This window comes from Eublepharis macularius, chromosome 17 (genome assembly GCF_028583425.1).
Source record: "Eublepharis macularius isolate TG4126 chromosome 17, MPM_Emac_v1.0, whole genome shotgun sequence".
NCBI lineage: Eukaryota > Metazoa > Chordata > Lepidosauria > Squamata > Eublepharidae > Eublepharis > Eublepharis macularius.
In genome coordinates, this window is record NC_072806.1 from 5394809 (window position 1) to 5971524 (window position 576716).

The 576716-nt window shown below is 45.3% G+C and overlaps 6 protein-coding genes across 15 annotated transcripts; 1 reads left to right on the plus strand and 5 right to left on the minus strand.

The window, feature by feature from the left end:
* Positions 1-44471: 44471 nt before the first annotated feature.
* RERE (arginine-glutamic acid dipeptide repeats) lies at positions 44472-394323 on the minus strand. 7 transcript variants are annotated; one of them, XM_055001170.1, is made up of 22 exons: positions 394242-394323; positions 274047-274517; positions 237349-237419; positions 193855-193960; positions 191684-191780; positions 181985-182089; positions 166978-167026; positions 161785-161909; positions 161396-161495; positions 148453-148551; positions 110232-110312; positions 69326-69488; positions 66294-66386; positions 65327-65526; positions 63736-63900; positions 61850-61963; positions 59879-61245; positions 59058-59280; positions 57560-58283; positions 49935-50081; positions 49059-49239; positions 44472-48256 (listed from the first exon to the last, which is right to left on the minus strand). In XM_055001170.1, the coding sequence occupies exons 2-22, from the start codon at positions 274369-274371 to the stop codon at positions 48223-48225; spliced, it is 4569 nt and encodes a 1522-aa protein (XP_054857145.1). In that variant the 5' UTR covers positions 274372-274517; positions 394242-394323; the 3' UTR covers positions 44472-48222. The 7 variants fall into 7 exon arrangements, with proteins under 7 accessions (XP_054857145.1, XP_054857148.1, XP_054857146.1 ...); XM_055001173.1 differs by lacking the exon at positions 394242-394323 and adding an exon at positions 321775-321830 and having other exon boundaries at positions 57560-58280; positions 63736-63897; XM_055001171.1 differs by lacking the exon at positions 394242-394323 and adding an exon at positions 321775-321830 and having other exon boundaries at positions 63736-63897.
* Positions 394324-406674: 12351 nt separating this feature from the next.
* Positions 406675-436094, minus strand: ENO1 (enolase 1). 2 transcript variants are annotated; one of them, XM_055001200.1, is made up of 12 exons: positions 435977-436094; positions 428368-428461; positions 423458-423553; positions 420115-420173; positions 418636-418705; positions 417964-418097; positions 416746-416968; positions 412530-412727; positions 410848-411049; positions 409888-409996; positions 408239-408297; positions 406675-407281 (listed from the first exon to the last, which is right to left on the minus strand). In XM_055001200.1, the coding sequence occupies exons 2-12, from the start codon at positions 428450-428452 to the stop codon at positions 407212-407214; spliced, it is 1305 nt and encodes a 434-aa protein (XP_054857175.1). In that variant the 5' UTR covers positions 428453-428461; positions 435977-436094; the 3' UTR covers positions 406675-407211. The 2 variants fall into 2 exon arrangements, with proteins under 2 accessions (XP_054857175.1, XP_054857176.1); XM_055001201.1 differs by lacking the exon at positions 420115-420173 and adding an exon at positions 420462-420520.
* A 16475-nt stretch (positions 436095-452569) lies between these two features.
* CA6 (carbonic anhydrase 6) lies at positions 452570-475889 on the plus strand. The gene is made up of 10 exons (XM_055001004.1): positions 452570-452670; positions 452860-452952; positions 454759-454941; positions 463421-463569; positions 464543-464638; positions 466153-466219; positions 468959-469116; positions 469729-469852; positions 473761-473859; positions 475169-475889. Exons 2-10 carry the CDS (start codon positions 452874-452876, stop codon positions 475780-475782), a joined length of 1569 nt encoding a protein of 522 aa, XP_054856979.1. The 5' UTR covers positions 452570-452670; positions 452860-452873; the 3' UTR covers positions 475783-475889.
* A 1526-nt stretch (positions 475890-477415) lies between these two features.
* On the minus strand, positions 477416-499440 carry LOC129344751 (solute carrier family 2, facilitated glucose transporter member 5-like). The gene is made up of 12 exons (XM_055001611.1): positions 498932-499440; positions 494256-494354; positions 492995-493155; positions 491440-491564; positions 488587-488739; positions 488357-488482; positions 487024-487211; positions 486554-486664; positions 485108-485209; positions 484238-484310; positions 481868-481995; positions 477416-480550 (listed from the first exon to the last, which is right to left on the minus strand). Exons 1-12 carry the CDS (start codon positions 498989-498991, stop codon positions 480314-480316), a joined length of 1563 nt encoding a protein of 520 aa, XP_054857586.1. The 5' UTR covers positions 498992-499440; the 3' UTR covers positions 477416-480313.
* Positions 499441-524553: 25113 nt separating this feature from the next.
* On the minus strand, positions 524554-535643 carry LOC129344812 (solute carrier family 2, facilitated glucose transporter member 5-like). Its single transcript, XM_055001705.1, has 10 exons — positions 535483-535643; positions 534283-534407; positions 531504-531656; positions 531300-531425; positions 529512-529699; positions 529107-529217; positions 527743-527844; positions 526305-526380; positions 526071-526198; positions 524554-524964 (listed from the first exon to the last, which is right to left on the minus strand). Exons 1-10 carry the CDS (start codon positions 535638-535640, stop codon positions 524809-524811), a joined length of 1323 nt encoding a protein of 440 aa, XP_054857680.1. The 5' UTR covers positions 535641-535643; the 3' UTR covers positions 524554-524808.
* Positions 535644-540103: 4460 nt separating this feature from the next.
* Positions 540104-557838, minus strand: GPR157 (G protein-coupled receptor 157). 3 transcript variants are annotated; one of them, XM_055001025.1, is made up of 5 exons: positions 557365-557838; positions 547558-547771; positions 543551-543745; positions 542694-542886; positions 540104-540754 (listed from the first exon to the last, which is right to left on the minus strand). In XM_055001025.1, the coding sequence occupies exons 1-5, from the start codon at positions 557742-557744 to the stop codon at positions 540564-540566; spliced, it is 1173 nt and encodes a 390-aa protein (XP_054857000.1). In that variant the 5' UTR covers positions 557745-557838; the 3' UTR covers positions 540104-540563. The 3 variants fall into 3 exon arrangements, 1 of the variants encoding a protein (XP_054857000.1); XR_008598387.1 differs by having other exon boundaries at positions 540665-540754; positions 542600-542886; XR_008598386.1 differs by having other exon boundaries at positions 540674-540750; positions 542600-542886.
* Positions 557839-576716: the final 18878 nt, after the last annotated feature.

Genomic DNA, 576716 nt, shown 5'->3' on the forward strand with positions numbered 1-576716 from the left:
TGAAGGCTTGGGGGCAGAATGGGGGGGAAAGAAGGCGCTCAATAGAGATGTGATTCCGCAGAGTCTGCCAGCCAAATTTGCCGTTTCCTCTAGGGGAACTGCTACAAAGCTGAAGTTGGTTCCCAGATCCTTATTAGCTGTTTCTAGTTCCTTATTCACAAAGCCAAACACAAATATTAGGGGACACTGAAAAGCTTTGCACTCCAAAATAAAGTTTGTAGGGGCACATACCATATACCTCCATATTCAGCACCAGCACAAGTCATCTTGTAGGGGACAGTCTCTGGACTGCCAGGCTGTGTGAGTTGGGGCGATCCAAACATTTTTTTCAGGTGCAGCTGTCCCCCCCCCCCCCCGTTCTGCTTATTGATTTGTTCTGGGGGTACCCTACGTTGAAGCTGTTAATTCAAGAACTGGGTTTTGTAGGAGGTCCCACTACATGTCAACTTAGAGGGCAGAGAATGTTGAATATGGAGGTGTGTGATATGTGCCCCTACAAACTTTATTTTGGAGTGCAGAGCTTTTCAATTTCCCCTAATATTTACATTCGGCTTTGCGAACAAGGAACTAGGAACAGCAAATAAGGAACTGGGAATTGGGAATCAAACATCAACTTCGTTCTATGTAGACTGGAGATCAGTTGTGATTCCTGGAGAAATTCCAGCCCCCCACTTGGACGTTGGCAACCATAAACAAAGTAAAGCATGTATTCCGTTCTGAACCCTGGACCTGAGCGGAGGCAGGAGGCAGAGATCTAGCCAGTGTGCTGTGCCCCAGTTCTTTAGGGGAGCTGAAAGGAGTCTAGCAAGGAAGCCACCTTGCACCAACAGGCCTGAACGGCATTCCCAGACCCTGGAAAGCATTTCTTGTCAAGAGTCTTTTCCAATCTGGGTTGGCACACATATGTGTCCTACACTTGTGCGCTTCAGCCCACCTTAGCATTGTTCTTTTTTTCTTCTTTTTGCCTTACTTTGACTTGCAAGCAGGGCTTTTTTTTCAGCTGGAACGCGGTGGAACGGAGTTCCAGAACCTCTTGAAAATGGTCACATGGCTGGTGGCCCGCCCCCTGATCTCCAGACAGAGGGGAGTTTAGCCAGGGGGCGGGGCCACCAGCCATGTGACCATTTTCTCCAAGGGCGACCCACTGAGTTCCACCACCTCCTTTCCCAGAAAAAAAGCCCTGCTTGCAAATAAACAGGAACTGCGGCTGAAACCACCATTTCTATAATGCATTCTTAAACACATCTGCAGAAACATGTCTATGCCTCTTTTTAAAAGGGGGGGGGGCTAGACCACTTTCCTTTGTGCAAAACGGCTAAGAAAAAAAAACAAGGACTGGTCTAGCATTCAACTTGTTGCTATGAATGTGCCAAAAAGACAGCTGAGGAAGGTCGTGGTCACATCGTAGGGAGGGGACAGAAACCACATCCTTTGACCACTCTAGAATTGATGTCCCCAGGAAAACATTGTCATGGGCATCAATTATTTCTGGATTGTCCGAACTGAAGAATATCATCCCGTGCAATATGTTTCCTTCCCACCCCCCTTCCTGTAATAGTGCTGAGAGTTCAGTGGGGGCAACAGAGTTTCTCTGCATGAGATGCCTTGCTGAGTGTTCATCAAGCGTATAGAGACGCAGTGTTTGCCAGGTAGCGTAGTTTAAAAAGACAGAGCTGGCAGAGATCGCTCCTCAGATGGTTTGTTAATTTCACCTTCGCCTCCCCAAAGGCTCTATCAATTTCACCTTTCCTGTCTAAAACTGTGTAGGATTGCAACTAGAGGGCAGCCAGGAATGGAAATGGGATGGAGGTGCCTTCCAGAGCCGGGCTTGGACCTGGAGAGGTTATAGTGGGCTGAAGTTTCCCTTCTGGCATTTCCCAGCCCCTTCACACAGCTCCCGTATATAGCAAAGCCTTTACCCTGCCGCCGGTTCTGTCTTTTTAAACTACCCTTCCCGGCTACCGTTGCATCTCCTGACACCTGTTCTTCACGGGCCAGATGTCTCCTGCAGAGAGACTCCTGTGTCTTGGGGTTCTCTGGCAGACTCTCCAGGTTCCTCTCACTGGCAGAACAACGGAGAAGCACTGAGTCTTCCGCTCCCCAACACAGACGGCCTGCAGAGCGCACAGCCCATGTGGGAAGCAGAGCACTCCACAGCCCCTCTGGCCCCTCCCTTCTGCGCCTGCCTCCACAGCCAGCTGGCTGCTGCTTCGCTTTCCAACAGCCCTCCTGGCTTGCTTCCCTGCCTGGGGAAACTCCTGTTTTCAGCTTAAGATGCAAGTCGGTCCAGAGACGCTCCGTACATCGGTCTGTGCCATAAAATTAAAAAGCAGAGGTTCGAGGGAGTAGGTCTGAGACAGTGTGTGCCCGTACACACACACACACACACACACACACACACACACACACACCACTCCCAGCCTGCTGACCGCTGCAGGCTAGCACGGCAGCCCATCTGCCAGAAAGCAGACCTGACCCACTTCCGGTTGCTCCGGGTTTTGGCTGGCAAACCGGCAGGGCGGGTGGACCAGAACTAGACAGGAACATGGTCCTCGGTTGGGCGGCTTGCCCCTTGGCAAAACCTCAGATGTGTGTTGATTAGATGCTGTTGATTAGAATCATGGTCCTGCATGGCTGTAATTTAAAGTTTTAAAACAGCGGGGGGATCTATTCCTCAATTTCCTGATACCTCAACAAGCTGCAGACCCAAACATTCCCCATCAAAAGCACCACCTCGTACAACAAAACCATCACAAAGCAGTCCACAAAATAAGGCCAATGTACACAAACTAAAACAAGTTACTCTGCAAGCATCTTGTTTTCAAGCTTGGCATATGCTACCGCCCCTAACCCTGCCCAACAGCATCCTTGAGGACTGTAGAAAATGTAGGTCTGGCCAATCGGCCATGTGTAAATGGCACACTGCAGGCATAACTCAGTTTAGATTTTTCTTAACGTTTCACAGACTGGTGCATAAAGATAACTGGGCCACACATGCATTGCGTGTGTGCGTGAGTGCATGTATAGAAGGCTAAAATGCACAGAGGGGTCTGTACAGGCTGAAAAATAAACCCAGCGACTGGGCCTGTGAATTGATCGTCATGGCCGGAGGGATGCCAATTAGATTGGCTGGTGAGTAGGCTGGGGACATGACCCGTCCGGCAATCGGAAGTGGCTGTAGGTTCTCCTGCACACGCACGCACACAAAAAGGAGGAGCAGGCTCTTTAGAGATGGGAATGGAAACAGAGAAATATTTTTGTGCTGCAGCATCTCTGCTCCAGAGGTGGAAAAGCGCCCCCCTGCCCCTCCTCTTTGCCTCCCTGCAGTTCACTGATTATTTCTGGCTCAAGCGTAAACGCAAAGCCTGATCGTTATTTTTTCCTATAAGGAAGTGAACCCAGCAAGCTGAAGGACTGTGTGAAAAGGGGCAGGTTTTTCGAATGAATTGCCTGACCTTTCCATTCCCAGAGCTCTTCCCCACCATAGCCCCCTCCCCAACTGTCACACCTAAAAACCCTTTTTTTGGAGTCTTGACCGTTGCGCCCATTTTACAACCAGAAAACTGAGCCTGCATGCTGTTCCAATAGCCTACAGGACCAGGATTATACAGACCCTTGTGGTTTTCAGTTCTCCTGACTTTGGGGAGATCTTTCCACAGCCACTCATCTGTCAAGGAATCCCTGAACATCCGCCATGGATTCCCTGCATATTTGCAGAAGATTTTGAGGCATCCCACTGCGCAATGGTCAGACCCACTGAAGCTCCCTGTCGCTTTGCATGAACTGAGTGTGCATCTCACATTGGGAGCGCATACCCAACATTCCTCCATGGGTTGCATTGCAAAAGAAGATAAGCTTCCCGGGAGCCCTCGGGTTCTCTGAAAGCAGTTTGAAAACCCCTTTGCTTTAGCAGAGCTAGAACAACCCAACATGTAAATATCCAATGCTGGCATAGAAGCATTTCAATGCTGCTGCCTACGGCTCTTAAGAATTTTTTTTTCTCTAGCTCTGTGAATGCAGGATGGCACTTTGCTAACATCCTGATTGCCCAGGGGGAAGGCTCAGTGATGGAATGTTGATAAGTAGTATCACTCTTGCAAGGGAAGAGAAAGGTCAGAGCGCTGGCTGGGAGCAAAAACACCTCATGCAAACAGGGGCTGGATGCTGTTGGGTAGGAAGGGAGTGAAGAGGCAAGAGAGACTGTGCACAGACCTAGAAGTGGGGCAGGGGGGCGAAAAGCCAAGGGGCCAGGAGGACTGAATTTCACAGATTAATCTGAACTATCGCTTTGGTCGCAGGCATCTAGATTATTTTAGGGCACTGGCATATGCTTAAGTCCTCTCCAGTGACAAAGTTTACAGGGTAGCAAAATCAAAAAGAGTCCAGTAGCACCTTTAAGACTAACCAATTTTATTGTAGCATAAGCTTTCGAGAATCAAGTTCTCTTCGTCAGATGCATGGTACAGAGACAGGGAACTCCTGAACCTCTACCGACCATTGTTTGGAGTTCACAGTAATCTCACAAGCGACAGGCAAGACACTGATCGTATGTATGACCATGCAGTAGTGCTTCATTTGCAGAGAACCCTTTCTCCAAACCCGCTCCTCAAGTCTAAATCCATAGAGGTGGCACAATTAGCTGCCAGAGAAATGCACTCTGCACATGTTCAGAAGCACTGCTTCACAAATACCTGGGTTACCCCCCCCTCCCCAATTCCTCCCTCTCCGCCACCATCTGCCTCTTGCTCTGGAGCAGCAATGCTTGTTTTTTCTAGCTAATCAAAAGCACATGAGCCAGGCATGGCGACAGCTGTGGGGAATTACTCATGTGGATTGCAAACAGGAACCGAGAGCCAATTCCTTCCCCAGGCAAAGCTTGTCTGCGGCTCCAGGCCTTGCCAGGGGGTGGCTGAGCAAGTCGGGAGGGGAGGGAACTCCGGAGGGGAATGAGAGGGACCCCCCCCCTCTCCACTATTATTCCCAGCACTGACTCACTTCCTCCAGTTTTGGCATAAGATCTATGGGGGGGGGGGAATTTGGGAAGGAGGCCAGGGACGGAGGTTAACTTCTGGGGGAGGGGACTTGAGAGCCCAGGGGGCATCCGCTGCTCTCGACTCTGACCCCGATGGCATGGCCTATTCAGGGCTGACCCACGGTGGGGCCCTAGAGAGGCCAGGCCTCACAAAGGTCTCCAAGCTTTGGGAGGGGAGGGAAGAATAGCACACATTGTACGACATTCCGCCAGCGACAATACAAAACAGCCCCTGAGGAGAAAAGGATTAAGTCTCATCAGCCAGGCTCAGAGGCCAGGCGGGTGGCTCTCCAGATCTCAGAACTGGCAGAAAGAGGACCAACTAGGGAAGCCTGCTTCTGAAATTTCGTCACAGCGCACTTTCCCGTCACTGTTCAAGCATTCTGGGCCAAGTGCTAGGTTGGCCGAGGAGCTAGGAAGCACTGTGAACTCTCACTTATGGCTTCATGAATGCCACAAAGCACCGAAGAAGCACGGTATATGAAACTGAAGATTCGGGATTCTTGGGTATCTTCACTTTTCAGCAAAGGGAGACAAGATTCTAGCCCCTGAGATGCTGAGATCCAACTGGTGAACTGTCAAAAGCCAGGTGTGAATAAGGTGTCTAGAGCTTGGAGGCTTGTGTGGTGGTGGTGGGGGGTCAGTGCTCTGCCAAGCTTCTTATTTCTCCCCTTTGCAAAACAGAAAGCATCACTGAAACCAGCTTAATTTGTTTATACCCGTCACAGAAGCCTGCTTTTCTCGGCACAAAATCTAGGTTGTTTTTTCTCAGAACTGTAGACTTCTTTTTTTCAAGCACAGTGTGCCCCCCCCCAGCCTAACCTGCCACCATAAAGAAAACCATACCATAGTTCAAGTTATTTCTCTGATTCAAGATGGGAAGATGATTCAGCTTGCTGTGTGTGTTCATGTCCGTGACCTTGAAGTTTTAGCATAGAGTCTCCCTTTTTTTTAAAACCTACGTAAGAGTGCCACAGATCCTTCCTGGAGTCGGCCAAATGGAAAAGGTGAAGACAGTTTAAGACAGAGTTCAGCACGAAGCCTGCCCTTGGGTGTGGAGTGAGAATTTCTGTAACCAAGGAGGAAAAAATGCTGCCTGACCATATCACCATGCAGAGCCCCGTGCGAACCACCCGCAGCAAGATCGGGCCAAGGATTTCCCTAGTCCAACCTCCTGATTCCTGCATCAACCAGTCACTCACAAGCCGGACATAGCCCTTACCAGTTTTATGTCCCCGGCATGTGGCATTCAGGAGATACTCTGCCTCTGGACATGGAAGTTCTAGTTTCAAATCACAGATAAAAGCTCCTCCGTGAATTTGTCTAATCCTCTCTTAATGCTGCCCTTTGAAGGTGTGTGCTTTATTGATTAAAATATTGGTATCCCACCTTTCTGTCCCTCCCAGCACCCCCAAGGTGGCTATTAACAATATGCAAAAGCAACAAGAGCAGAAAAGCATCTGAAATAAAAAGAAACAGGTGACAACAGGCAATAGGAACAACCCAGGTCAGCCTGCTGGGCCAGTTCCAATGCACACTTGGAATAGCAGGGTCAGCTAGGCAGAGCAGGGGCCCAACAAGCCAGACGGAAGTGAGTTACATGGTCTGGGTGCCACCGCAGAGAAGGCCCTGCAATTTGTTACCCTGGGCGCCACCACAGAGAAGGCCCTGCAATTTGTTACCGTCTACTTCATCTCAGGAGAAAAGGGGGTACAACGTGGAACAGGAACTGTCTTGATGACACAAGGGGAGGAGGCAGACTTTCAAGACACTCTGGCCCCAAACTAAAATAGGGCTTGGAGTCAAATCCAGCATTTTGAAGTGGACTAGGAAATGAACCAAGCCAATGGCTTTATCTATTAAACATAAACAGCAAACTATTTTTTGCATACCTGAGCATTGGAGTTATCACAGGAGTTAATCCAACTAAATGCTTTTGCAGAACTTTCTTCTACCTCCCCCTCCCCCGCCACCAATGGCATTCAGAGCAGCCGTCCTTTATCATCGTCTCTAAACTGGCAAACTATAATTTGCACTTCCCTTGCAAAGGCTGCCTTAACCTCTGATTGGAGGAAAAACACAAGCCACAGTTTGCAAGACCAAACATAACGACAAGCTATGGTTTATTGGGGAAGCGGCCGTATCTGGTGTGGCTGGGCTCGAAGGAACAGGGCACCCAAATTCAAGCTCTCTCTCTCTCTCTCTCTCTCTCTCTCTCTCTCTCTCTCTCTCTCTCTCTCTCTCAGGAGCAAACCAAGATTTGGCATTATGCCTGAACCATCAGCGAAGACTGTAAGAGTATGCTAGAATCTCTGCAGAGTGCTCTTTAGAGCGCTGAAAGTGCCTTCTGCACAAATCTCAGCCCACCTTTCCTTACCATCACCCTGTATAATTCTTTCCATAATAAGTGTTGCAGCAAGGCTGAGGGGAGAATTGAAGGCTCCTCAGTACACTTGTGGCCCAGGCATTTCCAAGCTCACCGTTCATGCTCTCAGCCCAAGGCTCTGTATGCTGCTGAGCTTTGAAGAAAGGCACTGAAATCAGAGGCCTAATTCTGGAGGCTTATTTGGCTGCATCCCGCCCAGGGCTGCTTCCCGCTGCTCCATCTATTCACAACACACACCAGCAATGCCCCCTGCACCCACGTGGCCCTCCGAGCAGCGCCTGGCAGGTGGGACATCGTCCTCGCTACAGTTCCTGAAATATGGCAGTGCTGAAAACCATTCTGGCTTTTAAGAAGGGAGGGACGGGGGGGGGAAGGGCCCAGCATTCCTCTCTCTGCCTCTGGGGCTGCCTGGATACCTCGAGTCAGCTGTCAGGGGATAATAGGCGGTGAGCCCTAATTAGATACCACCCCAGCTCAGTCTGAGAGGGTGGGCTTGGCTCCTCCATCTGGCTGGCTTTCCCTCCTGCGGCAGGGATGGAAAGTGGAGGGGGTGAGGGAGAGGGAGAGGGAGAAAGAGAAAACGCAACAGGAAAGCTCCGAGGCTCCCAGGCATTGGAGGCTGCGAGCCGGAGACAAAAATAACCAGCCAGCTCCAGGAGGCAGAATACTGGGGAGCGGAGCAGATGATGGAAGGGTCTTGGCAGTACTCAAGAAGGAAGGCTGTGTGGCACAGCCCAACCCACACCCCCTCTGAGATGCGAAGCGGCAGTGCAGAGGAAGGGGTATGGAGCAGGGCCACATCTTTGCCCCCTGGCCTGAAGTCCTCTCCAAGGGTTTTGGCTTCAGCTCCCCCTAATGTGTGGGCAGGAAAGAACCTAGAACGATATACTCCAGGATATCCCAAAGTCCCAAGCGAGTGCACTCTTTTTTGAACCCAAATGGGAGGCATGTTTCACACCGACTTCTAGAACGGCACTCTAAAATGCCCAGCCCCAAGAGGAGTCCACGCCATACCTTTTTTTTAGGAGTCACACATTCCTCCTGAGCCATTACTCAAACACAGACACTGTCTACAACCTCTTCCGACATTCCTCTTGGTGTCTGACTCAGGAATGAAAGAACGATTGAATCACACTCAGTGCGAAGTCACAGATGATTGGAAGGAAGCAATCCCAGAGGAGCAAGATTTGAATCCAGTGGCACCTTAAGAGACCAACACGATTTTCAGGATATGAACTTTTGAGAGACAAAGTTCCCAAAGTTGGCTATATCTGAAGAAGGGAGCGCTGACTCTTGAAAGCTTACACCCCGAAAATCTTGTTGGTCTCTAAGGTGCCATGGACTCAAATCCTGCTCTTCTTCTGCAGATTAACATGGCTACCCAGCTGATCCTAACCCCAGAGTACTGACTCATGCAGAGGCACAGCAGAGAACTTCCTTTGAGGGTAGGGCATTCAGAAATGACTGAGTGATGGACAGCTGTCCAGTGTTTTGAACAGATGCACTTATGCGCCAGTCTTCCATCTAACCACGTCACCTCCAACAAGGTCACTTGCACATGGGCAAGCTGGGATAGCATTTTGACTTTTCTCCCGGGGGCATAGCTACAGCCTTCCAAAATGGCAGAGAGTCCAGTAACACCTTTATGACTAACCCACTTTATTGTAGCATAACCTTGCAAGAACCACAGCTCTCTTCATCAGTTGCATGCATCTGACAAAGAGAGATGTGGTTCTCAAAAGCTTATGCTACAATAAAGTGGGTTTATCTTAAAGGTGCTACTGGACTCTCTACTATTTTGCAACTACAGACTGACATGGCTAACTCCTCTGGATCAGTCTTCCAAAAGGCAAGGAAGTGTTTACATCTGTACATTGGATCTGTGTCACTGAGCAAATGTAGGAAATTCCCCCTACACATATACATGCCTCTGGGGAAGAGGTTGGGCATTGGCTGGGGACCTCTTTTCCGCCTCCCACACAAAGTCTTCCATAGTCCAAGGACGCTCTTCACTGAAGACACTCCCTAGAGCCAGATTACCCAAAGCAGAGCATTCTTGTGGACGCAGCTGCCCAGAGGAAGTTCCACCCGACCTCTTGCAAGGGCTGTTCCTGGCTCCACCATGTGAGAGCGCAGGAATCCATTTCCCCTTTTTACCCATTCCAGAGAAGTGGCGCCTGTCGCCATAGTTATGCCAGGTCAGACATTACTCAAGGCCGCCTCCATGGAGACGCTCCCAGTGGAGGGTTCGTGCCCCGGTCTCTAGTGAGGCACAGCATAGCAAAGTCTGATGCAAACACCACAGGAGAGGTGAGCGTGCAGAAGTGGGGGGGGGGGGTCATGGCCCTGGTTCTTTATGCTGTTAACCCACTTGAACATTCCAGCCCCTCCGAGCCTCCCCCGCCTTCCCCTCTCCAAAGCTTTTGCACTCGGCTGGGAAGCTCTAAAAGCCAAGGATGTGGCGGTGGTCACCCTTTCTGCTTCCCTTCCACGGAGTTTAACCCAAGGTCAAGCAACAGCTTCTTGAGCTCTTGAGAGATTTCATTTTCAAAGCGCTCCCAATGTCGCCCCCCCCCCTTGCCCACCCCAGCCCTGGGGAGAGCAAGGCCTTGGCTGATGGCCAAGGACTGTCAAGGCCACGAGGATTTTGCTCTGGGCCAGGCGGACAATCAATAGGCTTGGCTTTCTCTTAGTCCCCGACAAAGGAGGGAAGAAAAGAAGCCACTCGGCAGGGGGTGGGAAGGCCAACGACCCTGGGGCACCTCTTGGCCTTTCGCAGGCTTTGCAACCATAATAAAGCAGCCCGGAATTAGAGATGCCAACTCCCCCTTGGGAAATTCCTGGGGAATTAGAGATGGAGCCTGGAGAGGGCAGGATTTGGGGACGGGAGGAGCACAGCAGTGCTAGGATGTCAGAGTAGGCGCATCTCAGTGGGGCTCTGGTGTCTTGGAGACAATCCAGGAGAGGGGAAAAGAGAGACCGAGAGCAGAAGCCAATCTGGGTGAAGCACCTTTTCCTTTTTCCGAAGCTGAGGGGAAGAGATCTGGTTATGGTGCACTCACAAAAGCCTTGCCGGTGGGCAGTGCTTTTTTTCTGGGAAAAGAGGTGGTGGAACTCAGTGGGTTGCGAGCACAGCGGGCAACTCTTGGCGGGAGGCAGTGCCCCTGGTAACACATGTGCATGTGCGAAGTGCACGCATGCTTCCAGGGCCACTGACATCACTTTGGCTCAGCTGGAACAAGAAGGGAGTTTTAAAAAGTTTAAATCACCCTTGGTGAAAATGGACACATGGCTGGTGGCCCCGCCCCTGATCTCCAGATCTCTCTGTCCTGAGATCAGGGGGCGGGGCCACCGGCCATGTGTCCATTTTCAAGAGGTTCCGGAACTCTGTTCCACCGCGTTCCAGCTGAAAAAAAGCCCTGCTGGTGGGAAGGATTGTCAAGTTGGGAAACGCCAGCACAAAAATGCCAGAATTCTTCTGCAAAGTCTTGAGGGTTCTGCAGTAAACCTTAGAATCACAGGGTTGGAAGGGACATCCAGGGTCATCTAGTTCAACCCCTTGCACAATGCAGGACATTCACAACTACCTCCCCCCCCACACACACACCCAGTGACCCCTGCTCCATGCCCAGAAGATAATGAATCAAAAGACCCACAACAGTAAGGACTAGCAACTTAACATAAAGTCTACAAAGTACAGCACACACTTATGGTGTAAGTTACTAACCACTTTTATGAACAATATTAATCACAAAGGCCACTAGCCTGTTCCTTTTCAATACAAAATGAACACAAGGATTGCACAAACAGAAAGTCCACACTCCTCTAAGGGGAAGACGTCCCAAAATTGTCTCTTAATGAAGCGAGTCACTCCTTTTTACTTAATCACGGTGGTCAAATGATGAACACATTCCAATGACCAGCCCCCAGTCGGGAGATTCCACAAAGAGGATGCCAACCCTGCAGGGCGGATGGATTGTTTGTGCAATCCTTGTGTTCATTTTGGTTACACCATAAGTGTGTGCTGTACTTTGTAGACTTTATGTTAAGTTGCTAGTCCTTACTGTTGTGGGTCTTTTGATTCATTATCTTTGTTACCACACAGTGTTCCCCTCTGTATTTTTTCCCATGCCCAGAAGATGGCAAAATGCTGTCAAGATCCTTCTGAGTCTCTTGACAGGCCAACATGGGAAAGGGAAGGTAGAAAAGCTGAACACAACTGGCCTCCGCAATGCTACTGCTATTCCTACAGAGTCTTTACTCAACTTTACCTGCACAAGCTGCTACACCAGCCTAACAGAAGTTCCAGCTTTACGGGAGCCTCCACCGTAATTTTCATGGCCAAAGTCGATTCTTAAACAATTAAAAAAATAACCAACAGAATGCTTCTTAGCGTAACTCTTACGGATGATGAACAAGAACACCATGTTGAGGGCAAATAACTTTTAGCAGAAAAAAGGAATATGTTGCCTGACTTACTCAAGGTCACACAAGGAGTCTGCGATGGCTGTAACAATTGAAGACCACTGGTCTACCAGGTGGACTCCCAGTTCCTGGACCTGGACTCGTCTTCCTCCCTTTAAAAAGAAAGAAAATGGTCCAGAGTGCAAAGAGGAATGGAGGAGCTGCTGCTTTGGAAGGGACAGAGAGTAGAGATAGGAAAGAGACTCAACTCTTCCACGGCAAGGCGCTTCCCCCTTGAAATTCTCCTCCCCCTGCAGCTGCTTTAACAGCTGCCACAGGTGTGCTTACCCTAACAACAAGGTTCAAAACTTTGCTGGGGGGGGGAGAAAGGAGGCTGGGGGAGTTTCAGGACAAGAGATGGGTTAAATGTATCCTTTTGCAACAAAGATGGGGCTGACATAGGGCCATCAGAACAGGCAGCTGGCAAGTCATCTTGTCCTCTTTGGCTGTCTTGAGCATGGAGATTTGGGGTGAAGCTACAGAGGGCCGTGGCAGACACAAGGTGTGCACACCCAGATTTGTCCCAATCGCATACCAAGTAGGGATGGGGATCTCATTTTGAAGCGGGCACACCGGTGAGGGACCCAGGTAGCCCAGGTGAGCCAGATCTCGTCAGATCTCAGAAGCTAAGCAGGTGTGGCCTTGGTTATTAATTGGATGGGAGACCTCCAGCGGAGACCAGGGTTGCAGAGGCAGGCAATGGTAAGGCACCTCTGTGAGTCTCTTGCCATGAAAGCCTCACCAGGGGTCTCCATGAAGTCAGCCCTGACTTAACAGCACTCTCCACCACCACACAAGTGAGGAGAACTGGTCCCTTCTGGCACATACTGCCGTACCCCCCTGTACCCCCCCCACCCCGCACTTTTCCCCAGATGAACTTAATTAAAGTATCAGAGCTTGGCTCAAAAGTGCCAAAAGTTGGATGGAAGACAGACTGCGGGAAGGGGAGTCGCCAGATGGTTCCTTTTCCCCCCATTCCCTTGTGCCTATTTTACTCTGGAAAAAAATAATTCCATTCCCTTTTTAATGACTGGGCGATAGACCTGTGGCTTGTTTCAGCCTCCGGGGCATCCACAGATATCCAGGAACCTCAACGTCTATTATTTCTGATAAAGAAAACCGAACATATGAACGCACAGGCTTGCTTTATATCGCGTCAGACCATCAGTGTGACAAAGCAGAGGCTCTGCCACTGCGCTGGGGATTCTCCCGCTGAAAGGATTTCTGGTCTCAGGGCTGGGAAAGGCTTTGCCCAAGAACCTGGAGAGCTAGAATAAACAGTATTGGGCAAGGTGGGACTACGGTCTGCCTCAATTTAAGTCAGATGCAAATCTATCTATATAAGGACAAGTGTCCAGAGTGACTCATCAACACCCAGCCCAAACTCCTGGATCTAGAAACGTGAAATTTGGGGAGAACATCCCTTTCATGATGTAAACACCCACTAAGAAGGGATTTTAAGAAATTTGCCCCCTAAGGAGGTAAAAAGGGGTAAAATGTGTTTTCCCAAAGGGATACGGCTTCCCTGTGTGTGTGGCTGGCAGGCTGCTGACTGCTTGCGCCCCCGCCCACTGCCAGCTCGGCCACTTTTCTCTGATTGGGTCAGCCTTTCAAAGTCATTTGCATATGCAGGCTGATTGGGGCTCACAACATTCCACACCTTATCCTCCCCCCAAGACAGTTGGTACTAAGCTATTATACTACAAAGCCAACTCAACCCCCACAAACCCAAAAATGTTACATATTCATAAGTACCAGGGGTCATTTTGTAGAAAAAGAGCTGGAGGAACTCATTAGCATAACTCATTAGCATATGCCATGCCCCTTGACATCACCGGAAGTGTGTCATTAGCATAACTGATTTGCATATGCCACACCCCCTGACATCAACTGTCCTGGCTGTTTTGGACCCAATCCTGGCCATTCAGGGCTGAAATTGGGCCCAAAGTGGCAAAAAGGGGCTGAAAATGGCCAAAAGGGGGCCCAAAATGGTCAGGATTGGGCCGCTGCTGAGCGGGAGAGTGATCTACCACCCGTCAGAGGCCCGATACGGGCCGTTTTGGCCCCAATCCAGGCTGAAATGGGCCCAAAATGGCCAAGAGTCAGGTGGGCAGGGCCACCTGAGATGTGACCTCTTTGGGGAACTGCCGGAACTGTATTCCTGTGCATTCCCCCTCGAAATGAGCCCTGATAAGTACTAAACTGGATTTAAAGTAGTTAAATACAGTAGCAAAGCACAGGTATCAAGCTATATGTTTGTGGAAGCTAAGGCAAAATGCATATAAAGGAATCCATTATCGGGTGCTTCCAGCCTTTGTATTATTATTTGATTCATTTGAGAGCCAGTTTGGTGTAGTGGTCAAGAGTGCGGGACTCTAATCTGGAGATCCGGGTTTGATTCCCCACTCCTCCACTTGAAGCCAGCTGGGTGACCTGGGGTCAGTCGCAGCTCTCTCAGAGCTCTCAGCCCCACCCACCTCACAGGGTGTTTGTTGTGGGGATAATAATGACATGCTTTGTAAACCGCTCTGAGTGGGCATTAAGTTGTCCTGAAGGGCGATATATAAATCGAATGTTGTTGTTGTTGTTTATATACCACAGCATGGAGCACACAGAGCTTAGATGAGACAGGGCCTTAACGTTACTTGACTCAGGACCAGCCAGATTTGAACCCAATCCGAGCCTCCCCAATTGCTCCACCGGCATCTGTTACAGAGAACCAACCTAGATGGTGGGCGGCATCCGAGACGCAGGCCGTTCTCTTTTACTTGCCCCTGCTTTCCTTTTAGCAGCCCTGACCGCCAGCTTTCCAGACTCCTTTGAGCATCACGGAGACTCACGCTGTTACTGGACAGGGTTTGGGCCTGTGCTAACCTCCTCTCGCCCCCCCTGGCGTCTGCTTCCCCTTCCTTTCCAGCCCCGGCTTGAGCATTTGACGGAGGCCTCAAATATGGCACCCTTAGCAGCTCCCTTAGCCTGGAAAACACAAGACACGTGAGCCACAAACCCCCTTCTTGGGAGGTCCCGTGCAACGTGGTGCTGTGTTGGACCAGGGGGCCTTTTGGCGCTGGGGGTGGGTGGGGCCTTGCCCGCCCTCCTCTCTCTGCGCCCTGTCTGGAATCGCCATCCCCAGCCATTCAGCCTGGCGCTGGCAATCGTTCTCCGGCCCACTTCTCCTCCCCTGGCATGGCCGGATTTCTCCCTCTCGCCTGTCAAGAATCTTTTTTTCTCTCCGCTGCCCTCCCTGCCCAAAGCGGAGGGCACATCAGGGGGATGCCGCAGGGCTGCAGCACAGGCAGGCCTGGCTGATCTCCCCTGCCCCAACCTCTCCTTTCCCCCTCCTGCTTCACCGCTTCCCCTTTCTCTTCAAAATAGCCTGCAGGGGGATTCGGGATGCCAGCAGCAGCGGAGGAAACCTCCAGCCGAGTCACGGCAGCCCAGGGCTAATTGATGCGCGCCGCTCAGGCGTGGTTGGAGACAGGAATCGAACCGCCATCCCCGGGGAGCTGCAGTGGCGGCAGCAGGAGCAGAAACAAGCGGCTCTTCTCAGCAGCAGCAGAGCCCAGGCACATGTTTAGACTCTCACTTCTCTGGGCCTCCCCCCCTCCATCCATGCCCCGGACAAATGTCTCCAACTGCACCGCTTCTACAGAGGCCCAGCTGCCTCAGCAGGTACGGCCTCGTTAATGAGCAATTAGCTCCCAGCCTAATTGGGCAGCGGAATGGCTAATGAGCCCAGTCTTGGCTGTCTGTGCCCTCATTATCCAGCGGCTCAGCCAGTGGTAATATTGAACTTCTGTCCCGCTTCCGTCAGGCCAACAATTGCAGAGCTGGTTTGCTGGCAGGTCAGGCAGTCCTCCTGCATTCAGTGTGTATTGGGGGGGGGGGGTCCACTGCTGCTGCCCTTCTCCTCCTCCTGTCTCAGAATGGGCAGCATAGCCCCCTCCCCTTCTTTTGTCCATAAACTGATGAGGCCTTGCAATCTCTCCACTTAGAATCTCTGTTTCGACTAATAAGAGCAGACCCTTGGGAGGGTCACAAAAGCACAAAGCCAGGCAAGCCACGAACAAAATAGGGCTTTCCCACATACTTGGGGGTGGGGCTCTCTACATAGGCAGTAAAATATGATATTGTAACATAATCAAAAGGGGGGGAAAAATCCCCAGAAGCTGTCTAAGGACCGAGCATACCCCAGGAGGCCTGAAAAACTGATCTCAGTTGATTGACAGTTGAAGGGGAAAGGGATATCAGCCCGTTCAAAGTTAGAGCATCTCAGAGGGGAAGAGTTGGGGGTATGTTGGGGTTTCCATAATGTCCCCCCCATCCTGTGATTCCTTCCAGACCCCATGCCTGCCTGTCCCTTCTTCCTATCAAGACCACCAGGGCACTACACCAGTTTGGTGTAGTGATTAAGAGTGGCAGGACTATAATCTGGAGAACTGGGTTTGATTCCCCACTCCTCCACTTGAAGCCAGCTGGGTGACCTTGGGTCAATCACAGCTCTCTCAGCCCCACCCACCTCACAGGGGGATTGTTGTGGGGATAATAATAACACACTTTGTAAATTGCTCTGAGTGGGCTTTGTTGTGTGTGTGGGGAGGACCCATTAAGGAGCATCCAGGCCCTGCTGTGATATGTCCGGGAGACTTCCCATCCCTTTTCCTGTCCTTGGTCCCCATCCAATGGCAGCTTTAACCATAATGTATACACAACACTCTGGACTGGATTTTGCACCCGGGAGCAGAAGGCACACAGCACTCAGCTCTCTTCAGAGGCGGGCACGGTAATGCATTTGCCAATTTGCCAAGGCCAAGACTGGGACAGGGTCCCCCTCCCCGACAGCACCACTGTTCTCACTGTGTACAGAGCACCCAAGAAGGTCACAGGCCACGTAAGAAAATACTCCGTTTCCAGGCCACTTTTGCAAGTTAAGAGGGTCCACTGAAGGAGCCTCCCTGGAAGCCCACAAAACCCTAGAACTAGCAGTCGGTGGCTACGATGGATGAAGGTTCAGGTTTCCTCCCTCAGGGTGTGTTTGTGTGTAGAGTTGTGTTGCTGTGCAGAATTGTGCAAGGGGTGGGAGGAAATCATGATTTCTGTATTTTGCATACCTGTTGGCTCCTTAGCATAAAAGCTGAAGCAAAATGTTTATTACATTTTGCTTGATGGGGCACATAATTTTGCGATGCTCGCTTTGGCACAGATGACTTGTTTGCTCGGAACAGGGCATGTGTGCGTGGTGTAGAGCTCCAGCATGGTGTAGTGGTTAGAGTGTCAGACTACAATCTGAGAGACCCAAGCTTGAATCCGGGCTCTACCATGGATTTACACACTCTGAGCCTAACCTACCTTACAGAGTTGTTGTGAGGATATCACGGAGGAGAGGAGAATGACGCAAGCCACTTTGGGAGAAAGGTGGGCATGAATGAAGTAAATAAGTACTGTATGTAAGTAAATGTGCATCCCTGATTAAGAGTCACACACCCAGGTGCCCTTTCTGCCCCAGTCTTGCCAGTATAATATAAATCATACATTTGGGGGCTGGCAGGGACAGTCCTTTTTTGTATTGTCGAAGGCTTTCACGGCCAGAAAATGTTGGTTGTTGTGGGTTTTCCGGGCTGTATTGCCGTGGTCTTGGCATTGTAGTTCCTGACGTTTCGCCAGCAGCTGTGGCTGGCATCTTCAGAGGTGTAGCACCAAAAGACAGAGATCTCTCAGTGTCACAGTGTGGAAAAGATGTTGGCAGGTCATTTCTATCTACTCAGGAGGGGTGGCGTTGAGCTGAGTCATTCTGTAAGAGTTTCCCAAGGTGTGGAATGCTAATGGCGGGAGGCTTCACTGTATCCTGAGGAGGTTCTTTTGCATATGGATTGGTGCTTGATGTGCTAATCTTCTCTGCAGGGCTATTGTCGGGTATAGAGTGTTTTGTTAGCCTGGTGTTTTTCAGAACTGGAAACCATGCTCTGTTCATTCTTAAGGTTTCTTCTTTCCTGTTGAAGTTTTGCTTATGCTTGTGAATTTCAATGGCTTCCCTGTGCAGTCTGACAAAGTAGTTGGAAGTGTTGTCCAGTATTTTGGTGTCCTGGAATAAGATACTGTGCCCTGTTTGTGCCCTGTTTGGCTCAGCATCCAACACAGTGGTGGTGCTGTATACATTGTAAGTAGCAACGGGAGAAAAGTTGCAATTTAATCCATGCGATGCATGCTGCAGCACATGGCGGTTTGCAAAACTACAAAGGGTGTGGACAGAGAAAGTGTTTGCCCTCCTAACAAGCAAAACTGACCAACAATTGATTTTGAACACACACACAAATTAAATTGCAGAATTCGCTCTTGCATGGTGCAGCGATGGCCACTGGCTGGAGTGGTTTGAAAAGGAGATCAGGTGAATTGAGGCAGGAGGGGCCTTTATCAAGGCTATTAGCCACAGGGCTACGTGGAGCTTCCTGGTTCAGGAGTAGTGTACCTCTTAATATCAGATGCTGGAGGACAAACAAAAGGAGAAGGTTGCTTGCTTTCATGGGAGGTTCATGGAATGCATCTGGTTGTCCACTGCCAGAAGCAGAAATCTGGACTAGGTGGGCCACTAGTCTGATGCAGGAGGTTTTTCTCAGATCTTTAAAAGAGAAAAAAAAATTGCGTGTGTCGATCCATTTCTGATACTGAGGAAACCGAACCTTAAGTCATGAAGTGGAGCTCTGCTAGATCACAAGCCAGTTCTGTACCTTTCCAGGCCTTCTTCGGAGGTGAGGCTGCACATAGAAGGAAAAGGCGTTTCTCTTTGACAATCTCTTCTCTTCCATGCCAGCTCCACACACCCCACAGCCCTCCTTTAAAAAAAAAAACGCTTTCAGAGAGGCCTGCTTTGCTTCCCTGCTCCTTTTGCTGCCTGTAATATTTTATTTATTGCTTCCTGATCCTTAACGAGCCGGCTCCTTCCCCAATCATTACTAATTAGATTGCGTTTCCCCGACGAGCGCAGATGCGCAAATGCAGCGGCCCTGCACCACGTATCCACCAAAGCCTTGAGAAAACCGTCAGCGTTGGTGCTGCATGGTCCAAAAATCACTTTGCTCAGACAGTCGCGCTCTAAGCGTGGAAGTTCAGCCCCTTCCCCTCCATCACAGAGAGGCATTAATATTTCATGCCAAGGAAGAGAGACGGAGAAGACGGAGGCAAGAGCAGCCCGCCCCACCGTCAGTCCTACAGAAGCATCTTCAAGATGCGCCCTCCTTGATTTTCATGCGTACAGCGAGTGTGCGTATTTTATTTATTTATATATCCTCTCTCTCTCTCTCTTTCCCCACACTTCTTGATAGGCTCGAAGTGCAGGCTAGGTCTTCAGGTTGCACCTTGTTGATTTCAAAGTCAAGACTCAGCCTTTGATATTGTCAAGATGTTTTCTGAGCCAGAAGTACAGCCTTTGAATTGAATCCACAGATGGTCCCCATAGGACTGAAGAAGCAACTGAAGGCGTGTGCCTGGAACTGGAGGAATGGATGGGGGGGCACAGAGGGAGGAGGAAGAGCTTTGAAGGGGCACATCAAGGGACCATTTCGGAAGGCAAAGCCAAAAACAGCTGCCACGGAGAAATGAAAATCACTTGGTTCTCTCTATGATCCCCACAAGTCCCTCGTCAAATGATAGAATCGTGTATCAGGGAGATCCCAAAGAGACCCCAATGAGATGAAGAAGCATGCCTAATCCCCACCCCCCACCCCTGCCAGACAGCTGACATAATCCAGACCACGGCAAACAAGAAAATTGCACATAGACAAAACAGCCAACTTAACACACACCAAGAGGTCAGTTTCCAGGATTCCATCAAACAAAACCCAGGATGTAGATATCCAGACTGGGTCAGAATCTGTCCAGTGGGGCAGAGTAACGCCAGATGTGCACAGGCACATTGCGTCTCCCACAGCAACCCTGCAATACACAGATCTTCCCTTTTCACGCGCTCATGACAAAAAAAGGACACCCTTCTAAGTCCAGTTTAGTCCAGGAGCTCTGTTTAGGATTGCACTCTTGAGTCACACGTTTGCACAGCCAAGAAATAGAATCCCAAGTTAAATGATTCAGGTGAAGGTGTGAAGCTCAATAGACAAAAGGTACCAACCCCTCAGAAGTTCATGGTGGCCCTCATTGACTTCCTAGGAACAGGCTGCAGTGTGGACACAGCAGGGATAGGTGCTATTGGACCCAAATTTTGCTCTTCTACTCAGGGCTTTTTTTCTGGGGAAAGAGGTGGTGGAACTCAGTGGGTTGTCCTTGGAGAAAATGGTCACATGGCCGGGAGCCCCGCCCCCTGATCTCCAGACAGAGGGGAGTTTAGATTGCCCTCCGCATGGAGGTCAATCTAAACTCCCCTCTGTCTGGAGATCAGGGGGCGGGGCCGCTGACCATGTGACCATTTTTAAGAGGTTCCAGAACTCCATTCCCCCACATTCCCACTGAAAAAAAGCCCTGCTTCTACTACAGACCAACACAACTACCCACGTGAAACTACTTCTCTCCATAACATCAATATCCGAAGTAGCTCCCTTGATCCTCCCACCCCCTCTTCCCATTACAATAACATATGCTTCATTGCCAATTTAGCCAAGTCTAAAACAATGAAAAAGAATAGTCTCCTAAGTAAAGCATAGCACAGAAACTTTCATGTTGGAAAAATAACCCCTTTCCATCACAAAGCAGTAATGTGTAATCTCATCTAGCGGTGCATATTGCAGACCGACAAACAAGGTGCTTACTTTAAACAAATTAGAGCCTTGGCAATGAACCTTTCGGAACAGTGTTTCCAAACTTCTGGCTGCTGAAATAAAATTGGAGGCTTAACTTCTTGTTAAGAAGAAATTACGGCTCACCCTCACAAAAATCCTGTGTTTCTGAATAAGTCACTGGGTGTGACTCATGATTAGAAGATTAGAAGACAAATCCAGCTCAGTGACTTACGTTGCGATGGAACAAGAAACCTCGCACGAAGCAGAGATATGGCACGCTAGCTTCTTCATCTGGGGAAGTTGATGGGAAAGAAGCAAGGTCAGAGAAATAAATCATGCAGAGAGACAGCAGGCAACCTCTTATATAGTAGGTTCTTCTGGATCATCAGAGGCTTTTAAATATTATATTCATATTGCATGTGGATAAAGGTGATTTAGTAGCCATTATACCCATGTGGGTATCCTGCCCTGGATAGCCCAGGTGAGCCTGATCTTGTCAGATCTCAGAAGCTAAGCAGGGTCAGGTTTGGTTAGTAATTGGATGGGAGACCTCCAATGAAGACCAGGGTTGCACAGCCAGGCAAACCACCTCTCTTAGTCTCTTGCCATCAAAACTCTGCCAGGGGTTGCCATAAGTCAGCTATGACATGAGGGCACTCTCTACCACCGTACCCATTTGGGACTTCCAAAATGCTTTTAACAATGTCTTTTACCAAAGAAGTAAACTTAGCAGTCATGGGATAAGGGAACAGGCCCTCTACCCGATTAAAAATTGATTAAACAACGGGAAGCAGAGAGTTGGAATGAATTGACATTTTTTGCACCAGAGGGAAGTAAGCAATGGGGTTTCACAAAGACTGACACTGCAGGTGCATATTGCAGTGTCCAAGATTCTAGATGATAGCATTTATTCAGGATGGGGAAAGTCACAGAGAATTGAGAAGAGCTCCAGCAATCTCTCCCCAGATCAGGTGAGTGGGCAACAATGTGGTGAATTAAATTCAATCTATTTAATTGACTTTATTTAAAACATTTCCATCTCTTTAGACTCCGTGTAGGTAAGAGCAAAGTGCCGAAGAGGGCGATCGAGTGGGTTAAAGGAATGGAGCCCTTTCCTAAGAGGAAAGGTTAAGAGGCTGGGAATTTTCAGTTCAGAGAGGAGGCAACTGGGGTGGGGGGAGATACATGACAAAGATTTATAAAATAAAAGCAGTGAAGAAAGTACACCAGGACTTCTCCGTCCTTGCCCGTGATACCAGGAGGAGCTTGGAGGCACCCGCTGCAGTCGATGGGCAACAGGCACAGGACAGACAAAATCGGCCAAGGAAAGACTTCTTTACTCAGAAAGTGATTCAATTGTGGGATTTGCTGCTAGAGAACATAAAGAGGGGCATGGCCACAGATGGCTTTAAACGGAGATTGGATAGATCAACAGAGGAGAGAGCCGCCGATGGCTACTAGTAACGGCCAGTAGAGGGAACCTTAATATTCAGAGACAGCAAACTTCTGCTTCCCAGTGCTAGGAGGCAATGTTGGGGAGAGCCTTGGCCTCTAAGATGTGTTTGTTAGCCCTCTCAGACAACTGGTTAACTAGCGCATGAAACAGGATACTGGATAGATGCACCACTGACTTGCCCCCGCAGAACTCTTCTTGTGTTCTCATCTTTTGGTTGGATTGCTGTTTTTATTTTATTTATTTTATTTACGGCATTTATAGTCCGCCTTTCTCACTGAGACTCAAGGCGGATTACACAGTATGAGATTTGTACAATCAATATCAAGTACATTTCAGCACAGTATCAAGGACATTTCCATAAACAATACCACAGGGTAAATAGATACAAGTTTAAAAGACATGGTGTTAGCAAGAATCCCATACAGAGTAGAAAAAATACTGAAGCAGAACATAACCAATTCTAGGACTAACATTAGACAGCAGGGAGCACTGGTGGTACATAGGAGTACATATTTAAGGCATCAGATAACATGTAAGGCAATATAGTGATGAAGTTTATGGACCCTAACTCAATTAGCAAAGCATATGAGACGCCATCCCTATAATACAGCCCTCCCATTTGAGTAAAAAAGCCTTTTTACATTGTTTACGAAAAGCCAGGAGAGTAGGGGCTCTTCTGACTTCCTCAGGCAGGTCATTCCACAGGATAGGGGCCACCACGGAGCAGTGCTGGATCTAGGGCCACAGGTGCCCGGTACAAACCTTGCCCGAGCGTTCTGCGCATGCACAGCGCACGCATGCTCCCTGCGCTGCATCACGCAGGGCAGGAGCATGCCCACCCGCAAGGCAAGCTGGCCGCCCCAGTGCCCGGTGAGCTGAGGAACTGGCAGTGGTGTGGCCGTGCACTGGGGCGGCCAGCTGGCTTGCCACACACACAGGACCTCCCAGCCCTGCACTCAGCCACCCGCGCAGCAAGCCAACTGCCCCTGCGTATGCCCTCACTGCTGCCGCCAGCTCTGTGGCTCACTGGGTGCTGGGGCGGCTGGCCAAGCCGAGCGCAGGGCTAGGAGGCCCTCTGCATGGTTCGCATGCCCCGCTGCCCTGTGCCGCCTGCACAGCAAGCTTGCCACCTCAGCACACGGTGAGCCGCAGAGCTGCGGCGGCGGCAGCAGTGAGGGCATGCGCTGGGGCAGCTGGCTTGCCGCGCTTGTGGCTGAGCACAGGGCTGGGAGGTCCTGCGCGCATGGCAAGCCAGCCGCCCCATCGGCGGGGCTGCCGAGCGTCTCCCAACCCTGTGCTCAGCCTCACGGCAAGCTGCGGCGCGTTCCCGGGCAGCTGGCAGCTGCGCCCAGTGCCCCCCCTTTGGCAGCGCCAGGGGCAGGCTACCCCCCCTGCACCCCCTCGATCCAGCCCTGGCACAGAGAAACCCCTTGTACAGGCTGCTGCTGACTTCACCCGTGTGCAGCCTGGCACCTGCAGGAGACCCTATTTTAAAACTGTTTTATTGTAAGCCACCCCAAGAGCAACTTTGACAAGCGGGATACAAATGTATATAATAAATAGCAACGAACAATCCTAAGCGCCCAGCTTCCGAGAGGTGCTGCTGCATCTTCGTAGGAGAAGAAGCTCACCTTCAGCGCAGAATGACCCACTCGGTGTGGGGAGTGCTATGGGGGGGCGTTTTCTAGGTCAACAGCCTAGTTGAAAAGACGCCTTCTGAGTTTTGAAATCGACATCTCTGCTTAAGGGGAGGGGTGCCAATGAGGGGAAAAAATTGTGGCATTAAATAAACATATCAAGAGGAGCCAGGCTGTGTCTGTGGAGGGCAAAGAAAAATAGTCTAATTGCTGGAAGCACGTCACCAATGATTTTATGGGCGATTTTAGCTGCAAAGTGGCTTTTGCTGTGCCGTCCCCGTGGCCTCCTGGCAGTTTCCATGGAAATAAATGGGAGTGCGCACACACACACACTCTCTTGAGGTTGGCTGTTTTTTGAAATTACAATTAAAATCACTTTGGGAAGAAAACAGCAGATTTCAGGGAATTTCCACTAAGATTTTCATTACTGAAAATGGAAAGCATAGGGCAGCAGTGTAATTGGCCGAACTGAGCAGGCATTGCCTATATGCTTACCCAGAGCTGGAATACTTGTTCTAGTTCTGTAGCATAAGCTTTCAAGAACTGCAGCTCTCTTCGTCAGATGCATCGTCAGCTTTCGAGAACCACAGCTCTCTTCGTCAGATGCATCGTCAGCTTTTGAGAACCACAGCTCTCTTCATCAGATGCATCTGACAATGCATCTGATGAAGAGAGCTGTGGTTCTCAAAAACTTATGCTTTTGGTTAGTCTTAAAGGTGATACTGGACTCTTTACTTTTTTTTCTAGTTCCGTAGGTAAAGAAGGAGAGTGCAACTCCTCGAGAATCTCATTCATTAACAACAGCAAGTTTCTAGCCCCTTGCAGTTGCCAAGATGCACTTCAAAAGCACAAGTCATTTATTTATTCATCCACTATGAAATTCCTATCCAGCTTTTCGATAGTCATTACCAAAGCGATTTATAGCATTGCAAAAACACAACTGACATCACAACATATACAGAGATTTTAAAAACCCACAAAAGTGGGAAATTGTCATGATGTCATCATTAAGAGAAGATGCTAAAAAAGCCCAGTTCCCTCCAGTTTGCTGTAGTGGTTAAGAGCGGCAGGACTCTAATCTGGAGAGCCAAGTTTGATTCCCCACTCCTCCGACTGAAGCCAGCTGGGTGACCTTGGCTCAGTCACAGCTCTCTCAGAGCTCTCTCAGCCCCATCCACTTCACAGGGTGATTGTTGTGGGGATAATAACATGCTTTGTAAACCGCTCTGAGTGGGAGCCAAGTTGTCCTGAAGGGCAGTATATAAATCGAATGTTGTTGCTGTTATTATTTCCCCCAAAGCAAGACTGATGGGACCCTTACCCCACAAGTTCCACGAGAGCATTCCAGAAAGCTCCAAGACACACTGTGGTCTAGCTAGTTTCGTCCACCAGACTGGATTTGGTTTCTTGGTCATGCTGGTATGTAAAGAAGAGATGGGATCCATGCATCAGCGTGAGTACGCACGCAGGGCTGAGAACACGAAGTTAGGCATAGCGTTCTTTATATGCACGCACCCTTTCAGGAACTCTGTGGCTGGTATTGCATGTACACTGACCAGTGGAGGTGGCGCTTGGGGAGGGCAAGGTCTTAAACCACCAAGACCACTCTCCAAAGCCATTGGAAAAACTGACCGCTGTTCTCTGGAGTTTGGCTGTAATTCCAGGAGGCCTCCAGGCCACACCTGGAGGTTGGTAGCCCTATTAAAATCATTATCGTCAATCGAAGTGATCTGTGACTCCCGAAAGCTCCTACCCTACCACAAATTTTGTTAGACTTACAGGTGCTACTGGACTCTTGTTCTGTCTAAATGGACCTGGTGTGGCTGCAGACGGATGTGGTTCATTCTGTATCATTCTCTGTGTGTTTGGTTTGGCAGTGAACTATAACACTTGTCTTTCAGCCGAAGGAAACAGCTGACACCCAGCCAGCTAAGAGGCCAAGGCAAGAGAGCAACAGGGTCTGCTTTTAACAGCAACTCTTGCCAGTGAAATGAGAGCAGCACAGCCTTCTCTGATGCTCGGGGAACAAGCAGAGAGCAGGAGTTAAGAGGCTGACCTTGCCTCCCAGAGAAAGAGGGAGACAGGGCCCCTAAATCAAAAGTAGATTCGCTGGCGCCTGGCCCCTCAGCGCTCTTGTTAGACTCCCAAGCCAACTTCAGCTGGGTTATGGGTTCTGCGGGAGCTTTCTGCAAAGCAGCTCTCCTTCTAGGGAACAGGGGAGGGGAGGCACCCTCTGACGAAGGAATAAACTCTTGCAAGGTTCGGGCAAGGGTTTAAGGATCTAGAAACTGCACAGCAACATCTGGCTCGGGTTAAAGGAAGGAACCATGGGAGGAATAGTCAGAGACTTTCAACTCCAGGCCAAAAGAGAACCCACAATGCTCCCTATAAAAAAAACCCTCCTCCATTCCCATAGACTCCTTCCTCCTCTTCACCTCCACAGAGGAATCAGTTTAAAATAGCCAGTCAGGAACCATCGGCCAGTGGGCGCAAGTGTCCTAGAAAGGTGCCCGGGCAGTCCCATGCCATCTCCTCTTACTAGCACAGTCAGGAATGGAGGATCAGTTAAAATTTCAGAGCAGCAACAGTGCACTGCTCAAGATATCTGGGATATTGAGCTGGGCTGGCAGGATGGGACAGAGGCTGCCATCTTGACCTTTCACAAGTCTGCCATGAGCCCTGGACCAGTTCACATGTACAAGAGGACTTTGTCAATGCACAGAGATTGACCCCCGTTTCAGCCAGGCTGGGATTCGAACCATTGAGGCCCCAAAGCACTGGAAGCTTGTGCTAACCATCACATCAGGTTACCAAAAACAAACCTGTGCAAATCTATGACTCACCACTATAGGAGAGTTGAGAACTGGGCAAGGCCCTTCTTCTCACTCTCTGCTCCTACAGAGAAAAGCCCCTTCAATCAGCCATTTGGTTTTAGGTTTTGGATACAAATGCAGGCATTCGCGTTTAAAAAAAAATTCTTTAGGACTTTAGTTAGGCTGGCTAGATCTTTTAAAACATAATTGCTGCTGACATTTATATTGGTGTTTAAAGAGTGGGTGTGCTAATATGTTGTTTGGCAATATTTGGTTATGCACAATTTTTTAAAAAGCTTCAATTCCAGATTTTCAGCTCGGGAAAGGTGGCCTATATATCTTCTTCCAATAAATACCTCCACCCTGTTTGGGCCAAGACATTTTAAAGAGGGGACCAGAGAGGACCTGAAGGAGAGCAGCGAAGATAATGAAAGGATTGGAGGGGGGGGGGCACCAGATATGGCATCTTTTCAATGTACATGGGAGACCCAGAGTAACACACACTTGAAAATGAAGGTGTACAAATGCACCAGATACACACTCGACACACAGGGACGTTCCAGGACTGGTGGCCAGTCCCTCTAAGCTGACAGGAAGAAAATGGATTCATTTGAAATGTGGTACTGGAGGAGAATTTTGCAGATACAATGGGTGGCCGAAAAGACCAATGAGTGGGTTCTAGATCAAATCAAGCTTCAATTCTTTCTAGAAGCTAAAATGACAAAACTGAGGCTGTCATACTTTGGCCACATCACGAGAAGACAAGATTCTCTGGGAAAGTCAATAATGCGAGGAAAAGTGGAAGGCAGTAGGAAAAGAGGGAGGCCTAAAACGAGATGGCTGGACTCAATCAAAGAAACCACGTCCTCCAGTTTGCGGGATCTGAGCAACTCTGTTAGTGATAGGACGTTTTGGAGGTCTTTAATTCGTTATAGGTTGGAGGCGACTTGACAGCACACAACACACACACCCTTTAAGCAGCTGCTCTCTGCTTTGGTGTAATTCATTTTGATTTGGTTTATTTACACTCCTGCCTTTCTCTTAGTTAATGTGTAAAACACCATCCCAGAGGAAAACATGGCAGGGTGGAGACGCTGATGTCCCAACTGTGATGATTCCAAAGACATGGTGGCATGCCTGTGAGCTCAGCCTTGTGCTGTCACAGTTACCCAAGCCGCTGATTATATCAAGTTTCTCGAAGCCGAATGCTGAGCCTTCCGTGTGCCCCTCCCCAAAACTAATGGAAATGGAATAAATTATGCACACACGCAAAATGAAGTGTTGAGCAATAAATCAAGTAAATCTGCATAATTTATTCTGATGTTTCTGCATCCCTCGCTCTAATATTTTGCGCAATTTATTCTAATAATTGATACCAGTCGTGGAATTCAACTTTTCTCGGTGGAGAATATGAGATACTGCGGCACAGAAGTTTTGATTAAATTCAGAATACACAGTGCCTATTGGGGGGATGCGGGAAAGCAAGACTTCCCAGCCAAGGATGTGATGTATGCGACAGCCACACATCACTCAGCGGTTTGCTCTCCTGTTGGCACAAGCCCTCCTTGGCAAGAGGACCGGGCGGTGGTGCAAACACATCACATGCGATGGCACGCACACACTTTCTGAGCCAGGCAATCCAGCTCCTGTTGACAGCCAGCACCCGTCGGACAACCTGAGCTCATCGCTTCATGTGGGGTGTCTTGGGCAAGCGAGAATCCTGTCTTGGCCCACACCCAGCTTGGAATTTCCCTGTCTCTTGTGACTTGGCTGTTTCCTCGGCTGCTGTTAACCAGCCATGCCTGGAAACTGGGAAGCAAACGCAACTCGCTTTGACTACAGCCCCAGCCACGTCAGAACCAAAGAAGCCGAGATTTGGCTTTAAGCTACTTTACAACAGAAGTATGCACAAAGAAGGTGGTGGTTGGTCAGACAGACCAGATGAGAAAAGGTATTTCCCAACTAAGCGGATGTGTGCTGAGACATACACAAACGAGATGTCACGGAAAGGTGCCCTTATCGGAAGTTCAAATACAGCTGCAGGAGTGAGGGAAGCACATGGTGCAAGTCCATGGGATGACTGAGGGAGGGGCACTGGATGCAATATTGAATCTGAAAACAAGCTTCCAGCCTCCTTTATTTTTAAAAGCAGGTTTCTAGCCCTTATGACTGTGAATGCATGCATGAAAGTGCCTGGTGAAATATGGAAGCTGCAAGACTGCATGAGAACGGCTTCCAGTGGTTGGGGAGGGACGGGGCTTCCGCACTCTTGCACTAATTCTGCAAGACTAGGGAAATCCAGCAAAACAGCCTTGTTTGTCTGATGGATTGCAGAATTCCACTGCACGTGGTGCGGAATTTTTAAAAGAATTCACTGCTGTGGCATACGCAAAGCTCCAGTTATGAGCAAAGGGCCCTGCTACCCAGCATGAGAGGGAGCAAAGGTCTTATTTATTCAACTGGGGCAGATCCACGTGCTCAAATCGAAGAACTGTTCCAAAAGCAGAGAAACAGAAGGATGCAAAGGTACCAGCACCATCCCCTTCCCTCTCTTGAGCTACTTGAAGAAAAGGACACATCCAAGTGAATAGACTTGATGCTGATCTAAACGTGGCAGAGTGGACTGTCTCATTTCAGACCACATGGGGCATTCCCACTCCCTGCAAGCAGAAAGCTAGGGCATCAGGAAGACTGGTTTTAGACCAACCACCTTCAATCTCAGGAAGCAGGTACAAGCAAAGGCTCCGGACTCAGAAGGATTAAGAACACAGGATGCTGGGGCCGGGGTGGGTGGGGCAAAGATGTAGCATCGTGGTTAAGTGCTTGGGCTGCAAATCAGCACTCTGCTTGTTTGACTCCCACTACTGCCATGAGCTCAGCAGGCAGGCTTCGGTAAGCCACTCCTCTCAGCCCAAGCTCTCCAGCTGTATCGTGGAGATAATAATGTTGACTTTGTTCATTGCACTGAGTGGGGTACTCACCTTTTTAGAAGAGCAGTATATAAGCTCACAGCGATTATTATAAAATGTAGCTGCAAACAGCTGTGAAGAGATCCAGCATGGACTGAGGCACTTGCGCAGGGGAGGATTTAATCCTGCTCCTCACTACATCATTTCCCCAATTGCAAATGTCTCCCCTGAGCTGCTTTAAGACTGGGGAAGGGGGGGAGGTATTAACTGTGTGTGTGCATGGGGGGAATCAGTGGGCACTTGCGAAAGAAGGGTTAACACCGCTCGTCTCCAGCATCACTGTCCTGATCCACACTGGATCCCATCAAGACAACTTTGTAATGGTTCAATTACACATCCAAGGATCCTGATTGGGAATCCCCAGCATCCCATAGCTGCTGCAGCCTAGTGGTGAACTGGTTGGGCTGCAAATCAGCACTCTGCTGGTTTGACTCCCACGACTGCCATGAGCTCAGCAGGTGGCCTTGGGGAAGCCCCTCCTCTCAGCTCCACCTCCCCAGCTGTATTATGGGGATAATAACACTATGAGAGCTGCTGTAGCATAGCGGTTAAGTGGTTGGGCTGCAAATCAGCACTCTGCTGGTTTGACTCCCACGACTGCCATGAGCTCAGCAAGTGGCTTTGGAGAAGCCACTCCTCTCAGCTCAAGCTCCCCAGCTGTATTATAGGAATAATAACAACACTGTGAGAGCTACTGTAGCATAGTGGTTAAGTGGTTGGGCTGCAAATCAGCACTCTTCTGGTTCGACTTCTGCTCCTGCCATGAGCTCAGCAGGTGGCCTTGGGGAAACCCTTCCTCTTAGCCCAGCTCCCCAGCTGTATTATGGGGATAATAATAACACTGACTTTGTTCAGCATTCTGAGTGGATGCTAATCTGTCCAGAAGAGCAGTTTATAAGCACACCATTACTATTATATTATTAGTATTCGTCCTGAGCTCTATTGCCAATCACAGCAGGCAAGCTGGTGTCGCTCAGCTTCATGCATTCTCTTCTATAGACAGCCCTGGAAAAAACAAAACTCCACAGCTGGCAAGTCAAGCAATGGGAGTCCAAATGTTTCCGCTTCTAGTGCTGGTTCCTTCCCAGTTGCACCCTTATAGAGTTCAGCATGAATTTTGCTCTGCAGCTGCACTCAACTACCTTTGGGATCTGGCATGTTCCATGAGCGCCCTCTGCTGCCCATATGAAACACTGCTGGCGTTAACGCCTATCAATTTGAAGGGCTGCGCTGGGGGGGAATTTGATTGCAGGGGAGGAACGAGGTTCCTGGATGTCTGTAGTTGCGTCACTGCTGATGGGGGGGGGGCAGCTTCAGAGAGTAGGAAAATTGCCTTGGCAGTCACCCCAGAGTCTTGTTTCTGCTCTGTCTTAACCACAAGGGGTTCTCTTGGTGTGTGCATGGCTCCAGCATGTGTGCGAGCCAAGTTGCGCGTAGGGAGGAGAAACGTTGGGATTTTTACAAGGTCATTCTCTGCAGTCATGAAAAAGTTAAATTTGTTTGTGTTTAGCTAGAGACAACTAGTTTGCATGAGACCAGTTAGATGTCGAGTTGTTCTTCCCGCCAGGGTAAAAGGGGGGTTGCACGCTTAATGAACAGATCTAGGACTGATTATTGGCTGACCAGTTTTGTGGCGGGGGGGGGGGGAGACTGACATTCTTTTCTATTCTCAGGACGCCACTGCTTTCTAGTAAGATTTGGTATAACAGCATTTTAAAATTATTAAACAAGAAAACAAGGCCTTATCTCAGGCAAGCTATCGCTATAGCCAACACACTGGATGTTTATTTAAGCACACCTATATCACAGGATATGCACTGTTTGGCAGCTCCATGAACCTTAAGACTCTGCATAGGAAGTAAAATGAAAGCCAAGAGGCTCTGAAATATAGAAATGTAAGTTAGACTGTTACTTTTAGATCATCGGGATGTAAGAGCTAAGTTAGCTAGTCTTTATTTTATCTCCAATATACCCTAGTTTTCCCTGTATGTAATAAACATTTATGCTAGAAGCTAAAACACACGTGTCTGTGATTCTTTATCTACAGTGCATGTTCCACTCTGCAACAATATTTACCCAACAGGAAAATGATCACAGCCTTAAACAAATTATTCATTGAAATCCACAGACGACCTTTATGGGATAGTTTACATTTTAGCCCCTGTCTTATGTCCGTGGCCCTAGGAGTAGTTCTGGGGGGCCAGAAAGGCCAAAGGGGAGTCCAGCCTCCCACCACCAATACACTCCACCCCCACCCCCCACTGGTCAACCTACATGCAATATCAGGCACAGAGTTCCTGAAAGGGTGCGTCCATATAAAGAACGCTATGCCTAACGTTGTGTTCTCAGCCCTGCGTGCGTACTCACACTGATGCATGGATCCCATCTCTTTTTTACATACCAGCATGACCAAGAAACCAAATCCAGTCTGGTGCTCTGCCCATTAATGGACAAAACTAGCTAGACCACAGTGTGTCTTGGAGCTTTCTGGAATGCTCTTGTGGAACTTGTGGGGTAAGGGTCCCATCAACCTTGCTTTGGGGGAAATAATATTAACAACAACATTTGATTTATATACTGCCCTTCCAGACAACTTAGCACCCACTCAGAGTGGTTTACAAACCATTATGTCCACAACAATCACCCTGTGAGGTGGGTGGGGCTGAGAGAGCTCTGAGAGAGCTGTGACTGAGCCAAGGTCACCCAGCTGGCTTCAGGCGGAGGAGTGGGGAATCAAACCCAGCTCTCCAGATTAGAGTCCCACGCTCTTAACCACTACACCAAACTGGCTATTGCTTCCCTTCCCCCCGTAATGAGATGATATGAGGAGATGTCATTTGAGCATTCAAAATTCATACACACGTGACTTCTGTAATCTAACAGTAGCTCTGAAGGGCAGACCGGAATCCAGAGCTGAGGCAAGAGGGGTGTGTCTTGAGGCCGTCTTGTGAGTTCACTTGAGGTGAGAGCTGAATCAGCAATTTCCATATTCCTGTTCTTGGATACTCAATGTACAAAGCATTTGGAAGCTGGTAGGCCCTGTGTGCTTTAACTGGAGTACAGGCACAATATTCCCACCATAGACTTGAGGCTGCTCTTTATATACCACCCTTCAGGACAACTTAATGCCACACTCAGAGTGGTTTACAAAGTGTGTTGTTATCCTCATGACAATCACCCTGTGAGGTGGGTGGGGCTGAGAGAGCTCAGAGAGAGCTGTGACTGACCCAAGGTCACCCACCTGGATTCAAGCGGAGGAGCGGGGAATCAAACCTGGCTCTCCAGATTAGAGTCCTGCCGCTCTTAACCACTACACCAAACTGGAAAACTTGCAGTGGAAGCATCAAGGACGACTTTGCTTTCTGCTTTTTTCCCCCTGAACCAAAAGGTCAAAGAGAGGAAAGGTCAAACAGACACAACAGCACATAGGGCACAATGTAGAAGGCATCTTGGCAGTGTTGAAGCTGCAGTTATGGTGGGGGGATGATGGGAGAGTCAAAGGCTGCTAATTTTGCATTTGGCAGATACCCAAATACCCATGGCCTGCTGTGACCCCGAGGAAGGGTGGGAAGGAAATTTTGTTGCGGGAGAATAAGAGAGAGTGTTCCAAAGGAAAAAACAGATACTGTTTCCCATATGAAGAATACTATCCCGTAACTCATGCTAGGGAGAAGCAGAAGTTCCATTGCAGAAATTCTCAAGTTCAGCAGTACAGAAGTGTCACTTTGGAGGGCAGATGAAGAGCTTCTTTCTGCTGCTAGTAACTGTTCCCGTTCGACAACGAAGGGACTTCAGATATACACTTGATCGTAGCCAAAAGGACTCGGGGATTCCCAAAGGATAAATCAAAATACAGGCAGCAGTGCCATCTTGTGGTTAGAGAAAGGGGTTGCAAGCCAAGCATGACCCTGTTCACTTTAGGAACAAAGGATGTTTTCACACAGACAGGAAATGCTTTCTTAATCTCACAACCTGTGTAGTAGGATGGCTAATCCTACTACAGAGTTCAGTTCCCCTGGATGAAATGGCAGCTTCGGAGGGTAGAGCCTATGCTATCACATCTCTACTGAGCTCCCAGCCCTTCCCCAAGCACTGACCCCCTCAATTTCCAGGCTTTTACCAAGGCAGAGTTGGCAACCCTACTGTAGGCAGGCCAGAAATCAGAGATTTCTCGCTGAATGAAGGGCCTTGCCTGCGGTGGTTCTTCCTCACCTCGATTCACTTGGCACCAAGAAACTTTCCCCATTCTGTTACAATTTCTTCTGTCTAACCTGCAACTGTTTTATTTATTCCTTGGCCTATTTTTCACTGTGCTTTAATTATCTGCTCTGCTTTCATAATCTGAGCTTTAGCCTTAATAAAGAGCCAGCCTGCTTAAAGCAGGGACGTGATGCCATATTCACCCTCCAAAGCGGCTGTTTTTCTCCAGGGGAACTGATCTCTGTAGCCTGGAGATAAATTGCAATTTTGGGAGACCTCCAGGTCCCACCTGGGGGTTGGCAACCCTACATACAAAAGGGCCCTCTAGGGACAGCTGAGCCCAACTCTGAGCACTGGGGGTCCTTCCTCTGACAACCGGTCTTGCATTTTAAGCTCAGATTTTACAGCAAAAGTTTGGTTTCCCTCTTTAGTCCATAATCTGCATACACAACTCAATAGTAGGCTTTTCCCTTAGCCAACACTGCCACCTACTGGACATATTCAATAATTTTGCATCGTCCCTTAGAGAGATGGGACAATTACTAAGACTCAAACACTGATATCTGTGAGCAAGATCCAGGTCCGACAGTACCTTAAAGACATCTTGTTGTTCTTTAAGGAGCTATTGGACTCAGATCTTGCTCTCTGAGTGCACAACATGGCTATCCACCTGAAACTATGGAGATAGATCAAGATGGGTAGCTGTGTTAGTCTGTCTGTAGCAATGGGAAAGAGCAAGAGTCCAGTAGCACCTATAAGATAACGTAAATTGTGGTAGGGTATGAGCTTTCGTGAGTCACAGCTCACTTCTTCAGATACCTGAAAAAGTGATATCTGAAGAAGTGAGCTGTGACTCATGAAAGCTCATACCCTACCACAAATTTTGTTAGTCTTATCGGTGCTACTGGACTCTTGCTCTTTTCCACTGCACCTGAAACTATCTTCGTGGTATCTGTGGACACTTTTAAAGTACTGAACCTCACCAGTCACTCAAACATTCACAGTCCAGACACTCTAAATTAAATTGCTAACCCAATCTAATCTGTTTAAAAGCCATTTTGTTATAGTTATTATTAATAATCATCACAACTCTCTGAGACACACTGTCTTGAAATCTTTAAGACAGCCTGGTAATGTAGGCCCTTATCATTATTCCCCTGTTCTATAGATGGTGGAAGGATTAAGGTAGCAAAAGAGTAGCTTACCTAAAGCAGAAATAAAGTATGAAATAGGGATTTCCCAAATCTCAGCTCCTTTTTTCACTACTCCACTGTACTAGTCCACAGTCTACAGGTTGCTCACCTGCTTTGATTTGGTACCTAATCTGGGAGTTTGCACGTCAACTGTACTAATTTTGGGAAGGCAGAACCCAGCTACCGCAGTCTTCTGAAACTATGACCTGCTTGCAAAATGATGTTGAGATAACAGCAGCTGAGAGGATGCCAACTTCCTTGAATTGGGTACCTGGCTGGGTTGCTCTGGTCTGAGAACACTGTTGGCATGTCACCGTTGGCATGACAGGCGAACAGACTTTAGGACCTAAAGCCTCCTACCTAACTCAGCAGCAGGGCATCTGCTTTGCACACAGAAGGATCCAGGATCAACCTCGGCATCTGCAGTCAAAGGGATGATAGGCTATTCGTTCTGGGAGTCCGCCTTCACTTGAGGCCACAGAGAGGAGACGTTGGGTTTGGGTGGGTCCCTGGAGCTGTGGAATTGGAAGGTTCCTAGCCAGACAAGAGAGTGCCTGCAATGCATGCAGGATATTCCTGAATCAATTCCTGGCATTTCTAAGGAAAGGGTCTTTGGCTGGGAAAGAGCCACTGACAGACAGAGGAGACAGCGCTGGGCTCAGGTTACCCAGCAGCTTGTCACAGTATATTTATAGGATATTCCCAACATTGACAATACACACTGAGTTGGAGAGGGCAAAGCATGTAATTGACTTGGCAATGGCATCTGGTAGTTCAACCATGTCCATCATTTGTGCCTTCTGCCGTGTAAGTTGGGAGCAAGTTTGCTGTAGTGGTTAAGAGCAGCAGGGCTCTAATCTGGAGAGCCAGGTTTGATTCCCCGCTCCTCCACTTGAAGCCAGCTGGGTGATCTTGGGTCAATCACAGCTCTCTTGGAGCTCTCTCAGCTCCACCCACCTCACAGGGTGTTTGTTGTGAGGATAATAATAACATACTTTGTAAACCGCTCTGAGTGGGTGTTTAATAATAATAATAATAATAATAATAATAATAATAATAATAATAAAGGCAGTATATAAATCGAATAATGCTGTTGCTGCTGCTGCTGCTGAGAACTGGAGCACACACACACCCTTCATTTTTATTATGATGTAACTTACGGCCCAGCTTGCAGCTGCAGAAATTCTCCCCACTCACCCCACAGCTGCCTAACAAAATCATAACAACAATTTATAAAAACACATATAAACATTAAAACATTAAACTCAGCAATAAAACCACAGAACAAGGGCTAACATTCAAGAATAATAATGGAAAAGCCACATTTCTCTGGAAAGGACTTCCAGGGAGGCTTTTTAATGATGTTTCTTAGTCATTTTGACACCCGCTTCTTTTATTTTGCTGCTTTTATTTAGTCATTTTTAATGTTAGTCATTTCATTTCTATGGCCTTCTCACCCCAATGGGGATCCTGAAGCAGCCTACATCCCCCCACTCCATTTTATCCTTACAACAACTTTGTGGGGTAGCTTAGGCTGAGAATGTGTGATTGGCTGTCACGGTTCCTCCAAGGAAGGGCAGGGGGAAGTCACAATGGAGGGCCCTATCTTCCCAGCCTCCCAGGGGCCTGTTTGGCTATTGCTTGCCCCTGAAACAATAGCCATACCCCATTCATTCACCAAGTAGCTGCCACCACCTGAAACTTGGAAGATCCAAGGCAGTTTGGGGGAAACCAAGTAAGAACAGAAAGTGCATGCAACTACCTCCAGGGGAGAAAGAAACTGGAAGGATTGCATACCTGCAGGAGAATGCAACACAGATAAAACCACACAGAAAGCTAACGCAACTGTACGAAACTGGTGCCTGAGTGAAATGGCTTAATGTTTCCAGATCCCAAGCCATTTTGTCCTGAAATTGGCCTCTCCTGCAAGGGTCTCCACTGCCCTTGCTTGTTCTTGGGAAAGGTGAGTGTAAACTCCCACTTCAGGATTTTATCATGTTTTTCTATAATCAAACACCTCCCCCCCCCCCATCCTTGCATGGCTCGGTGCTGTGTTTCCACTCAGGCAAGCAGTTGTTCTTTCTGGAGGAGGAGAAACTCTGTCCTTCCTGCTTTGTCGGGTTTTGTCATTTGCTGTCCTCTTCCGGCTCTTACTAGAAAGTCTGCCCAAAGCGGCTGCCTGAATGGGGAGCGGAATTAATACAGGTAGTCACGGAGATTAGGATTGGGTCAGGACACCGGTCTGAGGTCATCCGGTGAGCTTCTGTAGCAGAGTGGAGATGGAACCCCGGACTTCCAGCTCCTAGTTCCATGATCTAACCATTAGGCTATGAACTCTGTTAACGGTCTCGTGCTCTGCTAGCAGGCAGAAAGGCAACCAAAGAGATGAACTAATTAGTGTAAATTAAATGCACGAACAGCTTATGCTATCTAGTCCAGGTCTACTAATGGCTTATTTTGCCCCATGTCTAAGGTTGCCAACCTCCAGGCGGCGCCTGCATATCTCCCAGAATTGCATCTGCAGAGTACAGAGATCAGCTCCCCTCGGGCAAAATGGGTGCTTTGGAGGGGGATCTCTAAGGCACCGGGTGGCTAGCTCCAGGTTGGGAAATTCCTGGAGATTTTGGGGTTGGAGCCTGGGGAAGGGGTTGGAGTTGGAGGATGGGGTTGGAGTTTGGAGTTGGAGCCTGGGGAAGGCATAGTTTAGGGAGAGGAGGGAACTCAGTGGGGTATAACCAAGTGCATTGGTTACCGGTGGAGTACTGAATCAGGTTCAAGGTTTTGGTACTAACCTATAAAGCCCTATGTGAATTGGGGCCGTCGTATCTGCGGGACCGCCTCTCCCCATATGAGCCCCAGAGGACTCTTCGCTCGAGCGATAAACATCTATTAAAGATCCCTATTCCCTAAGGAGGCCCACCTGGTGGAACGCTCTGTCTTATGAGACCAGGGACAGGCAAGATTTGTTAGCATTTCACCGGGCCTGCAAGACGGAGCTGTTCTGCCAGGCATACGGTTGATGCTAGGCGGTCCCCCCCCCCTAGTTGGGGGGTTAAATTATATGCCCTCCCATCCAATGTCACCTCCATCTCTCACATATCTTCCTGGTAAAAATGCTTTATAGATGGTGAAAGGTGAGCGTCCAAATTATGTGCTGCTATGCTTCTGATTTTTTATATTTATATAGATGTAGTATTTCTTTTTTTAAATGATGGTATGTAGCATTTTATGTTTTTTAACGGTAATAATAGTTAATTGTGCAATGCGTTTTTAAGTCTTGTTGTGATCCACCCTGAGCCCACTGGTGTGGAGAGGGCAGACTATAAATTGAATAAATTAAATTAAATGAATGTCATAGAGTCCACCTTCCAAAACAGCCCTTTTCTCCAGAGGAACTGATCTCTGTCACCTGGAGATCACTTGTAATTCTGAGAGATCTCCAGCCACCACCTGGAGGTTGGCAACCCTACTAAGGTGTGATGCTCTTCCCAGAGATCCTTCCCCTCCTCAAACCTTGCCCTTCCCAAGCTCCACCCCCAAATCTCCAGGGATTTCCCAACCTGATGTTGGTTGCTCACCCATGCCTGTGGCACACGATCACCTCATGGCAAGCAGGTGGTGGAACACTTTCTATCAAAATGTCCCGCCCTTCCTTCTAGGCCCCAAATGGCTTCCATGGGCACTGGCAAGCCCACAGCTTCATAGACTGCCCACTTTTGTAAATGTATCTGCAAGGCTGGTCTCTGAGCCTGATAGAGGCAACTCAGCGTAGTAAAATCCAGCCCAAAATAAGAAGTTGGATGCGGTTTAGAGTTATTGTTCTTTCTGCTGATCTAGACCCGGTTCATTACTGGGATTTATTTTTATGAACGGGCTTTTGATGACTGCTATAGTTTTTTTCAGGGGTCATTTCGGAGAAAAAGAGCTGGAGGAACTTATTAGCATAACTCATTAGCATAACTCATTAGCATATGACACACCCCCTGACATCACCTATTCTGGCTGTTTTGGACCCAGTCCTGGCCATTCAGGGCTGAAATTGGGCCCAAAATGGCAAAAAGCGGCTGAAAATGGCTGAAAAAGGGGCCCAAAATGGTCAGGATCGGGCCGCTGATGAGCGGGAGAGTGATCCACCACCTGTCAGAGGCCTGATCCAGGCTGTTTCAGCTCCAATCCAGGCCGAAACGGGCCCAAAATGGCCGAGAGTCAGGTGGGTGGGGCCATCTGTCATGTGACCTCTTTGAGGAACTACCCGAACTACGTTCTTGTGTGTTCCCCCTCGAAACGAGTCCTGGGTTTTTTAATGTCCTTTTAATTACTGCTGCTGTTGCACTTTATGCTGCTGTATTTTTTTTTTTTTTTTGCTTGTATTTTGTTCTAATGATTTTACTGATTTATGTTGCTAGTCATCTTGATAGGCAAGTTTACTCAGTGGAAAGGGAAGAGTATAAAGGTGGGGTGTGCTTAAACAAGAGAAATGAAAAATGAGAGGGATGGGAAAAGGAGAGGAAAATGGTGCGCGTGTGCCTCTGCCTTCTTCGCCTCCCTCTCTAGGCCTCCCCCTCCCCACCAGCCCCCCTGGGATTTCTCCCCATCCCTGCCTGAAAGGTGACAATTTCTCATTACCTGCCCTCTCCTCCCAATCCAAGACGAATGCCACTTCTATCATCCTAGAACAATACATTTCAAATAAGCATTAGGACAAAGCTTTTCCTTGACATGAATAAAAATTGATCGGGAGCCCATTACCTTGTATCCATTTCCCAGAGAGAGAAAAAAGCCTCAGGCAGGGAAGTAACATTTACATTTAGATGAAGGTGTTTTCTGCAAACGGATGGATAGATGGATGCCGGGCACTTGCCACTGTCTTCAGCAGTGGAATGCAAGGACATTGGGGGGGGGGGGGACAAGTTAGACAGAAGATCACACATACTCCACAAAAGGGTGGGGTACTCGAGGTGGAAAACCTAAATTGCACCTCAACAAACACACACTAATTAACAAGGGGATGCATTGTGCAAGTTCACCATTGCCAGCTCACCAAGATGAAATTAATGCTACACCGTGAAAGAGATAAATACGTACACAACACACATACACAACACACATAACAGAATCCAGCATTTCTTGAAGCACAACGTGGATTACTCTTAGCACAGATTTACAACACCTTTTATTTTAAAAAGTGTGTGTACACACAAAGACCTTTTTACACTTTCTTTGTAAGGATGAATTTACATCTGATCTTTGAGATATATGGGTTTTAATGTTTGCACTCTATTGTGTTATTGGGTTTTAATGTTTTTATTTCGATTTTAATATTGTATCACCTATTTTAATGTTTGTGTTTATATGATTTTAATAGTGTATTATGTGTATATGCTGTAAACCTCCTCAAGCAATAAACATGGTGGAAAGAGGTATATACGATAAATAAATAAATAAACCCTGTCTTTTTCCTCAGCAGAGAACTGAAGCAGCTTACATCATTCTTCCCTCGTCCACTGTATCCTTACTACACCCCTGTGAGGTAGGTTAGGCTGAGAGCGTGTGAGGCGGGATTGGCCCAAGGTCACCCAGCATGCGTCCATGGCAGAGAGGGATTCGAACTTGGGCCTCGTAAATCCTGGTCTGACACTAACCACACTGGCTCTTTGCACAAAGTAACATAAAACAAGGGTGTCTTTAGCCACATGTAGAAGTCAAAGGCAGTCCCTCACCGCAGGCCCAGGTAATGAATGACATATAACCAGCCCAAATTAGATTAAGGTTGCCAGTTCCAGATAGGGCTGCCGGATGGTTTCAACAAAAATACTGGACGCACTGGATAAAAATGTGTTGACCTACACACCACACACAATAAAAAAAAGAAAAATGCCCTGTCCCTTGAATAGAGGCTTGTGTGGAAAGAAGGGTTTCCTGGGTTTAAAATGGTTGCACAAAGCTAACAATAGGATAAGTCTTCTTTATACTGCTCTCTTGTATCTTCTCAAAAGCAAAACCATATTATGGTCTCCCGGGGACAAGTAATAAAATGTAAACCTATATTTAAGTACAAATTGAAAGAGGTTTGGTTTTCCTCAGGCAAGGAAGTCTTTTTTTGGGAAGAGATGGGGAGGGCTCTTGCTTTCTGTCCAAAAACTTGGGTTCCTGAAGGAGTTGTCCCATCCATCGCTCTTCTTCAGCTTCTCAGATCCAGGAAGAAGCTGAAGGACAATATTTCTCCCCTCACAGTAACAGAAAGAAGCTTCTAGATTTCATTGTGAGGCTCCTCACATTGTGTGTGTAAAGGACGCCTCTTCCGGCAGGCTTTCCTCCCCAACACAATCTCCTTTACAGGCCTGAGAGAGAAAATGGTGGCTTTAAAGAGCCAGTGTATTGGGAGGGAGGGCAGGCCTTGCTTAGCAACTGGTGGGAGATGGGGGTGGCAGGGACTTGAATCATTTCTGGCATGACTTGGAAGTGATGCCATCAAGCCAGGGGTGGGTGGACACTCTAGTATTTGCTCAAAACTCGATGGCAGGAGCCGAGGGTTCCCAGGTCTTTTCTGGCAACTGGTGGGAACAGAGGGTGCCTGGTACATACCAGTGCTCATTTCTTCGCACAGTTGCTTCCAGCCTGTGCACAATCATGTCACTTCTGGAAGTGATGTTGCGCTGGCTGCACGAGTGCTCCTGCACTTTGCACATGGCTGGTTGAGAATCAGCCTGTTTATTTTGTTCAGCTTATACCCGACCCTTCCCACAAGCAAGCTCAGGGCAGCTTCAGTTAAAAATACAATAAAATATTATACAAAAAATACAATAAAACATTAAAGAGTCCAGTAGTATCTTTAAGACTAACCAACTTTATTGTAGCATAAGCTTTCGAGAAACACAGCTCTCTTTGTCAGATGCATGCATCTAAGAGAGCTGTGGTTCTTGAAAGCTTATGCTACAATCAAGTTAGTTAGTCTTAAAAGTGCTACTGGACTCGTCTCTATTTTGCAACTACAGACTGACACAGCTAACTGCTCTGAATAAAAGGTGTAACCACATTGGTCCAAATAAGATGAAACAGTCCAGGCGCCACCGAGCAAATCAGGCTACTGCAAAGTCACCATAAACCACGGGCACTGCCATGATGTTTGGGGCCAAAACTGGCCCTGCACAAAGCCATGGGAGCACTCCTGCAGCCAAAGTGATGACGTCCCTTCTGAAAGTGATGCTGTGACACTCCACCAGAGCTTGCACACACCGCATGGTTGCCTGCCTGTGGCAGGCAATTGCTGGGCAGCTTGCCCCCTTCCGCCAATCACAAGGGGCCAAACCACCAGGAAATTGCCCATCACTGGCAGGGATTCCTACATAGCCTTTTCAAAATTTAAAATGGTTGCGCAGCAGGCAGAAATTCAAGACAAAGCCTTGAGGATAGCTTCCTGCCCAATGAACAAAGCAGCCCCGGTGTGGATGGGCTGGTTTAAAGGGCGAGAAACGCCTTATGCCTCTGTAAGAAGGGCGCCTGCTGACCTGCAGCACTGAGCCAAAGCAAGCCAAGGCAGAGACTGAACTTGGCACTCCCTGGTGGGGAGGCAGGAAGGGGGGAGGCTGGTGGGGAGCTGCCCCATTTGCACTGTGGACCAGCAGAGCAGAGTTCTGGTCAAGAATCCTCCAGTATCTTGGCAGCAGCAACAGCATTGGAGGAACTGTCAGCTTAACCTACCTCACAAGGTTGGTTTTGACAAATGAAGAACAGGAGAAAGGGCAGGACTGGTGCCGCTCTGTGACGAAGAGACAGCGGGTGGGATGAGTTTGCTCACCCACCGTCTGGCATTGTAAGAAATCCCAGAGTATCAGTCACAAGGACAGCACGTGACGCAGCAGCCAAGATGAACTCAGACTGGATCTCCTTGGGAATCCAGTGTGAAATGCCTTCAGGAGCATGACTGAAGAACGGAACATTATAAAAAATGTTATAAAGAATACCAAGTTCAAACCCGGGACTTCTTGAAGCCGTGCTCTCTTCTGGTTCTAGCACCTGCCATTTCCATTTCCATTATTAGTCTAATGAATAAAACTCTCTTTCAGGGCCAACACACAACTGGAGCTACCAGGAAAGGCATAGCTGGGCAGAACAAAATTTTTAGCTCAACATTTGCAGCCCAAAGCCCATTTTAATTGCTGATCTCCGGGAGGAGAAAGGCTGGTAAATTAACAAACCCTTTTTCTTTACACTCAGTTGTCAGAAATGGAAATAATGGAAATTCACTTTGTGATGCTAAAAGTGAGTATGTAAGCACACTTTTTAGGAGGAACCCCACACTTAATTACACTCAGGTACCAAACAGAATAGAAAAAGTGGCAAGTTAAATCATTTGATCAGACTGCTAATTTCATAGCCCTTTATAAGGTAATAAAAATTAAATGAATCAGTTTCTTTCCCAGCTCGTTCAAATCACAGAAACAACAGGGTCAACTCCCCCCCCCCCCTCGGCAAGATTGTTGGTTTCCCTTAACATTGCTGAGAAAATCAGCCACACTACCAAATGTAATGGCTTTTCCTGTTCACATGTTGATTCTGGCTAGGGATGGCAACTTCTCCCATAGCCTCAGTGCTTTAAAAGAACCATTTAATACACAATGGGCTTCCACAGACCTCTGTGACATAGGGCAGCATGTGTGCATGTTCACGGAAAAAACATCCTGTTTGAATTTTCCCACGGAACAATTCTCCACATGGCTAGCGCAAATTCTTCCTTGACATGTTGGGTTTCTACATACATGGAACATACACAGGAAAGCACAACAGTAACTCAAAATACACCAATAATGCAGGATAAGTTTAATTCTGCTAACTGTAGAACCTGGATTATTTATTTCCAAGCAAAGTAGAAAAACGTTCCAGGGGGGGCCAGAGGGGCCAGATGTTAACTCAAAGGTGTTGCAATACAGGAACCACCAATCCAAAGAAGGGCTCAGTAGCTGGAAGGGTAGAAGTGGTCTGGAGAGAGAAAGCAGTGGGGGGACGTCAGGTGTGACGAAGGAGTGAAAAGCAAGCGTCCGAGAGGGTTGGGAGCCTCTAAGAATGTCAGCAATGCATCTTCATGCTTGCCCCTCCACCATGAGGACTAAAAATTAACGGGGGGGGGGGGGGGAGATGTGACAAAATGCTCTTCGTCATCTGCAACAAACTGGTCTAAGTTACATTGAACAAAAAGCAATTTATTACATGTGATACGATTTGTAAGAATCTTGCAGGAAACTATCTTATTTGGGGATATGGCCACATTGATGGCATATGACACCATTGTTGAGCATGGGTTTTGACATCCTTAGGTACTTCTGTAGGACAGCTTGACAGCCACGGCGAAGCCTGCCTGCCCCCCGCCCCCCCCCCCCCGGAATTTCTGCTCAAGTTCTCATTTTAGTGAGAAATCATGGCTCACGCACCAGATCTGTCTGTCATGGTACCAGAAACTGCTTCACCATACTGTAGTAGCAGGAGTTGGAAGCCACAAAGCCATTCCCAGAATCTTACCCACCCGCCCTGCGCCCATTCCTGCTTGGGTGCCCATTAACACACGCATACCCCAGGCTTGGTAAATGAAATTCAACTGCTATAGTGTAGCTTGGTTTTTATTTATGTCCACAAATATTTCAAAAAAATTACAAAATACTCAAAATGGAGAGAACACAGAAGTCACGATTTCTGGGTTTTCTACTCTGTTTTACACTGTGTTATCCCATGGCAAACTACTCATATATACACTAAGCCTCAAGATATATATAAACGTAGCTGTCAGAATGTATATTCTGCTTTTTAAACGGCGCAGTGAAACTAGGTCAAAACCATGACGACACAGAACAAGAGACGGTTGGAAAGGAAAAAAACCCACAAAAAACAACAACAAAATGAATTTTAAAAATTCAAAGAATAAAAATAAGAATTCTGAAAAGGTAACCCCAAAAGCTCTGGGTGGTTCTAAATAGGGCATGGTGGCCTCAGAGACCAGGTGCACGTAACACTGTAGTTAATCATTAGATCCAAGAAATAAACAGCTTCTGGACTCCTCTGCCACCCCGGAATGATTCAAAATACTAACCATAAACATAAAAAAATCAGATTCCAAGAAGGAACCACAAAGTGCTACATGTAAAACTGAAAGGGAAAGGAGCAAGCTGACATTAACAGTACCATGGACTGCGGACATGTCTACAGTCATCTGTGCTAAACTGTCTCCCCCAAAGAACTGGGAGAATTGTAGTTCTGGGAAGGGACAGGAGATCTGTAAAGGTTCAGCGTCACCCTCACAAAGCTGCCGGCCCTCAGGTTTTCTTGAGAAGACGCTTTTGATCATACGGAAGTGCCTTAAAAGGCAACCAAGTATGACAATCTGTTGGGAATGCTCAGCCAAGTAAAGCTGGGAATTATGGATATCAACTTTCAAACAATGGTAGTAAATCGGAAATATACTGGACAAGCTTGAGAAGGTAAAGCTTTGAGGATCTTGTTTGCTGTGCTCTTGTCTGCCGAATTTAGCACCCTGCGCTCCTGAACCCAGCATTTTAGCTCTCAAGAGCACAGGTGAGAAAGCATATGTGCCTCTTCCTGGAAGAATCCCATCTGGAAATCATCTTATGTGAACTGTGCCATGGTCTGTCCTATCGAGGGGCAGGGACTGGCACAGTGTACCTGGGCGATGAGGTCAGATGAGCACTGGATGTGATGTGAGCACACCCTAATGTCATCACTTTTGAAAATGGGGTGAACCAGGCTGGCCTGGGTAATAGGGAGGGGACTAAAGAAATGCCGCACAGGCTGTATCTTACCACTAACCAGCCACTTGTGTCTTGGCATGAAAGCAAGCATTGGATTCCTAACAAGGAATGGAATTAGAATGAAAGACAACTCTGAATAATAGAGGTTAAAGAAGAAGTGGGAAGCCAAGCAAATAAACCACCTTTCTCTGACCCAAGGCAGAAGGAGACCGGAATTCTGCTAGGCAGGTTAAAAATGCACCCTGCCCTGTGTCTTTGGAGATAGCCAACAATTAGCTACAGGGTTCTCTGATGTGGCACAATGATGCTCTCTGAAAGACCACCATGGATAACAGTCTTCGCAGCAAATGGTAACAGCCCTCCGGAAGAGGAAGAAAAAGAAAGAAAATGTTACAGTGAATGCAACAAATGGGGAAAAAATGTAACTGGCCACACACACGTCACAGACTTCGGTGCCATCTGCCCTTGTATCTAAAGTCATAGCTTGAGAGGGACGGAAAGGGGTTTTATATCATTGTCACCTCTTTGTCTTGAAAGTTGTCTACCGGTTTTATGGCTGCCCTCACTGCACAAGAAGAGTGCCGCAGGGCAATTTCCATCTTAAACTTGGGGGGGGGGGGGAACCTTAAGGCACAATCTTCCAGGAAGTTTTCCTCTGAAAACAGGCACTATAAAAGAGTGCACACACATTCAGTTGTTGTTGATTTCCATGAGTCTTGTGCTGGTTAACTTCCTGGCAGTTTATGCTCTTGGGGTTAAGTCCAGGCGCTACCTAACCCCAGTGGTCCACTGTACTGGATGTATCAGCAAAGTTTTGCCGACATGCATCCCTATCAAAAGGAAACCCGGGACAATCAAGATCTCACGTTTTGAATAAGTGCAATTTAAGCTTGGCCACCATGAAGGCTCACAGCTCTCTGACAGCCCCTTTGCCCCACTCCCCAAACATGCTCAAAGGCCTGGAATGACAAGATCTAATCCAGCACATCTAGAAAATAAATTATTTTTCAAGTGGTTTGGTGTGTATTGTTGCATTGTATCAGTACAAGTCTGTGTTTAGATTCAGCAGCTCTGGTGCCTCGTGCGGGGGCTCCGATACTCACACGGAGCTCCAAGCACACAGATTCTTTCCAAAGAGTGGGGCATGCTCCATGTGTGCAGAAAAGAACAAAGAAGCTCCTCTTTACAAGGAACTTCTTGCGGGATCTGTGGCCAGAAGTCTAGAAGACGGAATGAAAACTTAAGCCTTTTTTAAAAGAAAAATGTTAGTGCAAGGGTGTGGCACACATTTTACAAGATAAAAGTTTCAGGCTAATGCTACATTAATAAAGGAAGAGGCGAATTTTGAAGCTGTTCTGGGAACGTACAACATTCCAGAATTTTGCAAGAAACTCATTCTTTGAATGAACTGCAACACGGACAAATTCTGTTCGCTTCAAAAAACTCCTGCACCTGCGGGGCATGCTGAAAGAAGGCTCCAGTGCAGGTATTATTTTTGCCTTCAACAATTTATCCCCAAATGTAGAACGTGTAATGCATTTACCTGCTGAGCAACTGAATTATGACAAAACCAATTTCTAAGACAGAAGGCCGTTATGATGATCGTGGAACAAAGGAATTAAATTAAAAATCACACACAAACACACATACAAGAGAAAATGGTAGTTCTGTAACATTATCCCTGCAACTCCCTTTAATGTTTACATTGCTACCAAACCATAAAATCAAGCTTCTGCCCATTTTGAAATTACTGACATCCCCCCAACGTCTCCCTTTAACTAAAGGGATAATTATATATATTCCTCTTATATTAAAAAATCAACTCTGTATTCTTGTCAACACCAGGTAAGAAGTAACGATTTTATGATGTTACTGGAGGAAAAAGAAAGGGGGGGGGGGAATCAGGATTTTGTGAAGGTTATAATAATAATTTTTAGCCCCTAACCCGAAAAATTATTTACAGACTTATAAAGCCATGCTGCAAAGCTCTCTTTAAAATTATGAAGTTTTCCTACAATGTATTAAAATAAAAGTAGATTTCTTTTAAAATTCTTGTTTATAGCACTTGGATTTTCAGAGGTTGTTTATGCCACTTACTTGTAATTCTTGTTTTTTTTCTCTTTTCTTAAAGTATATATATATCTATATATAAATTGAGTGTATTTTTATGCACAGTGGCTTGCATTATGTTGTGAACCTGATTCTAGCACCTACTCAAAACAAAAACAAACACAAAATTAAAAAAAAAAAAACCGAACCCAACACCCCCACCCCCCAGATTGCCCAGGGAACGTCTCTGAATATTTCCTCAGGTCCTGTGTGTTTTCCAACAGGCTTAACAGGTTTTTATCATGCAAGGAGACCCCCCCACCCCTCCCCAAACCGGTCTTGCGAAATCTTCTCTACAAATGAACCCTATAATATATGCATTGACGCAAGTCTCTAGCAGTTGGGCTTTTCATTTTTAAACAGAGAAAGGTGTCTTCCGAAGATTGGTTCTCTCACATTCTGCAGTTCTGGGACGCACTTCCATATCGCCTTTTTCCCAAGGATGGGGCTCCTCCGCAGCTGGCCTTACAAATAAATAATTTATTACAACTGCTTGTCGCCTTCTTTCTTCAGCCGACTAGAAGGAGGAGGAAGAAGGAAAAACAAAAAGAGCTTAATGCTGCTTGGATTGGGAATGCTTCTCCATCAGCATCCCACGGATGTCTGTAGATCGCTACCCTCTCCTCAGAGTTCTGCGGAATAACTAAAGACGGCAGCAGCACAGAGGGCACTCCCCGCTCCACACTACCCTCCCTCTAAGAAACGAAAGAGGCGAGAGGAGGTGAGGAAAAGACTTCTCCACCAGGAGAAGCATGGCAGGGACAACAGAAATGCAGAGAGATGAACACTCTGGATTGGCTGGGCCTGGGATCGACACTGTGTGCCTAGGCCTTCTGTCTTTGCTTCCCCAACAGGCCAGTCCATGCCTCCAGTGCACGCAGCTCACTACCAACTCATGTTCAGGGTGTGGATTAGGGGGATACAGCTGCCCACGGCCTTCCTGACCATCCTTCCCCTTCACACAGACCTGGGACTTGGCATGCTTCAAAAGGTCATGAGCATGGACTGAGCTGCCTAACCCTTATGAGATCAGGAAGAAGGAAAAAACAACCCCAGCTTTGCACAGACCACACTAGAGCACACTCCGCAAGGGGAGCACCTGCTCCTCCACTGGACTTGCAAACAAACGGGGATGACAAGGCACGAGCTCAGCTGTGCAAGGAGCACTCCCTTGGCAAGAGCACGTTCCTTCACCTGCTTCAGCTTCCAGAATCTGCCTCTCCAGTTTGCCAAGTCAGGCGTCACCATGACAATGTGTGCTTAAAGGGACAGGCATTACAGAGTTTCTCCTTGACCACCGAAGAGAGCCCCCCCCTTACCTGTAATAGTCTTCTTGACTGGGAAGGTGTCCCCCATGCATGTGGGGATGTCCGTGTAGCCACTGCTGCTCCATAGCTAGTCTCTGAAGTTCTGCTGACTGGGCATGCATGGCCTGTAATTGATGGGCAGCTGACATTGGAGGGGGGATGGCACCGGGCAGGTCACGGGGGTAGGGGGTACCTGCAAGAGAAAAAGCAACTCAGGGTGCTGATAGGGCTGGTGGCCCTGGCAAGGCACCTGTGGCATTGCTTGATCATGGCTGGGGGGATCTCATCCTGGGATAGCGACCACTGAACTCACTTGTGGGGTTCATTTGTTTATGGAGAGAAGAGAGTTAACCAACCTCTCTAAATCCTTGATTGTGTAAAGAAGGCCAGAGAAGATGATGGAGACTCTGAGAAGTGAATTTATCACCTTAGGGAACTCCCATCCTCAAGATATAGTGACTGCCATCAGCTTAGAGGGCTTAAAAAGGATTCAGCAAATTACTGGGCAAAGAAGATGCATCAAGAGCTACCTAAATAAAGCCTACGGCTCTCTGTGCCGGGCATTTCTCTTTTCGGGCTGTATGGCTGAGTTGCTTCCTTTTCCTCTCTCCTTGTTCGCTCGGATTAGCTGAAATCTGTGCTTGTTTTTAGGCTATTCACAGGTTTTTGTTATTACTTTTTACCAATGTGCTGCTTTTCAGACTGCTGAATTCTCATTTTCGCGTTAACTGCTTCATTGTTTCTATGTTGTATGCAGTCCTAGGAACCTCAAGTGATGAGGTCAATCAATAGGGGAAGGTTGGCGCTGCCAGCTCAGAGGCATTTGGCTGGCTCATGCCTGAATCACGAACGTCAGCAAGATGAGCCAGCGACACAACATTCACTCACCGAAGACTGGATGCCGGAGCATTTCATGTTCGTGCGGTGGCTGCCCTAGCAATGGGTTTGGGATGGTACCAGGTGGGTATGGGAAGCGTGCCAAGTGGGGTCCAGCTGCCAAGGGATCCACAAGGGGATGAACAGGTCCAGCTGAGCCTGGGGGACGGGGAGCAGGAGGGGAAAGAAGGAAAGCAAAACACACAAAACTTACCACTTATTAGAAAAACCTCACACTGTTAAGCACAATCAGTGCTCGCACAACCCCCAGGATCAACTAGTGATACGCATTAACTAGTAATAATAATAATCTGGAGTCTATGAAGCCCACCACTCTCTCTGGAGCATCCGAAAATGGCATCTGGTTGCCAACAGTGAAATAAAAAAGTACGCGTGTATGTGTAAAGTGCAGCCGACTTCGAGGCAAGAGACTTCAGAGGTGGTTCGCTGTGCCTGCCCCTGCATAGCTAGCCTGGATTTCCATGGTGGCCTCCCATCCATGTAATAACCCGGGTTGCCCCTGCCTAGCTTCTGAGATCTGACAAGATCAGGATAGCCTGGCCATCCAGGTGCGTGCACGCGTGTGTGCGTGCGTGCGTGCACGTGTGTGTGTGTGTGTGTGGGGTGAGAAACAGCTACAGATTTTTTCCCACTGATAAGGAAAGTGGAAAGTGTGCAGAAGAACCTGTGTATCAATCTGACATTAATTCATTCACTTGGTTTCTACCTCCTGCTTCTTAGACACACCCTCAAAATTAGCCACAATACAAAATTAGCTTAACATTCATCATGACGAAAGGTTTAAAAATAAATTCAACTGCATCACAAAATCAAAGACCTGCCTGAGACTCTCACAGGAGGGGAAAGAGTATCTCCAAGAGGACAGCTTTGTTTTTTAAAAACCTGGTTTCTTAAAACCAGCTAGTCGAGGGGCCCCACGGATTTCTGCAGAGGTGAGGTGCTATTCCCCAAATGGCTGCGGTCTTTATGGCCAAGAGCTGTACGTCTGGCAATGGCAGGCAAAAGCACTCCTTGGATGATGACGAAGGATAAACATGTGACCTAAGAAACGAGGTGGCCATCTGAATAACCAGGAGTGCATCTGGAAATGCTCCCAGAAGTCAAAAGGTTAAGAACCAGTGTGAATGTGGCATGCTGGGCTGCCCCCAGTTAGGAGCCTGGCCACTGCATTCTTGAGCAACTGTCTCTTCCAGCCACCCAAGGCAGCCCCATAGAACATGACGGCAATCTGAACAGGAGTTTGTCAGTCTTGAGTGACAGCCGACAGAGCTCTACGTCTTGCAGGAAGGACTAGGGGCTGTAAGCTTCAAGACAGACCCCCCCCAAATACTACTTCACACAATGAACAGCTGATGTTTCCACCTGGCTTTAGGTGACCTCATGGAGGGACAGGTCTATCCAAAAAGCAACAACTACAGCAAAAGCTAATTGGAAGCTCCATGCTCCTAGGCAGCGTACCTTTGAATACTGGTTGTTAGGAGCACAGGTGAACATTGGAACATTTCATCCTTTGGCCTGACCCAGAAGGGCTTTTCTTATATTCTTATGGCAGGGCATGGCTTTATGTTCCAAGCAAAGCTGATAAAAAAATCCTGCATATCCACATAGCTGCCCAAAGAATAAAAACACCAAAGCTCAGAAATGGGGTTCTCCCCCCACCCCCCAACCTGCTCCTTCAGGCACAGCACAACCTTATCTGGGACAAGTTTTCCATCTGCTCCCAGATGGACGGGCCCACTAGCCACCAACACCAACTCCTCCCAAACCTCACACACTCCAGCTGGTCACCAGGAGTGGACTAAGGGTCCCTGGGAAATAGCATCGCATCCCAGAGACTGAGCACCAAAGAAAAATGCCAGAAAGGGAAGAGAAGCCAGGCCCTCACCGGTGGCATGATGCGCTTATAGTGTTTGATTAGGTTCTGGGGACCAGGGTATAAAAAACTCACTGGATGTGCCACCTCGAGCTCCTTGGATGACGAGTGGGACAAAAACAAAGCAGGCAGCTGGAGCACAAGCTCTTAATTCGGTGGGTTGGATCTCAATGTTCTTGGGACTCGCTCTCTCACGCTGATCTCGCTGACGGCTGCTTCCTTGAGGCAGTCAGAAAATGGCTAGGTCACTCTGGCCCCAATTGCCATCTCGCGGCTGATGGCAAGCCAGAGCTGTACGCGGACGTTTCACTTAGGACTCTGCAACTGGAGCCTCTGGATGTCGGAGCGCCCTCCCGCCCGGATTCTGCAGCTAGGCACGGGTTTCATACATGCTGCCCCTCGCTAGTCCTGGTGCATAATTTCCCCAACTTCGGCCACTTATTGCTCTCTGTAACACACTCTGTAGCACTCCCTCTTTTGAAAGTGGTTCTACTCCAACATACAGGTCATCTACACAACACAAAACAAATTGGTCCTCTGGAGGTTTTCGACCGAGTTTGTCTCATCTGCACTGCAAATCAGTTTGAACAATGCTTTAACTCCTTGCTCTCTATAGCTCTGCAACACCCTGTGAAAACTCAGATCTAGACCATGGAGACCTGGGTTCAAATCTCCACTGAGTCTCGTCATCAGTGGATTAGCCCCAGCCGCAGTTTGGGGGCGATCCTTTGAGCAAGAGGTTCAGGGGATTCCATATTTCATTTCTGCCCAGAGAAAAACACAAACGAAAAAGAGAGTGCACTCCCTTTATTTAAGTTTTAACTGTTCACCCCACTGAGGAGCAAAAGCCATATCCATAGTTCTTCCCTGCACCATTTTATCTACACAACAATTTTTTGAGGCTAACAGTGTGTGATGCTGGATGAGAGTTGGGTAGATACCATGGACAGCTAAAAAGACCAATAAGTGGGTACTAGATCAAATCAAGCCTGAATCCTCCCTAGAAGCTAAAATGACAAAACTGAGGCTATCGTACTTTGGTCACATCATGGAAAGACAAGATTCTCTGGAGAAGTCAATAACACTGGGAAAAGTGGAAGGCGGTAGGAAAAGAGGAAGACCTAAACGAGATGGCTGGACTCAATCAAAGAAGCCACAGTTTGCAGGATCTGAGCAAGTCTGTTAATGACAGGATGTCTTGGAGGTCTTTCATTCATAGGGTTGCCATAGGTCGGAGGCGATTTGACGGCACATCACACACACAACAGCGTGTGACCGGCCCAGCTTGCTTCAGAGCTGAATGCAGATCTCAATGCAGGTGCCCTCACCCCAATTCTAGTCTGAGGCTCTGACTACTACTGTATTCTGGACCAGACAGGGTTGTTTGTTCCTTTGCAGCCGCATAACCACAACCAGCCATTGAACTGGGGCAGGAGTTAGCAAGGTAAAGGCTGCTGCTTCCAGACAGAGGGGAGCCTCCAGCTGATCCCATTTCCAAAAAGGGAATGCAGCTAGCAAGCCTGTAGATCAAGATGGGTAGCAGGAGAAAAGAGCCAAATTTGTGGGAAGGGTATGAGCTTTTGTGAGTCGCGAAAGCTCTGAAGAAGAGAGCTGTGGCTCACGAAAGCTACCACAAGTTTTGTTAGTCTTATAGGTGCTACTGGACTCGCGCTCTTTTCTACTGGCAAGCCTATGTAGTTTTGAATCATACCCACTTGGCAAACAATATATACACTGGCAGGCAAGGAGCACAAAGGCCAGCAGACGGACTGCTATAGGACCCAAAGCACCCTTCTGTTACTGTGCAGGTGAGAGGGGAAACAGTCCACAGGTATGTGCATCAGTGATGAAGATGGCAAGACTCAGATTTCCATGGGCCACGCAAGGCTTCGGAGAGGCATGGTCTCTCAGCCAGAATCTGTGCAACTGCTAAGCAAAAAGCCAGGGAGACGCTGCGAGCCATGCCTGTCACGATGACGATAACATCATCACGCTTGGGAAAGGGTCACGATTTGTATCTTTGCGCAGACGAAGAGCTTAAACTGAGAGGAAGTAATGTTGCGAGATCACCTGCTGAGTCGGTGGCAGGGATTTGAATCCAGATCCAAGTCCAACATTTTAACGTCCTGCCAGTTGCTGACATGCCTTCCACAGGACCAAGAAGGACCACCTGCTACAGAGGCAGGATTACTGGGTGGTACTGATTCACTCCCCGACAAAACTTCTCTGTGGGTGGGCTTTTCTTAGATTCTGGGTGGGGGACAAAATTTAGTATGAACATGGCCCAATATCTTAAAACTTTAGATTTCCCCCCTCACAGGAGGGCTTTCGCACTGGCTAGATGTAATGTCATGCCACCAACGATTTTGGAAGGGAGATACAAAAAGATTGCATACCCTGAGAGGATCTGCCCCTGCCCTCTAGCTGAGATGGAAACTATGGGACACGTCCTTTTACGATGTCCCCTCTATAAAGAAATTCGAGTCAAGACAATTCTTCCTCTTAGGGAAAGATCTGCTATAGTGACAGACTGTGTATGCTGAGATAAACTACCGACAGATGAAACTCCACCTATTACTAAGGCAACAGCCAAATTTTGTGCAAAGGCAATTAAACTGTGCAATACATTCCAGTCAGGTGCACTTGAGCTCCGATCCAGATCATATAAGAAGGCTATCCTATTGTTGCTGTTTTTAGGTCTCTATTTCCAAATTTTAACATGTCTCGGTAGGATGCTATTTGATATTTTATACTTAATTTAACTTATATGATGTTATTTTAATCAGGTATTTTAACGTCTATATTTGTACCCTTTTAACTGAAGACTCTTTTAACTTGTATACTGTTTATCTAATAATGAAATGTTTTGTTTTATACATTCAAATCTGGTCATGGACCGTAAATAAAATGAAACTGAAACAGACCCTGGGTAGCTGCTGCATTTAGGAGTCCAGAAAGAGACTCCCTTCCTAAGCCAAACACCCCAGAGGGTGGCCGGGGTGAGTGTTTGCCAAGGGTCCATGGGCCCACTTCTCCAGCATCCGTGCCATTATTATTTCGTTTTCAAGATCCCAGAAAGATCTGTGGCAGCATGTGAAGAGTTCTCTGTCTGGACATCCCCACTGGTTCCAGGCCGAGAGGAAGCCTTGCCCAAGAGCTGCCAAACTCCACAAATCTGCACTGTGTCAAGAGAATGTGCTCCCTCAACATGGATGAGGCGCTCTCGAATCGCCAGCTTACACCATCGGAAGCCAGAGGTTCAGCTGCATCTGCTCTACCTAAATTAGAATGCGTTGAAGACTGGGTGGCAGGAACTGCTTGTGAAATGGTCTCGTCTTTGGGGATTATGGCTGGACTGGATGGCCGTTGAGTCTGTACTGAGAACAATTTTTTCTCCCACAGGCTCAAAAATCCCTGTGATTTATGTAAAGGTAACGGGAGTAATATGACCAACGGCTTCCCAAATGGAGATGCAAGCCATCCAGGGTTTAAAAAGCACAAAGCAAAATGCAAAGTGTGATGTATCAACACTAGCCTCTCTGCTATCCCCTTGGGGTTATTTTATTTCTTAACCACAGAATCACTTGGTTCCTCTGAGCCACAGAGAATCCTATTCCTGTGGCCGTTCTTGCTATTTCTTTCCTCGCCCAGAAAGCAGAGACTCCCACCTATTTTTAAACGCAGCCTTTTCAGGATTCACTTTGTTCTCTCTGCTTGCACAAAAAGTACAGCCGCACTCTGATACGTTAATGGGACGGCACACTCTGTCCCAGGGAACAGGCTTTTGTTCCTGACCTTGCTATGCGCACGCATGCGCACCCTCCCTGGCAGGGTGATTTGGTGCCTCAATTAACTCCAACACTGTCAATACAGCAGCAAAAGAAAAGCAGACAACCTTCTGCAGATTACCCGTCTCGTCCTGAAAGCTGACGTGATGTGGCACAGAATACAGAACCAGCACACTCATCGCCCTCTCTCTCTTTACCCACAAAGTGGTGGGCATTTGTAAGGGAATGTTTAAATGCAGCTGATGAGAAAAGGCTCTTGCACAAATAAAAGCAAACCTATCACTGAACGTGGTATAGGAAAAGAGTGGAGAGAGGGCCAAACTGGCAGAGGCTGGAAGACCTGCACTTTCTCAGAGTTATTACAGGGGCAACTAAAGCTGGGAAGGCCCTGTCCAGGATGAGGGGGCCATGGCACAAGGGAGAGGTTTAACCCACTCTTCCACCCTGCTTCTCTCACCCAATCAAAACCAAACTCCCTTGAACAGTCAGTCCTAGAAAGGGGTGGTGGTGGGGGGGGAGGCCGTCATCCTCTCTCGGCCCGTTTCTCTTGCAGGGCTAACAAGAGCTGCAGGGGTGGTGTAATTTCTGATTGGCAAAATTGTGGGTTTGTGTGTATGGAGGTGATCTGAACCACACACACAGAGTTCACCTTCAAAACCACCACAAAGCAAAGGGAGGGTCAGTGTGGCAGAATGACTGGAGAGTCCCATATTCCACCCATTCAACAAGGGCCAATGGGGGACCACGAGGGACGACCAAGGAGTGGTGTAGAGCGGTAATGGAGGCACAACCAGGATACCAAAAGCTACCTTAGCCCATTGCCTAAGGGGTACACATGCATGTCTTTCTGCTGCACTAGAAAGCCAGAAGCAGCCGCTGAGTCAAAGAAGAGCAGATGCTGGTTGGAAACGCAGAGATACTGGAGGATGTTGCAGTCCTCACTTTTGATGGGGCTCGGATGATCCTTGCCTAGAGGTTACGACGGATCCAGCATTGCTGCTGGAGAAGCAAGTTAATGCAGCTGCAAAAAAGACCTTCTTCAAACCCAGTTTAGCCCAGAAGATAGTCCCCTACCATGGCACTGCCGATCTGGCCACCTAGATCCATGCCACAGTAACATCAAGACTAGCCTACTGTAATGCCCTCTATATTGGTCTTTCCTCAAAGTCAATTCGGGTGACTCCAGCTGGTGCAAAACACTGCAGCTTTATTATTGACAGGAGCAACGACAAGCATGCATATTCTTCCCATTCTGCAATCACCCCACTGGCTTTCCATCAGTTACCAGGCTCAATTCAAGGTTGTGGCTATGACATACAAAGCCTTCGTGGCCTTGGCCCCTCGTATCTGCAGGACCGCCTCTCCCCCTATGCCCCACCATAGCAGCCTGTACATGTGTATTCTCTGTGGTGAACCCCCTATTACGGAATGGCCTGACTAAAGAGATTAGTAAAGCTCCCACACTTCTGGTTCTGTAAACTATGCAACACTGAATTATTCAGGATGACTTTTTTACACAAGTGATAATACTGCGCTGTAAGGAAACGGTTCAGAGAGATGCACTGTAAAGGGACAGAGATTGTATACTATACTACTGCCTGTTGATGCAAGTATACTCCTACTGGATAGTTCCACATTATATTTCATGTTAATTTGCTTATGTTTTGTTTCAGTGTTGTATTCAGCTCTGAATTGGATTTCTGCTTGTTTTCAAATTTTTGCAATCTTTAGTCTACTGTATAATTTACTGAACGTTTATTGAATGTCCCAGGCATTGATTGTATTGACCTATCCTGTGTAATCTGCCTCAAGTCTCGGTGAGAAAAGCAACCTATAAATAACAAATAACCGATAACAAAATAAAAATTAAAATAACAGTTTGTTCTGCTAATTTTGCTTGCACGGGTAGGGCCAACCCAACCGCAAGTAAGGCTGCATGGGCAGCCCCGGCTCACCTTGATGGAGCGGGTCTTGCTGGTGGAGGTGGAGGTGCGAGTGTATGTGTGAATGTTGGTGATGATGCGGCGTCACGTTGAACATCTGGAGCCTGGCCAAGGGATCGTTGGTGAGCGAGGCCATCCGCTCCGCGTGTATCCTTTCGGCAGCCAGTCTGTCAGGGTAGCTCATTTCAGGCCGCAACTGGGGGCCTGCCAGAGCAAGTCTCTCCCGTTCCAGAGGGTTCAACCCCGGATGGAAAGAAGCGAACGGATGAGGGCCTGCCGTGGGGGGAATGGTGAGGGCGCCGTGTCGGGCAAAGTGCTCCATGGGGTTGGTGGCAGGGTGCAACGCATCGAGTTCTGGAGGCTTCACCTCGAAGCCCGGCTTCATCCTCTCGCGCAGCTCCCGCTCTCGGATCTCTCGCTCCCGGATCTCCCGTTCGCGTAGCTCCCGTTCCCGGATGGTGGGGTCCACATTGTAAAGGCCAGGCATGTGGTAGGCCAGAAGTGGGTCAGTGGGGTTGAGGGGAACGAAGAAGGGATGGTTGCGATTTGTGGGGGACATGACATGGGGGCGCGCGTATTCGCTGAGAGTCCGTAGTGCTGGCGTGTCTGGCCCAATGTACGGGGGAACTGCAGCAATAGTGGTGGGAGGTGGTTCAAACGAAGGCCTCATGTGAGTTGGCCCACTCAGCTGGGAATCCCCGAGACGCCCTTCATGGGAGGAGCTGGATGCTTTCTGCTGTACAGAAAAGGGGTAAAAAAGAGAGTATTAGTGCCAGAACCAAATGGCTTGAGGAAAATTACACAGGTGGATTTTCACTGCAGTTCAGAACACAGCAAACAGACTACATTTGGCAATCTTGCTAAGTGAGAAGCACTTCAGATGCCTTGATGCACCCAAAAGGAACCAGGGGCTCTCTCTGCTAGCACTTCCACCCACAAGTCTTTGTCTGGAAAGTGCCAAAGCTTCTAGACATAGGCACACAGAAGATCAGAGAGGGGCAACTAAGTATGAGCTGCTGTTAATTACAATACAGAAAAGATGTTGGAGTAAATTGTCCAAAACAGAGGTCAAGTGGTGTCAAGAGACCACAACAAGGTTTTTAAAAACGGGGAGTAGAAGTCTGGAATCGTTTTGGCCCTAATGGAAGTAATGCTTGGAGAATTCACAAGCAGTATTTCCATCATGAAGCTAATGATGCTCTCCAACCAAACAGGCCACCAACTCAAGTCCTCCTTTCTTTGCCATTAAACATTCCTTGAACTTGGGTGTTAGGGTGTTGACAACCCCACACTCCTCGTTTGGAAGCAAACTTTAGCATGCAGCAGAGGTTTGCAAGCTAGCAAGGGAAAACACAGGAACTTAACACATCCCTCTAAAAGCCCCAACAGAGCAGTGAAGTCCCAACACTGCCACTTGAAAACACCTGCTGATCACATGCAGTCAGTGTCTGTGTTTAGGTTGGAACCCGCCTGGATCACCCCCTTGCCGTGACAGAACAGACAAACCTACCGCCGCTCTTTCTGCTTCTCTCTCACGCTCACGCTCTCTCTCCCTCTCCTTTTCTTTCTCTTTCTCCCGTTCCCTCTCTTCTCTTGCCTTCTGCTCTGCCTCCCTCTTAGCCTTCTCGATGGCCTCCTCTCGCTTCTTTGCCAGTTTGGAACCTGCTAGTGGCATGAAATACAGGTCTGTTCTTGCACATGAGTTGTAGCCACGATCCAGGTGCTTGTAAAACCTGGAAAGAAAGAAAGAAAGAAAGAAAGAAAGAAAGAAAGAAAGAAAGAAAGAAAGAAAGAAAGAAAGAAAGAAAGAAAGAAAGAAAGAAAGAAAGAAAGGGTTAATGCTTGAGAAGGAGCCCACAACAGTAGGTCTTTTTACAGACGGCAAGGAATGAAACATTAAATTGTTTTTGAAGTTAATGCTGTTTAAAATCAACACAGTAGCATCTTCTAGGGAATATTCTCCTCCTCTCTTCAAGCTAAGGCAGCTATGTCTATTTGACTTAAGGAGAGAGTGTACGCTTGAAAAGGATACTGATTCTTCTCTTGGATTAAGGCAAGTCCTGGGCATATTTTACAGTTGTTGCAGGGAATCTCCCATATTACTACATGGGATAGGGAAGAAAGGGCACTGTTTTCATCACCATGAGCTTCTCACCCTAAACAAGTCCCATTAAAGGAACTCTGCATTCTCCCAAGTAGTAAACTTTTATCCCTGACCTGCTGTTTCATACCATAAAACCCTTCTGTGAGGATGAGAGTGCCCGTCAACTGGCTCCTAGATGGCAACCCCCACAAAGATAAGCAGAGAGGATCTGGCAAAGTTCTCCTTACCTAGCGGACTGGCTGGCATGGCTCGGTGTATCCACCACCGTCGGTTCTGGCGATGGACTCCTGGGTGGGGGTGGCGGGCTTTCTGGTTCCTCTGCCTCATCTGGAGCCTCCTCTTTAATCTGGATGGGTGGTATCGTAGACGTGACCACTGGGACGTTTCCGCAGGAAGCTGCCGACGTGGAGACTGCGGCTTGAGGCGGAACGCCAGGCACAGAAGGAGGCGTGGATGTCGACGGACAAGAGGGCGGAGTGATGGAGGGCGGCCCCCCGGGGGCAAAGGGATGCTGGGAGAAAGGGGGCTGTGAAGGTACTTGATGGAGACTGGCGGAGGGGTGGCTGGCCGAGGCAGGCAAGCTCTGGCTTTGCGTCAGGACGGGAGGCTGTGCTGATGAGGGCTGTAGCGGCTGACTCTGAGGCATCAGCTGCAAGGGAGGCGGATGCGCAGATGGCGGGTGGTGAGTCGAGAGGGAGCTGAGCGGCTTCAGGGCGGGCGGTGGCGGCAGATTGGAGTTCATGGAAAACGGCGAAGGTCCCGACAGATGGGGAGGGTGCTTGTGTGCTGGGGTAGGGAGCTGAGGGATTGGGGTGGTGGGAGGCGGTTTGATGTGTGGCATAGATAGGGGGGCAGGGGGCAGGGGCTGCTCTCGCGGTGGCTGTGGCGGCTGCTGCATGGGAGACGGTGCTTGCAAGCCGGGCTGGGCTGCAGGGGGCTGAAGCGCCGCATGGGGGTGAGAGGCGGGCTGTGACTGCAGGGGAACCTGAGACTGAGAAGAGGCCGACGACTGAGGCGGCAGCGAGAAAGCCTGAGAAGGGACTTGATGAGGCAGGAGCGGCTGGGCCTGGAGGCTGTGAGGGACCGCCTGGATCTGCCCGTGGAGCGGAGGCTGCGGGTGCGGCTGAGATGCGGTGGGAACCTGGGGTTGGCTCTGGGGCACGGTCAGAGGCTGCAGAGGTGGGTGAGGTGAAGGGAGTCTCTGGGGGTGAAGCACAGGGCCTTGCTGGATATGAGAATGAGGGGGCACCGGAGCTGCTGGCTGGCCGGGCGGCTGGGATGCTGGAGAAACATGGGAGGGCACCGAAGAGGGGGTACTTGCAGCTATGGGCAGAGGTGCGGGCAGCTGTGCTGACACAGGGAGAGCAGGTGGCGGGGGTTGCGACAGGCCATTGGTCGCCTGCAGCACTTGCTGCTGAGCGGACGAATCTGAGTCACTTTCGTTCTCCTGGGGGCTGGGGATGCTGGGCGAGGTGCTCCGGTTGTCCTGGTCGATGTCCTTCGGGTCACTGCTGCCCTCATCGTTCACACTGCGGCTGTCGGAGCTTTCCCCTTCTCCCTCCCCTTCCGAGGGGGAATCGGGCCTGCTGATCTCCTGTGGGGAAGGATGGAGAGCACCTCCTAAGGACCAGGGCAGCACTCCAGCAGAGTCATCTGCTGCCCTGAGCCAATGTGCCCACAACAGAAAGGCCCCCCCCACCCAACCACTTAACACTGTGGAGAAAACCCTCTGGGTAGGCCTCCTGAGACAGACACCCCAACCAGGGGCCCTGTGAGAAGAGGGTTGTTTCAATGGGTAGAAGGATCTCTTGGTGGGCTGCACTTCTGTTGGTCTCCCACCTTTTCTCCTTGAATCTAAGGCCTGCGGCAGCCACGTCATTTTGCCTCCCATGGGAGTCAGTCTCTGAAATGGCAGGACACCTGCCCCAGAAAGCTCTGAGAGCCCGTCAGCTGCAGTGGGGAGAGGGACCCCTTTGCAGGCACCAGAGGGCACAGACTTCTTTTCTTGGTAACAGGAAATTTGTATGTAGCCAGTGTTAGGGGACACATTTCGGGTAAGGAAGGGGGAGGCATAGAAGCACCGCCAGGGAGGTTTTCTTTTTCCTTACTGATTCACTCCCTGCCAGAAAACACACATTGTTCCCAGCCTGCTGCCCCAGTGAAAAGGGGTATGTCAGAGACTCCCTTCTGAGACTTACTTGAGTTTTGGTTTTTTTGGCGTTGATTCTTTCAGGCTCCTCTGTGTCAGACGCTGCTTTTTCTCGCTGTCGCTTGGAACTCTTGAGAGGAGATGATGTCTCCTCTTTTATCTTCTACCATACATGAAAAGGAGAAAGGAAGAGGATGTTAAGGGGTAGGGGGATGACTGAAGAACGAATGGGAGTTCTCAAATAGTGCCTGTCCAAATCACAGTGATGCTAACGATGCATGTTAGGCTCCATAAGATATTTAGTTATTTGTAGCCCAGCTTTCTAACTGAGACTCAAGGACGATTACACAATGTAAAAAGAGGGCAAACGACATGAGACATCCAAGAAACAATGCAACAGGACCAGGATTATTAAAATTAGACACAATGCAAAAAAAGGAAGTATCAGACAGGGTATGTCATAAACGATGCAAAAAATGGGAATTACAGAACTAGAAAGCAATACAGTTAAAACGAGATAATAAGACAATTCTGTTTCCTTTATAAAAGTGCCCCTGTGAACTTTTCCATTTCTGTATTACAGTAGTGGGTAGGGAAGAAGGCCTTGTCTAGAAACTATTCAGGCTGGATACACACACTGATGCATTCTAAGCAGGGCTGTTTTCAAAGTGTGATGCGGGGAACCCTGGAGCCTCGTCAGGGTTTTGTCAATGAAAAGATTAAATATGATGGACTTGGGACACTGGAAGCCAGCCGAAGCCACGCCCTCTGCACTGTGAAGCTGCGGGGGAGAATTGGCTGTATAAAAAGGTCACGTGCTCAGTTGATGTGGGCCCACACTGCCATGTGCGTGTACCGGGAAAAGCACTGCACAGAGCACGTGTGCAGAGTATCTGTGGTAGTGGAGCAAGAGCTCAGCAGTGAGCGAGTCAACATGATAAGGGCATGTAGAAAGTTTCCAAAACCACTGGACTCTGATGAGGTGGTTTCAGGCTGCTTTTCCAGCATTTCCAGGCAACAGGATTTTGAGACACAGGTGTCATTTCCCAGCCTGAGAGCTTGGGGAATTGCTGCTGGTCGGCTTAGACCATGCCGGGCTAGCCGGACTAAGGTTGCGACCCAACACAAGGCAGCGTCATGTGTTCTGTTAACAGACATTGACTCCCAGCCAAACAGCGCTCTCAGTCCCAACTACTTGCTTGTGAGTTATTGGAACAAGCATCTAAGAACCACCATATGTCCCATCTAGCCCATCCGTGGTTAAGTGGTTCGGCTGCGAATCGGCACTCTACTGGTTCGAATCCCACTACTCCCATGAGCTCAGTAGGTGGCCTTGTGTAAGCCACTCCTCTCAGCCCCAGCTCCCCAGCTGTATTGTGGGGATAATAATAATAATAATAATAATAATAACTTGTTCACCGCTCTGGATGAGGCACTAATCTGCCCAGAAGAGCGGTATATAAGCACAGTTGTTAATAACAACAACAACAACAACAACATTCGATTTATATACCACCCTTCAAGGACAACTTAATGCCCACTCAGAGCAGTTTACAAAGTATGTTGTTGTTATCCCCACAACAACAATCACCCTGTGAGGTGGGTGGGGCTGAGAGAGCTCCTAGAAGCTGTGACTAGCCCAAGGTCACCCAGCTGGCTTCAAGGGGAGGAGTGGGGAGTTGTAGTAGTAGTAGTAGTAGTAGTAGTAGTAGTAGTAGTAGTAGTTGTAGTAGTTGTTGTTGTTATTATTATCTTGTTTTCCACATTTGCCAACATCCTTCCCCTTCTGATATTCAGAGAGACACTGTGTCGAAACACAGAGGTTTCACTTTGCCATTTCGCTTCGTGACCTACCCCTCCATGAACTTCTCTGGCCACCTTTTACAGCAATACTGGAACAAGCCAAGAGCCTATCTTCGAATAATCAGAACATACCTTGGTGGACTTCTTCACTGAGTCAGCCTTGCTATCATTACTTGAAGTACTGGCAGCGCTGGGAGAGTTGCGACCGCTGGATCGGATGTCTTCGTTGATGGGGGAGGCTCTACCATCGGGGCTGGTTGGCTGCTTTTTACGACCACTGCGTAGTGTAGACATCTGCTGGTTTACGGAGAAATGCAGGGAGCATGACAAAGGCTGCTGCATACGTGTCCTATATGCTTTGGGGCAAAATGGATGGCAAGTTTCCCTTGCGACTGATTCCAGAGAAGCCCTCTGTTTATCTTGTGCATTTACATGCATTTTTAATATGCCAAAGTAGTGACAGTCTCACACCAAGAACATCTCAGAATATATCAAATAGTCTGTTCCCTGTTTGTTCTAGTGTACCCCAAGAAATCAGCTAATGGAAACAGAAAGACATTGTCACAGCACAGTTAACAACTTCTCCAGGCATCTTTGGGGAGCAGCAGATGGGTTTCAGTAAAGCACACATGCCACCGATTGTCACCCCAGAAAAGTTACAAAGCTCAACAGGGAGATGCAACTGCTTTCAATGGTGGATACCGCAGGATAAAAGTGGGGCAGAACTAGGTTAATTATACACACACACACCATGACTATCACAGCCACTAGTCATTTATTTATTTATAAGCAAGCTAATTAATATAATCTCGTGTGATTTTTTTCCTCTAAGAGCAGAACACCCAGCTGAGGAGTCTGGGCAGAGAACAAGATCTTCGTTTCCTTTTCCTCTGAATTTCAGGGTCCTATGAAGAACATTTATTCCAAAAACTCGGGCTTATCAAATGCTGCTCTAGCTTTCACTTTTGACTATAAAGGAGCCACAAATAAAAGGAGAATCAATGGGCAGAGGGGGGCCCTGTGTATCCTCTTCCCAGAGCCGCCCCCGCCCCTAACCTGGAACTAGCCCTGGCTTCCTGTATCACTTTTATCCTTATTCTGGACAGTTGGTGAACACGTCTTTGTCTAAATGAAGGCCTGGGACTGAAAGAGAATACAGCCGCCACCAAGAACACTGCTGCTCCTAGATAATGCAGGTATTAACTCATCTACAATGCCACCAGCTACACCCTCACCCTCCATTACCAGGAAGCACCCCCTCTCAAGAAAAACTAGTGGTGGGAGGGGGAGGTTATATTCTTTTTTGCAGCTTGCAAAAAGGGCTGAGACGATGGTGCACTGCTTTGGCTCAGCTCTCCCAATCAATTCGCACAGGTGGCCATAACCTATGTAGGATTAGGGGGACATGCTTTCCAGACAGACTTGCTTCTCTGCACCTCTTCAGAAATTAAGTACTCGCTCTGCTGCCAATGCTGGCTGGAAAGGGGCTTTGCTCACCAAAACATCACCTCCTACGCGTGTGAGTTTACATCTAATCAAGCCTAGGTTCCTCCAAGAGGAACAAAGGTTGGCCATTGCATACACACAAGACGGTGGCAGGTGCAAGATACACAAGAGTGTTGCGACATCCTGCTCTATGAACTAAACTCACCATTTGAGTTCTCCCTGCAACACAGCTGCCTATAAAGCGGGGGGATGGCAGGGAAGGTGGCGAGCGACCTACCGAGCCTCGACTCCTCCGTGTCCTCATGCTATGCTTCCCGCTGAGTCCATCATCTTCCTCTTTGACAGGCTTAAACATAAAGGGGGGCGGGTCCACTGGCTTCTCGATGGGCGGGAGCTCCCCGTACTTCTTGAAGTGGATACGGCAGTCAGTACAGAGCAAGATGTTCTCCCGCCCACCGTGGTGCCAGTCCTTGGAGGCTGCGGCCAGAAAGAGAGGTGAGCACACGGGGTCATTGCTGCTGATGATATACCACCTTTGCATCCAAAATTCTGCTTCTCTCCCCCCAAAAACTGCAAAGGCATGCACTACTATTCACATTTTTTTAAATGGGGGAAACTGAGGCTGAAAGGTGGCGATCCAACTGACACCAGCAGTGGCTTAGCAGAGATATGAACGGAAACCAAGGACAAGGCACCATCAGCAGCTCAGGGTAGCCAGCGTACTGAATCTTGGGCATGCTGAAATGTACCCAATATCTCCCTTCCCACTGAATGGAGTCTGTCCTTCTGTCGGAGGAAGTCTCCTTGCACAGTGGTGGAAGAGTCACTAGATACAACCCACTGACACTGCAGAGGTTCACTGGTCATTTATTCCTCCAGGGAAATTCTTTGTGAGCGGGAGCATGGAGCAAGGTGCGAGAAACTTGCTACCAAGGCCATAGGTGTGGGTGGATTAGGGAAAAGTGCTGACGGTGTGCCTACAGAGAGGTAAAGCAGTGCATTCCAGAAGGGACCAGCTCTCCTCACCTGTGTGCCTCTGTACAAAACGCGACAACCCCCCCTCCCAAACACACACACATTTTGTATGTGACTGGGACAAATTGGGGTTTTGAAACCTTGAGTCTGTAACTGCCCACTGTAGTTTCCACCCCAAACATTAAAAAACATACATTCCTCTTAAATAGAGGAAATTCCTCAGGGTTTTTGGGGGGTGGGGGGAAGGAGATACAGATGAAGGTGCATACTGGTGGTGAAGCAGTGGCGACAGGCGTAACCCTTCAGCTCTTGCTCGCTGTCTTCACTGTCGAAATCATCCTCACTGGCGGAACTCAAATCCACTAAAAATGAACCAAGAGGAGGAAGAGGGAGGGGAAGAAAAAGAGCAAATCACTGAGTCAGGGAGTTTCTCTGTCCATGCTTCTTCTTTTTTTTGGTTATGCCAGCACCAGAAATTCTACATTCCTGCATGAGGTTGCCCACAGCTCAGGCAGCTGTCACACTGGATTCTGTAAATTGGCCAGGAACTGGCCCAGAAAGATCTTAGAGCACACTTAGGTAGATGGCCCGCTCCCTTCTGGCTCAACACCAAAAACAGGGTTCCCTCCATGCTGTGCAAGTCTGCATGCTGTTGCCCGGAATGTGCGCAATACTGGTAACTCTTATTAAGGAAACTCAAAAACTGCTGGGCACAGGAGCTAAAGTTCTCAAACAGAAATAACCGTGGGTTCCTAAATATCCCCTTGGCAAGGGAAGGGAGCAGAAGGGACATCTGGTCTCCTGGTTTTAGCTACAGATGTGTGGATTGATTCTGCAATGTTGCCCACCGCATCAAGTGCAGAATTTAGCAGCCTATCCAGTCTATTCAAGGCAAAGGCAAATTTCTAGCCTCTCTAAAACTCTGAAGACTTCCCTTGGTCCTCTCTATGACTAGCAGATGCAGCACAGATTATACAAATACATACAAAGCTACTGTTGGAGCAGAAGGAGGCTTAGTGTGGTACAGACTCTTGAATGCAAGTGCAAGGCATACAGACCCTTGGCTTTGGGCCACAAGGAACTGCATATGTGAACCAAAGAAACTGCTTTATTCTGAATCAGAGCATGAGCCCATCTAGCCTGTCACTCTCGGTCCTGACTGGCAGTGTCTCTCATGCAGCACCTCTTCCCCACACCCAGTTCCCCTATTCTTGTAGGATATTTCTATGGCACATCTTCAGGAGGCGTACAATTTTTTTAAAAGCCACTGAAAACAAGCCACTGGACATAAACAGCATGAAAACTATCCATAAAAGAGAAGCAGACCATTAAATGCTGGTAAGATAAAACCCCTAATTAAACGCCTAGACAAAAAGAGGTGGTTTTGGCCTGACGCCTAAAAGGTAGTAGTAGTACAGGTGCCAGGACACCCTGAAGGGGGAGGGCATTCCAGAGATGAGGTGCCACCACAGAAAACGTTCTGCCTCTAGTCGCCACCCACCTCGCCTCTTAAGACAGGGACACAGAGAAGAGGGAGTGATCTTAGCCGGATTCTTTTAGCTGGAGACTGGACCATCTGCAGGCAAAGCATATGCACACCACTGCGGAGCGACAGGCCATCCCCAAGACAAGCAAGGCATTCTGACACCAGCCTCACACAGGCCACTCTGTTGCCAGAGCTACCTGCCAGCTGCTGGGTAGGCACGGCCGGGGCAAGCGGCCTTACTGGGTCCCCAAAACACAAACGACCTGTGAGGATGCCTCAACTCACTCACACTGCAGTGGGCTAAGGGCGTTCTGAACCCAGCAAAATAAGCTGCAAAAAATGCCTTCTTCCAACTCGGTCTAGCCTGGAAGTCGGTCCCCTACTTGATATGGCTGACCTGGCCACCTGGATCCATGCCATGGTCACACAGAGAATGGAGTACTGTAATGCACCCTACATAGTTCTCCCCACAAAGTCAAGTCGGGACTTCAGCTGGCGCAGAATGCCACAGCTCAATTATTATCAGGAGCCGGGTGGAGCATGTGTATTACTCCCATCAGGCCCCAAGTTCAGTTCAAGGTTTTGACTGTCACATACAAAGCCTTTTATGGCCTTGGCCCCTCATATCTGCAGGGCTGCCTTGCACCCTATGCTCTGCCACAGCAGTTTTGTTCATCTGAAGAGGGCCCTTTGCAGATACCATCCTGCAAATGGGTGAACAAACAACTGCCTGAATCCCCCCCAGAACCAAAGGGAAGCAACATCACAGCAGAGAATCACATCCATTCCACCCAAACTAAACTGAAGCAAGGGACACTGTTGCAACTTAGCTACAGTAAAAAATCAAGATATTTGTTTTTTGGTTCTGAATACCCAGATTGTACCGAATCAGCCAAAATTCGGCATTTTAATCCAAATTCCGAACCAAACTGCAGACCCTTGGCGTAATCTACCTTGAGTCTCAGTGAGAAAGGCAGACCATCAACCAACCAACCCAATCAACTAATAAATATTCATTCCTCTCCCTGAACTGAAAGTGTTACCAAGGGCATATTCAACATGGTGCACACTCTGTATTAAAAGAGAGAGAGAAATGCTTCTACTAGTTAAATTCTGTATGAAGGTAAATTGAATTCTGTACGCTCCAGAAATTATGTGCATCATTCCACCTTTTGTATTATTTGTTTTTGCTACTCAACGTGCAGGGCAACGAGTTGAAACCCACTAGTCAGAACACTATAAACCACTTTTGTTCAGACACCCTTCTGGCTTCACCCTTTCAAGCATCCAATCCCAGTTCTAAGGGCTAGAAACTTGAAAGCTGAGGTTACTCAAGCAGAATATGGCTGCCAGAGTCGTTCTGTGCTGCTCTGAGTTCCTGTGGAATCACAACATCAGCTAAGCATCAACTGGCAGATGAAATGAGAAATGTTATGTCTGCAAGACAGAGGTGGAAGAGACACGCTTGGTACTACTGGACTGAGCGTACGGGGCCCTCATTCCATGCAGAGGATGGTGCAGGAGAAAACAGTCTTATTCCCATGCAAACTGGGACAAACTTAAGCCTAAGTGAGCCAGCCATTTCTGCACACAGTTCTTTTGCCAACGCTGCCTCCCACCAGTGTGAGCCAATTGCTTGCTGATCCCCGACACCTGCCATCCATGGGGATAATGAACAGAGAGCACAAGCACAGACGAGGGCTCGAACTCCATTTTCTTGGCTGCATTCGGTCAGAGGCAGAAAGCGATTACCTTCCTCTGTGGCCCTATGCATCAAAACAGGGATAAGTGCGCTGCTTTCACCCTCCTACTTACAGAATTCACTGGAGGGGGGCCTGGAGGGAGTGTTAACTGGTGTGGAAGCTGTTCGGGTCTTAATTCTCCGGAACACGGCCTGCCTCCGATGCCTGCGGTGAGCTCGAGAACTTGCAGCTTCGGGGGTTTTCTTCCAGTAGTAATAGAAGGTGATCAGTTCTCCCTACAAAAGCAGAAAGAATCAGAGTGTTGTCAAAAACGGCAGCTGGGAGGTCTCTCGCACACGTATCCTTCTTGCTGCACTGTGTACTCAGTATCTTTTGCAGCCTGGATCACCTCATCCTATTACATGTAAAAATATCCTTGGATATCACAGGGGTGGAGGGGGGCAGAATCAGGAAGGAGATCTAAGAAAAAACAACTTTCTGTTTTGATGCTGTTCACCAATCAACCACTATATAAAGGTTGGACATGTCTTCTCTGACTGCCGGTGGGTGTCCATGGCTCCAGCCAGAAAGAGGTCATTCTTAGCACATGCTCCTCGAGTTCCTTTAAGTGGAGCTGTCAGAATGGAACCTTCTATATGCAATGCACAGGCTCTGCCTCTGAGCTGCGGCCCCTCCTCTTGAGCGAAACTGCCTTGCAGGATCAGTCAAGTTAGTGGAGAATGAGTTTTTCAATGGCTACTGGCCGTGAAAGTTACCTGAAGTGCCACTGACAAGGCAGCATATTTCTGAGGACCAGAAAACCGGGGGGAAAGAAGCAACGATGGAGGGAATCCCTGCCTCATCAACCTTTCGGCCTTCTTCACTCAGTGAGTAATTAAATTGTGGAATGCACTGGCAGGATATGTCATAATGGCCATGAACGTAAATGGCAAGGAGTTAAACGGATGTGCAGAAGACAGGCCCATCAGTAACTACAAGCCATGATATCTAATGAAACTAGGAAGAATACTGGACTAGATGGACTACTGGTCTGACCTAACAGGGGTCGTCTAATGTTCTTAGGAAAATTATGCTCTGTTTGTGAACTTCCACCCAAGGTGCCTAGCTGGTCTCTTCTGGAAACAGGATGTTGGGTTACACAGACTCTGGTCTCATCCAGCAAGACATGTCTAGCAACAGGAGAAGGAATGGAGGTTTATGGACTTGGACTGGGAAAGGGAAAACAGCAGTAGCACCATACAGGTTAGAGGAGAACTGAGGCTATTCTGAAATAGTAGCATTAGGATAAAACCACCACAAAGATACAAAGACCCTTAGTCTGTGCTAATGAACATCTTCTCACTAATGAAAGGTATGGAGGGTAAGAGGGAGATGACCCACAAACCCCCTGCTCTGTTAACCCTGTGTGCACACTGCCCCAGGGTATGAGTCAGCAATGGCAGCACCCCAGAATGGGGAACGGGGGACAGCTGTGTGCGCAAAGATGTTAAAAAATGAGTTCTAGTTTTTCGGTTTTGATAAAAAAGAGCAAGGAGGCCATTGATAGGTCCACATTGCAAGCTTTAGCCATTTACTAGATCAGTTTCGTTTACTTCCAAGGAACCCTCCAGAGAACAACTCTCAGCATCTGAGGAAGGGATGGCAATGGAATATTTTCAGCTCATGGTACAGACTTGCTCCCCAGCACCATGGAACAGCACAGCTGTGCTTTCTAAATCAGCACTTACGCATGAACCATAAAATTCGACTTTACTATCTGGAAAGAATTACCTTCCAAAAAAATATTATTCTATTTTTGGATATCAACGAACCAATACCACTGGTAACACTTCTGCATTAGAAAAACTGCGCACAAGATTAAAACACACGAAACAAAGCCCTAAAAAACATGGAAACTATATTAAAGAAATCTATTTCTCTTTTTAAAAATCTGAATATATATGGCCATGTTAAGATAATTAGACAGTAAAAGCGCATAGCAAGATAATTCCGCAGTGTAATGAACCTGGCTCGCATTCAAAAACCAGAGCAGACGATATTCAAACTAGCAGGTGTAATGCCGAGCTAAAGCGCAGCATGTGGTTTTAATCTCCTCTCGTTTTGCTTTGAAACCCCATCATTTCCAAGTGGCTTGTTTGCCTCAAGGGGAAGAGGGGGAAAGGCACTGCCTCTTTCAAGCTGCAAAAGAACTGGAGGTGTTTCTATCTGGCCTCTTGAAATCCAAGTCAGAACAAACACACCTCAACTGCCCACAAAAAGGAAAAAAAGAAGAGGGGGTCCCTCATCTGGAATCAATGCATGATCTAATCCCTATAAAAACTCAGCCTGTGCGCTTGCAAATCCACATTCAGCAGCCTTTGCATGGGTGACACCTGCGAACCAAGAAGTCTCTTACAAGCATTCGCTGATACTGCTCCAGGCTTTTCAAAGATGTCAAATGAAGAACTTGAGATAAACTCTGTGGATAAGCAGCTTCTGGTGGTCCCCGGCTCGAGGGACATTCAGCTGGCTTCCACCAGGGCCAGGACTTTTTCTGCCCTGGCCCCGGCCTGGTGGAACGCTCTTGCAATGGAGATCCGGGCCCTGTGGGACCTGTTACAGTTCCGCAGGGCCTGCAAGACGGAGATGTTCCGCCGGGCCTTTCACTAGGGGCTAGCTTTTGGTCCCCCTTCTGAGCGCCACACCCTCTTTTTGCAGCCGCCCTTGAGTTATATCATGGTGGTGCCGGGGCTTATGATGATCTTGTAGTAGCTGATCTGTCTGATGGTGCCTGAATTTTAATGTGTTAATATGTTAATAAGTTTTATTGTATTTTAACAGTATATTTGTTGGAAGCTGCCCTGAGCCTGCTTGGGGGAAGGGCGGGGTATAAGTTGAACGAAATAAAATAACTGCTACCAACGTAACACTTTTGCCATGGTTACAGTTGTGGCACCAATGCTGGCAGAACTGCATATACAGCCACAACTATAAAAGCGCACAAGGCAAGCTGAACAAGGAGGGTTAGGGAACATTGTGTCGGGGTGGAGAAGGCGCACAAACGGACAATGGAGTCCATACACAGTCAACCATAGCTTCCAAGTGACACTGGAGAATGGCGTGCAACCCAGCAATGTCTACTAGGACGCATTTACAGTAGTGCATGAATGTACATAATATGGCTAGTTCCCATACAGAGAACAACTGGGTCACAGAAGAAGCGTCTTTGAATAATTCCGATTCTCTGAGACTCATTGGATACCACTCTATTCTATCAGCCTATGTGCATCCCCCCCCCCCAAAAAAAACATTTGGGCACATTCTCTGCATCTTGTGCACAGCCAATCATAATGTGCATTCACCACTCAACTGTTACATGTACAACACACATGTTGTACATGTTCTTGAATCAAAATCAATCGCAACAAATAACTGCTTGGCACAGCACAAAGCACAGCAGCCCTCTGCAGTACGTGGCAATTACCTAGGAATGCCCCTTATGCCACTCACCTCTTGTACCAGATCAAAGGAGCGTATGCCACAGGCCACATTTAAGCAGCAGGTGATTTCTCCCCCTGCTGATGAAGTCAAACCCTCCCACCGATCACTTCCCCTCACCCCACAGTTGTGTCTGCAAGGTTTGGCGCTTATTCTGAACATACAAAGCTGCCTTATAGAGATCACTGGCCCATCTAACTCAGTAACTGACAAGGAAATGTTTGTGCCACTTATCCAGGAACCTGCCCAAGGTGGCTTACAAAATAAAATAATAGTAATAAAACATTAAAAGATATTAAAATCCCACATTTAAAACCCAGCCAAATATAGTCCATAAAAAACAAACCACTGACAGCTTAATTACAGTTTCCAGACTAAAACAGTGTTAAAAGATCAACCTCTTAATTAAAAGCCTGGGTTAACAAACATTTTGGCTTGGCACCTAAAAGAAACCAATGTAGGCAAGCCTCAAAAAGAAACACATTCCATAAGCATGAGCAGTCAGTGTGATGCAGTGGCAAAAAAGGCAAACTCAGTCTTGGGTTGTATCAAAGGGGCCACTGCATCGAAATCGCAGGAGGTCACAGTCCCTCTCTGTACTGCCTTGGTCAGGCCTCACCTGGAGTACTGTGTGCAGTTCTGGAGGTCCCACTTCAAAAAGGATGTGGACAAAATCGAGAGGGTGCAGAAGAGAGCAATGAGGATGACCAGGGGTCTGGAGACTGAGCCCTACGAGGAAAGGCTGAGGGCCTTGGGAATGTTTAGTTTGGAGAAGAGGAGATAGAGGGGGGACATGATTGCTCTCTTTAAGTATTTGAAAGGCTATCATTTGGAGGAGGGCAAGGAGCTGTTCCAGTTGGCAGCAGAGGATAGGACTCAAAGCAACGGGCTTAAATTACATGCAGAAAGGTACCGGCTGGATATTAGGAAAAACTTTTTCACGATCAGAGTAGTTCAAAGGTGGAGTCAGCTGCCTAGGGAGGTGGTGAGCTCCCCTTTACTGGCAGTTTTCAAGAAGAAGCTGGGTGAATATTTGTCAAGGATGCTTTAGGCTCATCCTGCGTTGGGCAGGGGGTTGGACTAGAAGGTCTGTATGGCCCCTTCCAGCACTGTGATTCTGTGATAAACGAAGGGCTACTACTAAAAAACCCTTTCTCTGTCACCCACTTCATCTCTGAAGGCCAGGGCATAGAGAACAGAGCTTGTGAGACAGAGCTTAACTGGTGGGCTGGACACTGTGGGACAAGACAGTTCTTCAGGTACCCTGGCCCCAAATCATTTAGGACTCTAACGGTAAGAACCGGCACTCTGAATTGTGACCAGAAACAAACAGGCAGCCGGTGCAGATCTTCCAGCACTGGGACGATGCAATCCTTGTGTCCCTCCGAATAATAGCCCCGCTGATGCATTTTGGAGGAACTGTAATTAATAGTTATACCCCCACCTTCCTAATTCATGGTATCTCTGACTCCCCAAAGTGAATTTTACACATTTACAGCAGCTTTGGAGCAGGCAATGTTTCAAACCAAATAAAACCAGCAGTACAAACTTCTCAGGTACACACAATGTTGGATACTGGGCCCAACTTACCACACGCTTTTTTACGCAGGGCCAGCAAACTGAGCCCAGACAAGGATAATTTCTGAAACTTCCAAACAATCCAGTACTAAACCTTACCGGGGGCGGGGGGTGGTCCTGCGTTTAAGGAACTAAGTTCTGAAAGAGTAATGGAAGCTGTTCTTTGAGGAACTCTCACTTTAAACAATCAGTCATCAACAAAGGAATATTGATAAACTTGGCCAGGTTCATCACTTGAGGACTGGGGCATCAAGTAATGACTGACACCAAGACAAACACCACAGATTGCTCATATCACCTGGTGCCACATCAAAGACAAATCTTTCCGACACCCAGCTCTGAGTCAGGAACTATGTAACCAATACCCCTACGGAGCATTTATACAGTGCTTTTGGTGTTCAATGTGCTTCATACAGAATCAGTCATAGGGCTGGAAGGTACCTCCAGGATCATCTAGTCCAACCCCCTGCACAGTGCAGGAAATTCACAACTACCTCCCCACACACCCCCAGCGACCCCCTGCTCCATGCCAGAAGATGGTAAAACACTGTCAGGATCCCTAATTAAACTGGCCTGGGGAAAATTGTCTCCTGACTCCAAAGTGGCGATCGGCATTACTCTGGGTGTATAAGAAGGGGCCATGAGAATTAAGCACTGATGTAACCCTTCCTGCCCTCCTTCTCATGATCTGCCTGGGTTCACAGAATCAGCATTGCTGTCAGATGGCCATCTAGCCTCTGCTTAAAAACCTCCAAAGAAGGAGGGCCCACCACCTCCCAAGGAAGCCTGTTCCACTGAGGGACCACTCTGTCAGGAAGTTCTTCCTAGTGTTTAGCCAAAAACTCTTCTGATTTAATTTCAACCCACTGGTTCTGGTCTGATCTTCTGGGGCAGTGGAAAACAACTCTGAGCCATCCTCTATATGACAGCCCTTCAAGTATTTGAAGATGGTTATTATATCACCTCTCAGTCATCTCCTCTCCAAGCTAAACATGTGTCACCTTACTGTGATCCTTACAACAGCCTTGCTAGGTCAAGTCAATTATTCCCATATTGTGGACTGGGGGGGGGGGGGCGGTGGAGAGGCTGAAGCTGTGAAAATGTTGCTGGCCTAAGTCCTCTGAAAAATTCAATGGCAGAGATGCCTCCTAGCCCACAGTTCTTTCTGTTAGGCTCTAGGCTACACCAGAACCAGCTTTTGGCTGCTATGAAAAACCTGCAATACAAGAGAAACACGCAGGTTTGGTTCAGCAGGTCTCTCTGAAAATGCAAGTTTGCTAACTTGAGAACAAGCCTCTGCCCTCTGCAGTCCATGTGTGTCATCTGAACAAGGGGAGAACAAGAGTACATTTAACAGGCACTTGAAATCTTTGCCAGTGTGCCCAGATATGCATGCCATGCACATAAACTCCGCCCCAGGTTTTACCAGCTGCCTTGCCTACAATCAGAGGCTATCATGTCTAGCAAAGGAATTAAACGCTGGAGTGGAGTGAATTGGAGAGGATTAGGAACAGCATGCTGCCGACTGCCTGGGTGGCAAGAGCCTGAGCATAAACAAAAAAAGAAGAGACGAAGAGGCTCTGGCTGTACGTACAGGGAGACAGAACAGCTCCCAGATTCACTGTGAGTCAAGTCAATTGAACGGTAATCAAACATGCAGAGTGTGTGCGCACGCCACAGAAGGCCCATCCATCGCGCGTAAATTCAGAGAACAAAAGCGGCTGTGGAAATCAATAGCCTACTGAAACATTAACACAGGCAATCATTGATCAAAAGGGCCCCTCACAAAAGAGCTGCCTTGCGTATTAGCTAGTGTTCTTTTGGCTTGCAAGACAACACGGGACAGGCTCGCAAGGGCCGGGTGACCTCACCTCTTTCGTTTGCAAGGAAGAAGCTGGGCAAGGGTGAGACAGGCTGATCGAGGGAGGCAAAACTGCTTTCCTGTACCTTGCATGTCCTGGGCAGCTAATTCTAGCTCAGAGAGATGCTCCCAGCCAAGGCTGCATACATTTAAATCTATTTTTAAAAGCCTTCTTGTGGCAGCGACTGAAAAGGCACATCAAAGCCCCCTGCAGAAAACGGCACCAATGTAGAGCTCAATTATTGTCCTCGTTTTCTCCCAATCCTCTCACCGTTATACACTGGAATCTGCTGTAGATGGGAACAGGCCCCCTCTTTTGTGTCATGTTAAACACGAGACAACCCCCCAGCCTCCACACCTCTTCCTGACCCACTGCAAAAATATCCCTCCCAATCACGACTCTATTCTACCTTCTGACTGGATCGTGTCCCAGGGATGGTTGTGGGACAACATCCAATTCTGTACCATGTTAAGAGGGCAACCTGCAGCTGAGAGAGGGGAAGATGCACAGGGACCTAATCTCTGCATCTGTGATGGATATGGAGTGTGCAACCTCACAGCTGTACAGCTGCCACTTACTAATCTCCAGCACGCCATGTCAGTGCACTGGGAGCAAAAGGCCCCTGCAGTAAATGCCATCCAACATAGTACATGGCATCACTGTGCCATGGACAGTGGACCCTGCTCTGTGCATGGTACACACCATGCAATGACAACATACGATTCAAGGTGGCAAAGCTGACAGGAATCCATCCAGCCTGCGGAGGACTTATGATGGGCTTCCAGATGAGAGCTGGGAAAGGACATCGTGCGCGCACCCATTCCCCAAACTTGTCTACTGTCACTGCACTCCAGAAGGCATTTCACCAGCTGAATGACCAAGTGTGGAGCACGTGGAGATGTTTTGACTCAGTTCTGTGGCACACGAAGCAGGCGCCCCTCTACCAAAATCTGATGCCATAAATTCAACCGAACTGGTGCCACGAGACTCTTCTTTGGTTTTGCTACTTCACTAAGACCTTGCTAGAATTCCTAGGCTGTGAATCTCTTCAGACATTACAGGTGAGCAGACAAGCAAATCCTGTTCTGAAGCTGGAGAATGCCACAATGGCACTGCGTTGGAGGGGGAAAAACCAGGAAGACTGAAGCTCGACACAATGCTATGCAGGAAGACATTTTGCCAAGGCCGCCAGGGCTAAATTGGCATACCAGTCAGTAACTCATCCCCATTTCCTGGCACTGCTTGCTCCAGGTAGGCCTTTTAAAAGTTGAGTCATCATCTCAGAATAGTAAGCATGGAACAAACACCATCATCTCCCAATTACAATATTCTTCAATGTTTTCTCCCATTGATCAGTGTTGCTCTATAGCAGACGTTTAATCCTCCAGTCCTAATATTTAGACTACCATTATCAGAAGAACTCTGAGCATCAATTCTGGGGGGCAACAACAGTGGGCAGTTTCAGTTCCTATGCCTTCTTTGTAAGCCTTCCAGGAATACCTATCTGGTCTCTATTAGAAAGGTTACTGGCCTAAACAGACCCACGTTCTGATCGTCTTATTGATCAGCTCCAAACTCCTCTGAATATTCCACCTCTCCCTTTGCAAGAGGAGGCAAACACCACCAACATCACAGTCCTAAAAATAGCGAAACAAAATGTCACAGTACATATGTGAGCTTTTAAAGGTGCTACAAGATGCATTTGTCCTCCTTGCTGTTTGTACCCACCTGTTTTCTCTTTTCTGTTTCCAAACTAGATCGGGTTTATTTGCCTGGAACAAGGAGATGCTGGGCCAGGCAGATTTAACAACTCCACGTTGACCGATTCGGCCTAAGTGCTGCTGTCCTCGCGTTCTCGCACCTCCTTATCAGTGGTTTTTCAGGTTGAAAAGACATAGAACAGGCTGTACTGGTGTGTTTATGTCTGAGTCTTGCCTTAGGTAAACACTGGATTAGCACTGCCTACTACAAAATCCGAGAGGCTGCAGGAGGAAGGGCTGCCACCCTTTTCATCCTTGCAAAACCTGTCATATGAATGCATCAACTTACCTTCAAGTACCTCTTGCGGCAAAGTAGAGTGAGCAAGCCCCTAATAATTGCTCTTTAACTTCCCAAGAGCGTCACTTTGCTGGGGGGGGGGGGGGCGCACACAAACATGCACAGCTATTTAAAAAAACCCTCAATGAACAATAGTTCACATTCAGATACTGCACTGGGCTCAAAGCACGCCAGCCAGATTACAAACTGGAGTTGGTCACAGGAATCGCATCATGCTGATGCTGTAACAGCTCTGTTGGTTCCCAGTTGGTTTCCAGGCCAATTTCAAAGAGCTAGTTTTAACTTTTAAAGCCCTGAAATGTTTGATTCCACTATACACTGTATGAACAGCTGAATGAATATGAAAAGTGACCTGGCGGGGGTAAAAGGGCTTGTCAAGAGCTACATACACAGATAAAGATTTTGAAGACCTAAGCAGGCAGCCCCATCAATGGGTGGCTAAACATGGCTGGCTAAAGCTGCAATTCTATGCATCTTTATGCTGGACTGGGTCCCAATTAAACGAAGGGAGCTCTGAGACACTCAAAAAAGCTCCTACCCTGTTAATCTAGTTGGTCGCTAAGGCACCACTGGACCGGGATCCTGCTCTTCTACTACAGACCTACATGGCTGCCCACTTGAAACTATGAAATGAGCAGGACTTGCTTCTGAGTGACCACGCATATGACTGACTGCACTATTAGTTACCACCTGAGCAGGCCTGCTCTGAATGGATCCCAGCACAGCCTAAGCACAACACAAAATGCAAAATAACAGAACAAATACAAGTGTGTGGTGTGTGTGGCTGCCACTATTGGCCATTCTGCGCTCTTTCCGAGAGCAACTTCCGGCTTTCTTCCCGCAGGGGAGGTCCCCAAGCATTATTCTCATTTTCTTCTTCACCCTCCTGTCTGTCAAGTGGTGACAAATAGGTTTGTGTGTGTTCTAATTATGCAATAAGTCTCAACAGATTGCACAGCAGGACTGATTAATGTCCACTCTGGGTCTGTGGGGAATGCACAGCCCTGGAAATCTTTTACTGGGAGTATAGAAAAAGACATTTAAAGAAACAATTAGGACCTTCTGCAGTGTTATAAAAGCACATGCATGATTAAAAATTCTTCTTGGGGCTAAACTACTTCCTAGGGTATTTCTTCTAAATGTCACTATCTACGATCACATAATAAAGATGTGTACATGGGATTTTAAAAATGATGGTTCTTTTACAGCAAAGGTTCTCTTTCCTCCAAACTCACTTTTTTCTTAATCTGCTCCAGTCCTCATAAACCCTTAACTTACTATCCTCATTCGGGGAGGCATGGGCTGCATTTGGACATCACCAGGAACCGTTCACATGTTTTGGAGTCCCTGTCTGGAGGAAAGAAACAAGGGCTGCTTGCTGAAGTGTCCAAATTCAGATGTCTCAACAAACTGTGGCTAGACAGAAGGCTTCTTAAACCCGGAAGCTTTTGATTTCAGCTCTGTACGCCAGAGGGAGGGAGTGTGTGAACTTGATACCATAGCTGAAGTCTGGGAATCCTTTTCCTTCATCAACTTCTTCAAACCAGATGTGCTAAAAACCCTGGCTTTTAATTCTCCCTGCTTCCTACAATTACGTGGTCCAATCTACTTGCCCAATCTACTTCCCCGCTGCACCCCCACCCCCATTAATATTAATACTCCCCACCCCCCATTAATATCTGCTCACTGCAGCCTGCTTCAAATACTACATTATGTACAAAAATACCTGTATCTGTGTGAGTTCCATACACTTACTGCCATATTTAGACCAGCTCTTTGGTGCCTGCCTGTAAAGGCGTCTACACTCTGTGTATCTGGGTCACAGATCCCTGGTATGCTAATGTTGCAAACGTAGGCACAGAAAGCTCAGTTCAAACGTGCGGGTACATTTTAAAGACCAACAGAAATGTCTGAAACAAGCCTGGATGAAACACTGATCTCAATCTAGCTGGCGTGGGGTGGCCAGGGCCCCTTACCCTCCTGGTGGGGGGGACGACAACCTGGCACTCACCTTTTTTCATCTTTGTGCACACTCCCAGGCCTGTGTGGTGACATCATTTCTGGGAAGTGACGTCATTATGCAGGCCCGGGAGAGTGCCCTGGAGGCCTGTTCCCCCGCCTTTCTCCCCTGCCAGCCAGGTGAGTGGTGGTGGGGACAGAGGGTGGGAGCAGGGGATTCCCTACCTCCGCCGGGGGAATGGCAACTCTAAGCTGGGGCAACTTTTATTGGTTCAACATGTATGGAATGAGCAGAACATGGGAATCCAAGGTCCTAAGTTACTTTTTAGTTCTTTTGTCAAGTAAGAATCCAGTTGGGGAAATGCAGAAAGGTTGCAAAGGGTGGGAAGAAGAAAAAGGTTGGAAGCATCTGCTGTCAAAGAAACAATATTCCTCAACTTTGGAATTCTGTCTTGTTCTTTTCCCTTCATGAGGCCTCTCGTGGACTTACACAGCAAAACAACTTTGCCTCTGCCTGTTTCCTTGCTTGCTCTTTCCAAGGGAAACCTTTCAACCCAACAGTGAAACTCTTGTAGCTTGCTCAGTCAGTAAGAACGGCCAGGAAGATGTGCTGCGTGCTTACCAGAAGGTGGCGCTGCTTGTGCCCCAAAGGATTTACAGTTTTGATTTAAGCAAGTGACATAATGAAGACCTGTAGAACAAGCTGGCAAACTAATTGCAGCACTGTGCAGCATCTCTCCCCTCTCCTTTCCAGTTAAGACCAAAGCAGAACCTGGTAACCACAAAGTTCAGGTGTCCAATTTTGCAGCGTCCCTCATGTATTAATGGCAAGTCATTCCCAAATTAATCTACATTTCATTTTTGTTGTTGTTGTTGTTAAGAGATGGCTGTTTTACACAGACTCCATAAACCCTTCGCAAGGTGTGATTTTAGGAGGAGGAAGCCTGCAACAGTCCCTGAATATTGTAAGAAACACAGCACCTGGAAAAGGTGCCGAGAATGTCTTGCAGCTGGCTCTGAAGCAAGAGGGTAAAACTTATGGTACAAAAGAGTGATCAGAAAGCCACAGTTTCAGGATCCTGAGCCAACCTTCAGCGTACTTATGTCCCAATGGGGACCCAGAGCAGCTTACATCATTCTCCTCTCTCCACTGCATCCTCACACCAACCCTGTGAAGTAGGACAGGCTGTCACTATGTTAACTGCCTGTTTCACTCTTTACCCTTACTAAAACTAAAGCTGTGGGTGGGGACTCAAAACGTTGTGGGCCTGAGTAACCCTTGACAGTGAATTTGCAGGATGTACGTGTGTCTATCTTTTGTTATGTGGCATTGGTAAGAGAATCCACATGTTCCGATTTGAAACTTCCACCTGGTCTAGCTGGGAAATGGAAATTTGGTCCTTTAAGAGAACGTTACACCCTAGGAAAGCAGCTTCCTGGTGGAGTTCAGGTTATCATCCTGCTCCTCAGGGGCATGTGTGGCCAAGGGGAGGGGGGGGGGGTGAGAAGCAAATGGATGTTGGAAACTGACTACAGCATCATGGGCCAAAGATGCAAAGAGTGGCACCTAGAGACAGAATGCAGCATTGCAGGAGACAGCATTAACTTGCCTAGGACAGCAGAAAGGCAAGAAAGCCAAAAAGGATCTTGCAAAGCGAACATACTCACGTCTTCAAAATTATCTGGCAAGGAGGGGAGGAGAGATGGGTGAGAAAACCTCTCCAGTTCCACAAGTTCAGACTGCTGAGCTATATTTATACGCAAACAAGCATCCAGAGAAGGAAGCCAGAAAAAGGCAACCACATGACCTGCTCTTTAAGAAAAAATAAAAAGACAACCACTCCAAACTGTAGTCGTGACTTTTTTTTTAAATTTGTGTTTTCTTATAAAGAACAAAGATGTAAAATACAGATAAAAGAGAGCAAGCCCATTTGGGTCTTTGATTCTGTAAGATCATTTCTGCAGCTGAACATGCTTCCTCGGAAGCAAGTCTAATAGGAATTCTTTTCTGATGAGGACTGCAGTCTTTGATCATCTAGGAAATAGGTTAGCAGCCTTCGGACAACTGTTCACTGTAGAGGCGTTCCAGACTCTTTGGGGAAATGGTGACACGTTCAAAAATTAACACTGCAGGCCTAAGCTCTTCACAAAGAATTTGTCACAACTCTGCTCTCCATTCCTCAACCTCCCTTTAACATACAGACTGGCAGCTTTCTGTCTGGACTGGCTTGGCCAGAATTCAGGAACAGAAAAGGCAGGTTGCTTACCACTAACACTTTGTCTCAAACGACCTATGCAACCTTCTTTATTGCAACCCACCCACCCACCTACCCTCTCTCTCTCTTTCTCTCTCTCACACACACACAGAGTGATGTCAGTTCTGTGCTGGTGAAAAAAGAGGAGACAGGAACAAGAACAAGAAGCCATAAAGCTGCTTAAACCCACCATGCTCTACCCCGTAAACATTTTTCTGTTTATCTGCCCTTCATTACATGTGCAATCTTATTATCTCTGCACAGCATCAAAGTGACAGCCGTCAGGGTCACCCTATATAATGTATGTCGGCAGTGTTACATTTAATGATGGGAGCCAGGCGAGATGTGAAAGACGGGAGGGGGTGGAATACCGCAGGCTGCTTTAAAGGGATCATCAGTTATATCTGTGCATTTCCCGAGGTGATAATTGAATGACAGTGGCTGGAGGGAAATCCATTTTTGAGCTAAGGGAAAAGGTTGTTAGGAGAAAAAGGTTTTTTGCATGAGAAGCATATAATGGCTGCCAGGAAGCAAAGAAGCCTCTGTCGTCCTGTTATTTTGTAGGTTTTTTTATTTGGAGGATGGGAATTATCAAGCACAATCGAGCTTTTGAAATCGAGATGTCTATTTATAAAAAGGAGGCAGGACTTCAACCGCTGAACTCAGGCATCATGAAGTATTTTCTGCTGTGGTCGGCACGTCAAAACCAATTAATTTAAGGAGGAGGATAGGGGGTGTTCCGAGAGGGAGACATAAAACACAGGGGGGAGCCTATTTCTCTTTGTCATCTGGATTTTAAAAGATGAAGTTCACTACTATCCTAATTGTGTCTTAAGCAGTGCTTAAGTTTGCCTTTGCACGAAGGTAGAACGTCTCATTAATCTCCATTCTTTGTAATTCAGCAGCACAATAACAAAGCAGAGAATTACTAAAAACTTCATTAGTTAAAGAAGAAAAATTGCTATGGAACACCAACTAGCACGACGCAAAGTATCTTGCTAATTAAAAATACATTATGCTTGTCATAACAAACACTTTCTCGGAGTTGCAGATCAGGGCCATTTTCATTCCATTTGTTCATTCAAAACTGTCTCCGAGTCATTCAAGCAAAACAATGTGGGAACCAAGGGGAGCGGGGGGGGGGGACACCCACCCAATAAACCCCATTTCTGTTGGCAAGCATCTGACTCCCAGAGCTGGAACCACCAAAGCTAGTATCATTCAGTGTGCCCATTTTTCAGATAGATGGGTGGGTAGATTGGTAGACAGATGGTTAGACTAGATAGATAGATGAGTAGACTAGAGAATAGAATAGAATAGAATAGAATAGAATAGAATAGAATAGAATAGAATAGAATAGAATAGAATAGAATAGAATAGAATAGAATAGAATAGAATAGAATAGAATAGATATGCAATGCCAGCTTTCCATTCAACTGAGACCCTGGACAGCCACTTCCAGTCAGAGCAGACAAGACATGTATTTATGTATGTTTAGCAGCAGCATGTGGTGGGAACACACAGCACTGATGCTGAAATGAGGCTAAGGTGTGTGTGTGTGTGTGTGTGCGCGAGGGGTGCATCGCTCCCCAACATTAAGCTCAAATGTGTGAACTGTCAGGAAACTGGGAACTCTGCCTCCCTAAGCTCAGTCCTTCCTTGGCTCTAAACAGCAAGGACATGCTACAGTCAATATGCTTGTACAACAAAAATGACACTGTTGGTGCTCGGCTCCTCTCAGGGGTCTCTGTTCATGAACCCTCCCCCCCACCCTACACACACACTCCTTGCAATTACTGAACAGGGATCCCCAACAAAAAGGTTATTTAGATAAAAATTTTATACCTAAATGCTCAACATGCTCCAAATTTATTATCTCAGTAATCCTTACCATAGCCCTATAAGGCAGGCCAGTGTTGTGGTCTGGGAGCCCTGGAGCCTCTATAGCAGTGGTGAAGATCCAGAGGTGTGGAACTGACGAGTCTTTGGGTAAGAAATCACTGGGAACTTCACCCAAGCTGCTCTGAGTTTATAAATCTAATACACTGCAGATTGGCTGGGGTGTACACATACATGTGCTCATGTATTTGAGAGCATAGTTTGCTCACTATGCACTGGCTCCCCTTGAGGTTTACAAACTCATGACAGATACTAGAATACACCTAAACAATAATCGTTGGCCAAGTTTTTTCTTGTAAGATAGTGACTGAACTATGGAGCCTCTCCAAATGTCTTTCTGCGCACATATGCCATCACAGGGCATGATCTATTAATATTCAAGAATTTGCCATTTGAAGAGTAATATGAAAAGCCACAAGACTACAGAGAAAGAATCTGCCCAGTAATAACAAGGCAATACACAATTTTATTACACCTGTGAGCCAAGCAGTTGCAAAGCACCACTGGGCACTTCCATCAGCTCTTCCCAGATGGAGAGGAGGAGGATGTGGGGTGGCACGCTCTCTGCCACATTAACCCACTATGCCCCTATGGCTAGCCACTTCCTTTATGAAAAGGACCCAGCTCTTCCCAATGCATTATCCAAAATTATCCCACCACACATCAGCTCTCAGTCAACATGACTCCGAATTACAGCAGAAGCGCTCAAGAAGCTACATTTAAAAGGCACCCTAACTTTCCCATTACAGACCTGATGAAGCTGCTACAGACCTCTGGATGCTTTCATTACAAGAACTTTTCCCTCCACAAAATGAAGTAACACAACTAAGCAAAGAACACAAGGCTGCTGTACACACAGTTTTCTGAATCCGCTGCCTGAGCTACAAGACTCAGCTCAGCATGAATTAAGATCACGGCACCTGTCCTTCCCAGCCGGGGACTTCAGCCTCAAGCAAAAAAGGTCCAGGGTTCTGCTGCAGTTAAGGTGTGCAGCACCCTTACCAATCAGACCCACAAAACGACCCTGGTAAGTGGCCGTTTCAGGCCTAAAGGTCACCTATACTTTGAATCAGGACTTGGCAGCAACTGAAGCCGACATGATCTAGTGGCCACATTCTGCACCAACTGCAGATTTCAAACGTTTTCCAAAACCTCACACAGACGACCCTGCAGCAGCCTACCATGTGATGCAGGGTGGGCCTTAGGGCTGTCCGCACATGCAGTAGAACAAGATGGGGGTTCTAATGCTTGTTCCTGGGCTGAAGTGGCACAGTCTACTCTGCCGCTGATCTGGACAGGGTCTCCTGCAGGCGCCAGCCTGCACATGAGCGAAATCAACAGCAGCCTGTACACGGGCTTTTTCTGTGGTGGCTCCTACCCTGTGGAACAGCTTGCCTGAGGAGGTCAGGAGAGCCCCCACCCTCCTGGCTTTCCACAAACGATGCAAAACCGAATTATTCAAAAAGGCTTTTTACTCACATAGGATGGCTGTATTGTAGGGAGGGGGGGGTCTCAGATGCTTCACTAATAAGTTAGGGACCACAGACTCCACCACTGTGTTGCCTTACATATTATCTGTTGCTTTAAATATATACTCCTTTGAGCTACCTGTGCTTCATGTTGTCTAATGTCAGTCCTAGAATTGCTTAGGCTGTTTCAGCATCTCTTCAACTCTGTATTGGATTCTTACTAACACGATGTCTCTGTACACTTGTATTTATTTACCCTAGGGCATTGTTTATGGAAATGTCCTTGATACTGACTGTACTAATCTCACACTGGGAAATCCATCTTGAGTCTCAGTGAGAAAGGCGGACTATAAATCACATAAATAATAATAACAACAAGAACAACAATATTTCCGTATGCATGAAAAAGATCAAAGCCCCTCCCAGTCTGGTGAGCGGCCTCATTTTACTGCCACATCCACACCTTTTGCCAATTGATTCTGGAGCCTGAAGCAGAGAGGAAAGGGAAGGGACGTTCTAAATGAGGGCAGGCCAGAAAGAGCGCATCCCAGGGAAGGCACGTTTCCCATGCTGCGCATTGCTACACGCCTTCTTGGCTGACAAGTGCTGCCTCTCTGAACAGGGTGCCCAGCCACCCTTTTTTCATATGCAATGATCGATGAGCTAAGTACGTGGTTCAGCCTGGCAGGCAGGCCCTCCATTTGTCAGGAGCAAATCACAGCCACGGTTCGCCTTGGCTCCCAACAGCACTCGCTACTTCAGACAATTCATCACCTCTCCTTTCTTGCTGGTGGCTTTTTCCCCCCTTTCGGCCTCCCGACTAACGTCCAGCTCCTGTTTAACCTTTCCATTAGTGTGTTTATCCAGGTGCAGAGCTGGCAACTGGCAGCTCCGCAAACAGCCCATCACCACCACATTAATAAATAGAAAAGAGAGAGCAAGAAATAATAAAAAAAAGAACTGTTTCCTTGCTGAAATACGCTGAATGGCCCAGGCAGCTAACATTTCTGTGTATTTTAATAAGAGGCCATTTTGCAATATCCGGCATTTCATGACAGCTGAATTAAAAAAGGGGAGAGAAAAACCAGCTACTGTGCCCAGTTTGCCTTGCCAAAATCCCACTATTTTGAAGTGTGCAGATTGTTTTATATAAGCTGGTGAAATATTACATCCTGTTTAAATCCTATTTTTCTTCCAAGGAGCTCAAGGAAGAGCACCACAGGGGCTGTCCTAAGCCCGCTGCAAAGTAAATTTAGAGGACAATGGAGCTGTGCAAAGGCCATCCAGAGAGGTTCATGGCCGAGAAGGAATTTTAACCTGGATCTATCTTGCCCAAAGCTAACCTTACCTTCACTGGCAATCACATGCTCTGATAATCTCTCACCTGGTCACAACCTCATCCTCTGGGGTCTCCTGCTGTTACCCCTCAGCTTCCTCTCCTCTGTCTGAAGTACTGCTACAAAAATCATTCATCCATTTCATCATTATATAAGTGAGTAGTTTCCTCTCCCTGCCCCAACCAATCCCTGCACGGGCTCTCTGTCCCCTCCCACATCCAGTGAGAACTCCTTCTTCTTACCTTCAAGTCCTCCCTGGCTTTGTTCCCTCTTTCCCTCTTCCGCTCCTCATTTCTCCAGCTCCACCATCCGCACCCATCCCCAAATCTTCTCTGCTCTCAATCAACTTTGCCCTTTCTCCCATTCCGCACTGCCTGATGCTTCCTGTTTGACTCCTTGAAACCCATCTTTTCTGTATGCGTGTGCCGATATAAACACATTCTCTCTTGTGGAATGGCCTGCCTCATGAGGGCAGGAAGGCTTCCACCCTCCTGGCTTCCCCCAAACTATGCAAAACTCTTCAAGCAGGTAGGAGGGGCTGTATTGTAAACAAAAGGCCCAGAAAGTTGCTTTGGTAAAGGGACAGGGACTGTAGATTATACTACTGTATACTGTCTGTAGCTGCAAATATGCTCCTCCTAAGTGATTTCTGCAGCATTTAACATGCCATGTTTAATTGCTTATGCTTTGTTTCAGCATTGTTTTCAGCAGTGTATCGAATTTCCGCTTGTTTTCAGATTTCAGCAATCTAAACCCTGCCGTACAGTTTATTTCAGGTCTCAGCCGTTCACTGTATTGAATTGCACCGCGTAATCCGCCTTTGAGTCTCTTTGACAAAGGAGGGCTGCAAATAACATAAACAAACAAAAATATTTCCCCTCTGTTCCACCTCACATTTCCTTTGTCTCAAATCTTCAACTGTAAGCTCATTTGGGCAGGGAAGTGTCGTCTCATAATTTGTGAAGTGCCACATACACTGATGGCATCATACAGATAAAAAAGGCACGTTCACAACTGCTGTTAACTGTTTTCTGCCTGCTTGGTTGCTAGACATGTTTTCAAGAAGGAGGTTCACTCCACAGACCTCAGAAAGAAAGACTTCGGCTTCCCTCCCCCATACATGCAACCAGGCCTTCCCTTTTAATTCAGCTCACCAGTTATCTTGTCTGCCTGCAGAGAGCCCACTGGGCTAGCACAACATTGTGGTTTCAGACACAGAGCCAACAGGAGCAGCAGATTAACACAAACACAGATGCGGCTTTCATGCAAATTATCTCGGTAATAAAAAGCAAACGTGAAAGCAGCAGAAGGAACTGGATGCATCACTGAAAGGGAACTGTCTACAAACAGACAAACAAAAATGAATTGCAGTATTTAACCATGAAAATGTTAATAGCTTCATCTGTAACAGTTACGCTGCTTACGTTACTAGACAGACAGAGCCTCCTGCCAGCCCTCAAACTCATTCGCTTAACTGTTCTGATGCTCGATCTTCCTTGTTTCATGTAGTGAATACGATTGCACAAAATTAATAAACGCTGTATAAGACCACGTGTGGAAGAGGCAGTGATAATTTGCCCTTGAAAGTTTTCTATGGCATATCAAAGACTGCTGGACAATAAATGCACAATCTACGTACCAGCCACTCAAAATACTGTGAAGGAAATATGTCATTTAAAAGAAGATCTTCATAACTGGAGATTTGGGAGGTGAACTTAAAATCAATCAAACACCCGACCAGGGCTGCAATGATCGTAGCAGCTCTGGCTTGCTTGGGGGCTCCTAATAACTGGAAATGTTTCCCCCGCAATTCTGTCTCTGAACAATTAATGATTCACTCATCATCTCTCTCTCACGAAGAGAAAAGGAATATGAAAAATGCATCCCTTGCAAATATTCTGGCAGAATATGATGCAACATGAACTGTGTCATCCCTCTTACCGTTATTTATTTATTTATTTATTTATTTATCTATCTATTTATCTATTTATTTTATTCGACTTATACCCCACCCTTCCTGCGAGTGGGCTCAGGGCAGCTTCCAACAAAATATATTATTAAAATACAATAAAATATTATTACAAGTAGCATAAAAACCAATATTAATACACAAGTATACCAACAGCATAAAAATCCAGGCGCCACCAAACAAATCTGGCCACTACAGAATCACCGTAACCATGGGCACCACCAAGATGTAACTCCAGGGCAGCTGCAAAATGAGGGTGTGGCTCACATCAGGAAGAAACTGCCCTAGGCCTAGCTAATTCCTCTCAAGCCCAGGGCCCCTACACAGGCTGCTCACAACGGGCAACCGTGCCCATTAATCCTGCCCCCCACCCAATTACTCCGCGCATGGCCAGCAATGAACAGCTGCAGATGCCCAGACAAGTCCTGAGCATTTCATTCTGGTACACCTGCCAGTTCGCTTCGCTCTGCGGGCTGCACCTCACTCAAGGATGACTGACCCTGAGCGCAAGTTTGTTTGCTCCAGGGATGATCTAGGTGGGGCAGAGTGTTGGAGGCCAGGTAGAATAAATGAGGAATGATGAACGAGGCAGCCACTGCAACAAAGGAATTCGACCATTGCTGTCTGAGGCCTGGAGCATTCCCTAAGACTCGAAAAGAGCAGACATCATGAACATTGAAACAACAGAGGAAAATAAAGGGTCTGCGTATACTCTCTCTTCCTTGGGGTGCGATTTCCCTCTCTTCCTTGAGGTGCCTTGCATTCCCACACTTTTAGTCCTCAAGTTGGGTCTGAACAGGAAGGACAGCTTTTCAATGTAAAACTGAGCCTTGGCATTTCTTAAAAATGAACACATTTATTGTTGCTTGAGGGGCCTATAACCTGCTTCATCAGATGCATGCAGTTCATCCTCAATGGGCAGTTATATACATATACACACAAACTGGGAGCCCACAAGGAATCACAGGAAATCAAATGATCGAGAAATTACCCCCCCCCCACACACACACACACAGAGTCCCCTTCAAGGCTCTATAAGCTTTCAGGTGCTTGAAAGAAATAAAAGGGAAGGAGGAGGGGGGAAAGAAAAAAAAATCCACACCAAATCCTATCTGGGCTCTTTAGCTCATTATGACTGAATCATTGAAATGCCACAGGTCGGACAGCTTCCTTCTTAAAAAATGCCAATTATTCCTTCACCATAATAAAATGTTCTGGACAGGAAATTAAAATAGATGTCTTCCTGGCCAAGATCCATATGTTCTTGACATTTTGGAGTTTGCAACAGAAACCATAAATGTTACATAATATTTGAACTTTTTTTTCTTAAGTATCCTTTTGCTATAAAAAGAATCTCTCTCTCTCTCTCTCTCTCTCTCTCTCTCTCTCTCATAAATCTGAAAAGTCAAATCCTAGCATGAGCCACAGATAAAAGCAAAAAAACAACAACCCAAGTTCGGGCGTTTAGCAGCTCAAATAAGGCCTGTTTAGGAGATGTGTGCGGTGCCTCTTCAGAGACCTGCTTTGATATTTAATGAATTTTTAGCTTTGACAGAATAGCTCTCTGCACAGACACATCCAGGCCCCATTATTGCAGTATCATGGTGAGACTGGGCCTCGCAGTTGGCTACTAACAAGCAGCAATTGATCACCAAGCTCTTACACATGCCCTGTATCTTCCTTCTGTGTTGCAAAAATTCAACAGCGTCATAACCACCGATAGCAAACAAGAAAATGTCAGGACTGGACAAAAAGCCTTCTCAGGGCCTCTTCCTCCATCTCTCCTCGGGTAGAGTTAATTATAGCCTGAAACAAAGTATTTATGAACCTCTTAGGGGCAGGCAGGCAATCAGGCCCCAACGTTTGTTAAGCTAGCAGGGGCCAAGCATCTGCTTCAAGGTTGTAGCACAAAACATTTCTATCAGCTCTGCCATCTTGCTTAGCAAATGACAGCCTGGAGGGAGAGATGCTGTTCAAGTTCCAGCCAATGGTAAAGTGACTCTCTTTGACTGATCCAGCATCCTGCGGAACTATGTTGCGGCTGGTCTGAATAGAGGGTGACAAAAAAGCCCATTGCTCAGAATTTATTTCACGTGCGTCCAGTGTAACAACCTGTAATAAGCTGACAACAGTTAGAGATACAAATGAGAGGAAAGGATAAGGCCATCAGCTGATCTAGGAACCTTGGTACAGATTCTGGGAGGAAATGATCTCTGCATTAGGGAAGGCTGGACGGCTTTGCCTCTCCCTACAAAGGCTCTGTGAAAGCTGTTGACTGTGATATGAACAAGCCAGAGGAAGTGAAGCAATAGATTAATACACTTGTCAAGCCTAAAGGACTCTATGTGCCTTATCATAGGCGCATAGAATTACATAAGCGCATAGAATTACAAATACAATTTTTGGGGGGGGGAGAGGACATGAGAGTAGTAAGTGTCCCTTATTTATTTAAGTAGATTTTTTTGACTGTGGTCTTTTCCACACAGGACTTTTTCGTCAGTTCTGGCCCCATACCGCATTAATTTCTTTCCAGAGTTCTGCACGCGCAGTCAAAATACCCTGATTCAGTCTCGAACTGTAGCTTTTTTGAAATGCAGAATGTTTTCTTCCATGTGAGGCCTGGCCCTGCCTTTCGCCCTCTCCTTTATCCCCCTGCATCCTGATTGGTTGAACAGCAGCCAATCCAGTTTTTCTCTTAGTTTTTATTTTTTGCCATTTTTAAAAACGTGCAACTAATGGAGGGGGGGGGAATGCTGCAATATGGCTAACAGCCCTGAATCCCTCATATTTTTTAAGTTTCCCTCCAGAAACACCTCAGCCAACCAACAAACAGAAATGTCGTCGCCGTTTGTCATGTGCTGTATGTGCATGCATGCTAACCTGGGTAGCAAGAAGTAAATCGTTTTCTGACCAATGCAAGGTATATAGGATAACATTTTATAAAGAGCCTCTGTGTTTTCTGTACTTTTTAGCCCATTCTTTTTTGCCTTTTTATTTTTTTAAAAAATAACATTGCAAGGTTGGTACTTTAAAAAAACAACAACCAAAAAACCCTCTTGCAAGTTTCTTCAGCTGATCAACTGATGTGTCCTCTTTTCCCAGCAGAAACATGCCACAGCAGAAATGGGGCATTTTTCTAGTGTAGAAAAAATAAGCAGACACCACTTCCATTTGACTCCCTCGAATGCAGAATCACAGAGGCCCAAATCGGATCTGATCCCTGCAGATTGAATACCCAGAAAACTCGGTGTAAGTGTGCATGCAGAAAATACATGTATCTGGTCCCCGAGGCGGTTACTTACCTGATTGGCTGGCTCATGTTTACCTAGGAAGTTTTGTCGTTCAGTAGGGATTTTGCCCACGGTCTAACTCTGATCCACTGCACTTAGTTCCTTTGTTACCTTTTTCTCAGTCTCCTTCCTAGCATACTGGCACATATCTCTGCTGATTACCACTACCGGTGACCTTTCTGAGCATTTCCCCAGCAATCTTCTGCAGACACACCAACGGCCAGTTTGGAAATAGAGATCAAATTGTCCCTTTCAGCCGTCACAAGTAGTTTGTGTGTGCGAGTGTGCATGCGTGTGTGTTAATAATATATATGAAGGAACAAATAGCAGGAGATTTGTGGGGAAGCTATCAGTGGTTACCACTCATTCCTGTACTGCCACCTGCTTTCCTGCTCTGCAGCCATTCAATCCAATGACTTCCAATGGCACGGATAAAAAGAGAAGTAAATAAAACTTGAGATTAGATCCATTCTGGGTTATTTTCTTTTTAATACCAGTAACTAAATTGTGGTACGGTTGCTATGGTTACCATCCAGTGCTGGCCTCCTCTGTGAAGAGCCACACGTGATGTGCTCAGCCAGGAGGTAGAAGGCCACGCACATTCCAATCTTATAACAATTTGCCATAATAGGGGACAGATGAGAAGACAGTCAACTGGAAAAAAAATGAATATTTGTACTGCAACAAGGAAGGGTGTGCCCAGCAGACCGGTGCTGGACAGCACGTTCGTCATCTGTCACCTTGTGCCCAATGGACAAAAACTACATCAAACCTGCAGGCAGCATCGAGACTTCCTAATAATGATAACAACAACACCAAAAAATACCCTGCATAGCACTAGAGTGGAAAAAAGAGAATTGGCTAACAGGCACTCAACTCTGGAACAGTGACGGACCGAATTCCTGCAACGTGAGATGCTCAGACAAGTAGAGCTTTATCATCTCAACATGCCGGCAGAGCTCTTTCAAAGGCACAGGTCTCTAATGGCAACTTAACATGCTAAAGGAAGTAGAATGAACGTTTCCATTCCCCCACAGAGCAGGCCATTGCCTCCTTGACCTGCAACCCCAGAAATGGCTTCATGGAAACAGTGCGCCTGGTATCCTGCAGAGATGTACAAGCAAGGGTGGGGCTGCAGCTCAGCGGTACAGTGTCTGTTTTGCATCCAGCAGGCTCCCGATTGGTTCAATCATCCCAGGCATCTCCAGTTAAAAGGACCAGGCAGTAGGCGACGTGAAACGCCTCTATTTGAGACCCTGCAGACCCACCACCAGCTTGAACAGACAATACTGACCTTGATGCACCAATAGTTACAGGTAACTTCATGTAAGCGTTGATGGGTGTTTAAGAGGATTTTACAAGAAAAAGACCCTGCGTTAGATGAGATGGATGAGCAGAAAGAGACAGATAATGCTTGTATATAGGTGCACTTCAAACTAAAAACATGCATCCATTCTGAACTCAGGTGTCTGAAAGGCCACCCCGTTTTTTTTCTTCTTTTTTGGTAAGTAACGCAAATCTTGCTCCTAAAATAGGATGCATCATCAAGACGTTCAGAAAATTTCTTTGGGCACATGTCAGAAGCAGAAAAATACTGTTGCATACATTACACAAGTATTACCAGAACACCAAAGGTACCTACCTGGCACAGACCCTGCGGTGGCACAAGTATGATGGGCTGACTCTCTCTGGCCAACCTTATGGTTTTGGAAAACAACTGAATTAAAATGGACTTGAATAGCACATCTTGGAAACCATTTTTTGGTCTGTAATGAGCATTTTAAGTGATATGCACTCTTCAGCCTAACCATCTCTAGGCAAAAAGGGTATTCAATACTGCTTCAAAACTATTTTTTTAGTGTGTCTGTAAGGAAAGGCTAGGGCCATTTACTTAAAACACGAAGGATTTTGTTTTTAGAAGAGAGGGGGGAAATCTTTCATGGAACCAACTTCCTGTCTGAGAGTTAGTACTCCACGAAGAAATCACATTGGGATAGCTGACCTAGAGGGTATTAGGTGACTCAGCAGACAGCCAGCTGCCCTCAGAAATCTCACCTAACTCAACCACCTGGCCTGTGGGCAAGGCTGGACAAAGGGAAACTGCTGTATGCAAGTTCCCCCCTGTGCTTAAGCCAGCCTATGAGAACATGGCAGCTCTTTTCTCATGCAGTCCTTTGCCATTTCTTAGCTGCATAGGCTTGTAAAGCAAGGCCACCCCCTGGGCAAGCTTCACAGTAGCAATGCACTGTGAGAGGGGCTGTGTCTCAGTGGCAGAGCACCCACTTATCATGCAGAAGGTCCCAGGTTCAACCCCCAGTATCTCCATGGAAAAAAGAAGAGGTAGGAGTTGATGGGAAAGACCTCTGCCTGAGACCTTGGAGAAGCTGCTGCCAGTCTGAACGGACAGCACAGACTTGGGTGGACCTGGAGTCTGATTCAGTATAAGGAGGCTTCGCGTGTGAAGCAATCTGAAAATCAGAATCCCCCAAATGGCTTCTTTCTCCTTGTTTGCTGGAAAGAAGTGTCCCACTGGAGCCGTGCTAGAGAACCACAGCTCTGCTCCTCAGAAGGCGAGGTCGCCCGTAAGGCCCCTTAGGCAGTTCATTAGCTACTTCCTGTGGCTTCTTAGCACTTGCTAAATTTGGCAGGCTGAACATATTCCAACATGTCTTCAGAGAATGACGTGAAAGCAGTTCCAGGGTTAAGCGAACAGAATCTGACAGCCCAAGGGAACACCCTCCATTCACTCGACAGAAGTCAAGGCCAAAATCATCAAGGAGGGACTTGGCTGGGTCAAGGAAGCCCTCAGGAAATACATCAAAGGGAAGGAGGAGACAAAGTAGGAAACTTCCCACAAAGGGCCCTTGCCTAATTAGAAGGTTTTAATTAATGGGTACACAGTATTTTTTCTGAAGAGGAGATAATGGGCATCTACAACCAATTGCTTGCGCGGCTGCTCCTCCGCCATGCTCTGCAGCATGCACAAAGATGCCAAACGAGTCTTCAACGGGGGCCACACTGAGGACAGTTATTAAAGGGAGGAAACTCAACAACACAGCCAGCACGAAACACTGGCAGCGTGGAACAGCTGTTTTCTTGTTGCCTTCCAAGGATTCAGGGCTAATGAAACAAAATGGAAACCTCCACACCGGGTAGATGGAGGGGAGGGTGAATGGGTTTCCTTGACTTTGTATTCTGTGCCAGGGCTGAGGGGGACGTGACGGTGAAGCACTGAATCAAAACCAGTAAGGGCTAAAGATGCAAAGATGACAAACCTGAGTCCATTACTAGTCAAGGGGAAATGCAGCAACAGAGACCTCAACTTGGTGGCACCATGTGGGCCAGCACTGAATGGCCAATGCAGAAATATTATTAACAGGAGCCAAGGATGGGATAAAAACGGACAACAATGGCAAGTTCACGCTGGATTTTTGGCAAGCACAATGTCTCCAAGGTGTGCAGTTACAACACAATGATTCCAACAAGACACAGGAATCCACAGGTGAAGCTTCATAACGGGAAGATAATGTTGGCCTTTTCAGCCTTTTCAGTCCTGGCCCCAGCCTGGTGGAACGCTCTGTCAATGGAGACCCGGGCCCAGCGGGACATATTATCGTTCCGCCGGGCCTGTAAGACAGAGCTGTTCTGCCAGGCATTCGGTGGTTGAAGGGGGTGGTGCCATGTCGACCTCCCACCTTTGGGGTGGGGGGCTTCTCCCCACCATTGCACTTGGTTAATTTATTTCATTATTGTTTTGTATATTGATTTTAGTATTGTTGTTTTTCGTTTTTATCAATTTTAAACTGTTCACCGCCCAGAGCCCCTGGGATGGGCGGTATATAAATTGAAATATAAATAAATAAAAATAAATGTTGCTAAAGGCCCAGAGTACATTTGCAAGAAGCTGCAGCAACAGCAAGCAACTAGAACATCTTTCATGTGTCCCCCCAAACCTTTTTCAAACCCAGTTTCTGAAGTTCTACAGGTACCTAATGTAGTACAGGGGACCATGCTCACTTGATGCACAAATGCACTGTACGAATGCTCACCCGATACTGAAAATTTGTGTCCAATAAAGACGAGTCGGTTGATTTTAGGGATCATATCAAGCACAAGAAAGCTCCTTCTGTATACTGAAAAATCTGACCCACAGGGCTTTTTCTGTAGCTAAAACACTTTACAGATGAAAGGCCATAACATCCCATTTCTCCTTGGAAGTTGAAATATTGCCATGATTAAATAATACATAAACCCCAAGATGAAAATGAGACTTAATGCTATGTTCCCATTTGGATCATCGTGTGGCTTCCCTCCCCTTTTAAAAAGAAACTTTCAAGGTTTGCAGTAGAAGAATTAACTTCTAAAACCAGGCAGTAAAAACCAAGCACAACAAATGGCATAGGACAGCAGCAGATTCTTGAGTTGTCAGATCAATAAAAGCTTTAACACAACGATGAAGGTGGAAGACCTTATATTCGTACCTCCCTCACTACAAGAAGGTGAAAGGTCTAGAGATGCAACCCACAGAGTTATTATATGCTTTGGATAGGACAAAGCAGTCAGGAAAGGAAAGGAGTGTGTATCGACAGATACTCTTTGAGCTGCCTAATTGTGTGCATGGTACATCTTTGCGCATTTTATCACAGGGCCTGGAAAATGCTGGGGGGAGAAAAAAACCCAGCAGGCTGTCATATCAGGTCCCAAAGCAGAAACAAAAAAAGTATGCATTTCTGTGAAGTGACAGCCTTTCCAAACGAAAGCCATTAAAGCACTCAAGCTCCGCTAGTTTACTGTGATAAAAGGAAAAGCCGGGCAGGAAGTGTGGCCTGTGTGTCAACTGCACTGCAAGGAAATCAAGCATGAGCCCAGAGAAATGCAGCTGTCAAGGCTCCAAAAGAGACTCTTTGCTAGTCCACAGAGAGGGAGGGGGGAAAGGGAAAAGAACAGTGAAGAGCCACACAGGCACACACAAAAGAACATGGCAAGTGAGGAGGGCTGGGGGCCCAAGCACAGGCCCCCCACCTAATTGCACCAGTCCCTTCCACCCAACATCCCCCATGCTCTTCAGGGGGGGGGGGAAACCCTCTCCCCCATGTTGCTTGGCATATCTGCCATTGCAGCGGACTCTGAATGGAGCCACCATCATGACCGAGTATGCAAGATCTTTTGCTGGCTTGTCTCTAACACCATCAAATGTCTATTCCCAACTCACAATAGATTCCGCTCTCCTGGCTACTGAGAAGTTGCAGCATGGTTTTTTTTTCTGCACTCAACACGAGATACTGAAATGGTTGTAGACATTCCTAAATTTCATCTTAGGCACTGACGTGCCAGTACAGCACGTCTTAGGACTAGGCTTTCACGTCAATCAGATTTTAAAAGCTTGCTCCCAATTGCAGCGAGGAGACTGAGCTATATATACAGAAGTTCCTGAACCGAACTTCTGCAGTAAACTTGTGAAGAGGGGTTAAGCAAAGCCGCACTTCCATCTGTCATAAGGAGAACAGTGACCTGCTTCGCAGGGCTGTTGTAAAGATAAGGCAGTGTATGCAAAACACTTTGATGCAGAACCGTTATATAAGTACCAAGGATTAGTATCTATTATTAATAAAAGTCACTTTCACTAGGTGCCATGGAAGTTAACAATAGTAAATTCTGTACCAGAAGGTTGTCCTTCACTTAATACCACTCTCCAAGGAAATTAAAAACGACCACCTGATCCCACCTACTCCTACCAGGACATTATATTTGTCATCTCAGACCTTCCTTCATGTTCTTGTGCATTCTGAGAGTAAGGTGGTTGTCCCAGGAGGACAGGACCAATTTTTAGATAGCCACCCTCCCAGAATCGTAGACTGTGCTGAATTTGTGTGTGTGACAGGCACAGACTTTTAAATTCCATCAAGCTTTATATTGACTGGACCCCCCCCACACACACACACAAATGTCAGCACTGTTCTTCTGATGGCATTATGGTTGGTGCTGTTTAAGACTTCGGATGTTTTATATGCTGCTTTATAGGGTCATTTAATGGATTGTTTGGGGATTCTTTTTTATTGTTTCACAAGTAGTACTTCTGTCATATTGTTAGCTGCCCCAGGTACATATTTGCAGAGAAGTGGCATATAACTTTTTTTTTAATTAATAAGATTTTTTAAAGATAGGCTGAAGTTCTTTGAGAAGCATTTGAGGGAACAAGGTATGCAGTGTTGGCTGCACGATTTGAGACAGTGGGGCTGGAGCACTGAATGAGAAAGAGGAATAAAGGCATGCATAATATTCCTGGGTTAGTAGTTGACAATGCTGAAAGGTTTACATTTCTGCAACACCTTTTTAAAAAAAAATCTATTGATGTTTCTCCAATGTTTCCTCCTCTAGAGCCTCATAAACTCTCCAGAGGCTTTGATCTTCTCTGTGATTCCATACAATTGTTTGCACAGTGCTGTCCCCACCTGTGCAGCTTGGCATGAGGACATCGAAAGAGAGAGGTCTGCTAGCATTGCAAGCAGGGGAGCCTCATTTTCAGTGGGCAAGGGAAGCATGGAGTATTGGGTCACTCCTCCCATCACCCCACCCCAAGGAAAGGCCAACCTTTAGGGAAAGTGAAGCAAATAAATAACACCTCTGTGCCCTACAGAGAGAGATGCTGCAGAGAAACTCTTTGGCCTAGCAAGGTCTGCCACCAGCCATCACAAGATCACATGCAGATAACCCATAATGTCATTAATCAGAATGTTCAATTACAAGGTTGGCTTTTACTTTTGTGACGTGCCCACATTCTAAAGCTACTCAACAAATAACAACAAGCATGAGCCAGTCAGCCGGGCACTTCCTGGATCCTCCAGTTTCAACTGGAGTGTTTCAGCGCTTCTTGAAAACGCATCCCATTGAAACTGATGGACAGAAAAGCGCCTGCTCCTCCCCGAGGTTAAGCTGATCCATCCTCCAAATCATCACCGCCACTGAAGCCTCCCTTGAATACTGATAACACCACAGAGGAAGCCATGTCGGATGGGAAGAGGGGCTGTGGGTCAGGGGAAGGGCCTCTGCTCTGTACACAGAATGTCCCCAAGTTCAGCGCCAGCATCTCTGGTTAAAAGGACTGGGCAGTGAGTGATGGGAAAGACCTCCTCCTGAGACCTTGGAGAGCCACTGCCAGTCTGAGTAGACAATCCTGACCTTGATGGACCGATAGTCTGACTCAGTATAAGGCGGCTTCATGTGGGAAACACAGGCAAGAGCAGTAAAGCCAGGCCAAGGCAAGGAGTGATTTAAGAGGGCACAGGCAGATGTTTGCAGTTCACGTGGATGCACTCCAGCAGTTCTGATCCAAACCCAGCCCCCCAAAGTCGATCCCACAGCATGCATCAGACCTGTGTGATATAGTGGTTACAACATCAGACTACAAGCCGTTCAAATCCCACACAGCCATGAAGTTCACTTGCTGCTGACCTTGGGCCAGTCTCTCTCTTTCAGGCTAACCCACCTCCCAGGAGGTAGGGGAAAGAAACGTGAGAAAGGACTGCATACACTGTCCTCATCCCCTTGAAGGAAGGGCTGAATAAAGATGCAGTACAGATATCTGCACAGAGGAATAAAATAAGGACAATGCCTGTCTGCGTGCATCGAGCATTTAGTATTCTGTATTTTATGTTTTTGTATTGTCATGTTCTCGATCAACAAACGATGTCATGTATGCCAGATCTGGAAGGAAACATACAGAAGGCATTTTGTCCAGAAGAGAAAGCAAAATTAAACCATTTCCCCTGGTTTGTGGGGTGCAAGAGAATTTCTCTCTTTGGTTACTGCAGTTCAGGCAATGAAAGAGTAGGAGCTCTGGGCGAGAGACTTCTCCTTTGCCATTTAAAAGAGAGAAAGAGTGAACATAATTAAGCTTACTGGCAACAAAGCTAATCAAAGCTCAAACAGGCACAAAGGGCAATGGAAAACATTTCCACTGCATCACATCCTCCCCTCTGGCCAGAAGCCCAGAATTTTCTTTGCAACTTTTAAACAAAGCAAGCCACTCGATATCTATTTTGCAACGGTATTAGCAAGCTCCTCCCTGCAGGCACCGTGGCTGCACAGAACAACTCTTCTAGCAGGTCAGTCTTTTGTGAAGTCAAAAGTCCGGCAGGCGGAAAGAAGTTACGTAACTAAACGAGGTTTTTCAAAGTGACCTGCTGTTCATCTGAAGACAGAAGAGGGCAGGAACTTGGAACGAGGCTGGCCCATACCATTCTGGAAACTGAGGTAGGCAAATCCAAGCAGCGTGATGCCATCTCCCACCAAATAACACAGGGCGCAATTTGCCAGGAAGTGATTCCACACGAGCCCCAATGACCTAGATGTGTACCATGAATGAACTTCCCTTTCCAGCCACCACTCTCGTGAATGGAACTGACGTATTTCTTGAAGTACAACTAACCCATTTAAAAAGGAAGTGAAGCCAGAAGGTAATACGAGAGAAGTTATCCCCAAAGAACCAACTGCCAGGTCACTTTCTGGGGTGAGCAACCATGGTAGAGAGGCATGCAACTGCCACACTGGAGACATGCCAGTGACCACGGTGGAGAGAGACTGCTTGCCCAGTGGTTTGTGTGCCTTTGGCCTTCCACTCTTCCTGGTGTTAACGGCCTGTGTTTCTTTCTAATACCCTCAAGGAAGATGAAGCAGGAGGGTAAGAGGAGGAAGAAAACAGACGAGTTGGAGTGTTTGGAATTTGGCACACCTGAGCAGAAAAACTGGAGCCCTTGAACAGTGGCAGATTGTGAGGGCCATGGAGAGACCAACAGGAGTAACCAATGAGTCACTGTGCAGAACAGAATTCTACCCTATGTCTCATTCCAAGATTAATATGTTGGCTAGGCAACTGGGGAACATCTACAAGGTGTTGAGGCACTGCCCGAGGCCAGTCGACCACTAAGGCCTCCTGGTGAACATTAATATGAGATTCACGAACTTCAGAGACGTTCCAGGGCACGTGGCCAAACAGCTGTTGCATCTTTCCTGCACACCAGGAACGCAAGCCATTCAAATCTGTCTAGATACTGTTGATATCCATGTGGTATGTTCAGAGATGAGTCTTCTGAGATGTCGGCAGCAGGAAGGAATAAGACTTGGCCAATGTGAAACTGTACATTAGTCTTCAGATTATATGTTATTTTTCTTGAGAAAAAAAGGATGTGGAGCTTTGGACTAATGTTTTGTTAATGAAGTAAGGATGTTTAGCCAACTTTTAAAATAAAGAAATATCCAAATTCTGACACTGGTACGTCTAAATGTTGAAACAATGAACTCAACATAGCTATTGTGCAAATTTGTAGTTCACATTTGCCCCTATCTCCATAATTTAAAGGCACTGTAAGCCATGAAAGGTTAAAGATACTACTAATAAAAACCCTTTTGTCCTTGAACTTTAAGGAAGTCCCTCTTTATATGAAAAAGACGGCTCTACCCTCCAGAAAAGATCTGTGCCAGAACAGAGAAACCTCAAAGGCAGACGAATGTGGGGGACAAAAGCTACACAAATGTCCCCGCAGAGACCCCGATCCTAACCAGAGTCCCTAATCAGCTGCTAATTAAATACTTGGGTCTCATGTAGTTTGGCTCACAGACACTGAAATACACCTTAAAATGAGGGATTAAAATCAAAGAAGGTACATGCATGCACGTGTAGACACACACACACAGATGGTGTATAAAGGGATTATTGGGAGCCACACTAGCACTACAGAATGGTAGTTGTGGGGGTGTATGGAGAAGAACAGGCAGAGGGGCGTTAGTTTTCTCCTACTAGATCTGGCTTAACTTTCCTGTGGAAACCAGCAGTGCAGTTCACTGGCTAACTGTCAGGACAAGATGCCATCTTGCTAATGGCTGCCTCTCACTTGCAATAATATTTTACTTTTAGCACACAGTAAACCCGCTGAACAAAAGCAAACACCAGGGTTTCAATCTCCTAAGTAAACTAGAAAACAGGGCTGTTGCATAAATAGCCGGGTTGATTTACAGTCCCTGGTAAACAGAGCTGCAAAGTCCAACGTTTGGCACTGCAAGGCTGGCTCCTCTTTTATGGTTTCAGGGACAACTGCATTAGGAAATTTATTTTGGGATTGGAGGGAGGGGAGGGGGGGAAACAGGGCCACTGAATTAGGGCAGCAACCAAGAGGTTAAACAAGATGGCCCCCTCCCAGAAACTACAGGGTAACTCTGCCTGGCTGCTCCTAGGTCATTGCACCCAAAACAGCACCTAAACTCTAACTCTGGAACGTTTTCCTACTGGAAATAACTTTATCATTCCTGTCAAGTAGGATGTTGGCAAAGGGCAGACTCTGGTCACATCAAAATGTAGCACTTCTTTAAACTGCCTTGGCCTCCAACAGAGAAACATGGGAAGCGCAGTTGAGAATTAGAGTTCCCAAGCAGGTCTCACAAATCTTACCATTCTTGCCCAGTGGGGAAAAGAAATGTAACCTACTTTAAACTGCTCTTTCATTGTAAACCAACTGGTTTTAAATCTATTTAATAATCATGACTTCCCTTAAGGAATCCAGCCAACAAGAGTCTTGAGACGTTCCTAAGGTTTCTTCCTACCCTGAAATTCCCAGGATACCTAAAGAATGGGTTTCAGTTTTCCAGAGCACTAATTTTTTTAATGCAGGCAAGGGAGAAAAGACAGAAAAGATGTCTGGATAGGTATAATCTCAATATAAGGGTATCTTTCAGGCCCATTCAGAACACAAGCAAAACATACACTGAAAGACTCTTGCTCAATAAACCAAAAATTTCATATAAAGCATATTAAGACACAACATCACATCCATTCTGGATCAACACAGTTTATATACACGCAATACAAGCATTCTTTCTTTGTTGTGGAGTGGCACAGTTTGGGCAAGGCCAGGGCTTTTTTGGGCCTGGCACCAAGCTGGTGGAACTCTGTCTATGGAAACTCGGGCCCAGCGGGACCTGTTATCGTTCTGCCAGGCCTGCAAGACAGAGGTGCTCCCCCAGCTTTATGGTGGTTGAGGCACGCGCATTATACAACCGGCCTCCTACCAAAGGGGGGTGGCATGCCCCCTTGATTCCGTTGTTCATTCGATATTGGCCACCCTGTCCCAAGGGCCCAAATGACTGAAGATGGGATTGAGAAATATGTGCACAGGATTTAGGATGTTTTAACAAACTGTAATTTATTTTTATGCTATCAGTGTTTTATCTTTTATGTGTCTTAATTGTTCTGATCTGTTCTGAGCCTGCCTGTGGGGAAAGCCAACTATAAATTTAATAGTTTTTTGAAGATCTGGGTCCACTGTCAGACTCTCTTTCTGTCTAATACAAAATGCACTCCTATAGCATAGCCTCCCCACCAAAGAACCTGAGAACTGTAGGTATTTCCTATGCTGAGAATACTCCAGCCCCTCAGGTCCTTAATGTAGTCCCTTGGAGGTTCCTCATCTGGGTGCCGTGACAGTCAAATGTGTTTAAGCGCTGCAGTCATTCCCTGTATTATGTCAATGCTCCAGCTAGATCTAAGCAGAATAAACTGAGGGGGGAGGGAAAGGAGAGTGAGGATTTCAGAAGGAGGGGGCAAAACTGAGCACATGGTTCAAAAGGACTACCTGTGTTTTTTTTAAATGTGTATTTCATGTAACTGGAAACACAAATGCTCCAGTGGAGTAATCACATGTAGTCAACAGTGGAGCGGCGCTAGGCGTGCCATGATCCGGGACTGGCCTCTCCCCTCCTTAACTGAGGGCCCTACAAGCAATGCACCACTCTCAGTGCCTGTGGGTAAAACTGGGACTAAACCCTGTGTGTGTGGGGGGGGTGTCTGTCTTTCTGCTACGATGGAAGACCAAAAAAATGTTAGGCCATTACTCAACTCAAACTGAAGAACGGTGTGTGATTTAAGCAAACCTAAACCCCGCCTTGCATGGCTCTCCACTGAGTGCAAGCACTGGCAGCAGTAAGAGAAGGCTGGAATCAAAAGAAGCAGCGTCTGTTTACGTTGGCAGCCGCTTCCAACCTTAATGGAAAATTTCAGCTTTGGCTGCCTCAGGAACAGAGCAAGCAACTTATTGGGGAGTGGGGTGGGGGGAGAAGGTATGCAACTGGAACAACAGCAACAACAACAAAAATGCTTACATGGCAACGTAGGAAATTATGTGCCAAGGCCAGACGCTGTATTAATATGTCTCATCATTAAGGGAAACAAACCATCCACAAAAGAGACACTTCCTGTGGGAAAGGAGGGCAAAGAGAGTAATGCCCTGGCCATCTAGGCACAATTCAGACCCTGCTCTGCTCTCCCCCCCACCAAACAAATAAATAAATAAAAATTGTGTGCTCTGCGGTTAAACAGGGAGAAAAAGGCTGAGGCACAGAGAAGCCATCACTTTGCACTCAGGGAGCCAAAAAGCCTTGCCTAAGCAATTATCCTATTCCTTTCATTAAAGGAAATTCGTTGTTTGAACAGATTGGGGAAGGGAGGAGAATAATTAACTCCAACCTGTCTGCAAATGTGTGGTCAGGCAGTGCTGTGCCTGTTCTGTTGGTCTGGGGGGGGGGGGGGAGGACGACGCAAAAGTTCCTGCCTGCCTAAAATACAGAGTGACCTTTTCCAAACGGCTTTGCTACACATCGGTCACAGGTGGGAGGGCGACGGGCTGTTTGTGGGTAAGAGCTGTTGGACAAAGCCAAGCTGTGGATTAGGTAACACCAGATTAAGCGCTAATGAGCCAAGAAGGAGTTTATTTAGAATCCCAATCGAAAATTAAATAAATTCCTGCTGACAGCACAATAATGCAGCAATTTTTACCTTCTCCAACTTTTATTAGCACGTGGTTTGTTTATCCTTGGTGACCTTTCAAACAGTGCTGGGGTCCTGTTGAAGAATCCAGTGACAGAGATGTCTATGGGGAGGAGCATCCCCATCTACTTTTGCACTAGTACATATCATGGAGGACTGTTAAATTTGCAACAAGACCCTTCCAGTTGTTCCCTCAGAGCAGATTAAAATATTCAAGATCCTGGAAGCGATACAGCCTTCCGGGGACTGTACCACTTCAAAACAACTGGGAGACCAGACAGAGAAGGGGTCCTGCCTGGCATTCCATATTTTGGGTCCTGGAATTCAAGCATACAACTTTCCCCCTGTGACTCTGAAGTGGTACAATCCACAGAAGACTGTAGTATGTACTACTTTTCCATGCTGTAAGGGTCTCTCTCAAAACATTATTCTAATGACAGCCATGAGATTCTTGGTGTTGGGATCCCCTTCCCTTGAGTCAAAGCCCTTTCCAAACAGCACAGCAAAGTGGCAAACTTATTTAGATTTGACTGTGATATTTTTGCAGCCTGATATTTATTATTATACAAATTACATTTACAGCAACACATCCCAAACACTAGGAACTGGGCAGGACAGACATCAAAATCAATAATGACAATAGACATTAACCCGTGATTTATTATGAAGAAAGGATGAAGCCTGTTTCTGGAATAATCAATGCGATCTTGGTAAAATAAACCTCCTCAACCTCAAGATGCGAAGCAAAGAGAACGGGAAAGCTAGCTAGTCTTTTTTTTAAAAAAAATACCGAGGACAAATGAACAAGAAATCAGAAAATGGAAAAATCAACCTATAGCACATGCTTCTTAAAAGCCTCTTCACCTACAGTGAGAAAAGCCTCTTCCAAGGAAAAAGGAATAAAAGCTCTTAGAAAATGAACAAGAGCCTGTTCCTGTTATTTCCGTTATTAATTCGTAGCAAATTACAAACACAAGTATGTATAAGTTTGACAGTCACTGTACAGTCTCTCTCTCCTTTCTGAAAGACAAAGTTCTAGCATCATTTTTATTACAGTAATTTAAACAAGATTCAAAACGGGGCCTTTTTCTCCAAGGTATCACAAGTCTTCTAACTGGCAGCCTCTCTAAGCTTGTCTGCTTTCTTTCATCGAATCCGGCATTCCGATTTCAGCGGGGGACATGCCCAAATAAGAGCTCACTTTAGTTCCTGTGTGACTGGCTCATAAAAGCTCAGTCAGAATGCAAACACTATTTATACACAAGCCCCCCAGGAGCCCCACACAGGCAAAAATGCTTTGAAAGAAAACCGACGCGACACAGGCCTCAACACACCCAAGCCGGAGTCACAAAGTAAATAGGCTGTTTCCATTCTTCCCCCAGTCACTCTTGCTGCTTGTTCATTAAAGGGAAAAAATATTTACTCAATTAGAAAACATTTGGCAAAAAGGTATTGTTTTAAAAAGGACGGAGAGGAAAAGACTAAAGCAGGGAATTTCAGGCAGGTATAGGTTGAAATCACATCCTCCAGTTTGCAAGATCTGAGCAAGTCTGTTAATGATCGGATATTTTGGAGGTTTTTCATTCATAGGGTCACCACAGGTTAGAAGTGACTTGACAGCACATAACACACACCCATAAGTTGAACCAAAAGGCATCCTTAGTACACCCGAGAAGGCAAAACTGCAAATATACAGTTTGAGGGAAAGGTTGCTTTTTTCCCCTACTGAACTTTTTGAACAAAGCTCAGGCTTGTAAAAAGCCACATGCTTTTTACCTCCTCCAGGTGACCAGGCAATGAAGCGGTAGAGAAGTTAACTGTGATCTCTTATTCTGTGTCTTGGTGGACCCACACATCTATGTATAGAAAGGCAAAACAGTGAAAGGAACAAAGCCATACACAAAAAAGCAGCAGAGGAGTGAGCCCTGTTAGTCTGTGGTAGCAAAATCAAAAAGAGTCCAGTAGCACCTTTAAGACTAGCCAACTTTATTGTAGCATAAGCTTTCGAGAACCACAGCTCTCTTCGTCAGATGCAAAACAAAAAAGCAGGAAACCGAGCTTATTCACACTGGCCTTTAAAAACACTTTTTACAGAACATAAACCTGTGCCCTTAATAAAAATATGCAGAAGGAGCTGCCCATCACCACTAGTCGGACTTGGTCCATGTACAGAGTTTTTCTGTTCAGAAACAATTTCAGTAAACAGGGAAACATTTCAAAATTCGCCCTGTCATGAAATTAAAAAAATCTCAGTTCCTTACTCCTATGAGTTTCAATCTGTTATATTTACACACACTTCTTAACACAAACGATGGTTCTGAAAAATGTATACCTCCTCAACTGTATACCTCATGGACAACTCACCATTTCAGATGTTGCGGTATCAGTAGCCCTGTGGATCAAAAGCCATTCCCTACTCACTATATCGAAGGGACTGGTTGGAGGAAGGCAAAGAAGCCGTTTGTGCAGGAACACTAACACTACAGACCATAATTCTTTTGGTTCTGGGTGTCATGTGATCCCAGAGACCAAATCCCGCAGTGCTTCAAGACCCACCATATAATCACTGGGATTACCGATGGTGAGGAGGATAAAGAACTGCCAGGCAGTCCTTACAGCCAACCCCCCACCCAAAAAACAATTAAGCCTTGCCCAAATCCTAATAATATTAAGCACCACCTGGTCCTCATGGCATTTCCTATACCCACCGGAACATGCCTGCCAATGCCAGAAAAAAAATGGATTGCATCACAAGGCTAGCACAGCCTCTCTATCTGGGTCAATCTTGACATATACCTGCGACTTTTTCAGTTAACCACGAGGATTTTCAAACTCGGTATCACTCTAATCTTTTCCTTCCTCTAAGGTACCATCTCCTCCCCCCGCCCCCCGCCCCCATTAATGTCTTTTGGATAAAATGAAAAAAGGCAGCATTGCTGCCACTTCAACATGATTACTGGCCTCCTGGTCTTACAGGAACTGAGGCAGGCCTCCCCCAGCCTCAGTGTGCCACCTGCAACATGGGTATAAAATGCTGCTCTACCTTAAAGGAAAGTTGTAAAGACTACACTAAAATGACATCTATGAAATGCTTTGAACGCTTGGAAGTTTTATTATTACTGCTCAAACTACAAAACAAAAGCCAAAAAAGGAAGAATAAAAGAGGCAGAAAGAAAAGAGGTGGCTGACTGATCGGTAAGGGGGGGGGGTGTTTCTGGCCCTGAACTTCCCCCTCCCTACTCTTGGCTTCCGCCTAATTGAGGAGGCAGGATCAAGCAGGAAGACGACCCCTGGGCAAGAACAGGAAGGCCAGATTAAACAGTCTGTTGTAGGTCAAGGGTTACTCGTAGATCAGTTACCACTAGAGGCAAAAAAGGCCTGCTCAGTCGGGACCCGCTCAGCACAGGTTTTAATGCCTCATCTTTCTCAGCTCTAAAAAGTTTAGGCCTTGCATAACAAAAAAAATCGGCATGAGCAACAGCACAGGGACTTCATACTTTTCAGAGCTTGCAACTGAGCAAAACATTATTATTTATTTATAAATGTTAATATTAGGAAGGGCACGAAGTATGTAATTGGGAAGTTCAAAGGGATAAAGTCTGAGAACGGTCACTAGGAAGACTGTTTTTCCTACCAATGAACTGAACTCTACAAAAATCAAAGGCAGTCTCTCTCTCAAAAACACACACTTCTTCTGCGGGTCTGAAGAATGTTGCACAGCAAATGAAGTGGAAATTCGTCAAAATAACTGCTTAAAAAACTTCCACTAATTTCAAAAGCACATTTTAAGCAAAACTAGACCTTGCCAAAATAGACTTCTAAAATGTTACTGGAGGGATGGGGTGGGGGAAGCATTCTGATAAAGGCCAACATTGCTTTCCAGTATGTACACTTCTATCTATTTTTAAAAAATGGGCTGTTTTTTTCTTAGTACCTCTATCCAAAGAGAAAGTAACTAAAATGCAAAGTTGCTCTTCTCATAAGTTTGGTCTTTAATAATTGTTGGGGGGGGGGCGTTGCAAACTGGGAAACTCTGCAGGAAACATTTCAACCCCTGTGCACTGTCTGGTGCATGCTACGTTATGATTAATCGTTCACAATGACAGGTCCTTGTGTCACAACACAGTAGCTCAACAGCCAGCTTGCAACGAGGAAAAACCTCACAGTCCAAGTTATTCAATTACATTAAAACCATGACTCATGATCACAATGACTTTCTCCCTCCGTTCAACAACCAGACGACATTTTCATGCCAAAAGAGATTCTGCAACAAGCAAGCAACGCTGAAAGGACCTTGCTTTAAAATGGCCTGTGGAACAACCACCTCGGAAAGCCTGCTGCCGCCGCCACTGTTCTTTCCCACCAAAGTAACAGGAAAGAAGGAAACCTGCTTCCCTGAGACTGACGGCACTGAAAGAGAAGCTTCTAGAGAACTACAACAGTTAGTCCTAAACTGATCCTTATCTCCCAGGGACGGACGGACAGCTACTTCACTTTTCAAGAAAGTAAAAACATCTGCTTCTTGCCAACAGTACAGACACCTGCAAAGGTTGTTTTCTTTTTGCTTCAAGTATCAGCAGTCCAGCTTCATAAAGCTCAAGGCAGTAACAATCCTAAATGTGCTAAGAAACACCGACCAATATGTGGGGGGGGGCACACCGGAGGAGAGAAAACATCGGACACAGGCCACCATTCCTCGAGACACCCCCCCCCCAAGAATATGCTTTTATTTGGCCTTCAGTTCAGTTACCCGTTTTTGGTTAACAACGTAACTATTATCTCAAAATACATCTCCAACTTAAATGAGATCCAAGCAGCATCACCTCAAAACCCCACTCCCCCACAACAATGCAAGAGGGCAAAGGAAATGGTATTAAAACACACACACACACACTTCCAAAGCGGTGTTCTGAACCTCAATCTGAGGGGCTGCATTTGTCCAGCCAAGGCAAGAGTTAAAAAGCATCAGCTTCTTAAGATCAAATGGAGGAATGCGGCAGAAGAATTAAAAAAGAAGAGAGGCAAGTTACACAAAATCCACCAGCACTTACCGTTTCCTTATTAGGCAACAACTCTTTTCGGATCCTGAAGAAGTTTTTTCCATACTGTCGGAGTCCTTTAATGAAGCGTTTCTGCGATAAAGCAAAAATAGAATGTCAGGGTGGGAGACATCTCTCTTTTCAGTCGCAGGGTAGTTGAAGTTCCCAGTTTAGGGGCTGTAGGGGGGAAAAATCATGTATCATATACAGATGAGGTCACTGAAACTGAAGATTTTCAAGCTTGGGCCTTGTGTTTGAGCTGGTATTTTTTTAAAGCAACAAAAAGAAAGCATGCCTTTTTACACAAAATGGAATCAGGTGTGTGTTTCCTTCCAAAGTTCCCGGTGAAAAATAAATGACAGCAAGATCTATTTCCAGCCAGCGTGGAAGGAAGAAAACATGAAGCCAAAAGAGAGAGAGAAAATGGACTTTCCCCCCTTCTCTACAATTTTAAAATGGGCAGAAGGTATCAGCTGGGAAGTGAAAACTTCCAAACTCAAAGATCCAGGTTACTCTGAAAGTTGAAAATATTTATAAAATGCTGAAGGCTACCAAAATATCTCTCTTCCAAAGAAAAGACATTGCTTTGCTACTTTTCTCCTTAAAAAAAAAAGAAAAAGAAAAAAAAGCCATCCAAGTTCGCTTTTAAAATCCAAGGCTGCCAGACTTCCTTTCACTTTCACAAATAATCCAGTTTAGCAAAGGTTTCCTTTTAAAAAAAAAACCCCAAACCACGACAAACTCCCTCCCTCCACCTTGACACTTCTCTGTTTGCCAATTTTTTGGATCAAACACCCCACCACACACAAAACAGCAAGTGGAGGGGTGCAAAGAAAGAGAGAGTTAAAAAGTGCTGTTTAAATCAAGACCGAAAAAGAACCCTCAAAAGGAGCAAGGGAAGTCTTAGAAAAGGGCTTCCTCCAGTTCTTTTATGGGCATCCTGTTTGCAAAAAGAATGAATAAAAAGGCACCCCCCCCCCCGCTTTCCCTCTTGGGTCCGGGGAGGAGGTAGAAAGATGGGTGGCTTCCCCCAGGGAAGTGGGGGAGGAAGAAGAACTCTGGAGCAGCAACTGAGCTCCGGAGCAGGCAGGCGGCTCTCTCCTTGCTCCTTTGGAAAAATCAGCCGGAGGGGAGAAAAGCGTTCAAGACCTGGAATTTGGCTCCCGCGTCTCCAGGTAGGGGGCCCTGCACGCAGAGGTGGCAGCGGCGGCTCTCGCCTGTCACCCGGGAGAATCTGACACTACAAAAGGGGGAAGGAAGGAAGGGAAGGAGGCGGCGGCGGCAGCTTAACATGTGATCTGAGCTGGGCTGAGCTGAGCAGCAGGCAGGAGAGAGGGAGAGGAGAGCTACCGGCGCACCGCAAAAGGCGGCCTGGATCACCTAGCCTGACTCCCCGGCAGGACTGCCGGACCATTAGTGCATCGGGAAATCCTGGCACCTGACTCCTTTGCGGCACCAAACCTAATACAGCGCTGCCTCTGCATGTTCTTAGGGATCTTTACAACAACCCTATAAGGCCAGTCCATATAATTATTTCGCAGATGGGGGGCATATAAGGTCAGAGAGAAGGAGAGAGAGAGTGCCCATGCCTTGGTTGAAAACCAGCTACTGAAAACCTGCTAGAGGCAACATTTGAACTAGGAGCTGCTGTAGCAGTGATTAAATAAATGGTTGGGCTGCAAAATCAGCACTCTGCTGGTTCGACCTCCCCCCACCACTGCCATGAGCTCAGCAGGTGGTCTTGGGGAAGCCCCTCCTCTAGGCCTCAGCTCCCAGCTGGATTGTGGGATAATAATACACTATGAGAGCTGCTATAGCATAATGGTTAAGAGGCTGGGCTGCAAATGAGCACTGTACTGGTTTGAATTCCACTACTGCCAGGAGCTCAGCAGGTGGCCTCGGGTCAGCCACTCCTCTCAGCCCCAGCTCCCCAGTTGTATTGTGGGGATAATAATAAAAGTGGCTTTGTTCACCACTCTGAGTAGAGCACTAATCTGTCTAGAAGAAGCAGTATATAAGTACACTGTTGTTGTTCAACCTGAGTCTTCATCGTATCTACTACGTCACATCAGCTCTTACAAAGAGTGATGCCAAGGAAGATTCGGGGTGACGCACCACTCTTCAGCCTCAGCTTCAGGGTTACTGTCGTGCAGCTGTACAAGCCGAAGACTCAACCTGGAGGTTTCCTGTTTGCCTTTGTCAGAAATGTCATTATCCAAGCTAGTGTCCTCTCAGATCACAACCTCTCCCTGGCAATAATACAACCTTACTGCAAAACAAAAGAGGAGTCTTGTGGCACCTTAAAGATGACCACATTTTCATTTCAGCACCAGCATTTATGGACCAGAGCCCCCTTCTTTATATGCAGTGAGGGGATCCCTCACACAGCCATTGTGTTTTGTAGGAACGTACAAACTGGAGGGTCAATAAAATATAATTTTTAAAAAAACTACAGGCGGGGAGGGACTAGTTAAGCTAGTTAACACCTGCAATGAGCGGATACTCAAGAGATTTTACAATGCAATCACACAAAATACAAATCTAATCACAACAAAGACAGGGGCTAATCACAGTTAAGTTACAATCACAGGTATATTAAGGTCCCTCTATGCTCTGTTGTTAGCCCTCCAGAATAACCGGTGTGAATCAGGATGCTGGACTAAGATGGACCACTGGTTTCATCCAGCAGGGCTCTTTTTAAGATATCTCACCTATGGTTAGATTTAAAACCCTCAAATCCTATTGGGGGGGGCAGTAATAGTGGGAAACCCCTTAATCAATCCCAACTCTTCCCTTGAAGTTCTTTTGCTGAAAAGTGGCGACCTCGGGTCAGCAGCAGAATGCCTTGGGAGAATGAAATCTCTGAATGGCGCAATTTTTAATGGTGAGGTGATATAACAGGTGAAGTGCTTCAAACTCTCTTGAAGTGCTACAGAATTGCAGAAGCTTTAAAAAAAACCTGTATCATTACATGATATACAGCCATAAGTGTAGAAACTTTTTAAAATCTGCATTATTACTTCCCTCAAGGAAAAGGCTAAAAGGAGAGGTGCCAACTCTTCCTCCTCCTCCTCCTCCTCTTCACTCTACCGAGACAACCTACCCGAACACAGCCAGTCATTAGGTGCGCCTCCATCTAGGTTTCAATCTGAGAAAATCCTTACCTTTCACACAAAAATGCATGAGGAGAACCCAGCACAGCAAGCAAGAGGGTGAAACGTTACACTTTCAGATGGCCCCTGAACAAAATGCCACAATTCAGCAACTGGATTAAAATCATTCAACAGATTTCATAAAGATACCCAAAATGAAGTTAGGAAACCAACTTAGTTTACTAGCACTCAGTAAAGAGCACAGAGTCATTCCAAAGTCTGCACTAAGCCTCCGATATAAAGACCAATCCTTCCTTACTTATTCATTACAATTTTATCCCACTCCTGCATTCAAGGGCAGAGTGTATGCTTCTATGATTCTCCACTTCATCTTCACAACAACCCTGTGAAGTGGGTTAGGGCTGACAAGAGAGTGATTGGCCCAAAGCCACACAGTGGAGAGGGGACATGAATGCAGTTCCATCATGACTGGTTAACCATTGCTCTATACTGTCTCTTAGTAACTGATCCCACCTAGGGATTTTAATTCCATCAGGGAAGTCTGGGACCTTTAAGGGACAATTCTAAGCACCTTCATCAAAGCATAACCACCAGTTTTCTTTGGGGAGAGCCACCACCATTAAAAGCTATGTAGCACATGCAACTTCGTAGCGTAGTTCTGCACATTAATTTTCTCCCAACATCCTGCTTTAAAAGGATCACAAGGACAGTTAGGCAAGTATCCATCTTTCCATACGGCATCCATTCTCATTTCTGCCTTAACCCCCCGCCCCCTCCTCCAAGTCTAAAGTCAGAGCATTTAATAAAAATATATCACCACAGTTGTACTCTGGTTTTTTAAAGAGGGACTTTCACAGAATCAGAACCACAGAGTTGGAAGGGGCTGTACAGATCTTCTAGTCCAACCCCCTGCCCAACGCAGTTAAGTTACAATTTTAGGCAGTTACTGAATACCCAGATCTAAAAACATGATACTTGCAAAGTAACCTTATCTCCAGAAGCAACAGGACTATCCAAATGAAATCTTATTTGTACCTATCTAAAAAATCTCACTCAGAAAAATATAGAGACAGAAGAGAAAGAAATGAACAAACCTTCACAAAAAAATTAGAAATTTTTTAGACTTTGAGATACAGCAGGAGAAGATGGTGTTGGTGAAAAAAGATTCTGTTTGGAACAAGGTGGTATGACAAGAAGTTCCATAGTTTTGGTAAATTTGGGTATCAGAGCTAAGCCTCAAAACTATGGAAACCTCCACAAAATAAAATGGAATGTGGGGGCTGGTTGGCTGTCCAGCTAGCCAAAATATTCTGAACTCAAGAGAAATCTAATATAAGGACAGAGAATCCTTTTTAAACCGGACAGCAAAATTAATCTGGGCAACATCTGATTATCTTAAGACATTCAGCCATCACACCCTGGAATCACGGATCCCAGCTTCAAAGGTTGTTCCAAATGAGTAGCCCTGTTGGTCTGTAGTAGTAGAAGAGCAAGATTCGGATCCAACAGTATCTTAAAGACCAACTAGATTTCCAGGGCATGAGCTTTCCAGAGTCAGAGCTCCGTATATATTCCTAGACACTCTCACCTTGTCTCCCACCACGCTGCACCTCTGTGGTCTGCCCTGGGTGAAGAATGCCTCACCGAGTTACATGCATCCGTAGCCTGGGGATCTTTTGGTCGCTTCCTCTTCCCCCAGTTTAATCTTGCAATTTCCCGGGTTCTTAGTAATTTTCTACCCAAGGAACCAAATCCTTCCTCTCCTGTGTACTTTTGAGAAGTCTGTATCCTCATTTGCTAAATGTGTTATGACGTGTTATTTACTTTGGCCCACTGTGTTGGGAATTATAGCTCCTTCCCTTACCCACAAAAGAATTTCACAAATCAGTGAGAAAAACAGCTTTAAGATGTCTTTTTTACTGCCTCACTCTTTTTTTGTTGTTTAAGAAGGGAATTTCTTTTATTGCACCCTACAAGCCAGCGTATTACACTTCAGAAGAATCTGTTTCTTGCGTATCTGCCAAGGAACCACACTGCATGTTGCAGTGAATATGGGGGCATGTCCTAAGACACAGGTGGGGCAGGCTAGTAGCACTCTAGTAGCAGTCTTTTTCTAGCAATACTAGCAAGTCCATCAAAAATGTCTTAAACATACAAAGGATAAATGAAAATAAACTGAAGCACTTTAAAGACATTTTTTTTTAATCCTAGCATAAATATTGGGGCTTAGGGCCTGTGGGATGGAAGTCCACAAAAGCTTACTGAATAAAAAGATGGAAACCATTGTAGATCTTTTCACTGAGGAACCCCCGATGAGCTTCCAAGGGAACCCAAGAGTCCCTGAAACAGAGGAGAAACCCACTGTGGTAAGATCACCACCTACTTCTCAAGCATCTTAACTACGGAGTACTTTTAGTGTCTTAAAAGTGCCATTTTAAAACAGGGATATATCAACATTTCCAAACTAACAGGGTTACCTCTGTGCTTTTATTTAAGGACTCTTTCACAGCCTATTGTTAAGGTTCGTTTTATCCTTGCTGCAACCCTGTGAAGAGTTATGTGAAACACTAAGAAATGCATGTAGCAGAGAGAGAAAAAGAATGCCAGACCGTGTACTCACTGTCTCAAGAGAGACAAACCTCAAGACCCTTTTGGTCTGCAGAGCTAGTTGTGTAGATTTTTCGGTCCCAAAATCGCAAACTGCAATTTTCTCAGCTTAATCATGAGTTTGCCCACTTCTTTCCTCCTGGTATATCCTGAAACTTTGGATATGCCCCTGAAAGACAAGGGTAAAAAAGGGGACTTTCCAACTTTTAATGTCTACCTTGTATAACTAAATTAACAGGTTCAACTGCAGGTCAACATGCCCTGGAGTCCTCTGTTCATGGTTCTAAAGTTGTGAATTGTGTTCCTTTTATCCCACTGGTTTGGAGGAGAAAGACCTTAACAGACAAGATACTAGGAGAACGAGGCAGGAGTCACTGTACAGTGTAAATTTAAAAATGAAAATGCTGTAATACCTTTTACTCAGGCCAAACAAAAGGACGCCTCAAAAATTTGCACACTGTTTCTATCAGACTGGCTTATCATAATAAAAGATATCAGGAGACTTTTGTTTTGGGGTTTTGCTTTAGACCAAAACATCTACCTGCCTGTTCTTTCTACTTTGAATATAACTGGATCATAAAAGTTAGACCACCTGCAAGTTTTACCACCAATTTAACCAGGTGACTACAATCAATTAAATAGCACAGCAATGATAGAATGGACTGTAGATACCAATGGAGACGTGGTACTGTATCCCAAGCATCCAACTGAATTTTAACAGTCATGTTTTATCACTGCTTGCAATATTATTTTAAAAAGAGGCTGCTGTCCTGGAGTTAGAGACTTGGTGAATTTTTTCTATTCATTTGGCACTTGATTTTGATATTTAAAATAGTAATTCAAGGGACTGAAAGGTGGATCTTTTGAACAGGGGAAAGACAGAGCTACTTTCTAAGAAAGAACGTGAGTTAAAGAGCTTTAAGTCAGTTTTATAAAATATCCACTTTACAATTTCCCCCTTCTGCACTCCCCAAAGCTTTCCCTTCTTTCCTTTTTCCATCTCCTCTGATTAAATGTTTGCAGCAAAAGCAGTCTCTGAATTACTTTCATGTTCTACTCGAGGGACTACTGAAGTCTCTACAGAGAAAAGAGCAAGCATCTATTCCCACAGTAATGATACGCTAAATCTGCAATGGGCAATATATAGTCTTCCAATCCCACCCCCCCACCCCCCCACCCACACACAAAGAATAGTATACGGTATGCATGCCAGAAGAGCACTACTTTCTTAAGAGGAATCCAAATGTCATTTCAGAAGACAAGGATTCAAAGGGCCCATGTGGAAGGGCCACCACAAGAGCCTTGTGCCGGGGGGGGGGGGGGGCACAATCCGCAGTCCTCCCTGGTGACCACGAAATGGGAGGTGGGGTAGAATAACCTATACTGCCCCAAGCTTCGTAGACAGGGAAAAAACCTTTTAACCATACATCTGCACAGCTTCCTGAAATTACAGCCCTTTAATATAGCACTAAAAAAAACACCAGTGTCTTAATTAAAATAAGTGATAACCATCTCTAAATTTACAGTCTGAACACAAGACTCTGCTCTGGCTCCCTCCAGTCTCTACATCTTTCCCTGCCCAGGGACTCTCTGGGCAAGGAAATGGATTGATGGGCCAAAGCCCGAGCGCCAGGCTTCGCAGGGTGGCAGCACAACACACCTTTCTGAGGCATTCCCCTCAGGAACAGGCCAAGGACTCCAGCAACGTCTCAGCGCTGCGATCTGCTGGGATGAATGTCCCTACAACAGATGCAAGGGGAAGACGGATTCCTCCCATTCTCTGGCCAGCCTCCCACAATAATCTTTGGGTGGGGGTGAATAAAGCCAGGACACAAAACATTGTGCATGCGCATGTGAGGGGGAGCGTCAGAGTTTTCTGTCGCATCACAGGAAAGCCTTGGCCTCTGTGACCTGTTTGCTTGGCACTCTGCCGCAACTGGTCAGCTGCAGGACTACAAGGGGCACTGGTCCGACGCAACAGAGATCTTCTTATAGCCTTACTACTGTCCAAGACAGCGGAAGGCATGGCGTGGAGGGGGCTGGACTTTCCTCCCAGACATCAGTGCTGAGAAGTGAAACGTAGGACAGCAGGTACATATCATCTCAATTTGTTGCATATTTATGTAGGTCTTCCCCTAAGGAGATCAAAGCAGCGTTGGTGGGAATTCCCTCCTCACTACATGCTTTTTTGCTCACTCACAACATAACTTGAGGTAGTTGGGGTGACTGGTCTGAGAGTGTCAAGTGAGTTTCATGGAGAAACCGAAGCTGGAGCTAGTTTTGCCCAATACAAGCATCAACATTGCATCACGTCTTGGGATTCATTTGCAATAGCAACCACCGCACAGCAATGATCAACGTCTAACACACCGGAGTTCCCTTTTGCTCATGGAGGATGGGTGTGCAGAGAATTTTCCCTTAACCTCCAGGGCTGTGAGTATACCAGGGCAACAAAAGGGTGCTGAAGAGCAGATGTAGATTTTACATCTTGGAATCCTCTTCCTGTATTGTTTATAGTATACCATCTAGGCAGTTTGTTGCTCATATTGTTCTCTAATTCTGTAATCCTATTCCAACTGCATTGTTCACTGGCTGTCTCATGCCATCTGATGGCTCTGTTTTATATCCAGTAATCCACCTTGAGTCTCAGCAAAAAAGGTGGACAATAAAGTACAATAAAATTAAATAATCGTGTCACACAACCCCAAGAATAGCTACGAAACAAACAACTTGACTCAGAATCTTGGATTTTCGAGGTACACACACTCTCCAGCCAGCCATCCAAGACAGCAACTGGAGTCCAACCTGCCTCATCTCTGTTTTAAAGACCACACCCATTTCCTTCAGAGACCCCTTGGCATGGTGCTTGTTTACACTGCAGAAACGTAGGTTTATGGTTTGCAACAATGACAAATGCTTGCTGAAGGCCTCCACAGACAAACAGGAAGGTCTGACTTAAAAACCAAGCGTGGCATATTTGTGGTAGCACTTGTTATTTAAAAAAAAAAGTAATTAAAATTTCTGTGGCTTGATGGGTCAGCAGCCACTGTTGACAGTCAATACAGATATATGCTTTGCAAAAATGGTTGCCATGGCTATTGAACAGCTAGAACACAAGGTCTCCTAATGCCATTTTACAATCTGAAGCCCCCCCCCCTTCCCTCCCCGACATAATTTATTAGATTCTCTGGTAACCCTGCCACAATGTGTAAACAGGGGGGCTATAAATAACCAGAGAAGCCGCTAAAAACAAGCATGCTAATGTTTGCATATGTGTTACTTGTAGGCCCCATATTTTATCTGCCGAAACAAACGGCATGACAAGATACACAAAGCCATTATGTTCTGACTAACGGAGCTCAGATGGCATGTTTATCAATGTGGCGATAATACCATTACGGAGGCTGCTGCTGGGGTTATGCACCAGGGTTTCCATTATCAAGGGATTAGGGCTTGCCAGCAAACACTGCAGCCAAGTATTAAAATTCAGCACCCGGAATTCTGCTTGGCATTCATGTTGGACTGTTTTTGGGAGCCATTTTGTTAACCGCAAGTTATTTTATTGCCAGCGCAACCAAGGGCTGAAATGAGACTCCCCCCTCCACCGGATTAGGCTTTTAAAAGAGTGTTTAAAAACTGTAAATTAATTTACTCTTGAGCACTGCGCCTAAGATTTTAAACTTACATAATGAGAAAAATTTTAAAAGACTACTATGGAAAATTCTCAAGACCAATCCACACCTTAAACTTTTATCACCATTTACCAGTTTAGCTGTCACAGATACTATCAAAGGATCCTGAAAATTACAGTTCTTGGGGGGTGATGGAATTACTATTGGATCAGTGTAAGAGCAACAAGATTTCCAGGATATAAGCTTTCGAAAGCTAAAGCTCCCTTCATCTGATACTTGGCCACCAACCTGAAACTATTAAATCTGTCTATGTTGGCAGTGTAGATATATTGTCAAAGTTGTAGTGATTTTCTCTGCTGAGGGCTACAGAATATGGTCTGAAGTTTTTACTATTCGGCTGACCAGGTTTACATAAATACTGATTTCGATCTAACAAGTCCGTAACACACTTCAATGGTTCTCACCAAAATCACCTCCATGTGATGTGGTTCAATCCCCACAACCGTAAAATGTACAAAAACAAGAGCCATGTGGCATGGGAGAGCCAGGAGGCAAGGCCCCAGACTAGCAAAGCACTGCCGGAAGTAGGAGAACGAATCTGAGATGTTTTGTGCCTCAGAATGCAAGAGAGCTCATTTCAGAATTGCACGCCTGACCTTATTTTGCAGATTTTTTAGGAGTTGCCGGCAGGTAGTAATTAACACTCGTGCCAAATAAGTCAAGGAGGACTTGAGGTGAGGGATAATGCCCTGAAAGGGAGGGGGTTAATACTCCTAGGGTCTCCAAAGAAACTAGATGGTGCAGGATCCAGAAATGTGATCACAACTGATGGAGCAAGATAGCATCTGCCCTGTGACATCGCTGTATGGAAGGGCCTGAGAAATGGCTTTGTCTTCCAGACACAAAGTGAGTGTTACTCCTGGCCAGGTTCCAGCATTGGTGGGAGGGTTGTCCTCTGAAATGTGTGGCAGGCAGGTGAGACCGGGAGAGGGCAGAAGCACGTGTGGCACCCAGTGCCTTAGCACGAAGCAGTCTTCGTGTGGAAGGAGGAAATGAGCTAGCTTCAGTAATGAAATGCGGTAGCTTAAGCTCCCATCTCTGTGGAGAGTTACTCACAGTCTTGGACCAACTGCAACATGTCAAGCATTTGGGAGCTCAACCGAATTTAGCAACAATTAGTTGTTTACCAGATAATTTTTTTTTACATGTGCCCCCAATCAAAAATGCTGTACATTCAATTCATAATTCTTGTCTAGCTACACTGTGTTTATCTCTCTACCACTTCATGTGGCTGCATCTCTCTTGTTCGGATTGGGTACTTAAAGGTACCCATCCTCTTTGGCCGGCTCCTTCCCACCCTCTGGGCCACAGGATGAAGAGAAGGCAGTTCAGTGCATACGGGCAGCTCTCAGGACTTGTGGGCTGGAGAGGAAGAGGCTTAATCTCTCTGGGCATATTATTATTATTTATAGTCCACCTTTCTCACTGAGATCCAAGGTGGATTACATACTGCCAATGAACAGACTATAATCAATAGCTAGGGCGTTCAAAGAGAAAAAAATACTATGACCAACAGTTAAAGGCATTCAGTGAAAACAGATACAACAGGGTACAGTCGTTGTAAATTTGAAAACTAGCATAATGCCAAAAACAGAGAGTAAACCTTTCTGAATCAAAACATATGTAATTAACAAGACATCTACCCAGTAGGAGAGTATCTACATCTGCAGACAGTACCCAGTAGCCTAGTCTACAGTCCCTGTCCCTCTCCAAGGTATCTTCCTGGAGCTATTTCTTATGACACAGCCCTATAAACTGAGTAGGAAGTTTATAGGAAACACTTCTTAGGATGTCTCCTATTTCCAGGCTAGCACACCTGCTTCTGAAATAGTCTACTTGCAATTTATCAGAGACTCAACATATGTATGTGTGTGTATATATCTATATATTTATACATTCATATCTATCTCAATCTTATTCCCAATCTCAATACTCCAGAATTTTTTCCTGCACACTTTCAAACCTGTTTTATCTGTACACCATGATCAACCTCTGAGGTTTCTGCTGCTACTTCAAAGCAGCTTAAAATACGTGAGAACGGGGTTTGTCACGAAAGGCCTTTCGAAATTTCTGCTACAGCTTGTGTTATTACAAAGCAAAGTCACCATGTTGGTTTTTAGGCCTAGAGTTTCCCATCCCTTTGCACGCTGAAGGAGTCCTCTTCCCCTGCCTCCCCCTTATTCAATATGCCCTCATATGTCTACAGAGGCTCTCTAGAAAAAACAAAAATCAATTTAACAGTTAGCAGCACATAAAACTTGAGAAAGACCACAAACACGCCTTTAATTTTCAAACGAACGTGTTACATTCTTTAAAGGTGTGCACCAGCTGGATTAACTTGGAAAAATGTTTTTGCATCAGTACAAAGCCCTCCCACAAGCCTGCAAGAGCTCTCTGCTGGTTAGCACGACCAGCACTTTCCCTTAGCAAGCAAAGGATATCTACAGAGAGTGACGGCTTCTCCACCACTATCATGGCGTCACTTGACAAGGTTTGGCACAGGTGAAGCCCACAGGACAACCTGTGACGGGCCAGGGGCCACAGCTCAGTGGGGGAGCATCCGTTTCATAAAGAGAGATAATCCCAGATACTTCTAGTTAAAGCATCTTAGATCAAAGGTTTGGGAGAAGTTTGCAGAAACCCTGGACAGCTGCTATCAGCCAGAAGAGACAATCCTGAGTTGGGGGGACCTATGATATGTCTCAGCACCATGGATGTGTACGTATTAAAAGTATATTTCAAAAGATAAAGGCATTCAGAATAATATCTGCTGCCAGCTGCGGTCTTTTAGGCTGCCACCTGCTAGCAGTTCCCTTGCTTAGGGCAGCCCACCTGGCAGCCACCAGAGCCTGTGATTTTTCTATCATAACTCCCACCCTATGGAACGGGAGAGGGGGCTGGTCTTTAGAGGCATTCAGAAGGGATTGCAAGACTATTCTATTTGCCAGGGCTTTTACAGGGGTGTAGGCTACAGGCATGTTTTTAAAGTGGGAAAGTGGGATTATTTTAGCTCTGAGTCTGTAAAGCTGCCTTGAGCCATGAGAAAAAGTGGGACGTAAATATTTTAATAAAATATATGCATGTTTTTTTTAAAAAGAGAGAATGTCTGCATTATACCAGACATCCAAATTGCAGTCCATTTGGTTGCCAAGAAGGAGAACCTTCCATCAGGATCTTTAACCCACAAGGAAGTTGGTTCTCGCTCTCTGATCAACAACACGCAACCCGTGTTCAGCTTAGGCACACTGAGCCAGCGTGGTGAAGTGGCTAGAGTGATCCCCACTCACCATGGAAGCTCACTGGGTGACTGTGGGCCAGCCACGGATCAGCGTCGCCTCCCTCACAGGGTTGCAGTGAGGATAAAATGGAGCAGAGAAGAATGATGTAAGCCACTTCGAGTACCCAGTGGAGACAACGGTGGGGAATAAACAAAGTAAAATTTTAACACATTTATGTAGGCCATAACTCTGCTGGAGTTAAAGGAAAAGCAGATGTACAGCCCCATCCAGAAAAGTAAAGGCTCTTAAAATGAACAGGATGAACCCACCAAAGCTTGTAATTGTCGAGGGATGCAAGCCTCTCCCAGACCTTCCCTCCTTAACACTGACTGTCCCACTTTGAACGCCCGGCAAAGACGGGACAGCTAGACAGGACATCTGGACCAATTAGGTTCCTGCTTGATTTTCAGGTAAACTCAGAGGTGCCCCACCAAAGGAGCAGCTAAAAGATGAGACAACTGGAGGGCAACAAAGAACACATATATGAAAAGGAGCAGGTGCGGATCTTTGCAACTGCATGGCTCCCCCTTGCCTCACTTTTCAAGCTTGCCTCTGGCCATGAGGAGATAGTGAGACATTATCAATAAGCATCTTCCTGAGATAGTGAGGATGTATGGAGGAGGAGCGCAGGGATAGCTAAAAGCACAGCTGAAGGATGAGGGATGAGGATAAAAAATTCCTGCTGTCCTTCCTTGCCAGCTCCAATCAAGCACAGCCTCCCCAATCACCTGAAGCAACCACGGTAGAGAGGCACTTCCTAGAGGGCAGGTGGTCAACCTCTCAATGGTGACCAGATCCAACCTCCACCCACAGGTGGAGCGACCTGTGCCCCAGCCACAAACTTGCAAACCATTCAGTAAACGGTGTGCCCAAGGACAGGTCATCAGCATGCTAAGAGTGAGGAAATACATCAGCCAACATCGAGTACTTCTTCATCTCACCTTTTCTCCAAGGCGCTCAAGGCGACGTCAGGGGGTTCTGCTCTCTTCCATTTTATGCTCACAAACAGTAGAGGTCCGACTGAGAATGACTGGACCAAGGTTACTCAGTGAGCTTTGTGGATGAGTGAGGGTATTTACTTGCTTCATTTATTTCCCACCTTTATGGAGCCAAACAGGCTGGTGTTGTTCTCCCATCCTTTATTTTATCCTCACAACCACTCTGTGACGAAGGTTAGGTTGAATGCGTGAGCGTGGCAGTGTAGGGACTCAAACCCGGGTCTTTGGATGCTACTACACCACTCTAGCCGCTACACTGTGCCGGTTCCCTAATCCACATTTCTTACAGTGGGTATGAACCTAGCTCACCTACTCAGACACCACACCACAGCGACTCTGACAGGGCCGAGGACAGAAAGCAGGTGGATGCGTCCCACGTGCCCCAGCTCTCCCCTTCCACTCACAGCTGGTGAGTCTAGAAATCAAAGACCAGCACAACGGCCTTCTTTCCTGGGAGGGAAAAGAAGTAAGCCAGCAGCTTCGTCCACGCACTGCTTGCAGCTCCTCATCCTGCCCAAAGCCAGCTTAATGGAAAGAGTTTGGCCACAGCAACGTAGCCCTTTCGTGACCGGAAGGGCAGAGACTGACAGTGTGTCCATCAGCCACGGTTTGGTGGGCTGCCCTGGGACACAAAGACTGCGCCGCTGCCTAGCACGGATACTGGTTTACATCCAGCATAACCAACTGCCTGTAATAAGGATGTGCAGTAATAAGCAGAGTGAATAATATAAATCTCTCGGGGGGGAGGGGGAGAAGATGGCAGAATAGCCAACTGACGTGAAATGAGCACGCTATCAAATGGCACCGAAGGGATGCCTGCCGCAAGCCGAAGGAGCAGCAGTGCCTCCTCCTCCTCCTCCTCCCCCCCCCTGGCAGTCTCTGTGTTCCATCCACCCACACACACAGCCGGGCTGTCATTAAAACGGCCTCCCTCAAGGGAATACCAAAGCAGCCTAGGATGGTAATCGGCTCTACCTCCCGGGTGCTAAGCTGCAGGGCCTTTTGTTTGGAACAATAGGCCTTCCACTGAACACCCCCCCCCCCCATGAAAATATTGGCATCCAGCAGGCATGACCGCAGCTGTGTGTAAATTACACATATAAACAGATTAGATTTGTAATATTTACACCAAATGCAAACACATTAATAAGCCCATTTACATACTCGCTTGGCTAAATCAGATGGCACACAGAGAAGGCTGGCTTGCCCAGGCATATTCATGGTGGATCGCTGCGAAAACAAATGAGCATACGTGCACACGTGCGTGATCACACATGCTGGGGTTAACAGAAGCTGAATGGAGAATGTGCAGGGATCCCAGCTCCTCAGTACGTGCACAGACCAGCAAAGCTTGGTACACTGCCCAGTAAATTCATATATAGTCTCTCAAGAACGTAAATTCATCATTGGGATTTTGTACATCAGCCTGCTCCGTTTGCACAGTAGGAACTATGCGGTTTGATCAGGCAAATGCACAAAAAATAATCTCACTAACGCTCTCTGTTTGCACATGTTTTCCATCTGAGATTAACACTCATTGACGGGGTAATGTCGGAAATCTTTCAGATGAACTTACACTCTGTATCATCACTTGGAAGCAAAGCACACACACGAGACGGTGTACAACATTACCTATTCATTTTGTCATATATTGTGCTTATATGTGCACAACTGCCGATATTCACGTGTTCTAGGTGGGGCTGCCTTTGAAGAGAGTCTGGTGGAACTGATGGAAAATGGAAGTTTTAACCTGGGACCTTACACGAAGACAGATTTAAAACAACCCACTGTATGGCTTACCACCAGTTTCAAGACTCACTTGAAAGGGCCACTCAAAGAAGCCTCTTCATGGGCAAAACCGGGAGCCTACTCTTCTGCTCTCCATATTCATCTTTGTTAACAGAGGTTGCAATGGTGGGTACAAAATGACACACCTGGTTTGGCCCCAGATTCTGGGACTTTCCATTCTAGGAAATTCATTTTGCCCCTCACTTTTGGCTTTCTGGAGGGCATTTGGCAGTTGAGTTGAACACACGTCTGGCTACCATACTCATTCCATTTGTCTCGGTTTAACTGTGGATTCTCGTTTTTTTCGCTGTTCAGGTGACTAATTACTGCCTCTGCTGTTTCTTCACTTCTTGCTGCCTTTTGTTTTGCTACTCGTTTTTGTTGTTTTTAAGTTTAGCACTGGTATGATCTTGTTAGCTTTAAAACTTTTACCTTTCTTGAAAGGGAGAGGAGAACTCGCCTAAATAAATAAATAAATTGCAAACAAATTCTTTGTGCAGCTTGCATTCAACTTAGCAGGTGCTGTCCTTCTCTCCGATCCGCTCTTCACACAGAGTGCAGTACTTATGAGAGACAACCAGGTCATCCAGAGGACAACCAGGTCATCTGAGAAGCAGACCTATGCAGTCTGCAAGCTTGCATGCATTCAAGTTTTCCGGTTTATTCAATCCTGCAATTCAGATGTTCGCTCGTGTGTGTGTGTGATTAAAATATCTATATCAAGACTGTTCAAACTAGATGACGCCTTCCAAAAAAGGGGGGAAAAAACTCGAGAAAAGGAGCTATGGAACAAGCTGCTATTCTAAAGCAGGTTGCTAAAAACCCTTCTTCTCACATACCAGAAACGGAGTGAACCGGGGGGGGGGGGGGAGCATGGAACAGAACAGGATATTCAAGGTGACAAAATGTCTAAAACGCTTTTTCTGAGGCTAGTGAGAAAAGAACAGCATTAAAACATTCCCTCCCACCTCCCCTTCCAAGAGCTCAGAGCTGTCTGGATGCTGCTGACCTTGTGTTCTAACCCCACCTTTTCCATTTCTACCATCGCTACATCAAGGGTGGGCCTTTTTCACGCATATATTTTTCCCAAGCCTACCTGATGTACCCAAACAAAAAGATGCGTGCGTATGTGCACAAAACACGTAATTTCCATCTGCACTGACTGGTGTGTGGAATCCTACGTGCAGAACATTACCCCAACAGCAGATCAATTATCGGCAAACGAAGACTCTTTATTTCTCCCCTCTCAATAGCTGCCCTTTGATTATTGACTGCATGTACTTCCACTACACCTCCCTTGGACGAACACGGTGGAGGCTGGCCTCCCTCCCCTTTGCTTCCCTGTGCACAGCATTGCATGTCAGCTCCTGTTAAAGGTCCATTCCTGCCTCCCAGGCTCGCCGCACGCTCACGGCCTCCTCGATAAATCACAGCGCAACTGCTCCAGCCCCCGGTTGCCAGGCAACCAACACAAGAGGGAAGTCGGAGAACTGCTGACAAACAGCCAAGAGGCTGCAAACAACAGACTTCTCTCTGTCAAAAAATTTGTTTCGGGAGAAAAAGCCCCCCCCCTCGCCTTCATCCCTCACTGAACACTGAGCGATTGGGGGGGGGGGATATCGAACTGAAAAGCCTATTGTAAAGCGACGCACACTTCCTGCTCAATTACTAATTGTTCAAGAGCTGTGGGGAAGTAGGGATCACACACAGGCTGTGTGGCAACAAGCGATGCGATCCGGCGAACGAGATAAAGTCAACAGCGCGCCAGGAGTGCTAATCTAAGCGAGCGGCATGCAGCGGAGCATCTGAAAGCTTGTGCGTGGATCAAAAGCGGTTCGGGTATCAAAAGCAACGACGGATTAAACAATAGCTAAAAGAGCCACTGAATTCCGAGAGATGGCCCCAAAATTTCAGAGGTTTATTTTTAAAGAAGTAAATAGATAAATAAGGGGCATTTGACTACTAGCCCTGACACACATTTTGGAGATGGTACTGGTCTGCAGGAGAACTGCAGGATTTGAGTCCAGTGGCACCTCGGAGATCAAGCAGACCTTACAGAGCAGCAAGACCAATCACCAGGTGGGTCATTAAGGTGCCAAGACAGCAGACACGGTTCTTCTCTGCATGGTGAGTTGACCCATCGCCGCATCACCTAACAGGATTCGTGGCTGAGAGGGGGTTTGAACTCAGGTCTCCCCAGCCCTACACTCACCCCAGGCCACCATCCGCAGGTGGCCTACATCATGAGGCAGCAGACACCTGCTGAATTAATGGCCGATTGTTAGATTGGAGGCACCAGTGATCAGCAGGCTCAATGTCGTTCCCACCCCTGAGGCCGCCCCACTGAGGAAAAGGGTTCTAGAAGTTAATGTGAAGCTAAGGCCAGTACGCTTATGACCCATAAAGACAAAAACGTCCCTGCTACTCAAAAGCACCTGATGCACCTGGTTTAACTTCTGATTCAAGCTGTCTACAGAGGGAAATGGACTGACGCCTGAACATGATCAAATTAAAACGCTGGCTAAGAAGTGCTTCCTGGAAGATTTCATTGAGGCAGTGACGGCAAAACAAAGTACGTATGTGCTTTTTAAAAACAAGTTTTCTGGAGGTGGAGCCACAAGCTTTCTGATCAGGTTCTGGCAACACTTCCCTCCGATGCAAATCTACAGGGTCCAGGATAACGCATGCCAAAGACTCCTATAGCGAGCTGACAGAAAAGAAATCCTTAAAAACCCATGATATATTAAGCTACTTCTTGCTTCGTGGTTTTATGTTCCCATAAACCGGATTAGCTCTCACATACGAAGAAATGTTTTTGATCCTTGGGACTGGAAACTTCCATACAGCCCGTTAACTCTGCTGAGGAAGGAACAAGTCGAGAGGCAAATTCTAAATATAGGAACGAGAGTAATAAGAAACATGTGTAGGGCAGTCCGTTTGGAAAGTGAGCCCCTACATGGTAGTACACGAATTTCAGTCTTCCCACCACCCTTCCTTTCCATCCTCTTCCTTCATCCTATTCCCCCCAGCCTTGGTCCAATGCTCTGGCACAGCAAACATGGCTCCCAATGGACGGCACGTTTCTTCAGACCTCACTAATCTCATAACATTGCACAGCTCTCATGACTGCAGAAAGTCAAGGAGGTATATTCCATTCTTGCTATTTCAAACTGATGATTTCAAAGCATGAGAGCATGAGACAGGAGTCTGCACAAGAAAATAGGAGGATGCAGACAATGCTCAGGGGGCTACAGCCAGCTACTCTAGACAGCACCCTGGCTGCCTCGGGCCTGTCTGGTAGGGACACCATTACTTTCATGTGCCTTACTGACTAGCCATTGCTGGAGACTGAATGCTAGACTAGATCAACCTTTGGTCTATCCGAAATCCCACCTTGTCCTTGTGCGTTGTTCCTCAATTACGCCTCCACCATGGGATGCAAATTCTTGAAGGAGTGTAGATCTTTAAGCACTATGCCCACTCTCTTCAGCAAAGCCAAGACTGGTGCTCCTGGACCTAGCAACACTCCGTCCATGCCAGCCTTCCAACAGCGTCATCGCTCATCCAACATGACTAGATCTGTCACTCCCCTTCCCTGGGTTGCTCTTCTGCATAGTGGTTAAGTGGCTGGACTGCGAATCAGCACTGTGCTGGTTCGAATCCCACTACTGCCATGAGGTCAGCAGGTGGCCATGAGTAAGCCACTCTTTTCAGCCCCAGCTCCCCAGCTGTATTGTGGGGATAACAACAACACTGACTTTGTTTATTGCTCTGAGTGGGGCACTCACCTTTTCAGAAGAGTGCAATATTTTATTCATTTTATTTATGTCATTTATAGTCCACCTTTCTCATTGAGACTCAAGGCGGATTACATAGTGTGAGATCAGTACAATCAATAGCAAGGACAGGGGCAGGCATTTCCATACAGTGTCAAAGACATTTCCATAAACAATGCCATAGGGTAAATGAATACAAGTTTACAAAGACATAGCATTAGCAAGGATCCAATACGGGGTTGAAGAACTGATGAAACAGAACATAATCAGTTCTAGGACTGACATTAGACAACATGAAGCACAAGTAGTATATAGGAGTACATATTTAAAGCAACGGATAATATGTAAGGCAACATAATGGTGAAGTCTATGGTTCCTAACTCATTGGCGAAACATCTGAGACCCCCTCCCTACAATACCGCCCTCCTATCGGAGTAAAAAGCCTTTTTGAATAATTCGGTTTTGAGCCCCAAATTAGCACCAGTCCAGAAGAGTCCCTTCTATCCTTTTGTAAGGCCACTCCCTACAAACACTCACCCCTAGGCAGCCCCATCAGATGGTAACGTAGCCTAGAGCAAACTACCAGGTCCTCTGGAGGGAGAAAGCCATGGAGTTTACAAACACCTTGGAACTACGGCAAGCAAAGAACACACCCAGCATGAGTGGAGCCACCCAAAGACTGCCCTCACCTAACCAAAGTAGATTCTGGTGTCAGAAGCAATGAAGGGGGGGGGCCCTCAGGTCCACACCCAACATGAACTCTGTAACGCGACTTGCGCAAATTCTTTTTAGGATCGTTGCTGCTGCTCTTCCCGTTTACACTAAATGTGCTTTGAAAGCTTGTTCTTTTTTGCAAGGGGCGGGGGGGCTGGAATGCCTGCCATGTCTCACTCCACCCCTCTAACTGGTTCTATTTGCTTGGGACAAAGTAGAGAAATTTTAGAAATATCATTCCATCTTAGAACTTCCTTCTGCTGAGGAGGTCTGGGTGTGTGTGTGGGGGGGGGGGGGAGACGTGTTATGGACCTCCCAGAATCAGTCTTAATTGCAACTGACAATACTACCACAGACCCCAGAAGAGAGAACCTGGGTAGCCAGGGGCCTTCCATTTGCAGTTCTGATGGGGCAGCATGGCCTCTTCTTCAGCAATCTGAGCCGAGATTCTTTTGTGAGTGTGTATTATTACAGTGAGGTTTTTTGGGCAGAGGGATATAATGATGACCGCAACAAAAGGAAAAAAAAACCCAAACATTTGGGCTCCTTTTGTAAAGCCGCTTTAATTAGCTGGCACCATGCATTTGGAAGCTGCAGCTGTTAGGAAGGAGTAAAGAAATAAATGTCTTTAAAGCGGAGGAGAAAATGCAAACATCTCTGGCCAGCCAGACGCTTGCCGAAGACAAGGTTTGTTTCGGGCAACGGGTGATTCTCGCTCAGGTGCCTCCACCTGCCTTCCAACTCTCTCTGTCTGTTTGTCTAACCCGGAGGTTTAACTAAAGGCTGTAAGTGGAGCTGCCAGTAAATGCGATGAACCCAGACCCACCCAGGAGGGCTGTGTTAAAACAAACATGCCACAGCACTACGGCCTTTACCTTGGGCACTGTCAGATTCAGCTGCAAAGCAGAACCAACACAACTAAGGAACAAAGCTGCTGACACCAGTGAACTTGGCTGCATTCAGATGTCACTTAAACCAGGATGTGTGCAGGCCCAGGTTGTGGCCATACATCGCAAGGGTTCATTTCTAACTGGGATTCTCTGTGTAGGGGATGGAGAAGGAGTGCGGGACATGCGAGTCCGACAACCAAGTACCATGGCACATCATCCAACCTTTACTGGCCCCTTTTCGTGACTGCTGCCTCTACATCTCACTCCCTTAGACTGAACTGTGCAATGGCTCACAACCCAAAAGACACACACGCACCCCGACACCCACCTCTCTCTGATGCTCCGTTCTTCTCTGACACAGCAAAAAGAGTCTTCACCACGGAAGTGCAGAAACCACTGCATTTTCAGTCACACAACTGCCTGGATGACTTCTCTACCCAAGGGACTTCCGAAGGACATCCCCTTTCACTCTCTCCTTTGGAATCCCCACCGGGTCCAGCAAAGGAAGGAAGCTGGCCGGTGCCTCCGATTAGACTCTCAGATAGGAGTCAATGCCACAAAATGAAAACCAAGATTCACAGAATCGCGAAGCAAAATGTGGGCACTTTGGACTCTCGTTCCCTGAACAGCAAACCAGTTTTGAAACTTAAGGAGCTCCAAAAGAACCTGGAGGTAAGGGATGGAAGACAAAAGGGAGAGCCTTCTGTTGAAAGGCAACGAGTAAAAAAGCAACACCCTAGCATTTGGGTGTGCCTGAAGTAGTTCATTGGGATCCTAGCCAAAAAGGCCCATAATACATTGGATGTGGGGTAGGTGAAGAAGGCAAGCCAGCACCAGCCTGAGCCTAGAACACCAAGGAGTTGGCTAGAACCCAGGAAAGTTGAGGACTCCAGTCCTGGAGACACAGTGAAGGAGCAAGAGATTTCAGTTCTGAATGGGCGAAATCTACAGAGAAGGAGAGTTTCTAGGACATTCTCTCCCTCCACTTGTTGCCACCCCTGGCTCCAATGCAAGTGTGTGAATCGACAGTTGAAATACCATGGCAGGGCCCTGTCTGTTTGCAATCTTTTGTCAAAAGCATTCAAGGTCTTTGCAGATGTGACTGCTCTGTTCCTACAACGTGGCTATCCAATTACCGAGGAAGAGGCTGGCTCATGCAGTGAACTTGGCAGCAGTGTACAAAAAGTAGCTTTCTCTCCTTTTTTAAGCAGATGATTCATAAGTTCCCTTTCTTTTTGAACAGGGGCCTCTGAATAAAAACATCTAGTTTAGGAGAAAAGAGTGCCAAGTTTTGTGTTTAAAAGAAGTCACCAACAAAGAAGGGCAAGAGTAGAGGGAGGGGGAAAGAAACATGCAAGGAGAATCAGCTACTCACCTGGAACACAAGGACTAAACTAGAAGCCAAAGTTGGCCAAAATGTTTTTAGGAACACGGAAATTACTTGTGCAGACAGGGCCTTTGCAGGAGAGAAATACATTTCTTTAAAAAATGCATAAAAATTAAATGTCAAAAAAGACTGCTGCCATCACGCACACCCAGTTCCAAAGTGGCTTCAAACACCCCCAAGTTCTAATTCATAACCAGAACGTTTGATTTGAGTGTCTGAAATTATTCCAACCCAGTGGAGGGTAAACATGGTTTGATGCTTACTGGCTCTTCTAAATGCATGAGCTACTACGTGATCAATCTCATGGTACAGGCTAAAAGCTATATAAATCTTATATGGGAAATTTCGAATGCATGGCAGGGGGAGGGAAGGAGACAGAAAGAGAGCAGAAGGGGGAATGGGTCAGATAAAGCAGGAACCAAGCATTGTCAAAGTCCAACTGTAAGTATGGAATGGGTACCGCATGCCCAGAAACACTGCGCTGGAAGGAGTGCCAAGGTATATCCATCTAGAAGTTTTCCAGAAAACCTGATGCTTTTTGCCTTTTGTCCAAAAATGGAGCTCCAGAAAACAAAATTTTAGGGGGCTCTGTGGGCTGCAGCAGGAAAACGGAAGACAATCTGCAGAAATCACCACCCCCCTCTTAGGAAAATGTAAGCACCCTTCACTACTCACTGCATGCTGGATATAGGACAAAGGAACTATAAACCGTACATGGTTTGCTTCAGGCCATTTTAGGTATCCATACATCCAGAAATACTTGCCATGTGAGACTTAGCCTCCACAATTCGGGTCCAGTAGCACCTTAAATACCAACTAGATTTCCAGGGTCTGAGCTTTCGAGTTTTCAATAGTGGAAGATTTTGCCTCTTTGGGGGCCAGGCTGTTCCACCCTGAAAGGACCCACTCTCATAGAAGGGTTTTGAGCCTTGTAGCTCTTTCTACCCATGCCTGGGGTTAAAGTTCTGGCAGTGTTTGCAAGCAGAAACATTATGGCCTTCCCCTAGGCAAATAAGGCCGTCTGTGCGCATTGGTTTGGTCACACATAAGGTGCAATGCTTGAAAAGGGCTTTATCACCCATACTCGCAGCCCCCTGCAAATCAAAACTCAAGTCTCGGAATGATGAAAAGACGAGGTCTACTCTGATGAGAAGACTGCAGAGCACTGTAGAAGAACCTCTTCAACTGGCAGCAAAAGAGGAAATGAGGGTGAGGGGCGCCGTCTCCCAGAAGCACAAGCTGTTTCCGGCGGGAAACACCCGCACATGTGCTCTGGAGAGATGGGCGCCCCTTTGTAGGTTTTAAAGCTGTAGAAACCTTACCATTCAATGGGACTGAGCACATGCATATCGACAATGAACTGGGAAGTGCAAGAGGATGCACAGTGGGAGGGGGAAGAAGAGTGTGCACAGGGCTAAAACAACCCAGTGTGCTTGAGCTGAAAAGACACTGGTTCAAATCTAACCTCAGCCACCAAACAACTAGGAAGCCCAACTGAACATATGCTGGGCTCATCTTTGGCTACCCTTTCTGCAATATGAAAAGTTTAATGCTGTCTTGTAAGACTAGACGGGGACAGTGTATGTGAAGGGCCTGGAACATCCAAGAAGAGCCCCATGCAATGGTTTAAATCACAACGGCCGACAACAGTAACAGCGAATCACAATCTGCTGTTGTTTAAAGACTCTCTTCACATGCCCAGTTTTTAAAAATGTCAGCTGGGTCGGGGGCCTGCCTTGCACACAAAATGCAGATTAGGCATTAAGAAAATGAAACGTGCCATCCATGTAATGCCTCTTTATTAGGCCCAACCCAATGACACTGTCCTCCGAGCAGCTCGACACCGTAATCTTTGTCGCCTGACAGAATATCCACCATGGACTGGTATGAGGAGGTCTTTGCATCACGATTTCAAAAATACGCTTAAAACCTGCTTTTCTGGCTTGATTAAGAGTTCTGGGGAGATTTGAAAGCTCACACACTTACATGTCACTGGGTTGGTTCTAATAAAAGGTATTACATGGGGGTTGTGGGGTTTTAGCTTTTCTTTTGTATTATGAAAATAAGCCAGCCAGCTTTCTGGGCCTTGAACAACACTGCCAGGCCCATCTCTAGCTAATAGCAACATGAACAGCACAGCCCTATTCGCATCTGCTCAAAGGCAAACCCTGCGGTGTCCAACAGGGCTTATCCGCAGGTTGCATGTGTGCAGGATTGCAACCCAGCCCTGAGGCGCTCAAGCTCTTCTCTGGATCATCTCATTCTATGCAGCAAGATAATCATGAGCTTTACTAGCTCTGTTACCCTTCTAACTAATTAAGAGCCGTAGATGGATAAGAAAATGATTAATATTTAGATCAGACGTGCCGACAACATGAGGAGAAGCCTATTAACCAGAGAGCTGACACCGCCACAAACTTAAATTAAATAATAGCTCCCACAAGGAAGCTTCAGCTCTGCCCATGGTACAGCAAGTCATTTAAATAACTGAACAGGAAGGCGGCTGGTGATGGATCACGGGTTTTCCTTCACCCGCTCCGTTATGGTCTGCAACAGAAAGCACGCTCATTTTTCAGACTAATTGAATAAGGTTCCACTGCTTGTGTACAGAAGGAGGTCGGGGTGGGGAAGGAGAACATTTGCTTAAACCGTGTTTTTATATTTCATCATATAGAATTTGGTTTTGGAAAGACAACACTTGATGTTGGCAGGGAAGAGCTCAAAAGCCCAAAGTCTACACCATGAACAGCCCATAAATACAAGGCGGAGCAGACAAACCAAGAGAAACAAGGCCCTACATGCGGCAAACAAGGGGATTGGGCATGGTGGGAAACACAAACGCTATGCTGATCTGGAAGCAAGAAGCCTCATGTATAAGAAAGCAATGGCAAAACCACGAGGAAGCATACCAGCAAGCCCACAAATGCCTCTGAGGGTAGGGAAAACCACTTCTGCTCTGTTCAATGATCCACGGATATAAGGAACAGTTAAAAACCTATCCATTCCAGCATTAAAAACGGCACATTCTTCACCAGAGGACAGCCTTCTATTTCCAGCCAGACACCATTATAAAGAACTCTCATCCTTTAAAAGCCAGTTAAAAAGTCAATACTCCTCTCTCAACCATGCTTAAACTCAACTGTTGTTTATATCACTCACTTTAGATAGCTGATTGCCAAAAAAATTACTTCCCTAATAATGCATCGGAATTCACCGATGTTTTTCTTTCATACACCTGAATCATTGTGGACCCATCCTCCTCTCTTGGCTCAAAGACCAACATAGCAATGGAGTAGCGGTAAGCATCTGCCCCAAATCAACACTCTGACCCTAACCCCATCCCACCCCTCAAAAAGCTGGATCTCTGCAGAAAGGTCAGCCTGAGAAGAACTGGAGAGGTTTACAATCTTTTTGCTGGCTGTTGTGAGTGTTTTCTGAGCCCCTGCAAGGCGGGAGGGGCGGGGAGCACTCAGGCCTGTCCAAGTTTTGGAGGTGAGAGGAGGAGTTCAAAGGCCTACTCACCTGTCTGTCTTCAAAATTCAAGTGCAAACACAAACAGCTGTAGCTTGTGTTATGTGTGGCTCCCTTACAAAAACAGGAACGCACACATGCCAGACAAATGCTCACAGGGCCTGACAGGCGCAGTGGTATCCAGGATGCTACCCTCCCACCCAACGACAACATTCCTCCTGAAATGCCTCCCCCACCCCCACCCCCCCTGGGGCTTAGAGTGAACAGTCGATTTCTCACTGGGGCAAAACAAAAGAGGAAGGGAAGCCCACTTTGCTCTTGGGGCTTTTGCTTCATGAATATTCACTTTCTACTAAAAGCAAAGTACACCGGATCCGTTTTCTCCAACTGCAAATGCACATCTGGGAAGTAACAGTCCAACTCAAAGAGAATTATAATCAAGGGAGACCAGGGAAGCTCTTTGTTACACTGATATCCCGCCTGCCTTCTGTCACACAACTAAAGGCGATGTTTATGGGATTCCCACCCCTCCGATCAGACACCGCCTATACTCAGACCTTCTTAGCTTCACAAGGTAACTGCATCTTTGGGTCACTTGGACCTCATTTCCGCAGGCTGCCCACCAATTAACTCCCGTCTATAACCTACAAGAGGAACAGAAGAGTCAATCAGGCAAAAAGGTAGTACCATAGGAGAATTAAACAGAAAGGTATTTCTCTAGTCCACTAGACGAGAGGACTAAACAAAGCTATGCTGGCCTGTAATTGATATTACGGGGCATCAACTGATATTCAGCTATACCCATGAAGAAGCATTTGGGTCCTCGGCAGAAAGCAGACCCTTCACGTTTGGTGCCCCTGAGCAAAACAGCGGGCAATCTAAAAGAGCAGGAACCCTCCCTTTGGTAGGGAGAGAGTCGACAGCATCGTGCCAGCAGCGGGTGACACTAAGGAAAATGATGCCGAATTGGTTGGCAACGACTCCGCAGGCATCATGCATCTTCAAGGTGGATAATAAAAAATGTGCTGCGAGGCACACAATAGTCTTTTGTTGAGGGATTGCCCACATAATACAGGACAGTGAATACAGCTGCCTATACAATGAAGGACCATAGCTCCGTGGCAAAGTACCTGCTCGGCATGCATAAGGTCCCTGGTTCAATTCCCAGCATCTCCTGCTACACAATCTCAGGTAGCAGAGCTGGAAAGGCTCTCTGACCAAGACCCAAGAGATACACCTCTAGTTGGGAGTAAACAATACCGGGCTGGATGGAACTATTCCCTGTGAGACAGCTTTCATATATTCACTAGAGCATTCACATGTTATTTTAAAAGTTTACTACTCTGCATCAAATGGTAACAACCCGAATCAGCTGCTGGTGCAGACCAGATCCAAAGAAACACATTTGAGAATTTTAATTGTGCATTTTTCTGTCACTGTGCTTTAGAGTTTGGTCAAATTGGCTGCAGAGAGGCAGCTCCTTATTATTCCTACAGACATAAGACTGATTTGACTGACATCACCCAATGAAACCCTCAACCAGGCTGAACATGCATCCAAACTAAAATACAAGAAAAAACCCTCAACACATGTTAAGTGTGCAAAATGAACATTTAAAAATGCACAAAACCACATGAATATTTGGTATCCAGGTATGAAACCGAAAACACATGAAGAAAAAGTGGGGGGGGGGGGGGAACCATAGCTTTGTATTTTTAAAGAAAGCTTTAAATGCAACTCTACAGTTAGACCTGGTCATCATCTTCCCTACTAAGTAGCCACAGCCACATTTTAGTAATCCAGAAGTGCATCCAATCCCATGATGGGAAACGTAAGGAAGCCTTCTGATCTAGTCTGACCCCTACCTCTACCACTAGGAGCGTGTGGCAGGAAAAAGTGACCACTATACGCTCAGCAAGACCAACTTGCCAGGGGACCATGGAAGAAGCCAGCATTTGGTTTGCTTGTCACCTGAAAACACCCAATTTCAAATTCAGAGAAAGAGGCCAAACTAACAGGTATGTTTACTTCTTTGCAACCGAATGAAGTGCAACATGCTTGACAGCTGTGGTTGCTTTGCGCTTGTGTGCTCAACAGGAATTAAATACCTCTTCATTGTGGCCATTTAGTTAGAATCTAATTTGGATGTGGCCTCCTCGATGCTTAACTAAAAATAACCGCCCCTACTCCAGGATAGGAAAAGAGCACCATCTCCATTTTGGAAAAATAACTTTTTAGCTTTGATGCAAAACTTGGTTCTCGCCGCTAGATGGCAAGCTTCTGAGCAAGAGCCAGTTCCCAGCTTGCAATCTTTGCCTCAATACAAATTAAACAGCAAGACAAAAGGCCAAAAGAGGGCAGAGGAGAAACCAAGACTGGAAAGTAAAAAAAAAATCTATCCATCTGTATCCATGGTCCTCTCTCCATACTGCTTGTTTTCAAAAGTATGCTTCACAGCCAATTATCCTAATTCTGCTTTTCAGCTTGGTACAACTCCATGCAGCCAATAGACAGCCCTCAGCTTTGAACATCTCGAACCTGGGCTGACATGAGCTCTCTCAAATTAGAGATTTGCCCCCAAGTAGTTTTCCTCCTTATATAATCCCAGCTGTCCCTCTCTATATTCCTCACCAGCAGGACGCCACTGGGCCACATTTATAAACAGGAAAAGGAAGGAGAAAACTGCCGCCTCCTGCATTCCAAGGCCACCTTCACGTGAGCAACTGCTGCCACTTTAATAAAAAGAGAAGACATGACAGACAGTCTTTAACTCCCAATCATTCTCCCTGCAGCCACACACAGAGCTGGATCTTCGGATCTCATTCCAAGTTCTGGGCTGCAGGGGAATGTGCGCCAACCGCAGCTACATAATATGCCCCACTCCTTAACAGCCCCCCTTGCACTGCAGAGAGGCAGTGATTCGCCACCCATAACAGCAGGGCCCCAATCCCCCAATGGAAGAAGGGAGAGAACAGGTTCACTGTGGGCAGCTGGTGGAGCAGCAACAGGGCTGGCTGGCAACCGTCCACCTTTGGGGCACTAGGTGATTGCTTAGGGGTGCCTAATGGACGGGCCAACCCTATTCTCTTCTGCAGCACGCTGGAACCCGCGCGGGAGCAGATCCTGCCATTCCAGAAACATATCTGAAAGGAACCTAATGTCAAAGGAGACTTTTCAAGCAAAGAATTTTATTTATTTACATTATTTATAGTCCACCTTTCTCACTGAGACTCAAGACAGATTGCATACTGTGAGTCAGTACAGTCAATTTCAAGGACCTTTCAGTAAACAATGTAATAGGGCATATATAAATGCAAATGTGCAAAGATTTAAAACCAGCAGAAATCCAATACAGGGTTGAAGGACTGCTGAAACGTTGTGAAAGCAATTCTAAGACTAACATATTAAACAACACAGAACTACCCAGTAGGATGATACTTAAAGCAACAGACAGTATGTAGAAGCACACAGCAGTAAAGTCTATGGTTCCTATCTGTACTGATGGATCTCTTTGAGACTACTTCCTTACCGTACAGCCCACCTACGAACACTCAGTTTATTCAAAGTTCAGTTCCCTTCTAAGAAATCCTGTGCCTTGCTGCGTAGCCCAAATTGGAAGCTGTCTGGTTAAACTTTCTCACCAATAAACACAAACCTGCCAAATAAGGTGCCCCCTCTCCTGAGGTTAGTTGGGTCACGTGCGGCAACAAGATCCCAGATATGAGGAACCACGCCCCTCGACACCTCCTATCCCGTGATGCCTACCACTGACCTCAAGACATGGTTCTCCAGAGTCGTTTATGATTGCTCTGTCCTGCCCTCACATTTGCAGACATGATTTCATAGTTAGTTACTGATTTTATGGACTGAGTTATTACTCAACTTTTTTTTTCATATAGAGAGGCAGGACACAAGTATTCTAAATGAATAAATATTTGTCAGCTGCATCAGAAGTTATTGGAACTCGAGGGTGGAATATAAATAACGTAGAACAAGCAGCACTCTGAAGCAAGGAGGGATAGCGGAATGGCTCCCTAATGCTCAACTCCGAGGGGAGGGAGTGGGCCTAAGTTCCCCTCCACATCAGGGAATGTAGCAAGTGAACCACAAACCCCTGGGTGCTGAACTGGCTACCTGTATTTCAAAGTGCTGCTTTTGAACTCTGAAGCCATTCATAGCCCGGAGCATCCCAAGGAATTATCTTTTTCAATGTCTACCTATATGGCTGGACATCAGAAAAAGCTCCAGGCGCCCTCTTCAGAAACAAGGGGGCAGGTACCAGGGATGGGGACTTTTTTTGGCTACGGTACCCAAATTGAGAAATACCTCCCCCCCCCCCCGCCCCCTGGAACAAATACGATATAGTCCTTTTTTTAATGTCTGTTAAAAGCCTTTTTTTTCCTCGCGCTTTTCAAGATTTAAGGCTTGTGGTTGGAAATAATTATGCTTTCCATGAAGGCACTGTGTGTTTAGATCTGTTGTACTGTTAGGTACACAAAGGTGACAAAACTAAAAGAGCCCCTGACTATTCCGGGGCTCTTCCATCTTTAATGACAGGACGCGTTGGAGGTCTTTCATTCATAAGGTCACCATAGGTCGGAGGTGACTTGGTGGCACATAACACACACACACACACACGCGCGCGATTCCTTTTTTTAAAAAAAAAAAAACTTGCCCACATTATAGGCCTGGCACAGAACACACTGGGGCTGAAATGATCCCAGGCCACAACTGGTTCGGAGGCCCCCTGCTCGGGTCCCTTAGCCACAGATGCTATGAGAAGAGAACGCTAAAGCTGTTGACTCCCATCCTGCATGCTCAGTCTTGTCTGGGTTTTCCGGAATCCCTGATGAGGACTCTCCAGGCAATGGACCTTTGTTTCAGCTGGGAAGCTCTACCGTTAAATGTTTTGTACACAGAAGACACAAGGCGTGCATCTCTTGAACACACACACACAGCTCGACTGACTCCAGTTCTGTTGCTAAGAAACTACAAAGGATAATGGCATTGGCCCTCTTTGTTTATGAAATAAATTGCTTTCGGAGAGAGAACAAACGCAACCTTCTGAGCCCCCTCCTTTCCCGGTCTCGTTTTTAAATGAACACAGGAAAATGACAGAGAAGGGCCGAGAGCGTAAGCCATCTCCATTATAAAAGGCCCCCTTGAAAATGAGATGAAATGCTCAGTTCCAACAGCCACCATCTACAGTGTTTATTAATCTTCCAAGCAGCAGATTTCCCACTCAGCCTTGGCAACAATAAAAACAGGACCTCTCTCTTTTCCTGCGTGCGCACAAACAAGCTTCAGTCAAAAAGGATATCATACATGGATTTTTATTTTTAATCCTTCTTGATTAAGGATGACCTTACTATAAAAACAACATCACTATTAAAGAGTGTTAAATCGAGTGTTTAGCTTCTGGTCTCCAATGAAGAGCAAAATCCTTTTAACGAGGGCATCTCACCCATGTAAATGTTTGCTAGATGATTTCAGGGATTGGGCAGGGTGGAAAGGGGGTGAAGATCGTCAATATGGCATCATATCTAAAAATATTCCAGGAAGCAGAGGAAAGATGAAGCATATGGCAGGCCAGAGCAAACAAAGACAAAGTGATAGGAAGAAAAGGCTAAGTGTTTTGGTAAACTGTGGAAAGGCGAAGGACAGCAAAAACAACTCCAGCCACCCCATCTGGAAGACAAGGTTGTCGATGGGTTCCATTAATCTAACCCTATAAAATGCTGCCATGCAGGGTCAGGACAAGTCAACTTGCTTGGGTTATACAAAAGTTCTTGCTGCTAGAAAAACCACCACCACCCCTTACAAAACTGGCACAGATATATCTTTCCTAATGGACAAGGATCCCCATGGGGGAGGTGGCACTAACAAGTCAACAGAAAGAACAGGATGAAGAGAGGGTGGGGAGCAGAAGAAAGCAGCCAAGGCCGCACACTAGAGGTCCTTCCAGAGCAGAGAGAAATGAAACCATGCAAAGCAGGCCAAAGGCAGCTACCCTATCTTTTCAGCAGATGTACTGTCTGTGTCACATGCCCCCTCCCACAGTTTTCCCCTGCCGCCTATCCGGAATTCCTACCTGCCCTGAAATCAAGGAAACAAAGATTAAACATCACATACTGATACGAACAAGTAAAAAAAGCAAGCAGGAACACGCCATGCAAAGATTGATACAACCTTGCTTTGATATTAAAAGCAAGAGTAAACAGGATGGACTTCTCTGGGGCCTCCAAGATGACCATGTAAGCGTGGAGGAGATGTAGGTGGGAAGGGAAGTCTGCGGCTGGGGCATCACCACTGGAAAGGCCCATCCCCCCAGTAACTGCTTGCACAGCCCCTGAAGCTCCATGGAGAAGGGCCTCAGCCCATCTCAAACAATGGGCAGCTTGACAGGGGAGTGTGGGGCCCTTCAGGTCTCCTGGTACCAGACTGCACAGGGCCTTAGAAGTCAATGCCAGCCCTCTGAATTGTGCTTGGACACTGCCTGTAAGCCAGCGAAGATTTTTTGCCGTTGGAGGAAGAGGCTCCCTTGACCCGTCCCCTCATTAACAATCTGGCTGCCATATTCCAGACCAGGCAAAGATTCCAAAACAACCTTCAGAGGGGCCCAGTACAGTCAACATCTAGATGATGCCGGCGCATGGATTTTAATGTTGCTCCCACGCACGCACGCACAAATGCATCCCACTCCCGGTGACAAAAGCATTTATCTTTGTGCAAAAATACCATTCTTACCAATCATAGTCGGAACTATGAGGACGAAAGCAACTGCTTGAGATATATGCAATGAAGCACCCCTGTTGCTCCACATCCACACCCCTTACTGACATCTTTTTTCTAACCCAGGTCACCTTTCAGAGAGCCTTTTGCTGCCTATTCCTGAGAGCACACATGCGTAAATCTTGTGCTCCTCGCAAACTGCAATCCCCATTCATATTACGCCCCCTTGATCATTCAATCTGGTGCCATCACGCCCTGCTGGCCTTGAATTTTTCCGGGCTCTTCTCTGCTGCTGGAGGAGCCGGTTCTTATGCCATGAATTAGGATTTCAGGAGTTGCCAGGGGGTACAGATAAAATTCATGCTGCTTCTGCCCCAGTAAGCAGCTCTGCCCTTCTAGGCCCTCCAAGCTGTCTGGATTCAAAGGCGCAAACAAGGAAAACGGAGAGGGGAGATAGCACAACCAGAATTTTGAGATGATGGAAGCCAAGCAGATAAACGGCTGAGTGTATTCAAGGTAGGAAATGCTTCATCCGGGCAATAACACTTCATCGCATTACAGACACTTGCAAGCAAGCTGGGTGAAATTAGTTTGCTGCATCTTGTTATTTGAGGAGCAAAGAAAGATTTCATTTGTATTTATGAAAAATGGAACTTGAAAACTGAAGCCAGGTGTTGAAGGGTACTTTTACATTGATGCATTTGTAAATAACGATAACCAATTAAGTTTATCACTAGCATAGATTACCAAACCCAATATAAATTTAAGAGGTTATTTGAATCTAGGTTGTTTACTTCAAACTGAGCAACATTCAAAAGGAAGGAAGGAAGGAAGGAAGGAAGGAAGGAAGGAAGGAAGGAAGGAAGGAAGGAAGGAAGGAAGGAAGGAAGGAAGGAAGGAAGGAAGGAAGGAAGGAAGAAAGAAAGAAAGAACTGACCTAAAATATTTAAAAGGCTGAGTATTTCAAGGTAAAAATTACTGTTGTCAACAGCCATAGATAACTTATGCAGAGGCGAGGGGCTATTTGTACATTACAGAGACTAATCCATCTTTTTCAGGGAAGACGCTGATTTGGAAGCCTTAGAACAGAGAATTCCAGCACGTGAAATATACAGAATGAATATCTGGTTATAATTCCAAAAGTGATTCATGCAGAGGGAGGGAGGGAGGGAGGGAGGGAGGGAGGGAGGAAAGAAAGAAAGAAAGAAAGAAAGAAAGAAAGAAAGAAAGAAAGAAAGAAAGAAAGAAAGAAAGAAAGAAAGAAAGAAAGAAAGAAAGAAAGTGACTCTACAAGCACAAGTGACTCTACTGTGAGCACATTAAAAGGTGGAAAAAATGTTTAAAATGAGTGTGTTAAGATATTAGCCAAAGAGACAATCGTATGACATATCTTTTTTTTTGTAGTCTCTGTGCATCACACACAGGGGATCTCAAGCATTTGCAGAGTCCACCTTAGGAACCTTTCAGACCTAAAAAAATTCTTTAAATGAACAGTAAGGATACCGCCCCCCCCCTTTAAAACAGGCACCCTTTGGTTTTTCCTTACAAAGCTATTTGCAAAGTAGTTCCCCTTGACTTTGCTAAGACGACCTGGGTCCTGGGTCATAAAGTGAATTCAATTAGCCAGCCTGCTGTTCTCCATAATCAACATCAGGATGCTAATTAAAGCCCCAGTGCCATGCTGCACAAACATGCCTGCACATTATGGGGCGCCTCCACAGCCAGGGAATGCTGCCTTCAGCTAGCATGCAGAAACAAACAGAATTAATAACTATCCAAGTGCGGACGGGTGACTTAATCGGTTTCGATTAGATGCTGCTCAGCCTGGAGCCGCCGTTATTTAAATGTGTTCACAGCGTTTAATTAAAAAGCCTTACAAACTGGGGTGGGCTTTCAGTTCTCATCTGTTTCCTCTTCTCATGTTGGTCTTATCAATTCTGGGTGGGCTCAACGATGGACAGAAGGATGCATGCCAAAGTTGCTCATCAAACCCTTCCCCATGGGACAATGTGGGTGAGGCAATATGCATCCTATGATTATAACATATAAGTACAGAAAGTTATACTGACTGCACAATTTAGCATGGTCAGTATCTCAATTTACATTTTTTAAAAAGCCCACTAATTTGGTGTAGTGGTTAAGCGCAGCAGGACTCTAATGTGGAGAGCCGGGTTTGATTCCCCACTCCTCCACTTGAAGCCAGCTGGGTGACCTTGGGTCAGTCACAGCTCTCTCAGAGCTCTCTCAGCCCCACCCACCTCACAGGGGGATTGTTGTGAGGATAATAACGTATTTTTTAAACTGCTCTGAGTGGGTGTTAAGTTGTCCTGAAGGGCAGTATATAAATTGAATGTTATTATTTACTAGTCCTTATGGATAGGAAAGCAGGTTTGAAAGCACGCCATCTCAGAAGCTGAGGGATGGCTGAGCACAGCGGCTAGTGGCTGTGAGTTAGGGTTTCCACTTTGCCTACACGTATCTAGCAGAGGTAGATCTGTGCTTTTTATTTGGAGGGCAGAGTATATACATTTTTAAAAAGGAAATTGTTTCCCACCCCAAATTGCAAGACATGGGACATAAACACTGTTAACTGAGTTACTCTCACCAAATAAATGAGAAACTTCTCTTTTCATGTATCCAGCTGTGTATACAGTCTGCTGCCTCAGTTAAAACGTCTATTCACTGGCTGAGCAAATATTTTATTTTATTTTATTTTACTGATGTCTTTTGCAGTCCGCCTTTCTCCCTCAGACTCAAGGCGGATTACATAGTGTGGGATTAGTACAGTCAGTATCAACGACATTTCAGGAAACAATACAATAGAGAATCTGAATGTGAGTTTGCAGACATAACATCATGAAGAAGCCTAGACAGAGTAGAAGAAATGCTGAAATTGAGCATAAGCAATCTAAAACTGACAAATTAACAACACAGAACTACCCAGTAGGCTCCGACTTAAAGGAACAGATAATACATTATATCATATACATAAAGCAACAAATCTGCAAATGAGTTCTCCTAAATGGCTGCATCTTTCCCTCCACCCAGCATTCTTTATTTCTGTACTAATAACATTCAATTTATATACCACACTTCAGGATGACTCAACACCCACTCAAGAGCGGTTTACAAAGTATGTTATCATTACCCCCACCACAAAACACCCTGTGAGGTGGGTAGGGCTAAGAGAGCTCCAGAGAGCTGTGACTCGCCCAAGGTCACCCAGCTGGCTTCCGGTGGAGGAGTGGGAAATCAAACTTGGTTCTCCAGATTAGAGTCCCACGCTCTTAACCGCTGCACCAAACTGGCTGTGATTCAAGAGTTTGCCAAGACAAATCTCACCTGGTCCGGTGGCCTTAGGTAGCCTGCTCAGTTCCACATTTGCAATTTGTGGATGATGATAATTTGTGGCCTATCTGACAGGGCTCTTGTGCGATAAAAAGCACAGTTATTATTCTCTTCCCACCTGCCTTGCCCAGGCCCAATTCTCAGTGTAGTCCGGTTCTCAGCAAGAGAACAACCAGAAATACTACATCCCAGGGAGGGAAGATGGTGGCCAGTGTAAGCAGCAGAGAAAGGGGATGGGTGGCATGGCAAAAATCACAGAAGGAGATACTCAATGCTTATTGGGTTGACCAGTGACTCTGAAGGCCTCTATTGTGGCCTATGGATTCGATATTGGGAAAGACAGCTAAGGATCAGAGAAAGATGCCTGCAGAATCCTACTAAAAGCTGTTCAAGCTTTTTCAGATCTGCCGATAAAGGTGCTGATTGGGATCTCTGCTTCCCATCAAGAACCTGCAGCCCACTCAGTAAAAGGACAAACCCCAGGGGTCTCTGGCAGCATTCCCTTTTTGCCTACTGTCTAGCCTGGAGCTATGAATCAGAGACCAAAAAAAAAGCTTGCAAAGTTCTAAGGGCGGAGCTTTAAAAACTCCTTACGAATAAGAGAACAGCTTGAGGTCTGGCTGGACACCTGCCAAATCTATCTGTAAAGTCAGGGAGGGGAGAGAAGGAACACAGACACTAAAAAAAAGGGATGATAAAACGAGCCGAGGCTGACAGCGACGTACAGCGTTAATGATCACTGCTCTTGCGTGCCCACAGTGCCGGCTCATTGGGAGCGAGGTTCCATTTTTCAATAAGAGCCCTCGCCTTCCTTTCTGATTTGTAAGGTTTCATTCTCCATCTTTCCAAGCTGAGCGTTGATCAAAGCCAGGAGCTAAAACATCAACAGAGCTTTCAGTGCATAAAGCTGGGAAAGGGGAAGCGTTTGGGACAGGAGAGCGGCGCCAGCCGTGACATGAATCCCGGGGTCTACAGAAAGCACACAGGGCCATAATTAAAGAGACTGACAAGGCGGGGGGGGGGGGGAATCCAAGGAGCAGGCAATTGCTGCTTTGGTGCTTGCTCGTCCACAGGTCATGGCAGTCCGGCTCAGCTAAGCCACTCTACTCCACCCATCGGCTTCTGCTTCTTGCTCATCCGCTGCCATTGGCACCACAGTCCCAGCTTCAGTCCTCCCTTAGAGATGCTACACAACTAGTGGAGGGGAGGATGATGGCAGCTGAGGGGTCCTAGTCACAACGCGCTTCAATTGGCATTTCCAGGACCACTCCCACCCCCACATCTGCAACCAATGCGAAGCTAACAGGGCTTGCCTCCTAGATGTGCATCAGGAGGGAGGGGGGGCTACCTGTATCTTTGTCATGCCACCCAAATGGCAGCTTGCAAAGAACAACAGGAAGTGAGGGGATGTTCTGCTCTTTTCTTAGCTCTACGGTGCTAGCGGCTACTGTGAGCAGAAGCGCATAAGGCAAAAGAGCACCCCACAGGCCAGGAAGAGGGACAGACCGCATCCCAGTCTGTTTGTGTACCGCTGGTTTCTAAGCGACACAGGGCGCCCTTCAACAGATTTTGTCTGTTTCGAGCTCCACCCCTACCCATCCCCACTTTCTGGAGCTGTTCCCTCAAAAACGACCTGGGCTGCCCTGACCCATAAAGGACTTTGTGATTTTAACATCAAAAAACATTGTTTCCTACATCACAGGCTTACCTCTCTCAAAAGAAATCTTTAAAAAGTGAGTATTCACTTTTTTTCCCCCAGGAAGTATATTCTGTGTACAAAGTTCATGTTATTCTTCCCACAATCGAGCTGGGGCTGAGAGAAATGCCTTACCCAATGGAATTACAGTTAGGCAGCTGCTTTATAAAAAGTCAGACTACTGATGGCTCTCTAAAGTCTCTGGCTCAGCAAGGGCTTCGTACCCGTTCCCTGAGCTCCTATGTCAGGAGATGCCAGGCAAACTGAGTACTCCACTGCTGAGCCTCAGCAGCCATGCAATTAGCCAGAGTTAGGGGACCAGTGAACCAGCCAAACACATGCACAACTGACAACAGGCAAACCCCTAATATTGAAACAGTGCAAATGCACCTTTTCCCAGCAGCCGGCTGAAGCAACCGGTGAGATGCCCAAGCCAAACAAACCAAGAGACGGCTCAAGGCAACGAATGAACTGCTCGCTCGCCTGGAAGTGTTGCTGCAGAGAAGCCTCCCCAGGAAGAAGGAGCCAGTTTCGTTCTTTCGGCAGAATGCAACACTGGGAAAAAAGGCTATTTTCTTTTGGCTAATTATGCGCCAGCTGTTAATCTATCCATCCTGCAGCTATTGATCTGTAGGGAAAGGAAACCCTTCGCACCATCCTCTGCAATCCCAACCAGCTCAAAAAAAAAAAAAAAGGATAGGAAGAGAGATTAAGCAACTGGGAGAACAGCAGACGTTCCTCACCACTTCATCTTCTGTCCAGCACTTCTCGATGAGTTTGGGCACCGGCTTCTTCACCAGGCGCTGCAGGGCTTTGCCAGCATCATAGTTGCTTTCATGTAGCTGAAGAGGAGAAACAGAAAAGCAAACGAGACTGAGTCAAGAGAACGCTGGAGTACAAAAAGACATTCTCCTTTTTCCTAAAGCCTTTCCCTTTCCGCTGCTAAAACGGATAGCGTTTTCCAACAACATAAAAGACATCCCGCCAGAAAGGACAAAGTACCCAAAAAAACAGTCTTCAAAAAGGGCTGCTTCCTCTGTAGTATTCTCTTGTTCCCATTTGCCTAGTCCCTTTTCAACTCCGCATGCACTTGGAAGCGAGGGAAGGAAGAGGAAGTGTGTGTTGGAAGTGCATTCCAAATCCTGAACGGTTTGGAGTTTTTTGCTTTGTTTTCACTCTCAACCAAGCACATGGAGAAATCTATGATGCACCAGACCGCAGATGCCCGGAAGGCAGCGAGCCTGGAGCAAGTGTATAAACCAAGCACACTTTTACAGTCACAGATTTGCTGTTCAGTTTGAGGCCTCAGAGTTTTCAATTGTTTTGAATTCTATATTGTGGAGATTTTTTTAAAAGCCTGTTAGATTTAAACAGTTTAAAAATTAAAAACAACTTCCTGCACCTATACTATACCTGGAGAATAAGTGTTATCATGCCTGTAAACTGCCTAATGCTGCTCTCCGTTAACAGACTGATAAAAAGGTTCTGGAAACCACACTTGCCTACTCCAGCTATGGGGTCTTTGAACATACAAAACTGCTTTATGTCAGACTGCTGGCCCATAAAAGCTCGCTAGGACCTTAAGTAGAATTCTTTCCCAGCTTTGCCACCTGAGACCTGTTTTACTGGAGCCTGGCCCCCCTCGGCATGCAAAGCACGTGTTCCCCTGCCAAGCTACGGCACCTGAAAGATGGGCCACAAACAGACACATCCCAGCAAGGAAGATAATCAAGAAGTCTACCTGAATCTATGGTATGATATAAACAGGTACTCTGGGACTTGAAAAATGTTAGAAGTAATCACAGCCTGTGTGTGTGTGTGTGCTTTCCGCCTTTTTAATGTCCCTGGTGGAAAGAGCAAGGAAGGGGGTGGTGGGGATGACAGTAAATCAATTATCTCTATGGACAAACAAAGAAGAGAAGGATGGGAATTGCATGGAGTGGGTTGTCTCCGGACAGAGGCATCAATTCATCTGTATGGTAACCTGATTAGTCAACAGTAGATCCAACATAACCCATCAAAATTAGACGTCAGATGTTTAAAATAAAAATAGGAACTGAGATTTTTTAAAAATAATAATATTTGATTTATATACTACCCTTCAGGATGACTTAACACCCACTCAGAGCGGTTTACAAAGTATGTTATTATTATCCCCACAATGGGTGGGGCTGAGAGATCTCTGAGAGAGCTGTGACTAGCCCAAGGTCACCCAGATGGCTTCAAGTGGAGGAGTGGGGAATCAAACCCGGTTCTCCAGATTAGAGTCCCGCGCTCTTAACCACTACACCAACCTGGCTCTCTCATTAAAAAATTAATGTTTATATCCATTCCATTTATCCTACTTTAATGTTAGCATGTTAACTTTTTTAAAAAATGCATCAAATTCACTAAAATTAACACCAAGAACAAACTGATAGCTAGACTTTGGAATAAGATTTCAGCAGTCAACTAGATGTCCAGCAGGTGCTGCCAGGAGGGAAAGCTCCCTGCTCCCCTCTGCTCACTGCCACCAGCAGTGAAAGCAAGTAGAAGACCTACATAATGGGAAATAAGTGAATGTCCTCCATATAAGTACACACGCATACAACACAGTGGGTGTTTGCGTATATTTGCACCCACAAACGCAGACGGATGGTGCATTTATTAGTAAGTTATTCCACCTCACAGGGACTGAGAAAGGGAATGGCTGCAGAGCTGATGACATTACCTTATCCCAAGACAGACCACTGGTTCATCTAGCTCAGTATAGTCTACTGGCAGCCAATCTTCAGGGTCTCAGGCAGAGAAATGTCTTTCTGATGACCTACCCAAGACGCCCTGTGTCAGGTTCTGACTGTGTTTAAGCCAAAGAGACTCCATTTTAATCTGTGTCAGTATATTGTTTCTTTTGCAGGTGGCAAGCCTTTCGATGAAAGCTTACAGAGAGAAGAGGAATGTTGTGTCTACATATATCTGTCTTTCCGACACCGTTGAGAAACTTTCACTTTCTCACCCTCGGGCCGATTGTTTTGAGAACTGAGGGGGAGGATGGGGCCTGCAGGGAACTGCTTATTCTGTACCTCAGCTTTTGCTTTTCATTCGTAACCATTTTCAAGTTCAGCTAAGATCCGTGTATCTTGGAATGTGTACTCTATTGGTTGTTTCTCTCCAGTAAAGCCTTTTGAAACCAATGGACTTTTGTCTTATTGCAAGAGGCAGGCTGAGTTGCAACTTTTAGCAAGCCACAGTCTGACACCCTGCAAGGCCACCATCGTGGAACAAGCCCGAGTCCTTCCGCACGCAGATGCCCCTGCTTTGCCACTGAGCCACAGCCCTTCCCCCTACAGATAACCGAGAGAACGAACTCACACATCTCACCGAGCCCTCCCCTTCTGCCTCTCAGGCACACACTGAGCGAGGAAGGAAGGCTGAAAAACAGGAGTGGCAGTAAAAAAAAAAATGAGACACAGCAAGATCCAAAGGCCTGCAGTCTCCTGAACACTCCTGTGATGGCTGAGGATTGGAAGGCATGAAAGACGCGAGTTATCCCACCGGCTTTTGATTTCATCTTCCTCTTGGTCTGTCCCAGGAGGGACATCGACGGAATGCCCTGGACGTTCAGCCACAGGCTTATTGTAGCACTGCAGCAGGGAGACTCCAGCAAGAATCTGCTGAGTTGGAATTGACACGCAGATTCGACAGTACCCGATCTGGATGCATCAGGCATGAGGGGTGGCTAGCTCACTGCAGAAAGTCCCTCCCTTTCAGACTGATGTACACTATTTGGACTTGTCCTTTATAAATTCATCAACAGCCTTTTGGGATGGTCCACTGAAACCTTTCCCTCTCTTTTTATCAGTAAGAAAGCCAGTTGGATCCAGCCTTCTTATCCACAAATAAGAGATTTATGCTGCACGGCCAGTGGTGCTAAGTAGGAGAGACACTCGGTCTTTCAAAATGTGCTGCTGGGGGAGGGGCAGGCTCAGCCGGATGCTGAAGCCTTTTGGCTTTTATGACTGCTGCCACTGCCAACATCCACAGCAACCTCCAAGCAAGCCAAACGACCATTTCTCTCCGTCTCCCAGCGACTGCAAGGGGTGTGTGTGTGCAACTAAGAGGCCAGACCCCACCAAGCATTGAGAAGAAATGGCGTTCCTCGTAATACTTGCAACCGTTAACTGGCCTAGCTCCATTTAGAAGGTCTAAAACCAACCACAGCCATGCTTGCCCTTGCCACCGAGTGTATGCGGCATCTGTCCCAAAAGAAAGCACTGCTAGTGCCGTCATGGTGTATTCCTGGCAGCAGCTGACGGACAGTCTGTCCACACTATATGTTATGAGCGGGGGGGGGGGGGCAGAATTTCTCATCAGGCACCACCAGATGGGGGCCAGATGTAACCCCAGCCTGCCCCTACACATCTGGGATTAGGCAGAAGAGCTTTCACAGCCAAGGGTGAGAATTCCAAGCAGGCCCATTTTCAGAAATTAAAGCATTTCATTCTGCTTCTGCCTCCTTTTCATGACTCATGGAAGAAATCTATTTTTGCTGCAGGGACCGGAATGAAGTTTCCTTCCTTTCCTGTAACCAGACGAGCTTAGCAAAGTGGCGGCGAGAGAGGAGGAGCCCAGAAGCAGCACGCTGCCGGGCAGCAGCTAGAAAAGCCGCAGGATGGTTTGGTGGTCAGGAAGTGCTGCTGCAAAACCAGACTCCACGTGGCAAAGAGCCAGGTTGTTAGGCCTCGGTGCTCCTTCGCAATTAAGTCTGTCTTCAAGACACCAGCAAAACCGACCAATTTCAGTATTAAAAAGGGATCCTGCTAGAAGCGCCTCCCTGCACTCTCCTTCGCTTTAGGGTGACCTGCATGGTTTCTTGGTGCCATGCTGGTCAGGAAGCTATTTCCCACATGCCGCAAAATGTCTCCTATCAAGTCTTCCGCTCTTGAATAGCTCAGAGCATTTTTCTTGTGGTTCTTGGGTAGCAACCCCCCCCCCCCACACACACACAGCCACCTTTCAAAAGTGTGTTTAGGAACCTGCCTGGCACAAAGCTCTCTGGGAGATGCTCTGAGTTCTCAGTCTAAAATCAGCTCAGAGAATGACGCTCCACGGACAGGATATGGTCAGCAGTAGAAAAGAGGTGTTGCGTATACGTGAGGCTGCCTCATAACAAGCCCCAGCACTGACCAATCCAGCGCAGCGTCAATTTGGACCGCGGGTGCCTCTCGGCCCTCCCTATTCCAGATCCTCTAACAGGAGATCCTGGGGACTGGAGCTGGCTCTTTCTGCACGCAACTCGCGCGTTCTGCCACGGGCCCTCCGCAAACAATCTCAGCGCTTAGGCCGTTCAGTCCAGTTCATTTGCTTAAAACCACGGGTAGCTGCAAAACCACTCTACTCACAAGCAGGTCCAAAACCCTTGTGCAGAGGTAACCAAACATACACGTGCCCTAAATTCACCAGGAACAACTGCTGTTAACAGATCGGACACAGGACAGAGCCTTCAAAATAGATGTGCCAACCTGCTTATGGTAAGCTTAAACTAGGTTCTCTCCTCTACAGGAAAAAGACATAGACAGCACATAACTGGTTCTGCTTCTCCCAGCTGCTACAACAAAAAGTAGTCTTGTAGGTCATGTTATTTTTTAATCCAAACCAGACGTTAAGAAACAGATCTCTTCAAAACCAATGGCTTTTGCATAGCCACATTTTAATGTATGGAAAGGTTTTTAACTGTGTATTTAATGTATTTTAATGTTTATGCAACATACTGTTAAGCTGCCTCGTGCTCCCTTAAGGTGGAAAGGCAGCTAATAAATGTTTTAAGTAATAACACTGATAATAACAACATTTTATTAATATACCGCCCTTCAGGACCACTAAACGCCCACTCAGAGCAGTTTACAAAGTATGTTATTATTATCCCCACAACGACAAACACTCTGTGAGGTGGTTGGGGCTGAGAGAGCTCCAAGAAGCTGTGACTGACCCAAGGTCACCCAGCTGGCTTCAAGCAGAGGAGTGAAAAATCAACTCTGGTTTTCCAGATTAGAGTCCTGCTGCTCTTAACCACCACACCAAAGTGGCAGCGGCTCTTAGCCAGCCTGACGAGTCCCTCTTCCCCTAGGACCGCTGCAGAAAGCACAGCGTAGGATGCAGCAGGTTAAATTCTCAACAGTCTCTTGGTCCCACATGCACAGTCACTTGGTGTACTGGGATTTCCACTATATCTGCCATCCCAACATGTCGGTGGTGCTGTTTGAATGTGCAGTTAAGCAAAAGCTTTCCTCCGTGAAACAGCCTGTGATAACCCATTTTAAGAAAGCAATACCACTGAGAGAACTGTGGAACGACTTCCCTTTCCAACTGGGAATCCTTACTACAGATACTCTTCGTAGATTCTAAGTTTAAACCACAGTTTATGATGTTTTGACACAGCAGGCCTGAGCACTTGCTTCTAGGATTTCGTGTAAATCTGCAAGCATGCATTTTTCTTCACTGTTCTAGCTAACTTGCAGTTTTCAGCCTCGACGGATAACTTATGAATCAATGGCTTTATGCCCAGAATCAATCCCAGAAGAAAAGAAACAGTCTGCACAACTATTATTCTTTGGGATGTTCAGAAGTGGCTAACATCAAGCCTCTAGATAAAAGGAATGAGTTGGTTTAATAAAGTCATGTGAGGCTCATGTAATTATATCTATATAAGACAGCCGCCACACATCCCAAAAGCCTCAAACCTGGGTCGCAGTGAGACTCTCTTATCCTTTTTGCAAGACTTTGTAAGAATTTTGTAAGAAGAATGTAAAACTTGTAAGAATTTTAGAAATTGCATTTTATCTAAATGCAGGCTAGGAAAGGAAGGGGATGGCATATATGCTTTTCGTTTATAATCTTATTTACATATGTTAGTGCTTTCTTATAATAGTGATCCTCGCTTATTTAATCTGCTCCAGGCTAACAAGAGTAATCTTAAATAAAGTATTTAAAAGACAACATTATGATCACTGGCTGGGACACAATAAATAAACTTCTGACTTCTCTTCTGTCGGAAGACGGGTATCCGTACTAAATGATCACTGGATGATCACTAAATGATCATTCTTCACACAGCCTTGTGGTTAGAGGTTAATATGTTGGTTTAAAACAGTCAAGAGTTTTGGTTTCCATGTGCCTCTTTTCAGTAATGACCCCCATGGGTGGGAGGAACTCAGTAACAATATCATCTTGTATTAACCCTGTCCCCAATCTACTGTGGTGAATATAATTTACAGACAGTCTGTCTTTTTGCACAAAGCTTTCATCCTTTGAACATATCAAGCCACCTTATACTGAACTGGCCAATTGGTCTATCAAGGTCTACTCAGATTGTCAGCAGCACTCCAGGGTCTCAGAAAGAGGTCCTTCAACATCATCGACTACCTGACCCTTTTACTTAGAGATGCTGAGGATTGAACCTGGGACCTTCTGAATGCCAAACAGATGCTTTACCAATGAGCCACAGCACCACCCCGAATTGGCCAACTCTTCTTGCATACTTTCTTCAGCCCCTTAGACCATTTTTTCACCAAGGCATTCTGATATGGTGTGGTTTGGTATCTAACAGCAAGAAGCTGGGCAGGTTTGTCACCTTCCTGCATCTGTGATCCAGATATTCACATATACAAGCAGGCCCAGTAGCACAGTCTTTACTGAATACATCAGCTCAGAGAACCACATTTCCTTTAGCATAAGAGCAGCACTGGCTGAGCCCTGCTTGGATGAGACCAATGGTTCCATGTAGGCCAGCATCCTGTTCCCTGCAGTGGCCACCCAGAACCCCCAAGGTAGCCCATAAGCAGGGGCACCAAGGTCAAAGCCTCCTCTTCTTCCTGCCCTCCAGCAACTGGTATTCAGTGGCATCATACCTTGAGAACATGCAAGTTTCATTTAACTTCTTTAGATGAAGACCAAATTACATACTGTGAACTGCACATTCTGACACACCACTGCGTATCTGAAAGCTTGTTTATATATATACCATACAAAGGTAATCTCCAGATTTTATGGAAGTGGACAGCAGGACAAGACCAAAAGATGACCATCCAAGGGAAGGAGGGAGGATGAATATGTATTCCTTCTTGCACATGAGAAAAAGAGCAAGAGGAACAATGTGTGGTGCATCAATCCTGCTGCCTAGGTATTTCCAAACAATGATAATCAACATTTGTAATCTGGGGGGGGGGGTTGCCCATTAGTGGCAGGAAAACAATTAGAAAAAGGCACACCACTGTGCCATTATTTTTTAAAGTCTGTCATTCAAGAACCCCTTGGTCATTCATGTATGTGCACAGACATCACCGCTCCACACAGGGCCTGCAAGTACCTCTTTTAACATTCAGCATTTGCTCCCTCCTCTACTCCCACCCCATGCCAAATCTACTCCTGCCCAGATTCCTCACTTATATCACAACAGACTTTAAACGGCCGGGATATCAGGCAGGACTCATTAGCATAAACTCTGCCACATTAGTGTAAGGTTTTTGGTGGGGGAGCTGGATTTTGACACCCGCTTTGCAACAGAACTGCCATTTTCTGGCTGCGTGAGACTGCAAATAAATTCTCCTTTTGGCATGGCTCAGCTGTCAGGCACCTCTGTTCGGTAATGAATCCATGAATTACGTCTCACTGCTCTGACATCCCCGGGTCTCACACATCAAAATATTGTTCTTCAGTTGTAATTTATAACTTAATTTAAACGTCCCTTTTCCCGTGACCTTTCCTACATCACCACGGCATCGCATCTGGCAGCTCCTGCTTTGGCAAGGCACTCTTCTGCAATTACAGTCATTATGAGCCCTTGCCTGAAAGCCATTGCCGGCGTTGGGGGGCTAGATTCCTGCTACAATATTAAATAATTGGAGTCCATTAAGAACACAGCTAGATTTCAGAATGCTGTTCTCTTTGCAAAGGGGAGGAGGAGTTTAAATTGCTACCATATTAGGACATAAAGGGCTGCAAGGCTAACTAAAAGCCCTTCCATGAAAAGCCAGGACGGAAGAAGCCAAGCATCCTTCAGAGCAAGGCTGGTAGCACTCTCAGTGGCATTGTTCACAAGATTACTGCAGTTTGAAGACGGGTACACTCAAACAAGTCTGGACCAAGAAAATGTGACTGTGCAGCTTCTGAACTGTCTCTTCATGGCAACAGAGGCACATCTGAGCAGACCACAGCAATTCACACAGCAGAAGCCAGACACCACCCCCGTTTCATCTGGCCTTTGGGGGCCCTTCCAAAAATGTTTTCATGTTGCAAGGAAAAAGAGCTCCCACACTTTCACATTAAGCTGCTTTAACCTGCAGCATGTTTATAACGTGCCGGAGGACAAGCACTGTGGAAGTGAGAAGGCCTCACTCATTGCTTCTGGCTCCAAGTCTATGGAGATCTGAAGAAAATGTATAAATGTGGGTGAACGAAAGCAGAACTCACTCAACCTTTTTGTCAACGCCCCACCCCTTTTTATTTTGCTTTTTCCTACCACATGGGCCTACAAGGAGGCTTACAATAAAAACACCCAATTAAAACCATTAAAAAGCAGAAATGATCCAACTCCAACTTTGGAGAAAACACACAGAGACCATCGATCAATATTTCTTCATCCCGCTTTTTCTACAAGGAGTTCAGAGAAACTTAGAACACAAACACACACATACACATACACACAAACACCAATGCCAGCAAGTCAACTCCTAAAACGCAAAGCCAATTCTGCTTGGGTCCTGTGCGGCAGAAAGCTGTTGTTTGAAATTTGCTACACAGAGACTTCTCTGCAGATTGGCAGATCTGGGACACCCATTCCGCACCAGGCAGGAGGAAAGGATTTCTAGGGCGCTTTTGCATGCACCGAAGAACGAACGCTAAAGCCTTAAGAAGCTCTTTGCTTGAGAATGAGCCGGTCTCCTGTATCACACCCTCCCCGCTTCCTGGGATTCAGATTCTCTGAATTCCATTTAGGTCTGTTGTCATCTTTCCCCAGCAGGCCCCCAGGCTGAAATCCTCAATCAGCCATGAAAGTCACTGTGGGCTTTTTTTGGCCAGTGGGAGAATCACAGTGAGTTCTTTATGCCAATCTAGCTCAAGACCCATTCCTATGCAGGGGCAAACCAGGAATATTTGTTCAACTTCCCAATACACCACATCATTAGCAGCAGGAGAGCTTGTAATTACTCCACACTTTAAGGAATTTGCACAAAGGTGTACAAAACCAGCACACTACATGTTGAACTAGATTTACGGAAAGGGGAGCCAAATAGAGGGCACCTAAAGCACAGACAGAAATTAAAACATTGCAAGTAAAATTATATTGAGACACAGCTGAAAAACGTGAGCTTGCCGCCTCTGAATTTTAATGAGGGAAATGGTTTATGGGGCTCCTAGATATTAAGAACAGGGTTCATCTTATTATGGTTGAAAGGAAAATTTAGACTTTTATAAGGAGGAATGAATTCATTCGAGATGAGCCTGCAGAAGAATAATTTTTTTAAAAAAATCTCTGCTCCTAGTAAGACACTTGGATGTTTTCTGCCGTTCTTGTTAATCTGCCCTTTTAAGCCTGATGATCCACAAGCTAATAAAGACAGACTTTATGTCATTTCTGCTTCCAACAATCTTTGAGGCAAATCTTAATACTTCCTTGTCTATGTTCTCATTTCTGAAAAGAACAAGGCAGGAACACGTCTGCGTACAGATGGAAGAAACTGGGTAGCCTGTAAGAGTCCTTTGGACATCTTTTTTTAAAAAAATTAAAAGCAGGGATAGGACAGCAGTCAGCAAAGGTCTTCACCCCACAAAAGGGAGCTTTTGTAATGGCTGAGTTCACCCAGGCGGCTGTATGCAATCCCAGACCAGAATGCCCCTGACTTGGGGCCCCGTAAGGTTGCTTGGTGGAGGTAGGATCTGAAACACTGCAAAATGATGCCTGATGACTGCACGTGAGTAGATGGGTCTGGGTCCTGGTTTCTACTGCTACCCAATCCAAAGACTTCAGACTGCCTGCCAACCACAAGCGTCAATGCTGCACATCCTCCTATTCCCAGCCTTGCCTGAAGAGTGAGCGACCACACTCTTCCATAGTTCACTAGGCTATAGTTATCGACCTAGCCATCCATTTTTATCCTGGCTTCTTCTAAGGGTGGTGTGCATGCGTTTTCTTACCTCTGCTTTACGAAGAAATGGCTTTCAAGTCCAAGGCTACCCAAAGTGAGCTGAGAGCCAGCACAGTCTAATACTTTGAAGATACAAGTTCAAATTCCCCCCTCAGCCAACAAACTTGCCCAGGGCAATCATGGGCCAATCACACTCATTGTCTCATTGGAACCTACTTCACAGGGTTGCTGGGAGGATAAAATGGAAGAAAGGAGAAAATAAGTACATCATTTTCAGCTCCAGAAGGGCAAAATAAAAGTGTGATAGACATGCCAGCTTCACGAACAAACCCTACGCCACACATATTAAAAGGGACAAATAATTTGCAAACAGGATTATTTTCTGTCCCACTTGATTTGCCAAGGAAAGCATCACAATGCAACTTTAAAACCTCCTATTAAAAAAAAGAACTACCCACCACAACCCTGCCACACATGAAATGCTGAAATTTATCCATGCTGTTAAGCAAATAATCCCTGGAAGGAGTTGTTGGACTAGATAATGCAATACCGCACAGCAAAAACTTCCCGGCTCTTCATTTCTATTGGGGGTAATTAACAATAAATCATAGTGAGGGTTACGGCACCCTGTTATTACATAAATAAAACACTAGCAAAGAAGCTTGCCAAGACTGATTTATGTGAAGTGCTGCTCTGAAGTTTATTGCATTTCCATAATAAGAAATCATATAGCCTATCAATTTTTTACCATTAATCTTTCGGGCTCCATATTATCACTTCTAAACACACATGCGTGTGCGCGCGCACACACATACGCCCTCCTTAGTAGAGCACGAAGACCTGATTTCCATTCTCCAAGTAGCAAAGGAAAGAAAGGGAAAACCCTCACAGGCCAGGGGGTGGCTCAGTGGCAGAGCACGTTTCGAATGCAGAAGATTCCAGGACTGGTTTCTAACATCTCCAGTGAAAGGGATCCCTAGCAGGGTCTACACATGATGCAGAAGGTGATAGATTCCTCAAATGGCAGAATAGCCAGGGGGTGCAATTTTCCATTGCTGCTCACTACAGTTAAAGAAACAAGCAGAGTGAGTTGAGAAAAGGGGTTCCAAGGTCGGCTACAATCCCTGCCATACAAGCTTTCCATTAGTGAGATTTCTTTTCTTCCTTTTTTTTTTTTTAGGTAAGCATTTAAAACTGACTCCCCTCCTGCACTTTGCAGTGGTGCAGTCCATTTTACTGTCTCGTTCCCTTCGATCAGCTAACAGGTGTGGGGAGAGATCGTCCTGTGCCCAGGGAGCTGCTGCCAATCTAAGGAGACAGTACTGAGATGGACAGATCAAGCATAACCAGACAGATTGATTCCAAGTAAGGCAATTCCACAGGTGCAAAAAACATCCTCAGCCCCAGTCCTGCTTTGTAATCCTCTGAATCAGGGCAGACTGTCGTACGCAGGGGAGACCTGGGCCCTGTTCTGCATCCCTGTCAGCTGGGCACAGAGACCACTTCCTCCACAGACAGCAAATGATTTGGAGAAGAGAGGGTGAAATTGTGAAAAATGACAAGCGCATCTTTGCCAGCCTCGTCACCTCAAGATTGCTGCAACAGCCACATCAGGCTTCCAGACCACAAGGGGATTCAAGAGCAATTAGAGGCAAGTGAAGCGGGGGGGGGGGGGAGTCGACATAAGAATTGCCTCCACCTCTGCGGCGCTCTAGATGAGGCCAGGGACAATTCCCAAAGCTCTCGAATGATCAGAGGCCTTAGTGGAGGAATCCGTGCAAGTGGGAAGCGAGGAAGTGCTCCAGAGAATCAGCTGGCAGCCCATCCCAAGGGAGCGGGAAGGAACATCGCAAACACAGAGGGGGGTGTTCAGTGTCACCTGCCAGCTCTAATGGTTCCTTGAGCTGCGAAGGCACAGAGGCAGAGCCAGTGTAATGGCGTTCAAGCCAAGTCCTTAGCCAGGGATTCCAGCTGTACCTCCTTAAAAGGCTCTCTCCATCTATCCCGTTCTTAACATGCATCTCCCCTACTTTATCTTCACAGCCACCCTGTGAGCCAAGCTAGAATGTGAGAAACTGACTGCTCCATCCACTGAACTTCACAGCCGAGTGGGGATTTAGACCCAGGTCCCACCTTGTCCCCCCTCCTGGTCTGGCCTTGGAACTGCTGCACCATACTGGCTCTTCAAGCAGCAGGAAAGACCCTTCTCTGCCAGAGGCCGTGGAGAGCTGCAGACAGCACTGGACTAGAGGGGCCAACAGTTGATGCCCATACATTTCTCATGGGCTCAGTGGCTGAGCACCAGCTTTGCATGCACCAAATCTTGGATTCAACCCCCAGCACTCCAGTTAAAGGGATCTCAGCTAGCTGGCCTCTGCCTGAGACCTGGCAGTGTGGATGGGCCAACGTCCTGATTCTGTATAACACAGCCTCACATGCTCAAAAGTGGGAGAGAAAACAGCCTGGAAGGCTTCTCCCCCGCCTCTCTTTTTTTGTGGATGTGCTCAGAACAGCAGCCCCATAAAAAAACCCAGCAAGTTGATCCTCAGCCTCATAGACTTACTGTGTTGAGTGCGTTGAGCGTAGTGTCATCGCGGGAGGCTGCAACACAGCCGTCTTCCGTGGATCCTCCATCACACATCCCTGCAAAAGCTGCCATGCTCCTGCAAAAAGGAAAGGAAAAGTTGGGATTCTCTATTTTTATATTCTGTATAATTTCTCTCTCTCTCTCTCTCTCTCTCTCTCTCTCTCTCTCTCTCATTCACACAGACATGAGCCTAGACCAGCCAGGCCAGACAAGAAATGAAATAAAATAAAATACATAGGTGAAGTCAATTTGTGCCATCCCTTGTCCTGTATAGGAGGGTGCACAATTATTTCTGTCCAGAGTTAGGGACCATGACACCAAGTCTTCATTATGGGAACCAGGGAAATGCTTTGGCTTCACGTTACCGTGCTGCCCTCAGGTACATGAGCAGATCACAGTCGTTGACTCCGGGCATCCAGACCAGCTCCTCATGCTGTGTCACAGTGTCGCTGTCTCCTGAAGGGAATGGCTGCAGTTCCGGAAGTTTTGCCTGGAGAAGATCAAAGAGGCAACATGTTAAGAAATGAGCCAAGCTCTCTGGAGCATGTTAAAAGCAACAGAAGTGGGCAGGTAAAACAAAGCAACTCCTCTACTCACTTGTGAGGAGAGGAAAAATGGCCCCCGAGCGACCAAGGTAAGACTTTTTTGTAAGTCGAACAGAACCATGAGTTTTTCCCACTCTACCTTTTTCTTGCTGGCTGTCAGTGTGCTACAAATGACCGACAGCACACCAGGTGTGGCAAGGTGACTTAGCAGGCAAGTCTGCAAGCTCCTAACTTTACATTTTTACTTGCAAACTTGATAAAAGGCTCATTACCCAGCATACTCATTTTAGAGATGGCAAAGACCAAGTCAGTAACTTCAGCAAGGTCGTAGAATCATAAAGCTGGGAGGGGTCTTACAGACCACCCAGTCCAACCCCCTGCCCAATGCAGGAACAGGCTAAAGCATTCCCAATAGTATTTGTCCAGCCATTCCTTGAAGACTGACAATGAGGGGGGAACCCCCTCCCCATCCCTAGGCAGCCAATTCCATTGCTGAATTACTCTTTAGGGTCTTGAAGGTCTCAGTGGCAAAACTGAGACTCAAGTCCACAGAGCCCTGGAAAAATTCTTTCCTTTCCTCAAAACAATTATCCTCGCTTGAACTTGAACCCTACAGCCCCAGATCACAGTACAGTCTGAGTCTCACCTCTGGGAAAACCAAGAACTAAGTCAAGGAAGTCAGCCAAATGTGGGAATGCACTGTGCTGTGAACCCCACCACTGAAGGAACACTGCATTTAGACAGCAAGCTTCCATTAGCACCCTTAGTCATAGACAGCAGTGGGTGCGAGGCAGTGAAGAGCTTTTCAAGCCTGTAATTTACTCTGCATCGTTATAATGTTAAGCATAGCTGAAAGGCTATATAAAATATACAAGACCAGTAATTACAAGTCCCAGGCTTAGAAGGCCTTCCCTGCATGCTCTATTTTTATTTGCTTCTCCCTTCTTTTCTAGGGTGCATCACAACTTTGCTACTGATGAGGGACAAACCAGCCCTTGCAGCAACTGGAACCAATGAGAGATTGAACACCAAGGGGTGGACTCGGCTGTTACTCAGCTGCTTGCAGGGATCCAAAAAGCATCTCATAGACTCGCGAGTTCTCTCTGCCTCTCTCAGCAACAGGCATGAACTGGTTAACCAAAAGCAGGGAGAGTATGCTGGGAATATCCCATTAAAGAACAATCAAGAGAGTCTCTGGAATGCACCTTGTTAAATAGGCAGTCACATCAGAGTTGGAGGGTCCCTTGGAAACTGCCCCACCCATATGTGACCATACGTACCCAAAAGGAAGATGAACTTGAACGTATGAAACCCCCTCCCCAAAATCTTATAAATAAAAGGGTTTTTTTTATTACTGTACATATTTGTAGCTTGAATGTGAATGTAAAACAACCTGCTTCTTTTTCCTAACAGCAACCTGGGGAAAATTTCTTTTGAGTAAATACAATATCAGCCTACAGAACTTTGTTCCTAGCCAGTCTGCCTAAACATCAAGAGTGATTAAGAGGATAAAAGGAGAGGAGGTTAGAACCAGGAATGCAGGCCCAAGAGCCTGGAAGGAAGCGTGGGGTAAGACCGTGAGACGGATTTTGGTTCTAGACAAGGATTCATACCCTCCCCCCCACCCACTCAAAAAAGAAACAGATCAAACACTTTTCATACTTTTATCAAGGGGCCAAAAGGTCATAAACAAAAGCATAGGGAAGCACCCCAGGACCAAACTTTTTCACTGTTCTTGCATCTTTAACCCCCAAAAGTAAGGAGGAGAAAGGACTGATTTGCCAGGCTTGGGAAACCATCACAGAAAGCATACTCCAGGGAGCTGGTATCATGAAACTCAATGTACTGTCCAAACTTCAACCTCAAGCCTTAATTTTTTTAAAGGGCTGGTGGAGGTTTTTGAGACAGAAGTAACCTACTCAATAACACTCGCATTTACATAGTTCTTTGAGTGCAAGAAAGACCTGACTTATTAACTCCATATTACTTACGGCAGGAAGGGGCTGAAACTGAGCGTGTGGCATACCTAAGGCCACCTCATGGGCTTCTTGGCAGAAATAAGATCTCAACTAGTTACTGGCAGATTCATAGGTCAGTTGCTAAGCCACCGCTTCATACAAACTCTTAGTTAAAGCAACGCAGGCTGCCAGAGGCCCACATCCATGCCCAGGCTAATGTGCTTTCCGCGGGCGGGCCAGTCCCTGGCTCAGTGCCTGATGCATCTGGTAAAAAGGATCTTGGCCAGCAGGGCGAAGGACCGTCAATACTCATGTGCTTGGAGAACCACCAGATGGAAATAGACAACTAGACTGTCCTATCGCCTGACTCCATGCAAGGCAGTTTCGTTGGAAGGGGAGGGCACATGCACACCACACAATTTAGTTCTCCACTAGAACTCACTGTCTCCTTATTGCACTGGACAGTTGGTTAGGAACACATGGGGTGTGGAGGCTGTGGAGTCCAGTAGATGGCGCTGCCAAGGCTCAGCAACCCCAGCAGTAGGGTGGCACTGGGGGTAATCATGGCCAGGGGTGGGATTACTCTGTTTACCCAGGCAGGCTTTTGCTGATTTCCTCTTCTTGTGGCAAGCTAGCTTTTATCATTGGCGAGGAGTAGGTGTGCCTGTGTGAACAATAACGCAGGCAGCTTCTCTACAAGTCAGCATACACATTATACGAGCACTACAAATATTCAAGCACCACCATTTAAATTCATAAATATTTTAGCAAACTGCAATACAGCAACTTGCATTGATAAATACACAAAACTGGAGGGGGGCGCCAAACCTAGCCCCAGACAATTCCCCACCCCCCAGGCTGAACAAAAGGAGCAGTCTGGCTCCTTTTTTCCAGCTACCTTCACAATGTATAGCTGAGAGGTAGGAAAGAAATCTTTGAAATAAATAAGTAAAATACTGAACATAGTGTCAGCTGCCACAGGTTCTGCAATGGATGCTGAGGTTTACTGAGAGCCTCTCCCCTTTCCCCTTCTCTTTAACCCCAAAGGTCTGTGCATTATCATCATCATCATCATCATCATCATCTCACTCACATTTAGTAATCCGCCCTGAGCCTGCCTGTGCGGGGAGGGCGGAATAAAAATCGAAAATAAATAAATAAATAAACGGATTATTATTTGAGTTGCAATTTTATATGGATGCCACCTTCACAGCTGAGAGGTAGGACAGAAATATTTCAAATACATAAGCAAAATATCGAAGGCAGTGTCAGCCACCACAGGCTCCACAATAGATGCCGAGGTATCTGAGAGCCAGGGGGGTGCGCTTGCTCTGTTATTGGATCACTGGCTGCATCTGGCCAGCTTAAATTTATGGACGCCACCAGGAATACATGGCGTGTTCTTCCATCAGAAATTGTTCAAGTGAGCAGACACACACAGAGACAGAAAAAATGCACACACAGAGCATATATTCCTTCCTCCCTATATCTACTGTTCTGAGATAAAGGCCAAAATATGGCCTTGCTTGGCAACTATGCTTGGCAAAAATGACTACTTGGTGATGCAAGGATCAAAAACATGATCTACAAAGCAACCAACATTGTTTGAATGTCGACATTTTTTTCTGACATGGCTTTCTAACCTTTTGTAAAAACAGTAACTAACTCAAAACGTATCTTGCTGATAATGACAGAAAGTGTCTTGCCAATAAGTCAGGAGATGCCTCATCATTTAACTGATAATTTAAGCTGGGTAGCCATGTTGTTCTGCAGTAGGAGAGCAAGATTTGAATCCAGGAGCACCTTAAAGACCAAGGAGACTTCCAAAGGCGTGAGCGTTTCAGAGGCAAGCTGCCTTCACCAAATACAGGTAGGAATGGAGATCCCTGACACTTTACCGCCCCCATCAGAATGTGGGTGGAGAGTTGCAAAGAAGGGAGCCAGGAAGTCTTACATAAGAACATAAGCAAAGCCATGTTGGATCAGGCCAGTGGCCCATCCAGTCCAACATTCTGTCACACACAGTGGCTAGAAATCCAGTGCCATCTAAAGGACTGTCAGTGAGGCCAGGACACCAGAAGCCCTCCCACTGCCTTCCTTCCAGCACCAAGACAACAGAGCACCACCTCCCCACAAAGAGAATACCATCTATCTCCTGTGGCTAATAGCCACTGATGGACCTCTGCTCCATATATTTGTCCAGTCCCCTCTTGAAGCTGGCAATGCTTGTAGCTGCCACCACCTCCTGTGGCAACGAATTCCATGTGTTTATCACCCTTTGTGTAAAGTAGTATTTTCTTCTATCTTGCTGGTCTTTAAAGTGCTGATGGACTCAAATCTCGATCCTTTCACTAGATCAGAAGTTTGTTTGTTTTTTCATCCTTTGGTCCGACTTCCTATACCCACAAGCAGAAGGGTTACCACTCGGACACACGCACGCACGCCCCAGTGTTGAAAAGGTCTCTACGCCTGATAAGATCCAAACCCACACCTTTCTTCTGCATGGAGACTCTATGCAAAGCAGACAAATTAAGCTGCCGGAACAGATCACTGGCACAGTGGCTTTTTACATGCAAAATGAAGACCCGCCTGAAGCCTTGGAGAGGAGGCAGTCCAAAGTGCACAAGACTGGAGAGACAGAAGGCGTAAGGCAGCTTTCTAGATAATAACCTGAAGACACCAAGGGCAAGCTCACAGGGCTGGCCGTGAGCATCGTTCTCTCCCTACCCCCACCCCGCTCCACATGGCCATCATCTCCCTCTCCCCCTTTTGCTGTTCTCCTGTCCTCGCAGGTCTTCTTCATTCATGGCAGAGACACAGCTCCTCTGGTTTCGCTGATCTAATGTCATAGTCCAGGCTGCTGGGTGTAAAGGAAGCCACTGGGAAACTTGGAATCTGAAAGCCCAAGAGCATCTTTGGGGAAATTAAGATGCCATGTCTGCTGCAAAGCACAGCGAGCTTTTGAATGACACCTTGTGGTTTTGCAGGTCAGAGAGGTTGCAAAACCTTTTGCTAGAATGAGACAGGCAATGTTTGATGATGTAGCATGTCTTACCTGGTGACTGGGCCCAACCCGGATTTCACCCTGTGTGCTGTTCAACCTCCTGCAATTGAAACATACAGAATCACCAGTGAGTAAAGGATGCTTTTTTGACACTCTGTAATAGGTTTAATTTCCCCATTACTTTGAAGAGTAAGAAAAGGAGGGATAATAAATCTCTTAAATAATTTGTTGCTTCACAAAAAGCCCTTTTCAAAACATGAAGGATGTTACCAGGTGATGTAGTCTGTTACTTGCTGTTCAGCCAAACGTGAAACACTTCTTAAAAGAAGAAACCTCAAGATGGTAGCATTCTAATAAACTACCTGCAATTGGCTCAGGGCTTTCACAGCCGTCTAAAAGTGCTGCTTGAAAGAAAATCTAATTGGTATTTGCGGGTTATTTATTTTGCAAGCAGAATGCAAACACAGTTTGTGGTTCAGGAACAGACCACCACCACCCCTCCCAATACATTCCAGCAATAGGCAACGACCGAGCTGTGTGCAAAGGGTGCCACCTACTGAAACGCCAGTGTTGCTTCCAGCTGCAACTGCAAGCCAGCTAGGACCATGCCTGCCTCTTCACTCTGCTTGGGGTTGCACAATACTGGCATTCATGGGCACGCTCAGAAACACTTCAGGTGCCAGGGCAGCTGGGCACCTCACCTTCAAGAGCAGAGAGTTCAGGTTTCCCTCTCAGCCCGGTGCAAAAGATGGGAGTCCAGGATTCTACTCCTGGGGGATTCTAAATAAATTCCTAGCCTGAGAACTGAACTGCTGCCTCAACCATCATCTTGATCTTTTGGGGTGGGGGGATCCCCACGTTGTGACCGCCAGTCACAAAGGTTTGTTTTCAGAGAAGCAACAGAAGCTCTTTTGATCAGTAGACAATTTTCCCTACATATTTTCAAATCAGTGGGCTATAATAATTTGATTTTTTAAAAAACTTCAAACGAATTAAAGTTTGTATTTAAAGCTACCTGTTTGATTTCTATCCCGCCCTTTCACCAGGGATCCCAGGACAGTCCATTTTCCCTTACAACAACCCTATGAGGTAGATAAGGCTGGGGGAGGAGGAACGATCCAAGATCAGCCAGGGAGCTGCATCATTTGAACTCGGACCTCTCTGGCTCTTGCCTGACCCATGCTATCCACTACACTACACTGACTCTGTGGTTTGCCAAGGTGCTGGCACAGCGGCAGGAGGAGCTTTCTCCGCATCAGCTTCTATGGCCATTGCTGCTTGTGCCAAGGAGCAGCGTTGATTCAGGGTTGACCTCCGAAACCCGCAGCTTCTGAATCATGCAGAGGGAATCCCTGACCTAGTTACCCAGTCCTGTCAGGCCTGGGGGAGCCTCCCACAGTGGGAGGAAGAGGAGGGAAACCGACTGCAGGATCATTGCTACGCTCACGGGGTTCAGAACAGCTAGGGTGCATCCACAGGCAACAACTGGTCCTCTCTGAGAGAGACAAATGCCCCTTTCTCTATTGACTGGGGTCAGGCTTGGATTCAAGAAAGAGCAGAGCGACTAAGGAGAGGAACCAGGGGGCTCTTGGGTTAAATGTCCCCTCTACCAGGAATTTGCAGAGTGGCCCCAGACAAGCTGCTCTGTCTTTCGGCTTCCTTTCAGCTGCCATCATCAGACTGACATACCATACCGTAAGGACTAGAGCCAGGGAACACATGCAAAAAAACCAAGCCGAACCTTCGAAAACACTGTATCAATACTATTTATTACACTCTGCAAAAAGATCAGAAACCAGGGGCTATGGTGGCCCACGGGAAACACGTTTCCCCTTTTCTAAACCTGGCTTATGCATTGCGTCAAGACGTTACACCCCCACATTATATAAAATCTCATGCCCTTCAGAAGTCAAGCTGATTCGATCTGAACTAATGTTTCGCTTAATTTCAACAGGGGCAAGTTTTACCCTCTTCAGACAGGCCTGCAGGAGTCTTGCAACGTGCCCAGAGCCTGCTGTCGGCACAGAATGGATTCCAAGACAGGAACATCTGCAACTGGAATATGCTACAGCATTGTGAGCTCTCTCCATGGAGTTCACAGCAAGGCAAGGAAGATGAAACACACTTTTATTATGTAAAGGGAGAAAAAAAGAATGAATAGGAACCAATGTTCACCGAGCCGCAAAAAGCAGGCCGCTCCGTGTAATCTTTTCTTCAGCCCTGGCTCTTTTATTCCCACCGTTCAATTTATAGTGAGAAAAACAAGCTGCTAAATCTGTCCCTTTATTGCAACACCTTTCTGAACAATGGCTCCCTGCCCAGAAGAAGGTCTAGCAAAAGAACTCTGTGTGGTCTTCATGAGAGGCTCGTGGAGTCGGGGCTGCATTTTCACTCCGACTTGGCAGGTTCGCCAAAAGGCACTGAGCTCCCCCAAGACATTCCCAAAGGTGCATTCATTCAAACAGCTAGAATAAGAGCACGCCCTAACACTGATGGGGCCTTGCATACTGGCACAGGGCGCCCTCCACACACTCCCCGAGAGAAAACCTCAGAGCACTTCTGTGCTAAAGGTGGCCCTACGTTGGGCATGTGGAAACACACCACAACTTTCTGCCACTGAAAACTGGTTCCAATTTTAATATTTAAAGTGTGTGTTTGGGGGGGGGGGAGTTATCAGTATACTTTGGCAACAAGAGCTATGACCGGGAAGGCAATGCTAACCAAGCACAGCAGCAAAAAACTAATTCAGCCTTCCTTTCAATTTCACCAAATAGGAGCCACTCATTTAAGAGCGCTTTCCCTGCATGCTCAAGGCTTCCTACAGCTCTGGGCTGCAGCTCAACTAAGCCTGGCTCTACAGGATGGCAACTCCTAAGGAGGTGCTGCATGAGCCAAAACCAACCCGGGAAAAGAGTTCTTTACAAAGCATTGGTTAGATTTGACACACGTATGTCTTGGAAGACTCAGACCTTCCAAAACATACATGTGTTAACACCAAACTCAGAAGAAAACAAAGCCTGTGATTTGTCAGACTCCGTGGGCCTCGAGGGAAACGAAGGCCTGCAGATTTTGGCATTCCTTGTCTCCCCATTTTTATGAGTTTAGGAAAGGGGAATCACTGACACATGCTGATGCTGGGGACTGCGGGGAATAAAGAGACTTTGGAAGATCCTCAACTTGCAAGGAGGAAAAAGCCACACAGCCCCGTATCCTAGAGTAGCCATTTCTGAACCATTTCCCATTATTTTCCCCACCCTAGAAAGAGCTTTGCAAATGGAAGGAAAATTCTTGCAACGGCAGCTAAAGCCATGCTGTTGATTTCTCTCTCTCTCTCTCTCTCTCTCTCTCTCTTTTTGGGAAGCCAAATTATAACAGCAGAGAGCAATTACAACCATAATGGGAGGGAAAGCATTGGCTGTTTATTCCATGGGAAAAGGGGTATGGGGGGGGGAGCAAGAAGCTAACACTGTATATGAAATCTGACACCAAAGGAAACCGATGTAACAAAGTGGTATCCATAGTAACAACTTAATATTTCAGTCCTCTTCAGCTGCAGTGGATTAAATATAATGACAAGATGTTCCCCCTTTGAAAAGTAACCTGTTGCCATGGCAACACTGTAGTCTAGCGAATAAACAGAGACTGGACAGAAAGGCACTGGAAGCGGGAGGCTGAATATCAAAAAGGAAGGAGCCCCCACGGCCAAGGGTATCAGAGCTCTCTCATCCTCCAGTGCTCGGGTGGAGGAGTGGGGTGCCTGCTGCAAATACAGAATCGTCCTTCCCTGGCAAGGAAGGGGCAATGTGCCCCCGCCCCAAAAGCAGGAAACAGATAACTAAGATTGACTGGAGGGGAGAGGTGCAAATGGCTTTGAATTAACTTACATTCCAACCAGCACAGACAGTGAGGCACTCGACTGACTTAACTACAATCAACAATCTTGGACAACCTATAAATTAAAAAAAAAAAAACCTCCCCACATGGGACTGGTAACCTCTGCCACCCAATAGCTGCCCAAAGCAGGAAGAGTTTTTTAAAACAATGCTTCTCAGGCCAGGGCTCTGGGAACCCTCCACATAAGTTCCATGAAGGCAGAGCAGCTTGTGTGGACACACCTTTGTATGGTCCCCTCGGTTCACACAACCAGAGCATTAAGAGACCCACAGGCCCCAATTCCCAAGCCTAGTCTACCCAACAAGGCTGTTAGTTTGGATAAAGCAAGAATTGGAAAGCTCTTTGCGCAACTGCAGCAAATAATAAACCGTTGTCATACGGAGGGGCCATGGCTCAGCAGCAGAGAAACTGCTTGGCATGAAGAAGGTTCAAGGTCAAATCCCCAGCATCTCCCATTAAAGATTCTGGCAGTAGGTGATGCGAAAAGACCTCTGCCTGAGACCCTGGAGAATTGCTTCCAGTCTGAGCAGATAATTCTGACTGTGCTGGACGAAGGGTCCGATTCCGTATAAGGCGGTGCCACATGTTCATACACCATTAGCCTCATTGGGCCCACAGCTTAGAGAGGGCACAGCGCAGGCTCTGCACGCAGCAGGTTCTGGGACCAAACTGCTGGTGAAAAGGATCTCATGTAACAGCTCTTTGGAAAGATCTCTCTTTGCCTGAGACCCTATAAAACAGCGACCAATCAGAGTAGACAATACTGAGCTAATTGGGCCAATGGTCTGACTCAGCATAAGGCAGTTCCATACATTCACAGTGTTGCATGGAGGGTGAGACCCTTCCGGTCCCATTAACAGCTCAAGTTTTATTATTTCCTTTACTTGAGCATATTACTGCTTCTGTTTTTTTCTGTGTATTATGTGTCCCTAATGCTGATGTTACTGGAGGCTGCTGGGTATATATTCTTGAAGTGCAAAAGTGGTAGATCAATCCTCTAATCAGAAACAGGTTCCACTGAGCTTCTCAGGTTGCAAGTTGCAGTTATCCTTGATATCAATGCTGAGCCATTTTTTAAAAGCCCTGTGTATTGTCCTAACAACCTTGCAAGGCAGGAAATCCAATACTGCTCTCTACAATCCTTAGAGGAGGGTAGGATGCAAATATGCACATTTCTGAGAGACAGAGGGAGAGAGATCGAGCTCTAAGGCCATCGCAAGGCGCTTCGGGTATTTTGGCTTATGCCTCCCTAAACTTAAGTCCAACCTTACACCCACTGGATTCTAGTACAGTTTTTTTTAAAGACAAGGGTGCCCACATCTTGCCCTCGTCACCTGTAACTGCACAAAGGGTGAGAGAGGAACAAAGCAAACACTTGCCTGGCCATCATGGAGGAGGGTGCAGTCCCTGGCCTCCCCCATTAGAAGGATTTCAGGCAACAACGGGTGAGGAATGCCCTCTCTGGCTAAGACCCTTGAGGAGCCACTGCCAGTCAGATTATCAACTATGGAATCTAGATGGACTAAAGGAACCCAATAATGTCCTTAACTCTCCATATCTGGATCAAGCATCCCTCTCTGATTTTGAGATGCTGGAGACAGGGGTGGGGGGATAGGGGGGCTCTCTCAATCGATCTTGCTCTGCTCATAAGTTTCCCAAGGGTATTTGCTTGGCAATCCGGAAGTAGACGGCGCATAACCTGTTCTTATGGACCCCCTCGCAAACTTGCTACAAATGGATAGCGGGAAGAACGCCCTAATGGGAGTATGCGCACAAATGTGTGTGTGAGAGAGAGCCAAATTTGGAGATTCCTGACCTGAGCCACCAAGGGGGAACAGGCTCTTCTAAGCAACCCCCTCTGCTCTCAGGTTTTTTCTCTCTTTTAGTACTGGAAGATATGCCTTGAGATGGCTTTTAATGCACAAACTGCACTGCTGGTTTTGTGCAGTTTTCCTGTCTTACAGACTACAACCTACCCAAAGAAAAGACAGCGAGTTCATAGTTAAGCACTAGTTCCTCTAGATCGGGGCAGGGGGGCACTCTCTACCCATTCCACCACATTTTACTCTCATTTCCTAAGCATTTTAGTAATTAACTCACTGAATAATAAGTAATCAAAGTCTGATTTTCAGTCTCTCTCCCCTCCCCTGCCCATACTTTCCACTGACTCTGGGCAGTTCCTATAGCTCCTGGAGAATTCTTGCACCTCAAAAACGGCCTCCTCGTATAAAGTGGATAAAATTACTGAATAAATCTAACTGGACACAGAAACAACTTCCTAGATCCTGGTTTAAAATAATGTAATGTGTTCACCTAAGTGTTTTTATTTTCTAATTAACCATTTCAAGTAGGAAAGCAGGAAAGATGGAAAGGTCTTTGAACGGATTCCACAAAACTAGCCAATGTGCACCAAAATTTAACCTTCAACACAGATCACATCCTGTCCTCCTCCTCCAGGGGTCTCCCCGTTGAGAAGCAAGACAATTCCATAATCACAAGTCCCTTCAAAAGAAGAGAAAAAGCTCTAGGCAGGCGAAATACCTATTTTTAGCTCCTTTTCAACGAAGACGTGACATTTGGGGGAACACCAGCTATGATCCCTGGTCAGGCTGAGATTTCAAGGAGGTCTCTTGTCTATATTTCATAAGCAGCTTTCATTTACCAAACACAAGAAAAACAGAATCAATTTAACCTCCCATTCTATAGTAATCGCATCTTTGGTTCTACGTCCACGCTTAACCAGCCCACAAACACCTCTGTATTTTCTTGGCAACTTCAGAAAGCAAAACCTTCTTGGTGAAATGGTCTTTTAAAAGGACTGACATTGATCCAAGAAGGTTGGTTTATCGACAGCTGTTAATCCTAACAACTGAATAAAACCTCCATGTTCTAAGGCAGTGTACCTTGAAATATCATGCTGGGGACCAACAGCAGGAAAAGACCCCTTGCACTTTGTTTGTGCGTTTCCAAGAAGTACCTGATGATGCAGAGGAGAAATGTAATAAAATAGAGGGGCCTCCATCTGAATCAGTAAGGCAGATCTCATATTAATATGAATTTAATACTTAAACAGGAAGCATTTTCATATTTCTTATCTCCAAAATAAGGATTGCAAGCACCCCAAAGAGGAAGCAACATTAGCCCATTTCCTACGAACTGCATTTTAATAGGAAGTTTCTAATCCTCATGACTTGCGGTTGAGCCCAACACCATCCTCTCCACCCCCAAATGCAAATCAGCATTTGACCTGCTACAGTATTGGATCTGAGGCCAGACTTGCCCTAAACCTAATTTCTCAATTTTAGGTGGCAGCCAGGATTCATTCTGAAAGCAGAGCACTGGAGGTAAATGTTCTGTAGGAATCGGCTTCCAGAAGAACTGGGCTGTTTTAATTGTGCCTTCAGATAAGTGCCTCATCAGAATGTCCAGAACTTCTTGAGGCAAGCTTTAAACGAACTAATATGCAATCACAAAAAAATGCTATTACAAGGTAGTATTTATCACCGGTACTCTGGAGGAGGGGAAGAGCCAAGTTTGGCTGTTCATAAGGATATTATACAGGCCTTTTTAAAACAAAGTATTGACTATGAAACATCTTCTGTATCATTCTCCAAAATTACCCAGCAAGCACAAATCTACAAGTTAAACACTTTCCCTATCACCTTTTGAACTGGGTTTTTGGGCATTATGCTTGTAAGATAGAATGCTATTTTTACTGTTTTTTAACTTTGTATTGTGACGGCCTTTGGCCATATACAATTAAACCTACTGGGTTTTTGGGATCTCCGGCAACAGACAGAAGGGAAAAGTGATTTATGAATGTGACAGCATACAGTAACCAGACAAATCTATTCCCGTGGGAGAAGCAAGGAGGTCTCCAATGTAAGAGGGATCCATGCCTGGTTCATCCCACTCAGTTTCATGCTATACAGGTGCATTTGGTTGTTGACACTTAAGGGGGGCTGGAGACAGCGCAGCCGACTCATCGAGACAGGCCAAGAAACTCATCCTACCTCTATGGTTCCCATACCATTCTAGTTGCTGAATGCCACTGTCAACTCTATACGTTGAGAACATTATTGTATCCAGAGCTCAAGGTAGCACACAGAGTTCCTTAAGCTGAAGATTCAAAAGAGAAGATTGACAGTAATTCACACTACACACATTTTATGAAATTCGCTGCGGCAAGATGCAGAGATGGCCAATGTTTTCAAAAGGTACAAGATGGATTCAGAGGCCAGGTCTATGTCAGTTTTTTAAAGTATTTAAAATGTTTATAACTCACTTTCCATCCCATCAACCATGAAGGTTATTTAGTCATAATGTTCACAGAGAGTGTGATGCTGAGTAAAAGTTGTTTAGGAAGGGAGGACAATCCGAGGGGAGGATATTTGCCTTCCTGTTCTGCTTGTTGGGTACATTTCATTGCTGTCAACAAGACACTGGGCTAGATGGACCTTTGGCTTGATCCAGCAGGGCTCTACTTAGGGATTCCCACTTAGGACCCAGACCTGTCCAACTTCACTTGCACCAAAGCTGCTGCCCCGTTTGTGTTCCCTTTCATGTCATCACCTGAAGTCGAATCAGCCAAACACCTCATTGTGCTTCTCTCAAAAGCTGTCAGCAGACACCTGAGCAACAAGGGCAACATCCCAAATATGAAGGTGTCCTGTTGGAACAGCAGACGGAACCGGCGCTGAAATAAGGACTAAGTGGACTTGGGGCTATATGGGAACATCTTAGGCAAGTGGCAATCTAGAAACAGAAACACTTGGAGAGAATTGTCTTGACCCACCACAAGAGGAGCCTTGCCCACCTACCAATTACAACCAATTCTGCATTTAGGAAAACCAAAACGAGCGCTCCGAAAGTATCCAAATGAAGCTGGGCATGTAATAGAGCAAGTAACATGCATTTATTATGCATTTGAGAAAAATGGTCCCAAAGCAATTTAAAGTATGAGGGGACAAGGAATGTAACGAAGAGAGGGCAGAGGTGCTAGACAGGTAAGCTTAGAAGGGGGCGGAGAACAGCAATTGCCATGAATGGAGAACACATCCAGGCAAAACAATGTCAGAAAACCCTGCCTCCCCATAAAGGACTACTCATTTTGCCTTTATTAACTGTTATTAAATTCTCTCTACTGGCTTTGAGGGCTAGAATCTGGCTTTCAGATGGTCAAATCCTACCAGATTCCAGCCTTGCACAAATGCACAGAGACCAGACCTGTTTACAAACAGTGACAGGTGGGAAGGGAGGTCTAAAGGATAAGAGAGCAGGCCACCACAAATACTTAAACCGACCTAGCCTAATTCCTTACATAAGGAGTTGGTCTAGGCACCTCTGCGCCAGTGTGGAAATGTGGCAAAGTCACTATTCAGCTTAATGCAATACACCCTGGGGATTTTCCGCCTGTGCTCTGAGGACCCCCAACATTCCCCAGAAGCCTGTCTGGGCTCCCTAAATAGGAAAACGAGCCGCAGCAGCCAAGCAGCCATCCAGGTCAGCGGGCCAACTGTCGTTCATCTTCTCTTGCAGCTGCGGGAAGTCTTTGGTGTGTTCCGGGGCACCTTCTCTTTTCAGGGGGGGTGGGCAGCTGGGAGGCCCAAAATAGACCAAGCCCTGCACGGACTGGGCGCGCCCGCTAGAACCGTCCTCTGAGCCACGGAGGGTATCCTCACGAGACCAGAGAAAAGACTGAAGAGCAACGCGGCCCACCGCGGCCTTGGCCCAAGTGTGTGTGGGGGGGGGGGGCTGCCTGAACGGCCCGGCCGGGCCCAGCTCTCGCTCGCTCAACCCCTCCCCTGCTCTGAAGGCAAAAGTTGCCCAATTTTATGCAGCCGGGCTCCGCTGAGAGGAAGAGCCGGATCTCGCCGTTCCAGCAGGCCGGCTGTCAGCGCCAGCGCCGTCCCTCCTCCCGAGCAACCAATGGCCGGCTCCGAGGCTGGGACCCTCCCCCGCGACCCCGGCGCTCCTCCTGCCCCCGATGGGCCCAAACGGCGTCGATGGGCTCCCCACAGGCATCGCAGGCGGGAAGGGACGCGCAGCCCAGCCCCGCAGCCAGCTACAGGCTCTGCGGGCGCCGTCGGCGTCTGCAGCGCCAAGAGGAGGCAGGAGAGAACCGGGGAGGCAGCGGGGGTGGCCGCCTCCCGGGGGCGCCAGCGCCGGGCCGCCCCTTCCTCCTCCTCCTCCTCCTCCGGGCCCCGGCAGGGCCGGAGCGCTGCGCGGTCCCCGGGCGCGAGGAGTCCCCGCAAGGCGAGGCCAGGCCAGGGGCTGTCAGCCTACCTGCAGGGCCCGAGGGAGTCGTCCATGACCATGGCAGCTGCGGCGGGCGCAGCGGCTGCCCGCCGACCTTGCGGCGCGGGGCTCCGGGGCGGGCTGCCGGCTGCGCTGGTCCTTCCCCCTCCCGCGGCTCGTCAAGATGGAGGCCCGCGCAGGCGGCGGAGACCCGAGCGAGCGAGCGGGCGGGCGACTGAGCTTGTGCTGTGACCTAAGCCTGCGCGCGGAGCTCAGAAACTTCGCCCTCGGACTGGCGGCACTGAGCATGTGCTGTGAACCCGCCCGCCCGCCGCCGGCCCAGCCCCGCCGCTTCCGTAAATACAGCGCAGCCAGCCAGCCAGCCAGCCAGCGCGCGGGGCGCCTTCGCCTGGCAATCCGAGACGCGCAGGGAAAGGAAGGGGAGAGGAGAGCCGGCCGGCCGGCGCCGCCCGTGCAAGCCCCCGCAGCTGCCACTCCCCTCCTGCCCAATTCCTTGGCCGAGGGGACACCCCGCTTCCCAGCACGAGCAGCAGCCCGTTTCCCCGGGGCCTTCGGAAAGCAAACCCCCGGACGCCCGAAGCGCTTGCCACGTAACCAGCACGCACAGGTGGCTGCAGAAGGGAGCGCGGCCGCCGAAGCTTCCCCTCTGACAATCTGGTCGGTCCCTACGGTGCCCCCGGACCCAGAGCCTGCTAAGGCGCCGGGCCGGCCACTGGATGCTGGGCTGCTCCAGGGGGGGAAATGTCGGTTTTGCGGCAGCGCCATCATCAGGGTGCTACAGCAGGATTGGAGTCCAGATGCCTGAAGAAAGGAGCGTTGCCCCTGGGAAGCTTACGCCCCGAAAATCTCGTTCGTCTCTAAGGTGCCGCTGGACTCCAACCCTGCTGCATTTTAAACGCAATCCTAGGGCGTGGGTTTGGCGCTGGGCATGGAGAGGGCCTGGGAACCCTCCAGCCGCGTTCACAGGAGTGGCAGCTTCAGCTGAACCGACACCACCAATCGACTGCGGCTATTTTGGTGAGGACTGAGTTGATGCCCTGGACCCCCTCTGCATTCTGCAAGAACGTTTGAGAGGAACGTGGGTTTATTTTAAAGCAGAGGTTGCCCGGCGCCAAAACTAGGAAGGGGGGTGAGAGGCATTCACAGGAAGGGCCAGGAATCCTGCAGCCTGCTCCCAGGATATTAATTTACGGAAGGTACAAGCTGCTGCGGTACTGATCTTATTAATACCTTGCCTTTCCCCTGGGGATCTAAGTGAAAATTACATTTTGCTCTTCATGCTCTACAAGAGGAGGGAACAAGTGTGGGTTTTGGGAGGGCAGGGTCTAGTCCAAGAAGGAAATGCTGTGCTCCTCCCTTACAAAATTTCCCCATCACAACCTCTTTCCCCTGTTATATACAAATGATTAGATGCTTTCTTTGCACCTATTTGTATGGAGTGAGGGACAGGGTGGTCATCAACCCAGACTGGAGGGGCAGCAAGAAGAAGGTGCTCCATTTCCCCCACACCTTGTATATGCTGCAGGTGGGGGGGGGGAGTTTGCTCCCCCCAGAAGAGTGTTCCTCAGTTTTCCTGGAATTCTGTTGCCTCCCGTCAGCTGCTTGAACAGCCTACTGGTTTGGGCATGCCCGACCTTAACCCTGATTCCAGTGCTATGTCCAAGCAGGCAGAAGACTGCATTCTGTATTGAGTATTATCTGCTCCTTATTTTAAAACCCTTTTAAAATCTGTATTTCCTTGGTTTTCAGACTGTTGCAGGGAACAGTGAAGGCGCCAAGAAGATCGGACCTGAGATGGTGGACTAGCTTTCTTGAAAGTTTTTGTCTGCTCACCACTGATCTGCCAATGCAACTCACCTCCATAGGGGAAGCGTGCTGGGTACCTTCTAGACTGTATTCTGCTCTAAGGCTCCAGAAAACCGCTGGAGTTCCACTTGAGCTGACTGAGCACCCAAGAACATGTAGCGGGGGGACTCTGCAGCAGGCCAAGTCAATGAGGGATCCCCGCTGAAGGGAGATTTCAGGGGGAAAGGAGAAGAGACTATTCATTGACAGGGACCCTGAAAATGGAGAAACCAGGGAGACGGGCTAACAGAACACAAGTCAAGGAGCCTTTTCTTGGAACTCCACATTTGGCATTCAGATCAGAAAAAGTAAACTAAGACAGACAGTAGCCCATTTATTTCTATGTCCACTTACAAGCACTTGGATTTGGTTCCTTGAGGACGAAAGCGCAACAGAACCCAATAATTGACCTCTCAAACTACAACACATCTCCAAGTACTGCTGTACAAAGTTCTTCATTCTTACCCATTCACTTTCCAGCCACCTTTTGTTATATCCAAAATATATCTGTCCGTATACAATTCTCAGCTTGCTATACAAGACACGGTGTTGGCCCCAAGTTCAGGGGATCCAGACCATTTCCAAGATGAGGCTGCAAATGTGCCCGCACCCAAACACACATCTGGAATATGCATCATGGATCACATGAAAGGCCAAAGCCAGAATGCCCCTCCGTGTGCCAGCTGCTCTCTCCACAGAATCGTGCAGAAAAATGTTTTCCTCAACACACCCTGCCAAGTTCCCCCAACTGAGGATCCCTAACTAGGATCTTTGGCATGCAAACCTAAACTCTACCACTGAGTCACAGCCCCTTCCCAACAATTGCATACCACTTTTCTTCTGGCTTAAGCAGTTTCCAACAGTAACACAATGCAACATGCCATAAAACCATTTAAAGGTTAACAACCGTCAGAGCTTAAAACTAGTTAAATCAATGGAAAAAGAACATCCCATCTCCTGGCATGTGTATCAAGTGTAACCACAATCCACAGTGGCTGGCAAGAATGGGCCAGTTCTGCATACCCATGTTCCTCTCTCTAACTGAAGAGGGATCCAAGGCCTTTAAGCCCATAGCCTTCCTAGTTCAAGCTTTCCTTTAAAGGGAAGGGACGCTTTTGCGGTATAAGGAAGAATTGCATGTCATTGTCTGGTACGCAGATTTGTGTCAGACACAGCTGAAGAACCAATGAGCCTTCCAAAAATCATAAATCATGTTGAGAACCAGAGGAATAAGCAATATGGCTGCCTGGATGTCTCCTCGCCCTTAACAAAACTGCTCAGCAAGTTTTTAAAGCAAAGATAAACCTTCCTTTTTCTGCCCTGGGCCCTCTTAAGTGCCACTCACCCAATATTAATACTGCCTGCTCAGCTGAGTCAAGGTGGGAGGGGACAGGGAGGTCAACAGCAAATCCCATCCATTGTTATAAGCACAGAGTTGCTGCCCACATGCTGGAAGGGATTTTTAGTGCACTACCTGGAATCTTGCTATGACTGCCTCCCTGAGCAGAGAGAGAACAGCTGGATTTTCAACACCAAGCTGTTTCTCAGGGGGGTCCCTTGCAAAGCACTGAGAGAGACATAAAGTGGAATTCAGCCCTAAGTGGGGCCAACTCAGTGCAACAAGCATACAGCACCGCACCTGCGGCATCAGAGAGCAAAGAAAAACTGGACAAACTACATTTTCAACTCACAGCCACAGAGGCTCTCGAACACATCTCCCAGGAATGCACACAAAAGGACACAAGCAATACTTCCTGCCACCACAGATCACCTTCGGGTTTTTGATAGATTCTCTTGTTGCATGAAAGCCATACACCAAACCACAAACTGCTGCATCCAGCTGACCCAATGGTTAAACAGTGTATAAAAGGTCCATTTTACAGATGGGGAAGAGAGAGGAAATGTATTTGTTTAAAGCATTTTATGGCACCTTTTCCACCAAATAGGGCCCCCAAGGTAACAAACATCTGAACATTAAAACAACATTTTAAAGTAATATATAGTTCAATAAAAACATAAACACATAAAACACACAACAGCAAAACTACAGAAGAAAGCCAATACTAGTTTTTGGGATTATGCCAAAGGACAAAAATGTCTTTGCCTGCTGGCAGAAAACACCAGTGAAGACACCGATATTTGCCACCCACCAAGAGCGCAGAGTGAAATGCTAACTGTAGCACTGCAAACCCACACCCCTGCAGCAGCATTTGCACTCTGTGTGTGTGCAAGCTAATCTGCCTACCAGAGGGCTAGCAGCACATGCACTGGCCAGCTTAACTTGGCTGACCCAAGTTCACTCACTGTTGCAGCCACCTCTGCAACACTGCAATGGGTGGCAAATATCGGTGTCTTCACTGGTGTTTTCTGCCATTGCACAGTGGCACCCGTGCTGCTCCAATAATGTTGCAATCCATCCAGAGTTCTTGAGCAGGCGAGAAACATACACCCAACTAAAGGTATCTCAGGTCCAAGCAAACACCAGTCACTCCATAACACAGACCCAAGAAAACCAGCCTGATAGACCCAGACCAGCGGAAAAGACCAGGAGATAGTATCGAGACAACATACTGTCTCGCAAGGGAAAGGAGCTTGCACAATCGGATGGTAGTCCCGTAGCCCACCAACAGAGCACAAAGTTCACACATTTGAGAGACTATAGGTTTCATCAACAGCATTCCAAACTTGGGAGAGTCACAGACAACAAGGTGGCAAAACCCCTGATGTCAATCAGGGTTGACGGTTACTAGACAAGACATTGGACTGATACATAAGGTAACACTTCATATCCTCTTTATAATTCAATTGCATTTACAGTATTAGCCAGAAGCCCTGGCTACACGGCTCAGCTTTTAGCTGGGAAAGCAAGGCATTAATGGGACTGGATTAAGTAATGGTAATGAGATAAATTTAAAAGTATTTCCAGTCAAAGGAAAAAACAAGCTGCATACCCAGCCAAGGGGAAGATGGCAAAGAAGGTCACAAGAAGAAACATACACCCCAGAGGAGCATGCCTGTTCCTAGCAGGCCAAACTCTGGGATAAAGAGCAAAACAACTCACCTTGTTTCTGGATTGTAGCCCAGTATGTAGAAAAAGGAATCCACTCGAGCTTTAAACTCTCTAGCAGCAAAAATGTCAGAAAAATGGGAGATATTACACTTCCCCCTGCAAGGATAAAGAAAAGGCATTAGGCTAGATTGCGGTTTGTTACGTTGAAGGCTCCACAATGTCCAACCCTTGCTCAGGTTCTGAATCAAAAGGGTCACCATTTCAATTGGCCCCTTTTTTCTGTGATAGCACACATTGGATTTTACACATTAAGCAACAATGAACAACATATTAAGAAAGTTGCACACAGTCTCACTTTATTGCACAACGATAGTAAGTAATCGAGACAGATCTACCTTTTCTTTAAAATTCATTTTTCTTCTTAAAATGTATTTTAACCACTATCATAGAGGCAAGAGGAAATCTCTCAAGTCCTTTGCCGCCTTTTGGAAACCTGCTTGAAATAATTTCAGATGTGCTATTTTTTAAATTTCTAGTCCTTAGGGATATTGACACATTTGCATAACACACGTCTGCCCCACAGAAAAGAGTCCTAAAATTGCATTGGTGGTGAACCTCGTAAGTCCAAGGAGCTCTTCAAACTTCCCCAAACAACACAGGTGGAAAGCTCAAAACCTCAGCCCAGAATGCCTTAAGTGCAGCTGGAAGGTAAGACTGGAGACGTGGATCTACTGGTTTGAAAAAAGAAAAAAGCCACTAACTGAGAGAGAGCTGTGTAACCAAAAGCATTGGCGCACACTGCACTGGATTGTCATCTACCAGTGACTCAACTTCATGGGACAGCAGGATTTGAGTCCAGTGGTACCATAAAGACCAACAAGGTTTTCAGAGTGTAAGCTTTTAAGAGTCCAAGCTCCCTTCTTTAGACACACCACCCACCTAAACCTATCTTCATAGGACAAGAGGCTGCTACAGAGAAGATGAAACACACTGCTTTGCCACCCACCCACCCCACCCACCTTCAGACAATAAATAGCAGTTACCCCATGCTTCTCTTGTACTGGACCACAGAGCACTCTGTCCATCCCCTTTCTGCGCTCTTCCAGATTCACCCACCAACACGTCCTTTTTCTTCCTGTTGCATTGATTCCAGAAAAACCTCCTCCGATCCAGTTGGCATCAGAACCACCAGTGATCGTGGCTGCTGCAAGGACTGTGGGTGGGAGATGAGGACATACACTGCTCTCCACCACACACTGCTTGGCTCAGCTACACAAGGTGCTTCTGCAAGGTTCTTCCGCTGTTGCTCTGGAGCTCAGCTGCTCTGTTACTTATGACTAAACTAGCAGCGCAATGCTTGTTGACAGAATTTATACCCCACCTTTCTGCTCTCATCAGGGCCACCAAGGCAGCTAACAGACTAAAAACACACACAATAAAAACACATCTGAAACCACTAAAACCAAAGAAAGGACACATAATTCAAAAAATTAAAAACAAGTTAAAATACGCATACAATGCAATAAAATACACATACATAATCATTAAAAACAGGGCAGGGAACAACAAGAGAACTCCAGACAAAACAAAACAAAAACACCTCCTGGCAGAAGATGGCAACAGAAAGGGGGAGGAAAGTCTCTCTAGGGAGAGAGTTCCAGAGTTGGTGCCATGACTGAGAAGGCCCTCTCCCAGGCTGCCCCACCACCTAATCTCAGAAGGTGAGGGCACCCAAAGCAGGGCCTTGGAAGATGGCCACAGTGGTCTGGGTCAGGTAGCACATAAAAGTCCATCTTCCCTTGTTTCTCTTAATATGCATAACTCCCTCATTGGACACCTACATGGCATCTCTCACACACGTTCATCCTTCAGAGTGAAACCTATCTCTTGCCATTGGTTTAACCCTCATAGTCCTCACCAGGGCTTTTTTTCTGGGGAAAGAGGTGTCGGAACTCAGTGGGTTGCCCTCGGAGAAGATGGTCACATGGCTGGTGGCCCCGCCCCCTGATCTCCAGACAGAGGGGAGTTTAGATTGCCCTCCGCACCGCCAAGCAGTGCGGAGGGCAATCTAAACTCCCCTCTGTCTGGAGATCAGGGGGCGGGGCCACCAGCCATGTGACCATTTTCAAGAGGTTCCGGAACTCCGTTCCCCCGCGTTCCCCCTGAAAAAAAGCCGTGACCCTCAGCAGAAAAATGAAACCTAAGTACATGTAACTGTATGTTCTCAGCTTCATCATCTGCTTCTTCTTCTCTTCCAGCCCCGGGTCTAAATTTAGCTTGCAAGCTCCTTAAGGTAGGGAGAGAGGTAAATTAGAGGTTTTATGATCCAGCGGCATTTAGGTCCTACTGCAGCATGAACCAGGGCTGCATATCAAGTTGCTGCTTCCCAATTCCCATTCAGGTTACACATAAATTTCTTCAGTAACACAGTCCCTGTTAGATCCCAAGGTCTTGGAGAGATTCTAGCCAGCCAATTATTTTTAACAATGCAAAAGGAAGCACATAAATAAATGTTTTCACCCAGAAATGAAGCCAGATGAGATGGCCGGGTTCACAGAAAAGATCTGGCCAAGTCTCTGAAACAGGTGGGCTCTCAAGTTGCATCCTGGGTAATTGCGGGGAGGCGCTGTAAGGCTTCCTTGGGCAGGCACTCTGCGCTTTATTTACAAAATTTATATCTCACCTCTCCGCCCTCATCAGGGCCACCAAGGCAGCTAACAGATTAAAAACATCCATAACAAAAACACATCTTCAAAACCATTCAAACCAAACAAAAATGCATCATTAAAACAATGAAAACCAAGCTGAAATACAGGTACAAAAACATAAAAACAATTAAAAAGGGGGCAGAAGGAAAGGATCATTGAGGGAATGCCAGACAAGACAAAAAAAAAGCCTTCGCCCTCTAGGGGAAGTCAATGAAACAGGTGAATCTGGGGGGCGGGGGGGGGGGGGCGGGAAGAGTTCCTGAGAATTGGTGCTACAGTTGAGAAGGCCATCTCCTAGATTGCCACCCGCCTAATCTCATAAAGTGGGGGCACCCAAAGCAGGCTAACTCAGGGCACCTTCCTCCTGGCCGCTCAAACAGGCAGTTATTCATCCGCTAATTTAAAAGAACATCCATAGACAAAACTGATGTGGCCAATTATCACCCAGTCTCTAATCTGCCCTTTCTAGGCAAAGTGATTGAGAGGGCAGTAGCTGACCAACTCCAGACCTTCTTGGATAACTCCAGCACTCTGGACCCTTTCCAGCCAGGTTTCAGACCAGGACATGGGACAGAGACAGCACTAGTAGCATTAGTGGATGATCTCCAGCTGAATATAGACAAAGGCCATGCCTCCTTATTGCTCCTCCTGGATCTGTCTGCAGCCTTTGACACCGTGTTGCACCAATATAGATAAAAGCACATGACAATAAACAATACTAAGCAATACTAGGCCATGTACTTGTCTTCTAGATGAACTTTCAAACTTTGCATGAACCGTCTGTGTGGTTTTTTTTCAGAGTGTTAGGTAACTCTAACAGGTGTCCTTTGATCTTTGGACAGTCAATTAAAATAGTGGACTCTATCTAGATTAATATCCCTCTTATCAGAGATTCAACCAATAGTGATCTCTTAACTCTTTCTGACATTTCTCAGAGATTTATAGTTTTGTATTGCAAGTTGAGTATAACATCATTTTTTATTAATTGGAAGGTTATACAATAGAAATTATGAATATTCAGTGAAGCATCAAACCAATTATCGTTTGTTTGTGCTATCACATGAAAAAGATCTTAGATATTTGCATATGATAACTTATAAAAAATGCAAATTCAGATAGAGTGTCAGAGCTCTGATGGAAGAAATTGCTTGAGAAAATCTAGGCGAGATTATCTTTACCTATGCATTTCACAGAAACTTTGATCATGTTAAACATAGAATTAATTAGGAAATGTTAGCAAACTTATTTCTTATTGCCTTTCTGTGTTCTGTTTTTATAGGATTCATATTAATAACCATTTATATTTTAATTACTTGCTTCATTAAAAAACTAGGGTATATTTTCAATAAAGTGAAATAAACTCTAGACAGGTGTCTGTGTGCTTAATAAGGAGCTGCAAAGCAATATCGAACCCTATATAAAATAAATGTACTGATAAACAGGTGGTTCAAAGAACTTAGCTGTTTGACAGGTCTGAAAACTAATTGCTGAAAGCTTTCCAAGAGAAAGATAAATCTTTCTTTTGGCTAGTGGAAGCTTAGTTCAGACACGGGCAGAGAGCTCATTACAACAGTAGACCATGCCATCCTGTTAAGGCATCTAGAAACAGAAGTGGGCATCAAAGGATGTGCCCTGGACTGGTTTAAATCATTTTTCATGGAACGGACTCAAAGGGTCGCCGTTGGAGATCAGGTATCTACAGAATGGGAACTATCTTGTGGGGTTCCACAGGGCGCAATCCTATCCCCCATGTTATTCAACCTCTACGTAAAACCTTTAGAAAAACTCATTCGCAGCTATGGAGTTGGGTGTCATCAATATGCGGACAACACCTAGCTCTATATCTCACTATCCAGGTCCCCGCAGGATGCAGTAGAAATCTTAGATCGCTACCTGACAGCCGTGGTGAAATGGCTGAAAAATAACAAATTGAAATTAAACCCAGACAAGGCCAAAGTGATGCTTGTTGGGAAGTCAGATATCCTGAAAGACATTGTACTCCCCACTTTCAATGGAGTTTGTCTGACCCTTGTAGAGTCAGTTAAGAGCCTAGGGGTTATACTAGATTCAATGCTACTACTAGAAAAACTAAGGCAGCTGCAAAAATGCTTTCTTCAATCTCACTCTAGCCTGGAAGATGGCTTCTTATCTTGACACGGCCGACCTGGCCACCTGGATCCATGCTATGGTAACATAAAAACTTGACTATTGTAATGCACTATATATTGGTCTTCCATCTAAGTTAACTAGAAGGCGCCAATTGGTGCAGAATGCTGCAGCTCGACTGTTAGCAGGAGCAAGCAGGAGCATGAACATCGCTCCCATCCTGCAGTCACTCCATTGGCTACCTATCAGTCACTATGCTCAATTCAAGGTATTGGTTATTACATACAAAGCTCTTCACGGCCTTGGCCCGACATACCTACGGGACCGCCTCCCTCCCTATGTCCCTCCACGGCAGCTTCACTCATCCAAACTGGGCCTCTTGCAGGTGCCAGCCTGCACATCGGTGAAATCAACTGCAGCCCGTACAAGGCCTTCTCTGTGGTGGCCCCCTACCCTACGGAACAGCCTGCTGAGGAAGTCAGGAGAGCTCCCACGCTCTTGGCTTTCCGCAAACAATGCAAAACTGAATTGTTCAAAGGCCTTTTTACTCAGATAGGAGATTGGTATTGTAGGGAGGGGGTCCTGGATGTTTGGCTAATAGGAGAGTGGTGCTGTAGGGAAGGGGTCATGGATGTTTTGCCAATGAGTTGGGAACCATGGGCTCCACCATTATGTTGCTTTACATATTATCTGTTGCTTTGAATATGTACTCGTATATACTGCTTGTGCTTCATGTTGTCTAATGTCAATCCTAGAATGGATTATGTTCTGTTTCAGCAATCCTTCAACCCTGTATGGGATCCTTGCTAATGTGATGTCTCTGTAAACTTGTATTCATCTACTCTATGACATTGTTTATAGAAATGTCCTTGACACTGTATGGAAATGCCTGCCCTTGTCCTTGCTACTGACTGTACTGATCTCACACTACTAATCTGCCTTGAGTCTCAGTGAGAAAGGCGGACTATAAATGACATAAATAAAAATAAATAGTGGTCAGGTATGCTGGTCCCAAGCCAGGCAGGGCTTTAAGGTCAACAAGAGCACCTTCAGTTGTGCCTGGAAACAGGTTGGATGCCAGTATAGATGGGCCCAGAGGGAGGTGATATGGTCCCTACGGCCCAGTCCAATCAACATCCTGGTGGCAGCATTCTGCACCAACTGAAGTTTCCAAACACTTCTCAAGGTCAGCCCCACGTAGAGGACATTGTAGTAATCTAATCTCGACATAACCAGGGTATGCAGCAGTACAGCAAGCAGATCTTCTGTTTGCTTGCACAACGAGCTCTATGTTAAACAGTAAAAAGCAATACCAAGTCCTTGAAGTCTCTGCCCATAAAACATTGAAAGTGGATGAGTGCAGAACCTCCCGTGTACTGCAGCTGTGTAAAATTCATTCAGTATCATTTGTACAGAAGCTGAACTGCAAAGAACCAAGCTGTGGTGGACTTCTGGTAGAACCTTCAGCACGTCACCCTTTCTCCACCTCTAATTTCTCATTACCCGATCTGGGTTCTTCACAGGACTAACAGCCTATGATAATACATGAGGACTATCTTGAAAGATCCGTGGGGAAAGGCGCACAGACACACAGAGACATGGCGTTTGTTTTCTCGATCTCTCAGCTGACAAACGTGCACACCTGGCTCCCTAAAGTCCCGCCTGGCTTCTGAAAGCTTCCCTTTTTGCAGTATCAATTTAAGATGGGAAAACCACCTTCCTGGAAACACAAAAAGCACTTTGGGCATTCCAAAGAAGATTATTGCTCGCCAGTGGAATTTTCCTGGTTTATTTCAGAAACAACGCCAAGCCCCTGTCATCAGTCAAATCAAAAGGTCCACTTCCTTCCCCTGGAGCAGAGGCTGCAGCTGCACGTTGATTCAAAGGAAGCCGATTCGGCAAAGTGGCTTTGAAGAGAGAGAGCATCTCCAGATGGTTTTGCTTAAAGCACCATCTGAGCATTATCAGCAGGGAGATCATTCAGTTCACGTTTTGACAATATCCATGTGCTCCTTCGGAAAGCCTGAAAATGAGATGCACGGTGCCAACGGCTTTTTCATTTAAATTCACCGCAAGCAACAGCTCCACTCCCAGAGACTAATGGTTGGCTCTTCACTTTTTAAACTAACAAAGGGAAGAGATCGATCAGCTCTCTCTAGGCAGGGAGAAGGAAGGAAGGGCTGATGATCATGAAAAGCCAGGAAGAGCAAGACTTAGAGCGGCTAGCAGGCTCATTCGCAACTTGAGAAAAATATTGTTCATTCGATGAGACGGGAATTTCCAGTCCTCATGAGTACAGGCAAACTATAAACTTTCGATGTAGCCACCTGTGACAAATCAACAGCCCAAACAGATCCACGGTTTTATATAGTGAATTCTTTGATGGAGAATTGTCAGCCCAAGGGGTACTTGCCTAAATAGCAAGCGTAGTTCGAAAAGCCTACATGTAGGTTTATTATTGCTAAATGGGTCGTTAAAGGGTACGTGCAGCCGAACTTGCCTAACCGAAGCCAACTAGCGGTGGAAAGGGGGATGAAGTAATAAAATGGTTGCAGCTATGCAAGTTTGAAAGTATAACCCTGTGAAAAGAGAAAACAGCTAAAGGACTAGAAACAAGCCAGCAACTGCAATGAAGGCCAAATTGACCTCTTATATTAAATGCAGTTTCAAAAGCAATTGCAGATTCACAGGCTGGCTGCACTTCAGCGCACAGTCAACTTTCACCCCCTCCTCAGCAAACAAGTATCAAAGCTCAACTGGCTTTGGGGCATTGGCTCACAAGCTCTGCAGGCCTGGCTCTGTCCTGAGTAATATGATCCCTGCTTTGGGATCCCTTCCCTCCACACTGGATCTGTGGGAACCAACAGCACAGATACCCCCAGGTATGTTTAAACACTAAGAATACTGCCAATTAAACAGAAGGCAAGCTTTGGCATTCCCAACGTGAACCCCTGGGGCTGCTCGAGGTGCTGCAATTCCCAGTGCGGATCTCCGGGACGCATGCAGGGGGAGGCAGGCCTTGCACCTTCCCACTCTGTTTCCAAGCGCTGCCGAGAACCCCAGTGATTCAGTGGGACTGGAAGCTGAAGGTGGTTCAGGATGATTTTTATGATGCTGTCCGTAAGGGGGGTTATCTTGGGTTATTTTTATGGGGCAGTATTCACCTTGAAGATTTTTTTTCTCATGCAACAGTTAACCGCTTGGCAATTCAATAGATGGGATGTAAACTTTTTAAAATTAATAGTAACATAAACGTGTGGACACAGGAAAAGAACAGCCAAGTTTGTAAGGTTTACTCTAACCCATGCAGTTGGCAAAGCTCCTTGCGACCCACTCCTCCAGCCAGTTATTGGCATGCTTCTCAGACACACCTCTATGCATCCCCTACTTCCCTTCACACCCTAAAGATGAAAATACAGCAAAAGGGGAGTCAGTCAGTATGTTGTCCCTTCCCAACTCCATCTCGTTTTCCTGTATACAACTGTGCTAAGGATAATGGTTGTTGTGGGTTTTCCGGGCTGTATTGCCGTGGTCTTGGCATTGTAGTTCCTGACGTTTCGCCAGCAGCTGTGGCTGGCATCTTCAGAGGTGTAGCACCAAAAGACAGAGATCTCTCAGTGTCACATAGAGATCTCTGTCTTTTGGTGCTACACCTCTGAAGATGCCAGCCGCAGCTGCTGGCGAAACGTTAGGAACTACAATGCCAAGACCACGGCAATACAGCCCGGAAAACCCACAACAACCATCGTTCTCCGGCCGTGAAAGCCTTCGACAATACATTGTGCTAAGGATACTTATTTTTCATGCAGATATAAGAGGGGAGGAGGAAATATCACTGCAGGCAACGGAGATATTTACTGAGCACAGTAGGATTAGGCCAGATCTGTAATGCAGTTTTTCCAGATTTTTTTTCCAATGCCCTAAACTGACTGGAGTAAAATATAGCATGTTTATTTGACAAAAGAAAATATGGCACACTCTGCTGATTCTACGTACAGTATAAATATCTCAAAATCTTTTCCCACAGCTAGAAAAAGTTGAATTATATCAGTTCACAGACCAAATCGTTCAGCTCAAGCGCATGATGCATTATGAGAATTGCAAGGTGTGTGCAAATCTGTGACAGTGTGCATGTGAGGGTGAATGCTCATGAGTCAGTGATGTAATGTATGCACTTCCTAAGGACAGGCAATGCAAAAAAAAAGTTAATTCTGATTCTGAAGTGGTCTAATTGGTCTGGTATTGATCCATTTGTTTCTATGCCTCATTCTATTAAACAACTCGTTTTTATAAAATGGAAGATTTCCCACCAAAATAGAGCAGTTCCAGCAAAATTCTAAAACAGAAAATTCTCAATGCAGGATCAACAGACAATAAAGTCTGAGAGTCACATTCTGAAAGCTCGCTGTGTGTGGCAAAAAGGCAGAAATGTTCATCGGAACAAATAACAGTGTCTACAATCAACAAGAAAGGTTGGAGATCGGCCTAGCTCTGTCAAGGACTTCTGCAGCTGTCCCAACTCCGCCGGCCACCAGATACCTGAGCTCCATTTGAAAAGGGCACTGCTCTCTCTCGGCTCTGGCCCTTGAGGGAGCATCTGATAAGGAATTGTTCCTTCCACCCGCTGCCATCATCCTGTAGTTAACAGTGAAGTTCAGACAAAACTGGATTCAGTTTCCAGGGTTGAGCAAACTGAGCTGGCAGCCACATAAAGAAAGCAATATACACTAAATGGGTGGCCAACAGAAAGACTTGAAGAGTTTCCTCGAAAAATTAAATCTTGTTTGTGTCGCCTACTGTAAGCCATGGCAAGACTATGAGAAAAGCAGCATATAAGTGCTCTAAATAAAGAACCCTTGTCCCTTATGATCCTTGGCCTCACTGTACAGCACCTGTGTTTTTTAAAGTCCTCCACCAAGAGCTTGCTGGGGCTTACCTCAGAGCAGCAGCATGATAGGTGTCGACGTAGTCCGAAATGAAGAGCTCTCGGTTCTTGATCACTGGGTCTGTAATTACCAGCTCACGCCCAGAATCTTTAAGAGCACAGAGAGATAGTTTAGCTGTGATACTTCAACAGCACCACCAACATCAGCCACATCTCAAGGCGTACAACAAAAGCAGAGGTTTCAGCAGGAACCGGGCAATAAGTTGAGTTCATGAACCAGGCAACAGTTTTTGGTTAAAACCAGCTTTCCCAAAAGAGAAAACATACGTTTTTACCCACTAAAGCAAACAAACCTAAGATACAGCCCCCTACTCACTACTAAAAACATCCGTTTTATTTCTCATGGAAGTTCAAGCTTCCAGTCCTCATAATGAAGGAGGAAAGCCTAGAGGAAGGACGTACTGCTATTAAAGTTAGATGGGTAGCCATATTGGTCTGCAGCAGAACAGCAGGAGTTCAGTTCAGTGACACCTTAGAGGTCAACAGTCTTTTCAGAGTAGAAGCTTTCGAGAGTCAGAGCTCCCTTTTTCAGGCTGAAATCCTACGGCTATTAAAAATCAGGTCTGAAGGGGGTAAGACTGAGGGTTGCACATTCAACAAGTGGCACTTAAAATCCACCCCCCCCCCCCAACACAATCAGTGTTTTTAAGGCATGTGATGCTCTTGGAGAGTTAAAGCTAACTAGGTCTCAGTGTGATTAGTGCTTACTGTCAGGGAATCCCACATAAGCCCCCTGAACTTTCTGAAAGAACAGTAGAATATTAGTGTCATGAACAAACAAGCAGAAGGCCTTTGCCCTGTCCAAGTGATATCAACACAGGAGAGGGGGAGCAGGAACACAACTGCCTGCGCCACCCACAGCCTCCACACACAGATCACAACAGAGGGCTGTGCTAGCTTTGAGTGCTTTCTGAGCCCCTACGCTCAACTGCTCAATTAAATGACAACTGGAAACTGACAGGGACCCATTTGGTTTTCCTTGGGGGGGGGGGGGCGGGGAGGGGGGGCTGAGGATAAGAGAGCAGAAGCAATGTACTCTTTGCCTTATAGAGAAAAGAAAAATATAGCCCTTCCCTGGAGGTCTAACTAAACCTTTCCCCTTGAAGACTGTTGACTTTTTAACCAAGATTCCCAAGAACCATAAACTGCTTAATTTCTGGATTACATCGACTATGGGCAACTGCCTGAATTCAAAAAGAGGCGCTTCCAGAGAGATCTGAATGCAGCATCCCAGGAACCACTGAAAAATCCAAAATTACTTCATGTACTAGTTTGTTTGTTTCAATCATTGTTTATTAAGATTGTTCTATATGAAGTAGCAATGTTTAATGTAATTGTCGCTAAAAGACATGCTACAACACTGGAAAGACAAATGCCCACTTCCTGTAACCCATTGGATTGAGGACCTTACAAACTTATCAACATTTGAACATATATATTTTTTTAAAATAAATGACACATGCAGAATTTCTGGAAAAATGGCAACCTGAACGAGGGGGGCAGATGGATTTATTTTTAGATGTTTGGAAACCTTTTAAAGAAGTGTAAGTATAGATTTGCCAACAGTGTTTTTGTTGCCAGCATTGTTTTTTGTTTTTTTAGGGCTTTTCTTGTCTTGAACTAATAATTTTTAAAGATGTAACTGTGTGACAGTATGCCTATGTCTGAAATATGGACGGGAAAGGCAACTTTCTTTAAGCAAATGCCGTAGAAGACACACAGCTGAGCCTGCCCCACTTGTTGTTTTTTTTCTCATATGTATTATTAAACACAGTGTCTGGGTTACAACAGGTCAGAACTGCATCTATGAGCATATCAGCAGATATTGTGGGTTGGATCAAGCCAACTTTTTTCACCCTTTCCCCCCATCTCACCCAACTTGCCTTAATATAGTTCCTGCCCCACACAGCTTTTGTCTGTGCAAGTCCTATGATCCCCTGCATAGTGTTTTTTTTTAAGAGGAACCCCCCTTTCTTCTTACCAGCAGAAAAGCAGGTCAAATGTAACCCCCTGTGGTGTACCTAAGGTCCGTCCTGACTTTCTGAACAACTCATGAAAGTCAGGAGGCAAGGCCAGCAGGTGAGATCCCACCCCCAGGTATTCATATCTAGCAATAGGATCATGCAAACAGCAGAAAGTTCGTTTGAATAGTTGGAGCTTACCATTCTCATTATGTCGGTCCTGAACTAAATGTTGATAGACAGAATCTGGGACTTCAGACTGGCGATAGTACCATTTGACGTTCATCAGAAGGTGGTCCCGTTTGCTCTGAAGAGAAGAGCAAAGAATGGAGTTACAGAACAGGGAACCGGCCGACCCTACGTGCTTCCCAATGCAAAAGGCACAAGCACAGATGAAAGAATCCCCATCACAGTACACGGAAGGCCGAACCCACAAGTGGTGTGGCACGCTCAGTGATGCTATGGTTTTGCTTTCAGATTCCACACAACGAGCCCATTTCACACAAGTTGTGTCAGCTTATTTTCCCTGTAAGTTCCCAATGAAAAACCTAAGGGTTTAACTGGTCTACCCGGATGCTACTTGGCACATTGTTTTAAGCATTAAGCCCAGAAATCCTCACTTTCAGCAGTTCATCACCTGAAAATTAGGGCCTGGAAAAAGTATTTAATTCTTAGACTTCATCATGAAGGCCATGAATGTCAGCACTAGCCCTGTGCTGGAAAAAAAAAGGTTTTGATGCCTCTAAATTCCCAGGTTCACTTTTTCCACTTTATTTACTTAATTGATATTCCACCTTTAGCACTGCTTTGGTGGGGTGCAAACTGAAGTCGTTCAAGCTTAGGACAAGCCACATCCGGGGGAGGGGAGGTGTTTCTAAATCAGCATCTTGCTTGCAAACCTAGATATTAGATCAAGGTGTGTGGTTCAAACATCCCGAAGTCCAATTTGTCAGCAATGCCAATGAAGAACAGAGGTTTTAGACTTTCTAAAGGAGACCTCCGCTTCACTCGTAAAAAAGTGGAGGAGGGAGTAAGCAAGCACGAAAATAAAGCAGGCTCACTCTTGCCACCAACAACCTAGAGGTTGCCTGGGACATCTGAATGCAGCCTTTGAATCTGTGGACAGCAAAGAAATCAACGCTGGTCTTTCTGCCTGATCTAAGCATCACAATAAACTCCAGTTGGCACCGAACAGGAAGGCTTCAGAGCGTTAGGAGGTCTTTTCGGTACATGTAAATGTAGTCTTTGATTCAGAGTAACTCTAAAGCTCTAGTACCCAAATACTCACAGGAGCCACCAGGACAATGATATCGAGGCCTACTCTCTCTGAAAACCACTAAAGGCCCTTTGCAGACTCCCGTGGCATAACATGAGGGCTCACTTCAAATCCAAGCCCTTGTTACTGCCTACCAAGAATTAATACAAAATATCTTTAAAAGAAGGCTTTGGGATGAAATTTTACTAACACCGGCACAGTCTTCAGACTGGCTCAGAGTGTTCATAAATGGTCCCAAACCACTGAAGCCCCAGGAACACAGACAAGCGGACAAAACCACATTTGTTGTATAGGCTGTTCAGCCAACATAATCAACTCTAATCACTTCCGGGAAGCAGCTGCTGTGTCCATGGAGGCGCCAAGCCAGATGTTATTTCCACCTCGAGGCTAGGCTGCTCCATGTGCTTTTTATATCTGGAAGTTTCTACTTGTCCCAAAGACAAGCTAGCCCAGAACAGGTTATTAAATTGAGACATCCATTCAGTTACAGTTCCCTCAGCATCTCTTTAAAGATTTGTCAGAGGGTGTGATCGGAATACCATCTCCAGGGGATACAAGTTTAACTTCAATGAACAGCAGGATGATCAACTAACACTGAAGAATCAGGTTTCACTGGAGGCCCATCTTTTCTCCACCTCTCACCTCCAAATGCATGGAAATTACACACACACACACACACACCAAGTCTTTTCCTCTTGTTAGTGAAGGCTTTTTCCAGCCCCCAGGGGTTTAGGACTGGGATCTAATCTTTCAGAGCTTGCTTCTTTTATGATGCTTTAAATGCTTTTAAACGATTTCTACGTTTTTGGTTTTTTTATTTTACTCTGTAATTTTCTTTGGGAGCATGTGGCTTAGGAGAGGTTGGAAAACACAGCAAAAAAACCCGCAGCATTAGTTGGGCGATGGGCATGGTTCTGCCATGCGCCTGCCATCTGCACAATCTGCACAGCCCACGATTCCCCACCACCACCACCCAAATTATCCCAGCTTTGAAAGTCAAGTATGCATTCTTGAGGCACAAAGATGAAAAGAACGTGCAATACTTGAAACATCCAGCCGGTGGCAGCATTGTGTCAGGGAAAAAAATGAATAAGCCCTTCCTGAGGCTGGTACCAGCACCCTGTGCTTGACATATCTTCTTCAAAAGCAGTTCAAACAGCAAGAACAGTGTGCTTGTAGAAGCCTGAGAGAGAAAGCAGCACTTCAAAAGCTTAAGCGGGGGTGGGGGGGGAGCAAGGCTTCTGGAAAAGCCCCTGGCTCAGTGGTGGAAAACTTGCTTTGCCTGCAGAAGGCCCCAGGATTAATCCATGGCATCTCTGGTTAAAGGGTCTGGTGGCCAGGGCTAAGATAGACATTATGCCCTGGACTTGCTACAAGTCTGAGCAGACCATTCTGAGCTAGACAGACCCTTGATCTCGCTCAGTACAAGGCAGCTCCATTATACGTTCACTTGCTTACAACAATACTTAATTGCTATTAGGCGACTGCAGTGGGTTGGGGCCAAAGGCGAGCTTCCTTGAACACTTGCCTCTTCAAACCATTTCTAAATGCTCCTGTGAAGCTGGAGATTTTTTTGTGCACACAGAATGTAATGCAATCTTATCGTGCAGGCTTCAAAGCCCCCTCAGTTTGCCTGGAAACCCACTAAAGCTTGCCCATGCTAAAGCTACTACAAGACCCGGGGGGGGGGGCACAGCTTTCAAGGCCACAGACGCCCAGTCGCTCCGTAAGCAGCATGGAGGTGAGGGTGGTAATCAATACTTCTTGGGCGGCAGCCGTTGTTCCAGGTATGTGGAACCCAAGACTTCCTGAGGGACATCCTTCCTCAAAAAGGCAGCCAGTCCGCTTGGAACCTCGCATCCTCAGCCGCAGAAACGGAACTGACAGAAGTGCTGTCAATTCAAAAATCATTGGTGTTGAAAAATCCCCACTGATTGCCTTTGTCCTAAGCCATAAACGCAGCACGTGACAAGGCTGTTGTGACAATGCTGTTTGCTAGCAATTTTGTAGAGGAAGAGGGAGGACAGAGTCGCCCCCGCCCCCCTCAAGCAAATCCCCCATTTGATAGAAAGCCGGTCTCCAACAGTTCCCACCCACCTCTTCTCAGTGTGCCTCTCTTTAACTAACTGCCTGACATCATTTTCTCAAACAAAACAGACGGGCAACAGAAGCCAGGCAAGAGCAGCTGGGACCCGGGGATCCGGAATAAGACTGGTGCTACTACCCAGAGAGAAGCGAAAGGAGGGTGCCCTTCCTTCCTTTCAAGCCTGCTTTTCAGCTGCGCTTTCATCAATCGGAAGCCAGGAAGCTGGACGCGCTTGGGGTGCCTGCGGCAGACTCAACAGAGGGGAAACGGGCCAGCAGAATCCATGGCAGGTTCTCTGTGCCCCTTGGACATACCTGCTGCTGGCTCATCTACCTGCAGGGCTTTCTGCCACATACCCACTGTTTGCTCTTGCTGTCACAGCTTTTTTCATTTGTAATGTCCTAACCTCTGCAGCGTGTAGCGCCTACAAAGAAGCTACAAAACTGGTAGCTTCTGCTACCAGTTTAGTATAGATCATCTCTTCCAAGGAAGAAAGGTGAAAGATGCACCGAACAGACAGTGGAGGGGATAATCAGACCCCTGCAATCATATTTACCATGTCTATAATGCTTTCTGTGTTTGAAGCACTTCGCATATGCCGTCCACATATGCTACCGTGTGGTACTTCAGAAAGGCAGGCCAGTATTGCCACTGCCACAGTGCAGAGAGAGTTTGGGGCGTAGCCTGCCTTGGGTCTCTGAATGAGCTCATAGCAGATACGAGATTTGAACTGGAGACCCCCCTGAAGATCACAGCTCATTCCCCTAACTGCTACATCATACCAGCCTGCCATGTGTAACTACAGCATCTAAAGACACTGCTGAACTGGTACACTTTAGAGCCACAGCTGTTAGCAAAGCAAAAGGTCTAGGGTGGCATAGCAGAGCTGCGATCCAGCAAATCTCCAGTTCAAATCCTCCTTCTGACACATGCATACTCAGTGGCTACTCCTCTCCCTGCTTCAGCTACCCCATCGGCAGGACAGAGGTCATAATACATAAGCCTGTTACAAGGATTACAACAAAATCATATGTGGGAAGAGACCTTTGGACAGAGATAGCCCTATCGGGAGCAGTTGGCACCAGTCCACCTTCTTGCAATTACACCTTCACTGCCATGAGGACTAGAAACTTGTCCTCATTTTTCAAACTGGAAGTACTGCTCATAAGGAACTTGAGTTTTGTGTCCGCTACCACACTGCACACTTCTTGGGAATGCCAGCATACACACAGCCCTGACCAATATTTTGCTATGCCTAGTGGGTTTTCCTAAGCAGAAACAGGTGGGTGGGCAGGTTCACTTGGGTGGCTTCAGAAGCCAAGAATGATGCACAGTCATCCTCTTCAAAGAAGTCCAGCAGAACCCAAGGAACTTCTTGGTGGTCCACAACACATGCTATCAGCCTGAGTCTTCTTGAGGGAACACACACACGAATCTTGGCAAATCTAGAGCAAACGCTACTTGACTAACCCTGTTCCACATTCCACTTTAGTCTGAGGGATTGCCAGAGCCAGCCTGTCGTCGGAACAAGCACCAAGACTCTGACCCAGCCATCTAGCAGAAACAGAAGCAGCTTAAACGCAAAGGCCCTGAGCCTGCCCCCCTCCCCAATGGAGGTGTCAGCATTTGTTCCACCATGCTGACTTGCTGCCTTCGGCGCTCTGCATCCTCCTCTACACCAGAACGGCAGGAGGTTTTTAAAAGATCCCCACACAGAAAAGCCACAAACAAAAACCCCTTTGCTGTTTATAATTGAAGCACAAAATAACCAGTTACATTTAAATCCCCGGACAGATGATGCAACTGAAAATGTGCTGACGTGCTAATTTGCCACAATCTGCTCTCGGTCTGATATCACAAAGCGTTTTTCTTGCAAATCACAGCTCCCTTTAAGGTATCATGTCCCGGTGATTGCTTCTTTTGTGTTCAATTAATTCAAAAGGCTTAACCATGGAAATCAGGCGCTTCCTTAGGCACAGCAACGCTGCTTGGAGTATGTGTGGGGAAATCAGATCTTGCTGGAAATATCAGTGTCTAATAATCATGTATTTTGCCTCACAGTTAAAAACCCTCAATGAACCAAAATTGCTGAGCAGCAAATCATGCAGTTAGAAGAGACTAAAAGACCATCTGAGTACACACATGCCCATTACAAGCGTTCTCTCTCTCACCTTATCCCATGTAAAAATCCAGATTCTAGCATGGGAGATTTCACAGGGTTTAAGGATATCCAGAAAGGAATTTCTTGGCTTGGTTGTTTCAGTTATTGACCTGTTCAGTTTGTATCCCAGTGATGAACTTTAACTTTAGTGTTGGGGTTATACTATATTATTAAAGATTTGTCCCTTTGCACTAATTGCTGCTTTCTTAACTTTGTGTGTGTGTTATGTGCTGTCAAGTCGCCTCTGACCTATGGCAACCCTATGAATGAAAGACCTCTAAAACATCCTATCATTAACAGACTTGCTCAGATCTTGCAAACTAGAGAACGTTGCTTCTTTTATTGAGTCCAGCCATCTCATTTTAGATCTTCCTCTTTTCCTACTGCCTTTTACTTTTCCTAGCATTGCTGACTTTTCCAGAGAATCTTGTCTTCTCATAATGTGACCAAAGTACGATGGCTTTAGTCTTGTCATTTTAGCTTCTAGGGAGAATTCAAGCTTGATTTGATCTAGTACCCACTTTAGCTTTGACCAAAACTTATAAGGCAGCAGACGAGACAGCTGACCCCAAATGCTTACCAGCATGCACCTGGTTTGTGTCATTGCATCATTAAACCCATTTTGATGAGATTTTGGGTGCTAACTAGTATTAAAAGACCAGTACCTATCCCCCAAAGATTTTTTAGAAGTCTAAGTTCCTAAGACAAACAAATGGCAACATAGCAACCAGCTGAAATATAGTTTGAGTAACAGTACCAAAGATGCCTAAATAAGGTTGGGGCTCCTGAGCTGCAGAAGGGTGTGAGTGTGCACTAATCTCTCCAGAAAAGTGATACACAGATGAACTCTTATTATATTAAAAGCTGGCCTGGTGTTGCATATGGAACCTGACTGCTGCCTCCTCTTAGTCTCTAATGGCAACCAGACGCTGAAAGAATGGCTCCCCAGCCTCAAAGGCAGGTGCTGGGCATTAACACCTTTCAGTTAAGCACAGGCTCAAAGAGAGAAATAAAGAGAGGATGGAGAGACCTGAACACAGTGTGAAAAAGGGGGACCTTCTCTTTTCCCATGCACTCTCAGGTATCTCTCCTTCCTGCAAGCTGGGCCCTATAAAAGGGAATTTCCCCTAAGTTTTGCAATAAAAAAAACCTCCCCCAAAGCTTGTAATTTTTGCACTTGCATATGAAAACATATGAAGCTGCCTTATTCCACAGCAAGCCATCATTCCATCTTCCTCCTTACTTGTCTTCCCAGACTAGCAATAGATCTTGAAAGCTCTACGCTGAGGTCTCTTCCAGCTTTACAACCTGAGATGTCAGAATTCAGTCTGGGGGCTTTATTTATGAAAAACATGGGCTTTGACACAGCCAGGGCAGTGAAAAAGAAGACAAAGAAGCAACATCCTCTGCACATACCCTTTTGCTTCTTTAGCTCCTGTCGCTGGGAGAGACGTCCCAAGGAAGGAGCCCATGGAAATCAACTTCTGGCTGCCAAGTATATGCTTAAGTGGTCTATTTTGTGGCCAGTTCAGCAGTGGATCTAGACTGTATTTTTATGGATTTTGAAAACTACCAGAAAAGCTACATATGATGGAAAGGCAGGGTAAAAAGATTTAAATTAAGAACTCAGTGAGCTTTAATGCTTCCCCAATCAAAGTGTGATTAAAACAGGCCTCAACACGTTTCTTCTGCTTATGAATCCATTCAAAAAATTAGCAGCTGGGTTTATATTTCAGACTTCAGAGTTTTATATTTTAATGAGCATACTTTCTTATTATTGCTACCACAAAACCTAATCCTACAGTTTCTTCTCATTTTTTTAAAGCTGTAACAAAAGTGCTGTATTATATAAATAAATACAGAGTAACTCTGGATATCATTGCAACAAAAAGTTAACCTCTATTCCTCACTCAAATAACTTCTAGTGAGAATCATCAAGAGGCATTTACATTTACAATAAATAACTGATGAAATTATTAGGTGCCACAATGAAATTTCTAGGTGCCGTAACACCCTGGCACCTGGGGTTTGTCCGGTCCAGGATTAGAAGGCAGCGAATCAGTCTTCCCGCCCCTCCCCCATGAGCCACAATGGATCAGTGAGGAAAAGCGACCCCTGTGCATGTGTTGGGATGGCCATTTACACTATGCAAACTCCTCAGTCCTCTAACAGCACAGCTGTGAGGCAGCCGATGCCTTTTGGCTCCTGTCCTCTTAACCTGAACCAACACAAAGACTGCAACCTTTAAACCTGTTAGTGTTATCTAATGACTGTTCTTTCTACAAGAGCTTTTCTAATAGAAACAGGCCTCGATGGCTTATCTCAGTGCACAAGCCAGGCCTCAAAGAACCGCCAGCTTGATTGAGCACAGTAATGGCAGGCAGGAAATGAGAAGGCTTGGTTAAGCCGCGGATAATCGATCAGTGTATTCAGCAAACTGTGAGCCGAGTAAGGGAATAAGCTGCTTGGGGCATCCAATATTGTTGCTAGCAGGACAAAGTCCCAGTTCTGTGATCTACTTAAGGGAAAGAATCCTTTATTAACAAAACAAGGTATGTCATCCCCAGCCCTGTGATGCTCAAAAATGCTTTAGATATTTGCAGCTGTTTACTCTGTGGAACAAATCTTTCATACCTCCTCTCTGCTCTCCATTTTGGGGGGCATTCATGAACCTGAAACATTAATTCATACTCCTTTCAGTCATTAATTCTCGCAAACCCAACACAAACATTCCACTCATAGCAGATCAACTAATATACCCTTAAAGTGGCCATGTGTGCCAAACAAATGGGCAGACCTAACAATTTATAGCTTAGAACACATTTTAGTGGAGATTACCGGAGTGCAGCCTTTAGATGCATTTTTCATTCATTCTGTTGGTTTCTTAAACCCCTGTGAACTACTTTTTAAAAAATCTCAAGCTGCCCTTGGATTTATTGAGCTTGTTAAAGTTGTGAGCATTGCTGCACTCACACTAGCCATTAGTGTGGAGTTATTCAGGAGTATCTGCTTCTCCTCCCTGCTATCCACATATAAAGAAGAGTTACTTGCGCTCAGATGGACCAATGTTTTGCCTATAGCTCAGTAGAGACGCACATGCTTTGCACATAGGAGACTGTTGCTTCCATCTCTGGCATCTCCAGTAAAAAGTGATGTACATCAGCAAGGGCTAGAAGACTTTTGGAAAACCACTGCAACTGGATGATCCGACCATCCAAAAAGGAAATTTGGTCAGGCAATGGATCCATTTTTTTAAATTATTCATATATAAGAACAAAAGATGTAATAAACTGACAAATTCAACATTTATGCTAAGTATGAATACAAGCTGGTTAACTGTGCTGTGATATAATAACTTTAAAAAACCCTAATGAATTTTAAAACGGGCTATCCTAGGCAGTGACCTTTGCCATCTCTGCTCCTGTTTGGAGATGGCTGCAGAGACAGCTGGTGGCCTATATGGGAAGATTTGCTATGGGGGTACAATTGCCCAGAAATCCTTCCCCAGAGGGGTATGGGGGGACAGAGTGTGGCCCTTAACCCTTCCCCTAGTAACAAATGGCATCATACAGAAATCAAAAAGCAAAGTTGCTACTTACGTAGAGGCGTTTTCAACTTCACATAACATCTGAGTAGCAATATTTGACCAGCATCCCAACCCAATAACATTGTGTAAAGCAGAGAAGCTGTCAGGTAGTATCATTATGGTATTATAAATCTCCTTAGGGGGGAACGCAGAAGATCTCAGATTCATTCCTGGGGATCTCACAGCCCATCTTGAGTAGTAGGGCTTAGAAAGATCTCTCTCCCTGAGGCTCCAAAGAGCACTTGCCATCCATAGAAGCCATACCGGGGTACATTCATCCATTATTTGACTCTGCAGAAGGCAACTTCAACAGTTCAAACAGATACAAGCATATACTTGTCTGTAGAGAGGACAGAAGTCTGACCTTAAAAGTTCATCATCTCCTCTAGGCAGACAGGAAACACTCTCTCACACATATTCACTCTGATCTGGACACAAGCCGTAATACAGACGAAATTGAAGAAATGCTTAATAAACCATCTGGCTCACATATGGACCACTCTGGACCAGTTACAATAAGGTATCTTAACAGGATTGGCATCTGTGAAAGCCACTACTTGTGCACTGAATCCTCGCCCATCTTTGTTAAAATCAAGTAAGGACCACATAAATGAACCACTGAGGTCTACTGTAAATCAGTTGCTAACTCAGGGGACTTTCCCCTAGCTGCTCAAACAGACATTTATCCGTCCACTGATTAAAACCACCCCTAGGCAAAAATGATATGGCCGATTATCATCCAGTCTCTAATCTGCTCACCAACTCCGTCTTCTTGGATAACTCTAATGCTTTGGACCCTTTTCGGTCTGGATTCAGACCAGGTCATAGGATAGAGATGGCTCTAGTGGCTTTAGAGGATGATCTCCAGCTGAATACAGACGAAGGTCATGCTTTGTTATTGCTCCTCCTGGATCTATCTGCACCCTTTGACTCAGTGGACCATGCCATCTTGTTGAGCTGTATGGAGGAAGAAGGGGTCATCAAAAGATGTGCCTTGGACTGGTTTAAATCGTTTTTCATGGAACAGACTCAAAGGGTTGCTGTTTGAGACCAGCTATCTCCAGAGTGGGGATTATCTTTCAGGGTTCCACAGGGTGTGATCTTATCCACCATGTTATTCAACCTCTTAGGGGAGCTCATTCACAGCTATGGAACTGGATGTCATCAATATGCAGATGACACCCAACTCTGTACCTCACTATCCAAATCACCACAAGATGCAGAAGAAATCAGAAGTGATGCTTGTTAGGAAGGCAGAAATCCTGAAGGACATTGTACTTCCCACTTTCGATGGAGTTTATCTGACCCTTGTAGACTCAGTTAAGAGCCTAGGGGTTATATTGGATCCAGTGCTACTGCTAGAAAAGCAAGTTAAAGCAACTGCAAAAATGCTTTCTACAAAAGCACTCTAGCTTGGAAGATGGCCCCCTACCTCAACATGGCCGATCTAGTCACCTGGATCCATGTTACGGTAACATCAAGACTACTGGCTACTGTAATTGTACGTAAGTCTCCCCTCTAAGTTAACTCAGAGACTCCAGTCGGCGCAGAATGCCGCAGCTCGGTTATTATCAAGAACACACAGGAACATGAATATTACTCACTCCACTGGCTACCTCTCAGTTACCAGGCTCAATCCAAGGTATTGGCTATCACATACAAAGCTCTTCACGGCCTTGGTCCAGCATACCTGCAAGACTGCCTCTCTCCCTATTACCCTCTATGGCAGTTCTGCTCATCTGAACAAGGCCTCCTCCAGGTGCCACCCTGCACATGGGCAACATCCACGGCTGCTCATACACGTGCTTTCTCTGTGGTTGCACCCACCATACGGAACAGCCTGCCTGAAGAGTTTAGGAAAGCCCCCACTCTCCTGGCTTTCCGCAAATGATGCAAGAGGGCTTTTTTACTCAGAAAGGGAGCTGTATGGTAAGGCAGTGGTCCCAAAGAGATGCTTCCATAAAGAGATAAGGATCATAGGCTTCACTACTCTGTCCTATCTGTTGCCAAGTGTGTGCTACTATATACTATCTGTTTCTTTAAGTATGATCCTACTGGGTAGTTCTACATTGTTTAACACGTCAATCTTAGAATTGCTTATGCTGTGTTTCAGCATTTCTTCAACTCGGTATTGGATTTCTGCTGATGTTACGTCTTCAAAAATTCACATTTATATACCCTACTGCATTGTTTATTGAAATGGCCTTGAAAGTGACTGTACTAATCTCATGCTATGTAATTAGCCTTGAGTGTGAATGAGAATGGTGGACTATAAAGGACACCAATCAATCAATCAGTCAATCAATCCTATGTAAGAACATGCTGGGTCAGACCAATGGTACATCTATTCCAGCATCCTTTTTCACACAGTGGCTAAACAGTTGTCCTGGAGGGCCAACAAATATGGTATAGAGGCCAAGAATCAACCCTGAATTTGGAGGTTCTGCAACAGTAGAACAAGTAGGGGGAGAAAAAAACAATACCGGGGAGAAGAAGCCCACCAGAGGGGAAGCTGTATGTTAGGACAGAATGGAGGTGGTCAATAGCGGGGCCACGTCTATGTTGTATCTGCTAAGCACTGGATTCTGACTGCAATTCTAGGGGATACAGATGATTCTGCCCAAATCAACATCCAACTAGATCCACCCACATAAGCGATAAAAATGCTTCTTGCAGGCACCCTTACTAAGAAGACATCAATTTAAAACACAAGAGTCCTTTCAGAGTTAGTTCTATGCAGCAGTAGACTGTGTACAGCTAAGCTCACAACTGCAAGGGCAGAAGGAAAGAAACTACTGTCTCACTGCTAACAGAAACGGCTTCTTGTTTGTTTAAAAAACAAGCTATTTCCCTATATATTCCTTCCATTTCAGCACGACTGAATTTGAAAGCCCACAATACGCCTGTGTTTACGGAAATGAAGTACTTTTTCCATAGTGCACTGTCACGTTTATTATTGAAAAGAAAGCATTTTATTCCCATCAAGAAAAAGTTTGTGTGCATGCACACACACATAGAAATAAATAAAACTATCATAAGCAGCGTCGCAAAACGTCACAGGCCACTGCTTACCAGCCCTTCTCATTTAGTCCCACTGAGGCATCTTTCTGCTCTGTTTCCTTTTTGTGTTCTGTAGCAGCTGATGTCAGATAAGCAAAGTGGAAACGCACACAAACCTCGCTGTTGACAAGGCTACAAACAGCAAGAACAACCCTCGGTGTGCATAAGTAGCTCTCCACAAAGATGCTCATGTGCCATCCCCCTTAGTTTTTTTTTTGTTGCTAAAACATATTAAACACAGATAATAGAAATTGCCTCAGCACAAAGGCTGCTACTGAATTATGTCATGATGACGTTTCATGTCTAAAACGCACATTTCAGTCTTACTTCTTCCTTGCTGATACTGAATTTCCCCCCTTAAATTATGTTAAATGTTTAATATTCGGTTTGTGACAGTGGCACAAAAGCCAACTGATCAGGGACACCAGCAACAAAAATGGGCAAAATGAAAAGGCTTACAACACATAAACCAAAAATGAAATGGAAATGGCGTATCTGCGCATGACCTATTCAGCACAGACTAGTCATCCTATGGCAGAAGACAGCAGACAGCTTGCCACAGGAAATAAAATACATTAAATAAATTAGAGCCCAGCCACAGAGAAGGGTGCCTGCTGCGTCTCTGCACGAATCACTGCTTTGGCCTCCCCCCTTTCCCATTAGCCTCCACAGAGGAGACAGATGTGAAGTCCCAGAGGGGGGAAATGGAAAAATACAGGGAATAAAACAAGAGGGGGTTACTGGGAAGAGGGTCCTCCCAAAGGCTGTTTTCCCTCCCAATTTTCCCACTGGATATTACTGGAAACTTTGAAGAACATTTTAAAAGTTCCTACAAAACATTTTCTCCTTTAGAGTGTAAGAAAGAAATGCTTTTTAAGATAAGGATTTACTCACTAAAAATGCTTTCTAAAGAACTGTACAGGATGCAGATTTTTATACAGAACAATCTACGCATTAGACAGTAATTCTTATATATACTGTAGATTTTCAAGGACATGTTTATAGTTTAAACTTGACTAACTCTCTCCACAATTAATACTGTGTATAAAGTGATCATTCACTACTTCAGAGATCTTTGTTTTCACTGTTGCAGTTTCACTCAATATCCAAATCTGCCCATTGTTCTTACGGTGTCTGCATGAACACCACGCCAAAGTCCAAATAACAATCCACCTTTTACGTACTATAATATTTATGGTAGCCATTTTCAGCTCCTCAGGTGGCAGGTGCTTAGATACTTGTGACTGGAGCATTTAACACACCCTTAAGAAGGACAACACATTTCGAGGGCAGTTTCAGGTGGGTAGCTGTGCTGGCCTGTAGAGGCCAACTCAATTTGCAGGGCATGAGCTTTTTGAGAGTCAAAGCTCCCTTCACCAGATTTAGAGGAGTCTTCCTCTTACATCACACAGAGTTTCTGACCAATCAGGAATCAAACCCTGACTATCAACTCATGAGAAACCAAAGGCATAGAGCAATTCTTGCTCAGATGTACTCAAAAAGGAAGACTCTCAGGCACAATGACAAAGGTTGCCTCATTGTTTCAGTTCAGTAGAACAAGTGGGCATGCACTGCTAGAAGTTCTGAACATGCTGGTATAGGCAATTCCCCTGAGAAACAAAAAGCTAACTTTAGATATGCTGTGTGCCCTTTTATTGCTTTTAAAACCTTCAATCTACAGAACTGAAGTTCAAATTCTCTCCTTTCATGTACAATAAAAAGAGCAACTCCCAGAAACAATTTCCCAGCTGCTTGGAGTTTCAGGCATATGCACTCAAAAAATGCACACCAGCATACACATAACACACACATGCTCTGTACACAGAGACACGCGCACCAAGAAATCTCAATGGCAGACCGTCCAGCCCAACATGATCCGGGCTGCAAGGGAAACATACACCCCCCCCACAAGGAGGTGAGGTTTGCGATTCAAACAGCGTGCCTTCCAAATCCTTTTCCTGCTGCATGAGAAAAGCATCCAGGAAGGCTCCTACCAGCTTGCTGCTTCCAGAGTTCAGAACCAAGCACTGTAGAAGACGATGCAACAAGCCACGCGAAACATGGGCTCAGGCACAAGTGGGCATCAAATCATAACATGAATTAAATACTCCACTGTGGGATGTGGCCCTTAGGAATACACTGTGAAAAGCACACTCATATGAGCTTCCTTATAAATTATCCTTATGTATTCTTAATGAGAACATGGCTTCCACAAGAGGAAGAATCACTCTTAATTTTTAAACAAATCAAGACTGCGGATCAAAATTAAGCTGTTGCTCTTTGTCTAGGTTTGCGCTAAGGTGGAGATGCTTCCTCAGCAGACACTGATGGCTAGAAGCTACTTGCATTTTACAACTGGTGTCTATCAGCTACTAACACTACTAACAGGAAGTTGACTTCTACTAAGAGAGATCACTGGTCTATCTAAACGCAGTGCCGTCTACTTTCCAGGACCCACCGCAGAGAAAAGTCTGGTCTTCCTCAACACTTGCTTCCCAAGACCCTTTAAGGGGAGTCTCTGGAGTTTGTGCCCTGCCACTAAGCTCGGGGCCCTCTGCCCTGCGCAGAGAGAAACAGCTTGGAATGCGGATGGCACTGAAAGAGAGAGGGGGGGAGTGGGGGCAATTTATAGCGGAGAGAGCCCAAACAGCCTTGGGGAAGCTTTGGGCATGCTACTGCTTTCAGGAGAACTGATTCTGTTTTACGGACTGGAACTGTGGCTTCTCACACCTCCACCTGCAGAGCTGTAAATATTCAGATATTGCTGTAACCCCCACCAAGGGAGGGAGTTACTCGGCCTCCCCCCCATGCAAACTTACCCAGCAGCAGCAAACCCTGGGATACCTTGCCTCTCGCGGAAAGAAGACGCAGAGAAAGGATACCAACGGGCGCGATGCTTATTAAAGCCACTCAAAAGGCGGCTGCAAATGTCGTATTTATGATCCCAGCATCTCCCCCCACCCTGCACTCTGATTACAGATTTGGACTCCCACCACCACCAAAGCCAATTTGGCAGCAGGTTGCTGATGCGAGGATCAACAGCAGCCCTTCGCCACTTCGCCTGATTGACATTTCTATTGCTGAGCAGGGCGAGACGGGCCTTGTAAATCACAGGCACACTCAGCGTCAAGCACAATAGCCAAAACGGTTACCTAAAGCAACTGCAGATATTACAGGTGCATTTAACTAAGCATCGAACATGCGTCCTGGTAATTAAATTCCATTAAGGCGTCCACCTTGAAGCCTGGAGGAAGGCAAGGCCAAAGTGAAGGCGCTTTTCAGAGGGGCTTCTGACATTTGCCACTAAATGTCATTTCTGGAGTTCAGTTCACATCTAATTACCGAACACCATGAGCTGCGACATCTATCGGCTAACATGAAAACAAGTGGTGGACAGCTGTGGAGGAGCTTTGAAGCCATTGCAGGCAGTCCTAATAGACTTTGCACCTTTTAAATATCAAGGGGGCTAGAGATCCCCCCATGACTCACCGAGGGATGTGCCCTTTTAACAAAAGAGTGCTGATAGGCTAGACACGGCTAAAGCAGCAAACAACCGCCGAATGCAGTCCAAGGGGCGGGGAGGGAGGGAGGGGAAGTTTCCACGTGGCTGTTAAATATGGCACCTGCAGCTTAAAAGACATTCAGGGTGGCTCAAGCACAGCCATTTCTTTCGGGTGAGGTTGTGACAACCCACAACACAAGGAGATGACCAGCAAGCTCACAGGACCGGACCGACAGCGCTGTCTCTTTGCCATGTGTACAATTTTAGCTAAAAGCCAGAAGGGAACAGAACTGAAACGAATGTGGGAAATCAGATCCACATTTGAAGATGTGAATTTAAAACAAAGCATTGCACAAAAGCAGGAAGTCATGCCAAGAGTAGGAAATTCTGGGCTCTGCAAAACTGCACACAAACCCCTTGCTGAGGGACATAAGCCTGGCATTCAAAGGAGGGTCACCTGAAACAGACAGTGTGAAGGAAGAGGGGGAAATAGAGTTGCCAGCTCCAAGCTGGGAAATTCCTGGAGATCGGGGGGGGGGTGAAACCTGGAGAAAGTGGGGTTTGGGGGGGGGAGGACCTTGGCATGGCATAATTCCATAGAGTCCACCCCCAAAAGTAGCCATTTTCTCCAGGTGAACTGATCTCTGTGGCCTGGAGACCACTTCTGGGCGATCTCCAGCCACTACCTGGAGGCTGGCAACCCTAAGCAAGTTCATTTCTCTAAAGTTTTTCAAGTTCTTTACCTTCAGAGAACCCTTTCTACACCAACTTAATTCTGGGGCACGTTCTGTGCTTTGCACCATTTGGTCTGCAGCCAGATTTTCATGAACCAAGAGTGCAACATAACCAAATGCTCAACATACCCTTTTCTCCAGCTGCAACAAGGAAGAGTCAGCAGTAAATGCGATGGACATGCCATTTTTATTGAAGGACAGCCGGCCTAACTTGCAACTAAAATTCTCAAGGCAGCTAGCAAAAGGTTCATCAAGAACCAAAAGACAAAGTAAATATCACATAAAATCAGGGTCAAACTCAATGAGGCACCAGGAGATCCATGACTGGCTCTCCCTTGCAACTGCAGCTAGTAAATTTGGTTGGCTGGCACGGAGGGTGCAGGGCATTTAAAATTTCCACTCTGCCATATCCTTGGTCTCAAATGCTCTTCCATTCTTGGAGGGGGAGGGCTATTTGCTTCACTGAAGGAATAATGCAAGCAGGCATCATTACCACCTGTCTATAATGCCAACTGAGCAAACTGAGTGGGCTGGGGAGCTGAAGTCAAAAAATGGCACCAGGAAAGGGTTAAATGCTCCTTCCCAATCCAAATCGTGGTCCCTCACAGTTTAACAGTACAAAGAATAAACGGCTACTGCTTTTTTTCAATTTTAACTTGAAAAAAGGTTAGCACTTAAATAACAGAGAAGAAGAGAGGCATACCGCATTCAGGAGGGAGGTTCCACAACTGGTTGGCCAATACAGGAAAGGCCCCTTACTGAACTCAGACAACGGGGGGGGGGCACAGTGACTTGAAAGAACTTAATGGACAGGACAGTCTATATGGCAGCAGGCCATCCTTAAAAGATATCCAGGGCTCAGAGCATTTATGGCTTGAATGGCCAACTACAGTCCCTTGCAGGGGGCCTGCCCACGATGTATGCTGTGGGCATGCAGAAACCCCATGGGGCTCTCCTCAATACTATCACAAAGCCACACTGTTACAAATACTCTGGGGCATTTTTTTTAAAACTTTACTTGCTGGTATATTTCTATGTGCTACATTGTGGGGGTGGGCAATAGCTCACACCTCTTTCAGCATTTCATGCCCTCTATTCTTTCAGCAGCATCAAGGAAGGCATGCATAGGAAACAAGTGCACCCAGGGGTCATGCCCTGCCTAATCAGAGGTGAAGATTATGCAGTAGACAGAATTACACAGAGTAGCAGGTTACACAGCTGAAATGGGGTGGGGGGGGAGAGAGAGAGAGAGAGCAAAGCACCGACAGCTGCAGTTTCCAGATGAAAGATTTATGATGATATTTTACCTCATGCCTATGGAATTTTGCACTTCAGAGTGTGAAATCTTTTCACTCAGGGGGGCAAGCTGTTTTAGAACTCAAAAAGCTTAGCTTAGAAAGCAAGAAAATGTTTGAGATAAAATATATAGAGACAGTAACCTAAAATTGTCACTGCATTTTCAAAAGGCTTTTGGATCGCAGAGTCTCAGGCGTGATGGAATGTGCTGCACCCAGTGACGGTCTGGCGGGGCATAACGATCGTCTTTGATCACGTACACAGTGGAGGGGACAGAAATGTCATACCAGTGCTTCTGTAATACAAATATGTAGAGCAACACTCACTGTATGCAGCTAGAAGACACCGAGACTTGGCAGCATATTCAGGGGAATTCAAGTCCTTTAATGGAAAGATTATAAAGAAACGTCAGAACAGCCGTGTTTCCCAAGGGAGCTACCGAGAGCAATGGACAGTAATATAGATTATGTACCTATTTTATGGTTTTTTCCCTCATTTGGCATCAAGGCTGAAAGGCATCAAAAGAAGCAAACTTACTCAACTGCTACACTTAAAAAATAAAAGCGTATAAACATACGCAGCAAAAACATTCCAAGCGTGGAAGCTTGGAATGTTTTTCCCACTCTTTAAATTTCCTTGCACGGTCAGAGCATTTCTGGCAATTCATAAAGAATGAGTTCAACAGCCTGAGGTCACTAATCAAAACTACAGTAAGATACCAAGCATAAATTAATGTCTTTATGCTTGGCAGTGCCGAAGCATGTATATTTTATCATCTTAATTAAAGGGATCTCTGGGTAATTTGAAGACTAAGGCTGCACACCCAGCCACCAGGGCGTCGACAGCTGCAAAGCAATGTGGTCTGGAGAGACAGATTCCAGGCCCTAAAGCTAACCAACCCTGGTCACATGGCTTCTCTGATACGCTGAAAATGGAGAGGAAGGTCACAGTCCAGAGGCACAGTGTGAGGGTCACATGCATAAGAACCTATACAGCTACTACACCAATGCTCTACCCCACTGGCTTGTTCCTACCACTTGGTTACCCTGATCTTTCCTTTCCTCCACCTCTCCATCAAGCCTCTTGCCTGCCCCAGCTTTTTACTAGCAGGAAGGGCAACTGGAATTACGTAGTGCAGCCGCCGGATTACTAGCCACTGCTCTCTATGACGAACAGGGCTTCCTGCTCCAACTGCCTGTAAGGTTGAAAGAGCTAGGATGGGGAAATCCAAGCGCTTTCTTGGTCTCTTCCCACTTGCAAAACAGTGCTGCACTGGGAGAGAAATGGGCAGGGAGGTGCCAGTACAGAGTAAATGTAACTTAGATTTCCTACCAGTATTCACTCAATCACTCTCTTCCTCATCCATCTGACCACTTTCTTAGAGTTTGCCTTCACCCCTGGGTAAGGTACAAAAGATTGTAGATCTGCCCACAAGCCTAAAATCACTGGTGTTTCCATTAAAAAATCCTCCAGACCCGGCAGGAATCACAGACAGAAAAATTGCTGACTTTCTAAGAGTCAAACATTAACCATGGCTGGTGCTATTATATGTGCAACGCCAAAACATTATTAATGTAATCAAGGGAAAGGGATCTCACTCCAAAGACTGAAGGAGGGTCTGTGTGTCATTGAGACAGGCCTTCAAAGTGCTGGTTTGCAGGAATCCAGCACTGTGCCTGCTTGGGATCTTTACGGAGCCACTAGTAGTCCAAACGGTATAATAATTAAGACTCTGGTTCTACAGTCTTTGGAGTCAAGAGCTAACCAGAGGTCACATTTACTGTCAACAACCAATGCAATTTACCAACACATCTGTTTAGCCTGTAACTCTGGGGTTGAGCAGTTGGATCTCTGAGCCAAAATCTGAAATAACGCTAACACAGGGATTGTGTTCTGCAAATTAATCTCTAAGGCTCTCCCTAGCCAACACACCGTACTCTAAATACTTGGGGTAAAGATTTTCTGCTGCTTTCCTTGTAAAAATTGAGCAACAACATCTTCCTGATACCTCAAAGAAAGCAACCAAAAAACCTGTAACTGCAGAAAAAGCAGCTAGAGACCAAGGCTGGAACAACTTCTGATTGAATGAGCATCCTGTTAGTCAATCTTCTAATCCAAACTGAAGAGAGTAAAGAACCGAATAGGATCCAACAACCTGTACCGTTGGGAGAGACTGCTTCCACTGTGATTCTTCTTGCCTTTAAGGAGCCAATGCTTAAGGCAAAAGATTTCCCTCCTTTAATGCCATCAAAGTCAGATGCTTGCTAGCTGAGGAGAAGACCACAAAATCCATTGTGTTGCTTTACGTACTACCTGTTGTCTTAAATACATGCTCCTATGAGCTACTTGTGCTGCATGTGGTCTAATGCCAGCCCTTATGTTCCGGTTCAGCATTTCTTTAACTCTGTATTGGATTCTTGCCAATGCTATGTCTTTGTAAAATTGTGTTTATGTACCCTATGGCATTGTTAATGGAAATGTCCTTGAAATTGACTGTACTCATCTCACTCTTGCAATCCGCCTTGAATATTAGTTAGAAAGGAGGACTATAAATAACATAAATAAATAAACATCAAACAAACAAATATGTTTGGTGTAGTGGTTAAGAGCACGGGACTCTAATCTAAAGAGCTGGGTTTGATTCCCCACTCCTCCACTTGAAGCCAGCTGGGTGACCTTGGGCTAGTCACAGCTCTCTGGAGCTCTCTCAGCCCCACCCACTTCACAGGGTGTTTGTTGTGGGGATAATAATAACATACTTTGTAAACTGCCCTGAAGGACGGTATATAAATCAAATGATCATCATCATCACCATCATCATCATCAAAACTTTGTAATGTCTCCTTCAGCTGCCAGCATCTTGCAATCCTGTGATGGAAGGGGCCATCTTGAGGACTAGTGGCTTGGCCCTATACTAGAAAGAGAGATCTGGCAGCATCTTCATTCAACAGCCCAGAGCCCCTGGGGATGGGCGGTATATAAATTGAAATATAAATAAATAAATAAATCCCACAAATTAAGATAAGCTAGACCCCCTTCCAATGAACTCATATGAGAACTTATTGGTGTCATTAAAAACAGGGATCCAAATGGCCATGATGAGGAAAAGAAAATACCGTGTGTTTTTTTCAAATCCTTCCAATGCCCCTTCCCCAAGTTTGACATTTCTGCAGATTCCTAGCTGCCACATCTAGTTTTCTTTTAATAATATTATAATAACCTTGTGCTTATATACCGCTCTACAGGACAGATTAGTGCCATGTTCAGAGCGGTTAAAAAGTCAGTGTCATTATTATCCCCACAACAGGCACACTATTTGGTGGCTGGGGTTGAGAGAGCTCCGAGAGAGCTGCGACTGACTCAAGGTCACTCAGTTGGCTTCAAGTGGAGGAGTGGAGAATCAAACCTGGTTCTCCAGGTTAGAGTCCTACCATTCTTAATCAAACTTGCTCTTCCTTTAGGGTGAAGCACTAAGTTTTTCAGCACTTTCCTACCTGTAATTGAATAAAGTGTCCAGATTCCTGAGCACTACATTCACCTTCTGGAAGCCAAGAGAAACAAATATCCATGATTCTCCCATTCTATAGATGCCTTTTCTTACAAGAGTGCCTCAAAACATCCTGGAATTTCAAAAAGAGAGCAGCAAGATTTGGGTCCGGTAGCACCTTAAAAACCAACTATATTTCCAGGGTATGAGCTTTTCAGAGTCAAAGCTCCCTTCATCTAACTTTATGCCCCTTCACACAGTCTGTATGGCTTTTTACTGTTTTTCTCCACAGAATGGCCTTTTTGGAGACTCTGTGTAAAGCATTGACCTCAACAGGAAGATTATGACCCGCAACAGGGCTGCAGCCCAACCTCTGGCGTGCTGCATGAACCACCATTTCTCCTTTTCCATTGTTAAAGACAAGCAGCCTTCTGGAGAGTTGGATGACTGCTCCATATACTTCAGTTTATTCTGACACGTTTCAGGTAGACAAAGGTCCTTCCCAACACCTGCTACAAAACATCCTTAACTGGTGGTATCAGAGTTTGAACCTGAAACCTACTGAATGCAAAGTTGATGTTCTGCCAACCACTGAACTATAGGATGCCACCGAGAGAGGTACTTCATAAACCTTTCCCCTTTTTTTCCCCTCAAAAGTTTCATTAATTTTAAGAGTATTTGCTTAGAAGTGTGATTAGGAGCGAGGTTACATTCTTAGCTCTCTCACAAGCGTGACCATGGCAGGTTCTAAAACCTTTAAAAAATTAAAGCTATTCATAATTTTAAGACTGTGATGATACGGCAGCATTCCATCTGATTTCCAGTCATCTGGAGGGGAATTAGCCCAGGGCTTGCTAAAGGCAATGAGAATTCAAGGGGCAAATGGAGAACCTCTTGCAATTACTGCTTTGCAAATAGCCAGTTTCCAAGCTAGGATTACTGACCTAAGCACATTTATGGTGATCCTTCAGCACTTAGAGGACAAGATTCCAACTCAAGTCCCCCCACACCACCACCACTCACTTAGCGCAACCAATGGAAAGAAAACGTGGTCTTGGGAAGACCTCCTCTCGCCCTCCCCAAAGCTGGAAGCGGGGGCGAGGGGGGGGACTAATAAAACAAAGTCAAAGCAGGATTTCTTCTACTGAAGTGGCCGTGTGCCTGACAGATTACCCAGTAGTGGAAAGAGTGATCTAAGGCAGAAGAACAAATGTTGCAGAAGACACTGAAGGTCAGGAGCTCCAAGTTCTATCACCTGTGACTCAGTTCAGGGGTTGGGGTGAGGCATGGATACAGAAAAAACTTCCCAGGATGCTGCACAAATACTCCACCTCCTTAAAGGAAAGTGGCAGCAAAGGCATAAAGTTATCAAAATCCATCTATGTTACAGTTTCCTAATTTGGTATTACAACACTTTTCTGGCACGAAGTGGTTGATGCTTTTAGCACTTGACTGGGATCTGGGGTGTGGTTTAGTCAAGGTATGAGATGGCATCCTTCTTTCTCCATCAGACAATGACGCTCCAATCTGTGGGGTGGGGTCACCACAAACTCCACTAATCCAGACCCAGTCCTGCAGTTTGCTGAACCTCAGTGGGCCATCTTTCATTCTTCCTCTCATATGTCCTGGTCCACCAGCTAGCATATCTACTGGGGCACTAAAAGACAGCATAATTTAGAAGCCAAGAGCCATGAACCAGGAGAATCCAGTTCAAATCTCACCTCTGCCCAGGCAAGCCATTTGTTCACCCTACCTCAGCCCCTAATATCCATCTACTGTCAGGTAATACAGGAGGCAGAATTCTCACCTGTTCAAATTTTCAACATTCAGTTTCAGAATTACTAAGATAAGCAATTTCTCTACTTGAAGAAGAAAAGCAATGCATTTAGGATTAATGAAACTGCTGCACAGAAAGCAGAAAAAGAAAAAGAATCCTTATAACTGCTAATTTAATTAAAGAATTATCTTCTTTTTAAATTACATCTAATGGCCTCACACTAACACAGGCCAATCGGACATTTCATCAGAAGTGCAATTTGCCCCAGATTCGGGTTGTGGCATCGATGAATAGAAAGTCAAAAGGAATCTAATTCCTTTGCGGCATTCTCTAAACTCTTAAGGGCTGCTCTACAGCTCAAGAATTCCCTTGAGGACATATTGAAGACGAGCCATTCCTGGAGAAGCTGCCAACGGCTCCTGTTTGGGGCTGCTTGGGTAAACTGGCATTGTAGTAAGTGGAGATGAGGGCATATTGCACCACTTGTTTTCTCAGGTTTTGATTCTGTGGCTGCGTGCAGATGCCTGCATCATGGTTATGACTGAGAGCAGGATGACTCAGCAAGCCCCCTTCCCTTCTATTCTACCCCTCATTTTCTAGGGCAACCATGGTTAGCTTGACGCCTTCGGATTAGTTTAGACTTCATTTTGCAAGATCACTTTGAACCACGGTTGTAAATAGTAGTTTGAAGTATGCTGTAGTTACAAAGACAGTAGTGAAGACATCACATTGGCTGGGGAAATAAAGAGGGAAGAGGGGAGCAGTATCAGCATGCAATAGGTGAGGGGGAATACCCATAAGCATTCCTGGTCTCATAACCACAGTCAAGAGACTGGACCGTGCTGTCACCTACATTGGTCCAATGTCAGAACATCAGGCAGTCTTCTTCCTCATTAAATGTGTCATTAGCAAAGACCACTATACTTCAGTTTAGTGACCACGGTTATATTCCACCTCCCTTGGAAAGAAAACCCAATTTCAAAGCGGGAAAACAAATTTCTCTAGTGAATTCTCTTTAGTGACTTATGAATTATAATGACACGTCTTTGGAGACTTATCTCGGCTTCGAAAAAGAGAAAAAAAATAACAGTGCACCAAAGTACCCCCTGATGACTAGAGAGAAAATTTCGACTTCAATAATCCTAAAGGTCAGAAGCAATATTAAATAAGACAGATGTTCTTGCTATTCAACACTTAAAATGAATTTAGCCAAGTTCTTTTTAACTCCAATTACTCCCCATAACTGGGTTTTTTTTATGTTTAATTTTTATGAGATGTAGAATGAAGCCATTGCCTGCCTTCTTGTTGCATGTTACATGCGCAAGTGTTTTCTTGCTTCCAAGAATGCAGCTTCTGTTTTATTTAGCAGCCAATTATCTGAACACCAGGTGTAAGAAATGGCTGTGTTTACATTGGGTGAACACCAGGAAATGAGACTGTGGGGAGAAATCGGCAGGCAAAAGGTCCAAGGTGCTACAGTATTACGGGTAAGAGGTTTGCTTAATTAAGAATGCAAGCAATTAGGTCTTGCCAATGGATACAGATAAATTCATACTAGTTCTGCCACTCCAAGCAGCACATTAACATTGTGTTCCCTTCAAAGTTTTCTCAATTTTCAAATATTAGTAAAGGATCACCCAGGTGATGTGGAAATAAAGACCAAGTGAATTGCAATTATAGACCACCACCATACAATAAAAGTAGTCACCGTTCTTTTCTTTTTTTCTGGTCTTCTGAAACTGCAATGTCAGTTTGTAATTTGAGGGAGGGGGGTGGATTTTGCTTTGGCAATCCTGTAGCGTAACAAACAAAGGGGCTGACAAGACATTTGGTAGTACTGGGGCCACGTAGGCCAAGGCTTTGATCCTGGAAGTTGGTTTAGCAGAGATGAGAGACGGTCAAAGGAAGGCAATGGTTTATGTTCAAAGAATGTCCTCCACATCCCCAAAAAACCCTCTTGTCCCATGGAAATCCACACCAGCTCCTGAAGAAGAAGAAAAAGAAGAAGAACATTCCATTTACGGTGGTATACCCTTCAAGACAACTTAACGCCCACTCAGAGTGGTTTACAAAGTATGTTATTACTATCCCCACAACAAAAGACCCTGTGAGATGCATGGGGCTGAGAGAGCTCCTAGAAATTCTGCAGAATCACACATTCTGTTTTAAGACCTATAGCCATATTTAAAGAGCCACCTCAATTTGGGATGTATCTTTCTAAGCTTGAGCTTTTCCTGATAATTCTCCAAAGTTCGGAAAGAGCATTAGGTTGGAGGGGTTGCTTCACTGGTGTCCTGTCTACCAGTTCTCCTCCTGTCCCAGCAAATGTCCAGTTGCCCGGAATGGGGGTGGCATCTGGCTAAAGCTTCTTTTTCAACTTTCCAACATTTTGCAGCAATTGCTATTGAGAATGAGAATTCTGGGAATTGTAGTTTTTAAAATTTTTATATACTAGTGATTGGGAAGAGTTTGATATACGTTTTAGAGTCAGCAACGCATGCTCTGAACATGTTCAGAAGTTTTTATTGGGAAGTGAAAAACAGTTACAAATGCCTTCTGGGAATACCGGAGGGGTGTATGATTCCACCTCATCAACAAAGCAGGAGGAATTAAAAAGTCTGCCCTCCAGAGTTCACACCAGCGCTGTGGGGGCAGCTTAAAAGCAGCCTGCAGCCCCACCCTGAACTGCCATTTTCACTCCTCATCTTCAGGAAAGTGTGAGAAGGTGAGGAGGGGGGAACTGGCAGAAGTGAGGGCAGCAAGTCATTATAAGTGAGGCAAAATTCAAAGGGAAAATAACAGGTTTGCACCTACCTGTAACTGTTGTTCATCAAGTGTTCTTCTGTGTAGGCACATATGGGAATCGCACATGCACAGGCTGGCCTGCACATGCACGGTTCCCATGTAGGACTGCACTGAAGACACGAAAATGAACATTCTCAGCTCACAATGGCTGGGCTCATTCCACACTGAGCAAGATAGGCTTCTAGGCCAGGGAAGGAAAGATCCATTTCCAAAGTTCTTCAGCATTCCTATGTTAAAACACAAATCTCCCTTACTTCTGCAAGTGCCAACGCCTTTTCTGTACCCGGAGCTATGAACAATACGGGGTGCATGAAGGACACTGTTTATTATGTCATATGGGAGCATAATGCTTCAAAATAGATTTAAAGAGAGCTCTTAAAATAAATGACTTTATGTCACCCGACATCACATCAAACTGACATTTCCACCAAACTAACTACTGGAGCCAGGAAATATATTAAATTAAAGCTGCAGCCACCATTAAGAGAGCAGAGCGTAATCTGTTTAAAGACCTATTGTCGAGAGCCATTAAAGTGGACTAACTACTAGATATTGGCAGTTTTGGCACTTCCACTCAAAAGCAAATATAAAATCCAACCACCACCCCCCAAAAATGTGGGGAGGGGGGGAGAAATCCTGCTTTTCTTCAGATGTTAAGCAGTGTGATCTTACAAGCCACCTCAGCAAGATGAAACGGTGGCTTTTCAAATACCCTGGAATAAAGGCGCTATTTTCTCCTCACCTCAAAACGGAAAGAAGTATGACACATCCCTGCAGTATCATATAAAGGACATATAATAGCAAGAGTGCAGTTAACCTATATAACTTTGATTCATATTAAAGCAATGAAGAAAGGCTAAAGTGATACATAGTTCTGAACCACTGGTTCCTCATTTTGCAAAAAGATCCAAAGAAGTTACTAGATGGGGGGGGGTGTTTTCTGTTGTTTACTTCATTTATGCCCCACCTTTCTCCCCAACAGGGACCCAAAGTGGCTTACAACATTCTTCTTTCTTTTACTGTATCCTCACAACAACCTTGTGGGGTGGTTTATGCTGAGTGTTTGTGTCTGGCCCCAAGATTACTTGGCCAGATATACAGTGTAAAGAAAAATAAGAATACAAATGTGTTCCCTTCATGAAAACCTGCCCACCTCCCAGGCAATTTCAACCCACCACAGGTGAGTGGCTGTTCCCAAAGCCTGCACTGTGCACATAAGGTGAGTGTCTGTTCCCTGTGGATCTACGGCCGTTGATAGATACACCTTCCCCTTTCCCAGCCTCTGTGATGTGAGCAGACCGATTGTGCTAGCCTTCACACAAACAAGGATATATCATAGCAGGGAGAGAGAATATCATCTTTCGTCACTCTTCAAGCTCCAGGGAGGTGCAAAATCCATCAGTTTTGCCAACAAAGCAGACCGGAGGAGGGGAAGGGGCAGCGGAGAATAGAAAATGCCTTATGCCACGGTATTAGACAAAAAGGAATAAAGAACATTCTCTCTGTGTGTGTGCGCGCACGCACACACACACACACACCATTTTAATAACAGTCTGAAAGGGCTAAATACCATCTTGGCAGAAGCCGATCACATATCTGAACTGGGGGGGGGGATTATCCAAAAGGGATCCATAATACAAGCTGGAATAATTTTAATACAAAACACCCAACAAATCTCACCCTCTTCTCCCCCCCCTTTTCCCCGGGCATCCACTGACAAATCGCCAGCTGAGGTAAATCCTAGATAATGAAACATTGTAAAGAAAGGGTTCTATTTAATAATTTAGCCCCTGTCAAGGAGTTTGTATTGATTCCTGTTTCCAGCCCGGGGAGAGAATGTTATCTGCCGCCTTACAGCTCAATGACAGCATCAGCGAATTTAATCACCGCACAAGCTCCTGCCATGCAATTCTTAAAACCGTCACCTCTCGTTCTTTGTCATCCCACATCCCTCCCTTCATATCCTGCCCACCAAAATCCTGCCACCTCCTACTCATCCCCCCCGCCCTCTAGAATTCCTAGCTCCTCATATTAAAAGTGAGCTATCAATCCTCATGCGCGGGCCATTTTATAAGAATGGGTATAATTTTTGTTATATATAAAATCATACATTGTGCGCGTGCGAGCACATGCACGCACGCATTTTAAATGAACATTGCTACACATAGCCTCAACTATAATTTGTCTCCTTTGTGCTCAATAGATGAAAAGTCGCAATTCACAAAGTGGCTTCTATGCCATTTCGAAGACATCTGCTCCAATAGAAATGGGGGGTTTTGTGTGTGTGGGGGGGGGGGAATAGAAGGAAATAAAGCCAAAGATAAGGCAGCTTAAAAGAAAGGGGGGGCATGCTTAGGAATAATTAGTATCCATATTCATCAGCATTCTCAAACCCTCTCCCCATACCAAAATTAGGGGGGGGGGGGACCAGGCACAGCCCCACAACTGGCAAGAGGAAAATTAGCCCTGAATTCATTTAAAGCTGCAGCTTTAGTGAACACAGCGCTGATTCATTCATGGACAGAATTAGGCTGTTAAACACATAGGTGCTTGTGGCTGGACTAGCCTTCATCACCCCCCAGGGAAATCTGCATTCAAAAGCATTATCCCAGTGTCATAAAGAATTCTGTCCCTCGTACTCCTATTCTGAAAGAGAACTCTGTAAGGACGTTATTCCTTGAATTCCACTCCCCTTCCAGGTGAGAGAAGCAATTCTTTCCTTCCCTTTATAACCCTCTGGATCACACCAAAACGTTCCCGCAGGCCCTCACAGCCAAGGTCATCATACACAGATTTTCTATTACAGGGCACTGGCGGCATTTCACAACTGTCTTTTTATGCACTTCTGCTTTTCCATCCACAGACTATAAATTGTTACAAGGCCCTGGGGCAATCCAGCTCTGTGCTCCATTCAAATCAGGCTTCTAGGAGGAGGGGGAAAGGGGGGGGAGAAGCATCACAGACAAGATGCTTCAATCAAGTAAACATACAAGCAACAAAGGGCAACCGCTTGCCTCTAATAACGTTCCCAGTTATGCGGCAAACCCGCCATTTTTCAGGTCCTTAGAAGGGCTCCCGAGTCCTGCTGTGGATGCAAACAATCATAGGCCCTCTTAAGAGTTTACATGGGAAATGGAATCAGAACTAAAAGCAGACATATTTTTGGAGTCATGCTGCTAAAAGATTATTTTATTCTTTGTGAAAAGTTATTCCCCATCGGTCTTTAAAACCAGATCCTCACAAAAAACATAAAAACAAGAAGCCTTAGATTCATTGGCCTGGGGAATCTTTAATCTGTAAGAGAAAACAGGGTGGATCAATCTATTGAAAAAACTTGGCACATTTGTCATTTTCCGTTTGTGCACAACCTGATCCCAACTGTCTCAGTGGCACAGCTGCGCTGCGGCTATAAAGCATGGGGCAGACTTCTGCTCAGCTGCCAGCTCTGGCACAGAAGTCAAAAAGCAGAATGAAAATTTTATAACCTTTCATTTAAGAGCAAAAAATTAAAAGCTGCTAGCTATCACACATGTATTTGGACATAAGATGAATTAATCAGTCCCACAAACATACAAAGGTACTTTAGTGGGGATTCACAATTGTTTGAGAACTGTCCTACTTGCTAGAAAGCAGATTCATAAATATTTTGTCCAAGAGCCAGTATTTACAAGTCTTAACAACAACAACATTCAATTTACATACCACCTTTCAGGACACCCACTCAAAGCGGTTTACAAAGTATGTCATTATTATCCCCACAACAATAATCACCCTGTGCGGTGGGTGGGGCTGAGAGAGCTCTGAGAGAGCTGTGACTGACCCAAGGTCACCCAGCTGGCTTCAAGCGGAGGAGTGGGGAATCAAACCCGGTTCTCCAGATTAGAGTCTCACTGCTCTTAACCACTATACCAAATTGAAGAAGAGAGACACTCTCCAAGACAAGGCGGAGAACAGTATTCTAGTTCAGTTTATTCAGTTGGACTATATTGTATGCTTTCACTGGAAACGCCACAGACTTTTTTTGGAAAAAAGGGCTATCCATACAGTAAATAATAAAAATAAGCAAAGAAAGAAAATAATAGGTTAGGATGTACATTAGTTCATGTTTATTTAAAATATGTCCATGTTCTTCATAAATTATCCTTGAGGAGGCTCACAGCAAGCAAAACACCCACAACTGGACACAGAATCACAAAAGAAAAAGAAACACACAGAGTGAATGAATGGACAAAGCAGATGAACCATCATAAAGGATGTTCTTGGGTATTTGAAAAAAGAAACAAGAACTCCAACATTCACAGCTTGGTGACCCAAAAACCACCACACTCAACAAATCGCCTGGGTAAAAAATAAAAGTTTTCACCCGGCCCCTAAAACCTACCAAGTCAAGGGCCAGGTGAAGCACTGAAGAAAGGGCATCCCACAGTTGGGGCACTAATGTGGCTAAGGCCCTACCCCCTGGCCACCACCCGCTTTAGGCCTGGTGCAGATCTTCAGTGATGGACCAGATCACATGATACGAACATGGTTTCTGTAACATCTCTTCAGTGGATGGCACAGCCCTGGTTTTTTCCTCCAGAGGGAGGGGGCAGATGGAGCTGCAGGTGGACTTGGGGGCTGGCAGATGGTAAAAATGCCAATGAACAGAAGCAACCCTTCTGCTGATCTGTGCAGATCCAGGCAACCTAATTTATTTGTCATCACCAACAAGAGACACAAGGAACTCCCCCTTTCTCCCCTGAGCTGAAGTCCAACAAACAATTAGTTCCAAGGCAGCCATTAAAGCAAAGCTCAAACACACGCACACACACATGCACAGAGAGAGAGAGAGAGAGAGAGAGAGAGAGAGAGAGAGAGAGAGAGAGAATGTGGTCGGCCCAAAGCATAATGCCCAGAGAAAATTTTTGCTCTGTGTTCAGATAACCCAGCCCAAAGCAAGCTGTAAAGGCAACAGAAAACGGGGGACTCCTGTCCAAAGAGGAAACGCATGCAAAGCTAGATGAGGAGCTAAGATACTGGGGGGACATGTCACATGGGATGTGTGTGTGCATGCGTACGCGCAGTCCCACACACACACACACACACACTCCCCTAATGTCTAGTCACCACTATGCAATGTACCACAACCTGATGCCGAGCTAAAGCACTCTTCTACCACAAGCTCCTTCCTGCCCCCTCCCTGCTCTGGCCTCTGAAATGAAGTTAGAAACACCATGTTTATATCAACTCCATGTTACTGTAATCGTGTTTCCCATTGCCCACAAATTGAATATGCCTTCAGTTCACTGCAGGATTAAGTTAAAAGGAGCAGATGGCAGCGCAGGAAGCTGCTCTTAAAGCAAGTATCCTCAATAATATTCCCTTACAGCAAAAAGCCGCTAGGAAAGGCAAACAGCTAACAAGGGGAAAGGGGAGGTATTTCACAGTCAGATCAAACATGCTGCCTCTACTTTAAAGTAAGAGCAAAAATCCATCAGTACTAGCAGGCTTCAGTAAACTAAGCTTCACATGCCCTCACAACTCACTCACACTCACGCGCGCGCGCACACAACCTCAAACAAGCCTTTTCACAATTCAACTAATATCCATATTGGCTCATTTGTTAATTTGCAAGGAGGATTGGGACAGGTCATTACATTACAGTCCTGCTCGCATGGAGTTCCTGTTGGCTGGCTTCAACTGTTGCATTTCACCAAAAGCAAGTGGACCTTTGACTCTTCAGATGCAAGACATTGGTTAAAGGGTTGGTTGGCCTGTTAACTATGCAAAGCGATTTGTGCAAACAGAAGTGACTTTACAGATTTGAATGCTTCAGTAATTAAATGCGGAGGGGGGAGAACAGGACATGGTGACTGATAAAAGCATTTGCCCTCCACTTCTGTGGTTTTTCAGGCCTTTGAGGGGGGTGCTCTATACAATCTTCAACAATAAGAACACGTGCCAGGAAAATTAACATTACAGTGCCATCCCTGTGCGCCCAGAGAGCCTGAGCAGCATTGTTATGCATCCATACAATTCCTCTACGCGCCTCTCAAAACGAGGATGCTGCCTTGAGCACTGTGTCTACAGATGGATAACAGTAAGCAATCCAAAACCAACACAAGGGCATCTTGTTCTTGCTGCCAACGGGAAGCACAGGTGCAACAAAACCAAAGTTGCATACTGCTCTGTGTCTAACCACAAATGATCTCCAAGCCCTGTTTAGAAATCTGCACTTGCCTTTTTCACTTGAGAGGGGGGCCCATTTCACAGCTACATACTCATGATTTTACACACAACAGTAGATTTCAGGAAGATGGGGATCAAGATCAACCCTTGATCAGTCAGGGATGGAATCAAACAAAGAATTTGGCAGCTTGGCAAGTAAATCCATAAACAGTGAAAGAACCTTCCAGAACACAGTTTTTGCAGCACATGCTCAATAATGCACATGTGTGCACACTCATATACACAAAGGAAAAACTCGGAGCTCCCAGTAGATTTCCTCTCCACCTCTCCAGGTGGCTAATCTGGAACCATCTAGGGGTGCCATGCCACTTGAGCAAGCAAACCCTAAGAAAGGATGCAGGCTTCGAGGTAATATTAGACAGAAAGGTCTCTGTTAGGGACGGCACACCAGTACAAGTACAGAGGAAAATCCCCCGTGGTACACAATAAACGACCTTCTTAGACTCAGAACAAACTTGTTTCGTAAAGTGCAAAACTGTTAATGTGCAAGGGTGCTTCAGCTACAATTAATAAATATCATAAATATTATATAAACATCAATAAATAGAAAGTCAATAACCAGAATGACGACCAAGAAATACAGTGTATACACTGATACAAATGAATCACACTCCAGCTACAATATTAGCCAGTTGAACTAACATGAATCGTACAAAGTAACAATTTTCTCCTGTTGCAGATGACAAGGTTTCAAATGGTAAGCTGCTTCTTCAATCTGTGGTAAGTAACGAACTAAAAAGTCTTAAAGTAATAGTCCTGTTAATGTAAATTTCTTTGTTTTTCACATAGCCTAAGGTCCTGGAGAAGCTGCAACAATCACCCTGGCCCCAGCAGGCTGCTAGCGGGTGGCCCATTTCGCTGAGCTTCCTCAGGGGTTCCTAGAGCTGCAGTCTACCTGATAAGGAAAAACACTGTTCACTAACATACCAATAAAATCCCAATTAAAGTGCCTTCCCTGGAGTTAATAATTGCTTACAATGAAATACAAGACACTAGTATGGACGTCATCTCTCAATAACTAAGACGAATCGATTCCGTGGATTGCTAGCCAAGTACTACCCGTTAAAAGAGCTACCATTAATTAACAAAACAGACAGTTAAAGGAGACATTCCTGTAATAAACATACATACTTCAATTACAAACCACATTTACAAAAGACATTTATAAAAAAAAAATTATAAAAAACAAGACAGATCCCAGTCATGGCTGTTTAGATCCTAAGGGTTCTTTAGATCCTAATTCGAATATCCAAAAGGATTCACTCTGTAAAAGTAGACATTGGAACTCAGTTCAACCCTCCTTCTTAGAGGCCTCTAGAACACAGTAAGGTAATTCTTTCTCGTTCCTTTGACACTGCCTGAAGTGTGCTGCTGGAGGAGCATCCAGTTGCTGGGTTCTAATTTTTGAGAGGTGTTCTTGGATTTTAACCTTTACAGATTGGGTGGTACTACCTATATATATCATGGGGCAGGTACACTCAGTGATGTAAATTCCACCTGCCGTGCTACATGTGGTGGGGTTAGAAGGTGTCAACTTAAATTCCTTGCCTGTTGCTGCCAATGGGCAAATACTACAACAACCGCTACTATAGTGTCCAGATGGTTGACCCCTTTTCTCATGGTGGTCTTCAAAATCAAAATGGACTAGCAGGTCTCTCAAACTATGGGTGCATCTAAACCCTATAAATGGCAGTTCTTTACAGCCTGGAATCTCGTCATTTAAATGCCAGTGCCTTCTAACTACACTCCTGAGCGTATTAGCTAAGGGTGTACCATCTGCAGCCCAGTGTATCCTCTATTCCTGCTGTCTCCTTTTCTTCTTAAATAAATCTACCTGTCGCTGTGCATTAGCCCTCCTCCTTGCTCTTTCTACACTTGCAGGCGGAGAGCACCTCCGTAAAAAGTTTTTTTGTTAAAACGGGTAGTCCTGCTGTGTGGGAGAATTCCTCTCAGCCCATAAAAATTGCCCATAGGGGATGTTTTGTCTCAAATGTCATGGATGAAAGGATGAGAAATGGAGGTAGGAGTTTGTCCGAAACCTTCCAAAAAGGTCTAATGCCTTAGGTGCTGTTTGACGCTCTGTATACAACCACATCTAAAAAATTAAGTTGATGGGTGTGGGTCTGCCAGGTATATTTTATATGGAAATTGACTGAATTCATCCATGTTCCAAATGGTTCTGTGAGGTCTACTCATGAGAAAATCAAAAATGTCATCTATGTACCTCTGGTAGAAATGATGTAATCAAAATAAGGGTTATGGTTGCAATTCAAGATTACATCACGTTCAAGTCGAGCCATGTACAAATTGGCGATACTGGGGGCGGCTAGGCTGCCCATAGCCACCCCCCCTTTACTTGGCAATAAAAGTCATGCCAAAACCAAAAATAATTCTTTTCCAAAATAATATCTGTCAAGGACATCAAAAAGTTGGCAGAAGGCGTGTCCTGAAAGCGTGTTTGTAAAGTCTCTTCTATTACTGATCTTGCATCGTCATATGGTACTGAAGTATATAATGCAGCTACACCTAGCGTCATAAGGGTAGCGTGTTCTGGTAAATGAACGTTCTTAATGAGGCATATGAATTCTGTGGTGTCTCTAAAAAATGTAGGTCCAGACGTGACTGCAAGTTGAAGGGAACTATTGAGCAGTTGAGTTAGAGTTTTTAAAATTGAATTGCTCCCAGATATTATGGGCCTCCCTTTAGGAGGGAAACTCCCTTTGTGCATTTTAGAAAGAATATAAAACATTGGTACTCTAGGGTTCTTATTAATAAGAGCTTTGGGCAGGGAGATAAAGATATTACCAGCTAGCATAGCCTCGTTTAACACAATCTTAATCAGGTTCCCTATATGCTTCGTGGGGTCACAGAATATTATACTGTGTCCCCCAACTTCAAATAGATAATCATCTATGTTTAGGACAACCACATCCCCTCTCTTGTCAGCGGATTATATGGTGATTTCTGAATCATTAGAGAGACTTTTAATCACGACTCTCTTTAACTGCGTGAGATTCTGCCAAGTCTTATGACCCTGTCTCTCTGCTGCCTTAATATCTCACAAAACTATCCTTTCAAATGCATCAATATTTGAGTCTGAGATATGGGGTACAAAAGTAGATTTAGCCTTGTGCTGTATAGGAACCGGTTCACTACTAGTAGAATTTCCGAAGACCAACTTTAATTTCAACTGCAATACAAGTCTAAATACATCAATGCGAGTCTTGAAAGACATAATGGGATCAGTACAAAGCTGAGTCCCTTACTAAGGACACTCAATTCCATAGTAGTCAACATACGTTTAGATAAATTAAAGACTAATACTTTCATTTCCCTTTCTCGGGAGGGAACCGGGAACCGGTGGGGTGCCCTAAAAAAGATCTATTCTGGTAAGGTACAATATGGTAATGGAGGTTACGTCCCAAGGAGCTATTTTCTCCAGATGATTCAAAATCAGAGGCATCCATGGAGTCTATCTCAGATTGGGACTCAACAGGTTTAACCCATGAGACGCAATCTTTTGCCCAAATATTTCAGCTGTGGGCTCCTAGTCAAGTTGGAATCCCTACATGACATGTTTTTTTCTCCAGCTTCTCGTCTATCTTTGCATGCGTCTCCTCTTTGGATAGAGTCAGACAACTAGCAATCCCCCATTTTCTGGTGCTTTGGGATGGGTTATCTGAACACACAGTGTAGTGTAGGCGGAAGCTCCCATTTGTCATTTGCAAGCCAGAGCAAGAGTGAGGGGCTGAGTGCCCCTCAGCCCCAAGGTGCTCAGGGCAAACCCAGCATTAGAGCTAAGCTCTTCCTACTGGCCACTTGCAGTAACCGCAGGCATCTCCAAAGCATTTCTTTACATCCTTGCTGAGATGTAGCTCCATTTCTCTTTTAATTTATGAACAGTAAGATGACCCTGGAGCTTCAAAATAAGAAACCAGAGAAGAACTGTTCTGCAAATTGTTCACATTCATAGAACCTCACTCTATTTGCTCGCTTCATAACACTTGTGAAAAAGAAGAGCTCTAATGGAAGCCTAGCACGTTTCATTAAAAACTTCGTAAGGGCTAATGGGTTATGAGCCACCCTTAGCAACTTTATTTTATAAGCGGTATGCCCCTCTCCCTCCCTCCCCCCCCCTCTCTCTGCCTTCTCCTTTTTGAATTGGAGCCTGCCATTTTTCTCCTGCCCTCTTGGGGCTTGGCCAATGGACAGGAAGAAGGCGCTCTATGGCTCATTCTGCCTTCTAGAGGAGTCAGCTGAGGAAGGGGAGAAATGAACTAGACCATCGTTCACAAGGCCCTTCCAAGCAGGCTTGTAGAGCTACAACTGTGCAGATTTCCTTAGGAGCACGCTTCAGAAAAATATTCACAGTTATATCAATTTAACTGACCAATCAACAAACTTACAAAATTTATTTGACTGAGATTTCCTTGATCAAAGAACAGTCCTAGTTATTACATAGTCAGTGCAGTCATGCAAAAGCCAAATTAATTTTAAAAAATAGTGAAGACATCTGGCATCTTATAGCAAGGAAAGTTAGTGCTTCTGTCTGGGACCCTGGAATCAATTTTTGCCTCCTCTAGCAGCTCTGTCATTATGGTGAATTAGGATCTGCAAGTCAGGGGAATTTATTAGATCTCGATGCAATGAGGGAGCTTTGCCAATGGGATCTGGTTCAGATCAGACTAAAACGGTTTGGACAGCCCGATGTACCCTTACAAAACAATCGATGGCATTGCTTCTGTGCTGTGCCGCACTGGGCACCGAGAAATTTAAAGTCTTCCTACAGAATCCTCACCCCCACCCCAATTTCGGACACACTTAAAAACAACTAGTGAGAGGACAAAAATCTGTGGGAAAACCGAAGGCTTAAATGGAGAAAAAGTGTGATCAATTCCAGGCACACACAACTGACGCAGAGGCAAAAGTTTGCAGGGAGAGCCAATGTAATGAGCAAAAATTTACAATCAGGTCAGTGGCTAATGAGCAAGCGGGAGATGCAGTGGGAAATGCAGTACAGGACTGCTAATGTTATGCAGAAAGCAGAACAGGGCTGCAGGGCTACAGCAGGCAAATACAGCCTGGGGTAGAAGAGGAGGAGACAGACAGCGAAGCTCTGCAAATGAAGATGTTTCACCAGCTTTTCTGCCCACCAGGATCCCACGGTGTCATTGAAGACTTTGCAGCAACCACCTTGAAAGGATTCTCCCAGGGTTTCCCTCCTCTTCCTTCTCAAAACCAAACTACATTCGGGAGCTAAAAAGCTGTCCTGCCAACCAGCCATGAGGATCAGAACTTGACACTTACAGATTTCAAAGAGCAGACAAATAGCAAAGGGTGCACCTGAGAGCTCTCGTTCCATGCTGGTGGCCTTTGTAAGAGAGAGATTATGACAAAATACACTGAAAGCTGCCTCCTTCATCTCCCATCCTGCTCTTGGTTGCTCAGTTGTGCTAAGAAACTGTTGATAAACAATCATATGGGTAAGGATCATATTTAATTTTATTATGTATAAATATAGTAGCCGTAAATCACAGTGACTGTTTGTCTTTGGGTTTGTACACTGTGATCCCAGTTGTTTTTCTGCAGGAAACTGCTGACAGCCATGTTGGTCCAAAAGCAAAATCCAAAACCAAGAATCTAATCCACATAATACCCTTTACTGGGACTAACCTTTTTGTCAATTCCACATACTACAGAGATCGTGTTCATGGTTTTGGGAGAAAGAAACCGATCTTTTTCATCTCCGATGACCTCTTGGAGTGATCAGCCACTTACTTGCTGCACCTATTTAGTTATTTGCAGGGCTTTGTTTTCTACCTGCTTACAGTCAACACCCTTCCCCCTCCCCCCCCCCCCGCAAGCCACAGTCACATACTCCTCCCTCTCTCTTCTTCACTTCCAATCTCGAGTTTTACCAGAAGAGTGGTTTGCTGTTGCATCCAAATTGGAAAAAAACCATGTAGTATAGTGGCCCAAACCAGGAGCTACTTCCAAAGCACGACCAAAAATCCTTAATTTGAAGCAGCTTTACAGGCCTCAACTTGGAAGCAATTGCCAGCTTGGGCTAATCTAAGTTTACTCAGTTTAACATGACAGCAGACCTACAGTTGTTGCACACCAGGGAAAGCAGAAAGGAACTGGTCCATGAAAATGAAAGAAGAAGCATATGAGTCCAACATCCAAACCATAGTTAGAAGATAAGGAACATGATATATGAGCTGATCCACTGGATTTGTCCAGTTTTCTGGACAAAAGTCAAAACAATGCTTGCAATCCATGAAACAAGAGACAGCCTGGGTATTTTACTTTTTTAGGCCACACACATCGAGCTGTATAGGTGCTACTAGCTTGAAACCTGTGCTTCGCTACGGCATTTAACTACTTTAAATCCAGTTACTGCCTTTCTTCAACTGTCTGCAGTTTCTTTCACCTGATTTTTACCTCAGAACGTAGAGTTCCACAGCTGACCAATCAGAGAGAGGAGGGTGCAAGCAGGCAGGAGCCTGCCAGCCACACAGGAAAACCAGGCCCTGCAGGGAGACTGGCAACCCAAGTGAATTTTGAAGGGAAGACTGGGAGGTGCATTTTACCTCAGGACACATTCAATGACTCCCATCAGCAACTGCATACTGTTTAGAATGTGGAGGGGGGGGGTGAGGACCAATCAGGCCACATATGCAAATGACCTCTGTGTTCCAACTGTCGGGGGGGGGGGTGGAATGTTGTGAGTCCCAATCAGCCTGCATATGCAAATGACCTTGAAAGGCTGACCCAATCAGGGAAGAGTGGCTGAGCTGGCAGTGAGCAGGGGTGCAAGCAGGCAGTAGCCTGCCAACCACAAAGGTAAGCAGTATCCCTTTGGGAAAACACATTTTACCCCTTTTAACCTCCTTAAGGGGGAAATTTCTTAAAATCCCTTCTTAGTGGGTATTTACATCAAGAAAGGAATATTCTCTCCAAATTTCGTGTTTCTGGGTCCAGGAGTTTGGGCTGGGCATTGATGAGTCAGTCAGGACACTTATCTTTATATATATAGATTTTTTAAAACAAGTATTTCCCTGTGCAAGCACTGAGTCATTACTGACACACGGGGGGACGTCCCATCACAACATTTTCTTGGTAGACTTTTCATGGGGTAGTTTGCCATTGCCTTCCCTAGTCATCTACACTTTACCTCCAGGAAACTGGGTACTCATTTTACCGACCTCAGAAGGATAGAAGGCTGAGTCATCCTTGGGCCAGTTAAGTGAACCCGGCTTCCGCCAGGATTGAACTCAGGTTGTGAGCAGAGCTCGGGCTGCAGTACTGCAGCTTACCACTCTGCGCCACAGGGTTCTTCATATATAAATTAAAGAACACAAATATTGCTGGAGAACAAGAGTGGGTGCAAGCACTGCCTTATCCTGAACAGGTCAAGGGTGCAATATTGCCAGTTCTAAACAACACAGGATCTTCAAAGCATAGGGCAAAGATCCACACACGCCTACTCCCTCAAGATGCTTCAGCTGGAAGTGCAGGGGATCAAATCCAAGGCCATTTCCGTATTCTCAGGCCAACCTTTGGCATATACAGCCGAAGCTCAAGTCCTTTATCTCTCATGTCCCACAAGTACCTCAACATCAGCTTAAAAGTCTTGCAGCTAATGAAACAGGCTCTTGCCTACGCAGACAAACCCATTTATCACTTATAAAGACTAGTGATGATGATGTACTTAATTGGCTGGTGACATTTCAAAACTCTTGATTATTTTTTCCTCTCTTCTTGATCAGTATGTTTTGTAGCTGAGAGCTAAGTACAAATTATGTTTTCTTGCTAGAAATTTGGCATAGAAAGGAGGAGGAAGAGCGAGAAGGGAGTGCAATCCACTCCACATTTTTTTTAAATCTCCAAAACCGAAGATACAAGGTAGAAGAGTAGCAAAAGCAAATATGACAAGGGAAAGGTAGCGTGAACAGACTCCTTCCTTTGGAACACCCACCGGGTAGCATCAGTTGTCAAGAATGGAACCAAGGAAGACTTTGACACACATCATAAGCTGAATGGCTGCAGCTCATTTGTATGTTTTGCTTACAAGAAATTCGCAATTTGCATACTATTTTCATCCGCAGCAAGATAAATGGCTTTTTCTTTCAACAATGAGCAACAGCTTTTGATTATTAAATGGCAAGTGATTCTATGCACATCCCTTCAGGATCTCAAAGGACTGCTGCAGACATAGTGCTTGCAATGTCCTAAACACTGACTACTGTTTGCAAGTCAGCTTTTAACTCACGTTTCAGTCAGAGGCAATGTAAACGTAATGTTTTTACTGTGGTTAGTGCTAACCCGGGGAACGGAGATTCACACAGACAAGGAAGTACCCTGTGGAACAGCCTGCCGGATGAGGTCAGGAGAGCCCCCAATCTCCTAGCTTTCCACAAATGATGCAAAACCAAATTATTCAATAGGCTTTTGTATTGTAAGGAGGGGCTCTCAGATGCTTCACTAATGAGTTAGGAACCATAGACTTCACCACTATGTTGCCTTATGTATAATCTGCTGTCTTAAATATGTGCTCCTATGAGCTACCTGTGCTTCACGTGGTCTAATGTCAGCCCTAGAATTGCTTATGTTCTGCTTCAGCATTTCTTCAACTCTGTATTGGATTCTTACTAATGCTATATGTCTTTGTAAAATTGTGTTTATTTACCCGATGGCATTGTTTATGGAAATGTCCTTGAAATTGACTGTACTAATCTCACACTGTATGCTCTGCCTAGAGTCTCAGTGAGAAAGGCAGACTATAAATGACAAATAGTAAATAACAATAATAATCATAATAATATGTGAGCACATTGCACATTCCAGATCTGTTAACCATGGTCATACAAGTGGTATGCCTAGACTATGCCAAAAAATGTACCTATACAGGGTTTTTTCCAATATTTAATCAATTAGATGATTCAAAAAGATAATTTGCCATTTAAAACCTCTGAAATCAGCTGACAGTCCAAGGTTTCATCTAATTTTGATGTTTATCTATTTAAATTATATATCCCTCTCTTCCTCCAAGGAGCTCAGAGAAAGAAGGGGGAGTACACGCTTCCCACCCCCTTCCATTTTTTATCTTCTCAGTAACAAACCCACTTATGAGGTGGGTTTGGCAGATAACTGGCAACTGACCCTGAGGTTAACCAGTGAACCTGTATGGGCTAAATGAGGATTTGAACCCAAGTTTCAAAAGTCTCCATCCAACAGTCTAACCCTTACATCACATTGTCTCTATCTTTACTGAGAAGACCATCAAAGGATTTCAAGTTCTTGGGGGCCAGAGAGAGGAAGCAGGGAGGCCATAAATAGAGGCATACCATAAAAGAGAAGACACAGCATTATTGCTAACATTATACATCAGTGCCAATCTGAGCTAAACGCAAAACCTAAATGCAAGAGATTTAAGGAATGCGACGAGGTTGTTGGGTTTATAAACAAAAAACACAAGAAGAGATGCACACAGAGGTACTAAAACATATTGCGCTCCACTTCCCACACTGTTTTGCAGACAGCTTTAATGTGTTGTACCAGACCAGTACTGACAACAGAAGCTTCGGCTTTTACTGCTGCTAATACTCTACGCAATTACTGTGGCTCAGCAGGAACTTCTGCCCAGAATGGCAACTATCATGCCATAATTCAGCGTTTTTGCGGGAGCAGTTCCTCTTGAACACGAAAGCACCTGCTAATGTGCAAAATTGCATAAATGGGACTTAAAGCATTATTAGAGCTTGGCCGCTTAAAAGCTGTCACATTTTTTAAAAATATCAGAGTATTGTTCACAGCACAGTAATACCAAATTTATTAGAGAACCGGGGGGGGGGGGGCTCAACTGTGGCAACAACAACACTGCTTTTAAAAAACAGGAAGCTGGACTGACTCCAAAAATCAGAAGCATGTGAAAAATTACCTGTAAGGAGAGAAACGGTACATAATTGCAATCTCCAGGGGGTAAAAATAGCAAGACACATAAATATTGAAACAGGCTGTCAAAGAAGCCAAGGAAAAGACACACATTTCCCATACTGCAGCCTGACTAAATTCACCAGAAGGAAGCGGGGGGAGGGGGGGAAGCAGCTTTGGTAGAAACAGATGGAGATTTACATGGATGAATAACATGCCATCCAAAATGTGTGCGTTATTTAGGTTAAAAGTGATCTCTTTCCGACCTCAAAGCAACCAGAATGGAAGCTTTTACATAATGCTGTCTTCAGTTCTGGTTATTGCTCATAAACAGATATACTAAGAGTAGATGCTGCTTCTGCAACTGACACACAGCCTTCTGGGTATACGCTACAATGTTACAAGTACACAGGAATATACCTCACACCTCAACAACAGAGGACCATGTTCTCTCTTTGATGTGGCTAAAGAACCCAAATAAATTACAGCTCAATAACCTCTGCAAGTGCTAGTCTGCTCCAAGTCCATGCATTGCCCACCAATGTAACTCAGCGCACGAGGCCTCAGAGGTCCCTTCGGAAGGTCTGAGGAGATGCCCACATCCTACATCTTATACCTGAGAATGCAAAACTGTCAACACCTTGCAATCCACAAGCCTTTTACCTGACCAACCTAAAACCGGCAGCAAAGAATTGTGGCCTGCCCAATGATGACCAACTCCCTGCCTATGCATTCATAGGAAGGCAGCAAAAGCAGGTGGTTTATCAAGTCCATCATATTCAGCCAGGCAAGCACTGCAGTCCCGTTGTTTGAAGGGGGCAGAAGTGGTCTCTATGACTAGTTAACTACTCACATAAATAAGGCAAAGAGCGGCGGAGGAGTGCATGGCAAAGCAAACTAAGGATGCTTCCAGAAAGATCCTGTCAAAGGGGTCTTGAAGACAAGCTTCCGGGAACAGAAAGAAATGACTCAGTGAAGAGAAAGGGAAATTTCATTCTACTCACAAGGTGCACCATTGCATACAATGCAGAGTAAAGGTTGGCAGGGGAGACGAGAGATTTAGAAAAGACTAAGTATGCAGAGCCAGGCATTTCCCAACCCCAGGCCTGCAACTTGGGCACGTTCTGGGTGTCCCATTTGGGTAGGACCTGTGTTCAAAAACCCAAACACATGCAGGCTCAAGCCATGTGGTCATCCCCAGTCCGTGCATGTTAATAGCTGCACAATTTTAGGGGGGAAAGACCCAGAACTTAAAAGCAAACAGCCTTCAAAGTCTGAGATTGCAGACCGCTTTGGAGGCCAAACAGAACAACATGGGTTGAGCAGGCAAGCACACATTGTGCCCCCTCTTCCCTGCGCCCGCTCCCACCAATCCAACAGACTACACAATTACATCCAGGCTGCCTCTATAAAGTCAGCAGAAGTAGAACACAATGAACGATCAGGACAAATAATCCTACTTTCCCATAGTAACTCATGAGTGACAAGTTATCCAGTCCCAAATGGACCCAGTCAAGCCTACATGGCAACCCACATAAAAGCACCTAACATCCAAGCTGATAATGGGGTACTTGTGAGAACCTTGACAATAGGTCAGAAGAACCAAGACCACGGAGATGAGAGCAGCTCTGACAGATGGGCCTTGCTAACAAGGGCACTCTTTGAATCATGACCAAAACGCACCCTCCAAGGAGAGACAGGAATAAAGACATGCAGGAGAAGAAAAACGACTTGTTTTAAAAAACGGACATTGCCGCTTACCAGTTTGAAGTCTTGAATGCTACAGATGAAGTATGGGGTGTTTGGTCGGCGACTCTCAATGTATACACAATCTGTAAAAAAGGAGAGGGAGAGATTTTATTTTATATATATGTCAATCAGTCTTTTCATCTTGGCCAAGAATGATCAACAATGTGCATCAGATAAAACTCATATGATAAGAGAAATACAAGGAATTATACTATAAAAATTTAGTCTGGCACCAAAAAAATGGAAACCATGAGTTACGTTGGATAAAAGAAGAGCACTGAACAAAATTTAATGGCGATCCCCATGGGTGTTGTGTCATGAAGACAAGCTAAGTAAGAGCTACCTCGTAATTAAGAGGACGCAGGGACCAGGGTCACAACCTGTGAGTCGTCGGACCAGCCGAGACACGAAACAGTCAAGTCTCTTGCAGCAAAATTGCTTTTAAGATCCCAGAGGGACTAACACGTTTTTGCTTCTATTTGAGAAGAAAACCAAGGCTCCCCAACATAGTTGGCACTTCACATTTCCCTGGACAGGAATAGGCGATGCCACAATGACAATGGGCGATTGTCATTATACACCTATCTGATAGCACATAGGTACACAATGATTTGTTGTATTTCCCCTACAAAATCAGAAACATGCCATGAATTAAGAACTGTTCTACAAACAAGATCCCAGTGTGTATTTAATACAATATTTGTACCCCACTGTCTGAATTAAAAGCTGGGAGGGTCATTCAAAAGACAGCTGATAAAAAAGAAAATGGCAAAAACCCACAGCTCCAAAATTTCAAATATAAAAATGCCAACAGAGATGCAGGATAAATAATCAAACACAACCAGCCAGGTGAACAAACCATCAAGACATACAAGTGAAACCGTACCAAAAAAAACCGTTAAAAACATGTAAGAGCCCTGGCAGCTCTTCTAGAAAGCACAGGTTTGACCTGGCAGCAAAATGTTATTTAAAAAGGGACAGCAGTGTGATGCCTCTTGCTGGTGAGGAAGCTGCATAGACTTGGCTTCACTGAAGAAGGTCCTGCCTCTCAAAGCCACCCGCTGAACCTCAACTGATGTCAAGACATGGGCCTCCAAGGCACCTTAACTACACTTAATCCAAACCTTTCCAGGCTCTAGTCTAAAGAGCTAGTCTAGTATAACTGTTGCAGAGCATGGGAAACCTGCCTCATAGGGTTGCTGTGAAAACAAAATTTAGAAGCAAGAACAATGCATGCCACCCTCTGTTCACTGGAGGAACAGCAGGATAAAAAATATACTCAACAGTCAAAAAGATGATATAAGCAGCATTTTGAATTTGGGCCAGGAAAGTACCTGACAACCATGTCAAGTTGATAAACCATCAGCAAAATAGAATCCAAGCAGGTCACCTCCGTTGAGCTGCCTATGGCGAGTAATAACTGCCTCCAGGGGAGCAGCAGGATTTTCGTCTAGTGATCCCTTAGAGACCAACAAGATTTTCAGAGTGTAAGCTTTGAGAGTCAGAGCTCCTTTCTTCAGATATGAGCAGGAATGGAGATCCCTCTGCCTTTATATCCCAGCCAAAGGTGAGTGGGCTGTTACAAGTGAGGGCATCAGGAGTTAAAGGGACAATGCAGCTTGATTAGAGCAGAAATTAGCATCTGTAGTGAGATAAGAATCCTACAATTCTGTTCAGCCCCAGGGTGTACATTGTTCTAAATTTGTGAACAAACTCCATTTCAGCAATCTCACATTGTATGTGCTCCAAGGGAGTAAACATAAACCCTCCCGTACATGCCTGGTTTGAGAAGGGTTCTCCACTCTGCCAGATGTGAATGTACCCAAAATGACTTACACTGGAGCTAATGGGCAGGTAAGCTAGCAAAAGTAGCAGTTGGGGCTTTGCTTACAAGGCCTTAGAAGTACAGCACCCCCATCCCACCCACCTCCACTAACCAGAGTAGCCAAACATGCCAAGTTCTGCTCCTATACAGGCCAATGGCAGTAAAATATCTCAGAATCATAGGGTTGGAAGGGACCTCCAGGGTCATCTAGTCCAACCCAACTAGGAGCACAGAAATCATGGCATCTAGCAGGGCTGATCCACCAATCTCCAAAATAAAGAAGCTCACAGACTTGACCACCTTTGGCTTGAGCTCGCCTGCTCCTTCCATTCTGCCAAAAAATGGCAAGTCCTTGCTCATTCTAAGGCTTGTGCCCCAGACGGCTCTCCTGTCCCGCTTCAGCTCATGCTGCAAATCATATGCTTCCCGGAACACCCTCCTCCTTGCCTCCTTCAATCCTACTCTGCAAACAGGACAGGAAACAGAACGAGACAGCAGCCATTGCTCTGTCCCCACGGCAGTCACAGAAATAAAGCTCTCTTTTTAGTTCCCTTTCCATCCCATTTATTGAACTGCCCGGGAGCTGCAGATGGCTCCCGAGACACCACTCAGCCGCTCCTCCACTGGCTACAGCTCTTCTTTTCTATCTCAGTCCCTCTCTGGAAACGAACATGCTGTTCTGCCAAGAGGCATATCTGTGAATAATCCACACGCTGAAGATATTGCAAGCTCTCTCCTCTTGTTACTTTAATACCTAATTGTTGCAGAAGTTAAAGGTGGGGGGGGGGGAGAAAAGACCCAAGTCAAGTAATGGCACTCTGCTTACATATCTTCTTTACAGCCAGCAATTCTAAGGGTCGCATTATCTTCACAATAAAGTCTCTTACGTTTATGGAAATATGCCTTTCATCGCAAAAGATTATACACCAGGAACTGAAATTGAGGCTGTACGCTGAAGAATTAATTTCTTCGATCGCTGGGGACAGAGAGAGAGAGAGGACAAACCCAGCTACCTCAAGGGATAAAGCTCTGCAACTCCTTAAGTGTGATGCCAGAAAATAATTCAACAGGAGGGAAGATGCTCAAAAATAAAACTGACATTGCAGGATGAGTTTAGATAAGCAGAGAATACTATCAGAGATGGAATTTGACAGAGCTTAAGCCTTCAGGTCCTTTGCGATGGTTATGAAAAACTTGACGGGGGGGGGGAATGCAGAAAAAATAAAGAAAATACACCTCCCATCAATAATGGAGGTGTAGGACAACAGCCTATGCCATCAACACCTGAGTAACCAAACCAGCAGGGGACATACCACACACGTCATAGGGGGCGGCAGCTACTGTACAAGGGGCATTTTATTTGGATTACCTACTGCAATCGCTGGAGGGCAAATCTGTTGAGAGTAAGACAGTGAGTTTTTTAGCCTCAACCAAGGTCGAAGTCACTGAAATGGTGGCAAACTTCCTTTACCATGTATACAGGAGGAGAAGTGTGTCTAGAATGTTTAACAATTAACAGGCTCCACTTGTTTTCGACACTGCTACTGCTATGCCGATAAAGGTTCGGTCTTGTCTTGTCTACTGTACAAGGGGCAGTGGCTACTGTACCAATGACATCATTGCGAAAGATGGTATAGAAGCACTTTTACCTTTGGCTTCCTGAGTGAAATTATGTCTCAAGCAAAATGTAGCACCTATCTCCATACTGCCCATGTATCTCCATATTCTGGGACAGGAGAATCACGCTATTTCAATCAATCAATCAATCAATCAATCAAAAATGAAACTTACTGAGTCTATTTAATTAGTGGTTATTTGCCAGCTATATGGTCTTTCGTTTTTTCAGTTTTGCCTTTTCTGGCACTGTGGGAAAGTGAGGTGCCAGAAAAAGTGCCCCAAAAATGGAAGCCAAACAGCCTGCAACCGTTTCAAAAATGTAGACATCTGGAGTGAAATGGAAACACTGCCTGCGTTCAGTGAGTGGGCCGTCCCTTTAAGGACACGCAGAAATGGCCTAGGAGTGGACAGAGGTAAGATGGGTAGTTCGGGGAAGTACAAAGAGGACAGGACTGTTTGACAAAATGTTACTTAAAACTCTTTGGAAATCCAGTAATTTATTGTTGGGCTTCAGAATTTGGGATGTGACGCTGCAAAATGAATAGTAAAACAGCAGTCTGATCCACCATACCACCTTTTAAGCACCCAGTTGTATTCTACCGGTGCAAGCAGTACACACCTTGGACTCTTGTCTTGCAGCTATTTTACCACCACAAAACAAAGTTCTGGCTCATCAGAAAGCAGACTGCCAGATACATCTTGGTATTCCTAAAGCCAAAATCATGGCTCAGTAAACCAGTGTTCACAGAATTTTGTTAGCTTCTCTTGTCTTAGAAATACAGAAGCCAGAACTGCCATCATCTTTCCTTGGGCACGACAGCGTCACATTTTAAAGAAATTATTAAGATATTTAAGCAAAAAGAAGATGACGTTGAATATTAGATGAGCCTCCTAAAAATAAATTATACAAAAAAAGTGTTTGCTGCTATATGTAAGTGCAAGATGGGCCCCTCTTTCTCAGCAGCACATGTGGGGCAGATGGTTCGTATTCCTTCCAGGTACTCTCTGAAGCATCCTGTCATGGACTGGCATGATACATCCTCACGGGACAATCTTTTCTATTTTGCCTCAAGATTCCAACATTTACTTGCTATTACTTTTGCTTTCCAAGTTTTCGCTGCCCCCCTTTCCCAAAGTAGCTTAGATCACTAGCCATGAGCCTTGTACTGCCAGAGACCACTTCTAAAAGTACCAGAAATCAAACACTGCCCCTAAGAAGTCCGTAGTGGCATCCCTAGGCAGTGCTTTTCTTAAGAAAGCTTTAAGTGCCACAGCAGCACTTAAGTGCACACAGGCAACATTCCTGCTGTAGAAAATTCTATGCACAGGGCAGATTTGAACAGACCAAAAATCCTTTTTATTTCTTAGATGGAGTTCCTGGCCCTGTTTTATCCTTTATAAAAATCCTTGTAAGGTTCAGACATTACATTCATTTTCTGTGTAACCTGTGGACATTTTCCTCCTTTTTGTTTTAGGAGTCTAGGTGAGCAGGAGCCTAGAACTCTTTCCAGTCCTATGTGTAAATAAGGAAGATCACCACACCAAGATGCAGAGCAGCAGAAGGTGCGCTGAAAAGGAGTATCTTGCTTAGACATGAAAAATCTTGGCCAAGTCCCCCTTGCTCAGTTTGACCTAAGGATCAACAAGGGACTTCAGAATTCAGGAAGGGCCAGCGAAAGGCAGCGCTGAAAATACTCACTCACCTGTGACAAGTAAGGGTCACACCTCCAGCAAATACATTGGGAAGGTTTTGCGTATTGGGATGAGAAAGGATTTGTTGTTGTTCTTTTAAACTTTTTCTTCAGACTGCTGATGAACTACGTATCTTGGGATATTTCTGTACGCTAGTAACTTTATCTGCAAGCTTCAATGCACAGGCGACATATAAAGCAAAGGACTGCCTCTGAAACAGCTGTCCCCTCCCCTCCCCTCCCCATCCCTTCCTGCTGTCCCACCACCCGAACCCAACCCAATGAATAGTGCAGCCATCCATCGACATCAGTGCTGCTGCCTTGTTACTGAACAAAAAGTCATTTCCTGCTGGGTGTTTATAGTGTAGCCATAGTAACGGCATCAAGTCAAAGCTTGCAAAATCCCATGTGTCAAATTCCTACACACAAAACTATTATATGTGAACCAGGCCACTTTATCAGGAAGGGTCCAAGCAGGGTGTGTGTTGTTGAGCATTTGGCGGCAGGATTGGACCGGGACTGATGCGCCAGGCTCAGCAGTGGAAGGACTGCGTCTTTTCAGAAGCTCTGGACCCTATTGCTTATTTTAGGGGGGCAGGGGGGAGTCAACATGCCAAGGGATTAGAATCTGAAGCAGCTTGAATCCATAATTCGATTGCCATCCGTCAAGCTCCGCTCCTGCTGACAACAGGAAAGGAACAAATGCCCAGTCCTGCCCAGGCTTTTTAACTCATTTACGAGATAAAGTGAGAAGAAAATTATAGCTCAGCTTTGTGCTGACATTTCCATTACAAAGCCCAATCTCCAGGGCTTATAACTCTAGCACTGCAGGGCAGGGTGTGACATCCAAGTCCCAGGGCCAGAAGCTACCTCTAAAAGCTGGTTAACTAAACAGGGCAGCGGAAGCTTGAGCCGCATAAATGCCCGACGTCTGCAGTGACACCCCACCCGTCACTGCCCACCCTGCGATATTGAAAGCGAACCTCTGAGGCTGGAACGAAACGTCATAGCAGTTAAGCTGCCATTGAACTGCCCAGCCCCACGTCTTGTTCATTCTCTCTCCACCCACATATTGCCCAGTTATAGAAAATGGTTTGCGACACCATCACACAGCAAGATATCCCCAGTTCTGTTCCCCAGGGTCCTCATCAGGAAGAAAAGCAGAACAAAAAAAGTACACTAAAATAAAGGGGGAGGCCGAGTTGTGAAGCTGGTGCAAAAGAGAACACCCCTTGCCTTGAAGCCGTGGCTCAGAGATGAATGTCACCCGAAGCTCAAGACCTGTGGCACTCTCCCCACTGGCCCACATCAAGGATTCAACGTCATGAATCAAACTGCAGGATTCACGAGCACCGCAAGGAATGCAGACCAATCCAATTCCGCTTTCAAGCTCAGTCCACAGACCTTGCTTGTGCTTTTTTTTTCACAGGCCTGAACGCCGGCAAGCACACACCAAGGCCAGCAAGTCAGCGCTTCCAGGGGGTTGGCATGCAGTGTGACAACATCAGGGTAAGGGGGCAGGGGGGAGAATTCAACAGAAATCTGTTTCTGCAGCAGCCGGTGTTGACTGGAACATGCAATTCTGCCCTACAGATAAAGAGGGTTTGCAGCTCTAGCATCCCCGGTTCACTCTTTGGCATCTCCATCAACAGGTTCTGACACAGCTGAGGACATCAACCTCAGTCCCGAAAGAGCCGTAGCCTTTTAAGGCAGGCAACACAGCGTTAGAGGTGACACAACCTGAGGCATCTCATTCTGCATCTCAAACAGGTACAGTGTTTGTTCAATGCTGGGCTCTGTGGACAAGATGGAGCATATTCAAACACAACTAGCAGTGTTCCTTGCAGCGAGAATTTGGGTTCCCTGCTAGTGAAGGGCATGAAGAACAAAATGGCTTTGTATATACCAGTTAGTCGTCTGGACTTCAAACAGTGCTTCTTTCCAACACAACTGCTGTGCCATGGAAAAGACATCAGTTCTGTAACATCTAACGAACTCGGCTTGCAGTGGAAAACAGCATCTCCAGACACAAAGTTGAAAATGTTCGTTGCCCAAACACTGTTCAACCAACAGTGGATTACCCCATTATTATTATTATAACCAAGGCTGTCCCCTTCACCAACACCCCCTGTGAAAACTGCCCACGGCAACTCTGGAGGTGCATCTGTAGGATGGCATCCAAAGCAGCTGTCAGGCAACTACCACAGTCCATGCCAAGTCCACCTCTGACTTTGGCGGTGAAGGGGTTGGGCAAGCTGCAGATGTCTTCAAGAGAACAGCATCCGGAAAAATACAGGGCCTTTTGCCCAAATTAGTGCCTTAACGATTTATCTGCTTCCTGTGAGCAGCCAAGCTGGGGAGACAGGAGCGCAAATTGACTGTGATACAGTGAAGGCACAGAGGCCCCTGTGATGGAGGAGGACAGGCCACTACGCCTGTAATTTAGAAGTGAATGCCACTCAGGCTGTGCACCAGGCTAGAAGGGAACTTGGCAGCAGATACAGCGATCAGAAAAAGCAGTAAGAACAGAGAAGTAAAACGGGAGGCTCTATGAGGAACAGGAGGGAGCCAACAGCATGTCAGCTGAACAGACCGTATGTGGTGGACTGGAATGAGCTGCTATCAGGTATACACATTCCCTTATTCCCTGACGCCTCATGATTGTACTTCAAGCAGTTGTATGGCACTGATTTATCCTGCCTTTCAACAGGAGGCAAACACACAAAACATCCCAGGTTTTATAAAACAAAGCTGGAAGACAAGGTCCTCTTCAAGTATTTATATGTATTTTGAAGCGGGGAGCAGGGGAGACACCAGCATCTTTCGAAGCTCATAAAGTCCTTGCAAACGTACATACCGAGTAACACTACCCATATGTGAGCTTTTGGCATATTAGCTACTGTATCAGTCCACGTTTGATCATTCAAGAAGAGAGAGCCTGGGGCTCTCCATGGTACACTTTCTTCCCCAAGAGAATAAAATGCTCCTTGAAAGCCACCAACATGGACAGGCTACAGCCCCTGCTGATTGCTTAACAGTCACCCTCTCCGTTTTCAGTCTTGCTAGACGCCTCCTCAGCTGTGATGAACCAGCACTTTCCTCTCGAGTCTTTCACAGCCTCTCTCTCCTTCTGCACTCTTCTCTAAGAGAGACTGAACAACCCATACAGGGCTTCATATTTTATTGGAAAACAATTAACACCCTGTATAACATTTGCACTTATGGTGATCTCATCCTGCTTGCACATCAAGATGAGAGAAGTCCAATCTTGAGATGCTCTGGGTATCAAAGATCTCCTTGGATACACGTTATTAAGCAACCAGCAAAAGGTAGAGATGCATAAGGCACACACTGCCAGAGGCACACAGTCATGCACACCTTCTCATTGTGCTTTGGGCTGCGCAGAGCTTAGCTAAATTCTATTTACCAAGAGTAGTCCAACTCAATTAACTCCATCTGAAACTATGGCAATAGTGATCATGCAAGCATCTACTCTTGACAAGCTATTAGCACCAGTACCTCAGAACTGCCACATTCCATTGATGTGTTTTGAAACCCTGATTTATTTCCCGAAAGGACCCTAAACACGTCCCTTTTGTGCAATGCGCCCCCCCCAAAAAACTTTTCCTGCCTAAGTTGTCCAAACTGGAGGGGGCAGAGAGGCCACAGCTAGACCCAGTGAGCACCACACAGCTGCTGCCAAAAAATAGCAGCCCATCTCTTCCTTCTTCTTCCCTCCTAGGTAATGCCAAAATCCAGGCTGTAATAACCATGGGTGCCTGGAACTTCCCAAATACTGACTGGCTGCCACTTATGGGAAGGAAAGAATACTTAACACTGTGGCGTCACAAGCTTTGCATTACTAGGCATTACCAAGGGAGATGAGAGCAAATGATGCAGGCCTATTTTCAGCCCTGTTAGGCACACCAACATTCAGAGTTCAGCCTTAAGTTTCAAGGTTTCTTACTCACCTTCTCAGAGTCCTCCAAGGAAGAACCAAAAATGAAAAAAACATAATGGCAGGGATGAGTTATTCTCTGCCTTCCAGGAAAGGCTCTACTGCTTGCTTCCAACAGGCTGCATCCTGAGGCTCTGTCTTCTGACCCACCAGATGCCCCTCTTACCAGGCTTGCTCAGTCCCCTTATGTGCCAGGAAACCTGGGGACTCAAAAAACCTGGGGACTCAATGTCTAGCACAAGCACGATGGCCAAGAAGAACAGCAGCCCTAGACTTGGAAGATTTAAAGAACAGGGAACACTGAGTGGCTGAAGAGTGACAGCACAAGCAGTGGGACTGACAAGCAAGTACCTGGCAGAAAGACAGCTGATAACTCATGAGCCCTAAGACCGTGAACTGGACAGGAAGACCTTCGTCCGAAGGCATCTACTCCACACTCATTGTTCAGCCTCACCCAGACATCATAATATTTGAACACAGTCCAGCCGTTAGCAACACGGGCCCTTTCCATGTCATACCTTCTTCCTCAAATCTGAAGACCTTCGGCCTCTGACAGAAGCCGCTTTAAATTTAATTGGAAAAGGGTGCCTTAAAGACAAAGGGGAAAGAATGCTTGGGAAGGGGAGATGCATGGAGCATTTTCAAGGGGGAGGGGAGCAATCACCAGAATGACAGGTAAGGAGGTGTAAAGTTACCTCTTCTGTCCTCCCCACCACCACCACCCACATGGCTGACAGCAAACAAATTGCTAGTCTGATCTTTTAGTGTCGTTTCCTGCCAAGCAGATTTCGAGTTAACACGGCTGGCTCCTTGTCAGAAAAACAATGCACTGCACAGCCCCCAGTTCCTGTGCCGAACAGCTCAGCCAATTTGTAGTGTTCGCTTGAAGCGCACAGGAGTAATTCTGGATGCCTGGGCTACAGTTCTTATTTCACAAAATGATTTTATTATAAACTGGTCTCATGGAGAATCCATTTTCTTTTAAGGGGTTTGCTGCTGCTGCTGCTGTTTAATGGGCTGTCAGTATAATTTAGATTTCATCAATTTAAACTCATTCAAGCCTGGCTCCTGATTGTACAGTAAATGGAACATATTTCTATTCAACAAAATTAATGACAGTTAATTGTAGTTTGAAGCTCCCAGTTTTATGAAAGCAACAGTTCTCTAGTTCAAGCATCAAGTTACATGATTTCCCACTCCAATTATTTTCTTCAACGCTTTCCCTGTGCGCACGCCATTTTGTAAGGCTCCCATCGTAAGACTAATGTACATTTTGATCTACTATATTGTTTCCAGTTCTGACAAATAGGCCCAATTTTCATGAAAACTGCTGACAGCTGAAAGGCAAAGGGGACAGGAAAGGAAAGTAACTTAAGAGCACCTCGTCCCCAGTTCTTACAGCAGTGCTAAAGGAAGCCAGTGTTTTCTGTAAGGGCAAGAAGAGGCGGCTCAATGGCCAGAGCATCCAACTGGCAACTTCTTCTGCATCCTTTAATGTTTTCTTCCAACTACTGCCCTCCCTCTCCCTGCATAAAAACTGGTACTTCTACTATACCACTGACACTACTAGTCCAGTTACTTCTGGTGAGGTACAAAAGGGCTCCAGGCAATCAAGAAGAAAACCTTCTAAAACAATTATTCTCACTGTTTCAGTCCTGAATGACTAATATGAAGTTGCAAAAATATGAAAGCTACTTTATATGGAGTCAGATTAGTGGCCTATCTACACTCAGGACTGTTTATTCTGTCTGGCATTGGCTCTCTGGGATCTCAGAAGAAGGTTCTTCCCAGCATCTGCAACCCAGGATCTTTCCACTGGAGATGCAGTCAGGGACCTTCTGCAAGCAAAGCAAGTATACTGCCACTCAGCCACACTGGTGGGACAGTAAATGTTATTCTGGAATAATACCTTAGCAGATTTTGACCAAGGCTTGGATAATGATACTCTTCTGCCATCACACCGCTCACTTCCTACAGTCTCATGGACAAGTGGAGAAGGGGAGGTCTACTACCTGATGTGTAACTGGAAGGCACAGTTCTATCAGAGTTCCCCCCCAAAAAACCCATGGAGAGCTAAATGCATCAAGTGAAGGCTTAAAATCCACAGACAAGCTATAGAAGGACTTCCATAGATGAAGCAAAACCTTTCTGGCTGCAAACCTCCCTGCCCTTCTCCACTGGTTACCATTTCAGCATTGTAAATTGGAAAAAAAAAATATACCCCCCCAACCACAATTCAACCCACCTTGGCCTGCCCAGGACTCTCCTGTCTTGCTCACCACCATGCTCCTAGAAGAAAGGCAGACCAGCAGCCACCTTGAGCAATATGCTGTGTGTTTTTCCAGTTCAATAATGTTGCACAGCTGCTGTAAGCCCAAGACCAAAGGTCGATGTGTGACCTGTTGCACAGCTGGGAGCCGGGGGCATTCCTGGATGTGATTCTTCCCCAACAGAAGTGAACCAAATGAGCAGCTCTACTCAGGAAACCTGTACTATTGTTCTTCCATATGAACATATGAAGCTGCCCTTCAAATGAAAAAAAAAACATCAACTCATCTAGCCCTGTACTGTCTGCTCCAACCAGGACTGGCTGTACTGGGTCTCAGACATGGTGGTGGTGGTGGTGATGATGATGATGATGATGATGATGATGATGATGATGGATATACAGAGCCATCCAAGCAGGCAAAGTGAAGGCAAATGAGCAGAGGCACACCAAGACGAAAACAGGCGCTAGGGGCCAAATTAGCCGCAAAGCTCTATCTGCTCAGCAATTTAGGCTCTCCAGAGGGAAAGAGCCCCACGTTATTCTGTTGTGAAAACAGATGCATCCTCTGTTCTGCCGAAAGCACGTTGAGCCGTCAACTCAGCCATTCATTTCCAACAAGCCTCCCTCTTGTCGAGCCATTTGCTATCCATCCACCCAGCATTTTTATAATCAAGCCTCACAACCTTTCAACAAGGTATTTTGAGCCTAAAAGGCTTAAGTGCTACTTGCTTTCTAAAATAAGAGATGGGGGGGGGGAATGTTTGCTATTGTTTAAACCACAAATGGCTCCCAGCACTTTTTTATATAGGGAAGGCTTGTAATAGGCTTCCTGCGAAATTAGTGCAGCTGCTGAAATGCCAATCATACAACAGAAGCTTTTAGTTACTTTCCCCCCTCAGCATGGCCCCTTTTGTCCTCTGTTTTCAGAAAAGGGGGGGAAACCCTCAAAAGATTCAAGACACCTATCTAGACAAAGACATGCCATTTCAGAAGACAGGAGCACACAGTTCACTCACTGCTAAGAATGACACCTCTGCGAGGAACGGAGCCCTCAACAAGAAAGAAGATGCCTCTCAAGGAAGCCATTCTTGATTGCAAGAGAACTACTGTGCACTGCAAGGAACTGAGATGTAAGGCATTAAACGTTTAAACAATAAGGATTCGTTTACTGTTTATATGCCGCTGTGAACATTTTCCAAGGCATGGACTGTATGTGCCTTCAGAACTTCTGCTTTCCAATGCTAGCCTTCCTGTTAATTGTTAGGGCCCAAAACCAATGTGGGGCATGACAACATGTTAGTTTTTACTCCCAAGCAAAATTTGGTGTGCATGTGGGCTAGGCAGTGAGCTTGCTAATTTTAAAATGATAAAATGTGATTAAATGCTTTGCTTAATTGAACAAAATGTACACATCCCTATCAAGAAGTTTAAAAAGAAGCAAAAATAATTAAAGGCTCCACTTAAACATGGAGCCACAGAATGGCTGCTCACCGTTGTTCTTTGTGATTCTCTGCCCTGGCTGTGCTTCCTTTTGATCTACCTCGGACCAGTGATTCCAATGTACCTCTGATTCCACTGTTCATCATGCAGAATGACAACTTCATCTCTGCACGAGTCCCTGCTCAGAGTCAGCTTCCGCTCAAACCAGGAGGCGTGTCCAGAACAATGACTCAGTCACTTACCTATTTCACTCTAATATGTGAATCTGCAAATCTTCACATGGTAAGATTATTCATGCAACAGCTGTCCTATATGTGATTTTGGTTAGCATGATTTTCCTGAGGGTCCTATGCTAGGATACACAGAAGGATTCAGGTCCATATCATTTACTCTTCACCTATACAGGGTTTCTGATGGAGAGGAGGATTTTGTTTCCCGGGCCAATAAGTCCTCAGTATAGTGTGTCTTATTGTATTCCAATACATTGTAAAAAACAGAGGCAGCAGAACAGACAATGGAAGCAATTCCACCAGACAGTGGGCTTCAACCCTTCTACTGGCAAAGCCTCAGCAGAAATTAGAGGAACAAAGCTTCTAAGGCAGCCGAGTTAATGTCCCATGTGTAAATTGTTTAGGTTTTGATTTTCAAAATATGGTTGGATTCGGATGAATGTAACTGGGATTTGTGTGGGTTATTAACTGTTGATAGTTTTGTGTTTGTACGGCTTGTAGGCCACAATAAAGATTGTACTGTAACAGCCTCGTGGGACATTGACATGACAGAAAGGACATGGGAACAGATAACAAATGACAGAAGAATGAGGAAATAAAGAATCATAACCACATGAGCAATGGAAGATCAGAGCTAAAACTGGCATGTTTCAGAGGACAGTCATGGCACACCCCTGGAGGTATTTAGCGCGCACAGTGCTGCATATACAAAAGGGCTGGGTTCTCTCTCAACACACTATTAAAATTGTATCCTTCATTTTTGAAAACTTAATTTAGAAAAACAGCGTAGCTCAGTCATCAGAAATCTGGGTAACTCTGACCTCAGGTATATACATACTAAAATGTAGTTATGATGTTCTATTCCTATGGATGTTTATAGGTTTTGCAGCGTCTTCAAATATTCTTTCACAATTTCCTTAATTGCTTATCCTCTTGTTTCCAGGTATAAAGAGTATTAGAAAGTGAACCCTTCTGTTCCCCAGCAAGGCCCACAGGTTTTATTTCTTAGTTATTACAATACTTACATCCTACCTTTTGAACGAATAAGTCTGAAAAATGACCAACAGATGATATTAAAAATACAAACTAAACATAAAATTTACTTTAAAGGCAGCCAAAATTTTGACATAAATGAACAGCTAGATGGGGAGAAGAGAGTAGACATTTCATTACCAGTAATACTACAGTAATGAGATGGAAAGGTTCTTCTAAAAAGTTCAGTTTTCACATTATATCTGAATAACTCAAGGAAACAAAGGTAAGGCAGATCTAGTGCTAGAATTCAGTACTCCTGGTGCCACTCCTGAGAAGGCCCTCTCTCTGAAGATCACCCACCAAACTTCAGATAGTATGTTACAATGGAGTCTACCGTCTTGCATTTTAACACCCAGGACTCAAGCCCCCAGCTCCACCACCAAAAAATAACTAGCTTGCCTCAAACCCAAAACAAGACAGGGGGGCTGTTGGCAATGCAGAACAGTCTATGAATGCTTTCCCTGACATTACCCTTTGATAACAGCATACTTATCACCTGGCAATAGTGCAAACAAAGCACTATCATCTCTCATTAAGAGGTGCAAACAAATGCCCTCCACTAAAACTGCTTCATGATGAAAATCAAACATTCTAAATCTTAATCGGTCAAGAAAACAAAGCACAAACAAATGAGATACTTACTTTTCAAACTCCCTAACCTGTCACTAAAATAAACTTGTCTTGACCCTGAAGGTAGTAGCTCAACATCAAAGCAATCAGAGCAGGCACCACCCATGACTAGTACTAGTAATTAAGGGGGGGGGGAGTTAAGAGACTGATCTCACTGAGATTCACACCTAACCATTTACTGCAGCTTACTGGAAACCACTTAATCATAAAATCAATTTCCTACATTGTGAATAGGAAAAGAGAACAAAACAACATTCTGGGTCTATATTTCAAAACCAAGACTACGAACTGTTCTCCCCACTCAAGACCACCATGTAAGGTTAGCTGCTTCCCTCTCCTTCCTCCGGATTTTGTTTGCTTTATTTAATTAATATATATATATATGGGCAGATAAGCTAGAAAGCCAAATGAGCCCCTTTGAAGATCAACCTCCATTTATCAGTCTTTAAGAGAGGCACCATCTGTCGGGCATTAACAGTTGCAGCGTGTTTTAAAAGCCAAAAAAAAAAAAAAAACACGCCTGCCACATTAAAGGCAGGGTGTGAGTGTTCATGTGTTTGTGAGCAAACCGAAGGGGGGCAGGGGGGAGGCACCGAATGCCACCTTGGCAGTGCACTTTTCGTTTCTAGGAATAAGTCAGGCTCTGCCATCTTGGTTTTGCGTTCTTGATCCAAAAAAAAAAAAAAAGAGGTGGTGTGGCAGGGCAGTAAGGCTTGCACTCGCGTGAGCTCTCTGTAACGCACATTCACTGCATTGCAGGCCATTGTGCACCAAGCAGAATCGGATTGACTCAAGCTGGGAACACGTCTTCACTTTATAACAGCCTGCCTCAAGCCAGAAAAGAAAAGTGTTTGCTTTCTGATGGACAATGTACTTGCTGGACACAAGAGTATTCCCCTCCACCCTGACTCCACGGGGCACCTTATCTAGTCACAAAGAGTGTTCTACTAGCAGTGGTCTGACCTAGCATTGTAGTGATCCTACCAACAGCTCATAAAATGCACTCTGTGTCAGAGATAAATTACTGGAGGCCTGGTGTTGTTTTGAGTTCCCCACTCCACACAAATGAGTATTTACAGGAGACCTACCCACTGAGCTGTGAGCATGTGACAAGAAATCACGTGACAGTAATTCATGTGACAACAGACCCATGTGGCAGGAAGAGGGGAAGCCAGAGTGCCAAGGCCAGGACTGTGGGCAACAGAGAGCCAGGGAGAAGAAACAAAAGCCAAGCACCAGGTGGTGTGTCATACTGAGAAACAAACCAGAAGTTAAAACCATTGAGGAACACTCTCCAACCACGGAGTGACCTCATTTTTCCAGTCTCTCAGATTGTAAGCAAAGAGAGCCAAGAGGCATGGCTTATTCTCCGTGCATGAGGCTCTACCAGCAGGTCCTTCCAAGAGGCAGCAAAAAAGGTGTCTACAGGGACTCACAAGCTGCCTGACCTGCTGGCTTGAAACTGCCTTATGCTGAATCAGACCTCAGGCAGTGGCTCTCCCGGGTCTCAGACAGAGGTCTTTCCCATCACCTACCACCTGAGCCTTTTCACTGGAGATGCCGGAGATTGAACCGGGGACTTTCAGCAGGCCAAGCAAATGCTCACCCACTGAGCCTGAACATTCATAGTGCAAAACGGTCAGTATGTTCATTTCTATTTTAGTCTGTGCTGATTCTACAGACAAAAGGCAGGCTTGGCTGGTCATTAAAATTCCTCTATCACAGGCAGGCAATCCTTGTCAATCCCCATGTGACAAAACAAAGGGTGTTGGTTACTCCAAAGGGTCAGACATCCGCCAGCAGCCAGGTTAGATCACTGTGATGCACGCTGCATGAGGCTGTTCTTGAAAACAACTGGTCCAAAATGCTGCAGCAGGTGCATTTACAGGGACACACAGCAGTGATCACGTCACGCCCGTACTAAGGCCTTGACTGGCTCCCAATTTGTTTTCAATCACCGCTGAAAGTGTAGCGTTTGTCCTTTAAAACCATTCAATGCCTGGGCCCAGGATACTCAAGGGACTTCCTCCTCCTGCCCATTCTTCAAGATCTGCTCAGGAAGCTCTTCTCTGGGTAGGCTGCCAACAGAGGGAGAGGGCCTTTTCAGGGGTGGCACATCTTTCTCAACATGGTTTGGGAAAGATTGTTCCATCTGGACTGGGGTTAAGCTCCTCAAGGGTAGCTGAGATTATCTGCAGGGTTGTTTGAGGCTCTGTGGTTTAGGCAGCATTCAGACGTCGCTTTTAACCACATTAAACCAGAACATGGACGAACCCAGCTTGTTGCTGGGCTCACATGCATGATTCACTTCTACGTCCTTTCCCGCTCCCGCCTTGGCATAGAGAGTCATGGTTTAGAAACCGACACCAGCTGTTCATAATGTAAGTCAGTTAAGTAAGTTAGTCTCTTGCACAGGTTCTAAGCCTGGGCTATGCTCTGGTTTAGAATTTCAGTTTATGGAGAGAAAGCAAGACATAGATCTGCACTCATGTATCACAGTAGTTTAAAAGGAGGGAGGAGCAAGGTGCATGCAATACGCTGGGTTTGTGTACTTCCTGGCTCAATGCCCAGTTAAAATTGGCATCTGAATGCAGCTATAGCTGCTGTCTCATTTGTGTAATGCAACTGGTTGCTCAAGAGTGATTTTATTGTTTTATTCTGTTATAAGCAGTTTTGAAAAATTAGTTTGGAATAGTAGACCAGACACTGAGAGCTGCTGTAGCATAGTGCTTAAGTGGCTGAGATGCAAATCAGCACTCTGCTAGTACAACTCCCATGACTGCCACAGGCTCAGCCCGTGGCCTTGGGCAGGCCTCTCCTCTCAGCCCCAGCTTCCCAGCTGGATTGTGGGGATAATAATAACACTGACTTTATTCACATCTCTGAGTGGGCACTAATCTGTCCAGAAGGCTGGTATATAAGTACACTGTTATTATTAAATAATTAACACTGACATTTCAACCTGAACCTATTAAGCTATGATTTGCACAAGCGTCTCAGCAACGGATGCGTATGCCCAAAACCTGTGCCTGGACTGGGGTAAGGGTTGATACTCACTGCCTGGTTACCTTCCTGACCAACCTTGCTCCATCCCAAGATCTGAACCCTCTTCTCTGAAATTGGCCAACCACAACTCAGGCTAACATTCAAACCCAAAACTGAATAACAGCACACCCGGCATCCAACTGCACTAACTTTTCCCCCACCCACTTGAATAATTGAGGTTTGCCTAAACGTATGTCCAGTTTTCAGGAAAGGAGAAGAAACTCCCCCCCCCCCCCCGTGTAATATTATTCTATCAGCTAGGGACAGGCCATCATTCAGCGATGAGGTGTGCGTTGAAAGCCAAAGGTTCCAGATTTCATTCTCTGGCAACACCTCCACTGAAAACACTCTCTGAGAACAGGGCTAAGAGAACTGCTATCAGTCTGAGTAGACAGAATGGAGTCAGATGGACCAATGGTCAGGCAGCTTTTTACCTTTGCTCTCCAAACAGGCAGACATCACACTGTTGCCAAGGCCTCTGGGAAGTACCAGAGCTTTGCTTTGAACGCAGAAAGTCTTGTCTTCAGTTCCCAACATCTCCAGCTCAAATATTCACCTAACAGGTGGTGGGAAAGGACTAGTTCCAGGGGAGCTGTTGTCCAGTCACACTGAGCAATATGAGTCCTATGGTTTGACTTGGCAAATAGGCAGCTTTGTACATTCATGTAAAATTGACAGCCTTTTTATGGAATTTACATGGAATGTATATGCCGCCCCTCAACCATCAAGTTACCAGTGTGGCTAAAAAAAAATTGTAGAGCTCAATGATAGAATAAAGCCCACCATAGGTAACTGCCAACTATAAAATATAATGCACTGAAAAGCACAGCTGCACATTAAATCCAGCTATAAAGCCAGTAAAGCAAAACTAAAACTATAAACTCACTGCATAACAGACAGGAAAGGAGAGATCAGATTCAGACAGGACAACAGACTCAATCACATGCATATCACTAACTTAAAAGCTAGCCATGAATCCACTACCCTCCCCAACCAGTGCAACGCAGGTAAGGCTTATAAAAGAATGAGAGGGAAGGACCAGTCACAGAATGCTATATCGTCTCCTGTATTAGCTGTTGGCCAAAGAAGTAGGATGGGGCAGAGAAACACCCATGCTGGAATCCAAGGACGGGAGGGGCTTACGCGCCATTGGCAGAAGAGAAGGCAGGGGAGCTAGGGCTGAGTGCTATGTGCTGAACAGCCAACTCTTTGTCGGCAGGTTCCTCATTCCTTGAAATTCTCTCCCTTTTTAAAAAAAAAACTTCTGGCACATTTGCTTCTCTCAGCTGGTGAAGCTGTCAGAACAAATAGCAGGCAATATTTGGAAGCCAGACAAACACATGGGTCAATGTCAAACACAAGCCAATCACTCTGAGGGCCAGAGCCAAATGCCTCCATTTCAATTTCACTCATGTCCTCCAACTCAAATACCCTTAGACTGCTTAAAAAACAAACACATAACCAAATGGCTTTCCTCTCCTCACTTGGTTTCAAAGGAGGAGTTTTTTGCTACAAAAAAAAAGTGAGAGAGAAATCTGAGAGCAGATTTCAGATTAAACAACAGTTCCAGCAATTTCCTTGGCAGGAACCAAGGCAAAGCATCAATGTATAATTATTATAAAGGGAACATTTAACAATTAATTGAGCCAGCAGAAGCTAAACCTCAGGAGTTTAGGAGTTCAAATGCTTGCACGCTAAGCAAAAGGGCAGAGCGGATTGCAACTTCACCATTGGAAATCTCAGCCCAATTAGGCTTTAGGTAAATATATTTTTTAAAACATCCTGGCTCCTATCTGTTTGGATGCAAATGTGCTGGAGATATATGAAGAATCAGGAAAACATAGGATGACCAGGAACCTTCCGTTTCCTTGGCGTGTTCACAAGGCAATCCAGCAGCTCCATCACAAACAGACTGAGGAGCCGTTTTTATTGCAAGTTTTGATTTAAAAAAAAAAAAACCTCTGCAAGAAGTTTTTTGGGGAAAGGAGAAGAAACGAAACCCACCAAATCATCACTACCAAGTCTCGCTGCAAATAGGAATTTTTGTGACTACAAAAATGTAAGCGTCCCAGAATTAACTGGGCCAAGCAACTAGGGTGCTGCAGAGGCCAGAAAGCAAGGTTTTCTTTAATAATAACTGTGTTTATACACTGCTCTTCTAGGCAGATTAGTGTCCCACCCAGAACAGTGAACCAGTTAGTGTTATTATTATCCCCACAAGACAGCCAGGGAACGGGGCTGAGAGGAGTGGCTGACCCAAGGCCACCTGCAGAGCTCATGGCAGTAGTGGGATTCGAACCAAGAGTGCTGATTCGCAGCAGACCCATATAACCACTGGGCTACAGCAGCTCTCTTTATGCAAACTGGCTGTGACTTCTCCTCTTGCGAAGCATTTCCTAAAAGAGTTTTGGTGCATATATCACAATACACAGAGAAAGAGAGAGAGACCACAGATTTAGGCTGCAATCCTAAAGTAGCACATACTTAGAAGTCTATTCTCTCGAAATCAACTGGGCTTACATTTGAGTAATTACAGTTACAACTGGGCCGCGACTCTTGTTAGGGTTGTCTTCGTTTTTAGAGGCTGATTTCCAGGGAAATCTAGTCAGTCTTTAAGGTGCTACTGGACCCGAATCTTGCTCTTTTACTATAGACCAACATGGCTACCCATCAGAAACTATCTATATACAGGTGAGTGAGTTGAACCTGTTGGTGGGCTAACTACCCTTGTAGGCTGCTTTGAAAGGCCGGGTTTAATAGATGTTTTCTCTTTCCTCCAGGGAACCTTGCAAAATATGGTACTAGGAGGAAGCAAGGGGTTCCCCAAAGGGATTTCTCAACATGGCTCACAAAACAGTTAAGTCCCGGGTTTCTTTCAGCTGTTAAACTAACAGCACCTAGTTATAGGCTTGTCGTTCTGATACACCCTTTCATGCCGCTCAGTTCACTGTGCCTTGTTCTCAACATAAGCATTCCAAAGATTTTTCTTTTCTGGCAGTCGGCCACAATAACAGAATTTTATGACCTATACTTCCCAGAGACTTTTGAGCTCCAGCCTCTCAATTCTTTCAGGTAGCTTGCTTGCAAAGGTTTCCTTCAAGGAACAAAGATGCTGGGGGGACACAACGGACTACTCCTTTCTCTGAGTGACAGAGTGACATGTGCTCAGCGAGTTCTAAGCAGCTACAGTATCCCTTCCAGAGCACACCCTTGAAGTCCAGCTACCAAGATCCGACTCCCTGGAGAAGGGGGATCTGTAGCGAGTGAACTCTGCTCTTCAAGCCTCTCCAAGTTTGGCTTGATTCTAAGCTTTCCGTCGACAAACAGGTGTCCATGGTGGCCAGAACAGCATTTTTCCATCTTCACCAGGACCAACAATTTCCCCCGTATCTATCTTAATCTGACCTTGCCACACTGATCCATGCGATGGTCACCTCTCATTTAGACTACCGCAACTCGTTCTACGTAGGGCTACCCTTAAAGATGCTCCGGAGACTTCAGGTGGTGCAGAAGGTGGCTGCTAGGTTGCTGACCAAGTCACCATGGTCAGCTCATATAACACAGATTTTGAAGCAGCTGCACTGGTTACCAATTGGCCTCTGGATCCAATTCAAGGTATTGGTCCTCACCTTTAAAGCCCTGCGTAGTCTTGGCATCTTCATACCTTCATGCCCGCTCTCCCATTATGAACTCCCACCCCCACGCCTGCCTCATTTATCTTTGCAGGGCTTGCTGGTGGCTCCTGGCTCCTGGGTGGCACGACTTTCTTCCAGAAGGAAGAGGACCTTTGGGATTGTGGCACCCTCCCTTTGGAATGCACTGTTGGAAGGTACTCATGGCTCAGCAGGACCTGTTGATGTTTCAGAAACTCTGTAAGGAAGAACTATTCCAGCATACTTTTGCTATTTAGTATTTTTTGTGAGGCAGAGCAAATCGCTGTGCATTTTTATCTACCTGCAAGGTTTTATAGGCTGGGGTTGAGACCAGGACTAGAGTGGTTTTTAATTATTTGTGTTTTATTGTGATTTTATTGAATATATTATATTTTCTATTTTTTAAACCGTTGTAATTATTGTAGACTGCCTCGAGATCTTAACTGAAGCGAAGCGGAAAAAAGACTGAATAAATATATATAATAAAATAAAAGCCTGGCACACTAATCCTAGGCACATCTACTCAAAAATAAAACCCAGAGGTGCTTGTTACACAGAACTGCCTGCCCCCCTGCCTAGAAAACCAAGGGATGATCAGTGGGCCACTGCATCCCCCTGCCTGCCTCTGGGAGGAAAAATACTGGATCCACCATGGCACCTTTGTCCTCTGGAGGCCTGCAAGGCATTTTCTGCTTCCTACTTCAGGATGAGATGCCCCACCCCTGGTCCTCCAATGCAGGGATGCTATTTTTAAGAACAGCAGAAAGCTTATGAAAAAGCCAACCTATTTTTCTTAAGAACACTGCTGATAGTGGGAGATTTCCAAGAACACGAGCAGCTGAAGACATCAGAAGGCAGACCGCCCTCCACTTCACTCGAGCGCACCCTTGGGCCCCCGCTGTCAACGCCACCAAAGCTGGGTCTCGTGACTTTCATATTGCTTGTGATTCCTCCTGCCCCCCTCCTACACACTCCCCAAAAGCAGCAGGAGCTACATTCAGAAATCACCTCCTTCCCAGCTCGTAAGGAGAAAGGTTGGGCGCCTTGTTTTGCATAACGCAACTGTCTTGGGCCGGAGTGCCCATCAAAAGTCTGAACAAAGGCCCAAATTACAGCCTTCCTGCTCTCTATTATGGGGCCTCCGCCCTCTCACCGTAAGAAATAGGCACTTGAGGAGAGAGAGTGTGCCTTAACGGCTAAGTGTTCTCTCTCTTCCCCTTGGCACACAATCCCTCAGTAAATGAGGACTGCACCCAGCCAGCTACTAAGCACTTAACAGCTGGCACCCAAGCAAACAAAAGAAATCCTTGATAACCTCCAACATGAACCTTGTGAGGCAGCTAATGTGTGCCTCTTTGCCGAGATCTCTCGAGGGATGCTTAAGCACCACGTGGCATTGTCTTGAAATAAAAGGAAACAAGAACGGAATGCGGCCTAGATTAAAAGGTATGCTTGAATATTCCTCCGACTTTAGTCACCTAAGCAAGGGAAGGCAGTCAGAACCTCTTTATGTAAGAGTGATTAAAAAGTGGAATTCACTGCCAGAGGATATAGTGATAGCCACAGGCACAGACAGCTTTAAAAAGGGATTAGACAGATTCATGGAGGAGAGATATATCAGTGGCTACTAGCCATGGTGACTAAAGAGAACCCCACATTCAGAGGCAGTCAACCTCTAGATTCCAGTGCCAGAAGCCAACATCTGGGAAAAGCCTCGGCCTCTATGCCCCGTTGTTGTCCCTCCAGAATAACTGGCTGGCCACTGGTGTGAGATGGAATGCTGGACTAGATGGACAACTAGTCTGATCCAGCAGGGCTTTTCTTATGATGGCATAGCAATCACTGTGAAACTCAGCCTTCTCTGTCCACATAGTGGCAGAATTCTATACTGATGCATGCCCTGTGAGATCTGTTCTTTTATTTCGCCCCATCCTGCTCTGAGCACCAAACACCCCCCATGCCATGTTAAGCTGCTCTTGAAACTGAAGGGATTTGTAAAAGCAGTTCTCCCTGTAGTTGTGATAGGGAGGGGCTGGGTTTTTGAGCCACACAAGCCTGGAGTCCTCTTAGGCAGCTGGAATAGACTGCAGAGTTCTTCTGATTGCAGCTAATGCGCTGAATTGGCCGAGGAGACAGAGACACATTCTATTCCCTTCCACTGCAGAGACAAAGTAAAATAAACTGCCCTCAGAGGAGTCTGCCCACTGAGTCTCTGACTGAGTCGCTACTCTAAAATGGCTCCTTTCCACACATACACACACAGACTGACTTATTCCACGTCCAACCGATCTAGCTCGGTACTTTCTACTGCGACTAGCAGCAGTTCTCCAAGACATCAAGCTGATGACAGCCTCTTTGAACCCTGCTGCCTCCTGAGATCTCGGAGCCTGGCACATTCTGCATTGCAAAACAGGCACACTACCACTGAGATCCAACCCTTTCCTAGCAATGCACCCTGATGCACAGAGCAAGGGCTCCTCTACAGACAGGGCGTTTTACACATGATAAACATTTACAGATGCAGGAGCCAAGTATGCCCGGAGCTTTAATTCAAGGAATGAAAATGCTCGATGAGAGTCTCAGGGCATCTCGTTCGGGCTTCTAAGTAATGTGAGAGTATAAAAATCCAGAGAGAGAGAAAGGTAATCTTCTTGCACCCTGTTTAACCAAAGCAAATTCAATCTTCTCCATCACTGCACCTTTCCCCCTCCCCTCCCACCACAGCCCTGTCCACTGTTTATATAGCAGCCAGCCCTACTGTTGGAATGGATCTCTTCACAAATCCTTTTTTTTTTTTTTTTGAAAAATTTTTTATTGGGTTAGAACATTTTTATTTTTACATTATTTTTACAGTCAATTTTCCCCTAATTTTTCGTTTCTAACCCCCTCCCTTTCCCCCCCTTTTGTTGACTTCCAACAGCTTTCCCACCCTCTGTCCCTTTTCCCTTACTTCTATTAAATTCCTCTGTCTAAAACAGATATACATTCTCCATTATATTAAGCAGTACATCTTCAACTCCTTTACTTATTATACACCCAAACTATACGTCTTTAGATAAACAATTTATCCCATTTTCCAGTTTTGAATATTTCTATATAAACCTATATATCATAAACCATAAAAATTTCCCACATTTAAATCAAACAATTTGATTTGTTCTCTATATATTACTCATTTCAACTTTTTATGGTAATTCTATATAACTCCTCGCATAATCAATCAATTTAACTCTTCTGTACATTCAGTTTGGTGCATATAAATCTTATCAAAGAAAGAAAATATTGTTATTTACTCAATCCTCATGTTTAAACCTTATCATTAATTATTCTCTATCAATGTTCTATCAGTTAACCTATACATATCTATATATATCTCAATCAATTAATCTAACTGCTTATAAATTCACATTTCTCTTCCTCCCCCGGTAAAGTCACCCCTCTCTTTTATACTTTTATTATACTTCAGTAGTTCTCAAACTGCCACAGTTTTCCTCCCACCTCCCATTTCTTCTCCAGATATTGTTTCAGCTTCTCCCAGTCTGTGTTAAACTGCCCTGAGTCCAGATCTCTCAGTTTTCTTGTCATCTTGTCCATTTCAGCCATATACAGCAATTTGTAAATCCAATCTTCAATAGTTGGCACTTCTTGTACTTTCCATTTCTGCGCGTACAAAAGTCTAGCTGCTGCAGTCATATAAAAAATCAACGTCCTATGATGGGCTGGAATTCCCTCCATTCCTAAGTTTAGCAGCAGGAGTTCTGGGTTCTTATTTATTTGAAACTGTAAAATTTCACTCATTTCTCTTATTATTTCCCCCCAGAACTGCCTAGCTACCTCACACGACCACCACATATGATAGAGGGAGCCCTCATGTTTCTTACATTTCCAGCATTTATTAGAAGTATTCAAGTTCCCTAGCGCAATCTTCTTTGGTGTCATGTACCAACGATAGATCATTTTGAAAATGTTCTCTTTAATATTAATGCATGTCGTTGTCTTCATTGTAGTTTTCCACAAGTATTCCCATGCCTCCATTGTTATTTCTTTATTGAAATTTATAGCCCATTTCACCATCTGTGTTTTAACTATCTCATCCTCAGTATACCATTTCAACAGTACTTGGTATACCTTGGATATTCTTTTCTTGTCTTCTTTAAGAAGGGTCTGCTCTAGTTCCGAGTTCTCTGTTCGTATGCCCCCTTTTGCAAGGTCCGAGTTGTATAAGTCTCTAATCTGTCTATACTGGAACCAATCATAGTTAGGTGATAGTTCCTCTTGCGTCTTTATTCTAAGTTTAGATACTTCAATCTTAGTTATTTCTTTGTACGTTAAACATTGTTGTTCATTATCCGCAGCTCTCGGATCTATCACCTCATATGGAACCACCCACAAGGGGGTTCCCTCTTGTAGGTAAGTTCTGTACTTCTTCCAGATTGTATATAGACTTCTCCTTACAAAATGATGCAGGAACATCGAGTTGACCTTTACTTTGTCATGCCATAGGTATGCGTGCCATCCAAAAATTTTTTTATATCCCTCTAGGGCTAATAGTTTCTTATTCTTTAATGTCATCCAGTCTTTTAGCCAAACTAGGCAGATTGCATCATGGTAAAGTCTCAGATTGGGCAGTTGCATTCCGCCTCTCTCCTTTGCGTCTTGTAGAACTTTTACTTTCACTCGAGGCTTCTTGCCTGCCCAAACAAAATCTGATATTTTCCTCTGCCATTTTTCAAATTGTTTAGAGTCTCTGATGATTGGTATTGTCTGTAACAAAAACATTACTCTTGGTAACACATTCATCTTAACTGCTGCAATCCTGCCCAACCATGACAAATTCAGTCTATTCCATTTGATCAAGTCTCTCTCTATCTGAGTCCATAATTTTTCATAATTGTTCTTGAACAAATCTATATTTTTTGCAGTCAGCTCAACTCCCAAATATTTCACCTTACTAGTTACTTCACAGTCCGTTGTTTCCATTAACAATTGTTGTTTCTGCTTAGTCATGTTTTTACATAGTATCTTTGACTTCTTTTTATTAATGAAGAAACCTGCCAAGTCACCAAACTCCTTGATCTTATCTATCACTTTTGGCATGTTCTCCAATGGATCTTCTACAATTAACATTATGTCATCTGCAAATGCTCTGACCTTGTATGAATAGTCCTTTATTTTTATTCCTCGTATTTCCTCGTCCTGTCGTATTTGTATCATCAGAATCTCCAATACTAATATGAACAACAATGGAGATAACGGGCAACCTTGTCTTGTTCCTTTACTAATCGTCAATTTCTTGGTCAGTTCATCATTCACTACGATTGCTGCAGTCTGGTCCCTATATATTTCTTTAATTGCTCTGATGAATCTTTCTCCCAATTGTAGCTTTTCCATAGTGGCAAACAAAAAATCCCAGTTTAAGTTGTCAAACGCTTTTTCAGCGTCTACAAAGAAGAAACCAACCTCTTTATCGCAACGCTTGTCATAGTATTCAATAGCATTGATCACTGTCCTTAAATTGTCTCTTATTTGTCTGTCCGGCAAAAAACCTGCTTGTTCTTCCTCTATAACTTCCGAGAGCCACCCCTTCAGTCTCTCCGCCAATATCTTTGCAAAAATTTTATAATCATTGTTGAGTAATGATATAGGCCTGTAATTTTTCACGCTAGTCAGATCTTGGCCCTCTTTTGGGATCAATGATATATTCGCTTCACTCCAAGTGTCCGGAATTCTTTGATCCCTGAAAACTCCGTTCATCACCTCTTTTAGGAATGGTGCCAGTTCATTGGCCATTGTCTTATAAAATTTAGCCGTAAGTCCATCTGGCCCTGGCGCCTTTCCTAGATTTGCGGATTGTATTGCCATATTTATTTCCTCATCAGTTACTTCACTGTTCAGCTTATTTCTCCAAGCTTCCGAGACCTCTGGAAGTTTGGTTTTCTCCAAATATGATGCTATTGATTCTTTGTTTACTTCTTTTTTATTATACAGCTTAGCGTAAAATTTATAAAAGGCTCTGCTAATGGTAGTCTGCTCCAAATACGTTTTGTTTTCTTCACAAATTTTATTTATTATTTTCTTTTCCCTTTTCTTCTTTAATTGCCATGCCAAATATTTCCCAGGTTTATTAGCACCCTCAAAAGCTTTTTGATTCAGTCTTTTAAGGTTCCACTCCAATTCTTTATTACTCATTGCTGTTAACTGTTCTTGAAGAATTTTGATTTCCTGATGTATTTTCTTTTTCCCTGGTCTCTTTTTTAACTGTGCTTCTTTGGCCTTTATTTTCTCCTCAATCTCTTGTCTTTTCTCCTCTTTCTTTTTCCTTGCTCTACCATTTAAGTCCATTAATATGCCCCTTACAACCGCCTTATACGCGTCCCAAACTTTACTGGTTGGTACTTCTTTATTCACGTTGTATTGTATAAAAAACTTAGTCTCTCTTCTCAATGTTTCCATATTCTCACTTTCCTGTAACAAGTCCTCATTTATTCTCCAGGCTTTCCTTTTTCTCCTTTTTCCAAATTTCCACATAATTGGGTTGTGATCTGAGCCTACCATCGGCATTATTTCTACCTCCTTAGTCCATAACGCTAAGTCCTTTGAGGCCCAGATCATATCAATTCTTGATAATGTAAGATGCCTTGCAGAATAAAAAGTAAACTGTCTGGTTTTAGGATATTCTCTCCTCCATACGTCTTCGAGAGTCTCTTGTTGAATCAACTCAAAAAAAAGCTTTGGCAATAGTCCTCTTTTCTTTTGTGCTTTTGTAGTCTTTTTGTCTAGTTCCAAATCTGTCACTCCATTGAAATCTCCAGCAAGAATTATCTGGTCATATACAAGATCGTCTAGGTGCTTCCTTAAGTCTTCAAAAAAACTTTCCTTTGCACCGTTAGGTGCATAAAGTCCGACTACCAACACTCTCTTTAAGTTCCAATTACATTCCACTACTACAAATCTAGCTTCCACATCTCTCATAACAAATTTTGGCTGCAGCTCCTCTTTTATATACAACACCACTCCTCTTTTTTTCTTGTTGGAAGCCGCTACAAATTCTTTGCCCAATTTTCCAGATTTTAAATATTTTACATCCTGTTTTCTAATATGGGTCTCCTGCAAACAAACAATATCACATTTTTGTTTTAATAGCCAATGAAAAATATTTTTTCTCTTATTCGGTGAGTTTAGTCCATTTACATTCCAAGATAATACTTTACACTCCATATTCATGGTTTTGTTGGTAAGTCTTTTTCATTGTCCTTGATAAATCTCTCCATCTCCCGCTCAGATCTGATGCGTTTTTTTGCCCCTCCAAACTCAAAGGACACTCCTTCCGGTAACTCCCATCTGTATCTGATATTCATGTCCTTCAAAGTCTGAATTAGCACTCTATATTTTTTTCTGTCCAATAACACTGATCTGGGCAATTCCTTCATTATAATAATCGTCTTGCCATCAATCTCCAATGGATCTTGAAATTGTTTTGTCACAATCCTCTCTTTCATATTTCTAGTTGTAAACTGCACGATCACATCCCTTGGTAGTTTCCTCTGGGTTGCAATTCTCGAGTTCACACGATACGCCACATCTAGGATAGCCACAATTTCCTCCTCCTCCTTCCCCAGGTAATCAGCCAACACCTCAGTCATCTGTTCTTGCGCTGACTTCCCCTCCACTTCTGGCAGACCACGAAAACGAAGCTGCTTCTCCATGTGTTTAGTTTCTGCAACTGACATCCTCCCCTTCACCAGTCTCATCTCTGTTTGTTGCGTGTCTATTAAATTCTCCATCGCGTCTTCTACTGTTTTAACTCTCTGCTGCGTTCCTTGTAATTCACTGCTAATCGTTTCCACACCTTTTTTCACTTCTGACAGCTCCGACTTTACTGTCTGTGTAACTTCCTTAACCTCTTTAATAAGCTCCAATTTCGTGTCCTTAAGTTCTTTCATCATGTCTATAAGTTTTTTGTCCAAATTTTCTATTGCCGATTGCCACTCTTTTTTCGACATCGTGGGGCTTGCTTTAGCTCGCTCCCACGAATCTGCTCTCTTCCTCAACTCCGTGGCGTATAATTAAACGTTTTCCTTTTTTTTAAATGTCCCAATCTTTGCCAAAATTAATTTTTTATATCCAAAATGTCGGGCGTCTTTTCTCTATGGTTTCTCTATGTTATTATAATCCAAGATGGCCTACTTCCTCTTCTGCTGAAGCCACGACCCTTCCACTTTCAAAGATGGCGATTCCCCACTTCCTGTCCTTTGGCAAGGGCCGCTTCCCTCCAGCCACTCTATTGTTGTTACGCACTTCCTGTCTCCCGTCTTCCCACAGCAGGTCTCGCGATGGTGTCTTTTTCCCACAGCTCCAAAACCACAGGTATTCAAAACAATAGTCCGATTTTTGTAATAACTTCTTTAAACTTAGTCTCTTTTAAAATACAACTCCTGCCGAGTCTTCACCTCCTTTTCACTAGTCTGTTGCAGTTTAAAAATCTACTTTCTTTCCTCTCTGTTTTTGTCAATCTGTCCCGTTTCAAGAGATAGCGATCTTTACCTTCTCTTCAGCTTTCTCGGGTTGTAATCGCTGTTTCGATCTTAAATTCTCCTCTCGACTTCCCTCCCCGATCGAAGCTTGGGTATGTAGGTCTTATGCCAGCCGAATTGGCCCCAAAATTGCCGCAGAGATTATAGCCGACCCGTCGCAAGGTGGGACCTCAAGGATCGGGGGGGAGACTCCTTGTGTAGAGCCCCCCCTCGTCCGAGATCTAGCTCACCCTAGGGTCTTGAGCGTTCTTTGCCTGCTCCCCGCCTGAGAGCAGTCGGCCGCGGGTTATTTTCACCCCTCCGGCCGGTTAAAACGGCAATCCGGTCAGCTCCACAAATGGAGCTGCGTTAGACCTCCATGAATCCCAAACCGGAAGTCCTCTTCACAAATCCTTTTTAATGCTAACAGATCTTTCTAAATTGTTCTGAATAGCCAGGACAAAAATGACAGCGTCCTCATTTCCAGCTGACAGGAAGAGAGAAACTCCACAAGGATGCTGCTACTCTTATTCCCCACCTTCCTCGTTCAGCCAAGTCTCACCTGTACCCATCAGAGTCTGAATCCTATGCCTGGCCTAGCCAAGTAAGGAGAGAGAAACCAGACAGAGGGGTCTTTTTGTCTTCTCTAATTGGGTTTCAGCCAAGAGGAAAGGAACAGATGGACAACCTGATGACACAGGGTCTGTTAAGATCCAGGAAGAAACTGACATGAAATTACCCTTGCTTAACACTTGATCCACATTTCCTAGTAAGGTATAACTGTGCGTTAAAAGTCACAACATAGGTTGGCCCTTCAAAATAGTGGATAGCCTATCATGCCTACCATAAACTCATTTTTTTAAAAAAAACAAGGAACCCAACAGGAAACAAGGTTTTAGATTCTACCCAGAAACTGCATATCTGTCCTGACCTGCCTTGGAATGAAGGTTGCCAGCCTCCAGGCAGGGCCTGGAGAGCTCCCATAATTACAGCTGATCTCCAGGCGACAGAGATCGGATCCCCTGGAGAAAATGGCTGCTTTGGAGGGTGGACTCTATAGCATTATACTCCACTGAGCTCCCTCCCCTCCACAGGCTCCATCCCCAAAACTCCAGGAATTTCCCAACTCAGAGTTGGGAAATCCTGCCTGGAATGTTTACCTTCCTCCCTGCTCCCTCTGGCCATGGTCTGATAGAATTCCCTAAGGAGGGAAGCAGGAAGAAGCTGCTGGCATACTTGCCAGTGGCCCTGTTTAAAAAAAGAATGTTTTTGTTTATCCTGACCTGCCTGCTTATCAATAGCTTTCTCCCAGTCCTGCTCAACAACGTATCTCATGCAGGGGAAACTGAGTCTTTGGTCGCTTTTGTAAATGTGAGGAAGCAGAGAGAGAGACTAACTGCAGGAAGAAACTTATGACTTAAGAGCAGGGTGCAGGGTCTCGCCGAAAAGCACACGAAGCAGCCACCCTGCTGAAACTGAGCAGGACAGGGTGCATCCTGACCAGTACATGGAGGACAGGCCATTTGGGAACCTCATCATTGCTGCCTTGAGTTACATGAACAAGGCTGTCATTCAATCAGCCTGCCGCCTCAGCAAAAAGGGATTGGGTCAAATATTTTTAACGCATTACTTTATTTGGCACATCAAAAAAAGAATCATTACCAACCGGTTTAACTACAAAAAAAAGTTCTTATGAAATAACAAAGCAACTTGTACAAAGCTGAGCGAGGTTTTCTGAAGCATGAGCAGTTCACCGTATAGTAGTTCTCCTCAGGGGTTTTCCTGCACACCAGAGTCAGTCAGCAGTGACAGTAAGTTAAAAACTGGTGTTGTAGGTAGCCTTGGGCAATGACTTTCACCCTGTGGTGTGCTTGCATTCCAGGGATGCAGACTGTTATAGCCAGCAAACGTTTGCTATGCTATGGGACTAGGTCTGCCCTTGAAAGCAACCCTCATTTCTGCCCCTTAATTACATTAATAAGGGGAAGTGCCACCTATGTAGGTGCATTCTGGGTTTCTAGGAATGTTTGATCATGGTCAACTGACAATATCTGACCAGTGCCAGCTATGCTGGGGAAGAAAGGCGAAAGGTAAGTCAAAACAGTAAAGAGTCCAGTAGCACCTTTAAGACTAACCAGCTTTATTGTAGCATAAAGCTTTTGAGAACTACAGCTCTCTTTGTCAGATGCCGTTGGCATCTGATGAAGAGAGCTGTGGTTCTCAAAAGCTTTATGCTACAATAAAGTTGGTTAGTCTTAAAGGTGCTACTGGACTCCGTACTATTTTGCAACTAACACAGCTAACTCTTCTAAGTAAATCAAAGAGAGAGTTCTCCAACCATTTCAGGTATTACCTAGTGATTACCTCAAGTTTGCCACTGAGTGTACACTCAATATGTAGAGGCAGTCAATCACAACTTCCCAATGAGCGCATCTGCAAAATACACATTTGTCATTCTCCACTAAAAAGCCTTATAGGTACACTTGAACAAAACACGGGGTGCGAAAGAGTCCTTAGTCACAAGATATCTTTAGCTTACGTGGCTGAAGACATTTCAAAGGACCGAGCAGGAGCCTGCCGGTGTTGCAAGAGGGGGGGGGAAGTGTATCCAGATGGACAGAGAGTGATACAGTAGCCATGGTGCATGGATAAGAATGGCATGCAAAAAGCTAACCCTGCTACAGCCTGGCTGATGAGCTATGCGATAGGTTGCACCTCCAGACCATCTGACAGGCAGCAAGAGGTAGCAAATCATTTCAACTGCCTTCTATATGGGAAAAAATTCGTTCATACCGCCAGATCGTTCATGCTGAAAAAGCAGCCTGTAAGCAAATCTGGATACACATGCGGCGTAGTAAATCAATTTGTTACCATGACAGAGTTATTTTGACAAAGGCAGGAGAGGAGGGGGGGGAATGGAAGCTAAATTAGATAGGGGGAGATGAAACTGGTGGGACAAGATGTGCTAGCAGGCTGAAGACTAAAAAGGGAGGAGGAATTCAGCACCAGGAAAGCAAAGGAAAGAGGGAGAGCAAGCACTGCAGCTGATCCCGTCCTGGTGGTTTTCTCTCAGCAACACAGCTAACAAAATCCCCCCAACCCCCCCCTTTCTTTCTGAACATCCAGCCTGTTGAAGAGTTCTGGGGAACTCAAAAGCTAGCACAATGTTATCAGCTGGCCTTCATAAAAGATATTACGCTGCTTCGTTTTGCATTTTGTAAGGGACCAAAACAGCTACTCCCTCTATTGCCAAAGCAAAAATGAACAGCAGGGGGCCATGCCCACTGGATGACCCAGAGCATTTAAGGATGGGCTCCCAGACCAGACACTTCTAAAGAGCCTCCTAGGTCAGAATCCAGGCCAACCTGGAGACTGTTCTGTGTGCCCCTTCTGAGTCACTTCTGTGGTCATTCTCACAGGACAAAAATAACACCCATCTTGATACTCCATTGCATATCTGCAGGTAAAGAACCTTCAAGATGAAGGAGAAAGCAAGCGGATCTGCAGAAGACAAAAAAGGGAGAGGGTTGGAGAGAGTGACACAGTACAGATAAAGACAAGACCTGGCCCCTTTTTTATCCTGTTGTTCCTCCCAGGAGCTCAGGGAGGCTGTATATTGTCTCCGCTCCATTTCCCTGCAAGGTAATTTAGGCTAATACAGTGTTATAGGCCTAAGGTTCTCCCACCGAGTTTTGCAGCAGAGTGGGGGCTGGAACCTGCGTCACCCCAGAGCTAGTCCAGCATAAGGGGGTGGGGGGTGGGGAATGAGCTGTGAGCCAGACTACTTCTGCACCCTACCACAAATTTCATTAGTCTTATAGGTGCTACTGGACTCTTGCTCTTTTCTACTGCTACAGATAGACTAATACGGCTACGCATCTTGATCTACTTCTTCTGTTGGGTGATTTTAAAAATATTTAGCCTGCCACCTTCCACTTCCTCAGCCAGTGGACACTCTTCCCATTGTTCCAAGCTCTCTGACATCACTTTAGAGGATGAATGGAGACTCTCCAGAGGCTAAGGAGCAGTGAAGTATATGCACGTACACACACACAGTAGCTATGCAGCAACGAATTATTCCAATTCTGAAAACTAGGTACAATGAAAAGGTCAGAAGAGGAACTATTCAAAGCCATGTCAGGACAGTGCCTGCCTCTTCACACCTGACTCTGCCACCAGTTCCCTTACTCCAAACTGCCTCCTCACATCTGCTGTGTCATATTAGTGCACCTAAGCACCAGCTTCTCACCTGGTTCATTCTGCAGTATGGCGGCACCCCAAAGAGAGAGACCCCATTCAAAGAAGCATCTTTTGTCAGCAGATCAAAGAATGAGCCACTCAGTCTTAGCAGCAGTCCTCAATGGATGCCTGTGCAACACTAACAAAACTCCCACATTACACACATTGCTCTGATTTTCATCAAAGGAGTAGCAAAAGGCCCCAAAACCTTTCCAAGGCACTGAAATCAGCATCTCTCCAGCCAGCTGCAGGAACCCCAAGCAAGGCTTTCCCACATTTGCTAGTGTGCAGACAGGACTGCTCTTCCTCCACATGGATTCCCTCATAATATGTGAGTGAGACCCCTCAACAAAGGGCTTGCCTCGTTTTAGAGGCCTCGCCCTTGGGAAGGTTACTGGGAGGAGCAAGACAAGTGATGCTTCATGCAAGTTTTCTTACAGCCACAGCCTAACAGCCTTTAAAGCTGAACCAGGCCTCCTTTTCTAAGACTGAGTATAAGTGGGTCTGTCCTCTCAAGCTTGAAGAACAGAAGGAATACAAGACACTTTGCAAATGAAAAAGCTGACATAGCATTCATTATTCCCTCTACCAATAAAGGTGATGGTTCAGGGCAGTGAAATGGGGGACACAAACAGAGGGACAGTTTCTACCTACGCAGGGGACAGTCGGACCAGGATCAAACATGCTTTCTGCAATCTAGGGAGGCACAAAATGCTGAAGACAGCTTGAAGGGATTTTTTTTTAAAGGAACATGACGGGAGATGCTGACCTCTGAAGTCCCTTGTAGCTTCAAGCGTTCTAGAAGGGGAGATTGGAGGGGGGAACTGCCAAATCTTCCCCCCACAGCCTATTAAACAGTCAAGTACAGGCAGGTGGCAAATTAAATTCTTCTGCTATGCAAGTGATCTGCCCCAGATACAAGAAGATCATCTTGCAATTTCTGCCTAGGCCTCCTCCCAAGGCAATGTTAATCATCTCTGGTTTCAGAGCATAGGCCTGCCTTAATTTTAAACCAGTTTCCTCATGTGTAAGACAGTGACAGGAGGGTGACTATTACACTGGGCTGAAAGCCTGAACAGTTGTTCTTAATCTGCTCTAAGAACTCTTGAGCCTCCAACCCCAAAAGTCAAGCTGCTCCGACACTGATCCTTGCATGGACTCCTCCACACCATCAGTGTAAAATTAATGTTTTGTGTTGGGCCTGTTGGGCTGATGCACAGCAAGATGTTCAATTGTGTGTTTGGAAGTGGGGGGGAGATGTTCAAACTAATCTCTCTAAACTCAACATTACAATTTTGCCATTAATGGCCAGGACAGAAACAACAAAGTCTAGCTCTTGGTCACCGTTAGATGACCGGAAGCATGGCAGAGGATTGTACACTCCCACCCCACAACAAATTCCCCTCTCATGGTTAAAATATGCACTTGCATGGGGCTGTAGATAACCAAGATCTAATGCTAGTTAAAGGCTGGTTCAGATGTGTCTGTTTTGAGCCATCATAGCACATCAACTAAAATACATGAGCTTTCCAGTAAAGCTTATTTATACATTACACTGCCATTCATTAAGAGAATAGTAAGGAACTTACAAACAGACGTAAGTAAACCTGATCAGACATCCTGGTTACACAAGAAACCTTAGGTATGGTAAATGGCGGTGCCAGCACATGCAAACCGAGCTTGCAAATGGATTCTTGCCCAGGTCACTTGTGATAAACAAGATTTTTCCTGAAGCAGCGAGGCAGGTAAGCTTTGCTGTGTCTTAACAGGCAGGCCAGCAAACATTTTGGAAGGTACTACAAGTCTTCTGGACCATGTCTACAAGGTTGTGATTGCCACAATTAAGATGGGATTCAATCCTGAGGGGCGGAAGAATCTCCAGCCTCTTAATTATCCTACTACATCTGCACAGGCCCCAATCACAGCAGACTTCCAAAATACCTCCAAAACTAGGCTGCCTTCTAGCAGAATTCTGTATGCACAGCTTAAAACGAATTATCTTTAACTGTGTCCACCAGCAAGCGCCAAGCTTTAAGTATTCCACCAACACAACACGTTACAAAAATTGTTTCTGGTCATTTATTTTCTTGGGTGTTTTCCCCCTCTTCTTTAGAAAACACATCAGTCTTTCCTTCCTGCAGCTTTGGCATAGCATGCCAATGATTTTACAGGGGAGCAGAAGACAAATATGGTGGGGATTGTAAGTTTGCTCTTTTGATAAAGGAATCAAGAAAAAATATACACATCCAGGAGAAAACAGAAGAGCTACAATTAGTCATGGAATCACAGCAGCCTCTGATATGAGGCTGCCTTAAGACAGCAGAAGGGAGGTAAACGGTCTGTTGTTTTGGTTGTTAATATGCCTTCGCACATATAGAAAAGTAATGATTTTGGATATATACAACTGAGTTTCTCCAAGACAATGGAGATGAAATGCAAACTAAACTGAACCTTTAGCAAAGATGGCAATATAAAATTCATGCTCTGGCATTTTATTTCTCAGCCATGAAAGCCTAGTCAGACACACCCAACTCAAGGTTAGGATTCTGAAGCCACTTCTCTTACCTCCAGGCCTGTAGACAACATCATCTTCTGTGATGAAGGAGGTAATCTCCCCGTTGTCTGTCCTCTCATAGCGCGATTTCTTCTTGGGCGGTTTCTTCTTGTTTTTCTTTGTGGACTCCTCCGTGGTGGCACTGTTGTTGTCGTTGTCCTCATCTTCGCTGTGGTCACTCTCCGCGTAATTCTTGGCCCCTCCTTCCAGAGTGCAGCTCCGGCGAGGCCGTGAGTTCTCGCCCTCCCGTGCTTTCTCCCTCTTGTCCCGTTCCCTGTCCCGGTCTCTGTCCCGGTCCTTTTCTTTCTCTTTGTCCTTTTCTTTGTCTGCTGTCATGATTCGCCACGTGCCTTCTTCTGTCCTCTCACGGCTGGGCCTCCGTGAAAGGTAGACAGTGAGCCTGGGCTTCAGTCTTCTGAATTTCTCACTCAATTCCAGGAAAAATTCGACCACTCCAGCAACCCCAGCGTTTTAAAAAGGCTCTTTGGAAGGAAGAAAAGAAGAAAGAGGAAACGTTAACCATCACGGCTCCTTTGCTGCTCCCTCACATTTGAGACGGGGGGGGGGGGTCAAGTATGGAGTTTGGGGGGGGGGTTGTAAGTATTTCAGTGTTACATACATACATTAAGCTGTTTAAAAAGACCACACGGTCACCATAACATATTCAAATGGGATCCCCCCACACACATATGTGCCCCTAACAGAAGAGTGACTTGTCTCAGAACTTCCCATCCTCTAGGTTTACCTATAAATCAACCATACTAGATTCTAATTTACACACACAGAGACCCTTCCAGCCAAAATCTAGTCCTAGAATAACTCAGAAGAATCAAAGAAACAATTTTAAAAATTCAATTAATGCCGACTGATTGAACCATCTGCCAGAATCCAGGAAAGCGTATCAACATTTTGATCCTGGACGTCTAATGCTGCTTACTGTGATTCTAAGGTTTCAAAATCAAATTGTACATGGCTAGGGAACATAGTGTACACATTCACAGGCATACAGAGATTTGTAGCTTTAATATATTATATGCCGTAAAACAAAGACACACCAAATCTCACACCAAACGCTGAGGGAAAAAGAAAAGTCATTCCCCAAGTTCTGTCACACATTAGTGATCAGGAGACTAAACTAAAGGCAAAGTGGTGCAGACAATAATAAGAAGAAGAAGAAATAACTTTCTTCTTGACAGATTAATCCACTCAGAGTACTGAACAAAGTCGGTGTTATCATTATCCCCGCCATACAGTGGTGGGGCTGGAGCTTACCCAAGGCCACCTGCTGAGCTCATGGTAGTAGTGGGATTTCAACTAGCAGAGTGCTGATTCACAGTCCAACCGCTTTAACCACTATGCTACGGCAGCTCTGAACAAGACCAACATAAATTGAGGTTCACCTAGTTCTCAATGGATTCTACCAAGTTCTTCATGAAAAAAAATCAACAGACCACAAGAAATCAACAAGCTTAGACTGGAGTTACATTGTTAAAAGGTCTACACTGTTAATTCTCTCCCCACCCCACATATACTTCTAAAGTATCAGTGACAGAGATGCCCCCCTTCCACACACACAGCCTGCCTGTCCCAGTGATCAATGATGGGTATTTGGTTACAGTTCTTTACTCCAAAAATGTTAATGCATCAGAGTATTTGCTCAGACTGAATACCTATCTCATTGCAGCCACAAGGACTAGACACAGTGCTTTTAAAAACAAAACCCATACAACAGAAGAGACCTTCAGGGCACTGACTTCTTCTGCTGAATATCCGGATTCCGAGCTTGGGTGGAACGTTTGCAGAATGCAGGAGGGCATGGCTCTGGACTCCACCCACAACAACGAACCCTATGAGCCACAATCTTCTCTCCTCTGTCACACATATACAAAGGCAGCTTTGCATAAGGAGTGGTGAGTGGGAGAGAACTTCACAAGCTTGCCTCTGCAGAAAGACAGACAGCCTCCCTCACCACCAGCTACAAAAAACTGCCAGTCATCGGGCAAGGAAACCGTTGTGATAGGGGTGTACTGCAACATATTGTTAAAGCCTCTCATTCTGCAAGTCTGAAGCTAAGCCTTGACCCGAAGACCGTTTCCCTGTCAATCGCAGGACCAGCAATCTGGACTGACAGGTTGCACATTACATCTTTTTTTGAGCTGTAGCCAGCAGACACTGAAACAGGGCTAAAATTGCTGGCAGCTGCTCCTGTGGACAGTCTTCAACTAACAGAAATGTTGCACCAGTTAAGGCATCTAGAAGCACATTTCTCAAGTGGAGGCTGGAGAGTACATATGTGCAAATGTGCATTGCAAGACACACTTGGCTTCAATAAGACAGTCTTCAGAGGCAATAGCTTTTCCGGCAACTATCCATCTGCTACCACTTTTGCAAGTATCTAGCACGGAAATGTTAGATAAAAGGCATAGGAGAGCACCCTGGCTGGATTCACATGTCACTTCTAACCAACGTTAAGCTGGGAGGATATGCTTAATAACAGCTTGCTGCAGGATTCACGTATGCCTCATTCCTTCCTCCATTTTCGTATGCAGATAGCAATAGCAAATCAGTTATAGGGAGCAGAGTGTGGAAAGGATGGTAAAGGAAAAGACAGTAAATTAGAAAGCTATCACTGTGGGATAAACAGAAATAGGTAATTCTCAAATCTTCCTAGCCAAAAGGCACATCCAATATCAAGAATGGCTGCCTGCCAGACCAAAGTCCTCATTCAGATTTCCTGCCTCTTTTTTTGCCAGCTGTGGACACAGCAACATAAAGGGTATGTGAACCATATGGGGAGACCACCTAGACTCCAAATCTAGCTGATTGCTCAAGATCTTGGACTCTCTTCTGCCATTCCTTGCCCCAAATTCAAGGCTGAAGGTATCAGTCGCTGCACGAGAAGCAGGAGGTATGCACAGGACTGAAATTCCCCATCTGCCCTCTCTGACACATACACTTCCCCCCATCACCCTTGTATTCCTTCTGCCATGGAATTCAGGGTGACTCACTTCCCTTTGATCCTCACAAACAGCCTGTAAGGTATGATGGACTAGGTGTGACTGGCCAGAGTCACCCAGGAGCTACCAGGCAGAGCAGAGATTTGAACCTGGCACTGTAAGCCCAAGACCATACTTACTCCATCTCTGCACAGCCTTACTTTCAGTGTGAGTCCTCTACCATGACACTGGCCAAGGGCTCTCAACATCCTCTCTTCCATAGAAACTGCACAGTTAGGTTGACAGAAGTTGCTTCGTATTTGGCACCCCAATTACTCCTTCCTACCTGGCTCAAACTTGGATTACTGTAAAGGCAGAATCTCAGCAGAACCTCTACTGCGATCCCCGCCGTGTGTGTGTGGAGTAAGAGGTCAGAGAGCCCTTTGCAACTCCTTTAGAATATATCATCCTTAAGCTTGAGGGCTCTGCTGCAAGCCCAATGAGGAAGCCACTGTGGGATGGATAGTCGTCTCTCTGCACATTTATAATTTTCGACAGTGTCCATTAAGCAAAGGATTTCCCTCCCTTTTCAGCACAAAGGAAATTGTGTCAGGGAGAAGAAATTCATCCATTTACTGCACTATCAGCCACTCCCCATGCCTGCTAAGTTGGATATTCTCCTATTTCCAAAGGGTTAAAATTCCAGAAGAATTGCAGGCAACAAAAGAAGGGGGTTTGCATGAGAGGCCCATGCCCCAGTGTGTCCTCTCTATACAAGAACAAAACGCGACACGAAGTAAATGACTGATAACCCGCCTACTCTCCTCTACATTTCATCTTTTGTGCAGAACACTGCCAGCAGGCAACATTTGCCAACTTATTTCACAAAAGGGGGGGGGAGAAAGGGGGGGGGGACAGTCAACATTCTGAATGCATAAACTAGCCACTCAAGCAGGCAGCCCAAGCTTTGACAGAGAATATCGTGCCACTGCAGAACTCAAGAGACAACTTTAACATAGAGATACATGACACAGATGGAAAATGTTGGCACCCAGAGGTGGAAAGGGCTGCCTCTCCCTTCCCAAAAACCTTGCTGAAATTCATGAACATACTGTGATAAACCTCTCTTTTTGACTAAGCCCTCAAACCAACAGGGAGTCAACAATTCCCACTATTTCTGGCATGCACAAACAGATGCAACTCTTCCAATACTCTATTTTAAGAGTTACAACCTACACACTTGGGGGGGGGCTTTTTCCTTCTTCTCACTCCCACCCTCCACCATGCTTCTTTGGGGGAATAGGGGTTACTGAACACTCAGCCCCAGTAAGAGTTCGGGGAACTTGAAAGCTTCTTCACTGCTCTGTGGCGTTTTAGATGCTCTTAAAGAAAACTATTTGAGAGTAGGTTGCTCATTGATTAAGGTACTCTTTTACCACCAAAGGTCAGGAGTTTTCAAGTCACTGGATTCTAACTGATAATTCAAGGGAGTCTCTTGGATGTCAACACTACATCAACACCTGCAGAATGAGAGAGAAACATGCAAGCGAGCATTGAATGCAGAGCCAGCAGACCAAAGGGGATGTGTCATCCACTTGCAATGTACCAATGAAACTGCAAAGCATCAACTCCCAAAATTATTGGGGACAAGTAAAAATCATAGCCTATGTAGATAAATTTCTACTCCAAGTAGACACAATGATTAAAGACTGCCTCATACTGTGCTTATACAACTTACAATGTGGGAAAGATTGCAATATTCATCTATTTGACGAAGGGAGCCCTGACTCTTGAAAGCTCATTCTCTGGAAATCTAGTTGGTCTTTAAGGCGCTACTGGACCTGGATCTTGCTCTTCTATTACTGACTAACACTGCTACCTACCTGAAACTATCACCTATTTCAGACATCTGTTTCTCCCAATTATCTTCTTCAGAGGTGGCTGTGCAGACTTTTACGAAGGCAGCAGACATAGGAGAGCATACTTGTCACACGTAAGTGGAAGGAACAAAAAGGTGGTTCCGCCCTACCCCCCAATATAGGCTCTGTCAGGCAACCCAGTGGCAGCATCAGACTTGCCAGCAGACAGGCCCTGAAGCTCACAACCACGACTGGTCTAACCGGCAGTAGGACTTCTCCCAACTCCAATGTGAGGCATGGCACAGTAATAACCACGGTGCTTATATACAACTCTTCTAGACAGATGAGTGCCCCACTCAGAGTGGTGAACAAAGTCAGTGGTATTATTATCCCCACAATACAGCTGGGGAGCTGGGGCTGAGAGGAGTGGCTGACCCAAGGCCACCTGCTGAGCTCGAGGGAGTCATCATGGATTCAAACCAGCACAGTACTGATTTGCAACCCAACCATTTAACCATTGTGCTACAGCTCAGCACTGATCCCACACAAAGCCACAGCGTACTGGCTTGGAAATGCTGCACGAGACACTCTAGAGAGCCACACCGGTGCAGACACTTCCAGAGGAGCCAAGAACACAAATACCAGGATGCAGAACCAAAACTGCAGAGCATTGTCTCAATTCCTAGTTCCACTGCAGTTACAGAGGCAATTCAATCACGGCTGCTTATTGGACTACAGATGAATGACTGGCATAGGCGACTGGTCAGCGGCACTATCTACCTCTGCCATAATCTATTAACTTGGCCATCTGCAAGGGCCACAGCTGACCTCAATAGGGCAGCTCGTCCCCATGGTGCAATTGCCTTGATCCTCTTGATGGGTCCCAAAGGGCTGCATGAGACAGAAACAAACAAACCTGTCCTAGTATTGCAATAGGTCCTCAAGCTTTTTGAAGCAGCATCTACTTCCAAATTGATGGTACTTTTCTGGAACCTCTTGCAAACTCACTACATGCCATTCCCCCACCCCAACATAAAACAGAGGAACCTCCCATCAGTTAACGCTGGTTTATTTGCTATTTTCCATGTTTAGTATTTAGCATGCAACAAACCATACTTCACTGGAGTTATTTCAAAAACTGTATGGAGGCAAGCCTAAATTCCCATCAGGGCCTCCCGGAGCTCACCCTCCTCCCTCTTGGGCCCCTGATCCACCACTTTCAGTGGCTGCAACCCACTACTGGGTCCTAATCACACCACGGATGAAACCTCTCTCTTTTTTGATAGCTTTTCCTAACCACATAACATGTAGTCCCCAGCCAGAGCTTTTCACCAGGCCATTGACCAGGGAGTATTTCCATGCTGGAGAACGTCACATGGCAGTTTACTCATTCTCAGATGTGTCTCATGGAACTGACTCCTAATCTAATTGCCAAGAAGCTCCGAGCCTTTATCAGCTCAAGCAGAACGCTTAGAATGCTTACATTTATGAAGGAAGGGGGGACTGGAACCTCTGTCCTCAGATCCTAACACTATTCTTTTTTAAATGAAGAGACAGCAATGAATTCTGAGTCCCAGTAGGCTTCTAACGCCCAACAATGACAATATTCAAAGAGATAAATTGACTTCACTGTCATAACTCAAGCTGAGGCTCCAAGCTCCCTCTCTGCTGTTACCCTGAATGAAGCAATCATCCAGGGAAGAAGGCATTCCAACTCCTTCCCTCTACTGAAGTAGCTGCAATCATTTTTTCTGACAACACACAAGAGGGATCTCATGCGTACACCACAAAGAGGTTATTTGCTCGGAGAAACCTATGGTGTCGACCACATTCAGTGGCTTTTCAAAACACACCAGGATGGATGCTCTCTGCGAGCCTGGAGAGTCCCAAGATCTTCCTGCCAAAATAAACTGTTTTGGATGATCTTATACAAAGATCCTTCTGGGCAATAAACTAATTGAACAAGTTTAAAGTACAAAACTGTCAAGCTCACAAGCATCTTGTGTGCACCCCAGATGGGATTGCTGTGCATATCAAAAGGACAAGACAGATGAGCTTGGCTGAGCTGGCAAGAGGTAAATGGACACCTACTCTTTTCTGTGTGGGCAGGCAACAGATAATCCATCTGTTCCTCCAATTGGTCTTCTCTCTAGGGCATGCAAAACCTAGCCTTCGTTTTCAAAAAGCATCCAACCACACGTGTCTCAGGGAAAAGCTTCAATAGAGCCTAGCAATCCCTTGACTTTTCCATACTAGCCATAAGAGTGATCAGCAACTAGCAGAGCCAAAGCCAAACGAGGCCCCACGAGAAACAGCTTCTCTCCCCCTGCCCCTGGGTGTCGAGTCCTTATTTTTTTTTTTTAGTACGGAATGCAGAAGGGGACACAGCCTCCACAAACTTGCTCTCCAGTAAAATTCCATCTGATCACAGGAAGATGCCATATCCCGAGTCAGATCTTCGGTCCTTCTAGCTCAGTACAGTCCGTTCTGATTGCCAGTGCCTCTTCAAGGCCAGACAGCGAATGGGCCACCTTCAACACCTATGATGATGTAACTGAAGACGCAAGAGAGTGAGCTTGGGGCCTTCTGCCCCAAATGGATGTTCTACCAATAAGCCACTAACTCCATGGGAGAGGATGACAGAGAGGAAGGACAGCTGAATAAAAGTCCAGCAGATTGAGCAAAAAGGAGATGCTTTCATTGTCAATGAACACAGGTTATCTACCACCTGTTAATCCTTTCACTGTGGCACATAGAAATGCTGAGCCATCCACCTGTGTGGTTTACTAATCTTCCATAACTTGTCTCCACCTCTGAAATTCTCCCTCTGGAGAGCCAGAAGCATGCAAATGTGGCGCCACTCATCTTCCAAAGGTAATCTTGGCACCCAAATGGATCATGCAACTTATGCAAATGATGTGCCAAAACACACTGCTGAGAACATGGTGTTTTAGCAAGCAGCATTTTCCAGGCAGCACTCGGTACTGAACTTGCACTTGTGTCTGTTGAAATCCTGGATACCATTCCAAGAACTCACTTCACATATCTGGGATACAGCCCTCACTCGATGGATTAAAGCCATGTGCCCACAGTTATCATTCACAATCTCATATCCTCAAGGGCAAGCGTAAGTGAAAAAGAGGGGATTGCCCATAAATACTTGTTCTCTTAAGACTCAGATGATGTTTCCCATGATTCATGCTGTATTAAATACTTAAGAGCCCAAGGAAACAGACAATATAATACAGCACAGAGAGATTAACAGAATAATTGGTGTGTGTGTGCACAGACACACAAATTCAGCCTTTGTGATAAACTAGAAACAGAGCTGTTTGGGGGAAGGGGCATACATCCTATGCTCCCAGTTTGGTGCCTGAGCACTGAGCTCAGGAAGTGGCACCCAATGAAAGATGGAGCATAGTAGTGAAGACTTTCACATGGACAACATCGCCATTTCCACCACCACCACCACCCCGCTGATGTGTCACCTACTTTCAACCCACAATTCCCCTGCAAAGAATATGCTGCAAAGCCCACTTGCAAGGAGAGCAGGATATAAATTGAATAAAATAAAATAAAGCAGACGTCCAGCACCCGCAGGCCAGTAGGAGAATCAGGCATGATGTGGTATGAAAAACAGCCTGCTGGGATCCAGCACAGAGAAAGCCTGTCAGAAACCCAAGAAAATCTCTCACAGCCTTTACTGTGCCGTGGAGCTTTTCTGCCTGTGTGAATGGGTCTGCAAACGGCATACAATGAAGATCAGCACTGGAGGCCTTAGGGCCAAAACTAGGCCCTGATAAGGGACATGAGACCACCAACTGCAGCACAGAGACAAGAGAGTTCAATAGAAGGCTGTGGCACAGGCTTGACATCTTCTTGGACAAATGCTAAGAAGAGACCCTAGTCCAAAAACATCTTTCTGATCTTCACTAAATAAGGGCATGAGACCACATCAGGCAGAACCAAAACATCGGGAAATCTAAGATGCATGGTGTCTGTGGTACACAGGAGGAAAATTCCTGAGACTCTAATGCTCAGAACATAAAAACCATTGTCAGAAAAGCTGCAGAATACATGTTCGCTGCCAGGAAAGGGTGCCATAATTTAAAGACCCTATAAAAAGAGCAGCCATGCAAGCACCACAGGGGCTACCACACAAAGTACCAGGTTCACAGAGATCACAAGGGAGGGGCTGATAATCCTCAATGGCCTTAACAAGACATGCACTGTGAGCGTGCAAACAGCAGAGACTAATTGGGCATGTGGCTGGATGGGTTGGCTCCTTTTCCATCTGTTCTTTTCACACTCAGCCGAATTCCACACACACCCCACCTTCAGGGATGCACCTCAGAACAAAGTAGCACTTGCCTGTATGAAACATACATTTGCTCGCCAGACCCTACCATAGGCAAGCAGGTGGCACTGAATTTCATAACCAGATTAGTCCAAACCTTTATGAATTAAACTAGCAAAATGTCCAATGTTACAGGGTATGACAGAGAATCACGCACCCCTTCTCCTCCTCCTCCCAATTACACTAAGGCATAACCCAGCTGCAAGTAATCTCCCCAAAAGGAGCAAATCAGGATGGTTTACCTTGTCAGGATTCTGCCATCTGTTAATTTAAGAACCACTGCGGGAGCTGACGATTCAAGCTAGATGAAGGAACTGTGTTTATGTTTTGGATCCTTAAGCAGGATGCAGGCTGGGGTGAAACTACCAGCCTTCTTATAAGCAGCATGAGCAACTTGACTTGCCAGTATGTCATGACGGGAGCAAAAATATTACAACTTACCCTGAATGAGTCAAATTAGAAAATGAAGCCCTTCTGAGTAATGGGGTTGGTGCTGCCTCCTCCTCCACTACCTTATGTGTATCAGAACTCTGGGTACTAAGACCTGGTTATGTAATGCTGTGAAGTCATTCCAAGAGCAGGGAGGTGGGGAATGTGAGCAAGCCCCTCCTGCAATGTTCTGCAACATCACAGACTCATTGAGGTGCAATTTATCAGCAACTAAGGAAATCTCAGAGAAGAACGACCGAATAAGCATGCATATGGGTAGATACAGAGCACAGCAGTCAGGAGGGACAGAACGCTGGCACCTCACCCAAAGGCCCAGCGGAACATCTCAATCTTTCAAGCCATGTGGAACTGTAATAGATCCAGCAGGGCTCGGCTCTCTAGTGGCAGTATGTTTCACCAGGCTGAGGTCCCTGGCCCTGGTTGATGCCAAGCAGATTTCCCTCAGGCCAAGGACCACCAGTAATTGCTTATCCGTAGAGCACAAGGTCCTGCAAGGGACATAATGGGAGAGGCAGTCCCTCAGATATGTTGGTCCCAGTCTGTTAAGGGCTTATTATGAGGAGAGGGTGTTTTTTTTACAGACTTTATAAACTCAAGAAGACTTCAGGATAAAAAGGGGAAACAGTTATAAATCTAGTTTCCAAAGACTGTGATGAAAAGCTGCTGATTGTGACATCCTTACACACATGCACTCTCCCATCACAACACCACACAATGTGAATGGGCTGGTTTAAGCTTAAAGTCTTTTAATGCATAAATGCATTCCTACAGTTTAAAAAACCACAACAAACACACTCACTCACACAGTCTTGTGCAGATGGGGAGAGGCACAGTTCCCCAGAGTTTACCTCTGTCCATCTCCAGTGCATTCCAGTGAAGGAGCCACCCAATCTAAAAGAGAACCACTCTGTCTCCCAGTAAGATGCAAGTGCTGAAACCTCACTGTGAGCACTGCTCAAAAGCAAAATTCTGAATATGCCAAGAGGATTAGAATGGCAGCGCAAGGGAACAATGCAACTATTCTGATTCTTCACAGAAGGGGAAGGGGTATGTATAAAGTCAAGGCTGTGCTGGAAAACTCCTCAGAGCACTGCCACAGAGGGAACAGGAGCAAAGCAGTGCAGCCAAAGTGTACGTGAGAAGATCAGAACAAGGAAGGAACATGGTTACTTGGTCGTGTCTTCTCTCCAAAGAAGGAGAGACTCAGGTTCTTTACGATTTCATCAACGATCCCCCCACAGGAGTATGACAGAGTCTTAACTTAAATGAATATCCACATTAGTTTATTTTATGCACGCTTCTGCATGTTCAGAATCCCGGATGTGGCCGCGTAAGCTACCCACTGAAACCTTTCGTGTACCCAACACTCATCAGCCTGCTTAACATTCATCTTTCACAGATGTTGCTGCGTGTTAAGCACTCCTACTGCTTTATACATAATGTTTATCGATGCTACACCAATCCCCCCAAAAGTATTGTAGGTTTGAGGGGGGGTGTTCTTTTTTAAAATAAACTGCCTTAATATATCATATATACTACCAAACAGACAGATGTTTACACAGATGTTTAATGCTGGATTAGGACAGTAGAAGTAAATACAGGGGAAAAAGAATCTTAGTTGTGTTTGGCAAGCTGTGTGAGTTTAGGTTTGCAGTAATTTCTCTCTCTCTGGCAAGCTCTCATTCACACGGCACAAAACAACCTTCAGCACAGCTGCTTCTGCCGTCCTCTAACAAAGGGAGGAAAAAACACCATGATCACAGCTCCACAGGTTGAGCAGGATTAAATTGCCTCTGCTATCAAATCACTGTCTCACCCACCGAGGGCTTCCTGGAGAGAGTCTAACCCTTTCACAAGAGGGCAACAGCATTGACAAGGGAACTTCCCCCCATCCTTCGCTTGCCAGTACAATCACAATATGGAAAGAGAACACTAGAGAACTTATATTAGGCACAAACAGCCAGGAACCTTCTTGTGTACAAAGGAGTGATAGTAACTGGACAGGAGGAAAAAATGGGACTGAGCGTATGCAAGGCTGCCTGCACGCAGGAGGAACCCAGAACAGGGTACTAGAATTCTGCTGAGACTCACATCGGTCACCTTTCCAGCTCTTAGTTCTGTGAAGACATCTCCAGAACTATGTGAGCAACAGCTGCTGGAATTTCAGAAGGCAGAAAGGGTGGCAGCTAAATAAGATGGTCAGCCTTTAAAGGGAAGAGGCTTCCAGACCCTTTTCCCTCCCCATAATTCACAAAACTAAAATGCAATTAAACAAAACAACAGAAGCTGCAGAAAAACTTACAGAAAATTAGAGAAAAGTGTGTGGTTCTGGTTTCCTGGAAAACGTCTGAATTGCATGGATGCAGGGTTTTATTTCTGTTTTAAGCACAAAGTACACACCCAGAACAGGGTGTGGGCTCCTGGTGTTCATCCTTTCAAGCTGATCTGTGCCACCTGTAACTTTTATTGTCCTGGAAGGCCCTTTCAGTTCTCTCTCTTGCTGCATTCTTCAATGTACGTGTTTCTGCAAATTCATGAGAACTCCCCACTGCTCCAAGGGACTGTCCACAGCCTCCAAAAGCAATACATTTTATGCTAAAGGAAACATGCACAAGATTCATAAAACTGTACAGGAGTCTTGTCACTCAGGGCTCACCACAGCTCAGCCCTGGCATTTTGCTTTTCATGCCAATCCTCAACCCCGGAAGGCACTAAGCAAAAGATACTGAGGGTGCCCCAAGATGCGTGAAGAACGTGTTTCCTTAACTTGCCCCAAGTAGGGGTGTGCACCCCCAAAACATTTGGGTTTCCCACTTTGGTTTTACCCAAAGCAGGAAAAAAATCTGGAATTACCAGGATCTCAAAGTGGCAAACCGTTTCGGGATTCTGGTATTTAGCTCGCTTCGGTATGCTCCGTAAAGATTTGGAGCATACTAAAGTGAGGGGGAGCAAAAAAAGCCCAACCCCAACCCCCCCGGGGCAACCCCCACCCCCACCCCACTTACCTGGCCAGCAGGTAGAGGGGAAACCGATCAGTTGGCCAGCGGGGAAGCCTGGAGCAGGCTCCTCCAGGGCCCACAGCGCCTCCTTCGCTACCACAGTGGCCAGCGGGGCAACGGGGAAGGCCCGGATCAGCTGCTTGGTGGAGATCTCCCCACCAAACAGCTGATCTGCGGGTTTAAATGCTCCTTTCTATGCTGCTTTGCAGCATCATGGAAAGGGGCATTTAAACCCCCGCCAGCTGGATCAGCTGCTTGGCTGGGATCTCCCCAGCCAAGCAGCGGATCCCGGGGTTTAAATACCCCTTTCCATGCCACTGTAAAGCATTTAAACCTCTTGACCCAAAGCTTCCCAAAGTGATACGAATCGCTTTGGGAAGCTTTGATTCGGGATTCCAGTTCGGAAATCCTGAATCATTGCAAATTGGGTCCGATTCGGGTACTTTACCCAAACCACCTTTAAGACTAACCAACTTTATTGTAGCATAAGCTTTCAGAGCCACAGCTCTCTTCATCAGATGCAGCTAAGGCTCGTGAAAGCTTATGCTACAATAAAGTTGGTTAGTCTTAAAGGTGCTACTGGACTCTTCACTATTTTGCTACTGCAGACTAACATGGCTAACTCTGGACCTCACATACTAAACATTAAGATCAGATCTGACTGATAAACCATACTCCAACAAGTCAGACAGGCAGTCTTCATCACTGGCAGGTGTTATTTGCATGTGGCTGCCACTGTTAAAGGGCAACGTACTCTGTGAGTGCAAATTTAGCAGTCAGCAGGCACAAAGCCTTTGTTGACCTAGTGCTATGGAATGCCCCTCCCCAGGAAGCTGGTTTAGCTTCATTTCTTGCCTCTTCCCAGAATCAGAAAAAGATATTCTTAATTATTCCCTAGACTTTAGAGAACGACATTTCTAAGAGATGAGGCTGAAGGACTGAAATTAAAATACTGAATGGCAGCTGCTTGGTTTTATTGTTATTCACTAATGATTCTAAAATGTTAGTTTTGATTTGTGATTCACTGGCTAGTTTATAGGTTTATGCTATAAAGTGCTTAGAAAAGCTGTTATTAAGGAGCAGCACACAAGTTTTATAAAATAAATACAATACTTCCAGGAAGAAAACCAGAACAGCATGAAGAAAACAGTCCTCTTACACTGTTTGTCCCCAACAGAGTCAAACTGCCTCTGAACATGGAAGCTCTATTTAGCTATCATCCCACATGGCCATTGACAGACCTATCACCTATGATTTATTTAACCCTCTTTCAAAGTCACCTAAGCTAGTGGCCGCTGCTACCTATTGCATATCTATTTTCACCACTCCTTTTTCTAGAAACAAAGCCGTGAACGTGTAGGCAGGTAGCTGTGATAATTTGTCATTTAATACTTTTTGCCTCGTTTTACACCACACTAGCAGCCTCTTAAAGAGCTACCAACCATAAAAACCACAATGCAAGCATAATGATAGTGCGTGATACTTTTATTAGGATAGAAATCTCACCATGTAGCAGGCAAGTTCTCAAATCCCCCATTGCTCTTCAGATGCTCAGGGCAAATGCAAACCTGGAGGGAGGGGGGTACTTTCAAGCTGACAACACCCCACAGCCTGCAACAATCCTGACCAAGAACACGAGAGGTTCTGCAGACTTAACTGGGTCAGGTACTGCTCGATACAAAGCAGAGTCTGAGCAGCACCGGAGACAAGCAACGGCTGTTCCCCCTTTTGAAAATGCACAAGCCGCAGCAGTTTCGACCTGCCTCTAGCACTAATCCCAGATCCATTGGAGGAAGCATTGCCTTGTAGAGGCAATGAGTAAGCCACCTGGGTCTCTGCTGGGCCACTACAAAAGACAGTGACATCTTTCCACCCAGCGAGGATCAGCAGAAAATGACGCTTATATAAGAGGTGGGCAGGTGTACTACTAACTGCCCACTCAGCTATCAGACTAAACTGGGGAGCCTGACTAGATTCCAGATTCAGCAGAAGGAGCGGCAGCTGAGACGGTCCAGGTTCAGCATCCTCCCTTGCGCCAGCCTAATGCCTCTCTCCTCAGATGCCTGCTGAACACCTGTTAAAATGTTTTTCCCCCTACAGGGAAGCACTCATGTTTCCTGTTTCTGACAGGAGACAGAGTTGAAGGCAGGCCACGGGAGGATTCAGCTGAATGAGTTTTCTTTAGTAGCCTTCAGAACTAGTTTTACAGCAAGAGACCGAACCCCGAAGTATTTGACAAGTGACCTATCAAGGAAACAAAAGATTACGGGAGAGAGAAATGAGACTGCAAGAAGGAGGAGTGGGGAGGAAGAGGAGGAAGCATGGCATCAGCCTAGCCAAGGCAGGGAACATTCTGAATCACAGAAGCAGATGTCACCAAAGCGCTGGGAATATTAGACAGTTCTGCCATTTACTGAGATGTTCCGAGCACATGAAATTGCCTTTCAAGCAGACACAAAAAGCACTGTTAATGTGTCACAAGAGCTCCTTGTGCTGCTGCAGTTACTCCAGCCGCAGCCGAGTCTTGGAAACACTTGCTGGCCCAGAGGCAGAACGGGACATGTTTGCGTGGTGGCAGCCAACAAGGCACATGCTCCATCTAGCCTCCTGCCTTCTCTCTCTCGGAACAATCCTGCAGCGCCCTCCCTTATTCAGTTTTCCAACTGAGGTAACCCTAACACCATTCTGCACGTTAACGCTTCTGTTGCAACCAAACGGGTCTTTCTGATTTTCTGTCTGGTGGGGAGTCAGAGCAAGCCATGGCCTTTGGCCCAGGAACTCCGATAACCACTGCCGTCTTTACAAGAGGCAACAAAACACAGCAGTGGAGGGGGGGGGCTTCCTTTACCCATGTTTTTCTTCCCCAAACCACTATGTAAGTGTGAGTATTCTCCTAAGCAGATACTCTCTCAGAAGGGATGGCTTCCCGTTTCATAAGCCCACAAAGAAAACAGGCTTGAAATTTAACAGTTTCTGTTGGGAAAGCCTTTACGGGGACAGTTCTACCGCAGCTCTGCCTCCTGCTTGCCCACATTGTGCTTAAAATTGCCCCATGCCCCTCCCTGCCCCTCTCTAAGGCAGCAGCAGACAATTCTGCATGTGGATCAGTTTATTGCTTCTGGTTTAGCCAAGATAAACACAGACCACATAACCTGAGCTAGACTGGACCAACAGTTTCATTCTGCATAGGGCAGTTTTAACATATTCATGGTTCTACCAGTGTGGTTTTAACATCTAAGCAAGAAGATCCACATGGAAACCCGAGCTCAAGAATGCAAGGCAAGATCTCTTATCTTCAGCTGTGTAGCAGAGCACCCATCAGGCATGCCAAAGGCCCCATGCTTAGTCCCAGGCATGTCCAGTTATAGCATCTACAGTTGCAGGACTTGGGAAAGGCCCTTCTCTGCGTAAGAGTTTGGACTGTGGTTGCAAGTCAGAGTAACGATCATGAAGACGACCAGCTGCATTCCCGAACAGTTTCCAAACAGCCTGCAAAGGCAGCACCCTGTAAAGCCCAGTGTAACCTGATCTGGGGACGGATCCCAGCATGGACAGCCATGGCCAACCCTCAGTTCTCAAGGGAAGGCCGCAGCTGGCATACCACTCAAAGCTTGTTCAAGGTGCTAAGCGTCACAGGCAGAATCTGAGCTTTGGTCCGTAACCCCTCAGCCTCACGGCACCCCCAGGCTGCAAGCCTGCTCTTTTAGAAGAAATAAAAACCCATCTCCAAGAGGCTGAGGCCTCAGTCATTTGTGCCTGGGCACTAAAAGCTGCCTTTGTCCCCAGAGACCAAACAAACTCTGAAAAGGTTTGACTAAGATGTTTGCAAATTAGCAGTACAAAGCTGCAGTTGCCGATGAGGGGAAAAAACCACTCCATGGTTACTTGACTGGCACACCTGCAAGATCAGAGGAAAAGGCCTACACAGAGCTTCTCACATTAATACCCGCTAAGAGGTTTATGGTGCTTACAGAGTCAGGTTTTAAAGATAATGTGAAATCAAGTCCAACAGAAATACCATGAGCTCATACTATCCGGGCAACTGAGCAGACAGGCTCACGAAAAATATGGAGATGACTGCTCCTCCCCCACAGCCATCCCCTTTGCTCAAGCAAGCCAGACAGATAAATCTTTTAACAAGATTTGCATGGGTCATGTGTTACTCGTCTTAATAAACACAACAGGCCCATTCTTCTGAGAGCTGTTAGTCTCATATTGCAAGATAAAAAGGCACTGTGTTCAGCAAATGCCAGATTAAAAGGACGTATGAGCTGTCACGGCTGGAACAAACCAGGGCTCCCTTTGAAAGTTTTCTCCTAGTTTTGTCGGGGGGGGGGGGAATTGCCCCAAATTTGCACACCAGCTTTTTTTAAAAAACCAAAAAAGAGTGAATTCAAACTGGATACAGTCTACATTCTTAAAGAATAGTAAAAACTACTGGGGGGGGGGGCCTTTGTGAACTACCAGCATTGCACAATCCAGAGAGGGAGCAGGCACAATAAAAATGTAACAGGGGAAATGGTAATTACATTGATGAACGCAACCGGTAATCATGCAGTCTTCACATTATGTATTGTTAACTCCACAGTGCTTAAATCACCACTGCTCAAAGAAACAGGTTTGTAAGCAGAGGGGTTTGCAACATCCCACCTTTTGATTCTTCGTCAGATTAGATGCATAGTCTCAGCTCCCCAGAGAGAGGCACTGATCTTGCTTTCAAGCCAACGAAACTGCAGGCCTTACCATTTGCAAGATCCAGATTCAAATACCAGCTCAGCCAATCTTGAGCCAAGCCACTGTTTCCCAACCTAGCCAGTATGGTGTAGTGGTTATAATGCTCAGCTACCATTTGGGAGAACCAGGTTCAAATCCCTGCTCATCCTTGAAGCTTCCTGGGTAACCCTAAGCCATCACTGTCCCACAACCGATCCTACCTGGTTGTGAGGATAAATGGTGGAGGGGGGGGGAATAACATGTACTGCCCTGTGATCACTGGAGGAAGGATGGGTTTAAATGAGTATTAAATAAGTAACTTGTGGGATTGTTGGGGGGGGAGGGTAAATGGGAGAAACCATGTACACCATTCTGAGTTCTTTGGAGGGTACTCAATGAAAGACAAACAGCACCTCTCTCTGAAGACTTAACACCCACCTCCAGATGAAGTATTGGCTAAAGGCCTTGCTTAATATTTTCATATCTAACAACTCTTGATTGGCAATTCTTTTAAAAGTCTGTTGTTGAGGTTTCTGGGAATTATCCCAGTATTCCTACACAGACTGTACTAAAGCAAATATTCAATAAATTCAATGGATACTTAAAAAAAAGATTAAGGATCCATAGATTGCATCTCAAGCTACGCCCCCTTATACTGAGCACTTGCTTGGTACACATACAGTCCTTTATTCAATCCCTGATATGGACAATGAAAAAGGATCACAGGGAACCAATATTAGGAAACCCCTCCTGCAAGATCTTGGAGATCTACTGCCAGTCAGAGAAACTATACTAAACCAGGTGTACCAAAGGACTGACTCAGTAAAAGGTGGCTTCCCATGTCCATCAGGCCAGATTTTGGGTTCCTCTCATTTTTTGTATGACAGTCTTGAACTGCATTATGACAGTGAAAATGAATTCAAGTTCAAGCCTGCTTTAGTCTTAAGTTTTAAACCCCAAAGACTTACTGGTTTTGACTAACCAGTAAGACTAATAGCAGTTTGTTGTGGCATCTAAATTGGAGAGCACCTTAGAAGAAAAAAATGAAGCTTGTTTCTTATCTACATAAATCATGACTTTAAATCCAAGTTTGTAGATAAAAAACTAACTACAGTTTGTTAAAGCACATCAGTTTGGGCCTCAGAACTTTGGCTAGATTGCTCTTGCTGCATCTTGCCCTCCACTTTGGCCCTCACATGCTTAAATGTTTGTTAACTGTGACATTATTACATTTTCATTTCTGCATAATAAATGCACCCAAGCTACAAATAGCAAAATGGTACTAGACCAGCTTCAGATGCTTACCAAATTTGCTGTCCCCACCCCCACCCCCACCCCAAATGCATGGACTTACTCATCCACAGATAACTTAGTTCATTATTGATGGCTTAAAATGAAAACAAAAATAAAGCCCAGTTCATAAGCCTCACCTGTCCAGTCACCTGCAGCCAATTCTTACTGCAGGTGACCAAGCAATTGGCAATTTTCAAACCTGTGCAGCTACATATATATTTTTAACAGCTGAAAACTGTCCAACTCTGAAATATGCTTCTAGTTCATTATTATTAGCTCCAACCTGCTTTGCGAGTTCTAGAGAAAGTCCTTAACTCTGTTTGATTAGCAGCAGGCCCTAGTCCTATGCCTAGCCAGGAAAAGGGGGTAAACTCCTTATCTACTACATGTTTCAGTTTCAACTTTTAAACCCAATGCATAACCAAACTCAAGATGTACTGCTGTTTATGGATCATACTTGACTGTCCAAAGAGCAAGATGATACTCCCACCAAAATGAGATCCATATGGTTCAGAGCCACTACAAAATAGACATTACAAAAACTTGTCTCCAAAAGTTCAGCATGAAGGTCCTAAATTATATGCTGCGAATAGATTTGTTGGCTTGCTCTTTTCCCTGCCCTCTGCAAATACTGTGATAGTATCTGGTGCCAGGGGAGAAGGGAGCTCAGTAATCGCTACCAGTATTATCACCCCCTCTTTCAGACAGGGAGGCCAAAACTGAGCCACTAGTGATTTGCCTGTGGCCACCTCATGACTTCACAGCAACATCTGAACTGCTGAGTTCTTGGCTCACATCTACACTGTTCTTCCATGCCACTGTGGGCTATGTTTCTGTGGTTTAATATTTTAGCCACTTTAGATCATATAAGCAATCCAAGCCACAGACTGCAAGTTATTGGCACGGGTTCAGGTGACAATACTTTTATTTTCTTTAGGATGGCTTTAGTATGGTACAATTTGGTCTCCCTTTCCCTGCAGTAATAATCAAAAGAAAGAAATCTGGAACTGCTGGCAGGAGCTGTTAATGAAGCACAGGCTCTGAATGCAAAATGAAGAGAGTTGTGTCAATATGGGTCACGTTTTTATGTCAAAAAAAATAAAGGAAAAGGCATCCAACGCACACAGCCGCAAACGCAGCAGATAATTATGCTTGGCTGACATCAATGGAAGACAGGAAGACTATAAAGTTATGAAGGCACAACAGGGCCAATACTGGCTGAGTTAAGGATGGAGAAATGGCAGGGTGGGTGCGGATAAAACATTTGGAAACTCTCTCTGGCCTGCCCAAATTGTCACTTCCAGGATTTTATAAACTCTCAGGAACTCAAGCAAGCTAATTCTCCCATCCTTCTTGGGATTATCCTCCCTTTTTAACAGGCATTCAACTGCCCGCCCTTTACATTCCATGCTCAATTCTCACCCAATCAGGGGTAGTTTTCTGCCAATTAAAGCACAAAAATCATATATTCTTCTCCCCCACCTCCACCCCAGAATCTTTCCCAACGCAGCTGGGTAAGTGGAGAGAACTAAAAGGACAATATACTTAGCACTTGGATGTCACTTTCTGTCTTCAAAGTGCTGATGTGTGAAGATGCATTTCACGCCCAACAATTCTCCTTCCTCTCCAAGCGACAGTCTTATTTATGGCTGGTTTAATGAGAACATGACTGAAGCAGGCAGATCAAAAGAGGGCAGAAACACACACACACCCATGCAGCAAACCTTGAAACTTATGTTCTGATTTCTGTGAGAAGGAAGGAAAGGCTCCAGGCTAGATGGGGAGGCACGTAGTTTGGTTTCTTTCCTAGTGTTTACACTGTCCCTTGTGCCACAGCAAAGCTTTTCCGTAAGAAAAGAGGGTGAGAGATTATCGGTTGGCATGCATTTTCAGCAAGTGTTTAAAGTGCTTTATTGGTTCTCTGCATTGTTGGCTGTTCAGTTGGTGATTGGCTTTGACAGTTTGTAAGTCACCTTGAATATGTTTAGCAGGCAGTTGGATAAACAGAAGTTTTCCTCTTACAGTTGGCATGTCACAAGGTAGCCTGGGTGCAGTCTTGATATAGTTCTTCCCCATTTGCCTAGTAAGCTGTGTGACATTATGCCAGTGTGTGGGGTCATCACTTAGCAAAGTTTGCTGGGTGGCTCAGAGTGGTAACCTGCAGTACTGCAGCCCAAGCTCTGCGCATGACCTGAGTTCGATCCTGGCGGAAGCTGGGTTCAAGTAACCAGCTCAAGTTTGACTCAGCCTTCCATCCTTCCGAGGTCAGTAAAATGAGTACCCAGTTTCCTGAGGGTAAAGTGTAGATGATTGAGGAAAGCAATAGCAAACCACCCTATAAAAAGTCTACCAAGAAAACATCATGATGTGACATCCCCCCTCCCCCCCAATGGGTCAGTAATGACTCGGTGCTTGCACAGGGGACTACCTTTTTTTATCTTGGAGACTGGTGGTGCCCCACAGTTATTTTATTTATTTATGTTATTTATATAGTTATTTATGTTCTTACATCCACAGAGCAAGTCAATACAATCAACAGGATGGGACCTCCAATAAATAATACAATGAGATTTGCATTGTAGAATTCTGGAACCAACCAGAAATCTGAAAAGATGATTGAAACAGAGCGTAAGTATTATATGACATGTAATGCAATGCAATGCAAAAATTACATAGCAGGTCCTACTTATGGCAACAGGCAGTAAAGCTATACACAGTAGTATAGACCACAGTCCCTAAACCTTTACCCTAGCAGTTTTCTAAATCATTCTGTACATTACAACTCGTGTAGAAAAGCTCTCTTGAATACTTCCTGAAAAATTCAGTTTTGCATAGTTTGCACAGCTCTGACCCTTGACTTGTGTGGGGTTTTTTGGAAGGATTATTCTTTATTATCATTAATATAGTAAAGTGGAGGTGAGCCAGCAAAGCCAGTAAAGTTGGAGTTTCTTCACATTTAAGGGGGTTCCCAATTAGGCAGAAGAAACGGGTGACTATCTGGGGTCGCTTCCCAAACTGGCATTTGTCATCGCATGGTGAGAGGCGTTTCACGCAGAAGGGTTTATGCCCCCAACCAACTCCACGTCACCCAGAAAGATGTTCTCTGGCCACTTTGAATGCCCCAACTGAGGGAGAAAAAGGCTGGGGGTGGGGGGTGGGGATAAATAATTTTTTTTAAAGGTTAACACAGGCCTTTCTATAAGCCAAACACTAGGGCTTGAAAGAAAGGTTTCAGGCAAGGGAAGCATTCCCTGGTCAGAGGGGCAGAAGGTGCCCCCTATTCAAAGACAGACCAGTTGTCATTTTTGGACTACCAAAGGGTGAAGTCTAGATTCAAATCCTCACTCTGGCACATAGCTGACTGGGTGACCTGGGCCATCTTTTCCCCTCTCACTTCACATGGCCACTGTAAGGACAAAATGGAGAAAGGGAGAACTCGCATAGGCCAACCCGTGCTCCTTTTTGAAAGGGCAGGATTAAAAAAACCCTGAACAGTAAGATTATTATTGTTAATACCGATGAGTTTCTTTGCATCAGCTAAGCTACACAGGAAAATCAAAATGTGATGAGCACGTTTTCACAGATTCTGCCCAATAATATGCAATACTTTTTTATCGTCTAAAGCTTTCAAAGCATTTTGTAATGGAGCTGGATCACAGGAGTCAGGTCAAGCCAAGTAGCAGGGGTTCAGCGCTGATGTCATTAGCACTTAATTTCTTCTTCCTGGTACTGAAAGGCAAGCGGAGACAGAGGCACGGCTCCCGGTGTCAGAGTGCTTCCCACCGGCCATCTTGACAAATGGCTCCTGGCATTCTCTCAGAACACCCGACGGTTTCAAAGCAAAGACAGCAGCAGACGACTGCGCAACACACAGCCGGTGTTCACCAGCATGCATTGCCAACATGGAGTGGGCTCCAGCAAATTACTGTCAAGCAAGCAAGCTCTCCTGAACAGGCTTGCCTCTCTTTTTTAACCACCTGAAAAATTCAAGACATTTTCCCCTCTTCAGAAGGCATGACTCCCCGCCCCATCAAGGGCACAAAAGTGGGTTTCAAGACCACCCAGAGGTAAAATATAAACAGCTCTGCTTAGGGAAAAAACAGAAGTGCCTCTTTAACCTTACATACATCAGCAACAAACCCATAAAATGGTGGCCTGTTCAGCCTGCCCCACAGACAGCTAAATCAGGAGTTGTGGCCTGAAGGAAAGAACCACCAAGCACAGTCAACTGAGAGCCAGTTTGGTGTAGTGGTTAAGAGTGCAGGACTCTAATCTGGAGAACTGGGTTTGATTCCTCACTCCTCCACTTGAAGCCAGCTGGGTGACCTTGGGTCAGTCACAGCTTCTAGGAGCTCTCTCAGCACCGCCCACCTCACAGGGTGTTTTGTTGTGGGGATAATAATGACGTACTTTGTAAACCGCTCTGAGTGGGTGTTAAGTCATCCTGAAGGGCGGTATATAAATTGAATGTTTTATTATTATTATTATTATTATTATTATTATTATTATTATTATTATTATTATTATTATTATTATTTTCCAGGCCATCATTTATATCCCCTTCTCTTTCCTACTCCAAGGAGTTAAAGGTGGAATCCATGGCTCTCCTCAGCTTCACTTAATCCTCACAAGCACCCTATGAGACAGGTTAGGTCAAGTGTTAGGCTAAGTCAGGGGTCTCCAACTTTTCTGAGGCTGTGGGCACCTCTGGAATTATGAGAGGGGGTGGGTACCACCCCAAAATTGTTTCCACAGAAGGCTGAGCCAAACAGAATACCTCCCTCCTCACACTTCCTCAGAAAAAAGAAATCTTGAAGGGGGCGTAGAACCACACACTGACAAACCTGCCTTGCAATAGCTCCACTCACTTTCTGAAAAGCTCTGTGGGCACCAAAGGAAATACGGATGAATAGCCTGGTGCCCATGGGCACCATGTTGGAGAATCTTGGGTTCGGTCATCCAGTGGGCTTCAGGGCAGAGGGATTTGAGAAGACTGATCTCCACAGACCTTGTATGGCACTAACAACTATATCACATGGGCTCATCTTTCTCCTTTTTAATTATAACAGGATAATGGCAACCAAACGATCACATACAAGTTTCTACTACTTAGGGAAGGTTCTACAGCCCATGGAAAAACAAATTCCAGGAACTAGGAGTACATACATAATACGCTTGGTCCCAATACACCCCAGTACCACAACCTATTGCATTTGGACCTCTATTGTGATAAAAGGTTTGCATTTAGCAGACCTGTATTAAAAAGATGTTTAAAATGAAGCTCTGGATATCGTGGAGGGGGGGGGCCATCATATGGGCACCACATAGGCACAGATTCATATGCCGCTAATTGTTCAGCAACAAATTAGGAATCAGGCAGCAATAGTTAACTATTTTCCATAAATACAGTATTTAAATGTGCAGCAATAAGCACATGTGGAAAGGGCAGCTTAAAAAGGAATTCCTTAATTGTTTTTTAAGGTAGGTAGTTATGAGGAGAATCTAGACATATTACGCTGTACATTAGGTCATGCCGCTACCAAGCACAGCAGTCTATCTTCTACTGCTGTCCAGCTGCTGCCACATCCCAGTACATTCCAAGTCCTTTAACAAGCACTCGGCCAGACAGATAGACTCCAAAAATAGAAACAGAGCATTCACAGCAGCATGGTCTCCCAGAAAAAGGACGATGTCTGCATGCTACAAATCAGGCAGCTGCACAGGTAGGTGGGCAAACAGATGAAATGACTGGCCCTTCAAGCCTGTCATGTTTGAGGGTCAAGGGAACACCATAAGTTGAGCTTGCTGGTTGGTCCCGATCCTTAGCTAAACCAGGAAAACGTCTTCCCTGTGATTCCAAAAACTCTAATAGAGAGTCACCATTAATACCCCATGCTGATAAAGCAGTTAGTTTTTAGAAGTGCACGTGCTTAGGACAGGTTGGTTGCTGACATCTAGGATCAGGACGAAATGCCTCCACCTGGTTATTTTATTTTTGTCTTCCCACGGGGTTTGTGTCTTGTCTTGCTTGCAGCTATATACTCCACGTGCACCTCCTGAAGCGTGGCTGACCATAAGAAGAGCCCTGCTGTATGGGTCAGACCCAGGGCTTTGGGGGGGGGGGGGAAGAGGTGGTGGAACTCAGTGGGTTGCCCTCTGAGAAAATGGCCGCATGGCGCAGCAGGCAATCTAAACTCCCCTCTGTCTGGAGATCAGGAGGTGGGGCCACCAGCCATGTGACCATTTTCAAGAGGTTCCAGAACTCCGTTGCCCCCCGTTCCTGCTGAAAAAAACCCCTGGTCAGACCAAAGATCCATCTAGCCCTGAAACTTGTTTCACACAGCAGCCAGCCAGTTGTCCTGGAGGGCCAATAAACAGGGCATAGAGGGCAATACCTTCCCTTCATGTTGCCTGCTAGCAGCACTGGTATTCAGAGATTTGTTGCCTCTGGCAATGAAGGTTCCCTTTGGTCACCAAGGCAAGCAGCCACTGACAAACCCATCCTCCATTTATCTGCCTAAACCCTTTTTGCTCTCTGTGTGGAGGTCCATTCTGAATGACACAGGTTGGAGGACAGACAGTCCCATCCCTGAGCAGGGCATTGGACTACATGGTCTTTCTGAACCAGCCCTTCTGAACCAGATAGTTCTACCCTGGGCAGGAGAGGAAGAAAAATCCTTCTTTTCATTACCTCTGCAATCTTGTCCAATTTGGCCTGAAAAAGAGGGAGACCTCACTTTTTAGAGGCTAGTAGTTACTTTACTGCTTCTTTAAAAATTAGATCCACTCATGCCTGCAGAGGGTTATTTTTATGGGGAGCTTTTTGTGTGAGAAAGAGAGAGCCTCTATTATTTCTAATTCCAGGTGCCAGGAAAATGAGCATTCTTCTCTAGCAAAATCCACCTTCACACTGATCTGCTCTGACTCAGGGGATATTATGCCATCACTCTGAAATCCAGGTCGTGGGACTATTTGACGGATGGGCTCTGTGAAATGACAGTTCAGATAAAATCATCACTCTCTACTCCTTCCTTCAAACACAAGTCCTGCATTGCAAGGAGGAGGGAGGGGTATGCAAAGAACATCCCTCCTGCCATAGCATTCGTAAGCTAAATACCCCATTTCCAAATCCAAAAGTGACAGACCCACTGATCTATGTTTTGGTGTGCACATATGTGCATGTGCATGTTTTATACAATGCGGTGTTCCAGAAGTCTTCTGCTTTTGATAAGTTATTCCTCTGGTATGGCCAAAATATTTCAAAATATTGCCCAGTTATAATCTTCAGAGTACAGAGGACTGGAAGCACCCAGAAACCAGATTCAGAATTGGAGCAAGTTGTTCTGCTTGCCACCTGGGGGCAAGGGGGGGCACAGCAACAAGACCCATGCTTTACTCACCACAATTCTTTCCTGCAAACTGGACCAACACAGAGTAAGAAAGGTGATTTGTGAGAAGGCTTCCCAGGTTCCTCTGAAGAAGGTCATGGCAGGACTTACAACTCAGCCTGCCAAAGATCAAGCCACCCAATCTGCTGCACCTTGCCATGCCAAAAAGCAGGTCTACCGGAATAAGAAGGTATCAATAAAACTACCAGCTTCAGGGACATAAGCCAAGCCTCATGCAGTGAGCCAAGAGGAACTCTCACCAAGGTCTCCCAGTCCATATGATCCATGGGAAAGCTTCCTCCAGGTCCCCAAAGAGGATGATCAGTTCAATCCTGGCTGTGAATGCAACCACCCAGGGGGAAATTACAGTTCTGCACAAGCCCAACACCCCCCTTTCTGTTGCCTTTGCACATGAAACCCATTACAGCAGACTCCCACCAAGTTCCTCTCAACCGTTGATGTAAGGCAGATTTCACATGGTCTTTCAGTGTTTGTAAGAGGGTTCCAGATATCATTGGTGCAATCTGAACTGAAGAACATCTATTGAGTTTGGAGGAGCAGAGCTTGAAGAAACCTCTAGTAGGGAAGACTGGGAAAGATTCCCAAGTATGCTCTGGACAGGTCTGGGCTGCTTTCACACCTGCCACTGGTCTTGTAAATGCACCTCTCCTTCATGCCTGTGACCTCTCCTGCTTTCATTCCCCCTAAGTCTCTGAACAACCATCACTGAAATGTGAGAACAGAGCTGGCCAAAAAAAAAATGCAGACCCACAGATATTATTTCCAGTCTGGAATGTGGGTCACTGGAATATCTAAGATATTTTTATGTTGCAATCTCCCTTAAAAATGCTTAAAGAACTCTCAGCAATTGTTAAAAACAAAACAATAGTAAGAAACACAAAAACAATTAAATACAAATACAAACAATAAAAGAGGCTCAGAGAACTGCAGACAAATTTCCAACTACCCATCATAGATATCTCGCTACCAAAACCTGGGGGAAGAGGGTCAATAAGACAGCACTCAGTTACAAAAACCAACTAATTCAATAGAACGCCAGAATAAATAACATTCTGATTTTGTGTATACAATTCAAAAGTGACAGCGGGTGGATTGCTGTGGGAGGAGCATTCTGTAACTGAGGAGCCACCAAGGAAAAGGCACTGCATCTAACTGAAGACAAGGAGCATACAGAACAGAGCCTCAGGTAAATAGCTTATCAGCTGGGCAGGCTCCTATGGGAAAGGCCAACCATTCAAATATGCAGGGGCCAGACCATTTAGTACTTTAAAGATAAACCAGCCCTCTGAAACACATCCTGATCAGCAGCTCTTAATTATGGGCAAGCAGAAGGTACTAACAATTAACAATCTGGCTGACACATTTCCAAACGGTCTTAAACAGCAGTCCCACACAGAGCGTATGGTCGTAATTTAACATGGATGTAATTTAAACTGGGCAGCCATGAACAGGCCTCTCTTTTCAAGGCAAGGCCCCAGGTGATACATTAACCAAAGGTGGCTGAAGGCATGGAGGAAATCTGACCATCTGTAGGCATAGATCTAATAACACACACACAACCCAAGCTGCAAATGTGCTTCTTTGGGAAGGGAGGGCACGTGACCTCTCCCACAACAGGCTGACTCCTTAATTTCTGATCAGTTACCTTACTGGCCAACAGGACTTTGGTCTTCTTGCCGGGATTGAGCTTCAGTTTGTTGATCCTCATCCAGAACTTGACCACCTCTGGTCACTTAATCAAGACACCCATTGACTCACTCTGACAAGGAGGAGCTGAGCTGAGATGAGTGCGAGCGATTACATCTCTCACACGAGAACTCTCCATATTCCAAAGATCATCTTGGGCTTCAATAGGAGTGCCAGCCTAAGAGAAGGGAACTCCCAAAACAGAGTATGCCTCTCTGCCTTTCATCAGGCCTAATTCTATATACCAGCTTCCAGTTTTAGACACCAAGGTAACCGATACGCCTGGGATTTTTCTTGCCCTGCCTCGCCGTGTCTTGATGACTTCAAAGAAGGTGCCAGCATCAGATGGAAAAACAGGGGGAAGAAATTGCAAAATAGATGGAGAATATTCCACCTCCCACTATACAAGTCAAGCTTATAAGTAAATAGATGAAACCACACACACACAAAATTAACCACAACAAAACTTCAGACAATCCAGAGCTTGACTTCTGGGAAAAACAGCTCCAAGTGATCTATAAAGGGCTAGTATTGCTACAAGGATGATTACCAAGGGAGCTGAATACAGTCTGACGCCCAAGGAAGTGAGTTGCTATTTCAGGATGTCAGACAGCTTTATAAAAGAGAAGAGTTAAAAAGCCTTCACAAGGGACATGCTGCAGGAATATTTTTTCCCCTTAATGGATGAGCAACAGACAGCGGGAGTACAGATCCTCTATCCGAGATATTGCTGGGTGTACAAAAGCGTGACAACAGGTAAGGCACGCTAGAACTGGGGGGGGGGGGGGATTTTAAGGGCTATGAATCCCACGGCTTTAAATTATCACCGTTTCAGTTTCGGATTCCAGGGTCGGATGCAATTGCAATCCTAGCTCCCTGTAATCCATGGTGTACAAATCTGAAGTTATTATCAGGGGTGTGTGCCTGCTCCCCCCTATACTTCTTCAGTGCAAATTCCACTTCCTTCCCTTGCAAGCCGTGGCCATGGCTTAGTGTCAACACCTGCAACAGAACCAATTATGGTTAAAGCTAACCGTGGTTCCCACGTCCACCAGGAAATGAATAGGATAGGCTAACATTGGTGCAGGTGATAACAGTTGAGAAGGGAAGGAAAGAAGGAATTCATGCAAGCTCAAGGTTGGATCCCAACTTGCAAATCACAGTTTGCAAGCACCCAGCATGGTCTCTTAACAGTACTTTCCACTATTTTATTGTGTGGCTCTCAAACTTTATATTAAGGAGACCTGTCAGCAATGATTTTGTCTCAAGTCACTGCCATCCAGTTGTCTGGCTAGCTGGCCTTAGAAACTTTAATATGTCTGAACTCTATAGATTTCCATGGTCGCCATTAAAATATGCACTCAACACACCACACCTCCGCAGAATAGCCCCACTTAAACAATTTTTAAGAGACAGTGTATTGACCTGCTACAACAAAATACACGAGAATAAACTGTTACATTTTTTATTATAGTTAGAAGAAGCTGCCAAACTAATCTAGAGCAGAAAAGAGAAACAGTCAAAAAAGAAAAATGCTCTGGATTTATTAGCAGGAAGTTATTTATACTTCACTGTGTGTACTACTAAACCTCAGATGAATTTTGCATGTTACTAGCAATGTCATCAGGACACCACAAATCAATGTTTGTCCACTGAGTTATTTATAGCAATCAGGCTTTTACTTAATATTCACATCACCAATGCATTGCAGCCTTCCAGAGAACACTAAGGTACTATTCTTAAGAAGTCACCACAGCTAGGATTCTATCCAGTACCTCTCTTCAGAGGAGACAAACTGAAGTGTCAGCGCGTTTGGCTAAGATTTAATTTCAGCAGCAAATATTTGACTTCTGGCATGCCTAGTGCTGTGCCAAAGCTTCAAATATTTGTGCAGCTTAATCATCCCCCATATATTTAGTTTTAAAAACACACACATACATTTTGTCTCAAAAAGTAAGAGCTTAAGCAGGAACCCAAGTATTGTCATCTTGGTTTTTAAATCCAGTTTCAAACGGCAATGGAAACTGAATCTCACACGGGAACTTTTAAAGCCCTCAACAAATCTTCTTGCACTTCACACCCTCTTCAGCTTCCCTTCTCTGGTGGAAAGCAAGCCTCAAATGTGTCTTCCATTTAAATCATCAGAAATTAGATAAAAGCTATCTTGAGGTGACTCACAAAAAGGAAACAGGACTTCTGAAACGGAGACCTTGTTCCACAATTAGCACAGCCTCCTTAAAACTTTCTACAACTAAACCAAGGACTTTGCTTTTATCTAGGTAAGGAATATATACGGCATTCAACTCTCATGCTAGCAGTTCAAAGCAGCAGACAACAACACACAGGTTGGAATGAAATAATGCCCACTGCCTTTCATTTCTACTGGTGCCTTGAGGAGAGCAGTCATGATTTAAAAGATACCATACTGCTGAACACTGACCTCTCTTGGATTAATGTGAAACTCAAACTCCGAGACTTGCTCATGTAGTCCAGCAGCTCTGGTCAGAATCCAGGTTTTAATGTATCACAACACACAACATTTATCCCTCATGGTTGCTGAACAAAACCAATTTAAATTCCAGGCTTACTCAGACAGGAGGGGGAGGGACAAAACTGTGCAGGAACCATGCACCTACACCCACGAATCTGCCTACCTGCCCTGAGCCACCTAGCTGTATCCCCGACTCGGGAGTTCCTCAAATCCCAACTCTCTCCTATCAGCAACCCCTGAATAAAACAAAGACCACCACCTGCCTTATATTCTACAGAAAAAGACACAAAATGCCAAATGGAGAAAATTAGATTCAGATATAGGAAGTTTAGGCATAGAGACCTTATTTGCAAAATACATCTCAGCCCCAGGAACTGGGCTTAGCAAAAAGTTGGGGAGTCCCAAATGTCCTTTTTTTGAAGCAACCTGGCCAGATAATACATTATTTCTATGAAAGTTTCTGGGTGACTAGCTAAGCACCCTCGACAGTGCTGCCCCTTGTTCCTTAAATACTGTCCTACATAGACTGAGCTTAACGAGATTTATGGCTGAAGACGATCTGGCGTTAATTTTAGACATTGGGTTCATTCTCTCCGAAGAGCAGCCTATTTCAGTTACTGACAGAGAGGCCATCAGGATTTTCTACCCCCGCCCCGCCCCAACAAAGCCGTCTCTTCCCCAGTACAGTAGTGCTCTTGTAATGAGGAGATTAAGGCTGCTTATTCATGTGTGAAATGGAGACTTGATCCCTTCCTCCTACTATAAGCGGATGGGGGGAGCATACTCTTTACTATTTCCTAAATTGCCAAACAACTGCCCCACACTGCATCACACATCACTTTCTTTATTGTGTTACTGAAATAAGGGGGCCATAAAGAGTTAGTATTTGAACACAAAAATTCTTTCCTTCCCAAAGTGTGACCTCTGAACTCGACCTCAAAGCCACCTAATCAGTGCTTGGCCATTAGGCCATAGGAAAACATTACCCAAAGAGGACGGAATGAGGACATGCGTATTTATTCAATTGCTCACTCTTCTACACTAGGATCCAAAACAATGTAGCTCATTATGAGGCACAAAGCAGGCAAAGGATTTTCAAAGAAGAGGAAAACAAGAGGAAACTGGTGAGATTTAGGTTTGTTGTCCCCCCCCACCCCTGCCCCCACCCCGGTGTTTCCAGAATGGGTTTAGACTGCCATCAGCTCGCTTCGCACAGCTACCATCTAGGAATATTTAGAGAAGGGCTCAATCCTTTCTGGATAAAAGGCCCATCTTTCATCCCAAAGCAGCAAGATGGGATCCTTGAGCCTCAAACACCTCACAGTCACATCACAAGGGGACGCTAGAGTGATGACCACACTGGTATAAAGGGCCAGTCTGTGAGGACTGGACACACACTGCCTGGTGCTTCAGCTTGTATCAGAACAAGGGAGAAGCCAAGGAAGGATCCACTGCACCGCTTAATGACGCCCAGTCTTGACATCCTGCTGCCTTTCCATGTAGGCACAAAGCAAGGCAGGAGGTGTGACACCTTTGCTCTCACATACAGCAAAAAGTGGATTTAAAGGGGCCACCAGGGGTGGCTCCACAACCCGTCTGAGGCTCCTATCCCAGTGGATGAAGACCATTTACTTAGAAGCAACAAAGTGGATTAGGAGCTATCAGGAAGAAGGGCTGGATTCCCATCTCCCCAACAGATCCTCTTCGCCACCTTGGGTAAGCCACAAGAACAGAATTTCCCTCTTGAATAAATTTTTAACTACAAAGCACTCCGACCTTTCCAATAATGTGAACTTCAAAGCAAGAAATCGCTATTCATCTTCTGCCGAAGTACTTACGCAGGCCAATACAACTGCACAGCAGACCCTTAAAATGTGCCACAAAACCCACAGCCCTGTCCTCCGTCCTGCTTCAAGACAATCTGAAGCTCAAGAAAGAGCACAAAGGTGCTCTAGGAACATTTGCATGAGAAAACTCAAATCAGATTGCCCGCATCTGACACCTTCCCCCTCCTTGCCAGTACTCCTTCTCCCCTTATTTCAACAGGCACTAAACTCTCAAAAATGCAGGCGATCATAAAAGTGTAAGAAGGGATGCACAATGATAGATTACAAGGAAAATCCTCTCAGCCTTCATAATTACAGGCTAATGTTCCAGACAAGCAAACTCAGGAACACCGAAGCCATGCATCAAAGTAAAAATCATATTTAGTCTCTTCAAGACGGCAGCAATTTCTCAATGCCGAAACCATCCAAAGCAATCATAGGAGACCAGACAACCCCAGGTCCCTCCCCCTTGTTAGTAAGATGGATTCCCAGCACTGAAATGTTGTCAGTAGGTTAGCAAGAGGCTTTTAAGAGATTAAGGCTATTCAACCAGCTGTGTATCATATACACAACCCTTGCTCGAACAGCAGGAGAACATAAATGGGCTGTGCACCAAATGTATGTCCACAAATTATTAGAAGCACACAATTCAAATGGGTCCTTACTCCATAATCTGAATCAGTTAAATCATCTCAGACAAATGTCCGCTGACATTGCGCATCCTGCTTTTATGGGTTTTCCCAAACAACTGAAAAAAAGTGGCCAAATACTGGCAATCATGTGTCACACACTTCAACGTTTTCTTCTACAACTCAATGCACAATTCATACCATTCAGTGCTCATACTGGACGATGGGCTAGCACCAAGATACTGGGACTTGCTGACACCAGGGCTTCCATGAACCTGGTTTCAAAGAGAGGGCTCAGCTTTGAATCCAGTAAAGCCGATAAAGATGCTAAGATGCCTCAGAGCATGTGCAAAGCACTTTCCACAATGGCCATATCCTAAATCCCCCCCTCTGCCCTTGAAGCCATCCTTCCCTGTCCTCCTTTCCTGTCCTCTGGCAACCAAGATTCCTCCTGCCCCCTTTACAAGCAACAATGCAAAAACCAAGGGCACTTTCATAGTTAAATGGCATCAGACAGAGTAAAATTTTGTGGGATAAGAATTTTTGTAGACTGACTTGGATAAAACCCTGACCCGGAGAGCTCAATCTCATCAGATCTCAGGAACTAAGCAGGGGCAACCTTGGTTAGTAACTGGATGGGAGACCTCCAACGAAGACCAGGGTTGCAGAGGCAGGCAATGGCATACCACCTCTGTTAGTCTCGTGCCATAAAAAACCCACCAGGGGTCGCAATAAGTAAACTATGATTTGAGGGCAGGATTTCACTTCATTCGTCTGTAAGAATGTGCAGGCAAGGAGGGCTTCAAAGACAGAGGGCGTGATTTCCAGGAACCCTGGCAATCCATGTTTCAGAAATTAAGCAATGCAAACATGTAACTCAAGAAAGAGCTGGGGGACATTTATACACACAAGCACACACCACAAAAATATACACTTCCAAGTCTTTTTTTGTCATGCATGAGTAATCACAAGCAAAGTCTCTCTCTTCCAGCACAAGCTTTTCTCCTTGTGCATGAAACCTGATGCACGGCCAATTGAGTTCTTTTACAACAGCTCTCTCTGTACAACCAGAATTTCACCAGGTTTCTATTAAGCAGGCATGCAGGACCCAATTAAATCTATTCAGCACTGCTATTTTTCCCCCTCCAGCAGTCTAACCTCTCCCATGAGATAAATTGCAAGCTCTACAGGTCCAGATGTAATTCACTTCAGACTGGCTAACTCCTAGCATGTGTTGAACTGTGATCTATCCCTGAGAGCAAAAATGAATGTTAGTGCATGATAACAGTTCAGGAGGTGCTCCAAATCATTGGGTAACTCAGGAATGGATTGCATATTTTTCACCAGCAGCCATTTAATACTAACGAAGCCAGAAAGGAATAGCTGGCAGTGGGCAGGCTGATCTAGTACCCCTCCCCCGCAAGTCTTACCAGTGCATCTTCTGTCCACGGTTTTACTTGTAAAGGAAAAAAACATGTCATCATTTTAAAAAATGCAAAGTGTTCCACAACCACACTCTTAATACTGCATCTCTCTGGGATCTGCAAGCGAACTTATTTGTAGGTCAGGCATGTGCTCAGTAACTAGAAAGTCAGCAAACATTATTCCAGGGCATAGTGAAGGGTCAGTTTTAAGGGCAAAATACACATCTGCCTTACAGACCACTGCATGGAGAATTAAGCAGCTCTCAAGAATACAAAAACTGGCCACCTCCAATACACACAAGAAGTTGTAGCTACTGGATTTCAGGCTCTCAAGTACAAAAACACTCATCACACATGCGAGTGCCAACCTTGAAATGATCTACACAGTTGTTACGCATGTCAAATTTGACAATAAGAAGCCTGAAATCATACTAGTACAATAGTAGCTGTGTCCACAGAACAACAAATACTTTAAAGGAATTTTCTCTCTCAACCATTGCAAAGTTGCATTCCTACAACAGGCGTGTCTTACATTGCTAGATCAAGACAAACGATGGAAGGCACATTTTCATTGCCTATCACATTCTAATCTCTAGCAACAGATTAACTGTTGCTGCATTAATGACCAATGTTACACCTTCTAATATGTATACCACCAAGCACAAGCTATTACAATGGCCAGTGAAGAACATTTTCCACATGGTCAAACCTAAAGACCCCCCCAAAATGTGAAGGAAGTGCGTCTGCCATGGCCAGCACTCCAAAGTATTTTTACTATCAAGGATTTAAAAGCACACCAGCACTCACCAAATGACTTCACATTTCCTGCCCATCTTCTCCTGCCCAGTATTTACAAGCAGTGCTAAATAACAGCAGCAAAGACATCGCTACAACAAATGAATCAGAGTAACAAAACACACCACCACAATTCAGCCAAACAAAAATGTTTTCACCTGGTACCAGAATAATAATGGGCATTCACAACAAATCAAGCATTTTCTATCACTGTGCCTCTGCCAGAAGATATCTGTGAGAGGTCCTTTCCCTAAGCCCTTAGGAGGGCCTGTAAAACATCTCCTAGTCTGTTGCCGTTGTCTGCCAGGTGAGCATCTATCTACCTGTTACCTGGCTGAGACAGGGAGTTTGTAAAAGGCAGGGTCATTATCTGATAACTAGATAATAATGGCAAAGGCTTAGCCTCCCAGTAAAGCCTATCCATAGCTATGGTGCCCCTGTTTTGAAAGTCCCATCCAAAGCAGCTGCAATTCTCCATTCAGTTGGCACAGGCGGCAAGTTGACGATGATCTCAAGGCACAGTCAGGACTACCATGGAGGACACTTGTATCCAGTCATACGAGGAGAAAATTTCCAGAAAGTAAATACAGTCTGTTTATGTGCAGCTGTCATGCTGCAAATCAATCATTTTACACAGGCTAGATGTGGAATATGAAGCACAAACCCCCAGCGATCGTACATGAGCAAAGGTCATGTGTTTTTGCCTTCTTTTGCTGACATTGTTTAAATTTTGCTTGTACTATTTAAATATTTAAATTATTTACATTTGAATCAGAAAATCCACATCACTGCATACGCTGTAAGCCAAGATCCAGTTACATGCCCATAGCTGATACAATTAGCTGCCCTCAAGCCAGAAACAGCATGAGAAATACTTTCTGTTAAATCTGCAGGCAAGCAACCAAGTCTGTGCATGCTTGGCCTATCTGTGTTATTGAAAACAAGGTGCTGTCTGTCACCAGTCACTCAACATGGTGATCTACCACGGGACCAGCATGGAATCAAACACTCTCAAACAGGGGACATGGCCACACTTCTGTAGGATATAAATAATAGTAATAACTGTGGTTATATACTGCTCTTCTAGACAGATTAGCGCCCCATTCAGAGCGGGGAAACAAGGTCAGTGATATTATTATCCCCATAATACAGCTGGGGCTGAGAGGAGTGGCTTCCCCAAGGCCACCTGCTGAGCTCATGGCAGTAGTGCGATTCAAACCAGCAGACTGCTAATTCGCAGCTCAACCTCTCATCCACAATTCAACAGCAACTACCAAATGTCAGCCAAATTTTCTACGCTCTGCTTCCTACTTCAACTGTATGGATACCCCTTCCACATACACATACTCCTTCACATCTATAGTAATACATCAATTGGAATAAGCATTACAGTGCCATATGTTACAGGACTCATGTTTTACCAACCAGATACACAAGTCTTTATGAACCACCCCTGGTGCGTAAGCAACAACATCTTGCCGCCTACACAATTTATAGCACATGTATTTTATGTATCTGCTCTCATTTAATTGACATGGAATTCCAAAAAAAAAGATCAGCAGAAGTGTGGAACTTAGCACTTTCCATATGGATGATTGCCTGGGAAGCGCTAAGAACTAGATAGGTAGAAATGGCAAATACTGGAACCCCCTTCAAAAAGCACCCAACAACATCTTCTGACATTATAATTTGCACCAATGATATCATGCAACTAAAACCTTACCAATGCATGCCAGCACAATGCAAATTAGGCCACGCAATGAACATTCACAATTGAAAAGATTCTGCCTCCATCTACAACGACTGACATTTCCTACTCGATACATTTGTCATTTTACTACATAATACACACAGAAGATCAGCAAATCCAAGAAAAATATTGCAAACAACGAAACAGTCTTATGAGTAATCTCTCGCCTGGTCACCCACAGCCACCAGGCAACCAATGCAGACAAACTTGCATAAATTTGGTTCTTCCATCATGGTATTACACTACCGGCAGGCAAATCAAATTTCTTTGTGGGCTAGTAACATGGGTTTTTTTATTTATTTATTTATTTGCAAGATGGATCCATCTCACTGGGTTTCTTGTCCCTTTGTTATTGAACAAATGTTCTTTACGCTGAGCTGTTGGAAGTGCCGCCAATGACATGCTCTAAATATGCAAAAAAAAAAAACATACGATGTAAAAAAGGCGAGCATTCATTTTTGTAAAAAAAAGGAGGGCGGCAGCAATAATGCCTTGAAATAAGACTGTAGCAATTTTTCGTACAGCATTCATAATTACTTTATTACACTGTGGAAGGATAATCAGTTTGTACATCTCTGATCACACGAGTCTCTATATAAGCCAATAACCTTGGCTTGCTCATAATTCCCCTACCTTGGGTTTCTGTAGCTAGGTGGTAACACCTCTAAATCAAAATATCCTAATATTAGGCACTCCATTTCAAGGCCGCCTCACAGTCAAAATTCCAGGATTACCCTCTAGTGTTCAGTCACAGGGAATTGTATGTTGGGGGAGGGGGAGAGTACCAATCTCAAGGGAACTGCTTTGTTTCCATGAAAAGGAGAGGAGGCTTGTTTTTGGTTCCTTTGTTAGATTTTTTTAAAAGCAGAAACTGAGCACATACAGTATGTTTAGACTGCCAGTAAAAGCAAACTCTAGGGATTACTCTGCCAGATTTAAGGAGAAGGTTTCTTTCCTTTAAAAAAAAAACTTGAGGTTTACAGACTCCTCCGTTCTACCTCAATCATTTCCTTCACCCTTGCTTATAATATAACCACCCACTGTAGACACGACAGGCCAGCACACAGGACCAAAAGGGGGGGGGCGGGATTCAAATCCACCTTCCTGTGGGTAAATACAAAATGAAGGATTCTAATATCCAACAAGAGATTTCAGGAAGTAAAAAAGTATTCTTGTATGCTCTCTCTGTTGCGCTTCTGTATTTGGCGGGACAGCACAATGCCAAAAAAGAAAAGCAGAAACTCTCTGAGAGATGACCAACTACTTGAGGATCAAAGAAAGCTGCATATCATTTGGCCCCACACTTGGAGCAAGAGTATGTTATCCTAGAATGTCTACAGAGGAATCAGTTCCCCAAAACCCAATTCCAAACGAAAGAATCCAACCTCCCCCCCAATAACCTCAACACATCCTTATTTGTCATCTGTAGCAACTAATCTGAAACAATTATCACCCCTCAGTCACTACATAGAATCATTGTCAAGAGATAAAATGTCAACTACTAATTTAAATGGCTTTCAGATCAAGCAAGATGGGTAGCCGCGTTAGTCTGTCTGCAGCAGCAGAAAAGAGCAAAAGCCCAGTAGCACCTTAGAGGTGCTACTCTGGATTCTTGCTCTTTTCAAAGCAAGGTTAGACAAATTCATGATGAAGGATAGGTCTAACCACAGCTTCTGGCTCTGGGGATGTGAAACTGACATGTGCCTGTAATTATCCACATGTTTGGGACAAATAAAGGAAAGCTGTACTGCCACCCTGCTCGTGGGCTGGCTTCCTTGGGATATCTGGCCAACCAGTGTAAAGAACTGAATAATGGAACCTGGAGGTTCTTTCTACTTGAGGGCAAAAAGGACACCCTAACACAGGATACTCCATTTCCCATCATCCCTAGATGCAAGCCATAGGTTGCAATCTCCTCCTCTGCAACCCGAGAGCATCTTTCTCCCTCAGTTTAGAGACTGCTCCACCTCTCTTGGCCATGCCATGTATCTCCGTATTTCTCTATGAACTTGAAACCTAGAAGTGTAACTTGAACTAACAGCCTTGAAGAAGGTAAAGGTTAGACTGAATACAAGAATACAATACTGAAGACTACAAGAACAAACATTACTGTAGTAAAGATAAAACGGTTCAGATGTGCGTAAAGAAAAGATGACAGTTCAGAACAGAGTGGGCATCCTGTGATGATTATTCCTAGAAGGAAAAAAAACCCTCATCCAATAAACAGCGGAAGACATCTTCACAGGAAGTCTAATGTTGCATTCTCATTTGAGAGGAGGGGGACATCCTAACATGTCATGTGAGATGCTACAAAGCTGCATACCCATTTGAGACTGAGCAAGAAACATCAACCAGCTAATATTATCAGACCAACTGTTGAACTCATCACCCAAATGTTGCATCAGCCAAGGCAACAGATTCTAGTTTATAGTCCAATGAAGATGGAAGCCCAGGGTGCTGCCTTACAGACGACTATTAAGGAAACATTCGTGTCACAGGCTGCTGGTACACTTCGAATAGAACAAGTTATAATTCTGTCCCATGGGAATAAGCCCTGATATGCTAGACAAATGCACTCCTGCCGCTAGCAGCTTAGTGAGGATTTGGAAATCTTCCCTTTCACTAGAGTAAAGGCAATGAAGAGTGAAAAGGTTCTTCTGAAGCATATGCAGAGGGCTCAGCATAGATCTACAGTATGCCAATCCCTTTCCTTAGGATATTCAAGCTTTAGACGAAAGAATGTATGAGTTTTAGGGATACAGGATCTATCAGTTCTTAGCATCACTCTCTAAGAAACATGCAAAAACTTGTTCAGACACTCTTCTGGCTAAATGCCTGCTATCAGAAGCAAAACCTTCAATATAAAGATCCTGAGAGTCTTCCATGATGAAAAATGAGCTCCCTAGCCCAGAAGGCAAGGCTTACATCCATCACTGTTTGGAAAGACTATGATGTGGCAACGCCATCTCATTGACACACGACTCTCTACTCTTTATGCAACGTTATAGACAGGGGGCCAATCTGACCACAGTAAGTTGCTTCAGCACAACAAGTTGAAGCAGGATCCACTGCAGGATTCAAGAGTGGACTTGTGCCCAGGAGACTGGGTCAGTGGCTACAATCATGAACACTTTTACTTCTACAAGGTGTCTCAGGTCCACTAGAGAGACTGGTTGATTTCCTGAAAAGTCTTATTCTGGATAGAGACTTGAGTAGAAGTTTGTCAAGGTGTAGATGAATGTGTGTTCTCCTCCATCCCAGACTGTGCAGAGACTGACACTATTGCCATTATTTATTTTGTGAACATTATTGCCTACGGCCATCATTTTGAACTGAAAAGAAGTGGAAAGATCAAGACAGAGGTAGGTCTCTATTAAGCTGATGGATGCAAAGAATGCCTTTATCAGGTTGAGATCTGCAACCCTTCTGAAGATTTTTTCCTTGAACTTCCTGTACCTCACAAACTGATTGGCGCATCTGAAGTTCAGGATTTTTCCTCAATCACCATGCTAGGCTGGGAACTGCAAAGAAAATACAGTACCCTTCTTTGCTGTGATGGCACCAGCTTTGATGTTCCGAAGGTGGTTAGAGCATCCATGGAGCACTGACTCTTATCTTTCCATGAAGATAAGGGAGAGATAATGAGTATGCTGGGGGTGGGAGAGACAGTAGACTGTCTAGTCCTCACTTATTTCAGTGGAATCTATGTGCATCTAAGCTTCTTCTAGGCTGACTCCTACTGGCCCTAAAGCACAGCAAGAACACAGTTCAAAACACAGTTGGAAATCCTTGCAGCAGATAAACCTTAGGCAAAGCTCTGAAGTCTCAGCATTCTGTTTGTGCACAGCTCCAACAGTTGAAAGAGAGTCTAGACTTTTGAAAAAAAGCAGCGCAGCAGCAGCAGTGTCTAACTTCTAGGAATTAAGACTGCAGCACCACAAATTTGGCATAGAACCTTAGGTTGTTGCACCTAAATTATAGCCATTTTCACAGAAGAAGCTAATCACAATGAATCATTCCTTGGAAAATTTGCACTCTTACTTCCCCCTCGAGGAAGCATGCAGTCATGCTGCTAATGTAGAATTTACAGCTCTCATTTCCCCCATACTTTTGCTAACGGTGGGAAGAGGAGAGATTCTACCCCTGCTGTCAGATGAGAAATTGTCCTTAATAATAGAAACAAACAAAAGCCCAAACATCATGCTGCAGCAAAAACCTTTACGAAGGAACAGAGACCTTCTCTTGGCTGGGTTGAAAGAAAATCAACTTTACTTATATCCCGCATCTGTGTCTTTCACAACACTTTCAGACCTCACAGGGCACTGCAAGGTCAGCAGTAAGATGTGTCCAGAAAGAAATTCTGAATATCCAAGTGATCAATTTAACTGGATCTCCACCTTCTTTTTTATAATTCAGCTTCTCACTGCCAAGATGAACACACACTTTGAACAAAAGTGGGACTCTGGAATAGAATTAAAAGTGCTTGTTTTGTAACACAGTTTCAACTTTTCCCAGGTTATTCTCCAGGCAAATTGAGATCTCTCTTATAAATATCAAGCGAGTTTTCCTAAAGACAATAATTCTGACCCAACACAGGTGTATCACTGGTTTCCGGCAAATCAAGACCTACACATCAGCGTCCTCAATGAGCCACCCCTTCCCATCTCTCATACATCAGAGACTGAAACCCTAGTGAAAGTAGATTTACAAGTCATAGTTATGAAGATACCTAGTTTCCATTGGCACTTATATGGCAAGTAGCTAAGGTTAACACCAACAAAGAAAGAGGGGAAATTGGGGGGGGGGGCTGTGCCTCTTAACAGTTGCTTCCAGTTTGTAAAACATGGCTTGCACTGACCAAATAGGTCTGACTGTAATAAGCAAAATGCATGCAAATAGCAGTTTGATGCAGTGGTTAAGAGCATGGGACTCTAATCTGGAGAGCCGTGTTTGATTCCCCACTCCTCCACTTGAAGCCAGCTGGGTGACCTTGGGTCAGTAACAGCTCCTTGGAGCTCTCTCAACCCTACCCACCTCTTTGTCTTTGTGGGGATAATAACAATACACTTTGTAAACTGCTCTGAGTGGGTGTTAAGTCATCTTGAAGGGTAGTATATAACAATAACAATGTATTGTGCATTTCTTACAATATTTTTTATATATTCTTCATAATCCTTACAACAATCTGGTAAAATAGGTCAGTGGTGTTCTCATACTACAGGCTGTGCCTGTGAAGTAATGGCTTGCCTATGGTCCCCAAGAGGTTTCCGTGCTGATTCAAAATTCCAACTGGAAACTGGAAAATGTAAAGTCTATGCCTGCCCAGCAAGACCTATCTTTCAGCTGATTAGCACCAGGCTTCCCTTTCTTTCAGAATCTGAAGGCTGACAGTCTGTGCCTCACAAACCGGGTGTGAAAGTGAGGGTTCTACCCACCATCTTGTCCTGATGGCAGCCTCCTCCCACATGCTGTATTAGACAGCAGCTCACGAGGCACGGACATCATCTTCAGATTCTGACTGGGGTTCGAAATCAAGTCACAGCCCGAAGACAACACTTATTATTAGCTAGCATTTTAAAATTATCACTAGGTAACCTGATGGGAGAACGAGTGAAGACACCTGTCAACAAGGAGGAAGGGATCCCCGGGAGGCATTTCACTTGAAAACTGCTTGTCAAACATGTGGTACTTACTCACATTGTTCAAGGGGAAACCAGGTGTATAAAGCGCTAGCAGCAATCTTGCATTTTACCAGCAAGTGTCCGAGTACAGAGTTGATCAGCTGCAACTTCTCAATTGCCCTGTCAATTGCTGAGGCAACTCTCTCAGTTTTCATGCTTCATTGGGCTTCATTGTTTTAAACACTTTTATCATCAGACTTCAAAATATTTACCCCTCCCCCCCAAAAAAAAACTAGCACAGAGCACTGGAGGAGAGAAAAGGAATATGAGCCATAAGCTGTGGTTCGTCTCACACAGAACTCCACACTCAATGATGACCAAAACAACCAAAACAAGCTATGCAGATGGCATTTCATAACACAAACAAGATAAGGTTAACTCTACCCACCATGAGATGAAGTGACAAAAACCGAAAGAAAGAAGCCCCAAGCTCAGAGGCAGTTTTCCACAAAGAAGGCAACATCCCCAATGAAAAGGGTCTGAAGAGCCAAGGCTAGGATCAAGATCTCTGCAGCAACCCTGGAGGACTTGCTGACAGACAACTGGTTCACTATTGTCCACTCCAACTAACTCCATGCAAAGCGGACATCACAGGGCTATGCCAGGCAGTCTAAGCCCCCCTGCCTAACCCAAGACAGGAAGCTACAGCAAAAGCCCTTACAGGATGGCCCAGAGCCGTCATTCCTAAATTTGACAGCTCCCTGCATATTAACCTATCCCTTTTCACACACACACTCTCAAAATATTTTTTTAAAAGCTATACCCTGTTACTCATGAGCAGTAAGGTATCTTTTCAGGCTGTTATTACTTCCCTGAAGAATTATCCTACGTTATTTACCTCTATCACTTCCTTCCTTCTTACTACCAATTAATCAGGTCTCCAATCAAGGCACCCTATTAGCTGTTTGTACAAACAAATTTCATGTGTCCTAGTTTTTTATTACTTTGAACAGCTCCTGCCCACTCAGCTCCAACCAAACTTTTTCAGACTACATACTGTTATCATGCCAGTGCTTGATATGTTTCCCAGACAACACAAAAGAGTTTGATGGGTTTTTAGGCTGGATTACTCAACACAGAGTAAGTGACACCCACAACAGTGTTGCTGAGCCAGGAACATCTGAGAGAGCAGAGTATTAAAATAATCCAGCTTTAGGACCCATGGATGACCTGGTTGAACAGCCTGTTGAAAATATGAAGCTGACCTTCCTGATCAGACACAGGCATACAGGACGACTAGGTGGGCAAGATACGAGTGAAGTACATGCACCATGTGTAACTAGTGTATTTTTAAAAAATCACTTTTGTGGCTCTGCCAGATAAAGACATGTCATGGGGAGGGCACATTAAAATCTTCCTCTGTGAAATGGCCCCAGAGAGCCCATACTTGCCCTGTTAACAGTTCCCTGGGGCAATTTCAAGTCAGCAAAATGATGCTGGGGGTAAGGCTTTAAAAAAAACCCCTCCCCGGGCATCACAAGACCCTTCTGCACCCGGGACATAACTCCTCACTAACCCTGAATTCAAGGCAAAGGGCATGGAATCAGCTTCTATGTGGCCGTTCACACCTCATGTTTGGTCTGTGTGGTCATGTTTTGGAGGAGGGGGACATATATGGGCAGCTCCCTTCCAGCTGGGTCTCAAGTTGAGGACTGGGAGACTGGGGAGGAGGGACAGACGATGACAACTTGCCCGCCCTCATCCAGGAGGCAACTTTTTAAAAACTTTCTATTCCCAACAGGTGTGGATGAAAATGGGGAAAAATTGACCTGCGGCCTCTACTTAACTAGGTGAAACTGACCGAGGTCGGTCAATTTCAGTTGTGCAGGCTTTCTGTAAAAAGAATGAAAAGGAAGGTATTCCTCCTTGCTTTCAAACCAGCAATTCATCGAACCTGCAGTAGACTTAACATTTTTAAAAAAGAGGAAAGAGAGGAAGGGAGGGGAGATGGAAAGGAGGAGAGAGGGAGCGGCTAGATAGAGGAGAGTCTCCAATCACAATGAACTGGGCTGGCAGGGGACAGAAGAGGGGAGAAGAGGGTGAAACATCCAAAAACGGAATAAAGAGTGCATGGAGAAACAGCAGACCGCAAAGCAGATTTTTTTTTAAAAAAAGTTGTGATATAAGCACTCCCAGGAAAGCTGTGAAAAAGCCGCATGGTGGCCGGAGTAACTACTAATGGTGGCAAAGCTGGTGCAGAAGGTCAGGAAAAAAACCGCAGCAGTAGGGGAACTGAACCCACGAAACTGACCGGTGCAGAAGGGATTCCAGTCTCATTCTGAACTAGACACCTAGACAACTGAAAATTAAGGGCTTTTTAAAAAAATTGCCAGAGACTTCCGACATGAAATTCCCAGTACATGCCAGGTAAGGTCTAGTTCCTTGAGTTCTCAGTCCTGCGGGTGCCAGACACATAAGGCAATATGGCCCATGCATGTTAAGAGAGCTTTGCCAATTCATATTACTTAAAGGCAAGAAACACTGAAGATGCAACACTGATGCTTCCAGGAGCACACACATCACTTCCCCTTCTCGCCACGAAGAGGCTAGTTAGTTAGGGTGGATCACTCCTGCCTTCCAAGGGCAGGGCTGTTCTCCTTCCATACATATTTCCACAAACAAAATGTGCTACTGCTATTAGTCATTAGACTAGAGAGACCGGGGAATCTCCTTCCTCACAAGTCACTCTTGTGAATATGCCCATAAAAGTGACAAGTCCAGGAAAAAGTGTCTATAAGTCTGCTATAGATCAAAGCAAACTTGGACAAAGTTTTCTCTGCTTTAAGCAGATGGTCTCCTGCAGCAGGAGAAAGGCTGGACTCATCGGCTCACCTTGTCCCATGCAGCTCTAGACACATTAAGTTCTTGGAGAAAAGTGGCATGTAAATAGCTATATGTGCTTCTCTAACTGCTGGCGTCCTAAAGCACTGCACTAGTAGCACCACTGTGATGGTTACTAGTGGCCATTCTTAGTCCAGACAATACAACTAGCAGATTCACAAAGAGAAAAATGAGTTTTTCCATTCTTCCGTGCCCGCTTCACTCCCAACTGCCAGCTCCCAGCCAAAACCAATGCTTTTAAAAAAAAAAAACTCATAAAATGAGCCATTAGTTACCAACAGTAGGGAACAAAAGCCTGTCTTGTCCCATCACACAAACAGAAATGAGCAAGGAGGAGGAAGGAATAAAGGAGAGAGGTGGCAGCAAACTCCACCAAGCAATTCCATGCAACCTCTAGCGTAGGATGCTCTACATTGCAAAAGGAAGCCAATGCATTTTGACATAACAGCTGTACACATTGTTACATTAATTAAAATAAAAGGCTTGCCTACTTTACATACAAGCAATTCGCTGAACCTTGCTGACAAGACCACAGAAGCATTTCCTCCAAAATGATGCATAATTTAAGGAACAAGAGAACTTGGTTATACGGCTGCAACAGGGCATATAATATATGTACTTGAAGGGGTTATGGAAGCACATGAGGAATAACCACTGCTGCCTGAATTGAAGCATGCACACACACAAAAATGCTATAAACTAGGAGAAAGCACACAAAGGAAGTGGCAAGAGGGAACGGTGACGTCAACCCTCGCCTCAATTCATAAATGCTAACCACAGAACAAGGCAAATTCTTAACTGCCTCACTTTCTTTCAAATCCTGCTTTAAGGGAATGTACACATGCAGTCTGAGGGCTTTAAAGTATGCTACTCAGCAGCTCTCCTTGCAGATCCATCAACTTGCAGCGGTCACAGGGAGGGCTGGGGCAGGCAAGGGAGAGAACACGGTGTAATCCTAGTCCTACCCTGCAGCTAGATCAAATAACATTTCAAGAACTGCCCGCCAAGCACAGAGGCTGCTTGAGCTGAGTAACTATAAGCACTCAAGACCTGTTTCAAAAATGCATATACATTCACCTGTAATGAAACATGCCAAGTGCTCCTATACTAGAGGAAAGGGAAAGGGATGCCAATGCCAGAGAGAGGAATGGACCCGAATTAAAATCTTAGGAGGTCACATATTATTGTTAAGGACCTTTTAAAAAGATCGACCCAGTTCAATTTTTATTCAGGAGCTACAGCTGCACAGAAGTATGGACAGCGCTGAAAGAACACACACACACACACACACACACAATCACAGAGCTATTTGCAAGCCTAGAACTAATTGCCTCGCAGATCAATGCCTTCACATTTCAGTTATGTATGTTTGGCTTGAAACACTGTTTAGGTTGCAATGCTACATATACCTACCTTGGCATAAATTCCATTCGATTCAGTGGGACCCTGAAGTGAGTCAACATGCATAGGGCTCAGCAGCACCAATATTCAGAAGACAGACCTTGCTATCTTTATTTGCTATTTTTTAAAATTAAAACAAGTTTTCAAAAAGATAGAGAGGAGACACAAAGATTTAGCCTCCATGGCTTCAATTTCTCCACATACTTGGCTCAAAGTGCAAGTTCGCTTCACCTCCATGGCACTTACTCCCAGAGTAAAAGGATGCAGGATGGCAGATGTCATTAACTGTAGTATGAAAAAACCACGTACAGCTGACAGGAGGCCATCCAGTCATACAAATGCTCCATGGAGGGTCAAGTCCAGATGCCCTCCAGAGAGGCTTTAAAACAAAATCCCAGTTGCAGAACAAAAAAACAAGAGCTGGTTTCTGTCTCAGGAAACAAGAAGCAGTTGAGCGGGTCTCCTGTCACATCAGCTGAGATCAAGGTTGAGTAAATATTATAAAAGGCCCTTTCTAGACCAAGCCATGCACCAATTAAAAACATAAAAGGCATTCCAACACAGGCTCCGGCTCCACTTCAGCAAGCAGGCGTAAAAGGCAGCTCTCCTTCCCTTTCCCTCCCCCTTCCCCCACCCAAAAAGAATAAAAAAGAAACCTATGCTATTAAACCTCTCAAACACGGCTTCAGATTCTTTTTAAAAAAATATACAGTTCACCTTACATAGCACAGCCTCCTTTGTCAGGCTTGAAAAAGACTCTGCCAAAGCCAAAACATTCCCTTGCGAAAGGGAAACTTGTAACATGAAAGCATTCTGGAAAGGAGCCCCGGCCAATAAAAGCCATCACATCACCTATCAAGTGGATCCAAGTTTCCTTGAAATTATTTCTCTCCGACTGCGAGTCACTCAGGTGTTCTGTGGTTTGCTCTATTGTGAAACTAGGATTGTGGGACCTGTTTGTTTTCTCACAACACAGTTTTTAATAGGACGACCCACCCACCCCACATGCGACAGAGAATCAACTTTTCCCCATACTGTGCGCCCTCCCTTAACGGAAGCAATCGGGGAGGTCGCACTCTTCTTGACACCCAAGATGCAGAAGGGCTTTCGGGGCGCCTCATCCCGTGCGAGGCAGCCCTGCGCCCCCCTGCCATGAAGCCTCCCTCCCCCGGCCCAGGGCACCGCTTCCCGCAACTCACCCCAGCCAAGCGCCGCAAGGGGAAGAATTCCTGGAGATGCCGGGCCGGGCCAACCTGCGCGCAATCACAGCAACTGCGCCCGTCTGACCCCAGCGGACCCGGGGCCGTTTCTCCGGCGCGCGCAGGAGAGCAGGGGTGGCGGCGGCTGGGTTCAGCCCCACATGCCCAGCCCATGGAGGGAGGCAGAGGCAGGCAGGAGCGCGCGGGTGGGGGGGGCGCGCGCAGAGGAGGCACTTGGCGAACAAAAGGAGGCCCCGCTTCACTGCAGCGCCGCGGCTGGCCCAGGCGAGAGGAGGAGAAGGAGCGGCGGCGGCAGCAGCATCGCCCGGGTCGGAGCGAGAGCAGAAGCGGAGGACCTCGGCGGGAAGCGGCGCTCGGCTCCCCCAGCCCCTCCGCGGCCGCTCAGCTGCCGCTCCTCCACATGCCTCCGCGCGACCCAGGCGCGTTTGCTGGCGAACCAGACGCCGGGAGAGGGAGCGCAGCGCGGCCTCCCCGAGACAACAAGCGGCGGCGCGCCGGAAAACCCGGAGCGGACTCCGGCCGGCCCGGCGCTCAGGCGGGGCGAGGGGCGGCCGGCTCGGGCGCCGCCTCGGCCCCGGCTGCGCTCACCATTGCGCCCCGCCTTCCGGGGCCAGCGACGACCCGGCCGGGCAGGCGCGCTCCCCGCCGCCCGGGCTCGCCTCGGTCTCCTGCCTCGCCCCCCTACCCCGCCCCGAGCCGGAACCGGGAGAAGCCGGCTGGGTGATTGATGGCGGCTCTTTAATAGCGTGGTCAGCTAGAAAATGCATCTGCAAGCAAGATATTAAAGAGGCGAAAGCATCCCCGCGAGTGATCTGCCGCGGCTCGCATCCGAAGGGGAAAGAGAGAGGGGGGGGGGAGCGCTCGCTGCAGCGGCAGCCCAGGAATATTAATGCAAAAGCAAAACCGCCTTCGCGCCCCCCCCCCTCCGCTTCACGTCTCACAAATGCAGATCAAAAAACACGCACGGAGATGGGGAGGTGGAGGAAATTTTCAAAAGGGGAGAAAGGAACGGCGCTAAAGCGGGGAAGGCAAGGAGCCAAGAAATGCCAGTCCCCTGGCATATGACAGGCTGCCTGCCTGCCTGCCTGCCTAAGCACTGGGGCTGCAGTTGATTCAACCAGTAAGCCATTTTGTTAAAAGCCACCTACAGCACCAGCCCCCTTTCCCATCAGAGAATAAAAGACCCATCCACCGAGGGCAGGCTGCTCCTTATCTTCAACTGGGGATGAAATATACATAAGCAGAGAAATATATAAAAAAATCCACACCCTTGCAAACAAAATAAGGAAATGCATCTTTAAAAAACCCTCAAGTCTAACCCACCCACCCCAAACTCATTAAAGCGATGATTAGCAAGTAATAATAATTATGGTTTTGCAGTTACCCGGCATTAACTGTTCAGTATGGAGCCGGAGACATATTCCAGAGGCTTCACAGCACTGACTGCAAGAACAAGGTGGATTTATGGAGCATAGCACAGTGCCAATACGTAATTTTTAAAAAATCAACTGGAAGACTGACATTTCTTATGCTGTGTTTTTTTGGTTGGCCTGAAATACATCACCTCCTTAGTTTATTGCACACATAAAAATGTTAATAGGATACCGTATCTCCCCCCCCCCACACACACACACACACTATATCAAGCCCAACTCCCAAGCAATGCACTCTCATTCAGCACACTATTGGCATATACACACTGTCCTCCGCTTTGCTCAATGGCATGTCTACGCCAGTTCAAAGGGCTGCGAGGGTAGGAGGGACAAGCCACACTTAAAAAGTACCCCTACCTGACCATACGGCAGACTATTTATGAGGCGGGCGAGTACTAATCCCTGTTACCTGATCTTTCATGACTGCCCCATGTATTGAGGCTCAGGGGTACTGCTTTTTATTTTGTCAGCTGGCATTTGTTTTGCATTGTTGTGCTCCCAAGTCCTTTGCAAGATGAAAGGCCCGAACTCAAAGCCTTAATCTATTCTGCAGCAGCGACAAGCAGCTGCCTAAACCACCAGCCCAGCTAATGAAGTATAACACCCTTGCCACCCTGAAAGGCCTGCGTGATCAATACACTCTGAGGGCAGCATGTACTGCAAGCACAGCTCCCTCGAAAGATCAGCGGCTCACATTATCTTCTCAATGGGAGCCTATCCAAGGGGAATGCACTCGGTGAAAATAAGCTTCATAACCAAGAGGCTCAGTGATGGAACTGCACCAGCCAAAACCCACCCCCACCCCTCCAAATCAATCCCAGAGTCAAGCTACAAAGCCAACATTGCATTTAGCCACTCTTCCAATTTTTTAATCAAGTGTGGCCTGCCACACAGCAAGCCACAAGGACAGATTGCTCCAGCAATTGCTTGATAGAGTGTTTGCCTCTCAGCAATTCCAGAAGAATTCTTCCAGACATCAAGCGTATTCAGGCTATGTGAAAAATCTCTCATTTATCACTAATGTCGTCATCACTGTGCCCTGAAAAAAGAGCTTGTATGAATGAGACCCTTCCACAACCCCGTTCACGAAAGCCTTTTTAAAAATTTCAGAGCAACAACATCTGTGTTGACTACTGCACTCGTACCTTATTTGTGTGTGCAAGTTCACACATTTCTGAGACTCCAGCAGTTCCAATTATTCCTTTAGTGTGCCCAGACGCCCTTTAAAAACACACCCTCTTGGGTGAAGTTAGTCAAACTACTAAGATAGAGACAGCTGACATGGGATGGCTTTTTCCTTCTAAGTTTCACATGGGTTCATTTGGAGGCTTAAAGCTTCAGAACTACATGGCATCTTCTTGCCTCCAGGAGTGCCTTGGAAATGCACGACACAACAGAAAAGTGGAAAGCTACGCTCTCACCTTTTAGCTGTAAGGTCAAGAATAAATTCAAACTCCCTCAGCATAAAACATATCTTCCGCCATAACTGGGGTGAATTTACCCAGAACTACTACAATCCCTCATGGGGAATAAGAATGATAAAGGGTGCAGGATTTTATAAGGATGTTCGACCCACCTATTCCAGCATGGGAACATCATCCCAATCATTTGGCACCTGTCCTCAAGAGCCGACTAACTGCTAACTCACCTGGGACACTTGACACTATTATTGACATTTCCCAAGGACAACTAAATCAAGCCAACAATAAAACCAGCTGAACTGTGAATGCTGTATTTCTCAGATTTATATATTTCTGTTCTGGTGCAGAGCAGCTTTCAAGGTGGTCGGTACAATGGCAGTCTCTTCTAACCATGACTGCAGCAAAACAGTCAGCAGTAATGCAAGTAGTATATTATCTTGGGCAGAATATCTAGACTAGATTCCAAGAACCCGTCTTTTACGTACGATTTTAAAAAATTTCACATGCTAGTGTATTGCCTTCTCCAAAATTTATTTGTGGTGACCACCATCAAGAAACCAAACATATAAAACCAGAGGAGTTAGCCGTGTTAGTCTGTAGTAGCAAAATAAAAAAGAGTCCAGTAGCACCTTTAAGACTAACCAATTTTATTGTAGCATAAGCTTTCGAGAATCACGTTCTCTTCGTCAGATGCATGGAGGGCAGAAGGAAACTGGTCAAATATAGAGGAGGAAGGGGAGGGGGGGAGGAGAGGGGGGATGTAAACAACTCCTTTGATATGGAGATACAGACAGCTCCTTTTGGTGTGGGGATCAGTTTGCTTGTGTAAAGGTTCGAAGGAGTTTGCCGTGTTAGTCTGTAGTAGCAAAATAAAAAATAAAAAAAATAAGAAACACATAGATCAATTTAAGACCAAAGCATTAAGAGAAAGAGCAGCAGCTTAATTAATGTAAAAAAGAACAACGTATCACACCAGAACAACAACATAATCACTGTAGCTTTTCAGGAAACAGTAGAAGGGTATCATTGCTGATACCAGCAGTAAAAGTCAGTCTATTTTAAAAAACTAGTAGAAAAAATGATTGACGGGATCTAAAGACTAAAAAATGAATCTCCGTGAAATTGTTTATACCACAACACCAAAACTTTTTGCTTCTTCTCCTCTTGTGTCAGAGGCAAGTCAAGCAGGTGAGGTTCTATATGCCCTACCCAAAACTGAAGGTGCATTGAAATCACCTGGCAGGGGCTAGTGATGCAGATTATATCATGTAGTCCCCAGAAACTGGCAACTTAAAAGAATAGTCAAAAAGCCCATAACAGGGCTTCAACAGGCAACACCCAATTTAAAAAACAAAACAAAGACCATAATCACACATGCAAACTTATTTGCTCCAGCTAGTAATATGGGTTTTCTCAGGAAAATTTGAATTGGAAAATTTCCAATTCAAATTTAAGTGATTTTAATATTTAAATAATGTCAGCAAAAGGTAGCAAAAAGACCCTGTACAAGCCTGGACCACATTCAAGCGCTGGAGGTTTGTCCATGCAACGTATCCCACATTTAACCAAAATACTATGGATACGCTCCGTTTAGATATGTAGGGCAGAAATTTTCCCATGGAAAGAATAGAGCATTATTTTCTGCGCCACATCACTGGCTCCTTTGCTCCAAAGCATTCTCATACTTCAAACCATCCACCCATCTCCGGCAGATCAACCACAACTTTCTCTTGTGCCTTGTAAAAGGTAGCCTGAAAGCTTAAGAGACCACCGCAAACCCTTCTGATGAAACGCTTGGCCCTGATGTGCACCCAGTGCTGTTGGAGCTCAACCTCATCCTCCAACCTGCCCCACAAGAAACAACCGAACTGGGAGAGGAGATGTAAAATCGTGCTAGTGATGGATCTTGCACACTCAATCTTTTTTGTGCCCTCCAAATTGTGCCCCTATGCAAGCGGTGCCTGAAGCACACAAACCACAGTTGGAAAATTGTAGGTGCAACTTACTGTAGTTTGTTTACGCTCTTGTGCACAACACTAGTGCCATAACGACTCCTATGGCACTCATGTACAACTATATCCTCTCTTTATTACCACTGTAGAAATCAGGTGAATTAGAAATTCTTGTGCTGTAAAAGAGCCATGCACAACGGGCAATTGGACACCCCATGAATGAACACAGGTAGGTCAGCTCCTCAGATATTCAAGATGTGAACCGGCTTCTTCTGAAAACCAATTTAAAATGCAGCTGGTAAAAGCTGCGCCTGGATTGATGAACACTTACACAACAAAAAGCAAAGGTCTGCCTGGAATGGATTCCCTTTCTTCAGAGCACTGCACAAGACAGGATTCACAGGGGCTGGGAGAATGCCAGTCAACACTGTAGGTCATTTACCAGCCTGCAGTGCTTGTGATTCAGGTGCAGCACCCTTTTAAAAACAGCACACAACATGCTCGACCAATCAGTGTGGCTGCCTGATGCTGTGTAAGGGCTGCTCCCAATCCACAGGAAAAACAATCCAGGCCGGGTTTCAGTGCAGTTTCCATTTATCAAAACAACCCTGTCATGTTGAGTACCATTAACAGATAATGAAAGGAGACAAGGGATGCAGTTACAAGCAAAGCACTCAGCCTTGTACAGGCCTAAGCATGCAGCCAAGTGAGCTGACATCTGACTTTATTATAAGCATTATAATTAAATAGAATACCTAGTTTAAGTAACATTAAGGTTGTGACACAAACCAACAAAAGCTGGGAAAATTCAGAGTTAAAGCTTTGACACGCTGTCATTAACTCCTGCTATTTTGCAAGGGGGGAGAGAGTGTGAGAGAGAGAAGGCTCTTATTCAGAAACGCATGGTGTGCATGTTTAGATTTTTCTCTCTAATGGGCAAATGTGGTGTGGGTAGGAAGCCAGCTGTAACTTTAAAAACTCTCCATTCTAGATGGCTTAGATCAGAGGCATCCACACGGTCAATGAGCTTCCCCAAAGTATGGCGTACTCATTTCTACACGTCTTCCTCAGCACCAAATGCAGCCAACAGGAAGGGCTGGATGTGTTCAAGGGCATGCACATCTACTTCGCACAGGGCAGTGATGTGATGACGACACAAACAGGCCTAGGTAAACTGAATGCACCAGAACATGGCCCTCAAGCTGAGGGTTTCATTGCTGAAAACGGAACGGAATTCCGGAACCTCTTGAAAATGGACACATGGCTGGTGGCCCCGCCCCCTGATCTCAGGACAGAGGAGAGTTTAGATTGCCCTCTGAGTCTTCTGGAGATCAGGGGCGGGGCCACCAGCCATGTGTCCATTTTCGCAGAGGGTGATTTTAAACTCTCAAAAACTCCCCCCTTGTTCCAGTGGACCCAAAGTGATGTCATTGGTGCTGGAAGCATGCACACATTTTGCATGTGCACATGTGGTACCAGGGGCACCACCTCCCGCCAAGAGTTGCCCCCTGTGCTGGCAACCCACTGAGTTCTACCACCTCCTTTCCCAGAAAAAAAAAAACCCTGGAGGCAGGCATCCTCTTTCACCCACTAACAGACTATTTATTTATACCCAAATGTGGACCCAAAGAGGCTTACATTATTGAAGGTGCTGAGAATCTGTGACTAACTCAAGATCACTCAGAAAGCTTCCACAGGAGAATAGGGATTGGAATCCAGGTCTCCCGGATCCTAATCTGATACTCCAACCACTCCCATCACACTGGAAGGACTGTGTCAGGTGAAAAGGAAAAGAACTTGCCAATGCACACAGGTCTTCAATGGATCACAAAAGGTGCCACTTCCTTGACACTGTTTTCACAGAGCACAGAAATAATTTATACCTTCTTGCGAAAGCTTTAGTACACCTGAAGAACATTAAATGAAGATATACCACAAGATCTATCGAGTAACAACCATTCTCAGAAATTCCTTCTGAGAGAATTAGCTCTTATCAAGGCATGCATAAATACTTCACCTCCTAGACAAACTGCGCCAGGAGAAGGCGGCAGCTGCTTAAAGGCTACCAGATAAACATACTTCAGCAGGCAAAACTAATTGTAAGAGCACTTTGGCTTATCAGATAGATCACATTAGAAATGCATTATTAAAATTTACTAAGCACTTAAAGCTGAGCAGGTCACAGGATTTGGTGCAAGGGGAGAGAAGGAAGGAGAAGGGAGGAATCACAGCTAACAACCTTTTTGGCTTTCAGAACAAATTTAGCACGCTTTGTTTAGCGAACACAATTTGCACCAACAAGAGAGATTGTTAAACCCATTATAAAGAACAATGGAGACATGATCTTGACAAACGAACAGGTTGGATGTGCTTTTGCTGATCTGGAATTGAACCAAGCAAACCTGTTTAACTCATACTAAATGAAGCTTAGGGTGTGTTGACATTTACCTCCCCTCCTCTCACCTTGGTTACATCTTATTCTCATTAGAATGAGAAACTGCATTTTTAGACAGCATGGACGGGAGAGAGAGTGTAAATCTTTGAAACAGCCCTCCTTAAAGAGACCAAAAAGAAGAGGGGATTTTAAAAGGTGTGCTGTTGGGCTAACCATTCAGTTCTCTGCTCTCAAAGAGCATCACACATAAACCATGGTGATATCTACAAAACATGGGGGGGGGAATAGATGCGCTGGGCCACTCCCACAGCCCTTAAGATCCCAGATGTTTAATTATTTAGGCGATTTGTATCTGGCTTCCCAGCAAGAAGACTCTCTAAAGTGCTGCACAGATAATAAAACCTCAGACACAAAAATCATTTCCAATACACCCTAACATGTAATATGCAATCGTACATAGCAGAGAACCTCAAAACAAAATTACAATTAAGGCTCCATATCTAACTCCAGGTGGCTCATTCAGTCAGACATAAAGCCCATTTAAATGACAATAGTCAGCCAGGGGAGTTTCTCTGGGCATAGTAGCGCACACAAGGTGTCACTTCCGAGAAGGCCCTGAGAACCTGGCAGCTGTCCATTGTCTCAGTCATCAGGAGCTCTTTAAAAACATCTTCCTGTGACTATCTTAAGGAGAAGGGAGCAATGAGTGCAAGAGTAGTTATTTTATGTACATTTTTCAAAAGAAAGAACAACACTGGGTGGCTCTCAATTGCTACACAACACCTGGACCAGAACACAAATTGACCTCCGATTTTTATTTATTAGCAACTAACAAATTGGAGAGGAGGGATGTCTTCTTACCCCTCTAAAAAACCTTATTGTGGAATCAAACAGACCTAGTCCGGAACACACTTCCCAATCAACTCCATGCTCTCAAACTACAAATGGTATGACTGTAGAAGCATCGGGCTCACTGGGTGACGTTGGGCTGCTCACACTCTCAGCCTTGCCCATTTCAGAGCTGCTGAAAGGATAAAATTGAGAAAATGAGAACCATATATGCCGCCAGATCTCACAGGAAAGACAGGAGAAAAAGCCACAAGAGAGACTTCAGATGCCATTCAGTTTGCTGCACTGACAATTGGCCCTGTGAGTCTTCATTTATCTAAACAGAATAAACAACTTGCACAGGCACATCACGCCGCCATCCTCTGCCCCAGCTTGTATTTTTTCCTCTTCAACCTTCTGCACTTCCCCTGTGGTAACCCATTTCGGCTTCTTGCTGTGTCAAGACATCCTAATTCTCCTTTTCAGCAGCCGTATGCTGAAAGCTCAGCGGGTTCTTGAGTGTGTTTTTTTAATACATATACACACACACCACAACCATCACCCCCTTTGCACCCAGATAAACTAGCCAATTCAGAGTACTGCAAGTGGAGAATTCCACAGGTCACAGCATCAGTGTCTTAAAATCAGTTCTGTTAATATCCTGGAGAGGGAAGAGAAAATTTCTATGTCCTCTATTTCCTTTTGGGATGTTTTTATTCTTTCCTCTGGGGAATAGTTGCAGGGAAATTCTGTGCATGGTTTTTCTTGAAATACTTTCTAAAACTGGTCAGTTGCAAGTCTATATAACCTCGTAAATATGTCAGGGATGGGAAGAAAATATGTACTCAGTCCATCCCTACGCAATGTTAAACTGTTGTGATCAGATCTCCCAACATGTAATTTAAGCTTAAACTTGGTCGAGTTGGGGGTCCCAGCAATGGAATGGGGAGAGATTTAATTTCCCCCCACACACACACACACACATTTCCTCTAGAAAAACCTCTCACACTCACTCAGTCACACACTCACCCCTTCTTTCAGACCTGGTAGGGATAGAGATGGATATAATACAGATGCCTGCCTCGTTTCTCTACTACATCTAACAGCAGCTCAGGGGAAGATTACTATCAGGGAAACATTATAAGGAGAGAGAATTGAGCCTTTTTAACTTCGAGGAATGCTTAGTTCACATAGAAAAACAGTGGTCCTTTTACATAAACACACCCAAATCTTTTCAAACTCTTCATCAGCTACTTAAAACGGCAGACTGGTCAGTTTGATTACGCTTTGGTGGCTGGATAACCAGACATGGTGGGGGTAAGGCTAGGTCCAGATTAGGGAGACAATGTTGGACTTGGTTATTGGTCCCCTATAGCAAGTAAGAATCACATATAGGAGCCCAGCCAAAGAACCATCTACATATTGAAAGAGACCCGATTCTCTTCCCTGCCACATTGTCAGTCTGAAGCATAAATACAGCCAATAGCAAAAAAAATATGTCAACCAATAAGAGAACTGTGTGGACTAGTTAATATTTTCCACATATTGGCAAGGCTGAAATATCATTGCCAGGTATTTTAACCAACTGCAAATCAAGGGAGAGTGGAATTTACTCAGCTGCTTAGCAACTAATACCAGTATCACACAACCCTTGTTCATTGGGAGATTTTCTCTTTAGAGACTTCTAAGAAAAAGAATGTGGCAGAACCCCAATACCTTGTGCTGCCAGCAAGAGAGAATCCTATAGCAAAGGAATAATAGTGCGGTTGAAGACCACCTATCCCCATACGGACTGATGATATCTGGCTGCTGATCATAATCAGAAAAGTTGGAGGGGGTATTTGCCCCATGGCTGCTGAATATGATAGCTTGCCCCAAAGGAGTTATACTAAGGGGACCATCCCCTTAGAGCTGTTCCGTGAGCGGCAGGGGTACTGGAGGGCATGTTGGTAGTGTTAATGTGTCACACTGTTTTTAACTGATTTTCTAAACTTCCTTGAAAGTTATATATGGTGAAAAGACAAAAGTTTTTAAAAAACCAATCAAATTAGTAAAAGCATCATAGTTGCCAATTATTCTAGTGCCAACTAAATACACCAACTCCCCAAGCAGTGCCATTTCAGACAAGCTTTAAGGACAAAAATATACAAGTTAAAGGAGCTGAGCCACTTAATTTGAGAATAGCATTTGTATCTCCAACAGAACTTGCCTGTTCTGAAGCGTGCAGACAAGGCCAAGAATCTAGACACAAACATCTGTCAAGACAAAATTGTTAATGTTTGTTTAAACTAGGTGTAAGGAATGGTGGAGCCGGGTGGAAAGCAAGGGCTTTATTTAGGGTGGCTGTTCTTTGAGTTAGCCTAAATAAAGCCCTAGCTATTGGAAGCATGAACTGCATCTCACTAGCTTGGAGATTTTTTTTAAAGTCAAAACCTTTGCATATCCAACAAGACAGCTAAGTCAGGGGCCCTGAGTCAAATACCCCCCCTTCCCCTTTCAGTGTTTTTAATCAAACCAATTTTAAACAATGAGAACAACGCTGCTCTCCCCCCTTCCGATCTTAAACATACGCTGAGACTCTTGTGAATGGAAAATATGATACCTCTATCAACAGCCTGCGGTATGTTTAAACTATTATAATGTAAAGCATGCTTATTCTCACAAAAAGCGAGCGGAAATGATTACCAAATGCTTCCTTTACAATCTCTCCAGAATAGGGCAGATTCTTTAACTGTGGAGAAGGGAGGGGAGGTTTTTCCGACATACAGAAGGGTAAGCAGGCTCCAAACGACAGACACTGGTAAAAAAATAAACTTTGGGGGGTGGATCTCTCATCTTTTACTTTAGGTGCAGCAAAAAGCCAGAGACAGAAAGAGAAAACAAAAAGAAAGCCATGTCCAACACATTTTTAGTGTATTAATCATTTTTTATATTCAAGGGCTTTTATAAATTCAATAGGGTTTTTTTTTAATGACAACCACAGGAAATGACCTGAACTATATTAGCTTTTCCCTCCAGAGGGCCAGATAAGCTTTAAAAACAGGAAGTCTGCACTGTAATGATGAAAAATTTTAACAGCTCAGAACCACAAAGGGACCGAGCAGTTACCGATTCATGCCCAAAGAGGAACAAGCCAGCTAAAAGCAGTAGGACTCACACATGGAATTGATGACCTGTGAGGGACAGGGAGAGAAATGCCACCCTGTATTTCAAATTTATACCTGGGGGTAGAACCAATCAAATACCCATTTTTAGCAGAGCTACATGGATGGGAGGGGGAAATTCTGAATTTTGTTTTCTTCCTGGCTCGTTTGGGATAAAAAACTCCTCTCGGGCCATGGAAACAGGTGGCCAGACCAACCTCACAGCAACAGTCGTTGTGTGTGTAAAGATGTGTGCTGATCCACCTGGGCACTTTTACTGATTAACTTCAGTCTCTCATGGCACTCAGAGCATTTGAAGCCACAGACGCCAAATACAAGGATTGGATCAGCTTCCCAGCAAGCTGGCAAGACCAAGGAAGTGGAAGGAACAGCACCCTCTCAAATCCCACATTCGAACATTAATTTTTAAAAAAATCTTGCCGGAGTACAGAACTCCATACACAATGCAAACTTAATTTCAAAAGCTACTTTTTATGAATATTCAAGCACCTCTCTCACTCACACACACACACAGAGCATAATCAAGCATTTAATAACCACTTCCAAGCATCAATAAACTGCAATCAAGATGCCTAAAGAATTCATCTTTCCTAGAGTACACTCTATACACCTATACCATACAGAAGGCAAAAAAACCCTCTAGACAAACAGATGCTCCACTGCTCAGATTGCTAAAAAAATCTCCTAATGTCAGCTCCAAAGCAATTGCTAAGAACCACCAGCATGGTTTGGTGGTTATGGTGTCAACCCAGGACTGAGGCGCTGCTTGCCATGAAGCTCACTGGGTATCCTTTGGCACGGTCACAAACTCTCAGCCCGCTCGGCTCCAATGGCTTATCCAGGATGAGACAGCATAGCCAGCACATTCGCACCTGAGTTCCTTGGGAGTCTGGTTTACATAGACTTCAACACAGGCACAAGAACTGGATTGTCAAAGACAGGTGACTAAAGGGGCTTTCAGTCCATGCAACTGCAATTATAAAATCAAATATTTTTTCCCTATAATCTCTGGCAGGAAACAACCAGTTGAGCCAGGAATATCAAGAGTTTAAACCCTGCTCAGTCACAGTAGCCTTGGACAACACTTATCCATAAAGATGAGAAAGCAAACAACTGCTTGCTTATGTTTTTGTGAAGACAAGCAAAATAAATGCACATTACAGACTGCCATATAAGTAGCACTTCCATTTAGTTTCCAAATAGCAGTTTATGAAACAGCGCAGATACAACATCAATGCACATGTTGTGTTTTGTTCTGCTCTGCCTTTATGTTTCGTGTATGCCTGAGAAGCAGGGCATAAATATCTAAATAGACAAACACCGTTGGTTACAGCAGATCAAAACTGGTTACCACTTCCACATCCGGCCACTATTAAGGAGCTGAGGACACAAAACCAGCGACTCAAATAGCTCATGAGACATGCAGCATTGTGCTCTCTCGAGCCTCCCTTTCTCTGTGCAAGGCGAACCCTTTCCTCAGTTTTTTTCCCCCATAAGCGCAGCAAGCCCTCGAATTCTAGCCCACTAGACTCCACCATGTAAAAAAACCAGGGACAGGCCGACCATCCCATCCACACAACTGTGCAGGAACTATGCAGTATATTCCAGTGGTAACCTGAGTCACTCATGGGTCAGGTTATGAAAACGGCTACAAAAGGTGAATATGAAGATATTTCCACGCAGCCATTTGTATGCTTTCACTTTTCCAAATATGCTGCGCAGAATGTTATGCAAATGCAGCAATTTCCCTTGAGACATTAATAAAGAGCAAGGGCATACATGCGTACCCACAGTCGAAGATAATAGTGGGGGGGGGCACAGAGAAGAGAACACATCAATGCAACCAGCATGGGAACTCCACACTGCATCTACATTTCCAGCACAGCTACTCTTGTGGGGTACAAATACAGGTATGGGGGCAGGGAACAGAAGCAGCCAGTGCCAAGTCAAATCCACTTACTCCATCTGTTCACAGCAATAACGTCTTTATAAAGAAAGAAACACAATTAAAGTTAGGCACCGCATGACAGATTTTGAGGTAAAATCATATTGGACTGGACCAATGCTACCTCACATGTTCTCATGAGTAATGCAGCTGGCATGATTTGTGTAAATAAGCTTCACATTTTGGAAAGCACTGCATTACAGCTCCCAAGACACCATCCTTCAAGTCTTTTCAGAACGAGAATTTGGCACAAAAAAAGGAATCTCTGATCTTCTGTTTATTTCTTTCCTTTCATTGAGAGTGAAAGGAAACTATGCATTAAGATCTGGCAGAAAAAGAACACGGCAAATCAGGTACATAGGGAGGGAAAAAACCTTGTTTCGTAGCTGCACAAATTAATTCCAGCATGCACCGACACAATTTGAATGAGTTTAAATAAAAAAGTGTGTGTGGTTCCTACCTGCCCTGTGGAGTGGGGTGCAAACTTCTGCATAAAATTGTATCAATTTTGTATGGAACATGAGTATTTTTCCTTCCGTTAATGGTTGAACACGAATATTTTTGGCCTTACTTTAATGGCTGAACACAGTGCATAATGCTTACCCCTTCTCATAATTTGACACTAGGTGTCGCTTTAATGCTAAATGCACAGCTAACAGCATGACTGCAGCAGCCAATGACAACATAAAACAGCATCATGGAAAGAAAGAAGACAAGCTATTGTGAATGACCAACCATCCTTAATTCTTGATGAGACAGAGGAAACAAACCATTCCAACGTTCTGAGACAAGATATAATACCAAGCAACCTGGGTGGGAGAACAGACCTGGAACAGCAGCTTGGGAAGGGATATTTTCTCAGGAGCAGGGCACCTGTTTTGCATGCCCAGAGTTCCAGGTTCAGTCTCTATTATCTCTAGCTAAAAAGACCTCAGATAATGGAGCTGGCAAAAAGACCTCCTGCTAATTTCCTAAAGAGTCAGGAATAGTATATTTTTTGGCCATGAGTTAGGCAGAACTGGCCACTGTTGGTCACATCGAGATGAGAACACTCTAATGCAATATTGGGCTGCCTTTGAAAAGTGTTTGGAAACTTCAGCTGGAACATAATGTAGCAGTCAGAGTAGTATCTGTCATTTCTCGAATCAAATCTTGCCAGTATCATCTTAATTGGCTTCAAGCACTTTTCTGCAGTCAATTAAAAGCACTGCTCTTAATGCTGAAAACCCTAAACAGGTTGGGATTTGGACATCTTAAGGAGCACACACCCAGACAAACCTATCTGCACATACCTGATGGCACCAGAGGCTCTATGTTCCACTACCAGAGGGACAGTAGGGATATGAGCAAGGGCCTTTACGGTGGTGATACCCAACCTTTGGAACTTCCTGTTATGGGAAGCTGAGCTATTCTTTTCGCTTTCCAGGGCCAGAACAAGATGCTGCTATTTACTGCCTGACCTTCACCTATGTAGCTGTCAGTGATTTGAGGGCCTTAGACTTACTTCTGGTATATTGGGTTGTAGGTTTCTTTGTAAATCTGTTATTGCATACTTAGGGGTGCTTATTATTATGTTCTGTCAAATATTTTTTTACTTATTTACGAGATACATTCCCTGCATTTCTGCCTTTATCAGGGCCAACACCGCTAACAGATTAAAAACATTAACAAAACATGTCTTAAAACTCACTAAACCCACATAAGTAAAACTATTAAAACCAAGCTAAAATACACACAAAAACATTAAAATAATGATTAAAACATAAGGCAGGAAGGAGGGATAACTGAAAAAGCACCAGACAAAACAGAAGTCTTCACCTGCTGGTGGAAGACAGCAACAGACGGGGATAGGCGAGTCTTTTTGGGGAGAGAGGTCCAGAGTTGTGGTGTCACAGCCAAGAAGGCCCTCTCTTGGGGTCCCCCCCCACCTAATCTCAGACAGTGAAAGCACCTGATGCCACAAAAGATGACTATAGTGGTTGGGTAGGTTACTGAAGCCCTATTAGAGTAGAAAGGCAGAATAAAAAACATTGGACTCCATGCAAGACAGCTTCTTATGTTTGTAAAGTAGGCCTCTTTTGACCAAATGCATCTAAATATGGACTCTTTAGAACCTGCATGTATGAGATACAAAATAAGGCAGTATAACTCGTGAGGATGATTGCTTTTGTAAATGCTGGCCCTTCAACAACACAAGCAGAAAGAAAGAGTATGTATGAGAATGAAAACTGATCTTTAAAATGTTATCTGTATAAAGAAAGCTTGTGGATTGTAACACTAGCAGGGTTTTTAAACAAATCCGCCATCATGGGGAAGATGCAAGAGCAGAGGCATCAAAGGAACACATGCCTGCTTTTTAAATGTTCCAAAGATAACATTTTCTCCTATGAAAGCAACTGATTGCAGATGGTAAAGCCCAAACTGAAACACATGGAGCTATCAAAAGGGACATTTACCAAAGAACAAATACCAGCTTATTATGAAAACATTTAAACATTCTACATGGAGTTCCAAACAAAAAAAAAAGAAAGAAATTGGTGTGGGGAGAGAGAAATAAAAGGAAGTGAATGTGTACAGATGGCAAAAGAGCTTTTTGCCAAAGCCAAACAAAAATCCTAGCAGTGCAAGTCGTAAACAAAGCTATATCCATCAAGAACTATTTTTTTAAAAAAGAAAAAAAATTAAATATGCTGTCTTTACCAGGAGAGCAACTTAAACATACAATTTACTAACCAAACTGCATCTGGTTTGTATCACATTGCTTTAATTGCATAGCGCTACGTTGCTGGCAATTTGGTGCAGGGCCACCTAGTGGCTGCCTTGGAAATGCCACCTTCCAATTTTGCTCTTAAAACAGCTGCCAAGTCCAGAGGTAGAGAACCTGAGATGTCTACACGAGTCTTCTGTAAGCTTTAGATAGCTGAGACTTCACCACAGGCAGGGAGGGATCCTGTTTCCATACCAGAGGTTCATGTAGATTTCTTAGAGATATATGTTCTCAATCAGCGCCCAAAATAACAGGCAGGCAAGTTATCACCGTAAACACTGAATGAAAAGAACTTGCTTCGCTTGCACGAAGCCCCAGTTCAGTCTCTGGCAGGTGTTGTGGAAGCATGCACTGGGAAAATCCTCTGTCTACTAGGTGAGCTGCAGCCCCAAGTACGTTGAACTAGACAGACTTGACCATTTCATACATTCCAAGGAGATGAAGGTTCCAGGTTCAATCCTCAAAATCCTGTTAAAAGAATACTAGGTAGCAGATTTGGGGGGAAAGACTGTTCTCTGCCCATCAGATACCAAGTAGTCTGACTCACAATAAGGCAGCTCTCACCATTCCCTTTGCCCAGTCACAACTCAAGAATGGCATCGTGTTCTCTGGCCAGTGAAAATCATCTCATATGTGGCCACACCTGAAGATTGCCCATATAAAATGTAGCTGAAGGCCAAAGACACATACAGTTATCTCATAATGATCCAACAGGGCTTTGGACTTGTGTCACCCACAAAGGAGAGGGAGCCACTTTGAAAGCCAAGGGAGCTTTTCAGAAGCAGCTTTTGTCACGGCTGGGGCGGGGGGGGGGCTCATGAGCCATTCTGAAGGGGGGAGGCAGAAGAAAGAGTGTGCAAGAGCGCTTGTATACATCTAAGAACAGCAGAGCAACTCTCCTGTCTCAGCAGGATTTTTGCCCAGTGGCACCTGCTGTTCTGTTGCAGGCCAACACGGCTACCCACTAACTCTCCTGGCTCAGAACAGGGATTCGTCTATTCCAGCATTCTGTTTCTGACAGTGGCCAGCCAGCGGTCCCTGAGAAGTCCACAAGTGGAGGACGAAGGCAACGGGATCCCAAGCATCTTGGGAGTGGGCTGACAAAGAATACGGAGGTTGCACTTCACTGTCGTGGTGGACATTGCTCTAAAAACTCCTGGGAATTAGCGCACAGGAAAGCCACTGCTCCTTGCCCCCCCCCCACACACACACAAGAGCCACGCTTTTGCTCTCGCACCCGCCTAAGAGCCACAAGAACATAGCATTCCTCTCAGCATGCAAAGCTTGGAAGGTAAGACGCCAAGGCACTGTAAATAAGGCTTCAAGGAGTTTGTCAAGCTGGGTAACAGTTGTATTTCTCAGTATCGCTTCAGCACAACCACCTTGTCCTTGATTAGGGTATTGACAGACAAACTGCTGAATTTTAATGCTAGTGTTTTGTCAATAAGTATTCACATAAGTTCACAAGTTCATTAATAATCCATTAAGGAGACCTGAATTAAAGCTTGGCAGGCAGGCAGCTTCCCTGGGAAACAAAATCAGCATCTTCTAGGTTGGCAAGAACTGAATGTGCCAAATGCGGCGTATTAAGATGCGAACACACATTTTAAAGGTTACACGTAGACTAGTCCAGCAAAAAGGTATTGTCAGGCAGTTGCAGAATAACACACTAGGGTATCCGTTTGGCTTTGGCTTTAACCCAGTTATGTCATGTTACATGGGGTAATTACTAGGAGAAGCCACACATCCTCTCACAGCACATAAGTCAACTTATTACCTCAAAAAAGTGGTGGAGAGGAGAGTGCCCTCAAGTCATAGCTGACTTATGCCGTCCCCTGGTGGGGTTTTCATGGCAAAAGACTAACAGAGGTGGTTTGCCATTGGCTGGCTCTGCAACTCTGGTCTTTGTTGGAGGTCTCCCATCCAATTACTAACCAAGGGCGACCCTGCTTAACTTCTGAGATCAAACAAGATCAGGCTCACCTGGGCTATTCAGGTCAGGGTTAAAAAAGTGGTAATGACCATTAATTTAGATGGCTTTTTAAAAACAATACTAAAGTACTGGAATAAGTATTAACCATAAGTTGGGAAACTGCAGGGAGGGGATTCTCTCCCACCGAAACCCAAATCTTCCCCTAATATATAAACTCTTCTTACCCCTCCCTCAGCTAATTTGGCTGATTAGAGGATGCTTTTAATATTATTTGCAAATAACATTTTTCTACATACCCAGGATATATGTTTATCTAGTGTATAAGTGGCTACATTTCACTGACCTAACTATAGCCACCTATTAAGTTTGGCATTGGCAGTTATGGCCAACAGCTATGGCAGCTACGTAAAACCTCCAAGTAGAATATGTACAATAGAAGTATACCTGTGAATGAAAGGTGCCAAGGATTAGAAAAACACAGCCCAATAGGCCCCTGCCCTAACAGTGTAACATTTTCACCTTCCAAAGCTCTGCAGCATAAAGAGGTTCTTTGCTGATATGTTTTACCTTCCAGGTGAGGGGAAACTTTCCTAAGTGTGCTTTGCCTAAGCAGCCTCAGCGATTCTGTAACTAGCACTAATAAAAAGACACAGACATTCTTAGGTGCCACTTTGTGCACCCATATCTGTGTCTGATTTTTCAGGGTGGCGGGGAAGAACAGCCAAAACTGTGATGCTCCACGGACTTTGGAACAAAAGCACGCCCTCGTTGTCACCACCTGCAAACTCTTTCAGCTGGGAAAAGAAGCAGGCTTTTCCCCGGGGAGAATAAGGAACCTTCTTAGAATTCCAAAGTAATACAAAAGGCAGCCAATGCCAGTCTGTCAAGACACCGTGTGCCCTCTCCTCTTGCTGCTGTTATGCAACTGAGTTTCATGCCAACTGGGGGGGGGGGGGCTAGAACAAAGTCCAATTGCTACCCCCTTGCACCAACACTAAGGAAGGTTTCGGAACAGCCACTCATCTGTGGCGATCACCTCCAGGTGAGCAGGAAAGGAAACTTGTAAATCAGAAGAGAACTGGTGTTTTTCTTTCGGGCCACCAGTGTGGTACAAGTCATTAACAGCTATATGTGGACAATTAGGCCATTAACATTTATTTTAAAACATTTATATCGTACCTCCCAGCCAAAAGCTTATTATTGTGGGCTAGTAACTTCTTTGACCTTATGTGTAAAGCATAAAGCTTGAGCTACAAGAACTAGGAACTGCCCTGGTTCAAATCTCAGCTGAGCCAGAATGAACTCGCTGGGCAGAAAAAGACAAATCGCCATCTCTCAGAGTCCCCATTCTCCACATCCCACCCTCAGCAACTGATCACATAGTGATAATATAGCCGAGCTCCACAAAGACGTCATTTTATTCTCATTAATGCAGGCAACCTTCCTCCAGAGCTCCACTGCCTCCCTCTCCGGTACATTTCATCCTTTATTCCAACTGACTTGAGACATTTTTGTACTTGCATTTGTTCTTTAAGTAACTAACCCACTGTGCCATCGTCTGCTGGTAGCAACCAAAGCTCAAGCCAAAAAGAAAACTCACAAAAAAGAATCGACTCTTCTATTTCAAAACTTGGGGGGAGGGGAGGATACAAACAGGATTCTGTTCCAGAATGCAAAATGGGAGAGGAGCGGAGGGGATGCAACTAACTAGGCACCGAGCCCTTTACTTTGGGGCTAAAATATGGTTCAGGGTAGGGAGAAAACATCATACCCGTTGTCAGCACCTTAGAAGAATGACATTAGCTTGGTTTTGCAGTTCCACAAACTTAGAAAAATCTAATTACGAAACTCAAAGCAGGACACTTACCACGGAAGCAACTCCAGCGGTTCTTTCTTGCCACTGTTGCAAGACACTGGTTGTGTATAGAAAGGTGGGATGGGGGTGGGAAAAAACCACAGAGCCCAGAAATTGTGTGGGAAGATGGACTGACAAATTATGCCCCTCACTTGGTTGCCAGTCTTTTTGTAAGCATGCTTGAAAGTCAAAGCCACGAGAAGCAGGACCTCTCAACAAGCAACAAAAGATGCACACCAGCTTTTGTTTTACTAAAGCACCGCACTCAAATCCGCTGCTGCTCACACCATCTCCTGGTAACGCCCACTAACTCTTTGCTTTCATTTGGCATCAAACTCATTACATGATGACAACAGACTGGACGCAAAGGAGTACACATTGCCTTATAGGAATACACGTTGTGCTTTTTTTTGCTGTTCACATCTTGTGTAAGCTAGACTGGACCTATTGCTCGTGGATGGGTAGGCGTAAGATTGCCTGCTACTCTTAGCTTTCCTATGTCTGTATACCAAAAATGGAATGGAAATGTCTTCACCAACTTCTGGACGACACACAAACCCATGCTTCGCAGAGCCTCCGCAAGAAAAGTATTCCAATTATGTGGCCTAAATGCAACTACATACGCGCTTCTCAGGTTTACCCTTTACCCTAAAAACACCCTTTTGCTGCTGGCTAACCCAGGTGGGCACATAACACATACCAAAAACTTTCAATCTGTGGAGCATGCTTTTGCTTGGAGAAATCCAAGATGGCAGCATCAGTCAGTGCCAACTAGAAAGCTGAGCACAAGTCAGTGGGGTGTGCATGAAGGTCCAGCTTATTCCTCATATATCCAGTAAAGCTCATCTTGTACATTTTGGCTCAAAGCCTGAATTACTTACAACTTAAAGGCAGCTCTGTGTGTGAGTGCGTGTGCATATACAGGCAGCATTAACACACCAATCAGCTTTTTTCAAGCAAAAAGGAGAACAGCTTTTATGTTCTACAAGTACTTGTGTGTGGCTTCGTATAAGCCATTTCTTCCTTCACCAATGAAGTGCCGGGGCGCAGGAGGACTGCAATTGCCCTGAATGCACAAAGTTCAATGGCCTTGGTACCTCTAGTTAAAGGACCTCAAAGCACCCGAAGCTGGCCCTGGGGAGCTGCCACCAGTCACAGAAGACTGAGCTGGTTCGGCTAATAGTCTGGCTCAGGAAAATTCTTATGTTCATAAGCTTCATAGGGTAAGCTTTGTATTATTTTATTTCAAGCAGGACTATGGTTTATTAGTAGAGCGCAGGCTCAATTCTTGGCATCAACTGCTGAAGAATTTCAGGTCGCATGGCTGGACATGGCTGCTGCCTGAGAACAAGGAGTCCAGCTGCTTGTCAGAATACAGTGAACTGAGCGTGGCAAACAGACAGTCCTATTCTGAATCAGGTGTATGTTCATAGTTAATATAGCTCAGTATTTCAAATGTTTGTGCCTGTCCTTGTAAACATCTGCGTCTGCAAAAAGCGATGCACCAAGCCTCACATTTGTACATTCACTTGGAATTTTTACCTCGGTGGCTTTCTGATTTGCTTCTGTGAGCATGCTTTTGTTTCAAAATGGCCTTTCAGATGGTTCACTACTGATTAACCCATTTTCATGCCTTAAAGAGCTTGATTCCTATTAGTGCAGGCTGCAATCTGCACATTGATTTTTGCCTCAGTTGGGATCGGGGGCGGGGGGGGGAGATAAAAAAAGCAGCTTTTCAAATTAAGCCCCCACCTGCAATGTTAAATAGAATAACTGATGTTGTGAGAACACAAGGGCCCAAAATCAACACAAGAAAGCAATACAAAGGTGTTTTTTCCCCATTAAAAAGAACTGTGTGGCGGGTGAATCTGCTATATGCAAAAACCACAGATAGTTCTGCTGTTAGCTTTGATGATAAAAAGGCAATGATACTTTTCAAAGATTCTGAATTAGAAACAGACTCTTTTCTGGCTCCAAATTACCATCATTTCACTCCACACAAAACCACCACTCTGGGAGCAAGCCTTCCAAAAATAGAAATCTCAAGCCAAATGTGCCCCTTGCAACCTTCCCCCACCATACCCGACTCAAACTTTTTTTAAACTGAGCCTTTTTTTTAATACCAAACCTATGCCATTCTTGGTACCAAGCTGTAATGCAAACTGGAAGGTTTTTATTTGTTAGCCTGAAGTAAGCTTTCTCTAGGTTTTAAGTTGCGACAAAGAGAGACAAGTTTCAATCTTCCATCCTGTTAAAACAATCAATCACTAGGCTACTGTGACACCAGGCAACTCTCGTAGGTACCAAAGGATCCGGAGATATTACTAAACTGGGACCCTTAGGGTTAGCAGCACTAAATAGTGTAGGTCCATTTCCTCAGGGGGAAAAACCAACAAAATAATGGTAAATGTACATGCCCTCATATGCAGTTAAGACACAAATCAATTCCCTTCCTTCGTATGTGGGTTAAAAGGCAAAGGCTGGTGATATCCACAACTAAACAAGAGGTACAGAATTTTGGCTTGGACAGCTCCTCCCCCCCCCATTTGAATGCTTCTACCAAAACTTTTTGGTTCCATGAGGATTAAAGACAACAAATCATGACTCAAGTTGTTCAAGGGTCCCGGATTCCATCAAATAAGCCCTTAGAAAGGTGAAGATCTTGCCGCAGTTGACCCAGGGTCAACACCAATCGTGATCACCACCATCACTCAGATTCCAACATATACTCCCCTCCAGTGTCTACTCACAGGTAAGAACGGGATGGTGAGTCTCCCTGTGAAGTCTGGGGAGGGAGAGAACCCTCTGAAGTAATCCTCTTATGTAGCTGGGGCTCTAAAGCTTCCTCCACTCCCGCTGAAGGACGGCATAGAGGACTAGAAGAAAAGCGGCAAGCGAGCAGGAGGAAAGACTGGTTCGTGTAAATGCTCACTGCAAGCAACCTTCGATCCCAATAAGTCTGAAGTTCTAATTTAAATCATTGTAGACGGCATCTTGCTCCTGGTCAGATGCTACAAGCCATTTAGCAGTGAACTCATTAACCAGCCCAGGACCGGCTGCCTGAAGGAAAGATGAAAGATACTGAAGCACTGTAAACAGATTTGTTTCTGCCACAGCTTGAAGACAGGAACTGCATCTGGCACGGGAAGTTAATGTTATGTATGACCCAAGGACAAAATCCTATATAAAGCAGGCCTGTATCAATGCAACCAGGAGCAAAAGACACTCATCTAAAAATACGTTGGGCATTTGGAAAAAAAGGAGCACGTTCTTCATAGAGCCTGCCGAGTGCATAATTTTATGGACAGAAGGAGAATGAACATATGGGGCATTTCATCCTGAAAGAGCGGTGCTTGCTCTCACAACAGTGTGCAGTATTTTATTCTGTACCTAGGAAAGCAATAACACACATGAAACACCCCGTCCACCCCCAGCCCATGAATAAGATTTTGTCCAACTACCATTTTATTTCTGTTCTACAAATGCATGAAAAAAGCTCTTTCAGTATTTATAATGATTTAAGGCAGCAAGCAGAATTCCAGTGCTATGGTTTTAGAGCCACAGTATTTTTCAAAAGCTCACAGAGGAATCCCCAGAGTTTAATAATTAAGACATATGGCCCAGAACAGTTCTCCAAGCCAAACCAACAGCCTTGACTTGGATTCTCCACATACACACAGCATCACAACCAAGATGAGATACCCAGTGGTTGGAAAAAGGAATGCAACATCAAACTTCCAAGGGCTTAAAGCACTGGAACGCAAGCTGCTTTGTGTAGGGACAAAAAAACCGCAAGAGGAGCTCACACATGCTACGTTATAGCACCCTCTAGAGTCTCCCTTCACATAATGTCACTGCAACCCTAATCTCTCCTAACCATGAAACGTGCTAGAATCCACAAGGGCCTTTGACTTTGACAATTTACTATGAAACCCTTTAAGCAGGCCACTTACTAGCTAGCTGACACCGTTCCAGTTATGTCCCACATAGAAAGCATCCCTCATTCAATCACCAAGTGAAAAATATAAAGTTATAAAGGGCTTCCAACTCAGAAGGGGGCGAAGAAAGAGAGAGACAGCACGCCAACCCACAAACTAGCTCCACATGTGTTGATATCAGTTTTCAGTGCCTGGAGCAAATTTTGGCTTCTTCAAACAGCTATTAGCACTTTTAAAGCAGGTTTCTGGCCATTAGTCATAATCTAGGCTGACAATTACATAAGATGCCTTTCGAAAGGTGCTTAAAATTAAGGCAGTAATTCTACCTTGGGGTTCCAACCAAGCTAAACCTCTTGACTACTGCAGTTTCACCACATTACCCACATCCTTGTGGGGGGGGGACATTTTTACTAAACACAAATGGATTAATTATATTTTAATGCTTTCCATTTTTATCCTGTGAACCACATTTTAGGCAACTACGTGCACACCTTTCAAAGAAAACCAAGTTGTGAAACAAAAGAAGTTAATCAAAAATCCACCCCAGCTAAGCAAGGCCACTTACGTAACACCATGTTCTGCATTATTTAACATATAACTAACACTTTATGCTTTGTTTCAGACTTCTATAGTTCTACTGCATTGCTTAGATTTCTCGTCCTACTGATCACACTGACTTATAGTATGTAATCCACCATAAGTCTTGGTGAGAAAGGTGGACTCTAAAATAAATAAATAAATAGACCTTCCATTGCTGGCATCTTCAGCCTGAACTTTCTATGACATCACAACTATTCAGATAATAGCAAGAGGGAAGGGCAGACTACATCAATTGGTAAATGTATAGAGCCTCTGATTCCTACCAAACTACAGAGCAAGAGATGTGGTGGTCATCAGAACCATTCACTTTTGCATTGCCACCAAACTTCAAGCCATAGATCTTGTTCAACTTTGATCAAGTTCTCATTAAGGTGGTAATACCTCTATCAGGACTGTACCATTTGGGGCCATAAGCAGAGGTCCTATGATTGAATAACCCCTCCATATGGAAATCACCACATCATGGAGAAAGGGCCTATCCTAGCATTCTTCCTAACATGCTAGCTCCTTACGTGGAAGGAAATTATGTATATTAAGCATCTGTAAGAATAAAACTGTCTTCAGTATCTGAAAAGCCAGAGACAATTAAATGTCCTTGGGCAGAATATTCCACAGCTGGGTGCCACGACTGGAAAAGCTCTATCCCCTAGTCACCACCCACCCAATTTCCTAAGGCAGGGGAATAAGTTGTAGAAAGATTCATAAGTAGGGAGAGCACAGACACAGGGGAGCATTCAGTCTTGGGAGGCACCATCTGCAATGTGGAGTTTACCACATCAGTAAGTACAGCAGAATTTGAGTCCAGTGGCACCTTAAGAGACAAACAAGATCTTCAGTGTGTAAGCTTTCAAGAGTCAGAGCTCCCATCTTCAGACAGGAGTAGAAATGGAGATCCCTGAGCCTTTATATCACAGTCCAACGTACGTAGGGTGTTACAAGGCAGGGCATCAGGATATAAAAGTACAATGCAGCTTGATGAGACGGTATAAGATAGGATGTTTACATCCTTAATTTCAAATAGTTTTATTTGTTCTATTGTATGCCTTGAATTTTCATTTTTAATGTAACTGCGTTATAGGATTGGTCAAATGACCATAAATAATGAATGAATGAAAATCTAAGCTGATCCTTACAATCTTTCTCTGAAAAGAGTAACCATCTTACCTCTAAGGATATCTACAAGCAAGACTTGGAGCAGGAAAAAAAATAGCAACTCAACCAACATTTCCTCTAGTGATAAGGCAAGATGACTGAAGGTGGTGCCTTAAATGGAGTTACTGCACAGAAAAGTCAAGTGCGGGTCTGTAACAGTTAAGATTTCACAACTCAACCTCTCTCTCAACTCAGCTGGTATGGAGTTTATAAAAGGCAAGGACAGCAGTTCCAACCGCTGAGCCTCATGCTCCTTAGACAAGCATTAGAGACTTCAAGGTCTCATTGTGGTTTACAACTGCAAGACATTAAAATTTACAGCTTGAGTCATGCAACTCCAGGAAGCACCTCCAGCCAGGCAGTTCTTCTTCCTGGACTTGATCAGCAACACATCATCACACCCAGCTGCCCTGAGGAAAGACAGCACTGTAAAACAGAAGCTGAGTGCACACAAGGGACAGGGCAGGAGACTTCCCTGCACAGGTGACTGCCACCTAGGAGGCCCCAGATACATCCTGCAACCCTTTGCAGAGCAGTTATGAGGACTCCATTGGGGAAGATGCTCAGAAGACCACATTTTGTCAGGGGACACCATGTGCTGCAGCATCTAATTTAAGATGCTTTACCAGTATTCTGTTCGCCATGTTTTAAACAAGACCATTCATGTATTGTCGAAGGCTTTCACGGCCGGAGAACGATGGTTGTTGTGGGTTTTCCGGGCTGTATTGCCGTGGTCTTGGCATTGTAGTTCCTAACGTTTCGCCAGCAGCTGCGGCTGGCATCTTCAGAGGTGTAGCACCAAAAGACAGAGATCTCTATGTGACACTGAGAGATCTCTGTCTTTTGGTGCTACACCTCTGAAGATGCCAGCCACAGCTGCTGGCGAAACGTCAGGAACTACAATGCCAAGACCACGGCAATACAGCCCGGAAAACCCACAACAACCATCAAGACCATTCATTTCTGCTCTTCAAATGTTTTCACTCATCACATAACCCCCAACGTCATCTGTATGATGGTCCTCAAGTAACCTAACCTGGATCTTATGCGCACAAAAATGAACTCCAAGTAAGGCCTAAGTGCAGAAGTAGCATTTATTATTTACTTCTTTTATAACCCACTATCTCACCAATGGGGACCCAAAGTAGCTTACATCATTCTCCTCTCCTCTGTTTTACCCACACAACAACCACCCTGCAACTGGCCCAAGGTCACCCAGTGAGCTTCCATGGCGGAGCAGGGAACTGAGCCTGGGCTCCTAGGATCCTAGTCTATCACTCTAGCCTCTAGACCAACCTGGCATTCTAATCTTCCTATCATGGTTAAGATACATGTTCACCTGACTTCTTCCTCATACGGAGTTCCCATCCTCCTTTCGGTGTTCTGTTTTAACCAAGGTGTAGTCTTCAGACAGTACTGGTGCTAGCTATGGTTAATGCTGCTAACTAGGACTGCCGTGTTGCCTTCCCTGTGGCACCCCTACCCTTTGGAATGTGGTCTACAAGAGAATATGTGAAAGGCAAAGTCTCTGACAAGGTTCAGAAATCAATCTCTATGAGGTTGATTCAGTCCATTTGAAAATTGTATCATTGGGCACTGTTCTCAGAAATTGCTTTTTAGAAGAGTTTATCATTCTGGATTTTCATTGTTTGTTGTTTCCTATGGCTAACAATTGTATTCCAGTTGGGCTGGGTCATACATTGGGGGTTGATTCTTGAAAAACTGGGGGTGTGCTTTTATTGAAGATGTTGACTTTGTTTTACTGCTTTCTTTTATTATTGTATTTTATACTACTGGAAGCCACCTAATATACAGAGGCAGGGTATTTTAATATGAAAAGGAGATCCAAGGCCATGAAAAATCACAGCATAAGTTTTAACACAGTCTGAATTTAGGAGAGGCCACTTTCCACTTCAACGTGGATAGCAAACTTCAATAAACAACTCCATCCTGCGAGAGATTTTAGTTTGTTTACCCCAGTAATGAAAATCAAATATTATACTGCAACCTTCAATAGTCAACTAAGACTGCCACAGCCAACATCTGTCTGTCTTCCTGTTTGTACGTCAGCTTGCTTTACCCAGCCATAGTTACAGAAACTCTGTTCTCAATCTTTGTGTCTGCTTTATCACGGCCTGAAGATGACCACTCACTTCCAATGGCATGTACATCTGAACTCTCGAACTCCCCTGGCCAGTTCTATCCTGACACACAGAGAAAATGACTTACAGGAGAACAGAAATGAAATTTGGGTAGCAAACTGACCTCCTCCATTCTTAGCCAAGCTCAAACACACAGCTACCTACTAGATATTGGCTGTGGAAGCTCTTCCGCACATTTTTCAAAACTGACCCAGTCCTATGCAAATCAATATTTTTCACTTTTTTAAAAAAGCCGTATCTGAACATTAGCAGCGGATGACTTGCAATTAATTATCATTTCCTGCTACCTCCAGCCTTTACGCAATGTGTTTCAATTAAAGGTATGATATTATTTCAAAATATTAATTCGACATTAATTTTTAAACCACTTTAAGATGGAGCTAGCTGGACATTATATGGTGTTATTTAGAAATGCACGTGCAACACCAACCATAGTGTTTCGAATTACATACTGATATGCCCTGTGCAAAGTGGGTTTTTTTGTGTAGCTGAAAAGAAGCATCATTCTGCAGTGGAACACAAAGGTTGGGGAGGGCTCACAAAGTACTGTGTATTCTTTTTTTTTTCCTGAGCTGCAGCCTTGTAACAAAATTGTGTAGCTTTCACATTGGATCAGCTAGACTGTGACCTCTACTGGCAGTTACAATAACCAATATCAGTACCAGAGTGGGAAAACGAGTGCTCAGATCTTCTTTGGGCAGCAGAAAGCTTCTGCTGGTTGTTGGGATGGGGTGGGGGGGAATAATGTAGAGGAGTTTTTTTTAAAAAAAATGAGAGGAACTTTTTCCCAGTCAGACCAAAGTGCAGCACAACCAAAGCTCAACCATCGGATGGGACAGGGTGGAAGGAGGATTTGCACATAGCAGGGACTCCATGGAAGTGCACAGTTATCTCTGCACACTCTGGAGACATAGATACATTATGCACCCATCCTGGAACAGTCCCTTGTCAGCGAGAACAAGACATACAGGAATTGGTGCTGCTTCCCCACGTCACAACAGCATACCCAAGAGCACATTTCATTATTTTAAATATCTATAAGCCCACCTTCCTCCTCAACAAATGGGACCCATGCTGGCGACTGCGTTACGCCAACTAAAACACAATCAGAAAATTAACAACATGAAACATGTCTGCCCGAGAGTGAACAGGCACACTTGGGGACATGATTGGAATGGGGGGAGACAACTTTGACACCAGTAATTTAGAATCAAGCTTGCCCCAGCAATTAAACACAGTTCTGGAGTCCGATTTGTTGGCTTGTACAACATGGGACAAAGTTGGGAGCTGGTTTTAGGTAAAGGGGAAAACAGCATACCTCGTAACTCACACAAACACACACAGCAGCAGCAGCAGCATGGGCGGTCTTGGGCTTTCTACAGCAGGCTCAGGCAGCATCATGGACTTTTTTACAGAGCCCCCACAGGTAACATCTATACTTGGATTAACCTTCTGCAGCCTTCAAATGCTTCCACTCCATCCACTGGACTCAAGCAGAGCTGCTCATGAGCCACCCCCATTGTTCAATGTGTGTTAATTCTTCTCACGTGACATCCTGCTCGTAAATGCTCACATCACAATGACTCAACTAGAAGGAGGAAGACTATATTGGAACAAGAGCTTCGAAGGCGACAGCAAAAGGCTGAAGCCCTATTAATACACAAGCATGTACAATGAGGAGAAACATGAACTACATGGGAATGACATAGAGTTAGACATCTCTCGCACAGATGCAGTGCCTTACCGTTCTCCTTCTACTGGTCCTGAAGTAATTACGTGGACAGGTGAAGAGATAGCTGTGAAATACTCAGCTCCAAGGGGCTCCTGATGATCTAATGAAGCTCGGCAACTTTGGTTCCTCCAGGACAAACCTTGCTATTGCTCACCATCGCTCAGTTTCTTGAAGCTTGATTCTGGGGAACTTATTTCATGTCCTTCCAGATCTACTTTCACACTTTATTCAAAGACACGGTGAACTTTCTGGCATGGGCATGAAAACCTACTGATGGCAAGTTTATTGCCAGGAACAGTAGCTGACCCTCAGTTCCGGCACCTGTAGATGCAGGTCACCAGTGTTGAGGAACATGTGCATGCATTTTAACAGGGCAGCTCTCAGCGTTACAGAGTCCGCTGCAGTAAAATTAACAGTTAACTTGCAATAAGATTGTCTCAGAAGATTTCTTTTCTGTTCAGATTTCTTTGCTTGGTTAATGTTATTGTTTGCTTGGTGTTCTGTAACTGGGGGGGCAGGGGGGCGCAGCAGAGAGATAAATCTCTACTGCGATACAAAAAGGAGACCCAATGAAATCAAGTGCCATTTTGGTTTTAAATTAAGATTTCCCTCATAATGCTGCCAATGCAACCCTGTCAGAATTTAAAAGCTTTTATCAATGAGCCAGACCTAAATGTGATGGTAAATTCATGACTGTCAGGGGTTTGCCATTACCATTTTAAAATAATTTTAAAATACCGTGAGGGGACCACTCCTGATTGGGGCCTGTACTCTTCCCCCGCAGTGTGCCTTTTAAAGTGCCGAAACAACTGCAGGGAGCTCACACACACAGCAGTTTTGGCATTTTAAAAGACAATGGGTGGGGAGAAAGAACTCCATGCTGTGGCCCCAATTGGCCCTCGTGGCATTTTAAAAGTGCTTGAAAATAGTGACAGCGAACCTGTAGAGACCACAAGTTCGCTGTCACATTTAGTCGGCTCCTTGTTGTAAAGTCCTCATCCAAAATCCTTTACTTTTTTAACAGAAGCCTCAACTCTAAATTCTCAATCCACAGCCTAGAGCCAATTGTGTCTACTCAGAAGTAAGCTCAGTTGATCTCAGAAAGCACACCCTCAAAGCACGATTCTGCACATAGCCTGCAGAGGTTCACGGGTGCTACACTGACCTCTCCAAGTGTAACTTTTCAACCCTTCCAGAATTTCCTCCTCTTAGACCTTCACTCGTATAAAATGGCTGCGTGATCCATCTGTCAGCCTTAGCTGCCTCACAAGCACCACTGAATAGATTCTATAGACTAGGTATTTTGCAAAAAGTCCCCAAGATTATGGGACTATTTAACCTCACACCTAGCTAAGAACAACCCACTGCATTCTTCCACATGGCATTTTTTAAAAACCCAAACACAGTTAAGTAAACATATGATGACCTTTGCCCTGCTCCAAGGTATAAGAGAGACCAACAAAGCAACTGTGGGGAGGTCAGCACCGTCTGCCTCCGACAGCTTCCCATGCCATTAACGCCTTCTGGAAGAATCAGTAGGCACATACGAGCAGCAGTAAATCACTCTCTACTTCAATGCATCTTTTACTTGTTTAAACCTCACCACACACCCCTCTCCCTCACCCTGCAGGGGAAGAGTTCCTCCAAGGAGCTCAGGTCTACAGATCGGCCCCTTGGACATTTACCGTGAAGGGTCCTTCTCCTCTGAGGACAGGAGGACATCTTGGGTGTTTCCCACTGTCCAATCGGGGAGGCAGGAAGTTAAACTTTCTTCCTCTTCCTTTGGTAGGTGGGACCACCCTCTCCTTCTTCAGTTCGGGTGAATCCCCACAGCAGTTCCAGTCCCCTTATATGAAAACTAATGTAAAACTACGAATATTCCCTAAGAATGAAGGTAAAAAACAGCATGCAAAGAACACTGCAACCAACAACAGTTAGAACAGAATAGGATAAATAGATAGTAAGCATAGGAGAGATGTAGTAGGAAATAGTTAGTCTGTAAACCAGTCCAGATAGAAAGACGAAGATCATGGGAGGGCAAGATGTCCTCCTGACCTCAGAGGAGAAGGACCCTTCATGGTAAGTGTCCAAGGGGCCGTTCTCCCTCTGAGGCGGAGGACATCTTAGGTGCTCCCAAAGCAGTCCTTTATCTTCTGGGTGGGGATGTGTCTTCGTCTCCTACTACACGTTGAAGCACTCTCCGGCCAAAGGCTGCATCCGCTGACGTGTATGTGTACAATTGATAGTGCTTGATAAAGGTGGACGTCGAAGACCAGGTGGCTGCCTTACAGATGTCTTCTATTGATGCATTTCTCCAAAGAGCCACGTTTGTGGCTGCACTTCTCGCTGAGTGTGCTGTAATTCCAGGAGGGACCTCTAGCTTTAGAGCCTTGTACACCTCACGAATACAGGACCAGATGCTATATGCAATAGCTGAGGAGGACATGCGTTGTCCCATTTTTGGTTGGGATATGTTGATGAAAAGTGAGTCTGTTTGACGTATCGTTTCCGTCCGGACTATATATGTTTTGAGGGCCCGGCATACGTCTAGATTGTGCCACTCTCATTCCTTAGGATGACTTGGCGCTGGACAAAAGGAAGGAAGGTTGATTTCTTGAGACCGATGGAAGGTGGAATATGCCTTAGGTAAGAATGTAGGATCTGTTCTTAAAACTACCTTATCCTTATGAAAGATGCACAGGTCACGTCGAGTTGACAGTGCGCTCAATTCCGAGATCCTACGCGCCGATGTTATTGCCACGAGGAATATGGTCTTAATTTTAAGCCATCTGAGAGCAATGTCCTTAATAGGTTCAAATGGTGGTTTTGTCAATGCCAACAGAACCACGTTCAGTCGGCACGTCGGAAATCTGTGTATTGATGGTGGATTAAGCAGTGTGGCCCCTCTGAGAAATCTCTTTACATGTGGGTGAGAGGTGAGAGGAGCGCCGTCTATCTCAGGCATGACCGTACTGATGGCCGCAATCTGCCTTCTTAAGGTCACCGGTCTTAGTCCTCTATTAAGGCCCTCCTGTAGGAATCCCAGGATGGCATTCAAAGATGGTTCAGGTGAGGCCACTTTTTTGCGTCTGCACCACCTGTGAAAGGCCTTCCAGGTGCAATTGTAGATCTTAATGGTAGACTTTTTCTGAACGCTAGCAGTGTATTGATGACCTCTGGAAGGTAACCTTCGCGTTGGAGATAGTTCCGCTCAATTTCCATCCTGTCAGAACCCACCATTCGAGGTCGAGGGTGCCATATTGGGCCCTGCCATAGTAGGTCCGGCTGTACTGGGATCCGTAGAGGAGGTGCCACCGACATAAGTCGAAGAGTAGAAAACAACGGTCTCCTGGGCCACCATGGTGCTATCAGGATTACGGTCGCTCCCTGTTCCTTTATTCTTCGTAGGAGTTTCGGGATCGTCGGCAACGGCGGGAAGGTGTAAAGAAGGACTTTTGGCCACTGGGAGGTGAGCTCGTCCGTGCCCTCTGCACGAGGATGGAAGAACCTGGAGTAAAATCTTGGAACTTGATTGTTCTGATGTGATGCAAAGAGATCCACTTCTGGGTTCCCGAAGTGTGCTGTCACCTGTAGGAACGCCTCTTTCTTTATGGACCACGCTCCCGGATGTAGAGACTCTCTGCTCAGCCAATCTGCATGGATGTTGTGAATCCCTCTGATATGTTCCACCTGAATGGATGCAAGATGGCTTTCTGCCCAAAGTAGAATCCTGTGGGCTTCCCTCTGTAGTCGAGAGGACCTGGTTCCCCCTTGTTTGTTTATGTACGTTTTGGCAGCTATATTGTCCGTACGAATCAGTATATGGCTGTGCAGGATCTCTCTGTTGAAGTGCTTCAGGGCTAGAAAGATGGCCTGTATTTCTAGGACATTTATCGGGAGCCTCCTCTCTCTCTCAGACCACAGCCCTTGGGCCGGAATGCCTTCTAGCATTGCACCCCAGCCCCGCAGACTCGCGTCCGTGAAAATCTGTGTGAAATGATGAGTTAGGAAGCTCTTGCCTTGACAGAGGTTGGTGTCACTTGACCACCATTGTAGACTCTCCTTGACTGGTCGAGGGACTTGGATTTTGATGTTTGCCTTCTGAGCAATCTGGAATTGGAAAGGTTGCACCAGGGATTGAAGAGACCTGGTGTGAAAACGACCCCAGTAGATGGCCTCTGAGTTTGCCACCAAGAGTCCCACAAGTTTGGAGAGGTCCATTAGCATCGACGATGGTTGCCTGAGCACGTTGGAAACTAGAGCCTTGGTCTTGGTCCTCTTCTCCTTCAGAAGAAAGAGGCGGCCCTCTCTCGTATCTATTGTCAGACCCAGATGTTCTAGTCTCTGAGATGGAATTAAGGAGCATTTGGCCTGATTGATCAAGAAGCCGTGCCTCTCTAGAAACTGAATTGTGAATGCCGTCTCCCTGCGTGAGGAAACTTTGGAAGCTGATCTTAGGAGGATATCGTCCAGGTACAGATGTATATGGATGCCCATTTCTCGGAGCTTCACTATCGGTATCCTTATAGCTTCACTATCGGTATCCTTATAGCCACCAGTATTTCTGGGGATAAAGCAGAGGGGGAAGCACTTACGTGGTCTTCAGGAGTGCCTGCGCTGGGGCCCTGTGCCGTGGAAGCTGATCTCTGTGCTAATTCTCCCGCCGGGAGGTTGGCAGGCACGTTGTTGCGATTTGGTGGGAAGCCGCCGTCTGCGGCTGTTCCCGCCGAAAATGGGCCCCGCGCAGCCACGCCGCTTCCCTTCTGCTTGTTGCAGCGCGTAGCTCTCTCCGGCTCCCTTGATGTCTTTCAGGGCCGTTTTTTGGCAGGCTGTTCCTTTTCTGGTGGCACTCCTCCACCAGGGGACCAAACGAGCCTACGCAGCAAGTCGGAGCCGGCCAGGTCTGCTCCCGCCATCAGAAGGATGGCTCCTGGGAGGCAGCCTTCCGCCCTTTCCAGGAAGGAGTCTTCAGAGTCCGATGACTCCCTTGTGGTCATCCGATCTCCTCTATAAAGGGGAGACAGTCGTCTCTCCAAAGACAAGATAGAGTGGAGAAAGGAGCAGTAAGGAATAAGCAGGGAGGGAATATGAGAAGAGGTGAGTTAAGAAATAAAGAAAAGTTGGAGGTATAGTCTAAAGTCAGTCAAAGGTAGCAGAGCTAACCTACAGAGTACTGCTCTCCCCTGAGGCAGGAAAAGAACTGAAGAAGGAGAGGGTGGTCCCACCTACCAAAGGAAGAGGAAGAAAGTTTAACTTCCTGCCTCCCCGATTGGACAGTGGGAAACACCCAAGATGTCCTCCGCCTCAGAGGGAGAAGTGGCTTTCCTTTCCTCCACTGCACCTTCAGAGCAAGCCAAAGAGGTTGTTTTCTGCTGAGTGAGTGACCCATGGATACCCAATCAACTTCATGGGAAGAGTGAGGATTTGAACCAGGGTCTCTTCAATCCCAGGCCTGCACTCTAGGTCTACACTGCCCCTCTGAAGGTAAGCCTTCCACATACATCCATGGTTCTAAAACACATCGAGGGGAGGAGAATGTAAGCTCCAATGGATCCCCCATTAGGAAGAGAGGCAAGGAATAAAAGACAAAAATACAATACTCCTCAGATTTAACTGTGCTTTCCCTGCCTGAATTTTCCACGTTTTTTTTGTCATGCAACTTGTTAATTGTTTTCAAAGCAAAAGCTACCACTTCTCCAACAGACTGCCACCCGTTATCACAGTTCGTTCTTAAGTGCTGTTGATGTTGATATTTTCTGAGCTAAATCAAGAGGCAGTGTGAACTAGAGGAATTTGCACCAATTGCTGGAAGAGCCTTTCCGCTTTCATATCTATTCTCTATCATTGTGTCTACCTTCACACACACTTTTATTACCCGCTAAATCCCAGCACAGTATTGTCATCCACTGTGACAGCCAGCTGTAAGTGGATACCAAAGACCCAGCCAATGCAGCAAATATTTCTTTTAATAAATTGCCAGGGAAAGAGTATTAGAAGAAATGTTGCAAGCCGGGGGCGTATTGATGGGTACTGAATCCTTCAGGCGTTACGCAGCTCATGCAAGCTGATAGATCAGTATTATCACGGCAACCAGTTTCCGTCAAAGGCAATTACTCTGGGGACTTACATGAGGAGGGCCGGCTTCAGCAGACACCTCCCGTAACCGTCAACGGCCGCAGATGCTACAGAGGAGAGGGAATACGGACAATCTGTCATAGCCAATTACCACCAATGTTTTATTAATGTCAGGGTACAACAGAAGAGCAAATAAGAGCCAGTTTGTCACTAGATTACAAAACAAAAAGCAAAACGGCCAACATGTTTTGACCAAAAGAAAAAAAGAAAAAGAAAAGACTGTCTATCAAATGGAGGTTATCTGCAGAGAAGGCAAACAAGCGAAGGTGACTTCATCCTTTACCAGGAACGGAAACTAATGAAACATTTGTTCTGCCTTTGAGAGAAATACTCCATTTTAAAAACAATTTGTCTAAAAAAGCAAGATGGGTTTATGTTAAGAGCTTTCAGTCATGTTCTCTCTCTCTCTCTCTCTCTCTCTCTCTCTCTCTCTCTCTCTCTCTCTCTCTCTCTGCATTCAAATTATGTTTGTTTATATAAGTATCCTTGAACAAGAGACTTGCTCAAAATATGTATTCTGGATTTTTTCAAGTTCATTATGTGTGTTTCTTACATAGAAAAGCAACATAACAGCATTTTTTAATTTATCCCTTGTTTATAGATTACCCTTTAATAGAGAACTGTTCACCAGCCAGCTGCAATCAATATACAAATAAAACTGATCTATAGACAATAGAAAATAAACACCACGTTTTTAAGAATCTATGAGCTGCTGCAGCATGGTGAAGTGGTTAGGCTGCAAATCAGCACTCTACTGGCTCAAATCCCACTACTGCCATGAGCTCAGTAGGTGGCCTTGGGTAAGCCACTCCTCAAAGCCCCAGCTCCCCAGCTGTATTGTGGGGATAACAAAAACAGTAACTTGTTCACCATTCTGGGTGAGGCACTAATCTGTCTATATAAGCACCATGGTTATTGTTATTGTTATTAATCTGTCCAGAAGGGCAATATATAATCACACTTTTGTTCTTCTTATAGAGAAATCTGCTGTAGCACTCTACTAGTTCGAATCCAACTACTACCATGAGTTCAGTAGGTGACCTTGGCTAAGCCACTCCTCTCAGCTCCAGCTCTCCAGCTGTATTGTGGGGATAATAATAACACTAACTTATTCACCACTCTGGGTGAGGCACTAATCTGTCTAGAAGAGCGGTATATAAGCGCAATTATAGTAGTAGTGGTGGTGGTAGTAGTAAGACTTTCAGCTAATTCTCAAAAGTCTGAAGGAATGAAACTATTATTCATCTATGAAATGAGACCGAAGATGAATATATATGGACTTCCTAGACATTCTCTAACTCTGGAGCTACCACTGGTAGACAGAATCCTGCTTCCCTAAAGAAAGGAACTCAAGAAGCTCACTAGTAGACCTTATTGCCCTGGGGGCAGACCATTAGAAGATTGGAAACCAGATCAACAATAATAACATTTACTTTTTTTTACACCATCTTGCCCACTTGCAATCCATGAGAGTTTTACGTTCATGATATATCTTTTTGCTCATTCTAAGGTTACTCTCTACTATTTATCGACTGAGATAAAAAAACTGCTATGTTAATCAGGCATTCCATCAGATTTTCTGCCTGCATCTCAACTGTTCTGAAACCAAGGGCACACATCACAAACATTTAGTTTTGGAACCAATTACCCAGCTTATCAGAGTCTCCGCTATCAGAAGTTCCAAGACAACACCCCAGCTCTGCTTTTGTCTAACACCTCATCAGGAATGATCCACACTTTAATAGGTTCTTCCTTTGTAGGTGTAGAAGGCAGGGGGAGAAAGGAGGACAAACTGCCACTCCCTTTACAGGAGCAGACATTTAATCAAATGGACATATTTTCTAGACAGCTGCCTTAGACTTAAATATGCCGGGCCTTTGTTCTCTTAACAAGGCCGTTTCAACTCCCATTATGTGGAGAAGATCAGTATTTTATTCTAATTCTGTGTGTAGTTTCTCAAATGAAGCCTTTAACTGTGGCCTGCTCTGTGGAAGTGGGAATATGGGACACGCACACACAAATGGCTGTAAATAAATATATCGCTTATCTTGATGGTTGAGAAGAACAGCAGGTAGTTCCCCCCCCCCTCAGCAGACTCCCCTTCCCCAGAGAGTCAACCTTCAGTCAATTTGAATTAATAAGAAACTTGAAAGAGGGACAACAAAATTAGCCTAGCAACTTCCATTTTAATAGAAACACAATGCTCCCCACCCCCTTTATGAGACAGGACGGTCGTCTGTACAATGCACCCCACTGCTGGATTCTAGTTTGCTCTTGGACATTCAATATTCAGTACAGGTTTTATTACCTCTTGTGGTTTATGAATTCCCAACAGGCAAATCTCTGAAGCGCTGCATTTGCTGCGCTGGCAACTTAGCAGCAATTGCTCTGAGAATCTTCACTGCCCTGAATTCAGTAATCCATACCATGGTTAAATAAGGCCATCATGATTTAAGAATGAAGAACACGTCTCTGTTCTCTTTGCTGCCCATATCTCCAGCGATGTGGAAGTGATATCGTGGCAATACACTAAGAAGAGAAAATGGCAGCTTTGGGCACTGATGGAGCTGGGAAGTTCTCCAGTAGATGTCCTACAGAAGTTAATGGGAAGGAGTTCACACTGTGAACTTATCAAGCAATGCAACTGAACCAAAAATTCTTGACTCCTTACCTCTGCAGCAGTGATACTCACTCTGAGGCTCGTGGAAAGCCACACTCACAATTACTATCAATCCAATTAGCCAGACTTTCTTCCATCTCTGGCACAAGGACTGTGCCTAAGGGAGACTTGCAGCTCACCTCTTCTTCTGGCATGTGGTTGGCAGGCCGAAACAGCCATATTGGTCAACAGCCTTGGCCACTTTTCTGTAACATGGGGCTAGGGCCACACTGAGGAACAATGTCCACAAGAGCCACAAATGGCAAGTCAGAGAGCCACAGATGGCTCCCAATCCACTAAGTACCACTAAAGGATTTGAAGAAAAATCCTTAGAACAAGTGCGCAAAGAGTTACCACTTCACAAACATCTTTATATGGTATGTTGACAGCTTAGGCAGCTCTTCTGAAATCCACAAATGCCACCTTCCCTGGCCACCTGAAGGGGAGATTCCTACCTCCCAGAGCAGAATCTGAAAGAGACTGTTTGGGTGGATAGTTAGGAATAAAGAGGGCTCATTCACACAGCAAGTGTGTTATTCTACCATCATATGCAATACCCCTAACAACTTGTTTACAATGCCACAACAGATGGTAAATCTACAAGAATTATACCCCCCACAAAAGACAATGAAGTTAGAAAGAACTCTCTAAAACCTACATTTTATACATCTACAAGCTATTAGCTGTGCCACCATACAGTCAATTTTAACTGCCACAGCTGGAAGGCAGCTACTCAGTTCCCCAACATGAGTCACAAAACCCAAGCTGTTTAGGTAGGTAGATGTGGATGCAACCAAAGTTAACACTTGTCAAGCCAATAATAGCAGGGTGAGATTTCGCCCTCTGCCCCCATGCAAACAACCACAATACCGATTAATTTTGCATCACTTGAAAAAATTGAAAGAGGCATCAAGGAATATTCAACATTTTCATCTACAGAAATTTCCAAAAGAAATTTAGCACAGATCACACTGAAATCAACAGGGAAATCAACCAGTATGGTGTACCACAATCAAAATCATATCTAATTCATTGCCTTCGGTTATACCCTACTTTTCTCCACAGTGAAGACCCAAAGTGGCTTAAACCATTCTCATCTTCTTCATTTTATCTTCACAACAACCTAGTGAGGTAGGCTATGCTGAGCATGCAAGTAGCCCAAGGTCATGAAGCAAGCTTCCATGGCGGAATGGAGGTCTGAACCTGAGTGTCTCCCGCTAAACCGCACTGGCCGTGACTCATTCTTGAAGGTCAGAGATTTAAACAGGAGGTCTGAAAATGTGCGCAAGAACTGAGCTCAGCCTTGCAAAGCCATTCATAAGCAAGCGATAACCTGACGTTTTCAAGAACGCCCCTCAATTCTGCACAAATAGTCATTTTGTCATATCCATTGACTGAAAGGGGCAGGGACCAAATCGTATCAGTTTATGTGTGTTGCAACCTGGTTGAACATACAAACACGTAAAGCTGCCTAACAGCGAATCAAACCATTAGTGCATTGAGCTCAGAATTGCCTACTCTGCCAGGAAGCAAGTCTCCATGATGTCAGGCAAAGAATGGCCTTCCCCAGCACCTGTAACTGACAAGGGATTGAACTTGTGACCTTCTGCGAGTTAACCATACACTCTACCACGGAACACAGCCACTCCTCTTAAAGAATTCTGTTATACGTCTGGGGGGGTGTTGCATGGGGATTTGGACCCACATTTGCAGGGATCTCAGAAGTGTTTTTGTTGCAAGGTTCAGTATGTCGACATCACAACAGTTCTACAAAGTAATGGAGCAAGGAGTTATTCCCATTTCTGCCTCAGCTTCCAGAACAGCCACCTTGAAGATTTATGAAGAGGGGGAGATGATCAGGACAAAGATCAATTAGGAACACTACAAGGCTAAAAAAACCTTCGCATTTAAGACATTTCAAGATGTTCAGTTTGAAGAAAGTGCTGTAAAAAGATATATCAAATGAGACTTTAAATACAAAACCGTATAAGCTACAATGCAGAGATGCTATGTTTGCTTTCATCTGATGAAGGGAGCTCTGACTCACGACAGCTCATATCTAGGAAATCTGACTGGTCTTTACTGTGCTGGAGTGGAGAGTGCCCTCAAATCATAGCTGACTTATAGCAACCCTGGTGGGGTTTTCATGGCAATAGATTAACGGAGGTGGTTTGCCACTGCCTGCCTCTGCAACCCTGGTCTTCATTGGAGGTCTCCCATCCAATTACTAACCAAGGGCAACCCTGCTTCACTTCTGAGATCTGGCTCACCTGGGCTATCCAAGTCTGAGTCTTCAAGGTGCCACTGGACCCAAATCTTCCTCTTTGCTTTTCACATGTTCCCTACAGGAAATATGCTCTGCACAATGCAAGTTAAGAGGCCATTTTAAACCTTAATGAAAGAAATACCTCTCAAAAGCCAAACTTCACAGAAAGGGGTGAGAGGGAGACAATATATGAAGCGAACAAAGGCAAACGTTCCCCCACCCCATGGAAATCACATTTGAAACTGGCTGTATAACAACAGTCAGTCAAGCATCCAAACAATAACACACCCCTTTTTCCTTAAAGCCTCTAAGTACACACACACACACCTCTATATTTAACAGCAATCTGTCCTGTAGCTATTAGAAAGATGTATGGCATGTTGTTTTAATAGAGCTTAAATGAAAAAGGATCAATATTATTTTAATTTTTAAAGGTCTGTTTATGAAATGTAATCATCCTTCATTAAAAATGCAAGCCGTTCTTCAGAAGGAGGTTAGTGCAAATGATGCAGAGTTTGATATCTCTCCAGTATAATCACCCTCTCTTGGGAGGGCCCGATGGATGCTTCATCACACCACTCGAGCTGCTATTATTAAAAAGTGCCTTCCCGTGAAATTAAAAAAAAGGGGAGAGAGACAGTGTGTGAGAAGGGTCACAAATTCTAGAAGATTAGCCCCCCCCCCAAAAGGGTAAAACCACATTCACAAAAATGAAGAAATGTAGGAAACAAATTTCATTAATGCACAATATCATGTCAGCACATTTCATAGAAAGGTACTCTTCAGCCGGGAGTACTAAGAATGGAAGGAGCAAAAGAGGTCTGCAGTGCTAGTACCGACCAGTGTGCCTTTAAGCAGAATTCCACATATGCATTTCCAGGGAGGAGGGAGAACTATGAGTGTGCATCTGAACCATCTCCAAACAGGCATCCAGGTGTGGATATTGTCTGCCCATAAAACACTGTTTCGACAAGCTGAATATTAACAAAATCATCTGCACCCAGCCTTCCACCCTGAAAAGGACTTCAGGCAGCTTACATATTAATAAGGCAAGAGACACCACAAAAAACCATCACACACACACACACACACACACACACACACAGTAAAACAAACTGTACAACAAATAATGCTACCCAGAAGCAAACCACTAATAAAATCATTAATAAAACCACACTCAAACGCTCCTCTAAGTTCAAGCATAACTAATCCAAAGTAAATGTGTCATTTAAACATAGATACCATTGGGTCAGGAAATCAAGTTCTCTTGAAAGTCGCCTGATGAGGTTTTGCAGTAATTTTGGACTTAAGGGTTGTTTTAATACAGATGTCTAGTACAAACCGGAAACTTTGTCTTCTTATTTAAAAGCTGTGGATGATGCCCAGTTTTTTATTTCTGCCACTCCCCACAATCTACCTTCCTCCAAAAAGTAGCCACTGGATTCAATCTCCCTTTTAACAGTCTTGTAGCATCTTAAAGTTTGGTGAGTTTACTGTGGCATAAACTTTCATGAGCCAGAACTGATTCCTAAAAACCTTACAGCTCACAAAAGCCTGCACTACGTTTAATTTGTCAGCCCTTCAGGAGTTGTAGGACACTGAATTATTTTGGCTGTAGGCATCTAACTTGGGTATCCCAAATCTTTATGATGAGTCAGCTGTTCACCTATCCCCCCACCCCCACCCCGGCATTTCAATCAACAAGATTCCTGGCTTTAAAGAGTCCTTCAAAAAAGGTAATGTCAAATAGGCCTGCCCATCTGGCTTGGTATGTAAGTACTGGTAAACCTCTCAATTATTATAAAAAGAAATTCACCTTTTTCCTACAGACTTCAAAAGACCTTTTAAAAAAATGACTGGAAAAAAATTGCTGTGTTGGCTGCCATATTAGAGGCAAGACCTTTCTGTTTAATTAAAAATGCTAATGCAAGCAGCAATTTCAATGTGTCTGTATATAGCCAATTATGACACAAAGTTTTTAATGAATAAATTCTCAATTATTCATTGCTAGTACTCAATCTCTTTCAAAGGGGAGAATTGGCATGACACTGTTAACATACAAATGTAAATGTTCGGAAGATGCTAGTCACAGCCTTCTCATTTTGTGGATGGGGGTAGCAAATGAAATGCTTATGTTATTGAGAGGTCTGGTGAGGAACCGCCAGGAACCCCATTGTACATAAATGTTGTGATTACAGAGCAGCAAAGATCTTCCCTTGCTGGCCACTGAAGCATAGTGTACATAGTAATTCTCTCCCCTGTGCCTGTCAAGAGATTATTTGCCAATATCTATTTTTCTTTCCAGCATTGCTCCCTCAGAGAAAGGGCACGAGAACTGAAAGCAGATTGCACTAAACTCAGATGGTATTTGCACAGGGCAGTTTAAAGTATTTTGGTTTAAGGTTTTCATGCAAGACACAGGGGACTTCTCCTCCCTGCTCTCTTTTTTTTAATTTTAAAATTGCAAGGTAGACAGCACTGACAGAATACGTTACAATAGAGCTGCAAGAGACACTACAGCGTTCAGTTGCTCCATTTCCCCAGAAGATTCATTACAGGTACATTAGAAAGTCAAATCAGGCAGTTCTGCAGTGTGCTGAAAGCGAGCATATGAAAGGAGGTTAATAGAAACGCATTTCATTTTAAATGGAGGCCATTTAGGATTTGTGAAAGCAACATTGTGATAAGGATTCCAGGGTGTGTGTTCTACCTTTTTATGTATGCCTTTTCAAGTCCAATTTCAGCTATGTCAAGGCGATTTTCCACAAATCTGAGAGGGAGGGTATGCATGCGTGTGTGTCTGTGTCTGTGTGAGTGAGTGTGTGAGAGAGAAAGAATGTCTATTAGTCCAAGGTTTCCTCATCTTAATTATTCTGCTTCCTCATGTCTTCATGACGCCTGCCACAGACAGATCTGGTTTCACTCTTACAGATGCTATGTCAAGTTCTACACTGTTATCTTGATGCCCTAGAGTGTAACTGTTAAATTTAGCCCAAACAACCAAAAAAACCCTACATTTTAATACACACACACAAAGAGAGAAATCATGTATATATATATTTTTTAAAACAGTATAATAAAGAGTCTTTCGTAAAATATAATTTAAAGCCATTAACTAGAATAAGTACCATTAAGATTAAAGTTTCTTTCTCAGAGTACAATACATTTAATACCACTTGGCGATATGCTGGCAGGTTCCTAGGTATCAAGCTGCAAATCATGCTACCAGAGCCTATTAAATAGCACTGCTTTCTGCTTCTGTTTTGTAATAAGAACTGGCTGTTAACAGCCCATGAAAACACATCCAATGGCCAATTCTGGGGGGGGGGGGGAATAATAAAGGTGGGGGGAGAAAACACACTGTTAATTGACTATACAAGCTTCATTAAGTGAAACTACCTGATTTTATTCTGCAGCATCAACCCTATAAGCAGCTCCCAGGAACCCCTGCTTCAAAGGTCTGCCGATGGATGACTGTTTAACTACTGCCTCTGGCTCTCGGCTGTTCGGTATTTTTTATCCTGTTGTGTTTTAATTGAGAGGAGTTATGTTTTGATGTTCCCTGTACTATATTCCATGATAAGTGAACTGATATGAGCTGTGACTCACGAAAGCTCATACCCTACCACACATTTTGTTATTCTTATAGGTGCTATTGGACTCCTGCTCTTTTCTACTGCTACAGACAGACTAACACAGCTACCCATCTTGATATTTAACAGGAAAATATAAATTTATCAATAAAGCAATATTTAAAAGAAGGCAAGCAAGAGCGCCAGCTTCAGCAGTGGTATTGTGGTCAGAGCTCACAGGACCTTTGGCTGCATCTGGTTTAAACTAAAGGCCAAGGGAAACCAAGACAACCGGTGCCTTTACAGATCATCATCATGGCCTTAAGTGTCCAGAACAGGTTAGCAGATAGGAAAAGGAGCTGGGGACTAGTTCAGATTGCCACAAGCTTGGTAAATTATGCTAGGCAAGTCTCCTCCCTCTTTTCAAGCCTGCCGTCTGCAACATGGCGACAAACACTGGCTTACCTTGCAGGGCAGTTTACAAGAGAACGTACATCAAGCACATTGATCACTGAAATAGGTCTCTAAATATTATACTATAACAAAATATGCACTAAATAGACCCCTCACAGCATGGTTTCTGCCCCCTCCATGTGGAATGTCCTAAATCTGTTCTGGACTTTTCTCAGTTGTTGTTCCTATCCTGTAGAATGAACTACCAGAGTCAATGCTGGAAAGCACCAACCTTGGACAGCCTTTCTGAGAGACGGTTGTTTTTCAGCAAGCTCTCCCTCGAGAGATTTTTTCCAAGGCTGAATATGAACTGAGTTACTTTTGGGCAAGCCATCTGCTGTTGCATTACTTTGTTTCAGAGATCTGTGAATTTCTACACTGCAATTTTATGTTCTGTTTTAATTGCATTGGTTGGCCTCCTGATCTTGCTTGTAAGCCACCTTGGGCTAAATAGTAAAGGCAGGACATAGATTTTTCAAGAAGTGATTTTTTAACAATTAGGGACCAGAATACCATAAGCATTGCCTATTCCCATCTGCACTTACTTGACCACTGCAGTCATCTTCTGAGGCCCTGCTTCAGGTACTCTCCACCCGCACGGCTTCCTGAGTTTGGTGGCTTTCTCACCCATTGTGCCAAAATTATGGAACTCTCTGCTCAGGGATATAGTTATCTGTTCAATTCCCTTCTACCACTGTCTTCTGACAGCAGGTAAAGAGTTTTTGTTTGGTTTGGTATCCCCCTCAATGACCCCTCCTTCCAGCCTTATCTTTTAATTGCTTACCTTATGTTTTTTCCTTGTGTATTTTAGCATTGGTTCTAACTGGGTTTTGATGTACTTTTATAAAGGTTGTTCTTATTTCTTAGCTGCCTTGGTGATGGGGGCAGGGGGGAAGGCAGAATATACATTTTGTAAATAAATAATTAAAAACTAAAAATCGACTACTACATAAATTTAACATGTGGGAGCAGGAAGGGAAAACAGCAGATCTACACTAAGAAGTTGTGCAATTTAGTGCCCTCAATCCCTCTGCTGCTTCTAGCTATGGTGAATTAAAAGAAATTAATTGGAAGTTTTACCAATTCTTGCACCAGTCACGTAATCAACATTTTTTGTAAAGGTAGTACATTGAACTTGGTGTCTGGCCAAAGTAAACATTTCTACCTCCTAGCCAAACAAAGTCATCCCAATGCAAACAAAAGAAACCGAACGTCCCTGTGCAACTGTGCTTAATTTTCCTTCTCGTTTGCCTCATCAATATAGCTGCATAAAAAGCCACCCATAACACAAACTGCTGGCATTTCTTTACCCACCAGTTTCATGGGTTATGCCATAATGGTACAAGCAAATTTTTCATACACATATGGATTGTAACGGCCTTTGGCCACAAACAATAAACCTACTTACCTACCATACACATATTCATGGCAGATGTTTTCTGCTTCCCAGACTAGCAATGGCCAAAATAGATCTTCCTTTGTTTGTCAGAGTAGATTATTAGAAACACTCTTTGTACCATTGAGAACTTGTGCTATTTGCACTTCATTGTTGCACCTGCTTCAAGAGAAAGTCCTTTTTCCTAAGGGCCAAGACAGCAGCCACATGTCAAGCCATGGTTGTGTCCAATGTCCCATTGCTCAGATAGGACTGTACTGTAAAGGAAGTGGTCTCAAAGAAATGCATCAACAAAGGGATAAGGAGTACAGACTTTATTACTATTGCTGTAAGTACGACAATGACGATAATAATAACTGCACTTATATACCACTCTTCTAAACAGATTAGTGCCCCACTCAGAGTAGTGAGTAAAGTCAGTGTTATTATCCCCACAATACAGCTGGAGAGCTGGGGCTAAGAGGAGTGGCTTGCCCAAGGCTGCCTGCTGAGCTCATGGCATGGTGGAATTTGAACCAGCAAAGTGCTCATTTGCAGCACAACCACTTAACCACTAAGCGGCAGTAGCTTTAGACTACTACAATTGCTTTTAAGTATGATCCTACTCGGTACTTCCTATGTAGTTTAATATATCAGTCATAGAATTGCATGCTTATGCTCTCTTTCATCATTTCTTCTGCTCTGTATTGCACTCCTGTGAGTTTTAAATCTTTGCAAACCTGCATGTGCCCTATTACATTTATCAAAATATCTTTGAAATTGATTGTACTGACTCACACTGTGTAATCTGCCTTGAGTCTCAGTGAGAAAGGCGGATTATAAATAACATGAAATAAATAATCTCTGTCTGCTGAATCTGTCAAGTAGCACATGCAACCCTCTGTAAAAACAACAGTTATTACTTCTTGCTTGTCAAGTTTTGCTTTTGTAGCTGTCAGGGTTTTTTAAAAAAAAAATTAAAAAGAAATAAACCGGTCTTCTCCCAGGCCACGCTACTGCTCCATGTAGCTCAGTATTACCTGCTCTGAGTGGCAGCAGCTCTCCGGGATCTCAAGCAGACAAAGATCTTTCCCCAGTACCTACTACACGCAGTCCATTAACTGGAGATGAAGGGGGACAGAACCAAAAATCTTCTATGCACAAAGTGGGCGGTCCACACTCAACTATGAGGCCTCCCATCACTGCTACACTTTACACTTCAAATGACAAAATACTATGGTAAAAATTGAGGAAACAAAGTCCAGTAAGACTCAAAGACATGACCTTTTGCTTTTGGGACACGAAGTATGAACCTTGTCTCAGCCTCCGATAAGCAACGGCTCAACGCACACGGGATTCAGGCAGTGCCCTTTTATAATTTCCAGAACACAGTGCCTTCATTTTTCAATAATATTGCCAGGTGGAAACGTTACTTATTTTCCAGCGCTTCACCCATACCCAACAACACCATCAATGAGAACTGAATGGGACACACTGGTTGAACAGAAATCATGTCAGGGAAAGGGGCTCACAAAATTTATAAAATGAATCCCTTGGAGGAGATGGTAGTGGCACATTGCACCGATCTAACATTTTTGCTGACCAGCTCAAATTCTCCTTAGAATATTCTCTCTGATATTTTGACTGAATTATGAAAGAGAAATCCACAGGGTTAAAAAGATGTAGCGCACAGCTAGGGGCCCTTTTGACAGAAGTGCCAGAAGAGCTTATATTTAGACACTGGGGGCATCGCCTGTTAATTATGCTACAGCTCAATAATGCACTCCTTAATTAGTGTACACACATACGTCCTCAACTGAATACATCCATTGGTATTCCAGACTCACAGATCTCCCTCTCACTGCAACAAGTTCCGTTTTCTTCTGATGAGGAGAGAGGCAAGATTTAAGAGGCATCTTAATTAAATACAAACGTAGGGCGGCAAAGGACTGCTGGATTTATCATTCAAGGCAGAACTTTCAGAAGAAACAAACATTACTGCAGAAAAGATTAATGGAAAAGGAGGAGAGAACACAATTATTGCAGCCTAGGTTTGAAAGGCATATTTATATCTGCCCAGGGCCAAAAGAACTGCATAGAAAGGGCTGTCGGTAAAAGCCAAGATATCCAAACCTGTTCAACATGAAACAGTAACATCCAGTTATTCCTCTGCAGTCATCTACCCCTCCCAATCCAGTACATGAGCTGAATGTTTGCCCCGCAGTTACGGGTTCCTATTTTGATTAAACTGTTTGCTAGTTTTCTGTTCTTTGTTTGCCTTTTAATTTAGGGGAGAAATGAAGACTACCATCTTTGTATGAGCAGTTCTGGCTCTTAACACACTTCCAGGGTAAATTTACCGAATGCTGGTACATACTTGCTTACCTCTGAAGTCCTTTATAATCGAGTCTGGGATATCTGAGACCACGCCTTCTCCCAGATCAAGCAGAGAGAATTTCTTGGTAGTTCTACAATGGTGGCCACATTGAAAAGAATGCTTTTTTTGCAACATCCACCCAACTGAGAAATCAGTTACAACTCCAGCACACATCACCAGATTCATTCACCCGTTTTACTTACACAGGCTATGTTTATAGTGTGCTTTGTTTAGTAGTCTTTGCTGGTTATAAGGGCTACAGTATTGTTGTGCTCATGTCTGTGTGCGGAATTGATTTTATTGATGCTGTTTTTTCCAGTGTTGTTCCCTACATTGCAAAGCAGTGTGTAAATTTACTGAACTGATACTCCTAGCAGAAAAATATCCTTTGCTTGATCTAGATATGCTGTAAAGCAACCATCGCATCTGCCCCTATCCAGTAGAAATTGAGGAGGAGGGGGACACTGTGCTGTCACTATCTGTGCTACAGTCCAATGACAGAGGAAGAAATGGGGCAGACTAGCCAATGAACTTACTGGAAGATTTCCCAGTGGGTTGCTGCCCTAGAAGGCCACTAGCAGCAAGAGGCAAGCAGCCATGCTCCAGCAACTCTCAGCAGCAATGATTACCACTGTCAGCTCACCCACTGCCTCCACCAACATTGCCACTGGTTTGCAAGAGGCAGCAGTGGGTGAGCCAGTGTTCATTGTTAGCACCACTAACATGAATAGCCCTACAGTGCTGGTTTGTAATGCCACAGCAACCACTCAGCTCCGCTCAGTTCACTCCAGGGCCTTTTTCATTTCCCAGTCCACCCACTCATACCATTGCCCACAGAAAGCGTCACTGTATAGCAAAATGGAATCTCAGCTTTCCCAAAGATCCAGAAATTAAGGCTGTGTCCATGATGTAGGATTTCTGCACTTTCTGTAATTTCAGTTTCAGTATATTTGACTTGCATCTCTTCTTCCCTATGCTCTTGCTTCTCCTACACATTTAGGAATGACTTTTTCTATGTGGTACTTGTTTACATATACAAGTCTGTTAAAGTTTATGACCTTACAGTTTATGCTCTAAACATCAAAGGGTCAAAATTCTTTGAATATCTACTACCCCGGTAATCTTTACAACAGCACTGTAAGGCAAGCTGGTATAATTCTTCCAGTACTACAGGTGGCAGAGAGGAAGACTGAGACTGAAAGGAGGGGGGCTTCTTAAGACAGCTGGAGCAAATTCTTCACTGAGATTTGAATTAGAAGTTTCCCAGTTCAGAAGCTTAGCTGATACACTGCTCCAGGTCTCTTATATTATTAGCACAGAAGGAACACCAGACAAAACAGAAGTGCTGTTCACCCACTGGCAGACGACAGTGACAGAAGAGGATAGGTGAACATCCCTGGGGAAAGAGTTCTATCATTTTGATGATGCCCTGACCAAGAAAGCCCTCTCTCAGGTTACCCCTCACTTAATATCAGAAGGCCTCAGAAGAGGACCACAGGGGTCAGGTAGGTTTGTATATTCAGTCCTTTCCATTTCAGAATGTATTGTTTTGCCATCAACTTTGACTTGTAGTTTTTTATTCATAAAAACAACTACAAAACTTTGATTTGTACTCCAAATTGCAACCTCTGAAGAAAAAAAGAAACATCTGTTCATTATTTGAGACGCAAGGCGAAGAGCCCTTTCCTGCATGGCCTTCCTTGCTCAGGAGAAAGGGGAAGGCAGGCTCACTAGATACAGCATATGCTTTGCATCCGATAATGTCCCAGGTTCAGTCCGGACACCCCCCAATGCAAGGGTCTCAAGTAGCATTGTTAAGTTTTCTTTTTTGAAGTATTCACCCTTCCAATTTAAACTTCGGTAGACAATACTTTCAGCTTCAGCACTTCATATATACTGAACAGTATTGTGCTTTGAAACCTTATACATTGTTAAAATTACTTTAAAATCTTGTCCAGATGGAAAATTCAGCATATTGCACTTCCTCAGAAGAGGCCTGGTGACAAATGGATTCTGAAACCAGCTGCTAACAGGAGGCTGGTGCAAAAGAACAAGGGTCAAGACAGTGCATACACACTTAATCATAAAACAGAACAACAGGGATGGCTTTCTATTGTTTCCCAAAGGTAAGATATAATGAGCAACCTTTGTTCTAAATTGGTCTTGGGGCCTAACTACACTAAGTGAAGTGCTAAATTCACTATCTTTTAGGATCCTAGATATCGTTAGAACTTTATTTTTAAGCACTGCTTAAGCGATTACCAATGTGAAGTTGTATTAAAAAGGCCATGTGCTCCATAACCTTGCCACAATTTATATCTTCAGATTTTTTAAAAAAAATAAATGCTTTCTGGAGGGCTCCCAAATAACCCCCTTTTTAACAACTGAAAGAATGGGGTCCCAATCCCACCGTTACTTACACGTTTTTAAAAATTCAACACAAACATGAAGAGCCAAATTTAAGCAATAATTGTGCTTTAAATTAACAGAAAATCCTCATTGTGAGGAATAATTTTTTAAATTATCTGCAATAACAGCTCTGTGTGTTAATCGGCAACTACAAGGGGGAAAGGAGAAAGGAAAATGTTAGCTTAACTTGTACAACAGCAGCTGATCCTGCTGTCTGAAATCCCCCAGTGCCTTGATATCATGCCACTTAACTACAGCTTGCACAAGCTCTGAATTCATAGACGTCAACAAAATTGTTGACAGATTATAGGCCAGTTAAGAAACACACACCCATTTTCAAAGTGTGCTTCCAAGTGATGCATATGGAAACAAAATAGATAATTTTCATGAGTGCACTATACCAGAAATTCAAACTTACTTTTTCATAAAATTGCCAGTTTGGGGTGTGTAGCCACATTGGTCTGCAAGATCCAACAGTACCTTAAAGATTAAGAAGATTTCCAAGATATGAGCTCATACCTTAGAAAGCTAGTTGATCTTTAAGGTGCTATTGGACCTGGATCTTGCTCTATAAAATTGCCTGTAACTCATGAAGCACCAGTCCTGGCATTCTTTGGCCCTGTAACAATGCACCAGCCAAGCAAACTGGAGTCACTGCAGCTAACCGCATACAAGACACAGGTGGGCGGTCGATCTTCGAAAAGGCAATTTGAACAGTTCTAAGTGGCAGCCTTCCTGTCACAGCAATACTCTAAGGGCGAGGAAACAAGAAAGCAAAGGGTAAAACCCTTGCAGTAATTTTCCAGGGAGCCCAATAATCACAGCAATAACAGTCACCACAGTTTCAACAAGTTAAAGCCAGAGATAAAGGGGCTCATGGAGACATGTGCCCGCTTGGCAGATTAACGCACCAAACAAGTTTCCCTAGAACACTGTTCTCTCATTCTTTTGTGGCCAAGGACCAGCGTGCTAAAATTAATATGACAGGCAAAATCATACTTCACTCGGTTTGAGCCCATTAGCCACGTGAGTAAATTGTATGGTAGAGATCAATCTCTTAGTTCTCAAATGAGAACATACAGCCAAGAGGCAAGCTCTTCCCTAACCTGCAATAGCCACGTGAGAACACTGAGATATAAACTTTGCTGCTAAGCAGTCAGCAATGAAGTAGTTGCTATATAAACATTCCCAAGCTATTTCAGAATTATCTTCCTCTAAAGAGCACAGGGGAGGTGCTAAAAACTCTTAAAACTTGTCATTTCAGGCAGACTACTGATTCAGGGAGGTATTATTAAGAAAATGTAGAGAACCTCACATCTTACTGCATTATTCATTGGATGTTTTATGCTGCATGACTGCACTATATTTTATTCTGTAATCCTCCAGTCTCAGCAAGAAAGGCAGGCTTCAAATAAATTAAATAATAATAAATAAAAGTAAACAAACTGGTGCTTGTCCTTTACACACAACTGGATTTGTTTTTCAGAATTATATTTTTTATTTATTTAAATTGGGGAAGATAGCAGACATGCAAAAAATGATTAATGAGACAAGAAAATCATCCAGCAAAAATAAAATATTAACAGAAAGGCCAAGATGACGAGTACTACAGCAGGCAGCACAACCAGGCAAGCAAGTACATCTGGACATGAAAACAGAGGTATATCTCCACCGAGTCCACTCATTAAAAAAAAACGGTGTCTGTACTGGAGGTGGTGGAAAGTTCTATCAAGCCACAGCTGACTTACAGTGACCTCTGCTAGGGTTTTCAAGGCAAGAGACTAACATTGGTTTGTCACTGCCTGTCTCTGCAACCCTGGTCTTCTTTGGAGGTCTTCCATCCAATTACTAACCAAGGCCAACCCTGTTTAGTTTCTGAGATCTCACAAGATTGAGCTTGTCTGGGCTATCCAGGTCACAGTAAAACAAAAAAACGACCTCTATTAATTATTCTCTCTTGGTAACAGATTGAGGGTTGGAAAAGGTTTGGAAAGAGTGACTTGCCTAACCTAAACCATCTTTTAAATTAGAAGATTCCAGGACTGGATCAGGTAGAAACCAATCCAAATTTGGGGGGGGGGGATTTGCCATGTTGTCTATGTGCTGCCCAAACCTGATGCTTTAATTTTTGCAGAGAAGCTCCCATTAAATATGCAGAGTGCTTCCAAACTTTGCCTATGCCATACACAGAAGGCTTACAGAACTGGCAAGAACTTTGCCCGCAGTTTTGAGTAAGGCATGCTCTGCTCTGTATGCCCCCAGTGCCAGAGGGAAGTGGGTAGAAGCAGATCTTCCCTGAAGTGGTTCCCAGACCCTCCCCACAGAAGCTCTCCCATGGCCAAATTTGTGCACCAAGCAAAATGGCCTTCCCAAGCTTCTCTGATAACTGCCCTCCCACTGAAGTTCTAGTTAGGATCCTTCATCTCTTTAACACAAACTAGATATTTAGCTGGCACTGTTTAGCCTTTGCGGTGGACTGCTGACTGTTGCTGGCTTTAGTTAGTCTCTTCTGCTTATGCTGTTTATGGTTTTTATGATCCAATATAAGATCTATACGGCGTCTGAACTGATTTTTAGATTTCCGCTTTTATCTGATGATTATGTTTTATACTAGTTCCTTTTAAAGGTGTATAGCTTTTTTTAGAAACTATTTGCGGTTTTCAAATTGGTTGTTGTGGGTTTTCCGGGCTGTATTGCCGTGGTCTTGGCATTGTAGTTCCTGACGTTTCGCCAGCAGCTGTGACTGGCACTGTGACACTGAGAGATCTCTGTCTTTTGGTGCTACACCTCTGAAGATGCCAGCCACAGCTGCTGGCAAAACGTCAGGAACTACAATGCCAAGACCACGGCAATACAGCCCAGAAAACCCACAACAACCATCGTTCTCCGGCCATGAAAGCCTTCGACAATATGGTTTTCAAATTATTGTAAGCTGTTTTAGACACCATTTAACATAAAATGCAAGACGTAAATGAAGTAAAATAAGATCAGAAACAGTATAAGAGACTCCCGACATTTCTTCCCTTCTTCACACTCCTGCACAAATAAGAGCTCAAGCAAGGGGATATGAACTGCTGGGAATCCTTCTTGTCAAGGGACAGCAGATTTGGGGGAACCTGCCCATTATTACTAAGAAGATCAGTAGCGCCGAAACAAAATGAGAAAAGATCCTGCCCCACAACTACCAATTTCTTCTCTGCTATTCCTCAACCACAAGGGAGTATCAGAAATATTCCATGGGGTATGCCTAGCTCTCTGGAGCAATGGGGAAGGGACCCTGAGAGGCTAGCAGTTTATATCGACTACGCATCAAACACACTGCAGAACCCTTCACAGTACACAAGGGCTGGTACGGGTAAAAGGAAATTTGAAAGAAAAAAAAACAGACAAACACACGCATACATATATTAAAGCCCGGGTCTGCAGGGATGGTGAAGGATTTGAGACCTGGCACCCTAAAGAATGCTGGTCTTATTAATATTTCCATCACCATCCAGTCCACAAAAGGAAGTTCTGATGCCATGCATTCCATCTCCTAGCACAGCATTCCAAGATATTTTCCCCCAGTATAACAGCAGGATTATCTTTAGTGTACCAGAACATTGCATCCCCTAGATTGCTTTTTCTTTTGTGAAACCGTACAACCTGCCTAGTTTCTATTATTAAAAAGGGATGTTTACTCAAAAGTGTAACATTATTGTTAGATAGCATATAGAAGCAGTTTGTATCAGCGCAAGATGGATGTCGCTTACTTATATTGCTTTAGTATGAACCATAAAGCATTACAATGAAAGGCACTCAGGCACAGCAAATCTTGTTAAATGCATTTTGATAACAGCAGAAAAAGGCATCCATCGCTTTTGCTGCTGCTGCTGCAACATATTTCACAGTTAATACTAAACAGATCTCATTGAATGCAATCAGGCTAAACATCAGATTTCAGCACATTGTTTATCTGAGCATGCGATCCCACCGACACTTTTCACATCAAGTAAATGACTGGCACAAGGGGAAAAGTACACAATCACCCTGCCCAAAGCTTGTTTTGTTTCAAGTTGGTCCTTACATTTTCTACGTTCCTTTTATTGCCATGGTATTTTACAGTGGGAAAAACATTTCTGCTACTTCCTTTTACTTTACGGATATTCCATTGTTGCTCTCTTCCCTGGCAAACTTTTGTTTCAATTGTTCCAGTCAACAGAACCTATGACAACTATGATACATAGGGTTGCCAGATTGGGGACATTCCTGGCGATTTTGGGGGTGCAGCCTGGAGCAGGCAGGGTTTGGGAAGGGGAGGGGGCTTCAGTGGGGTATGATGCCATAGAATTCACCCTTCAGAACAGCCATTTTCTCCAGGGGAATTGGTCTCTGTTGCCTGGAGATCAGTTGTAATTCTGGGAGATCTCCACCTACCACCTGGAGGCTGGTAACCCTACAACATGGTTATTTTAAAACGCTCTTATTGCTTAATGAACTGAGGTTTGTTCATATCTGAATGCAATCAGAACCTTCAACATCTATATAAGGTTCTAGCAACAACATAAAATAGTTTGCTGCTACGATTTAAGCATCAAATTATGGCATACAATGACAAGCATACTGCACTGAGGTAAGTTTCATTACGAAGACACAAAGCATGGACAACCAGCATGTTCAAGAGCTGACCTGCAGGTGAATAACATTTATATTGGCATTTAACCTTCCCAAAACACACCCACATTTACAGTCCTTGCTCCTGTTGCTCTAAGTTACATACACAACAAATTTTCACAAAACTTAACACACCATGGCTTTAGTTTCCTCCTTTTAACCACTTAGGAACATTTCATGAGAACATCTTTGAAGAGCAGAGGAAGGAAATGGTAATGCAGGATAAAACCCAGTGCACATTTAATTAGAACTACATAATGTATTATCGCTGGGTGCTTACCAATTTCTTCATGCCAAAAAGAAGCAAGAGCACCTATTAATAATGGTGCTTTTAATCTGGCAAATTAGAAGGCTCAATAACGAGTTAAGAGAAGAGCTTGACAGATCTTTTCACACTAAAAGATTAATTTCTACAAATTATAATTGCCTTGGTTGAAGTATTTTAGATACTGTTCTTCTGGGTGGTTGTTTTCCTCTGTTGTTTGCCTGAAACTCATATTAATTTTATGCCCACAAAACTCTGCTTATAAAAGGAAATGCAAAGTAAAAGCTCTGTTAACAGAATTAGTAGCTTCAGGCTGATATTCAAGAGTCTTTTTGATCAAGAAGCTTTGCCAGGAGATGAGGGCAAAATTATTCCTCCTAGCCTAACCTAGCAAAACACAAGCTGGACTTCAAGCCCTAGGTCAGTGTTTCCCAATCAGGGTTCTGTGAGAAATAGTGGAATAAATAAAATTAAAATTCTGAAATTCCACAAAAAAATCTAAATATTCCTCAAACTATCACGGTTAATAAGGTTATATTTAGTTGTATTGTGCCTGTGTTTTGTTTTGTTTTGTATTGTTACACAGCACTGACAATAAAAATGACAACAATTGCACTCCCTGCCATCAACTTTTTCAGGCCTGTGAACATTTTCATAGGTATGGGTTCCTGAGGATATGAAAAATTAATGTACAGGTTCCTCCATGAAAAAAGGTACTTTATGAAACTTAACTCATATGGGGAGAGCATGTGTGTGTTTGTATGTGACCAAAGAAGAAAATGTTGTACTAGAACTGAAAAAAGACGATTATTATTTCAGATGTAATGCCATCCAATAAACAAACCCAATAAATAAATAAAACCCACTGCTATGTCATCCATGACAAAACAATTCCGTGCAATCACAGCTTTATCTCACAGGTTATGATATTCTTTGAAGCTGAAAAGTCTTTGTCTAAGCAAAAAAGAGCCTCCAACAAAGTAAACAAGCCCCTTTTGCAGGGCGGGGGTGGGGGGGGGGAGGAGAATTGTACATTCTTAACTCTAGGGGAGAAAAAGTGTATTAAGGCAGGATAGGGAAGGTTTAAGGAAAGGTAAGTTAGTACGTACAATCATTCAGTCTTGCACACAAGAGGACCAGGAAAATTAAGTTAATTGCCTCTAGTGTATCTTACTGAAATGCCAGTCAAATTGTTTCTAGGAGGAACACATCTCTAGGAGAGGATTGTTGCAGCATGAAAGCCCAGAAAAGGGAAACGTCACCATTACATACTTCTGAATCTGTCTCCCTAGGCTTCTGTGAATTATGTTTTTAAAATGTGATCACACTATTGTCACTACCATCATGCACTAACTCAGAAGAGAAGGGGGAGGAGAAACTGAGAAACAATAATATCCATAATGTGTGCTGTACAGAAGTCTATTCATAGCCCACACAATGGAAGTTTGATTTGGCAATTTAACAGGACTGTGTTTGTATAGGCTGGACATACAAAGTTGGCAATTTGAGAGTCAGTGACCTTTAATAGCAAACATTCCATCCTTCCGATACAAAGACAGAAAAAAGCAGAAATAGGAAAATCAATCTCTGTCCATCTGTGCAACTAAAAATCCCGCACTTATGGATGGGGCCACTGAATCCATGCTTGACCTTTGCCAAAAGCTCAAGAAAGAGTCTGGGGTCATGTGAACAAATCAATGGCCTTCAGATATGTTCCAGGGAACATGAAGGTTCCTTTGGAAGCTTATCAAAAGTGCCTCGATCAGAAAGTAACAATGGAAAATTTATGGAAATGGAGAACTTGCTGGCGACTCCCAATTTCCCCCTGAAACATTCATACAGAGGAAAGCATTCGATGCCTTCCATGGCGTGCTCCCGCACTTCTGTCATTTCACAAACTACAGAATCAGGAGGGCATTTCTATAAAAGTAATAAGGCTATATTATAAGAAAACGGTTCAGGGAAGCATTTTTATGAACTATACTATGAACTATACCACTGTGTACAGAATATATTATCTGTTTGTTGTATATATGATCTTGCTTTCACTGCTTTGTTTTTATAGTTATACGATACCATGTTCTGCATTGTTTAACATATCATGTCTAATACTTTATGCTTTGTTACAGACTGTTGTAATTCTAGTCCTATCAATATTGCTTAACAGGTGTTTCATCCTATTGTTTGTACTGACATACCTTGCATCCTTTTAGTATTAGTAAGAAAGGCAGACTATAAAGTAAATTAAAATAAAGCATTTATCCTTTAAGAAATTTAAATTATGACAACACTTTAAAGTTCTGAATGGCGCATTTTGTGTTCTTTAAGGAATAAAGCAAGTCTATTTTTGATAGGTAAGTATTTTCAATTTTTCCAAAACTTTGGTTCCCCCTCCCCCCCCACTCGAGAGAAAAGGAAATATTATTCCCATGGCTTCAAAATACCTGGAAAATTTACATCTCTACCCAGAATCCTCTGCATTGTGCAGGGCTAACTTCACCATCGTGTCAGGGTGTTCAGGCAGACGTAGCAAGTTCCTAAGGCACTGACTTTTAAGGCAGCCAAATCCAGAGGCATCTCAGAAAGTTAATTTTGGTCTAACAGTTTTATAGTATTTTAGTCTGCAAGACATGCAACATTGGGTAGAGGCCCTGAGGAAGGGAAGCAGGCAACACCGTCCCCTCCTGCCACCAGCCGCGCTTCTCCTGGAGAAAAGGACTCTAATGGTAGAAGAGGGGAGTGACTGTCCTCAGTACCCCATGTTGTGGGTCTTTTAATTCATGCAGATCCCTCAACTATCACCTTCTTGTTGAGTCCCAAAGATGGCTGTTGGAGGGAAAGCGGAGAACAGAAACATCCACCCTCGCCAGCTCCTTCTGCTGGCACGGTACAGAATCCGGCCCCAAGTGCCTCGACTCTCCTGTCTCCAGAACGAGAAGTGTCTTATGAGGAGTTCATGGAAACTGAAAGCCTGACTTCTGTGTTTTTAACATTCCAGACTATCATTCTATTGCCTTCTCCAGAAACAAACCTCCAATGCAGTTTTCATCTTACTAGACTGTATTATTCCACTTCAGCCCAGCATCTAATTTATGTACTCTCAAGGTAAAAACAAAACAAAAAAACAATGCAAGTTAAAAACCAAGATTTAAACACACAGCTAAATGTTCCCCCCAAATATGAGCAATTTCACTCCTATTCTACACATTGATGCATACCCACATATGCCATTTTTTGCCTCTCACCCTTTTAGGGTTTTCATATCCCCAATGGATGTGTGCAGAGTTAGTAAGGTACTTCCCAAAGTTAAGAGTGAAGAGCAGCGGCAGGCACCAAAATACCATTTTGGTTTCCACTGTATATGGGCTAAACAATTAAATCACTAATCAGTGTCAGCAAACTTGTTTAGATTGAGTATAAATGCTGGCAACCAATTCCAAAGACAGCAGATCTCTCAACCAAACCTCACAGCAATGAAAGCTGATGGCCAGCCTTTGGGATTTAAGAAAGGGAGGGGGGAGCAAGCTTTCGCGTAGTCAAACATTTCCTCTCTCAGATGGCTCCAAAAGCTTTTATATTGGGTGGTTTTGTAATAAGGCTATACTGAAGACAGCCAAGCTCTTCTTTTTTGAGCATTCCAGTGACCGAACACCTCCTCGAGATGTCAGACTTCTGTGTGCCCTCTGGCACCAACTATCTTTTTTGAAGTCTGCAAAGGTTTAGAAGATTGGATCGAAGATGGGAGAGACATCAAAGAGTCAAGGCCCATTTCCCAGAGATTGAAAGGGACTCATTGCTCAGGAAAGTAGAAGAAGCGCTCGAAGGCCATCTTGATGACAGAGGATTCAAAAAGGTCTAAATTCAGGGGGGAATCTAATCACTGCAACAGGCACATCAATACCATGTGGTGTGATGACACTTTGCTGCCTTTACCTTTCTGGCTACTAGTCCTTTGAAATTTCAGCCTTTGTAATCAGTGATATAGCACTTGCTACCCTCCTGGAAAAAAAATCTTGCATGGGTGAAGCTCCTCCACCAAGGGAGAGCAAGTTTGGGGTCACAGGTCGCCACTAAGAACAAGTAAGCATTTTAAGAACTAAACTAAAAATATACAATACCACCACACGGATCTTATCACGGAATGCTGCTAAGACATGAAAGCATCCTTTGGAGAGGAGGAAAATGGTAGATAAGCTGCTAGAATGTGTGGAGGGCGGGCTTGACGCCCAGCTACCTTCCAATAGCATGTTTTGATTTTAAGGTAACTCATACACAACAGTGATGTTTCTTACTGAGTCACACCATCCCAAATCTAAGCAATTTAAACAGAAAAACAAAAAAAGTTGAGGGCAAAAATTGCCATCAGGTGACCCTTACAGTGTCTCAGATTGTGAGATTTCGACAGAGATGGGAAGGTCTCAAAAGAAATTGGACAGAAACCTTCCCCTCTCCGCCTTTTCCTTCAAGACTGCCATTTAATTAAAAGCTTCCCTTCATGGATTCAAAGTCCCTTGAAATTGTTCGTCTCAACATTTTCAGCCATAGGCATTTTTACAAGTCACTGTAGAGATGAGGAGGTACAATTTTGATGCAACAGCACCACTCTGCCACAAATATTTTCAGTACAAGTAGTACAAGCTAGCTGTGTTTTACAGATGCCTCAATAATTATTAACAACAAGGTACATACGTGCCCTGCAAGACAAGATCTGTCAAAAATCAAGGAAAAGAATGGTTCAAGCTGCCATCTGGCACTAAACTAAGGGGTCAGAGCCAGAGAGCTCAAGGTTACCAAAACAACTAAGAGCAATCCAAGCACAGTTCAACAAGGAGGCAGGGTCACCCCCAGGAAGTCAGGGGTCACCTCCACACTAAGAGAGATAATCTAGAGTCACAAGCAATAGACATGACTGAGCAACACTACAAAGTTCATCAGGAGCAGTGCTAGGCAGGAAGCTGGCTTAGTGGTAGGCAGAGAGACGTAAAATTTCCAAAATTTCTGAGGCTCTTTCCGGGGGGGGGGGGGGGATGGAAATATATTCAAAACTGAGTTTCCTATCAAATCTAAATTTATTTTTGTCAAACACATTATGGCTTGTTAATTGTTGCCAAGTTGTCCACATTTTTTAAAAAAATAAATAAACAGATCCTTGGAAATGTGTTGCTTATGTCTACAATGTACACAGGAATTACCATCCAATGCTACAGATTGTCTTTGCATGAGTAAAACCTTGTCTTGAAAAGCATTTGAAACATTCCAAGAGTCAAAATATTCCACAGGAGGGTTTTTCCCTTCGGTACTCCCCATCATTTCCCAATTTTTCTATCAGAAAATCTGAAAAAGGCTTTGGAAAAAAAATGTTTTCTGAATTTTTCCCACTCTTCAAATCTCTAGACAAGAATTGGGATTTTAGGTATATGAATAGCCAAGTGGCCCGGATCTTCAGATACTTAAATCTGGAAAATGGAGCCATGAACAGACAAGACAGATCTTCCTACACACCTGAAAAACGCATTCTGTGATCAGCCGGTCAGGATACTCACTGGGTATACCTGCTCAGTTTTGCATTTGTATTTTTGCCCTTCCTCCAAGAAGCTCTGAATGACATACAGGATTTTCCTAATTTTATCCCCAAACCCTATTAGAAAGCCTGAACACCTGTTAGCAACAAGTAAGAATGAAAAGCTATGATCCACATTAGCACAGCTTGCTATCTTCAGGATGAGGGGAGAACTATTAAAGTGGGCTACAAAAAATCTTGCTGGATTAGACAATGAAACGCCCCGCCCATGTACCCAGAATCAAAGCCATTTTGATTGTTTCAGTGAAACTCAAAAAATGGAATAAGCACGCTTTCGACTCCAAGGCACATGGCCAGCGAAATCTAGGAGGAAAAGAAAAGAACCCGAAGGCACATAAATCTATGACCCAATGTCCACAACTGTATATTCCTGCATAAAACAACTGCTTCTGTGCATCCAGCATCATTAACCATGAAGTCCTATATGCAGAGAAAAGCTGTTTATAAGTGTGATAAATTAGTAAACCCAATACAGGAAGAGTCAGCAATTCACTGTGCTTGGACCAAGCTCCACTTGGTTTCCAAATGCCGTTGCTGAAGCCAAATATGGGGAAGAAGCCATCAGGAGTTGTATCTGTACTCCGCTTGGGTGTACACTCAGCACTTTGGTCCGTATCCAGTGCATCTGAAACCCCACCCCCACCCCCATACAACATGCATGATGACCCTACCCCGAACTCCCCACTGTGCCAAGCCAGGGACACCACTAGACTGGCATGGAGAGGAGGCTAAAGAGTTGAGAGGCATGGAAAAGCCAGTGCAATGTAGCCACACTTCAGTGGTAGACCCGCACACAAAAGGACCTGGAACCAAACCTTGTTATTTCTCATTAAAGGTTCTCAGGTAGTGTTGGGAAAGGCCTTTCTTTCTTTGCACGAGACCTTGGAAAGCAACTGTCAGTAAGAGCAGAAGGCACTCAGTCAGATGGGCCGATGTCCTGAATCTTACTTGCTGGATAAGACAGTCTTGTTAGGAAAAGCAACATACTGTATACTGTATCCTGTCATAAATCAAGGAGCCAGTAAACAGAAGACTCTTGAGAGGACACATCCTACAAAGGCAGCCAGCTGAACACAAGCAAATCTAGTCCCCTCTCTAGCGAAAGCAATCCGTGTATTCAAGTTGCTCAAAGCAAGGCAGCATCTGAGCACTCGAGCTTCTCTGAACCCATCAGCCTACGCTCACCATCACCTCCTGATCCCTCTTTGAATGCCAAGCAAATAGAAAAATCTAGTCAAATGCAAAGAGGAGACTTTTAATGAAAAACTGCAAACCAAAGCAACTGAGATTAAAAAGGGAAAGGAAAAACACTGGGCATAAAGAGAAAAGCTAGGAAGTAATGCAAGTGTCAAAGCTGCAAAGAGGAGGATGGAAGACAAAATACCTTCTTTTTAAAAATGAGAGCAGGAATACAAAAGAGTTATATAAAGGCAAGGAGAAATATTTCTTTTAAAGTCTAAAAAAGAAAGGGTTCAAGCACTTGTGGAATATGCAGAACACCAGTACAAAATATTCATTCCAAAGCGATGGACTTTCAAAGTGGTTTGATTAAACTGACATTCCGATTCACGTGTTCAATCCCTGACTAAAAGCTAGTTGATTTACCGCCTCCAAAGGCACGCAAACATGAAACCCATCCACTTAAAGAGTTTGCTTGATTGGATACGGGCCATTTTCACATGTGCATAGGTCTGAATTAGGGCGGCGGCAACACTTTGCAATGGAATCAATTGATGGTGGGGCATCGCTGCTGGAGGAAGTGAAGGGGCATTCCAGAACGTGGGAGTCAGTATCCATTTGGGATAACTTCTGTTCCCTACTCTGTGGTGCCTCTTCAACCAATTCCCATTCTCCTTTGACAGCTACTGGAACTAGTTATGCACAACAGGATAGGGGGATTTGTTTTTGTTCCAAGACATAGATTTACTTTAATTGTGAACCAGAAGTACTTGCCTCTGGAAGAACTGCTGTAAACTTCTTACAGGACAGAGCAGTATCTATTTAGTCAATAGCAGTAGGGTTTTGTTTTCTTTTTTAAGGAATGGTTTTTAATTACTACTTACTAAAACCATAGATAGCAGGAGCAGCACATTCACACTTTTCTTTCCACACAGGAGGAAATGGTTATAAAAATGGAACTTGATGCAATATAGTGAGACATTATTTAAAAACAAGCAGGGATCCGTCATCCACTACGGCTGATAGACACTTTCTCCTCTTGCTTCTTTCCATTCTCCTCCTAGGCCTCTGCAGCCTGTCTCCACCCTGCTCTCCCTGACTACTTCCTTCCTTCTCCACCTCCCTTTCTGCTTCCACCACCATTCTTCCCTGCTCAGTCACCACCATCTCCTTTCTTTGCTTCCACTTCTCCCTCCTCACTCTCTCTCAGCAGCTATGCCTGCCTTCCACAATATTTGTTCGGCTACTGGGGACCCCCAAAATTATGACTGAGATGACTGAGAACATATCACAAGGCCTCATTTTTTTGCCTGCAAATTGTGGTTGAAGTTCTTTGGGGGGATGTAACAAGCCCCCCCCCTCCCATTTAGTAGCAAAATCCCTCCTGTCTGCACATGCCCCTCTCATGCTGATTTTTTAATCCACGCTCTGGGTCCGTGTTTAGAATCAGATAGGATAGTTGTTTTTTTCCTGCTTTCAATATATCACCTTGTGCAAATTCAGACCGTTTGCCTCCAACAGTTACTGATGAAGCGTGTTCCTGTACTCTCCTCTCCATGTTTCTCCCACTACATGCAGGGAATGACTTTGGGAAGCCTTAGCCCAAGCTCCAATTCGTCATGACATCCAAAAGCAGACAACTGGGTGAACTGGAGTTGGTTTCCTGTCCATGAACTGGAATGTTAAATCTCAACTTGATCTCATTTTATAATTCGTAGCAATAAACTGGTTAACTTGGCTCACGGCGACCAAGTCCTACTGCATTGTTTGTTGAATGTCTCATGCTATTGGACTGCATTGTCTTACACTGCTGTAATCTGAGTCTCAGAGGAAAAGGTGGGCTATAAATTAAATACTTGTTAGAAGATTCAAAAGCTAGTTTTAAAATCAAGTACTGCACACCCTTTTCTCTAACCCAGATAATCCTGGGGTCATCACCGAGCTCATCACCGAGGTAAGGCGCCATCTTCACTAAAATTCAGGTAGAATCAAGCTGCTACATTAAAAGCATACCAATTCTGATATGGGGCTCTCCTTCCAGAGCAAATATTAGCCTTGAATTAAGTCTACTACTTTAAATTCCAATCTTCCTTTTGTACCAGCTTGTTGACCAGTTCTAAGAATGCTATTAAAAGAGCTCTGGATTCTAGCTTAACCGGTTTTTAATGCGGTTTGTTTTAAAAACAAAGGATGCTTCTCCACACACGCTCTTTTAATCACACTACACAAGAAAGCAAAACTTCCAAGAGACCTTTGTAAACTCCCATCTATCAAAAACATATTAATCACCATGTCTCAGGATTATCAATCGATATTTGAAGTTTCTTGAAAATAATTAAATCCTTTCTCCCACTGATTTGTTTGGCCTCAAGAGATATATCACAACAATTAGTATTTAGGAATATAACAAAAACAAATCACAGCTAGCTACTTTCCAGTGACAAAACAACTGCAAATCAAGTGAATGATCAACCTAACCTACCAGAAGTAAAAAATCGGGGGGGGGGGGTGGATTCTGACTTGTTGAAGTCATTCCCTATGGAATAAGAGGAGAAACCAGTATTTTGCCTTATTAGCAATATTTCATTTGAAGAGTAAGAAGAACAAAGTTGGAAAAGTCAAGAAATACACAGAGAAAAAAGTACTTAAGCCTAAGAGCTGTTAAAGTATTATCCAAGTAGATAAACTAGAGATCTTTTGTGTTATGGTATTATCCTTCCCTGGGTTTACGAGGATAATCATTAACCGTGTTCTAGATATTTCAAAGCGAAAAAGCCAGGTGTTTTCCATCACACTTACCCGAAAGAACTCACAACTAATTTGATACAATCTCATAATGCTAAATCAGTTCCATTTCCTAAGGCCTGAAGACCAGATGAGTCACATAGGTGACCTCTACAGGAAGAAAGCAAAAAAGCGTATCAAAATTAGACTTGAAAGTCACTTTCATTCTCTCAACTACCCCCCCCAAAGGTTAAAAGAATCTAACTCAAAGGCAAACTTTTAAGCAAGGAAGAGCTAAACCCATAAGGAGGAGATCTCTACAGCTCAGTGATAAAGCACGTTTCATCTTTAGAAGATTGCAGGTTCTATTCCCAGCATTTCCAGTTAAAAAAAAGCTCTTTGGTAGCAGGCAAAAGAGGACTTCTTCCTGAGACTTTGGAGAGCTATGAGGACAATCCAGAGATGACGGGGAAAATGTCCAATTCCGCATAAGGCTTCTTTGTAGGTTCAGGGCTTCTTCAGCTCAAATAACCAGGCCAAGCTTTACCTATGTTTCTCAATACAGAGAGTGCTTTTCCACAGGTGCTTTTCAGTCCCCATAAAGTATGTGTTTACTAGAGAAAAACTGTATTTAAAAGAGCATGTGTTTGCAACGAATCTTTTTTTAATCAACTGATGAAGGTGCAGGAAATTGATCTACAATCACATTTCAATCTCCTTGAGCTTTACACAGCTCACATTATTCCTAGTTAGAAGTTAGTTTCAAGTGGGTAGTCATGTTGGTCCACAGTAGAAGAGCACCATTTAGGTCCAGCAGCACCTTCAAGACCAACTAGATGTCCAGGGTATGAGCTTTCAAGAATCAAAGCTCCCTTCTCCATATCTGAAGTCTTTAGGCTACAGCTATTACTTAGTAGTAAACTCTATGGTCCCTATCTGTTTACTGATGCATCTCTTTGATACCAATTATATGCTAACTTCAATGTTATTGCAGTCAAATGCTAGTCCCCCATTACTCATTCCCTCCTCATTCAGAATGGTTATTGCCCCATTTCCAAGGCATGTCACTCACCATTTGGCCAAGAGAAATCTTTAAAGTAGGCAGCAAGCTTTCAGCAGAGGCCTTCCACACCAGATAACAGCACAACCTTTCACTGGTTGCTAAGAGCCCCAAAATGTGTAAAATAAAAGTGTGGACACAATCCTGCAATCCTTCCTGATGCACAATTTCAGAAATGTTCAATTACAGAATAGGGTTTGTGACAGTGATGGAAATAACCAAGCTACTGAACCACGTAAGAACCGGCCCAAACTCCCTAGAAGCAGAATGGCATGGGACAAATTCCGTAACAGCTTTAAGGAAGAGACAAGCGACTGGCAGGTCTTTTTTGACCCCTCAAGTAGCTGTGTTTAAAAAAAAAAACCCTTCCTCCCCATGAGGCACCTCAGTTGCTTTCTCCCATATAAGCTAAGGCACAAAGCACTCTTTAAATTGCTCTCACACAATGCGAACAGCAACAGAGGTTTCGGGAACGGCCTAACAGCACTAGGTGCCTCAGCTGCTCATACCTATTTGCTTTTCTTCTTCTTTCTGTAGAGGAGACAGCAGTGGAAGTGCAGAGAGAGAGCAGAGCTCTGCAAAACCTCTGTTAATACAGAGGAGCTGAAAGTTGGCAAGTCCTTTGCCCCCATCCCTGTTTGCATGGGAATGAATCAGGGAAAGGGTGCAGGGGACCACACGCTCCCTCTCTGCAGGAAGCACCCCTCTCCCAGCGCAGTAAGAACCTCTTCTCCTACTCCCAAGTTTGGACCTCAACAGGAAAAGGGCAGGGGGAGTGTGTTTCTGGCCTTGTGCTGGGCTCTGGAAGCCACCCAAGTGCTTCCATAGCTGAACACATCGAGAGAAGGTACCCTTTGCTGGGGGCAACCAGAAAACCTACTACCCAGACCTACCAAGAATTGCACACACATCCCAACCCTCCTGGAGAGTAGCCAGTATTACTAACTCCCCCAATGCTAGTTTAAATCAAAATAGGGCTATTACCAGGGCTAGGAGCACTTGCTCCTTTTGCAGCAAGACACTAAGGGTTGTTCCAGTCTCTCTCTCTCTTTCCAAAATCACGTTACAAAGATCAAGTCAACTAGCTATTCCATATCGTTCTGGAGTCTCAAAGGAGAGAGCAAGGCTGAATTCTGCCCTCCAAACCACCATGGCACAAACATAACTCTCATTAGTGCAAATGGACATATGCCTCCATAATAAGTTGAGCATTTTGTAGAGAAGACAGAATAAAGCTCAAATCAATTTAAGTTGTATTACTGCATATGCCTCCCCCCCCAATCCTCGTTCTCTTTGCACTCAAGCTCATTGTCTACTCAGATTTGCTTTAATTTCACTTATCACCTCTGAACATCTCGTGGCACTTTCAAATGTGCGCATAGCACAAGCAGCTTGCGATAGCAATTACCTCGACTTCTATTCCTATTATTTCTATGGTATCAGGAATTCACAAACTATGTCACTGCAGACTTCCCAAAATAAAGAACACATACCTCATGCCTCCCCATATATAATTAATGTGAACAGAGACCACACCAGGCCCACAGTATATTATGAGATCCCAGAAACTGCAATTCCAAAAGGAAGTTAAGAATTTATAAAACATGAGGTCTGCCCTCAAGCAACCAACAGCATTAACACTTCAGCACAAAGCCTACAGTGTATTGAAGTAACACAGAAAGAGTAGGATGGCAGTCAGGAGAAACGCATGTTTCCCTAGGGAAGCATGTTCCACATAGCTAAAACTATTGTATTTATCTAAATAATTAGAGTTTAATATGCCCTTCCCTCAAGAAACTCAAGGTGGCAGACATGGCTCTCACTTCCCCTGCCCATTATACTAAACAAGGGCTTATTCTTGCCCAAGTAACTTAACCTGCACTTTTAGCCACAATCTGTATTCTGGCAATATAAATTTAGAGGATTCAGAGGCTGTCCTACAAAGTATGGAAGATTAATAAGGAAAACACCAAGATACTTAGTGATACATCTTCCAGGTGCTTCTCTGAAACTACTACTTCAAACTGCCTCCTAACCCGGATGAAGATGTGGGTTGGACTAGATGATCCTTGGGATACCTTCCAGTTCCATGTTTCTGTGGCATCCCTTAGGGTCTCTTTCTCCTATTCCCCAGTAGCAGAGTTTCATGGAGCTCAATGGGTTGCAGGGGGATGAGAAAGAAAGAAAGTTCCATGCTGGCACTGGGAAAATCTAGTCTGGATCAGACACTGATTCTATTATTTTATCACATCATTGAAAAACAAAAGATCTATCATCAGCTATTAGCCAAGATAGCTAAATGCAATTTGCATGTTCAAAACCCGTATACTCCTGAATATCAGGAACTGAGAACATATCAGCACTACTTTGTTCACACCCCACTTTGAGAAGCCACTGATGGCAAAAGAATGTTAAAGAAGAGGTTCGTGCATTCAGAAGACACACCTTGGGAGTAGAAGCTGAGACTCAAGTCTGCAATGCACTAGAAAAGCCAACAGGCATATAAGAAAGATTAATTTAAATCTGCAGAAGACAGACTTGTTGAAGCTAGTTATTGTACCACCCACTACAAATTTCAGTTAAAAAAACTCAACACACATTTGCATACATTCCTCCACTGACCTGTTTCTTGGTCAATGTACATCGTATACTAGCAACCCTGCAAGCTAAGCACCAATCTCAAAAGCAAGTAAGACCGCGCAGGCACAACAGAAAACAAAGGAGTTGTGAACCTGAAGCCAAGTGAATCTGGTTACTAGAGCAGCACAGATGGAATTTCATTACAAGGAGATTAGTTAATATTTGTCATAAACTGCCAAGGGCCTTAGAAGTAACAACTTACAAATCTGAAGTAGTGCCAAGAATATCCAGAAGTAGTATGATGAGCCATAAAAACTAGCTAAGCGAAAACCAGTTTTTTCATTCTCAAGTTTTCTGCAGGGTAGAAGATGCACCAACGTACAAGTGGCCAGTTTCTGCTTGGATTCTTGCAAAGATTTGTGGACTAGATGGACCATGGACTAATACAGAAAGGCTGTTAAATAAGAGTGCACTCAGGATCACTAATTCTTCCTTAACTGTGGCAAGACAGAACACATTAGAGGACCACATGGAGTCTAGCAAAGAAACTACACATCAACAATGCCAGGCAATCCCTGCTGCAGGAAGAACTATGCAAACTTGTGTTGTAACTGAGAAGCCATCCTTTCCTCTGCCTTGCAAAGATTTTGATGTTTCAGTTTGACTTATGTTTCTTCAGCCTAACACACCCAACAAAAGCCACTTTAGATGTACATGTCAAAGTATTTAAATTCATGTTCAGCCACAGAAGTCCACCAGATAGTTATCTACACACCCTCTTTTGCAGGGTTAATGGGATAAAATTAAGTAAGCACATCCTCCCCATCATTCTTTATGGCAGGGTAAAAGAAACATCCATATCTGCAAGTGAGCACTGACATCTTAATAGGGAACACACTCCACAAACGTCAAATACAACACATTTTGTAAAAAAGACATGCCTGTGTGGTCTGCAGCGTTTCAACCTAGGAGACTCCAGCTAAAGTTCCAGCTCTGCTACACATGCTTTAACAGGTCGCTCCCTTGCTTTCTGTAAAATGGGAATAATGACTTCTCAAAGGGAAAACAAATGAAGAAGATAATGCACTGGCAGTAACTGCAGAGGTCATTTGCAGCTTGTGCAAATCTTTATGCCACTCTAAACTCACAAATCATTCCTACAACATGTACACACCTTTTGCACATATGCTGGCTAAACCTCATTATCCCACTGTATCATTATTAGCCCTTCATAGCATTTCACTGTTAGCTCACAACAGTAATCTCCTCCTCCATCTCACTTCCACCAAGGGAGACCACTTTAACAACTACCAAAAGGGGGCGAGGGGAGAAGGAAAATAAGGAAAACAGCTTCTTGGCATGACCTGAAGCGTTGCTATTGGGGACAGATGGTGCATTACATAAGTCAGAAGTCTAGAGTTTAGTATTCACACAAACAAAAACCACAACAGAAGAAGCCTGTCCTAGGAAAGGGGAAAGAAATGAAAAGGAAATAGGTGGATTTTGGTTTGTTTTTTTCCTTCTTCATCTAAGATGACCTCTCTAAGCTTACAAATACAGAGGTTACCAGCTGATGGGGGGAGGGGAGAGAAAGGCAATGGGTCTGTAAGCAAAGCATGGTCCAAAGTATGAAAGTGAACAATGCGATCACAACCTGGGCATTGTGTGTGTGTGTGTGTCTGTCTCTCTCTCTTTCCTTCAATCATCACCAACTAACAGATTAGCAAAACTGTTCCCCACTCACAAAAGGTCATTAAAAAAATACATGTACACAATCCTGGCAAATAAATTACAGGGCAAACTCCAGAAGGAAAACAATTACTCACTTTTTATCAACAGATTCTTTAAACAACTAACTCCATAGATACATGTTACTATCTACCCAAGCTTCAAGTTCCTCACAGCTGACAAAAACCATTTATACGTAAAGGCGCATTAATATATCTTTTAACATATATTTAGCATCTGACAGAGCACACAGCTAAAGTTACATTAACGCAGAGAGACAGCAATAGGTTTCCATAAATTTTGAAATTGGCAAAATGCATAATAAGCTGAGCAAATATTTGTTTATTACACAGCATGCCACTTCTTAGGGATTTTTTTAATTCAATAAACATAGATACATTCCAACTCTTAAGCCACAAATATAAAACTAAAGAGGCCATTCTTTCTTAAATTCTCAGTTACAACAATCAGATACCTACAATCCAACCCTGTCAATGTTTGGGCAAAAATCTCCCTCTGATTCAATGGGCTTTACTATTCACAATGAACTAGTAGGACTTACTTTGGAGTAAATATGCATAGGTCTTGACTGTTACAGTGCAATCCTAAGATGAGTTACACCAGTCTAAACCAACTGAAGTGAATGGGCTTAGACTGGAGTAACTCTTCTTAGGATTGCACTTAGTTTCATTTTATGTCAGCAAAATAGATGAAAAACTAAATCCCCCCCAAAAATGTTAATGTCATGTAGCCAACTCTTTACAAGCAAAGAATCAGCTAAGGCAGTCAGTACATTAAAAGCAACAGCAATCCTGTGTTTAAAAATAAACCAAGCTGAACCACATGCTTGAATGAATGAATGAATCATATTGTTTTCTTACAGCCAACTTCTTCGAAAGTTATAGTTTTCAGGAGTTAAACCTGTGATTTCTCCTTTTTAAAAAAAAATCTCCCAACTTTCCCCCATATTATCTTTCCAACCATTAAAAGAGAAAGAGGGAGAGAAGGAAAAAGGCAAAAAGTAAAAATATATAACAAAGAATCCCACAGCTGTACAGATATTTTATACATGGGTATATATGTTCTTCGTCTTTTACACTGATGAGGACATGGATTTTAAATACATTTCCCTTAATGTGATCTCTTAAAAAGTGCTCTCCACATAAATCATTCACAAAAGGAACATAGGTGAAAGCCTTTCCTGATCCGCACACCCTTGTCTAGAGGATTCTTTCACAAGCTACTTACGCACACAAACACAGAGGGATCATTTGCTCTCGGCTACAAACAGTTCACATGCAGGCTGTCTTAAAAGGAAAAAAAGGAGGGGGGGCTGTTTAGGCAAGCTTGAAACCTTTCCATCCTGCCCCTTCTCCCTGCAAACCTATTATTTCCAAAACATTATTCTAAAGTGTTTTTACGTTTACAATGTTTCACAGTATTTGTCCAAAAACATACAAACACGAAGCCATAAATCTAGCTTGAGGTCAACAGCATCAAAAGAGGCAAAAGAAAACAATGCAACAAACCGACATTTTAAACTTCTTTGGGGAATACATCCACATGGGCTCTCCAGATACATTCAAGGGGCATTGTAGAAAATGTACTAATTCTGATTCATAACAACAAAACATTTCTTTTAAACACTCCGTGAAATGGGAGGGAGTCCTGAACACCAAATTTAAACGTTTTCACACACTCGTGACTGCAGGACATAGGGGAGGGGAGAAAGCCTCAGTTTCCTGCCCACTCTTTTTTGTTTAGTCTCATGTGAAACCACCACACCGGATGTTTAAAGGGGCCCTTTCCCCTCCCCAATGAAAAAAAGAAAATACAGAAACCCACTTCACCCTACATCCCTTCCTGCAAAAACCAAAAGAAAGGAGGGAAAAGAAAGACACCCCCCCCCACACACACACACACACACAACAAATAGAATCAAACACAAAACCAAAATTCGGGTCTCGTAGCTCCTTCAAGACCAACTAGATTTCCAGGGTATGAGCTTTTGAGTATCAAAAATCTAGTTGTTCTTGAAAGGTGCCCCTGGACCCGAATCTTGCCCTTCTACTACAGACCCACACAGCTACCCACCTGACACAAAACCAAAGAATCACACACAAAGAATCAAAGCTGGGAACTTCCTTACTTACCTCCCCCTGGTGAATCACACCATCAGTAGGGTTTTGTCTGGTGATGGTGGGAGGTGGGGAAATCCCAAAGGAAGTCTAAAGGGGAGGGGGAGAGGAAGGGAGGAAAAAATATGGAAAGGGGGACCAAAATATCAGTATTAACAATAAAGGGGTTAGGATTGAGAAGCTAAAATGACTGTAGGGGCTCCAAGCAAGATCAAGATATTATGAGTCAGGAGCTTCTATTATGAATGAAAGCAATGAGGGGGACAAAAATTGGCTCAAGAGGATCCTTTGATGTTCATGAAGAGGTTTCCCAGCCTTTCAACGCAGAGAAGCATTAAAGGGGGGGGGGAAGAGATTGGGAGCTTGTTGCAGGGAGGAAACAATGTGCTCAGAGGGAGAGAAAGAGAAGGAGAAGGCAGGCTCAGTGGAGCTGAAGGGTGAAGGTATAAAGGGGTTGGGTGAGTCTTGAGGGAGGGATAATCCAGCCAGATATTCAATGCACTCCCTGCTCTTTCTTCCTGTGGGGAGCTATCTATGCAAAAGGGGGTGAGGGGAGACAGCCACCACCAGGAACATCAGCAGCAGCAGCAGCAGCAGCAGCAGGAGTATAATAATAGTAATAGCAGCAGCAGCTTCGCCTTCGCCCTCTTCCTCCTGCTGCTCCTCCTCCTCACACAACCAAAGAGACACCCAGCAACCACCCCCCAGACAGGCCAGTGTCGCCACAGGCCAACATCGAGCTTCCTCATTGGCTCCCCGCACCCGGCGCTGGGAAGGGGGGAGGGGGGAACCTCATGACCCCGGCGAAAGGAGAAGGAGCCAATCAGAGAGGAGGATAAAAGCGTGGAGGGTTCCTTTTTTTCTTCTCTCTCTCTCTCTTTTTTTTTGTCCTCGCCTTTCTTCGAGAGGAGGGCGATGGGGAGAAAGGGAGGAGGGCTGTGATTGGGCCGGCCGAGGAGGCGCGAGGCGGGCGTGGGGCGGGGCGAGTGGGTCGTCATGGCTTCGGCGGCCTCCTCCTCCGCCTCGCGCCCCGCGACGGTTGGCGCGCAGGGCTCTGAGGGGGGCGTGGGGGAGGGGCGCCTCACTCAAGCGTCGATTTCCTCCCCCTCCCGTACCTGAAGTATTTTTATTTTCCTCAGGGAGCTTCCCTTTCCCTTGTTTTGGATTGGGATTTCTTTGGTATCCTGATTTTTTTAATTAAAAAAAATAGTACACCTTGGTACGTTTGTATTTCCCAACGCTGAATGTTTCACGCACGGCAGCGTGTACATAATCTAAATAAATAGGACCCTTTTATGAAAAAACTCTGAGAAGGGTGCGACGTCCGTTATATCAAACCAAGCTATGCCTATTAAGATCATTTATCAAGTCCACCTTGTCATTCTGAAAGGTTTACTCTGGTACAATTTTTTTTAATTCATAGATTTATGTACACACACCCATATCGAAATCATTTTCTGCCACCTGAGAATTGTGAAATGATGTATATGGATACGTGTATGCAACTATAGAGAATTTCTATACCTTTATAATCATTGAATGCTCACTCTGGTATAAAAAGCACATTTTTATCATTTATATATATATGGACACACCCCCATATCAAAATCATTTTCTGCCACCTGAGAATGGTGAAATGGTGTATATGTATTGTATGTATATGCAACTATTGAGAATTTCTAGACCCTTATAGTAAAGGTTCACGCTGGTACAAAAAGCACATTTTTATCATTCATATATATGCACACACACCTGTATCAAAATTATTTTCTGCCACTTGAGAATTGTGAAATGGAGTACACACATATGCAACTATCAAGAATTTCTACGTTACTTTACAATTGTGAAAGGTTCACTCCGATATAAAAAGCGCACTTTAATTTTTGTATTCATATGTACACAAATATCCATAACAAAATCTCTTCCTGTCACCTGATAATTGTGAAATGGTGTGTATGCACATATATACAACTATTGAGAATTTCTATGACATAGTGGTGAAATGTTCTGTAATTCAAAAAGCATATATATATTTAGACACACCCTGTTATATTTACTATAATTTCTATACAGGCATGCACAAATGCATACATATATTGTTCATTTATTACTACAGTTTTTATGCTGCCTTATAAGTGCAAAATTTCCACCTCAAATAAATAAAACATACATGCATAAGGATATATGCTGGCATAAGAATGTTCCACTGCATTATTTATTAATATGATTTCTGTGCCACTTATAAAACACTTATACAACAGCCAATAATTATTAGAATGTCAGACTATGATTGGGAAGACCCAGATTCAAATTTGCCCCAGCATTGTAAATACAGTTGCCAACTTCCAAGTGGGGCCTGGAGATCTTCTGGAATTATAATTGATCGCCAGACTACAGAGATCATTTCCTTTGCAGAAAAAGCCTACTTTGGAGGGTGGACTCTATTACATTATACCGCTTGCAGCCCCTCCCCCCAGATCCAACCCCAAATCTCCAGGGATTTCCAAATCCAGAACTGGCGCACCTAACTGTAAGAGATCCTATGAAAAGTAGGAATTGGTATCATTCTGAAAAGCTATGAGTTCATTAAGAAATGCTGAATGAGCAGGGCTTTTTTTCTGGGAAAAGAGGTGTTGGAACTCAGTGGTAGAACTCAAGACTGCACAATGATGTCACTTTGGGTCAGCTGGAACAAGGGCATTTTTTAAAGTTTAAATTGCCCTCTGTGAAAATGGTCACATGGCCGGTGGCCCTGCTTGGCGGCATGGAGGACAATCTAAACTACCTTCTGTCTGGAGATCAGGGGGTGGGGTCACTGGCCATGTGACCATTTTTAAGAGGTGCCAGAACTCCGTTCCACCGTGTTCCTGCTGGAAAAAAGCCCTGTTTTTAATCAGTTTTGTCCCATCTTACCAGCCAGCAAGGCAGGCCGTGTGTTCTCTCCCACATGAACTTCAACACCTTTTCACGGACCTATGTGTACCTAAATGTGGGAGATGAACACACCCCACCCCACCCCCACATTCTGGTTATATCCATGCATCTCAGGAAGCCGGCTCTTCTCACAAAAGTAGTAAATCCCCAAAAGTTTTTGCTACAGAGAGGAGCCCCAATTTAAACATGAGCCTGAAAAGGCAACAAACTACTAATGTTTGGCCTCGAGGTCTTGTTTAAACAGTGCTGCAACCTGTGCAAAAGATTGACATGGACTTAACTCACAAGGACAATATTTGCAAGGGGTGCACTAACTAAACGCACTGTGTGCAAAATTGCACAGGGAACTTCTATATCTCTCCAGCATCATATTTACATCAGGCCTAACATTTCTACTTTTTTAGAACTACCTAGGGATTGGAACCACCTGGGAGAGGGGGAATGTAACCCCTTCTCAGTTTTTCTCTTTTCCATCTATTCAAACTTTGCTGTCTCTTGCCATAGAAACATTTTAGAAATGTTTTACTGGGGCTGGGTAATACGGGCCGCCACTTGGTACTGTTTTTATTGCTGAATTTTATGCTTTTTATGGTTTTTAAATGGAAATTTTGATGTAAACTTTGTTGTCATCCGCTCTGAGTCCACTTGCGGGGAGAGTGAACTATAAGTTAAATAATAATAATAATAGTAGTAATAATAGTAATAATAGTAATTATAAGGCTTTGTTCCTACTCAGGAGCAAGGCCAGTACAACTCTGAAGAGTTAAATGCTAAGCAATCACACACAGAATTGGGTTGTGTTATGTTATATTAAATATAAGCACATACATTACGCATGTATCTATGCTGGGATTAAGATGAATTTAAAGGAGAATGTGAATCAGTCGCTATGCATATCAACGTGGAGAATATGCACAAATGAAGAACTCAGTCCATTGCTCAGTTGAGGGGGATAATTTCCACTGGATAGCACAGAATCTGAAGCAGTCCTAGGCATTCAGATACAAAATCCTCCATTCAAGCTGTCCATTTGTTGCATTTCCTTTCTCCGAACCCACATTGATCGTAATCATTTAATTTTAGACATACGTTACATATACAATGCTACTAAGTAGTAAAAACAATTTCTGTTCCCCCCTTCTAGGACCAAGAAGGAAGATCAAAGCAGCCAGTTCATCCCCATCCAATTAAATAAAGAAGACCATCAAAAATTTATTCTGCAATCAGGAAATTGCAACTCAGCTTCCGATCATGATAGATGAGTCACAGCCTTTCCTCAGCACGCTGTAAAAGCAGAATGGAAGGCTAATTAAACAGGCAAATGTCAATATGGTGATTAGCTTACCATATAATATTCTGATTGGCTTTCTACAAATGACCTTCCTCCACTCCCTTACAATTTAGGCTGGTACGCCCTTTTTCTTTTTTTATGGTCTTTTTTGTGACTCGATATCAACATGCTTCCTCACACACACACACACACACACTCAAAATTCTACTGCAATTACATGCCTTTCTTTTAAGCCAATCCCCCCTCCCAAGCTATATATGTCTGTGTGCAACCACCAGCTCCCTTAGGGGCTCTTTACACAATCAGTTAATCCTGGAATAGCAACCCTTGTACGCATTTCATCCTGTGATTTATCTACACAATGAATTTGTGGTCAAACTGAGTTTAGTCAGCAACCAATGAGAAGAACAGCGGCCGTCAATTCGCCTCCCTTTTGTGTTGCCACTGCTTTGTCTGGCCGGCAAGCCGAAATTAAACTGGTAATTAGTCCCCCTCCCACCCCAGGATGGAAGCATGCATGAAGCTTTTTTGGTCCTGCCCATCTTGGAAGTGTTAAAGGCCAAGGAGCTCTGCCACAGGGAAAAGGTGGCAACTTGAATCTGACTGGTGGTAATTATCCACTCAAGTGACTTACTTTCTGCGTGGTCTTATATTCAATTGTACTCTGTCTCCCTAGCAGTGCAGTGTGTATCCACAGTGGGAGAACAAGTGTTAAGATCTTTCACTTGAGCATCCTTGTATAAGATGTCTCATGTAGACAGACTCTCTGTCACAAAATAGACCACGCTGAGAATGTGACTGCATCCTCCTGTTGAGCCACTGGGACTCTTCCTTTATCTTGACCCACGTTCATCTCTCTATAAGCGGCCCACATCAAACCCCTCCAACCCCATTCCATCACTGCTGATGCCATGACTTACTTAGTAAGCAGTAATCCTTGGCACACCAGGCCTGGAAATACATAATTGCAAGAAAACATTGTCCTCAGGACTGAGGTACAAACTGCATATCTCCACGCCAAGAGGAGTATGATCGTGTCCTATTCTTTTACGGTGTAAGCGTGGAGTTTTTGCCCATGAGCATATGTCTTTGAGGCAAGCTCACAATACATACTTCATTCAGTTTCAGCCAAGGCGGCCTCTCCTCCTGCAACTCTACAAATTGCCACACAGCAGTAAAAGAGAGGATTTGATTTGTGTACAAAACAAGAATCCAGCAGCAGCCTAAAGAATAACATTTATTCCTGCGCAAGCCTTCATGAGTCAGAACTCACTTCAGATGCGCGGAACGTTTGTCCAGTAGGCAGAAGTGTTTATATTCAAAGTTACCATCAACATAAAAGTAGACAGGGAACGTTCTATTGTCTGCAGCTTTGAGTATAAATGCTTTTGTCTATTAGATAACCACTTCCTGCATCTGATGAAGCAAGCTCTGGTTCAACAAAAGCTTGCGGTGGAATTAGTGTTGTTGGTCCCTAGAGGTGGCTCTGGGCTCCTGTTTCATTTTCCTGCCGCAGACGAACACAGCGACCCATCTGGTTTATGCACTTTATCTATCGATCACAGCTTTTGTTCTGTCCTTCCTCCAGAGGACTCAGGATTGCTTCTCTCCACCCACCCACTAAACTCACACCATTAGATAGCTGAGACACATTTGGCCCGTGGGTTCCTAATTACCTTCCATATGTAAGTAGGGATTTGAATCCAAGTACCCCTGGTCGAATAACTGCAGCACTGTCGCCCGGACACCCCTCCTCAGCACCCTTCCCAAGAGTACTGTATTCCCAAATACTGTAAGCAGTTCACATGGGCAAGCTTGCAGGTGATCTTGTGGCACTATACCAATTAATGAGAAGGAATGATAGTTAAAATGAATTGCAGTCCCTCCCACAGTGCCGGCTCCTACAAAGGAAAGAGTTAGCAAAGCGGGAGGAACAAGGTGACATAGCATAAAGCAAAAGTTCCCAAACTGCAAGGAACAGGAGTGGCAGTTAGAAGTGGCGTGGGCTTTCGGGAACCACAGATCTCTTTGTCAGATGCATCTGGCAGGGAGAGCTGTGGTTACCGAAGGCCCATACTGCATTGGAATTGGATGGTCTAGCTGTTTGGCTTCTACAAACTAACAGGGCAAACTCCTTTGAAGCCAACTGATACACACACCAAAAGGAGATGTTTACATATACTAGCAAAGGAATGTTTTGATTTCTCCCTCCCCCTCCCCCCCTAATTGCCTCTTCCCTCTCTTGCTCTTCTGTGTTTGACCAGTCTCTGTATCATGCAGCTGACGAAGAGAACTTGATTCTCGAAAGCTTATGCTACAATAAAGTTGGTTAGTCTTAAAGGTGCTACTGGACTCTTTTTGATTTTGCTACCACAGACTAACACGGCTAACTTCTCTGCATTTCTATGAGAGTTTCCTGCTGCAGGCAGAGTTATAGACACTATCCTATGAAAAGCGGAGGGTTAACCTTGTGGTCACCAAACTTACAATGCTAATTCTGCCTGCTCTGCTGAGAGTTTCTGGCCACAACAGCTGCTTCCCTCCCGACTTCCTTCCTTGTCTGGCTAGGCCAAGCTACCCTGGTCTAACCTCTGAGTAATACCCATTTGTAGTTAGCCTCTCTCTGTGGATTCTTAAACACAAAGTAGTGGACTCGTGCGCACAATTATGCACAGAGAATCTCAGCTCTTGCCTGGCAAAGAGATGGATTTGGGGACTATGTTACGCCAAATTTAGAAGCCCCCCACCCCAATCTGTTTCTTGCTATTTTTACACACTTTTAAGAAAGCAGGAGGAATACACTACCAGCACAGCTGTAGTTATTTATATACAGGGCTTTTTTTCCTGGGAAAAGAGGTGGTGGAACTCAGTGGGTTGCCCTCGGAGAACATGATCACATGGCTGGTGGCCCCGCCCCCTGATCTCCAGACAGAGGGGAGTTTAGATTGCCTGAGATCAGGGGGCGGGGCCACCAGCCATGTGACCATTTTCAAGAGGTTCCGGAACTCCATTCCCCCACGTTCCCCCTGAAAAAAAGCCCTGTTTATATAGCACCAAGGCTCATGGTGTTTACAGGGATAAAAAAAAGGTACCTCTCCCAAGATGTTTACAATCAAACATTAGACGCAAGGCAGACAAAAGACAGAGGCAGGGAGTAAACAGGGCAAGAATATGCATTCGTTCCAGCGGTACGCATTTAGGATTCATTTTAGTGTAACAAGGACAGGAGTGGGTGTTATAGAAAAACCTCAGCAGTGGATTTTGAGGAAAGGGGGAAAGAGTCGCAAGGAAGTGAGAGGGGTGGTGGCAGGCATTTAGGGAAATAGTGACTGAGGAAGCAGGAGACCTTAAGCTGGCTAGGGGTTGTGAAGCAAGAGGAGTGCAGGGCAAGGAGCACTTGGGGAGAGGAGAACAGAGAGATAAGGAGACCATAATATTGGAATAGAGCTACGCCTCCCTAATTACACACCCATAGTTCAAACGTAGTTTCTGTCCACAGGTTCTCTGTATCTACTTTCTCACGTTGTATACTGATTAAGACTCTGTATGAAGAAAAAAAGTGACCGGTGGACATACCACCCTGATTTCCCACTGATGCAAATCAGTTTGAGATTGCACATACACTTTTTGCATAATCATTGCTGGCTGTTTCTGCTAGGCCACAGGGAAGGGCCAGAAGTTATGCAAAACAGGAAAATTACGCCCCTCAGTTGATTGCTAGGAATCTTGCTGCAAGTCCGCTCCAGTGCCCACCCTTCCAGTTAGCACTGCAGACCGCATTAAGGACTAGTTATTTGAGTCAAAACAGAAAGCAGAGAGGCATTCAGGATTCTGGATTGTGCACTGCATACAAGAATCTAACCCTTTATTCAGGCTGTCATCCTCTGCTGACAGGAAGATTTTCTACCCAGATTTACAGCTCTTGTGTTGGTGATTAGATCACAAAACAACGTCGTTTTTTTGGACGGGGAAAAACACTCTCTTTAAGAGTGCAATGCCAGGTGACTATCGGAAAATGTATTTCAGAGTTTGGTGATTTTTAAAAAATGTCGCTCGTTTCAATGGAAGCTGTTTGAGTCTATTGCTTGCTATTCATCTTCACCATCCAGTTAACAATGACTAATGCAATAGACTGCTGTGTCATTCACAGTCCACAAGGGGGCACATTCTACACAAACATAAAATTATGTTCTTAGTGGACAGAGGTGTTTCAAGCCACTTTCAACACCTAGTGTGGGAAATAAATATCTAATAGCCTGGGTGAACCAAATCTTATCAGATTTCAGAAGCTAAGCAGGGTTGGTGTTGGTTAGTAATTGGATGGGAGACCTCCAAAGAAGGCCAGCATCGCAGAGGCAGGAAACGGCAAGCCACCCTTCTGATAGTCTCTCTACATGAAATGGTGTGGCGTGTGTCTGTCAAGTGTCAGATTTTAAATTTTAGTAAATTTTGACTACTGTGTAGCAGGATTGACCTTTCGTATTTTTTATTTGCTCTGATGTAAATTTTTCTGATCTTTCAATTTGTACTGGACATAGACCGAATAAATCTGAATTCTGAAGTGTCAGGAGACGCAATGTTAGCTGGGAAGCATAGTTTTGAAAGAGAGAGCCAGCGGAGATTGTTCAGGAGGGGAAAGATTCTCTCACAGTTCTCTGCTGCCTCCGCCGTGCCAGACTCTCTCTCCTTCTGGAGTCTTTACCCTGCCACCCTTGCTGCTTAAAACTTTGAATTAACTGAGCCTCGGCAGGGCAAAGGCTCTGGAAAGCAAGACACCAGAGGCGGCAGAAGGCTATGAGAGTCCGTCCCCTCCAGAGCGATCTCCGCAGGCTCGGTCATTTAAAACTATGCTTTCTGGCTAACATTGCATCTCCTGACATGTGAAAAGCATGTGAAAAGGATTGTGCAGAGATAGTCTGTTCCCGTGAAAACACCTGTAGGGGTTGCCATAAATCAGATATGACTTGACTGCATTTTCCTCCACTGAAACATCAAATACAGTGTGTGAAGGATACACAGCCCATGAATACTAAAGAATTCCATTAGCAGTTATTTTAAAACCATCTGTTTACCTTTGATGCAACTCATAAAGCGGCTGTAGCAAAATCTCATGCTGAATTTATTACCTTATTGACTCTATTGAAGATATTTGGAACAGTCTGGTTTTAAGCAACTGGCTTGCCTATACTCAATAATTATGCTGCAAAACAGAGCTTCTGTGATCACAAATGGCTGTTGTTGGGAAAAGTCAACTCTGTTCACCTTTTAGTTCTATATAGGAATATCACATCATATACTTCTTTCATTTCATGGTCTTTTAACCCCCGACATATTTTTCCTCCTCTACAGACATGTTTGCATATCTTTAGCAGCTATGCGTACATGTATCTGACAAAGCAGACTCTATCTACAAAACTTTATGCCGCAATAAAGCGGGTAGTCTTTAAGATGCCACAAGGCTCCCGTTTGTTTTTGCTGCTCACAGATTAATGCACTGGAATTGACTAAACACAATGAAATGGAATGATTCTCCATACCCAGGAGCCCTACTCCAAAGCCAGCCTCCCCTAATGCACATCCATGGCAGCTGAGACGCATGGCTGCTATATAAAAAATGCAAACGGCAAAAAAAATTATTGCCAAAGATACTGTGCTTCTGTTACAGCAAACATGTCAAAGCATCAAGCTTTTCTTGCTGCCTCGCTCTTTCGGTAAACAGCTTGCAAGTGATGGGTATTTTAAATTTGCTGAAACTGAAAGGCTAGTAAAAACAGTCATTAAAGCAAATCAAGAAGGTGGTTTGTCTTCTTCCTCCCTCTCCTTGTAAAGCAGCCATCGGGGATAAAATAAAAACTGTATGAGGCAAAGACTGCTCGAGGCAATCCCTCCCTCTTTCCCCCTCTCCAAGCAATTTTCTCTTAGGCTCCGGGCTGTTATTTGTCAAAGCCTCAAAAAATTAAACACAGCTTTAAGGGGGGGGGGGAAGCACCACCATTAATAGCCGTAAGTAGCATAGGACCCAAAACTACCAAAGGGGGGGGGTGAGGAGTAGAATTCCACGTCACTCAAACATAGACTGCTAATTTTTTTTAATAAATCCTTTGCTCCCAGGTTGTGTGCAAGTGTGCCCTTTTTGCACAATTATAACTGCACCTAAATCCTGCTCGTGCCTCTATACAGAACAACATACAAGCAAGGAGAGGAACATACATGAAGCTACATTATACTAAATTGGTCCACTGAGGTCATTATTGCCTATTCTGAGTCTTGGGTAAAGATTTTTCACATAACCTACCACCTCATTGGCTGAACTGGAAATGCAGAGAATTGAACCTGGGACCTTGTGCATGCCAGACAGATGCTCTAGCACAGCCCCATTCCCGCAAGAGAGCCAGTTTGGTGTAGTGATAAGAGCAGTAGGACTCTAATCTGGAGAGCCAGGTTTGATTCCCCACTCCTCCGCTTGAATCTAGGTGGGTGACCTTGGGTCAGTCACAGCTCTCTCTGAGCTCTCTCAGCCCCACCCACCTCACAGGGTGATTGTCATGAGGATAATAACACACTTTGTAAACCACCCTGAGTGTGGCATTAAGTTGTCCTGAAGGGTGGTATATAAAGAGCAGCCTCAAGTCTATGGTGGGAATATTGTGCCTGTACTCCAGTTAAAGCACACAGGGCCTACTAGCTTCCAAATGCTTTGTACATCGAGTATCCAAGAACAGGAATATGGAAATTGCTGATTCAGCTCTCACCTCAAGTGAACTCACAAGACGGCCTTAAGACACGCCCCTCTTGCCTCAGCTCTGGATTCTGGTCTGCCCTTCAGAGCTACTGTTAGATTACAGAAGTCACGTGTGTATGAATTTTGAATGCTCAAATGACATCTCCTCATATCATCTCATTACGGGGGGGAAGGGAAGCAATAGCCAGTTTGGTGTAGTGGTTAAGAGCGTGGGACTCTAACCTGGAGAGCTGGGTTTGATTCCCCACTCCTCCACTTGAAGCCAGCTGGGTGACCTTGGGTCAGTCACAGCTCTCAGCCCAACCCACCTCACAGGGTGATTGTCATGAGGATAACAACACACTTTGTAAACTGCTCTGAGTGGATGTTAAGCTATCCTAAAGGGCAATATATAAATCGATTATTAATACGAAGCATGTAAGGGGAAAAGCATCTGCCATTTTGGCTGCTGTAGCATAGTGGTTAAATGGCTGAGCTACAAATCAGCAGTCTCCCACTATTGCTATGAACTCTGCAGGTGGGCTTGGGTGAGCCACCCCTCTCAGCCCCAGCTATATTATGGGAATAATGGACTTTGTTCACCATGCTGTGTGTGTCTAATCTGTCCAGAAAAACGGTATATAACCACACTGTTATTACTTCCATTTTCTGATTGGACTTCTATGATAGACCCTCCCCCTTCACTCCCCCCTGGAGGCATATTTTCCCGCCAAAATCCAAGTTCCCTTGTTATAGCTGAGCAACCCCACGTAATGTGTTTATGGTTGTAAGGTTATTTTTGTCCCACTCTAACAATTATATTTTTGGAGTTTTAGCCCAGAAATTTGATAGGAGAAAAGCAAGAGCCCTTTTCCTCTTTGTATGAAATGGCACTAGAGGTTGACTAACTCTCAAAAGAAATGGCAACTTTATTGAACAGGCAGAGATGGAATATGGGCAGTCAGGGGATAAAACTGCTGAGGTAAAATTTGTTGGTAGAAGAGGATATTTTAAAATAGGCAAAATAGTTTCTTGCAGCTTAGTTTCCACGTTTACCAGAGAGCACGCGCGTGAGAGAATGTTTTAATACTTTGGTTGAAGTAATGTTTCTTCACAGATTTCCCTTTTCAACTCAGGTGTTAGTTCAACAGTTTCCCCTTTACAACAGATCTCAGGGGTCGTCCTTAGAGCCAAACCCCCTTCTAGACAATGGGCAGGAATTCTTCTTCTTCGCTTAAGAAGACATAACCCTCTTCACTTGGCTTGAATCAAGTCTCCACTTACTACCCACTCTGCCAAAAAAAAAAAACACCCACCCAGTTCTACCTTGGCTGTGTAAATGGGTTTCAACTTGTGCTGGTTTTTATACTTATCCTTAACTAAAAATCTTCCTTAAGACAACATTGTTACAGTTAGGGCAACTTTGTTTCCTTTACATCACTTCAGAGGGGAACCTGTCTGACTCTCCTTGTCAGATTTCAAAAAGAACTCCAAGCCACACAAAGGTTTCTCTTTCTTTTTTATTCACCTTACATGAGAACTAAAGTTTTCGGGTTCGCAGGTACCTCAGGCTGCACTGCAAGTTACATGGCCTCACACACTAAATGGGGAGAAGGCAGGGGTGGCAAGAAGGGAGAAAGAGAGGTCTTGTGTGTGTGTGCCCCCCAGCCTTAGGAAGGAGGGAAAGATGGTGGTAGCTTTAAAAAGCTGTGACACAACAAGATCTGAGAAACTCTATCTGCTTCTTGATTTTAGCATGGAGAAATGAAGCCCTCCCCAAAGGGGTGGTGGGCTGCAGGCAAGAGTGGGTCTGCCCACAAAAAAAAGGCAGCCAAGCACTTTGAAAAGCCACAAGTTGGAACTTGAAGGGGAGGGGGATAAGACAGCTACCAGGTTGTCATCATCTAGAGAGGACCTGCATATGGTTGACCATCAGCTGCCCTTCTTGTCTAATGGTGGGGGGCATTTCTAATTAGGTGACTAGTGCTTTCAACGGCAACTGCTGGGGGGGGGGGTGCCTCATCTGAGCCCGGAGAGCTTTAGTTGACACGAGGGTTCCTGAAATTCCTGCCAGCAAAGCGGGCCTTGCTTCCCAGTTCCTCTTCAATCCTAAAAAACAGAAAGAGTTTGAGTGTGTGGTGGGGGAGTCTCTTCCGTAGTAGAGAGCCAGTTCGGTGTAGTGGTTAAAAACAGTGGTATGAGACAGCTGGGCTTTTATACAGAACTGGGTTCTTCAGCAATGCTTCTGTTCATTTTGTCATATCTATTCCCTTTTCCAAGGAAGCAGAAGCAAAGCCCTGAAGTCTGCATCCCTAGAAACACTGCCCAGCTGCTCCTAAGCATTTTGCAGCCCCAAGGATTACTAACTTGAAATGAACACTGAGATTCTTCGCCCACCAGCAGAGCTCTGCTGAAACTACAATTAAGCCCATGTACTGTCTCACACCAGTACAGAAGCAAATTTGGGCCTTGAGCTACATGGCAAGCTCACCTTCTTCCAGAACCAAATACATCATATCCAAGTCCAGAAAGCAATCTGATGGGGGGGGGGGCGCGGAGAGCCACTGTGATCCAGTGGTCAGAGCGTTGCACCAGGACTGGAGACACCCAATCTCAAATCCATGTATCTCACTGAATGACCACAGGTCACTCTCTCAACCTAACCTACTTCGCTGGATTGTTGTGGGGCTAGACTGGAGTTGAGGACGACCATAAACTCCTTGGAAGGAGAGAAAATAAAACAGATGGAAGTGGCTGAGAGATGCTACCCAGGTTTTGTTCTGGGGACCTCCCTTCTCCTAAGCATAACTGCCCATTAAAGATTTGTATGGCGATTTTGTCGTCCTTTGTTACACTTTTAAATTAGCCAGGAAGGAGGTGGCCTAAGCAAGGGGGAAGAGACATCAGGGCTGGCCAATCAGCACGGTGCAAATCCAGCTTCTCTTCAAGCAAGGGGGTAGTGGGGCGCCGGGCAGATGCTGTGGTTAATAGTACCCCCACCATGGGCTCACTACCCAGTTGATGGATAAAATCATCACTTTGCCCCTTATTGTTTTTAACCCTTACCTCAGGAGCTGGTTGTATTTGGCTAAACGTTCAGATCGGCAAGGTGCACCGGTCTTAATCTGGAAAGAGAAGCAAATCCATCAGCCATAAGAAACATCAGGAAAAAGGAGGGAGAACATTCACTAGCACCGTCAGCTTGTCTCATGCTGGCATGATGTTTTGGCGTATTTAGACACATTAGCCAGTTCAGTGTAGTTGTTAAGAGCGGCAGGACTCTAATCTGGAGAGCCAGGTTTGATTCCCCACTCTTTTGCTTGAAGCCAGCTGGGTGACCTTGGGTCAGTCACAGCTCTCTCAGTCCGCCCACCTCACAGGGTGATTGTCATGAGATTAACAACAACACACTTTGTAAACCACTTTGAGTGGGCATTAAGTTGTCCAGAAGGGCGGTATATAAATCGAATGTTATTATTTTCCCCCACCTGAAGGTAAAAATTGCATGTTCAGTGCAGTAAAGTTAGAGCAATAGCATAGAGGTTGACAGAGACCTACTTTATCAGCAAATACTCAAAGACCTTTTTTTCAAATCACATTTTTTCCTCAAAGAAACACCACAGTAAATAAATATTCTTCTAGTTCCTTGCCCCCATGTACTAAGCTGTTAAGGATCTGGCAAGCTGAATGAACACACAATTCCCAAAAACAAGAGAAGCCAGAAGCCAATCAGAAGGGGCAATCTCTTAGAACATCTTAGCCTAGACAGGATCATGTAATTTGACATAGTCTAAAATATTTCGGGAATGGGAAAGACCAAAATGACAAAAGCCACCAATGAGGCAGTGATCATTCTTTCTGAACAGCACCATTTCAGACAGGAGGGGGTTGAAAAGAAGGAAACAAGGTACCAGTGGATGTAACCATGGTTTTCTTCACAATCAAGTTGACCACAGAAAGGGCCATGCTAGCATCTCTTCTCCCCCTCCCCAGCTAGTTACAGAGGGGAATGTTTAGAGTCATGTATGCCACCTCCTGCAATGTAGGCTGGTTACAGAAAAAAATTCAACGGGATTATTTATTTTATTTTTATTATGTCATTTATAGTCCGCCTTCCTCACTGAGACTCAAGGCAGATTACCCAGTGTGAGATTAGTACAGTCAATTATATATTGGTTGGCTGAAGATGAAAGAAAATGTTAACTATTTCAACAGTTTTGTATGCAGCAGCTACTGAGAAAAATAAGGCAGACACTTGGATGTCCAGCCTATTGCTATAACCCGTCAGTCTCAATAGCAAGTTAAGAATGACGCGAAGACTTTCTTGCATTTACAGTTTCATTTGGATTCACTGTGCTGAACTTCGTTTGGCTTGTGTTTGCCCACCTTTAATTTCTCCTTTTTTTGGCAACCAACTTTGGGTTTGGCAAATAAAAGTACTGCTTGCCCCGCTTCCAGTCTGGAATTTAAGTACTTCTCAGTAACTCCAAATGCATTTTAGCTGAGGCATCTTTTGTTGTTTGCAAATCTCTTAATTCTGGATAGTGCCACACTTTGATCAACGATGAAAGGGTCCAGCTGGGCAGCAATAAAGCGTTTCTAAACACCAATCATCGCAAGGAGAATAAAGCAGCCCTGCAAGTTGGCTCACCGTATTCTATGACGGACTCATGCCTCTCTATCAAAAAGCAAAAAAGAACCTGCTAAGCACCCACCTGTCCAGTGCAGAGCCCCACCACCAGGTCTGCAATGAAGGTGTCTTCGGTTTCTCCAGAACGGTGGCTCACCATCACACCCCAACCATTGGATTGGGCGAGCTTGCAGCTGAAGCGGTAAGAGAAAGTATGATTTGATGCCTTATTTCAGAAAAGCAGCAAAACCCCAGAATAATCAGCCGCTACATGGATGAAGGTCAAGGTAGCCCCGTGGCGCAGAGCGGTGAGCTGCAGTCCTGCAGTCCAAGCTCTGCTCTTGATCTGAGTTCGATCCCGGTGGAAGCTGGGTTCAGGTAGCCGGCCCTCCATCCTTCCGAGGTCGGTAAAATGAGTACCCAGTTTCCTGGGGGTAAAGTGTAGATGACTGGGGAAGGCAATGGCAAACCACCCCATAACAAAAGTCTGCCAAGAAAACGTCATGATGTGACGTCCCCCCCCTATGGGTCAGTAATGACTCAGTGCTTGCGCAGGGGACTACCTTCACCTTACCTACATGTATGAAATCAATTCTATCAAAAAAGCACCATGTATGGAGAGGATATGGAACTGCAGTATATGGCTTCTGATCGGCTCATTCACACTTGCAGTTCACTGTGATGAAAATACACAAAACAGCTTATCGGTGGAGTTTATTCTGTGATGGCTCATTCACACATATAAGCCATCACTAGCTGCCACGGCTTTCAAATGAGGAACACGCATTTGTAAATGCTCACTGGCACATGCACTTGTAGGAACCAACCATTAGGAACCCTATGAGTGTTGAACATAGCACTGCATCTGATGAAGAGAGCTGTGGTTCTCGAAACCTTATGCTACAATAAAGTTGGTTAGTCTTTAAGGTGTTACTGAGTTCTTTACTATTTCTAGCAAAGGCACTGATGCCTAGTTGCGCCAATCCACCCCCCTAGATCCTCCCCCCCCCCCCAACTTTTCCTTCCCTTCCTGAGGAAGACTTACGCCTGGAGAGACTCTGTGACTGAACCAATCTGGTTCACTTTGAGCAGCAGGCAGTTGCAAGATTTCTCTTCCACCGCTTTGGCAATTCGCTTGGGGTTGGTCACAGTCAGGTCATCACCAACCACCTGGATGCCCACAGTGGCTGTAAATTTCTTCCAAGCAGCCCAGTCGTCTTGGTCAAAGGGGTCTTCAATGGAAACCACTGAGAAAGGGGGAACGAAACAGAAATCACAATTAGGAACACTGGCCTGAAGTACCAGAACAGAGTGACTTTTTCCATCTAGCTCAGTATTGTTCCATGTGCAATAGCTCACCAAGGTCTCAGGAAGAGAAGGGTCTTTCTCAACACCACCAAATAACCCAGACCAGAGATGGGCATGAACTGAAATATGAACCAAAGTTCGTCATGAACCTGGCCAGTTCACAAACCAGCGGTTCATCAGAGCCCATTTCTGACAAACCACCACGAACTTTAGGCCAGTTTGTTACGTTCATTTTTCAGCTCGTCACTGCAGACAGCCTGGCACTGATCAATCTGTTTCCTAGGCAACAAGGGGGATGGGCTTTCTGCAGACCTTCTGCTGCCCCAGAAGTGATGTTTTCATGAACCAAACAAGCCAGTTCGCGAACAGCAGCAACTTCGTGAAAGTTTGTGGTTCATGAAACGAGATGAACCATGAACCTCATGGTTCGGTATTTCCCCGGTCCGTGCCTCTCTCTAACCAAGACCCTTTAACTGAAGAGCATCCATCCTGTGGCCTTCTGCAAATCTGATCTTGTTTGGGATATAGCCGGGATTCATACAGACGCCCAGCTGGCTAAGCAAATCTGGATAAGAGACCTGCTGGGAATAGCACCCATGCCACACGTTGGGACTCCACAATGGAAAAAAAGCCAGGCATATGAACTTCAACTAATCATTGCTGTTTCTCTTGAATTCAGGACACAACACAACACTACAGACAAGATTGCTCCCAGCCTCAAGAACTCCTGGTGTCCTGTGTTATCTTGAAAGCCAACGCTCTACTGTAAAGACAGCAGCAATGGAAGAATCCATACTGCAGGTCACAAGTGTTTTCTGAAGCGGTCTTTAAACAGCTGTCAAATGAACATACAGGAAGCTGCCTGATATTGAATCAGACCCATCAAGGCCAGTATCGTCTGCTCAGACTGGCAGCAGCTCTCCGGTGTCTCAGGTGGGGGTCTTTCACATCACTTACTGCCAGATCCTTTAAATGGAGAAGACAGGCACATGACTCTGGCACACGCTTTTCTGGCCACATTCTGTATCCAATTCAATAGAATTTGGATGAATGGGCTTACTTCAGTAAAAGGTTGCAACGTTACTGACTACTGTTTAGTCTCCCCTCTGCTGAAATCCTATGTCGTAAACTTCACTACGGGAGATTTTATTATTAGTAACCACTTCCTGCTTCTTCTAACTCTCAGAGCAAGATCTGTCAGCATTTTTTGTCATTCCTCTCCCCAGCCCACTGAGCCTGAATTATTTACCTAGAATCTTATGGAATGACTAAATAAATAAATAAATAAATGGAGAAGCGGGGGATTGAACTCGGGACCTTCTGCATGCCAAGCCACTGAGCCACAGGCCCCTTCCCCTTACAAAAGGCAAGGCAACTCAGGGTAAATTAGCAGCCTCCCACACACCCCTTTGCACTCACATGGGTAGCTCTTGACAAAGCCTTTGTAGAGGTCAGCCAGCTGGTCAGGGGTGATGTACCTGCTGGGGTCATCGGGGGACTTGAAGTCCAGGTCGTACTTGCCATCACGATAGAATTCGGAAGCTGCCACATCCATCCCAATTACGATCTTGTCAGTGTATCCAGCCTTGCTGATGGCGGTCTTTAGCAGTTCCAGAGCTAGGAGGAAGGAGAAACTGAGCTAGAACCAGAGACGATTTGCAGAGCTTTGTATGGGTAGTTTTTTGATCAGTACTTTAATCTGATATGGCTCTTCAAGTATACAGTCGTAGAGAAGATCACTAACATACACAAATGTATTGGTTTATTCTACTCTACTGGCATAGGAACTGGTTGGAAGAGAGAGACCCATTTTCAGAATTTAGGCTTTTCTTTTAAGACAGGGAAAGTTTTTAAGTCCTATGAACTTTCTCCAAACCATGCAAGACTGTCAGTGCAATCCTCAGCAGAGTTACTTGAGTCTATTGATCACAATGGGCTTAGACAGGTATAACTCTGTTTAGGATTGCACAATGAATTTTCAGGTGGGATTTCTACCCAGATTATAGAGCTGTGTCATAAGAAACAGCTCAAAGAGAAACCTTGGTAAGGGCCAGGGACTGTAGACTAGGCTACTGGGTACTGTCTGCTGATGTAGATACGTACCTACTGGATGCTAGAGATCATAGAATCATCATAGAATCATAGAGTTGGAAGGGGCCATACAGAACATCCAGTCCAACCCCCTGCCCAGTGCAGGATCAGCCTAAAGCATCTCTGATGTCATGTTAATCACTTATGCTTTAATTCAGAAAGGTTTTATCTATGTGTTTCAGCTTTATGCTACTCTTTAAATTCACAGCTACAATACTCTATTGTATTCTGTGTTTCATTGAATGTCCCAAGTGCTGATCATATTGTAATTTTGCTGTGCATGCCCTAGTTATTATTAGATGTCTTAGTTATTGATCATATTGTATTCACTTTCAGTATGTAATCTGCCTTGGATCTCAGTGAGAAAGGAAGACTATAAATAAACGATAATAATTATAATGATTTGTGAAGGGACAACTGGAAGATTAGGCACTTTATTCAGGGAGGACCGAGAAGAGAGAAGGGGGGGGGAGAAAAGTCTGAGACTTTCTGGGTTCAGAAGAGCCCCAAATCGCCCTGTGCTGAATTAACGGATAAGGGGGGGGGGAGGAATGCGGCGGGGAAGTTCTCTCTCCGGGGTCAAGGTTGCTCTCCACTGCCATGAGCAAATTCTCCTGCTTTACAAAGGAAAGAGAACTTGCATTATTGATCATGAAGCACCTCCAAAACTGATCCTCTGCTCGAGAGTAGACCTTGCCGCTTGGTCTTGGATAAACCACTTACTCTCCTGCTTTGGCCCCCCACATAACACAAGGAATGACTTGGATTCAGTTCCCCGCTGGCTTCCTGGATGACCTTGGACAAGTCACTCCCTTAGCCTAACCTACTTTGCAGGGATGTTGATGAAGATGAAACAGAGGAAGGGACTACCCTGCACTCCTTCGAGGGAGGAATGAAAATGCCAATGGGCGTGAGGGCAGTACAGAAATGCTTTATATAACTTTAGCAAGAATTACTGAAATAATGCTCAAAGTGTACATTTCGTTCCCCACCACCACGTTACTCTGGCATTCACGCATGCTCCAATTACTGCAACCCAAAGAGTTTGATTCAGATATTGTAGGGGAAAAGGCAGAAAGCATATTCTGCTAGCAAGCAGCTTGCCAAGACCTATGGCAGGTCTCAGAGGCAGCAGAGAGGAGAGGAAATCCTCCATTGCCCCTCCCAGGGCAGTTTCAGTTGTTGTTCTTCCTAGCAACTAGAAGCTATTTTGGACAGGGACTATCTGGCTGCCTGGATACTGAGAAACACACACCCCTCCACTTGGCTGGACAAGACAGGAAATGCAACAGGATCGTGAGGTAAGCGGCTGTCAGCTGTGTTCCACACCCTCCTACAAGACGAGCCACTGCCTTGGCATCCAGTCCATTTTTACAGTAGCTCAACTTGGCTGGGTGATATTAAAAATAACCCAGAAGCGGCTATCAGCAAAAATCCACATCGCTCAAACGCAGGTCCCCGTCTCCTGCACCCTCAGCTGCTGAAGCAGCAGGAGCCCCCCTCCCACCCACCCCGATGGGAGGAGCTTCCAGCATTCCATTCCTCCAGACAGTTTTGGGCAATGGCAGCTCGCCTGCATGCCTTAGAAAGTCAAGGAAATCTGAGAAATGAGGCTGTCAGCGCAGAGACAAAGCACCACCTCTCACCCACATGCTCTAGGCCTAGAAATAAATGCAAGCCCCCATTATCCTCTTCTATTGCTTTCACTGCAGTGCTTTTCTAATTGCATATTTTGTTTTCTGCGTTATTTCATATCTAAGACTTGTTTCAGAATTTTGTAATCTTAGTCCTATTACACAGTTTATTAGATGACTCGTCCTACTGAATGCCCTGGCTCACACAGCCTAATCCACCTTGAGTCTCAGCGAGAAAGGCAGACTAAAAATAATGTAAATGAATAAAGAATCTTTCCTTGGTACATTGTTCTGCTCAGGGCTCATTTCAAGGGGGAACACACAGGAACGCAGTTCCGGCAGTTCCCCAATGAAGTCACATGACATGTGGCCCCGCCCACCTGACTCTCAGCCATTTTGGGCCCATTTCGGCCTGGATTGGGGCTGAAACAGCCCGGATCGGGCCTCTGACGGGTGGTGGATCACTCACCCACTCAGCAGTGACCTGATCCTGACCATTTTCAGCCACTTTTTGCCATTTTGGGCCCAATTTTGGCCTGAATGACCAGGATTGGGTCCAAAACAGCCAGGATAGGTGATGTCAGGAAGTGTGGCATATGCAAATCAATTATGCTAATGACACACTTCTGGTGATATCAAGGGGCATGGCAGATGCTAATGAGTTGTGCTACTAAGTTATGCTAATGAGTTCCTCCAGCTCTTTTTCTACGAAATGATCCCTGGTTCTACTAGTCACTGTGGCACCCTCTAGTGTGCTGTGCTTCCATCCTGGCTTTCAACTTCACAAAACAGCTTATGTCTCTCAAAAATCTGAGGAGTTTGCCCTTGCTGGAAAATATGACTCTATTACAGATAGGTTATCTGTTGCTGAGCTGCCTTATATAATGGTTTTGTCTGCATGTAGACTGGGTGTGTTTGGGACACTGCTTCAAACTTTGCACAAAGAACCGGCATAGAAATATTTCTAAGTAAAACTTATAAAAGATGGAAAGGAATCAGTGCCTGCCACGATTCTCTTATGCCTTCCCATGATCAAAACTGAACACGTGCACGATCTGAAGAAGTTTATGCAGGATGCTGAACAAAGAGCCTCTTTTCTATGCATGATCCCCCACATCAAGTCTTGTGGCCAATGAAGCCATGCCGGAATACTACAAATGGTGATGCCACAGACAAACTCACAATCTACTCACCACTAGAGATGGGCACAAACAGCAATACAAACTAAAAAAATCCACGAACAGCCCAATCAGCTGTTCGCGAACAAGCTGTTCATGAGGCCCGATTCTAAATGAACAGGTGGTCATTGCAAGCCTCCTTCGTTGTTGTTCAAGCCAGACAATCTGGCACCCGCAATCAATTCCCTTGGCAACCAGAGGCAGGGACTGCCTGAACTGTGTATGGACTCCTGCTGTTGCCCTGGAAACCCCAATCTAAACCCAATTTAGCTTGATAGGCAGGTCTTCCTTTCAAGTGTGGAGCTCCAAATTTGTTACAAGGAAGCAAAGAGGAGGGGGGCTCCCAGCTCTGGTTTTGTAGACAGTGGAGAGGGAGAGACAGTTGCTGTTGGCATTTTGAGAGAGGGACAGGGAGAGTGCACTAGCGCTTCAATTTTCTTTGTGTGTGGTGGGATAGGGATCTACCTCTTCAGGTTCCAGGGCTGCTGCCAGGCTCTGGGCCAAGCTATTATTTATTATTGGTACATTTCCTGCTGCCTGCTCAGGTTAGGTTTCTGGGAGTGGTGCAGTAGGGATCTTGATGGCTGGAGGAGAGCCTGCTGGCCCCAACGAACATGTTCGTGAACAGGTCATGTTCGTCAATGTTCGTTGTTCGCACACCATGTTCGTTTTTTTTTCCTGTTCGTGTCCATGTCTACTCACCACCCTCCCACTGCCCCAACTTTATCTTACCTTCCTTGTTCTCCAAGATGTTGGGTGCAAATCCACCTTCATCGCCCACGTTGGTGGCATCTTTCCCATACTTCTCCTTGATGACATTCTTCAGGTTGTGGTACACCTCGGCGCCGATGCGCATGGCCTCCTTGAAGTTCTCAGCACCAACAGGGAGGATCATGAACTCTTGCATGGCCAGCTTGTTTCCAGCGTGGGAGCCCCCATTGATGACGTTGAATGCCTGGACGGAGGGAAGGATGGAAACAAGAGACAACACCCAAAGTGTGTTAGTAAGCTCCAGAAAGGAAGCAGTCCTACAAAATCTTGGTCTGTAGTTCCATGGGCCAAGCAAGGGCTTGAATTTGGATCTCCTCAGTCTAGCCCACCAACCACTGCATCAGACTGGCTCCTTCTCCTAGTACTGTCCTATTCTAGATGCATGCCATTGGCCCTCAAAAAACATTAGGTTCTCTTTTCAAGAATTGCTTGCAGCAACTGTAATTTATTTACAGTTCCACGTTCTACATTTCCACTGATGCTACCTGTTTTTAAGTGCCAGCGAAAAGGTTCCCAGGTCATGTTTGTCATCAAGTGTATCTGCAATTTTTGCTTATGTTTTTAGGTATTCTTAACATCAAAAGGTTCCATGGAAAGTAATTCATAACAGCTTGAATAGCTATACTGAAGAAGATCACACCCCACTGTGCTTGTTTCATTCACAAAGGGGCACTGGAAATGGCATATCCCACATCCCACCTGCAGCCTGAAATGGAACTGTCTAGGGGTGTGCGCTTCGGGTTTCAGATTCTGGTTTTGAACCCTATTTGGGCCCGATTCGGATAGATTCGGTATTCCCAAATCTGCCACAGCATTGCTGAGCCAATTCAGAAATATCAAAGCAAAGCTTTCTGAAGTACTTCATAACACTTTTGAAAGCTTTAGGTGGAGCGGCAGCAGCCACAGCACTTTTCTTGCAGTTTGCAAACGGGCAGAAAAGTGCTGCTTTCAAGCTTCCTACTGCCTTTTTTACCAGATGGGAGGGGGGCAGGAGGTTTGCCACTTCAGGATTCGGGTTATTCCAGATTGTTTTCTCGCTTCGGTTAAACTCAAAGCAGGAAACCCAAATCTTTTTCACATGCACACCCCTGGTACTATCTATTCCATATCTTTACACCAACACTTTCTACTGCTGTACAGACCAAGCCTCATCCTCAACACAGAGCAAAGGAAGCTTACAGGAACCGGCAGAATGACTTCCTGGTTCCCAGCCAAGTCAGCGATGTGGCGGTACAAGGGGACGCCCTTCTCGGCAGCACCAGCTTTGCAGACAGCCAAGGAGACACCCAGAATGGCATTTGCACCAAACTTGGCTGAAATACAAAAAAAGGATGAAAGATGTTTTACTTGCTTCATTCACAGAAGAGGCATTCCGAAAGTTATTTTCACTGGAGAGGGAATGCCTCTTTAAAGGTGGTATCAGCATGCACCACCATAAAAACAAAAAACAAAGGAAGTATCTTTCCTGTCTTGAAAATGCTTTACTCGTACAGCCCTCTGGGCAGATGCAATTGAAACATATCCCACTACTCAAATAAGGAAGGGGTTTTACATCTCTGAATGGACAGGAACTCAACAGCAACAGGTTGGCAGCAGGGGGAATTTTTTTTAATAATCAAGCTGAAACCATTTCCTGTAACAGTGGCTACAGGATCTCAAACCCACTGAAACAAGATGCTCTTTTTTGCATCTAACACGGACCTGCAACCCACAGCGATATAATGCATGATCTGAGTCCAGTAGCACCTTTAAGACTAACTAGATTTAAAGGAGCTAGTGGACCCAGAGCTTACTCTTCTACTACAGATCAACAAGGCTACCCACCCTGAAACCACAGAGATATATACTTACACTTGTTCTCTGACCCATCCATCTCCAGCATCAGCTTATCAATCTTCTCTTGTTCCACTACACTTATGTTCTGTGAAGAAAAAAAAAAAGAGGCCCAGCAGTTAAGGCACCAAAGTCTATACACTGTGTAACATTTAATTCCAATTCCCAGCCCATCCTGGCCTTGAGCTGCTTGCCTCAGTTTCAGCCTTGATTCTCTTTCCAGGATGAGATGAAGAATGCTCAGCTAAATGGGATAGACAGAGCTGGGTGTTTTTTAACCTGACCCCTATAGATCTAGATAAGAAAGTCTGCCATCAAGATAATAGTAACGGGGCACATATAATAGGAGCCGCCTTTAAAGAACAGTTCTCCTTTTAATGAGAGGCAAATTACAGGTTTGATCAAAGGATGGCTGACTTCTATTTTCTCAACAGCCACTCTTCTATTCTGCAGACTGGATGTGCATTTGGCCACACACGCTGGCCTTTCCCAGCCCTCCGTTGGCCGAGCACGACACAGCTAACTCTATAGCACCTGTACTTGTGCATGGGGCCTTGTGGTACATGAGCATAAGCCTGTTTTAAGTGCCCATCCTGGGCACTTATTATTATCCTTAAAATGGCAGCAATCTCAAAAAGCAACTTCTTTTCTGTGACTGAAGGCAGAAGTTTAAACATTTAGATTAACCTCAATTAAAATCCAATAGGGCCAGTGGAAGGTTGCCACCTGGCAAGGGGTAAAAAAACCCTAACCTAGTCTTGTTCCTTGAGCTGCTGGTACAGAGGTAAACGCTCAGCCGCTGGCCACGTGCAAATCCAACTACTGATAAGGACACAGGAGCCAGTAAAAGAACTGGACTGCCACATTTAGCTGTATCAGTCAAAAGCTCTCTGGAGAGTGTTTTTAAAAGGGTGATCTCAGTTAACGGAGCAAAAGATAGTACTTGTAGAATCTGCAGATGGTGGGCAGCATTTTGGAAGGGGCTTCCCCTTCCTCTCTTCCACTTCCAAAACACACACATCAGCCTCACCTCGGCCAGCGACTCCCAATATAACACCAAAGCAACACCCCATCCCAAATTCTTTTATCTTCAAAGCAGATTTAGTCAGTAGTAAACTCATGCAACTAACAAAATACATAAATGAACAGTCTTAGCAAAAAATAAAAGAATCAATCAAACTGCTTTGTGGACTAGATCCAGTTCACTCATCACCCATTAGACTATGAAGATAAAAGGTAAAAAACGAGTTCTTCCTGACTCAGTTTAGAGACTCAAGGAACTTCCCAGTTTTTGCAGCACTCAGGAAAACACACCCACCCACCCAAGCCTTCTGTGACATCCACGCAGCACAGAAAACAAGCCATTTCCCTGCTGGTAGAACACGACATGCCGCTTTTCTGTTTTTTAAGCAGACATGAGCAAAGCACAAAACCAGTTAAAAGCTTCGGCCAGCTAAGCTTGCACTGTAGGGTTAGTAAAATAAGGAAGGCTCCTACCTTGTTAACCAGTGCGGGTGCAATTGTTTTATTGACGTGCTCAACAGCCTTTGAGACACCTGGAAGGAACAAGCAAATCAATCACTGATCCAATCCTCCAGAGGCAAAAGCAGGCATTAGTAGAGGATCACTTGGAACAGTTTTATCAACACTGGTGACCACCTAGCCCTCCAAAGTTCACCGAGGCTGTTGATTGTTTTACGGCAGTAAGTGAACCCAGTTAGGACTTGAGGGGCAGTAACAGCCATCGTCTAGGAATGCCTGCCAAGAGGTTAGTTTGAAAGACCATGCACAGAAAAGGTGCCCACCTTAAGGGCTCGACTGCACCACAAGCGTACATGAATTACCTGAGTACACAACGCTGGGGCCAGGAATTCGTTAACATATTTAACAGCTCGGGAGACGCCTGATGGATACCAAGTAGCCGAGGGAAGAGAGAAGAAAAAGGAGAGAGATGAATGCCCACAAGAGACCACATAAGCAGACCATGCAAGGGAGGAAAAAGGGATACAGGCATGGAAACGCACAGCAAAAGGAAGCAGGGAATCTTCAGGTATGATCAACAATGCAGTAAAAAGCAAAAAGAAGAAAAGGTATATGCAGATGGGTCAAAGTCCTGCCAATAAGGGAGGGCTAACGAATCAGAATCACGGCAAACTAAAATTCATGCTAACGGGTTCAGAAGTTGAGCCAGGGTTGGATGTTCCCAACCAACAGGCAAACTGCAATTTAGAGCCACTTGTCTGCTTTCCTTTGCTATCCTCAGTCCCTGGAAGCAGCATGGCCCAAGCTATGGTTTGCCAATTTGGATAGTGTGCCAAACCATGGTTGGTGCACAAGTCACTGTTTACAAACCCAGTTCAGTTTCAAACCTTGGCTTTCTGGCTGATTGAAAACCATTGTTAAAAGAAGCTCAACTGTAGTTTGGTGTGCTGTTTGACTTGGGCCCACACCTCGAGCTTAAGCCATATAGGTCAGTGTTGATGGGAATGTTTTTATTCGACTCGCCCATAAACAGACCACAGAAGAGAGATGGATAGACTCATTCTCTGCCACTTCCAGAAGCTTGAGTTGCAACACTTGACAGTAATTGAAGCAGCAGTGAGATGCTGAAAATAATAATGGAGAACTTTAACCTGTGTTATCTAAACAGTTTATATTCTGATGCTTCTAAGTACTCCATTCTGGAAGTGAAGAGAAACAGAATTCTCATCCCCCATACAGAAGTACATTTCCCGATATCCCGTGGGAACAAATCAAACTGCCTTTTGCAGAGTCATGTTATTAGTCTATCTTGCCCCCTCTCATCCATCCAAATGGCAGTAGCTATCCGAGGTCTCAGGCAAGAATGTCCTACAACCCCGCTATCAAAGATCCTCTTTCAACAGAAAACTGGCCTTGAGACATTCTTCATTGCAAGCCAGGTACTCTAACACCAAGTTTCAGTTTCGGTGATGGCTGGAACCAAAAAGCAATCCAATGGCAAGCACAGAACACTGGGAGCCAGCCAACGTGCTCCAAAGGATAATGAACAGGAGAGACCCACACACACTGGCACTTCTCTTCAGCATCAATAGCTAGAAGAGTCAAGATACTCAACCAGGAATTGACAGATTATTAGAAGCCACAGGTCCTATTCCAATATAATGTTTGGCAGTGGTTGGTTTCCCTCAACATTAAACTATGGAATGTCTAAACCATGGCCAAGTATTAGCCTTAGTCTGGGATGCGAAGTCATACTCTGAAACGAGTTAGCACCACTCCGCAAAAAGAACATGGTTAGGGCCGTTTCCATGTCCCTCTGCTTGGCAGTCAACAAGTGGGTCTTGCCAGAATCTTCTACTCAAGCCCATCAGCGCCAGCGATTAGGCTAAGCAAGGTAAAATCAGTTTCATCATGCTTAGAATCTTATCCAGGGTTTTAAGAAAATGCCACGGCTGAGTGTTCCATCTGCACTGGGCCTTCGTTCCAATAGCCCCGGCAGCAATAAGTACGAAATTCATGTTTTCTCATCTACGCGAGTTCTTTTCCATCTCAACCAAGACAGCAGTTCACCAACCCAGTGGGGCTTTCCAACTCTCCCTGTCCCCAACTCTGTCAATTGGCTACTCGTGCCCTGCAGTTTTCTGCTCGCCCTGCAAACCTAGCAACTCCCCCCAGGACCCTTCCTCACCAAACCTACCACTTAAGCTATCCTACTCTGGCATGCAGTTCTGAGATAAGACACCCAGTTTAAAAGAAAAAGATGAAAACCAAGGTTAACTGGGTTCGCTTAAATCTAGCTGTTAAAGGCCAGTCTAAATCTAAGCGAACGAGTGTATCATAGCTATATAATGGCACTGAATGCCAAACTCGCCAATTCAAATCTTATCTTGCCATCTACTTACTCCGAGATGGAGTATCCCAACACAAAAGGCAAGATGGGTTTTTTGGGAAGCTAAGAACCTTGGCATGAAACCATACTTTCGTCTCTTCCCCACCAAACCATTATAAAAGAACACTTAAAATAAGAATGAACAGTTTTCAAGGAACTGCATTCATTGTCCTTTGACAATCTTTATAACAGTCCTCCAAGGCAGACCATGTTGCAGATGAAGGAGGATGAAGCCAAAGAAGGCAGGCTTGCCCAAGGCCTAATGGTCATCGAGGGTCATCGAGGGAGCTCATGGCAGAGACCAGAATCGAACCAGGGGCCTCCTGGGCCACTGCTCATTCTCAGCCACAACGCTAAAAGATCTCATATAATCACACCCTGGAGTTGCAATTAGAGGCGGGCACAAACCGGGGAAATCGTGGTTCATGGTTCATCACATTTCACAAACCACAAACTGGTATGAAATTGCCCGGATCATGAACCGGTTCATTTGTGAATATGTCACTTCCAGGACAACAGAAGGTCTGCAGAAAGCCCACGCACCTCTTGTTGCCTAGGAAACTGATCAGCACCAGGCTGTCTGCAGTAATGAACTGAAAAATGAACTGGCCTAAAAATCGTTGCATTTAGTCAGAAATGCCCTCTGATGAACTGCCAGTTCACGAACCAAAAAACAGCCCAGTTTATGACAAACTTTGGTTCATATTTCAGTTCATGCCCTCCTCTAGTCGCAATCAATTGGCTTTGCCTTGGGCTCCCTTCTGTTAAAAAGGCACCACCCCTGTTCCCTCTCCTTTTTCAAAAAGGAAAGAAACTACTGCGATCTGCAGACAGATGCCAAAGAGCAAAGCAAGACATGGAAGCGGGTTTGGAGAACATGGAGGTGAGTTTGGAAAACAGCAGAAAAGCCAGCCCAGAGAAACAAGAGCAGCTGATGCTGCCACCACGGCCTTGGAAGGAGGGCGTTACCTTTCCCCAGGAAGCGAGTCTTGTCATTGTCCCGGAGCTCCAAGGCTTCGTAAATTCCGGTGGAAGCACCGCTGGGAACTGCAGCCCTGAAGAGACCTGGGCCAAAAAGAAGAAGGTGTTCATGTTGCAAAAACGGGCAGTGAGAGGAGAGTTTACCAAGCAGGATCCTACCATGGAATACTTGCTCTTGTGCTGCTTGCTATCTTGACCCCTCTTCCGAAGCATGCTGTTTGCTCCACCCGTGAGCAAAGAGCTCTCTGCCCAACAAGGCCTGGTGCCCGCCTGTCATGCGGCAAAAAGAAATGGCTGCGAGGCGGTTGAACACACTGTGGCACTTCAGACAGCAAGGGAATTTTTCAAAATTCTCTTATATTAATCATTACTTATAAGTAGGAAACGATCACTGTAGGCCTAGACTAGAATTTTTGAGTTAATTTTTTTTTTAATCTGCAGGGGCTCTGCCCAGCATTAAGAGAGACCTTCTCACCTGCAGCCTTAGGTGTTACATCCCATTCTGCCACCTACGAATTCTACCCCCCACCCTTCTCCAGAGACCACTTCATACATCTGACCGAGCAGATTTATGCCACAATATGGGTGGTTCCAGGTGCCAAAGCACTCTTCTGCCAAGCTCTCTTCGGCAAGGACAAGTAATTACTTCTGAAATGGTCCTGTATGCAAAAGACTTTGGGGGAACAGCCAGAATGCAGAGGAACAGGATTCTCAGTGGGCCAGCTCCTATTAGTTCTCCACTGCGGTCAGATGCCCCATTTTTCTTGTGCCCGTCCAGGCCAGAGCTTCATTAGGAGGACACAACATAAAGCAAGGTTAGACACTGCCCTATTAGCTTGCACCTCTCATTGTGCGTGCTCACTGGGCCTACCCAAGCTAGTTCCTGCTCTGCACAAAGAAAATGTCCAATTTTATCAGCAAGCAATAAAGGACAGTGGCCAGAGAGGGGGGAAAGAGAGCCTGCAGAAGGGCAGCCCCAATTACAGCAGAATTGCTATCTGGTCACATCACGGAGCCAAATGAGATGGTTTCCCTTCATCAACTCTGCAGTGCAGCGGAAGAAGGAATAACTGGCAAGCTTCCTGTTAAGCCACAAAGCCTTAACAATGTGAAGCACAGTAGCTTGGAGAGGCAGAAGAACAACATGGTGGAATTTTCATTGTGTGAACCAAGCCTGGCTTCAAATCAAAGCACGGATGAACACACGGCAGGTTATGAAGAAACAGCAATTGCTTTGTATAAGAATCCTTTCCCATCCAACGCCAGGAGTTCAAGAAGAGTTTTGTAAGATATGTGCTTCGGGTGGGCAGCCGTCATTCAACTTCAGCCTGTGCTTAGTTGTGTGTCCCTTGCAACTCTGCCCTCCAATTTGGCACCTGCCTTATGTTTCAGGAAAGTGGACAAGGCCCTTACTCAGTGGGGTTTGGTGTTGGTGGGTGGTTCCCACCTGGAAAGAGCCATTACTGGTAGCATGGGTAAGCTGTGAGCCTCCCTGAGGTGCAGGCCTCATACCAGAGATGCATCTCTTTTGGTTGATGGTAACTGCAAGAGTGGCTCTTTGAGAGCTGCAGCTTACAGCTTTTCATTGGATTGCAGGAATCAACCTTTCTAACCAGCCGCATGGTCAGAGGACAAGAAAGTCCCACTGTAGTACATGTGCAAACTCTCACACACACACAAACACACACCCGCCTCATGGGGGTATTTTGTGTTGCCTACTAGGCAACTACTAGGAAGAGAGCCTGACCATGCCCCCACCAGGCCTACAAGCTCTCCAGCGTCATTCTATGAGAGTAGTCAGGGCTCATTTTGAGGGGGAATACGCAGCAATGCAGTCCCGACAATTCCCCAAAGAGGTCACGTGCCAGGTGGCCCCGCCCACCTGACTCTCGGCCATTGTGGGCCTGTTTCAGCCTGGATTAGTGCCAAAACTTCCTAGATCGGGCCTCTGACGGGTGGTGGATCACTCTCCCACTCAGCAGCGGCCCAATCCTGACCACTGTGGGCTCCATTTCGGCCATTTTCAGCCCCTTTTTGCCATTTTGGGCCCAATTTCGGCCCTGAATGGTGAGGATTGGGTCCAAAACAGCCAGGATAGGTGATATCCGAGGGGTGTGGCATATGCAAATCAGTTATGCTAATAACACACTTCCAGTGATGGCAAGGGGCGTGCCATATGCAAATGAGTCATGCTAATAAGTTCCTCCAGCTCTTTTTCTATAAAATGACCCCTGAATGTACTGCTGTTTACAAGTCCAATCTTAGACTGGAATTTGATACCAGCACAAACTGGTACAAAGGCCAAAGTTCGCAACATCTGACTGACAATACTCTTCCTGAGGCTATAGCACACTCTCTTCCAACACAGGCCTACTTCCTACCAGAGGTTTGAAACAGTAATGGTCTTTCTCAAAGCGGACCACAGCCAGTGAATACGCACAACTGACTGTTCCCCCCCATGCCAACATAAACCTTGCTGCACAGAGAAAACTAATCTATCAGCAGCCCTTCTGACAAATGTACTAGCTTTCTTTGTGCAGGGAGATAAGACTGTTTCTCCTGTTAAAAACCATTGTGTCTGCCCTAAACCTACAGGACACATTCAAGAAACAGGTTTCCCTCCCCAACAGCTGTTCCTAGGAAGAAGGTCTGGAAATACAGCCCTCCCTCACCTAAGTCTGTCCCAGATATTAGCGTCTGTCCTGAGTGCTTTGAAATTAGACTTGCACTTTTCTTTGTATCCAAGAATGTCCTGCCCTCTGGTTCCAGCTCTTGAGTCCTTCGTACTAAATGCTGTTCTTATTACAGGCTTGCGAATGTATAGGTATCAGTTTCCAAGGGAGTCTTAAATATCTCCTCTCAGAGATCTGGGTTGCTCTCCACCCCTGCCACAGACGTAAGTTCAGCCATACCCACTGCTTTATGTCCAGATTTGGCTGCCTGCTTTCTCTTTGCTCTTCCAGGGGAAGGAGAGAAAAGGGAAAAGCCAATGAAGTGAACACAAGAGATTTCTTCCCCTATCATTTTTTTAAAAACGCCAGTCCAGCATCGGAAGGCTTGAGGCCAACCTGAACCCTGTTTGGCACATTTATACTTGGCTGCATTTCCATTCAAACTGCCCCCCGCCCCCGCCCCCCCCCATGCCAACTGTAAAAGCAAAGCTACCTCAGTTGATTCCAGTAGATCAAGTTGCCCGGCCAGCCATCTCCAAGATGCTAAGAAAGACACAACTGGCTGCAATCCATCAAGCAAGAGTACAGTAACGCACCAACTCATGCTCATAGCAGCCGAGTGGGTTTATTTTTATTTTGGCAAACGGCCGCAACTTATCTCTCTCTCCCACTCACACACCCCCTCCGTCTCTCCCCAAACTTTCCCGTCCTCATGCACTGGTTCAAAATCCCTTGCCATGTGCTTGAAAGAAAAAAAAAAGATTTAAAGAAGAAACCTAAGGTGATTTCCCTAGCGAAGCCCTAAAAAGCCCAAAACTCACAGACTGAGCACTTTTAAAGTCATCAACCTCCCCCACCATTTTTATGCATCAGATCAGACCCCACCCTCAGCTACTGGAATAACAGCAACAAGAGCCTTCACAGCTCGGCTGCCTTCCTTGTCTTGAAAGAGCCTCTGGGATCTCCCCCAACAGCCACTTTTCTTACGTGCCCACACTTTCTCCTGGTCATTCATTAGAGGGCTGTTCTATTGATTCCCCCACTCCCATTGTTGTAAACCACTCGATCTGGCTGCCAGAGAGGACCAGTTACCCCTGCAGAGAACTTAACAGCATCTTCCATCTGGAGACCCCAAGACTGGTGGTCCAGGGGTTAAGGACTCCTCCACTATCCTGGAACAACAAGGAATTCTGCATATGCTCTGAGGAACCATCTACCACTTAGGAAAGTGTGCTTAGTCGAGTTATTGTTTTATCTGATAGACTGTGTGCTGTGTGATAGTGTGCTTTTTCCTGGATTTTGTATTTTGTCCTCCTTCCTACCCCTTTTGAATCCACCCACCATTCCCCCCTTTTTTTAAATAATAAACCTCCTTTTTATAAAGGCATTGTTGGTTTCTTTGGTACAATCCATTTCTCCGGGTTATTTCTCTGATTCTCTTCCCTATGTGCCAGACCACTTGGGCACTACCTACCGTTTACTATAAGGTAGTTTTTCAGGGTTTCCACCCTGTTACTTGGTTATTTTGCTAGGGCTGAGCTGGAAGAGCCACTTCCCAGCGGATCAGTCTAGCTGTTCTCAGGAGGTACCCGAGTGGTGGCAGCTGACTACCTGAGTGTTTTCCAGGGAACCCTTGGTCTAAGGTTGTTCCTAGCAAGGAAAGACACTTTCCCCCTTTCCTGGGTGCACCCAGAGAATTTGGGGAAGAGTGGGTTCCAGGCCTTCCTTCACACTGGACTTTGGAGAACACTAAGGGAGTGAGTCCTGCCTACATCTTCCTTTTCCAAAGGCCAATGCCAAGGGACAGCCTTCTCCCAAGTTTTCTAAACATGTCCTAAGATGAGGTGGGAGGGACCAATTCTGGCTTCCAGGCCGTGGCTTGCAAACTCTTGCTTTAGAACGGAAAAAAAAGAAGTTAAATCCTTCACCCTGCTGGATCAGATGGTAAGAGCCACCTAGCATCCCGTCTCCACTAATGGGACAGCCAGATGCCTCTCACAAAGAGCTGTAATCTGCCAGCTAGGAAGACATCATGCTACTAGGATGTGTGCGGTATCACAGCACGTGCACACAAAGACTTAAGGAACATATAAGCATCCTTGAAGGATCTGGTGTCAGGCCAAAGATCAGCCCAGTCCAGTGTTCCCATTCCAACAATGGCCAGTCAGATACCGCCGGAAAGCCCACATATGGGGCACAGAGGCATCAGCCAGCACGCGCTCTCACCTTTGCCGGTGTACAGGTCTACCTCAACGGTGGGATTCCCGCGTGAGTCGAAGATTTCACGAGCGTGGACCTTAAGAACAGACATTTTGTTTGTCTGCAGAGAGAAAAAGAGGGTTAAAGCAGAAGTGAACCAGACACCCAAGGCTGCATAAGCATGCTTCAGGCCCTCATTTCCATTTTTTTTTTCATTTATTTTTTATTTTTATTGTGGAAAAGTTAAAAGATAGAACAAAAGAAAGTAAAACAAAACAAAAAGACAACTACAAAGAGCAAAGAATGGCCTACAAATCAGTCTACAAACACAGTAAAAAAACATAACAGGCTTATTATTAATCCATTAGTTTTTTGCCTACAATACATCCTCCTTTATTATCAATCAGCTTGTGGTCTCATTAATATTTTTTTCTGCGCCTCATCTCGATATCTTAGATCCTTATTCTTAAAAATCAAAACCACAAACCATTAATTCATTTTTCTTCATCTTTCAGATAGTGCATAAAGGCTTTCCAATTTGCCACGAATATAGAGTTTTATCTCTAATTAATGCTCTCATTTCCCAAGCCAAACCATCTTGTGGATGCCGTTCCCACTAGGCACAAGAAAGTTGAAGTGATACCATTTATTTTTCTATGCCTCAAGAAATGCTTGCTAATGCCTGCAACACAGTATTTGGAAACCAGTATTACAGCAATGCTTTATGGTGAATGTGGCCGTCCAAAAACATGTCTGATTACAGAAAACAAGCTTACCTCTTGCATTTTGTTTACCATTATTGCGAGGGGCATAAATATCAGCACTACATGGTATAAAAACAGGGTGTAAAGGGGATTCTTATTTGCTATACAGGTTTTAAATGGCGCTTTTGAAAGCTGTTCTGTAAATGCCTGTCCTAGAACTTTAAAAAGCTGTATTTGAAGCCTCCTTGGATGGTTGACACAGGGCTGTCTGCACATTAATGATGCTGCCGCTTGGCTGTGCTCCCACTGCCAAATGTTCTGAAGTCAATTGCTTCATCACACAACATGTGTTTTTTGTGCTGTTATATAAGGCCCAGTAGCATTATTTTAAAAGAGACTGCAGAGAAAAGCCAGTATATCAGACAGAAGACTACAGAGGGTGCGTTATTATGTCTCCTAAACATTAGCGGTTTTAATTATTAAGAAAGGAACATGCAGAGTTTATGAGTCTGGACCTCAATCCGGAAGCCAGAAGGGGGGAAACAGCCTGTTCTCCCCACAGCTGAAACCGTCCAAAGACTTGACCAACTCCCCCACTTCGCAAGCTGCTTAAATTTTTTAGCCGGGCCAGCATAGCCCTGGTTAAAGCATAGCCCCAAACAGTCTGCTCTGTAACCAGTCTTCTACAGTATGAGTGGGGGTCACAAATCAGTGAGTTCAGGTGCTTTTCTGCCAGCCATCCCCCATATTACAGTACAATGTTAACATAATATTAACAACAACAACATTCAATTTATATACCACCCTTCAGGACAACTTAATGCCCACTCAGAGCGGTTCACAAATTATGTCATTATTATCCCCACAATAATCACCCTGTGAGGTGGGCAGGGCTGAGAGAGCTCTGAGAGAGCTGCGATTGACCCAAGGTCACCCAGCTGGCTTCAAGTGGAGGAGTGGGGAATCAAACCCAGCTCTCCAGATTCGACTCCCGCGCTCTTACCCACTACACCAAACTGGCTCATCACATCCCCCAATACAGTCTTGGTATTTATTTTATTTATCGAATTTGTTTATAGGCTGCCTTTCTCACCGAGACTTGCGACAGATTACAAAATGCAGAATACAATTCGATCAGACAGCATAAGGCCTCCAATAAACCGTTACTATTGCAGTTGTCCTTGCAATTTAGATACTGGCAAGTTACACCTGCTGCAGCAAAGAGGTTTTTGCTGGATTGTCACAGGGAGGGGCTGTGGCTCCATGGCAGAGATGTGCGGCGTGGCATGCAAAAAGCCCCAGGCTCAATCCTTGGCATTTCCAGTTAAAAGGACCAGGCCGTAAGCAATCTGCCTTAGACAGCCACTGCCAGTTATCCAATGGTCTGATTCTGTGTAAGACGCTTCACGTGTCAACTAGAATTGCACACATGCAACATAAAAATAAAATGAAGAGGGTTTGATAGTTGCTGGGGGAAAATGTAAAAACTAAAGTGGGTTTTGGGATGATGTTTCAAACTGGCAATTTTATGCAGTGTTATTTTGGGAAAGGAGCTGCATGAGCATTGCAGATCAACAGATGACATTCAGCCAAGGATGCTGCAGCAACTTCCCCCTGGGAGTTGTAGTCCTGCAAGGGAAATTGGGAGTTGCAGTCCTGCAGGGGGAACTGGTTGCCTAGCCAGAGATTCTTGGCACCTTCACAACCATTCCAGCCCCCCTTCTAGCACTCAAGCAAGTTGGTGCAAGACGCATTCGCTGCGGGCACAAGGTGCCCCAGAACAGCAACCAAACAGTTCAAAACAGATTAGCCAAGACCGTCACACCAACTCTGCCCTTCCATTTCCTGTTCTGAAAGCCAGCTGCCAAACCCCCAAAGCCCCTAGACTCAGGGATCCAGCCTGCATTTAATACTAAATTCATTGAGGGTTGGTGCTTGCTTCTCCCCACCCCGCACCCGAGCTGCAACTGGAACACAGAAGCACTCATCCAAGAGCTGCAGGCATTAGCTATGCACCAATAGGTCTGGAAGAGAGAGCATTCGTGCTTTTGTTGTTGTTTAAAAAAAGATGATTTTTTTTTTGCTCCCCAGCAGATACTCACTGCACGTCCTCCTAGGTGTCTAATGAGGCTGTGCAGATGAGGCGGCATCAACCTAACTGGGATGTCCTTGAGGAGTGACCTCATCACAGGGCCCTCCCCTTCCTGCTGCGGCTTGGAAGGCTGCAGCTATTCAGAACTGCAGGGATTCCTCTCCTTTTTAACCCCTTTGCTCCACCTCCCCAGTCATTTTCTTTGTCCCTAGGCTCAAGGGATTTGGGGGGGGGGGGGAGAGAAATCTCCAAATGGTACCAAGAATGTAATCACACCTGCATCCAAAGAAGTTTGATCCTTTTTTAAAAAGCATTTAAAAGAGAAACAGAAGAAAACAAACCGCATTATAATGCTGACTGTGTGTATTCCCTAACACAGCAAAAAAGGGGTGAGTTTTGCTATGAAATGAGGAATTCAATGAGGGCAGAAGCAGGATTTCTGATGACCAGGGCAAAATCCTGCACGTTGCCCTTCCAGCTAGCAGAAATAGGCGCTATTCACACACCAGAAACAAGCAGGACTTTTTTTTTAAGTGGAGTATCCACAGCTCTCCTTAGTACACATTCTCCAAGGCCAATAAGTTATCCAATACAGAGATAAGACAGTGTTGAGTAGTTGTTATACTGGGAGATCTGAGTTCAAATCCTCACCTTGCAAGAAATGCACTCAGTAGATGAGAATTGCGCTCTCTAGATGAGGTCAGTTGTGTAGTGAGAATAAAATGGGGCTAGGGAAACCTCTATGCAGTCTGAGCCCCTTGGATGGGCAAGCAAGATAACCAAGTAAGAGGGAATTCAGTTTTTTCAGGCTCTCAAAGGCTCGAGCAAAAAAAATAAGTAATGATAAAACATGCTACCCCATTCCCCTGCAGTCAGTTCCAGAAGGCCTTCCCTTCTCATTACCAGTCCAGTTATGCCACATATTACCCTCCCCGCAACACAGGAGGGGGGTTACTTTAAATTGAGGCTGCCCTGCTGCCTCAATGGTACCTCAATGGTACCTCACTCACTCTCCCTCAAGATGCTGGGAAGTAAAGAAATGGGAAAGATCCTGCTGGTTAGCTGCAACTGAGTAACACCTTGCTGAATTCGCCTTTTTTGATTTATGCACACAAGTATTTAAGGCCCAGGTGTGCCCAGAGGTGCAAGCCTCTCAGCTCTTAGCCTCAGGGGTCAGAGTCTACAGATGGGCAGCCAAGAGAGAAGATCCTCATAACAATCCAGATTTCCCTTTTTGTTTTGTTTTTTGGTGTGGGGGGGGGAAGCAGAATGCAAATATAAAATATACTAAATGAAGAAATAAATAAAACTGGCGCTGGGGTTGAAGCTGGACAGATGGCCAGGAAGGAGCACCACACCTGCCAGCTTACTCTGGAATCTTCCTCAGACTGGAACCAGCCGGGCTCCCAATTTGTCTCATGCTTTAGTCTGTGGTTTGGGAAAGAAAAGCTCACAATTTCCTGCCTGCCTCAAGATGCTTCATTGCTGCCTGGTGACTCAGCATTTCATGTAACAGAAAGTTTTAATAAAAGAAAAAAAATCAGCTCTGGAATGAGGATGACTCTGTTTCTTTCCTCTCCCACAAGTCCCAGGGGCTACCAAGGAAACTGACTTTTCTCCTTCTCTGCTGCATTCTCTCATTTTAATCAAAAATTAAATCCCCCCCCCCACCAGATATTTGCCTTTTGGCATTGTAGAAGGATCCAAAGAAAGAAAATTTAATTTCATTGCTAGTTTTAAAACATGCACATTTGAGCACACAGCTGTCTACAGCAATGCGGGGCTTCAACCAGCCTTCCTTTCTATCCCTCAAACATGCCCCCCCCCCCAATGTCCTTAGCCTCTCTTTGGCCTCTCGCCTCCTTTTTCCTATCTGGACATCTGGTCCCTTACAACCTCACCCAGATTTTCTCTGGCAAAGGTCCACTTTCTTACTCACCAAGGTGGCCACATTCAACCCGAGATAACATTTCAGCTGACTGCTCTTTTATAATGCTCCCTTATAAAAAAAGTCCTCTGCACATAGAAATGTAGAGCAACAGGGAAAGGGCTAGGCTAAAAGCTTCCATATGCAATGATTTTTGGCATGGATTAGCAGCCAGTCAAGAGCTCTTGTTCGAACTGGTAAAGTCTGGATAGGAAACCTTTTAAGAAGCCCTTTTGTGAAGTCCCCTATCACGCCTGCATTTGCCTTTGTATACTTTAACATGATGCATCACCCCTTCCTGTACTCTTAATTCATAAGCCAGTCCCTAGCAAGAGAAATGAAGGCAAGCAGGTCCTTCCAATCCATTCTCTGAACCCTGAAAGCCAAGCTTGTAAAATATGCTGTTCAGCAGAGGCAAGTAAAAATTGCCCAGAACCAGAAAAGCTGAATGACCAAGAAAAAATAAAATAAACTTTGCTGCACGGTTTTCATCACTTTTACACTGTGTAATAAATTATAATTATATTTCTTCTTTATTTCATTTCATTTTTTCCTGGTCACTCAAACTTTCTGGTTCCTGACTTGTTCATCATGCTTGGTTTCTTCCCCTCTTGTTTCTGTCCAGTAAAAATTTTGCTCCAGGAAATTTTTGGTAAATCTATTCCATTTTGCTTTCAAACTTGTTACACATACCCAACATGTGCTGGTATACAAATGCAGGCATGTTACACCACGACTGAGGACCACAAATGTGTAGGTTTATTTTTAAGGCTGCCATAGCACTACTCAGCAGCAACCTGCACACCTTCCACGCCATCCCAAAATTGTCCCTCGACTTTACTAAACAGCAACCCCTTCACCCTCCTTTGATTTTACCATGAAGCACGGCTGGTAGGCACCACTAAAACGGGCACTGTGTCCATTCCAAGGATGAAAGCAACCTGGATAGCAGAGGTGAGAATTTAAAATTAAATATTTGGAAATGGGAAGATAAAGGGGGTCTACTGTCGCAAGAGGGGAAGGTCCAAGCACAGGTGCCCTGCTCAACACACCCTATTAATCATTAAACAATCGCTACCAATTTCATCATTTAAAGAAAGCTTACAAACTGAAACAACTTCCGCCAGGGAAGAAACTTGTTTCCCGCAGGGGAAGGCAGAAACCATCCCTGTACCAAGGACTTCGCAGGGAGCCGCCCGCACAACCTCCTACTCAACAGGAGGTTGAGTATCTGCTACAAGAGGGGAGGCGCAGTTGGGCAAGGCATGAATCACAGCAGCCCTGGGTTTTTTTTTAAAGGTCTCACTTCCTGCCTTCCTACAGTTTAGCACATGGCCGCCACGTTCTTGGTTACCCAGCAACTGCTGCCCCATTAAATCAGTACATGAATCTCAGGTGCTAATGTGGGGGGGGGGGGACACGGGGGGGGCAGGAAAAGCATGAGCCAGGACACATACCCCGCCACCACAGCTGTCCCTGCTTTTTCCTTGGCTTTCTTCTAAAGGGAGCTTTGACTCTTGAATGCTCATGTCCTGGAAATCTTTAAGGCGCCACTGGACCCAAATCTTGCTCTTCTGCTGCAGACCAACAGCTACCCACCTGTAAGTATGACTCAGCGTTTTTGTGAACAAGGCATTCAGATGGGTAGGTGAGACGGTACAGCTGGTGCAGCTAGTCCCAGAGCAGGTCTCAATGCAAAGAAGGAAGCACTTGGCAATGCAGGGTTTTTTTTAAAAAAAAAGATTCCCCCCCCTCGCTTCCTCCTCAGCAACCGTAACCAGAAGTTCCACTGTTCTTTGCAGAGGTTTTGGTTGGAGTGAGATGGAAGTTGCATCCATGGGGGGGGGGCAGTGATGGAGGAAGAAGGGGGCAGGCATTTGGAGCAGCTTCCGGCCTGCAGGAAAAAGCTCTCCTTACCCTACTCCCCCCCCCATAGGGGGGCTGGCACATGCCAAGAACCAGGTTTCCTGCCTGGCTGAAGGCGGAAGCGAGGCAACTCAAGACTAGCAGCTCCCAAGGGGGGGCCAGCAGAACTCCATTCTCTCCCCCTCCCGCCCCCGCCAGCTGCGGGCAGGCCCTTTTAACCCTGCAAGCGCCAAACGCATCGGAATGTTAGACGGGGCGGGAAACAGGCCCCTGGGCAGGGGGGGAGGGATGCGGGAAAGGACCATAAAAGCATCCTCTCGGTTTTGCGCAGCGCTCCTAGATTCTTTTTGGAGGGGCAGCGTGCCCCGCCGGAGCTTGTATTCCTGGGCAGCGTATGGGGGGCATAGAACGACCCCCAAACTCACCCCCCTTCCCGAAAAGACTCTAAGGGCTCGCACAGGCCTGCCTGTAAAACCCAGGACGCATCGCCCAGGCGCCACCGAATTGCGGACCCTTGGCTGATGCAAATACCCCAAAGGCAGAGGTGCATGGAGGGGGGGGGGGCAGGGGAAGGAATTGGTCCTCTGATGACTTTGATGCAAGAGTCCTTATTTTGCAGCAGCTGCAGGCGGTTTATATTTTGCAAGACAGCCTCCGCATCCTTTCCGGGGTTTTTTAATTCCCGCCTCCCCTCCTCGTAAAATTCGGGTCCAGAAACACCTTAAAGTAACTACATTTCCAGGGTTGGAGCTTTCGACGGTCAGAGCTCCCTTGTTCAGATACATTTAGAAGTAGAAGTGTATCTGAATGTATTTGAACAAGGGAGCTTTGACTCTCGAAAGCTCCTGCCCCGGAAATCTAGTTGCTCTCGAAGGTGCTCCTGGACCCTGACCTTGCTCTCCGACAGCAAACCAACACGGCTACCCACCTGAAACTTTCCCCAAGTCGTTTTCTTGCAGCGTTTTAGCAAGGGCTGCTCACATGCTCCCCCCCCACTCCCATGCAACAAGCTTCTGGAAGGAGAGACACTGCCTCCATCCCACTCACCTGAGCTTAACAGGAGAAGGAACAGCACCTGCAAAAATACTTTGATTTTTTAAAAACGGAATTAATGCGAATTGAGCACCCACGCTCGACTCACGCTCCGGGAGGACTGGGGAAGAGATGCCGGACTCGCGCGCACCTATAGTCCGGCCTATGCAGATTAGGTGCCCCCGATGCGGCCTCTCATTGGCCAGGCCACCCTTCGCCTGCTCCCTGATTGGTCGGGAGGAGCCTCTCGCCAGCTCAGCCTTTTGGCGCGTGCGCTACGTGCCCGGGCTGCCGCTTCTGCTGAGGCGGCGCGCATGGAAAATCCCCATTTTGCTAAACGCAGAAAGCGGCTGTCCGGCGCTGCGCGTCCTCGCTGCGCCTTCTCTCATTCATCCGCGGACAATGCAACAGTTGCAAAGGAGGGTGGGCTCCCAGGCCCGTTTTTTTAAACAAAAGCATGCACGCGAAATAGGACAGAGATTATACTTTGTGTTTAAAACAACCCTCCTCGATACAACCATAAACCTGGCACGGTTGTGTCTCGTAGAGATGCAGCCCAAACGCATCTCACACACACAAAACTATTCCCGGTCCTATGTGCTCTCCCCCTTTTTGGGACCCAGCTTTTGTCCAAGGTGCTCAGAACGGTTCTCGGTTTTATCCCTTCAGACGTTTGTAATGAATTTGTATTTATGTTATTTGCACAAACGCTGCACCTAGCCAAAATCAACAGCAGCCTGTACAGGGGCTTTGTATGTGATGGCCCCTACCCTGTGGAAAGGCCTGCCTGAGGAGGTCAGGAGAGCCCCCACGCTCCTGGCTTTCCTCAAACGATGCAAAACCCAATTATTCAAAAAGGCTTTTTAATCAGATAGGAGGACTGTATTGTAGGGAGGGGGGGCTCAGATGCTTGGCTAATAAGTTAGGGACCATAGATTTCACCACTATGTTGCATTGGATTCCTGCTAATGCTATATCTATGTAAACTTGTATCTATTTACCCTATGGCATTGTTTATGGAAATGTTCTTGATACTGAATGTACTAATCTCACACTCTGTACTCCGCCTTGAATGTCAGTGAGAAAGGGGGACTATAAATGACATAAATAAATAATAAACAAAAATAACAAACCAATGCTGGCAAGTGTACACATAAGCTTCTATAAAAGGTCTCCAAATATCTAAAAATATGTCTGTATGCAATTGTCTATATATAATACTTTCAAATGTTGGTAAGTTTATAAAGTCACAAAAACAAAAGCACAAGCACTGTGATATACTAAGTATCAAGTTTGTAACTTGATAAACTAAGAATAAAAATGAAAGTTTATGGAGTACGTTTCTTAGCATATCATGGCACTTGTGCTTTTCTTTTTGTTTTTTATTACCGTGATTCTCTCATTCTGTTGCAAGTTTATACGGTCTTCAATCCAATGAGTTACAGGAAATGGGCCTTTTGTCTTTCCAATGCTGTATTATAAGTATAAATTGAGAGTGAGATTAACCTACCTCACAAGGTTGTTAAGAGGATAAAATGGAGAACTGAGTATGCCATCCTCAGCCCGTGGATGAAAGCTGGGACAAAAATGTGTGTGTATAAGAGAGAAACAGAGCACATAGGCAGGGTTTCCAACTCCAGGTTGAGGGATTCCTGGAGATTTGGGGATGGAGCCTGGAGAGGGCAGGGTCTGGGGAAAGGAGGGACCTCAGCAGGGTATAATGCCATAGAGTCCACCGTCCAAAGCAGCTGTTTTCTCCAGGGGAACTGATCTCTGTTGTCTGGGGATCAGTTGTAATTCCAGGATCTCTCTAGGCCCAACCTGGAGGTTGACAAGCCTTGCTCAAGGTGACTAAGGGAGCTGCCTGCCCCAGTGAAGATTTTAAACCTGGTCTTTCCAGTCCACTTCTGATTATTCCTTTGTTGTTTTCCTTGTTCAGCTTACTCTCCAGTTGGGATTCAAGGATCTTGACCATCAACATATAGAGAGCTAGGAAGAGTTGCTAAGTATCAACTTTACAACTGAAATCCCTTATCGTTTACTGTAAACCGCTCTGAAAAGCTGCGTATAAGCCTTTTACAAATAGACATAAAGATCTGCAGCCTGGCTAACACAGACCTGGGCAAAAAGCAGGCACTAGCGTTGCCCCCGTTTGTTTCCACATACCTTGCAACATTGGATGATGTGTCTCTGAGCATGCATAGAATTCTTTGCTCTCCCCCAAGCGGTGCAGAATTTTTAAAAACCCTAAAAAATATCAATTGATGGTTGTTGTGGGTTTTCCGGGCTGTATTGCCGTGGTCTTGGCATTGTAGTTCCTGACGTTTCGCCAGCAGCTGTGGCTGGCGTCTTCAGAGGTGTAGCACCAAAAGACAGAGATCTCTCAGTGTGACACTGAGAGATCTCTGTGACACTAAGAGATCTCTGTCTTTTGGTGCTACACCTCTGAAGACGCCAGCCACAGCTGCTGGCGAAACGTCAGGAACTACAATGCCAAGATCACGGCAATACAGCCCGGAAAACCCACAACAACCATCATTCTCCGAAAGCCTTCGACACTACATCAATATCAATTGACATTTGCTGAATCCATCCTATAATATTTCAGTAATCTGTTGCTTTGGATGCACAATATCTAGGCCATTTTCTAACAATGGTTCGCTGCAGTGGGGGCAGGGGGGCACACTGTGGTTTTTTCAGACGCAACAGGTTGAAAGACCCTCCAAGCAAGTCTCACAAGACCCAGACACCACTTAGAAGTACATGTCGTAGATATGGAGAAAATGAGTGCCAACTGCCGAAAATATCTTCAAGGATGAGCCACAATTGAGCCTGTTTTTCCCATCATGTTGAGGTCACAGCCTGGCGGGTCTCCAAGCCCCAGTGAAGGGTACCCTCCTCTCCTCTACCACCCTCCTTGGGGGCTTCTGCCCTGTGAAGACTGTATTGTGGCACAACTGAGCCCGAAGCCATTTTGTCAGATCCAACTCAGAAAGTGAGTTCTGCACTTTGAAAGCCTCTGACAGAATACATTCGCTTTTAGGGTGCTAGGAGGCCTGGTTGTTTTATAGGCTTAATGTTGCGGTGGAGGGGAGTTCCAAAGAGCAACACGTATCTAGCACCCAAAGTAATACAAGCCTAATATCTTTTCTTGGGACCAACTAAAACATAATAAAATAGTGAGTTGACTTCCCAAGAACTCTTCTCCAGGGAAGGGAAAGAGAAAAGGCTGCTGCTGTTGTTTTTTCAACCATGCTTTGAAACATCTTTGACTCACGAAAGCTCACATCCTGGGAATCTAGTTGGTCGCTAAGGTGCTACTAGATCCGAATCTTGATCTTTTCTCTCTGCCATCTTTTCTCCATGTGGAACTCAGAAACTTGCTCACCACTTTGCTACTGTCGGTCCAATTAAAATCATGATCTAATTAGAGCCCTGATACACAACAGAATGCAGAATGTCCTCTTCAAAAGACAAGGTTTAATAGCACAAATAACCTTTTTTCCAGTATTCAGAAATGTAGCTGAGGAAAATGGGCCGGGGAGGGAGAGCTAGTGAATTTTACCAAGCATTCTACACAGCTGATGCTATGGCTGTGACAGAAATTAAAGCTAAGCAATACGCAGGAATCCCAAAGCGACAAAGAAATTGAGAAGGAATAAAAACTGTTGTGCATCTTGGGATCTGAACGAACATCAAGTTAAGGCCTTCAATAATCGCTTTTCTTATCGAGAGGTTAGTTTTTATTCCATAACATCCATAATTTTCTAATACCTTTTAAAATCTGTTTTGGAACATGTGGCTAAATTGCCTTCCCAGGTTGTGATCTCATGCGATTATGAGGTGCAGGCACAGAGCTGCAGCCTGGATCTCTGCTTCTGCCTGTATTCCAACACAGTCTGAATCACTTGTACATTCCAGGGCTGCATGCCCACACAAGATGAAGCCGTTGGAAGCGACAGTCCCTACCAGAGGCAGCAAAAGGCAGGCATGCGTGTTGAAAATCCTGGCATTGTTCAGATGTTGGTATAATTTTTCCAAACATCAGCATATTAAACAATAATAACATAGTAGAGTACTAATTGGCCAGGGTGTCCAGGCCGGCAAGAAAAAATGTCACTGTCCATTCATGTACATCTGCCTAGTTCTCTGTACATATTTGCTTATTTTTACCCATTTTTCAATTTGCTCTGGGATAACTAAGCAGCCTGGTGTTCTGTGGGAATCTGGATCCATCACTGACAAATCGGCTGCTTTGCATGCTCGTTTAAAATAACAGCATTCTTTCTCACAGGGCGATTGAGATCTTGGTGGAAACATGGAAGCAGGAAGCAGAAATGATGACTGCTGCTGGCAGGAGGAAAAGGCCTGGTTTTTAAGGTACTGGAGGGGCTACAGGAAGCTGTGCTGCAAAGGTGCACCTTAATAAAAAGAAACTGAATGGAAAATAGATGGGAACTCCTTCCTTGTTGCAACCAAAGCCTGCTAGAGGCAGTTGCTTTTGGGGGTACCGATAAAGGACATTAATGTCTTAACAATGTTAACACCACTGGGGGAGATGGTGAGCCATTCCTTGGATCTTCTGGCTCAGGAACCCAAATCTCTTGGGTTGTCCTAAACACCCTTACAAGAGAGTAAGTCCTGCATGCATAGTTATGTATGGATATTAAAGCACACACACACCTAAGTGCGGAAATATGCCCCCTAGAGATCAAAGAGAAAAGAGGACAAGCTAGAACAAACAGACAACTAAAGAATCTATACTTTGCAAGTCTTATTGCTATTTTATGCTACTGCTGGTTGCCCTTTCAGATTTTAGATTTTATAAAATCTGTTCTATAAAGTGAATGTCATTTTATTTTATTTATTTATGTCATTTATAGTCCGCCTTTCTCACTGAGACTCAAGGCAGATTACACAGTGTGAGATTAGGAGTCAATATTGTTATTATTGTGTTATTATTATATTATATTTTTATATACACAAGTATACAAAGACATAGCAAGAATCCAATATAGAGTCACAAAGCAGCGTCAGTTGCTGTTTGTATGTCAAAAGGCAGGACAAGGTTAATAATAATATTTGATTTGTATACCACCCTTCAGGATGACTTAACACCCAATCAGAGCGGTTTACAAAGTATGTTATTATTATCCCCACAACAAAACACTCTGGAAAGTGGGTAGGGCTGAGAGAACTCCAAGAAGCTGTGACTGACCCAAGGTCACCCAGCTGGCTTCAAGTGGAAGAGTGAAGAATCAGACTCCTTTCTCCAGATTAGAGTCCTGTGCTCTTAACCACCACACCAAACTGGCACTACATCAAACTGTTTTGGGACATCACACATTTGGGGGGGGGACATCTAACCCCTCTGGTGGTTAGAAGTTCCAGGGGCAGCAAAATATGGGTTCGTTCCCTTTAATCGAGAGCAAATATTTTGCAATATTTGCTTAACTTGCCGACAGAGCATGGGGAGAGGTAAAGAGTCATTCCTACACTACAGGAGGCCCACTAGCGTGCATCAGATTGTTTCAGGTTTCTTCATTTGCATGCACACCAGCTTCCTCCTCTCACTCAAATGGGGGGGGGGGGAGTCATCTTCTTCTAGTGCAATCCTAAACAGAGTTACACTCTTCTAAGCCCACTGACTTCAATGATCTTAGAAGGATGTCATGCACTTAGGACTGCACTGCCAAACACTTAACAGAGCCAGCAGGGAACTTATCCCCTAACAATTAGTGGCCATTGAGGAAACATTTGGAGAAGGAACTCAGCCATTAACTTGAGAATGGAATCCTAGTGAGCCATTAACCTAGGAAAGGAATCGGTTACTGTTGCTCTGTACAAACCATCCAAAATAGTAAATAATACATTGTGCGATAACCTCAATGTAAGCAACCTATATTATTTTCTACCAGAAGTTTAAAGATCCCAACAGAAAGTTTGCAAATATACCAGCAGTCTTCCTCAACAAATGCCGTCTTCCTCTGATGCTCTAAACCAATGTCAAGCTTTTAATGAGCTGGACTCTGCATCCATTTCACTGCCTTGCAATAAGCTTTTAGTCTATCACCTGTGCTTCATTCCCAAAGTTTTGGATAACAATTTAGTTTGGTGAATAAACCCAAGTCATCATAAATCTGTTGGTGGTAGAAAGTTCTGTCAAGTGACCACTGCTGGGGTTTTCAAGATAAGATCCTAACAGAGGTGGGGTGCCATTGCCTGCCTATATAACCCTGGTCTTCTTTGGAGGTCTCCCATCCAATTACTAACCAAGGCTATCCACTTAGAAAATACCTCAGGTAGTCAGTGAAAGATCACAGAGAGCCAGCCCCTCCTCCTCAGAGGAGACAAGACTGACACAGAAAGACCAGTGGGTCTGACTTGAGAGAATGCAGTTTCATACATTCATATCTGTTCTAAAGCATGGACCCCAAACGGTCTTCTGACCACCATCCCATTGTAATGTGAGGGTGTCTGTCCGAAGGCTGTCTGGAAGATTCAATTAATGCATATTTCAGCAACAAAACTGTAGACTGGCATCAATTAGATTAGAAGAAAGGTGTGTTGACAGAGTTAAATGGCTGCCAGTTCCATTCTGAGCACTGTTTGCCACAAGAGCCAGTCCATTAACTGAGATTATCTTTGGGGGCTGTGCTCTTTGCACCCCACTGTTTGAAGTAAGGTACAAGGTCAGTAGAGATAGGGCCTTTTTGCCATGAGGTCTCGGTTGTGGAATAGCCCCCCACTCCAAGCCTGTTGAATTTTCAGCATTATCTGAAGACCTTTTTATTTTCCAAATTCTTTTTGTGCAGTGTTTATTCTTTTCTGCTGGCTTTTAACACAATTTCTACAGTCCTTGACCTGGTAATTCTTTGATATTGCTGCTGCTGATACACTTAAGAACTTTCTTTGTAATTGTTTATTCTTTTGCTCTGGTTTCCCCATGCTATATTAAATGCTGCTGTTATTTTAACAACTGAATAATTTCTATGTATGCTCAATGACAGGTTTTAGTGTTTGGTGTTCTTTTAATCCTTTTTATTGTATTATTCGACTATTGTCATTCGCCTTAGAAGAGTCCTATTTGGCTGAAATTGCGGGATGGAAGTGATCTCAGTAAATCAATAAAATGAATAAAAATAAAATAAATGAAAAAAGAGAAATCATATTTCCTGGATCTGAAACAATCATTACCAATAAATTATACGTTGACAGCAGAGGAGGCCAACCAAAGGGAGAGTTTCAGAAATGGAAGCAAATCAATTTGCATAGATTTAGGATTAAAATCAGGGACCAGGATTTAGGAGAAAAGTTTAACTCAAGAGATGAATTAGGAGGAAAGAATTGAAGAGCCAAAGAACAAGACACATGTAAATGGTTAACTACTTTTAACACCATGGCCGTTTCCATGACAGAGCGCTAAAGTCACGCAACGAGGGTGTCTTCCTGGCACGATTTCTGACATCATCATGCCACAAAAACGGGATTGTGGCGCGATGACATCAGAAATTGTGCCAGGAAGACACCCTCGTTGTGTGAGTTTAGCGCTATGCCGGGACGTGTGGAAACAACCCATATCCCTAATAAAAATGCGCTACTTTGAGTCCTGTAGAGAAAAACAAACGGCTCAGTATAGATTCCTGTTATTTTTTTTTTCTACAGTCCCTTAAAATAGCTTGAGGAGGGACATTTTCAACTGAGTTCATGGCTCAGGGATGAGAATTGCCTCCCTTTCCTGCACTGCCAAAGCCTCAATCCACGTTTGGTCATTTCGAGGCTTCTTTTTAGGGCTAAATAACACACCCAGAACTCACAAGTAGTTTGGCCCCAAAAAGAAGGAAGCTTTTGAGCAGGGCAGAGTTGGGAGAAATGGAGTTTAACAGCAAACGAGTAGGAAGATCACAGAGGTCACAATAACATTGAAGAAGCTGGTGCTGGAAGAGGAAGACGATGGGGAGGTTCCATTGTGTTGCCTCCCTGTCTCTTGTGATGTCACAAAGAGATTTATTACATGCTGTGGCGGAGGGAATCTTGACTGTATTCATGCACCGAGGACAAAATCTGAAACAAGCCAAGCCCGTTTCTCCATGGCTTCCTCCGCCTTATTGACTGACATTAACATCTCCACAAATCAATCAGGTAACATAAGAAGAACCTTCTGGATGGGAGCAGTGGTCAAACTAGTCCAGGATCCTGGTTCACATGGCAGCCAACCAGTTGTCCTGGAGGGCCAACAAACAGAGCTTGAGGCCAGGGCCCTCCCCTGATGTTGCCTGCTAGCCGTGGGCTTCAGAGGTTCACTGCACCATGGCTAGTGATAAACCTGTCTAATTCCTTGATAAACCTGTCTAATTCCTTTCTTGTAGAAAGCCATCATTACGTCCACTGGCAGCAAATCCCACAATTTAGTTATTCACTGAGCAGAGTACTTTCTTTTTTTTGTCTATCCACTTTGCTGGGTACCCCTGAATTCAAGTATTATGGGAGAGGAAGAAAAGGCTAACACTGCCCACTTTCTCTACCATATGCAGAATTTTATAGACTTCTATCATCTCCCCATTTAGCCATCTTTTTTTCTAAACAGAAAAGTCCCAGATTCTTCAGCCTTTCCCCCCAAGAAAGGTGCTTCAAGTCCTTAAATCATCTTGGCCTCCCCCTTCTGTACTTTTTCCAGCACTGCAATATGTTTTTTGAGATATGGCAACCAGAACTGTAACCAGTATGCCAAATGTGGGCAGGCCATACAAGGGTATTGCAATATTGGTTGTTTTATTCTCGATCTCTTTTCTAATAATCCTTCACGTGGAGTTTGCTTTTTCATTGCTGCCACACACTGAGTTGTCGTTTTAATCAAGATCAATAACCCCAAGATCTCTTTCAGTCTCAGTCAAAGAGTCTCTACATATTACTTAGCATAGGGATGCTCAATTGCTGGATTGTATGTGTAGTCCTCAATTCATGTGCAGGCGGTTCTTGCTCTGAGTCCGCACACGTGAATGCCGCTTTCTGTTCCTATGACTGCATATGCAAGTGATTTTGGAGGGCAAAGTCCCAATTCAGCTCTGTTTTCACTGCTAGACCAAGTACTGTAGGAGCCTTTGAGCTGCCAATTTGCATTTCTTTAAGGTGTGAGAAAGTGTCAAGATCTGCATTCCAATGAATGGATGTGGGGGGAACTGGGACACTTTTTGCAGTTGGGGAGTAAATTGAAGTGTGACTGTGTGAGGGAGTGCATGGAAAGTTGGAGAGGGGGCATGTGAAATGAGGTACTTTGTACTAGTACTAGGTACTTTGTAAAGTACTAGGTACTTTGTAAGGTGTAGAGAGAACCCATCAGTTCAGAACCCATCAGCATTTATTTAACGTTAGGATTTTTTGTTCCAATGTGCATCACCTGACTCATACTAGCATTTACTGTTATTTGCCATGTTGTTGGTCTCTCCCCCAATTTAGATAACTCCTCCTGTAGGCTCTTCACAATCCGTTTTGGCTTTTGCCATCTGGAATAACTGGGTAACATCTGAAAAATTGGCTACTACATTGCTTGTCCCCCAATTCCAAGTTATTTATGAATCAATTCAATTTAGCACTAGCGCCACTACGGAGCCTTCTGGGACCTCTGCTCACTTCCTCCAACCTGGACCGGTATCTATACGGGACAGCATAAGAACAGAAAATGCTTTCTAGATTTCAGACAAAATGCACACAGATTGTAGACATAGGAGGTCTTTGGAGTAAGTACTAGATCCACCACTGCCTGAAAGTACATTGAGAACTATGATCTAGACACCAATGGTAATAATATTTGCATGTAAACAATTGGAGGGTTCCTGAGAAGATTCATGGGCTTGAACCGAAATATGAACCAAAGTTAATCACAAACCAGGACGGTTCGTGGTTTGCAAACCAGAGGTTTGTCAGAGCACATGACGAACTGCCACAAACTTTAGGGTGGTTCATTTGGTTCATTTTTTGGTTCGTCACTGCAGAGAGCCTGGTGCCAATCAATCAGTTTCCTAGGCAATGGGGGTTGGGCTTTCTGCAGACCTTCTGCTGACCTGGAAGTGACCTTCTGCTGGCCTGGAAGTGGTAATAACCTGGCATGAAAGTGACATTTTCACAAACCAAATTAACCAGTTCACGAACTGGGGCAGGTTCATGAAAGTTTGTGGTTCGTGAAATGTGATGAACCACGAACCATATGGTTTTTTTTTTCTGGTTCGTGCCCATCTCTATTCATGATGGGATCTTCCCAGCATCTTTTTATTTCAGTAGCTCATGACCCCAAATCAGATTGGGGCTGTGTATTCAGGGAAGACAGGGTTAAATGCTTTCTCCACTCTACTGTTTCATAAACACAGGGTACCTCGTGCTGATAAAGGGGGGAAAGATGGGTACACACGTCATTTCCCCCCTTTAAAGAGCTAATAGCACCATGTGGGTGGACCCTGGTTTCAGTTGTAAATGTTAAGCTTTTTCTCCCTTCACCATGATTCCTTGATCTGAATCAGGACCATGCATGGCTGTAATGGATCTTCAAAAGACAAACTGGAAACTGCCAGGTCTAGTTCATGCAAAGCAGCTTACATAATGCAGTAAACCTCAACAACTCCACTGGGTAGGTTATCACCATATTGCAGATGGGGTACTGAGGCAGAAAGAGAGCATTTTGTCTAAGCCTCCAAACAACTCTGTAGAAGAGGCAAGATTTGAACGGGGGACTCCCCAGTTCTTCTTAATCACACAGACTTGTAACATTGACTAAGGATCACTTCTTGCTCAGTTTCCACAGCGGGCACTGTAGAACCCCTTCAAAAATTATTTCACTTCTCTGCTCAACTGAGGTAGTTCAGGCTGTGCCCTGTGACAAAATGTCTGGCCAGCATTTTGGAAGGTCAAAAGTGTTCCCTAAGGATGACATTATTATGGGCATGTATAAAGAACTCTCTACGGAACTAAAAGGGCATTGTGTTTGACCAGTGGATGTCACAACTCCTCAACATACAATTCAGCTGAAAAGGCTGGGAGAACGGAGCGGAGTGTGGGATTGCTTATACAGCACCAGGGAAACCAAGCCATTTCTAGAAAAAATGTTTGATTTGGGTTTTTTTATCCTCTGCCCTCAGTATATGGGTGCTAAAGGGCTTGGGGCTGTTTATTTGTTTTTGGAAAATGCAGAATTAATTAAAAGTGCTTTGCTTCATTTTCCACGCCACACGTTATGCAACAAAGGGTCAGGTGTTGTGGATGGGCAGCAGAAAGAACCCACTCCGTCAGCATTTTGGTCAGTCCCAGCTAGGACTGCCATCTTTTTAAGCTAGTCTTTGTTGTCGCACCTTGCCTGGCAGCATGCTTCTCTCAAAGCAGGGAAAAGATTCACTGGCTGATCTGTGCAGAGCCAGCAGCAGTTAAAGATTGAAGAGGAGCCTGCGCTGGTTTTTAGAGGTCAGTTGGCAACTCTAGGCCCAGCTTGCTGAGAAGCAACAGCAAAACCTCAGTGATCCACTCTCAGTTTGCATATGTGGAAGTAAATGCCGTTGAAGTCAGTGGACATTTCATCTTCAGATACTGGCCATGTTTAAGATCGGATGGTACAGGAGATGGACAATAGGTAGAACACCTTTGTTTTGCAGAGTTTGCTTGTATACATGCAATGCTTCGGAGTTAAACAGAACTCTTCAGGAAGCGATGGAGATTCTACCTGAAGAATCCTGCATAACCTAAAAGACTACATCTGTACCTAAAAGTTGCTATAATTAAAATACCATGCTAGCCATGTTCTGAGGAACCGAATGGCATGCAGCACATAGATTGTATAAAATGTCAAAATATCAGCACTTTCTCTTGACTACACTGTCATTTACGTTTTACTAGCATTTTGTTACAGAAACCAGATGTTTTCTTTCCCTAATGCCACAAATGCCTTATAGCTTAAATGGGTTTAGAAAGAGTTAGACAAATTCACAAAGGTCAAGATAGCCATGGCAGTTAAACGGAACCCCCATATTCAGAGGCAGTGTATATCTCTGAATGCCAGAGGCTGGTAACAAAGAAGACTGATAGCGTCATACCCTGATTTATGGGCCTCCCAAAAGTATCTTAGTATGAATAAGTATTTTCTTCTTTCTTCTAAAGAAGAAAATAAACGCATAGAGAAATGTATTGCCATTGGAAAAAACAGGGCAATTTTGAAGCCATAATGGTTTAACTATTATTGCATGATTTCCTTTGTTTAATTGTTTTAATTGAAGTTCTATCAACCTAACCATGGTGTCCGCAATATGGATTATGATTAGAGATGGGCATGAACAGCAATGCGAACTTTTAAAAGCCACAAACAGCCCAATCAGCTGTTCGTGAACAAGCTGTTCGTGAGGCCCCATTCTAAACGAACAGGTGGTCGTTGCAAGCCTCGTTTGTTGCTGTTTGTTGCTGTTCCTCAAGCCACACAATCTGGCACCTGCAATCAATTCCCTTGGCAACCGGAGGCAAGAACTGCCTGAACTCTGTCTGAAGTCCTGCTGTTGCCCTGGAAACCCCAATCTAAGCCCAATTTAGCTTGATAGGCAGGTCTTCCTTTCAAGTGTGGAGCTCCAAATTTGTTATAAGGATGCAAAGAGGATGGGGGAGGGGGGCTCTCAGCTCTGGTTTTTCAGACAGTGGAGAGGGAGAAACAGTTGCTGTTGGCATTTTGAGAGAGAGACAGGGAGAGTGCATTGGAGCTTGAATAGTCTGTGTGTGGTGGGATAGGGATCTCCCTTTTCAAGTTCCAGGGCTACTGCCAGGCTCTGAGGCCAAGCTATTATTTATTATTGGTACGTTTCCTGCTGCCTACTCAGGTAAGGTTTCTGGGAGTGGTGCGGTAGGGATCTATCCCTTCAGGTTCCAGGGCTGCTGCCAGGCTCTGGGGCCAAGCTATTATTTCTTATTGGTACATTTCCTGCTGCCTGCTCAGGTAGGGTTTCTGGGAGTGGTGCAGTAGGGATCTTGATGGCTGGAGGAGAGCCTGCTGGCCCCCACGAACAATGAACAATGAACAAGATCATGAACAGGTCATGTTCGTCAATGTTCGTTGTTCATTGTTCATGGATGACAATGAACGACGAACACCATGTTCAGTTTTTTTTCTGTTCGTGCCCATGTCTAATTATGATGTCTGTGCAGCATTAATTCCTTTTTCCCTCTGTTGGTTAAAGTTGCAAGAATTTTACTGACCAGAAAGCAAACACAAATAATAATGATTATTAATCCTGATGCAATGGTTATTACTAATTAAGGATCATATTAATTATGGTGTATAAGACACTTCTAATATGAGGCATGGTACAGGAATGAAATTTAAAAAGAACAGAAACAAAGAACAAAACCCGTCTGCAGGATCGGGAGCCAAAAAGCGTTGCTACCTTTGCAATCAGCCTGTGTTGGTGTGCCTTTAAGTGAGGCTTGGCCTAGGGCGAAGCTTTTTCCTGCAGTGAAGTAAACACTTTTACCTGCTAATTGCTGCAGACCAAGTTACCTTGAATTAAAATGAATAAATGTCACTGGTTATAAGCACAGCAGCAAATACCAGTTGGTATTGTTGCCAGCCTCCAGTTAGGGCCTGGAGATCTCCAGGAATTACAGCAGATCTCCAGGCAACAGAGATCAGTTCCACCAGAGAAAATGGCTGGTTCGATGGATACACTCTATGGCATTATACTAGGGTTGCCAGTTCTGGGTTGGGAAATTCCTGGGGATTTTGGGAGTGGAGCCTGGATAGGGTGGGAAGGGGAGGGGCCTCAGCAGGGTATAATGCGATAGACTCCACCTTCCAAAGCTGCCATTTTCTCCAAGGGAACTCATCTCTGTTGGCTGAAGATCAGTTGTTATTCTGGGAGATCTCCAGCCACCACCTGGAGGCTAGCATACCTACAGGACCGCCTCTCACTCCATGTTCCTCCACGGCAGCTTTGCTTATCTGAACAGGGTCTCCTGCAGGTACCAGGCTGCACACAGGTGAAGTCAGCAGCAGCCCATACACGAGCTTTCTCTGTGGTGGCCCGTATCTTGTGGAATGACCTGCCTGAGGAAGTCAGAAGAGCCCCCACTCTCCTGGCTTTCCATAAACAATGCAAAACCAAACTATTCAAAAAAGCTTTTTACTCAAATGGGAGGGCTATATTGTACAGATGGGGTCTCAGATGCTTCGCTAATGAGTTAGAGTCCATAGACTTCATCACTGTGTTGCCTTACATATTATCTGCTGCTTTAAATACATACTCCTAGGTACCACCTGTGCTCTGTGTTGTCTAATGTCAGCCCGATAATTATGTTCTGCTTCAGTATTTTTTCTACTCTGTATTGGATTCTTGCTAATACCATGTCTTTTAAACTTGTATCTATTTACCCTGTGGCATTGTTTATGGAAATGTCCTTGATGCTTTATTGACATGTACTTGATACTGACTGTATTAATCTCATACTGTGTAATCCACCTTGAGTCTCAGTGAGAAAGGTGGACTATAAATGACATAAATAAGTAAATAAATAAATAAAAATAGTAACCCTACATTATACCTTGCGGAGCTCGTGCCCTCCTCAAACCGCTCTCTCCACAGGCTCCAACTCCAAATTCTCCAGGTATTACCCAGCCAGGAGTTGGCAACCATAGCAATTGGAAAGCTCTTAAAAATATGCCTCTTGCCCTGTTCAGTTTTTTCCAGAGGCATTACAAAAACATGTAGGCGTGGAACTCCCCGTCATTTCAGTTCATTCCGACGGCTTCCCGCCGTCTCGGTATCCCACCTGATGCGTGCGAGGACAGCTTGTGTATTTCCCTCGTGTCTTCCTCAGTCTGGAGGATTCATCGATTCTGACAGCTGCACTGGACTGTACAAGGGCCAAGCTCACCAAAACAGGCCCCACAATGCATTTCATAATCCTTGTATATCCAGGTTGGGTAAATAGTCCTTGAAATGGAGCTGAGGGTGAAATGTCAGCAATTTATACCTGCTAAGGCCCTAGGATTCCACAGTGGAGGCACGGACATTTCTGCGCAAGGGTGTCACGATTTTACAGGACTTAAACAGCCGGTGGTCAGAAAGGTTTACCTTTAGGGGAGCCACACCTTTTATCAAGTGATTCTCTTAGCTAGATTTTCTACAGGAGGGAAAGTGCAGGATATTTGTAACATACCCTCCCCCAGGGCTTTTTTTCTGGGGAAAGAGGTGGTGGAACTCAGTGGGTTGCCCTCGGAGAAAATGGTCACATGGCTGGTGGCCCCGCCCCCTGATCTCCAGACAGAGGGGAGTTTCGATTGCCCTCCGCGTCGCTCAGCGGCGCGGAGGGCAGTCTAAACTCCCCTCTGTCTGGAGATCAGGGGGCGGGGCCACCAGCCATGTGACCATTTTCAAGAGGTTCCAGAACTCCGTTCCCCCGCGTTCCCGCTGAAAAAAAGCCCTGCCCTCCCCAAATATGTAACAAATGAAAAAAGGGGCTTTCCTTTCAACACCTCCGTTTTTGTATATAGGATTCCTGTCTTACACCCCACAGCCCCGTTATACCTGCTGCATTTGTTCACTCTACAACAGCCTGCTTTAAAAGCCAAGAAAGCATTTGTTACATTAAATAGATGCTAGAAAAACCTCCGCTATCCTGCTTTTTCTTATCAACCTTCTTTGAGGGCTTTTAAGCAGAGGCTTGATGGCCATCTGACACAATGCTGATTCTGCGAACCGAGGCAGATGATGAGAGGGAGGGCAGGAAGGGTTACAGCAGTGCTTAGTTTCCGTGGCCTCTTCTTACATGCCCAGGGTAAGGCCGATTGCCACCTTGGGGTCAGGTAGCAATTTTCCCCAGGCCAGTTTGGCTAGGGATCCTGGAGGCGTTTTGCCATCTTCTGGGCATAGAGCAGGGGTCACTGGGTGTGTTAGGGGAGGGGTATTTGAGAATTTCTTATACTGTACAGGGGGTTGGACTAGATGACCCTAGAGATCCCTTCCAACCCTGTGATTTTATGATTCTATGTCCGAAAGGCCCTTCTAGGGAGATCTCCAGACAACAAAGTACAGTTCCCCTGGACAAAAATGACCGGTTTGGAGGGTGGACTCTATGGCATTATACCCTGCCGAGGTCCCTTCCCTCCCGAAACACCACAATCATCAGGAATTTCCTAACGGAGTTAGCAACCTTAACCCTTCCCAGTTTGGTAAATAGCAGGTGATGCACTGTGTATTGCTCGCATGCTCATGCTCAAGTATTTATGTGGATGCGCACTAAAGATAAGACACATTACATTCCCCTCAACCCCCACCCCCCACTCAGAGATAAAGCTACTGAAGACCAGAGACAGTTATACCTAATGGTAACTCTAGCAACTCACACTAATTATGTTGTAAAAAGGCATCCATCAGCAAAAAGTGAACTAAAAATACAGAGATTGGTCAGGGGCATGAAGGTTGTAGGGTGAGGCTGCAAGGAACTGGCTGCAGACGTAGCGGAGCTTGTATCCTTCAAACGGGGGTTCGTTAATGTGACTGAAGCATTAAACATTAATGCTTCCAGGACCTGCTGTACGGAAGGTCAATGCCATCTCCCCAGAGAGGAGAAAGCGGGCCGCAAGAAGGTACATATCGTAATGTTGCCTCTGTGCCATTAACCTTGTGATCATCTCCTGGCTCCGCGCGGCTGTTTTGCGGCTCCATTAGGACGTTGGCAGCCTCTCCCAGGTAGTCGATAAGCTGTGGTGAGGGTTTATAAAGTGGCAGGCCCGCAGTGAAAACTGCAGGTTGGCTTTTGTTTTTGCTTCGGCAGGGAGTGTAGAAAGGTGGGCTGGACTTGGAGTAAATTGTTATTTACTCTTTCTGCGACTTGGAGAACAAAACACAACAGTCCCACTCGTTGGATTTTCATTCCAGGTCTCGCAAGAACCATGAGGACTAGGGGCTGGTTTCTCCAACTACTCCTGCTGCAGCACAGTGCTTCCCATGTCCTACACTGGACATACAGAGGTAATGGGGAAAGAGGGATGGGTGGGGAGTGGTGACGATTGCTGCAGTTTAAAAAAAAAAAAAAAACTATTGCCAGCCATTTGTGGGACTGACAAGCCAGTTCTGTTGAAATGTTCAGAATTAAATTGATTTACAGCTTGATCCTATGCCTGCTTGCTCAGAAATTAATGCAATGGTCGAGGATGCTTTAGACTGTTCCTGCACTGGGCAGAAGGTTGGACTAGATGGTCTGTAAGGCCCTTTCCAACTCTATGATGATTCTACAATTTGAATTACTTCCAGAGGGATTTACTCCCAAGCACTTACGCTAAGGATTGCAGTTTGTAATGTAAACAAGTAGAGTTACGCCCTTCTCAGCCCACTGACTTCAGCTGAGTTAGAAGCGCCCAGCTCTATTGAGGATTGCGCTGTTAGTCTCAGGGGTTGGCGAGGAGCAAGCCCCTGAACCTGCTTCAAGTGCTGATAATCAGCAAGGGGGGGGGGGAGTGCCTAGAAAATGCATTCACTGTCCGTTTGGGCTCTGAAGTTCAGCACAAAGGGCTTGCAGGAAGAAGAGAGAGAAAGCTTGTTGCCAGAAGGGTGGCAGAATATCATGCTCCATAATGTCTGCAGAAACAGAGGGAAAGGAGTGTTGCAAACGTTACAATACTTTTTTTTAGTACAATGCAGAAAGTGTGGCTGATCTGGCAAAGCAATTTTGTGAGGATACGCAAAATGCCTGGAGCCCAAAATTGCTTTCAATCAAAGAAGTATGCTTTTGGGGAACAAGCGTTTTCAAAAGTGACTTCTTTAAAAAAAGGGGGCTTTTTGGAAATAACTGCCTTCTTTAGGAGGCAGCCATAGAAGCCTGAGCGTCTTTTTAAGAAATGTCCCTGAGATTGGCTGCTTTTTTCCTTAGCAAGTGAGACAGCATCAGACCGATCGATGGCTCTCGCCGCTAATGCTGACGGGAACAGCCAGAGATGGGAGAAAAGATTTCTGTATTGATCGGAAAGGGAGCAAAGCAGTTTGAGAGACAGGCTTGAAATTTCTACCCAGTTATAAAAGGGCTAAATATATCCAGGAGAGAAAGGGAAAAGAGTCTGGGAAAGGGTTGCAGGAGTGACATATCGACTTTGACAGCAAGCAACAGAAAGCCACCCCCCTCCAATAAAACTAGCTGTCATCTTCAAGCCTCCTTTACAGCCGTTAGTTGCCCTGATCGGCCTGGAATGTTCACGAATGCTGGTTTTGGAAAAAGCAGATAGCTAACTGGCAGAACGCGAAATCCAAGGTAAATAAGAGAATTCCTGCCAGATCACGCCAGGGTCCATCTGTTCCAGCACCCACCTTCCAACAGTGGCCAGTTAGACTGGGAAAGCCCCACTAGCAAGTGCCCTCAATTTCCACCACCACCAATATTCAGAGATGTACTGTCCACTGAAGTTCCTTTATGGTAAATTGCCATAAATGGACCTCTCCTTAATAAAGCTGTCAAAATACAAAAGTGATCTGCTGGTTGAAATCCCAGCATTGCTAATATAAGGATTTCAGGGAGGAGGGCTGGGAAGAGCATCTAGGAGAGCAGCAGCCGACTCAGAACAGACGGTATGGTGCTAAGACAATTCACTGGTGTGAATAGGTGGAATGTACTTGCATAATATCTCTAGGGCGAGCAATAGAATGTTGATATTCCAGCTTCTGCAAAGGAAGCCGGGGGCCGGGGGGGCCGATCTTCCCCTGGCATTTGCTGTCCCAAAGCAATTGCTTTGCTTGGGGGTAAAGTTGACTCTGCCTAATAACCTGTTCTTATCTGTGAAATGACAGAAGGGGAATTGGACGAAGCCCACTGGGGAAACCATTTTGCGGATTGCCTGGGGAAGCGCCAGTCCCCTATCAATATTCAGAAGAGGCATGTCAAATACAATCCAGAACTGGAGCCATTTGACTTCGTGGGTTATGGAGGGCCGTTGCATGGAAATTTCACAATGATCAACAACGGGCATTCCGGTAAATATGAAACTTTGTGTACTGTTTCAGTCTCTGCTTTAAATGCATAATAAACCGGAACTGGCAGCGATGTATTGTCCCTTATAGGTGTTACTTACCCTGACCTGGATAGCCCGAGTGAGCCTTATCTCGGCAGATCTCAGAAGCTAAGCAGGGTCAGTCTTGGTTAGTAATTGGATGGGAGACCTCCAACAAAGACCAGGGTAGTAGAGGCAGCCAATGGCAAACCACCTGTGTTATTCTCTTGCCCTGAAAACCCCAGCGGGTGTCGCCATATGTCAGTTATGACTTGAGGGCACTCTCTACTACTAAGGGTGTTATTTATTTAAATGTTTTATCCCTCTCTTCCCAAAAAATGGCTGCTAGCTCTCCTAAAGGCATCACGGACTATTGTAGATTATGATTGGATCCACCCATCTTTTTTCACTAAATCTCTCCCCAGTCCCCCTCTATTCTACAGCCCCTTCTCCCATCCCAAATGGCTTTCGTATATGCAATTTCCACAATTCTCAGCATAGCCATTTTTGGTGGTCAAAGAGATCCCTTCTCCTTCCTTTTTCAACAGCAGATAAACTGGTTGTATCCAACCCATTAATGTTTGCTCTTAACCAGGGTTACAAGGGAAAACTCCATGGGATGGCAGTCTTCCTCTTCCTCTTCCTCTTCCTCTCTTCCACTGGAAACTCTCCTCCTTTCTCTTTTTAGCATTAACCATGGTGTAGGTTTGTCAGCAGCACCGATATTAATGTTATGCATGAGTCATGATTAGCTTTAAACTGTTATTTGAAACCAGGGTTGGAAGTTGGATACAGACCCTGGATAAAGGTAACCATGGTCCTAACCATGGTTCAGACCTCTCTGTGTTACATCAGCATGACAGATTCTGTTAAAACACCTGCTGATGTTTGAGGACGGCTTTTGGATGTTTGCAGCTGAACATAAATAGCAAACTCTGTTGGGTTCATTTTTTTTTGTAACGGAATGAGCTGCGTCTCCTGATCTCATTTATTTCAACTTCCCGCTTTGTCATCTGTTTCTTTTTATTATTATTACTCTATTCTGCTAATTTTGTGCTGATTTTCTCAAACGGGAGGTGGGGAAATCCAGTCAGCAGCATATACACAATCGAGAACATCAGAGCTGTTTGCATTTCTGCACGAGACATTAAAAAATAGAGACAAAAGGACAGCTTCAATGTTATATGCTGGTTAATTCTTCTAGTGAGGCTTGGGGATGTTGCTAGAAAAACTTTCTGACAATAAATAGTACGAACGGGTGGGGGCCAATATTTAGCACACTTAAAGTGATTTTGAAATGTGGAAAACACTTTTTTAAAAATATACTATCAGAATGGCCACGGAGTCAAAAGTCACCATTGTTAGAAATTCTGCTTTAATTAAAATATACACCATATTTCGAGCCTGTAAAAGGTTGAAAGGCTATAGATATGCCATGTAAAATCTGAGAAATATAGGCTATAAGCATTGTGGGAATTGAGCAGGGCTTTTTTTCTGGGAAAAGAGGTGGTGGAACTCAGTGGGTGGCCCTCGGAGAAAATGGTCACATGGCTGGTGGCCCTGCCCCCTGATCTCCAGACAGAGGGGAGCTGTGGCACGGAGGGCAATCTAAACTCCCCTCTGTCTGGAGATCAGGGGGCGGGGCCACCAGCCATGTGACCATTTTCAAGAGGTTCCGGAACTCCGTTCCCCTGCATTCCTGCTGAAAAAAAGCCCTGGAATTGAGTATAATGTCTTTTCACAGGTGTGAGCAGTAAAGGCCTAAGAAAATTTCCTAAGGCCTGGGTTGTACACACTGTGTTTTTTAAACAAACAAAAACAAACAAACAAAAACAAACAAACAAAAACAAACGAAGTCATCAACATTTTGTGCAGAAGAGTAAGTGAATGCTGCAACTTGTACTAATTAGCATAGCAATGCTTAGCGAGTCAATTAAGTAAGATTAATTGATCAACAACATATTTTAATGGATTCAAAAGGTGGCCCAGTTATGCAGATTAAAAAAAACATTGTTTTAAATGCAAGTATTTTAATAACTACATATGGCAGGTGCCCTCCTAGAAGAGGCATTCTCTCTCCTAGCTAAAACAGAAGGGAATGCCTCTTCTAAAGGGGTACCTGCTGTGTGAGACAGGTGAATCACCTAAAGACTAACCAATAATACTTACCAGTGATTGTTTTTACTTGTACCCAGTTGTGCAGATGACAATAACTAACTGAAATTCTCACAGTCAATTCACTATGATCTTTAATTAGGTAGCAATCCAATGTTGCAAATCAAGCAAATATAGTGTTTCATATTTTATTATTATTTAAATCTGTGCACTGTCCCTGCATGTTAAATTATGCTCAAGATGATACTAGGGCAGAATAAAATTAATTTGCACAGTTTGCATAATTTATTTGGCTTTATTAGTTAATGAACTATACAGAGGGCATTTGGAAACTTTTCTGTGTAACTACCAGGCACCTTATATGGTTCTTTCCCCATCCTACATTTACGAGATTTTCTAAAGTGGTATCCCATACTCTTTTGTTGTTATTTTTTCCATACCCTTTTAAAGCCTGTCTTCACGAGGACTAGACATTTGGTAGGTATTTAAAACAAATAAAACCTAAGAATACTGAGTTTTGACTTGTGAAGAATAGTCACAGATATAACCAAAAATCCATGTCCCATGTGAGCATGAGCGCATGAGTTGCTTAGCTTGGTACATACACAACCTGCTTTCTCAGCAAATGCATCTGACTCAAAACCAGGACTGGCCAAGCCATGGAGGCAGCCTCTTGGGGCAGGAGGCTTCTCATTGATTTTAGTTGTCCAAAAAATTGTGGCCCTAAGCTGGATAGCCCAGATGAGCCTGATCTCATCAGATCTTAGAAGCTAAGCAGGGTTGGCCTTGGTTAGTAACTGGATGGGAGTCCTGCAACAAAGACCGGGGTCGCAGAGGCAGACAATGGCAAACTACCTCTGTTAGTCTCTTGCCATGGAAACCCCACCAGGGGTCGCCATAAGTCAGCTATGACTTGAGGACATCACAGACACACATAAGAACGGAGCTTCTGATATAGACTATGAAAAGACGAATACCTTTTTCTTGCTCAGGGCATCACAAAACCTCAAGACAAGTCATCCCTGCTTGGTGTGACACGTAACTTTGGGCCAGTGGAGAGACAAGCGGGTTTCAAAAGTAAATAACATGAAAAGGGCAGTCTACTAGAGAGCACAGAAGCTGCTGCTGCCAAATAAGAAAGCAAGCCTTCCTAATTCGCCTCCTTTCCTAAGAGGACAGCTGACAGATACAAGACAAACACCAGAGGCTTGAGACAAACTGTCTCGGAAGGGAAAGAAGCTCTCATTGTATCGCTCAGAAAGATAATGGGCCCGGCCGCCTGCTTATTACATATGGCTCCACATGCCCAGTCTCTCATTAAGAGGTTTCTGCACAGCAGTATTATCGGCTGTGCACACTTGCCACTCTCTGTAAATTAGTTGTCTTTTTTATTTGGTTGGGGAGGGGGGGGGTGAGCCAATGTTTTCGTTTGTTTTTTTTCCAGTGTTCAGGAGCGTGTGTTGGTATTTTTCATGCACTGTTGTTAATGCTGTTATTATTGCCAGCTACTAGACCTAAAACCAGTGTTCACTGGGAGCAAGGCTGCAGCTCAGGCAAAATGTAGGTTAATGGCTTTGGCTCAGAGTCACTTCCCTTGGCTCCATTTCTCTCTGTATGCATAGGTTGTTTTTATGGCTCGACTTCTCATGCTGGAAGTGTACACGCAAACATAGAATAATAATAATAATAACAACAACAACAACAACAACAACAATAAATTTATATACCACCCTTCAGGACAACTTAATGCCACACTCAGTTTACAAAATGTGTTATTATTATCCTCATGACAATCACCCTATGAGGTGGGTGGGGCTGAAAGAGCTTTAAGAGAGCTGTGACTAACCCAAGATCGCCCAGCTGGCTTCAAGCAGAGGAGTGGGGAATCAAACCTGCCTCTCCAGCTCAGAGTCCTGCTGCTCTTAACCACTACACCAAACTGGTTCTCCTCTCCTAAAAAGCAGCAGGGGGTGTCAGGTGTGTGTGGAAAAGAGAGAGGTGGAGGGTAGACCACTGCATTACCACAAGGCCTCACCTGATATGCGTGGTAAAATTCTACTGTGCATTATTGTACTTGACTGATTAAGCTATTCTGTGTTCAGCTTCTCAGGTATAGAAGAAGCGTGGTGAAATTCTGTGCTAAAACAACCATCAAACGGGCTTGAACCAAGCAGCTTACAATGGGATTTATATACTTAGCATGATAATAATAACATTGTGTTTATATACCACCCATCTGGACAGATTAGTGCCCATTCAGAGTGGTGAACAAAGTCAATGTTGTTATTATCCCCACGATACAGCTGGAGAGCTGGGGCTGGGAGGAATGGCTTACCCAAGGCCACCTGCTGAGTTCGTGACAGTAGTGGGAGTTGAATCAGCAGAGTGCTGATTAGAGATGTGCACGAACCAGGGAAAAACCAAACCATGTGGTTCATCAAATTTCACAAACCACAAACTTTCGTGAACCTGTCCCTGGTTTGCGAACCGGTTTGTTTGGTTCATGAAAACGTCACATCCAGGTCAGAAAATCATCACTTCCAGGCCAGCAGAAGTTCACTTCTGGGTCAGCAGAATGTTTGCAGGAAGTCCATCCCCTGTTGCCTAGGAAACTGATTGATTGGCACCAGGCTGTCTGTAGTGACGAACCAAAAAATGAACCAAATGAACCAGCCTAGAGTTTGTGGCGGTTCGTCAGAAATGGGATCTGATGAGCCGCTGGTTCGCGAACCACGAACCAGCCTGGTTCGTGCTTAATTTTGGTTCGTATTTCAGTTCGTGCCCATCTCTAGTGCTGCTGGTTCACAGTCCAACCATTTAACCACTAGGCTACAGTAGCTCCCTTATAATAATAACTGCACTTACATTCTGCTCTTCTAGGCAGATTACAGAGCGGTGAACAAAGTCAGTGTTGTTATTATCCCCACAACAGGGGCTGAAAGGAGAGGCTTACCCAAGGCTACCTACAGAGCTCATGGCAGTACTGGGAGTTGAACCAGCAGAGTGCTGATTGGCATCCCAACCACATTACTTAGTAAAAGTAATCTGCATCTGTCCACAGAGGCTGCCTCAGGCAAAGTTTCCTTCTTTGTCTTGCCAATGTCACCCACACACACTAAGGTTGTTTCATAGAGTATCAAAGGGAGAGATGGTTGGAAACTACAGGACAGAATTTGGCCCGAAGAAATCTGTTTGCTAACGTGTGATCTACAAATTAATGAAATCCATAATTAGTCCAACTTTGGTCACTAAAAGGTAACCTTCGCTTCAGTGAAAGCTGCTTAGAGCTGGGCCTTAGCAAGGCTTGGTATTTCGCGTTTTCTGCGCGACGACGCGTGACGTTTCGACATGGGGAGGGCCGTCTGGAATCGGCCCAGGTTGGAAGGAACCAGATGTAATTCAAGGGACGTTAAGGCAGAACCCTCTAAGTGCCTGGCTACCATACATTAATCAGACTGCTCCAGCAAGCTCATAAAAGTGAGAAGAAATCAGACTGCTCCAGCTAACTCATAAAACTGAGACAAGCGGCGTAAACCAGAGACAGGCAAAACCAAATAATACAACACAGTGCGGTATTACTAGATAGGAAGAAATTAGGAAGAAATTCTGACTCTGATAATTAGCTAGCAGCTAGCTCAAGCAGTTTAATCTGTTACCTGCTCTCTTTTCTGGAATCACCTGTTGCCTTCTGCAGTGGAAGGTAATTATCCACTGAAAGAGAGGTTGGGCCCAACAGGTTTTTAATCTATTTATGAGTCTATGAACTATGTTTTTTTCAGTGCCTGCCTTTCTCCTGGAATTTATGTCCTGTAACGATGAGCGTAAACAACCCCAATTATGAAACAACAGGTCATCACACAATTATACAATTAAATAATTGTTTTGAATTATAGCACAGTGTAGACTGGGTTTGTGGGGCTTTTTGCTTTCAAGGAGTGTTGGTTTTTGTGAGCATTGCAAGGTGCAAAGAAACATGTTTTTAACCTGTCTGATCCACACAGGATTTTTGAACAAAAGCAGCCTTTCCCCCCTACATAGCAAAGCCCAGAACAAGGAATTGGATCTTTTTGTGTTCATTTCAAAGGAATGAAATGTTCTTTTCACAGCTTGGCAAGGTATTTTATAACAAGGATAGGCCAATTTTCTCTCCCTCTAGATTTGATCTATGGCTGCTGCTGAAATAGGGGACATGTTTTATTATTGTATTATATTAGAGTCTTGCAAATGCAACCAGCCATCTGCAAGAAAAGGAAAGAGTATTCCTGCTAGCTCTCTTTATTTTTTATTTTGTTTTATTTATGTTATTTATAGTCTGCCTTTCTCACAGAGACTCAAGGCGGATTTCACACTGTGAGCCAGGACAGTCAGTATCCAAGACGTTTCAATAAAACATGTAATGGGTATATATATATATTTAAGCAAATTTGCAAAGATTTAAAAACCAGCAGAAATCCAATACAGAGTTGAATCAAAAAGAGTCCAGTAGCACCTTTAAGACTAACCAATTTTATTGTAGCATAAGCTTTCGAGAATCAAGTTCTCTTCGTCAGATGCCTGATACAGAGACTGGTCAAACACAGAAGAGCAGGAGAGGGAAGAGGCAGTTAGGGGGGGAGGGGGAGGGAGCAATCAATATACTAGCAATCAATACTAGCAATATACTAGCAATCAATATACATATACTAGCAAAGGAATGTTTTGATTGCTCCCCCCCCCTCCCCCCCCTAATTGCCTCTTCCCTCTCCTGCTCTTCTGTGTTTGACCAGTCTCTGTATCAGGCATCTGACGAAGAGAACTTGATTCTCGAAAGCTTATGCTACAATAAAATTGGTTAGTCTTAAAGGTGCTACTGGACTCTTTTTGATTTTGCTACCACAGACTAACACGGCTAACTCCTCTGCAATACAGAGTTGAAGAATTGCTGGAACAGACCATAAGTAATTCTAAGACTGACATTAAATAACACAAGAGCTACCCAGTAGGATCATACATACAGCAATAGACAGTACATAGCAGTAAAGTCTATAGTTCCTATCTCTTTACTGACGTATCTCTTTGAGACCACTTCCTTACAGTACAGCCTTCCTATCTGAGTAAAAAACCCTCCTGAATAATTCTGTTTTTTATCACTTGCAGAAAGCCAGGAGAGTGGGGGCTTTTCTGAACTCTAGCAGTAGACCGTTCTGAAAGGTGGGGGCCACCACAGAGAATACATGCATACAGGCAGCTGTTGATTTTGCCCATGTGCCAGGTGGCACCTGTAAAAGGCCCTATGCAGATGAACTAAGCCACTGTGGCGGAACATAGGGAGAAAGGCGGTCCCATAGATATGATGGACAAAAGCCATGAAGAGCTTTGTAGGGTATACTTTGAACTGGGCTCAGTAACTGATATGTAGCCAATGGAGTGACTGTAAAATGAGAGTAATATTCAAGGACCTCTTAGCTCCCTCACTGTCTGATATGGTTCAATGTGATGGAATGTTCACAGTCTTTTGTAAAAATGGAAAACATTTAGAAAAGAGAAAAAAGCTTAAGATTTACGCACAACCACATATATCAGTTACTTAAAATTGCAAAAAATAACTTCTTTACAGACATTCTAGCTGCTCTAGGGAAAGCTTATTATAATAGAAAATTGATAAACAGAATTTTTGAGAAAGAAAACAACAACAACCCAAAGTTACAACTTTGGTTAAAAAAATCTTATAAATATTACTGTAGTATCTGCAGGGCTTTTTTCTGGGAAAAAAGGTGGTGGAACTCAGGACCATACAATGATATCACTTTCGGTCAGCTGGAACAAGGGGGGAGTTTTTTAAAGTTTAAATCACCCTCGGTGAAAAGGGTCACATGGCTGGTGGCCCCGCCCCTTGATCTCCAGACAGAGGGGAGTTTAGATTGCCCTCTGCTGAGTGGTGTGGAGAGCAATCTAAACTCCCCTCTGTCTGGAGATCAAGGGGTGGGGCCACTGGCCATGTGACCATTTTCAAGAGGTGCCGGAACTCTGTTCCACTGTGTTCCAGCTGAAAAAAAGCCCTGAGTATCTGCCATTTTTAGTAGCTGAGAAGAGCAAAATATGCATGATAGTACTTGGTCAGAAAGACATCAGTGTGCATCCTTTAATGCAGTGGTCAAGTATTTATTATAATGCAGTGGTCAAGTATTTATTATACTGGGCTGTTTTACATTATTCTTAGATGTTGTTAATGTGAGAAAAAAATTGAGTAAAATGTGAAAGAAACATTTTGAATGTTTTGCAACCATGGCAATTGTATACATTTTCTTTCTGGCATCCCTTCTTGATTTCTCTCTGACATCACTTCCTGTTTTTGCTCTGTTTTGCAGTGCAAATAGACCTACCTTCATCCATGGGCATCATCAAAGGGCTTCCTGGGGTCTTCACAGCTATCCAGTTCCATTTTCATTGGGGAGGATTGGATCTTGAGGCCAGTGGTTCTGAACATACAATTGACGGAATGCGATACATTGCTGAAGTATGAATCCATTTGGAAAGATTAGTCTTTTTTAAAAAAAGAGGTGTTCTCACATATTAGGAGCTGACACAGATTAGCAGCAAGCTATGTCCTTGGCTGAAATCTCACCTCTTCCATGAGCTTGCTAGTTGGCCTTAGAAAATCTCTTTCATGGCTACTGTTTAAAATATGGGGATAAAAATGCTCACCTACCTTATCGGGTGATTGTAGAAATTAGAACAAGGTAATGGATGTTAAATGCTTTGGACACTTGCAAGTGCGATGCAAATACAAAGTATAATTGTTAGTGCTAGCAGAATAGAATATTCCTTTGTTAAACAGTTGGTCAGATATGCCTAATTGGAACCAGGGTGTCTGTTGAGTTGGGGTAATGAATCATTGTAGCTCTTGTTATTTGGACCAGAAAGCAAGTTTGATCCAGAATCTTTTCAGCGGGGTGATAATTGGCATAGAATGTGGCTTGTTCCAGCCTATTGAGGTAAAAGATGTTACCTTTCTTGGCTGGTTTATGTCTCTGCCAATATTTTGTCCAGCAAGAGCTTTGTGGTAGTGCCTGAAACTTATCCCCTACATCAGGACGTAACTTGAGAATCAAGTCATGACAATTGGTGAATTTTCCCTTCTTCTATAGCAATGCTTATGAGCTACCCAGAATCCCCTGAATACTCCCAGTCTACACTGGTGCCCCGTGCCACAGCTATTTACACAAAAAACTTGAAAACTCCCATCACAGAATTCCCAGCATTTTGTCTAGTTCATTTCCAGGAGCACCACATGGTTGGAAATTGATCTTTCCTACATAATCTTGTTTTTATCAGAGCAGCCATCGGAAGGCAAGAAATCAGATCCTTTGGGTATCCTGTATGCATCATCCTGTGCAGGGAGGGGGCAGCAATGAATTTTTTTCCATGCAAAGTATGAAGATCCTTATTTAAACCCACCGTTTAACAGTTCTGTTCCTCAATCTTCACAGCTGCACATTGTCCACTACAATTCAGGCAGATATTCAAGTTTTGAAGAAGCGAAGGATAAGCCCGACGGATTGGCGGTCCTGGCTTTTCTATATGAGGTAGGGGCCTGCTCAGAAGGAAGAGAGAACAGACAGTTGGTAGAGCTGCCTTCCAAGGCCTGATTCTGTTTCTTTCTTTGCTCCTACCACTACATACATCCCTGCTAATAATCTGCTTCTTCCATTTCCATCTATAAGTCTCATGCTCACTTCCATCACCTTTAACTCTTCTTCCTTGCTGTCTCTTATGCCTGCATGCTGCATCTTCTTTCTAAGCATTGAACACTGCCGCTTTTCTCTTCCTTCAAACCTCTTCCTTGAACCCTGCATCCTGTACCAGAAGCAGGCTTAAGTACCTGGAACTTAATGGCAGCCATATTGTTTCCTCCACTGTGCTCGTCTCCATCTTCCTCCCTTCCCTCCCCTCTGTTCAATTTTAGGTTGTCAGCTTATCAGGACAAGGTTAAAAAAAACACCTTGCCACATACATTAATGGAGCTACATAAACAACATTTGGTTGATTAACCAGTTAGATTTTGATCAGCTTCGGGGGTTGGGGGGAGCTCAATTTAATTGGACACCAGATGTCAGTTTTGTTTACAATGTTTTTAATATCCAGTCCTTACTAAAATGAGAATAAGCACCATCTTAGAAGTGGCATTACCTCCAGGATGAGAAAGAAGGGGAAATGCTGCTTCTGGAATTTATTTACTTCATTTATACTCTGCCTTTCTTCCCTATGGCAACCCAAATCCGCTTACGCCATACTCCTCTCCTCCATTTTTTCCCTCACAACAACCTTGTGAGGTAGGTTAGGCTGAGAGAGGGTTACTGGTTTAGGGTCACACAGCCCATTTCTATGGCAGAGTGGGGATTCGAACCTAGGTCTCCCAGATTGTAGTTCAACGCTATAACCACTATACAATACTGCCTGCTGTGATCCCTTTATGTGACACTTAAAAACAAAGGATGCTTTTTTAACAAAGGCGGCCTTTCCTCAGGTGTAGTTGATTAACTGATCAATTGTCTAAAGTCTGTATGGTTGATTAACTAAGATTTATATATGTGGATTACACTGCCCACCTCCTCCCCCTTGATATTGTTGTTATTTTAATAACAAGAAAAATTCTACCTCAAGGATGTCCAACTTAGTCGTTCTGAAGGGGGGGGCACTACCCCTCCCAAACCCCAATTTGTTGAAGAGCCCAAATTCAAACATTACAATGAATTGTGGATAAATTGAAGACTGAATACTTCTTAAACTACCCATGAGGGGAGAAAGGAACCTGTGAACTCCCTGAGAGCAAACCAGGCTTTTCACAAACGAACTAAATTTGTGATGTCTAGACACAACTGATGAGAAGGATATGGAGAATTTTTGGAGGGAAACAGTGATAAACGCGTACACTAGGGGGCACCAAATGAAAGGAAATATTAGAGGTCTGGTAGTAACTTTTTGAAGGGGCAAAACTACACAAACCGGGCTTGTAAAAAGAGAGTGTTTATGAGCTGGAACGTGCATTCCTTTGCCCTGCTCGCCTTTCCTTGTTGAAACACTACCTTTTCTTTTGTAGGAGGGGAATTTAGAAAACACTTACTACAGCAATTTCATTGCCAGCTTGGCCAAAATCAGGTTTGCAGGTATGTTTGTGGATTTATCTTTTACTTGGGCAAGATGAAGCAATTTCCTTTTTGCAGGGGAGAAATATTTTGTTTGTGGGTTGCCAGCCATGCAGCAGAGCCACCGACAGCTGGGATTCGGCCTGCTGTGCTAAAAGCTCACTTTCTGCACAGTGCATGGTTCTAATCTCCCCTCCTCCACTTTATTCTCCCAACAACCCTGAGAGGCCATTCAGGCTGGGTTGCCAGTCACCAGGTGGTAGCTGGAGATCTCCTGGAATTACAACTGATCTCCAGGCAACAGAGACCAGTTCCCCTGGAGAAAATGGCTGCTCTGAAGGGTGAACTCTATGGCATTATACCCCACTGAGGCCCCTCCCCTTCCTCAAACCACACCCTCTCCAGGCTCCACCCCCCAAATCTCCTGGAATTTCCCAACCTGGACCTGGCAACCCTATCTGAGAGCAACTAGCTACATAGTAAGCTTCATAATTGGAGTGTCTGACATTGTGACGTTAACCATTAAGCCCCAGCTCCCCAGCTATATTGTGGGGATAATAACAACACTGACTTTGTTGACAGCTCTGAGTGGGCACTAATCTGTCTCAAAGATCGAATTGAATAAATGATGATGATAGAGTGGTATATATATATGTTGTTATTTGATTGGGACTTTTAAAGATACAGGTCTGCTGCACTCCCTCACATGTTGCTCTGCCCTCACATAAAGATCTCCAACTATTATGGTTTATCTCCCTGTGTGTTCCCCCAAAACTGTGGTAATTAAAAAATAATAATTGTGACACTGCTTAGCTCAAATGTGAATCCTGTATAAATACAGCTAGAATGGAGGCAGAAAAGAAAAATCACCTCATGGTGACGTTTCTGCATTGATAAATCACTAGAAAATGTGATCCTTTAAAAAAAAAAATTGGCACAGTGTATTTTCTTGTTCTCTGTTTTCCCCTCATGCCAAACCATCTCCCTCTCCCTATGTGCTGTGGCTTGGCTACAGCTGTTTAATATAAATAAATAAATTAATTAAATAAATTAAATAAATAAATAAATAAAATAGTGGTTGTATGAGGACAAGGCGGAAGAGGGAAGAAAGCTGTATGCTGTTCCTTGAAGGAGAGACAGGATAAAAATGTACTTAATAAAGGTATAAGAACAGCCCACTTCCCTTGTTAAGTGAGGCTGCCATATTTCAAAATAAAGTACTTGAGTTCTAAATAATATACAATGTATTGCTAGTGAATATAACTCAAAACATCAGATTGTGAAGCACATGTATATCAATAATATTTGCAATAAAATATAAAATATCAAGGGTCGGTGATGAAATAAATAACAAAACCTAAAACGTAATTCGTAGCTCGCATTATCAAACAACAGTTAGGTGTCAATTGTGAGGGTATTAATTGCAAGAATGACAGAAAATCTGTTTCAGTCTCCGCTCCGTCTTCTACAGAGGTTGAATCTCCTCCAGTAATAATTTCATAGGCGATCTTCAAATACTTGAATTAAATCCAGTTATTTCCCGACACTGACAGAAACTTCTAGAACTCTTCAAGGAACAGCATGCAACTTTCTTCCCTCTGCCATTTTCTCCTCATACAACTGCTAGAAACAGCTGCAGTCCGGAGAGATGACAAGCCTGAGTGTTTATGCGTATTTTAATGTTTTTAAGTTCAAAAGCTGTTATGCATTTGGAATCAACACTTTTCTTATTTGAATAATAAATTCCTTAAGTTAACCTTGCCCCTCTTCTAAACAGGCTGCTGTGCTATGCTAAAGGGAGAGTTCATACAATCACTAAGGCATAAATACTACTACTGCTACTAATAATAATAATAAGATTCGATTTATATATCACCCTTCAGGATAACTGAACTCTCACTTAGAGCAGTTTACAAAGTGTATTATTATTATCCTCATGACAATCACCCTGTGAGGTGGGTGGGGCTGAGAGAGCTCTGAGAGAGCTGTGACTGACCCAAGGACACCCAGCTGGCTCCAAGCGGAGGAGTGGAGAATCAAACCCGGTTTTCCAGATTAGAGTCCCGTCGCTCTTAACCAGTACACCAGACTGGCTCTCCAGGAGATAGTGATCTTGAAAAATCCACCCGCAGGAATTGTGGGGCGAGCAGAGCTTGGTCTGTCATGGGAACGGGGTTCAGAGCACAGCCACGTTTGCAGGGGTCCAACTGCCATTTTCTTTTAATCATACATTTCCCTGTAATCTAAAAAGAAGCTCACATTTGTAAATAAAGGTGTTCACATGACAAATTTAGAAATCCACTCCCCCACCCAAGCTGTGGGGCTGTAAGAGACTGAAATTCGAATCAGTGAAGTCGCTGGTTCGAATCTTAACCCTTCCTTAAATCCATTCAGTGGCCTGAGGCAAGTCACTCTCAACCCCTTTCAACCCTCAATCTGTAACAGAGAGAGAATAATTAATAGAGCGAGGTATTTTGTTTTTCTGCCTTAGAGGGTCATCTTAAAGACTACAGCAAGATAATGCCTGTGAAATGCTTTTAATACTCTATGCGCTATAGCAGAGTGGTTAAGTGGTTGGGCTGCAAATCAGCACACTGCTGGTTTGAATCCCACTACTGCCATGAGCTTGGCAGGTGGCCTTGGAATAATAATAATAACAGCACTGTCCTGGTTCACCACTCTGAGTGGTGTCTAGAAAAGCAGTATATAAGTACAGTTATTATTGTTGTTATAAATGCTGCTTCTTCTTATCCATTTTAGGGCAGTCCACCGTGCTGCACACCCTTGACATCTTGTCCCTGTTGCCTGAAAACCATGCAAATTTCTACAGATACCCAGGCTCTCTTACTACACCCCCCTGTTCAGAGACTGTGATCTGGACTATATTTGACTCACCCATCAAGCTGTCCCATGCACAGGTCAGAAGGCACTTCTTTGTTTCTCCTCCCCAGGGTTTGGCTCTCTGCTCTCTTGACAGCTATCATTCAGTCTTGGATGACAGAAAGAGTTTCGCCAGATGAAGAGTGTTGGTTGACATATCACACTTATTTCTGTAACAACATCTTTTATGGTAATGCAGGAATGGCTTTCATCCTCTTGGGATAACTCTATTCTCCAGACCCAAAAGTCTGAGGCACATTTTGCTGCCTGATTTAAAACTGGGATGATTTTGAATATCTCACTCCTACTTTGTAAGCTCAAAGATCCCCTTTATCAGTTTCATTTCTTCCTGGTGCAAAACAAACTCTTCACTTTTGTGCCCTTTTCAGCTTCCTTGTGACAGCTCTTCCCCATTAACGGATGCAATTTTTTTTACCATTGCTTGAGTCAGTTTTGTATAAATGACTTAAACAAATGAATTCTTAACTGGTCTGATTTCAAGATGGCCAATGGGGGCTCCGAAAAATGTTCTGCCAGGGATCAATTCGGCTTCCGGCCTGGTTCAGTCCATAAAGTGCCCAGAAAGCCAGCTGACGGGAGATACACGTGTAAGTAAGTCATTCCCGTTATTGTGTCATGACTGTTTGCAGATTAGGATACTGGAGAATGCTTTACTTGACTGGAAGAACAACACCTTGAGGAACGATTACCGCCGCGCCCAACCCCTCAACAGCAGGGTGGTTGAATCCTCTTTCCACGTCAAACTTGCTGAAGGTATGAATTGGTGGCTTAAGCCTCTGGGGAGTTATATTCGAGGGATTTTTTCCTTTGTAGTCATTAAATTCCTCTGATCCAACAAGACTATATTGTTATCTTCTTAAGCCAGAGTCCATACGCAGGGCGGCTGCAGGGTTGCCAGGTCCCTCAAGTCTCCCAGCGGGAGACTGAGACGCTGGCTCCTACCTCCTCAGCGCTTTTCTTGTTGTGCCCGTGCGAACGCAAAGCACACACGCACTCCCGGTGTGCATGATGACGTCACTTCAGGAGTGACGTCATCACGCAGGGATGACACATCGCACGCGCTGGGGAGGGCAGAGAGAGCGGGCAGCTCTCTCTGTCTCTCTCGCTGCTGTCGCCGCCGCACCCCTTGCCCCTGCTGGCGTGGGCAGCACAGGGGCAGCGGTGGCCGCGGCGAGAGAGCAAGCTGCGGTGGCCATCCTGCTCTCTCTCTCGCCCTGGCTGCAGCTGCCCCTGTGCTGCCCACGCCGGCAGGGACAAGGGGTGTGGCGGCAAGAGAGCAGGCCATGGCCACCACAGCTCGCTCTCTCACTGCTGCCACCGCTCCCCTTGTCCCTGCTGACGCCGGCTGCAGAGGGACAGTGGTGGCCGCAGTGAGAGTGGCACGCTCTTGCAACCACCGCCTGCTTTCTCTCTGCTGCCACCTGCTCTCACGGTGCGGGAGCGCGCCCCACACCCAGGGGTGCGGTGCGCCACCCGGGGAAGGGGCGCCCCAGGAAGTGCGCCCTCCACCGGCCAGGTAAGCGGGTGCGGGGGAGGGAGGGTGGGATTGGGATGGGAACCCTATCTGTGATCCTCCTCACAGCCACCACGGTAGCTTTGCTCATCTGAACAGGGCCTTCTGCAGGTGCCACCCTGCACATGGGCAAAATCAACAGCTGCTCATACATGTGCCTTCTCTGTGGTGGCCCCTGCCGTATGGAACGGCCTGCCTGAGGAGGTCAGGAGAGCCCCCTGTCTCCTGGCCTTCCAAAAATGATGCAAAACTGAATTATTCAAGAGGGCTTTTTACTCAGATAGGAGGGCTATACTGCACAAAGTGATCTCAAGAGGATAAAGGATAAAGATGGATGAAAAGGATAAAGACAGACGACAAACTTTTCTACTATTGCTGTAAATATTGAGGGACCATAGACACCCCTACTATTGCTATAAGTATGATCCTACTGGGTAGTCCCTATGTTGTTTAATATATCACTTGTAGAATTTCTTATGCCCTGTTTCAACATTTCTTCAACTCTCTATTGGATTTCTGCTGGTTTTTAAATCTTTGCAAATGTGCATGTATATACCCATTACATGTTTATTGAAAGGTCTTTGAAACTGCCTGTACTGACTCACACTGTGTAATCCGCTTGAATCTCAGTGAGAAAGGTAGACTATAAATAATGTAAATAAATAAATAAACAAAACCAACCCAATATTCATATGAAAACAAATCATGGCTGTTTTCACACTCTTTAACACTGCACAAAACTCACTCTGTCATGACTCCATTTTCGTGGCATGATGACATCAGAAATTGCGCCATGAAGACGCCCTCGTTCCATGAGTTTGCGTGATGTTAGAAAGTGTGAAAACGGCCCATATGAATTTCCCTGCTCAATGGATCCCCAGGATGATCGGGTCTCCCAAAATTACACACCCTTTCCCCAGTTTCAATTGTCTTGTTATGTTGGACCACCTAACACAGATTAATTTAGCAAGTTTCGGAAAGACTGTAGGTGTCACCAGTCACTGACATTGTGAGTGTGCATGGTGTTTACCTCGTATGCAATGAAGCTTAGCATAGATACGTCCCGGATTGAACTTCACCGCCTGTGTTCACAAATTTTTTATATGCCCATATATTGCGATCCTTTCTGCGCCAGATGACCATGAAAGGCACAATAAATCTGTTCGTCTTCAAGGTAGGCCAGGACACCCTAAAACACACACACACATGTATCAGCTACACTATTCTGTCTCTTGCTTTGTACATTGCTGCAACATAGGGATTTGATATAAAGTCGAATCATTCAAGGCTACACCCTTTGTGCAGCGTATATTTTGCAATAATTTCCTTCCAGGCACAGCGATAGTCTCTACAGAAGTAAGCGAAAGGGAAAATTTGGATCCCAAGAGTGACGGTAACAGAGGGGCTGGAAAACGGGAAAAGGTTCAAGAAGTCCCAGTTGGGATGATTTGTTGCCATGGAAAGAGACTCCTTATTAAAATAGACCCAGGCGTTCAGGGCATTTCATTTATCCAAGAGATGATGAGAAGGTTAGTTTCAGGCAGCTACATACCGCCAACTTCAATCTGGGCCATTTCCACACGGCTTATCTTATTCTGCAAAATAGCGAAATCTCGCGAGAAGACGCTGTTATCGTGCGAGAAGACGCGATAACAGCGTCTTCTCACGAGATTTCGTGCGAGATTTTGCTATTTTGCAGAATAAGATAAGCCGTGTGGAAACGGCTCCGATCTTTGCAGTGGTTGACCTTTCTGAAGAATGGAGGTAACAGTTCATTTACAACTCCAGCCTTTTCAGCTACCATGTAATTCATTCATATTACTATTGATTGATTTATGGGCCACTTTTTGACACTTCCAAAACAACATACAGAGTAAAAAAAAATCCCAGTATCGTTAAAAACAATAAGTAGTACCATCGCAACAAAAATATAAACAATGCAACGTGTTAAAAAGCTGAACTATCAGGAAACCCCCAACAAAAGAACACAGTGAAAAGGTTATTCCAGATAAAAACATTTTTAAACAATTTCTAAAAAGATGGAGCATGGTCAGATTCACGATGAATGATGTACACAGTTTGGGGCCCACGTCAGAACCTGTTAGTTCTGTAAATCTGAGTTATAGTTAACTGTCTTGGAAGAAAAGGGGGCGCTCACTGCAGACCCGGTGGGGACTCCAGAATTACTGCTATTACCCCACAAGACATTATCTGTTTGTGTGCCAAATGCAGGTACCCCTTGACCTGTGTCTAGAGTCCTTCCAGGCTATGAGACCCCCCAACCCCTGAGCTCCGATATTAATTGAGTGACACCTGTTTGTCTGAAAGGATGGTTTTTAGCAACTTAAAAGTCCAGTAAAACTCAGTGTAGTTGTAGTGGCTACAGTGTTGGACTAAGATCTGGGAGAGCTAGGTTCGAATCCCTGCTCTACCATGAAAGCTCACTGGGTGGCCTTGGGCCAGTCACACACTCTCAGCCAAACCTACCTCACAAGATTGTTGTAAGGATAAACTGGAGAATGATGTAATCCACTTTGTATCCCCATTCGACAGAAAGGTAGGATATAAATGAAGTAAGTAAATATAAATAAAGGAGAATAGAAGGGGAGAGACAGGAGAAGGCACATAGTAGCCCTGCTGTTTACTGCAAAAACAACTGCTAGAGCCGAGTTAAGACCGAGGCACGCTTATTGAAATGAAGAATAACCGTTTGGTCTCTCCTCAACTTCTTCTCTCCCCTGTCAAAATTAATCAGTCTGTGAGATCTTTGGAGTTTGAGGACCACATTTTTGCTTATACAGCTGTGCAAAATCACCATTATATTGATAGCACCAGGGCTTTTTGCAGGGGGAAAAGAGGTGGTGGAACTCAGTGGGTTGCCTTCAGAGAAAATGGTCACATGGCCGGTGGCCCTGCCCCCTGATCTCCAGACAGAGGGGCATTTAGATTGCCCTCCGCATCGTGGCGCGGAGGGCAATCTAAACTCCCCTCTGTCTGGAGATTGGGGCGGGGCCACCAGCCAGGTGACCATTTTCAAGAGGTTCCGGAACTCCGTTCCACCACATTCCAGCTGAAAAAAAGCCCTGGATAGCACTCAAGATAAATAGGAATCTAGAAACTAATTACGGTGGTCATTGCATCTCTTTAGAATTTTGCCACCCAGAAACCTTCACTTTGAGACTGGACGAAATACAGACCCAGCTTCGGGAAATGAAGAAGTATCTTGTGGATGTCATGAGCAAGCCTGGTAAGAAGACAGAACTTGTGGTTCTTTTCATTACTGTGATGAGCCAAGGGAGCCAGGAAGCTGCCTTGTACCAAGTCAGACTGTTGATTCTTTAGTTCCGTAATGTCTTCTCTGATTGGCAACAGCCAATCTGAAACCTCCAGGAGTTTCAGTGGGGGAAGGTCTCCCTCAATGCCTGCTACTTTGAGATTTTTTTAAACTGGAGATCTCAGGGTTTGAACCTGAAACTTGTGAATGCAAAGCCTGTGTCTGTCCTCATTCCAGTTATCCTCCTTCTGCAGTCCCCCTTCGCCTTGGGAGCTGGGAGGCTGGGATACGTGAAGCCAGGGCAGGATGGAGGAGTACTTCCTAACAGAGGCTGTTTCCACACATCTTTATAGGGACGACCCGCTCACGGAATGCTGGCGACTTTTCCTCAGGAATCCAGATGTCTCTGTTTGCAAAAGGGTTGCAGGCTGTTTGGTTTCTGGTTTTCGGCACCTTTTCTGGGACCTCGGGAAAGTGCGGTTCCAGAAAAGGCAACAAAAAAACAGAAACCAAGTAGTCTGCAATCGTTCTGCAAATGGAGACGTCCGGAGTCCTGGGGGGGAAGCCTCCAGCATTCTGTGAGTGAGCTGTCCCTATAAGGTCGTGTGGAAACGGCCAGAGATTAAACACTAAAATGCTATTCCTAATCTGTGGGTCCAGACCCCAAAATGGGTTGTGAAGCTTGTGATTGATCCTAAGGAAATTTGGACTCCCCAAACAGTGAGAACTACTGCTTGAGAGACAGGTGGTCTTTAGGCCATGGGTTGAGACCTTCAGGTGGGTTGTGCCTCTGTAGAGTTGCCTTTTGTTGTTGCTTTTGTCAATATTGTCTACTCTGACTGGCAGTGGCTCTCCAGTGTCTAAGGCAGAGGTGTTCCATATAATCTACTACCTGATCCTTTTAATTGGAGATGCCTGGAATTGAACTTAAGACCTTCTATATGCCAAGCAGATGGCTTTCTGTTGAGCCACGGGGTTACCACCATAGCCCCTCCACTCACAGAAATTATAACTTGGTGTGACTCCTGGACAATCTTTGTTAGGCATCCCTCCACAGAACTACAGTTTTTTACAAGTTTATCATTGTGAGTCCGTTTTGAAATGTGTAAGGTGGGCTTGTCCATAATACAAGACTGGTGATCGGCCTGTGACAAACGCTTGAAGGAGCGGTCATCTTCTGCTGGGTGGGAACTAGCCTGTAATAAGAGAACTTCTGATTCGTAATTCCAAGTATCAAGTCAAGTACTGCACATACATAAGAGCTTCTGGTTGGCTGTTCCAGGTGGCAGTTCAGGCTCGTTCCAGGCTTTTTACTTCCCCTCTGAGAACGTCGGCAGCTACGTTGAGGTCCGTCCCCTGCTAGAGATGAATTTCCATACCTTCACACTTTGCTTCTCGTCCCAGCACCATAACCGAGGGACCCAAACTGTGCTCCACTATTCCACCCAGGACAGGGAAAAAGAATTGGTGGTCACAGTGGGCTCAGCTGTGGGCATTTGGATTGGAGATCAATCTCTGCTATTTAACCTGCATCATAAGTCTGTGGAGTGGTTGCACCAGTGCATTACTTGGAACTCACACACTGGGATTGTAAATCTGTGGGTCAATGGAGCTGAAAGCACAGGCAAGAGTATCGAAAAGGGTCACGTGATCCAAAAGGGCGGGACACTCATCCTTGGCAAGGAGAAGAATTTGCTGTTTGATGTTTTCTCCAATGGGTTTTCTGGTTGGCTGAGCCACCTCAACCTCTGGAATCGTGTCCTTGGCCAGTCAGACCTTGAGAAACTCACCCTTTGCAAGAATGGTGTTGAGAAGGGAAACGTCATCGCGTGGGGGGAGACGCACATGACGATGTTCGGGGGAGTGGTTTTGGACATGGACAGCAGCTGCAAATAATACTCATTTTAAAAAACAGTGGCCTTGGAAATTGTTGCTGGTGAAACCACTGACAAAATATTGTGTTTATTTTTTCTGTATGCTATAAAAAGGGCAGGTTCCTTCTCCTTCCGCTCTGAATTTTTTATCTTGCTGGTCATAAACCTTTTATGACAGGGAAATCTCACCACAGGGTGAGAATGTCCTCTCTCATGTTTATGGGCGTGTTGTAGAGTACATACATAGACAACTGTGAGAAGTCGGGGGACTGGTGATCGAAGAGACAATGACGACATGGCTGAGTCTCCACTTCGTGTTTCTAAGAACACACAAAAAGTTTAATTACAGTGATCTCTCACTTCATAGTAGTGTCCCCTGTAGAAATATGCTAACATAAAAATTCACTTGTTTTCTTTTCTGGAACGGAGCTTGGTGGGGTGGTGGTGTTTCCATTACCATGGAGAACAGGTAAAAGCTAGATTTGCTGATTTATCTAGTGCAGCTTTCTGCACGGAGCCCTGCCTGGAAATCTCTGCTTGCCCCCTTGCATAACCATGAGGTCCCACGCAACCCCCGTTTCCTTGCTTTTTGAGCACCCAGTACATGGCACAAAAATTTACCTACATGAAGGATGTCAGCTCCATTCTCTCTAACCTCCTCAAGATGGTGAGCAGAGTGTTGTGATGTGCCAACTTGCACAGTGCAGAATGTGAGCTAAGTCTACTGGGCACACATGCTGCACAGCCCCGACTGTTTTTAGAAGGCTCCTCTGCAAACAGCATGCTGGCAACTGTCTCTTGAATGCTGCCAAGGGAGGTTCTGCGCCTCCAAGTTGTTATTGGTTAAATCGGTGGGGTGTGTCAAATGCTGAGCTCGGGTTTCTTAAAGCAGGAGAGGGCAAGTCTTTTTCTGAAGCAGAAACTTGTACAAAGCCACAGGGCCTCTGCTAGATCAATCCTAGCTGCAAAATGAGGTGGAGGACTTGTGCTGTGTACCCAGTGAAGCTAGCGCTGGGCGTGTTGCCCTCGGAGGTTGCCGAGGGCTAGGAAGTTCCCTTGGAAAACAAACACGCTTTCAGGGGGTTCTTCTTCCCCCTTCTTCTTCCTCTTTCAGCACAGCCATGTTAGTAGAATAATAAAGTCTGTGCCAATTAAAGTCAGCTTGTCTTCACTGCCTTTTCATAGCGCTACCAATTTGTTCAATGTGCTTTAATTAAACAGTACCCAAAATGCATAGAAGTGCATCTTGTGGCCACGGTGAACGTGTTGGAATAGATCTGGGGAGACTCGGATTCAAATTCCTGCTTGACCACACTCAATGAGCCACTCTTTCTAGCCTACCTCACAGGGTTGGTGCAAGAATAAAAAGGGGAAGGGGAGAACATAGCCAGATTTTTAAGCTGAATAAATGAATAAAGGGATTTTGCATATGGCGTCACCTCTGGACTCACCAAACACTGGCTCCATCTCTCTGTGTGTACTAATATCAACAGATTCATGAAGAAACGTCTTCACCTCAGACTCACTCCAAAGCTTCTCTGGGGCTTGCTCAAAAACCTCACCCAGGAACCAGAGTTTCTGATTTCAGAAGACGCGATACTGTATCCTGCTGCTCAGAACCTCATACCCCCCCAAAAAGTCTTTGGTTTTTTAAAAAATGGCTTTTATTTGTTTCTGTTACACTTACAAAAATACACAATGATCATTCATCTGTACAAAATACATTCTCCCCTGCAAGGGGACAAAAATCAAAAAGAAACACACACAAATCCATTCCAAGATATTTATAGTGTTCTCCCTTTGTTTGTCTCTCAGCCTAGCTCTTTCTCTCGCTCGTACACAAATACTGTTTTGTTTTTAAAAATATCTAAAGTACTAAGACCAGTCATGATTGTGATTCGATCATAAATGTGTCTGTATCTGTCTAGTAATGCCCTGAGCTGGGTAGCCCAGGCAAGCCGGATCTTGTCAGATCTCAGAAGCTAAGCAGGATTGGACTTGATTAGTAATTGGATGGGAGACCTCCAGCGAAGACCAAAGTTGCAGAGGCAGGCAATGGCAAACCACCTCTGTTTGTCTCTTGCCATGAAAACCCCACCAGGGGTCGCCATAAGTCAGCTCTGACTTGAGGGCACTTCCCACCACCGCATGTGTAGTGATATTAAGACCAAACAAGCCACTCAGTTTGGAAAGGGAAAAGCAAACCGACAATGCGCAAACCAGTAACAAAACTGAAAATGTCATTTCCTTGGACTGAAAGCAATTTAGGGAGTCCACCTCAACCATTCAAAACTTCCTAATCACCCCTACTCAATGAAAAAGCCTGGATGATACCATAGAGTCATTTAAGGTTGCCCTTGGCCCACAGAGGCAGAAAGGGCCCATTCTGGACTAGTTCTCAGTAAGGTGGTAAACTTCTGCCTGGCCTATACCACTTCAGGCTATGTGTGTGTGTGAGGGGGGCAGGCTACATGATGGAATACTCCTCAATACAAAAATTTTCTCCGCACACAGAAGACTACCATGTCAGGAAGAAAGCTAGGTAAGAATCTTTCTCCCTGAAAACCTAATTTTCTTCTTGGAGCCTTGCTGCCTAAAAACACATTCATACGCTTGCACTCATGGAGTGACTGCAACATCAATAACATTGCATGCGTGTAGTGAACCACATGCAAAGAGCTTTCATCATCATTTCAGAGAAACCACAGTTTCTAACAATGCGTAGCAGCAAACTGTCATTCCTGATTTGAACAGGGCATGCACAATATACAGATATAAGATCACCCCCCACCTTTCATCCTGGAAAAAAAAGTCCTCCTTCCCACATATCCAGTTCCAAACTCACAATAGCTATCGTGTATTAAAATCTCTGCTCATCCTCAAGCAAGTACCGACAGGGTGAAAAAAACCCATCCTTCTACCAGTCCTAAGCAGATCTAATCAGGCTTCTATCCAGGCTTCTATCTGGGGAAGTGTCCTTGGGATTGCACTGTGAAGCACGTGAGCTGGGAGTGTGAAAAGTTATTTAGTGCAATGCTTTGCATTAAAGTAACATCATGGTTCCAGCAAGGCGTCACCCTATTTTTAAGTGTTTCCTTAACATCCATTGTTTGGTCCAAAGCCCAGCAGAAAAAGCCAACATGAACGGAAAAGCAGGTACTGAAATCTCAAACTTTCTGAGTAAGATGGTTGCTTGGTTAGAAGAGTTGTAATAGAAGTATAATAGATTTGAGGTATGCCAACTTCTAGCGTTCTCAGGCTGTGCCTCTTAAGTTAGGCCGAGCCCAGAACACTGGAGTGTCATATTGTTTTAATTATAATGGATGCTGAGCTTAAGCCCCATGCTGTAACAGACTCTGTTGCCCGTTAAATAGCTGAGCTATTTATGGGCCAGAACATCTGGCATCTTCTGTATCCCCGTCTCACTAGCAAAATCTTCAGAATTATTCCAGTTCATCTCATCACGTGAGAACATTTCAGACCAGTCATCGGGCAGTTTCCATTTGCAGTGCTTTCACTAGTGGAATGAATAAATTGTCAGATACTCCATGCCCTCTATATGGAATTAAAAGAGGGAAACAAGAGACACCCTTGGCACAGGGAGAAATGCAGTAAAAGAATTATAGCTTGCAGTACAGATGCCCTTTGTGCGTTGTGCTGGTGGGGTGGGGGGGAGAAACCTTACACCAAACCCTGTAATGCACCTATTTCTTCATGATGCACAAATTGTTAAACATTTGTTGCTCCAAATCTAGCTGGTCAAATGCTTTTTCTGCAACAAGTTTCTTTGCTATCCCTCACGTTATCAAATCTCAATATTTTTTTAAAAGGAATGCTATATCAGCACACATAACACCCTGTGTCTTTTGCCCTTAGGGCACAGTGGCATTGCGTGTCATGTTTCCAAAATGAAACAGAGAGTCTTTTGGTGCTTCTTTCAAAGTGAAGCACTGGTTTCCTCCACAGAGGGACTGCTTTATGTTTCCATCTATGGGGATGTGGAAATAGAAGAGCCAGCCATTCATCTTTCCTGACATTCTACTGTCGCATAAGGAAAGTGTATCAGGCTGGGCATTTAATATCTAAGTATACTCCAGAAAGCATTTTGGCCCAACCGTACAGGGAATCAAGGATGGCATATTTAAAGCTGTCCAGTGGTTGCCTTTCAGGTTCACAGAACAGTTTCTTAAATGTTCAGTTGCTAGCAAATCACTTTGCCAACATTATCTTCCTGCCTCATTGTTCTTTTCTTGGAAAAGAACATTTCAGAAACAGGGATAAGCTCTGTACTATTTTTCCAAAGCATCGCCTGCTTTTAAAAAAACATCTTTTCCAGTTGTGGCATCTCCACTGATGGCAAAATATGGGACACCGGAAGCAAGGCCAGTGCCCCTTGCATGAGTTTTTGCCCTTATTGAGAAGGTGCAGTAAGGATGTGGAGAGATGGTAATCTGCAGCATGGAAAAAGCCAGATGAGAATGGTGAGTGCCATCAAGACTTGGTCCCAGAAGGAGAAGGAACCGTAGCCAATCCTGGATAACACCAGAACCATCTTAAAGTGCGCTGTTCCTTTCTGCCTCGTTCTTCTTGCTGTAAGGCACAGAAACGGCTGTGAAATCCTTTAGTTCCTCTTTGTCGGCCTGCACATCAATGCCATTCCTCTTGGCCATGCTCTGGTTGATTTCCATAAAGGTTTTGTTCTTAGTCTCAGGGACGATGATGAAGATGTAAATGACTGTGGCCAAGCAAATGCCACAGAATACCAGGAAGCAGTAGGGCCCCAGCCCCTTCTAGAGATGAAATAAAGAAATTGGAGTTAGAAAAGGCAAGTTCACGAAGTTCATTGCCCTACTCCCTGTAGAACCGCTATAGCGTTCAAGATTTGCTGGGATGCAGCTGAAGTTAGGCCCAGTTTATAGACAAGAGATTAAATTGAGAAAGCTTTTTGAACCACAGCATTTCTGGCGAAGGATCCTCTTTTGTTGTTACTGCAGAAGAACTTCCCTGAACGCCATGAGAACCAGGGTTGTTTGTGGTAAGAGTGTCCAGCTAGGACGAGAAGCTGAAGGTTCAAATCACCCTTTGGTTATGAAGGTCACTGAGTGAGCCAGAGACCAGTCTGGTCCTCTCACTATAGCAGAGGACTTTCTGCCAGCAGCCCCTGACTCCCACTGTCACTTGGTGATCCAGGAATGGAAAAATAATTTTAAAAGGATCATTCATCTATAGCATGATCTCATTTCCAGGGTGAACTGGAACTCTATGGTAAATCATAGAGCTTCTGCCAAATCCTAGAGCAGCATGATGTCCCTTCCTGGTTCACCCCAGAAATAAAGTAATGCTGTCAATGCTGCTTCACTGACCTCCTGGGTTGTGAGAATAAAATAGGGAGAAGAGACCCCTTACACCTTGATTTCCTCAGCTCAAGGGTGGGTTGAAAATCCTTTTTGAGACATTAGAAGGATGGCTAAGATGAAATATTTTCCCAGAGCATGCATGTTTTCTGCATGCTGGGAGATTTTATCCCACAAAAGATTTCCAAGCAATAAATCTTCTAATTACAGCCAAAAGTGGCAACACTTTTTACACTTATTTGTACTAAGATCCTTAGTAGATGAGTACCAGCAGTGCTCGGCCTAATCATGACCGTAAGTGGGGCACCCAGTCTCGAACCAGGGACTCTTGAGGCATTGCTTGTATCACCATGGCAGCTTACAGAGGGAAGTCTTGCCTAGTTTCCATTGCGGTACAGTACCACCGTGCTGATGGTCAGGACTGGTATTACCATTTTCAGTCCTACAGGGATCAGGCGACAGAAGGAGCCAATATGGTCCTTTCTGACCCAGCCTTTCAAGGTTGCTGACTACTCAAGTGCAGACAGAGCTGTGTGCTTGAGCCACAGTCAAACAGCCACATCTCACAATCTTCCATTTGTGCCACGGGGATTCTGAAATCCTTCTTCCAAAAACAGTGTGGGTAGCCTGGCTGGCAGCGGTGCACAAACAAAATGTAACTAACAAAGGGCCAGCTTATGTTATGTAGCAGGATGCCTAAGCGTGCTAAGCAAAAAGACAGAGAAAAAGGTTATGAATCCGTAATTTTCTTACCTCCATGTAACTGAAGACCAGCCCGACTGTGAAATTGGAGAGCCAGTGAACGGACCCTCCCACCATGAATGCGGCAGGGCGAGAGGACTGTAAGAACATCTCTATGATCATCACGCTTGGAACCGCGCCTAGCAGGGGAGGAAAAAAAGAACGAGGAGTCCTATTATTCATATGTGAAGCTACCTTATACCGAGTTCAAGTTTTGTCTATCTAGCTCAGTATTGTCTATGCTGATTGGTGGTACACAAGCGTAAAAATCTAATGTACAGCCAAACTTGGAACTGATTTGGATCTCATTTTCTTCTCACTGTATACTTCAATATGTGAGTTACGTTTCTGACCCGATTCCTCCCTCTCCTCAAGCGGCTGTTTTAGTATTCTGAATAATGATTTCCAACATTTTGGAAAGGTAAGCTGCCACTTTGGCAATGGTTTGTGTATTTCTGGAGACAGAAATGTTCCAAATCAGGGATGTATAAAATGCTGTTTATGTTTCTATCTGCTCAGTCTTTCTGGTTTGCTTATTTGGGTTCCTGATCGGTTTGTGTCTTTTTGTGGCTCACAATTGATGCAAAATTAATGGTTATGATGGTGTAAATTTAGCAGGGAAAAAGGAAATGGGAAATGGTGTAGAAATAAAGACTTGGAGGTTCTTCACATGAGGGAAAAGCAAAATTGAAGAGGGGACTTCCGAGCTGAAATAGCAAAGCTGTGGCATTCAGTAGCATTCCTACTCAAAATATGTTCCAGTCTGTTCTCCACTGCACCATATACTGTTACGAGGAACAAGTGTTACTATTTATTTATTTATTATGTCATTTACGATCCGCCTTTCTCACTGAGACTCAAGGTAGATTACATGGGTGTGCCTCATTACAATCAATATCACGACATTTCAATATACATGTAATGGGTATATACATGCAATTTTCAAGATTTAAAGAGAAAGAAAAAAAGAAAGGATGAAATAAAGGTTTAAAGATTTAACAGTGTTGGAGTAGAGCACAGATAAATTCCATATCTGATATATTAAGCAACACAGGAACTACCCAGTAAGATCATACTTATAGCAATAGTACTAATGAAGTCTATGGCCTCCCACCGTTTACAGCAATAGTAGTGAAATCTATGACCCTTCACTGTTTACAGAAATAGGCCGTTTCCATACGTCTTACCTGCCTGCAGAACATTGTGCGAAAGACCCGGAAGACACCATCTTCTCGTGCGAAATCGCGCCAGGAAGACGCTGTTATCTGGGAGTTTTGCATGCACAAAACTCCCGGATAAGTGGCTTCCTGGCATGATTTCGCGCGAGAAGACCGTGTCTTCCGGGTCTTTCACGCAATGTTCTGCAGGCAGGTAAGACGTGTGGAAACGGCCATAGTAGTGAAGTCTTTGGTCCCTCATCCCTTTACTGATGGGTTCCCTGTCCCTTTACTGTAAGAGCCCTCCCATCTGAACAAAAAGCCCTCTTGAACAATTCAGTTTTGCATCATTTACGGAAGGCCAGGAGAGTGGAAGAATCTCCTACACAAGATCCCAATTGCCTGTGAGGTGGCCAAAAGAGTTTATCTCCTGTCTTAACCAGATGAAATATGTCAGTTACACAGCTGGCAGATTGACAGTGGATGAGCGGAAACTGAGAACACATTTGTAGGAACACATGTAATCAATGACAGACATTAATCTGTATTAATATTTTCCTCTCCAGTCTCCTGGCAACTAAACACAACTTTATTTCCTTATTGGTACTGTTGCTTGTTTGCATTTTCACATTCTTCCAAGTCTTGTTTTGACCACCACTTAGTCCTTATGATCTGATTGGTTTGACAATAAACCTGAATGGACTTAGTAGGGAGAAAGGAAAAGGAAAGGAAAATGTCTGAGCAAAATAATAACATTCAATTTATATACTGCCCTTCAGGAAAACTTAACATCTGCTCAGAGCTATTTACAAAGTGTGTTATTATTATGCCCACAACAATCACCCTGTGAGGTGGGTGGGGCTGAGAGAGCTCCGGAGAGCTGTAACTGACCCAAGGTCACCCAGCAGCGGAGGAGTAGGGAGGAGTAGGGAGTCAAACCTAGTTCTCCAGATTAGAGTCCTGCCGCTCTTAACCGCTACACCAAACTGGCTCTGCTAAGAATTCAGCAGCCAACCTCCATATAATAGTATTCTCAGCTATGAGGGCCAGAAACTTGAACAAAACACTAAATTGAGACTTCTCAGAAAAAAAATTAGTGTAAATGCATGGCGTTATGGAATATATTCAGCCCTAAAGACCAAAGAATATCTACTATATAAACGTAAAGAAGGAATCCATTTTGCTTTGAGCAAAAAGGAGACTAGAATAAAATGTGCCTACTTACTTGCTCCAATGGCGTGGCCAGTAACGTAAGAGATGACGCAGGCGATGCTGACATAAGGCATCCCTGAGATGCTCTGTTGGGAGATTGGGTTTCTCTTTAGAGTCATGTCTCAAGGATGAGGAATATTTATTTATTTATTTATTTTATTTCATTGGACTTATCGTCTGCTCTCCCTGCATGTAGGCAGGGTAACAAGAAGTAATAAAAATCAATAAAAACATAAAGTTCAGTGCAAGAAGGTGGCTACATAGCGGCCCATATGTCAAACCCAGGCCATGTAGAAGCAAAACCCACCCCTCAGAGCTACTGACATTTATTCTGATGACCTGTTACCATGTTACTATACCAGCATGCCTGCATCCATCCCATTCAGTTCAGCTCAGTCTTGAAGAGTATGTTTCAGCATGCAAAACACTTTACAAATTGGCATTTTTCTTTCCCCCCCATCCTCTCAATATGCTCCTCTCCCCCATCAGGCAGGGCTAAGAGTGTGGCTCGCTCAAAGCCACCCGGTTTGCCTCTCCAAAATGAAAGCAATAGCACTGTGACAAACTAACTATAAAGATATATTTAGTGGCACTATTTGCGATTCTAAGATTTGTGACTTTAAAAAAAAATTCAGTGTACACTCTACAAACGATTTACTTTCATTAATCATTTATTGTACATAAATTTATCTTTATAGTTAGTTTGTCACGGTGCTGTTGCTTTCTTTTCCTGGGCCATTTACCGTGACTCTCTTATTACTTGGATCTCCAAAATGAAAGGCCAGCAGGCAGCATTTCCCACCTTACTTGAAAATTCCCCTTTGTTCAATCCTAGCCTCCTTCCCGCCCCATCTCCTCAGGCTAAAGGGGCTCTTTTACACACCTTGAGATTCAGAGCCACAGTTAATACTGCACAGGCCACGCAGCAGATTCCAAAACCGGCTAGAAGAAGGATCCTCCGCCCCAGAGCCTCCACAATGTAAACCTAGAGGACACAGCAAAAGAGGTGTTGGATAAATTTAGTTGCAGAGTAGAGAATTTGCACAGCAGATAAAGAATCACAGACACATGTATGTTCAGCTTCTAAAATAAGTGTTTACTACATATGGGGTAAAATAATAAAGGTTACATTGGAGACAAAATAAAGAAGAGCTAACTTAGTTCCTACATCCTTACATCCTGGAGATAACGGTCTAACTAACTGGAGAGCAATGGCGTCCCGAGTAAAGGAAAGAATGTTAATTGCCCCCAGGAGTCATTTTGTAGAAAAAGAGCTGGAGGAACTCATTAGCATAACTTATTAGCACAACTCATTAGCATATGCCACACCCCTTGACAGCACCGGAAATGTGTTATTAGCATAACTGATCTGCATATGCCACACCCCCTGACATCACCTATCCTGGCTGTTTTGGACCCAATTCTGGCCATTCAGGGCCGAAATTGGGCCCGAAATGGCAAAAAGGGGCTGAAATGGCCAAAAAGGGGCCCAAAAAGGTCAGGATCAGGCTGCTGCTGAGTGGGAGAGTGATCCACCACCCATCAAAGGCCCAATCCGGGCTGTTTCGGCCCCAATCCAGGCCAAAATGGGCCCAAAATGGCCAAGAGTCAGGTGGGCAGGGCCACCTGACATGTGACCTCTTTGGGGAACTACTGGAACTGCGTTCCAGTGCGTTCCCCCTCAAAATGAGCCCTGATTGCCCCCCAATAAACCTGGTCAGCCAATAATCAATCCTAGATCTGTTCATTAAGCATGCAACTCCCCTTTACCCTGGCGGGAAGAACAACTCCACATCTAACTGGTCTTATGCAAACTAGTTGTCTCTAACTAAACACAAACAAATTAACTCTTTCATGACTGAAGAGAATGACACTTGTAAAAATCCCAACAAGAGGGCAGATTCGTTTAGCTTGTCCCCCTATATGTAGTGATTTGCCCGTCTCCCCTTTAATCAGCAAGTCACTGATTATGACCGTGGACACTCGCAAATGCAGCTACACGCATAGACTCAAGTTACGGGACACGTGCAGGAACTGAAGTTACAGGACATGTGCCCAGCTAGGGGAAAAGTCGACACGGGCATGTTGGAGCACACTTAGTTCTGATCACTCGCAGAAACTCGCATAATTTGTCTCATGTAGTTTGGCTCGGAGAGTGACTTGGGTCAGTCACTCTCTCTCAGTCAAAGTTACCTCATCGGTGAGGATACCTCATCGGCCCAGATACGCCTGCCCTTGGAGAAAGGGCAAAATAAAAATGTGATAGACATACAGAGAGAGAGAGAGAAGACAGCCAGACAGATGCTAGAATGTCAAATCGTAGCCTTACCGCCAACATCGTCATGACCACGTTTACGGCTCCGGTTCCTACAGTGACAAACTGCACGTTTTCTTTCTGCACTCCGGCATTCTCGTAGATTATATCAGCATAGTAGTACACCTGCAAGCCCAAACCAGTCAGTCAGTCGTATAGAAACAAAACAGCAGCCATCTCCTCTGGCATCCTGCTCCCAGCAGAAACCAACCACTACTTGTTCCCTGGGAACCCACAAACTGGGTGTGAAGGCTGGGTGTTACTCCCAAGCAACAAGTATTCAGAGGTACACTGCCCCTGAAGCTGGAGGTTCCATTTAGCGATCATGTTGAACAGCAAGTGTTGATAGGCCTCCAAGTCTTTCTAAAATCCCTGCAATAGCGAGGAGCCGGACTCGCAATGCTTAGTCTCTTCCCAGATCTGCAATTCTCAACTCCCTTTCCTTCCTCACCCTCAGATATTATTCAGGGTATTCTCTTATTTACCGCATTAACTCCAGAGAGCTGCTGGCCCATCATCATAACAATGATAGAGATAAGTTGCCATCGAAGTCCCCGGTAGGTGAAAAGGGTGAAGATGGACATCTTGCCTTCGGCCTTCTCTGCTTGATCTTCCAGCCTCATCTCTTCCATCTCATCCTCCACGTCCTCCCAGCCTCTCAGCCGCTGCAAAGCTGGATGGAAAGGGAGGAGAAGGAAAAATGACAGGAGTAATCCTCTGTGAGCTGGCAGGAAGTGTCACAAATGGCCCAGGATATTCCAAGCCCAGTCATGCCCTGGCATGCTTCCATTGCAATCTGTGGAAGCTTCACTGCCCAAGTCACAAAAGCTGCCAAATCAAGGCTCACAAAGGGAGGAAATTCCCTAGCAGCTGCTTTGAATGCAGAAGTTCAGGCTCTGGCATCTCCAGATAAAAGGATCTTGGAATACCTGAGCACTTTGGGAGCCGATGACAGTAAGAGCTAATGAGCTTGATGGACTAACAGTCCATCTCTTAAGACTGCAGCTCTCACTTCCAGTATAACTTCAGTAAGGTTCCATCCACATGGCAAGAATTCAGCACTTTTCGGTCATTAGCCCTGTGAATACAGAGCCATTCACACTGGCAATGGAGCATTCATATGAGAGTTTTTTGTGGACTTTTCCCCCATCAACTACCATTTTTCTCCCACTGTACTGCTAGAGGGCTTTTTAAATTGGTAATTGCTATTGGTCTGTAGCACAATAACATTATATAACAATTTATTGCCACAGCCTAGTCGTTACTCTCAACTTTCATTTTTTAAAAAAAGTTAAGTCTCTAGCCTTTTTTGTTGCACAGATATAAGGAAAAAGGTATGTGCCTGCAACAAAAAGGACTGGAGACTTAAATCCATGCCTTATGGAGTACATAGGTTGGGTCTGCAATCCCCACCCTATGTCAGATATCATGCAGTCAGATGCGAGTTGCAAGTTCACCTCAATTTGGATGAGGACCACAGCACATGTGGAGAAGGTGCTTCAGCCTCCCCCTCATTTTCCCAACCTGAAACAGTCTGGGTGGGGGGAGGTACTATTTGGGGAAACTCTTGTGTTCCATGGGATAGACGTGGGTTTCCGTCCGTAGGCCAAAGAGCACTCCCACAAAACTGTCAAACCTACACCCCAACATCTAAATGGGAACCCTGAGCCACTTTTTGTGCAGCTGTGCCTTTTTTAGTGCAGCTGTGGTATGGCCCTTTTGCCATCTGCTGGAAATAGGACAGTGACTCAACATCCACCTCTGTCTTCTCCACCCTTCCTCCCTCTATTTGGGAACACAATCTTGTGGGTATGGTACCTGCTTTTGCTTTTGCTTCATCACCTTTCTGGATCAGCAGATACCTGGGGCTCTCGGGGAAGAAAGGCAAGAAGAGAAGCTGCAGGGCTGCTGGGACTCCAGTTAATCCCAACAGTATTGGCCAGCCTGCAACAAGAGAGAGAGAGAAAGAAGGGCGTTGTTATGTCCGCATCAGTTCCTATTCTCCATCCCCTTATATCACAGCCAGGAATCTTGCTATCCAAACTTACCTTCAGGGCTTCCCAAGATCATGCGCATACCCAGAATCTGAGCTACCAAGATCCCGATGGTGATGAAGAGCTGTGGCACGACACCCGCGGCTCCCCTGAGGTTTTTGGGGGACATCTCTCCAAGATACATGGGCACAACGTTGGAAGATAGGCCTGGGGAGGAAGAGAGGAGAGGAAGGTCTAAATGAGGCAATATGATAAGGCATAAACACAAGCGGACAACAGGGTAGACCACAATCCATCAGTCAACCCTGGTAGGGCTTCCAACAACCTGGAGGGAAAAAAATAACATCACCTGGTGATGTTTTTTACTTCTGTGCCGTCAATCACTTCAACTGCCCATTTGCACACATTAAGCCTCTGTTTCAAGGGACAGGACATTTTTCTCCAGGACGTTGGCAAGTCTGAACATTGGCTTGTTTTCAGGTGTCTGGCAGTCACTGAGATTCTTGCAAAGAATCTTGGACCAGACATAGAGTGTTCCATAGCTAATGAGTTGAGGGGTAGCTATATCACCCCTCTACTTAAAAATATGGAACTACCTAATACGAAAGCGCAGGTGTCATGGCTGCTATCGGATACAAATGATTCTATTACTCTTTCTGTGGCAAAATATATAGGGGCAATAATTAAATACCAGAGACATGATATTAAGTAAGGTTCTTCCCATTTTAATTTCTGCTTAAGGCGATAGCCGTATGAGCAGTACCAGACAGACAGACAGACAGACAGACAGACACAAGAAAGCACTTCTTGGACAGACAGTATCACCCAGCACAGATTTGTCAGTGAGGATTTAAGAGATCCCGCCTTGCTTTGTCAATTTATATGTGTAATTGGAGCACCAGGAAAACGCAACACTGACAGAAGCCACCAACCAGACGGCCCGCTCTGAACCTGGCCCTTGCTTGGCTGAGTGCCCACAGAGACCTTACTCAGCAATGGCAACAGTTTCCCAACAAGGATAACAGTTTCCCATTTTTCAAATTTAAAAAAGTAGCCACAGAGGGTTGCAAATTTGATTGGAGAGTAACTGTGGGAGATGAGGGCTTAAGCTGCAAGCCACAGCAGTTATCTTCCGCTGGTTTGGAAAAGCAGCAAGAAGTGTGTGATTCCGAGCAGGAAAATGTCTGAAAGGGGCCGGTTAAGCTGCCCCCTCCTAACCTCCATTCCTCTGCTCAAGATCACATCCTGCCACAGCTGCCTTTCATTAAAATAAACACACACAGTGTTGGGAGACTGGGTTTTTTTTTTAAGTGCTGGGAGACTATTAAGTGCATCTACCCTGCAATGTCTAGTTTGGCCTTGGCTTTTGCCAGCCTTCAGCTGGGCCCGTCTGCTGGCCTGCCCTTGTGCCTGAGAGTTTGACGGAGGAAGAGAAATGAGCCAAGAGAAAAAAAAATATCCAGGCTGATCGGAGTCACATGCCCATTGCATGATTTACAGAACTCCCACAGGGCATTCCGGGTCAGATTGGCAAAATAAATATCCCAGCGCAGTGCTCCAGCATGTTCAAGATGTATAAATATAAGGGAGAAAAAACCTTAATCAACACTGAATGTTTAGCTACCTTGAGCCAGCATTAAATATACACTGCTAACGTCAGCCAAACATCCTGTCAACTCAGTTGACCTCTACAAGTAAACCTAACAGCTTTGTTGGAGAGAGCTGGGCAACTCTCGCAAACCTGTCTCCTGTTTACCCGGCACACCTAGAATCAATTACTCTCCATTTATCGAAACTGAGTTGCAGCACCGTAGAGCCAACAGAGGCGCAAATTTGCATTGCAGGAATTCAAATAAAAGAAACAGAATGATTGATAAGTGTAAGGGTGGAAGGGATGGTTCCATTTTTTTCTTCTCCATGGGACATAACCATAAACTTAATTTTTTTTTAAAAAGATAACCATAAATGAAATAAGTTTCAAATTAATAGCTGTGTTGTTTGTAGTAGAAGAGCAAGATTTGGGTCCAGTAGCCCCTTAAAGACCAACTAGATTTTCAGGGTATGAGCTTTTGAGAGTCAAAGCTTCCTTCGTCAGATAAAATAAAATGAAATTACCTTTTATATAGCACAGTTGGTGTGCACAACACTACAGAGCATAGATCCTTGCCCCAAAGAGTTTTATAGTCTAAAATCTAAGAAAAGGAGGGCACTAAAGGGCAGGGACAGAGGCACATGATAAAGAGACAACTGACAACTAGGTGCCCTTTGATGCCATCTAAAAAATGATGATCTGAGGCAGCCGCCCCTTTTGGCTTTGCAAGTGAGCCAGCCTTGGGCGAACGCCCCCGAAAGCTCATCTTCTGTACTATATGCTTGGTTTGTTATCTTCCCTGGAAAACTACACTGCTAGCCAAGAGACTGGATTCCGTTCTGCACAAAACACAAGTCCGGCACTGATTATTCTCCTCCGAGGCAAAAGTATGACAGCCCATTCCATAAACAGAGAAGGACATTTTATATTTATGTTGGTTGATAGTGCTGAAAACTAGTTACTGGGAGACGGACTTGCAGGAAATGCAGGAAAATTATACAGATTTTTGCTATTTTTTAAAAAATGTGCTCCCTAGGCAGTATGAAAACCATCCTTGCAGTATTTTTCAGACTCCATTAGGCTTACGGGCAATGAATATGTGAAGCTGTTTTAAATCACTGGACCATCTGTGCTGCTACTGTGCTCTCTGTTGGGGGGCTCTCCTTGATCTCAAGCCAGGTCGGGTCCTTTCCTGCTCCTCTATCAGTTATCCTTTTAATTGGGAGCTGATGGGAGCTGAACTTAACAAGCTTATGCATGAAGCACACGTCTTTTACCAAGCTGTGCCCTCTTCTCCTTCAGTTAAGCTTACTCACCTGCACATATCCCGATGATGATGCGACAAACTATGATCACCTCAAAAGTCTCAGCCACTTTGGAGATTCCCATTAGGATGGCAGGGATGATGGAGAAGACGTTGTTTATCAGTAAAGTGCCCTTCCTGCGAAGGGGGAGAGGGGAGTATTACGTGTACGAGGCCCAGAGTTGGTCTTGAACCATAGCCCACCCACCTCATTCCATGCACCACTAGGGCAACTTGCAAGGAAGTGGCAATTGCCAGCCTGAACTCAGCTGCACCACCACCACAGGTGGTGGAACTGCAGCTTCCAGCCCAGAAGGTAACACGGGATAGAAGGATCCAAGAGGATCCAAGTGCAGCCCCATGAAGTGTGGCTTGAGGATTTAGCACAACTGAGCATTGAGCATTTAGTACAATTTACCTTAAGAGTGCCACCTAGATGACAGAATATTTGTTGACCCCAAATGACACAAAGCACATATATGTTCTCGGTCAACAGGGGAAAGTACATGTGTGCTGGATTTGCCTTGGGATATTTTGTGGGGGTCTGCGGGCCATACGGGTTCTGGTGTCGCCTGAACCATTTTGCTTTGCTTCTCTCCCCTCCCATGGGTTGAAGGCTGAACTGTGCCCATAGGGCTGAGTTTGTATCCTCCTGTCTTTAACCTCTTGTAGAGGTGGGGTCATGCCTTGGACATGGGATGAATGTGGCTTGCAGATAAAGATCTTTTGCAAAACCAATTATTTTTGCCGGAGAATGAATCTGTTCCCTTGAATGTCCTAACTGTTGTTCATTATTGCACTTTGCTCAGTGAATGTCCTAGCTGTCAATTATATTGTATTTTCACTTACAGTGTTGTAATCTGCCTTGGATCTCAGTGAGAAAGGAACAACAACAACAACATTAATGGAGAGGTGGAAAGAACCGTCAAGCCATAGCAGACTTATGGCGACCCCAACTGGGGTTTTCATGGCAGGAGACTAACAGAGGTGATTTGCCATTGCCTACCTCTGCAATCCTGGTCTTTGTTGGAGATCTCCCATGCAATTACTAACCAAGGCTGACCCTGCTTAGCTTCCGAGATCTAACAAGATTGGACTTGCCTGGGCTATTCAGTTTACATATATGAGTATTGGTGGTGGAGAATGCCCTCAAGTCATAGCTGACTTATGGCGACCCCTGGTGGGGTTTTCATGGCATGAGATTAACAGAGGTGGTTTGCCATCGCCCGCCTTGGCAACCCGGGTGTTTGTTGGAGGTCTCCCATGCAATTACTAGCCAGGGCTGACCCTGCTTAACTTCTGAGATCTGATCAGATTGGACTTGCCTGGACTATCCAGGTCAGGGCAAACAACAACAACAACAATAATCTGGGGGACATCCAACACCAGGGCAAACAACAACAACAACACCAATCTGGGGCACATCCAACACTTAGCCTTGTTAGGATTCCTCTTTCCCGATGCATGAGGAAAGAGAGAAAAAATTCTCTCCTTTCCCTACCCAACTTCATCCTCTATGAGTTTCTTGGTTGTCCCTCTTGCAACATTGAGCAAAATTAGATTCTTACCTGCCACAGGTGTTCACCATGGGGCCCACCATAAGAGACCCGAAGAAGCCTCCGAGGGGAAAAAAAGACACCGTGAGAGACCACAGGGCTGTCATCAGGTCCTTACTCATGTACTCCCCATACCGTCGGACATAGGTTTCATTGTAAAAATCCTGCATGAACTAGAAGATGAGCAGAGGCTGTTACGATTTCATCCTGGCCGTATCAAGGTTTGCCATCTCTGGTTGGTGATTCTACAAAGAGGACTATGTTCCTAGGATGCTGCCTTATGCTAAGTCGAATCTAGACAAGCAATGTCGGTTCTAGCCGAATTGACTCACTGGGATTGCAAGCAGAGAACTGTATTTTCTGACATACTTTACTGGAGATTGAACCTGAGACTAGAGATGGGCACGAACCGGAAAAAAATGAACCATGTGGTTCGTGGTTCGTCAAATTTCACGAACCACGATCTTTCATGAACCTGCCCCCAGTTCATGAACCGATTCATTTGGTTTGTGAAAATGTCACATCCAGGTCAGAAAACTGTCACTTCTGGGACAGCAGAAGGTCACTTCTGGGTCAGCAGAAGGTCTGCAGGAAGTCCATCCCCTGTTGCCTAGGAAACTGATTGATTGGCACCAGGCTGTCTGCAGTGCCAAACCAAAAAATGAACCAAACGAACCAGCCTAAAGTTCGTGGCGGTTCGTCATAAATGGGATCTGACGAACCACTGGTTCGTGAACCACAAACCAGCCTGGTTCGTCATGAATTTTAGTTCATATTTTGGTTTGTGCCCATCTCTACCTGGGACTTTCTACACGCATAACACCTGCTGTACCACTGAGCTACAGGCTTTCCCACAAAAAGGAACTGTTTTATGTGGAGGAGTCCACCTGAACTGGCAGTATCTAATCTGATGGGCAGCAGCTCTTCAAGGCCTAAGGCAGAAAACTTTCCTGGCTTGGAGTCACAAAATCCCCTTGACTGAAGGTCAACATCGTATCTCCTACAAGCAAAGGATGTGCTTTGTTTACAAGCTATGGCCACTGAGCAACGTAGACAGGAATGTTATCAGCACTGTGATAACAAAACTGTTCAGCTTCATTTAAACGGAATACGACCACAGGCGAAACATCACACGCAAGCAGTATCCAATGCAAAAGGTGCTTTCCCAGGCCCATGCATTCATATTGTGTGCATGTGACCAGTCTGTGGCCCTGGCAAATGTGGCAAGAGGTGCACGGAGGCTTGGAGTGGCAACCTTCCACTCTTAACTTACCTGGTATGGAGAGTTGATCACAGAGACATTGTACCCATACTGGAACGACGAGCCAAAGGCAGCGATAAAGGTCACGAGGCCAAGCACAAGGGTCATTCTCTGCGGCCAAGAAGAAAGAAGGGATTAGGGGAGTGCTGGTCCAAACAGAGAGGGGGCAGCAACTTGGCCCACTGGTCTTGATACGCATAAAATGGCAGCTCTTAATTAACAACAAAAAGGATACTCCTGCCTGAATGTCACTCCCCCTGTTCTGAAATTCCACTTCACTTACAAAGGCTCATTCACACATTGAACATTTCTGCATATGTGTGAAAATCTGGCACATTCTCTCCTTTATTACTACCATAGTGTAGCAGTTATGTCCAATGGTTAGAGTGCTGAACATATATCATGTGCAAATCTCCATTCATTCATGAAGCGTACAAGGGAAGCTTGTGTTAGTCACTCTCTCTTAGTCTGACCTACCAGACAGGGATGGTGAGAGGATAATATAGAAGTGAAGAGAAATATAACAGCAGCAGCAACAGCATTCGATTTATATACCACCCTTCAGGATGACTTAACACTCACTCAGAGTGGTTTACAAAGCTTGTCATTATCCCCACAACAAACACCCTGTGAGGTGGGTGGGGCTGAGAGAGCTCTGAAAGAGCTGTGACTGACCCAAGGTCACCCAAGGCTTCAAGTGGAGGAGTGAAGAATCAAACCTGGTTCTCCAGAATAGAATCCTGCACTCTTAACCACTACACCAAACTGGCTCTCAAGACATGCAAATTGTCTTGAGCTTTTGTTGATAAACATGTTTATTTAAAGTTGGTTAGTCTTAAAAATGCTACTGGACTTGTCTTTACTATTTTGCAACTACAGACTAACACAGCTAACTCCCCTGGATCCCTTCACTGGAGCGTCCTCATGTAAGAGTTCTTGGACTGATCCAAGAGCATCCATAATAAAGAACAGAGACAGCATTGTGTAGTGGTTAGAGTGTCGGACTGGGATCTGGGAGGCCCAGGTTTGAATCTCCACTCTGCCATCGAAGCTCATTGGGTGACCTTGGACCAGTCTCGCACTCTCAGCCCAATCTACCTCACGGGATTGTTGTGAGGTTAAAATGGAGAATTCTATAAACCTTGGGGTCCCAATTGGGGAGAAGGGCATGTTATAAATATAACAAATAAATTTATAAATAGACTGTCTCTGAGCATATATAAAGCTTTTCTTACTGCATCTTTCACATGCACACATACACACCAGTACCTCCTTGTTATGGAATGAAACTAATAGGAGTCAGAGAGGAGTGTGTATGTATTATATACATTATGCGGAACATATGCAGACTTGCTTGGGGGGGTATGGAGGCCCAGGTGAGCCTGATCTCATCAGATCTCAGAAGCTAAGCAGGGTCGGCCTTGGTAAGTAATTGGAGGGGAGAACAAAGACCAGGGTTGCAGAGGCAGGCAATGGCAAACCACCTCTTAGTATTTTGCCATGAAAACCTGCCAGGGGTCGCCATATGTTAGCTATGACTTGAGGGCACTCTCCACCACTACCATGGAGATCTGAGGGCCAGGGTCCTGAGCATCCCAACGAGGCAGGAAGTGGCCCATTCACACCCCTGCCTTTGCCTATGCTTGGAGAGGATAAGTGACCTTTGGATGCAGGCACTAGGAAGCCCCTTGCAGTGTCACAAGTTACCAGCCTATAAACAAGGCGCCCTTTCTAGCACCCACTGAATCTTGCAGCTGCTGCTGAGTCAGTGGTGCCATCGGCAGGGGCTGCTTTTAATAGGTTGCTAATGCCTCTGGATTTGCTTTAGGATTTGCCGGATTTGCCAGAGGATCATATTTTCCATTGAGAAGGCCAACCTTACCTCTAACCACTGCAGGCCTTAATATCTGTTCTGTTTCCTCCTCCTCCCTCCCCCCTTTTGACATCATCTGGTGCCCACCCACAGCAGCTCCAAGACAGATTTATTGCTTTGTGCTGGGAGATTTCTCAGAACAGGCAAATGTTTTCCTGGAGGGCTTCATAGGCAGCTTCTTCAGATGCCTTAAGGACCCGTGTGTAGAAGAAGGAAAGGAGCAGGGTTGCAAAGACTACTGCAGAATAAATACTTGATTGTTTCTCAAGTGGGCTGGCACCACCAAAAGAGGTCCTTGGCTGGTTCTAGCCACTTCTGTGCTGCAAACCCTGTACCCTTCAGCCAGCCACGCCTCCTCTTAACCCTCTCCTACTTATCTCACTGGGGGCTGTTGTAATGATTGCAAGATAATGTACAGCAAGCATTTTAAATATATTCCAAGTCTTATTCACGCGGTGACAATGTTCCTGGGCCCTTAAAGGATGCATTTCTCTCTCATGGGACATCACACTACTGAGCAATCAAAAGCATCACTTCTTTTACTTGGTAAAATGGGGGACTTGCATTGTGCCTCTGAGCATGTGCAGAATGCCTTCCCCAGGACCCTAAAGAGCCACAATAGCCTGAATGCCTGGGATAAAGCTTCCAGGACAGAGTAGGCCGCCTTCAAGTCAGGCTTGAACATAGGCACATCTTGCTTTAAAAAAAATTAAACACTGGGGTACGTGCCAACATTTTACAAACAAAAACAAAGTCTTTTTTAGCAGAGAGGACCCCTGCCCCCTGCCCCTCACTATCACATATTGCTGAAAGCTCCACTCTATGCTCTACTGTATGAATTAATGACCTCTGCAACAGCTAGTCTCACACCACCTAAAAAGCTAGAGGTGTTTGTGCTTTTGGTTAAAGATATATTAGAAAAAGCACAAATCGACCTATCAACTGTTCTAAATACACCTCAACAGCTGTTAAGTTTAACACGGCAGAGTGGAGCAATATGTGTCCTTGCGTCGGTGAACATGCATACATGTACATGAATGCAAGGGGAGAAAGGCTTCATTTCAATTCATCCATATTTGAGGGCTGAATACGCAACTTGCGCTAGGCATTCTTAGCATGTCCTAAATTGGGGGGGGGGGGGGAGGAAGGCTGCATAGTATAGCTCAATCTCATCAGATCTCAGAAGCTAAGCGGAGTCAGTACTTGGATGGGAGACCACCAAGGAAGACTTGCAGAGGAAGGCAATGGCAAACCACCTCTGCTTCTCACTTGCCTTGAAAGCCCCTTGCTGAGGATTCCATAAATCAGTTGTGACTTGACGGCACTTTACACACACAACTTAGGGGGAGGGGAAGAGTAAACCAAAACAGTGATTTATTAGGCCAAGAAAACAGCACCTGAAAATAAGGACAATTGGAACACAGACACTGGACATTTGGTGCATGCTCAGAGGCGCTCTCCTTATTACTAGAGGGTCTCCAAACAGGAATACTAAAACAACAGAGGAGAACGTCAAGGAAACATTACAATATGTAGATACTATAACTGTAATCTCTATATATTCAAAGTGCCAGTGCTCAAAGTGCAAATGTATTCTTGCACTTTGAGCACGGGCACTTTGTATATTGAGATTACAGTTATAGTATCTACATATTGTACTGAGTGTCCTTGACATTCTCCTCCGTTGTTTTGGCTCTCTTTATTACACCTTCACTGAACCGAGTATCTTGGCATTGACGAGATGTTCTGGATCTGAACCCCCATATTTGACAGATTGATAGTGCTGGCTGAAGATGCTTTTGCTACCCTATGATCTCGTAGATGCACCCCAGAATCCTCCACAACGCTGCAGGAGACACTGAGAGCACAAATCTCAGACTGCAAACAACTGTGCATGATTTGAGCATTTTGCCAACAGATTGTTCTGTGGCTCGGCAACTTCATTCTGAGCTGCACCCATCAGAATGTCCTTCCCTTCCTTGAAACAGTTAAAAATATTGCTGCCTCAAGTCCTCTGCTTGCCCTGTTGAACTACTCTTGCAGGTGTGTGTTCAAACCAAGCCCTGATTTCCCTGCTGTCGTCTTGGCCACGTGCAGACTTCTTCAAGGAACAGCAAAAAACATTTTGCAGAAAGGAATCTGTAGAACGCAATCCCGCAGTGCTAAAAAGTACTCTAGAAAACTAACCTCCAACCATGCTAAGACATTGCATGCTGTTTGGACCACATTATTGGCACATTTACTATTGAAAGGCACAGGTTGCATGGGGACATCTGCAAGAATGGAAATCAGATCTCTCCTCCAACAGTCTGTTATGTGCTGCAACGCCCAGATTACAGAGTAATCATGCATAGCATACGTACAGCGCTTACGATGCTTCAATGCTTCACAGGCTTTATCCTTACAACAGCCCTGTAAAGTAGGCCAGTGTTTTTATCCTCATATCACTGAGGCTGAGAAAAAACAGCTGTCTTGAGGACACTGAATGAGTTTGCAGCAGAAGAGAGATTCAAACCATGAACTTCTTGATTTGGTTTGGTCTCTTTGCTTCTATGCCCATCTCCCTTCAGATCATGAAGTTCTTGTGTGACCTGCTTCTTGCAAATTACCCTTTCCAGATCAGGATCCAAGACTCAGTTGTTCCCAAACCCTATTTCTGTCTCGTGCTGATCATACCACTCCCCCCCCCCCATTAAAATAGCACTGGAGGCAAACTGCTGCTGCTGCATTGAAAAAGCTGGACCAAAATTTCTCTCCTTTCCTTCACCCTGCCACAAAAAGAGGGAAAGGGAGACAGCGAGTATCCGAAACTCACCCCCTTCCTGGCGTCACCGGATCCTTGACTTTTCTGATCTTCCTCAGTCTTCATCTTCATGGTCTATGTTCTGCTCTCCGAACTCAGTGCCGAACTCCTCTGTTCGTAGCAATGGGCAGAACACATCCAGAGTGTGGAAGCAGATGTGTGTGTATATATACCTTGAGAGTAGCAGGGAACACCCAGCAATATACTTTATAGCCCAATAACGCTGGAAGCTTGCCCTCTGAACTTTTCCAAGTCCCGCATGCCTCTCTCGTGCTCTCCCCTTGGCTATTCAAGGACCAGTGTTTGCAAGCATGCCGTCTTCAGCGCAATGTGGGCGAGGATCCAAGCCCAGCAGTTGAGTGCATGCAGGAAGCCCCACGGTGGATCCTTAGGGTCGCCAGTTAAAAAGGCTCCCAGGTGCTGGGGAAAACCTTCCTCTGCCCGAGAGCCACTGCCTGTCAGAGTGAGTTCTTTTGAGCCACTCTGCACTAGGTGAGCATTAGCTCTGTCGGCAGCTTGCCTTTAAAGTGTCTCTTTGCTGCTGGTGGTGGAACAGAGGCTGCAAACGCGTCTCTTCTCGCAACATGCCAGATTGAGCAATAAAAAAAAAAATTCATTCCAGCAGCGCTTTGGAATAAGACACATCAGGTTCTGGTTTGTATGCTCTGATAAATATTTGGCTGGAAACCATCGTTCTATTCATACGCTCCAGCTCTTGTCTCTGGTAGAAAATGCAGTCACTAGTTTTCCTTTGGAGGAGTTTTGCAGGTGTCTTTTTAAAAATTTTGTTAGCATGCACGTCAGAAAAAATATATACACGGAACTTTCTCTTGCAGTGGATAGCATGGGGCCGTCTGACAGAGCATGCGTTGGCCTCCTTATGAAAGAGCAAACATGTACAAGCTGTGATAGCTAAATGGGACCTCTACGTTCAGAGACAGTATATATCTAAATGCCAGTTGCTGGGGGCAATTACAGGAGAAGGCATTGGCCTCGATGCCCTCTTGTGGGCCTTCTAAGTCATCTTGTTGGCTCCTGTGGGAAACAGGAAGTAGGGCTCCTCACATCTTTAATCTCATCACATTTCTAATGACTTGCATATCCCATGATATCACAGAAGCCACACCATTCTTTCAAGTTACATAGGAATTTGCTTGCTAGGTTATAAAATCCATACCAACTGTTTTTTTGCATAAGGCATATTATTGCCACCTGTTTTAACCAGGGTGGGGGAGGAGAGTCAATCTTGCCAAAAGGTGCAGACCCAGTATTCCAAATTCCCAAATTCAGGATTTCCTAGATTCCTATCAAGCAACTACTTTTCATTGACACAGTCAATTGCTATTAACCTTGAAAACAAAGTTCCTGTTGGGTCAACTTAAAATTGTAACATAGAAAGCCGATCATATGCATGTCCGCACTAAGACCAATCTTGACATGGTTTTTAGCCTGGAGCTTGTTCATTCAGTCATTACTTACAATTCAGATAAGGGGTTTCCCCTGCCTCACTCATTGCTTTCCTCTACTTATTCCCACTTTTCCTTCTTCTTTTTTCCCCAGATTGCCTTTTTGTGAAGCTCTACTCATGCATGTCCTGACCTGGATACTCCAGGCAAGCCTGATCTCATCAGATCTTGGAAGCTAAGGAGGGTCAGCCTTGGTTAGTAATTGGATGGGAGACCGCCAAAGAAGACCAGTGTCGCTATGCAGAGACAGCCAATGGCAAACCACTTCCATTAGTCTCTTGCCATGAAAACCCCAGCAGGGGTCACCATAAGTCAGCTATGACTTGAAGGCACTCTCCACCACCACCATGCATGGCATGGTTCACAGGGACTGCTCTTGCACAACTTTACCCAACATATGGAGAAGCACATTGTGGAGGACAGGAGTTTTCTCTGCAGAACAGCAAGATTGGGTCCAGTAGCACCCATAAAGACCAAGTAGATTTCCAGGATATGAGCTTTTGAGAGTCAAATCTCTCTTCGTCAGAACTCTCTGCACAATAGTTTCCTTCCAGCATTACCCACGCTTCACCTTCCTTCACCACTGCCACATTTGAGAACCAATCTCTTGCCTCTTCACGTTCTCTTTTAGCTCAACATCATGTTTCTCCAATGCACGTAAATATCTGCAGTTTTGTTTGTGGCTTTTGTAACACCACAGTTCCAAGCTGACTCTCGCAGCAGGCATTTCCCCCCAGTTGAGATTACTGATGATCTGAGACCTTATTTGGATAAAGGAACATCACCGTGAAAGGAACATCACCGTGAAAGCCATTTTCCAAAATGTAGTGGAAGTGGCCAACGGTCAAGCAGAGAACTCTATTGCAGACCAAAGCCCTGCTAAAAAGGCATTTCTACAGGGGTCTGGTTCAAAAGTTGGTAACCTGATTAAAAATAGCAAGTGACATCTTAGGAAATCAAACCACAAAGCTGTGATTTTGCAGACATTAAATATTTAAGCACTAGAATTGGGTATTTAAGCACTAGAATTGGGAACAAGAACGATGTATGCACATAAATATATATATATATATATATATATATATATATATATATATATATAAATAAAATAAATAAAATAGAAGACATTGCCCACCTCCACCTTCAAACGATGAATGAAGTTTTTTTTGGCTTAGTACATTTGGAAAACCAGGAAATTAATAAGGAAGACGGAACTACCCCGGTGACACAAAAATTACAAGAGAGCAATAAATGCCTTGGCTTTTTTCATCCTCTAGACTGAATTACTTTACAATACATTCCATGCAGGGTCACAGCTTTCTAAGGCAGAATCCTCAAATCCAGCCAAACCCATGGATGTCAATTGCACTTTTTACCTCCTTTGGAAATAATACAATTTAGGGACCAAAGATCCACCACTGCCCCCCTTTTCACTATTTTTTTCCGCAAACACACACACTTTCCATTGTGTATATATACAAGTCATCAGGAAGTCCAGACAGAGAGAAGTTCAGCCTCAGCAGGGATAGGGTTGCCAGCCTCCAGGTAGTGGCAGGCAACAACAAGGGGGAAACACCCAGATAGGTTGAACAACTACTAACAAAGGCCGGGCTGAAAACAATTTACAGTCACAAACTTTTTTCAATTTTTGAAAAAAGTTTGTGACTGTTTGTAACTTGTTTTCAGCCGGACTTTTGTTAGTAGTTGTTCAGCCTCCAGGTAGTGGCTGGAGATCTCCCGGAATTGCAACTGGTCTCCAGGCCACAGAGATCAGTTCACCTGGAGAAAACGGCTACTTTGGGGGGTGGACTCTATGGAATTATGCCATGCCAAGGTCCTTTCCCTCCCCAAACCCCACTTTCTCCAGGTTTCTCCCCCCAGATCTCCAGGAATTTCCCAACTTGGAGCTGGCAACCCTAAGCAGGGGATTCCAGCACAGAGAAACGGTGGAGGCTGCATTGATTGGATTTCCGCCTGGGATTATGTGTAATTCCTCCAGCATCCAGGTTGTTCCTATTTCCTCTTGAACAGCCCCTAAAATCAGCCTGCAGTCTTGAGGCCTAGATGAGCCTGGAAAAGGCGTTTTCAGGGGAGAAAGGAGGCCGGCTGTAGTTGCTTAGCAACCACCACCAGGCCTAGTCTTCTGTACAGCCTGCAGGCCCTTCCCTTAGAAGAAACTGCCAGGCTGCCAGACTTTGGAAACCAGTGGCTATTATTTTATTTATTCCTCTGAAACATTTATAATCTGCTCTTCTGAACAAAAGCTCAGAGCGGCCAACGACATCATTCAAACATCAGTCACAGTTCCCTTAAAACAATGGTGACCATTGGGGAGGAGCTAGCATGACTTGCCTGCCTGCAATGCTGCACGTTTTAATAGTTCAGGATGTGGAACTCCGATTTGTGCACGCTCTTGAACTTCCAAGGCTACAGAGCAGAGACTCCATATTTAAGGATGGAGACAAGTAGGTTTGCCAACCCCCAGGTGATGGCTGATGATCTCACATAATACAGCTGATCTCCAGGTGACAGAGATCAGGTACAATGCCACAGAGTCCACCTTCCAAGGCAGCCATTTTCTCCAGGAGAACTGATCTACGTCCCCTGGAGATCAGTTGTAATTCTGGGAGATTGCCAGCCACCACCTGGAAGTTGGCAACTGTAGTTTCCCTGGAGAAAATGGCTGCCTTGGAAGATGGAGTCTCTGGCATTATACCCTGTTGCGGTCCCTCCCCATACCCCACCCTCCCCAAACCCCACCCTCCCCAGGCTCCACCCCCCCAAATCTCCAGGAATTTCCCCACCAGGAGCTGGCATCCCTTGCCCCCTCTTTGTGACTATCCAAAGAGCCAGATGCTTGGCATGCTAATGAATGAAGAGCGTCTCTCTCGCTTTTTTGCTTAGCACAGCCTTTTGGCAGTAGTCACTTGAGGTTCCCAGTTTTAATGAGGGCAATTCATCACTCCCTGATAGATTAGATGGAAATCCAATCCCAGCCTACACACCTGCTATGTTCTTCCTGATAGCTCTTGGGTTATGACTGAGGCACGAGCTGCAGCATGGCCCTTCTTCGCTCCCTCGTGTAGTGCCATGTGGATGCCTGGCCCAAGCACATGAGCAACTGCTTAGGATGGCAAATTCCAAACCATGCCGGAACCATGCCAACGTCTTGGACACGAAGCTCCTGCTCACCATTTTCGGAGGAAGCAGCGCACAGAGGCAGCTTAGCAGCTCACAGGTAAAAGCCATATCCCCGCAGGCAGCCGAGGAGACACAGTCAGAATGGTTCTGATCTCCTTAGCTGTCATTGGGTCGTGTAATGCATATAGGATGTGGAGAGGTGCTTGCCCCAGTGTGCAACTCTGCTGCAGCAGGACATTGCTTTCTACTTCTATTGTTCTGGGACTGTTAGTGGAACCGCTTCACCTGCCTGGGCACAGAAGAAACGAAAGATGATTTGTGATGCAACTCTAAGCAGAGCCGGTGGTGGAAAGTGTCATCAAATCATAGCTGGCTGACTTATGGCAACCCCATGCCATTTTCCAGGCAAGAGATGTTCAGAGGTGGTTTGCCATTGCTTGCCTCTGCATGATGACCTTTCTAAATCCAGTAAAGTCTACAGGCTTAAAAGGGAATAACTCTACTTAAGTGGTTGTTTTTTCTAAGCTGCTATAAATGTCAATAGAACCTTGACTGATCACAAAATCAAAAAGAGTCCAGTAGCACCTTTAAGACTAACCAATTTTATTGTAGCATAAGCTTTCGAGAATCAAGTTCTCTTCGTGCTACAATAAAATTGGTTAGTCTTAAAGGTGCTACTGGACTCTTTTTGATTTTGCTACCACAGACTAACACGGCTAACTCCTCTGCATCTTTGACTGATCACAGTTTTCCTAATCATACAAGATTAATGGATTGGCTACTTAGATTTATATATTCTTACAGTTGGTTTTCAGCTTGCTGGCTTTCAGTTTATTAGGTTTTGTTGACTGTATTTTGCAGTATAACATGTTATAAGGAAAATTTTAAAAAGTAAAATTTTCTCTTTCCCCCCAAATGAAGCAGCCAAGCTTGGGCCCTGTGGGTTCTACCTCCTATGCAAAATCCTAGAGGAGCGGCCGGCGGGGGTGGGGGGGGGGTGGAGTTGACCACTAACTCTGTTTTCCCAGTAATCTGTGTACTCGGTTTGGTGTAGTGGTTAAGAGCGTGGGACTCTAATCTGGAGCGCCGGGTTTGATTCCCCACTCCTCCACTTGAAGCCAGCTGGGTGACCTTGGGCTAGTCACAGCTCTCTGGAGCTCTCTCAGCCCCACCCACCTCACAGGGTGATTATTGTTGTGGGGATAATAACGGCATACTTTGTAAACTGTTCTGAGTGGGTATTAATTGTTCCTGAAGGGTGGTATATAAATCGGATGTTGTTGTTGTTGTTGTTGTTATTACTCTGTTGGCATTCTGGTGTTCATTTATAGTCGCTCCCAGAAGCTCATTAAAAAAAAAAAAAGCTTCAACCAAAGTGATGCTAGCAGCACAATATTTAAATAAGGCTTTCTTTTGCACGTTTTAATCTTCAGTATTTGCCAAAGTTAGATTAGTTTTATTTTCGGCTCTTAAAACAAAGTACCTGGCTTACTGTTTACTGAAAGACTCTTTCCACCCAACTCAAGCCAAGTTCTTATGCAACCACGTCATGTAACAGTTCACTGCAACTGGGCATTATAACTATTCTCCCCTACATTCACTCATGCTCAAACTACAAAGCTATGTAAATACCTAAAGCCAACAAGCAAGCTAGGGATGTGTGTATTTTGCAGTTGCATCCCACAGGGGTATGTGGTACATGTAGAAATCAGCACCCTAGGTTTCTCATATTTCATTCAAAATTTTAAAAACGTTTTCTAGTCCTATAGAGACGCTTTCAAGCCTACCGCAGAATGAATGGGATGTGCCTTTAGGGCAAGACTTCAGTACCCCTGCATAACCTTTTGCCCATTCCCTTGACTTAAAAAAGAATTACACAGAACAAACTTGACTTGCATAATTAACAAAGGATCGTCTTCGTCCTTCTGTGCAGCCCCACATTGGGACTGCGCAGGCGCAGGCCAGCCGCGGAAAAGATTTTTCTAGCTCTAAGAGATGTGAGGGGGACGTTCGGATCCACCGCGCATGCGCGCCGGTGTTCCCGCCAATTTTGAATGCATATATATCCGAACGTCCCCGGCATTCCCTCAGTTCCTTTTTCGCCGCCGTCGAAAAGGTTCTTATTGTCTAGCGTTCGTTTCAAGCGTCTCTTCGGAGTTTTGGATCGTTTCTTCTGCTGGTCGGTATTTTCCCCTTGTCATCTGTCGGGAGATACCGTTCACTATGTCGCAGACATCTTTGTTTAAAAAGTGTCATAAATGCGGCACTAAGATGACCCATTCGGACGGCCATGAGCTCTGCCTCATCTGCCTGGGCGAGGGGCATGTTGTCGAGCGCTGCTCCATTTGTATGTCCTTCACTCCGAAGGCAAGGAGTGATCGGAAGGCCAGGCTCCGTGCCTTCTTGTGGGATGCCAACCTTCTCCCCCCCAAGCCGTCAGGCTCTTCGGGAGATAGGCCGCGCTCTGCCGCTCCGTCACCGGCGCCGTCTCGTAAGTCGCCAGAGCCGCTCCCCTCGGAACCGACGGGGCAACCCGTTCCGGAGGCCCGTCCTGATTCCGGTTCCGGGGATCGTCCTTCGAGCCGGAAGGCCAAGAAGCGTTCCGCGCCCAAGCCGAAGTCCTCCTCCAAGCCTTCGGTTCCGGAGGCTGTTTCGGAGCCCCCGTCCAAGAAGGCCAAGGCGAAGTCGAGGGCCAAGGACCGTGCATTGTCCCCAGCTCCGACTGTGCTGCCTGGTTCTCCGGCCGAACCAGTCCTGATACCCGACGATGTGGTGAGTCTCCACACCCCGTCGCCTCCTTGCACGCCTCCTCCGTCGGTTCCCGAGGAATTTGTGCCGTTTCCGCCTTTCCCGGATCCGTTCCAATCTTTTGAGCGCTCCCTGCCGTCCGCCCCGGCGCCTTCAGAGGCCTCCGTTCCACTGCCGTCTACCTCGTCGGTTCCGATGCCTCTTCGCTGGCCTGCCCCGGTGCCTGCTCCTCTGCCCCCTTGCCAGCCGGTCGCGGGGGTTGGGAACATGACCTCCTGGCAGGATTTTGTGGCGTGGTTCCAGCAGTCGCTGCCCTTCCTGCAACATCCGTCGGTTCCGATGGTCTCCGTTCCGGCTCAGCCAGTCGGGCTCCCAGCACCCGCTCCTCCACCTCCGGGCTTACCTCTGCGACCACCGGTTCCTGCAACTTATCCGTCGGCCCCGACCGCTCACCGGTCTTCGGTTCCGACGCAAACCTCGCCGGAATTTTCAGATTCCGAGGATGAGGAAGGTCTGGCGTCACCGTCGGAGTGCTCTTCAGACGCGGCCTCGGATCCTTCCCCGGATGACACCGTGGGTGGGCCCCGCTCATCGTCCCCAAATGACGATTACAGGCTATTCTCCGAACAGATGGTGCGGATGGCCGCCGCGCTGGAGATAGACGTCTCCTCCACGACCTCCAAGCCCAAGAGTAAGCTGCTGGAGGCGCTGTATTCCGGGTCCCCCGCGTCGGTGGCGTTTCCCCCTGTGGAGGATTTTGTTGATAACGCTCTCGCGCTCTGGCAGGCGCCGGCGTCCCTGTCCGCGACGGCAAAGAAGGTGGAACGGTACTACCGTTTAAAGCAAGATGATTGCCCGTACCTCTTCAATCACCCGAAACCCTCGTCGATCGTGGCTGAGGAGGGTCAGGCTCGGTTCCGTTCCGGTTCCTCGTCGGCCCCGGCGGACCGGGAAGGCAGGAAGCTGGATGGCGTGGGCAGGAAACTCTACTCATCCGCGTCTCTGGGATTCCGTATTGCCAACTTCCAGGCCATAATGGGATCCTATAATCTATTCCTGTGGAAGAGGCTGTCTTCTTACCTCTCCGACCTCCCGGAGGATCGCCGCCACCTGGTTAAGGCCCTCCAAGCCGAGGCCGTGAAGCTGTCAAAACAGCAAATGACAGCAGGCAAGGACGCCGCCGACTCTGCAGCGCGAGCGATGGCAACTTCGGTGGTCCTGCGTCGGCACGCCTGGCTCCGGTCCACGGCCCTGCCTCCAGAGAAGAAGGCGAAGGTGGAGGACTTCCCGTTCGAGGGGCCCCAGCTCTTCTCGGAGAAGACGGATGAGTCCCTCTCCCTGATGAAGAAGAATCAGCAGACGGCCAAGTCCCTCGGGGTCGCCCCCTCAGCCCAGTCGTCGGGTCCGAGGTATCGCTATGGTCGGTTCCGATCCTACCAGACCCCTTACCAGCCTTACCAGCAGCGTCAAGGGCGCTTCTTCTCGGGCCAGTCCTACGGTCACCGATCCTACTCTGCCCAGCAGCGTCACCCTTCCAGGCGCTCCGGCCGGTCCAAGGGCAGGCAACAGCCCTCTTCGCCCAAGCCTTCGACCTCGGCGCAGAAGCCCTCGGTCTTCTGACTGCGCCTGAACGCTCCCCCGTTGGCCTCCGAGGGTGCTTCCTCTGCTGCCCAGTTTCTGGACAGGCTTCGACCTTTTTTGCCCTGTTGGCAACGTGTTACTTCTGACGCTTGGGTCCTGTCCATTGTGGCCCATGGTTACAAGTTAATGTTTACGGATGCACCCCCTCTCTCTCTCCCTCCCCGTTGTTCTCCATGTTGTGATGTTGTGTTACACAATAATGTTATGGAGTTGGTTACCAAAGGTGCTGTCCGGGTGGTCAATGTCTCTACTTCCCCATGGGGATTTTACTCCAGATACTTCCTTGTGGATAAAAAAGGTGGAGGTTCCCGGCCCATCTTAGACCTTCGAGGCCTCAATGGTTATTTGAAGGCTGAGAAGTTTCGCATGCTGACCCTGGCGCGAGTCATGGAACTCCTGGAAGTGGGCGTCTGGCTGGCCATTCTAGACCTGAAGGATGCCTACTTCCACATTTCTATATTTGAGGGCCACAGGAAATACCTGCGGTTTGTGTATGGGGATTCTGTGTATGAATATACAGTGTTGCCCTTCGGGCTAGCCTCTGCACCCAGAGTCTTCACAAAGTGCATGGCCACCGTAGTGGCATACCTGCGATCCCAGGGTTGCTTTATCTACCCGTACTTGGATGACTGGCTCCTGGTGGGACCCTCGCCTGACTCTCTCCAGGCCCATATTGCCCTCACTTTGTCCGTGCTGGCTAGGCTGGGCTTGGTGGTTAATGGGGATAAGTCTATCCTGACCCCAGGCATGGCCATTAGGTTTATTGGGGTCCATTTCAATTCCCTGCTGGGTAGAGCCTACCTGCCCCCTGACCGGTTGGCCAGGCTTTCCGCTTTGGCCCGGCATTTTATGCATTGCCGGTATCAGACTGCCCTTTTGGTTCAGACTCTGTTGGGCCTTATGGCCTCCACCACAGGGGTGGTTTTCTTTGCGCGCCTGCGTATGAGGCCTCTGCAAAACTGGTTTGTCCGGAGGTACAACCCCCTCACCATGGGTCAGCACCAGAGGTTTTCCATCCCCAGGGTGGTGCTGCGCTCTCTGGCCTGGTGGACTGTCCCTGGGAACCTGTCTGAAGGTTGTCCTTTCGGCCCCTTCCTAGCCGAGGTCACGGTTTATACCGATGCCTCCAACTTGGGATGGGGGGGGCGCTGTGGACAGCTTTCGGCTCAGGGCATCTGGTCCCCATCTGAGGCATCCATGCATATCAACCTTCTTGAGCTTAGGGCGATCCGTTACTCCCTCGCTTCTTTTGCAGATGCCATTCGGAACAGGAGGGTTCAGGTCCTGTCGGACAATACCACGGCCTGCTACTACCTCAACAAGCAGGGAGGGACGGTCTCGCTCAAGCTCTGCAAGGAGGCAACGACTCTATGGAATTGGGCCATGGTCAACAACGTCCTTCCCAGAGCCGTGCACATTGCCGGGGATCTCAACACCTCGGCGGATGCGCTGAGCAGGGTGTTTCTGCCTCAGCACGAGTGGTCCCTAAACAGGGTTTACCTCGACCAGGTTTTCCGCACATGGGGCACGCCGTTGGTCGACCTCTTCGCCACTGCCCGCAACAAACAGGCCCCGCTGTTCTGCTCCCGGGCCGGCATTGGCCGCCACTCCCTAGGGGATGCCTTCCAAATACCTTGGTCCCCAGGGCTCTTTTATGCCTTCCCGCCCTTCCCGCTCCTGTACAAGGTTCTTTCCAGGGTCAGGGCCTACCGAACCCGCTGTATCCTCGTTGCCCCTCGGTGGCCTCGCCAGGATTGGTTCCCCCTTTTGCTCTCCCTGTCCCAGGGGCGATGCCTCCCCCTGCCTCACGCCCCGGACCTCTTAACCAGGGACGGGGTGTGGCATCACGATGTGGCTGTACTGAATCTGGCTGCCTGGCTTCTGGGCAACCGGGAATGAACCTCTCTTCTGGGGTGCTTGGGGTGATCTTGAATGCCCGGAAACCGTCCACCAGGTTGTCCTACCAGAGGAAGTGGTCACGTTTTTCCCGGTGGTTGGCCCCAAAGGGGGTTTCTCCCTTTAGTTGCCCGCTCCCTGTCATCCTGGACTACCTCCTGGATCTCTGCTCCCAGGGCCTTGCGTTTTCCAGTATTAAGGTCCACATGGCTGCAATCTCTGCCTTCCATGAGCAGATTGATGGGAAGACAGTTTTTACTCACTGGCTTTCCAAGCAGTTCCTGAAGGGCCTGTTCAAGACCTTCCCTCCTAGGGCCCATCCCATTCCACAATGGAGTCTCTCCCTGGTTCTCTCCCAGCTAATGCTCCAGCCCTTTGAGCCTCTATCTTCTTGTCCCCTGCCTTTGCTCACTCAGAAGGTGGCTTTCCTGGTGGCAATCACGTCCTCTAGGCGTGTTGGGGAGCTGTCTGCCCTGCGGTGTGACCCTCCCTTCCTGCAGTTTTTCCCTGGTACTGTCATGCTCCACACTAGCATGGAGTTTCTGCCCAAGGTAGTCTCAAGGTTTCACCTACAGCAAAAGGTGTTCCTCCCTTCCTTTTTTCCAACACCTTCATCCCCAGGGGAACGAGCACTACACACGTTGGATGTAAAGCGTGCTTTATTGTTTTATTTGCACCGCACCAAATGTTTCAGGAAGTCTCCTGCCCTGTTTGTGTGTTACTCTGGCCCTCGCAAGGGCTCACCTGCTTCTGCCCAGTCCATCTCTCGCTGGATTGTGTCTACGATTAAACTTTGCTATCAGCATGCTGGAGTCCAGTGTCCCTTGTTGGTTACCGCTCATTCCACTCGAGCGCAAGCTGCTTCTGCTGCCTTCCTACGAGGAGTGCCGCTCCGGGACGTCTGCCAAGCTGCGACATGGTCCACTGCTGACACTTTCATCAAGCACTATTCTGTGGATGTGCATGCACGACGTGACTCGGCTGTGGGCACAGCTGTCCTGCAGTCCTTGTTCAAGTAGACACTCACACCCGCCCCCATTGGTGAGATGCTAGTTACTCTCCCAATGTGGGGCTGCACAGAAGGACGAAGACGATAAACAGGGTTTCTCACCTGTAACTGTTGATCGTCGAGTCTCTTCTGTGCAGACACACATTCCCTCCCGCCTGCCCCGCTGTGAGTGCTTGGTTTCTTCCATTGTTTCTCCGGCGGCTCAGGTGAACTGAGGGAATGCCGGGGACGTTCGGATATATATGCATTCAAAATTGGCGGGAACACCGGCGCGCATGCGCGGTGGATCCGAACGTCCCCCTCACATCTCTTAGAGCTAGAAAAATCTTTTCCGCGGCTGGCCTGCGCCTGCGCAGTCCCAATGTGTGTCTGCACAGAAGAGACTCGACGATCAACAGTTACAGGTGAGAAACCCTGTTTTTACAAACATTCAGTGTATTTCAACAGAATTCACCGGACTTAGCACAACACTGGACTCAGAATAGAAGTACTGCCCTGACCTGGATAGCTCAGGCAAGCCAGATCTCATCAGATCTTACCAGCTAAGCAGGAGTGGTCTAGGTTAGAAATTGGATGGGAGACTTCCAAAGAAAACCAGAGCTGCCGAAGCAGCTATGAGTGGCTTGACGGCACTTTCCACTGCTCCTGTTTCCTGTTCTTTCTACCAACAGGAAAGAAGTTAAATGCTGTCTAACTTTGCCTGTTGCTACTATGTTTGTTGCCTGCAATAATGCTTGGGTTTAGGGAGAGATATGTTACCTTCATGTTTAATAATAGTAACATTCGATTTATATACTGCCCTTCAGGACAACTTAATGCCATACTCAGAACAGTTTACAAAGTGTGTTATTATTGTCCTCAGGACAATAACCCTGTGAGGTGGGTGGGGCTGAGAAAGCTCTGAGAGAGCTGTGACTGACCCAAGGTCACCCACTGGCGGAGGAGTGAGGAATCAAACCTGCCTGTCCAGATTAGAGTCCTGCTGCTCTTAACCACCACAGCAAACTGGCTCTCTTTACTGCCAACGTCTGTTCATGTGCACACATGCAGTGCAGCACACAGAAAATAAATTTGATGGCAGAGCAAGTCGAGGGCAGATGGGTAGTTAGGCAACGGAACAACTCTGACGCATCAAATGTACAGACGATGTGTCACCTTTGTGTGCAGGGATTTTTTTCCTGATGTCAATAATCAAGATACTTGCACCCTTTTAACTAACACAGTTTTCTTTCTGACAGGGAAATTAATTTGAGAAAAAGTAACACAAGGTACATCCGCTCCCCAGAACGTTCTAGCCTTTAGCAGGTATCTGAAGACCTGTTAATTTTGCAGGGCATTTCAAGTTTAGACATTCTCTGTTATAATTCCTAGTCGTTTTTTAAATTTTATGAAGCATTTTGGAATTTTATTTGAATGGGAAAGATATAAGCACTCACTATAGATGCTAATATCATGCACAGGCCACTCCTTACAGATGTTAATTACTTCGGCTATAGCTCTGTACTTTCCTGATATATCTGCTTATCTCATTTCATCCTGTGCTAGGTTTTACATTTTGCTTATCTAACAACCATTGGGAGTGTCTGGCACTCATGTGGAATGAACTAATTACCCTTCGGAGCTGATCTTGATCTGAAAAGCCGTCTCTTTTAAAGTCCCCGGTGTATACATGGTTTCATAGTTTTGGCTGGATCGTGCCTGCTGAGTTTTATATGCTGCAGGGACTGTTTTAATTTATATTTATTAATTATTAGTAATTTTGCTAAGGGTCTCATGAGTGCAAAAAAAATGGGATAAAAGTATTCTCCTCACGCCGCACCGGTAGCTGTATCAAAAGGACTAATTATCCAGGAAAGAATGTTTCTTAGAACAGCAGAATTTGAGTCCAGTGGCACCTTTAAAGGCCCACAAGATTTTCAGAGTGTAAGTTTTTGAGAGTCAGGTGTCTGAAGAAGGGAGCTCTCTGACTCTTGAAAGCTTGCAGTCTGAAAATCTTGTTGGTTTCTAAGATGCCGCTGGACTCAAATCCTGAATAGTTGGTATTCTTGATTTAACAAAAAATACTTGGGTTAGGATTCCAGAATGGCCGTTTCAGGAGCTTTGTAGTAGAGTGGTCACACAAGCTACTAACTAATTAGGAAACCAAGTGCTGGTCAACCGAGAATTGTACAGGGTGATTTATGTGCCACCCAAACTACCTTTTGTAAGAAGCACTTTTCATTTTGTTTTAAAAATGAACAAATGGGGACGGCCTTTAGTTAAACAACAAAGCATTCAATGATAGAAAGGAAGAGAAGATTTTTCTTATGTGTATGCATTGAGTCTCTCTTGAGAACGGGTAGAATGGATATCGTGAATATCTTGTTCTTCCTTTGACTTAGTATCCTCATACTTCTGCATTCTGCAAGCATCTTTCACATAGGCCCAGTTGGCAGACAGAACCACAAGGTAGTGAACCATGTTTATTAGAGTTAACACAGGTAGAATACCTGAAGGCCAATCACAGCATGTTCTTCACCCATGCTGGGACCTGAGCTTCACAGCTTCCGTCACACACATAATATTTCAGATAGTTGAATGCCAAATTAGGCATTAACATTGCTCTTCCCCTTGCATAACAGTTCCCCATTCACATCCAGGTTTTTGTAGGTCTCGCTCCCCACCCCGCCCAATTTAAAATAATTGCAAAACGTTTGTGGGAATAGAAATCAGGTGATGGACCAGTGAAGTCATGGAAATAGCCAGCGGGAAGTCAAGCACAGAAGGACTGAGAGCCAGCATGGTGGTCGTGGTTAGAGTGTCAGACCCCAGGTTCAAATCCCCACTCTGCTGTGGAAGCTGGCTGGATGACCTTGGGCTAGTCATACACTCTTAGCATAGCCCACCTCACAGGGTTGTTGTAAGGATAAACTTGGAGGATGGGAGAATTTTGTAAGCCACTTTGGGTCCCTGCTGGGGAGAAAGGCAGGGTATAAATAAAAGTTAAATAAATAAATAAAGGTTTCCCAATTTGACTGAACCATCTAAAAGAAGGTGGGAAAGTGCAGAACCATTTTGTACAGCTAGAAAAAGGAAAAGCACCTCTGATTTGGAGGCAAGGTCACTCTTGCTATCCTTAATATCACCCAAAGTAACCAAAGACACTTGTTATCTCGTACATCACGACCCATCTATAAGTTCCTAAAAGCTCCATTCTATGAAAGCCGACCCCCTCACTGGCCCTGTAGCTGCCTTTCCAAGAAAAAACCTTCCCCTTGCCAATGATGGCCAAAATTATCCCAGGAGACTCCAGAAGTTGAGCATGAGAGAGTGTGTTAACACATGTGAGCAAAGTTGCTCCACTAGAGTTTAGCAGCTGGTGGCCCTCCCTCCCTGCCAAGAATGACATCTGGCCCCGCATTCCCAACCCTCACCCATCCCTGCCAAGAGTCTTGAAATAGCTCAGAGGGAAGGGGAAAGTATTCTGGCAATGAGCCTAAAAGTGGCCTCAGGGGAGCCACAACACAGGACAAAAGAATGACAGTAGAATGACAGTAGAAGTCTCCTCAATTGGCTTTAACTGTCAAGCAATAGTTCTGTCTCAGCACCATCAGGGCTTGGAAGAGGTGGTGGAACTCAGTGGTGGAACTCAGTCAGGTCCACACAATAACGTCACTTTGGGTCAGCTGGAACAAGGGGGGAGTTTTTTAAAGTTTAAATCGCCCTCGGCGAAAATGGTCACATGGCCAGTGGCCCTGCCCCCTGATCTGCAGGCAGAGGGGAGTTTAGACTGCCCTCTGTGCCGCTCCAGCAGTGTGGAGGGCAATCGAAACTCCCCTCTGTCTGGAGATCAGGGGGCGGGGCCACCGGCCATGTGACCATTTTCAAGAGGTGCCGGAACTCCGTTCCACCGCGTTCTAGCTGAAAAAAAGCCCTCCACACAGCAGATGAAAGGGCAGTTTTATACTCTGGAAGGCAGAAGCAGACAGGCAGGGTTGGGGATCAGTGGGAGCATCTTGAAGGTGCAAGATTTCTCTTTCTGTCTCTGGGGATCTGAGGTAGGGATCGTGGGTCTGGTCTTGTAATAGTGCCCCACTTTGGCTCTTTCTATAAATAAAAAAGCAAACGCAACAAAAATGCCATCAACCTCCAGCACTCTCACCTCAAAGGGGACCAAATCTTTGAGCTCAAGCTTGTGGGAATTGGGCACGAGACTGTGCACATGCGAAGGAACCAAGGTTCCTTTACCCTGTACAATAAGAGGTGATGTGTTTTTGTAGCTTTGGAAATTAAGAAAGTCCCTGGTTTAAATCACATCTCTGCCATGATCCCCAGCCTTAGAAAGCTGAGCCTCAGCGCCCCCGTCCTGTATGAAACATAGGGATAACAATACAGACCTTACAGAATTATTGTAAGAATTACCATGTAAGCAAAGCACTTGGAACATTCAATTGAATGGGTGCATCTGACATTTGCGTCAGAATCTAAGTCCGTATTTCTCAAACTTGCTTGCTTCAAGGAACCCACGTTGAATTGTCTGCTAAAGAATGCCTTATATTTTGCAGTAGATTCTGCAACATATTTATCTATGTAGTACATTTTTATCCTGCCTTCCCTCACCTCCAAGCAGGAATAGAGTAGAGTACATGATTTCCTCTTCCTTTTTTTATCCTCACAACAACCCTGTGAGGTAGGTTAGGTTGAGCGAGAAAGTGACTGGTCATCCCAGCGTTCAGGTTGAACGGGGATTTGATCCCGTGTCTCTCAGATCCCTGTACAGTGCTCTAGCTGCTACACCATACTGGCATAGTTTGTGTGTGTTGTGTGCCATCAAGTCGCCGCCGACTTATGGTGACTCTATGAAGGAAAGACCTCCAAAACGTCCTACCATGAACAGACTTGCTCAGATCTTGCAAACTGGAGGATGTGGCTTCTTTTATTGAGTCAAGCCATCTCATTTCAGGTCTTCTTTTCCTACTGCCTTCCACTTTTCTTAGCATTATTGATTTTTCCTGAGACTGGCACACTTTACTTTATATTTAGCTGGTAGGTGGTAACCAGGGCTTTTTTTCAGCTGAAATGTGGTGGAACGGAGTTCCGGCACCTCTTGAAAATGGTCACATGGCTGGTGGCCCCGCCCCCTGATCTCCAGGAAGAGGGGAGTTTAGATTGCCCTCCAGAGATCAGGGGGCGGGGCCACTGGCCATGTGACCATTTTCACTGAGGGCGATTTAAACTTTAAAAAACTCCCCCCCCTTGTTCCAGCTGACCCAAAATGATGTCATTACACGGTCCGGGAAGCATGTGTGCCCTTTGCGCGTGCGCATGTCGTATCAGGGGCACTACCTCCCGCCAGGAATTTCCCCCTGTGCTGGCAGGCCGTTGAGTTCCACCACCTCTTTTCCCAGAAAAAAAGCCCTGGTCATAACTGATGGGTGACAGGCAGGAATACAGCCCTGCCTGTGTGGAGGGCCGTCATAAATGGCCATTACGCAAAGGAAACCAAATGGTATCCTTCCTCCACTGTGCTGCTGAACATGTGATTTAATTGGCTACAGGGTTATCAGTGCAATCCTCAAAAGAGTTACTCCAGTCTAAGCCCATTGAGTAACTCTGTTTAGGATTGCACCGTATGTTACGTAACATATCCACTTCCTACCTGTTGCTACGGGAGCAAAATTGCTACCGATCACTCCCACTCTGTTTCTTGAACTCTGAAACCTGTGTTCTTGGAAGAGTGCAGCTTCGCCCTGTATACAGCGCCTCACATCGTGAAGCAATTAAAAATGAATTGCTGGTTGTAAATTAGCGTTAATGGAAGCACAGGATGGTTTCTGAGGAAAAACCCAACAGGTTAACAGACTCCTTAATTAACCTAATATCTTGAGGCCAAAGGGTGCTTAGTCCATTATCACCACTGGCCTGAAGAACACCACACACTGCATTGGGTGGTGGCCATTTTGTTCCCCTGTGGCTGGTTCCACACAAGGGGTGATAAACAGAGCAAATCAAATCTTTTCAGATATTTTTACTCTAACAACATTTGATGCCCAACTTTGCCATCAAAATCTCTCCTGCTATCATAAATCGCTCCATCTGGGGCTGGCCCTAGATAAAACGGCCGACCAGGCAAGGATCACGTGCAACGCCTGCCCCCTGATCTCTCCGCGTTATTTTGAATGCATTGTTGACTGCGTCATGATGACTTGAATGCAAGACTGGGTATGGAGAATTTATTCCTGTCCACAGGCTGATAAATTTGCCTGCTAGGATCTCCAGAGCTTCAGAATAATTGAAAATGTACCAACACCCCAAAAATGAATGGTACAGAAACATTGGGCAGACCGAGATGCAAAGAAATGACAGGCGGTACTGCCTAGGAGGTGCTAACTCACCTTTAGATTATACCTGAGGTTTCCACAGTTGATTAACTGAGCCAAGGATAGGTGCACGCCTAGAAAGTCTCCAGCCTCCAGCAACAGGTAGGAAGTGAATGTTACATAACATACGGTCTGGCTCTGCCCTCTTTCCCTTCTGACTCTGAACTCCTTCCCAGATCATCTCTCTGTGTGTGATACTTCCTCCTTCGCTTTAATTCCCCCCTTCAAAGCCCATTCCCCCACCCATAAAGTCTTTGGTTTAAACCTGCAAGCCTAATCTCCAACTGAATCAAGCCTTCAGTAAATGCAGTTTCATTCATACTCAGTCCTTTGTTACGCTTGCTTGGCCCTCCAGTGCTCTAAGAAAGAAGGACTGGTTTGATTTGTTAGATTTCTAGCCTGCCCTCTCCGTGAGCAGGCTCAGGGCGGGTGACAAAATCATAATCACATAAAATACAGGAGTATAAATACAAAAAACATATATAAAACAGTGCAATAAATACACGATAAAATCCAATATAAATATACAAGAAAGTACAAAGTACAAAAATTACGCCAAGATACGGCATTCGGCATACAAATCCAACGAATAATCTCTGTGGGGTTGGACACAGGGAGATCTAACCAGCAGGAGCGGTGGAGTCTGAACAAAACTACAGCAAGAAGACTGGTAGAAATGTTCGCCTACGCCTTAACCAGGGCTTCTTTTCAGCTGGAACACGGTGGAACAGAGTTCCAGCACCTCTTGAAAATGGTCACATGGCCGGTGGCCCCGCCCCCTGATCTCCAGACAGAGGGGAGTTTAGATTGCCTTCTGCGTCGCTCAGTGGTGCGGAGGGCAATCTAAATGCCCCTCTGTCTGAGTTGACAAAAATATATAGATAGGGAATGAAACAAAAAATAGTGACAATTTGTGCATTCCCCTGGCATTTTATTTCTTTTTAATGATACATGTAAGAAGAAGCTTGTTTTCAAACAGTGGTAGCAGCAAAGGATGACAGCACTTAGAATAGAGTTGTATGTGTGTGTGTGTGTGGGGGGGGAAGATAATAACCACAGGTGCACAGGTGTGTGTGTGAGAACCTCATCCCCTTTTTTCTTCCACTCCAAAACTCTACCATGTGCACCTTTTCAAATGGAGAGCATTGTGATGACAAGAATTGGCCACTCATTTTAAGATCAAATGGAGAGCATTGCTCTTTGATCTTAAAATGAGTGGCGCTGCAACCTAAGTAGAGTTGTGTATATGGCACCACCATTTAATTTTTATTAAGAGCAAAAGAAAAAAGAAAGGGGACTTAGGAAAAGCAAGCACAGAAAGAGATGATGCAGAGCAGAGCTGTATCTTGGGTTGCCAGCACCCGGGGCAACAACCCATGACCGGCAGCGCCCCTGTCCCCACACATGCAAAGCGCATGTGCACTCCCAGGAGTTCGTGATGACGTCACTTGCGTGACATCATCACGCAGGGCACCCCTGGGAGCGTGCCTCCCATTCTGGCTGCTGCAACTCTCCCAGTCCTGCCACGCAGCTGCCTGTGCTGCTGCTGGAGAGCCGGGAGCGTGCGGGAGCATGTGGCAAGCTAGCCGCCCTCTTAGTGCGGCAGGCACTCAGCGTGGCACGGGCGGCCTCCCAGCCCTCCTGTGCAGCCACGCGCACTGTTGCTGGAGGGCCGGGAGTGCGTACTCCTGGCCAGAAGCCACTCCGGTGCCCTTTGTTTGGTGGTGCCTGGGGCAAGCAACTCCCCTGCCCCTCCTAGATCCGGCCCTAATGCAGAGACAGAGGTGGAAGATGCAGATATATTGATTTAAAAAGCGAATTCTACACTGCAAGTAGTTCGTGGCCTGCTAAGGTTGGGAAATTATGGGCTTAGTTGGATTCTTGTGAAAATAAACAAGGGCATTTTTATATCAGTGTAAAGGGCAATATGAAGATTAAAAATGGTCTTTGGAAGGATGGCCTGCTTCTGTTTAAAACTTCCTGGCATTTGCTGGAGAGTTTACTCTTTGGGACAGTTTTGAGTGTGAGGCAGCAAGATCCCCTCCCCTGCCCTCTTAACCGAAGGAGGGCTGCAACAGATGTGCGGCCGAGAACAAAAATAGGGACTGAGACACAGCCAGCGACTGCTTGTTAATGGTCCAAGGGAGATGATGTCTCAGTGCCAGAAAAAGCACAAAAATGCAGTCGAAGTTGAGAGGTGATGGGAGTGCTGGAACCGGAAACCAAGGCTCTTTGCAGTCCTGCAGTGAAAAAATTCAACTCGTTCTGAGGTTTTATAAGTTACTCCAAAGTCTACTTAAGAGGTCCCACCCCCACCCCCCAGTATGGTGGGATAGGCAAGGAGAACACTGCCAGTCCACTCTGGTTACTTAGGGGATGTCAGGATCTGAAACCAGGGTTTGAGCTGGTTGATACACCACCGTTAGTCTTGACTATGATTTCATGTGATGCACCAACACAGATATCTTGTTTCCCAGTGCTGTACTCACTATAGTGTCTGCCAGGTCTCTGCGTGGGAAAGATAAAGGCAAAGAAGCCAGCCAGCCTTTGTTGAGGCCGGTAAGGATTTGCAGCGTCCTGTGCAAGCCAAATCCTGGTTTTGCAGACTAACCCGAGTTAAAACAAACAACAGTGTTGTGTTTTATCTGAACTGAGCCGAGAACTCTTATGTTTATACACACAATGCCCAACACCCTGTCACACTGTCTGCAACATGACCAAGGAACAGAACCAAACATGGGGATATGCAGATGAAGGGAAGGAGTTATGCAGATAGCAGCAGGCTCAATTAGAAGGGGTGGTCTCTCCAGGGAGGGGGGCGTGCAGGTATAGCTCCTATTCATACTGTGAAGCAAATGCTCCTCTTTCCTATTTCCCATTAAGGGGGAATAAGTTGCCATTCACTCTCTGAGATAAAGGGAAGGGCAACCTGCAGAGAGGGATGCTAATGCAGGAAGGGTAAAACTGGCTCTCCAGAGTAAGGCTAGCTGGTTCAGACTTCACTATGTCCCCTCAGCAGTGGGGCATGAGATATATTGCACATCCCATGCCAAGTCAGCATTGCAACATACAAATTCTGTGCCACACAGGCCTGTCACAATGAGCGCTTCATCTTAGAACATTAGAGTTACTGAAGTACACTGCAATTCTCTTCTCTGGGCACTTTTACCAACGGGATTAATCACTTCCCCCTGTTATCAGCGGCCTGGTCCAACCATCTTTGGGTAGTTCTTGAACAAACCCCGGGGTCATGCATTCCCTTTTCCAGTCTAGCACAAGCCATCATTTGCCATTGTATTCCAACCAGTAAACTGAGGTTAGTGCTTCCGCCCTCCAAACTAAGACTACAAGCAAAGAACAAGCCATGGTTTGCAATCCTGGTTTGGACAGGGAGGGTAAACTATTGCTTGCCTTTTTGGACACAGGAGGATCCACAAATTAATTCTGAGCATTCAAGAGGAGGAGTGTGAGAATGACGGGGCTCATTCTTATTACATCTGAGCCATGCCAGAAATGGCAGCTCCTATGGACATATGCCAACCACCCCAAATGGACATAGCCCACCCAATCTACTCCTCCCATCATTGCCTTAAATTGATGGTGAACTGAAAGAAACACTAACCAGAAAAGGAACAATGATAAAATTCTGAGTAAGCTGGCCTGAGAACAGAGCAAAAGTCTGAAACAAGAAAACATCAGGAGCGGAGCTCGGCCAGACCAAAATGACATTCAGCTTGCTGGGCAGGTTTATATCTCAGCCTCAATTCTTAGACTGTAAAATGGGCGTAAATGACAACAACCATGTCCTCAGACAAACTGTATAATTTTTTTTGTGGGAGAACACGTTGCATCAAAAAGATTTATGTAAATTGTAATGCAATCCTATTTACTTTTGACACAAGCTCAGGTCCTTTCTGAGGGCATGTATTGCCACTCTGTACAGATAAGCACTGTAAGCCAGCTCCCCCAACCCACCAGTTAGCATGTGGCAGTCATTGCAGAGTAACTTTGACATCCTTTGCTCACAACCCCTCCTGGGTGGCTGAAATGTCCTGTGCTGCTCCTCTTGCCACACCAAATTGCAAAGCAGAACGTTTATTTTTAAACTACCCAATAAGAGGAAAAGAGTAAGACCTCTCCTCAACCACTCACCCCTTCCCTGGCCACGGAGGTCAGCGTTTTCTCAGAGCCCTTTTCCATTGTCACAGGGGAGGGACGGAGAGTGGTGGTCAAGTTTTCGTGGAGCAAGGAAGAAAATGTTACAATAAAAAAAGTGAGAGTGAAGCAGGGTCGTGTCGTGTGACAGGCGGCTTCTGCACTTTGGCCCAGCACGAGACCCCCCGTTGCTCAGGAAGATTTTCTACCCTCTTGGACTCTCAACCGTCCCAGGATCAGGAGACCGTGATGTGTTTTTTCACCAAGCTAAATATTCCACGCCTGCTTCTCAGCTGATTTGGAAAGTGTGGGTGGGTGCCTGGCTTGGCAATCAGAGCACGGTTGGCTGGTTTCTGTGGCTCCCTGTGAGGGCCCTGATGGGAGATCGGATGTTATCCAAGAAGGCTGCGGGCAGGCAAGAGAGATGCCATGACCTGAATATACTCCAAACAGCAAAGGTGTTTTGTAGCCACATCAGCAGTGGCCAGGAGCCACAAAGGAAAGCTGGCTCCTCCTCCGGCTCAAATCCTGCTTGGCTAGTTCCTTTGGATTGGAACCAGCAAGCGGGAGAGGGTGAAAAACCACTCCAGTGGGTGGAAACTAGAGGGCGCCACAAACAAGGAGGATAAGCTCCTGGCATCGGCAATACCAGGGTGTGGGCACATTTCGCCACCTGCACAGGTGTTTTCCCGAGTTGCTCTACAGTCACACAAGCACAAATCTCTACTTTCCTGTGTCCGGTATATTTTTATCCCATACTTCTTCCATGGAAGCTCAGCACAGTGCTCATGGCTCTTCTGTTCTCCTTTCACAACAGCCCTGTGAGGTAGGCTAGGCTGGGGAAGAGTCACCCCGTGAGATTCATGGCACGTTGGGGATTTGAACTCTAGCCTGACACCCTAACCATTCCACCACCCAACATTAGGGGCTTGCTAATTCAGAGGTAGAATCACACCTGGCTAAAGGAAAGCCGCTTAGCTAACAATAACTACTTTTAAGAGAGCTCAGAAATCGTTTCAGTTACCCTTTTGCACATACAGGCTACTGTTGGTGTGTATCACGTGCAAGACTGGAGCTTGGCTGATACTTGAAAGTACCACCCCCCCCTCACCCTAGCATGCAGAAATCCCAGCACTGTCTGAAGATGATTTCGTTGTGTGATAGACCCACTTGACCATGAAGTATCTTAGAGGGAATGCTAAAAAGAATTGCATATGCTGAATTTTGGCCCAAGGGCAGTTGGGATGGAAACAGCAGAAAAGCAACCAAAATATAAATAAGCAATGGCGGCAATACTATTGGTGGTGGAAAGTGCTGTCAAGTCATAGCCGGGGTTTTCAAGACAAGAGAGTGTTGGGGCTTTGCCATTGCCTGGCTCTGCAACCCTGGTCTTCTTTGGAGGTCTTCTGTCCCCTTACTGACCAAGGCTGACCCTGCTTAGTAGCTGAAATCTTACAAGACTGGGCTATCCAGGTTAGGGCAGCAGTACTAGACTTTAATCCCAGACTCTGTTCTTAAAAGTCCAGGTCTTGGGATATGCCACAGATCACAGAATCAAAAGTCTTGCAAGCCTGGTGTGAATTAGAAGGAACTAGAAGGCAATAATATGGACCTACATTATGAAGTTGTTTTATGATCCGCAGCAAGATAATGTATTTATGAACTCTATATAAATGCTAAGTATTCTTATATGATTTAAAGTCATACCAGTGAGTCCCTGAAGATGTGATGTGCATAGCTGGGTTATTCGTCAAAACATGTTTGAGATCAGTACACAGGGTTTGTACTGTAGAAAACCAGCTGCCGTTCTGGTGTCATATACTGTTCAGATTGCAACCACAGAATTCATAGAGAATTATCCACACTTCTCTTTTCCTTTGTGAGATCTCCAAGCAGTTGGGTGGTTCTCACAGTCTCTGGCTCCCTCTGCTGGCACTTTGTGTCATCAACACTAGTCCTTCCTCCCAAATCTCCTGATACTGGCTTCTCGCTTCTAAAAATCTTTCCATGCCACACTTTCTGTACCACATCTAATCCCAAATCTGGGGTCTTCCTTTACCATGATAGTAATAAATAACATTTTAACCTGAAGTTTAAGGATAATACTTGCTAAGAGACACTGCTGATCCGGGTAATAATAAACAGGTCTTATGGTTAACTGTGAACTCTTAAAAAGTTCAAGAAAGAGAAACCGTAGCTGAAGGCATGTTTTTTGCATGTGGAAGGTTGCAGGTTGAACTATTTCCAGTAGGAATGGAGATCCATGAGCCTTTATATCTCAGCCAAAGGCGAGTGGGGTGTTACAAGGGAGAGTATCAGGATATAATGGTACAATGCAAGTTGATTAGAGCAGAAATTAGCATCTGTAGTGTGATAAGAATCCTAAATCTCTGTTTAGCAATCTCACATTGTAATCTCCCCTTGAAGTTTCTCTGTTTGAGGCCAGCCACTTTTAGGTCCACAATGGAATGTGCTGGGAGATTAAAATGTTCTCCTGCTGGTTTTTTTAGTGTTGTGATTTCTAATGTGAGATTTATTTCCAAATTCTCAAAAAACATTCGGCCATAACACATTTGTTGTTCTGTGTGCTTTTGCAGGGGAGGACGGGGTTTTCCTTCTTTTTCATTCCCTTTGTTTATAAAGCCTAATTAACTGCTAACCATGGCCATGAAATTCCTGCATCGAATGGAATTCATCCATTTTTATGCCTGGGGTGGGATTGGTGAGGGTCAAGTTCTGCTTTTCAACTTTGCAGTTGGCTCATTATGCAATATCAAGACCGTAAAAAACAAACAAACTGAAAAGGAATAATAAGAAGGGAAGTGGGTTTAGCTGCAAAGTGAAAAGCAGTCCATAATCCCTTCCCTACGGCAACCCCCAAGCTCCCAAAAACTGTTAATTAGCAATTTATTCAGGAATACTCTGGCCAGTGGATAAGAACAAGTAGTAATTAATTAAGCTGGGGAAAAATTAGAGGAAAACAGTACTTTTACTGTTCACACTAGCACTTGCATTTGATGTTTTTAAAAAATGCCACAAATGAGATCTAAGTGGGAAAAGGAGGACAATGCAGAAAGACATCAGAATGCAACAGGCTTCTTCATTAAATGTAACAGATGACTAAACAGCTACACTAAAAGCAGATGTTATCAGGCTAGATGTATCTATAAAACGCAGCTTGATATGGTCAAGAACCTTTATGCAAGCAAGACAGTGATCACTAGTAGTCACAAAGGGTGCTTCTGAGAGCTGAAGGCTAGCAAGACACGAATCTCACTGGCTTTCTTGAGAGCCCCTTCTTTCACAGCAGGTGAGCACGAACACCTACGTATGAAAAGACAACCGGGAGCAGAAGAGAAACTGCTACCACTGAGATGGAGTCAAAAGAGCTGGAGGATCCCATTCCTGATTCTCTTGGCATCTTCCATTTCCTGTTCCCCATCTTGAAAGAGGCAGAGAATTCCTCCTGAATCGCTATTTCCGCAGACACCCATCGATGTGATCTTTTACAATCTTTCTGATCTCCACAAAGGTCTTTTTCTTGGTTTCTGGGACCATCTTGAAGATATAAGCGTACGTGGACATGCAGATGAGGAAGAAGACAAGGAAGCTGTAGGACTCAGCGCCAATCTACAAACACAAAAGAGAGAAAGATTCAGGACGCAAAAAGATGCTATGGAATTGATCCCGTGTTATCATCTGAGATGTCCTCTAAGAAGTTCAGAGTAGCAGAAAGGAAGTGCTCTCTGTTTTTGTTCTTCATCAATGCCTTGGGCAGGGTGAGTCTCTGAAGTAGGCATGGTTGGCCCATCCAGGAAACTCAGCCTGTGGTTTATCCCTTAGAAATACTGCTGTAGTATTGATTTATCCAGTGGGAGAAGTACTTGGAAGGAGGGTGCAAGAGAATTCCCAGAGGCCAACTGCAACATTGCCATGATTCTTACTGCCAGAATCCTGGAGGAACTAAACGGCACGCTCTGTTCCCTCCAGCATAACCACAAGTGGAGGAGGGAGTTGGCCACAATCAGGAAGGAAAATGGGGGTAGGACCTTGGCCATGACTGGGGTGTATGAGAAGGCAACTGGGGCAGAAGGTCGTGGCGATGCCCTGTGCCCAAAGGCCCATAAACATATGCAGGGCTTTTTTTCAGCTGGAACGCGGTGGAACGGAGTTCCGGAACCTCTTGAAAATGGTCACATGGCTGGTGGCCCCACCCCCTGATCTCCAGACAGAGGGGAGTTTAGATTGCCCTCCGCGCCACTGGAGCAGTGTGGAGGGCAATCTAAACTCCCCTCTGTCTGGAGATCAGGGGGCGGGGCCACCAGCCATGTGACCATTTTCTCCGAGGGCAACCCACTGAGTTCCACCACCTCTTTTCCCAGAAAAAAAGCCCTGAACACATGCATCTCTGAACCTGACAATGCAAGGTAGGACCGGTCTGGAGAAGCCTGCAAATGAAATCAGAAATGCAGCTGGTGTTCTCTGGCCCAGACTCTCTGCAGTCCGTTACTGGAGCCAAAGAAGGGCTTTGAGTCCAGAACGCATCAGGCAGCAAGCCCTGCAGTGTTGACTAGTCTGCAGCAAAACAAGCTCCTAGAATTTATACCAGCCAGGCCAATCTGGAAGCTTCATTCAGACTGCCACTGGCAAGATCCATTCCCGCAAGCCCTGATTCACTTCCGTGCTGGAAGGGGGTACTGGAAGCACATCCAAAATAAACCACAAAAGCCACCAACCTTAATATGAAGAAACAGCATGTCCGTAAGGAAGAGAGAGACCCAATGCACAATTTCTCCGGCCATGAAAGCAGAGGCTCGGGATGACTGCAGGAACATCTCTGTGATCATCACGCTGGGAACAGGACCTGGGCAAAGACCAAGGAGTTGAGGGTTTGCACGGCACACACAGCAGCTAATCTATCTATTTTGTGCTTCTTCTTTACACCCTCTACAGCACTTAGGGTGACTTACTGGGCCCGATGGAGTGTCCGATCACATAGATAATGAGGAAAGCGGTGCTGAAGTAGGACATCCAAGCAATTGTACTCTGTTGGGAGAAAGTGGGCCAGGGTTCCGTCAAAGATGAACGAAGCCACCAGGCACCTCTTATTTTAAATACTGCAGGGAAAGTGACCATAGCCTAGGGCAGAGCACATGGCTTTGCATGTGGAAGATCCCAGGTTCAAGCTCTCATTACAAAGATCTCAAAGATAGCAGATACTGGTGAAAGATCTTTCTCTTCTAAGAGTGGAACCACACGAGATGCATGGATGCATGTTGGATCCTGCAAAGATCCCTGGGAAATGTAGTCTTTAAAAAAACCCAACTGCTCGATGTGATTCTCAGCTGGGGAGATAGATCCAGAGGAGTCAGCCGTGTTAGTCTGTAGTAGCAAAATCAAAAAGAGTCCAGTAACACCTTTAAGACTAACCAATTTTATTGTAGCATAAGCTTTCGAGAATCACAGTTCTCTTCGTCAGATGCATGATTCAGCTGGGGAGAATTGCAACTGGAGGGACTTTCTCTTTCCCACACATGCTCACTCTCTTTCTCTCTTTCAAAAATCCTCTGGGAGCTTGGGATGGGGGTAGGGAGGTGGGGAACGATGTAACGAGGCAGGAAGAAAGCCAAGGTGTTTTGTGAGTGAGAAACCCAGTCCCTTCTATTCTTCTTCTCCCGGCAGGGAATCACAGCACGGATTCCCCTCCCCTCCGCCCCATCTCTGAGCTCCTAAAGGAAAGCCAAAGCAAGTGGATTTTTGAAGGAGAGAATCTCTCCAGTTGAGTGGCTGTTGTTTGTAAGAAAATACACTTGGTTCAGTTTTCCTCCAGGAGCTTGGAGAGGGGGGAGGGTAAGACTACCGCTCCCAGGGAAGCTTGCAGAACCCAACACGTGCTCTTCACATGTAATTTGTCTCGTGTGTTTCAGCTCTAAGGCCCTGGAGACCAGCTGCAGCTCAGAGCAGACACTGCTGGGCTGGTGGAACAAGCAGTATCACTTGGGATAAGGCAACTTCATCTACTCCTATGTCTCTGCCTTTGCTATTGACACCCCACGTTCCCCGCTGTTTCTGGCAAAGAGGAAAATCAAGAAGCCAAAGTGTCCCATTGTCACTTTGTAAAACAATAACCAAGTGAAATTTGCAAGGTAGATCCACCAACAGGAGCTCATATTCCCCCCTCTTCTTGCAACATCCCAAGTGAATTTTAAATTCAAAAGGAGCTTTCTCTGATATTCTTCTGAGGATGGATGAGCAAAAGGGACACCCCATCGTTGCAACATGATTGTTCCAAAGCATCTTGCTTTTTAATTTTTGTTTGTCTGAGTTGGCATGAAGCAGGACAGAAGAAGAGGAAAGCTGCAATGTCTCTAGGTTAGAACAAAGCCTGACACGTTTAGAATTACAGACCTGAAGTTCAAGGGCCATGGCTAGCAGAATGCAGCAGACACTACAGATCCCAAAGCCAGTGAGAAGCAGCACCCTTCGCCCCGAAGAATCGATAACAAAAATCTAGAAGATACAAAGGCAGGGGGGTGCTGGAAAAAATGCCATCATGAGACAGTGTATTGCAGGGTTTAGACTGGGGAGCCCCCAGGTCAAATTCTTTGTCCTTGTCCTTGATTACCTTTTGGCTGGTGACCTTCTCTCTGCCTAATCTGCCCTTAAGGGATTCTTCCAAGAATAAAATGTTGTGTGTGTGAGATGGGGGAAGGTGTACACTGACCATAGCTCTTTGGAGGCAGGGCAGGATAAAGGCCTGGTTCATAGCAATGACACATGAAAAATTATTTTCGAGTATGTGTATTGAGTTCTTAACATCTTCTTGCAGCATAAACAATACATACCATTATCGAAGGCTTTCACAGCCAGAGAACGATGGTTGTTGTGGATTTTCCGGGCTGTCTTGGCATTGTAGATCCTGACGTTTTGCCAGCAGCTGTGACTGGCATCTTCAGAGGTGTAGCACCAAAAGACAGAGATCTCTCAGTGTCACAGTGTGTGTGAGATGGGAGAGACACTGTGAGATCTCTCTTTTGGTGCTATACCTCTGAAGATGCCAGTCACAGCTGCTGGCAAACCATCAGGAACTACAATGCCACGACCACAGCTATACAGCCCGGAAAATCCACAACAATACATACTGTGTTTCTGTGACCAGTACTGATATCAAAACCCTTAAATGTAAAGAATTATGAGATGGAAGCCTGAAGCAGGACGAAGGACATGCTACCAGCCTCCAGGTTGTGGTGAGCATTCTTTCTCTGTTCAGTGCAGCCCTTCCACTACTTTCCTCGAGGCAGTGAGAAGAAACCCAGTGTTGCATGTGTCATGACATCACTTCCAGTAAAAACCCAGAAGTGACATCACAGCCACCCTGCAATGCTCTTGAGATCCCCCAAATTTCTAGAGTCTTTACCAAAGAGTTTCAGGGATTTCCTAGAGTGCCACAAGTTGCTGTGACATCACTTCTGTTTTTTTCATGAAAGTGATGTCATGACACATGCAACACTAGTTTTTCAAGGGTTCTGCTCCCTGAAAGCTCCAGCTTTGCAGAGGCCAGGCTGCCAACTCTAGGACATTTCCATACCATAGAAAAACTGGTAGTCATCTCCTTTTTCCCAGGGAACTCTGGGAATTATGGTTCTGTTGGAGGGGAACATGTGGGCACCAAATTTTAATTCTTAGCATTCTTTGAGGGAAGACCCAGTAGCCACAATTGCCTTGAGAGACATTTAAAAGGGGGGAAGGAAAGAGAGATGGGAGAGGTCTACCGTTATTGTAGTGATGAAGATGACCATTGCGCTTATCGTCACAGTGATGTACCTTACGTTGTCCTCTTGTACCCCCGTAGACAGGTAGATTACCTCTGCATAATAGCGTATCTGAAATCAGACCGTGGGAACAGAAGTTCTTAGCTACATGGAGGGCACTATGTGGGACCATGGGCTGCTGGGGTGGGGGAGTGAAGAACATTTTGACATCTCCTCCACAGCCCTTCATCTTCTCTGCCTAGAAGAGGAAGCTGGGCGTTCTAGCCTCCTTCTGCAACAATTCAATCCCGAACCTAGAATCTGAGCTTCAGAGACACTATTTAATCAAATATGTTCGGGATCTCAATTGAGTCCACTTTGCTCCAGGCACAATGGACTAAACTCTTGGCCTATCACCTTCCTTACTGTGTTGAGACTAGAGAGCTGCTGGCCGAGCATCATGACGATGACAGAAAGGAGTTGCCACTGCTGGCTTTGACACAGCACAAGACTGCACATGGACATGCGTTTTTCTGTCTGCTCCATGTTGTCTTCCATTCTCATCTCTTCCATCTCCTCTTCTACATCTTCCCTCTGTCTCACCATCTGCAGGGCTGAGTGGGAAGACAGAATGAAAGGATTTGAGTCAAAGAGGGAAAGACCAGGGGGTAAGCAAGGAGATACAAGGATATAACACACAACTTGAAAGGTGATAGATCCAGAAGAGTTAGCCGTGTTAGTCTGTAGCAGCAAAATAGTAAAGAGTCCAGTAGCACCTTTAAGACTAACTAACTTTATTGTAGCATCAGCTTTTGAGAACCACAGCTCTCTTCATCAGCTGCAACTTTATTGTAGCATAAGCTTTCGAGAACCACAGCTCTCTTCATCAGCTGCAACTTTATTGTAGCATAAGCTTTTGAGAACCACGGCTCTCTTCGTCAGCTGCAACTTTATTGTAGCATAAGCTTTCGAGAACCATAAGCTCTCGAAAGCTTATGCTACAATAAAGTTGGTTAGTCTTAAAGACTAACTAAAGATGCTACTGGACTTTTTACTAACTTGAAAGGGGGGCCGCTATCAGCTCCATGGTTTTCAGGATACCTGGATAAAGGACTCTCATTTTATTTACAATGTGTGTAATTCCACCTTTCTTTGAAATGGGACCCAGATCAAGCCACAATATATAAAAAGACATTTTTAAAAAAAACACAGGAAAAAAATCCAAAGGGGAGCATGATTTATTGTCGAAGGCTTTCGACAAGGGAGCATGATTGTTTATTTTCTACCTTGCCTTCCTCCCCAAAGGGAATCCAAAGTGGCTTATGTTGTTTTCCTCCATTTTATCCTCACAACCACCCTGTGAGGTAGGTTAGGCTGAGAGTGTGTGACTGCTAAGGTAGCCAAATTCTGTGCTGCATGCTACATAACCCGAAAAGATCACGTAAATGCTGTTACGTTTGCTAACGGGTGAGGTTCCAAGTCTCTCCTTTAGGTATTTTAACACTTTCATATGTATTACCTACTCTTTCATCTGTACATATATTGTATCATTTTTAGCTAGTTTTTATCTTTTGTAATAATCTATTTTATGCTCTTTTCGACTTTTGGAGGGATGTTATACTGGCACAGTGCCATAATAATAAACCAGAGGAGTTAGCCGTAATAATAAACTTGACTGACTGACTATGTGACTGTCCAAGGTCACCCAGCAAGCTTTTGTGGCAGAGTGGGGATTCGAATCTGGGTCTCCCTGACATTCTACACCACAGTGGCTATCAGTTCTTAGGTCTCCCAAGAGCTCAGATCTTGGATGAGAGCTTCATAGCTGAAAGAGGGGCAGGTGTGTGTGAAGGAGCAGGTTTAAACTTTGTGTAGAGAGATAGGTAGAGACCAAGTCAACATGTTGTGGTTAGAGTGTCAGGCTCAGATCTGGAAAACCCAGATTAAAATCTCCATTCACTGGGTGATCTTGGGCCAGCCCTGTATCTTCAGGCTAACCTACCTCACGGGATTGGTTGGGAGGATAACATAAAACAGAACTATATAAAAATACAACAAAGGTAAGCCTCTTGTCATGGCAGAACAATGCACTCATATGAAAAGGGCCAAGAGCGGAGAATTATCTTCTGCAATCTCTTCCGCATGAAGAGCTTGCATTTCTACGAGGGCTACCCACACCCAAAGGCCTCCATGCTGATCCAGGGTTCTTTGTACCTTTCCTTGCATTCTCTTCATCCCCCTTCTGCATTAATAGATACCTGGGACTCTCAGGGAACTGGGGCAGCAAAAGGATCTGAAATAAAGCCGGGATGCTGGTGAGGAATAACAGCACTGGCCAACCTACGGAAGAGACAAGCACGAATGGCAAGAATGCACGTGATCCGTAATGGCAAAACACACCTCTGAAATGCCATATACCTTTCCTGGTTCCAAGGACGACATGGAGGCCGAGAGCCTGAGCCACCAAGACTCCAAAGGCGATGAAGAAATGAGCCACCACGATTACAGCTCCTCTCAGGTTGTGAGGGGACACCTCTCCAAGATACATGGGGACAACACTGCAGGCTATGCCTGGGTAATCAAAGGATAATTCATGATACACATACTGCATGTGGTGTGCACAGAAATATCTCTGAACGTTTTCAAGTGACGGCCCAGAAGATGATCAGAGTTCAGGGCTTTTTTTCAGCTGGAACGCAGTGGAACAGAGTTCCGGCATCTCTTGAAAATGGTCACATGGCTGGTGGCCCCGCTCCCTGATCTCCAGACAGAGGATAGTTTGAGGGCAATCTCAACTCCCCTCTGTCTGGAGATCAGGGGGCGGGGCCACCAGCCATGTGACCATTTTCGCAGAGGGCAATTTAAACTTTAAAAAACTCCCCCCTTGTTCCAGATGACCCAAAGTGACATCATTGTGTGGTCCTGTGTTGGCAACTCACTGAGTTCCACCACCTCTTTTCCCAGAAAAAAGCCCTGTGAGAGTTCATTGTTCATCAACTGAGCAAGGCCTCTTGAAGACCTCTTTCTTGCAGGCAAGTGAGATCTGCTACAACCTATGCTACAGTAGGGTTGCCAGCTCCAAGTTGGGAAATTCCTGGAGGTCTGGTGGGTGAAACCTGGAGAAAGTGGGGTTTGGGGAGGGAAAGGACCTTGGCATGACATAATTCCATAGAGTTCACGCCCCAAAGTAGCCATTTTCTCCAGGTGAACTGATCTCTGTGGCCTGGAGACCTGTTGTAATTGTGGGAGATCACTACCTGGAGGCTGGCAACCCTATGCTACAGTCTTCTCAGTTGCAGCTCCGCACTGGATGGAGCCATTTACCAGAGGAAGTGAGGAAAGCTCCCATATGCTTCTGTCCTTCCGCAAACTTCACAAGACAGAACTTTTGAGGGACAGACCTTTTTGTATATTGGCCTGCTGTTTTATCATCTTGTTTGACAGACATTCTACTGTTATTTATTGGTTTAAAATATTTTATTTACTGATTTTAAATATTTTTCGATTTATTGTTTATCAGGTGGTTTTACATATTTTTGTGAGCCGCCTTGAAACTTTTTGGTTTTTTTAGAAAGACGGATTACAAGTATTGTCACCAAAGGAGGTTGCCCAGGGAAATTCCTTGTGAGATTTCCATAGAGGACCATTCTATAATTCCATATAGACCATATCTGCAGGACCGCCTCTCCCCATATGTACTCCAGGGGATGCTTTGTTCAACAAATAAACAACTGTTGGTGGTCCCTGGCTCAAGGGAGGCCCACCTGGCCTCGACCAGAGCCAGGGCCTTTTCGGTCCTGGCACCAACCTGGTGGAACTCTCTAAGGAAACCAGGGCCCGGTGGGATTTGTTATCTTTCTGCCGGGCCTGTAAGACAGAGATGTTCTGCCAGGCACATGGTGGAGGCTAGGTTGGGCCCCCACCGGCCACACTAAAGATCTGTCCACCACCCTATATATGAGCCTATATATGAGCTATGCCCTGAAATGTAGTGGTTTATTCTCGCCATCTGAAGAGAACCTGTATTGTATTTATTGTATAAAGTTGTTTTAATGTTATTTGTATAATGTTTTAGCTGTTTTTAACTGTTATTTATGTAAATTGAAATGTTGTACTCCTCCCTGAGCCTGCCTGGCAGGGAGAGCAGACTAAAAATCTAATATAATAAATAAATAAATTCTCCCAGCCCTCTTCCAGGTATGTACAAAGATCCTGGGTGAGGCTGCATGGAGGGGAAAAAAAGTATATTCTTGTTTTGCTTTGCCTGGCCTCTGCTAGAGAGCGATGGCTTCATGGAACGGCGAGCAAATGCCCAGCTTGCAGAAGATAACCCAACATCTCCAGTTAAAAGGTTTCAAGGAACAGGAAAAGAGATTGCCTTTTCTGCGGGCTGCTGCCAAAGCACAGCAATAATGTAGCTTCAGGAGCTTCATCCATCCACACCTTCCTACTTACAGAAATTGGTTTATGTGAACTCAGAGTTGATGGGTCTTCCTCCAGTTTATGTATAAATATCATTCCGGCAGCATTCCACGAGTCTTGAATGGTGCCAGTTGGTAAGCGTTCACTGAAGGTATTCATTAAGGGATGCAGCATCCCCTTACAGGATTTCTTGTAACATTCAGCTGTTAACCCATAAAGTTCAGAGGATTTGAAGTTTTCAAATTCTCAGTGGCTCTATTTATTCCTTACCCTGATCAGGATAGCCCAGGCAAGCCCAATTTCATCAGAGCTTGGAAACTAAGCAGGGTTGGCCTTGGTTAGTAATTGGACGGGAGACCTCCAAAGACAACCAGGGTTGCAGAGGCAGGCAATGGCAAACCACCTCTGCTAAGTCTCTTGCCTTGAAAAACCCAGCAGAGGTCGCCACAGTGATTCTGCACACGTTGGATAATGCACTTCCAATCCTCTTTATAGATCATTTGGAATGGATTTATTCGTGTGCGGAACAAAAAATCCACCTCAAATGATTGATAAAGTGCATTGAAAGTGCATTATCCAACATGTGCGGAATCAGCCTATGTCTTGACGGCACTCTCCACCACCATTTATTCCTTGGTTTAAGTCTGGTGCTTTGTCCCTGCAGTTCACCCCACCAAAGAATCCAGCCACCAAAGTGCATCCGAATACATGCAGCTCCCTCCTCCATCCACCCATTTGGGATAATGAGGGCCTGGCCTCCAGTGTCCTGACTCACCTGCACATATTCCAATAACCAAGCGTGAAAAGATGACCAGTTCATAGCAATGCACCGCTTTACAGCAGCAGGAGAGGACAGCAGCAGTGACGGAAAAAAAGTTATTTACCAGCAAGATGTTTTTTCTGGAAAGAAGCAGCGGAAGATGCAATGCTAGTGAATGTAAGGCAGCACAAAAAGGACAGGAAAAACGACGGAGAAGCAAAGGGAAGGACACGGGATTCTGCTGCCAGTCAAGGGCCATTGGTGATTGCACCCCTCCCGCTCCACCCCGGGAGATCAGCTTAATTCCAGTAATAATTCGGCCCAACTAAAAGTTACAGAATCCTGTTCTTCATTTTGCTCAAAGGAAAGCTTGAAGAGAAAGAGGTAGCAGAAGAGAGCACCTGGAAGGCCTTTACAACTTGCAGCCACTGGAAAATTGTCATTTGGGACGCTATCTGCAAAAAGGTGGTTAGGTTGCCTCCAGGGCAAAGGATCACCGAGTTATACCTCCCAGGAATACGGGGACAAAAGAAACAATGGCTGCTCTTTTGAAAATCTGCCAGCAGTTATTCAGATTGGCCTCCACTGCTAATCAGAACTCTGGACAGGAGGCCATACATTAGAATGTTTTTTTAGTCTTGTCTATTAGAAAAGATAAAGTTCAATGACAGACCTAATTTAAATGTGCTATGAAGAACTTACCTGTGCAACCCTGCACCCAACCCATTGTCTCATGATGATGAGCTGCCACGTGCCTGTGCCATGACATGTGTGTGCACCAGAGACCCGTACAGCCCAAGGGGTCATTGTGGTGACATGCTAATATTGCTCATCTCCTGGTTTAAGTAAGACAAGAGTGCACACTGCATGGGGAAGTGTTTTGGGCAGGCACGTCAAGTTGAAATTAGGTCTTAGACATCCCATAGAAGCCCAATTGGATCGTAACTGTGGAAGGACGGTTATGATCTCTTTCCCTTGATAAATTCATAGGCAGAATGTTATCATCCTTCAGTCCCAGGAAGTTCGGGATCTAATGGCGTTCATCATTTCCACAAACCTGCTCCAAACCATTGAACACCGCATGTTTATTTTGCTGGATGTTACCATAGAGACATGAGTTAGCCGCAGCCATTGCCCACTTCCCACTGGCATCTAATTAGCCTCTCAGGGTCGGAAGACTGCACCGATTAATTGCCGCAAGGTTTGTCTCAGTACCTGCCGCAATGATCTGCCAAGGGCCGAGCCAGAAGGGTCCCAATCAGGCCTCCGATCGGGAAGAACGTAACAGTGAGCCCCCAAAAGAACATGAGCAAGCCTTTGTCTATGTTGATATTGTTCCTCTTGTGGTAGGTCTGGTTGTAAAATTCTTGCATCCACTAGGAGAGAAGGAAATCGTTTTGGGGAGTCAGGGCCTTTCCACTTGCAGGAGGCCACAAATTCCAGGGTCAAAACCAACATAAGCTTCAAAGGAATGCCCGTCGGCCGCCCATCCTGGCCATCTTCAGAGCCGTCTTACCTGAGCTGGGTAGTTGATCACAACGAGGTTGTAGCCATATTGAAAAGAAGATCCAAAGGCAGAGATCAATGTGATTTGTGCGAGCACCTTTGTGAGCTCCTATGGGAAGGAGCAGCAGGTAGGACTGAGCTTACAGGGCAAAGCAGGCATAAATATTTACGACACTCCAGGCATAGTCAGAGATACCTTCGATTGGAGATAAACCCTGTTGACCTCAGCAAAACTTGCTCCCAATAAAGGTGTAACGGACTCTTATCCGTGTTTTTACTAAGCTTCCGCTATCCTAGAAGAAAGATTAATCTTTTCTCTTGAATAGCTTTCAGCAATTAGTTCAAGACCTATCAAACAGGACTGTTCTTTGAACAAGTTCTGCTTATCAGTACATTATTTATAGGGTCCTTTTTGCAATGCTTCTTCACACAAAGAACTTTCTAGAGTTTATTCATTTCCTTTTAATTGGAATTACACTCTAGTCTTTTAACGAAGCAAGATACCAAAATATATATGGTTGTTAATATAAATCCTACAAAAATAGAACACAGGAAAGCAGTAAGTATTAGGTTTACTAACATTTCCTAATTAACAAAGTTTCTATGAAATACATTAAGATTCCCGTAGTATACAATGCAAAGATAAGATTCTCACCTAAATTCTCGTGAGATTTCTTCCAATCAGAACTCTAACATACTATCTGAATTTGCATGTTTTATAGGTTATCTTATGCAAATATCTAAGATCTTTTCCATGTGATAGCACAAACAATGATTGGTTTGATGCTTCATTAAATATTCATAATTTCTATTGTATAAACTTCTAATTAGCTAAAAATGACGTTATATCCAACTTGCAAAACAAAACTATAAATCTGTGAGAAATGACAGAGTTAACTTGGTAGATCACCATTGGTCTATTCTCTGATAGAAGAACATTAATCTAGATAGAGTCCACTATTTTTAATTAGCTGTCAAAGATGAAAACACACCTATTTTAGTTACCTAACATTCTGAAAAACACACAGACAGTTCATGCAAAGTTCAGAAGTTCACCTAGCATACACGTGTATTACTTTGTATTGCTTACCGCAATTCGCTTTAATCTATATTACTGCAAGGAAAGGTCCTAAATCAGTTTATCCTTAGTTCTCCCCTTTAATATTCATTATATATTTGTTCTCCTCTTCTGTGTTCCCGCTTCCACAATATGTTAATAATGATTAGATTGTTGATTTACATACCAACCTTTTCTCCTGAGTAAAAGGATCTGTGTACGTATTATATACATTATGCAAAACATATGCAGCATTGCTTGAGGGTATGGAGGCCCAGCTGAGCCTGATCTCGTCAGATCTCAGAAGCTAAGCAGGGTCAGCCTTGGTTAGTAATTGGATGGGAGACCTCCAACGAAGACCAGGGTTGCAGAGGCCAGCAATGGCAAACCACCTTGTTAGTCTTTTGCCCTGAAAACCCCGCCGGGGTCTCCATAAGGCAGCTATGACTTGGGAGACCGAGAGAACAATCTGGGAGTGGTTCAATTCTCAGCTTTGGCTCTTGGAGGTTTACAATAAGGCTGGCCTACCTTACAGGATTTTTTCAAGGGTTAGTGAGATAAGGTAAGAGAATGATTTTGAATGCTCTAGTTGCCACACCTTCTCCTCCTTCACCCCACCATTCGCAGCTCCCTTTCCCCTTCTCTGCTCCACAAGAAGGGCAGTCTTCCCATTTCCTGATGGAAGGGGTGTCTAGTGGAAGAAGTAGTGCAAGCCTTTTTGTGCTACGTTTTATCCAGACGCTCCTGCTATCAGGAGACAGGGCAAATATTGGCAACCGCCTCTCACGCCCACCAGCCTTGCTTGCATCCACTCAGACTGTCAACGAAGATCACAGCAAAAAGGCCAAGCTCTCCAAACTCACCGGTTCCTTGATTATTTCTTCTGCCATGTGCTGGATAAAAAGGGTCGCTCAATAGTCAGAAACCAGGCCAAGCTGCAAGGGAGCAAGAAAGGAATCTTGCCGAAAGGTGAGGCGGCTCTGCTAAGATCAGAGGAAATGCATCACTGGATCAAGTCCATTTATTCCAGATGCTGTCAACTAGATGTCCCTAAACAGTAACAAGCAGTACATGAAGGTAATGACCTGCCTGCAGCATCTGGTATTTGGAGGCATATTGCCTCTCACTGAAGTTCCAATTAGCTAGCATGGTTAATAGCCATCGATGGATGGATAGGCTCCATATATTGGTCTAATCCCTTTTAAAAAGCCATTCTAAGATAGCCGTAGGTAACATTCAAGAGAGATAGCTGCTTTAAATTCCCAATTCACCCTTTAAAACATTTGAAAAACAGAGGATGGAGAAAGAACAAGGTTGCTACTCAAGAGAAAAGAGAAACAGGATCAGAAGTGCATGGCTAAGGAGCTTGTCTGTAGGCACCTACCCTACCCATGTTTTAGAAGAAGACTTCTGGGACAAACAGGCAACATGCACTCAAACTGTACTGATGAAGAGACAGTCCAAACCAGGTTCTTTTTTCCCCTTGAAAGATTCTTGGAATTCAGACAGCCAATCAGGCGAAGGAGGCCAGAAGATTCCGGGGGAAGCTGTTGACAGTTAAGACCTGAGCCGCCATTAAATCAAATTCTCACAGCAAGAAGGGGTTATTTTGAATTTGTCACTCCTGCCATTTCCATCTGAAAAAACACTGGTTCGATTTCACATCTACCTTCTAACTGAATCTGTGATTCCCCTTATTTTCATGCTATTTTTCTTTCTGCTTGCATTTTGTTTTCCACATGAAATATACGCATTTTTTCCCACCGTTTTTGTGGGGGGCAATACATCAGCATTATATGTAGTAATAACATTCAATTTATATACTGCCCTTCAAGACAACTTAACACCCACTCAGAGCAGTTTACAAAGCATGTTATTATCCCCACAACAATCACCGTGAGGTAGGTGGGGCTGAGAGAGCTCTGAGAAGCTGTGATTGACCCAAGATCACCCAGCTGGCTTCAAGTGGAGGAGTGGGGAATCAAACCTGGCTCTCCAGATTAGAGTCCCTTCGCTCTTAACCACTACACCAAATTGGCTCATATAAAATGATGCTAGTTGTATGCATATATAGTATATAAAAACTGTACAACACTATGCAATGTGAATGCGAAAATGTACAGAAATGAAAGAAGAGACATTCTGCCATCTCCAGGGCTAACTGAATGCACATTATTTTCTGATTTTAAAACAGTATTGGTGTAGTTCAGTGTCCAAGAGAAGAATGAATCACAAGTCCCCCCAATTTGTATCTCAGCTTTGCCTTGAACTTGTCACATGGCCTTCCACAAGCCACTTTCTACTTCTGTTACCCCCAACCAGAACCAGGGTAATAAAACTCCCTTACTTTCCAGAGCTAAGGATTACATCAATATTCTTCATGCACTACAGGAATTCTAAGTATTATATTTCTCTGTAACAACCTCCTGGGTTTAATTTGAACCCAGAATTTTGCAAAATGTTAAAAAACAGGAGTGCCTATGAACATGCACAGGGTGTATTTCTTTCACCATTGAGCAATCCTGGTTCAAAGACTCAAGAGTGATAGTCAACAGGCAGTTTAAAAAAGTTACCAGGGCAGTGGGAAAATCTGGGCTCAGAATCAAAGGAGTAAATTTCAGTAGGGTGTTAGATGTGCAGCCTGATAGGTTTGGGTCAAGCACGGGGAGAAGCTTACTAGATCGTGGTATGGGATCAGTAGAACTCTGTTTTCTAAACGCCCTCCTTACTGGCTCAACGTATCTATTAAACAAAATACTGAAAGTTCATCAGGAGACACATTCGCCTGTTGCAGCCAATGCAACATACAGCCTTCTGTTAAAAAGACTAAACGAATACACCAAGGATTTATGCCACAACAAACACCTAACATTAAAATCACAAGGTAACATTTTTAAAAATGCTAAAATAAAGAACAAAGACATACAACCCAATAAAATATGGACACCTTAGCAAAATTTTAATGTGGTGTTTTAACGTGTTTAAATGGGACGGTGTTTTTATTCCGAAAGCTTCCTCCTATATTTATATCGCCCATCTCGTATCCTGCAGGAAGGGAGCACGGAAATATATTTTAATAAATAAAATTATTTGTTCTGCAGGCTGTACGTCTCACTCGTTCAAAATGTTTGCTTTCAAGAGATGTCAAAAAACCATAGGCACACAGCTTTGCTTACCAAAATGATAGCAGTTTTATTCTTTAAAAAAAAACAACCCAAAAACAGCAACAACAGCCTCATTATCCTGATTTTGAAAATATTTTTTAAAAAAATATACATGCACATAAATAGTTTATTTTGTTAGAAACAGTCCGGAGTGTTCAAACCTTTGCACAATGCAGCCCTTATCTTTTTATTCACATACAGTACAAAGATCAACTTTAGAACAGATTCATAGGATGCCCTTCCAATATGCCACCTCTCCCACATGACTACCTGAGGTGGTACAGGCCTGCAGTGTGAGGGCTGTACCACTTCATTCGTTGGCACTGCGTTCAGGCCTGTGACCACAGCACCATCTGCCCTTTCATGAAAGCTTCATCTCCTGAACACCCCAAAAGCGTTAAAGAAGTTACTGCATGTTTAAAAATTCTCAAAACAATGCCATTTTAGAACTGCTGAATCCCTTAAAGATCATTTTAAAAAGTCGCCCTTCTGCTTCCCTGTTTGATCCTAAGAAGCCTTTCCCCAAAATGTAACTCCTGCACCCCAAGTTTCTTAAAAAACAACAACCCTCAAACCCTTTTAATTAAAATTGGAAACTGAACAATAATCTTCTTCCAAGAAGCCTCAGAAATAAAAAGCACGCTGACCGACTGGATTCCCAGAGGGGAGTTTTCATCTGTGAAGAATATGAAAGCTTGCTGCTTTTTCCGGAGGTAGCTAGCTCCCTCTGTAGACATATCAAGGCATTTCTGGTACCTGCCTAAAACAAAAATACAAACAGTGAACCAGGGGGGAAAAAAATTGCTTTTCACATTCAAAATGCTGGAAAAACAAGATCTTGAGTTACATAGAAGTTTTTTCAAGCAATATACAGAGTTGAAAAACTCTTAGGGCGTTTTCACATTACTCAGAAAGCTTCAATTTGGTGTGCCTATGGCTTACAACAGCCTGATAATTAATACATCTAAGTGTGATATCTGACACCTTTTCCCTAAAAATAAAAAAGGGATAAGAAGGCTGCCTTACGGAACTGGCCAGCTCTCCAGTGCAGCAGAAGAGATGATGCTATGTGAGAATTCCAGCACAGTCTCTGACTGAGAGATGGAGGAATTTGTTGCAGCGGCCAGGCACGAGAACATAACAAGACAGACATGCACACACAGGACTTGCTCCCTCACACACCGTAATGCTCTGCAGACTAGGGGAAGGGGAACGTTTATAAAACCAGGAAGGAATATATCTACACTTGGATAGATTTGCTCGCGAGCGTAGGTTGGTTTCAACCTGGATTAGAAAAGCCACAAGATTTTCTAGAAAGATCAAATTAAAGACACACACACACACACACACACACACACACACAAACTAGCCTGAGGAAGTAAAAGAAAAATTCAACAAAATGTGGAGCAAAAAATAACTCACACAACTCAGAACTCACTAACAGATTTTAACTATCTTTGCATTCCCTTTCCAAAGTACAGAAGAAGAAAGGCAAAGCAGCCAATTTGGAGGTACATTTGGGAAGACAAGGTCAAGAAGAAAATTCTGCTCCATTTCAATGATATTACAGAGTAGTCAAAAGACATGATGTTAAAGACAGGCAATACAAGCTTAAGAGATTGTGGTCATGGTCAGCAACTGGGATGTCAACCAAGTCCAAGGCCAATTCTCTATGCTGGAAATCACATGGGCTCTGAGGGGCTGGATTTGAACCCAGGCCTTCCATGTACAAAATGTCAACTATGACTTCCACCATGAGATATGTATTTTACCAGGAGTCCACAAACTTTACACTAGTCCACTTGCCCACTGATACTAATCAAGTCACTGGTGACCCATGAGCAATAAGAAAGTGAAAAAATAATCAACTCTTCCCACTGCCAAAACCATCAGTGTTGGGTCACCTAGAGGTGAATCTTTTTCACCATAGGCGAGTTAGCTACTGACAAGTGGTGTATTTGTTGCTTATTGTGGAGCTCCGTCAAGCCACTACAGGAAACAATCTCTTTTTCTAAAGAAGCCTAGAACTTCAAAGAAAAAGGAACTGAAAACAAACAGAACTTTGTCTACAAAAGAAAGAAACATAGGTTTGCAAGAAGTACAAAGTTATTTCTGCTCTTCTGGGCAAACGGCAATGAACTAACATTTCATTTCACTTCTGTTTTTCTTCTCTAACATCTTTATACTTTTCCCAAAAGGGAGAATTCAAAATGAGTCACTGGAGTTGGGAAGAATTAAAAAGCTGTCTAGTTTGAGCTCCGCCTTTATCTGATTCACATCAACATTACAAACATATGCAACTGCCTCCCCCTCGCCATCAACAAAATTCAACCGATATATTACCATTAAAACCGATGCCTGTTTTTTGGGTTGCTTGGATAAAACAGCATATAATAGAGAAATGGCATTTTAAAAAACCATCCCAAATTTGCCAATGGAAATAGGTAGGAAAAAAGGGTTGCCACAGCTTGACAGGAAACCGAAAATGGAAGAAAAAGATCTATACAGACAAAGCTGAATTTGATTTTGGACATGGACTACAAAATAACCAAGTCTTTGACTGAAGTTACCTCGCTTTCAAAAACAGGAAAATGGAAGCACTCACAGTTAAAATCCTAACCAGGTAAGGCCACGTCCTTTATTAAGATAAAGATGCTCTGAAGCTCAGGTTCTTGAGAATTCTGCTCTGTCCCACTCACTATCTTGTGTTTCCCAGTCTTTGGGGAATGCCACAGGACTCTGGTAGTGGCTCTCCGGGCTAGGAAGAGGAGGAGGATCCACGTCATTGTATCTCCTGCAGCACAGGCAAGAAAAGAGCTTGTCCCGGACCAGCCGCGTGCAAAACACAAACATAATGCAGTTGGCTCCTCCTTGGAACGTGTTCCCGATGCCCTGAAAGAGAGGTAGATAGTCCTTTGAAAGCTTGCCCGTGCTCTCAAAAACCATCAGAGAGCCGGTTTGGTGTAGTGATTAAGAGCGGTGGGACTCAAATCTGGAGAACCGGGTTTGATTCCCCACTCCTCCACTTGAAGCCAGCTGGGTGACCTTGGATCAGTCACAGCTTCTTGGAGCTCTCTCAGCCCCACCCACCTCACAGGATGATTGTTGTGGGGATAACAACAACACACTTTGTAAACAACTCTGAGCGGGCGTTAAGTTGTCCTGAAAGGTGGTATATAAATCGAACGTTGTTATTATTACTATCATCATCATCATCATTATTATAATCGGAGGCGAGCTGGACCAAGTGGGAAAGAATTATTGCCAGCAAAGCCTATCACCGTGCAATTCTTTTTGTGCACAAACTGTTAATTAATACAGTACTGTTAAGAATACTCTTCAGAATTATGAAAAGAGGAAGAACAGAAAAGAGGAACTTCTGTCTCTACATTCTTACCAGAGTGGGAGGAGAAGCACGGACAACAAGATGAACACGGGAACAAATGCTGTTGTGTGTATTCAATACCAAGATATCTAGGTATTCAACATCTAGATTTTTCCCTGCACCCTCGCTCCCCACCCCAAATAACCTTTTCTTCATGACTTAGGGACTCACATGAAGGACCACCAGTACTGGGTTCTGAACTGAAGGCGAGTCGCAGAGAGTCAGCACGAATCGGATGGTGCTCCAGATGCGCAGAAAGATGAATATTACCGGGATCAGGATTAATTTCTTGTCTGCTATCGAGGTCCTGGGTTGGAAAGCCGGGGCGCTTGACAAAATGGGGCGGTATTCAGAGAGTGCTGCGTGCTTTGAAACGGGGAAAGAAATGCCATGAGAAAATGGAGTGGAGGACTTTACAACACTTAATACTTAATGCTTTCAGAGCAGAAAACTGTTCTAGAGAACCATGGAGGCAGCATTTAGATTTGTTCCGAGATTTAGATTCATGCTTATTTCACATTGTATTGGACATGCTTAAAGATGTAAGTCAGTTCATGCTTAATGCCCATAAATGCTTTTTGGCCATAATTGGCTTTTGAGCATAACTCTGCATGAATTAAGGGGCTAGTTTCTGAAGCAGCGTTGTCACCAAAGAAGTCCCCCAGTGTCTGGGCTGTGCTGCTTCACACCCCTCCATACTGACAAGGAAAATACACCCCCTATGCAGAAATCTAGTGTGTCAGGGAGAAGAAATCTAGCTTCTCCTTCTCACCAACTACTGGTTTTCTATTTATAGAAAATTTCTACATATGACAGAGTGTTCATCATGCCCGCCTAGCAGTTCAAAACAGTAAAATCAAGACATAAGTTTGTTTATTTTACACACATGTACCCCAAACAGCTTATGATAAAACTAAAAATTAAACGGCAGCATGTAATAAAATGCAAGATTAAAAAAAAAGGCAATCATCTTTCCCCACAAAGCCATCGATTAAGGCAACCAATCAACAGAAAATGAACCACCTAAGGGAGAGCTAGGCCAGGAGGTTCAGGGGAAGGGCATCGAGGGGGGCAACACTGCTCAATGCGGTGACCTCACTTCTGGATGCAAATCAGGAAGTGATGTCACCGTGTTGGGTGATGCTCTAGGAATTCACTTAATCTCTATGATGAATTCCTAGAGCATCTCCAGACGTGGTGATGTCACTTCTGGGTCTTCACCATCTCCTTCCCTGGTTTTGCTCCCCCAGCAAGCCAAAGCAGGCAACCTGGTAAGCCTAGAGAAAACTAAGCCTCTGTCCTTTGGTTCATTTATAAAGGCCAGCATTATAAATGAACCACATTCACACCCCCAAATCTTCTGCATTATGTGGGATTTCTGGTGTGATGCTCACAGGTCCCTCAGCAGATAAGCTGACCTGCAAAGCACTCCCTGAAGGTAGGAAACTTGAAAAGTGGACCTCTCTTTTTTAAAGAAGGTGAAGTGGTTTGAGAGACATTGTGCTTCTTGTGGCGCACACCAACTATGTGTATATATACATTTTTATTCCTCTCTTCCTCCAAGGAACCCACAGGGGAACTGTCATTTTATCCTCACAACAACCCTATAAAGTAGATTAGGCTGGGAGAGAGTACCAGGCCCATGGTTACTCCCATGACTGGGGGGGGGGCGGGTACTGAAACCCAGGGCTTCTGAGTCTTGGTGCAGCATCCTAACCACTACACGGCACTGCCCGTCACACACATTTCTATTTTTCCACGATCACCTGTGGTGAAACAAATTTTCAAAACAACCCTGCCTTCCGTAAACCAGTTTACCAGTGGCAGAAGTGGAGAAAGGAGCAGCGATGCCTTTTTAAAAACGACTTTCTGGAGAGAAAAACCCATCACCATCTGTCTCCACTCCATGAAGAGTTCCATATACATAATCTCAGTATTTCCTTACAACAGTCTTGTAAGGTAGGTCAGTACTATCAACTCTCATGCTGCAGAGGAAAGATAGTGGTTTGCCGAAGATCTCCTCTAGTGAGTTTGTGGCAGAGAGAAGAACTGAGCCTGAAGCATTCTTGGCACAAAAGACACACAGAGGTTGTGTCCAGCTGTCCAATTTAACTATATTCAAATAATAATAATAATAATATACACAAAGCTGGTTTGTTCTGAGCTCACACATGCATCCAAGTCCCCCTTCCCTCCATACAGAGCATGGTGTTTTAATGCTAACTTTGCTTATGAATACAGGCTTGTGGGTTAACAGAGACTATTTTCACACCACAAGCCCAGATTCTTATTTAGCCTTCCTTAGAATCTCAGCAGAAGAAAAACTCCCTCCAGTTAAGCCAGCATTTAGATACCACAAGTAAGCAGAATGAGTCTAAACCATCAGGCCTTCATTTTGTTGTGTGTGAGAAAGAAGAGCGGAAGGAGCAGAAACACACGTGAGCCCAACACAAGCTGGGGTCATGCACAACTTTATCTCCCTACGGTCAAAATGAACATCTGAATACACTTGAGAATCACGACAGGCCTGCCTGCATCTGGCCTCCGCTTTCTCAAACTCCAAGCACAAGAACTAACCCTGACCAGAGTTTCAAAACTGGCTCAAAGACATCTGCGGCAGACACATCTTTTCCCAACTCCGAAAAGCAAGATGGAAGAAATGTCTGGCATGGAATGTGGCCGGGGGGCAGGGAGGGAGATCCGGTTTCTGGCCTGTCACGCCAACAGCTGCTCACACACAGAAATCCTGCATCATTTATAGACCGGCAACGACAACAGCTGACAGACCCCAAATACACACCTCTCTAGGAGCGAGCAGAAGAATCTTCTACTAATGTCCACATACTTTGCAAGCAGAAAAAGCCAAAGTCATGGCAGGAACAACCAATTACTGCTAAGTGATCATATATGTACACCAGACTCATTTTATTCAGATTGCAAAAGTGGAGATTTATTTACTGGGGTGTGTGTGGAGGTGGGGGGGAGATGGGGAGTATAACAGTGGTGGACGATACAGGACTTGCATTGGAAGAGGAGGCCTTCGGACTGAAGTTCGCGATCAGCACAGAGGGAATGAAAGTGACCTACCTCACAGGACTGGTGCTAAAAATCAGATGGAGCCTCCATAGTCCTAGTAAATGAGAAGCCACACTCTACAGACTGCGTATAAGGCACTAACGAAAGTGCCCGTGATATTTTAAAGGCTAACGAATTTGGGCCAGCATGAGCCACAGCCCACTTTATCACAAGCACAACACATTCGTTGTGGTAACAATTAAAAAGCCAGAAATCTTTTACTGGGAGAAGGGTCCGTCAAACAAAGAGAACTGAAGGGGACAAGGGTCAAGTGGGCAAAGTGGAACCGTGATAGATGCAGCTGTGTTTTAAAAGAATAACTTTGCAAATAACACAGAAAACTTCCTAGCACGTGATACATTTTTACTAGACTGCTTGCTCAGGCACACAATCATTTATATTTAGTTTTTAATTTTTTGTGTTGTTTTTAGATATTTGTATATAGTCCTCCTGCAGAGGAATTTCAACAGGATATCAGAAAGAGAGACTGCTGAATGGCAACTGAGAACGAAGCTCAAGACAATGCATCCTCCTGGACTGAATCAAGACATAGGCTTCCTGTCTCATCACCAATGCTGATTTCTCCACACCCACTACCCCTTTGCATATCCCACACTATTCAATCACGCCTGTCATTGTCATTCACCAGCTATTATCATTCGGCTTCTGTAATCACCCCACTCTCCAAGGTATAAGTAAAGATGGACTCACTTTCTAGCTGTATCTGAAGAAGCAAGCTGTGGCTCACAAAAGCTCCTACCCTACCACAAATTTTGTTAGTCTTATAGATGCTCCTGGACTCTTGCTCTTTTCTACTCCTACAGACAGACTAACACGGCTACCCATCCTGGTATATAGTTTTAATGTATGATGTATTTTGTTGTTGTTAGCCGCCCTGAGACCGTTCGTGGGGAGGGCAGGGTATAAATCTAATTAAATACATTTGCAACAGCCGAAGAGAAAGGAGGAGAAACCAAAACTCCCTTCTCCCTGATTTACAGAACAGCATCTCTGCCTGGTTGCTTGGACGAAATGCCAGTTTACCACCAGGCTGCCACGAAGGCCGTCCCTATCTGGCAAAGGGAGATGCGCAAAATACCAACCGCTCTGTTGATGTGCTTCCTTATGAGGATGTAGAAGATGGGCAAGGTCAAGTAGGCCAGGATCTCCCACAGCTTCCCTGCTAGCAGCATCCAAAGGACCCGATCCTTCAGCTCAATGTTGATCCAGCACCAGCCGACAGAGACGTCGGAGGCATCGTACCCAATTTTCTTCAGGGCAACAGCTGCCGCAGTGATACCAAGAGGGACTCCCCAACTGAGGACAGAGAAACGGATGAGAAATGGTTGGTAAAGGAGAAGGGGTCACCTTGCCTGCCCACCCCACAAACACACAAACACCAGAAGCCCCCCCTTCACCAGATCATACCTGTATTCTGTAAGAGTACCAAGAGAAACAGGAAGAGTATCAAAAGCATGAACAGAGGGTCAGCACTTCTGTAGTCCAGTAGCATCTTAAAGACCAACTAGATTTCCAGGGTATGACCTATCGAGAGTCAAAGCTCCTTGAAAGTTCATACCCTGGAAACCTAATTGCTCTTTAAGGGGCTACTGGACCTGAATCTTGCTCTTCTACTACAGACCAACACGGCTTCCCACCTGAAACAAACTCTGTAATGAAGCACATGCTTTTCACGTACGAAGCCCTAGCATCTGCCGCCAGGAGGCTCCGGAGGAACAGAGTGGGGAAAGACGTCAGTTTGCCAAATGCAGCAGACAGAACCGTGCTAAGGGGCCTGACTGACATTCACTCTACACATTACTTCTTTTATGAGTTCTCCACGGAGCCAGCCCATGCTCAGCGCAGACACACATTACATGGGGACTGGCTTCTATTTAAAACAAACCAGCAAGCAAACAGGCTCAGAAAACTTCCACTGGGGGAGGGAGAGCTCCTGCTTTTCTCCCAAGCTCCCCCCACCATGCAAAAACAATGCAGAGGGGAGACGTTTCCTACTTTCTACTGCTCCACAATACCTCCATGTGGAGCAGGTTCAATCGTTCATTACAAGCATTGTGTACACGTGTGGCAGCAGACAGGGGAAAACTCTCCTTCTCCCCGCACTGTTTTTGCATGAGGAAAAAAACTTGGGAGAAAAGCAGCTTTCCCTCCCCCAGGGTTATCCTGCCCCCTCCTTAATGGCCCAAGTATTTTCAGCGTTAGACAAGAGGTTACCAGAGGACGACCCTGTGCAGACGGTTGCATAAGGGCAACACTACAGCCACAACAAGACACAAACACCAGTACCAGCTTCTGCTATCCCAGCTGATCTCTCTGAGCTCGACGAGTGCGCTGACACTGGCTAACGGTACAGGCTGTGACCAGTTTCACGCTGGTTTGAACATTCCGTTGCTTCTCTCAAAGAATTTTGGAGAACCATATTTAGGAGACCGGCCAGAACAATTTTATTAGCAGTTACACAGCGAAAAGGTTTGAAAATAATTTGTATCTGTAGGGTAGGCAGTGAAATCAACCCAAACGTGCGGTGACCAGCTTCCAGACAAACACACCTGATGGCTCAACAACCCGCTATCACGGTGTCTTCCCAGTAACCTCTCACTTGGAACGGTTAAGATGCTGAGAATCAGAGAGTTTTGTTCAACTTTCCCAAGGAGCTAAAAATATAACCCAGTCACAAGAAAAGTGGCTGACTGCTTTCTAAGGCTACACTGCAGGTGACTGGTCATATCATATTCCTCTCCACTTCTCCCCGCCAGCCCTAGGAGTTTCTCCCAGGAGTTTCATGATCTCATCTCTGTTCCAGGAGGCAGCCCGTCCACAGCGGGGCTCTCTCATTTCGGCACTCAGGATTTGCAGAAGTAGCTGAAGCGTACAGAAGAAACCCAGCCGCTTTACTCCAGGAACTGATTGTGAATCAGTGCTCTGTGCGTTCCATGATCGCACCATGCAAATACAACACTTGTTACTGTATGCGAACTTCTTCATCCTGAAAAACCTCTGCTTTCACTTCTTTAGAAAAATTAAGTATCTAGGTTTCAAAAATGCCAAACTGAAAGTGTGTGGACAATTATCAGAACTGCACCCCCAACACAGTGCCAGCTAGGCCAACCAGTTGATTGAGGGGGAGCTGGGCTTTTGTGCCTAGCATAACTCTTAAGCCCTCCCTAGGCTCAGAATCTGAACACACTATGCGAAATAAGGAGAGAGGCAAGGCTGCTTACGGCAAGTAGCTGGATCGCTCAATCACACCCAGTGCTGAGATCTAGCAGAATTACCTCTCCACCAGAAGCCAATTTGGAAGAGGCGAGACAAGAGCAGGGAATCATGCAGAGACACAATAGGCAACCTCCTCTGAAGGTTAAGTATTTGGGGCTCACAGGAGCCTTGAGTTAAGTCATTTTCTATGTCAGGCCAGCAGCTCTCTTGTTCCAATGCACAATTTGCAAAAATATTGACATAGGGGATAGGGCGCTGGTGGGAAACTCTCCCATCTTTCTTCACTCCTTGCACTCACCCCAAATAATAATAAAAATCCCTCTAATGTAGGAGAAGATCATATTAAATGCCAAACAAAGCTGACACCGATTACTGTTCACAGATGGCAAAGTGAACATTTACTTCCTCGTGTGCATTACCCCCCAGCTCTTAAATCCCCCCCCATTGCACCCACTGATCCTTGGCAGCTGCAGCCAGGATAGGAGGAAGGGGGGAAAGACCAGGGGAGACTGCATTAAAAGTGAACGTACTCAGTCCAGGAAGATTGCCTGAAGCTGACCCTCTTTCAGCTATGTTCATTCTACTAGCCGGTGACAATCAAAACCTGTAACAGCCCAGATGACAAGAGACTCTTGCTTTAAAAACACGAAACCACAGGTGGAGATCCCAACAGACCCCACTGTGTTGTGATCCACAAAGGGTAGTGAACCTCTTCATTCAGAGGGCCTCGTAAGAAATTTGGTTGCCTTTCAGTTTTAGATTACAGCCACTCGTATTTTTGTAAATGGGGCGAGAGAATCACGTTCTCTTTGGAGATCCAAAATGTGGCTCCCTTTTCGCATTATGCATGAGCAGTCGTTGGTTTGCCACTAAGCAGATGCTCAACAAGGGGCCCTTCCTAAATCCTGACTTAATGTAACGTGTTTGTATCTGCACAATACCGACTGCATTGCATTTTTAGGTTTACGTTTCAGCGTTTCTTCTTCTTCCAATTTTGTAGCTGGTTCTTGGGCTGGAAGATCTAGCTAGGGGAAGAAGCCACTTCAGGGTTTGTGGGGCAGGGGAAGTTGCTTTGAAGAAACAAGAGGACAAAAGTTATGCTCTCGTGCATGCAAGAAACAGATCACTTTGCATCAAATGATGGGCTATGCTGACTAGCTTCTGCGTGTATCAGTATGAGACAGCATGGGGTTTTTTCAGCTGACGGAAATATTAGACAAAATTGGTTTAGGCTGGGTATGTCAACTCTATTAAGAATGTTTCCAAAATTCAAATTATGTTTCTAAAATCAGAGGTGGGAGAATTTAGACATATACCAGCTGCCGTGGCACGTTCTAATTCTTAGGTCCCAGACAGCGCGCAAGCGGATTGTGGTGAAAAGGCTCCCTGTGCACGAACAGAGTTCCTTCTTTCTTCATGCATTCCAGAAGGCCAGCCAGATCATACAAGGCTACCCGTTCCAGGATCAAGTGAAAAGTATGTACAGCAAAGCACTCGTGCTGATTCACCTGCCGTGTGTTTGAATGGCTAACCATAGAACAAACTGGCCAATATTTACATTTACACTCAGCATGACCAGCCAAGAGCCCTTCTGATGTTCCCGTAACAAAACCCAACTTTTCAAAGTGCTGCTCGCACACGCCAGCGGCTATTAGCAAGTTCTTTGGATCTTTCTTAAAATCACACCTTCTGCGTTCAAAGAAGACGTCTTGCCTTAGAATGTTTTGACCCAGATTAGTAAGTACCATGACTGACGTTAAGAAACACTGGCGTTTCTACCTGCGGTAATAGTTGCAGAGGTAGCTCAGTGTCTTGTCCAATGAAGAAACACTGGCAGCAAAAAATATTTATGTATCTGTTTATTTCTATGCATATGACCACTCTATCCAATTTCTGGAAGGGAAGAAGGGCTGAATTGTACGCAAAATGTCCTAGCGTTGTTTAACAAGGGGTAACCAAATACAAGTTTTTTAAATTATTTTTTTTAAAAAAATCACACCTTCTGGAGAATATTCTGCATCAAAAATCGCCCCCCCACACAACGCTTAATAGTGATAACCACGGCATTTTCTACTGATGTATGACTTGCACAGCTCAGGTTCAAGTCCACATTGACGAATACAGACAGAGTGTTGAAGGATGAGGAAAACCAGGAATCAGCAGAGAACCTCACTGGGTGACCTTGGGCCCTTCAATGTCCCTGAACCTACTTTACAGGGTTGTTGGAAAGATACAAGGAAGGAGTAGAAAATCATACACACCATACCAAGCCCTTTGAAGGAAGGGCAGGATAAAAATGAAACACATTCACGGAGGCGAATAAGTCAAGCTTAACCTACTTCTGCAAATTTTTAAAGAGGCATGAGCTGTTTGGTGAAAAGTGCAATTTTTTTGTGGCGGAGGCAACAGAAGTTAATGAGCCACATGCAAGTCCAGAACATCTACAGACAGACAGACCTCCTCTGCATGAGAGAAAAGGCAAACCTGCAAGGCTCAGCATTCACTTCCCCAATCTCGAGCCAGTCCCAAGGTAGCTTCTCATGGGGACCAAGTTCACAGAGAATGCAAAAGACGGAGGGAGAGGCTCACGCAGGGTGTGGCTGGATGGGCAGAGTTCTAGGCCTTGCTGGGGAAAGTTGGAAGCAGGTTTTCCTCCTGAGCCGCAGGAGCAGAAGACTGAATGCCTGACACTGCCTGGGTTGAGTCCGAACTTTGACCCACCTGGCTCAGCGGTATTTATTAGTCAAACATGGCTCGTAGCCCTGCTACTTTAAGATCCCTTTTATTGCAATGTATCAGCGATCTACACAAAGCCCGTCCTGTACAGCAACACTGCTGTCTCACAGGCCTTGGATAACATTTGTTGGCTGATAGCTGAGCTGGGCCACAGAAAAATTACAAACACACGATTAGCCCGATGCCCCCTTTTTATTTCTCTAGGACCAGCTGAAATTCCACAAAATGCTCAATGAAAGCATTCCATTTTCCCATCAGGTTGAATGCTACAAAGAGGAGGGGGGCAAGAATAAAGACATTCCAGGACACTGATGTAACAATTCCATCTTCCAGGCCGCTCTGCTGCGGATCTAACAGTTGCCATTTTTGAACCAAGGGAGCTTAAAAGGAGAATCCAGTGCAAAACTTCTGGATTGCATTTCCCGAGCCTTGAACAATGACCAAGCATTTCTCACCAGCTGGAAAGACCACATTATTGATGGCTAAAACTGTAGTGAATGGTCCCTGCGCGGATCTTGAATGCGTTTGAATTATACGTGACAATTTCACACTCTACTTCGCAGGTTTCGTGAGCGTTTGACCCTGCTGTTTACAACCCGGCACCCCCACAACTTGCTGTAAACAGGACTTTTTTTCAGGGGGAACGTGATGGAACAGAGTTCCAGCACCTCTTGAAAATACTTGGAAATAGTGCTTGAAAATAATATTATTTCAAAGAATCCCGTGTTTCTTCCTCATTTCCTTCTTGAGAGTTCCACCACCTCTTTTCCCAGAAAAAAACCCCGTCTGTAAATACATCTGCCAACAAGATCATACTTCATGCAACTGATGAAATGGACTCTAGCTCACAAAAGCTCTGCCCCGATTAGTCTTCGAGGTGCCACATGACTTCTGCTTAGTTTCTGCAAAAACAGAATGTACCTCTTTTCAACTGGATAGTTTTAAGAGGCTGCGTTGGTCTGCAGTAGAACAGCAAGATTTTAGTCCCCTTTTTCAGACACTCAGAGAGAGCTCTGAATCTCGAAAGCGTACTCTCTGATAATCTGGTTGATCTCTAAGGTGCCACAGGACTCAAATCCTGATTTTTTATTGGAGATAATGTCAGCAGGTTTTGGAGGTCTTTCATTCATATGGTTGCCATAAGCCAGAGGTGACCTGATGACACAACACACACACAAAACTGGAGATGTCAGGGAGAGAATGCGGAACCGTCCGCATGCAGAGCCGGAACTCTATCAATGAGCTAAATTGACAAACTGACACAAACAGAGTCCACATTGGGCCATCCCAAATTGTTCTGTGACTTGCACTGGCTATCCAAAGTCTCACACAAAAGTCTCTCCCAGCCCTGGGGCTCTTAAGTCCTTTTAACTCAAGATGTCAGGGACTGAACCGAAGGAAAAAAGATGCTTTCCAGCCACACTCGCATCACTAAACTGTCTAAGTCACACTCAGCTTGCCCACATTTATCACAAAGGCCAATTCCCTCTCTTTGTCACGCTCTAGCAAGACCAAGAAAGAGAGCCCAGAGCAAAGTGATGCGAGTGGAAGTAGGCACAGTTGGTTCTTCTCAGATGGACAGAACAGTGGGTAGCACAGGTGATGCCAGTGCATTGGCACCCTCTCCAGCAGTCAGACTGGCTGGAGAACCAATCCTGAGAAGAGGGTATAAATTGGGGGTGGGGATCCATATCGCACCCCCCAGCTCTTTGCAAGAATAGCAGGATAAAAATAATAATCATAAAGACAGGGCCTTCTTTGTGCTCATTCCCTTGTCCCTGGCCCTGCCTTGGTAGTTTTTGCAACACACAGTAATCTCACTTCCCCAGGTGGGCTGGGCGTCAATAGAACTTCCAAGAATGTACAAAATAATGCCATGCAAAGGTGCCAGCGAACATGCTCTTTGCAAAAACCTGCCTGCTTCTAAGTTCTTGAGCAGTGCGAGATAGGAGCTTGCGTGCAAGGAGTGTCAACAACTATCTCATCCCTTTAAAGGACTGTACAGCTCGTTGTACACTGACATAAAATCCAGTGAAACCCATCAGAACTGACCAAAGCACTATCAAGCCCAGAGTTTTGCTTCCATGAAGTTTTAGATGCTTAGAAGGCCAACAGCCTTCCCTCTTGACACCAGCTGTCAGAGGTACACTGTCATTACTCATGGAGGCTCTATTTGGCCCACTGCTGTGAACCTCCATTGACACACACAGGTATAATGCGCTACAGTTTTTGGTGGAAAGCAATAGTACATTGACTTCCTTCCTACAGATGCCTCCATGAATTTCACTAGTCCTCTTTTTAAAATCTTCTTAAGTCACTAGCCATTGCCCTCATGCTGTAGTAATGAAATCCATACATTAATTACTAAACTTCTCGAGCTTTGCAAATAAATTATTAGCTCATTCACTCTTTTTTCCCTTTTCAATCAACCTTCTTATGTATGTACAGCTATTATTCAGTTATGGATTCAAGTACTACAAGGATCAACTTTTCTAAAGCTTGTCAACAGATCACCTGCAAACAATTCTTCAGTTGCCATAGGCAACTAAGCAAATGGCTTTTTGCAACTCTGTGCTATTTTTCATTTTGAGGACGTGCGTCTGGACGGTTTCCTTCTAGATGCAGAACCCACGGACGATCAGATCTCTTAGTTCCCCAACTGTGAAATGGGAAGAGTGGGGAATCTAAACAACCGATGGTGACATTCTTAAAAACTGAAGCAAAAAGAGCTTTATAAAAGAAAGGGGGGAAAAGTCAAAAAAGGTGTTAGGAAAACCTCCTCCACGGTTTGGCTTAACTGGATTGTTTTTCTGCCTACTTTGTTATCCAAACTTGGCAGCCCAAAACATCTCTCTGCTGCTTTCCACTTGGAGGCTAGCGGTACCATGTCACACAACATAATGAAAGCTTTTCTTCCCTTCGAGCTACAAAATCGGCTCACTTGTAGCTGTATTGTAGCTGCTCCGGCAGTTTTCATCCCAAACGTTACTCTAACCACACCTCCATCTTGCCCTGCCATCTTATCTCAGACAGTTTAAGAGTCAACAAGAGAAGATGGAACAAAAAGGTAGTCAAGGAGGTGTGGCAAATAAAACTAGTGCCACTTGACTGAAGTAAGATCTCAGCCTATCGATCCTATGCGTTTACCCTATTTAATATGTATAAATGTGGTACAATACCTTGGAAGGTGGAAAAAAGAAGCCCCCTCTTGGTTTTTCCATGCTGCATGCACATGGCAGAGAGGGCAGGGGTCTTAGAAGTAGCATTCCTTCCTATGTGCATGAGAATATGGAATGCCTCTTCCAAAGCAGCACTTACACCTCTTACAAGTATTTGCATTTTTAAAAAAGAGTTAATTTCTTTTCTTTCAACTGTTGCCCAATTAAGGACACATTTGAATCAATCCAAAGATTTTAAAATCGGTAAGCCCAACTGATTACAACCTTGCAAATACCCTAACAATGAAGCTTTGTATTGCTTGGCAGCGAGGTTTAAGGGTTCATTGAAGAGGTGGGTTTTAAGCAGGGATTCCAAAGGAAAGAAAGAAAAGGGGCATCAAGCAGATGCCCTCTTAGCTTTAGGAAGCTTTACCAGTAAGTGGGCAATGGTTGTGCCGGATGTGGCAGAAAACCAATAGACCACAGAATACACCCTATCTTAGCAAAAAAAGGCAGGTCTCCCTACCAAGGAACTTTCTACATTTGGACAGTAGGATTCGAGTCCAATGTTGGTGTCTAAGGTGCCAACAAGATTTTCAGGGTACACACTTGGAAGAGTCAAAACCTCTCTTCTTCAGATCCTTTGGCATCAGATACTGCTTTGGTATCTGAAGAAGGGAGCTCTGACTCTTGAAAGTTTACACCATTAAAATCTTGTTAGTCTCCAAGGTGCCACTGGACTCCAATCCTGCTGTTCTACTGCAGACCAACACCTACCTGAATCTAGACTTGGACAATTTCAGGTGGGGAGCTACATTGGTCTCCAGTAGAAGGGCAAGATCTGTGTTCAGTAGCACCTTAAACTAAATTTCCAGTGTATGAGCTTTCAAGAGTCAAAGTTCCCTTCTTCAGGTGCTACTGGACTCAAAACTTGCTCTTCTATTGCAGGGCAACCCGGCTGCCCGCCTGAATCTAACTCCAAAGGATGAAGGGAGCTTTGACTCTCCAAAGTTTCTATCCTGGAAATCTAGTTGGTCTCTAAGGTGCCACAGGACTCAAATCTTGGTCCTACTGCAGATCAACAGGGCTCCCCACCTGAAACTAGATTTGGACAGTTTGGGGCATGGAGCCCTGTCGGCCTGCAGAAGAGGCAGCTTTGAGTCCATTAGCACCTTCAAGGCCAACTAGATTTGTACAAAGGATCAAGGGAGAATTGACTCTCCAAAGTTTCTACCTTGGAAATCTGATCAAGATGGGTAACCATGCTAGTCTGTCTGTAGCAGCTGAAAAGAGGCCAACCTGGAAATCTGGTCGAAGGTGCTACAGGACCTGAATCCTGCTCTTCTTCTATACCAGACCGACACAGCTTTTGACAGTTTCAGATTGGGAGCTCTGTGGTAGCAGCAGAGGAGCCAGATTCGAGTCTAGCAGCACCTTCCAGACCAAGGTTTCCAGATAGCTAAATCTCAGATATCTGCTGGGGCTTGGCCTCTCCAAAGCGTCTACCCTGGAAATCTAGTCGGTCTGGAAGATGCTACTCTACCTGCCTCTTGCTCACTACAGCAAGCCAACAGGGCTACCCACATGGAACAGGTACAGTGTCAGGCGGGGAGCCCCGTCGGTCTGCATCAGAGGCGCCACGTTCGAGTCCGGCAGCCCCTTCCCAACCAAGACCCCCCCCTTTCCCAGGTGTCTACCCACCCTCAGCTGCTCGGGCTCGCAGGCGCCCCCGGCCCCGGCGCCCCCTCCCGGGCAGAGGCGCCCCCCGCGCCGACCCACCTGACGAGGTGGCAGGCCCAGAGCAGGCCGCGTCCGGTGGGCGCGCCGCGCACGATGGTGAGGTAGAGGTAGAGGGCCACGGCCATGGTCCAGAAGAAGGCGCTGGTGTTGGCGAAGGCGGAGAGCGCGCCCTGCGCCACGCAGTCCCACGAGGGGCCCTGGAAGTCGCGCAGCGCGCCGTAGAAGTAGGCGGCGGCCGAGAGCAGGTCGGCCAGCGAGAGGCAGAGCAGCAGCTGCCGCGGCCGGGTGCGCAGCTCGGGCCACAGCGCGTGGGTGCCCACCAGCAGCGCCGCGCCCGCGCCCGACAGCGCGCACGACAGCAGCACCAGCGCGCGCTCGGCCGGCGACACCTCCGTGCGCGGCGCCGCGCTCGGCCCCATGGCGCGCAGGGGCTCCGGCCGGCGGGGCGACCGGGCGAAGCGCAGCGCAGCGCAGAACGCGGGGCAGGCCACTCGGCGCCTCCCGCCGGCCCGGCCCGGCCCGCTCGCCAGGGGAGTGGCCGCCCGCCGGAGCCCGCCTCGCCTCTCCGCCCAGGGCCCGCGGCTCCTCCCTTCTCTCCCCGCCCGGCCTGACCCCCGAGCGCCACGGGCCGACGGCGGGAGGCTTCGCTCCGGCCAGGCAGGGCTCAGCGTTCCGAGCTTGCACAGAGTGCGCCTCGGTAAGGTTGCCAGCCTCCAGGTGGCGCCTGGAGATCTCCCCGAATGACAGCTGATCTCCAGGCTGTAAGTTATCAGTTCTCCCCCAGGAGAATTGTGGAGCGTGGACTGGGTAACATCGCACCCCCCCCCCAACCTCTCCAGCTCCACCTCCAAATCATCCCAGCCACCCCCCAGCATCCTTGCTGCTATTGAACCACGAGAATAGCGTCTGAGCACACCCAGCATGTCCCCAGCTCAGATTCTGAGCATGCACAGAGCGCCCCTCGGCAGCTCCGCTTCTGGGGAAGCGCCACAGTCGTTGCTATACAGTTACGAATTTAGTTGCCGTGCCGTGCTCAGAGCGCGCCTGCAACTCATTTAACCGAATGGTTGATTCCTGAGCATGCACAGAGTGCGTCCTCATCACGACGGCTATGGAGCTCTGCCTCTGGGCGACTCCTATAATTGCTATGCGACGTGTGCGTAGAACTGCAGGCTGAATCTGTGCAGGCCAGCAGTTCTCACGGACTTCAGTCGGATTTTCTCTTAAGGAAGTAATGTTGCCAGCTCCAGGTTGGGAAATTCCTGGAGAGTCGGAAGGGTGGAGCCTGGAGAGGGCGGGGTTTGGAAAGGGGAGAGTATGGCATACTGCCATAGAACCCACCCTCCAAAGCAGTCATTTTCTCTAGAAGGGGAAAGGAGCAAGAGTCCAGTAGCACCTATCCAGAGGAGTTAGCCCTGTTAGTCTGTAGTAGCAAAATCAAAAAGAGTCCAGTAGCACCTTTAAGACTAACCAATTTTATTGTAGCATAAGCTTTCGAGAATCACAGTTCTGACGAAGAGAACTGTGATTCTCGAAAGCTTATGCTACAATAAAATTGGTTAGTCTTAAAGGTGCTACTGGACTCTTTTTGATTTCAGTAGCACCTATAAAACTAACAAAATTAGCGGTAGGGTATGAGCTTTGGTGAGCCATAGCTTACTTCTTCAGATACAGCTAGAATGTGAGTCCATCTTTTCTTACATCTTGGAGAGAGGTGTGATTACAGAAGCCCTGTGACAATAGCCAGAGAATGACAAAGGCAGGCATGATTGAATAGGGTGGGGTATGCAGATGGGTAGTAGGTGTAGAGAAAGCAGCATTGGTGATGGGACAGGAAGCCTTTGTCTCGATTCAGTCCAGGGGGATGCATTGTCTTGAGCTTCCTTATCAGTCACAATTCAGCAGCCTCTCTTTCAAATCTCCCTTTGAAATTCCTCTGCAGGAGAACTGCTACTTTTAGGTCAGCGACTGAATGTCCTGGAAGGTTAAAATGACCACAGGCCACAGAGGTCTAGTTTTCTAGCGAAACTGACCTCTGTGGCCTGGAAATCACTTGTAATTCTGGGACATCTCCAGCCACCCCCTGGTTGTCGACAACTCTACCAGGAAGCATGCCTAGGTTTGCTTTTGTTTGTGACATCTGAATATACATCTGGCCTGTGCTAGTCTGAGTTCATCAATTATTGGAAGTTAAGCAAAGTAGGCTCTGGGAACACAACGAATATACAGGGTTGGCAAGGACAAACCTCTATTCTTCCCTTGCCTTTAAAACTTTTGGGGGGTCACCTTACATCAGCTGTGATATGATGGCACTTTGCGCTGCTCAGTATGCATTTATTGCAGTATGAGTGTTTGCAAACTACAACCCACTTCGTTGGAACTTACATGAAGTCTTTTCTTCAGTTGGCAGGTATGTAATATAGGGGTACCAAATAGGCAAAGATAAACTGGGGGTAAGGGGGGGAAACATCCGCAGGAGCTAGAGAAAATCTCTTTTCTGAGGTTGCCCTTGAGGGAAGGAACTTTTCCCCCAAACATCTTATCTTCCCTTTGTCTGAGCCATGACATGAGAGGTGTGTTTGTGCACAGCACTGGTGAAATCCAGCTTCAAAAGATAGCATCAGAGTGGGTGCGCCCTGCCGTTCCTGGCCAAGTCATCACGGGTGGATCTTTTATGGCTGGATCTTACTCTCACGTTGTTTGGCAGACTCACCCGACACACACCCGGTTCTTGGCTTGCTGGCCTCAAGTTGTATCTTCCCTCCATCTCCACCTTCTCTCTGTTCCCAAATTTTCAATAAGCACATACCTCCTTACTGAAGTGACTTTTTCATGGTCTGACAAATCTGGACAGATAGCTGGGTTAGTCTATTGCAACAAAATAAAACCCATCCAGCGGCACATTAAAGACTTAAAACTTAATCCAGCATAATCTTTTGCAAGCCAGAAATCCTTTCCTCAGATGCATGAAAATATTCATCCATTAGTTTGATACTAAAAAGCTGCAGACAAAGGCTAGATTAGATCTGGTTTTAGGTTAATCTTGCTCTACCTACCAACGACTGGGAGTGGATTGTTTACAGTGTTGATCGGATCTCATATGAAACAGGCCTCTCTTTGTAACATCTCGCTAATACAAATGCATCAGCCTAGTGGGTGTACACTTTATGCATATGATGAAGTGAGCCCTGACTCCTGAAAGCGTGTACTGGCATAACTTTTGTTGGTCTCCTGTTTTAAGGTCTGAGAAAGCGGCCTCAGGCCCACCAAAACTTCTGCTGCAATTGTGCCTGCGAGGTGCTACAAGACTCTTTTGTGGTTTGGCAACTAACCAACCACAGCCATGCCTCTAAGTCTTTTCCTAGTTCCTTCTAAGTTCCCTCCTGCATCCAGACCAGTGATTCGATGTGTTGACATTAATGAGTAACGAGAACAACAGAGCTGTCCGAGCAGATCGGACTAGTGGTTCACCTGGTCTACAATGGCCATCCAGAAATCCCAAGAAAATGTACAAGCAGCACATAGAGGCTAAAGCTCCCCCCCCCCCAGCAATAGTCCGCAGAGGTACACTATCTCAGAACATGGATGTTCCATTTAGTCATCGTGGCTACCAGCCATTGATGGATTGTATTCCAGGAATGTCTGATCTCCCTTTAGAGACATTTAAGGTAGTGAATGTCCAGTGGCAGTGAGTTTATGTTATGTTATGTTACGTGAATTTACTGTTATGTTTGCATACGTTCTTTGGTCTATATGGAAAGTCACTGCCCATCAACTTCATTAGGTGCATCGGAGTGCTAGTATTATGGGAGGAGAAAAGTTCTCTCTCTCTACTACAGTCGTCCTGGTGTCTGCTTTTCTAGACTTCTGTCATATGTTTCCTTGATTGTCTTTTGAGGTAATACTAATCTCTGTGTCGCTAAACACTTAGTGATTCCTGCATACCAAGCTACTAGTAAAAGTGTGGCAGCAGACCAGAGTGGCCTTTTCAAGTTATATGTTGGCCCAAGTGCCCCTTGAAAAATAAATTATCCGGAGTGCTCCAAGCAGTCATTTACAGAGGAGGTTGCCCGTTGCATCTCTGCATGCTTTACCATACAGGTCCTGCCACCTTCCAATCTCCTCTTTGGGGTGGGCCATGAAGAACCTCCATCCATTATACAACATATTCACATTTCCTACATTCAGAAGCAAATTTGTTCATCTATTCTGAGATTGCTGACAGAATGCTGAGAGGATGTATGTAACAGAATACAAGCACTTCGAATATCAGAATCGTTTAAGTTCACTGGATATGTCATTCAGTCACTCCTAATGCTGCTACCCAATAGAATAATCTCTTCCCAAGGAAGGCAGCTTGGTACATCTCTTCATGAGTCACTGTTCTGAACTGCCTTCCTTCTAGAGGCTTTTGTGACTGACAGGAGGCCTGATGGTGTGGACTCCTCTGAGGAGCTGGTCTTTCTCTAAAAGTAACAGCAGAGAAGCTTTCCAGGAAACCGCTCCAGGAAAAAAACAAGGTGCCGCTTACCAGTTTTGTAGAGCTGCAGATTCAGACCACGCAATCTCCTCTTTGGACTCTAGGTGTCAGTGTAGTTCCAGGCATTAATACATATCCCCTCCATGGTTGAATTGATATTCATTTGGGACATCTTCCTTTGTCAATGGATGCCCTTGCTTGGATGGGGGAGTGGCAACTCTCCTGCAACCCTTAGTTCTCTGGCTTGATGCAAAAGTCAGATGAGCCTTTCTTCTCCCTCTGCTGTCCCTGGGCAGCAGGTGGTTGGAGCAGAGGCCTGAAGGCAAAGGGTGATGTGGCACTGCTCTGGCTATCTGATATGGTCATGTCACTGGGGTGGGAGATGTCACCCCTTCTCCTGTATTAATCTGCCTGAGTCAGGGGCCTTCCTTGGACAGCTTTTACCTTTAGAGAAAGTAGGAAGCAATCTGAGATAAGGCTTTGAAAGTGGTGGTCCCTCCATCTCTGTAATAACTTTCCCAGAGTGGGCCAAATGGCACCGTTTCTCATTGAAAACTTATGCTACTGAGCTTTTGATTGAATGTGCCTTTTTTCTTTACTTTTTTTTTTAGACTGCATTTATTTTAAAAGTTTGGTAAATTGTCTTTAATACTGACATGGAAACAGGTCAATTTTTTAAAAAACTCAGATAAAATAAATAATATATCCCCCTATGAGCGGGTCACTGCTGTTTATTTAGGCCCAAGCAAATTTGGAAGGAACCTGAAAAAGGGCACTTTTAGCCACAGAGCTGTGCAAAATTTCCTTGAATCTCCACAGGTCAAGTTTGGGGAGTGACCTACGTGAAGGATGAGAGTTTGAGAAGCCATGTGTTGCAAAATCACACTTAAAAAAACATAGTCCAAAACTTTTTATTTCTTTTTTCAAGCATACAGTAATACAAATGAACTCAACCGAATCAAATAACAAGGAAAAGAAAGAACAGCTATCAGTTTCATCCAGTTAGACCAGACAATGGTTTGGAATGAGAGAGGGATTTACTTGCATCTGAGAACTCAACATTCCTCTACTTGAAAGTAATAAATTAAGGTGGACAAAGAGGGATATGAATTCAGGGACAGTTAGGCATCATGGAGGGAATAAGTCATTGGGAGATCTCCCCCTGACCCAAATCTCCTCCTCAAGGATACTATGAACTCATAGGGGCCTGAACCCACCAATTTCACCAACCTCCCTTCATTTACCTTTAATTGATGCTCAACTGCCTTCAACAGTCTGTGCCTCGTAGAGGGCAATAGGCATAATTAGTCTAGATCAAATAGTTGTTATGGGGTGGATGTTCCATATGCAGAGGAGTGAGCTGTGTTAGTCTGCAGTTGCAAAATAGTAAAGAGTCCAGTAGCACCTTTAAGATTAATCCACTTTATTGTAGCATAAGCTTTCGAGAACCATCTGACAAAGAGAGCTGTGGTTCTCGAAAGCTTATGCTACAATAAAGTGGGTTAGTCTTAAAGGTTCCATATGCAGAAACCTTGACCCTGTGTGTGGATGGCTCCCTTGTGCTGCTCTTCTGATAGGCTTGGGACCTGAAAGTCTGCCTTTAGAAAGAGATGATAAATGCAAGACTTGGAGGCTTTTGCTGAATAAAACACAAAATGAAATGGAACCAAAGCTCCAAAGAGGTTGCTTCAAGCCTCTCCTTGCCTGGCTTTGGACTGCAAGGCAATCTAACACGAAAACAAAATTTTTAAGTTAATATGGCCAAGACAGGACCATCATATATCAGGGGCAGAAACATCCTTGTCAACGCACCTTATTTTATTAAGGAAAAAACTTTCAAGATAAAAAGTCTTAGGGGCAGTCATTCCTCAAAAATCCCATCTCTCCTCCAGGGCTCTGAACCAAGCCGTGTGATTTTGGTCTTATGCAAGGGTGGGGGGACTTATTTATTTTTTAATTTATTTGATTTTTATACTGCTCAAAGTGTTTCGCACCAATTACCTCAGTTAAAACTTAACATATTCAATAAAATCACAATAAAACAACAGTATTGTACAAATACTTAAATCTACTCTGGTCCCAACCCCAGACTATAAAACACTGCAGATAACATAAAACTGCAAGTAGATATAATGTAGAGCAATTAGTTCTGCCTCACAGTAAGAATAATAAATGGCAAAAGCATGGCGGAATAGTTTTTTCCTCAGATAGGGACATAGAGGCTTTGGTTAAGAGCCGTCAAATTACTCAGGATTTTTATTTGGCTTTTTAGGTAGGATGTGCAGGCTCAGGGAAGGCAGCTTAATTTTAGGTGGTAAATAATCACCCTGGTAAAAGCCAAAAGCTATCTAGGCAGTTTCTGAGAACCCGAGACTGTGAGGTAAAAGGGTAAACCTACACTTTTGAAAGGACTTGCGTTTTGGAACCAGGTTCAATATACTGCCTAACCTGAGGTAAACTTTCTGAGGAAAGGAAGCAAAAAATCTCTCAATATTTATTTACTGTAGTTCAGCCCAGTTACAAAGTATTCAGTCCCTCATGGGAAAAGGCTGTAACAGCTGGGTCGTGGTAGAAAAGTCAGTTTACTCATTTAAACGGAACCATTCTACATGTGACATTTATTCCATCAAATACTTATTTTTCATTAACTAAAATTTTGTTTTGCGTTCACCCATGTCTTATCTGTCCAATTGAATATTTAAGGAGGACTAAATTTACCTCATAAGCGCACCCAATATTGTTATAAAAGTGTACGAAGAAGAGACCTGTGGGGGCACGCAGGTTACACACTACCAATACTTCACCATAAACTTGTGTCTCCCATTCTTATGAATGTGCGTGGGTGGTGTTTCAAAGATAAAGAGAGGCTATTGTAAAGGACGGGGCTCGTTTAGAAAGGCTCCAGGCAACTGCAGAGGATTTTGAGGAGTTTCAATACAATATAATCCTAAACATAAGCTTTGAGCCTAGGATATAGTAGCCTCAGGGCTTCATTCCACCAGCCTCGTCCCCTACCATAATCACCATTGCTCTTTTTTGCATAGAGAAGCAGCTCTACAGCTTTTCTCTTGTCCCTAGAAGCTAAAATGACAAAACTGAGGCTATCGTACTTTGGTCACATCATGAGAAGACAAGATTCTCTGGAAAAGTCAATAATACTAGGAAAAGTAGAAGGCAGTAGGAAAAGAGGAAGACCTAAATGAGATGGTTTGACTCAATGAAAGAAGCCATGTCCTCCAGTTTGCAGGATCTGAGCAAGTCTGTTAATGGTAGGATGTTTTGGAGGGCTTTCATTCATAGGGTCACCATAGGTCGGATTCGACTTGATGGCACAAAACACACACACTTGCACACTAGTAAACCCTCTCTACAAAGTACAGCCCCTAGCACTTTCCTGTCTATAAACAGAAACGTACATGGGGCACACAAAAAACTACCGAGTTTGGTTTTGGGGTGCTTTTTTGTCTCAGTCAACGGAATCTAATGAGATCCAAAGGGTCCCACAAGGGTGGGTTGTTTTTTCCCCAAAGAAAAACTGATTCCAAGAAGTACTGAAGTATTCTGTTGTCGGTGGATGGAGCAAAGTTCACAAGAGAACATTTGCCTCACAATAAACAGGAGCTCAGGTGGAAAAATAACCTTCAAATACCAATGGCATTAGAGATTTTCCTTCACTGTTTATGCTGGTTTTCTAAGTTCTAGGGTTCAAAATGTAGGTTTTTGTTGTGGAAAATTTAAAATAAGAGCAATAGGTTTAGAGGGAACAAAACTGGTGTGAATTTCTCAATATGAAAGGAGTCTATTCAAAATAAAATTTCCACCTTGTGAGTGAGTTTGGAGGCTTTGTGAAGTGTACTGATGTTTACCTCACAAACATAGATTTGGGGTGTGTATATCTAACATTTTTCTACCCAGAGGGGTATATTCACTACCTTGAGTTAACTGGTGCACATTTTTTCATATGGTTTTCAAAGCTTTAGTACAAGATTTTTTAAAAAAACCCTCACACCATACTTCAGAGAAACAAACGATCATAAATAAGGCTTATGGGTCCTTGATTTTAATTTGATTTATTGAGTTACCCCTACTTTTAATCGAAGCTGGGGTTCTTTCAACTTTAAAGCTACCAAAGCATAATTTTGGAACTCACAAAAAGTAGAATACAAACATATTCAATCAAGATTCTTCCATTTTTGCAGCGGGCATGGTCTGTCATGTTCCATAGAAAAACGCGTCGGCCTGTGAGACACAATTCTGATGGAGTACCAGAAATCTACAGAACAAGTTCTGGACCCAGATTTCCTGTGAAGGATACACTTCATTTAACAAACAAAAAAAATCAGGTTTCTAGCTCTTATTGTATGTCCAGTGCCTTACAAAATCTCAGGGGTGGCTAAAAAATAAAAAACTTCCTTTGAGCAAGGCAGCAACTTTCCACGTAGCTCTACTTCAGGATAAATTGGGCAGAGTAGTACAAGCTATGCAAACGTGCTCAAATTGAGTAATGTATGCAGGCTGCAGAATCCAGCTTGCATTGGGAAACGATTTCAATTAGTCTAGAGCAGAGCTTTTTTCTGGGGAAAGGGGTGGTGGAACTCAGTGAGCTGCCAGCACAGGACCACACAATGACGTCACTTTGGGTCATCTGGAACAAGGGGGGAGTTTTTTAAAGTTTTAAATTGCCCTCAGCGAAAATGGTCACATGGCTGGTGGCCCCGCCCCCCCCGATCTCCAGACAGAGGGGAGTTTAGATTGCCCTCCGCACCACTGAGCGGCATGGAGGGTAATCTAAACTCCCTTCTGTCTGGAGATCAGGGGGTGGGGCCACCAGCCATGTGACCATTTTCAAGAGCTGCCAGAACTCCGTTCCACTGCGTTCCAGCTGAAAAAAAGCCCTGGTCTAGAGTATGCAGAGCCATAAGCGTACAGAGCTGTACTGAGTAAGATTAATTTTTCCTACAACCGGATAGCAACAGAAGACCCGGGTATGCTGCAAAGCTGAAGTTTTGTCTGGCTGGCTGGAGGAGCCAAGAACTATTTCTGAAGCCAGCAGCTCCTACAATCACCAATCATTGGGGTTCCCCCCCCCCCGATCTGTCATGCAAGAAAGCTGGAGAAGATGCATCCTACCTGCATTCCCTTAGCCCCCCCCCCCCCCCGAGGCCCATTTGATTTGCTATCCCAGGAGTGCGGGCCTGGTTTCCCTGTCTTGTGATGAGTTTCGATATGTCAGGGATGCAAAGTCTGGGTTTGCTACTGGGCACACAATTGCCAATACCCATTATTTAAATTCTTTTCCATATTTGATTTTTATCCCATCCGTCCTTAATAACAACAATAACAACACCAATAAGGTCAAGGGTGACCTTGGGCTAGTCAGAGCTCTCTCAGCCCCACCCACCTCACAGGGTGTTTTGTTGTGGGGATAATAATGACATACTTTGTAAACCGCTCTGAGTGGGCATTAAGTTGTCCTGAAGGGCGGTATATAAATCGAATGTTATTATTATAATAACTGCGATTATATACTGCTCTTCTGCTGCTCCCACCTTTCCCCCCTGCATCCACTTACTTGGCTGGTGTGAGGGGGTGCTCCCCGGGGTGTCCCTCCTGGGTGGCGTGGCATGCCCCTGGGTGGCGCAGCGTGCTCCCGTCCCCACAGCGGCCTCATTTGAGCCAAAATGTGCCCAGCAGCAGGCCCATTTCAAGCCAAACTGTGCCCCACAGTGGGCTGATCCAGCCCGTGGGAGCACTCCAAGCTGCCCTTTGACCCCCACATGATGATGTCACTTCCCAGAAGTGATGTCATCATGCAAGCCGGGCGCGCGTGTGTGCAGCATGCATACATGATACCAGGACCCAGGGGCGCAGCAAGGTAGGTGCCAGGCTCCCAATCTCCTGCCAGGGGAGTCAAGAGACCCGGCAACCCTATTCTAGACAGATTAGTGCCTCACCCAGAGTGGTGAACAAATTAGTGAGCCAGTTTGGTGTAGTGGTTAAGAGCATGGGACTCTAACCTGGAGAACCGGGTTTGATTCCTCACTCCTCTGCTTGAAGACAGCTGGGTGACCTTGGGTCAGTCACAGCTTCTAGGAGCTCTCTCAGCCCCACCCACCTCACAGGGTGATTATTGTTATGGGGATAATAATAGCATACTTCATAAACCACTCTGAGTGGGTGTTAAGTCATCCTGAAGGGTGGTATATAAATCAAATGTTGTTGTTGTTATCCCCACAATACAGCTGGGGAGCTGGGGCTGAGAGGAGTGGCTGACCCAAGGCCACCTGAGCTCATGGCAGGAGTGGGATTCGAACCAGTAGAGTGCTGTTTCTTTCTAGGAGCCAAGGGCTCCTAACCATTTTATCCTCACAAAAACCTCATGAGGTTGGTTATGCTGCAGGAGAGCAACCGGTCCAAGATTAGCCAGCAAGCTCCATGGCTGAGTTGAGATTTGAACACTGGTCTCCCAGTCTGACACTTTAGCCTCAAGCAATACACTACACTTACTTACACACACCAGGAAAATCTTTAGTTGCTAAAATGTCTGCTCCAGCTCTGCATGTGAGTGGGCGCAGACAGCATTTTAGGCAACAGAATTCTGGGCCTCCTCGTCTACAGTGCATGCATGCATGTTATCCATATGTATCCTCCTTCATTTGGGGACAGTTTAACGCCATTGTAGTTTTGAGAGGTACGTGCTGTATTTAACAATTGGGTCGTTAACTGGGTAAAGAGTTTCTAGCCTATTAAGCTATTTAACCGATTGACTTACTAAACTAATTAAAAGGTATAGTCGCGCTATGGCAACACAAGCAATATCTTGAGCATATTTAACGAAGATAAGAGCGTCGCTCTGCTGAACAATGCAGGTTAACTATTGATAGCTGTGAAAAAGCCACTGTAAATGTACAGCCTGAGTTACAAAAGGGTGTGCAAGCATACAGCAGGATGAATCCGGCCCTCTCCGGTTGGGATCATTTTGGAAAGAAAAGGAGGTTGAGAAAACGGATGCCTGCCTGCAGGCTGCTCGACAGTCTTTTGCTTCTAACACTTTTCTGTGGACAAAATACTTTGCACATGCTCAGGAGAACAGAACAGTACTCTGCAAGGCTGAGCCCTAGAAGGGAACACCACTGTGGGGTGCAGTGAGGTAACCATGGTCACTAAATCAGTGGGAATTAAAGGGGGCTGATAGAGGCCTGGACATGCCCAAAAACCTTCACAGCAAAGAGCGGGGACACTCAGAGCCAAGCTACAAGTGACGCATCGCATGACACAGGTTGGACACTTGTCAGCTTCCCTCAGATTTTGATGGGAAATGTAGGCGTTCTGGTCTTGCAACTTGGCTCTCCATTCAATTGAAGTTTACAGAGCGGCAGTCTATGGGAGGGAGAACATGCGGTCAGGAGGGGAGTGCAGGCACTGGACTCTCACCGGTTGCCCCCCTTTCCTTAGCTTTAGACAAACATCTCAGCCGCTGATTTCCTTCTCCCGCACTAGGCCCATTTGCAATGTGGTAAGTGGGAAAAGGGGAAGGAAAGAAGCTGAGGAAGTGACTTGGTGAGCCATTCTGAACCGGGGCAAAATCAGGTGAAAGAGTTGGGCTTGGCTCATAATGACCAAGTCTGGGGATTTGGTTTCCAACTTTCCACTCTTTCCCAGTTCCCGAAATTCCTCTCCATCCCTACCTTTAACAGTTTCCCAGGAGGCCAAAACTTAACAGCAGCAGCAGCATCTTTTCCCAGTACAAAACTGAATGAAACACAGTGCTGAAAAATATCTGGTCTCGGCACACCCTCGCTCTCTTTGAACTCGGGTGCTTTCCTGTAGCCTGGTGCTCAAGTATTGCCAGTTTGCTCGTAGCCGTCAGTGCAAGATGAATAGAGAAGCCACGTCAGAAACCGCTGATTCTCTTCTGCTTCGGCTCCAGAGAGGAGACTGCTGACAAGCCCGATAACGTGCAGCACTTCTGGGGCAGTATTCTTGCTGATTGCTTCCTCGATTGCTGGGCACAACAACCAGCTAAGACACTGCCAGAGAAACACTCACAGAAACGGCATCTGCAACGCTGGCCAAGGGGAAACGATCCTTTCCCCATCTTGCTTTCTCGCTTGCCAAGTAATGGATACAAGAGTCCTGGGAATAAGGGAAAGAACAACAGACATAGCAAAACAAACCTCGCTTTTTAAAAAGAGACAGAGCGGATTCTAGTAGGAACTCGGGACTTTTGAAGGCAAATCTATACAATAGATTTAAACGCATTTAACAGTCATTCCCTCCACCAAGGGGACCCTGGGAAATATAGTTCTGGGAGACATAGCTAAAGGTCTGTACTGTGAGTCTCTCTACACGAGACATCTTACACGAGGACTCTCAAGTGTAGGGAGATGCAATGTTAGCTGGGAAGCATAGTTTAAAAAGACAGAGCAGAAGGTTTCGCCTCCCGGAAGGATCTGTGAATTTCATTTCCCCTTTGGGGAGGACCTGTTTGGGTGGGGGGGGGAGCCTTGACAATTAAATGAGTAGAAAACCAATACTTTTATAGCTGAGAGATGTCTTTGAGCAGTTTTGGGTGGTGGGGTGGCCAAACAGCAGTCTATAGAAAGCAGGGTTGCCAACCTCCTAGTGGTGACTGGAGATCTCCCGGAATTACAACTGATCTCCGGTCTACAGGGATCAGTTCCCTTGGAGAAAATGGCTGCTTTGCAGGGTGGAGTCTATGACATTACACACCAATGAGGTACCTCACCATACTCTACCCTCCCCAGCCTGCACCTCTAAATCCTCAAGAATTTCCTCACCCAGAGTCGGCACCCCTAGGGAGACTCCAACGAAGAAATCTCTCTGGATGCCCCATCTTGGCTGGGTGCCCGCTGGGCAGAGCCATGCAGAAGCAAGCCCTATGGAGCCAAGTCACCATGGCTCTGTCTGTCTGCAGAGCAGGAAGCCAGGTGTGGCTGGAGGCAGCCCTGCAGCGCCTCAGAGAGCTCCCAGTCATGTTGTAACAGCTACTACGGCCAGACCGAAGGCTTAACTCCTGGAGCTGCTTGGAATGATCCAGCTGAGCCCCGCCACCTAGGGCAAGCGGAATTTTTTTTAAGGGCCCATCCTAGCACATGGCATCCTGTCCTCTGCGATCTCTTGGCAGATCTCTCTGCATCTCCCAATGAGAGGTCTTGACGATGGTGATCTTGGAGGCTGCTGGTGGTGGGGTGCAGGCCTTCAGAGGGCCCTGGCTGCATGCTTGGCGGTCAGGACTGCTGGCTTAGGGTTTCAGATCTAGGGGTGCTATTTCCCCCAATCGCTCTTCTCTCTACTGCTATTCCCCCCACCCCCCATTAGTATCTGGGACAAGGGGTGGCCTCAGAAGCTCCTCAATCAAGTTCTGTCTGACCTTCTGGGCAAGGACATGACCCCAGAATGGGCTGGTCCTATGATTAGGTCAGGATGAGGAGGCCAAGAGGCAGGACGGCGCAGGTTCTTGGCTTGGCCAAGCCCCACACAAGCAGGGGTGAGTCAACAGAACCGTTCAGGTTTCCTTTCCTTTCTGTTCTCTGTTACCATTGTCAGTTCTGGGCTGCCCCACTTCAGAGGCTGGCATTGCTGAGTCTTTGGGGGTGTTTTTTGGCCCCATTAAACACACAACGGACGTGCAAATAAGGAAGGAAAAGGTCAGAGGTTTAAAGGAAAATGTCTGTCTGACAGGACAGTAAACGGCACAAGGATAAAGAGTCATCCCTCACAAAGGAGAAGCCAAATTGAAATGGGGACACGGGTGTCGAATCAGCAAGCCTGTGAAATTTGGCGCTGTGGATCTGGCCTGCAGATGGTGCTGGCCATATTGGTGCCTGAGGGAGCTACTGCCATGTCCTCAGAGGCTAAAGCCTTCCAAATCTGCCCTGTTTCTCTCAAAAGAGCAAGTTCCAGAAGAAACTCAAGTGAGGGCCAAATGACTCAATCCGAACTCATCAGAGCCAGTTTGGTGTATTGGTTAAGAGCGCGGGACTCTAATCTGGAGAACTGGGTTTGATTCCCCACTCCTCTGCTTGAAACCAGCTGGGTGACCTTGGGTCAGTCACAGCTTCTCAGAGCTCTCTCAGCCCCACCCACCTCACAGGGGGTTTGTTTGTTGCAGAGACAATAATGACATACTTTGTAGACCGCCCTGAGTGGGTGTTAAGTCGTCCTGAAGGGCAGTATATAAATCAAATGTTGTTGTTGTTGTTGTTGTTAATCAGATGGCTCTTGTGTCAGGCAAACTGCTGCCCTGAGGGGAGAGGGGAACAGTACAAGGAGGAATGCTATGGGGGGTATGCAAGGAAGGGGTCCAGTCATGTCACAGGAAAGTCAGAATTTTGGGCTAAACTCTAAGCATGCAAATACAGGGTGCCCTCACGTAGTCCCATCTTTCCCCTAAAGAGCTCAGTGTGGTGCCCTCCCTACCTCCACTGTGTCCTTACAACAACCCTGAAAGGTAGGCCAGGCTAAGAGATGACTCAGAGTTATCTAGCCAGCAGCATGGCAGAGCTAATATTTGAACCCAGGGCTTCTCACTTCTAGTTTGACTTTTGATTATACATTAATTTCTTTGCAGTATGTCCAATATCAAGTGTATACGGCAATACTGGAACGGCATTTTTTTTTAAAAAAGCACTCATGCACATACCAAATTTCTAGTCCTCAAGGTGTTGAAAACAGGCTGGAAAATGGTGTAAGGGAACACCTGTTGACATCTCAGCAGCCAGAATGAGGTCAGAAAAGAATTTCAGTGACCAGGTGGGCTCTCCTGGCTCGTTGGCCTTCTTGGCGCCTAGCAGAATCAAAATACGTTATGCAAGATGAGCAAATGGTGCCAAAACATCCGTTTAGTCACATAATTCATTCAGCTTGCAGAAATCGTTCATGGAGCAGAACGAGTGATACTGCAATATAGAATTTTATTCATTTTTAGACTTAAATCTATGAATAGAGGAAACTCTCTAGTCATAGTGAATGGATGGGCAATTCTAGCTGCCTCCATTTTAATTGCTAACATTCCCTGAAATAAAGAAGAAAAGGTAAATCCACACCTGAAATAAAAACTACAGGATTTTTCTGCACAGATTTTAATGCACTCCCACAACCCCTTAGATTAGAACCATTCAGATGTGACTTTAGAAGACACAAGGGTCTAGCAAGAAAGAATCTACCTGTTCCATAAACTTCTCTGGACAAACATCCTCTTCTCTCCCTGGCAGTTGGCAGGGTAGTTTCCCAGTCTGCAGAAGAAACTCTGCCGGCTGCTACTGCTGGGTGGGGCCTGACAGTCAGCACTTTAACCTGGTGTTGACACACACCCCCTGCCAAAGGGTAACCTTGCCCTTCTGCTCTTAGGTATCCCAAAGATCTCCCTCACCTTGCCACACCTGAATGGATGCCTCCTGACCTGCAAGGGAAGGGGGCAGGTAAGATGCCTCTGAAGCAAAAATAGCTTGACCACTGAAAATAAGAGCAGGCAGAAATAAAGGGACAGGGGAGGACGAGGGATCCTGAACACGAAACTGCTTTGAAAGGTTGCGATTCTGCCAAATGTTTGGGAATCAGAGTTGCTGGCCAGTCAAGTCTCCATCTTTTAAGGTGTTTTAAAATTAGCTGTCATTTTTATTTTGCAACCCCCCCCCCCGAGGTCCTTTAAGCGAACGCAGAGATGTATAAACATGCCCCTTTTTTTGTTTGAGTATGTTTGTTTCATTTGCCATCCCTGGAGTTCCTAACTCACTTATTTCTGCTGGTTTTTAAAATGCCAAAACACTGTTAAAAACGTGTCCATAGAACAGAGAGGGGAAAGGCACTCACACTAGAAAATGTCATGAAAATAAAAACTCACACAAAAGGGAGCAAAGAAATAATAGGGATATGGGGTTCCACTGGGACTGCAAAATTTGATGGTGTCCTTAGCTGAAAGGTGGTATAAAATAGAGTTAAGAAATTAATACATACCTTTTAGGAGGGACAAAGATGGGCAAAAGAGAGGCTGTTTGGGAAAAAATGATGCACCTTTCCTCCAGGGCCAGCATTCAAGAATGAGGGCAAGTGATTGGCCCAAGGTCACATAGTAGGGGCAGAGTGAAAATGAGAACCTGCCTTACGACTCCAACCATTCCACAACGCTGCCTCTCGCCCAACCCACCGAAACTTCTTTGCTGCCGGCCACCCAATACACACAGCCCCTCCCTGCTTCCCAAAAGCCTTGTTTAATCCTTTCACTGGCTCAACCAGGTGGGCCAGCTTTTGTAGACGTCAACGTGCAGAGATGTTACTAGAAGAGGAGGTGGAGCAAAAGCTCCGGGACGGGCCAAAGGCCAAATCACGCCCGAAAAACACACACAGTTCCAAGACTGAATCACGCACAGGCCTAACTTATCAGGCTGGCTGTGACCTACAAAAGGTAGAGAAATTATGCAATTCTTTTAAAGGGCTACCTATTCGCTTAGTCATTCTCAAGCACGTGCAGGACAATATGAGCAGGCAATGAGGGACCTGTTCATGTCTTGTCATTTTCTTTTTTTAAAAAACAAAACACACTAATTTGTTAGAGATGTAGAACCAGAGGACCCATCTACTGAAGGGGCTTCCCTGATACACCCCTTCAGGTTTTGGCTTCTCCTTTCCTTTGGCCCTTTTCTGGGGAGCTGGCAATTCTGAGGCATCGCTCTTGGTGGTCAATCACTCCTAAATGCAGAAATGCAGCAGGGCTCTCTGCCCTCATAGGAGGCTGCCCACTGTGTCTCTGTCACTTTCTGCCTTGCAACCAGAAGGAACGTTCAGAAGACTGTTCTTGGAGGGTAGTTCTTCCTCTTAGACACTATGAAATAAATTCTTGCCCTCAAGTCAGAGTTGACTTATGGCGACCCCTGGTGGGATTTTCATGGTAAGAGACTAACAGAGGTGGTTTGCCATTGCCTGCCTCTGCAACCCGGGTCTTCATAAGAAATCTCCCATCCAATTACTAACCAAGGCTGACCCCGCTTAGCTTCTGAGATCTGACAAGATCAGGTTCTCCTGGGCTATCTGGGTCAGGGGATCTTAAGACACTATATCCTTTTAGATATCAAAGTGTGTCTCTCATTTTAGTGCAAGGAAGAAAACGTATGACTCATAACATTTCGGAAACATCGTAATTGGACTAAGCTGGGACAAGGGGGCACATGTGTGTCATGAAAAACTTACACAACTCTTCCCTTACACAATACCTCGACCGTCACCCCCAGCAGTTTGCAAGATGGGGTCTGCGGAAGAGGATAAAGCTATCTGCCCACAGCAAAGGCAGGAAGCATTGCCTCCAATTGGCTCTAGCTGCATAACATCATCATGTAAACAAAATCTGATTGGCTGTGTGGTGCCGTGATGTTGTTACGCTGAGTACGTGGTCCCTAATTGGCTAGGTTAGGTAGCCAGCAAGAACTACTTTAAAAAATGGTTTCAAAGACATGGTGCCAAAAAAAGAGAGGCGTTGAAGGTTCTTTGGAGAATATTTTTGATCTGCGAAGTTCCTCTTTTTTTTCCCGCCAAAAATGTTTCACACACAAAAATCCAGCTCTATCCTAAACTTCCCTGCTCTCCATTTCTAGAATGAGATGTTCACAGGGGACTCAAACTGATGTTGGAACCAGCTTGACTTAAAAGCATATTTCACGAACATCACTAACAAACATATCTGAGCCTCTCATGCTGGACAGGAGATACAAGATCTAAGTTCAAATCTTAGCTCAGTCTTGAACGCACATCTGTGGTAAAATGTAAATATTGTAGCCATTGTCTTTGTTTCTACATTTATGACACATTATCTTTCCACTATGTTTAAAGCAATTTATACAAACCACATTGACCAACCTCACTGGGTCACTGCGGAGATGACGGCAGCAGAGAAGCTCACTTTACCCCACTTGAGTCTCACACGCATTACGGTCTAGAATAAAATTTTAAAATTCAGGCTAGTACAGCACTCCCAAGATCTACATAGCAAGAAATCCTCCCCCCCCCCCATTGCAGGTATATATTTGTGGTGTCAAGTTAGCCATGATCTTTTAGCCAAATGACCATTTTGACTTCATCATAGATCCAATTTAAATAAAAACTTAAAAATCAAGTTATGGAGCCAATTGTCTGTCGAAATGCTTTCAGCAAGTAGAGTGGTTGTTTGGAAGAGGTCAGAAGAGCTTCTCCATCACAAGTTATAAAATTCGTGCATACAAGCTACTTCTGTGTAGGATTCGTCATGGTCAGCAACTGGCAGACCTTGGGGCCAATTCCACCCTTCTCATGGCTCACTGACAGGCGCTGACTGGCTTTGACCCTTCCCTTCCCACTCCCTTCTCAAAACCAGTTGCTGATGGGGCCATAGGATTGAATGGGTAATGTGACAATTAAACACACGGCTTTAAAAAAACCATCCTAGTTGATCCAAAACCTGCCCAAAGTATGTATTTCAGAGTGAGATGGCATGCAACAGTTCACAGAGCAGAGACAACACCCTAAAATATTTCGACTTTTTATAATGTACACCTAAGTTTCCGTATCATAGCAGAAAAACTGAAATGCAACACATCCTGTACCAAATTCAGTGTACCACAATTTCAGTATTTGAGAGGGAAAAGATCTCTCTCTCTCTCTCTCTCTCTCTCGCTCTCTCTCAAGCACATTATTTATATATTTTTATTTACTTTCTTCATTTATACCCCACCTTTTATTTATTTAATTTATAATTAGATTTATAGTCCATTCTCCCCGCAGGTGGGTTCTCAGAGCAGATAACATCATATCTTGTGTGATCGCAATAAAATCACATTAAAAGGAACTATAAAATTCAGTAAACGTTCAGTAAATGTAGATTCTTGTGGCAGCCCTTATTGCATTATCCTGGACAATTATC

What these genes read in the sequence shown, in the direction of transcription:
- RERE (XM_055001170.1), bottom strand. Translation starts at nt 274,371, where the DNA reads ATGACAGCAGACAAAGAAAAGGACAAAGAGAAAGAAAAGGACCGGGAC. An exon ending in GGGTTGGGCCCAGTCACCAG is followed by an intron (nt 161,910 to 166,977) that starts GTAAGACATGCT and finishes GATCTTCTCCAG; the next exon opens with GCAAAACTTCCGGAACTGCA. An exon ending in CCAAAAAAACCAAAACTCAA is followed by an intron (nt 61,246 to 61,849) that starts GTAAGTCTCAGA and finishes CCTTCCCCACAG; the next exon opens with GAGATCAGCAGGCCCGATTC.
- ENO1 (XM_055001200.1), bottom strand. Translation starts at nt 428,452, where the DNA reads ATGTCTGTTCTTAAGGTCCACGCTCGTGAAATCTTCGACTCACGCGGG. An exon ending in AAGTCATTCTGCCGGTTCCT is followed by an intron (nt 416,969 to 417,963) that starts GTAAGCTTCCTT and finishes CCCTCCGTCCAG; the next exon opens with GCATTCAACGTCATCAATGG. An exon ending in CATCTTGGAGAACAAGGAAG is followed by an intron (nt 412,728 to 416,745) that starts GTAAGATAAAGT and finishes CCTTCCTCCTAG; the next exon opens with CTCTGGAACTGCTAAAGACC.
- CA6 (XM_055001004.1), top strand. Translation starts at nt 452,874, where the DNA reads ATGAGGACTAGGGGCTGGTTTCTCCAACTACTCCTGCTGCAGCACAGT. An exon ending in GAATGCGATACATTGCTGAA is followed by an intron (nt 463,570 to 464,542) that starts GTATGAATCCAT and finishes CAATCTTCACAG; the next exon opens with CTGCACATTGTCCACTACAA. An exon ending in GGCCAAAATCAGGTTTGCAG is followed by an intron (nt 466,220 to 468,958) that starts GTATGTTTGTGG and finishes TATCCATTTTAG; the next exon opens with GGCAGTCCACCGTGCTGCAC.
- LOC129344751 (XM_055001611.1), bottom strand. Translation starts at nt 498,991, where the DNA reads ATGAAGATGAAGACTGAGGAAGATCAGAAAAGTCAAGGATCCGGTGAC. An exon ending in GATCTTGGGAAGCCCTGAAG is followed by an intron (nt 488,483 to 488,586) that starts GTAAGTTTGGAT and finishes CTCTTGTTGCAG; the next exon opens with GCTGGCCAATACTGTTGGGA. An exon ending in TGAAGCAAAAGCAAAAGCAG is followed by an intron (nt 487,212 to 488,356) that starts GTACCATACCCA and finishes CTTTCCATCCAG; the next exon opens with CTTTGCAGCGGCTGAGAGGC.
- LOC129344812 (XM_055001705.1), bottom strand. Translation starts at nt 535,640, where the DNA reads ATGCAAGAATTTTACAACCAGACCTACCACAAGAGGAACAATATCAAC. An exon ending in CGTCCTTGGAACCAGGAAAG is followed by an intron (nt 531,426 to 531,503) that starts GTATATGGCATT and finishes TCTCTTCCGTAG; the next exon opens with GTTGGCCAGTGCTGTTATTC. An exon ending in TCTTCATCACTACAATAACG is followed by an intron (nt 527,845 to 529,106) that starts GTAGACCTCTCC and finishes TGTATCTTCTAG; the next exon opens with ATTTTTGTTATCGATTCTTC.
- GPR157 (XM_055001025.1), bottom strand. Translation starts at nt 557,744, where the DNA reads ATGGGGCCGAGCGCGGCGCCGCGCACGGAGGTGTCGCCGGCCGAGCGC. An exon ending in CAGTACTGGTGGTCCTTCAT is followed by an intron (nt 542,887 to 543,550) that starts GTGAGTCCCTAA and finishes CCTCTCTTTCAG; the next exon opens with GGCATCGGGAACACGTTCCA. An exon ending in AGACTGGGAAACACAAGATA is followed by an intron (nt 540,755 to 542,693) that starts GTGAGTGGGACA and finishes TTTTTGTTTTAG; the next exon opens with GCAGGTACCAGAAATGCCTT.